We start from the raw sequence: 576,716 nt of genomic DNA on the forward strand, positions 1-576,716 counted from the left end.
CATTTGCTTAGAAGTTGGAAGCAGATTGTTAGATGGCATTTAATTTTATGATGCAGTTATTAAAATCATTGATGAAATATCTCCAAATATATTCGTGATGGAAGTCTGTGCATTAAAAACAATGATTCTGTCTAATCCTAGATGATTAAAATGCTGTGGTTTAATGGCTTCTTACATCAGATTCCTACATTCCTCTGAGTTCAATAATAAGTTTATGGATTCAGTCTGTGGTTACAAAATGGTTTGATTAACCTGGGCTAGGTTGGCTCCTGTGTGTACAAGAGTATAAAAGCCAGTGCCTCTAAGAGCTACTATTATCCAACTTTTACAGTTTCAGCACTTCAGCCTGTGCCAAACAAATGGTAATTTTGAAAATCGCCAAGACATTTTTAAAGTCTCAAGAAAAGATTTCAGGTATGGAAATTAAAACTTTTCAAAGCTGATGCAAACACACAACTTACTTCTTTCCTGATAGGAACAGTGCAAATACAGGTATCTTTATTTCCTGCTTCTATCTCTATGGAGAATTTCAGTACCAATCTATCTGCACCTTCCTCTACATTGAAGGGTTTCTGTTACTTGAAGAAAAGGTAATGCAGTACACAGCATTTGGAGAACAGACAGCCCCAGTCCCAGTTTTTCAAGTACAAAAAAATTGAACCTTTTCAAAACTGGTGAGCTACAGGAGACCCAAATGGTTTGATTAAACAAGAGCTTTCCAGAGTATAAAAGCCAGCAGTTTTGCAAGACCTACTATTATCCAACATGCATTTTGATCTACAGTTTCAGCACTCTGGCTTTTAGACACATAAAATTGTACCAAACAAGTGACACAGACTCCAAATGGAAAAAAGCACCACCACCAAAATCTTTTGAAAGCCTTTAAAAAAAAAATCCCCCCACCCCAGTACGGAAATTAAACCTTTTCAAAACTGATGCAAACATATGACTTAGTTCTTTCCTGGTAGCAACAGCATAGATCTTTATTTCCTGTTGACAAACTCAACATGCTGTTGCTCCTTCCTCTCATGCTGTTGCCACTTCAAAAAATTCCAACTTATTGGTTGGCACTAACCAGTGCAAAACCTGCCAAAAGACAAGCTAGAGGCAAGATCTCATGTGATGAACCATCCCAAATCCCTCAGTATGAGTATAGAGCATCTGTGCATTGGATTCTAGGCATAGTAGTATGCTTGCCCATGATAAAAACAGAAGAAAATGGGTTTTGATACAAGGCTTTCTGTTTTGGCTACCTATTTTTAAATTTACTGCAAAGTAATCACAATAACGGATGTACCTGTCAGGTGAAAATTCAATTTAATACCTAGCAGAATTGTAAATTTCAGCAGACTTGCTCATACATTCACACTGATGACAGAAGCCAGTTCAGCTTTTTAAAACAAAAAACATTCCCCACACAAAATTTGCACTGTGTGCTAAAAGCAGATCCCCTTAATCCCCACCTACTTCCCCATTGCTCACAATCTCTGGCCTATCGCTTATTTATAACTATAGTGACTTTGATGTAAATAATTTCCGGTTGCCATTTCACTAAATGTACATGGCAAAAATGTTAAATGACTTGGAAAACAATAATGGGATATTGAAATGTGACCAAGGGATTCTTCAGATCTGTTTGGAGTATCTCCCTAATGGTATGCAATGGATAATGTAGCCAAAACTTGAGGAGAATAAGTTGGGCCATGAAGCTATTGGCTTAGTTCACATGTTACAGTGGGCCAAACTACGGACTGCCATGAATGGGCAAGTCTGCTAGCGCACACTACTCACATGCTCCAACCCCTTTGCCTTACAGGGAGTAAACAAACTAGAACAATGGCTTAGCATTAGTGTGACCCAGTGGTCATGATTTGTTTCCCCCGAAACAAATCACTAAAGGAAGCCAAGGACAAACCTTGGGGTTTCCTTTGAGAGAAACAAAACATTGGTGCTGGTTCTTGATAAAAAGGCAAAGGTAAAAGACCCCTGGACAGTTAAGTCCAGTCAAAGGCGACTATGGGGTTGTGGCACTCATCTCGCTTTCAGGTCGAGAGAGCTGGTGTTTGTCTACAGACAGCTTTCCGGGTCATGTGGCCAGCATGATTAAACCGCTTCTGGTGTAACGGGACACCGTGACGGAAACCAGAGCACACGGAAATGCTGTTTACCTTCCCACCACAGCGGTACCTATTTATCTACTTGCACTGGTGTGCTTTCGAACTGCTAGGTAGGCCAGGTAGGTAGGTTCCTGATAACGCTAAGCCGGTGCTCTGGCTTATTTCCTCAGAGCGTGACAAAGGGAGGAACAAGGCAGGTGCAATTTGACCTGCTTGCTTCTTCGTAGTCAGCCATAGTTTGACACACTTATTTATTAACTTAAAAGTCTTTCTAAACCCCATAATGTTTAAAAATCTGTAAGCGGCATACAAAAGCACAACAAAAGCTCCAATAAAGCAGTATCATAAAATAGATACAAATGAAAAAAAAATACAGTGGTACCTCTGGTTACAAACTTAATTCGTTCCAGAGGTCTGTTCTTAACCTGAAACCGTTCTTAACCTGAGGTACCACTTTAGCTAATAGGGCCTCCTGTTGCTGCAGCACTGCTGCCACACAATTTCTGTTCTCATCCTGAGGTAAAGTTTTTAACCTGAGTTACTACTTCCGGGTTAGCAGAGTCTGTAACCCAAAGTGTTTGTACCCCGAGGTGTTTGTAACCTGAGGTACCACTGTATTTAAAAACTAAAATGTAATGATATGGATGATGCTTCATATATGTGGCAGAAGGAAATGCATTCTAGAGTGGAGGGGCAATGGTGGAAAATGCCACTTGGGGGTCACAGTCCTTGTAATTTTTCTCTGATTGACTGTCGCAACGCTAAGCAAACTTTTTAGATATTAAGGCCGACTGAAACATAGTTATGATATTGCTAATGGTGGGGGGGACACTGGATTTCTTATGGGGAATATAGCACTATATTAATAGTAAATTATGGTCTTAGGGCTCACTTAACATGCCTCCCTCCTCTGATGCTTTTTTCCATAGAAAGGCCATTCTGGTGATTTCAGTGGTGTTAAGGGGTGTGTGTCTGTGTGTCTGTGTGTGAAATCTGGGAGCATTGCCACCATTGGAGGTGTCAACAAGTGTCGGATTTAGGGCGGTGTGAGCTGTTCCCCCGCACAGGGCGCCATGCCAGGGGGGTGCAAAATAATGATGATAATGATGAGAACAACAACAGCAACAATCCATATTTACACAGGTACCCAATCAAAGTTGGGGGATGCCAACTGTTGTTCTCGCTCAGGCCCCATATTAATAAATTCCCCACGGTAACACTCCTCGGGGGTGGGGCTGGCTACCAATGCATAGGAGCTGCTGCTCTGTCCGTGGCTCCTGCATGTAGAGAGCACCTCAATTTCAGAGAACCTGTTGTTGTTGTTTAGTCGTTTAGTCGTGTCCGACGCTTCGTGACCCCATGGACCAGCGCACGCCAGGCACCCCTGTCTTCCACTGCCTCCCGCAGCTTGGTCAGACTCATGTTTGTCACTTCAAGAACACTGTCCAACCATCTCGTCCTTTGTCGTCCCCTTCTCCTTGTGCCCTCCATCTTTCCCAACATCAGGGTCTTTTCCAGGGAGTCTTCTCTTCTCATGAGGTGGCCAAAGTATTGGAGTCTCAGCTTCACGAAGAGAACCTGTATACTGCACCAAAAGAGCTCTCTATCTTATAGCCATCATATGAACTGGAACACAGCTCTAAGGGATACAAGTACAGTGGTACCTCGGGTTAAGTACTTAATTCGTTCCGGAGGTCCGTTCTTAACCTGAAATTGTTCTTAACCTGAAGCACCACTTTAGCTAATGGGGCCTCCTGCTGCCGCCGCGCCGCAGGAGCCCGATTTCTGTTCTTATCCTGAAGCAAAGTTCTTAACCTAAAGCACTATTTCTGGGTTAGCGGAGTCTGTAACCTGAAGTGTATGTAACCTGAGGTATCACTGTACAGTAATGTGAGATGGTCACTCACTTATCAGTGTTAAGATGTATGAAAACAAACCGAAATATTTTGTTTATTGGGGCAAGAAATTGTTTCCCAAAATAACACATACAGTACTGAGTAGAGAACATCATGCAAACTAAAACCAGGAAGGCCGTGAGTAGCAAATAAATAAAACATGATTACTGTAAACTGGGATTAGTCAGCACTTTACTATGGTTAGTTCTCCGTGTGGCAACAGCTTTAATTGCTAGGCCAAGGGAACACATCAACCCTAAACACACACACACAGTTATGAAGTCTTATCCCATTACATTTTATAGTACATTCAACTTAGGGTGTTTGGGACTGAAGTGCTAGAGATATAACAAACTGAAAAGAGGTAACAGGTTTAGAGAGACATTGTGCAATTCTTATGTGCAGTTCGAACGGAAAGCCATTTAATTTAAACCAGCGATTTCCTGGAAGCATGTTCTTTGGATCAAGAATGCGCATGTGAACAAACATGATCTTTGCATTTAAAGACTGCAGTTCTAAGCACAGTTGGAATTGGGCTGCAGTCTGCCACTCAACGTATTTTCCTCTCTGCGTGTGCCTGTCTGTCAGATTGAAAGCAATAGCATGAGAGCACATATGTATGTAGTTGTACCAACCTGTCAGCTAAGATCTGTGGAGGAGACCATCCCTGTGGTCCCACCCCCTTTCACTTGGGCCTTTGGGTCCTATGAGGCCCAAAGTATGATTTAGTGAGCAGTCTTTTAGGAGAATGTTCTTAGCGCTGTTTTCATGCTTTTGATATGTTGGATTTAGTTATGTCTGCTTTAGAGGAACTGCTTGTGAAGAGTGGCATAAAAATGAGATAATAAAACAAACAATATGGATGTAATTCCGGAATTCCGGCTTTGGCAGCGAGTTGGGCTAGGAGACTTTTCTGGTTCCTTCCAACTCAATGACACTACAGTGGTACCTCGGGTTAAGAACTTAATTCGTTCCGGAGGTCCGTTCTTAACCTGAAAATGTTCTTAACCTGAAGCACCACTTTAGCTAATGGGGCCTCCTGCTGCCGCTGTGCCGCTGGAGCATGATTTCTGTTCTCATCTTGAAGCAAAGTTCTTAACCTGAGGTAATATTTCTGGGTTAGCGGAGTCTGTAACCTGATGCGTATGTAACCTGAAGCGTCTGTAACCCGAGGTACCACTGTATATGTATTGATAACACTTAGACTAATAGAATCATAGAATTGTAGGCTCAAGTCCTAAGTATAATTACTAGGAAGTAAGGCCAACTGAACACAACTGAGCCATATTTATGAAGAAGTATGTGCAGGATTGTACTATGGTTCCAGTTCTGTGCATGCTTTCCTGGGAGGAACCCGTTTGAACATACATGGACACCTAGGATTTCACTGTAAATCTCCTCAAAGCAATTTTTTTGTTTCAATATTGGAAAATGTCAGAGACGATTTTCTTGTTGAATTATAAACACACACAAACACAATTCCTTCAAAATATCAACCACAAGTCATAAACTTACGTTTTGGGTCCCCCCGCCCCCGGCATGAGGGTGACATAAATCTCACAGAAAATCCTGGCACAGCACTGGAAAAATTCCTGTTGGCATGTGCCAAGCTTTGTAATCAGTGTAAAGCTACAGATGGGAGTGTGCGATACACCAGCCTTCCCACCTGCTGCTGCCTCTTGCTGGTTGTGTGTGTGTGTGTGTGTGGAGAACATACTGCTTTAATCCAGATATTTCCTTTGGGCAATGTTCCTCTTTTTTCTTCAGCTCACCTCTGTTCAATTCACAAAGAATTACACTCCCTGACCCATAAAGTGTGATATTTGTCCTGCTTTAGTACTAGCGTTTTCAACTGTGATTGGGGGGGAAAGAAGAGAAGGTGGCAAAATACAAGAAGGGTTTTATTGAAGAGTATTTTCCTGATGTCTGTTCTCGTTGCTGCTGACATCAGTGGAAAGTGCGTGCTTAGCGCTGAGGACTTAGCTCAGGCTGCTACTTTAAAAGTTTATTAATACCTGTGCCACAGAATCATATACAAATACATATCTGTGTGATGTACAAAATCCTTTAAAACCAAAGCATCATAACAATAAAACAAAATCAAAGTACATTGAAGAAGTTCAAGAGATACCCTTCACACAATCCTTTCATGGGACTGTGTATGTGTGGAGGGGGCAGGGCAATGCCCACTGGCTCCGCCCCAGTGACATTCATCCCACTGGCCCATCCATTGTCTGTACATTGAGTGGGACACCTTCAAAGGGACACCTATGTGCACACAGCAGTATGGGAACACAACGTTGCATTTGGCCAGATGACTTCAATCACAACTGTACACACATGGGTATTCCTCTGCCAGTTAGGTCAGTGGGTGCATTCTTTCCCCTTCCATGTGTTTAGGGTATATGTTAAGGAATGCATGAAGAGGGCTCAGGCCTCAAACCACTTAGGGTCAAATCCAGCACTTGATTTTGGCCCAGAAGCAACTTGGTAACCCATGAAGTTGGCATGAGATTGGCTTAGTATGATCCAAACTCTTGACCCAAAGCAGAATGCTCAGTCACATTCTTGGCTACATTTTCCCTGATTCCTTTATCTCAATGTAATTCTTAAGGAAACCCATAAGACTTAATTGTCGGGTTTTCTGTTTTCAGTGATTTTCTGGCGGGCAATTTTTCTTTAACTCTGCATGGCTCCGTTTCCAGTTCTGCAAAATGGTTCTCAAAGAGGCAGATATGTAATCAATTAATTTATATTTATAGCCTGTCTTGTCCTTAGGTGTGTGGGGGAACATTTCAATTTATTGAGTTGCTGGAGGTGCTTAAATTGTAATCTGTCCCAGTCCCTAAGGACCAGTCTGTGCTGAAGTCTTACCATGCTTCTGAATGTGGTACAGAATTTGCTGTGCTGTTCCCAAGCATTCTGTAGGGACAAGTGGCTACGCAGAGAACTTCCTGACAAATAGTGCCTCAGCGGTTCAAGGACTTGGTGTGTGGTAGCCACCAAGATAAGAATGTCTCTGGTGCACTTAAAAACACACACACTACCAGCATTGTTTACTTAAAATATTGGACTAGGACTCTGGGGAGGAGATAGTGACTTACAGTCTGAGCTGAATCAGATTTTCTGAGGAGTAATTAGCCTTGATTTGAGGTGAAGTTTCTTCCTAGTAACCATGCCTGAGGATGGGACTCGAGGATCCAAGCTGGTGCCTGTGTGAAATGCTCATTATTTGCACAAGTACTGAGGATCCAAAATAGAATGATCATGTTCTGCTTACATTTTACCATGTTTCAGGTGAAAACTTTTTCCTGAGCTCAGTGTGTGGCTGCTTCTGGGAAATGGCAGCATAATTAACAAGTACCCATAGTTCCTTCACACAGTCAGTGCCAACAAGAATTGCTGCTGCTTATGCAGAAAGGCAGTAAATAATTTTCACATGCTTAAAACGGGCTGTTAAAACCATCACCCTGCGTTGCCGATAGTCATTATTCCCATCCTTTGAAACGCTCATCGATAGGGGAAGAGCTGCTGATTGTGATACTTTCCTTAAATTAAAGAGAGAGAGAGAGAAAAGTGAAGATACTAATCTGGCAAAATGGGAGCGAGCGTGTTGCTTTCATTAATTTCCCTATTACAGTGCTGTTGAGAGATAATTTCAAGGGGGTGGGGGGAGACCCTTAATGATGCATGCAGTGCTTCCCGCATTGCTTTCACAATAGGTTTCTCCCTGGAGGGGGGGGTAGTCTAGAAGGGGGGGGGCGGTTAGCTTGCTGTGGAATTGGGAAGACGGCTCCGTTGGTTCTGGCAGTGAGGGGGTTGACTGACAGTCTGCAGTGCAGTGGAGTTAGCTGGGCTCCCTATATGGCTATGGATTAGCTATATGCTAATACAGATAGGGAAAAGGAGCTGTGCTGAGCCCAGCGAGCTGCTACCAGTGTAGGCAATCAGAGGCTGAGCAGAGCTGCTTCCTCCAGAGCCATGGCTGAAGGGGGCGAAGCAGGGGAAGATGAAATACAGTTCCTACGAACTGTAAGTATCTGTTGTTTTTTTCTAGGTCAGGAACCGGGTTCTTTTTCTTTGTCTCCTTGACTGTGCCTGCTTGTATTTCATTACAGAATAACATTTCCCCCCTCTGTCTTTCTCCCTCTCTCTGCTTGTGCGTGGTTACCCAGGAACGAATGTTTGGGAGAACGGGAAATAATGCAAGGATGCGTACAGGCTGTACCAGACAAGCATTGGACGTTCTCAGTGCCATCTCCCTTTAAAGCTGCTTATTAGCCATCTCCGTCCGAGTTTGGTACCGAAAGGGAGTTGTTTGCTCTGGTGATTCCCTGTGTCTGAAGCATCCTTGTTAACTTTGTGATTGGGTTTCTTAATGCTGCATGCCAGATACCTGACCTCTGAAACTTCTCTCTAGGTTACTCCTCAGTGACAATTAAAAGAAGCTTTGCGGGGAATAGAGGATCAAAATCGCAAGCAAACCCCGATGAGGGGTCTCTGAGACCTCTGCAATCCTTCCTCCCCTTTATAGCAAATATACAGACATGCGGGATGTGTTTGCATGAATGGATGTGCTTCAGAGGTAAACCTGAAATATTTTTCTGTGCTTCAAACAGAGGTTTAGTTTAAATGGATGTAGCGCTTCCTCTTGCCAGGGGTGTCAACCAGTGAAATAATAACTTGCCCCTCTTATAAATGCTCCATAAAGAGCTTTCACAACATTCTTCCATAAGGTTTCGGAGGGGTGATCTTTTCTGTTTTTGAAGTGACTCTGATTCACACATTAATTGGTCTGAGGTGTGGGACATCCTTTCATTGAGTAATTCTGTATGTTGACGCGGGTTGGAGTTGCTTGAGGAGCAGCCCTTCAAAATACATTTAGTTCCTGCCGCCCTTTCACCATTTCTCTGCTTCCTTGCAAAAAACTGTGCCAGCAACAGACTCTCCGCAGTTTCTAGTCCAACTTTTTTTAAAAGGTGGATTTCCAAAATGGGTAAGCTGGCTATCTGTAATAAGCCCATGCTGTTGCCAGTTGGGCAGGGGCGCAGAGCATGGGGAATATGAGAAAAGGTGTCTTTTGCAGCTCCTGAAAAATGCTAGTTGTGTCAAAGTGTCATTGACACTTCCTTCCTTCTGAAAACCTCATGATGGAAGATGTAATTACAGGGAAGACTAATTTTATTCCGTTACATCTTCTGCTGCTTATGTTATGGGACAACTGCATATCCACACAATGAAGCCCCTAAATGTATATTTTGAACAATAGATGTTTCCCCCCCGCAATAGCATTAGCTTTGCACCTTCCAGGCATGTCTTTGACATGACACCCAAATGGCTGTCTAAGGCGCTTTTGCTTCATATCCTCACTGAACAGCAAGGTGAAAAGCTTTCTCCTCTTCCTAGACAAATAAGGTATCTCATCTTTTCCTACATGAGGAGACTTCTGATGAGACTGCAACCTGTGTTCCTTCCTCAAAGGGATAGAAACTCTTTCTATCTTTCACTGAATTTAGTGTTTATGATTTAGGATATGGTGTAAACATACAATGATTTTTTTTTAAGGAGGCTTCTTGGCATCACAGAATAGTGCATAGAGATAGGGCTACTGTTTTTATTTGACGGTATTATTCGCTCCCCACCCCCCGGCGTGCTCATCATAAAGCACAAAATGCAGGTTTCTTCACTTTTCTAGACAACTTCCCATACAGACAGAGGTATCAGCTACTAAACCTTCCCCCGAATTCTACATTCCCTAGGGAGGAGTGTTATTTATTTCTTGCATACTACTTTGATTGTGGCCATAAATACTAAAGATTAATTACACACTTTGGTACATGAGCAGTATACTAAGGCATGTGTGCAATATGAAAGCACTTTTGCTGCTGAGTTATTGTGTTGTCTGTTAGACTCTACCAACACAAACCCTCGGTCTTAAAACAAATTTATTTGTAGGGAGGATTCCTTGAGCAGTTGTGTGTTTTCAAAAATAGTTTCTCACATGCGGCGCAACCTTAGTTTTGGGCTGGCAGATGTGATCGCATCTATTACAAAGTGACAGAAGGCAGAGTTCAGAGTTCTTATAAAGAGATGGAACTGTAAAAAATAATAAAATTTCCCAGAGTATGCCATTCAGAAAATGCGAAACACTTGCAATTTATTCCCTTGATTTTATATGAGCAAGTCCATTTTCCAAAGCAAAATCCATGTAAATGAAGTCAAGAAAGAAAATCTGATTCCTTTCCTCCCAGCGTTGCACTCCTAAATTTTTGTGAATCATTTTTTAAAGCATCTGCCTTCTGTCTTAGAAGTGGTTGCATTTTAGTGGCCAGTACAGTGGTACTTAAATTCTCTTTTTCCAAAGCTTCCTAGCTTGCATTAGAATGGTATGTTTTAGAATTCAGGAGGCTTTTTCTTTTTGTAGACATGCAAGTGTCTAGCTAGGACTTGGTTACACTTATTAAGGATTCAGATGTGGTGCTTCCTGGGCTGTTATAGTGCCAACAAAACCTGTTTACACAGGAAAGGAATTGCGGAATGTTTGATCCACATAAACTTGCTGGTTATGTTAGACAATTCACTAACATGGCTTAGTTTATGAAATTAAAATTCCAGGATTCAAGCTGGCCTGGTGGATAGCACTTCTTCTGTCCTATGCTAGCTTAGGATACGTTGCAGCATAGTCTGTCTTTCTTTAAAAAAAAATTTTTTTAAGGCTGCAAAAACTAAAAGTACCTGCAGTCCACTATAGATGTTTTAAATTAGAATGAAAGATTGTCACTTAACAGTCACATGAAAAAGTTTAGTTATACCTTAATGGGTCATCTGTGTTACGGGCCTTTGAGTCCTTTTGCTCAAGGACATCAACAGTGCCTTTCCTGGATCTGATCAAGATCAATCTATTCCAATGTTATTTGCCAATGTACACTGGATAATCTGCTAGAAATTTGTCACTAGTCTGTCCTGACTACTGTCTGCCTTCTGCACACTTCTACATTATGGCGTTGCAAGAGATTCTGGTACTTACCTTTTAGATTTCACTGACACCCATGTTTGTGTTGCTTGCACGGTCAAGTCTGCCGTTCCTTTGCCCTGAAAGTCCTTATCTCTCATCCCAAATATGTGAGCTTCTGAGTATCAAGGCGGTCTCTTAATTGTGAAAGTTTGGGGCTCTGACACTGGAAACCATAATAGCAATAATTTATATAGCACTTCAGAGTGTTCAAAGTGCTTTGTGTCAGTAATACTTACAAGTAACCCTGCAATGTAGGTCAATAATATTATCCTATTGCAGGTGGGGCATTGAGGCTGAGAGGTAACAGCTTCTTAAGACAACTAAAGGAATTTATGGCAAAGACTAGCTTGAAACTGGTTTGTAGCTGAGTCTTTAAATTGTTACACTCAAGAATTGTGGGTGGTTTGCTTAAACCTGGTGACAGATACACAAAACTGTTGGAAAACTGAGACCAATGCAGACTTTAACAGCAAGCCAGGTTCCTCTCACCTACTGCTTTGCTGAACATCTAGAATGATGAAGGGTTTCAGAAAGCTCAGAAATCTGTTCGCCATTTATGGCATTTTGTTTGGCCTAATTAAAATATTGCCTTACTATGAAGTTTGGAGTTTTTTTAAAGGAACAACGTATTTTCTCAAAACAAGTTCTGGAGCTAAGTCCTGTGCACTGATCAGTTATTGTTTACATGCCTCTCTTAGACTTACATCTTGAATGTATGTTGAAGAATTCTGATTTATTTTAGTGAAATTTACTTCGGTATAAGAGCTATCTCACACTCCCTTGGTTTCAGATGCAACACCCTAAGCAGGCCGCTGCTGACCATGTATATGCAGGGCTGTATTTGCTAGATTACGGTTAGTATGCTTACAGTTAGGGCGGCAATTGGGTCTCTGTGCTCACTTCTGCTTTTGACCACTGTGATTTTAAGGAAACGATTGGGAAATTCCAGAATGTTCATGACCAAATAGCAGAAGCTGCACAAATAAGGTATCGCTTGCTATAGTGCAGGGGCTGGAGAATTATGGGTTGCTTCCGGACTGTTGGGTTTAGGATCGTATATCTGTCAAAACTCTTATTGCTTTTGGCCTTTTTAATTTAACACACAGTCTTTTCTGTGCCTCTTCAAAATATGAAATAGTTACATGGATCACAGAGCATGTATGTAGCACAATAAAAACAAAAACAAAGCAATGCGGCACAATTATCTTATAAGAGGATTTATTCAGGAAACAAAGTCAAAACAAGTGCAGTCAAAATTAATGTGAAATATGACAAAATAGTATTTCCAATAGGAAATATAGCTTGTATTAATCATGTTAGGTGTGTAATCTTCGGTGCCCAATATATAATCCTTGCAGGGCTATATTGTAACTGTAGGACTTTACATTCTTCACTTTTGCCCAGCGTATGAATTACAGATAGGCTGTAAATACATTTAGCATGGAAGAAAGGTGTATGTGTGTGTGAGGCTGGCATCTCTCCCCACCCCCTGCCGACCTGGTTTCCATGTCTATAACAACAAGCAAAAGTTCGGCAGGCAAAGCTTTTTCCAGCATGCAGATGCACTGCTTTGAAAAACATCGCCTGCTAATTTTCTGTTCATTATGTTGCTGTTAAACATATGGGTCTTGCACAGGAAAGAAGGAGGGACATGGTCAAGATAAATAAGAGCGTGTGGCTTGTGTAAATAGTGACTAGAACTGGGGTGAAATTCTGTTCTTTTCGAGTTACAACAACTCAGGATTACGTGATGGGAAGCATGTTTAACATAAATGTTTGGCAATCCTATAGAATTGCCACAGTAAGGCAATGAACTGTGATGGAATCTGGTTTTATAAATGGTCAGATGGAAGTCTAATTTTTAGTGAAAACTTGAAGCCCAATTTCCCATATTTAGAGACAGTACATCGCTAATTTCATTGGGGATGAAGCAGAGAGGATAGATATTGTCAATTTTGTCCTACTTATTATCTTCCCAGCGGCGCCTCACTGGCCATGGTTGGAGAAAGATTTCACTTTTGAAATCCCAATAACCATTTTAGGAAACTTACCATTTGGCGGTGTGAATTGTGACCGCTGCAGTCTGAAAAGTTTGCATGAGCAGCAAAGCATACAGCAAGTGATTATGGAATTATGACCGTTCTTCCTCCAAAGAGAGATGGCGTGTTCAGCCCTCCCTTCTGCCAGTGGTTCACATTGTACTTGGCTTTCCCAGATGTGTTGCAAGCATCATTTGTACATATAGAACTTCATCAGTTTAAATAGAGAGGATAAACCTACCAGGATGAGGGTGGAAGGCTGGGGAAAGTAGAGCTACAAATCAAGGAAGCATCTGAAAAGCCTTGCCCTTTACAGATGCAGTAGTTCAGCAAAGAAAAAGAATACACACAGAAACGCAACAGCAAGGAAACAGACCTACACAGGGTGGCATAGGGATTTCCAAAGCAGCCCTTCTGTTAACACATGCAAACGACAGGAAAGTGGGGGTCAGCAAAAAAAAAAGTCCCCATACCTATAATGCATGTATTTTATAAATAAGCCCAAACCCCCAAATAGCAGCAATAGGGTAGCGGGGGGTAAAGAGCAATTCTGTTGCATCTTCATTAGTTTTGAAGGTGAGAAGTTTGCAAGCTCTTCCCTTATTTTATATCTTATCGCTCAGTTAGGAAGGGTAGTTCCAGCTCAGGGTACTAGGAAACGCAATAGCGTCAATTGTCAGCACCCAGGAGGCAAATTGTGGCTTCCATTGGGGGTAATGGCACATTTCACTTTTGCACTGTAGACCACCTTAGCAACCCCCTCCTTTGAAACAAGATTTAGGACAGACACACCCAGAAAATTTATAGCCTACTACTCTGAAGGCAGTCTTTTGTAGGGAGATGGGTGCTGCATAGGTTTCTGGAACTAGCACAACGAAGAGGAAATAAGGAACTTTCTGGCTACAGTGTCAGTCACACCTGACCTCAAACACTAGCAGACATACCAGGACTGTCTCGGCTTCTGTCTTGCATCCCTCATTAGCCCTGGGAGAGATGGACTTGCATAGAACGTATGCCTATGCTGTTTGTCAGTTAATGTCTGTAAACAATGTAATCTACTGAGTATCATCTCAGAAATATCTGTTGTGTAGCAACCAGCATACTGATTGTGTCTGGCTTTGCGGTGCCATGTTATCTAGCTTCTGCAATTTTCCGTTTCTAAGATCTGTGACTTAGATTCTCTTGAGAAAGTGGGCAATGTTGAATGTGCACAGTAATGTGCTGATAGTCAGCGAGAGATCATGCTATAACCTTGATGTTCCGAAAACCATGGGTGGTTGTCAGCTAGTGTTTCACATTGCTAAGTATCCTTTCACATGCTTACTCCCTTCCTAAATTTTATCGGTGTTTCCAACTGTCTCATCACAGCCAAACTTCTTTGAAAAGATTGGAGAAAAGCTGTTATTGTGTAGCCCAAGCTTTTTATCCTGCACTCTTATGTCTAGAAGTGAATTTATATCAAGGACGTTCAAATGCCACCTTGCAGATACGGATCGGTTGGCTGGGCTCATATATTTTTGTAGCAAAGGAACAGATCCACCATTCTGTTGTTAGAGGTAGGATACCTTGTGCCATCTTTTACTAAGAGTCTTTCTGTATTGTCACATTATTTACTGCACTAATTACACATGTTCCAAGGATGAAGAGTTTGGATTCCTATGAAGGTTTGTGCATCTGGTTTTGGCTTCTATGTGAAGTCAGTATTCATTATCCGTAAACCAGTAAATACTCTCATTGCTCACTGAACCATCATTTTCTGAGGTCACATCCACACGATATATTTAAAGCACTCTTATGCCACTTTAATAGTTATGGCTTCCCCCAAAGAATCCTGGGAATTTGTTAACAGTGTTGAGAGTAGTCAGGAGGACCCCCCTCAGAGCTCCAGTTCCCAGATTTCTTTGCAGGATGAAGTGACTTGCAGGATAGTTAAACGCTTCTTCAGCAATTTAGGCACTGAAACTATCCTAGGTACTGAAAGTTAGACCTGCATTAGTTTCCTTATGGAAAACAAGTCTCTCATGAATTTGAATAAAAACGTAATTTCTCAAAGTTGAGCTTCAGAATAATGTTCAATTGTTTTTGTTTTAGGGGAAGTGTTCAATGATTCCTAGCAATTTCTGTCATTCACTAGAGAGAAATGTTTTGAGAAAACATTTCATCATAAATTGTTCTTAATAGAGGTGTTATCATCCTTTGGTTATGAATTTAGAGAGGTTTGTGTTAACTGTTGCTATGTTGCTATGAAATCATTTTGCTGATTTTCTTTTTCCCCCCAAATCATATTTTACAAAAATAGCCTGTGGCATTTCATTTCACAACAGTAGCCCAGTTAAATATAATTGACTTGTGAATCATGCTGTGTAAAAAGCAAAGTTGTCTCCAAATGGCCCTTTGGAAAACTTTACAAAATCACTAGCCTTAAAATAGAAATAGTTTATAAATGTATAAATAGTAAATAGGTTTATAATTCTATAAATCATGCTAATAATGGCTTTATTTAAATTTTCTTACAAATTTGACACATCAGAATTCCAGCATTGGCACTGAGACTTTCAGACAATGTTTGGTTGGTAGCAGATTGTAAATAATGTTGGTTTTAACTGGATATTGTATTGAGGAACAGTTCCAGATAGCAGTAAATAGATAATAAAAGGCAATGCAAATACTGTTTGACTGGAATACAAAGTATCATGCCTTGAGCGGTGATATAAAAGATGCCTGTGGCCAAATAACTTCAACCCCCCAAGAACTGAGCAACCTTCCTTAAATTCATTGCCTGTAGTGCTTTAGTCTGTGTAGTGGAATGTATACAAAAACATGAAGACAATTACTAAATGGTATATGTTCTACACATCTCATTAATGTCAATTTCTTCCACTAAGGAACAGACTTTTAAAGCCATCTGATAAGCCTCAGTATCTGTTTTCATAGGTGCAAACAAATATTCTTAGCTAGGCGCAAAGGAGGAAGCTGTCTAGTACTAAGTCAGATCATTGTTCCATTGGCTCTTTTGTCTGCCTTGATTGGCAGAGGCTCTCCTGGGTTTTAGGGATGAGACTGTCCCCGCTCTACCTGGAGAATCTGGGTCCTTTCGCATGCAAAAGGTGTACTGAACTACTCGTTGACAGTTATACAGCACAAGTAATGTTGAAGGTCTGTAGCACCAAATATATTATCTATAGTAGTACAGAATATAGTTTTGGCTCAGTAAGCTGAGTGCTAAGAGTGATACTCCATCGTACCTCTATGGCTGGATTCATGCATACACTCAACAGTATGGTGGCAACTTGCAGAAAGTCTTTTTGCTCTCTCCAGAGCTTCTTTTTGGTGTCCCCTTTTTGGTGGTTTGTGAGCACATAGTTAAAATGGTTGGAACCTTGCTATGAGCTGCTTCCGTTGCTACAAGGAGACGTTTCTTAACTGCTGTATTCTACAACCATTGTGCTGTAAAATACGTGTGTGATTCAGATCTAATATTCAAATCCAGTGAGTTACTATGAATCAGTGGCGTAGCGTGGGTTGTCAGCACCCGGGGCAAGGCAAGTAATTTGCGCCCCCTAACCCGTGGATTTGCGCCCCCTAACCCTAACCCCCAGATGTTGCGCCCGGTGCGGCTGGGCCCCCCTGCACCCCCCACGCTACGCCACTGCTATGAATTGGGTATTTCTGTTGCTGGGATAGTGACTGCGTGATCCCTCCCCATGTTTTCCACACAACTCCTGTTTGAAACATGTTAGACTACTGTGATTTACATCTTTGTTTCAATGCCTCTTCATCAGTAATGTTTGTATGTTAGTGTAAATATCCCCATTAGTACTGCAGTATTCATGCATTGCAGAAGCTTGGACCAGATGACCCTCTATGATTCAATGATTCTGGTACCTCCAGCACCTAAAGTTCTACATCAGTAGTAGCTGAGAATTCTGGCCCAAGGTGGTGCTTAAGGTACTTCTTTATAATGACAGAGACACATCTGCTAGTCTGATGGTATACAGTGGTACCTCGGGTTACATACGCTTCAGGTTACAGACTCCGCTAACCAAGAAATAGTGCTTCAGGTTAAGGACTTTCCTTCAGGATGAGAACAGAAATCGTGCTCCAGCGGCATAGCACGGAAGATTTGTCACCAATGCAGCTAGGAACATGTTAGCAGGGAAAGCAATCAATCAATCAATCAATCAATCAATCAATCAATGTTTATTACAGCAAACAGCCAGCATAGGAGGGAAAGCTTTCCATCAGAGGGACTTTGAAGAGGAAGATGAGGATGAGCAGGTCACCAAGGAGGTCTGGCTAAAACTACAGGAGGTCCAATGGAGTGAGTTCTGCCACTCGGCTTGTGGGGAAGAAGCTACAAGAAGAAATAACCCTGGCAGATGCCCTTTTAAGATAAAGACTGGTGCAATGGTGGACATGAAGAAATTGAAAGAACCACAAGATCAGTGAAGAGGAGGACTGTAACCTTGTAAGTCCTTTTTCTGCAGAGACCAACATGAGAGGTGAATACAGTGGTACCTCTGGTTATGTACTTAATTCGTTCCAGAGGTCTGTTCTTAACCTGAAACTGTTCTTAACCTGAAGCACCACTTTAGCTAATGGGGCCTCCCACTGCTGACGCGCCACCGCCACACAATTTCTGTTCTCAGCCGGAAGCAAAGTTCTTAACCCGAGGTACTATTTCTGGGTTAGCAGAGTCTGTAACCTGAAGTGTATGTAACCCGAGGCACCACTGTATGCTGATATGATAAACTCCATTGAAATAAAGCTGAAGAAATGGAAGGGAATTGTGGAAAATGAGGAGCAGGAAGTAAAGCAGAAGAATGCAGAGCATAGTCTGTACAAGCTGCCTGAGAGCATCCGGGTTTCTTTGGCCAAGAAGACAGAAGAGGTGCTGTCCAATAAGATGCTGAGCAGCATATCAGAGGCTCAGAATTGAAGCCAAGATCAAAAACATCTTCTTTACTGAGAAGGCCAAAGTGAGGTTGCTGGCTGAGCAGCAGAACAAAGAGAAAAATAGGAAAACTTCCTATGTCCCAACGAACATGCCTGTCAACTATGTCCAGCACAACAGATTTTATCTTGGAAAGTGGAATTCACTGGTATGGAGAAACAAAGAGAAACCCAAAGCCAGTCAGCTGATGGTGGGAGATACTGAGAAGCCAGAAGTTGTGAGATCCTCACCTAACTGCAAACACCCCCAAATGAGAAAGCAATTGATGACTATCTCTATGAGTTCAAGAAGATAAACTGGCAGTACTGAAGCTGGATTCCTGATCACAAAAAATCCTCTTCAGATGTTCAGAGCAAATGCACAGGGAAATTTGAGAAGGGGAAGTTTCACTTAGAATTGTCCTTGTGACCAGGAACTCTTTTTGTAAACCACTCAGAGGGGATTAAAAAAAGAAAATCAAGCTGTGTATAATTTTTATTAAATATTTCACAACATTCACAGAGCGACTATGATACAGATAAAAAGCTTAAGTCAAAGCACAGAGTATGGGAAACACACAAGATGAATTTGACCTAATAGGCATTACTGAAACCTGGTGGGATGAGACTTATGACTGGAATATAGAAATAGAGGGGTGCAACTTATTCCAAAGGAGTAGAATGAACAGGAAGGGAGCAGCATTATATGTAAATAATGTGTACGTTTGTGAAGGGATTCATGACCTGGAACATGGAAAGCAGATTGAGAGTATATGGGTAAAAATGAATGGAGAGGAAAACAACAATGAGTTTACTGCTATAGACCTCCAGGCCAGACTGAAGACCTGGAAGATGCCTTTCTTGAGCAGAATACCAAACACTCAAAAATGGTCATAATAGTCACAGGAGACTTCAGTTATCCCCGATATCTGTTGGAAATCAAGCTCTGCCAAGAATGTAAGGTCCAACAAGTTCCTCAGTTGCCTCACTGACAATTTCATTTCCTAGAAGGTAGAAAAAGCAACAAGGGTCTATAACCAGATCTATATTGGATCTGGTTCTCACCAACAGGAACAAACTTATTGACATAGTGGAAGTACTTGGAATGTGGGAGGAAGTGATCATGTCCCCTGGATTTCATGATACAGAGACAAGGGAAAGCTGAGTGTAGCCGGACATGCATTCTGTACTTTAAGAAGGCTGATTTCAAAAAGTTTGAGGAACTACTGGGCATGGAAGAAAAGGGAAATCACAAAGGAAGAGTATACACAAGTAGCCAACAGTTGCAGATCAGACAGATCAAAGCTCAGAATGAACTCAGGCTTACACAAGCCAACTTTAAACCATCGTTTATGAAGTTTTAGGTTTAGATGAACCAATAAACCACACTTAGTTAAAAACTGAACTGCCAAAGATGCTGATCTCCTCACATCTGGGCCACAGGGGTAGAGGGCTCATGAATATAAAACTTAGCGTTGTTTCCTTCTCTCTTTATTCTGCTAGTAGAGTATTTGGCCATCACTTTGGAAGTTTTGCTTCTAGTTAGTTGGAAACAAACAGCTACAATGTTAATATTTAGATAAATGTGTTAATTTATAATTAAGACAAGCTGATGCCTTTATAATGAATTACCTTAACGAAAGCAAATATCAAAGCCCACCCCTTTTAAACCGACCATTTCCCAAAACAATTTTCATTTTTTTAGTCAGTATATGACAGCAAGTTCAATAATGTATTCCATGCTGTCAATTCCCTCAGTGAAGAGCAGCTTTCTCTCAGGCTGTCAGGGGGAAATGTCAGCGTCCTGAAAAGCTATAGCTAAGTACACGAGACAGAAAACTTTAATGTAGGCAAAAACAGAAACTTCAAAGTAGGCTTAAACTGGTTTACGTGAAAGTTAAATCATTCTCTTCTTCACGTAGTCTAGGAATACTGCAGAACCAGTTAGCATGATGATCTTCAGCATCCTATCTAGAAAATAAAATTAAAAAAATCTGTGGGAAACTCTCAGACCCAAGAAAGTACCTATAACATTACTAGTTTAGATGCCTCAATATCTGGTGCAATGAAGATTAGCTGAGGAAGCAGGACTAACCCAAGCAGTCATCACTAGAAATATTACAGTAGATTTTCATGGTCATTACACAGGAAGATTGGTAATTGAATTGATTTAATTTTCAATTTTCCTCTGGAAGGGTAAATCGGTCTTGCATTAATTAATAGGTTAGGATATTCTTATTTTCAGCTGCCATCCCAAGTTAAGCAAATAAAGGGTAGCTTGGAATGATCAAAAGTACAGTTGGTTCTGAACCAATTGGTGTGGGGACACTTGAAGCAAACAATGCCACTCTTATGAAATGAGAATCTTTTGTAGTTCATATGTAGGTAAACCAAGACCTTGACTAAGGCAAATATTGTTACAATAATTGTTTTGAACATCATACAGAAAGTGACTCAGTATTTTACAGAGGACTCTGTAATAATTGCACAATAGTTCTGGGAACCAATGTTGGTGAGGCAAACTCACCTTAAAAACCTCCATTTAAACTGATTATGAAACAGCTGAACTGCAATATATTAAGAGTTTCAATGCTATCGCTTGTGGAGTGAACCAAGGCGAAGATTCTTTTAGCACATTATATGTGTGAATTGGCCTACCAATGCGAAGATGTCTGTGTCATAAAAATTGGTTTTGTGAATTACCACTGTTTATGTAATAATCACTATTTGTACTTTTCTACCTTCCATTTACCTTTAACTTTTTATAGTCCCCCTTCCCTAGCCATGTGTATATGTGTCTGTGACCCAGGATAAAATTTCATGCATCTTATAAAGTTGAGTGTAGTCCATGAAAGCTTTGGCGACAGTAAATTGGTTAGTCTTTAAAGTGCCACAAAAGTCTTTGTAAATTTGGGTGCTAATGCAACGGGGATGTGGTCTAAAAGCCTGAGCCTCTTCGGCTTTCTGATCAGAAGGTTGGCGGTTTCGAATCCCCACGACGGGGTGATCTCCCGTTGCTCCGTCCCAGCTCCTGCCAACGTAGCAGTTCGAAAGCACACCAAAAAGTGCAAGTAGATAAATATGTACCACTCTGGCAGGAAGGTAAATGGTGTTTCTGTGCACTGCTCTGGTTTCACCAGAAGCGGCTTAGTCATGCTGGCCACATGACCCGGAAAAACTGTCTGCGGACAAACACCGGCTCCCTTGGCCTGTAAAGCGAGATGAGCACCGCAACCCCAGAGTCGTCTGCAACTGGACTTAACTGTCAGGGGTCCTTTTCCTTTACCCTTTAATGCAACACTAATACCAAACAGGTATCCTACAGTTTTGTTCTTTTCTGAGTCTGACCCAGCAATGAAGCTGTGCTGCAAACCACTAAGACCATGAACAGAAGGGAAGGGAAGAAGGAGAAATGTGGGAAAGAGGAGGGATGGTACAATTATTGTCTCCACACATTCCTATAGTTCAGATGTTTCCCAACACTTGGGACACATTTAGGGTTTTGAGGAAGTGCCATGGGTGCCAGTCACAACATGGCAGCCAAGGTGCGTGTGGCATAATACAAAATGACTGTCACATCTGAAATAGCACATCTGGTTTTCACTAGCAGAACTGCTTGGTTGAATCTGGTCCAGAGACCTTTTGAAGGTGCCGTGGAAGGCTCCTTGTCATAGGTTATTTGTAGACACCCATGTAATTTATTAGCTTTGTTGAGTCTCTAGCTTAGAACTCTTGCTGTCACTTTCACATCTTCAACTGACTGCTCAAATCTACCTGTGGCCCTTCCATCTGTGGCCATTGCCCCACTATCCTCTCCTCCCTTTTGCCCTGTATAATTGATGCCACAGTAGCTCGCCGTCTTTCGACTTGCAATATCATGTCGCTGTTGCTCCTCAATGGTAATAAATTATGTCAGCAGGCACAGAGGTATATTTAGAATAGCTTGCAATATTTTAATTTAAGGCAATATGGTTTCATACTCATATATAAAGAAAGTGATTGCCTAATATCATCAGCAATCAGCAGAGAATATGATTCTGAAACTTGGGAGTTAAATATTATAAGAGCAATTCAGAAGAATAAAATGATGCTAAGACCTGCTGCAAATTACATATCAGAGGATATGACAAAGCATTTCCACAAGATCCATGGCCTCATTTTTTTCTATTTTTGTCTACTCAAAGCTGACATTTTCTTAGAAACCAAAATGTTTCAAGTCAGATCTTATGTACAAATAAACAAGTAGATGTTGACCTCATGCTGCCTATGACAGGAATGAAAATGGATTCAAAGGAGCAGTAATGAAATGAGAGAGCCTTGCCATTTATGTTAATGCCTCAAAAGTCCTTCATTCCTTAACATTTGAAATATACCAAGTGTGCTGCTTAATCCCTATGGCTAGCTAACGGCTTGCTTGAAAAGTACTGTTGGAAAGAGAGTACATTTCCAGCAATGACATTCAACACAGTTTAACTACGTTAATGAACACACATTTGATTAAACATGTTGAAAGAGAATATTTAAATAGAATTCGGTACAAGGAAAGTGTAACTAGGGAAAGGGAGAGCATATTCTACACAGCCACAAAACATGTATCTGATGGCAAAAAGGGCTCTGATTTGAAGGAGACAAGAAACTGCTAGGAAAATGAATACAGTTTTAGCACACAGTCATACTTTAGTATCTACTTTGCTCTGATCTTCAAATTGGTATGAATCCACACCAACGAAACCTGTGCTTCCGGGGTCTTAATACAAATGTTGGACGCTCAATAGTGGTTCATACATCTAAACATTTTGGAACAGCACATCAACTCATATAGCTCCAGAAGATATTTTTTTCTTTTTCAGACTATTCTCCCTCTGCAAAAGGAATCTGAATGGACCTATACATGGCTCATTGGCTGCTGAGCTAACTATGGAATTTGGATTATTTTGAAAGAGAATTGGACAAATTAGTGGCGGATCAGGTTGTCAGTGGCCACTAGGCATGATGGCCATGTACTGTCTCCAGTGTTGGAGCCAGTATGCCTCTTAATATCAGTTTCTGAGGTTTACAAGTGAGGAGAGTGCTGGTGTGCTTATGTTCTGCTTGTGGGTTTCCCATTGGACATATGGAAGGCCTGTGAAAAAAGGATGCTGGACTAAATGGGCCTTTGGTCTGAACCAACAGGGCTCTGCTTCTCATTATTATTGTTATTAATTTTATTTATTTGCCTGCTCTTCAACTTAGGCTCCCAGGGCATGTCACAGTAATTTATGAATACAATATCCGAAACATTTAAAAAAACAAATTGCACATATTGTTGTATGTTCTTACAGAGTCTTGGGGGTGACACAACTATTATTTAGAATGAAGGGCAAGAGGTGGGGGTGGAGTGCACCGAATTTTGGCGTTGCACAGGGCAGTGATGAAATCTGAGACCCCAAGGTCTGTCACGGGTCAGCTGGAACCAGTCAGAATTAAGACTCCAGGAAAAGAATAAATAACCACTTCTTCCATCTCCCCATCAATTCAGATAAACAAAAAATGCTGGTACTTGGCCACAGAAGCAGCAGTGTAGCCCAGCTGTCCATTAACACCAGATCAGAAGTGGCAGGGCTGGGTGTTAGCTCTTGAGGGGACATTACTTTTTGCCATTTAAAGCAGCTGCTGCATGATAGCTTCCTTAAAACCATGCGTGCTATTGGACCACATTCTTGTCCCTATGGCTTTGTAAGCCAAGAGTGAGGAATGAGCAGTCGCAGTTTAGACTCGTAAGCCAAAAAAATAAAAATAAAAATAAAAATAAAATGTATCTAAGCAAAAGGTTAGTTTTAGTCATCTAAATGGTTTATCAGGATCAGCTGCATTTTGCAAACTTGACTATCACTGCAACATCAAGGGAGCAAGAGAGGAAAATCCTTATTAGAGGCATTCCCTTCAAGGTTATTCTATAGAAAAACTGCTGGAGGGTATGTTCTTTTTATACCGAGATAAACAAACCAATGTTAGGAGTGTTTATACTGTACCTGTTGCCAAGAAGAGATGATTATTCTAGTATAGATAAAGCTTGAATTTCACACACACAAAAATTCATTACAGATCTGGAATCTTATCTTTCCAGTCAATAATAAATCAGAGCTTTGCCGGGGGGGGGGGGGGCTGTTAAAAGAACAGCAAAAAAGGGCAACCTTCTCCCTTGAGCTTTGCAGGTAAAAATTTAAGTGACCTAATAAAGCCTGCAACTGGCACAGTATCATTTATTTGGCTGCCCAGGAGCCTCCCTACAAGTGCTTTAAAATGCTGTAATTTTTCCTGTGGGAGTCTTGCCTCCATGGAAACATAATCCAGCTCGACTTCAAGCATTTTTCTCACTGCACAAGAACCCACCCACTTACCTGATTTTAATGGTGCCAGTTACTTTTGGAACAAATGTATTGTTGACTAATACACTTATTTGATCCAGAGGTTTTATTTGCTTTGGCTTTCCATGACTGTTTTTGAATCACATTTTCATATTTCTTGATCTGGCACAGGGGAGTTTAATGAGGACCAAACGAAGATCAGCAGTCAGATTGCATCCATCATCCTTTGACTGGTGTATTACTAAGCAGAGTAAATTGTAATGATGGCATTGCATCTAATAAAGATGTGCAAGCCTGGCATTTGAGAAGATGGAAATACAGTTGTAAAGTGGACAATTAAAACTGTATGCACAGAGGACTCTTCTTCGTGAATTCAGATGCCCTGTTTTTGAATGCATTGAGAAGAGCCAACCACAAATACACACTGAAGGTTTTTTTAAGATAATACAATGAGTAAGCACATGTCAGAGGCAGTGCCACCTCCACACACACACACACACACACACACACATGCACATTTCTTGGGCTGGGACCAGAGATCCCATGAGCGTGTTGTTCATAAGATCATCCCATTCACAGAAGGGCATGAGGTTATTTTTGCTGATTCCCCTTGTGGTCCCTTTACCCAACCCCAAATCTTCTTTAGAGAGTTGGGGGCTCTTCAGAACAACATGGGAAATGGCATAGAGGCCATAGGGGGAATTGGCAAAAATAGCTTCCATCCTCCATCCAGCAAGATTCTGCTTGATCAAACACACCTCCACAACTGAAGTAGCCTATGGATCCAAGCCATCTTATGCATGTTTAAAATGTCTGAGAATAGCCTGGGTCACAAATAAATTCTGGGCTTGGAACCGGTCCAGATTCTACTACTATAAATCTTCATTCCTGTCCACACAGCCCTCATGTGACATGTAACAACTCCCTCCCTATGTATATGTGTTGCTGAAAGCCAAAAAGCAACTGTGGCTTGGGAAGAGACTCAGAGTAGGCCTATTGGGTAAGTGAAAAACCCTTTGTGTTCCCATTGAAAGGCTCTGTGGGGCATGCATCATTGGGAGTGGTCAGTCTGTCATTTATGGTGTTTGATTCAACCCTTAGATTAGAAGCATGCATCCTATGTTATTTGAACAGGATTGGTAAAGCATTCACTATAATAACATATGTACCGTATTTTTCACCCCATAGGGCGCACCGGCCCATAGGACGCACCTAGTTGTTTTTTTTTTTTGGGGGGGGGAAATAAAGAAAAAAAATTTATTCCCCCCCAGGCGTGGGGCTGGGGCGGGGAAAGCCCGAGCTTCCCCCAACCCCATCCCCCAGAACAGGCTGCTCTCCGCAAGCCGTGGGAGGGCTCCCGTGGCTTGCGCAGAGCTACCTGAAGCCAGGGCGCGACTGCTCAGTGCGCCCGGGCTTCGGGAAAGAGGCAGCTCTGTGCAAGCCGTGGGAGGGCTCCCGCGGCTTGTGGAGAGCTACCCAAACCTGGGGCGCAACTGCTCAGCGTGCCCGGGCTTCGGGAAAGAGGCAGCTCTGAGCAAGCCGTGGGAGCCCCGTGGGAACTCCCGCAGGCTCACAAGGCTTGCAGATAGCTTCCTGAAGCCTGGAGAGCGAGAGGGGTCGGTGCGCACCGACCCCTCTCGCTCTCCAGGCTTCAGTGAAAGCCTGCATTCGCCCCATAGGACGCACACACTTTCCCCCTTCTTTTTTGGAGGGGAAAAAGTGCATCCTATAGGGGGAAAAATATGGTAGCTTGTATTGTACAGCTGAATTTTGTGTACATGTGCAGCAGTCAATCTCTCAGCATTCAACTCATATATGTTTGAATTGATATGAACGCTATGTGAGTTTGAGGTTGTAGTTGTCAATCGATGAGCTTTCCCTTAGATGTGCTTGTGCAAGGAAATCATGTTGACATCAGAAAAGGTTCACCACTCCAACTAGAATCTCCCTACCTCTCAAAGGGTGCTAGAACTTCTGTTGATCATATTTATATGTTCTTCTAATTTGCAATATGCTTCACTATCTTTAGTAGCCAAACGAGATCAATAGAGGCTTTTGTGCATGGAAAGTGCTTCCATGTGTACACCTAAAATGGAGACAGCCAATTTTTCATTTTAGCAGCAGGTATTTGCACCACATGGGGGGATGCTGCTTTTTTGGGTGGGAGACTTTTCAGGGGGTATGAGGAACAGCTGCCCAGAAGGGAAAATCAAGTGTGGCACTTTGGATCCCAGTCCTTGTGTCCATCTTCATAACAGCAATCTTGCATGGCGGACCTCCAGCTTATCCCATTGTAGTCTGAGGACTACTTCACAGGTTCCATGTTTATATGTTGGTCTTTGAGGGTCCCAGATCAAAGTTCAATTTCTATCTGCTTAAATCACACCACCAAAATGAAGGCTGAAGATTCAGTTGGGATCAGAGTTGGGGTGGGAAGTGTTAGATATGCAAATAATAAAATAAAATCCATGATTAGTGTGGAACATAGATTTTGATCAACTCTAAAATATTTGTGGTGGGTTTTTCTTCTTCTTGAAGGTCACATCCTACCCCTTGTTACATCATGAAAATTCACACTGATTTTATATTCTATCAGCCCTTTTCTCATTCTGCTTCCGCTGGCTGATCAATTATAACTGCTGATTTCTCTTACAATCCGAGTAATTTGAATACGGCTTGAATTTGAAGAGCTATTGAAATCTTCCATACATCTGGGCTTTATTATATTATACTTCCATAATGTAGCTATTTTAACAATTTTTTCTGAGTCATTGTAATGTTCTCTTCATATTGAAATGAGGTTGTATTGCATCAAACAGATGCCTAGCACACCACTGCTAATTATGTTTGCTTGGAAGTAAATTTTGTTGTTTTAAAACGTATCTTATCTCAGAGGAGACAGTGTGATGTAGTGGTTAGAGTGTTGAAGTAGGATTCAGGAGACCCAGATCCCAATCCCAATTTTGTCATAAAGCTCTCTGGATTATCTTGAACCAGTCACTGTATCACAGAGTTGTTGTGAGCATAAGCTGGGAGAGCGCCAGATATACCACATTGAGTTCCTTAGACAAAACAAATAATTTGAAGTAGGTATCATGGTCTCAATTTTTATTAAACCCAAATAGATAAATCTTAGTTGGTAATAATTAATGTGATAATCAATATTAAAAAAGGCAAGGGAGAGGAAGAGTAAAAATGATACATACCGGTAGGTTACCAGGACTGATCCTGGAGAGGCTGTCTGCATGGAACAGCTGTCCACTGCTATTTTTTAATAACATACTTTTTTACTTTTAAAGAAATGGAGCCAGAAATTTTTATTTCATTTAAGGTAAAAGGTATATATTCCCTTCAAAAACACAATCAGCAAATGTCCTGTCTTCAGGTGCTGGGTAGCCAGCCTCCTTGGTTTTCTGCACTTGAATTAAAGCTCAGGGAAGACATCATATGATAATTGCTGCCAATGGGGTTTTTTTTTGGATCAGGAAGCAAGAGCAACCAGGGAGGCTGCAGAGAGGTGGATAAACGTTTAATGGAAAGAAAGAGACGCCCAGCACATCAGGTGGCTAAATGTGGGGTATGTAGTTTTCTAGCTTCTCTGCAAGAAACAGAAGCTGATTTCACAGGAGATGAAAACTTTTGCAAAATTTAGTAACTAGTTTCGTCACAGCGCTAAGTCTTTGCCATACAAGGAGCAGATGTCTAGTTTTGGCATCAGTGAGTAAACACTGAGCAACAGGCTGGTTGCCAAAACTATTTACTGGCAGATGGTAAGAGGCTCTAAGTTGGCATCTAAGGAAACAGCTTATTGCAATCTCCTCATCACAGCCAATGATTGAAAATTAGAGGAGGAAATCCTTTGGGACTTTCCAGCAGTTACACATTGGCCTTTTGCCGAGAGCCTTTTTTTACAGTAATCATTCCAATGACGGTGTGCGTGTGAGAGAGATATGGTCTTTAAAGGGAAAGATAGCACAATGTTCTGCTCAATTAAACAACTACTGTCCCTGGGACCACAGAAGAGCTTCAGGTACAGGGCAGTCAAGTCTGGTGCATGAATTCCAACATCTTTCCATAAGGGTAGGCCTCATTCTGTTAGGCTGCAGTAGTATGGTAGTCTCACACACAAACACACAAAAAGTTTTGCCCTGTCCCATCCTCTTGGAATTTGTAATCAGGCTTTGCTCCAAAAGCCCTTTTTATAGAGGACACCTTTGTCCATGGAGTTTTCTTGGCAGGGATACTGGAGTGGCTTGCCAGTTCCTGCTCCAGGTGTATCACGTTTGGTCAAAACTCTCCACTATGACCTGTCCATCTTGGGTGGCCCTGCACGGCATAGCTCATAGCTTCTCTGAGTTATTCAAGCCCCTTCGCCACGGCAAGGCAGTAATCCATGAAGGGGGATCCATGTTCTCGAAGCTACAAACATGAGCCTGACCAAACTGCGGGAGGCAGTGGAAGACAGGAGTGCCTGGCGTGCTCTGGTCCATGGGGTCACGAAGAGTCGGACACGACTAAACAGCAACAAATAGAGGACACAGGAAGCTGCTTTAGAATGGATCAGACCATTGGTTCATCTAGCCCAGTACTGTCTGCACTGAATGACAACTTTCCAGACTGAATATTCCCAGTCCTACCAGGGGTTGAACCTTGGACTTTCTGTTTACAAAACAGATGATCTGCCCCAGAGCTATGGCACTTCCATAGCATTAGGTCATACGGAAGTATAATTTATTACTGTGTGGAGCAGAGCTCTTCAGTTTGGGCACCCATATTTTGGATGAATTGAAGTAGGAGGAACCTCCCTAAATCCACCATTGGGTACCAGCGTCAACCTGATGATCAAAACACATCTATTCAGAATGAAACTGCAATGCTGGGGGGAGAGATGTAAGCATTTCCCCATTGTTTTACGTTTTGCTTATTTTTCATTCTTCAGCCGAAATGAAACATGTTTCAACTTGTGTGGGAGAGGCGCTCCTGTCTTGCTAGGAATCACAGGTAACCACTGCCCAAATAACCTAACTTGAAATCACTCTGAGCAGGAGGAAGAATTTAATTCATCCAAGTAGTGGCAAGTACCCACTGATGGTGCTTCAGGCAGAAGAGAAGAGGTTCCAAAGACTTCCATATACTGCAGCAGCAGATTGTTCATTTGTTTAAAACACCTATATCCCGCCTTTTAGACCTGAAAGGCGTTCAAAGTGGTGAATGAAAGATTGTCATAACAAAAATCACACTCAAGGCTGCTATCAGTAACAGAAATAGCATGGTGTCCCTGTAGTACCAGAATCATTCAGCTGACACGTCCTGCCCTCATCCTTGGCGTTGTCCTTCAGCATTTGCCTACTAGGTAGCAGAGGCTGCTGGTAACCTCTGAGGCCAAGAGAGTGGGGCAGAGGAGCTGGATTTTGTTGAGCCCATAGCAGAGGCAACCCTTCCCTTGCTGTTGTTATGTTTTTAATTGTCTTGAATTGCACAAAGCCTAGAGAACGCATTTTATGAAGCATAAATATCATGCATTAACAAATAAAATTTCCCAGTTGAAATCACAAGCACACACACCACAGGGCAAGCCTATGGGACAAAAAGCAGCTTTCAGAGGGTGGTTTTCATCTGGAAACTGGCATAGGGGGAAAGGGCTAAACCCCCTTTCTCAGTGGCACGGTCTCATACTGAGTTCCTGAGGTGATCTCCTGTGTCTGCCTTGATCTTCTAAAGAAACTGCAGGGGACCCTGTTCAAGCACCACCCACATCACTTCTATTTTGGCCCAAGGCATGTGGCTCACTAATTGCCCTATTAGCGTGGAGTGTTACCTATTGACTTTGCTTGCTGCTTTATTGGTTTTACAGCTTTTATTGTTTATTGTTAATAAAGCTTTGAAATAAGTATAAAGACAAACACGTGTCCCAACTAAGCACTACATAGCAGTTTTCAAGAAAATGTACTTTAAAGTTAGCCTAGCAACAGCGGACATAGGAAACAGCCCCCATTGTCTGACAGGACTGTGACGTCATTGCTCTCTTCTTCCAGTTATGACTTCTACATTTGTACTTTATTCTATTGGGGTTTGGTCATTTGTTGTTAGCCTTTTGTCACTTGTCCACAAGACCCTGGGAGGCCTGAAAGTAAGTTGAAATCCTTTAAATGGCATGAAGATGGAGACCCTGTTTTTTCAGCTGCTGTTACTGAGTTTCTGAAGTTCAGTGTGTTCCTCCTGCTTTTCTTGGTTAATCTGCTGCCATGTTTTGTAGGCTACTAAGGTATTGACACATCAGAACTTTTGGGGATGGAGAGATAGCAGTTCTTATTTTGCTAGAACATTGGTGCAGCCACTGAGGACCTCTCTCTCTTGCTCATCTCTGGAGGGGAGGGGAGTGATGTGGTATCATACTAGTGTGCAGTGGTGTAGCGTGGGTTGTCAGCACCCGGGGCAAGGCAAGTAATTTGCGCCCCCTAACCCTAACCCCCAGATGTTGCGCCCGGTGCGGCCGGCCCCCCCTGCACCCCCCACACTACGCCACTGCTAGTGTGATGTCATAATCCTGCCAGCCAGTAGGTTTTGTTCCCCATCCTCTCTGGCACTGCAGTATTCAGGTAACTTTAAAGTAGTTTTTAATGAAAACTATAAAAGCTACAGCTACAATTCTTCTTTCTATAGGGGGGGAAATGACCAAGTAACAGTTGACAGTATACTGAATTCTGAAAATTAGGAGCAATCTCCATTGTCTGGTTGTAGTTAGCTCCAATTTCCTGATGCAACATATTCCTTATAGTTCTTGTAATAGTAGGAAAACATTTAGAACAAAATTAGTTTTGGCTTTTATATTCTCTTTGTACCCGAAATGACGGTAAACTTGTAGCTGAGCAGAATTTATTAATCCGAGTCTCTTAAGTGCAACATTGCCGCGTTTAATAGTTTGTATTAGTAGCCTTACATATATTTCCACTTCTTTGTATGCTTCAGATTCAGCATGCAGTTTTCATATTCTGTTGTGTATTTTGGAATGCATATTATCTCACTAATAGCCATTGTAGCGTTTCTTTTTAACCCAGGCCTATAATAATAAGAATCTGTTCACTTCTTTTGATGGCTCATGTGAAATAATTGTCAACGAAGTAGAGTTGGAATCATTTGTTATTCCACTTAATACAGCCTTGCATTGGCTAACATGTATCCCAGCAACGCTGGCAATATAAATGAGGATGTAAGGAGGAACTACCCCCTCCCCACTGGTTCTTGAATTTGCATAATATGTAGATTCTGTGCAGAGAGTTAGAATATTTTACAACTCTATACCCAAGGATAAAAAAATCACACAATCTATTATGATTTGGTGTTTGTTACACCATCAATAAACCACCCTCTACTGTCAGACCATGATATGTCATGATGATCTATAAAAGCTTACCGATGTATGACCTGCCTTAGTGCCATCTTACAGGGAAAACATCATTTTATTTAAAAAATGGATGATGCCACTATTACTGCAACCTTTTTAGGAAAGCCCATACTTTTATGGATCCTGAAATCAAGTACATTTTAAAGGCAAGTGGTACTGAAATATCAGCTTCCCATAAATATCAGCCGAATTATTATTTTTTACAGAATGTTTTATTCAAATGCTGTATTTTAGATTCAAGTACAATAAGGTTGGCTTTAAAAAAAACCCCAAACCCCACATGAATAGTTTTTTATTTTTTTTAAAAAAAGACTCAAAGTCTTGTAGCTAAATCCATTTCATGAGAATTTCATTGAACCACCAATGCACCAGGAATTAGGTGCAATATACAGTAATGTTCTGTACCCAAAGTACACAAAAACAGTCACATACCAATAAATCAGTAATTTCCCCTCTATGAGAAAATCATATTCCCTCCACTGGCAGTCTGCAAACATTTTGCCATACATTAGGAGATCACTAACCTGCTAGAAAGTAGAGTGAAAAGAATGAGGAGTTAGGGTAAATCCACATGCTATGTTAATTACATGGGTAGAACCACTTAAGTCCATCCACGTTCTCCCATTCACACACAACCATATGCCTCCCTACATACGCACAGTTGTTTAAATCTCCCTTCTCCTTATCTCTCTCTCCCTTCTTCCTCCCTTCTCTTTCCCTCCTAATGAGGCAATTAGGCTTAGAAAAATAGCCACATTCACACAAATGGAACTTTTTAAAAAAATACTAAGCTTAATTGCACACATTTATTTGTTTGTTTGTGTGCTTGCAGTTCATGGAAAGGGAAGGGTTAAGCAACCCTACCCATTGGCCAACTCCCCCCCCCAAAAAAAACCCTCTTCCATGCTGCAATTAGTCTTCAGTTGCTGTGTGAAGGGGTGGGATGATAGTGGAAGTCAGATTCAAAAGCCTATGGGCTGGAGATTCCCCATGCTTGGCCGAGGGGGTGTGGCACTACCATCTCAATAGAAAGTGTTGGCAGGAATGGCAAATGCTTTGTTATATCTTTCTACCAACATATTTGGTGTCCTTTGTTGTCTCTTGTTTTTGACTTTGTTTTATAAAAGACAGCAGAAAATGGAGGGGGTGGGTCCTGCTTTATACCTTTATTCCTTCCTACATATAAATTATACTACTTCATAGGAATCTATGAGAACATCCCAATGTACAGAGCTTGCCTTTGCATAAACCGCATTAATTGAGTAGAATATTGTGAACAGGGACTGTAAATGAAAAAACATGACACGTTCAGATCTGTTTCCTTTGTTCTGTGTGTGCCAGGGTTTGTTGGCAAGTCCCATTATTTTTCTACAGCTTTATGGACTGCACTTTTATATGCTTTCTCATTGAACTTTGAATATACACTCTTTGTTTATTTTAAATGCAGTAAAGGGGGGAAAGGCCATTGAATATGAATGTAATATAGCTTATCCTGGAATCTACAGCAATCCTGATCTAATAGTGCATATTTCCCCCCCAAAACTGTCATGAGCCCTACAGCACTGTCAGGATTGGTCTGGGGTGGCAGGCTCTGACAAAGGTGGAAGAAGCACTGTGGAGATGGGTAGCTGAACTGGGGAAACTTGGGATGGAGGAGCAGGGGAATCTCCCTTTTCTATTCGGATTTCAATCACTTTAGAAGGGGAGAGCAGAGATGCCTGCTCTTCCCTTCAATATTCTTGTGAAGAAGAAGAAGAAGAAGAGTTTGGATTTGATATCTCGCCTTTCACTCCCCTTCAGGAGTCTCAAAGCGGCTAACATTCTCCTTTCCCTTCCTCCCCCACAACAAACACTCTGTGAGGTGAGTGGGGCTGAGAGACTTCACAAAAGTGTGACTGGCCCAAGGTCACCCAGCAGCTGCATGTGGAGGAGCGGAGACACGAACCCGGTTTCCCAGATTACGTGACTGCCGCTCTTAACCACTACACCACACTGGCTCCAGTGGAGTTGGAAGCCTGTGTGGAGACTGAGGAAGGCATTGATCAACTGTGGGGGAGGCTGAACAGGAGGCTGCAGTGGCTAAAGAAGAACCTGAGCAGGAGGTATCACCTTCACAGATGGGAGCAGACTCGCCCCCAAAGTAGTGTGTGCTTGCAATCCTAGTATTTCCACAAGCCGAAAGAGTCTCGTGAGTGAGCATGTCACGCCTCAACTTTTAAGGCTTGGCAAGAGGGGTAGGGAAACTTGTTGGGACATCTTTGTTGCTTCCTTCCAGCTCTGAACTTCTTGCCCAACTCCTGAATCATCATGACTCCTGAGCACTGTGTCTGCTGCGGAGCCTGTACTGTTACCTGGCTCAGTAAGTGTGTATGTTTGTGTGTTGGGTAGGAGTCAGGACAATAAGATAAATTTCCATAGTATTTAATATGGTTTATTGTAAAACAATCTATTTGTATAACATACAAGTGAATTACAAACATACAGTACAGGCAAACTTAAATGCAATAAAATTTGGATTGAGGATCATCTGTTATTTTACTGGTATCACTGTATGTCCCAAGGAGGTAAAAATCTATTGTCAAATTACTATTATGCAGTGAAACATGGACATGAGCTTGTTCAGTGAACCTTTCATAGCAAAAAGAAGTTCAGATGGTGAGAAAGGGATTGAAGGATGTTAAACAAAACTAGATAATGCACAGAACATTGTCTGCCTCAGCTGGTGTAAAATTTGAAGCAAAGAGAAGTTGGCCTTTCCAGCAGTGTTGTGGAAGACATTCCAGAGATGGGAAACCTGTGGCCCTCCAGATGTTGATGGGCCCCAACTCCCATAATCCCTGACCATTGGCCTTGCTGGCTCAGGCTGATGGAAGTTGGAGTCCAAAACTTGGTACCCTCCAGATGTTTTGGACTACAGTTGCCACCAGCTCCATCCAGCATGTCCTAGGTGCAGGGATGATGGGAGTAAGTCTAAAGCGTTTGATGGGCACCAGGTTTGGGAATTCTTCTCTAATCAGTACTTCTCCAGATAGACCAAGGAGAAGGTATTCCCTTCATATACCACTGCCATTATAATGGGAACATTTGTGGGGAATAAATAGAGGTTATTCAACATGCTGCTATCTAATAGGTTTATTTTTAGTGTGACTGGGAAAATGAGCAGGAGGACCCTGAGCTACTGGGACCTCCTCTTTTGTCTGGCAAAGTTCTCCTCAGCCAAGGCGTGAGACTAATTTAGAGGGCTGATAATGGTTGTCTCAAAATCAGAAGGGGGCTTTACAAGCCCTAAGATCATTCTCTGGCCCATTCCCAGCCTCTCCCCATCACTACCCATCTCCTTTTCCCTTCCCCTAAATTGGTGGTGACTCCAGAGCAGTATTGCAGACACACAGTGAGATTAAAGGACGAGTTATTTCACAACAAGGAATTTGGCAGAATACTGAGAAGGTAAGTCCTGAGGAGGAAGGGTGTGTTAAGAATTGAAATGTCTTTCCTCAAAGAGAACAGATACCTTATGCCCTTAAAAGTACCGCAAGTGAAGCAATGTATTCAAGTCTTGTGCCTATAATCTAAGTAATGTACAGATTATCTGCCATGTGCCATGCTAACTATCCGTGAAAGATTGTTACGGTATGAACAGTGAGCAGGCAAGTGCAATGGCCAAATGTCAGCAGAGCCTTTAGTAACCAATTGCTTGTTTGTAGTTGCTGACCGGAGGATATCTCCTTATGAAATATTATGATGATGCCTACAGTAGAAGCTTTGCCTGGATAATTCAAATCACTTTGTAAAACTTGGCCCAGTCATTGACTGTTTCTTTTGTCTCCCTGTCCTTTGGGCTCCATGGTCTGCAGCAGACCCCCTGCCCAGGGTAGCCAGATGAAGGGGGACGGGGAGAGAGAGAGAGAAGAGGACAGGGTCCTGCACCTTTAATAGATGTAGCTGTGCAGAAGACGGAATTACAATAGACTTTTCTCTTTATATATTCCAAATCTCCCCATTCTACACTGCCTTTACTTCAATTTGGCCAACCTTATTCCTCCCCCCGAGACTTTCTTCCACTTCCCAAACTCCCTGGAATATACGTTTAATTCACAAGCCCTACGTACACACAGCTCTAGATCAGACGTTGACCTTCAGACCTCCCTGTCTGATCCTGGGGGCTTTTCTCAGTCACACCCCTTTCCAGTCCACACATGCTTTCCTCAGGCTTTGCCCCTCAACAGCCCTGCTCCACACTCTACTTGGTTGTGTCCTTGAACTATGAGAATGCCTCTTGCATGGCTGGAAAGAGGATGGAGGGGTGTGTGTGTGTGTGTGTGTGTGCGCGCGTGCATGAAGATATGTAGAAACCTCTGACTTCTATTGCACTCCAGCTACTTTGGCCTCTGCTCTGCTGGTATGTGGTCCTAGTAAGGTTGAGAACACAGCCCTCAGGCCCTCTTCTAAGGAGGCGTATCTAAGACCTGGTTTGAGAGCTTTCCTAAAACTTTTCTTCCAGACCTTTGTCTTTGCAAGCCTGTGCTTTATGGTTCACTGCCTACTCCCCTCTCCTTTCGTTTATCATTCTGCTTCTGTGTAGGAGGGACTCTGCCTCTTCTTAACCTCCTCTGGGGCTGGGGGAACAGGGCAGCTAGTTTTTGAAGGATGGGTAGTGGTGACTTTTCATGCTAGGCTCTTCTGGCATTGATCCAGCATGAAAACAGGGTTGAGAAGGGGACTTGAGGAAGTGTTGGGATGAGGGAAGGGGGATGAGTTAGGACATTGGGGGGAGGAATTAATGGGCACTGGTGGGAGAACAGGAGCCCATGGAGGTGGAAGAACAGTAGCCTGGTGGAACACTCTGTCTCATGAGACCAGGGCCCTGCAGGATCTGATTTCTTTCCGCAGGGCCTGTAAGATAGAGTTGTTCCGCCTGGCCTTTGGCTTGGAATCAATTTGATTCCTTCCCCCTCTTCTTTTTCCCTTTCCCCTCCTGTGATGGAACTCCTATTTGGGGACTTCCCTGGCTTTTTTCTGGCCCATGTAGGACCAGACTGGAAAGTTAGCCTTGGTGAAGACTTGAGGTTTTCATCCCCCCAAAAGTTTTTTATTTGAGTTTCCATTGAAACGAGGCTGTATTTTAATTTTTTAATGTTTTAATGTTGTATTTTAATCTTGTTTTTAAGTTGTATTTCAATCAATTTGTTTTTATATCGGGTGTTAACCGCCCTGAGCCTGGTCTTGGCTGGGGAGGGCGGGGTATAAATAAAATTTATGATGATGGTGATGATTATTATTATTATTATTATTAGAACAAAGAAATTACCTGTCTCCCTTTCCTCTTCTTCCTTCCCCTCCTGTAATTTTTTTTGAGGTTGTTGCTTGTCTTCTGTACATATAGATATAATTGGTGTTTTCGGGAAAGGTACTTAATTGCACCATTGAATTTGCCCGACCATGATTGTGCTATGAATAATGTGATTCAGCTTGCTGTTATTTTCAGAATCCAAACTAATCTCAAAACGATTTGTTTTTGTTTTTGAAGCTCTTGTTGATGAAAGCTTGAAAACCTGTAGTCTTTATGTCTGCTGAAATCCAGAAGAGCCTAGAGATCTATCGTCTGCATTGCACCTACCCGGGGCTCCAAATTTTTGCTGCTAGTATTTTTTACATCCCCAATCATTCCTTTGTACTGTAAATTTCTGGAAAGAATATAGTTTTATTTTTATTATGAATTATACAAATCATTTTAATGTTTTGTATTTATTATACAAGAACAGTTTCGGGGATAGTTTTTACATCAATTTGCATGCAGTAGATGAATTGTGTGCCACAGCCAGTATGTGGACGATAACTCCAGTCCTTGCCCTTGTAGAGACAGACACCAGCATTTGCTGGCAGTAATAATTAGAGTCACAAATTGCCAGAAGCTGGGTGCTTCAAAAATGGAAGTGGACACAAACTTAGCATATTGGCACATTTTGCCCGCACTTAGAAAGGCCAACTGATCTCAAATGAAGAAGAAATAATTGATCTAAAAGGTTCATCTTACAGAAATCACATTGTGTGTGTGTGTGTGTGTGTGTGTGTGCACCCTACTCTTAAAAAATCTGGTATTAAGTTGAATTTTTTACTTGAAATAGTTTTGTAGAAATTAACTTAGTTAAAGGTTTAAGAGCTGCATTAGGGGAACATAAAACAATCTTTAATTTTTGAAGGACAGATTTTGCCATTCATAAAGACGTCAGAAAGCACTTTGATGTGAATTTATATTAAATGGTGAAAGATGGAACTGTACAGACAGGTGTAATGGTGGGGCTAATCTAAATCTAGCAGCATTGCTACAGTAAGGCCTTCCTTGCAGACCTTCCATGTTGCATATCCTCTGCAACTGATTCAAAATGGCTTTGGCAAAAGGCCCTATATCTCTGCTCTTCCCCTTTGCAGCTTCTTTCAATGCTTGAAGTGGCCAAGGGTTATTTTGTTCTTTTTGTTTTTTTTAAAAAAACCTTGAAATGAAGGCTCTGCTGCAGCTTACAGCAGAACAAGTTTGTTCATGCCTGTTGCCTCTGCCTACACTTCCTAGAAGGACTTCAGCTTCAGAAGGACTCATTTTAAATATATGTACCTTATTTTTCCGTGTATAACACGCCCCTGTGTACAAGACTCCCCCTATTTTGGGGGACTCCAAATTAAGAAAATGGGGGGAGAGCTGCTGAGCTCTTTTTAGGAGGGATTGCCGAAAATCACTCACCCGCCTGACCTCCGCTGCCACTCACATGCGTTGAAGAAGCCATCAATTGTCTGTCCCATCGCTAGAAGAGCAGCAGCAGGAGGAGTTTGGACTTGATATCCCACCTTTCACTCCCCTTAAGGAGTCTCAAAGCGGTTAACATCCTCCTTTCCCTTCCTCCCCCACAACAAACACTCTGTGAGGTGAGTGAGGCTGAGAGACTTCAGAGAAGTGTGACTGGCCCAAGGTCACCCAGCAGCTGCATGTGGAGGAGCTGCCAATTGCCTGCACAATTGCCTCAGCAACAGCCAATCAACACTAGCTCTTGCTGCAACCACCAATAATACGCCCAATAGCCGCTGACAATCTCCAGCTTGCAGCAGCAACAAATCCAACGTCCCCCCTATGCATTATCCATGTATAAGATGACACCCCCCCAATTTGTAACATAACTTCTTAATAAAAAAGCTTCGTGTTACACACAGAAAAGTACAGTATATAAAAGAATACAACCTCCCTTCCTTTAACCTTGTACAGTTAAAAGTGAGCAGTATACCACCCCTACTCCACCCTGAGGGGAGATGAGCAGAGTGACCACAGTGTGCATGGGGGGGGGGCGGAGGGAAGCAGAAGGTACTGATCCAGGCCCCTTCAGACCTGACGGTGCCTCTATCTCGTGTGTGTGACTGAGAATTACCCTGTCAGAAACCCTTGAGAGCAGCAACCGGCAAATAAGATTGAGCTAGAATGGACCTTTGATCGGACTCAGCGTAAGGCAACTTCCCATGATTATGATTATCTGTTGGCTGTGACTCCCAATTGTTGGAAATCACAGGTAGGGAGAGTTCCATTCTGCTTAGGTTTGTGGGATTCCCTAGGCTAGATGGAGCATTGGCCGTATGCAGCAGACTCTTCTAATGTTGTTTTAAGGTCACCATGGAAGGCCTAGTATTCAGGGCCTCATTTCAGAAACTCTCCGTGTACATCAGACCAGAGTTTACTCAAAGAAAGTGGGTTCCCTGAATAAAGTTGAAACTATTCTGCTAACTTTCCTGCCAGGTGCAATAAGTGGAGTGCTTTGACACTGCTGTCCCAGCTGTGGAAAATATATTGGCCAATTGGTAGCTGGTCATGCATAAGCCAAAAGCTCCAGAAAGGGCTCGGAGTGTTTCAGCAATGTACTCTTGGTTCATTCATCACAGTTCCTTTGTTAGGCAAAAACTATGCTGCAGCTCTAGAAGTGTTAGGTAATGTCAAGGACATGGGTCGTCTTCTTTAGCATTTCAGGATACATGGGAACAACGTTTATATACATTATATACATTTTGAAATTCATGTTTATTTCTATGAACTTTGTTGTTAAATAGCTTTTTAGTTACATTATATTTATCTAGATTTTATTATTTTGCTGTTATTAAGCGTCCATAGCTCGGTGGTAGAGCCAGGTTCAGTCCTTGGCATCTTCTGTTAAATAGGCCAGGTGCTGATAAAATGTTACATCAGCTTGTTTTTAATGTTTGCTTTTATCAGTATTTTTAATGAATAATTTAGGGTGCTTTTTTCTAAACTGCTTAGAGGTTTTCCATCAAGCAAACAGTATATACATTATGTTAAGTTAAAAACTAACAAACAGTAGGTTCTGGAAAGACCCCTGTCCAAGACCCTGGAGAACTTCTGCAAGTCAGAGGAGATGATATTAGATAGATGGAAAACAGTATAAGGCTGCCTGTATATATTTATTCAGTTATAGCTATACCTATGTATAAATGAGTGAATGTACTCCACGCAGAAAACAGGGATTTTTGACATAGCAAAGACAAACTATGGCAGAAAATAACAAGGAATACCACAAATCCCTAGGCATACAATAATCTGCTTAGACCAGGATATACATAACCTCCCCCCAAAAGGAACCAAGCACTTTCTGAGAGCTGAAAGATACCCTTAAATTGCCAGTGCTGCTTGCCCATAAAAAAAAAATTCCTTAGGTAGTCTTCAAATTCTGCTTTATTCGCCTTCTTTTTTTCAAGCAATGTGTGCTTTGATTACTGGCACCCAGCTGACAAAATCATTTAAATACTATATTTATCACACTTTGGGGAAATTATAAAAGGGACACATTTTAATTAGAATATATGCATTGGAAATATATCACTAGAGCTTTTGCAGCTTTGAAGATTAGGATAACACACATAAAAAAATTAAAGGATTCAGTCCTGCGTTAGAAGAAATTTTTACCACTTTAGATATTGCTTAGTATTTAGATTCCTCTGTGGAAAGTGAATTGGATGCTTTGAATAAAAACATCAATAATACTCTTGGAGACCCTGCTAGAAAGAAGGAAAATGAGCTGGTGAATGTTCAGTTACTGGCAATTCCTGCTTTTATCTTAACCAAATACCAGCGTACTGTTTCGTTGCAAAAGAGTAAGGCTTCTTCAAAGATTATGAGCAGGAGTCCACGATCATATTTGAAGTAGCTGCATATTGTTGCCACAGGAGCACATCCTTCGTCCATCTTGAAAACTTCCAAAAAGTGGCACATGACTAAACCATGCCGTACCATAACCAACACTTTAACTCAAAAAGTCTCCACTTTGGGAAGTGAGCTGGCACAGGTCTGGTCACAAAGGACAAAACAAAAAGCAAAAAAAAGCAAGGTGTCATGATTCAGGGCTCTGATTACCCATTCTCAGGAGAAGAGAAGACAACATGTATTCTGATAACATATCAGACTAGGAGGAGGATTTATCCTCAGAGCCAGTCTAGGATGCTCCTGTTTCCTCAGGAGTCTCAGCACCAGAAGCCTGTAATGCCAGTGACTTTCTAGCCTGAAGAGGTGGTATGCTTTCCTCAGTTTCACAAGACCCTGCACTGTGGCCCAACCCTCAGCTTCCTCAAGCCTCCAGAGTCAAGGACTAATAAAGCAGGCTGGGCCTCTTTGAGCTTTGAAGCTCCCATCATCTGGAATAAGTCTAGCTGCTCCCTGGAAGCTCTAGTCCCATTTAAGGTTCAACCTGGGTTTTCATAGTGGTTGAAAGAACATTCAAGCCTTCCTTGTCATAACATCCATCCCAGGCATCTCTTGGAGCTACCCAGGCTGCTGCCCGCCTTGCTGGTTTACCCTTTGGAATTTGACCTCTGCTTTGCTAATCTGGAACTTATCCTCTCCTTTTTTCTGACCCTGCATTAATTGGAACCTGACTTTTGCTTGACCTGACCTTGACCTGACAATGCATCCTGAGCTGACATTAGTAGTAATGTGATCTGGTGTCCCTAGAACCTTGCCCCCTAGCTGGACCCAGTGCTCAAGACAGAATGCAAGCCTGCATTGGTTGTCCTCTAGTCTACATTGACCCAAGTGAGTGGTTCCTTCCTGCTCTCTAGCCACAGACTTGAGACCTTTTTTACACAACCGACTCCTCCATCCAGTTCCAATCTGACCAAAGGCTCACAACACACCCATTGATTGGTTTACAAGAGCCCAAAGAAGAAAGGCACTTTTCCGAAAAGTATAATACCCATATATAAAAAAAACAAGGAAAATCCAGTCACATGCCACCCCACGTCTTTATTAACTGAGCTGAGGATAACTTCCTTTTGTGTGTCTGGGAAGCACTCTCCTGGGACCACCCATCTTATAAGCTTTTTCTTCAGCAAACCTATTGCTGCTCTAGCATGCTAAAATTTCCCTCAATCTTCATGTGGCCTGAATGTTGCTAGTTTTGCAGGTGAACCTTCTGGCTTCCTTAGTTTAAGATGAAAGACTGGCAAGATTCTTCTTCTTTTCTTGATTTGATTCCAAATTTCTGCTGCAGTCTCCCTTATTTCCATCACTTCTTCAGAAGCCCAAGACTATTTTGCACGGCCATGCTATACACCACACAAACCCTCATACAGTGGTGCCTCGCAAGACAAAATTAATCCGTTCCGCGAGTCTCTTCGTCTAGCGGTTTTTTCGTCTTGCGAAGCAATCCTATTAGCGGCTTAGCGGATTAGCGCTATTAGCGGTTTAGCGGCTATTAAAGGCTTAGCGGCTATTAAAGGCTTAGCGGATTAGCGGCTAAAAGGCTATTAGCGGCTATTAAAGGCTTAGCAGATTAGTGGCTAAAAGGCTATTAGCGGCTTAGAAAAAGGGGGGGGGAGCGAAAAAAAATCGGAACACTCGCTAGACGTTTTCGTCTTGCAAAGCAAGCCCATAGGGAAAATCGTCTTGCGAAGCAGCTCAAAAACGGAAAACCCTTTTGTCTAGCGGGTTTTCCGTCTTGCGAGGCATTTGTCTTGCGGGGCACCACTGTATTTCTCCCTCTTTCTGGAAAATCTAATAGTTGATCATTTAATTGCTATTTTGTCATATTTCTCTCAATAAAAGCCCTGTTTTACTTGTGTAAGCTCCCAACACACTTTAGAACCCTGATTTTCCCAGAGAATGACAGTGGGGCGGAACTAGCACAGTCATTCCCAGACCCCACCTGACTTGAAGAGGGATACTGTCAATCATTGTTATAGAAGAAAGGCAGCATTCAAAGCCATTGGGAAGATAGCGCTCCAAACCCCACTACTTTTATAAGCTTTTGTGGTAGATGAACTATTACTACCCAATCAGACTACACACACACACACACACACACACACACACACACACACATATATACACACAAACATACATATATATATATTTAATGAAATGGTGGAAACAGTTTTAGTATAGGTGCTGAGAGAGAACAAGTACCGGTATGTGAGAACAGAACACTTTGGTAGATGATGGTGATGATGATGATGGTGATGGTGGTGGTGATGATTTATTTATACCCTGCCCATCTGACTGGATTTCCCCATCCATTCTGGGCGGCTCCCAACAGAATATTAAAAACACAATAAAACTTCAAGCATTAAAAACTTCCCTGAAAAGGGCTGCCTTCAGATGTCTTCTAAAAGTCAGATAGTTGTTTATTTCCTTGACATCTGATGGGAGAGGCTAAAAAAGATAAAACCCATGTGAGATGATTTGATAACATGCAGGAACTGAAGAAATAACATCTAATTTATGTTAAAAGTGACTGTAATTGGTTTTCTTTTCCTCCACTTGCAAAAACTGTTTGAGAGTGTCTTAAGGAAACTTATGCCAGCTGCATTAAAAAGATCTGATCTGACACACTGCTCTGCTCTGCTTTCCAACCTTAGATTTGGCTATCACCACGATGTCACAAGCTGCGAGTCCGTGGCTCACACCACCATAACAGCTAGGGTAAACAGAAACAAAATTTTAACTGCAAAAAAGGTGGGTGGTGGGTAGGAAGGAGCTATTTCAGAAAGAGTGCTAGATTATTGAAAATCTGTAAAATGTACCAAATATAGATCAGGAGTGAGGGAGTTTTTCCAGCCTGAGGGTTGCACTTCCTTCTGGACAAGCTTCTGATGCCAACATGCCAGGTGGAGGTAGAACCAGAGGCAGATGTGGGCAGAGCAATGTAAATCAGTTTTACCCTTGTACCATAGGCCAGTTTTTACACATACTCAGTCACATACCCTTTACTCAAAATAAAAAAATTCCTTCCAGTAGCACCTTAAAGACCAACTAAGTTAGTTCTTGGTATGAGCTTTCGTGTGCATGCACACTTCTTCAGATACCAAAGAAGAAGTGTGCATGCACACGAAAGCTCATACCAAGAACTAACTTAGTTGGTCTTTAAGGTGCTACTGGAAGGAATTTTTTTATTTTGACTATGGCAGACCAACACGGCTACCTATCTACTACATACCCTTTACTGTCATCGATTCCGAGAAGCAACACTAGCTATGATGGCTATGCTCTGTCTTTGCTGTTGGAGACAGTATGGCTCCAAATATCACATGATGGGAACAAGAAGCGAAGAGTGTGCTGGTCCACTCAAGTCCTACTTGTGGGCTCTCCATAGGCATCTGGTTGTCTACTGTATGAACAAGATGCTGGACTGGATTGGCCTTTCCTCTAATCCAGCCAGACTGTTCTTAAGGAGAGCCAGTGTGGTGTAGTGGTTAAGAGCGGTAGACTCGTAATCTGGTGAACTGGGTTCGCGTCTCCGCTCCTCCACATGCAGCTGCTGGGTGACCTTGGGCCAGTCACCCTTCTCTGAAGTCTCTCAGCCCCACTCACCTCACAGAGTGTTTGTTGTGGGGGAGGAAGGGAAAGGAGAATGTTAGCTGCTTTGAGACTCCTTCGGGTAGTGATAAAGCGAGATATCAAATCCAAACTCTTCTTAAGGTTTTTATTTAGTAATGTATACAAACTTGGTGCATGTAAACATTGAGCTAGCTGTGATGGTATTTGCACATTGTACATATAAAGACAACACTAGCCATGTCCCTTCACTGATGTAAGAAATGTCAACTTACCCTGGGGCCAATAATAGTATAAACATAATGTGTAAAGATGAGATAGGAAAAAATTATGGCTCTTGTTTGAATTTTGCATTTATGTCTTTGTCTTCATCTAGTAATTCATTATAGAGCATTCTTAGTACTTATTTCAATATCTGGATTGCAACAAAATAGGATATCCCTGCTGTGGTGAATGACACAAACAAAAAATTTTAAATTCGCTACACGGAGAAAAAATAGATAAAGAAATGCACAAAAGTAGACATCACCTTCAGGGAACTGGGGAAAAACAGGGTTGGGGAGGGAAGGCAGACAGTCTGGTTCCCTATTATCTTCACAAGTCAAGGTCATGTTACTTAATGAATACATTATCTGTCAATAAAGCTGAACACTGCAAACAGATTCTCGTGTATGAAGATGTGGGATACATGCATGCACGGCAAAGAAGCAGAGAAATATAAGACAAAATAAATACTGTTTCAGTTTTTCAAGGAGGCTGCCTATATAAACTCTTGATATCTGTCCAACTCATAATGTAAGAAGAATTGTGCTTTGTTAGACCAAAGCCCATTTAAGGGTCCAGTATCAGGGTGGGGGAAATGCTTCTTTCTCATTAATGCATCATTGCTGCTATGATTATTTTGTTGTTGCTTATATATACAAGAGCAGCTCTGGGTGAGGTTAGAGTGATGGGGGGGGCTGGCTCATTTGGCCCCACAGGGACTGAGGGAGGCGCAACAAGTGTCTGTGCTGTTTGTTTTTGTGCATGCCTCACAGCAACAACAAAAAAACCAGCTGCTCAAGCCACTTTAAGAAGTCCGGATTGTTGTTGAGGGCTTCCAAAACGGTATAATTCCAGACTGCCCCTTTAAATTACTATTTTTTTAAGGATAGTAATAACAACAAAAAGTAACTGTTGAATGAGAGCAGAGTAGTGGAATAGGAATAAATTCTATACGTCTATGAAATGTTCCTTGCTCACATTTAATCAGATATTATTGTAACTACAGTAAATAATAAACAAACTATTCTGGAACATAGTTTAGACTTCAGATATTTTCTGTATGCTTCGTCTGTGGAACCTGAATACACAGAGGCTGGATCAAGTCACCCCTGGCCAATTTCCTTCTTTAATGTTGCAAAACCCAAGGATATTGGGGTCACAGCATCTTATATGATGTTAGCCTAATGCCAAAGGGTGTGAAATTGGTCTGGAGCTAAGTCATTTATCACCCACAGAGAGAGAAACGGGATGTCATGTGGAGTGGAAAAAAATCTCTGACTAGTTTGTTTAATTCTGTTCCTCTCTGTATGTCAATATAATTTATTAAGCTTGCTTCAAAATATCAGTGAAATTGGGACTATGTTGGACTGTGGTTTGAAGACTGCAGTTCTAAAAATTAGTTCCTGTCTTTAGAACTTGTCACTGAATGTTACCCCATACTGCAAGCTTTATAACATTTATATTCCTTGAATAGGGACGTGGGTGGTGCTGTGGTCTAAACCACTGAGCCTAGGGCTTGTCAATCGGAAGGTCGGCGGTTTGAATCCCCATGCCGGGGTGAGCTCCCATTGCTCAGTCCCTGCTCCTGCCAACCTAGCAGTTTGAAAGCATGTCAAAGTGCAAGTAGATAAATAGGTACCACTCTGGTGGGAAGGTAAACGGCATTTCCGTGCGCTGCTCTGGTTCGCCAGAAACAGCTTAGTCATGCTGACCACATGACCCGGAAGCTGTCTGTGGACAAACACCGGCTCCCTCGGCCAGTAAAGCAAGATGAGCGCCGCAACCCCAGAGCCATCCGCGATTGGACTTATCTGTTAGGGGTCCCTTTACTTTTTATTCCTTGAATATGAGGCAAGTTTTATGTACATAAGGAACATATTTGTTTTACTTCTATAGGGTTACTATAATTAAGTGTAATCTGTCTCAGATATGTTGATGATGGATTTCAAATATTTGTTTTGGAAAACTTAACATACAAAAACATTTGTGTGTACTTTCACACCGTATTCATTTTTATCCCACCCTCCCCATTGATACCCATTGTGCATACAGTACTTAACAACAGTGCTATTTTTCTAGAAAAAGAGCTGTCAGAACTCACCATGAACGCTGTCTTCCTTGTTCTCTTACAATGGCAATGAAAGCCACCTGAGAGTTGCCAGCACTGAGTTCCAGCTGGAAAAAAATCGCTGCTTAACAGTACAATCAGATACCATGCTTCTATATTGTCATGGGCTCAGGCACTGAGCCAGAGGGGAAGGAGGAGATGGAGAGCGAAGGGGAACAATCTGAGGGGAGTTCAGGAGGGTATGCCAGTGATCAGAGAGATTCCATGAGTCTGTCCAGCGAATCAGAGGATTCCCAGAAAGGGGCCCCCAAAGGCAGGGCAAGGGGGGCCAGGGGGGAGTCTCCAAGCGGCAGCTGGAAATCAGGGGTAGCTTCCCCACCAGAGCGTAGCGGGGGGGAAGAATCCCAAGGGTTAAAACAAGAGCCTCCTGCAGAAGGAGAGAGTGAGGCTGGACTGACCACGCCTCCGTCAGAGAGTGGAGGGGCGGAGGGAAGAGCAGGTCCCGCCAGCCTCCCTGAAGGAGAAAGCAGTGGGGGGAGCAGTGTAGCCGTTAGGAGGAAGGTAGGCGGCTGGGCGCGCACGCCAAGTTCAAATGTGGAGGCGCGCGGGCCAGCAGAAAACCCGGATTGGGAGCCAGGTCCTAAAGCCCGCCGGAAGGGTGGGGCGGAGTCAGAAGAATCCGCCTCTGAAGAGAGTAGGAAGGAGGTAACCCCAGAGGGCAGGAGGACCTGGAGGAGAAAGGAGCAAAAGGAGGAGAGGGATAGGTGGAGCAAAGCTCGGCTCTTGAACTGGTGTATTAGCGGGGAGGAGTCAGACGGAGCTTCGCCGGTCTAAGGACTCAGACGTAGCGCTGAGCGCCACGGATGTCAAACCAACAATGAACCACAATAAAGACTTTCGTTTATAAAGAGCAACTGGCGTGGGTCCTCTGTGAGCTGGGACCTGAGGCAGCGCTGACATATATTATTAGTGTTTATAATACTGATAGCATTTTGCCAACTTCCTTTACTTATGTACCATTAGCTGGATGAGGAAATGGGCATATTAGGCATTGAGTGTGGGAGGTTAGAGATCTACTAGCATTGCTGAATTATGGTAAGAGTAAGATTTGCCTCCAGTTGGTGACTTGAGAGTTGTGCATGTACACTTACTGTGGCAATGACTCTCACTTTTTTTTACCATCGGAGAATTTGTAGCAAGATAGAAAACAAAAAAACAACAACCTGAAATACTCTCTGAAACAATCTGGCTGTGCAATAATTTTTTCTTGAAATTGCAAAAAGTTGTATAACCTATAATATTTCCCCCCCAATAATTTTGAGGTTACACAGTATTGTCTATAATATACAAATACACAGCAAGCACTATCTTTTGTCAGCTGACAGTTTCGAGTTACTGCAATGCAGTAGTGAGTTTGTGTATTCATGGGCAAGATGTTTGGTTAGTGATATTCATTGGCACAGTGTTTACATTTTCCACTCATTTTCATGTTTTTAAAGATAAATAGAATTCGTAGAATGCTGTTGATTGTCCACAGGAACTTACTTCAGAAGAGAATATGAGAGACACAGCCTGTAATCCTACAGGCACTGAACTGGTTTTGTAAAGGGTTGCATTGACAATCATATGAAAGTACCAGTGACCATAGCTTCATAACTTTTCATGAACTTTACCCTAAAACATAGACAATACATTTTTCTTCAAGCCTGACATAGTTGTGAGTCGAGGCCCCGCCCCGGGGCTTGGAGATAAAATAAGACACATGGACACAAGTATTTAGGTTAACGGGCTAAAAAAGGCCACAACTTTATTGGTTACAGAATGTGAGTGGTATTGGCTTAGGCATTGGATTGAACAGACTATAATTGACTCCTGCCTGCTCTGCTGGGAGTCACACAAGGGTTAACAACCTGTAGGGGGAGCTTGTTGGTGCAAATCAACTGGAAGCTTTCCCCTAGAGTCACTGGGGGTCCTGCCATGGCCCTAGCCACCACCAGGGCATTGGACAGGAACCATGACTGCAGGATTCCTTCAAGGGAATACCCTTCAAGGGGAGGGGTATGTGATGGCCACAACCTCCCCTTTGACACACAACACATTTTCCAATGCCTAACCGCCAAACCTTACCAAGTTGTGACGATTTGCTATGAGGTAGGCGAAAAACCAAGTGCCTGGTGCCAATCTGCCAAGTGGAAAAATTCCTACCAGGCCCCTTGGACAAACAAGGCGACCAACCGAAGTCCATAGCAAGGTCAGGAGCAAAACCTACAGGGAGGGTGGACGGGCGATCTGAGGAAGCCAGGAACAAGGAGGAGGAGCCCATGAGCCCACGGCCATTTTAAACGGCAAAACCCACCCAGCCAGATTGGCCGGCTGGGAGGCATGACGTGGGCACAGGGCTCAATGATGCAGGGGGTTTGGTTACACCCCCTGCGAGCGCGGGAAGCGGTTCCCGCTCACAACAGCTCCCCTCCATTAAGAGGAGAGGCTTTCTCAGCTTTTCAGAGGGGTGGCCATTAGCACTACATACCTTGAGTTTTTAAGAGAGGGGATGGCATAGACATGAGATACTGTAACAAAACTACTTAAATGAACCCAATCAGAAAGAAATGTAGACTGGGGGGAAAAGTCTTCTCAGGTGTTCTATTGTTAAGGCCATCTGTTTTGATTTGATGCTTTGTTGGCTGTCTCCTGGTATATATTGTTACTTAGATTGCAGCATTACTTCTCCTTTATTGAATAGATTGAAACAACAATTACTTGCAGCTGCAGGAGAAAATGGGACTTTCTAAATCAATAATGTTCTTTATATAGAAAGAGTGTGTGTCACTTAATTTTGAGCTGACTTGGTTATATTTCAAGATGGGGAAGATTGGGGTTTTTTTAAGCACAAAAGCTTTCTTAACTTCATACGGTCACAAATTTTTCATTGCTAAAATCTCATTCACATGTATTCGCGTAAAAGAAGTGAATGTCTAAGGGATAGCTCTTTTTTTTGCGAATTTGTTAAAAAGCTCAACAACTTTGGGCAAAACTAAAAAGCAACTTTTCTGTCCGGATTTCACTGTTTGAAATATGGCAACCCTAGGAAGGAGGAATAAATGAAAATGGCCTCCTCCCTTTGTCTTATTCCCGTAGACTTACCATTCCTTTCTTATCACCTACAATTTGTATGTATTAAAATTCTGGGAAATTTATAAATCAATTTTAAAAAGAAAATTGCTTCCTCCCTCTTCCCCCTGGCCTTTCCACTCATGGAGGACCGCACAGGATTAAAGAGCCTTCCAGCAATGGAAGTGCACAATTTGTCCTTCAAATGTGAACTAGAAACAAATGTTAATGAACAATGCATGTTGCCTTGGTTCTTGCAGAGGTCTCCTGGTCTATCTGGAGAGGACAATGGCTGTGTGGGTTGAAAGGTTTGTCCCAGGAGACTTCTGGGGCTGCTTAATGTTGCAGTCAACCAGAAACCAGAGAGGGACATTTTTTCTAACACTCACTGGTACATTTCAGACTTCTTTCAGATAGCCTGTCTCCTCCTGATAGCTCCTTCACCCTTTTTCTCTTGACACAGCTTGCTGAGTGGGGTGGCATTGCTATTTCTGCTTGGAAGGGAGGCTCAAGGCTAGTGGGGGGAGCTGAGTGGCAAACCAGTGGGAGCAGTAACTTGACTCCATTGGTGTGCCAACTAGGGTGCCATCTACAGGGGGCGGTGGGGGCCAACCCCCCATATATTCAAGAAGGGGGCCAGGGCCTCCCAAATTTCCATGGAGATTCTGAAAAGGAAGCTCCAGGACGAAGATGCTTGGTCCTGCCGTGTCCTTTTGACAGTTGCCAGGGATGTGTCAGAGCGAAGCATCTTTGCCCTGTGCATCCCTTTCAAAAAGGTAAGGCAGCTGGTGGTGGGTGGATGCAGGATGGTGGGCTGAATTGGCCTGGCCAGGTGGGGGGGGGCATCACACATGTGATGATATGCATGTGCGGCGGGCCCGCCAATGTTGGCCACAGTTTGACACTGCTGGTGCCTAAACAAGTGACATTAACTATGTGTCACTTAATTTTGAGCCAACTTGGTTATATTTTAGATTAGGAAACTGGGGTGAGGGGAGCTTTTCAATGGGCAGGAGACACATTTTGGAAAAAAAAAAATTCATACTGTTTCAAATATACCCTGTAGCTTTCCCTACTTAGAGCCTTCAATCAGTGATTCAGACAAGAGCAAACATTTCTGTTAGCGCATGATCCTCATGGATTACTACACTTCAGAAGGTATAATGCTATTACCCTTGTCAAAGAAAACATTTCAGCTAACATGCTATCTGCTCTCTTTGCCATCAGCTTTTGAGTTTACAAGTGTGCTGTGAATAAATGTCCATTTGCACAACATACAGATAAATGGCAAGGCTGTATTATTTAAAAAATGTATTTCTATGGAAAATATTCTGAAAGAGGTATGCGAACAAGAGCATTTTAAAAAACTCTTTCCTATCTGTGTAGCTTTCAGGAGAACTACACTTGATTAACGAACAATCCCAATAGACTTTTAGCTTGATTCTTCTTGGCTCTATGGAAACACGGGGAAGACCTGGATTGGGGATTTTGAAATAACAAAAGTAATGAAAGTACTATGATAAGGTTCCCCATGTCCAATTGTCATGAGCCCTGCAAAGCTATTGGGCTTGGACTTGGGTTGGCAAGCCCTGATAGATGAGGAGGAAGAAATTGGGGTGGTGGGCTTAAGGGTGGGAACTGGGATTGGAGAAGGGGACTCTCTCTGTTGAGGCTCAACTTTAGCCACTGGAAGAGAAAGCTGGGGTGCTGGCTCCTCCTCTTCCTGACCTCCTGGCAGCGCAGAGAGTCTCAGTGGCAGCTGGGGAGGGCAACCCAAGTGGTGAGGCAACTCTGGAGGTGGCAGTGACTCATCAGGAGCTTGGACAGTATATTTTGCTGGCTGACAAGTAGCAGCAAATTATGGTTTGCTAAAAATGGAAAGTGTGGGAAGGTTCAGGGGAAGCGAGTTTTTAAGCCATGGTTTGAGGCAACTCTGGAGAGGAAACATGTGAAGGGGTTCATTAATCTAAACTTACCCTTCATTGTATGAAGAAAATAAGAAGAGTTTGGATTTGATATCTCGCCTTTCACTCCCCTTCAGGAGTCTCAAAGCGGCTAACAATCTCCTTTCCCTTCCTCCCCCACAACAAACACTCTGTGAGGTGAGTGGGGCTGAGAGACTTCAGAGAAGTGTGACTAGCCCAAGGTCACCCAGCAGCTGCATGTGGAGGAGCGGGGAAGCGAACCCGGTTCACCATTTACGAGTCCACCACTCTTAACCACTACACTACACTGGCTCTCATGAATCATAGAATCATAGAATCATAGAATCATAGAGTTGGAAGAGACCACAAGGGCCATCGAGTCCAACCCCCTGCCAAGCAGGAAACACCATCAGAGCACTCCTGACATATGGTTGTCAAGCCTCTGCTTAAAGACCTCCAAAGTAGGAGACTCCACCACACTCCTTGGCAGCAAATTCCACTGTCGAACAGCTCTTACTGTCAGGAAGTTCTTCCTAATGTTTAGGTGGAATCTTCTTTCTTGTAGTTTGGATCCATTGCTCCGTGTCCGCTTCTCTGGAGCAGCAGAAAACAACCTTTCTCCCTCCTCTATGTGACATCCTTTTATATATTTGAACATGGCTATCATATCACCCCTTAACCTCCTCTTCTCCAGGCTAAACATGCCCAGCTCCCTTAGCCGTTCCTCATAAGGCATCGTTTCCAGGCCTTTGACCATTTTGGTTGCCCTCCTCTGGACACGTTCCAGTTTGTCAGTGTCCTTCTTGAATTGTGGTGCCCAGAACTGGACACAGTACTCCAGGTGTGGTCTGACCAGAGCAGAATACAGTGGCACTATTACTTCCCTTGATCTAGATGCTATACTCCTATTGATGCAGCCCAGAATTGCATTGGCTTTTTTAGCTGCCGCGTCACACTGTTGGCTCATGTCAAGTTTGTGGTCAACCAAGACTCCTAGATCCTTTTCACATGTACTGCTCTCAAGCCAGGTGTCACCCATCTTGTATTTGTGCCTCTCATTTTTTTTGCCCAAGTGCAATACTTTACATTTCTCCCTGTTAAAATTCATTTTGTTTGTTTTTGCCCAGTTCTCTAATCTGTCAAGGTCGTTTTGAAGTGTGATCCTGTCCTCTGGGGTGTTAGCCACCCCTCCCAGTTTGGTGTCATCTGCAAATTTGATCAGGATGCCCTTGAGTCCATCATCCAAGTCGTTGATAAAGATGTTAAATAAGACCGGGCCCAAGACAGAACCCTGTGGCACCCCACTAGTCACTCTTCTCCAGGATGAAGAGGAACCATTGATGAGCACCCTTTGGTTTCGGTCAGTCAGCCAGTTACAAATCCACTGAGTGGTAGCAGAGTCAAGACCGCATTTTACCAGCTTCTTTACAAGAATATCATGGGGCACCTTGTCAAATGCCTTACTGAAATCAAGGTAGGCTATATCCACTGAGTTCCCTTCATCTACCAGGCTTGTAATTCTGTCAAAAAATGAGATCAGGTTAGTCTGACATGACTTATTTTTCAGAAATCCATGCTGACTATTGGTGATCACAGCATTCCTTTCTAGGTGCTCACAGACTGTTTGCTTAATGATCTGCTCCAGAATCTTCCCTGCTATTGATGTCAGACTGACTGGGCGGTAATTATTTGGGTCCTCTCTTTTCCCCTTTTTGAAAATAGGGACAACATTTGCCCTCCTCCAGTCTGCCGGGACTTCGCCTGTTCTCCAGGATTTCTCGAAGATGACTGCCAGTGGTTCTGAGATCACATCTGCCAGTTCTTTTAATACTCTTGGATGCAGTTCATCTGGCCCTGGAGACTTGAATACATCTAAACTAGCCAAATATTCTTGTACTGTCTCCTTAGTTATTCTGGGCTGTGTTTCCTTTGCAGAATCATTTGCTCCAAATTCTTCAGGTCGGGCATTGTTTTCTTTATCGGAGAAGACTGAGGCAAAGAAGGCATTGAGGAGTTCAGCCCTTTCTGTGTCCCCTGTTTGCATTTCACCATCTTCTCCTCTGAGTGACCCCACTGTTTCTTTGTTCTTCCTTTTGCTACGAACATACCCATAAAAGCCTTTTTTGTTGCTTTTAACCTCTCTAGCAAGCCTGAGTTCATTCTGTGCTTTAGCTTTTTTGACTTTGTGTCTACACGTGCTGGCTATTTGTTTGAATTCCTCTTTGGTGGTTTCCCCCCTTTTCCATTTTTTGTACACATCCTTTTTTAATCTTAATTCAGTTAAAAGTTCTTTAGATAGCCACCCTGGCTTCTTTAGGCACCTTCCATGTTTCCGTCTCATTGGTATTGCCTGACGTTGTGCTTTTACTATCTCCCTCTTAACAAACTCCCAGCCATCATGAACTCCCTTTCCTTTTAGTATTGCTGTCCATGGGATCTCACCCAGCACTTCCCTAAGTTTTATGAAGTCGGCTTTCTTAAAGTCAAGAAATGAGTGGAGCTTAAGACAGTAGTGGATGGAACCAGAGCCAAAAGAGGGTGAAGCCACCCATTTCTCTTTCTCTGACACCCCCTTTTCTCTTCCCAGGAGTGGACAGTGCATGGTGTGGTACCAAGGTCTGCCCTCTCAACCGTGATATTGCTATTGCTATTGCTTTAACACTCTGTCAAAGCCCACCCAGTGCTCCCACTGGGGCACCCACAGAGCCCTGACCTCGCTGCTGCCCTGTCCCATCCCAGTAGGTGGCAGTGATGTCACTGTTGGGGAGGATGGTGGCACCACAACGCCCCTCTGCTCCTGCGCTCTCTTTTTCCTCCCCTGCCAGCTGGCAGCCAGGAGAGAGACAGATTGCTATTGCCAGTGGTCCGAACTGGTCACTTGCAGAAGGTTTTTGAAATTCAGCTGAGGGCCACAAAAGAATACAGCCCTAGAGGCCGTGGGTTGCCCACCCTGTTCTAATCTTCTAAATGAAAAATGTATGCATGTTACCATTTTTAAACAAATGTGTTGTTCTGAGACTCACAGAAATGTAGCCAATCTATCACTGAGTTAAACCTTGCAGGTATTTTGTATTTTCTCACATGGCTCTCATGTTCCCTGACAGGATGATGAAGTAGTGCTTCAGTGCGTTGCCAACATCCACAAAGAGCAGCGCAAGTTCTGCCTGGCAGCTGAGGGGCTCGGGAACCGCTTGTGCTTTTTGGAACCAACTTCAGAAGCAAAAGTAAGGCTCCCTTCTGCAAGGGTGTTTTTTGTTTTGTTTTTTAAAGTTAGTGTAATTGATGGTCATTAATTTACAAATGCCATTAAGAAATTTAATTGTGCTTCCTATAATAGATGATATACTGTATATATATAATGCAAAATTTGCTAATTCACCAAGTTTTGCTGAATCGTATATATTCTGCCAACCACTTTGTGATTCAAGGACCCGCCACCCGCTTGGGGATAAGAAAGACACATGGACACAGTATATTAGGTTAATGGGCTATAAAAAAGGCCACAACTTTATTGATTACAGCAGTGTTTCCCAACCGGTGTTCCGCGGCACACTACTGTGCCGTGAGACATCGGCTGGTGTGCCGTGGGAGGGAGGCGGGCGAGAGGCGGCGGCGGCGAGGATCCGGCGGGGGTGGGGGGAGCGGGGGCCGTCGCGCGCAACCGAACTCACTTGGCGCGCTGCCGGCTTGTCCTCCTTCAACCCGGGTCGGGCCAGGCCTGCTCACGTCCCCGGATCCCCTAGCAGCAGCAGCAGCAGCAGCAGCCATAACAACAACAATGATCTCAAGCCCCGCCGCCGCCCCCTCCTCCGCCCGCTATCGCAGCCGCCGCTGCCTCAGCTGCCGCCGCCCCTCAGTCCCTCGCTCTGCTGCCTCCTCCCACCCCGGCAAGGGGGAGGGAAAAATCTTTCACTTTTGTGCGTCCCTCCCGGCGTGACGCTGCGCGCTGACGTCACGGGGGCGGGGCTTTAATGGTGGTGTGCCGCGAGATTTTTTTCCGGTAAACAGGTGTGCCGTTGCCCAAAAACGTTTGGGAAACACTGGATTACAGCATGTGAGAGGTATTGGCTTAGGCACTGGATAAAACAACAGAGCGTGACTCCACCCCCTCAGGGAGGGGTGAGTCTAACAAGGGTTAACCACCAGTGGGAGGAGCCTGTTGATGCAAATACAACTGAAAGCTCCCCCTGATGTCACTGGGGTTGTGCCATGGCACTAGCCACCAGCAAGGGCGTCGGACAGTATCCATGACCACCGGATTCCTTTACCGGAATACCCATAAAGTGGAGGGGTAGGCGATGGCCACACCCTGCCCTCCAATACAGAAACATATTCCAATGCTTAACCGCCAATACCTAAAAGTTGTGACGATTTGCTACAAGGTAGGCGAAAAACCAAGAGGCTGGTGCCAATTTGCCATATGGATAAAAATTCCTACCAAGGCGACCAACCACAGGTCCATAGCAATGTCAAGAACCAAGCAATGAACTAAAGGGAGGGTGGGTGGGTGATCCAACAAAAACCAGCAGTGGAATGAAAGAGAAGTGCTGCCGCGGCTGCATTTGAGCACCTAAACCCCTCCCCCAAGCCTCCACCTGATTGGTTGGCTACCTGGGACATTGTGTGGCAGCCAGGCCAGCTGGGCAGGGGCTGGAATGCCCCCTGCCAACGCAGGAAATGGCTCCTGCTCACAACTCCTCCCCTCTGTAAGGAGGAGAGGCTTTGCAATTCAAGGTTTGAAACTCTGCATATTGGACTGCATGGCCCACCTGAGTGTGGAACAGTGGGGAGCTCAGATTGAGTCTAGTCAGTGAGTACAGTTTTTGTCACTATTTTGAAGCTTATAGCAACTGAGGAAAAATAATATTACAACATTTCTGTGAGTCATGTGTTTATTACTCCCATTTTACAGATTGGGGATGGGAGGTGGGAGATGGTGGCTTATCTGAGTCAACTTTCTGATCAGGAACATTATGTCCATTCCCCAGGTCAGGCTGGTCAGAGCTCAGAACAGGGCTGTTGCTTGAGCAACGAAGCAGCTATGATTGGGAGGCTATATAGGAGCTTGAGGTTCCACTTGTTCCTGGCTTTCAGCCAGCCTCTTATATAGGCAGGTGTTTCTATGTGTTTCACCTTTCTCTCAAATAGCCTCAAGTGCAGCTAGATAGACATTTGACCGCAATCTTGAACCTCCTGCTTGGCTTGCTGTCTCCTCTGCCCCTGTGACCATAGCAGGGTCTGAGAGCTGGCCAGAAAACCAGGCAGCGGTTGTGGGGTATGAGGAATCTCAGGTTTGATACACACACGGTGGAAGTTGCTCCCACTACCAATCACCATAAAGCTGACATTTATGCAATTGATTTAAAGTTTGCATGCCCAGATCTTCTATAATACAAGTGTATGCATTCTTTGTGTGTGAGTGGGAGTTTATGATATTCTGGTCTGTGCACATGTGGCAGTTCCAGACACTTTAGGCATATTCAAAATCTAGTAATAACAATAATTGTATATAGCTCTTCATCCATAGAACTCAGGGTGGTTCACAATCTAAAAATAAAAGATAAAAAACACAAAATGCATAATAAAAACAAGACCCAAAACAAACCAGTAATTTCCCTCCCCCCACTTAAACTTCCTGTAGTACACAGCGCCCCTTCTGTAAAAAAATAAAAATACAATAAAACCAAATTTTCCACCAGTAAACATGACTTGCTCTGTCAACTTAGCTACAAATAGCAGGTTACTGTCTAGTTTTGGTACAAAGAGTGCTTTTACAGTTTTACCCAACTGTTCCAAATGAACTGGGCCCTCAGCCTGGATTTGCTGTTTCGTGCTGCCAGCTACAGATACTGCTTCCCTTTCAGTCTTGGACATGGACAGAAACATATTCTTATCAAAACACAGGTGTTACATCACTCTGCTATCTATAATCCCGCTCCTGGCTGCTATTGCTTACTTTTGCAATCATCACCTGCTTACATATGTCTGCTGAAACTGGTTCCTGTTTTGAATGCCTTCAGCTTGTGTCTTTTGTCCCTGTCCCTTCTTCACTCCTGGAGAGTTGCGTTTCAGATGTGTCTCCCATCCACAGTTGAAGCATCTGTGGACATGTAAAGCTCTGGAATCTGGCTCTGCTGTCACGTTCCCTGTAGATTCTGGCTGCATCCTCTGGGAAGAAATGTATTTCCAGTTCTGCCTTTTCTCCCACTCCACAAGTAGTCTGTTGGTCACAGATTCCACAAAAAGTTGATCCTCTGGCATAGCTTCAATTGTCCCATCACAACTGTTACTTAGCAATGACAGAATAATACAACGTTTTGCCACAGGGTTAAATTCCATTCCCCACTGACTCAGCTCACTGAAGAGACCTCCAATTCTTTGAAGATGCAATGGCAGAGAATTTCCAGGATTTAGGCTTGCCCTGTACAACTTCCATGTCAAGTACACCTTGCTGCCAGCCGTTGCATGGAGGTAAAAGTTATGCAAAGCTGTCCATATTGCCTTCGCACTGTCTGAGCCTCTAATTAGTGCCAATTGACTTCCACTCCCAGTGTGATAGTGGCTTGCACCTTCTCTCCTTTTAGAGTCCAGTTGCCCTTAAGAGAAGGGGGTAATTCTTATCAATCGCTATCTACAATCCTTCTCTTTTGAGCAACATCTGCATCTTGAAGCTCCAATTTGAGTAATTCCTTTCTGACAGCTGTTCCAACCACAGCCCAGTTGTGATACTCTGCGCCATCCTGCATTAGCTCTGCAGACACATCACAGCCGCTCACCTCTCTGGAATCCATCAAGGAAAACTTACTGTTTCAATTTCAGCCTGTGTCTCTGCTTGTGCCCATCCAGACAGCTGCCAATTTACCGCTTGCTGGGCTCTGGTAGTTGTCTCCTTAAGCTGTTTGGAATCTCAGGTGGGATACCCACACAGTGGCAGTTGTTCCCACTACCAGTCAGCAGATAGTTTACTGTTGCAGAAGATAAGGCTCAGTAAAGCAGTTCTGGGAATAGATATACAGATACAGATACAGATATATACAAAATATCTCTGTTGCTCTAAATAAGTTCAGCAAGTCAAGATGTAACACTGGACAAGTAACCCTGTCAGGCTAATTGATTAACCAACAGACAGATTAACTACAGACTAACAAACTACTGAACTGACATGCATTAATCCTAAATATAATCAGGGCACTGGGCTGTTACCATAGTAACTGGCTTGGCTGACCATGCACCTGTGATTAATTCATCCATGGGGTGATTTATGCTCCTGAAGGAAATTAACCCCTTCTCAAGTTCAGTTACTCCAGCTTTCTTGGGACAGGGATGCCTGGGTCCAATAGCTTTTCAGCGTCAGTGCAGTGTGGAAATTCTGTTGATTATTCCTGTTACTCCTCAGATAAGTTCCAGATCTGGGCAGGGCTGAACACGATGATCTATCCAACGGATCTCTTTTTTTATTTACTGAAGTATTCTGTTTCATAAATATTTGCCTTAAACATGTTATTGATAGAAGTTTGCTAACAAACTTTCTATTGCTTTGACATTTCGCTTTCTTATCTGCTGAACTGCTTCTGCCAGAGACACCATCTCCTTTTAGTCATTGACATAAAGTGTAGCTTTAGTGAAGGCTGACTCAGTGAATAAGTAATGCAGCAGCGAGCTAATTGAATGTGTCTAAGACAGTGGATGAGAAACTGAGAAGATGAGGGGGATGAGGAAAATCTGCAACAAGAACAAAAAAGGCATGAGTGAATTAATGGAAATGCTATAGTGCAGGCTCTAGAAAGGGGAGGCAGGGAAGAATGAGGATACCAAAATCATTCAATTCCCAGCTGCACCTATGAGCCTACTTGAGCCAAGGGAGGTGGAAGTGGAAGCAAGTTGAGGCAAGAGCAAGGCAGAGGAATGAACAGGTGGGCAACTAGAGCAAGTAGTGACTATCTACTGACTCAGTGATTGGTTGCAAGACTGCCCTGAAGGTTTTTGGCATATAGCAGTCTTCTCTAACCTGATGCCCACCAGATGTTTTGGACTGCATCTCCTATCACCAGCAGCCAGCATGATCATTGGTAGCCAGGAATGATGAGAGTTGTAGTCCAAAACTTATGGAGGGAACCAGGTTAGGATAAGACTGGTATATAGAATATAAGGATTTTGTTAGATGCTTTGGGGTGATAGAATATGAACTCATAAAGATATGGAGCTTCTGTGCCTTTAAGAACCTTGGTTTTCTTGCACCAGTTCAGCTGAGGCTCAAAGAGATGCTGAGCAAGGGCCCAGGGTAGATATAACTCAAGAAATAATCAATAGGAGAGAACAGTGGTGATCTAGAGGCCAAGTGGGGACTCTTCAGGACCAAAGCCATGTTTCTGACAGGAGTCATAGCCTATCTAAGTAAGATCTTAAGTACTGGAGCAGATCAGATAACTGCGGAGGCTCTGTCCTTCACATGTGAGCTGGAAGGATCTTTAAGGCACCTTGTACTTTAATCCTTTTGGGAGGCCTCTGTACATCTTCTCTTCTCTCAGGTAAGGTTTATGGAGGCTTAAGAGGCCTTAGATGAGTGGTGTCCTACTGCAAAATAGGATATTTAATGGCTTCAAAATGATCAATGAGCTGGCGTAACTCAACTAAGAGGAAAGGTAACATGACAGATGTAAAGGGGGACATGACAGAGCTTTTCATAATAAAGCATGGTATAGAGAAGGTGAATTTTGTCCCTGTCTACTAATACTGGATTCAGGGACTATCCAATGAAGCCCAACAGTGGCAGTTCCATGACAGGGAAAAGAGGCACACAGCACATACTTAACATGGAATTTGCTACCACAAGATGTGGTGATGACCACCATCTTGGAAGGCTTTAAAAATGGGATAAGAAAAGTGATAGAAGATAAGATGATCAATAGCTACTAGTCATGATGGCTGTATATTACCCTCAGTATTTGCGACTGTGAGCCTCTGAATGCCAGCTGCTGAACAGCATGTGCGGGAATGGGCTATTGTGCGTAAGTTCTGTTTTTGAGCTTCTCACAGTCATCTGGTTGGTTTTTGTCAAAAGAGAATGCTGGACTAGATAGGGCTTTGTTCTGATCCAAGAGGGCTTTTCTTGTGAGAACTCCAAAAGCCTGGGGTTTGTGTTCAGTTAATAATAATAATAATAATAATAATAATAATAATAATAATAATAATTTAATAATAATGTTGTTGTTTAGTCGTGTCCGATTCTTCGTGACCCCATGGACCAGAGCATGCCAGGCACTCCTGTTTTCCACTGCCTCCCGCAGTTTGGTCAGTCTCATGTTTGTAGCTTCGAGAACACTGTCCAACCATCTCATTCTCTGTCGTCCCCTTCTCCTTGTGCCCTCCATCTTTCCCAACATCAGGGTCTTTTCCAGGGAGTCTTCTCTTCTCATGAGGTGGCCAAAGTATTGCAGCCTCAGCTTCAGGATCCGTCCTTCCAGTGAGCTCTCAGGGCTGATTTCCTTAAAAATCAATAGGTTTGATTTATTGATTAATAATAATTAATAACAATAATAATTAATAATAATTTAGAAATCCAATCTACTTTCCCAGAACAACCCGTAGATTTCTCTTCCTTACATCACTCTCTGAACAGAGTTAAGGAACATGGGGCCCACAAAGGCAGGTTCCTATACCTCAGAGTTGCTGTCATGACTGTAGGGCAGGAAAAGACCTAGGCAGCCTCTCTTACTCTGTCACGATGTAACTCCCATCCAGCTGTTCACCCTTGTTCCCCTACCTGATGGAATGGAAAATTTCACATTATTTAAATAGAAGTTGCCATTAAGAAGTTGGCAACTGTGACTCATTATTAAAATAAGAGTCGCTGCTCCGCCTGCATGAGAAAGGAAAGCTACATCAAAAGAAAGTGACAGACTGTGGCATAACCACCTATTCCCGAATGACAGATTTATGCTTGCATTTTGCATGACCGAAATGAATTTTAATAATTAATTGCACTGTTCTGCTAGCTTAGAGAATTGTGAGGTCTGTGTAACCACTAACCGTTTTATAAATGCTGGACATTGAAAGGCCATGAGGCTTGTTTTTTTGTTGTTTACTGGCAAATAATTATCTTCAGTTTATTTTATCCCACTTTTAAATTGCTTGGCTGACTTCTACCAGAACAGTGGAAAGTGTCCATCTATAAGATTTGGATATTTCAAGTTGCCTGTAAACACAGCACAAGTTGGACCAAGGATGTGTCATGATGGGGGCTTAGTATTGGAAATGGGAAATTCAGATAGCACAAACAGTCACTGACAACAGGCCACTCGCAATAGGATTTTTTACTTTAACTTACCGGCTTTTTCCTAGAAAGGGAGGGTGGCAGTCACCACCAACAGAAGCCCTGTTCAGTGTAAGTTGTGCTTGCACAATGGGATTCCGCCTCTTCCTCCCCTGCACCCTCCATGCCTTCTCCAAATCAGCTCCAGAGGATTGGGGGAACACCTAGAACAGATTTGGGGATGCAAGGGAAGGATAAGGAGAGAATTTTTCATTGTGCAAGGAGAAATCATTGCGCTAATGAAATGTTCGTGTTAACACTATGTTGAAAACAAACCATAACATAACTTTTATTCTAACAGCACCCTTTCTCTCTGCAAAATGGCATGGAACCACAATTTCCCCATTCACTTAACAAAGAGTATAAATCATTATCTCAAAGAAACCTTCTTACTAGGAGGAAACCTTTGCCATAAACCATCATTTTCTCTCTATATCAGAATTCAATGCATTTTATTAACTTATAAAATCCATTTAAATAGATTAAAATACCAACCCCAATGGTAAATAAATAAATAAATAGTTTTTAGATCATTCTGTTGAGTGCTATCGCAGTGAATCAATATATCTGCTCCTCAACAGTTTTGCGCCAGTACTTTTTATAGTATGGAATGGTGGTTTCGGCTTGGCTAATATAAACTGTATCTGAAGTCAAAAAGTTAGGAGACTTGTAGTTCCAGGAATCGATTGAATGGTATTCAAGCATAATCTAGATGCAGCAGTGCTTTCTTTAAAAGAAGAAAAAGAAGATTACTGCAGAATTTAGCAGAAATGTATAAAATATAATCACATTTATTGTATTGCAATCAGACAGAACGTGCTATATAGATGCCTATTTCTATGTACTGCCACTGGAATATAGACAGTGGGATCTGTGTTCACAATGCCTGTCAAGAGGCTGTAAAAATAGGATGCCTGGAAATCCTATGGGCTTAGCCTTAGCATTGTACTAAGTTCCTGCAGCATCAACTAGACTGAAGATTGGTTTACATATGCATGCATATCGCTTGATATTTTTTATCATGATTATTCAAGAGTAATGGATGTATGAGAGTTGGACTCCCTTCTGTGATTGGCATCCAGGTGGTGAGTTTCTAACATCTACTTGCTCCAGCCATAATGTATTGTAGATCACAGAAGACAGGGGCATCCACCAACACTCTCCTGGCGGCCAGCATTACTATTGCACATAGGGAATTAAGTACACAACATCTCCAACTCCCATTGTGTCCGAGATGAGCCATAAATAGCTGTGAATCAGGAGCTGGGAGTCAAGAATCAGGAGCCAGACACCTGTGATTGCAGCTACTCCAAAGAGAAACCGTAGTCTGAACAGGAAGCTTCTCCAGGTGAGGGAGCAAGTGACCAACCTGAGAGTTGGCTTGCAACAATACAAATTGTGGGTTCCCCTGTCTTTGAAAATCTAAAATCTATCTGTTACCAGGTCTGTTTCCTGAATCCCATGTCTTTATAAGAACCTAACCCCTAGGGGTGCCATGTATAGCTCTGGTGGCAGTGACCAAGTAGTAATGATTTATTTGCTAAGTAGAATCAAGAAGCCTAACCACTGCAGCAGCATTTCACTAGAATGCCGCTCTCCTTTTTTCCATTCCCCACCACCCAGGGCTGGCTTAAGCATATCCGGCCCTGTGCTGCAAAGATACCTCCGATGCCCCACTCCCCGTTTCCCAGAGTTGTTGACCTTTTCACAAGCCTCTGCGGGGATCGCTCTCCTCCCGCAGGGCTTGGGAAGGAAGCTGCACGTCCGCCAGCCATATGGTTGATGGGGTGTAGCTGGCGGGCATGCAGGGGGGGGAAAGGGGAGGCCGCCGGCAAAGCCACACAGCTCCCCCACTCACTGGGGCGCCCCTGAGAGGCTGGCGCCCTGGCGCAATGCGCCAGTAAACCCAATGGGAAAGACTGCTCTGCCACCAGCACCACACAGACTGTAGTCACAGGGCTAGAGTAACAAACCCTCCTACATAGCCTATGCTGAGAAAGATGGAATTGTCACCGTGCTGATCTACAACAATTTGTAAAATATATTGTGGTATACTTGTTAATTTATCACATAGGACAATGTAATATGTATTTTGTATTGAGGAAGATAGGATTGGTTTGGAGAACTCCTGCATAAACCTACACAGATTTACTTAGAAGTAATCTCCATTGAGTTCTATGATTGTAGCCTTTTTACACTCTGCTGGAAATGGTTAGTAATAAGTATGTAAGTTATATAACTGACAGTGAAGAGAAAAAGAGTGTGACGTCCTGTGACCCAAATCTACAGTCTGTAATTGTTTCATTGCTTGTTTATACATAAAAAATACTGTGCCTTACACCCAACCTAGGCCTCAAGGTGTGAGAATGAGATAAAGAAAATAATTTTATAACTAAAATAGAATCTGCCAGCGTGGTGCATACTTGTCTTGTATCTTCAAATGCCTGAGAAAACTTTGTCTCTCCTTATTACAGTCTGAGAATCTGAGAGAAAATGCAAATGAAATTCTAATTAAGATAATAAGCAGAAATCACAACTTAGTAAAATTGTGCTCATATTGCTGAAGTTTTCTAATACACTAATGGCTTCAATCAAATCAAGCATTATCTGCACACAGTAGCTGCTTATTCATTTTTAGCAGCTCTTGCTAATTTTAATGGTCATAACAGAGCCTGATCAAAGCCCTTTAAAGTGACGTTGATTTCTATGACAAAGTTATGGGTGCACACACTTAACTCTTTCTTACTAAAATTAGTGGGATGGAAAGGGCTTAGCTCAATTTTGCCTGTACTTTTGGAGCTGGAGCTGTCCTTCTGCTCTTTACGTGGATAGCATATAATTAATTAATCTGCCAAATGTACTGTCTTCTATCTTGTTTGTTCACAACCTGAAGAAATTTCCCTGGTGGTTTTAAAGAATAATTACTATGCATTCAAGGTACTTTGCAACGGTGCTCATTGCCCCATTTTCTGAACCTGCAAAGTACAGCTGCTGTTTTGTTCTTAGTGTTCATTAGATTGATAGAAGCGAAGATGTGAGTACAATTTTTATGGTCTTCAAACTTCTAATATGCCAGAAGCTGACTTTCAGTAAAACAGCTGTAATGCTGCATTTTGTTCTGTCTGGGTTACTTGGTTGCCTCACCTATCTATGAAGATTAATGGGAGAACTATATCGCTGCAATTAGAATGTGTTCTACATTTCACTAGTTGATGAATGTAAACCATTTTCTTCATTGCTCTATTGGGCTCTGCAGCTTGGTGGCTGCCCAGTATTTTAATAGTAGAATACAACTGCACTATTTACCACACTAATAACGAGAACTGGCCTTCCAATGTATTTCTGAAGCAAGATTGGTTGCCTGCGGCAATTGCCAGATGTGACTCTTTTCAACACTGGAACCTGCATGACCAGGGCACACAAATGTAATCTGGAAGGCAAATTTGATGCAGTATTTTGTAGTCTGCCGCTAAAAGCCATGAAAAAATTATTATACCTAAAATATTTTTAAGATGTGCCTGTGTGACGTTCTTTGAAACTTTTTCTACAAAGGAGATTCCACATCCTCTGTGGGGAACTTCCTCCATTGCTGGACTCCTCTTTGAGGTAGGAGTCCACCCTCCTTACCTAAATATATTGTTGCATGCCATCTCAGTCTCCGAGTTGTGCGAGACACCCGGGGTTCACTGCCTTCTCCCCAACAGTCTGACGAAGACTGAGCAGGCTCAACTGCTGCAGAATGCTGAATATCTGGCTGGTTGGGAGATACTGGGAAAGTGGGAGAGGGGAAGGGAGGGGGGGGAGAAAAGGAACAGAATATCCTGGAAGAGGAAGAGCTTGCTGGCTGGAACCCTGAAGAGGAACACTTGCTATAGAAACATTTTTTTAAAAAATTGCATTTGCATCCTGACTTTTTTCCAAGAAGAAGAAGAAGAGGATATGATATCCCGCTTTATCACTACTGGAGTCTCAAAGCAGCTAACATTCTCCTTTCCCTTCCTCCTCCACAACAAACACTCTGTGGGGTGAGTGGGGCTGAGAGACTTCAAAGAAGTGTGACTGGCCCAAGGTCACCCAGCAGCTGCATGTGGAGGAGCAGAGACGCGAACCCGGTTCACCAGATTACGAGTCTCCCGCTCTTAATCACTACACCACACCACACTGACCAAGGGGGTCAAGACATAGTTCTCCCATCTCTATTATATCCTTGCAACACTCCTGTGAAATAGGTTAAGCTGAGTAAGAGTGACTCACCTATGGGCACCCAGGTAATGACTGTGTGAGGCTTGAACTTTGGTTTTCCCAGTCTTAGTTTTTACACAATGATTTTGTCACTTCTCAAATGAAGCTTAGAGAGTGAGCAAGTCTGTGTTAGGTGTATCTAGTACAGACCTTTCCTACCACCATTGATTATATTTTTGCAACCTCAACTATGCATGTTTACTTAGAAGTAAATGTGAGTTAAATTGGTCTTACTCCCAGTTAATTGTGCACAGGATTGCAGCCTTAATCTGATTCAGCCTGTTTTTATCAGCCTTATTTTCATTTCTCCATCCTAGAATTAAACTCCAGCATCGCAGCTGCTTTAGGCCTCTTTACCTGGGTGTCTTATAGATGAATATCTGCTTTACATAATCAGCTGGTTCTTTTAGTAGTATCAAGTATTCCTAGAATAACTATAATAACTATTAAATGAACTAGAGAGAATTTACAGTATTGATGTAAGACCACTACAGCAGTCTTAATAGCTACCTCTGCATTGTTAAGACAGGTATCTTGGGTGTTCTTGTGCTGTGGACTATGTCTTCCTGAAAAGTGGTGACTTTGGCAGGCTGCTGCTGGTAAATAAATGAGAGAAGCTGATATAAAGCTGAGAAATTAAAGGCTCAAAAATCCACAATGAAATGTGGACATTGATTTGATAATGCTTTAAATGATCATTCCCCAAATTGGTGATAACATTTTAAAAGGGCAAAATTACTTGGAAGTTATTTCACAACAGTATGTAAGAGTTTTGCATTGAGGACCCTGGGTGGCTAATTAACATTATCCACTTACCATCTCATTATCCTTGCTTATTGAAGTGCCTAAATGAAACAGATTCTCATCTGATTTAGTCTATTGTGCCCAACAGCTTTACAAAACCAAGTCAATGATTATTTTTAAGGCATTTGAGATTGTTAGATAAACAACTCTAACCTTATTGCATATTGCAATGCTTTAAACCATTTGCTAGGAATTATGTTCATATTATTCAGAAGTAGTAGTTAAAGCATGACAGAAGAATAACCCTATACCTGCTCCAGAGTCCCAAGAGAGGGGAGGCAGATGTGGCAAGAGCCCCCTGCCCCCCAACAGGTCTGGAGGGACAGAGCATTCCCCCACAAGAATATCCCTCCCTGCCACAGATGACCAGGCAAAATGTCTGCATACGAGGCTTATCTGTTGAAGAATAGGGAGAAATGTTTTCTAGACTAGAACGCAGCAACCCACTGCATTGCTTTCCTTTCTTTCTGTGCCTTGGGAATGGCTGAGTTTTGCTGTGGAGGGAGAAACCAAGATGAACTGAGCTGAAGGCAACATATAGATGTGGTGTCTCCAGAGTAATACAGTACTCATAAACCAGATTAAATTTGTCAGTCAAAATTCAACTGCGATGAACGCCTCCACACTTAAAAAGACTTCTGGTGTCTCTACCTTGCAAGAAGTTCTTGATAATGTGCAGTGGTGGCTGATCTTATTGAGACTAGCAGTGTAGAAGGCAGGTGCAATCATAGAATTGTAGAGTTGGAAGGGATCCTGAGGGATTTAGTGCAACCCTCTGCAATGCAATCTGTACTAGACCATACTAACAGATGGCCATCCCACCTCTGCTTAAAAACCTCCAAGGAAGGACACTACCTCTTGTGGGAGTCTGCTTCACTGTTGAACAGCTCTTACTGTCAGAAAGTTCTTCCTGATGTTTAGTGGGAATCTCCTTTCTTGTAACTTGAATCCATTGGTTCAGGTCCTACCCTCCGGAGCAGGAGAAAACAGGCTCGCTCCATCTTCCATGTGACAGCCCTTTAGGTATTTGAAGATGGCTATCTTATCTCATCATCTCATCTCATCTCAGTCTCTTTACCAGACTAAACATATCCATCTCCCTCAACTGGTCCTCATAAGGCTTGGTTTCTAGACCCCTGATCATCTGGGTCACCCTCCTCTGCACGTATTCTGGCTTGTCAATATTCTTTTTAAATTTTGGTACCCAGAAGTAGACGCAGTACTCCAGGTGTGGTCTCACCAAGGCAGACTAGAGTGGTACTATTACTTCCCTTGATCTGGACACTATACTTCTGTTGATGCAGCCTAAGATAGCATTAGCTTTTTTTTGATGCTACAACACTGTCATGGACAGAATGCGGGGAGGAACCAGCTGGGGAACCACCAAGGGAAGAAGGCTCAGAGCCTGGCGATTGGTAGTGGGACGGTGACGAGTGGTCAGAGGGAGAAGACTGGGAAGAGGAGGTGTTGGAAGCTGAAGAGGTAACAGGGTTTAGTGAGCTGAGAGAGTCTGTGGCAGAGTGAAGTCCAGAATCAGAAGCAGAAACGGAAGCAGGGAGGAGGGTGGCCAAGGAGGAGGGTGGCCAACAGGCAGTGATGAATCAGGCTGGTGAAGAATCACAGGTGTGCCCCCCCCCCGTCCTGCTGCAATAAGCTCCCCTCTCCCAGAATCAGGCAGGGTAGTGGCAGGCTCTGTTTGCTTGGAGAGGAGAGGTTTGGGGACTTCCAGTCTTGCCAGACAATTCATGGGGCAAGACCTATCAGGGGTGAGTTCTGTGCTCATTAGGCCAGACACTCAGCCAAGTCTGAAGATTGTGTTTTTGCTAATAAAGAGTTAACTTTGACCGGTGTGATTTACTGCCAGCTCACTCTTTGACAATCACACTCAAGCTTGTGGTCTAAGATCCCTAGATCCTTTTCACATCTACTGCTAAGCAAGCCAGGTGTCCCCCATCTTATATTTGTGTAGCTGGTTATTCCTGCCAAAGTGTAGAACCTTACATTTCTCCCTACTGAAATGCATTTTGTTAGTTTGGGCCCAAGTCAATGATAGGCCAAGCCAAGTACTTGTTATTGCCTCCGTTCTCTATGTTGAGTTCTCAAATGGCAATGCTGAGACTAAAAGTGGGATCATCTTTAGAATGGTCCTGGTTGTGGGCAAGCCCCCAGCCCGGTTCATCCCCCCACCCTGGCGTGGGTGGAGTAACACTTTCATGCCAGGGTGGCATCACAGTCACCCCAGACCTATCGGCCAATCATTTTTGAGCGGGGGGATTGTGAGGAGTTTAAAAGCAGCAGTGCAACATGGTTATGCATCTGCTTTGCACTGCCGAACACTCGCCCACCCGCCCTGTAATTTATGTGTTCTCTGGCCCTGCTTTGGACGTTGGTTGGTTGCCTATCTTGGGATAGGGGCCAGGTAAGATTTTTTCCATTTGGCAAATTGGCATGGGCCACTTGGTTGTCGCCTACCTCTTAGCAATCGTCACAACTTCGTAAGGTTTGGCGGTTAGGCATTGGCTCATTGAATTGTGGGTCAGGGGAGGTTAGCCATCGCCTGCCCCTCCACTGACCAAGGGTATTCCATTAAAGGAATCCAGGGCCTGATTCCTGTCCGAAATCCGCTTGAGGGGCTAGGGCCATGCCAGGCCTCTGGGAACACCGAGGAAAGCTACAGGCAGGTTCCCCTGATGTGGCTTCCTATTGAGGTGGTTTATCCTTATAAAATACCTGCAAAGCGGGCAGGAGTCCAATACAGTCTATGCCAATGCCTAAGCCAATACCACTCACGTTTCTGCAATTCAATAAAGTTGTGGCCTAAAATTTTGCCAATAACCTTAAACTAAATATTCTGTGTCCGTGTGAATTTATTTTAACAAGGGGCTTGTCTGGGGGCCTTACCACGCAAATGAGGAACCTGGTAGCCAGTGTCACCACCTGGACTGTAAGAAGGCAGGTAGGGGGGCACTGGCTGGGGACAGACTGGGCTTGGTGGGGCAGTGTGCCATTTGCCCTAGCAGACAAGCTTCCACTGATTTAATGTGAAAATGTAGGATCATTGCCACATCTAGAATTCCTTCATTATTAACCACTTTTCACAGTATTATTTTGTTGTTGGCTTTGGGTTTTATGGAATATCTGATAATGGGATATCAGAAATAAATGAGAGAATTCAGATGAGTTTTCAACACCAACAGCGTTGAGAGAAAGATAGAGTTGGAAAGGGAAGCCAGTCAGCAGCATTAAGAGTGCAGGTTGAAAAGACCTTGATCTATGTGGCTACAGTTAAAGAATCACGAAAACTAGAGTTATAGACACTATAATCAAATTAGCCACAGGGAATTTTTCCTTTCCTATTATGTCACCTAATTAGCCTAGCAAATCCCTTGGCTATGGATATGAAAAATAGGGACATGTTGCTCAAAGCTTTTGTCCTCTGCTTGTCTCCCATTAACAATTAAGGAACGTTTGCTGACATGGCCTTTGTAATATTATGTTTTGATATATTTTAAATCAAACTTTGGTTTTTTAGAACGTGACCTTCACAGAGTAACTGTTGGGTCTGTGTAATGCAATCACTTCTGCCAAATGCATGAAGAGAGAAAAGGGCATTTTGCTGAGTTCTGTGTTGTTGATCTTGAAGATAGCAACACTGTTAATTGAACAAGAGGGAACGACTGTGCGAGCACTGAATATTTAACATAGATTTTTGTTGCTCAATAGTTTAACTGTAATGAGCAGCGACAGCCTATATATTACAGGAGCAAATGTTTTATTTATATATTAATACGTGCAATGGTAGCAGTCTAAAAAACACAACTCCATTACCAGCCAGGAACATTGAACACTTCATTGTTTGTAATACACTCTCCATGGCATTCGTCTTTTTAGCAAACTTTATCAGTGACTTAGTGGCTAGAAATGTGAAGACAAAGGAAAAAATGGCGGCGGGGGGGAAATCCCTAACAACAACAAAAATATTCTGGTCTTTTCCCCAGGCCTTCACATCTCTTAATTTTCTTTGCAAGAAAGTTCCAAGATGGGCTTTAAAATACTGGTACATCTCTATTAAAAATGTTGTTTTTTCTTGTAAAATAAAAGTTGGTGTATGTAACAACTAGACTTCGGGTGCCACACTGTGGTTTTAAAAGGACTGAGTGACCTTTCAGGAATGGTACTTAAGAGCACACATAACTTGGTGCAAGTTGACCCCTGCCCACAAAAAACAATTTCCTCAAATCTAAATAATTAGGAAGAAGGCTAAAATAGGACATAGTATCAGAAATATTTTTATTCATTAGTATTGTCATCAGCTCTTTAACAACAACGCATTCCAGAGCAAAGTATTTGCTGAGGGAAGGGTCTAGCTTAGTCGCAGAGCATTGCTTTGCATGCAGAAGCTCTAGATTTAATCGCTGGCCCCTGTCTGAAGCCCTGGAGACCACTGCCAATCAGCACAGACTCTACTGAGCTAAATGTAGCTGTGATCTTCTGTATAATACAGCTTCCTGTTTTCCTATGAGCCACCAGTATAGCACCTTTCAAGCCAAAATCTTGAATGCTTCTTCAATGAACTTTTGTGAGCCATGCTCCAAATCACCTAAAAAAAAGATAGGGAACCTGTGGCTCTCCAGATGTCCCATTAGCTCTAGCCAGCAGGGCCAATAGTTACAGCTGTTGGGAGCTGTTGTACAAACAACACCTGCAGGGCCACATGTTCCCATTCCTGGCCCAACCTTTATGGTAAGCAAGTGAAGGAATTCCTTTAAACCTTTGGGCTGCAAACAGATTTTGCTGAGCTGTGACACACACACACACACACACACACACACACACACACACACACACACACACAAGGTTCTGTCATCTATGTTGTTCTAATGTTATTTAAAAGGCATTTCATTGATTTTATTGTACATTGTCTAGGACTGGTACTTAAAAATACATATAACTAAGCTCAGTTGGTTAGAGCGTGTTGTTGATCTTGCCAAGGTTTTGGGTTTGATCCCCATATAGGACAGCTGCATATACCTGCATGGCAGAGGGCTGAATTAGATGACCCTCAGGGTCCCTTCCAACTCTACAGTTCTTTGATTCTACCCTTTTACTTTGGCTTACACCTCATTTATACACTTCTCACTTGGGCCTGCTTTACATGCCATGCTTTTAAGATGTACTGTTAAAAAATGGAGAACATAACCTGCAAAGGACGTGTCGTGGGTAGAGCAGAAGTGTGCAAAATGTTTGGGGACCACTGAAGTGTATAGTGCTGTTCATTTTTTAATGATCTGTAGTCTTGCACAAATCTTTTCAGAGGGGCTAGCCATGCAAGGCTGTCACAGCAGAAACAGCAAAGGGTCTTGAGATACCTTAAAGACTCACAGATCTATTGTGGCAAACGCGGATGTGGGTGAAAGCACTGATTTTTTGCTGTTTGTTTTATTTTTACAGTATGTCCCTCCTGACCTTTGCATCTGTAACTTTGTACTGGAGCAGTCTTTATCTGTCAGGGCCCTCCAAGAGATGCTTGCCAATACAGGAGACAATTCCAGCGAAGGGGTAAGTAAAAGGATGTTTGTTTTGGTGTCATGGGATGCCAGTCATCCATGATTAAACTGCTTCTCGCCTTCCTGGCTTGACCCAGGAATCTTTCAAAAGACTGACTGTTCAGAATGAATGATATGATATTGCCAAATTTCCTTTTTGTGTGTTTATGTGTGTGTGTGTGGGGGGTGTATTTTATTTTCTCATCCCACACCTTGCAAAAAAATAAATAAATCTCAGCTGCTTCTTAAGAAATTCCAGGCAGTTTCTAAAAATAAAAATAAACCTCCCAATCCATCCTTACTTCTTCGGAGACCAATTATTATACCACCAGAAGGAAATATCTGCTGAGGAGCATCCTTTGAGGTACAGCTAGCACAAGGTGTTGAGAGTCAAGTTGCTTTGAATTTAGGTCATGTGCAGGGTAGCATTACCTTTCTATTAGGAATCACTGGAGCAGAAACGTGAGTAAAAAATTTTTGTTAAACACTTTGCACTCAAATGAGAAGAGACCTGGAGTCAGAATATTCTCGTTTCCCACCCCCACGAAGTTTTTCCCCCCTCTGGGCCAGACTTACAGAACAAAAATTTGCTTGCACCACACCAAATTTTTAATTGATAAGAAATACATTGGAGAAAAGAATCAACTCCCGGCAGCGATTGATTTATAACATAGAACACAACTGCTTCATAATGGGATCACGGGCATCCAGAAAGTATAAAGCAATGCAGCTACATAAGAATATGAATCATTCCCAAAATATAATTACAAAAGAGTCTCTTACGTATGTACCTTAAGTATGTATACAAATCCAAGAGGGGTGTGAGCTTGCTTTTGCTGGGTGATCTCGTTTATATTAGGCCTAATTTGAGACAAACAAACCCATCTCCTCATCAGCACAAAGAAGCCTTTCTCTTTTCTGTTCATGGTTCTCAGAGTTGAGAATCCCTGTTCACAGCAATATTGTCCTCACTATCACTTGATGCTCTTGCTCTCAGTTTAAAAAAAAAATTTATTCATATTCTGCATATAAATTTTTTTTTAGATACTATACTATACTGAAATGTTTAAACATTTCTTTGATTATCCTTAAATCTTCCTGCCACATTTGCCATCCTCTCCTGCCACACCAGTGTGGCATGCCACACCCTTTGAGAACCACTGTTTTTAGTCATGAATCAAACTAGTACATAGTAAGTTACCCCCTTCACACATGCAGCCAGCAGTATGGGAAAGTATGGTATAGTAAAGTAAATGATACACATGTGGATGATGCAACTAAGTGGGAGGAGCTGATCGACTGGGTCTTTCCCTTCCAATATGCACCTTGCCATGAGGAAATATGGGGACGCGGGTGGTGCTGTGGGTTAAACCACAGAGCCCAGGACTTGCTGATCAGAAGGTCGGCAGTTCGAATCCCCGCGACGGAGTGAGCTCCCGTTGCTTGGTCCCTGTTCCTGCCAACCTAGCAGTTTGAAAGCACGTCAAGTGCAAGTAGATAAATAGGTACCGCTCTGGCAGGAAGGTAAAGGGCATTTCCGTGTGCTGCTCTGGTTTGCCAGAAGCGGCTTCGTCATGCTGGCCACATGACCTGGAAGCTGTATGCCGGCTCCCTCGGCCAATGTAACTTCCCTTGTGCTGCAGCAAGGGCAGGAAGCAAGTGATGCCATAACAATAGCAGTGGTTCTGTGTTGTCAGCAGGGATGGGGACCAGCAGATTCTTATTCTAATGCTGATTCCCTCTTGTCCCATTATGAGAGCTGCTGTGTGAGCAGCACAGCCGCTGATAACACTGGATCATTAGCATGCTCAGTTTTGTTCTTAGTTGCTTGGGAGTAAGCCAGAGAACATTACCACCTCCTGGTTAAGCAGTTAAATTCCATCTTTCTTTTTCCAAGATAGGACCAAAGCGTGAACATTTTAAAAAAAACCAAAAACCTGCATTCTCTGTTTTTATACCGTACATATAAATGCGCTCTTTATCTTATCGCCACTGAAGTTTGATTTAAAGAGTTGTACATTGGGCACCTTAGAAGAGCATCTGATTAGTAGTGAGGACTTCAAATTGCCAGGTCGATATATGATATATGAATACACAGAGGCATAAACTCTGGAGTGGAAAGAAACTGGAAAGACTTGCAAAGGTTGTCTTTTCTGCTTTTACAGGGAGTTGTTAGATAGCTGGACAGTTAAACAAATGTACGCAAGAAGTATGCAGTTTTATGCTTTGATTTCTGTATAGAGAATTAAAACATCACATTTACCTGTATGTAAGAATATCACTTTAAAGTAAATAAGCTATTATATATGCATTCATTTTTTCTACAAACAGACTATATTAAACAAATTTAAAATAATATAGTCAACATTGGGACTAATATGTCAATTCAGTCTAATTTTTTAATTTTAAACACTCATTCGCAATCAGCAACACTAATATTGTATATGAGACAATATCACTTATGTCATGGTGGAAACTTGCAAATAAGATAAAAACAAAGAGGAAGGATGAATAAAAGGATATAGGTAAGGACAGGAGCATGGCAGGAGAGATTGACTAAATTTTGTGCTTTCACTAATGGAAGCCTCCATCTTATCCTCTTTAGTCCAAGAGTCTTTCGAACAAAAGGCACCGCCTAATTGCCTGTCCATTTTTAAGGTTTTGTATTCAACCATGAGTACTAGAAACATGCTTGTTTATCAGTCGAACGAGTACATACTGGATATTGCATTAGATGTGTCTCATAGTCTGAGCATGACACTGCAGTAAACTAGAGTAAACAACCCCAGTTGCTTGGCAGTAGCTCTCTGAGTGCAATAGAGATATGTGCAGAGAGTTGTTCTGGAATTGCAGTGCATGATCAAGCCTTATTATGTCTCGAGTCCTCTATTACCAGGGCAGAATGTGGTTTCATATGTGCATCTCTCCCCTTTAATGGGGCATATCCACATGACATTGTCCCTATTCCAGTGTTGCCCCAGACCTTTCTCCCTTTAAATGTGTTGTTTTCTGACCCTTGGAAAGTCCAAAAAATCCAGGATTAAAAAACAACAACAGCAACAACAACAACAACAGCGCCCTGCATTAAAAGGGGAAAGGTCTGTCACAACTGGGATGGGGTTCCCATTTTGCTCCAGTGTGGTTAAGCTAATAGTGGCAACAGGCAACTATCCTGGGATAAAATGTTTTATGCATTCATACACAGAGATACTGCTCTGGTTTGCATTTCACATTGAAGTATAGTTTACATTAAACCATGGTTTATGGTGCTGTTCGAACTGGGCCACTGAATGTTGCTTGAATTGATTGTCTAAAGTCTTTTGACATGAGGGCTGCAACAAATTAAAACACCAAATGTGCTTCCTTGTGCCTGTTTGTACTGCCTGACAAGCCAGCCTGTCTATCTTATGAGCTGGCCTGTTATTTCCCATGCAGCTGTTTTTGTTCTCTCTGCATAAGCTGTTTGATTTACCCTTATTTTTTATTTATATGTTTAATCATGGAATAATTTTTGATCCATCTTCCTGTAAACAGAGCATAAAGAAACTCTTGACTATTGCAGCAACATGGAAAAAACCCCACTATAATTATGCAAATCAGCTTTCCTGCAGCAAAATGTCCCTACAGTTTCCCCCTTACGGGGCATCTAGAAGGCACCTGCCAAAATCAATGCTAGAGAAAAGTAGAGTTGTGATGGATAAAACCTGCGTTAGAATGCAAGGATCCTCAGAAGTAGTAAATAGGACACATAAATATAAATACTGGCAGCAGTTTTCTTTTTGAATAAATGATAAATTATTCCAACTTGCTTCGTGATTAAAAGGGGGGGGGGCTCTCCCTTGACTGGGAATTTTCATGCTTCTCTGGGCTTATTATTCTTTAAATATACTTTTAACATTTTCCTCTTTCTTTCAGCAGTAACATAAAAGTAGTGCATTAATTTGCCAGAAACTGTGGAATAACAAGTAGACCGTAAGGGTTCCTTTGGGCAGGAAAAGCCAGAGGGAATTGTTTTTAAGCAGGAAAATGGAAGCTGAGCAACTGTATCCTATTTGGGTTGTGTACTGTTTACTTATGATGGGGAAATGTCTGTTAGAAAAATTGCAGGCGTGTCTGAACGGTGTGCGGGATAGAATGGTGCAGTGTTTGAATGCTTAAAGATGTGTGATTTTTACACATGACCTGCATCAACAGATGTTTTAAAAATTTGTTTTATTTGCATCTCATCCTTCCTGCAAGGAGCTTCAAGCACCATGCATTGGATTCGCAAGCCTAGGTCCGTTTGGACCATCTGCTCATATATGGGAAAACATGGTTGATATCCTATGACCAGCTGTCTGGGAATAAGTCCAACTGTATTCAGGGGCACTTTGTTGAAGTACACATCCCTAGGTCTCCCAAGTTGCACTACATCACATGGAAGTTGTTGTTGTAGTTGTTGCTTATTACCCACCTTTCACCCTAACATCCTAGGGAGGGTTAAAGCAAAACACAGTATTAAAATCAGTTTAAGACAGATTAAAATCACAGAGGGACGCGGGTGGCAGTGTGGGTTAAACCACAGAGCCTAGGACTTGCCGATCAGAAGGCCGGCGGTTTGAATCCCCGCGATGGGTTGAGCTCCCGTTGCTCGGTCCCTGCTCCTGCCAATCTGGCAGTTCAAAAGCACGTCAAAGTGCAAGTAGATAAACAGGTACCGCTCCGGAGGGAAGGTAAATGGCATTTCAGTGCGCTGCTCTTGTCTGCCAGAAGCAGCTTAGTCATGCTGGCCACATGACCCGGAAGCTGTACGCTGGCTCCCTTGGCCAATAAAGCGAGATGAGTGCTGAAACCCCAGAGTCGGTCATGACTGGACCTAATGGTCAGGGGTCCCTTTACCTTTACTTTACTAAAATCACAGAAACTAGCTGGGTCCTAAAACTACACATGTCAAGTGTCAATAGTGTAAAGAGGTGCTTCTGGGTAGTGAACAGCTATCTGGAACCATCTGCCATAGGACAGTTTATAAAGCACATCCTACTTTTAAAGGACTTTTAAACCACCACCACCCCATTTGTATACTTTGTGTCATTTTAACCAGTGCTAAATCCCTCCATTTCCACACGTTGCTAATCCTGCCATTCATCCCTGCTTGTCAGACGAAATGCTTCAGGTATGAATGGCAGGTTTTCACCAGAGCCACATTTCAATGGGTTGTGATTGTGTTTTAACACTAGGCTTCTTTATGCAGTAGTTCTTACCAGATGAGCAATATTCCAATTGAATTGAAAGTCTATGTCTCACAGTGTAGAGTTTGGGTATAGCCAACATAACATGTGAGATGAATGATGTTTAAATAAATGCAAAGCAAAAAGTAGAAATAACAGTTGTCACTCTTTTTCTACTCAACTTGGGTCACTAATAGCTGACATAGTAATAGATCACACACATTTATTACCCCACATGACAAGGGGAATGTTCATTAAGTGTGGCTCTTCTCCTCTCAATGAACAAATACGATGGGAAGCTGTTGTAACTGGACATACAGCTATAAAAGGCACAGAAGTTGTCAGTCGACTGCTGCTGGTGCAGCGTAGCCTCAGCTATTGAAATAATCAGGGATCAAAAGAAAGTTTGAAGAGCCAGTTGCATTGATAGAAGAGTGGGAAAGGTCTGTAAAAGGCAGGGGCACCATTTAGGCAAGAACTTTATGATTTAGTCCTACACATGTCTATTCTCGAGAGCTCCATTGAGTTTAATTGGACTTACACCTGAGCAGATGTGAATAGGACTGTAGCCCTAAAGCTTGCCTTTCTGCGTATTTTGTGAAGTGGCTGTAGGAGCTTCTTGAGTGTGTTAGTTTCCCTACTAGCAGAAGTGCCAGTGAACTGCACCATTTCCTAACCACTCTGGTGAGAAGCTGTGGGTGAGATCTGTATCTTCCTGCTTTGCCTCTTACAGCAGAAAAGTGGAAAGAGATACACCACAGGGGAATCCTGTTCTCCCCCCCCCACTCTGCCTCATTCCATCACTGTCCTGCCCCCTTTCAGCACCAAAAACAACCCATGTTCCAGTAGTTGCATGTGTGCGATTGTGTGCAAGTGAGAAAGTGCCTGTATTTTATTTGAGTGTTTTCTCTTCCGCTTCTCATAAGATTTGAATAAGCTCTGAGCTGAGCAATGAGTGGGACATTGCTAGCATGGTTTATATTGGTTACGTATACTATACAAAGTGACTTAGGTTATATTAGGGTCACATCAGGATGATTGGTGCACTAACGAAATCATGCTGGAGTTATTTATTATCCTGGTTTCAGCCGTATATGTGTTCTAGTGGAACACAAAATGGAATAACTTCACAAGTGTCACAGCCCGTCTCTGTAATATAAAACTAACAGTAGCTTGGAACATTCTGACATGGGCGATAGAAAAGGAAATGCAAGTGTTGTTCTCATGGAAGGTTTGTGAATCTCTATGGAGAGAGAGAGAGAGAGAGAGAGAGAGAGAGAGAGAGAGAGAGAGAGAATGAATGATGCCCTGGTCCTATATGAACCTGTCTATTCACTTAGTTCAGGAACAGGGACCATGTGGTCCTCCAGACATTGGATTCCAGAAGTTTCCAGCTCCCACAGGTGCCAGTCAGCATGGCAAATGATGATGGGTGTTGTAGCCCAACAGGGAGGGGCCATGCCGTCCCTGTTCCTGACACAGAGATTTATCACAGACTCTTCAGGAAATTTGTTTAAACTCTATGTAGATAGGTACAAGGCAACTTGGAACTGGGCCTTCTCTATTGTGGTCTCCTTATTATCATGGAACACATTCCCTGCTCCCCACTTGGCACATGCATTTTTTTATTTGTTTTCTCCTCAAGTCTTTGATTTAATAACATCATGCTCTTTTGCTATCCATGCTGCTCTTGATTCCGCCTTGTTCTGTTAGTAACTGTTTCACAACATTTTTATATTTATTCTTTTATATATTTGTTGACTGTAAGCCACCTTGAACACATTTCACATTTCACAATAAACCATAGTTTATCATGATGCATAGCAAGCCTCAGGCTTATGCACCCCTCTTCCCCTCTCTTCTTCCCATGCGGCCGGGAGGAAGACTTTAGAAGCTTTTTCTGTCAATTTTTGTAAACCATGGCTTCTTGTTTGTCCAAAATGAGGGCCTGGTTTAACAGTGATCATTTGCAAAACAAACCAACTTCAAAACATGGATAAGAACCCATGCTGGCATGTTTAAACTCATCATGGTCTAGCATGATCATTGCCCATGATATAAATATTTTTTCTTCAGTAAAGTTGTCCATATTTAGTGGGAAGATCTGGCACATTTCTTTGTGTTGGGGAAGTGCTTGCAGGTGTGAACGGGCAGATTCCTGGGTGCAGCAAGAGGTAGGCAGCTGCTGCTTTGTCTAAACTATGGATGTGAGTCTGGCATGTGTATGAACTTCTTTTATTATTGTAAATAAGAGTCCTGATTAGCATACCAGATTTATAGACTTAATTGTCAAAAAAGAGAGAGACCACTTTAAGACTTCAAGGCCGTTGATTAATACATTTTATGCTTTTGGTAAGCAAAGGGAGGAGGGGGAGATAAAGAATTCACCTGGAGGGCATCATTGTAAGGAAAGCTACAAGGAAGAAGAACAGTAAATGTGCCAGCTAAAATATCCCAGTGGGTTTTCATGGTAAACGCAAGAGCAGCTATCTTATATGCTGACCACTTTCTTTGGTCTCATAAATGTGATTATGTAAAGCTGCTGCAGTACTATGGCAGTAATTTACTATTCCCTGCAGCTCAATTTTATATTTAGCGTGCTGCATACAAGTTGGTTTCTTGGAAGCATCAGCTTTTGAAGATAATGAATGTTAAATATAGTGGACACAATCTACCTGCGTAAACCCTATTGCAATGATACTTAGATCTTAAATAACTCCTGTTATTATTATTATCATTAACAACAAGAACTTCCTGGTGGATTGTGCCCATCATTATTGCTTATTTTAGTTAAATATTAAAACACGTTCCTTCAATATGTATATGCCTAAATATTGTTTTGAGTTTCTGCTTTAATATGTCACACACACACGCACACACACACACACACTATTTGTGAGACTAAATTTTTATTTACCATTTTGTTTTCAACTTTGCTAGCCTAGAGAGCTCTCCGAATGGGTATGTTCTTAATTCGTTTGTCTGATCTTCAGCCATCGCATGAAACTCAATCCATTTGTACCTGTGATAAATGAAACTTTTTGCTTGTCAATGTTCATTCTGTATGCTGGTTGTTCCATGTGGTTTTTTGTTGTGGCTATAAAACCTCAGGACTAATGATCGGCCATGAGATATGGGCCTTTGCTGAACTTTCTTTTGCGCTTTACAATCACTGGCATTTGAAGCTATCAATAAAAGGTCTTTGGCATTTTTAAGTTTCTGAGAGCTGTTATACCTAGTGCAATGCAGTCCTGAACATGTTTTCTATGAAGTACAGTTCACTTATTTCAATGGGATTTGTGCATGGGACTGCAGTCTACATATTTAAAATTTAGCTGTCACACAACATATAAGGATAAAATCAACAAATGATCCATAAAAACATAGTTAAAAACATAAATAAAACATCTGTAAATATCAATAAAAACTGATACGTTAAAAGGGGGGAAATTTTGTAAAGCCCTGTCTCAACATTAAAAGTTTTCAAAAGACATCTGAAAGGAGACAGATGGTTCCTGCTGAACCTCTACTGGCAGGGAGTTCCACAGGGCAGGGCCTGACACACCAAATGCTCAGCAGCCAAAGATCAGGGGCATGAGGAACCACCAGAAGTTCCCCATCACAGGGTCTCATTGATCGAGGTGGAGCATAAGTAACCGGGCCTGAATTGTTTAGGGCTTTGTGGGTTGACACAAATGCCTTGAACCTGGCCTGGTAATAAGGGAGTGACAGTTGCTCTGAAGGACTGTCCCTCTTTAACAGTAGCAGGGGTAAACTTTGGCCTTTCAAATTTCAGCAGTGCCCTGGTGCGAACCAAAAATTTGGCGGCGACACCTCTCGCCTTCTGCTCTGCTCAATTTACTGCATCATAGTTGCAATGCCCTGCGGCGCCCCCTGGGCTTGGTGCCCAGTGCAGCGGAACCTGCCGCGCTGCCCTAAATCCGCCTCTAACAGTAGGACACAGGACCGCCCTACTGCCATGTTTGGCACTTTTCTACTCTCTGCCAATGTTTGCCTTTGAGCAAGCAATGGAGGAAAGGAGCATGTTTGTAGTGGCACAGAGAGTAGTGACACAAATCATCACTCTGTTGGCAGCTGGGAAACTGAAGGAGAGGGTGGACTCAACAACAAAGGTTTAAAAGATAAAATACATATATTTATCAATGCAGGACTGAGTGCATCAGTACCATCTGGTATGGTTTGGGGGTGGTGAGGGCACTGTGGCATTGATCCTGATAGTCCTATCCATGGAAATCTGTCAACTCATTATATTATGAAGAATCCCAGCACAGCAGGCGAGAGTTTGCACCTGGTTATTCTTATGCATTCACTGGTTTTCCTTCTCTGGAATCCCACACAGAGTTTGAGAAAAATCTGCTGGTCAGCAGAGCAGTCAGCCCCCCCCCCCCCAATCCTTTGGTGCAATACTAAATCATCACACTGTGTTAATTTTATTTTCCCAATCCACTGGGAAATTAGTGATTACTTAAGAACTTAACCCTCCAAGGAGGCAGATGCCCACATAAGTGGGAATGAAATTCTTTAAAAGCGGGCAGGCACAGACCCTCAACTTGCTCTCAGTGTAGTTTGCAGCTGACCATTTTAATTAAATACTAATACAGTAACTTTCTGTTCCACTTTTTTCTCCCCTCTTGTTCTCATTGTGGCTTTCAGCTCTGTAGTGTAGGGTGGGAAAATCCCACACTACTGCCTGTTGGGAGTTGGGCTACTTTTTTAAAAAGCGTTTGCCAGAGCAAGGCAGAAAGGAAAACATATTCTGGGGCCAAGTATTTTTCTTCTAAAGGAAGAGGTGCTTAAGCATGACTGGAGGTCACAGTCTTCATTTTGAAAGCTCCAAGTCCTAATCCCAGATGCAGTGGAACTGATGGATATTGTACTGTACTACTAGGAGTACCCTCTTCTCTTTCTCAAACCTGATTTGGCTAACCTGCCACCTTCCAGATGTTTGTGAATATGTTTCTCCTATCAACCCCACCCAGCATGGTCAATGGTCAGGGTGATGGAAATAGTAGTTCAGCAACATCAGGAGGGCCTCGGGTTCTCCATCCCTGTTCTTTATCATTGGCTCATATATTCTGGGATTAAGCCTTGACATTGAAAATGGGTTCTGGTGTTCAGCTGCAGTGAGTCATTGGTCAGATTCAGTCCTGCTGATGCTTCATGTAACACCTAGAAGTAAACTTGCACAGAACACCTAGAAGTAAACTTGAGTTCCGTGCAACTTGCAATCCTATGCATGTCTGCTCAGAATTAAGGCCCATTGAGCTCAATGGGGCTTATTCCCAGATCAAATGAGTTTAGGATTGAAGCTTTACACTGCAAAGTTTATTTTTTTTAAAATGATATTTATTGAGAATTTAAAATTACAGAGAAAAAAAGGAAAAGGAAAAAAGATAGACAAAAAAAGGAATTAAGGAATTAAACAATACAAGTCAATAAAAAGAAAAAAAAGAAAAAACCAAACACACAATACATCAAAAACAAAAACAAAAGCAAACAAAAAATTTAAAAACAAATCCAATATTCCCAAATCTTTATCTTTAGTTAACTTGTTTCATCGACCTCCTCACACCTCCCTTTTTTGTATTCTAGTTATTAATTATCTCAGCAAATCCTTTCCATCTTTCACTATATTCTGTCATTAAATTACCTTAATTTATTTTAACCTTATCTTACCATAAAAAGCCCTAAAGCTTAAAACTTAAAACTTATTTATACATCATTCCATTTTAGCATTTCTACTAAAGCCAAATAGTTTCATTCCAACATTTTTTCTAACACTCATTAATTTTACAATAATTCTCTAAATGAATTTTTAAACTTTCTTCCAATCTTCATCCATTGTCTCTTCTTCCTGGTCTCGGGTTTTGTCAGTCCTTTCTATCCCTTCCATCTAGTCCATCAACCTGGTGACTTTCTATCTGAGGCTCTTAAGTCTTTTCCATGTCCCTTCTGCAGGTCTTCTTCATGTTTATACCTGCACTTTACTTTGTCTTCTGCTGATCTTATTCTTAATTTCCTTCCTTTCTCACTGAGGAGTAGATCTCGGGGAGACTCCAACTTGACAATGTCTTTATCCCTTCTCGACAGATCAGCCCATTCTCCATAGTCAGCACTGAAATCCAAAAAATATTTGAAGGCATGCTTCAAAGTCCCTCCAAGGTTAAGGGCCCCCGCAACTCCAAACTCCCCCTGGCCCAAAACCAGATCCCAAAAGTCAAAACATCCCTGCATAGGGGGATCTATCCAACTTCCCATCTCCAAACCAAACAGTGCTCCATCTCTCCAAATTTAACTTTCTCCAGGTTCAGTCGTCAGAAACAACAACTTATGTTCCTGCAAGGCCGCGGCTCTCTCCATTTCTATTACTTGAGGTTCAGCAACAACCTCCTCCTTTGTCTTCTGCACAACTTGCCCTGTCAAAGCAAATTCCTGGGTTGGTTCCTGAGTGGTTTCTATATAGGTATTCACTGTTTGTCCAAAATTGCTAACTGCAAGAGTCATCAAATCCATCTTCTCATGTAGCTGTTCCAGTAAAGCACTAAGGCTTCTTCTGGGCACATTCTTGTTCAAGGTCAATGTCTGATTCTCACGATCTTTAATCTCTACAGCTGTAGAATTTCCCAGATCGACTCCAGCAACAGTTTCACAAGCTCCCTCTAGAGGAAACAATTTCTGTTTGTATCCATCTTTTTAAAAGCAGATCCAGCAACAAAATTCCTTTCATTTTTCAGATATTTTGTTCCTTTTAAATGCAAAAGGAAACATTGGAATCAATATGTTTCTCTTTTTAACTATCTGTCAAAAAACGTTTTATTCACAGTCAATGAACTTCCCCAAAGCGTCTGTCTCTGACACCCCGTTCCCAGGTTCAAGACGGCGGAAATTTATCTTTCTTTACTCTCTCTCCTGCAGGTTTAAACAGTCTAAGATTTCCCCCCTCTTCTCCTGCTTCCAAGGGGGGTTTGGTAGTTTTAGCTGATGGAAATTTAGTCCTTTACAAACGACTTTCCAGACTTTAGCTTGCAATGTCTTTGCTTCAATCTATTTACAAAAGCAGAAGGCGGACTTCCTGCTTAGACCTTCCCGCTTCGGTGCCAAATTAAGATGTTTCATAGTCCAATTTTCCATTCTACTCACAGGTAGTTGTTTAAAGTCCAATTGTCCACAGGAAAAAGTCAGCGCTCTCCGGCAACAGCAATGCGGCTTCACTCCGCGAAAAGAGCAGTCGATTCGAAGCACCGCGCCGCTCACCCCACGTTGCTCCGGATCCCTGAAACCAGGTTTCCCCATGAGTAGGGGAGGCGCAAAAGGTGCCAGCCGAATCCCACGTCCACAGGCTTCTCCCGCCTGTGGTTTTTGGTGGGTCTCAGCCTCGCCATGGCGGTCCAAACCCTAATTCCCACGAAGTGGATTCCTCCCGATCAGAGGAAATCCGCCATTGCCGGAGGCGCTAACCTGGAAGTTGCTGCAAAGTTTATACCTGTTTATTCAGGTACTATGCTCAGTGGGGCTTCCAAATTAGAGATTATAGTATTGCAGCCTAGTGTTTAAGCTCCACATTTTGGAATTTCCAGTTGGAAATCCCTTCATAAAACACTGGGAATAGGGATATTTGAGGCTGGAGTTATACTAGAAGCCCAAAGAAGAAAGTCTTAATGGAATTTATAGGCTACTTCTTTCTTCACATTAAGGATCTTGTGAATTGCCATCATTCAAGAACAAAATTCCCAAAATTCTCAGGATTGGATGTATTGATATTGGTGTGCATTACCTTTCTCCACATGGTTTGGCTTACTTGCTTGAGCCATCTGGATGTTATTCTAATACTATTGCTCACACAGTACATTTTAAAGATTCAAACAACCCTGTATGATTATTATTCTCATGTTGTAACTGGGGAAGGAGATCAGGACAGAGATAATAGTGGTTGCCTCAGACAGCTTTATAGCTGAAGTCAGATTTGAATGCCGGATTTTCTGATTCACATGATTCTCAGCCATTGCAACAAAGCAAACTGTTTCCACATCTGGCAGGCAGCATATATATCACGGAAGCTTCCAACACCCTGAAATCAAGATTAGGCTGATTGTGAGTATCTAGATCTTTCTGTTTGATGAATCGCTAATAAATAATTGCTTAGAAAATTGGTTTTCAACCACATTTGGCAATTCTGAAAGCTGTACGCAGATTTGTCATTAGGAGGACATTTAGACTTCATGAGCAAAACTAGAAAATACTTACGAACAGCTGAACACAATGACAGCATCAGAAAATCTTCAGATGCAGTCATGACCTATGATAGGACACACAGGCACGCAAACTGCCTTAGCAACTGAATCACAATATCTGTGGGTGGGGATGGGGGAATCTCATGCAAAAAATAAAAATAAAGACAGATTGCAAAGGCGTCTTCATTAAAAAGATGATGTCCTGACCTGTTTGTCACACTGCTTGTCACACACTTATCGTGTCAACAATAAGCTTGCCAAGCTGGGCTGTGTGAATTTGTGCCTTGAGAGTTACTGTTAGTTTAGAAAAGACCCAAGTACACCGATTGATATGCAAAATAATAACATGCCCTGATGCTGCTGCTCTTAAGGGCCAGTCCTAAATAGTTTAGACAGGTGTTAGAAACAACATTTGGGATGGCTTCACATGTTATGAATTGCAGCAAGAATAGAAGCAACTTGCATATCTGCTATTCCTGCTTCACCTGTGAAAGAGGATTTTCTGTACCCGCCTCTCCTTCTCACTCCCATGACTTGGGAAAATTACAGCTCTGTTTCACCTGGATATTAATAGATACAGGCTAGTTGCTTTATTACAAAATTCATGTAGCAAATTTATTATGTTATGTTAGGGTATAAAAATAGTGACTGTATCTGTTTATCCTACCTCCTCTGTATGATGTCTAGGGATGTACTTGCCATGGGATGGGATGTCACTGCCCCTTGGGTTTTCTTCCTCCCGATCCCCTTCATTGTTTCCCACTTGTGGAGACTGAGAGAACTGGCAGGGCGACTTTGTCCTCTTGCACCTTGAGCACCCCTGGACATTGTGTAGGAGGGAAAAGGCACAGGGCTGTCCTTTTCATCAGCAGTCCCATGGTTACTCTTCTGTCTTAATCCTATCTTGAATTGAATGAGCTTGCCTCATACGTGGATCCCAGTCACACATCTCAGCAAAGTAAGATGTGTGAGTGTCCCTTTTGCCTGTTTCACCAGGGTTGTGGATGCAAACATCACCTGTCCATCTAGCTCCCAACATTTCCTGTAAATTGTAAAAACAAACAAACCACAAACCAGGCCCTGGACCTCATTTTCCTTTTGAATGTTGTCAGGCCACTTCAACCCTGCTTTGTTTCAGTCCTGGTCAAATAATAATCTGCAATTTCTGGAGGCGACAGAGGGGAAATGCTGCGCAGTTGCCTAGCAATTGCAGGGTATACCTTTCAACCGTTTGGGGTGACTCATCCCAAATCACAGGCAGACTGCAATAAAAAAAAAGTTAACATAGAGGACAAAATGCAGTGTAGTTCGCAGGGGCATGTATTTTGTTCCTGCAATGGCATAAGCTTGCATGATGCTTTCTTTGCTCGATTCTCACAGTGAGCAACCTTCAAGCTGCATGTGACTTTTAAGCCGAGACCAGTTGCTTGCATTCAACAACAGGAGGGAAGTAAAATGGTAATGATCCTCTTGTAGCTTCAAAATGGGTGACTGCTATCTCTGGCCATTGGCCTCTCGTCTGCTCAGGCACTCAGTTGTGTTCCGTTCTTTCAGTATGGAAGTGTACTTGGTCAGATGTGAGGCAGGAAGGGGATGGAACCTTATGGGAAGTGTAGTTTTGTTTTATTTGAAACATTTATATATCACTTTATATTAAAGGAAATGTCTGAAGCAGTGTACAAAAATAATAAAACTTCATAAATCAATAAAAATAATATTATATGGAAGCAGAGGAATTCAATACCATACACCAGCAAACGTTTTAAGCAGGGGGCTGGTCCACTGTCAGTCAGACCTTGTGAGGGGCTGGACTATATTTTTTTTGGGGGGGGGGAATGAACAAATTCCTATGCCCCACAAATAACCCAGAGATTCATTTTAAATAAAAGGACACATTCTACTCATGTAAAAACACGCTGATTCCCGGACTGTCCGTGGGCTGGATTGAGAAGGCGATTGGGCAGGATCTGGCCCTCGGGCCTTAGTTTGCCTACCCATGCCATACACTAAAGACAGGGCTCAGTGTTAACAGTCAGGAAATGTCTGTGAACAAATAGGCTCTTAATATACACTGAAAACATAATCTAATCTGCTCATGGCTAATTTCCACCCCCCACCCCGCATCCAAACCTTCTGTGAGGAAGACACTACAATCTCTTCCTCCCTGCTCCTGTTTTATTCCGCTGGCCAAGCAGGGCACATGACTCTCATTTTACAACACACGGATGTCTGAGTTTGAATTTCTGAAAATTCAAATCTAAGTGGGACTACAGGCCCATAATCAGTTTTAAAAAGAAGAAGACGTCGTCTATATGCTTTCTGGTAGCTCTAGCTGGTTACTTAATATGTAGGTTTTCTAAATATTTATGATCACCCTTCTTGGTTAGATAACAAAAACCTCAAAATCTTTGCACAATTTCTGTTAATTTTTTCACAATTCCATCCCATTGGATTTCCCCATTAGCTTAGTTCCTGGAAGGAAGACCCTCAAATAACTAAGATGCATGTCATTCTGTATGCAAACAATACTGATTTGTAGTAAACCTCTCATTTTAATGTAGACTTAAAGATATGTTGAGCATGATGTCAGGCCCAATCCCATACTTCCTCTCATAGGGAGAAGGCAGGTTGCGAGTTTATCCTTTTCCCATCCCTGAAAAATGCGTTTACCTTCCTTAGAAGCCTGTAGCATGATTTGTAGAATACGCAGGCGTTGAAGGTTCCCTTGTTGATGAATACCTGAGCAAGGAGTGTTGGGGGGGGGTCTGATTAGCCCTGCCCCCCACCCTATGTATATCACACATGTTTGTGGGGCAGGTTATAGTCACAAAGGATTCTGTGGAATTTTGAACTCCTCACTATGGATGTAGTTCATGCTGCGTGTGTGGATATCAGAAAAGCATGCAACGTCAGAGTGCAGAGCATGGGTGTGCTCAGCGCAACCCTGTTTCTTGCCCACAGGTTTGTTTTATTTTTAAAAATAAATAAATGTAGATTGCTTAATCAAGGAAGAAAAAAAAGTGGCTTACCTAAAATAGCTAATGTTCTTCAGCAAAGGAGCTGCAGCCTGCACTAAAAGCTAATATTTAGGTATCTGTGCCCCTGCAGGGTTGCAACTTTAATCACAGCAGCAGGGCTGCAAAAATTATTATTTTTTGTATGAAAATTGTATCAGATGGCTGTGATACCTTCTGTCCACAATGACATTTATTATATGGTGCTTATTTAATATTTTCAAGGCTCTACACCATGGACAGTAAATTCTGTCTTCTATTGTGGAGCTGTTTGAATATCAGAATGGTGGATTAATTAAAGACGATTTTGCCTTGCCTTGCACAAACATTAAGCTGCATTTGTTCAATGTGTAAAAGAGAGAAGATATAACATTTGGGGAATATTTAATTTTGGTAAACAACATCCTGATCAGCATCCAGCACTCAGTATTGTACAATGCATTACTGCAATATTATATTTATGTAGCTAATTCCATTATTCTCACATTCACCCTTCAAATGCACTAAACTTTCTTTTAATGGATGTAGCCATTATGTCTTTAACTGGGAAAATGCGAGTCAGTCTAAACTGCCTTGCATCAAAAGTCATCATCTCCTGGCACAGCACTTCCCTGATCTTCAAAGGGGTCCCACTGGACTGCTAATTAGCAAAATGAAAGCTGTAGGAAAATCTCCCATCTGGTTTGGCCCTGAGTTTGTAGTTGGCCCTATTCACTTCAGTCAGCTTAGCTGGTGAAGATTTGATGGAGGAAAAACAGCAACACAAATTTCATTATTGCAAGTGTGTTCTTTTGGCTGTGTAGCAACTCAGTGCTCTCAACTGAAGTGAAAGTAATCCTGAGGAGAGTGATCTAGGATTGCTGCACCCCTACATCTTGGAATCAGGGTCAGCATGATCTGCCTTGCTGTCTGCTGCATAAATGAACTCAGAGGGATACATCGTAAAACCTACCACAAAGCAATCTAAGATGTAGCTTTCATCTCACTATGTGGTTTGAACATCAGAATATTAGAGGTCAGGCCTCACAATTAGGTGGATTAGTAAGTCGTAAAATCACTGTGTGGGTTGTTGATTCATTTTTCATTTGATCAGCATGTGCCTCCAGTGGAAATCTTATGCCAACGAGTAGTGGCAATTACTTTGTTCTTGGATAGCCAACTGGATTTGTAATCTTGGCAGGGAAATCTAATCACATTTTTAAAAATGTCGACAATGTTTGTATGAACTTTCCAAGTCTTATTTAGCCCTAACCAGGATTTCTTATTCATACCATGTACAAAAGACGCCAGCAAGTTTTCCAAAAGAATATTGGAGTTCGCCAACCTTGGAATCAGTGGGGATCTGTCTGTAGGTAGAATGTGTCTTGAGTACAAAACAGAAAATGAGAGGGTTAAAGAACACCTTTGGACACACCAACTTATCCACCTGCAGTGTAGAAACACTTATACCAACGTTGTTTCAAGTGTTATCAGCATACAGTATTTTATTAGCCATGTGCTTCCATCAGGTTTTCACAGTTACATGTTCATCCATATTTAAAGCACTATATAGTACTGTAAAATCTTTATCAACGCTCATATGCGGCAAGGTGATCTCATAGATAAACTGGTCCCGAGTTGTTAAGGGTGTCATATTCTGATAGTGACACCTTGAACTTGACCTGATAGCAGATGGGCAGCCAGTGCAGATTTCTGATCACAGGTGTTATATGCTGACAATGCCTCGCTCCTGTGAGCAGTCATGCTTCAGCATTCTGCACTAGATCAAGCACAAGCGAAGCCCTGCATAGAGTCCATTGCAGTCCTTAAGTAACCAGTACATGAACTACTGTGGCCAGGCTCTCCCGGTTCAGGAATGGTCATAGCTGTCAAACCAGTCACAGTTGGTAAAAGGCACCTCTAGCCACTGAGGCTACTACCTGTTCTTCCAGTGACAGAGTTGGATCCACAAGAACCCCCCAAATTGTGAACTTGCTCCTTCAGGGGGAGAGCAACCCCATCCAAGGTAGACAATTGGCCAATTTCTTGGACATGGGAACTACCTACCCCCAGTGCCTCATCTTGCCAAGATTCAAGCTTGATTTTCCTAATTCATTTTACCACTGTGTCCAGACAGTGGCCAAGGACTATGTCCAGGCATGGCCTCTCCTGATTCAGAACTTATGGAGAAGTAGAGCTCAGTGTCATCAGCATACAAATGGCACATTGCCCTGAATCTCCTAATGACCACTCCCAGTAGCTTCATGTAGATATTAAATAGCACTGGAGATAATATAATCCCTTACAGCACCCCATAACGTGGTTATCAGGGGGCTGAGAAACAGTCTCCCAATGCTACTCTGTGGACTTGGTCCTGAAGGTAGGATCAGAACCACTGTAACACAGTGTCCCCAATTCCCTTTCCCTGAAGCATGGTCAATGGTATCTAAAGCCGATGAGAGAAGCAGGAGCAAGGTCACACTTCCTGTGTTCCTTTCTGTGCAGAGGTTATCCATCAGGGTGACCAAGGCCAACTCAGTTCTGTGGCCAGGCCCGAACCCAGATTGGAATGGGTGTTCTCTGAGAATGCCTTCAGCTGCCCCACCATCGCTCTCTCCACCACCTTCCCCAAACCGGGAGTCAAACTGGGACTGTCCAAAATGACCCCACTGGCTGGCTACTAGAGAATGCAACACAAGCTGCAAAATGAACAATTTTTGCATTCCACACTGCTGCATGGTAGGCACAGTTATGTGTTCTGACCAGTGTTTGGTTGGCTTCAGAGCAAAACTTGCACCACTTGCATTCCTGTCCTTGTCCGGCTTGCTTTATAGTCCAGAGCTCCTCAGAGTACCAAAGGGCTACTCGTATTTCAGAACATCAGAGAGGATGCTCAGGAGTGATTGTACCATTCCATAGTGAGACCATCTTGCCATTCCATAGTGAGACCATGTCTTCAATGGGATTGCCAGCTTTCTTCACTGGAAAATACTCCAGAGCATACAGGGTCACATCAGTTTCCATTAGTTTCCAAGAGCAGGCAATCTGAACAGAACCCCACCTTTACACGGGGGAATTGCCACAGTCAGCCCAAACTTAACCAGATAATGGTTGCACTCCCCCAATCTTCAATCCAGCCCGCATATCTCTTGGGGCGATGATCACATCGAGGGTGTGCCCTGCCTGGTGTGTTGAACCAATGGCCATCTGACAAAGACCAAAGGTGGTCATGAAGGCCATGAAGTCTCAAGCTGGCCCGACAGCCTCCTCTAACAATACCCCAAAACTTCCTTGGCCAACTGGATAAGGGATGCTGCTGGACAACAGCATCCCTGATTTGTCTCTCTGGCCTGATAACAGGTGCAGACCCGCTTAGCCCAAACCAAGGTCAAGAAGCTTCCTAGGCAAAGAGATGGTGTTCTTGCAGTACCAAAAACCCAGGTGGGCACAGCTAGATAAGGTCAGGCCCGTCCCGTTCACTCTCTCCAAGTCTATGTAAAGCAAGCCAGCTCAGCAACAATCAAGTTGTGGATGAGCATGGTTTTATTATGGACAGATTATGGATATGTTTCTCATTTTTGGTAACAACTTAGAAGCACATGCCTATAATCTGTTTTGTTTTGTTTTTTGAATGCTTCTGGAAAGTTTATGAGAAAGGTAAGAAAGTACCTTTATGTTCAGAACTACTTATTGCAGAAAACATTTTTATTTATAGACCTTCAAATATAAACCAGAGCGGCTGCAGATGCAAGCAGGGGAGGGGAAAGAGAGTAAGAGTGTAGAAGGTTAGTAGCCACTGGTAGAGCACATGGTTTTGCATGCAAAAGGTCCTAGGTTAAATTTCTGGCGTCTCTAGGTAGGGCTGGGAGATCTCCATGTCTGAAATCCTGCAGAGCTCCTGCCAGTTAGTATAGGCAATACTCACCTAGGTAGACTAATGGTCTGACTCAGTATAAGGTGACTTCCTAGGTTCAAGAATCCCACAGTGTTCTTAAGCTTTGTAAGCCTTCAACTATAGTTTTAAGCAGCCTGACAGAGTCACCCTACTTCCTATGCCATCATGGCAACTCCGCTTGCTGGAAATCTTGGCATTGCAGTGTCATCACTGCAGATGCACAGACAGTTGCTATTCCAAATCCTAGTTTGCCATCAAGCAGGTGACACAGCAGAGACCCATCAAGTTATTTATATATTGGTTCCTTGCATATCCTTCCTTTCTTTTCTCATGGAGCTCAAGACAGGCACTGACTGGACTCAAGCTTGCAGCATGCATCTTGGGATAACTTTGCTGCCTCTGGTGTGCCTCCTCAATCTGATGGTCACAGACACAATCTTTCTATTTCTCACCACATCTCCATCAGCTCTGACAATTCTGTAATCAGGGTTAAGACAGGAGAATTTCTGCCCTGTTCCTTAGCAGCTCTGAGAGTCAGTTTATATGGCAGTACCATGCCATAGGGATTCAGGTGGTGCTGTGGTCTAAACCACAGAGCCTAGGGCTTGCCGATCAGAAGGTTGGCCTATCAAATCCCCGTGATGGGGTGAGCTCCTGTTGTTCAGTACCAGCTCCTGCCAACCTAGCAGTTTGAAAGCACGTCAAAGTGCAAGTAGATAAATAGGTACCGCTCTAGCGGGAAGGTAAACGGCGTTTCCGTGTGCTGCTCTGGTTCGCCAGAAGCAGCTTAGTCATGCTGGCCACATGACCTGGGAGCTGTACGCAGGCTCCCTTGGCCAGTAAAGTGAGATGAGCGCCGCAACCCCAGAGTCGTCTGTGACTGGACCTAACAGTCAGGGGTCCCTTTACCTTTAACATGCCATACACTTCTTTACCAGACCCTAACCTTTTCAGAATGCAGGTGGGATGTTTAATTTTTACATCCTCCTGTAGGCTGGAAGGCTCCTTGTGCATGGAGACTTTCTTTCTGACTTGCTAGCTTTCTACAGTCTGGATTTTATGTCAAACGTGGTGGCATCCAGTATGCAACTCCCCCACCCAGCCACGCCTTTTGAAGTTGCGTTCTCTTGGGAGAACTGTACCACATGCTCTCTAGATCAGCCCCTTATCAGTTTAAAATGAAGCGCTTTGACTTAATTGGGTTGAAGAGCAGGCAATTACTGAACACTGATAGTAATCTCTAGGCATTTGTCATTTTTCACAATGAAATTATGGAAATACAAATGTATGGTGTTATTATGAATGTGCACAACCTCTGCCCCACACTTGAAATCCTCAGTCTAATCCTGTTTTCATAGCTTAATGCAAAATGTCTAATATTTGTTGCTGTTACGGTAATTAAGTCCCTGTGGTTCCAATGCTTGTGAGCCCTGAGATTTCTTCTTAATTTCCCGCAGGCAGCTCAAGGAGGTGGTCACAGAACACTGCTATATGGCCATGCTATACTTCTTCGTCATTCATTTAGTGGAATGGTAAGCTGCTCATTGACTGCGATCCAAGTGCCAGTCACTTTGGGGGTTGGAGAGTAGGGGGAAGAGCTGCCTGTGGCCTTCCAAATGGGGTGAAGAAGAGGGATGGGTAACAAGCACCGTCCCCCACATTCTCTTCCCTGTTTCGGTCACATTTTCTCTCTTTCCTGATACCTGAGCTGGAAAATAGCTTTGGATGCATTCACACCCCAGACTTAAACTTTGGGGATTGTAGTCCTGTAAAGGTGGCAGGAACCAGAGTCTCCCAAAGTTCTTTGCTGCAAGCAAACTATCAGAAGTAGTTTACAAGTTATTTAACTTTGTGGTGTGAATGCACCCTTTTGCTGTCTTCCTGCCTCCTTATCCTTGGGTGAATATGCCACCCCACCCTGCAGCAGCAGTCTCTTTTGCCAAAGGTACCATCACTTGGCAAAGGAACTGCAGTGCTGGTGGAATTAGAGAACAGGTCCAACCCCAGTCCTTGTTTGCCATCTCTCTTCTCCTTTCCTTGAAGACTGTCATCTAGGCCACCCCCAGGTGTGGCAAATGAGGAGTGGGTATTAATTCTGCATAGCTAGGCTTATCCCAGCCCTTGACTTTCCATTACTCCTCCACATCTAATGGTGGTTCTGTGCATAACCAATAGCTTTAGTTGTGCAGTAACAGTGTTTTCTGTATAGCGTTTGCAAGCATCATTCACTTCTGAGAACCTTTTTATAGAGGAACCTTTGTTCTGTAAAATCGTAGCTTCAGTGCTAATTTTAGCTGCCGACTTCCACATTTATTTCTCCTCCCGTAATGTTCTTTTGGGGCCAAAATAATGTAATTAAAAAAGAAACCTGTCTAGATCTTAAATCCTCTTTGAAGTTGATCATTTCAGTCCGGTGATTGCTAATAAGCACTGGAGCTCTTAATGGCTGCATAGATTTCTGTTTGTTTCAGCACAGCAGGAACCTGATGCACATCTACAAACCAATGTGCAAAAAGATTAGGTTCGCACATTTGAATGTAGAAAGATCTCTGAATTCCTGCAGAAGATGATCTTACGACACACTTGAAATGTACCGATTTCAACAGTCCTAATAAATTCAATATCTTTTTTCTCCCCCTAGTATTTGACATGTTTGACTACTTCGAGATCTCAGACAGATAAACTTGCATTTGATGTGGGGCTACAAGAGAATGCAGCCGGTATGTATGTCCTCAAAGATTCATCCCCATTATCTCAGATATAATATAATTTCAGGTTGTTTTTTTCAGTGGGGTTGAAAGCCTCATGAAACCCCTAAGACAGGCTTCCTCAAACTCGGCCCTCCAGATGTTTTTGGTCTACAACTCCCATGATCCCTAGCTAGCAGGACCAGTGGTCAGGGATGATGGGAATTGTAGTCTCAAAACATCTGGAGGGCCAAGTTTGAGGAAGATTGCCCTAAGGAAACTCCTGATTTTGCTACCTGCCTGGAATGGTAAAAACGGAGGGTCTGTTTAGTAGTGTGAGAGGCCACAGTACATGGCTTGAACCTAGTGAGTCACAAGTTGTGCAGGCCTGCCCTGTGTTCTTCCACATCTTAAGCATGATTCTGTAACAGAAGATCTTGAACTGCAGTTGTGGAAAGAAAGAAAGAAAGAAAATAGGTGCGCATTAAGGGAAAAAATATCACTTTCATTAGGTATTGCTGCACACAGAGAAAGCGTTAGAGAAAACAAAAGCCTACTGTGTGTGAAAGTGTAATTATAGCCATTTTAAATATGTGTCACCCCCATGCAGCAAAAACATTTGATCAGATATAGGGTTCAGCCCTAAATACAGTTGCTCAGCTCTTGTAGGATATGCATTGATTTCAGTAGCTCACAGTTATGTTTCAGTTTGACTGTATAGATCTCATTCAGCCAGGAGCCCTAAATAGAATGGTCATGTGGTGAGAAGCCTCTGCAGGACTGTAGCAGCTATCACTTCTTTTCTTTTTTTATTAAATAATTTTTGTTCATTTTAAATAAAATCCTCCAATTAATGACAAATCCAATCCAATCATTCCAAATTACAATAATAATAATACCACCAATTATGTTCTTTTATCACTTCTGATATTAAGTATAGCCATACCTCTTCTCAGCACTGCCACACAGCCACTCTCCATCTCCACAATCAGAGCAACTATTTGCTCCCCACCCAGATACGCACAGAGCAACAAACAGCTGGGAAGATTGGTACCCCCATCTCTCTTTCACCCTTGTGGCAGGTGCTTGGCACTGCCATAACAACAAGCCACTGCTGGGAACCTCTAGGACAGTGTTTCCCAAACGTTTTTGGGCAACGGCACACCTGTTAGCCGGAAAAAAATCTCGCGGCACACCACCATTAAAGCCCCGCCCCGTGACGTCAGCGCGCAGCGTCACGCCGGGAGGGACGCACAAAAATGAAAGTTTTTTCCCTCCCCCTTGCCGGGGTGGGAGGAGGCAGCAGAGCGAGGGCAGCTGAGGCGGCGGCGATAGCGGGCGGAGGAGGGGGCGGCGGCGGGAGTTGCTGCTGCTGCTGTTGTTGTTGCTGCTGCCCGGACATGCCGGCCTCCTCCTCCTCCGCTGTCTCGCGCTTCTCCCTTTTGCGCGCGCTGCCCCGCCGCTCGGCACCACCACCGCGGAGCCGCCCCCGGCTCTACACGGATCCTCGCCGCCGCCGCCGCCTCTCACCGCCCGACTCGCCCGCCTTCCTCCCACGGCACACCAGCCGATGTCTCACGGCACACTAGTGTGCCGGGGAACACCGGTTGGGAAACACTGCTCTAGGAAATAAACTTTTCTTGTTAAGAGCATTGGCTTGGTGGCGGCGGTAGCAGCAGCAGCAGCAGGGAGGCAGGGCAAGAAGGGGTTGGTTATATGTCTCTGTTTAGAGTGGAACGGGGGCCATATCAATTTGGATTGCCTTGAACTAGACTGAGCTCATTATCAGTTTAGGAGACTTTTTCTGGACTTTGTTTTTTTAAAAAGTGACAAGACAATGCATTGGAAAGTGTGGGGTAATAGTTCTTTGTTACAATGTCATATAACTTCCCTGCAAATTTTGTGCAAACCTATCTGGATGAATACTCAATAAATGGTCATTTGGAAGCGACCCATCTTCTGTACTATTGGAATCTTTTAGTTTTACAGTGGTACCTCGGGTTACATACGCTTCAGGTTACATACACTTCAGGTTACAGACTCTGCTAACACAGAAATATTACCTCAGGTTAAGAACTTTGCTTCAGGATGAGAACAGAAATTGTGCAGTGGTGGCACAGTGGCAGCAGGAGGCCCCATTAGCTAAAGTGGTGCTTCAGGTTAAGAACAGTTTCAGGGTTAGAACAGACCTCCAGAACGAATTAAGTTCTTAACCAGAGGTACCACTGTATAAATATCCTAAGACTGTTGTTATAAAGTGACCTGATAAATGCCTGTTGTTTATTGCATATTAGAGCTAACGTAAGCACTTTATACACATTGTAGGTGAGGCATGCTGGTGGACCATACATCCTGCTTCTAAACAAAGGTCTGAAGGAGAAAAGGTACGAATTGGAGACGATCTTATCCTGGTTAGTGTGTCCTCCGAAAGGTACCTGGTAAGCATATACAAATCCTCATGATAGCTTTAATGCGTGTCTATCTTGGCACTTTTCGTCCATGTCTCCCCCATTTTTCCAGCTCTGAACTGCATGTTTCCTGTGCATATGATTCTGTCCTCACAGAAATGTGGTCAGAGTGTTTCTCCTACAAAATATTTTCAAACAGATTTCCATTATGCTCACTGAGAATTTTGTTTTTCTTTTCCAGCATCTCTCTGTAGCATATGGAAACATACAGGTGGATGCTTCCTTTATGCAAACACTATGGAATGTGCATCCCACTTGTTCAGGAAGTAGCATTGAAGAAGGTTTGTTGAATTATGTTTATCCTGCCAGTTAAAATGACTGTTTTAATTTGTAACATTGCACAGTTTCCACTACTAAAAGCATGATTGCATCTGCTGAAGGGACGTGGGTGGTGCTGTGGTCTAAACCACTGAGCCTCTTGGGCTTGCCAATTGGAAGGTTGGCGGTTCGAATCCCTAAGACGGGGTGAGCTCCCGTTGCTCTGCCCCAGCTCCTGCCAACCTAGCAGTTCCAAAGCACACCAGTGCAAGTAGATAAATAGGTACCGCTACGGTGGAAAGGTAAATGGCATTTCCATGCACTCTGGTTTCCATCATGGTGTTCTGTTGCTCCAGAAGTGGTTTAGTCATGCTGGCCAGAAACACCAGCTCCCTTGGCCTGAAAGCGAGATGAGTGCCGCAACCCAATAGTCGCCTTTGACTGGACTTAACCGTCCAGGGGTCCTTTACCTTTTAACTTTTTTACATTTGCTGAGTGGACCAGAATGGATATAGAATAGAGAGATGCTCTCTAGTATTTTCACTAAAGGGACCCCCATGTTGTAAAAATGTTTATCAGCATTTTAAAAGCCCCCCCCCCCGTGCACGTGTACGTGCGCGCGCACACACACACATTTTTAGTGAGGGACACTGAGGAGAGAACCAACATGAGAGTGAAGGAAAGAGGACTCACACAAGAATGGAATCAGCCCCCCATGGAGGGAATTTAGCAGAAAATAAAAGACCCATCTGGCACAGACTTCAGGCACGTCAGGTCTGGAGGGAGGGAAAACTCCCCCCATGGAAGAGGGGGTGAAAGGTTCAAAACACCCTGTGAAGCCCAGTAGGAAGAGCCATCCTTTCCAGAGAATGTTTCCCAGCCTCACCCTCTAAGAGAAATTCACAGTTAGTCTAAATTTCAATTTTCTCTCTGTTTATGTAAATAAGAGCTTGGATTTTAGGACGATAGAATCCTGGCATCTTTCTGTGAGAAGTGAATACTGAGAACACTTTCAAACCATTTTGTTTTCAGCATTTTAGTAGCACTAGACATGGTGGATATTTTAAATGTCCCAGTACTCCCATCCTATTATCTGAGCCATTTTTAACACCAGCCCCGTTTTAAATATAACTTGAGTTGTGTGCAGGTGTAGATTTTCTGCACTTCTGGGTGAATCACTAACTAGTGATTGGGGAAAAGGAGTGTGGGTGGTGCACAATTGCTCCCAGCACTTTGCATGTCGCCATGTGACATTTAAATGATACTTTTTGATACCAGTGAATGAAAACAGGGAAAGAATGGAGACACGAAAGAAATGCAAGCTAATTCACAGAAAGGTATCATTACTCAGCAACAAGACTTCATTAATGTCATAATTACGTTCAGTACAGAGGTTTCATAAGCCATCAGTCACATCCTGATAGCACATAAAAAGCAACCCACTTGTACCTTTTTATCATAGTACGGCATTGCAGTGCCGATGAGAGTACTTGAGAACAGCTTTGTTTGGAGCAATTTCAATGTTGGCTTGCAGGAAGCACCATGGATATTCTTAGGGAGGGAGAGAAACCAAGAAATGTGCAAAAAACTAGATGGGAAGAGATCCTACTCTCTGATTGCTATGAAAAGTCCTGCTTTCATTTAATTTGGTACAGTGGTACCTCTGGTTAAGTACTTAATTTGTTCCGGAGGTCTGTTCTTAACCTGAAACTGTTCTTAACCTGAAGCACCACTTTAGCTAGTGGGGCCTCCTGCTGCCGCCGCGTGGCCGGAGCATGATTTCTGTTCTCATCCTGAAGCAAAGTTCTTAACCTGAGGTACTATTTCTGGGTTAGCGGAGTCTGTAACCTGAAGCATATGTAACCTGAAGCGTATGTAACCTGAGGTACCACTGTATATACATAGGGGAAATTCCCAATAGAACATTAAAAAAAAAACCTCTAAAAAAGATACTCTATCCACAGTGCTGATACTTTATCAGTTTTTCTGCGTCCACATAGAAGAGTTTTATTTTAAGTGCATGAGCCTGCCCACACCATTCTAGAGCCCACACAAGGTTTTCTAATGGAGCCAACATGGTTTCTTACCCTTTGCAAACCTGCCAGCATGACTGGCTGGAGCTGATGGGAAATGTAGTCCACAACATCTGAAAGGCACCAGGTTGGCAAAGTCTGGCTTTGGGAAAACAGCCATACCCAGGAGCCAAGGGGAAAACAGCTATGAAAACCATGAGTCTTTGGCAGTTCAAAATCCCCTGATTGTTGATTTAAGTAGCATTAGGCTTGAATCCAGAATTATTTCAGCTATTTGGTGTTGAAATATGCAAGTGCCTAACACCTTCAAGTGGTATTTCCTATGTAATTGTCTTAAAATAAATATTAATTTGATTGTTATTCAACAAGTGAGTTTAGGACAGTTCATATAGAGATGATGATGAACAATTGCCCCCACCTCCCCCTACCCCCTGGAGAAAAAATGCCTTCATTTTGTCTCTCTGTGTTAAATGAGTTGGAAAGTTGCCTTCCATTAAAATCTAAATCTATAGAACAGCCAGGTTGTTTACCCTTTCCCAAACAAATGTTACCACTGTGTAGTATTGATTTTTCTGTAAATGATTCCTCTTGTGAAAGGGGGTGACTTTACTTATCAATCATGCCTCCCCTGACACATTTCAGTAATTTGGATACTTATGCTATTATATGCTAACCTTTTCTTTTCCTGAAGAATTATTACTCTACAGTAAGAATAATTCTAGATGTTTTGGTTTTTGCTCATCTAACCTACTTGTCTTTTTCTGTGTGTGTTTTTTTAAGCGAGGCTTTTGTTCTAGAGAAAGAGAGTTTCCCTTCCATTTTATTCTCTAGCCCTAGTCAAGAACCCAACAAACCCATTGTTTAAAATTGGTTTCTTTAAAACAAATGACATTTAATACTAGCCACAGTTTTTTGGGTTGGGATCAGGGCTGAAGGAGACTGTTGTTCGGTCTGCATTTTCGAGTGAAGCAACCTAATTCACACTTTCCAGGCTAATACCAGGTGTAGAAAGTAACTATTCTTAGGATTTTGTTCTCCTCTGAATTTTGTGCTACAATTCTTGTTTCAAGGAGAATGCTAAAATGTGTCAAAATACATACAGTGGTACCTCGGGTTACATACGCTTCAGGTTACATACAGTTCAGGTTACAGACTCCATTAACCCAGAAACACTACCTCGGGTTAAGAACTTTGCTTCAGGATGAGAACAGAAATCGTGCAGTTGCGGCACAGCGGCAGCAGGAGGCCCCATTAGCTAAAGTGGTGCTTCAGGTTCAGAACAGACCTCCAGAACGAATTAAGTTCTTAACCCGAGGTACCACTGTATTTAGGTTAAAATACTTTTAGAAATGCATATGTGGAGATAAAATATGAACTTGAATAGATAGTTTGTAATAATACATGGTTTTAAATAAGAATTGTTGTATGGATTTTTTATTTAAAAAATCCATAGACCAATGTTGAAATGGGACAAAATAGACTTATTAATGAACACATATGAATTTGAGATGGATCAATAATAATTATTCCATCTCTAGGTTAGGTGAAATGGCAGCTTGGGGTTAACTTTAATAAATGGAAATGGAAAACTTCCACACTCTTCCAAACAGTTGCACCAAGAAGAGAGAAGCTCATTGCAGCTTGTTCTCAACAGATTAAACAATGGTTTACTGTGACATTTGTACATCTCTAAGGTTGGCTGGTGTCTTCATCACTAAGGGGGGTGGGGGAATCTGAACCAGGAACTTTCCTGGTCACCCTTTTAGCCACTATGCTACACATTAAGATTTACATATCTGCTTCCAGATTTTAAGATTCCCAGGCACCTGTTACTTATTATTCTGCCAAAATTAATGAGGAATATTCTTCTTTTCTAGGATACTTACTCGGTGGGCATGTATTACGGTTGTTTCACGGCCATGATGAGTGTTTAACAATTCCATCTGCAGAACAGAATGATTCACCACACAAGTGAGTTATGATGTATATTTAATATACTTTCCATTTTAAATTTCGCACTGTTTTATTGCTGAAAATCCCAAAGTGCCTTCATAGAGAGGGAGAGGGTGGACGGGGGGGGGGGGGGGAGAGAGAGAGAGAGAGAGAGAGAGAGAGAGAGAGAGTGCTTGTTCAGCAGCACTCCAAAATATCTGCTGTTTTTGCCCAGTGCATGGAAAATGTGCCAGATTTTCACTGCAGTTATATCCTTGCAGTACTATTCAGGCTGGATGCAGAGAGAAAAAGGAAGAATTGTCATAGTGCCGTAGGCATATTTACAACTCACTAGAAAGATAAGATGCTACGATTTTGTCCAGGTATAAGTTGCATTAAGGAACGTAAAAATGACTCACACCCCAAACACATTTGCTCAGCAGTAAATGCCATATTTTTCAAAGTTAAGAGCCTCGTTCTATCTCCAGGCAGGCATTGCTGCTATTGTATCTGTATCAGGACTGCTGCTAGACCAGCATACTTCCTAAGGGGAGAGAGAATGGAGACATTCTGCCATCATGCCCCTGAGTGTGGGGCTTTTAGGACTATTGAGATACATGCACCTGGTGCTAGAATAGAGATGCTGCTTCTGTAATGTTTATTCTTTACAGTAGGCATTAGTAACAGGTTTCAGTTTATTAGATTGTAGTCCTACCTCTTGCTAAACTTGGTTGCATGTTGCCTAGTCCAATAGGACATCTCCACAGTGCTTATGAACTTAACAGCACTTATCTTCCTTTTTTATTTTTATTTTAAATAATCTTTATTAAAGTTTCAAAAGGTTACAAAAAACAAAACAGAAAAACAAAAGAAAACACAAAAAACAACAAAAAAAGGTTCCACCTTTTAGGTCTCATTTTCAGTAGCTTCTTTTCATGACTTCCCCACGCCTCCCCTTATTGTATTCCAACTCCAGTTGTTTGTTCAAACAAGTTTTTATCCTTAGTGTCCTAACCATAATTTGTTAATTTACTTAACCATAATTTATTAATATAATTCTTTGTAATAGGTTTAAACCTTAGTTCATTATTATCCTTAGTTTAGTTTATTTAGCAATTTTTAAAATATATACCTTACTCATATATGATAAAAGAAAAGAGAGATATAAAAACAAAAGAAGAGATACCTTTCCTAAGGTTGTCCCTAGTTCCCATCCACGGATTCCCCATTCTTATAATAATAAAGAACATATGATTTTTACACTGCAAAGTAAAAATCAGGCACCCTTTGGACTTCTAAACCCCACCCTTCTCTCCCCGGTTTCAATCCCAAACCAAAGTCCAGTTAGTCCATCTTTTTAGCCTGGTGACCTTACGTCCGAGGCTCTCAAATCTCTCTCAGTCCCTTTCAGCCGGCTTCTTCAGAGGTCTCTCATATTAAACACCCAAGGTCTAAGAGGTACCTTCTCAGTACTGACCATGTTTCTTCCAGCCAGGCCTACTTGTTTAAAGTTGAAGCTCCAGCTCTGTTTCTTGAGTCTATATGTCCCAAATAGTCCAGCTTTCACCTTGGTCGAATTAGAGTTCATCTTGACAGGTCTCCGGCTCTTATTTGTCTTCTGTAACATTTCGGCCACCCCTTCTTTCTGCTCCTCCTGTTCAGCAGGTGTCTTTTCCTCCTCTTCAATCTTTAGTTTCTTTTCTTGTCCAGCTGCCTGTGTTTTGAACATCAAGTCCCTTTCCATCTCAGTAGGTATATTTTCTGTTGACTTCGGTTTTGTAGGACTTGTAGACAAAACATGGCCTTGCTCGATCATCTCTCACAGCTTTCCCATGAGAAAGATAAGCTCTTGCAAGTCAGCTCGTATTTCCCGACCTAGTTCCATTCTTGTAATGTCCAAGAATCCCCTCTAGAGGGATTCTGGTTACTTAGTATTCTTTTCCCTTCCGATCCAAAAGTCAGATTTATTTGTATCAATCTTTCTTTACTTTCAATATTTTGTAGCAATATAAGCGGTTAAAATTTAGGCTTTCGGTTTTTCCCAACTTTGACAGCTAATTTGACAGCTGTCAAAAGTTTTCTGTAGATCCTCAGCAGGCTCTTTTCACGGGTTACTCCCGGGCTTGAGAAAAGTGGTACTTAATCCAAACATATAAACTCTTGTCCTCCAGCACATTAGCTTAGACTTTTAAATCCGTGGAATTTATATCTTTTATCCAATCACAACAGTTCTTCTCGCAACCTTAGTTGACAGATCCTTGCTTTAAACTGTTTACAATAGGGGGGAGACGGACTTCCCTTTTTTTTCACCTCCCCCGCTCGTACCAAATCCACGAACGAATTATTTGTAATCCAATTTCCAAATTACTCACGGGTTGTTGTTCTTGATTTTAAGTCCAAATTTTAGCAGGAAGAAGTCAGCGCTCTCCGACAAATGGCATGCGGCTTCGCTCGGCAGGGGAAGCAGAAGACTCACAGCACCACGCCGCTCCCCGGCACCCGTTCCGTAGCCTTTAAAAAGGCTCCTTCATGAGTCGGGAGGGCGCTAACGGTGCCCGCCGAGTCACCATGTCCACGGGCTCCGTGCCCGTGGTTTTTAAGGGTCCCCGTGTCGCCGGCACGGCAAGACCCAGCCCCCTGTCAAGCCGATTCCCTCCGGAGCTCGGAGGGAATCCGCCATTAGCTGATCGTGCTAACCCGGAAGTCCTTATCTTCCTTTTTTTAGTTGCTATTTTGTTAATGGTGTTAATATTGTTTCTAAATGTCATATTGATTTGTAAATCATATAATAAAACTTTTGTTGTAATTGTGGATGTCTAGCTTATTTTTAGTTGCTGATTTGTTAACAGTGTTGTATAGTTTGCTCATTATATGATTTATGTTGTATTTGTGGTGTTCTATTACATTATTGTTATTTGTTTGTAAGCTGCTTTGAAACTCATTTGCATGAAAAGCAGCATAGAAATACAATCAAACAAATCAATCAAATCACAACCATTAAGTGTAAACTCAATCTTTTCTTGCTTGAGGTAAATTATACCTACTGATTTCTAGCAGCTGTAGCTCAAATTTCTGCTTCCAGTGGTCTAACATACATATCCTTGGTATGAAAAGTATCAGAGTAGTGCCACATGGTTTTTAATGCAGATACGTCTTTTAGGTAGGTAGGAGAGTATGAACAATGCAGTCCTACTGCTACCACTGCTAATGGTGACCCTTGATATATATTTTTCCTTTCTGTGCCCACAAATAGGGTGTAGAGGTTTGAGAGTCCACAAAACCACAACCCTTAAGAGTGCCCTCAGGCCTTTCTTTTGTTAGAGAGGATGTGACCTGGGCCTCTTGGGTTCACAAGTGGCTCTTCACAGATCATAGGGGTGCCTCAAGGACAATCTGCCTCTCCCTACTCCCTCCTTAAAAAAAAAAAAAGGTAAAAGACCCCTGACAGTTAAGTCCAATCGCGAACGACTCTGGGGTTGCAGCGCTCATCTCGCTTTACTGGCCGAGGGAGCCGGCGTACAGCTTCCGGGTCATGTGGCCAGCAGGACTAAGCCACTTCTGGCAAAGCAGATCTGTGCACAGAAACGCCGTTCACCTTCCTGCCGGGGCGGTATCTATTTATCTACTTGCACTTTGACGTGCTTTTGAACTGCTAGGTTGGCAGGAGCAGGGACCAAGCAACAGGAGCTCACCCCGTTGTGGGGATTTGAACCGCCAACCTTCCAATCAGTAGGCCCTAGGCTTAGTGGTTTAGACCACAGCGCCACCCGCGTCCCCACTCCCTCCTACATATCAACTAACAATCTTCCTTGCTCAGTATGCATAACTGTCGTTTTTACTCTCACACAATTTTCATCTGCTTGATCCTTCTGTCCCCCTACCTCAGTGTTCTTGGCTGCTTATGAAGCAGAAAGAGCTCGTCCCACACCTTTCTTTTTCCATTCCTGCAATTCTTCAGGACACCTGGGCTTAATTCCAGACAGCTGGTTGGGGAACAGAGCCAAACTGCCTCAGCATTTCTCCCAGACTCATCTCAGTCCCATTGATTCAACTGAAATTGGAATATAGTTGTCCATAAGTGAATGGGACTTTTTGTAAAATCTATTTTTAAAAAAATAAAAATACCTTTTTTTGCAGGCGGTTGTTTTTTGAAGCAGGGGGAGCTGGTGTCCGTGCAAGGTCACTGTGGAGAGTTGAACCCCTTCGGATAAGGTAATTTAAACAAACAAAAAATGTATTATCTCTCTGCTAAAATAATTTGAAACAGAGCTTCTGTTGTTGGTTCTGTCTTGTTAAATGGCAGGGTTAAACACTTTCATGTTATTTACTGAATTGATATTTAATAATAAATGAAATCAGTCTTACCATTAGGGTAAAAGTAGATAAACTATGAACAATAAGGCATTTCGGTTTTTGAATTAAGATCTAAGAAAAAGTGGGAAGGCAGGAGACATGCACAAGAAAAAAAATACATTTGAATTAATTTTCAACCGTGTAAATAGAGCAGGTGATATTGATTGTACAAGAGTGCCCCTGAGGAAGAACTCGGTTTGAAATGAGATTCAGCAGAGTTAAACATTTTTATTTTAGTGAGTTAAACATGCATTTAATTCTCTCATAGCAATCTGTGGGTGCTAAAACTGTGTAATTATTACTGGATCATGGCATAAATATCTTCATTCCGACTGACTCAGACCATGAAATTAATATTTTCAATCTATTTTTTAGCTGGAGTGGAAGTAACATCCGCTGGGGCCAGCCTTTTCGCCTTCGACATATTACAACGGGGCAGTTTTTGGCCCTAACTGAAGACCTGGGTCTTGTCTTGTTAGACAAAGAAAAAGCTGACACAAAATCAACTTCCTTTTGCTTTAGAGCATCAAAAGTAAGTCTGTTTTCTACATCAAATGGTTACAAAAATCTTCATATTTTATCTAAATAAATACTACCCCATAACCAAAAAGGCCATAATGCCAATGGTCAAAATTTACTGAGGGGAAATGGAAATCATAGGCGGGGGGGGGGGGTGTTCAACCCCTCTCAGATTTGTTCTCCCTTTTCTCTTTAAATTGGGACATCATATCCCTATCTTTATAATCTTTGGGGTGGACCTTGCATTCAAAGTGGGTGGGTAGTGCCCAAAGGGATTTAAAAAACAGCTTTTGCTTTCTTACAAGAAATAATAAAAGTGTTGAAAGCTGACCACAATAAAAATGGAAAGCACAAGACTTGATCTGCCTCTGTAATACACTGTTTGTAACAAGTGATGGCCCCTAATGGTGAACTGTAGACCTATCTGGCCAGCTCAGTGTCCTGCTTTTCTTCACGAACCTCCTGTGAAGGACTGAGGTGATAAATATCTATGATGTGCAACTGTAAGGCTTGCAGCATTGTTTACCTCACTGCCCAACATGGAGGTTGATGTCAAGAGGCAGAGGGACAAGGCAGCAGGGAGGTCAGCGTGATACGGGCACAGCTTTTGGCATATCAGATTTAAAATATGCTTTAAAGTATGTTTTATTGACTTCGTAATGAGGAGCCAATGTAATTGTACTCTGTGCCGAGTGGTCAGAAGAAGCAAAAAATCACTTAACTTTCAAAATGTGACATGGAAAATATTCCACTTCACTTCAGACAGAGTTTTGTAATCTTTGCAAATATTCTTAATATTTTTGTTCTGACTGCAAACATTCACACAGCAATCTCCAACAGCTTGCGATGGCATAGTATAACAGCATCCCTAAGGAATATAGTGAAATTTCATTTCATTTTATCTGAGCATGACAGTGTTATCTCCTTAGTCTTCAATTGACAATGAAATGTGACAGCTATAATCCACTCAAGTGAAAAAGAGAATTAAGACAACAATTATTAAATTGTCTTCTTTTGTAATGCATTTCTTTTTCCAGAAAAGCTTAATCTCCCCCTTTTTCCCCACTCACACAATTGCCTTTGGGTAGAATTGCCTTTGGGTTGTATCAAGTAACTGATGACATGTGTTGAAGGCAATTCACACAATGATCCTTCTTTCCCTCAGCTCTGCTTATGCAAGGTTCTTTTGGCCAGTCCACAATGTTCAGGAGTGGGGACCATGCCTCAAGGGAGGCTTTTCAGGGGCCACAGAGTGAGTGGAGGGGAAGATCAATTATGCAAGCTGTGTTCTACTCATGCAACCATTTAATTCAACCTTTTGAGTGCAATTTAGCAAAAAGTAGCCGTGCCTTGGTCCAGTAGAAATCAATGGATCATTGACACACAAATAACTGCTTATGCCCTACTGATTTAAACAGGACTTGAACATCACAGTCTCTCCCTAGACTGCTCCCTTTAACTGCAGAGACCAAGAAAGAAAAGGGTTTTATTAAGTAATTCCTGTTCTTCAGAATGAATCATACGCTGAGGAAAAAATACTCTTGTTCCCACTGTTCAGTTCTATACTGCTAACATTAAATGGCTTTTAAATAACACCCAGCATGTTGCAGAAATGATTTCCATAGCTATAGTCACTTTTAGTTGTGTGTCAACTTGGGCAATTATCAATCAAATCTCTGAATGTCACATGACACTTGGGACACTGTGTTTCCTGCTTAATTCAGAAGTGTGTGACTGTCCTCCATACATTTCTAGTTCACAATCTAATCTAATGCATGCTTACTCCAATGTATTCTTCAGCAATGATAAAAAATGCACTTTGCCTTTTTATGCTTTCATTTGTGAAGTTGTGAAATATCCTAGATTTTAAAATGCTTGTGCCTTCCAGATTATGTGTTCCTTATGTTCATCTAAGCCCCTCCTTGTTTTTTCTTCTTATGTGACATAAAGGAAAAACTGGATTCTGCTCACAAACGTGACATAGATGGCATGGGAGTTCCTGAAATAAAGTACGGTGATTCTGTTTGTTTTGTGCAACATGTAACCAGCACTTTGTGGCTCACTTACAAAGCACAGGATGCTAAAACAACTCGTTTAGGACCACTAAAAAGAAAGGTAAATATTGTATTGTGCTTTGTTTTGTTTTCTTTTTCTAAGATACACTCATCCAAATTAAAGATGTTGAATAATGCCATAATTCTTTGGAGATAAGGATTGGAGAAACATAAGCCTTTAAGATGTGGTGAATATGTTCACCATTTTTATGTTTTGATAAGTGCTCCAGCAGCAAGGTGTCTGCGTGCATGAATGCCCAGGGACCCATGTGGCTGGATGCCCAAATGTGAGATGCAGGGAGTTCTCTTTGTGGCTCTACTACACTGTAGAGCTGTTACACAGCAGGGGATTTTGCAGGTGGAGCTTTCGGGTGCTGGGTCCACTTGTCTCCTAACATGTTTGTATTGATGTAGTATCTGTACTTGGCCTTCTGCGTGTTACTAGTATGGTGCCAGGATCAAAATATTTGATTTCAGTGCAATTTAAGTATGTGCCTCTGTGCATCAGCATGCACCCATGGGCTCCCTTCTGTAGAAATCCTTGACAAATGTTCAACGAATTGCATGTGCACAGCTGAGCCTTCCTAAAGAGTCCATGAGCAGCAGCTGCCTCGTTTCCTTCAGCATTGTAAGTTGGTTTTGAAACTGTGTTTGGAACTCCCACTCATTCCTCTCTTTCTTTTTACCAGAGGCGTTAGATCTTAAAATACCAAGTGGAAACAGGGAAAGAAAATGCTTTGTTCTGTCTTCTGAGACATATCTCAGTTATTAAAACAACTGAAATAGTATATTATTCTTTATTTTGTGGATGTATATGACTGTATCTCATTTTTAATTTACTGTAAATTTTGGAATGAAGATCGTAGGCTTTAGATCTAAGATACTGCCCTGATCAACATTTTGGCTACATTCAGACACTATACTCTCTGACTATGGTTTGGAATATCAGGAATGAGCCAACTTGCTCATGCCCAGATTAATAGGAAACTTCCCAGTCGGTAAAATAATTGTTTAGTGTGCTTTTTGATTTTTGGAAACTGTGGTTTGAAAAATCCCTCCAAACTAGGATTGTAAACAATGATTGGATGCTGGTTTAGAGGGATTTCTCAAGCCATTATTTACCTGTTTGGACATTACAATGAACTGAAGTTTAATAAATATGGAAATGTTGTATTAAGTCATTGCACAACAGGAAAATTCTCACAGCTTGTTTTCATTCCTCTAAGCCAGGCATGGCCAAACTTGGCCCTCTAGCTGTTTTGGGACTACAACTCCCATCATCCCTAGCTAACAGGACCAGTGGTCAGGGATGATGGGAACTGTAGTCCATGCCTGTTTGGCCATGCCTGCTCTAAGGCATGGAAAATGACTTAGTTTTTCTCAGTTTCCCCACTTTTCTCAACTAACCATTCCAACTTGCTATTTGGTGTTCAAGCTAAATATATTATCCGTATTATTTAATATCATATGGATGTTATATTGTATGAATCTGTATCAAGACTGGTACTAGTCATTCCCCATCCTCCCTCATAACATCAGTTTATCATTCCTTTGGCAAGGTACATTGCATTTAAGAGCATAAAGGACAAAATATGCTCACTGTGTCATTTTGATTATTATAGGTTATATTACACCAAGAAGGACACATGGATGATGGTCTCACATTACAACGGTGTCAACATGAAGAATCCCAGGCTGCTCGAATCATTCGCAACACAACAAGATTATTTAGTCAGTTTATAAGGTATAGCACACCATCTCAGCGGTAATGCTGTTCCACAGTGACATCTGCATAATTCTGTTTGCTCCTATTCATCTCTTGTTTCTTCTCTCTGTTTTCTTCCCACTCTGACTTTAGAACAGGGGTGATGAAACTTTTTGGCCCAGTGGGCCAGATCCTCATCGGTTCCACCCCATGGGACAACCACCCCTGTAAATAATAATAATAATAATAATAATAATAATAATAATAATAATAATAATTATTATTATTATTATTATTATTATTATTATTATTATTATTATTATTATTTGTACCCCGCCCATCTGGCTGGGTTTCCCCAGCCACTCTGGGCAGCTTCCATAGAAACAAAAAATACACTAAAATATCACACATTAAAAAAGGGAATGATGTCATTGTGACATCAAATGATTGGCCGAGGTTTTGTCCTGCCCACCTGTCAAAAGTCCCTTAAGCAGCACTTCCTAAGCCCCACAACTAGGGTTGGCAAAACTGCTTTCGGCAGGGATGGATTGTGTGATTGAGCTGCCCATAGGGAAACTCTGTCATGCAGCCAATTCAGAAGGGTTGAACTGATGAGCAGTTACTGGTTGCTTTTTGCAGGAATTGACTGTGCCATCAGGTTCCTGTGGGTAACAGCCACACAGAGACTTAACACTTTTTTTTGCTTATTCTGCAAAGCACAATGTGTATCGATAGTGTTGTACAAACACTATAATAGTTACCCCAGCTTGAAGACTTTCAGTGTCTCTGTCCACAGATTTGAGTTACAAGTTACTTTGAAGTAGACAGAATTAAAAATAATAATGTGTGGCACCTTAAAAGTGAACAAACTGATTATGGTGTATAAACTTTCATGGATACATGACATGTAATCATAAATTCACTTGCATAGATTCACATGGCTGGGGCAGATATAGAGGAGTGGGGTCAGACAATTAAAACGCAAAAGGGACGGACAGTGGTCATTACTTTAAAGCTAAATAATTACAGTGAGCAAGACAGTGCTGCTAATAATACAAACATCCTGGCACTGGTAAGCTTATTAACACATGTAAGAGAGATGCTTTAGGCAATCTTTTTTCCATCCAAATGAATTGTGCTTGAGGGTCCATCCTTTTCACCATGCTATAAGCCATTTTGCCCCCTTGTCTTTGTATTTTGAATGTAATGATCCCTGTATAAATCACATTTTTCTGAAGGGTGGTGAGGTGCTTCTCTGGTACCTGAGTCTCTGGTCAACCATCCGATATGAAAGTTACACTCTCCCTTTTTAGACTATCCATTTCTGGACCAGGTAGTACCTAATACTCTGGGTGAAAGAGGAGCTATACTCTAAAACTGAAACAATGTTATAATTATGATTGTTTTGGTTAGTACTGATCATGATTGATCCTAATTTACCTATATTGCCTATTGATTCTTAGTGGAAACAACAGAACTTCAACTCCTATCACTCTGCCTATTGAAGAGGTCCTGCAGACTCTGCAAGACTTGATAACATATTTTCTGCCTCCAGAAGAAGAGTTAGAACATGAAGATAAACAAAACAAGCTTCGTTCACTCAAGAACAGACAGAATCTATTCAAGGAAGAGGTTAGAAAAGCTTCAGAGTGTCTTTACTGCAATCCTGTCAAATGATCAAGTCATCTCTGCAGATCAACCAAGGCTTCAACAAGAATATCAGCTGTAGAAGCTGGAAAATACCCCAGGGGTGTTTGGCCTCTGGGGACAGACCATCCTACTACGTTTATTCACCCTTGCAGAGTTAAACACATAGTTCAGCTGTGGAATTCACTACCCCAAGTTGTAACGATGGCCAGCAGCTTGGATGGCTTGAACAGGGGATTATACAGATTCATGGAGAATAGGACTATAGATGGCTGCTGGCCATGGTGTCTGCATACTACCTGCAGTTTCAAAGATAGTAAGCCTCTGAATACCAGTTGCTGGGGAAATAAGTGTGGAGAGTGCTGTTGTGCTCATGTCCTACTTGTGAGGCACCTGGTTGGCCACTGGGAGAACAGAACGCTTGACTAGATGGGCATTTTGCTTGATCCAACAGGGATCTTACTATATCCTTAGAGGAAAATGCTCACTCTGATTCTAAATCTCAACAGAAAGACCTGGAACCGATATAGTAATTCCTCTTTCCACTGATGTCAATGGGAGGGCCAATTAACAAAGCAAAACGGAGGCACACAAAAAGGGAGAGCGCTTCTGCCCAACACCATCTAAGGTTAAAGTGTTTTATTTAACATAAATTCTTAATATGCCTCATTACTTAATTGTTCTGAGATTTCTAATAGTTCAGCAAAAAGGTACTTTATAAATTTAGGGTGTCTGAAAATACTTAACTTACAGAATTTGTTGTTGTTTAGTTGTGTCCGACTCTTCGTGACCCCATGGACCAGAGCACTCCAGGCACTCCTGTCTTCCACTGCCTCCCACAGTGGAATATTGACCTTTAAATAGTGATTAGCAAGATATTTTTTTTAAAAAAAAATTGTGTTGGGTAGAGTCCATTTATAGTTCAGATTAACCAATATGGAAATCATAAAAAGGTGGTTGGTCATGCTCCATCTGTCACGTAGAATGTGATCATCATATACACAATGGACCTCTTTCAACGTCCTCCTCCCTGTCTTGGCAGCCCTTGATTGCTCATATGTACTGCTTAGAATGCCCCTGGCCATTACCCAGAAGAACCAAGCATGGTTACTACAGAGCAATGAAATAATCTTGCTCCTTATGTTCAGGCTGCTCATTTTCTAAGGACTCATCTACACTTCCATTTATCCCTTGGCTTTCCCCCAGGAAAACCCACGGTTTAGCACTGAATCAGAACAAACAGCCACCAGCTTTTCTATGGATTCCCATTTGTTCTGATTTAGTGCTAAACAGTGGGCTTTCCAGGGGGAAATGGAAGGGCAAAGGCAAAACTGCTTGGACCCATGCTTTCTAGGTACAGGACAAGGGGAAATGTGGATGAGCTCTCAGCCTGGGAGCATGAAACAGGGCCACTATATGTCACTGCATACAAGGAATAGGCCAGTGGGGGCCAAATGAGACACTGGCTACATCCCCACCAGTCTTTTAAAACACTATTATACCATTACTGGGAAATTCTGGGAACTTGTAGTTCATTAAGGGTGATGACCTCACAGAGCTACAATTCCCAGCACCCTAACAAACTGTTGTTACCAGATACAGATAGGTAGCCGTGTTGGTCTGCCATAGTCAAAATAAAAAAATTCCTTCCTGTAGCACCTTAAAGACCAACTAAGTTAGTTCTTGGTATGAGCTTTCGTGTGCATGCACACTTCTTCAGATACACTGAAACAGAAGTTGCCAGATCCTTCTATATAGTGAGAAGGTGGGGAGGGGTGTTACTCAGAAGGGTGGTGGGAATGGGAGATTGGCAGATAGCTGAGATGAGCCTGTTGACGACTCTTAAGGACTGTAATAGGTCTTACAGGAAAAGGCAAGGGGTGAGAAGGTGAGAAATGGCTTAGTCATGTATAATGAGATAAGAATCCAATGTCTCTGTTCAGACCAGGTCTCTCCATTGTTTTAAGTTTGGTAATGAGTTGCAATTCAGCAGCTTCTCTTTCCAGTCTATTTCTGAAATTCCTTTGTAGTAAAACAGCTACTTTGAGATCTTGTATAGAATGTCCGGGGAGATTGAAGTGTTCTCCTACTGGTTTCTCTGTTTTGTGATTCTTAGTTACCAGAATTCTCTATGACAGTGTTTCCCAACCTTTTTTGGGCAAAGGCACACTTGTTTCATGAAAAAAATCTCGAGGCACACCACCATTACAGCCCCGTGACGTCAGCGTGCAGCGTCACGCCGGGAGGGACATGAATTGCTAGCAAATTACATAATCACCTCCTTGAGGGCTGGCTCATCTTCTCCGAAGGCAGAACCCCATTAATTAACAGCACAGACTCACACCATAGCCAAGACGAGGGGGGAAAACCTCAGTCATGCACAGTCATGCACATGTGGGGGCTAAATGAGGACGAAGACCGGGCAGAGAGCAGGGTTCAAATCACCCCACCTGGCCAGGACAATCCCTGGGTGCTCCCTTGGGCCACTCGCCTGACCCACCTCGCAGGGCTGTTGTTGCGAGGATAACACGGGGAGAACCACGCGCGCCCCCGGGAGCTCCTTGGAGGAGAAAGCGGGCGATGAATGCAATGCACGAAATATATGAGAGGCGACCAGGTTTTGCAGGTGAGGGGCCCCCGCCAGCCTCCGCTTCCAACACCTGGCGCAACGACGCCGAAGTTTCCCCCCGGGCTCGGCTCGGGGAGCAGCGCTGCTCCCCCCGGCTCCCCTTCGCCCTCCCGGCTCTCTCTGCCGCCCACTGGGGACCCCCCTCACCTGCCAAGTCTGGAGCGCCGGTGGAAGTTGCATGCATGCATGCAGGGCGCCGCATTGCCATTGCATTGCACTGCACTCCATGCAACGCCTGCACGCATGCATTGCCTTGCACGCCCGCCAAGGGGTCTCCCCGCGGTCCGATGCGTCCCCTCTGGCGCGGATGCAGCATTGCAAAAATAAAACCCCCCCGACGCAGCCCTACCTGGGGGGCAGCCTCCGCCGCCGCCGCTCCGCCTCCGCGGGGATCCCCGGGCTCCATCCTGCCGCCCGATCTCCGCGGGGGCGCAGGCAGGCTGCGCGGGGTCTGCGCGGAAGAGCCCCTGCCCGCCCGGCCGCCGCCGCTGTGCTCATTCCATGGCCGGGAGAAGAGCGCTTCAAACAAAACGCCCGGCCCGCCAGGCCACGCTGGGAAACGTAGTTTGCGCACCCCACGCGGGCGCGGAGCCCAGGGGCTATGGATCCCGGCAGCCCCCGCGCCGGGGACGGAGGGGGAGAGGCCGGGTGCAGGGATGGAGGGACGGGTGGGCGAGCGAGTGAGTGAGTGGCAGCCGCCAAGCCTTGGCCGAGAGCCAGGAAGGGCCTCCCCGGAGGAGGAGGAGGAGGAGGAGGGAGGCGCAGAGCGGGAGGGAGGGAGGGAACCCCAGGGGTCATCTAGTGATGGCGCCCCAATCGAAAATTTGACTTTTAAAAAAAAAAATCTTTCGAATTTTTTAATTTTTCCCGCGGCACACCAGGCAACATCTCGCGGCACACTAGTGTGCCGCGGAACAGTGGTTGGGAAACACTGCTCTATGACTGTTAACACAGTATAATAATGCTTAAAAAATGTATGGTGTGGATGTCAAAGATCTGTGATCTGACCCTCTGGCATCTTTTTCTTTGCTGAAAATCAGCCATGTGTGGATGATTAGCTGTTCCTCCTGCACTCTTTCCTTTGTTTAACATGCACTGAGCTGCCATTAGCAATATAGGAAAGGTTATATGTGGCACTATAAATGGCATACACAAGTCTTCCCAATTCAGGTCACCGTTGGGTATGTTACTTTGGGAAAGGAAAGAATCATATATACCCAGTAATTTTTTTAAGCTCCATATTGTACTTGAAATGCATTTTAAACACGAAGGAATAAATTTTTGCATATGAACATATATTTTTTATCTGACGTCTTTACAGGGGATGCTGGCACTGGTCTTGAACTGCATTGATCGCTTAAACGTCTACTATAGCACTGCTCACTTTACAGGGATTGGTAGAGAAGAAAATGCTGCGGCATGGAAAGAAATTCTGAACCTTCTTTACAAATTGCTAGGTGAGTTCTGTGGCTGGAGAGAGAGAGAGAGAGAGAGAGAGAGAGCGAGAGAGAGCTGCTTGTGGACTTCCCATAATAATTTAGTTGGCTAGTATGGGACACAGGCTGTCTCATTAGATGGGTCTGAGCCATCAGGGGTCTTATGGTTAGAATAATTTCTCCTATCAACAAATAACCTACATATATTATTTACTTTACGTTGATGTATGCTATATGGCGCAGAGGCGCTAACTGACAGTTTGATACAAATACATTCAACGCAATATGAAGAGCTTCATAATCTTCATTTCAGAAATGGCCCACAAGCTTGTTTCTCAGATCCTAATTATTCTAACATGTAATTAAAGATATTGTAATGTAGTTTTGCGTCTCGAAGAGCCTGTTTCACAAATCACTGGGCTATCCCTACGTTTTATTGGGAAAGCGTCCCTTTCTTGTAAGATTCCAAAAGAATTAACCTGTCTATAGAGAGAGTCAAGGAAGGGAGATGAAAACAACTGAAGGCTCCTGCACCCAAATTATAAGAAAACCCACAAGACCATAATGGTGTGTGCCTGCTCATTAGGAAATAAAAAAACACTTAATGCCCTGTTTCCACTTTAATTCTGGTGATATTTTCCTGGGCAGTACTGCCACCATCCTCACACTGAAGTTTTCCATCGGTTGTGGCTATGATAGATAGCAGACTATTGTGGAGCAGTGATTAAGTTCCCTTGTTTATCTCAGCCTTCTGAAGACTACTGACCTTTCCACGTACAGATGCTGCTGCTGCAGAATAATAATTATGTATTCTATAGTGCCTTTAAATTAGTGGGTGGACTTAAGGGCCACTTTTCAGCATTCTGTCAGCCTCCCTGCAGCTGTGGAAAATCCTCCCACTAGGATATGTGAGAAAATTAGAGGCAGCTTTAGAAGTGCCCTCTCCCCATCATAGCAAAGATCTTGGCTTTATTTAAACTGTTAATTAGTACTGTGTGTGTGTGTATGTGTGTGTGTATGTGTGTGTGTGTGTGTGTGTATGAAAAACTATTGTCTATAAGGCTATGACATATAGCGGTGAAAAATAACGTAGCTGTACTGGATCAGTGCTGCGGCCCAATCTCCCTCACTGAGAAGTTCCTTTCCCACTTAATCTAAAAATACATTTGTAATGCCAACAGCAATTTCAAAAATTGCTGTTCTTCTTGCTGTTTATTGAGGACTGGAAGGGCTTACAGTGTTTTCTGTTATCAATGTTTATATGAAAATTGTGCATTAGACATCAGGCAATGTAAGCAGTATATAAGTACGTTTAATTTGTCAGATCCATAAGTGATGGCTCAATGATAATAACTTTTGATACCTACTGGGACTTTAATATTGGAATGCTCCAATAAACCATTACCAATTCCTTGTCCACTTAGGCCCATAGTCACTGAACTCAGTGGAGCTTATATGCCTACAGCATTGTTCTATAAGTCATGTTAATTATAACTGGTTAGGTAGTGAAATATCTGCAGGTATTTGGTAGAGAGATGACAGTCTTTATATATATATATATATATATGCCTCTAAAGCATTTCTACTCAGAATTGACTGTTCATCTCACATTTTTCTTTCAGCTGCTCTCATTCGTGGTAACAGAAATAATTGTGCTCAGTTTTCAAATAATCTTGATTGGCTAATTAGTAAATTAGATAGACTAGAATCTTCCTCAGGTAAGATGTTTTATTTTATATAAATCAGCTATCAGTTTTAATGTGTGTATACAGTCTACAGGCCATTTTTACAATGTCTAAAGATTATCATACATGCTTCAGATAATCTGCTATTGACTCAGAGTGGTTTCATACAGATAATATATTTCAGTAGGATACTTTTCTGCCCCTCCCTGCTCTACTCATACCTGTGACTTGCCAATGTGCTATTATTCCTTCTGATAGCCTCTGAAAAGACCACTGGCGACTCTGACTGTATTTAAAGATATTGGTTTCAATTGTACTGAGTATTTATTAGTTAATCTACAATTCTACGTAGAAAATGTGAATTAATAAATATCTGTGGTTACACACTCATTCAACATATTTAAATAGCAAGGTTATATGCTTCTTGAAAGTAGACATTTTATTATGTTTTCTGAAGTGCAAAATGCAACCCGTATTAATGGATCAGTTTCAAAAGCGGCCTCCAATTTAAGCTTGTTCTTCATTTATGGCTTTGCTGCTTTCTGATAAAGACACTGTTTTAATAGAAGTATTTATATTTCCCCTATATTGTGTGTTTAGTAATTTATTGCTTTTTGAAAATTGAGAGCTAAGTTAAATACTTTTTCTTGTCCCCAAAGCCTATTTCAGTAACTTCATTCTTTATAGGCTAGAAAGATAATAGACTAAGAATGTGGAGGTATTTTCTTCCTTTGCCTTAAGATGTTATTTTCTTCAGTCTTTGAATTTTGTTCAGTACACTGTCTCCTTAAGATGTTAAGATGATGTGTGTGCCTGTGGCATTCATACAGGTATTTTGGAGGTGTTGCACTGCATCCTGATTGAAAGCCCAGAGGCTTTAAATTTGATAGAAGAAGGCCATATCAAGTCTATCATCTCGCTGCTGGATAAGCATGGGCGCAACCATAAGGTATGCTTGGCAAATGCAAGATGTGTCATTAACCTGCAGACGAAACACATGGATCTTTGTAATATCTCCCGTATATTGTGTTAAAAAAAGAAGCAACCACATAATGAAAACCTGTATGTTTGCAAACAAAGTACAAGTGTGAATTCAAAATCTAGATATGTTTCTCTGTTTATGCTAAACCTTAATTCCTTAGATAATGTTCTAGTGCACTACAAGCAAACACTGAGCCAATGCAGACATAGCGCTCTCCTATCTACATTCTGGTTTCAGGGGATGTGTGCTGATTGCCACGGTTACAGTCCCTGGATTATTACAGCCATGGGAGCAAATCCCTTTGCCCATCACAAATGTTAAGCAGTTTGTAGACACCTTCAGCCAAGGACCTGAAATTCAGTACAAAACCACACTTCAGTTCCTGATTTAAGTGAAAATCCTGTTCACTTTTAGTTATTGCCTGTGCTAATGAACTATTCTACTACAGTTAAGTGGAAGAAATAATTTTCTGTAGGGAAGGGAGATCCAAGAGGAGAGGGCACACATTTGTGGATCTGATACCTGATTTATAAATGGGTGTTAAAAAAACCCATTGTGTTTGCACTGGCTTTTATATGGTCATTTTTACGCCACGTGGTCTGTGAGCCACATGCAGCACCTGGAGCCTCTTCATCCACTGGCTCGTTTCCACTTCCAGGTCATGCCCACTTTCCTCATCCCTGCACCCACATGCTCCACAGCCACTTTCCTCCACTTCAACCACCAGGATGAGTTTGGAAGCTTTCACTTCCCCTTTGATTAATCACAGCTTGTCATTTTGTCTAAAAGCGGTTAAGAGCAGTGGACTCGTAATCTGGTGAACCGGGTTCGCGTCTCCGCTCCTCCACATGCAGCTGCTGGGTGACCTTGGGCCAGTCACACTTCTTTGAAGTCTCTCAGCCCCACTCACCTCACAGAGTGTTTGTTGCGGGGGAGGAAGGGAAAGGAGAATGTTAGCCGCTTTGAGACTCCTTCGGGTAGTGATAAAGCGGGATATCAAATCCAAACTCCTCTTCTTCTTCTTCCTTCATGACATGGTATACCATGGTTTATTTTGATGTTCAAAGTGGCCAATTGTTTCAGATTGTTTCCCTTAGAATTAAAATTATAAGTTATAAGACCTTGAGCCAGTGTTGTGCCGTGTACTGAATGTAGCAAGGCTAGCTTCTAATAATGTCTTCCAGGTTCTCGATGTGCTTTGTTCTCTTTGTCTTTGTAATGGAGTAGCGGTGCGCGCTAATCAGAACTTAATCTGTGACAATCTTCTTCCTCGAAGAGATCTGCTCTTGCAAACACGGCTTGTGAATGATGTGACAAGGTAGGATCGGTGGCATGTGATTGTGTGTTCTTTATTAGATTTTACCTAATGAAAGGTCTCTATAACAGTCCCAGCCTTCTTGTTGTCTTGCACTCTCCTGGTAAGAGGCATCGGCAATGCCTATGTATGTCAGGGATCATCTCACCATGCCAACTGTTCCTAATGTGCAGTGTGATCCTGAGCATGTTTTCACAGCTCAAAGGGATTTTCCCCTGTATGAATGACACATAGTCCAATGATGTGACATATGAGACTACCACCTTGCTGAAGCTGTACAAGTCTGTGTCTGGTCAGTGGCTGGATGAGTGCCTGCCTGGGAACCAATATATATATTGCTTTGGGTTCCATGATGGAAGGTGGGTTATCCTGTAAGTCTACAGTATATAGTAATTTAGTAATACAGTATTCAGTATTTTTGGGACGTGGGTGGTGCTGTGGGTTATACCACAGAGCCTAGGACTTGCCGATCAGAAGGTCGGCGGTTCGAATCCCTGTGACGGGGTGAGCTCCCGTTGCTCGGTCCCTGCTCCTGCCAACCTAGCAGTTCGAAAGCACCTCAAAGTGCAAGTAGATAAATAGGTACCGCCCCGGCGGGAAGGTAAACGGTGTTTCCATGTGCTGATCTGGTTCGCCAGAAGTGGCTTAGTCATGTTGGCCACATGACCCGGAAGCTGTACGCCGGCTCCCTCGGCCAATAAAGCAAGATGAGCACCGCAACCCCAGAGTCGATCACGACTGGACCTAATGGTCAGGGGTCCCTTTACCTTTATACAGTATTTAGTAATACACTAAATATTTAAGTGTACCACAGCAGCCTCTGATTTCTTTGTACTCTTATATCAGTGGATCAGGGTCACTTACGTTGTATCCTGACAATGACACTTTAAGGAAGAGGAAGCTAAGAAATGGTGACTTAACTAAAACTATCCAATGAACATGATGTTGCGGCAGGTATTTGATCATGGGCCGGGTGAATACAAAACCAGCATTATATCAGCTGCACCACATTGTCTTCTGCATTTTTCAAACGTTTAGTTGAGTACCCCAAGCACAAAACTGCTTACCCTGCGAACAACAATATTATTATTAAAATTATGTGCATTACCAAAAGCTTTCATTTTGCTATTTTCTGTATCTGTCTGTTGCCTGTTGGGTAACTCTGAAGCAGTTTTTTCTTATATGATTTCTCTACTATTTTTAATTTAATCTGGATAAATATACTATTCATAATTATTAAGGTTTTCCCCAATGTGGGAGTCCAAAGGTGACCTAATACTGTGCATTTTACACACTCTTTGTTCTCTGTTCTCTTTTAGCATGAGGCCAAACATATTTCTTGGAATTGCTGATGGCTCAGCACAATATAAGAAATGGTACTTTGAACTAATAATTGATCAAGTAGACCCATTTTTGACGGCAAAACCTACACATCTACGGGTTGGCTGGGCCTCAGCTTTAGGCTATGCTCCTTATCCTGGAGGTGGGGAAGGATGGGGAGGCAACGGTGTTGGTGATGACCTATACTCATATGGCTTTGATGGACTTCATCTATGGTCTGGTGAGAACTAACTTAAAACTCTGAACAGGAGCAAGCAATGTTAATGTTCTCAAAGTAGGGAGTTTTTTTAATGAAACATGTTGGCCCTCTTAAAATCACCTCTTTAGCTCTTCAAATGCCAAGTGCTGAGCAATAGATTAATGCTGGCATTAAGCTAGCAGCAGGCCCAAAAGTATTAAAGTGATATCCAATGTCAGTTCATTGATTTAAATTGGTCCACTCAGAATATGACCTGAACATTGGGTGTGGAGCCTTTAAAATGTGTTAGGCTAGATTTTTTTTCCTTTTGTTTTGTTTTACTCAAGAGCTGTGCTTACATTCCACATGCAAACCCAATTTAAATTCAGGGGAGTTGTATAGGAGAACTCCTTTGTTGTGTTAAATCAAATGGAAAATTGAGCATTTTAAAAGTGCATGCTATTTGAAATTGAATAACAGGAAGGGAGATAATGAGTTTTCTTTGTATAAGACTGTGCTCTCCAAGCCGTAATTCAAAAATACATTTTTTGCTTTTGCTATAATTAGTAACATTCATGCAAGCAGAATAATATATTTGATATATAGCCTCAATTTAGAAAGATTTCAAAAATCCCTGTAAAAGATTATGGGACGTAGACAGTACAGAATGAAGTGGCATTATACTGAAGTTTTGAAATTCTTGTATGAATAGAAATATACTATTCATGCCTGATGAGGATGTTCAATGCATATTACTGAAACGTTAATACTCTTTTTCTTACAATTAGTTGGTCTTATTTATATGCTATGTTTTGTTACAGAAAAGCTCTTTCTGCAAGAGCACCATGATCTATATTTATTTATTAAATTTCTATACTGTGCTTCATTTCAACATCTCACATTGGTTTTTACAAGAAAAGCTATGCAATAATAAAAATACAGTAACCTCCCGCAAATCATTTATAAAATAAACAGAATAAAAAAGGTGGGTGGAGCAGCAGGGATGAGAACTGTGAAGGGCTGAAGAAGAACAATTATTGTTCTTTGACAAATAATGGAATAAGGCAAGGACAGAAGATAAAAGAATTATTTGAACTACATGAAGTGTGTACATGTCAGAATGTGTAGGCCAAAATAGGAGGACATAATTTCCAGCTGTGGATGTTTGCTTTGTTTAAGCATTGTTCTCCAATTTATGAGCTTTGATCATACATCTCATTTGTTTGCCTATTAAATTAGAAACATTTGGAGGAGAAATGAAGGAGCAAGGTCATTTGGCGAAGTTCTTTTATTTTAAGCAAGGTTATATTTTGAGTTCGGAAGAAAACAATGAGCTTAGAAATGCCAACCAAAAAAAATCACATAACTCTTTGCAAATATAGTTTCAAAGTCAAAAACTTGTCTTTCTGTGAATGCCTGCTTATTAGGTCGAGTGCCCAGAGCGGTGGCATCTGTCAATCAGCATTTGCTAGCATCTGAGGACGTGGTCAGCTGCTGCTTGGATTTAGGGGCACCCAGCATTTCTTTCCGCATTAATGGGCAGCCTGTGCAAGGAATGTTTGAGAACTTCAACACGGATGGACTTTTTTTCCCTGTGGTGAGCTTCTCAGCTGGTGTCAAGTAAGTAGACCCTTCTTTCAGATAAACAGTTTGTGTTTTGCCAAGCTGTTTTATTGAATGCTGCCAAATGTGGTCATGGCATCCTTCTCCCGAGGTCCTTTGCAGCTGTCAGTCCTGAAGAGAAAAACAATTTTATGTTGAAACCCTGACTCATAGATAATGGACAATGAAATATAGAGTCTTTGACACCTCTTGTCTTTGGTTTGAACTCTTCCCAGGTTGGCACTGAGCGAAGTCACTTTTATTTAATGATTTCTTTTCCTCCCATGACCTATGTGGAATGATTTAGGTCTCAGTCATTTATCAATGGATAAGTGTCTACACATAGCACCACGCTTGGCATTAACTGAGATCTTTGTTGGCAGCAGCAACAAGAGGTCATACTCTCGTCTCACCTAAAAATATTTAAGGAACAATGATGAATCAGTATGACTTATACTTCACTGCTCAGTTGCATAAAACAATACAGAGGTGTTGACTTGGTACCTTTTCCAAGCTCTAATGCAATTTTTATATAATAATCATTTCAAAAATCCCTCCTTTTTTTTACAACTACTTACTAAACCAGTGATAGTCAAGGTAGTGACCTCCAGCTATTGTTTGTTTGTAACTCCCATCAGCCCTAGTGAGCATAGCCATTGGTCCGAGAGTTGTATTGGATAGGAGTTGTAACCCAACAACATTTGGAGGGCACAATGTTACCTACCCTTGCTCTGAACAGTTTGGGACAATGATATCTGAAGAATAGCTTCTCCCAAATGGACCTGTTGACACACTTCAGTCTTCAGAGAAGACTGTACGTCCCATCTACAGCTGAGGTCTGATTGGTGGGTTTGATGGACAGGGCTTTCTTGATAGTGGCACCCAAGTTATGGACAATATTGCCCTAAGAATTTTGTCTGGTCCCTCCTCTGTATGTCTTCAGGTGCAAATTAAAAATGTGTTTCTTCAGATTGACTTTAGATTTCAGGGAGTTCATTATTTACTTGCAATGCTTTAATATTCAATTCTCTTCCTGCTCTTGTATATGATATTTTCCTCTGTATCTTTCCTCTGTTACTGCCGATATTCATAAAAGTTTTCTTGAGGTGCTTTGCCATTTTGGGGCCTCCATTGTGGAGCTGAAAGGCAGGATAATTAATTAATATGCGACTATTAATAAATAAATAGTCACATACATTAGAATCTGCATGAAAGGGAAACTAAGAGATGAATCAAAACATTTTGGGGGAAATTAGAAGACAGAAAAGACTTCCTGCATTTGTAGATCATCTCTGAGGTAAACCTAGAAGAAACTGAATCCCAGAAGCACAGGGGAGTGAAGAACATTTCAAAGGATTGGGGTAAATCATTTTGTTGACTCTTCATCTACTAAGTAGTTAGGCAGACAGTCTGTGACTCTCGGTGACAAACAAATATATGAATCAGCCCAAGGATTCTTTCATGTGCCAGCGAAGTCTGTATGTGGTGGCTTTGCCACTTCATTTCCACCTTAGAAACCATTTGTCTGGATCAACTCAAGGAAAAAAATCTCCAGCATTATTCAGCAAATCATACCTACTATGGTAACTGTTAAGATCTTCATATATGTGTTACTTCAACCAAATGGCTTTATACAGGAAATTGAAGTAGTAAAACTTGCTACTGGTAAACTATATATCTCAAAAATAAATGTATGAAGCCTGAGTAATATGTTCAAGTTCCCATGTGGGTGATTATTTGAAACCCAACCACAGCTAAAATGAGTCAAGCAATACCTTGAGGCTCTTTCCCCATGCAGTTTAACCATTTCAACCACAGTGGGATAAGCTACCAAAAACAGGATTTGCAGTGATATGGCCTAAAATTGTCAGATTTTCTTGAAGGGCTTGAATATGTGTATGGATTAAATGAGACCTGAAAACCTACAATTGTAAACAACTACTTGCCTATGGCAAATAAGATGCGCCTCCATGTGAGCAAAGAGGAATTTGTTTTTTTGTAAAGAACTGGAACTTCCTTTCATTATTTTCATGCGTGGAAGATTATTTTCACTATCCAAAGGCAGGTGAGTAAAAAATGGTAGACTTCTTTTCAAGGTTGTCTGAAAAGTGAACATGCAGAGCAATACTAAGCATGCTTACTCAGGAGTTAGACTTACTATGTTAAATGGGGCTTAATTCCTAGTAAGTGTGTTTTAAATAAACCACAGATTTGCAAATCTGTTTGAAATAGTCAAAATAAAAAAATAAAAAAATTCCTTCCAGTAGCACCTTAAAGACCAACTAAGTTAGTTCTTGGTATGAGCTTTCGTGTGCATGCACACTTCTTCAGATACACTGAAACAGAAGTATCTGAAGAAGTGTGCATGCACACGAAAGCTCATACCAAGAACTAACTTAGTTGGTCTTTAAGGTGCTACTGGAAGGAATTTTTTTATTTTTTTATTTTGACTATGGCAGACCAACACGGCTACCTATCTACTACTGTTTGAAATAGGTTAGAAAACAGTTTAAAAGTACAAGATTATGAAAATCCTCCTGAAAAGAGGAATATTGAATATTGTGCTGTAAGTAAGGATTCTTTGAAGATGATTCAAAAGTTGTTACTAGTGCAGAATTTGGATGCCAGAATGCTTACAGGCACAACTGAGAGGGCTTATGTAACACACATTGTGATAGAACTGCACTGATTACCTGTTTTATAGCGTTTTATAAAATTATGCAGAAACATTTTTCTTCCTTTCTCATAACACTAAAATTTATGGTCACCTGATGAAACTGAATATTGGAAGATTCAGGACAGATAGAGTACTTATTCACATACTGGATAGTTACAACTATGGACTGGCTTCCACAGGAGACAATTTCATGGGGGTGGAGAGGGAAGAAAGCCCTGTCACACAATCTGAAGTCTTTCCATGAGGCTTCCACTGATGGCACTCACTTGTTGAATCCCTACCTCACAAAGCAGAACATAATTCTGAAAACATAAAAATCCTGTCTCAGTCATAAATGTATTTTGTGATGATGAAGTTGTATATTGAATTGTGTTGAAAAGGAGTTCAGTTACATCATAATATAAGTACTGTAAAGGTATGTTCAATTTCCTTAGATACCATTAAGTCTCACACATATCCCCAGCTGGATATCCCCAGCTGATGTGGACAGATTCCTCCGAGCTGGAAAACCCACCACTTGTCCTCTTGACCCGTGCCCGTCTTGGCTGATTAGAGCGTGTCCAGACGAGGTGCGGGCCCCCCTGGGGGATATCATCAATTTGTCCCTTGGCACCGGGACATTCCCAGGGGAACTGAAGGAGGCAGTGGTGCGTCCGCTCTTAAAGAAAACATCATTAGATCCCTTAGATCTATCCAATTACCGCCCAGTTTCGAATCTTCCATTCCTGGGTAAGGTGATTGAGAGAGCGGTTGCTGAACAGCTTGGTAGGTTTCTGGATGAAACATCGGCTCTGGATCCATTCCAGTCCGGCTTCCGCGCTGGTCATGGGACCGAGACGGCTCTGGTCACCCTAACAGATGATCTTCGTAGACAGCTGGACCGAGGCGGGTCGGGGCTGCTGATTCTTCTAGATCTGTCAGCAGCTTTCGACATGGTCGATCACAAACTTCTGGACCACCGCCTCGCCGACATGGGGATCCAGGGCACAGTCCTTCAATGGCTGCGCTCGTTTCTCTCTGGTCGGGGACAGAGGGTGGCGCTTGGGGGGGAACTGTCATCCCGCCACTCCTTGGTGTGTGGAGTGCCTCAGGGTGCGATTCTCTCCCCGATGCTTTTTAACATCTTTATGCGCCCCCTCGCCCAGCTTGTCCGGAGTTTTGGGCTGGGCTGCCATCAGTATGCTGATGACACCCAACTCTATCTGTTGATGGATGGCCATCCTGACTCGGCCCCAGACACACTGATCAGATGCTTGGAAGCTGTGGCTGGATGGTTACGTGGGAGCCGGTTGAAGTTAAATCCTTCGAAGACAGAGGTCCTCTGGCTGGGACGGGACGATATGGGATTGAGGAGGCAACTCCCATCTCTTGCGGGGGTGCAATTAGTGCCAGCACCGTCCGTTAAGAGTTTGGGTGTAATCTTCGATACCTCCCTCTCCATGGAGGCGCAGATTGCAGCTATAACAAAGGCGGCATTTTTTCATCTCCGCCAAGCTAAGCAGTTGGCTCCTTACCTCTCTCGCCCTGACCTAGCCACTGTGATCCATGCGACGGTCACCTCCAGACTGGATTATTGTAACTCGCTCTACGTGGGGCTGCCCTTGAGACTGACCCAGAAACTCCAGCGGGTGCAGAATGCCGCGGCGAGACTCCTTACGGGGTCTTCGCTGTGGGATCACATTCATCCGGTGCTATACCAGCTGCACTGGCTCCCGGTGGAGTACAGGATCAGGTTTAAGGTGCTGGTTTTAACCTTCAAAGCCCTACACGGCCTAGGACCCTCGTATCTACGGGACCACCTCTCCTGGTATGCCCCACAGAGGAACTTACGGTCCTCAAATAAAAACATCTTGAAGGTCCCAGGCCACAGAGAGGTTAGGCTGGCCTCAACTAGAGCCAGGGCTTTTTCGGCTGCGGTTCCAACCTGGTGGAACGCTCTGTCACAAGAGACAAGGGCCCTGCAGGACTTGACATCTTTCCGCAGGGCCTGCAAGACAGAGCTGTTCCACCAGGCCTTTGGTTAGGGCACAGCCTGACTCCCTCCTTTGGCAATCTTTACAATACTTCAGTTTATGGTTGCCATCAATTTTGATTTTAATTAATTCTTATGATGTTTTTATAATGTTGCACTATTTTAGTGTTGTTAGCCGCCCTGAGCCCGGCTTCGGCTGGGGAGGGCGGGATATAAATAAAATTTATTATTATTATTATTATTATTATTATTATTATTATTATTATTATTATAAAACAAAGAAGGTTCTTAATATTTGAAGCACATCTGCCTGAGAATATATAAATTTGAATATAAATGCATTGATTGCAGAGGTACAGACCCAAGGCTAAAATGAAATTAGTGCTAGCAGATTCCTCTGCTTCTTGCTAAGAGAGGGTTCATGAAGCTCAAGGGTCCAGATGTGTTGACATGAAAAGTCAACATCTGTGAAATAAAAGGCTGGTGCTCTTTGTAATTGAACAGGTGGTATGTTAAATAGTTCTGCTGCAGGGCTGCCTGTGTCTGAAAACTCACACTGTCACAGAAAAAAACAATATTAGGCATTTGACATATTCCTGAAACTCATCCTAGGAAAATTATGTAAAATGGCTAGGGATGTCATTGCAGCTGCTCAGGCAGTTGGAGAAAAGGCCTAACAAAATGTGTTGAAATGAATGTTATTATAATTTGTGTCAGTTCAGCAGTGAACTGATATTCTATATTAGTTAAATATTGTGTATAACTATTTGAATAAATGTTGACTCAGTAGTCTTGTACTTCTCAAATGAACTTGTAGTTGATGAGGACATTTCAGTGTCAGAACCTCTGCTCACTTTGCATCTGCTCCTTTATTGCTGATTGAAAGAAAATAGTACAGTACTGTAGAGCCAGAACGTGGAATCTGGTTGTTGTACCATCCCTCCCACTGTCCAGCCACCGCTGTGACCGAGCTGGTGGAGGCAGTCTCTGGTTTCTGTTAGAGAATCCCAAGACTGGATCTGGAGGACTTCAATATCCATGTTGATGCTGACTTGTCTGGGCCAGTTCAAGAGCTCATGGATGCCCTGAAAACCATCCAACACATTCTGTAGATCATACCCTAGATCTGGTTTTCACTTCAGACATCATTATGAAGGACCCAGTTGTATATTGTCCATTGTCATGGAAGGATTACTCCCTGGTGAGCTTTGGATTGGCTGTGACTGACACCCACCCACACGTGTGTGTGTGTGTGTTGGTTGGTTAGATTGATCCACCCCCAGAGATTGATGAAATTCGAGGTATTTCTGGATACTCTGGGGTATTTTCCAAGCAGCATAATGGGTGCTACTGTTGAAGCCCTAGTTTCACTTTGGAATATTGAAATGCAAAGGGCAATTGACTCGGTCATTTGTAAGTGGCCTTTCCAGCCACGGGGAGTCTGGAATGCTCATTTGTTTACTGAGCAGCTCCAGACAGTGAAGCAGGCTGGCCATCATTTAGAGTGCAGGGGTTATAAGTCCCAGTGCAGGAATAGAAATATGAATGCATAGCTCAGGCATAGGCAAACTCAGCCCTCCATATGTTTTGGAACTACATTGGGATATTGAGGGTGGGCAGGAAAGATGATTTGTAAATATGATGCAAGACCTGTGGGGAAATTATTTGTGATAATACCCAGCAAAGTCATACTCATAGTAGATCCATTGCACCTAATAGACAGATTACCCATCTTTATTGATTTCAGTGAGTCTACTCTAAGTATTAATAACACTGAGCATCACACATAGACTTTTGTCCTCAGTTTACTTGATTGTATTTGAATATTCTGCGTTAGACACATATCATCTATCATCTGTAAAAGGTTTTCCAGCTGTTAGAAATCAATGTTAGAAATTAATTTTCCAGTGAATAAAAGGGAAGTTTAAAAGAAAGAAGTATTCTTTTCTTTACTGCAATTGCTGCTTAATTAATTTGGGCGCACGCGCGCAGGAATTAATGTTTAATGATAACATTTATATCTTCATATGAGACCCCTGTTATTTTATTTGCTTTTAAAAAAATCCACCCTCTTGAAATATTATGCTTGTTCCACTTGCAATTGTACAGGGTACGTTTCTTGATGGGTGGGCGCCATGGAGAGTTCAAATTTCTACCTCCTGCTGGCTATGTGCCTTGCTATGAAGCTTTGCTTCCAAAAGAGAAGATGAAACTGGAACCAGTTAAAGAATATAAGAGAGATTTGGATGGAGTTAGAGATTTGCTTGGTACCACACAATTTCTCTCCCAAACTAATTTCATCCCTTGTCCAATTGACACCAGCCAGGTATGTTTAATTGAAAACATCAGTATGAATTTGTAATGTATCAGAACAGTATTTTGTAGCACACCACTCCTATGATGCATATTTTTTACTTGCTATCTGGTTATTAATAAAACATACAGAGGATATCACTGTTAATTATTTTGTCTCATTTAAAACTCACCTCTTTTCTTCTAGATTGCTTTGCCTTTCCATCTTGAGAAGATCAGAGACAAGCTTGCTGAAAATATCCATGAACTCTGGGGAATGAATAAAATAGAACTTGGCTGGACTTATGGCAAGGTACAATTTAAGAGTAATTCTAATGAGAAGAAAGGAGCCTTATGCATGAAGACCCTGGAGAAGTTACAAAGAACCACAATCATAGCAGATGGCAGTGAAAGCTAGTGTCTATTTACAAGGTTGAAATACTGAAAAATCATTGTAGCTAATAAGGCCTGCCTTCTTTCCTTCCAGAATATGACACACCATTGGTTTAAGTGGTGGCTTGTGGAAGATGCTGATGATGTATTCCACCATTTTTAAAATAAAAAACACCTTAATTTAATAGAAGAAGTAGGATGTTTATACATTTACTTGTATATAGAATACTGCAACGTAATTTCCATGTCATCTATACAACCAACATGTTTTTAATCTTACATACTAAAGTTTTTAATCTTGCATATTTAACTTAGTTACAGTGGTGAAAGTTCCTAAATTATTGGTATGAGGACACAGAAATGGCTTGTAAGAGCCATGTGGTCTGAGCTGCAGCAAGCAAAATCCTCCCAAAATGAACTAACCCTGGCAGGACAGCTTACTCTATGGTCTTCATGCATTAATTAGGCTTAAAGGTGTTTGTTATATGAGGATGGTTATGCATGGAAATGGTATAGCAAAAAAGGGGCAAAATGTCTTCCACCTTCTTCCCTGGCTGGCAAGAACCTTGCAGGACTTTGAATGCAGTGGAGAATCCGCTGCTCTGCAACTAGCTAACTCCTTGTTTGGATTGCTCTGTGCCTTACTAGTTAAAGACTCATGTTGGAAGGTTTCCTAATGTTTATCTGTTGGGCTTCCGTGGTTCTAAGGTTACATACAATCTCTCTTGTATTTTATATTGTAGATACGAGACGATAATAAAAGACAACACCCTTGTCTGGTGGAATTTTCAAAACTACCTGAAACAGAGAAGAACTATAACCTTCAAATGTCAACAGAAACCCTGAAGTGAGTTATGAAATGGAAGAATTAAAAAACCACTATAATATATGGTTTAATTCTACAGCAGAACTCTATGTGTTGACATTGTTTTGGAAAGTGGGTGTCATATATACAGTTAGGTTCATATATTGCACCTAAGAATGCCTGTGCACTCTACAGGCATATGAGGAACAGAGGGGAAGTAATATTATGCCATTGCATCATTTCATTCTTGCTACAAATTTAGAAACAAGCAGTATGATTCTGGAGTTATGCAGAATTATATTGAATGGAAAATAAAACATTTTGCCTCCTGATCCCCCATGTCAGAGTCCTACCTGGGATTCAGTTTCTTTTAAGGAGGGCTTCTAGCATTTTCCTTTCCTCTACTCTGCCTCAGTTCATTAGACACTGAGCTTCAGTGTTTGGTCGAAGGTTGAATAAAAGTGGAGAAAAGCGGCACATAAAATGTGGACACTGAAATAATTCTTGCTGTGCTATAAAACAATTCTGGTTTTTTAATTTACACGTTATTAATTTTTAGTGGAAAGTGAAATTATATAATATAAAATCTAATAGCCTATATATGATGTTGGAAATACACATTATTTGTAGTAGCAATGATAGCATGACAAAGGAATAATAATAATAATAATAATAATAATAATAATAATACCTCGCCCATCTGGCTGGGTTTCCCCAGCCATTCTGGGAGGCTTGCAGCACATATAAAACATCAAACACAAAACATTTCCAGATACATGGCTGCCTTCAGATGTCTTCTAAAACTTTTGAACTTATCTCCTTGACATCTGATGGGAGGGTGTTCCAAAGGGGTAGCACCACTGCTGAGAAGGCCCTCTGCCTGGTTCCCTGTAACTTTGCTTCACACATTGAGGGTACCACCAGAAGACCCTTAGACCTCAGTGTCCAGGCTGAGCGATGGGGGTGGAGACGCACCTTCAAGTATACTGAGCTGAGGCCATTTCAGGCTTTAAAGGTCAGCAGCAACACTTTGAATTGTGCTTGGAAACGTACTGGGAGCCAGTAAAGATCTTTTACTGTTGTATGTTCCCGGCAGCTGCTCCCAGTCACCAGTCTAGCTTCCACATTCTGAATTAGCTGTAGTATATGGGTCACCTTCAAAGGTAGCCCTACACAGAGCCCATTGCAGTAGTCCAAGCAGAAGATAACCAGAGCATGCACCACTCTGGCGAGATAGTCTGTGGGCAGGTAGGGTCTCAGTCGGTGCACCAAAGGAGCTGGTAGACAGCTGCCCTGGACACAGGAAAGGAAGAACTTTCACATTGTTGATTTATGGCCATAGCAATAACCAGCAAATATAATTCAAATGTTTTTGTTTTAAAGTAAGTTACCACTGTCAGAATGCATTATACACATTAAAATGAGATGAAATAGAATCCTATGTGTGTGAACTCAGAAGTAAAAAACTTAAAATTTCTATAATTTTTAAGCTGGGGAATTATATATATGCTTTAAGCTGCCCAGAGTGGCTGGAGAAACCCAGCCAGATGAGCGAGGTATAAATAATAAAACTATTATTATTTTTAATAACATTTGGTGTGGCCATTCTAAAAGATTTTTTTTTAATCTAAATATGACTGTGGATAGGAACTAAGTTGCAAATGTGTAGCACAGTTTATAACACTCATAAAAAGAGTTGGCTATTTTATTCAGAGAAGCATACATTTGGAAGTTTTGGAGCTGGTTTGAGGCAGGGCCATTATCCACACACGTGTTAATCAGCGTGAACAATAGAGACTAAAATCTGGCATAAGCAGATTTGATGGCATAGGGATAGAAAAATACTCAGTCTCATAGAATCAGTAGCCGGAGATTGTTTGGATAGGCAGGCTTAGCCACATGCGACAAGGGAAAGCAAAACCCTTAGGGTCATTTCCCTTGCCTACTTAAGGAAGAGCTGACTTCCTTAAGTAGGCAAGGGAAATGACAACCAGACCCTTAATATGAACAAATCCCATCATCAAAAAGAATTTTTTAATAAGACACATCCCCATGTTGCTATTTATCCTATCCCAGCTTGCTGTAGTCTTGTGAGGCCAGGGATAAAAGGATAAAAATCATACAGTACAAAATGAAAGTAAAACCCAAGAACAAGTCAAAATGCAACCAGCAAAACAAACTGACAAGCAAAACCAACACCAGTTAAAAACAAACAAACAGCAGTTTTGTAAGCAGAGGGTTGGGAATTGTGGGACTGTACTCTCCTCTCCTCCCCTAGCCCCAGTTTTTTTTTTGCTGTTTTAACCACCCTGATGGATATTGCGTTGTATTTTTACAACTCACTTTTATTTTTATAGAACGCTTTTGGCCCTTGGGTGCCATGTTGTTCACATTAATCCAGGAGCAGAGGAAGATCTTCAGAAAATCAAACTTCCAAAAAAGTAAGTGTGTTTATAACTGTAATGACTGCATATTGATTTCATGTGTTGTTTATGTGGTGATTATTTGTAAATTGCTGGTTGGAAATGTTTCATACTTTTCTTTTAGCAATATAGATTCATAAATTTTGAACTTATTGAAGAGCTGCTTATCGTTTAGAGAAGGTTGGGAAACTGACAGAAAATACCACCTTATTTCAGAACCCAAGTATTAAGACCTCAGCTGTAACACCTCTGTGTTAATTTTAAGAAACTAAAGAAGAATAAGCTGTACATTTACCATCTTGTTTAGAAGCCTCTTACAACTTCTGAATACACACAGAGTTTACTGTTTCTTTGAAAGAATTCTACCTCCCAATCTTTTTATTTACTAATTTTGTTACAAAATTAAAAAAAAATCCTGTTTAACTTCCCTAAGTCTCCAAGTGCCAGAGCTCAGCTGCATCAGTAAAAAAACAAACAAAAAAAAACAGTGTTTTGAATGTGTTATAAACATGCAACACCAGACGGTGATGGAGAGTAAAGAAAAATTATATGTGATTTTCCACTACATTTTCCCCCTTTTGTTATAATGATTTAATTTCTGACTCATTTATAGCGTTTCCCCCCCCCCCCCCGTGTGTAGATCTACCCAGAGTTTCTTTAAAAAGCAAAAAATAGCCTGTAGGAAAGCGGGGCATTCCTCAGAGGTGTTTTTCACCCAAGCTTGTTAGTCTAGCTAGAGAGCCAGTGTGGTGTAGTGGTTAAGAGCAGTAGTCTTGTAATCTGGTGAACCAGGTTCGCTTCCCCGCTCCTCCACCTGCAGCTGCTGGGTGACCTTGGGCCAGTCACACTTCTCTGAAGTCTCTCAGCCCCACTCACCTCACAGAGTGTTTGTTGTGGGGGAGGAAGGGAAAGGAGAATGTTAGCCGCTTTGAGACTCCTTTGGGTGGTGATAAAGCAGGATATCAAATCCAAACTCTTCTTCTTCTTCTGTTTGCCTGTTGGCAACATAGACTTTATTTATTGCCCATAACCAGTGTACATCACCAGAGTGCTTGAGAATATCTGGAATGGTGCAATGGGCAGCTGTATATCATGGGTTGTTTCTGCCCTGTTTTCACATAGATACAGGGCATTCCAAATAGTTCATACTGTATATTTAATTGTACACAGTAATAGGAAGAATATTTCACTCTAATGCATCTAACACCTCCTCTCATAGCACATTGCTTATTACCTTTGGTTGAAACATATAGCTGAGTGGCTAAAACACACTGATTCTAGCTCCAAAAGTAACCCTCTATCATCTCTGCTGGTTTATAGTTACATGATGTCAAATGGCTATAAGCCAACACCTCTAGATCTTTCTGAAGTGAAATTGCTGCCTTCGCAAGAAGTGTTGGTTGACAAACTTGCAGAGAATGCACATAACGTCTGGGCAAAAGACAGAATAAAACAAGGTTGGACATACGGCATTCAGCAGGTAAAGATAATTTAAATAATATTTGGGTGGCATTAGGATGAGGGTTATGCTTAATTTAAAGTGGCACCGATGGGTTATATACTTAATTCTTGAAAAATCTGTCTTCCTCAATGACTACTGTGTTTGTCTGAAAGCCTGTGATAACTGAGCTATGATAGTATGATCATTCAGCAAATCTATTGCAAAAAAGATTTTTATGACTGGAATTGGACTTGCATTGGCCTTGAGTGTAAATTCAGACAAATCTGTAGTGTGATGCTTCTATGTTTTGCTTGCCTTTTATTTATTGTGTTTATATCTAGATTTAATTTAATTTAATTTTAAGAATCTATAACCTGAATCCTGCTTTTCTTATCTGTACCTTTTTTAGGACCTCAAAAACAAACGAAATCCCCGACTGGTGCCTTATACATTATTAGATGAGCGTACTAAAAAATCAAACAGAGATAGCCTTCGTGAAGCTGTCCGCACCTTTGCTGGTTATGGATATAACATTGAACCACCAGATCAAGAAATAGGCAAGTCTTGCTGTACTATTATGAACAGTCGCTATAGTATTTTTAATGTGCTTTGCCATCTATCTCACTTATTTCATCTTCCCAACAGTATTCTCATTTTTCAGCTGCATGTGGATTGAACTAGATGTTGCAAGCACTGGTTCTCACACTCTCTCATTCTTCTGCTGTGTTTAGCACTCAAAAAGCAGAGAAATGTAGAAGATTCGCTAACCAATTATATCAATAGGAATGTTGTTTAAACCCGACAATCAACCTATTAAAAAATGCATGTTTAAATCTGCATGTCAATCACTCAGAGACTTAAGGGGCATGCGTGAGTGACTGATGCACACTCAAACTTGCCAATTTTCACTGCTCCTACCCTGCTCTTCCCCATGACCAAAACACCCTTACCTTGAGAGAGGGATAGGAGGAACTTCTCCTGTGTAGAGGAAGCAATGTGTTATGCAGTACCACATCTCCCTTCCCAAAGTAAAGCTTTTTGGGCTTGGAGCAGCAGGGAGTCAGGGCAGGAGGACAGAAGGAACCCAGGGAGAGAAAGCAAGAGTCAGTTCAAGGAGGAATTGCTCTTAAGGTTGCCTTAGCACCTCTGTAACTGAAGCTACAAAAATACTGGAATATTGTTTCAACTAACTTAGGGTTGTTGTTTTTTGCTTGCTTCTATCTTTCACAGCTGACCAAACAGTAGAAAAAGTGAGCATTGACAAGATACGTTTCTTCAGAGTAGAGCAGTCTTACGCAGTTAAGACTGGAAAGTGGTATTTTGAATTTGAAGCTGTAACAGGAGGAGATATGCGTGTTGGGTGGGCGAGGCCAGGCTGTCGGCCTGACATAGAATTGGGTGCCGATGACCAAGCATTTGTCTTTGAAGGCAGCAAGGTTAGTACATTTGATAATAAAATCAAGTAAGTAGGTCTGTAGCTAATAGCTATGGTTAAACAACTACTACAAAAATATGGTTCACACACACACACACACACACACACACACACACACAGTCTTCTGCCAAGTTTATTATTTGTTTAACAAAATTTATATATCGCTTGATTGTTTTTGGGTTTTTTAAAAAAAATCTCTTAAGCTGTTTACCACAAGCATCACCAAAAGTGTGGCCAATATCCAGGCAGCATTTTCTGGAGCTGATTGCTTACCTGTTTATCCTCTGTTTAAGAAATTAATTTTGCTTATGAACTCATATTTGCACATTAAAATACCACATCACTTGGTATTTAGGTGCGACTTCTGGGGACATTTTGAATTTATTGCTCAGTGCTAAATTAATAACACTGGTCAACAACAAATTTGTTGTCTGCATTTTTTCAGTTGATTTAGGACGAATCTGATGCGCTGAATCCAAAAATCACATTGGTTTTGCTCAATCAGGTCAAGTTTTTGAGCTATGGCCACATGTCTTTTTTTACATTTTTGTTCACATGTACACTTGTGTGGAGCATTTTAGAAGAAGTTGGTGGGGGTGAAATGCCATGTCGAATAATTGTTTTGATTGGAAATGATTATTTTAATGACAAGAAGTATTCAGGTCCGATAGTTCTGGGTGATTATGTCGAAAAGGGATCAGTTTGAAGTCATAAAACCTCGAAATCTTCCATAAATTGGTGCGGCTCCATAAATTGGTGGGATCAACAGAAAGAACCGGAGCAGCCTCAAGTATCTGGATCTTCAATCAGCACGTCGTCCTGTAGCTCATTGTGATGAAATTCCAGTGCCTATCTTCGGAGAACTTCCTGACGTTAGTGACGAAGATGCCTCCAGTGTTGAAGGACATGAAGAAGAAGAAGTGGTTCTTGAAGATGATGCTCCACATCCATTTTCCCAAAAGGAGTTGAATGATCTAGTTCGCGACCTCAGCTTGTCAAAGGACTCTGCCGAACGGTTGGCATCCAGATTGAAGAAAAAAAACCTCCTCTCTGACAGTGCTCGCATCAGCTTCCTCCGCAACAGGCATCAAGAGTACCTCCATTTTTTCTCGAAGAGAAGGACTTGGTGTACTGTGCAGATATTGCGCAGCTTCTGCTCAAGCTTGGAGTGCCGCAGTACGAACCCAAAGACTGGAGACTGTTTATTGACAGCAGCAAGCAATCACTGAAATGTGTTCTGCCACACAACGGCAACCAGTTTGCCTCTATACCCCTGGCTCACTCGACTACACTGAAGAAGAACTATGAAGCGGTGAAGTATGTGCTGGAGAAAATTGGTTATGAGCAGCAGAAGTGGTTTATTTGTGTTGACCTGAAGATGGTGAACTTTTTGTTGGGACAACAGTCTGTACCCATGTTTTCTGTGCATGTGGGATAGTAGGGTCCGTGCTCAGCATTACACGAAGAAGGACTGGCCTGTGCGGGAGGAATTGGTGCCTTGCAAAGAAAGGAACATCATCAACGACCCTCTGGTGGACAGAGACAGAATACTCTTCCCACCACTGCACATCAAGCTCGGCTTAATCAAGCAGTTCACCAAGGCTCTGGACAAGGATGGTGACTGCTTCACTTACTTGTGCCAGGCTTTTCCAGGATTGACCATGGAGAAGTTGAAAGCTGGCATCTTTGACGGTCCTCAGATCTGCCAGCTCATCAGAGATCCAGAGTTTGGAAACTCAGTGAACAAAGTGGAACTGGAAGCATGGAAGGCATTTGTTCTGGTAGTGAAGAACTTTCTTGGCAACAATAAGGCCAGAAACTATGCAGAACTTGTCAACAACATGCTGACTGCTTTCAGAAACCTGGGCTGCAACATGAGCATCAAGGTGCACTACCTATTTTCACATATGGACCGGTTTCCTGAGAACCTGGGTTCAATGAGTGACAAGCAGGGGGAGAGATTCCATCAGGACATGAAAGAGATGGAGACCAGGTTTCAGGGTCGCTGGGACGCAGTCATGATGGCTGACTACTGTTGGACTCTGAAGAGAGACCTCCCTGCCGCTGAGCATTCCAGGAGTTCGAAGAAACGGAAGTTCAAGCCCTGAAGTTTGAAAAATGGTTGAAGCAACATGCAATTTACCTGTACTTACCTTTATCAAGGCCCACCATTCAGTTTACAGTAAACCTGACCTGATGGAGAGAAACGGATGGCATTTCCCTATTCAGCAGTGCAAAAATACCCTAAATCAATTGTAGACATCTAGACAACATTCAAAAAGTAAAAAATTGTTGCCCAGTGTAATCAATTCTGCCCCCGTCTTGACAAAAATAGCTTCTTTGTTTATCTTCTTTTACCTCTCTCTGCAGTGAATATGTTCCGACACACACATTTGAACCTGCTTGTTTTTCAGGGTCAACGTTGGCACCAGGGTAGTGGATTCTTTGGACGAAATTGGCAACCAGGAGACGTAGTGGGTTGTATGATAAATCTAGATGACAAATCAATGATATTTACTCTGAATGGAGAGTTGCTTATAACCAATAAAGGTTCAGAACTTGCTTTTGCTGACTTTGAAATAGATAATGGTAAGCGAATTCTTTGTTGGGACAGTGCTACTAATTGAAAGGAAATAACGAGAAACCTGAATCTTGCGGTTGACTGTAAATTCTTAGTGTACAAAAACGATGATTAATTTTGGGTGTGTTCTACAACTTCAGATTTCAGTTGTTTAACTAATAGACATTGGCTGTTCATCAGCCTTCCCAGCCTTTAGTGAAGTAGCTTAATTTAAGAAACGTAACTATTATTTCCATTCATGCAGGCGTGTTGCAGCTTAAAGAAAAACAAATTTATTAGGCAAAAGCTTTTGTGGGCTACAGTCCACTTCATCAGATGAAGTATAATTCTTTCTGTTTGCTGCTCTGGTTTTGGTGTTCTGTTGCTCAAGAAGCAGCTTAGTCATGCTGGCCACATGACCCGGAAAAACTGTCTGCGGAGCAGACAAATGCCGGCTCCCTTGGCCTGTAAAGCAAGATGAGTGCCGCAACCCCAGAGACATCTGTGACTGGACTTAACTGTCAGGGGTGCTTTACCTTTACCTTTAAACTTCTTAGTCTGGTGGTGGTGCTGATAAACAGCAAACCTGCCCAGAATAAAACATCTATCACCTATGATTTGATCATAGATGAAGGGCCTGACCTGGTGTGCATAGCTGAGACCATGGTAAGCAAATTAACACTGTTAGTTTTAAGTTAATTACTAAACAGAATGAAGCCTGGTCCAAGGTTCTTTCTTATTAGAACCCTAAATCCATTGGAATTGAACCTGGGTAGCATTTTGTTGCTTGCTATTTTTTGGGGGGGGGCATTTAATAATAGTCTGTCCTTGAAATTAATCATTTGTAATGTTTGAATCTTTTTTTAATTTGAAAGTTTATGTCCCTCCATTATATATATATCATATATATATCATGATAACCAGTAGGGCTTCTCTATTCCTAAATGGGCTTTTATTAAACAAAAAACGGCAGTGTTGCACGGCAGCTATCCATACGGATAATTTTGTAATCTATGAGAGACCATTAGGATTCACAGTTACAAGTTATTGATGGCAAATGCCAAGATCATGCCAGTAGTGTATGTTACCACGTGTAGCTAGCGCTATTTGTCATTCTTTCTGACTAACATTTTTTCATTAATGACTGCCTGGGATGCTGTATCAGTTGTGCTGTCAGCTTTTTATGAAGAAAGGAACATGTGTAATGCCTGGCAAAGCCAAATACTTCATAATAAGAGTATTAGGAATAGGCTTGGCTCTTTCTGTTGGAAGTAGATTTGTTTAATCACTGGCATTTAACTGCTGCCTTTCTTTCATTCCTTCCTCCAGAACAGTCTGCTTTCAAAGTAGTCATTAAGTTGTTTTGTTTTGTTTCTTTTTCTTTTCTTTTAAGCAGAAAAAGCACTATTTGTTCATTCTCTGTTCCCACTATTTGGATGAAATTTCCACTAAGCGCCTTTTAGTTTCTTGTTGTTTTGTACTGCCAAGTGCTGCAGACCTAACAAGATCTGGTCCCCTTAACATATCCCTGTGCTTCTCATGGAAGCCTTCATACAGAGTAATGTTATTAGCCTCATAAAAGGTTTATAAGAAAGCTTTCCTGTGGTTCAGGATAAGTTGTTTATCCTTTCAGCTCTTTATACAATAAATGTCAATCTGACATTTGGTAACTGATTATTAGAGAAGTCAATCAGGTGACTAATTGTTTCAGAAGGTCTTCTGTGCCCTACTTACCGTATGTGATGTTTTATTATTCTTTTATTTCTGGGGAATGTGTGTGTGTGTTTGTGGCTTCCCTGAATTCTTTGCCACCATTTCTAATGAACTGGGTACAAATTTAATCAGGAATAAATAAATTCATCCCTTTAACCAAAAGAGATTGCACTGAGAGTATGGTAAGCTTATGGTTAGAATAATAAACCCTGGGGTTTTCTATGTATATATTTCTCTAACTCCATATTCATGTTTCATGTTTGATTCAGGCTTTGTCCCCATATGCTCATTGGGTCTGTCTCAGATTGGACGGATGAATTTTGGGAGAGATGCCAGCACCTTTAAGTATTATACAATGTGTGGTCTACAGGAAGGCTTTGAACCTTTTGCTGTCAACATGAACAGAGATGTTGCTATGTGGTTCAGCAAACGTTTACCAACATTTGTCAATGTACCAAAAGACCACCCTCATATTGAGGTAATGCTGCAGAGTCAGAAGAGACATGGCATATTCCCTTATACTTTTGGTCGCTAAGAATTACATTGCAGAAGTAATAATAATGATTTTATTATTTATATCCCACCCATCTGGCTGGATTTCCCCAGCCATTCTGGCAGCTTACAGAACATTAAAAACTTCCAGATACAGGGCTGCCTTCAGATGTCTTCGAAAAGTCAGATAGTTGTTTATTTCCTTGACATCTGATGGGAGGGCATTCCACAGGGCAGGTGCCACTGCCGAGAAGGCCCTCTGCCTGGTTCCCTGTAACTTCACTTCTCACAGTGAGGAAGGCTATTTCTACATCGCCTTATCGTGAATATATATCATTGACAGTTCCCATAGGCTTTCACGTTAATCCCTTCACTTTCACTTCCTTTTATCTGCATTACTTCTTTTAGATAAACTAAAATGATTGTATTTCAATAATTTATTCCCAGACACAATTACAACCTGCTGTTAAGATGTATTTAACACTAACTGTGTGCAAGATAGAAGTGATATTGTTGTTACTCTGTTTCACTATCCCATTCAATTAGTCTTTTTTTTTTTTAAGCAGGTGGTTTGATGAGACACCCAGTGATTAGTTAACATTCTGTATACAGATACATTTCAAAGGTCCCTTTTTATAATCAAATTTGAACATGTTTAAACAGACAATACATGTGTATTCAGAAGTCCCAGTGAGTTTGGGTAAGTGGGTATAAGACTGCAGCCTTGCTGTGTTAATAGTTGAGAACTTTGGTTTGTACAAAACTGTTTGAGGTAGGACATCTGAAGGCGTATTCTGTGCATCTTAAAAACTTGCTACTCTGTCAAACTCTCTCTCTCTCTCTCTCTCTCTCTGTGTGTGTGTGTGTGTGTGTGTGTGTAACTGCTCCTTTTTTGTCTCATAAGAAAATTGTTAATGACCTTTGCCTGCAGGTAACAAGAATTGATGGGAACATTGACAGTCCTCCTCGCTTAAAAGTTACCCATAAGACATTTGGAACACAGAATAGTAATGCAGACATGATATATTGTCGCTTGAGCATGCCAATTGAATTCCACTCATCTTTTAACTACAGTACTGGTTTGGAACTGATTGATAGTTTCCAAAAAAGGTTAGATATAAGTTTGATTTTCCTCTAGGCTTAACTTTGTTTTAAAACCGCTTTCTTTTCTTTTTTGAGTCCATGGATTTAAAAATGATTTCTACTTACTCTGTACAGTTTTGTGGCTTTGGATTTTATGGTACCCTAATCCTTAGTCTATAAACAAGAAATTTATCTATCCTGTAGTTACGGTAAATGGCTTTGATTATTCAGGGGTATTGAGCACGACAGACTTCAGCTGAAATGCAGTCTACTGGGATGTATTCTGTTTCAAAATATTGTAGTCACACTGCCTTTTAAAATTTATATGCTGCTGCAAGTCCTTCTCTTTAGCATATCCTTATTTTTATTTAAAGCAGTTGAGGCACAGAAGGACTTTCTGATCCTATGTCCTTCTCTTTTAACTGACAGATAGAATTCATGCATAATTTTCCCTTCATGGTTCTATCTAGCACAGATTTTATACTATGAAAAAAGTGCCAAATTTCATATTTTCCAGATAGCAACCAATCCATCAAAGCTTCCCTTCATCATTTTTTCAGCTTTATGCAGTATTCTCTCATAGAATCATAGAATTGTAGAGTTGGAAGGTACAACGAATGTCATGTAGTCCAACCCCTTGCAATGCAGGAATCTTTTGCCCAACATGGGCAAAACCCACGACCCTGAGATTGAGTCCCATAGTCTACTGACTTAGCTATCTCAGTTCCTGTTTTATGTATTTAAATGACTGATAATTATACTTTATTTTCAGAAAACAAAACCAGGAGATACCTGTTCATGCCACAACGGTAAGTATATAACCATGGTTGTTGTTGTTGTTGTTGTCGTTTCTGTTTTTAGAAATGGGCTAGCTCCCCCAGGTTCAGATGAATTGGTTCAGATTAAGTCACACTGTTTCTCCTAAAATTGGGAAAGAATTTGAGTCAATGTGAGCCAATCCAGGTTGATGGTCATTGGGATATCATGGAGTCTGATCCCTCTGCCATTCCCAAACCCCTGCTCACCCAGTAAACCCCCATTGATCCTCCAAGTCCCAGTCCTTCCCAACATGTACTGGCTGCTTCTGAGGACGGAATCGCTGCTGGATTGTCTGTAATCTTTGGGTTGAAGGGTGGAATACAATTTCAATTCGAATTCAATAGGTAAAGGTAAAGGACTCCTGGATGGTTAAGTCCAGTCAAAGGCGACTATGGGGTGTGGTGCGCATCTCACTTTCAGGCCGAGGGAGCCAGTGTTTGTCCGCAGACAGCTTTCTGGGTCATGTGGCCAGCATGACTAAACCACTTCTGGTGCAACGGGACACCGTGAGAGAAACCAGAGTGCACAGAAACACTGTTTACCTTCCCGTCGCAGCAGTACCTATTTATCTACTTGCACTGGTGTGCTTTCAAACTGATAGGTTGGCAGCAGCTGGGACAGAGCAACGGGAGCTCACCCCGCCGCAGGGATTCGAACCGCCGACCTTCCGATCGGCAAGCCCAAGGGGCTCAGTGGTTTAGACCACAGCGTCACCCGCGTCAGTAATTAGTAGTTAGGCCCAGAAAAGCTCAGTGAAAATTGAACCATATGTCAGTGCGGAATGCTTTGAACATTTATCCAGGTAAAAATAAAGCACAACCGGTTTTGTTCAAGCCACGCATACTGATTCTATTAATTATTTCTTTTTAGTACACGGGATGCAGTTTTCTGTTATAAGGTTTTTGTGCTTGTTGCCATTTAAATATATATTTATTTAAATATTTCTGCTTGCTATTGTTTTTTCCAGTACTACTACTCAGTGCGGATCTTTGCGGGCCAAGACCCATCTGTTGTCTGGATTGGCTGGGTAACACCTGATTACCACTTTTACAGTGAACATTTTGACTTAAATAAGAACTGCACAGTAACAGTTACTTTGGGAGACGAAAGAGGAAGAGTTCATGAAAGGTGTGACTCTTAGAAATTGCCTATTGATTAACCTATGTCTTAATTTTATCAATAGTTGGAAAGGAATTTTAATTTTTAATACCCCAAAATGAAATTGGTTTGATTTTATTCATAACATTTGAACCTGAGAAGATGCTTTGTGCAAGTACCTAATGCTGTCATTTACTAATATTAGATAAAGTTAACAGTAGCATTTATAGGACTCAGTGTTACTTCCTCAGCTACAGTTCCTTGAAATTATGTGTCCTGTGGCTTTAACTGTGAAGATAATTTTGATGCAGACCTCACAAGTAAAAAAGTAGAGTTCAAATGTTAGACTTATATTTTAAAAAATATGTTGTTAACTTTTCAATAAGTAATATCCAAACAGCTGAGTGACGGGGGGGGGGGGGAATATTTTTTTTTCAGGTTTCATTGTACTTCTAATTAGAAAAGTAAGATTTAAATGAACCTTTCAGGTGATCCTTGCAAGTAACTACTGACTTAAAGTTAGTTTTAAATGCAAAGCTTGCACTTAACATGCATCCTTATGTTTGGCTATAAGCCACCATTTATCCAAGGGCTCATCCACACTGCAATTTCTTGCATTTGTCCCATGATTTCTATGCACAGGTCTGAGAGGGTTTTCTTTTGCCCGGCTGCTTTCCCAGGGAAACCTGATGTTTACTCAGTAAAAGACTTAGGTTGAAGCCCATTCAGTGGCGCTCTGTACAGTGGTACCTTGGGTTACATACGCTTCAGGTTACAGACTCTGCTAACCCAGAAATAGTGCTTCAGGTTAAGAACTTTGCTTCAGGATGAGAACAGAAATCGCGCGGTGGCAGCAGGAGGCCCCATTAAAGTGGTGCTTCAGGTTAAGAACAGTTTCAGGTTAAGTATGGACCTGCAGAACGAATTAAGTACTTAACCTGAGGTACCACTGTACAGTGCTTCTCACATTCTGTTATTTGTCATGGTTGCAGCATCCCCTGTGGCTTTCTCTTGTCTCAGTGCCCAGGGCAGGCAAACTGGACATGCTTCCCTAAATCCACCTCTGGTTTACTGCTGAGTTGGAGCAAATGTCAGCCCACAGAAAACCTAACTGACGTTTATTCTGATTCAGCTGTAAACTGCAGCTTTTCCCAGGGAAAGTGGTGAGGCGGGGGGGGGACCCCACTCGGACTCACGCCTAGAAATTGAAGAACAAACAAAAGTGTGAGTGAGCCCAAAGATACAGGGTGTCCCTTATGGGTCTGATAGAGCTGGGTTAGGCCACATATAGAAATGGAGTTCAGTGATATCAATATGTGTCCCTGTTCTTCCCATCTGACCTGGGTTATGCTGCCTCTCTGCTTGCTTAGGCTCAAGCTACAGGTTACAAGGTGAAAATTGTGTTTTCTCTTTGCATATCCACTTTCCCTTCCCTCCCCCTCCCCCAGTTTTGTAAAAAAGCAAAAAAAAAAAAAAAAAAAAGGAAAGGGTTCTGACCTCCCTTTATCTTCTCAGTCTCCTTGTTGGCACAAAAAGAGTCCACGGGAATATCCTTGCAGAGTTTTATTAAAAGTCTTTGTGCAAAACACAACTGAATAACTATACACACCAGCACCAACCAACCAAACACCAGCCACAGCCCAAACTAACATTTCTCACTTATATATACAACTTGGTGCAAGCCGCTGAGTCATGCTGACCCAGCTTTATTCGCATTAAAGAAACAGCGGCCATTTTAGCCGTGACACCCCTTCTGTTTCTTAAATGCGAAAAACCCCAACAGAAACAATACATTACAACAATACATTATATACATAAACCCAGTTTTGTCATCAATTCATTATGGCATGTTGCTGGCAAAGGCTTGGTAAACAAATCAGCAATATTATCTTGTGACTGACAATACTCCAGTTTGATTACCCCATTCTGTACACAATCTCTCACATTCGCATGACGGATAGCAATATGTTTTGATGCGGATTTCATTATTTCCGAGCCCGCTAATGCAATGCACGATTGGCTATCTTCATACACTTGGATAGGCAAATCTACTTTACAATCTAGATCTTTTAGTATCTGTATAAACCACATGATTTCGTTGCATGCTAGCGATAGGCTCCCATATTCTGCCTCACAGGATGAGGTTGCAACAAATCCTTGTTTCTTTGACCTCCATCCAATTGTGGAATTGGCAAACATCATAACCATTCCACTTGTAGATTTTCTGGTAGCTACACAGCTTCCCCAGTCCGCATCAACAAATACTTCTAGTTTTTCATCTTGTGTACTAGATATCTTTAAACATACATTTAATGTCCCCTTTAGATATCTGATAAGCCTTTTCAAAGCACACCAATCGGCAGTACTGGGTTTAGATACACGTTGGCTCAGAACATTTGTAGCACATGCAATGTCTGGCCTTGACCACTGGCTTAAATACAACAGGGATCCTATTTTTGAGTGATACAACTCAGGCTGATCAAATTCATCATCACACACTGTCTTTGGGAAATCAGGTGTCATGGGAGTTTGAACTGGCTTGCAGTTTTCCATGCCAAACTGCTCTATTAAATGAAGAATTTTCTCTTTCTGACTCAATAGGAAGCTTCCATCAGCTTCCTGCCTTACTTCTACTCCCAAGTAATTGCTTACAGGCCCCAAGGCTTTAAGCTTAAACCTCTTTTCCAGTTGACTTGTGAGCTTCTGGATCTCATCTGTGGAACTCCCTGCCACAAGCAAGTCATCAACAAAGACTAAGAGCATTAGATATTTGTTGCCTGTCCCCTTGGTGTACAGGCATGGATCAGCCACACTCCTTTTAAAACCAAGTTTTACAAGGGCTTCATTTAAACACTGGTTCCAACACCTTCCACTTTGTTTGAGACCATAAACAGCCTTTCTCAAACGCCAGACTGCACCATTCTCCTCTTCAAACCCAGGGGGTTGTCTCATTAACACTTCATGGTCTAAATTTGCATGCAGATATGCAGCATCAACATCAAAATGGTGCACTGCTAGTTGTCTTACAGTAGCAATGGAAAGCATTAAACGAAAAGTTTCACTCTTTACCGTGGGAGAAAACACTTCATCATAACTCTCCCCTTTAATCTGAGTGAACCCTCTGGCTACTAATCTGGCTCGAAAACGTGGTTCCCCAGATGCAAGGGTTTTCCTTTTGTAAACCCACTTGCATGGCACCACTCTGCCACCAGGTGGCGGCATTATGACCTCAAACACTTTGTTACGTTTAAAAGAGTCCATTTCTTCTTTCATAGCTTGTTCCCACAAAGCACGTTCCCCAGGGGGTAAGTCTAAGACTTCATTATAACTTTGTGGTTCCACACAACTCACATTGCATATTCTCACTCCTCCTAGGGTCAAACGCTGAGGAGGTACACCCTTGTTTGAACGCTGGGAGCGCCTAGGCACAACTACTTCTTCTTCCCCCCTTATCTCTGGTTCTTCTTCCTCTTCCTCTAGAGAAGTATTATCTATTGCCACATCTTTTGGGGAAATATGTGCCTCCTCCTCATTCTGCTCCTGTGTTGCCAATGGCTGAGAAGAAGCCTCTTCTCTTACTTGCAGGGGCAGTAGGCAATCAGGGTTGGCATGGATCGCAGTCCATCTGTCCTGGTCAGCGAAGTCTGCACTTCGTGACAGAACCACGCATCCTGGGCGTAAATTGAAACGCCACCCTTTGCCATAGGACTGGTATCCCACAAACCGCAGTTTCTGCGCTCTAGCGCCCCCTTTCTGGCGCTGAGCTTTGGGAATGTTTACATGTGCCCAAGAACCCCAATTATGGAGCATTGTCCACTCTGGTTCTTTCCCAAACAACACACGATAGGGAATATCTTTTATAGAGCTAGACCAGGTTCTATTAATCAAAAAGTTCGCGGTCAGAAAAGCCTCGCCCCACAGCCTATGGTTGTGGCCCAATCCTGCATCCACTAGCAGGCAGTCCTTTACTGACTGTATCACAGCCCCACGTCTTTCACACAGACCATTTTCAGCAGGGCTATAAGGGTTAGTCAAACGGTGAGTGATCCCCTTACGTCGCAACCATGCCCCAAATTGTTTGTTCAGAAATTCTCCGCCCCTATCTGTTTGCAGCTGCACAACAGGCCGAGCGAAGAGCTTTTCAGCTTGGGCAACCCATTCTCTGAATGTGGGGAAACACTCAGATTTCTGCTTTAACAAAAACAGCCAACTAAAACGTGATTTGTCATCTATTACCAGAAAAGCATATCTGGCGCCCCCTTCAGTCTTCTGTGGAAAAGGGCCTATCACGTCACAATGGACAAGTTCTAAAACCTCTTTAGATACTCTGTCGCTTTTAGAAGCCACAGGCTTCCTCTTAGATTTGGCCATTTTACATACATTGCAATCTAGGAAACAGTTACAGCTATTTACTTTTAGGTTCTTGCACACCTTTTGCATTTCTGAAAGCACACGGAAATTGGCGTGACCCAGTTTTCTGTGCAGTTGATGTACACACCCCTTATGAACTGGCAAATTATCCTGAACCACCTGGGCTGCTTTAACTGGCTTGTCCTGCATTACATACAACCCATTTTCCAACTTTGCATGGCCACATACCTGAGTTCCATTCTTTATCAGACAGCCATCCTGCGTGAACTTAACACTATACCCTGCATTAATCAAACAGCTTACAGACAGTAAACAGTAGTCCAAACTGCTGACAAACAGAGTCTCTGGTAGAGTAGTGTTCAAGCACTGCAGGAAACATGTTCCCTGGCCATCAATCTTGCTTCTACGACCATCAGCAAGATAAATTGAGTCTTTCCCATCAGCTGGCTTCTCCAGGGTCTTAAAGTCTTCCCGACTATTGCAGATAATCCTGCTGCTGCCAGAGTCCAGCAACCATGTTCCTCGAGGTATCTTTCTCTCCTCTCGAGAAAATGCAGAAACAAACTGAGCAGAACGCGTGTTCTTCTTCCCTGAAGAGAACCCCTTCTGCTTACGTTTCTGCGTCGATTGCTGTCTCTGCTCCACGTCGTCTCCTGGAAGTCTTGCCCTGCATTGACGTTGGAGATGCCCGGGTTGGTTGCATCTATAGCACCTCCTCACCGCCATGGCCAAGTCCAAACCTTGGCGTTGCTCCATTGGCAGATTCTGCTGCTGGCCCCCTCGGCTGTAACTCCTCCGTTCTTGGAGTTTAGCCTGTCTATCTGACCTTCTTTCTGCTTCTTCGGTCAATCTGCCAACCACATACTCAAGGGTCAGATCTCGGGGACGCATACTCTCCATGCTGTTAATCACAGGCAACCAGCTTTCAGGCAAACTTGAAAGGATAATGTAGGTTTGGTCAGTCTCATCATAACGCTTACCTCTCTGTTGTAGTTGAAGAAACAGAGATTTCAGCGTTTGAAGATGAGTTGCCAAACTCTCACCTTCTTTCATAACAGTCCTGAACAGCCTTCTGGTCAGAGAAATTATAGTTCCAGCAGTTTCTCTGACATGCATTGCCCTTAATAAATTCCAGCACTCAAACGCTGTGCTGGCATTTGCTACATGCAATAACTGAGAGTTGCTCAAACACAGCATAATTTGGGCACGGGCCCTTTCATCCAGCCGTTTTTTCTCAGCAGAGTCAGTTCTCAAAACCTCAGTTTCAACACAGTCCCATAGTCCATCTCTCCTTAACAACTGCTGCATTTTAATTGACCAACTCAGCCAGTTGCTCTCTGAGAGAAGTTCAAAAGGGATGCCTCCCCCAATATTTACAACTTGGGAAGACTGGAAATCTGCCATCTCTGCTGGTGCTTGCTGAGCCCCTTCTGTGGGGCCTCCAGCAATCTCTCCTGACTCTCTCTTTAGAGTCCAACTAGATGGTCCTGGCTGGCACTCACCGGCTTCTAGCTGCTGCCTCTGTTGACCCTCAGGTCCCGCCTGGCTCTGCAACTGGTGTAGCCGCTCTGTGAGTCGCCTACTGTGGTCCTCTAGCAGTTCAAACTGTTCCAGTAGCCGACGCTGAGTGCTTTCCTGATCCTCAGATCCTAGCCGCTCCAGCGTCGCTGCAGACAGTTACAGGTTGCCACCAACTGCTCCAACGCACAGCCACTGTCTCCGTACACCACCAGGACTCACCAGCTCCTTGCTGAAATGCTGTTAGTCGTTTTGCACTCTGCACATGCTCAGAAACACTGGGCCCATAACCTGTCAGTGTTTGTAAAAAAGCAAAAAAAAAAAAAAAAGGAAAGGGTTCTGACCTCCCTTTATCTTCTCAGTCTCCTTGTTGGCACAAAAAGAGTCCACGGGAATATCCTTGCAGAGTTTTATTAAAAGTCTTTGTGCAAAACACAACTGAATAACTATACACACCAGCACCAACCAACCAAACACCAGCCACAGCCCAAACTAACATTTCTCACTTATATATACAACTTGGTGCAAGCCGCTGAGTCATGCTGACCCAGCTTTATTCGCATTAAAGAAACAGCGGCCATTTTAGCCGTGACAGCTTTCTCCCATGAAGGGGCTCCAGTTTTACAGCTTTGGGGATGGTGTTCCTGTATTTCTGTTGCACCAACAGTGATGTTATCTCAGACATAGTATTGGTGGATTTGATTACCGCAGGTATCTTACACCAGCACTTCAGTGTTAACAATGGCTCACAATTGTTACCGCCATACTTCAAAATGCTGGTTTTAAACTCTAAAGCCCTAAATGGCTTGGTTTAGGAGTACGTTATGTCTTACTGTGATCATGTAGGTTTACCATAAACACCTTTCTTATTATGCCGTGTACTTTGGCAAATGTGCACCTATAGAACTCACTTCAGCTGGAGACTCTTCAAATACTTAACTGGGCTGGGCTGGCCTGGCTGGAATTTGGTGACCAGACTTAAACTATCACAAGGCAATGGATTTTTAATCCATTTTTCATTTAGTTAGTTCCTTTGTTGCATATTTTTCTGTTATAGTGCAACCCATAGGATGGAGCAAGCTAAAGCTTCAAATTAAAAAAAAAATCAACAAATTCTGCATCTTCACTCTGCTTAATCACTACTTGTCCTGATGAATTGTTTTGTTTTGTTTTTTCAGTGTAAAACGTAGCAATTGCTACCTGGTCTGGGGAGGAGAAACATCTGTTAATTCACAAAGATCTGGTCGTGGTAACGTTGATTTAGAAATTGGCTGCCTTGTTGAGTTGGCTACTGGAATGTTGTCATTCACAGCCAATGGAAAAGAACTGGGAACTTTCTACCAGGTATCAATATATTTTACCAAAATCATCATCATCATCACCATCATCATCATCATCCTCTTTATTTCAAAGTGACTGTAAAAGATGAAACATGTTTTATTGAAGTACTGCTGATAATGTGTGATGGCTGTTTGGTTTTGTTTTACTGTATGACTACGTCGGTTTTGAAAATATACTATGGGCCCTGAACCAAATATTCTTATACTGTACACACTCAATTTTGTGCAAGCATAGGTAGGCTACTAGTCCTGGTGGCTATGTTGTAACTCCATTTTCAGAGGCAGTGATGCTTCTGAATACCAGATACTGGAAAACCACAGGAGGGGAGAACGCAGTTGCACTCAGATCCTACTTTTGGGCTTCCCATAGGCATTTGGTAGACCACTGCTAGAACAGGACGCTAGACTAGCTAGGCCACTGGCCTGATCCATCAGGACTATTACTATGTTCTTACTTGGCATAGACCTAGTGGTGGTTCATGAAGGGGGCGGAGGCAGTGGTGTCATCCCAGTGGTAGTACTCTGCTTATTAGGATGGGAATCAGGGAGGCAGTAGCAAGGTTGGGAGAGCTCCAGGTTGATAATGATGTTCCACAAGCAATCCCAATCTTGCTGCTGCTGTGTCATCCCATTAGGGATGTGGGTGGCGCTGCGGTCTAAACCACTGAGCCCCTTGGGCTTGCTGATGAGAAGGTCGGCGGTTCAAATCCCCGCAACAGGGTGTGCTTCCATTGCTCTGTCCCAGCTCCTGCCAACCTAGCAGTTCAAAAGTACGCCAGTGTAAGTAGATAAATAGGTACCGCTGCGGCGGAAAGGTAAACAGCATTTCCGTGTGCTCTGGTTTCCATCACGGTGTCCCGTTGCACCAGAAGCTGTTCAGTCATGCTGACCACATGACTTGGAAAGCTGTCTGTGGACAAACGCTGGCTCCCTCGGCCTGAAAGCGAGATGAGCGCCACAACCCCATAGTTGCCTTTGACTGGACTTAACCGTCCAGGGTTCCTTTACTTTACCATCCCCTTTGCAGTGCCACTGTCACTGGGAGGTGTCTACCTCACACACACACACATACATACACACACCCCTGTAAGGCAGTTGCACATATAAATAGTCTATAAAGACATGCATAATGAAAGAACAAGTGATACTAAGATATGTTATGCACTAGGCCTGGGCATATTCCACACCATGTAGTATTGTTGTGCCCCCCCCCCCGCATCTCAGGACTCACCTGCCGTGGCATTATGAGATTACAAATGAAATTGCCTCACTAAATCATCACTCATGATTTCTGTCTGGGTCTGATAGTATAGTATACCAAATCTGCATAGATGCATGCCTAAGAATAAAAATTCATCACCATGCTAGTCACAATAGACGTCAGCTTATATCAAGCCTGTACTTAAAATCCAAGCTATTTTTGCTGAAATTCCTTCTATCCATGTATGAGACAAAGGCTGTCATCTTCAAGTGAAATTATGATGATTCTCCCAGTGACACCTTTTTCTACTCCAATCAGGAGTGTCATAGGAAAGCTGGGTATGCAATTAACAATTCTTTATTTAGTGCAGTGTGTGATGGATATAGAATAAACATGGCATGAAACCAGTTAGGGAAGACAAAGGTTATTTTATGATCTTTATGGAGACAAAAGATTTGTACATTAACTCTACATTTATCTTGTATGCTGAAATAAAGAGGTTCCAATTGGAAAGAGAAATGAATATGAAATCATTTAATTCAGTTCTTGAGCACAATATAAGAGAGTAGATGGAAGACTTTTTAAAATAGAAAAAAATCATCATTTAGAAATATTTTATTACCATTAGTGAACTCCCATTCCTGCTGATGCCACATTACTCCTAGACCTAGTGCAGCCGTATCCAGACATTCTCTTTGTGTCTTGATGTCACCTGTGAGAAGGGAGCACAGGAGCAAGTGCACTAATCTCTGTCATGACCCTGCATGACTTGGAAGGTGAACATCAAACTCAGTTGATGTAGAAACCGTACACCTTGTTCAATTGGCTAATGGAAAAGAAGTGGGAGCTTTCTACCAGGTTTCAGTTTATTTTCCAGAAAATTCCACTTGTCTGAAAATGGCTATCCAAGATGCAACATACTTTATGGATCCACCGCTGAGTCATTTAGAAACTTGATCTTCCAGTAGTTTTGATTGTGCAGAGATGAAACACACATTAGAGTACATAATTTTGCCTATTGTGTGGCAGTGTGGGCCGTGAAGAAAGTGGATTTTGGTGCCGCTGTTTCATCCTGACATAGCTGTTTAGTGGAACTGTCTTCCTCACAACCCCTTAGGGCCCCACTGTGACTCATTTTACAAGACGTTTTGAAGATAAAATCACTCATCTCTGTTGAGATGACGCTGCTTAGAGTGCAAATCCGTCTGAGGTGTACAGTGCTGTTCTGTAGGATCAGTTTCAGTTGATATGGCTTGATGACATGGACAAGGTGCTAGCAGGAATGCAGCAAACCTATGCCATCTGGACCCTTGCCCTTCTTGGCTGATTAAAATACAGTACATTGTTCAAGCTGCTAACAGTGGTCGAGTGTCATGAGCAGTGCTTTTTTATAGGGGAAAAAATGGTGCCTGTCCTCACCATGTAGTTGTTATAGTAAGTGCCACACTTTTTACATTTGGGCGGAAAAGGTGCCAGTACTACATTCCCTTGAGTAAACCCAAGAAAAAAGCATTGGTAGTTGAGCATATTGTGCCAGTATTAAAATAATTTCATTAGCTAGCAGCTTGTTTCTCAGTTTAATTGAGGTTGTTGTTCTTTGGTCTTTTAAAAAACCTTTAGTAGCTTGAGTAGGAATGCCCTCTTCCTTCCCATTGCTTGACATATTTGTTGGAGGCCATATTCTGGTTGCTTTCTGAGGTTAGGAAAAGCTGTCAGAGGGCAGGCGTTTTCAGCGTAAGTGCACAAATTGAGGAACTCCTGCTGTAGCCTGTTCACTATGTGCCATTATTACTGTTTTTTAGGCACTAAGTGATTCTCTTTGGTGTTTTAATGGCATTATTATTATTATTATTATTATTATTATTATTATTATTATTATTATTATAAATATTTGGTCCACCTTTCAAATGGTTCGCTGTTTTGAAGCATTTTACTCACTAGTTCAATGTTAATTATTTTTATCTGCTACATTTGTTTTGCTTTATTTCATTGCTGCTAGTAGTTGCTTTGAGATATTTGCAAGCAGGAGAAATAGAAATATATATAAAAAAAGTTGCTGCAGTGTGTGGTATGTACAGTATACAAAATTTAAAAGGAATTTTAAGCTGCTTGTCAATGTTCTATAACATGTAATGCATCATAAAATATTCTGGAGTTTTCAGTGTACTGTATACTGAAGCATTCACCACATGCTTCCTTACTACCCCTGTTCCCTGTCTCCTATTTCCCCAGTAGGAAGAAACCTATGTCTCTGTGTTGGGTGGGTACCCAATTTTGCAGGCATATGTGTGCAATTATAGAAATGAATCTAGGTTTGCATATGCCAGGGGTTGTCAACCTGGTCCCTACCGCCCACTAGTGGGCGTTTCAGGATTCTAGGTGGGCAGTAAGTGGTTTTATGGCACAAGTGCTCCTTCCACTGAGCACTGGTGGGAGGTAAGGAAATTTTATCATCAAGAAAGACGCATTAGTGGGTGGTAGATATAAAAAGGTTGACTACCCCTGGTTTACGCCTTAGAAAGATAGGGTGTTTACTCTTATCTCTCTGTGCATGTGTATGTGTGAGCAAATTCATTTTCCTGCGTTTTGCTTTCGAGCAAACTCTTCAGTTTAACATGAGCAACGTAACCCCCAAAACGAAACATTTCTTCCTGTTCCAGTTTGTTCTATTCAGTAATTGCATCCCTCTATAAGAGCATTGGTTTGCTTGTCTAGTTGTGCTACCTTTTTTCACAGCATGACTCTTTATATGCCTTCTCTGAAGTAAGTCCCATTGAATTAAAGGGACTTTCTTCTAGGTAAGTGTGTACTAAGAATTGCAACTTTAGTAAATGTAGCACGACAGTATCATTGTTGCAAGTTGATAATAGGCTCATGCTGCATTTTAACTGCAATAAATATATTTTTCAGGTTGAACCAAACACAAAATTATTTCCAGCAGCTTTTTTACAGCCTACGAGCACAAACCTTGTACAGTTTGAACTGGGTAAATTAAAGGTATTTTTAATAAAATTATTACCAACGGATATTATGGACTTTAAAGTAAATTCTGTAATGCCAACTGTATGATTTCGTTAACACGATTAATAGAATTTCACTTTTCTCTCTCCCATTCCCTGGAACTATTAGTGAAATGATTCCTGAAGTATAGAAAAGCGTTGTTTCCTCAAAAATGTAAAAAATAAAATAGAAATATATGGGCATATATTAGATATCATACCTAAAGAGAACTGCATGTCTGCTTACAAGTTCAGATACCAGATACAACAGGGAAGGGAAAACTATCACATTTCTGTCTTATTTTTGCATTTCAAGTATAGCTGTTAATGATCATTCTCTTTGACTGACATTGGAAGATAATAGACAATGGACAAATTGCCGGTTCCAGATGGCACCCACCCGAGAGTTCTCAAAGAAATCAAACATGATATTGCTGATCTTCTTTAAAAAAAATGTAACTTGTCCCTAAGATCAGCTACCATACCTGAAGATTGGGAAGTAGCCCAATGTAACAACTTTTTTTAAAAAAAATATTTCTTTTTTTAAAAAAGGGGATCCAGGAGGGGGCAGACACTGGAAATTACAGGCCAGTTAGCTTAACATCTTTCCCCAGAAAACTGGTGAAATTATTATAAACTAACCAAGCATATAGAAGAACAAGTCTTGCTCAAGCAGAGCCAGCATGGCTTCTGCAAGGCAAAGTCCTTCTAATAAGTCTATTAAGATTCTTTGAGAGTGTCAACAAGCAGTTGACTTGGACTTTCAACAAGTTTTTTCACCAAAGACTCCTAGGTAAACTTACCTATCTTTCAATATGTATACCATGAGGCGTTGTTAAAGTAACTCAAGGTTTTGTTTTTTTAAAAAAAATATCCATTTATGGGTTTTTTGTGTGTGTTTTTTTAGAACACTATGCCTTTATCAGCAGCAATCTTTAAAAGTGAAGAGAGAAACCCTATTCCCCAGTGCCCTCCTCGGCTGGATGTTCAAACTATCACACCTGTTGTGTGGAGCAGAATGCCAAACAGTTTCCTGAAAGTAGAAGCTGAGAAAGTCAGTGACCGCCATGGGTGGGTGGTCCAGTGCTTGGAACCGTTGCAGATGATGGCTCTTCACATTCCTGAAGAAAGCAGGTACATTTAAAAGATACAGTGGTACCTTGGGTTACATATGCTTCAGGCTACATACACTTCAGGTTACAGACTCCGCTAACCCAGAAATAGTACCTCAGGTTAAGAACTTTGCTTCAGGATGAGAACGGAAATCGTGCTCTGGCAGCGCGGCAGCAGCCGGAGGCCCCATTAGCTAAAGTGGTGCAACAGGTTAAGAACAGTTTCAGGTTAAGAACGGACCTCCGGAACGAATTAAGTACTTAACCCGAAGTACCACTGTACTTTGCTTCCTTAAGAGCAAGTAGGTTATATTTGATTTATGTTAGTTTTTATTCCTATCATTAAATCTCTCATTCAACTTATAAAAGTTGGACTGGTTCATGACTAGTTGTGCCAGAATGTGTTTGGAAATCCATGTTTCCTAGCCACATCAGATTCACACTATTAGTTTCTGGGAAATGGTTCTCTAAATGGAAACAAGTAAGAAGCTTAAATTCACCCTGTGCAACAAGAACAAATTATCTGGATTTGGGGGAACACGCCTTCCATGGGGTTTTTTGCTTGTGGAAGGGTACTTCTTTTCCCAGCTACTTGGAAATATCACTACATATAAAAGGAAATATTTGCTTCTACTGCATAAATGTAAAAAAATTAATAATTGTGGATTTAATTTTTCATCCTTTAAAGTAGAACCTAATGCAGCCCTTGAGGCATGCACAACATAGATTCATCTCATATTACGTTCATATTTGTAAGGATTACTTTTAGGTTTTAGTGCAAGTTATATAGCTTGAAAAAAGGTTATTTCAGTCATAATTCTTGTGATATATCCAGAGCTTAGTACTGTTCTTCTGTATTAGATTACAAAAAAAAATATTAAATCATAAATCTGAAAATGTACCCTCTGGAAAATACAGATTTATAGCAAGATATAACCTGAGAAATTGATCTTTTCCCATGCACATGGACCAATTCTAATAAACCTGGAAGGAAAGAAGTAGAAAGTCTTTTATTAAAACACATTGCTTCAGTATTTCCCAGTGAAGCTATAAAAATACTGGACATGATGGTAATGATCCTGCTAATCTAAGCATGACCAAGGGTTCAATCCTATACACAAGCAGCTGATGTAAAGCAAGTATAAAAGTAAAGCCAGTGTAAATTTACTCTAGATCCAAACTCTATTCAGCAATGGGACTACTGCTGGCTAAGCGGGCCTAAACCTGGTCGAGGAAAAGCAAGCCTTTAAAATAGTGTTTCATTTGCACCACCCTTTTTGCCTGCTTAACTTACTCTGGGTTGCCAGGTCACATAGTCACGTGACCAAGATGAACCGTTCTCTCTCTTTAGTCCCACTACCCCCCATGCCCCTGGAGCATTGCTTTCTCATGGCTTACACACCTTAAGATCCTTCATGCTTGGCTCAGCCAGTTGGAGCCTGGCTGAGACCAGATGCCAGAGATACCCTGGTGTGTCTCCATCTGATCCATGGATGAGAGATTGAAGGTGGCAAAGCCTGGCTTCTCTAGGAACATCCCAGCGCAACCAGAGATCCACCCACTCATCCATTGTGGATCTTGCAATAGAATTGCTTCCTAATTCTAGATCCAACCCATTATTTGGGTTCTGCTCCCTAATTCAGTTGTCTTTACACTAATGCAGTGTGTGGGAAACAAACAAGATGAACTGGAGCTTTTAATACAGGGTGGCAAATATGACCTGGTAGGCACTACTGAAACACATAATTCAACAGTCGGTCTGCGAGCATCTAGAAAAGGATGCTGTGATTACTAAGACCCAGCATGGGTTTCTCAAAAATAAGTCATGCCAGACCAATCTGATTTTTATTTTTGGATGGAATTACAAACTTGGTAGATTAGGAAAATGCTGTAGACATAGTGTATTTTGATTTGAGTAAGGCTTTTGATTTAATTCCCCCATTATATTGTCACAAGGAAGCTGGTAAAATGTGGGTTAAACGAGGTAACTGTTAGGTGGATTTGTATCTGGTTGACTGAGTGAACCCAGAGAATACTCATTAATGGTTCCTCATCATCCTGGAAAAAAGTGACAAGTGGGGTGCCACAGGATTCTGTCCTAGGCCCATTGTTGTTTAATGTCTTTATAAATGACTTGGTAGAAGGAATTGAGGGGCTGCTCATTAAATTTACAGGTAACCCCAAACTGGGAGGGGTAGCTAATGCCACAGAAGATGGAATCAGAATTCAAAATGACCTTAACAGATTGGAGAACTGGGTGCAAGCTAACAAAATTAATTTCAAAAGGGTCAGATGTAAGGTTCTGCACTTAGGCAGGAAGAACCAGATGCAAAAAATACAGTGGTGCCTCGCAATACGAAAATAATCTGTTCTGTAATTCTCTTCGTCTAGCGGTTTTTTCATCTTGCGAAGCAAGCCCATTGACGGATTAGCGGAATAGCGCTATTAGCGCTATTAGCGGCTTTTAGCAGCTTATCTGCTGATCGGATCAGCTGATAAGCGGCTTAGCGGCTTAGAAAAAAGGGGGGAGGAAAAAAACCAGCAGGAACTCGCAAGACATTGTCGTCTTGTGAAGCAAGCCCATAGGAGATTCGTTTTGCGAAGCACCTCCAAAACGGAAAACTCTTTCGTCTAGCCAGTTTTCCGTCTTGCAAGGCATTCGTCTTGCGGGGCACCACTGTATAGGATGGGGGACACCTGGCCTACTAGCAGTACATGTGAAAAGGATCTAGGGGTCTTGGTGGGACCGCAAGCTTAACATGAGTCAATAGTGTGATGCAGCAGCAAAAAAAAAGCTAATGCTATTCTAGGCTGCATCAACAGAAGTATAGTGTCCAGATCAAGGGAAGTAATAGTACCACTCTATTCTGCCTTAGTCAGACCACACTTGGAATACTGTGTCCAATTCTGGGCACCACAATTTAAGAAGGATGTTGACAAGCTGGAACATGTGGAGAGGAGGGCAACCAAGATGATCAAGGGTATGGAAACTAAGCCTTATGGAGGAGCGCTTGAAGGAGCTGGGTATGTTTAGCCTGAAGAAGAGGAGCCTGAGAGGAAATATGATAGCCATCTCCAAATATCTAAAGGGCTGTCACATGGAGGAGGGAGCATGCTTGTTTTCTCCTGCTCTGGGTTGTAGGACTTGACCCAATGGCTTCAAGTTGCAAGATAGGAGATTCCAACTAAATATTCGGAAAACGTTTAGTAAGAGCTGTTCAGCAGTGGAACAGACTCCCATGAGAGGTGGTGGACTCTCCCTCCTTGGAGGTTTTTAAGCAGAGGTTGGATGGCCATTTGCTATGGATGCTTTAGCTGAGATTCCTGCATTACAGGGGGTTGGACTAGATGACTCTCGGGGTCCCTTCCAACTCTAATATTCTATTATTTACTTCCTTGTTTATTTATACCATTTATATCCTGTTCTTCAGCCAAAAGGCCTCCCAGAACCTCTTACATGAAATCAAAGCAAGACACTCAGTTCCTGCAGGCTTACAATCCAAAAAGAAACACACACACACACACACACACACACACACGGGAAAAGGGGCAGGAAGAGGAAAATCAAAATTAATGCATCAATTTCTAAGCAGTTGTTCTCATATTGGCTAACTGGCACAGTTCAGAGGCCTCCAGCAAAGCTGGTGAAACGAGCCCTGCTTCCCATCTCTCCCACTGAGGCGATCTGATGGAATGGCAGTTGAGGGAGATGAGGCCTGAAGGGGCTGGCCTGTCAAAGCAGAGTCAACAGAGTGAGCTCTGCTTCTCAGCTCTCCCGCTGCTGGAAAGTAAAGCAGAGTTCTCTTCCAGTATGCCTTACTTGTTTGTTTAATGTTGTTTAAAATGTTGGTAAATATTGCATATTTTATAAAATCATGATCTGTAAGTTGGACATTTTCAATGTGTGTGTTTTTATCCGAAGTTTAAATACACATAGCTGAAGCAGAAGTAAGTTATGCTCCCAAGCCTTTATCTTTTTGCAGTTCTTATGAAGTACCTAATAAAATGGACTCAATGAATGGAAGCTAATTTAAAGCGTTTCTGTTTTGTTTCCATTGCAGGTGTATTGATATTTTAGAGCTATGTGAACAAGAGGACCTGATGAGGTTCCACTACCACACTTTAAAACTGTATAGTTCTGTTTGTGCATTGGGTAATAACAGAGTAGCTCATATACTTTGCAGCCATGTGGATGTTTCTCAGTTATTTTATACAATAGATAATCGATATTTACCTGGACTCTTGCGTTCTGGATTCTATGACTTACTTATCAGCATTCATTTAGAATACTCCAAGGAAGCTAAACTCATGATGAACAATGAATTTATAATTCCAATTACGGATGAAACCAGAAAAATCAAATTATTTCCAGATGAATCAAAGAGACATGGTTTGCCTGGAGTTGGGCTTAGCACCTGCTTGAAACCAGGTTTCAAATTCTCTACCCCTTGTTTTGTTTTGTCTCATGAGGATCATCAGAAACCTAGTCCAGAGATACCACTTGAGATGCTTAAGTCAAGAGCTATAAGCATGCTAACAGAAGCAGTCTACTGCAGTGGAACACACATACGAGACCCTGTTGGGGGGAAAGTTGAGTTCCAGTTTGTTCCTGTTCTGAAACTTATAGGAACATTGCTCATAATGGGAGTTTTTGATGATCATGATGTCAAACAGATTTTACTCCTCATTGATCCATGTGTGTTTGGTGAAACCAAAGAAGAAGTAATGGAAAAAGCAGAGAAAGAGGATGTTGCACAAATAGAAGAAAAAGCTATAGAGGCTGGAGAAAAGGCAATCAGGGAGCCTAAAACTCCAATAAAAGGCTTGCTGCAAACAAGATTGCCTGAATCTGTTAAACTCCAGGTGACAACCTTAAAGTAAATGCAGAAGTGTTGAAATACTGTTGAAATAAATTGTAAAATGTTTTCCAGTAACCTGAGCAAAGAGCCTGAACAGCAGTATTCTTGATACTTTTTTTTGCTAATTCTTTATTGCTCTTAGTTTGACCAGACACAACTAATTTTCATCTTTCTATGCTACTGTTCCACAAAAGGCAAAACTGGTAAGATACTATGGGTTATATTCGGTGCTGCAGTTATTTTTGAGCAACAAATTTCATACACAATGGAACTTCCCCTCTTTCGCTGCCTGTAGCACCATATAGACTCAAAATCTTCTCCTGAGGGTTGGAAGACCCTCAGGAGGAGATTTTGGGAGTATGCAAGGGAGGAGGAGACAGGGAAGCCTCAGTGTGTGAGTGAAATTTTGCTTGTGCAACAATGGATACAACCCTGTCACATACTTTTGATACAAATTATGTACGTTTGTACATTGAAGATGCACCACTGGGGAACACACTGGTTTAATCATATTATATACCTGTGGTGATTTGTCCCCTCACTTTTAATTATCACACATAGGTTAATAAGCAAATAATAGGCATTGGGTTGGATAAAAGAAGTATAAGCAGATGGAAAGTAGCTTTTAGTGCAGTTCTGCAAAAGCTTGTGTAAGAGCTTGCACAATAGTTGGTTGTTTTGTTTGTTTAAATGTACTTACACTCACTTCTTACCATCTGGTCCTAGGGCAGTTTACATATAGCTCAGTACAAATATAAACCATGTAATTCATTAAAATTACAAGACCATAAATGAAACCATAAAGTCAATGGGAGGAGTATTCTGATCTAATCTCCTGGTGTTACAATAGCTAAGTTCTATGGAAGTTTTTGTGCTTCTGCAAAAGGTTGCATGAGCTCTTGTAAAAGCACATAAACATTGTGGATTTATTTGCTCTTTTCTCACACAGCACTCTAGCAGTAGCCTCTTAGAGTGGAAGACATCCTTGCACATATAAAAGGGCCTCTTTGGATCCAACGACCCACTCTCCTTCTCATTAACCACAAAACTGAGTATCCACTGACAGTAATGTGGCAAACTATACTGTTGTTCTTTCACATGAATTTATTTGTGCCGTTCCATAACTTCGCCACATAATGCATCTCTTATTTTATGCTAGATGTGTGAGCTATTAAATTATTTCTGCGACTGTGAGCTGAAACACAGAGTGGAAGCCATTGTATCATTCGCGGATACTTACGTCTCAAAGTTGCAGTACAATCAGAAATATAGATATAATGAACTCATGCAAGCCTTGAATATGTCTGCTGCTTTAACAGCTAAGAAGACAAAGGAATTTCGCTCTCCTCCTCAAGAGCAGGTAGATTTCCTTCCTTCCTTCCTTTCTTCCATTCTTCCTTTCTAGTACAGTATGATGATGAAATGGAGTAAAGCTTTCAGAAACCTTAAAATACAGTGTCCAGTAAAAAGCAGCAGAACAGGGATCAAAGCAGTATTTGGATATTTGCCCTTCTGTCTGCAGACCCTTTCAAAACTGCTTCATAGAGTTAGGTAAAGGTAAAGGGACCCCTGACCATTAGGTCCAGTCGTGACCGACTCTGGGGTTGCGGTGCTCATCTCGCTTTATTGGCCGAGGGAGCCGGCATTCAGCTTCCGGGTCATGTGGCCAGCATGACTAAGCCGCTTCTGGCGAACCAGAGCAGCACACAGAAACGCCATTTACCTTCCCGCCGGAGCGGTACCTATTTGTTTACTTGCACTTGACGTGCTTTCGAACTGCTAGGTTGGCAGGAGCAGGGACCGAGCAACGGGAACTCACCCCGTCGCGGGGATTCGAACCACTGACCTTCTGATCGGCAAGCCCTAGGCTCTGTGGTTTAACCCACAGTGAGGGGACCCCCTCAAAACAGCATTAGTCATGGATGGCACCGTGATGGGTGGAAGGGGGAATTGCGAAAGATCAACTCAAGTCCTGTTACACTGCTAAGAGCTCTGCTATGTCCAGTTGCACACAACCTGCCCGCCCCCCTGAGAATAGCAATACCTGCATATCTTTATAGTATTCAGTATTTGAGTTAGTTGCTTGTACTTGATCACTGCAGGCTGTAGCATTTTTTAAAAGAGGGTAATTCCCCCCTGAAGTGAAGGCCCAAGACAGGAGTTGATCATCATGTGAGCTGCGCACAGGTGGGCTGAAGCGAGCTGCTGCCATTCCTGTGGAGCCTCCTTTTATTGAGACAAATATGCAAGCCCAAGCAGATACATTTTGGGCTGTGACTTTTACACATCTTCCATCCCGAGATCATGGGGTGGTACAAAGTTATTTTGGCACCTGTTCCACAGCGTCATTTTCCCCTTGCACAGTGTATGACGAAGGAGACAAAAGGTCTCAGGGACAAAGGTTACAGACAGGACACCACTGACTGCTGAGACCGCAAAAGGTCAGACATAGGGAACGATGTTCCAGACAGCTGTGGCTTGTCTGAGGGGGAGTTTTTCCTGCACCCCAGGGTCACACGTGCAGGCAGACTGTGGCTGCCTGCTGGTGGGGAGTGTTCTCCCTCCAGACCCCACTCCCACTCCGCGATATCCCTCCACCCCCCCTCCACCATTTGATCAAGGATGAGCCTTTCAAAGAAATTCGAAGGGATGCAATGAGACTGTCAGAAATCTAGGAAGGCATTGGACTATATTTTTCAGGCACTCTTGTTGACTCTTAGAACTTCTTCCCTCCAGAGTTATTGGAATATTAATGCTATTTATTATATATTATGCATCTAAATAAATAAATACAGTGGGCGCTCGGGTTGCTAACATGATCTGTGCAGGATGTACGTTCACAACCTGCAGTGGCACGTCTGTGCACGTGCGGGTTGTGATTCAGCGCTTCTGTGCATGCACAAAGCATGATTTAGCACTTCTGCGCATGCACAACCACCAAAATCCGGAAGTAACCTGTTCTGGTACTTCCGGGTTTCGGTGGGTCCGTAACCCCCCCAAAAAAACCCCTCAACCTGAAGCGTCTGTAACCTGAGGTATGACTGTACTAGACACTAAAAGTATAGAATCAAGAAAAAATGAATATAAGCAAGCTGCAGACATAATCTAAATAAACAGGAACATAAGGAAAACAAAAGAGGTACAGGAAGACAATGGAGAAAGCAATACAATGGTTGAATTTATTAAAGTATGCATGTTTGCCAACAGGCAGTGCCAGTTTCCCTCTTTTGTATGCTCTTTCTGACATTGTATGAGTTGGCTTACTGTGGTCATAGTGTAATGATTATAACTGTTATTCAAATATATTTCAGTTTATTGTTATAATTTCAGATTAATATGTTGCTAAACTTTCAACTGGGAGAGGATTGTCCTTGCCCAGAGGAGATTCAGGAAGAGTTATATGAGTTTCACGATGATCTCCTAATCCATTGTGGTAAGTGATTGCCTATTTTGGGTGGAGCATATTATTGCTGAGATTCCACTTATTGTGAAATGTTAATTCCTGCAGTTTTGTTTTGGTTTATTGACTTTTCCTGGCAAACATGATATTGATTAATTAAAACTGAAAACTGCAAAGATAAAAAAGACACCATAAAAGTTAATTAGAATTATCTTCCCACATGTTCTCTAGAAAAACAGGAAGGCATAAATATTTACACTCAAAAATGTTTTGGAGGCAGCAGTAGATCTCAAAGAACTTGTATCTGAAAACATTCTCTCTCCTTTACTTCTTCCTTTTAAGTAAATGCCAGCTATTCACTCCTATGGGGAAAATAATCTAATGCAAAGTGCACAGACATACATTGTACCCAAAGCAAGAAGTTCACAAAATATATAGAGGCCCTCTTCTTCCCATTCACCTGATCTTTATGTGTATTCTAAATAACGTTAGCTGTGAGTTTGTGTCATATTGCTGAAATTGAGAAAGTGGCTTTTTAGGCCATCAAATGAAATGTGTCTTCCAATGTAATATTCCTGCTACAAAAGTGTGTCTGTTTTTCTGCAAGCAGCAGGTTTATATTGCAATGGAACAAGAGAAGATTGGGGGGGGGGTTACCAGATCCTATTCTACTCCTCAACCCACAGTAGCATATTTTCAGAGGTCATGGGGGTGTGGCAGAAAGAAGGGAAGGCAGAAAAACCCATTCTGTGAATGGAATGGGAAGTTAAAGTTCAGAGTTGTATAGAATTACACAGTACGCAAGTCTGTTTAAATTATTTAAGAAAACATGTATTTTCAAGACACACAAATAGCTCAGAAATTATTGAGTTAAGCATTGATGGTGCTCAGTAGTATTAAACTGTTTGTTCGGTGTAGTGCCTAGAAATATATAAGCAGAGCATATTCAAAACATGCATGTTCAGAACACATTTTAGCCAGTCATCATCTTCATTTCTCACCCATCAACCAGTCTTTTACTCACAACCTGAGCACACACACCCCAAAATGGCAATAATATCTGCCTACATTTCAGATGTGTACAGTTGAAAAGCACTTTTAGCTTACACGAAGAGTGTGATATGTCTATCAAGGAGCCGAGCCAGTCACCCACCATATCCTCCCCACTTCTTACTGTGTATGTTGCTCTGTGTATGAGAGATTCCAGCTGCAGTAACTCCTTCCCTTCTCACTGGTCTACCATGAGTGGAGAGCTGCAGTCACAGAAGGACTGTACACATCTAATTGTGTGCATGGGTGGGCCTCTAAAATATGTTGTTTATTATTATTTAAGCTTGGGACATCAGTTTAATATCATGGGAATTCTGGCAAAACACAAACTGCACTTCATTTCAAAATGAGTTTATTACCCATTAGGTATTCCATTAGAGGGAGAAGAGGAAGAAGAGGAAGATCTGTCATGGACTGGCAAGCTACGTTCATTGGTATATAAAATAAAAGGACCACCAAAAACAGAAAAGAGAGAACCTACAGAGGAAGAAGAAAAATATCCCAGTAAGAGCTTGAATTGTTATTCATACTAATTCATTTTATTTAATTTTTAGAGAAGAAAATAATACACCTGGAAGCAGGTGAACAGTAAGCTGTGAAGTATGCATGAATGAATATGAGCCAAGAACTTCCAGATTCCAATCTTGCCTTATATTTACACAAGGATAGTATCGATTCATTAATAGATGTACTCAAAGTTGCACCACTAATGATACATGGCATTTTTTTTGGGGGGGGGGGGTTGTTAGGATAAGGCCGGTTTAATTTCCTGGCTTGTTCCAAAGCTGCTAATTGTAGTTTCCTCATTCAGAGGAAGTGAATGGTTAATGAGAGAATTTCTGCTTTCATTATGACGCAAGCAAGGAGAGGAACGAAGAGGCTGTGAACATTGGGGGAAAGGCTCATACATATCTTGTCTTGATATGTTATCCTTTGCAGGCATAATGAAATATCAATTAGTTTTTCGTTTACAATACATTTTGGTTATATGTGGGTTATCTTTCAAAGCACCAGTGCTATAAACTGTGCTGAATACATCCACCAACTTTCCCCCCTGAGCCTTAGTGAATTCTTTCAGGCAGTCATCAATCACTTAGAGCTAATTAGTATGGCATACAGTAATTCCTTCCAATGTTTAATGACCTGCATAATACAGAATGAAAATAAATATAGGTAGAAATGAATGGCACTCTCTGCCTGGTTGTTCTGCAGGGATGTTTTTCGGGAGAAACTTGCAGCTGTTGTTGGGGCAGCTTCACCGGAGCTGTGATAATATTGGACCCAATCTATGATAGGTTCTCCAAGCAGGTTTAGATGACAAGATGACAAAAATGCTACACACTGTTGCTTTGTGAGGAATGTCATATCATTTAATATGGAAGGCTAAGGCAATGTTTTGCTGAGAGAGTGTCTTGAACATATCTTTTTAGCATCGTAAGGCTACAACTGACCTTTTTTGATCAGTAAGTTAGGCATAAAATGCAGATTGTGCAGCCCCCCCCAATTTTTTTTTTTTTTTGAGGGAATGGGCCCCCTTGATGTTCAGAGGGCCATGCATGCGATGTCAGGATGTCACGCAACATCACGTTGGGCCCCCTCAATCTTCTGGAGTAGCTGGTGCATCTGATGGAGGTGAATGGTGGGACTTATATTCCAGCCACATCTGGATAGCTACAGATTCACCACTTTCCTCCTCTACAGACCACTTTTTAAATGTTGGCAAGGTTCGGTGTCTGGTGTTTTTGTAATACTACTAATGCATAATTTACAGTTAAGTAAGCTGGGATTCAGAGATAGCTTTGTAAAGGATGCATGGAATTTGATGCTCCGGTGGTTTATCCAGTCAACCATTAAAAATGAAACACAAATATATTTACTTCGGAAGTGTCCATGTATTCAGGACCTCAGGAATTCTAGGTCACTGATGGCATGAAGCTAGCAATAGCTATTAAGCAGAGTTTGTAAAACATTTTTGGATATGCTATCTGCAGCCTCCTTTGGTTAGGGATAACATCACTCTGTATATGTACTTCACTAATCCTCTTCATAGAAGCTTATGATATACCGTCTCTTAAAATTCTTTTTTTTTTTTAAAGCTTGGTGTGGTATAAAAGCAATATAAAATGCCATACAAAAACATGCTGATTTGAAAGCATATTTGACAGGGGCATGCATGGCATAACCATAAATAAAATATTTTTGCTCCTTTGAAATTTATTTTCAAGCGAGGGAACATTATCCAGGACATTATGCCTCACAAAACTGACATTATTATTCATATTGATGAATGACATGAAAAAGCTGACCCCTTCATGATGGGTAGCTTATTTTGATCACATGGACTCTGATTTTAATTTAAGTGTTTGCTTTATTTGCATTAACCAAACAGATTTCAACAGTTTAACAGGACGTTTAGTAGTCGTTTGCCATTAGGTCTGCATCTGTGGTTCCCAATGTGGGGCACACAGCCCATAGGGTGGCAATTTGATTTTTAAGGGGGGCAATTTGAGAATGAGTTATTAACAGTGAATGGCCTTTTAGGCTTCCTCCACGTGAATAGGAGTTCACTTCTTGAATAATAAGAATGTTTGAATGTTCAGGGGGCGTTTTCAGGATTTTAGAGGTGCTTAGGTGGGGCATGGCCAAAAAAAGGTTGGGAACCACTGGTCTACATTGACAAACTACATAGCTTACAATCAGCTGGCAAACCAGAATCAGAAGCCATGATTTGAAGTGTCTTATGTGTTATCAGAATTGACAAGCCATAGTTTTCGCTAGTACTGAACCAAAATTTAATGCAGGGGGTGAATTCTCTGGCAAATTTTGGAAACTGAGACAAAACTCATCTCCAGCACTGGGAGAGGGGCTGTGGCAGCTACCATTCTCCCTCCCCAAAAAAGCCCTGGAGAGGCTTCCTGTTTTGCAGCGAACAAAGCAAGTCGCCCTCTTGGGTGCTCCGGTGCCCAGGAGGGGTCCCAGATGGAGATTAAGGGAGGGGGTAAGGGGCATACCTCCCCTAAATTTTCAAGGGTATTGAAAGGGCATGACCCACGGTCATCCATTAATGCCTTTTTTTGTCTGTGAGCGGGGGTGGAAATCAGTGGCTCTGTCCAAGGACTGCCCCCAGCAAGCTACCATGGTGAGCTGCAGAATACCTTTGAATTCAGAAACATTTGGCAAGCGAAGAAGCACCCCCTTGAAAAGATCCTGATTTATGCTGCAGGAGAAAACCATTTGCTTGGAAAGGTTTTGAAATGATGAAAGACGCTAATTTTTGCTTTGGTTGAGCGGTGGAAGGAGGGGAGGCAATATTTTAAGTCATGGGGTTTTGGGGTGGGGGTGGGGATCTGCGTTATCTACCCTTCCCTAAAGCAATGGAATGTAAAGTTTTCGAGGAGAGTGGACTTTAAAGATACCTCTTTGCGATGGATTTCTTTTATAAGTAAGGACTTTGCCTGAAAGAAGGTGGAGAGTAATAACCTTGAATGATTTTGACCACCCCTTGGAACTTCGTATTATGAAATAGAAATAGTAAAGAAGAAAAGATTGGTAACAGCTGGATTGACTGTCTGTTAAGCATTCGGAAGAGAATAAACTGTGGAGTTGGATGTGGTGAAACTGACGATCGGCAGAATGGGCTGCAGGAAGATGTATTAGTTTGCGGGGACGGGGGATGGAGAGGAGATATGGATTTTGTTGAGATTACATCAGCCCACCCACCCGCTCTCAAAGCTTGAAGTTGAAAATAAGAACAGTGAAAGAACAGGATGGACCACGATGTATACCATCTTGATGGCTTCTGAGGCTTTCAGACAGAGAAGAAGAGATAGGGATTATGTTTATTTATTTATTAATGATTTATTAAGGAGCTGGTTGTATGTAAAACTGAGGGTTAAAATTGGCAAAATGTGAAGGGTGGATGATGCTGGGGGATTAGCAGTATTGGGGGTGTGGAATGTATATTATTTATTTATTTAAAAAAAATTCTAGAGGTTTCATTTTCACCCTCTGCATGCAGCACCAGTGAGGCTGAGTTGTTTATTACTGGAGGCAGATGTCCGACAGCAATGCTTAAGGCCATGTTAGGGAGGAATGCGTGTATGTTGCCTGGGATGAAGCAAGATCTGTTTTTTTCAGGCAAAGTGTTACCTAAGAGGTATCAGAAGGAAATGTTTCAAAATTGATGAATGACTATTGTAGATAAAAGAGGATTTACTCTACTCGACTAATTTTGAGAACAGGTTATAACAACGCATAAAAGCCATAGCAGAAATTGGTAATTGAATATGTGATGTGTAGGAAGAAGGGACAAATGTATTTTGAAATTATAGTTGGAAAAGTTATTTTATTGGAAGCAGGAAAGGAGGGAGGAAATTAAAAGGGACATTGGGGGTGGGTGGGAAGTTAGTTTTTAAATGTGTATTGAATTTGTATTAATTTGGTGACAATTTGTTAAAAATTATGGAAAATCAATAAAAAATAACTGGCAGACAAAAGCCCCTGGAGAGATGCTGTGAGCTTTGGGGGACAGGGAAATTGCCTCCACCCCCACCCCCACCCCACAAGAAACCATCTCTGAACTATACTGTGGAATCATGGTGAGAGCCGCTATCTAGTAATAGCCAGACCCTTTCTCCCAGCAGTTAATAATACTATTTTCTGAATAATTTTGGTAGTCATTGATAATTCAGCTTTCAGGTTACTGAATTCAAAGAATCCTTTTAAATTATGTCTTTTCAGTGGATAATAGTTTGTGTTTTCTTTTCTCCTCAAACCCCCCCCCCCACCTCTATTGCAGCTACTCTGAAGGAGTTAATATCTCAAACTATGGTTCGCTGGGCTCAAGAAGATCAGATCCAAGATCCAGAATTAGTTCGTATTATGTTTAACCTCCTTCGAAGGCAGTATGACAGCATTGGCGAGCTGCTTCAGGCTCTGAGGAAATCCTACACTATAAGTGCTACATCTGTGCAGGACACAATCAACTTATTAGCAGCGCTGGGTCAAATTCGTTCCCTCCTCAGCGTCAGAATGGGAAAAGAAGAAGAATTGCTTATGATTAATGGCCTTGGGTATGAAATAAACATTTTATTTGTATGTTTTAAATAAAAATTAAATATTGAAATATTAAACTTACGGCCCTAGTTATAATAGTAGCTTAAGCCCGTATAAAACCTAATTTTGTACATGTGCTACAATATTGGTTTGGTTCAATTATGAATGAATAAATGAACTTTATATGCACCCATTTTTATCACAATCGCTTTACTTTTCATATGAACATCTATGAACCTGCCTAAACTGAGTTGGTATATTGGTAGGGAAACAGTCTATGTTGTTCTTGATAATAACCTTGTAATGTGTGTTGTAATCTTGGAATTAGAATATAGTCATATCTTTGTAATTGCTCTTTAATTCTGAACCTTAAAAATGCAGTGCTTATTCTGTGTGCTTGATAAACACAGATCTTGCAGGAGAAAGAATGATTGTTTTTGTTGAATTTGTTCTTATCCCATTTAGAGATATAATGAACAACAAAGTATTTTATCAGCATCCTAACTTAATGAGAGTCCTGGGTATGCATGAGACAGTTATGGAAGTAATGGTAAATGTGCTTGGAGGAGACAAATCTCAGGTAATTTCACAAGTATTTTTGCTGTGATTGTTATGAAGCATGCCTTCTGTAGCTGGAAGGAACTGCGGGTAAAGAAGACTAGTATATTTATCTTGTGCAGTACAGAGTATGAGCTGTTAGCTCCATGGATGATGGGAGTTGCATAGGCAAGGTTTCTTGCACTAAAGATGGACTACAAAGATCACACATACAAAAAGAGAAGCTGGAAATCGTTAAAATGCTTCAGCCAAGTTGGTTCTAAGCAGCATGCCAATACTATATATTAGTAAAACAGTCGTCTACTGGGAGCACTTGCAGAAAATGCACACATAAGTTTGCATATAAGCCCAAATAATTGAAACCTGCATTCAGTTACACACATAGGGGTTACAGTGTAATGTGTGTTCAACCTTTTTACTTATTGAGATTTTAACAGGAATATTGTGTTCTCCTGTAGTGTACAAAAGGTGAGAAAAAGATGTGCATGTACTTTAAGCATTACAGTGTTAATGGAAACACAGTGCAGGTGTTGACATATACCTGTTAAAACTGTAATGTGTTAAGAGGTCTCAAAAGTTGCAAAGTAAATGCTCAAAGGAGGAAAATGTGTGAAAATAGTTCCAGAAAATGTGTCAGTTGAGCATTTTAAAGTCCTATCTGTATGTGGGGAATAGTTAAGCATATGTGTTACTCTTTCCATGAGTTAACAGGATTTTAGAAAGGCTTAATTTTGGGAGGGATTCACCCCCCCAAAACTCCTCCATTGTTTCCTGAGACAGATGGCACCAACAAATTATGATGGTTTTGTGAATATTTTTTTCGATTGGCTTGGGGATTTTACTTGTGTTTGTCTATAAATTTTATTTGTACACCACTTTTGATCAAGAGGTTAAACATTTTCTAACTGAATAAACATTGGACTTCTGAAGTGGTACAGTACAATGTTTTCTTTCTCTGTATACATACTCTTGAGCTTTGGAGGTTGGGATGCAGATCTCAGTACATTAAAACCTCTCTTAGTTGTGAATCAGTTGTAAATCGGTGCATATGAATGAGGAAAGGGTTGTATGTTCCTGAGCTTGGCCTGCCTTAAGTGTTGCTGTGATCTGTGTCTCATTTTGGTGATGTGAAGAAGGTCTAGCAAACACGGAGCTTTGTACTTTTGTATTTTCTGGTTCAAAAATAATTCCTTATGACTTTTCTGCAGGAAAATCATTTGTCTGAAAAGAGTAGTAACATCATCATAGTCTTTCTAATATATCTTACCCCTTCATGGATCACTGCCTTGCCGTGGCGAAGGGGCTTAAATAACTCAGAGGAGCTATGAGCTATGCTGTGCAGGGCCACCCAAGATGGACAGGTCATAGTGGAGAGTTTTGACCAAACGTGATCCACCTGGAGCAGGAACCAGAAAGCCACTCCAGTATCCCTGCCAAGAAAACTCCATGGACAAAGACAACAGGCATATAAAAGTTATGACGCTGGAAGATGAGCCCCTCAGGTCAGAAGGCGTCCAACATGCTACTGAGGAAGAGCGGAGGACAAGTACAAGTAGATTCAGAGCTGATGAAGCGGCTGGGCCAAAGCCGAAAGGACGCTCAGTTGCGGATATGCCTGGAAGCGAAAGGAAAGTCCAATGCTGTAAAGAAAAATATTGCATAGGAACCTGGAATGTAAGAACCATGAACCTTGGTAAGTTGGATGTGGTCAAAAATGAGATGGAAAGAATAAATATTGACATCCTGGGCATCAGTGAACTAAAATGGACGGGAATGGGCGAATTCAGTTCGGATGACCATCATATCTACTACTGTGGGCAAGAATCCCGTAAAAGAAATGGAGTGGCCCTCATAGTCAACAAAAGAGTGGCAAAAGCTGTACTGGGATGCAATCTCAAAAATGATAGAATGATCTCGATACGAATCCAAGGCAAACCTTTTAACAACACAGTAATCCAAGTTTATGCACCAACCACCGGTGCTGAAGAAACTGAAATTGACCAATTCTATGAAGACTTACAACACCTTATAGAAATGACACCAAAGAAGGATGTTCTTCTCATTATAGGGGATTGGAATGCTAAAGAGTCAAGAGATAAAAGGAACAACTGGCAAGTTTGGCCTTGGAGTTCAAAACGAAGCAGGGCAAAGGCTAATAGAGTTCTGCCAAGAGAACAAGCTGTTCATCACAAACACTCTTTTCCAACAACACAAGAGACGACTCTACACATGGACATCACCAGATGGGCAGCATCGAAATCAGATTGATTATATTCTCTGCAGCCAAAGATGGAGAAGCTCTATACAGTCAGCAAAAACAAGACCTGGAGCTGACTGTGGCTCAGATCATCAGCTCCTTATAGCAAAATTCAAGCTTAAACTGAAGATAAGTAGGAAAAACCACTGGGCCGGTAAGATACAATCTAAGTCAAATCCCTTATGAATACACAGTGGAAGTGAGGAACAGGTTTAAGGATTTAGATTTGGTGGACAGAGGGCCTGAAGAACTATGGATGGAGGCTCGTAACATTATACAGGAGGCAGCAACTAAAACCATCCCAATGAAAAGTAAATGCAAGAAAGCAAAGTGGCTGTCCAATGAGGCCTTACAAATAGCGGGTGAGAGAAGGCAAGCAAAATGTGAGGGAGATAGTGAAAGATACAGGAAATTGAGTGCAGATTTACAAAAAATAGCAAGGAGAGACAAGAAGGCCTTCTTAAACGAGCAATGCAAAGAAATAGAGGGAAACAACAGAATGGGAAGAACCAGAGATCTGTTCAAGAAAATTGGAGATATGAAAGGGACATTTCGTACAAAGATTACCATAATAAAGGACAAAAGTGGTAAGGACCTAACAGAAGCAGAAGACATCAAGAAGAGGTGGCAAGAATACACAGAGGAATTATACCAGAAAGATATGGATGGCTCGTACACCCCAGGTAGTGTGGTTGCTGACCTTGAGCCAGACATCCTGGAGAGTGAAGTCAAATGGGCCTTAGAAAGCACTGCAAATAACAAGGCCAGTGGAAGTGATGGTATTCCAGCTGAACTACTTAAAATTTTAAAAGATGATGCTGTTAAGGTGCTACACTCAATATGCCAGCAAGTTTGGAAAACTCAGCAGTGGCCAGAGGATTGGAGAAGATCAGTCTACATCCCAATCCCAAAGAAGGGCAGTGCCAAAGAATGCTCCAGCTACCGCACAATTGCACTCATTTCACATGCTAGCAAGGTTATGCTTAAAATTCTACAAGGAAGGCTCAAGCAGTATGTGGACCGAGAACTCCCAGAAGTGCAAGCTGGATTTAGAAGAGGCAGAGGAACCAGAGACCAAATTGCAAACATGTGCTGGATTATGGAGAAAGCTAGAGAGTTCCAGAAAGACATCTACTTTTGCTTCATTGACCTTTGACTGTGTCGACCACAGCAAACTATGGCAAGTTCTTAAAGAAATGGGAGTGCCTGATCACCTCATCTGTCTCCTGAGAAATCTCTATGTGGGACAAGAAGCTACAGTTAGAACTGGATATGGAACAACTGATTGGTTCAAAATTGGGAAATGAGTACAGCAAGGCTGTATATTGTCTCCCTGCTTATTTAACTTATATGCAGAATTCATCATGTGAAAGGCTGGGCTGGAGGAATCCCAAGCCGGAATTAAGATCGCCGGAAAAAATATCAACAACCTCAGATATGCAGATGACACAACCTTGATGGCAGAAGAAGAATTAAAGAACGTTTTAATGAGGGTGAAAGAGGAGAGCGCAGAATATGGTCTGAAGCTCAACATCAAAAAAACGAAGATCTTGGCCACTGGTCCCATCACCTCCTGGCAAATAGAAGGGGAAGAAATGGAGGCAGTGAGAGATTTTACCTTCTTGGGCTCCATGATCACTGCAGATGGTGACAGCAGTCACGAAATTAAAAGACGCCTGTTCCTTGGGAGAAAGGCCATGGCAAACCTAGACAGTATCTTAAAAAGCAGAGACATCACCTTGCCAACAAAGGTTCGTATAGTTAAAGCCATGGTTTTCCCAGTAGTGATGTATGGAAGTGAGAGCTGGACCATAAAGAAGGCTGATCGCCGAAGAATTGATGCTTTTGAATTATGGTGCTGGAGGAGACTCTTGAGAGTCCCATGGACTGCAAGAAGATCAAACGCATCCATTCTTAAGGAAATCAGCCCTGAGTGGTCACTGGAAGGACAGATCGTGAAGCTGAGGCTCCAATACTTTGGCCACCTCATGAGAAGAGAAGACTCCCTGGAAAAGACCCTGATGTTGGGAAAGATTGAAGGCACAAGGAGAAGGGGACGACAGAGGACAAGATGGTTGGACAGTGTTCTCGAAGCTACAAACATGAGTCTGCGGGAGGCAGTGGAAGTCAGGAGTGCCAGGCGTGCTCTGGTCCATGGGGTCACGAAGAGTCGGACACGACTAAACGACTAAACAACAACAATATATCTTAAATCTGTGTTGTATGCAGTCCAATTGAGCTTCAAAGTATATGGCTTTTAAGATTATAGGTTGAGTGCCACAAGCACCTGAAATAGGTGCATGCCTATAAAATCATATGATTTTAATATAAGGTACATAATGAAAAGGATCAAAAATGATTTTGTCTCATTTACTGAAAAAAGAGAGAGAGTCGACATGGCACATTTTTAATGCCATCTTCCCCAACCTGGTGCCCTTTCTGTATTTTGGACTACATCTCCAATCAATCCCAGTCAGCACTGATTGAGGCTGATTGGAGTTGTGGTTCAAACATCTGGGGCACAGCAAGTTGGGAAAGGCTTTGTCAGTATATTACTGGGAGCACTTGGATGCTATCATGTAAATATGGGATGGGATCAGGGCCGTAGCTAGGGGGTGGTGCCAGGGGTGCCGGCAATGCCCCCCCCCCCGCAAAATTGGCTAAAAATATGTCCATCAATATAAAAAGGTAAAGGGACCCCTGACCATTAGGTCCAGTCGTGACCGACTCTGGGGTTGCGGTGCTCATCTCGCTTTATTGGCCGAGGGAGCCGGTGTACAGCTTCTGGGTCATGTGGCCAGCATGACCAAGCCGCTTCTGGTGAACCAGAGCAGCGCACGGAAACGGCGTTTACCTTCCGGCCAGAGCGGTACCTATTAACTACTTGCACTTGACGTGCTTTTGAACTGCTAGGTTGGCAGGAGCAGGGACTGAGCAATGGGAGCTCACCCCGTCGCGGGGATTCAAACCGCCGACCTTCTGATCGGCAAGTCCTAGGCTCTGTGGTTTAACCCACAGCGCCACCCGCGTCCCTCGTCCATCAATATAAATATCGATTATTGCCTCATAAGAAATGGTTTTAAATAGAGGATGAAGGAGAGGTGGAAAGAAGAGCTAATTTGTCCATGGCTAGGGGGCGCAATCTGGATGGTTCTGCCAGGGGCGCAAGATCACCTAGCTATGCCTCTGGATGGGATATAATAAAACAGTTGGATTATGCCAGTAGGATGTATTTCAACAGCTTACCATTTATCAAGATTCATAGAATCATAGAATCATAGAATCATAGAATCATAGAGTTGGAAGAGACCACAAGGGCCATCGAGTCCAACCCCCTGCCAAGCAGGAAACACCATCAGAGCACTCCTGACATATGGTTGTCAAGCCTCTGCTTAAAGACCTCCAAAGTAGGAGACTCCACCACACTCCTTGGCAGCAAATTCCACTGTCGAACAGCTCTTACTGTCAGGAAGTTCTTCCTAATGTTTAGGTGGAATCTTCTTTCTTGTAGTTTGGATCCATTGCTCCGTGTCCGCTTCTCTGGAGCAGCAGAAAACAACCTTTCTCCCTCCTCTATGTGACATCCTTTTATATATTTGAACAAGGCTATCATATCACCCCTTAACCTCCTCTTCTCCAGGCTAAACATGCCCAGCTCCCTTAGCCGTTCCTCATAAGGCATCGTTTCCAGGCCTTTGACCATTTTGGTTGCCCTCCTCTGGACACGTTCCAGTTTGTCAGTGTCCTTCTTGAATTGTGGTGCCCAGAACTGGACACAGTACTCCAGGTGTGGTCTGACCAGAGCAGAATACAGTGGCACTATTACTTCCCTTGATCTAGATGCTATACTCCTATTGATGCAGCCCAGAATTGCATTGGCTTTTTTAGCTGCCGCGTCACACTGTTGGCTCATGTCAAGTTTGTGGTCAACCAAGACTCCTAGATCCTTTTCACATGTACTGCTCTCAAGCCAGGTGTCACCCATCTTGTATTTGTGCCTCTCATTTTTTTTGCCCAAGTGCAATACTTTACATTTCTCCCTGTTAAAATTCATTTTGTTTGTTTTTGCCCAGTTCTCTAATCTGTCAAGGTCGTTTTGAAGTGTGATCCTGTCCTCTGGGGTGTTAGCCACCCCTCCCAGTTTGGTGTCATCTGCAAATTTGATCAGGATGCCCTTGAGTCCATCATCCAAGTCGTTGATAAAGATGTTAAATAAGACCGGGCCCAAGACAGAACCCTGTGGCACCCCACTAGTCACTCTTCTCCAGGATGAAGAGGAACCATTGATGAGCACCCTTTGGGTTCGGTCAGTCAGCCAGTTACAAATCCACTGCAGAATTCTAATGTTACTCTACTGCTGATATTTTAGGAGAGTGAACGATTATTGTGGTACTCTTCTGTTTGACACTTGAATGGTTGTAAGTTCTTACTCAGGCTGACAAATGTGTATGACAAATGTTTTATGATGACAGAAGACAATTGCTAATGGCTTTGAGTATTGACCCAGACATGCCCTCTATGGTGCAAATGGCTGAGAAAAAACATTCTAATGCTTTTACTATTGGACAGAGATTACTGGGCTTGTCTTCTCTTAGCATGATGATGTAGAAATATTTATGAGGGTCTTATCTGCATTGATGATGCATGCGAAACTGCCATTTTATTATAAGGGCCTTTCAGATTAGGGTTGTGAATGCTTTCTGCATAGTAAGTATTGCAGGGGGGAGGATCACAGGGGACGGTTGCTTCTTTTTCTTGGATTGGGCAAACAACTTTTTTATACCAAGGTAAGTAAAGTGGATCTTTAATAACAGCCTGAGAATTACCATGCTTCACTATTTCGGTTTTTGATGATGCAGTAAGGCACAGCACTAATTCTGTTGCATCTATTTGCACTTTGCTTAGTTTCTTCATAATTTCCACATAGTGTATGTATATTACAGCAACTAAGAACTCAGATATATATATATATTTAGTAAAACCTTTTGGCTTCCACCTTCTTCAATTGCTGTGATATGCTGTAGCCAGTTCTAGAACACTGAGGATAGAATATTAAGGTGTTTGGTTTGGAGTAGCTGAGGTATGTCAGTTATTATCCTCCAGACTGACACCATATGGTTTCAAGGTGTCAAGTCTTTAGACCCAGAACCCTTGTTTCAAATCTTCTAGGATCAGATAACTTTTCTATTGCAGTAATCAATAAATCAGAGAGATTGTGATTCTCTGAATTTAAGTGCTTTGCAACTGGTTGTTGAAGTGTTTTTTGTTTGATTGTCAAGACTGTAGATTCATGGTTCCTAAAACGACTCTGTAGGTTAGTTCTAGTTACAGGTAGGTAGCCGTGTTGGTCTGCTGTAGTTGAAACAAAATTTTAAAAAAATCCTTCCAGTAGCACCTTAGAGACCAACTAAGTTTGATGTTGGTTTGGCAAACCAACAACAAACTTAGTTGGTCTCTAAGGTGCTATTGGAATGAATCTGTAGTTTAGTTGTTCGAGAGCTGCCACGGGTGATGTTCCCACCAACAGCAGCCAGCTCAAGCTATGGTGGGATATTTTGGAGGGGTGAAAATAGAAAAGGGGCATCCAGCCTGGAAGTGGTGCAGCAAACATTTCCCTTCTCTAGCCGGCAGAACTATGGATGCCGTAGTGATTCTGCTGCTCTGCTCAGTCCTATGGCCAGATGTGATTATTAACTTTTATTTAATTGACAGGAAGAGTAAGATTTATTAAAGCAAGATATAATTCCCCTGGCTGCATTATAGTTAGGCGTACATGCGTTATTATTTTTCTCTGAGTTTTCTTTTCATAAGCTGGCAGCATAGACCACGTAAACTGTTCTTTGAACTGTTGATGAATTTAAACTAGAGGTTTTGTGTAATCACTGACTTGAACTAAGATGACATTTAACACATCTAGTTTACAGAGGCCTTTACTACCTGTTTTGTTTTCCCCCATGTTTCTTTCTCAGAAAAAGAGAGAGGGAGAGGAGATCAGTCGTGGTCTGTGTGGTGTTTGGTGGAGCCACAGAGCTGCCCTCCCAATAGCAGCACCAGTAGTAGCTTAGCTGGGTGGGACAGGGTTGGGGCTCCATGAGCTCAACAGTGGAGCCAATCCTGTGAGTGCTCCTCCCATTGCTGCCTTTGTGTGGCCCTGCTGTGTGGAGACAACTATTGCTGGTTTCCTCTTTAACCCTCTGAACTACCATCACCCCTAGAATCTGTTTAATACACTTTGGGGGGATCATCTAGTGCATCGTGTGAGCTTCAGGGGACCTTAAGTGGATGAGAGATCCTTCCATCAACAAAAGGAGCACTTTTACTTGCAGGGGAGCAACACAGGATCCAAACTATCTGTCAGGAGTGTGTACAGGAGCTAGGCCCTGTGACCAGTAGGACTTTGCAGGACTGGGGCCTTACTAAGTTTGTTCTGAAGAGGCAAGGCGCGGCCGCACAGGTGAGGCCAATTGGTAACTCACAGCACCTGGTGGCAAGAGCCAAAGGGAAATGCTGGCCTTATATCCCTTCCTGGCTCTTGCCACCAGGTGCTGTGGGTTACCAATCGGCCTCACCTGTGAGGCCGTGCCTTGCCTCTTCAGAACAAACTTAGGGAGGCCCCAGTCCTGCGAAGTCCTACTGGTCACAGGGCCTAGCTCCTGCACGCACTCCTGACACTATTGTCTCCATTCCAAAGTTCTTAAACAGGTTTTGCCAGCACTTCATCATCAAGGGTACTCTGCCATATGCACTGGAGATTCCCTTATTTCTGCAGACTGCATATCAGTTATTTATTCATTAGGAAATTGAGCAGAAATTAATGCTTCCTATTATTCGGCACTGTTCTTTTCCCTCCACAGATCGCTTTTCCAAAAATGGTAGCAAGCTGTTGTCGGTTCCTGTGCTATTTTTGTCGAATCAGTCGCCAGAACCAAAAAGCTATGTTTGAGCATCTAAGCTACTTACTTGAAAACAGCAGTGTTGGACTTGGTATGTTGTATAATTTTGATAGTCATTCACCTACATTTGCCATATCACAAGTTTAACTTATGGCCTTTTAGCTTTCGATTGTGCTACGATCTTGGTTTGGCGGTTGTTTTTTATATGCGAATGGTTGGGTTTCATCTAAACTGCATTTAACTACTGCCCTCTGCTGCATACAAATCATAACTGCAAACCAATTACTTTAATTACTGTGCATTATCATGTCTTTGCTACAGCTTCTCCTTCAATGAGGGGTTCCACTCCACTTGATGTAGCAGCTGCCTCAGTAATGGACAATAATGAGCTTGCACTGGCGCTGGAGGAGCCAGACCTTGAGAAAGTAATCACTCACTGTCTTAATTTCTTCTTCTTCTGGTCCCCTTGTTTTATTGTCAGTCACGCCATGTATTACTTAACGAGGCTTAGTTTTCACTTGACATATATTTTTAACTTTTATTGTATGACTACGGTCCGTTCACTCTTAAGTAGAATAGTAAGCAGAAGGTAAAAATAAAATAAAATCTTGAGTTCTCTCATTTATAAATTGTTCTCAATATATTAAATATATGAAGGATACTTTTTTAAAAAAAAGGTATGGTGGTGCAGAGCCATGGAGCCACATTCCTGATACAGATGGCATTGCTACATCTTACCAGGACACAGCAGGAGCAGGGCTACCTGGATACACCTGTGCAAGCACTGAGTTTGCTCTGCTAGGGTATAGCTTCAGCCCCAGACTTGCTGCTGCCCCACCCCATTTTCATCCAGGTAAGATGCAGAGTCAGGAGGGCAACTTGGCTGCTCAGCTTCACCACACTGGCCACTAATGCGTGTAAAATAAATAAGCAACTGCCCTACCTAAAAGTAAGCTTCTGGGAAGCCTTCAGAAAGTGAAAAGTGTTGGGAGAAGCTTTCATGATCAGAGTGAGGCCAGGCTATGAGCAGGACTGATTGTTACCTCAAGCATTTGGTCAGGGACACTAGTGTTTGCGAGTGTCCTTGACTGAATGCTTGAGACATCTATATTTCTGTCATTGTTGATCACCTCTTTGGGGGTGAATACGTCTGGATTCAGTGCCACCCTGCTGAATGACTAGTGTTGCCAGAGCTAATCTTCTCTTGGGCAATATAAAAATACCACAAGTGTTTTTCAGACTTCTTGGTATCGTGTTCTCCCCTGCCAATAATCAGTTTTGTGCCAGTTAGAAAAAAAATCCATGTATGGAAAATAGTTTCTTTCTGCAAACAGATCCTTTCTTTTCTCAATTCAGAGTGGTAATCTCCAGTAAAATTAACTGTTCCACTCCTTCTACTCTTTCCAAAGATTTGCACATGGATTTTAAAAATTGAATCACCTTGTACTTTTAATTCATTGGAATAAACCTCCTGTAGATATTACCAGTGTTTGTGTTTGGCAGGTTGTAACGTACTTGGCAGGATGTGGTCTCCAGAGCTGCCCCATGCTTTTAGCAACAGGATATCCTGACATTGGTTGGAATCCAATAGAGGGTGAACGATATCTGTCATTCTTAAGATTTGCTGTTTTTGTTAATGGTAAGTTTAGTTACTGGATTGACAAATATGTGAAAATGCATATTTTACTATGACTGAATCTCATGAATTCCTATATTAGGAAAACAAATCACAAGCTAAAATCACAAAATCATAAGCTATTTTAACTGTAGGTTTTGGTCATTTGTTTTTATTCAAATTTTATTTGTTTTTATGCAGATTTACAGGTTTGAACTATAATTCCTTTTTTCCCCATTTTGGCTTTGTAAATTTTTGTCATGCCCTTCAATACTAACATTCCAAGGACAGCCAATGTTAATTGGGATAACAACAACACTGATCAAATAAGTAGCAGCAGATAAAATACACCAATATCCCCACAATATGTTTATTGAAACATAAAATCCACTACATCATACTTTAAAATAACAAAGGCTTTACCTGGTGCTGGAAAGACACCAGGTATGCCTCTGTGGGAAGAATATTCCAGATAAGGGCCTCTGCAAGGAAGAAGTTCCTTTCCCCAGCTGTTACCTGTGCTAAGCCAAACAGCAGAGGCACTAGGAGGAAGGCCTCTGATGATGGCCTCTGATTGTGGTTCCATTATTTGAGGCTGAGGCTTTTCCTAAGATCAGTGCCTTAGTTATCACACAGAATGGCTCATTCAGATTTCCTCTCCAATCTTTCCTACTGAGTTCTATCTCGGAGAACCAACATTTTGTCACCAGAAGAAAATAACTAAAGCAAATCTGAATCAAAGATCTGAAATCTGAATGTTTAATTCTCTACACAAAATTTGGATTTTGGGTGTGTGTGCGTGTTCTTTTAAAAATAATGTATAGAGTTCACACAGCATTACTGTTTGGTTTTATTATTCATGTCAGTAAAATTTGCTCTTTTTTTTTTTAGGTGAAAGTGTAGAGGAAAATGCCAGTGTTGTTGTCAAGCTTCTAATTCGGCGTCCCGAATGTTTTGGGCCAGCTCTTAGAGGAGAAGGAGGAAATGGTTTGTTGGCTGCTATGCAAGGAGCAATTAAGATATCTGAGAACCCAGCTCTTGATCTTCCCTCTCAGGGATATAAGAGGGAACTGTACGTGGATATACACAATACTTGACATTATTTTGGAATATGCCATTCAAAGTCTGCCTTGATGATGTGTCAGTTACAATAACATACCATACGGTAGAAAAGGACACTTAGCAATTGCTCTCACTTCTGTAACCATGTAGAAATACTTGGCATAATCAGATGGAAAAACAAAACAATACTCCCTGGATGTATTGCCTAGAAATCTTGCTTCTCTAGAAGTATGGACATACATCTTTATATAACTGCAATACATACCGTTAAAGGCACAATTTCTTTCCAGTACTGCTGACCTGACCCTTCCATGAAGTAATTTGGTACTGGATATTATTTCTTAATACTAATGAATATGCACCCATATAATGCTTTGAATCGCTTTGTTTATTGAATTTGAGATTTCAGAAACAAAGTGTTAGGTATACTTAGGGTTATGTACAATGTTAATCCTCCTCACAGTAGACCCATTGGAAACAATAGACATGACTAATTTAGGGCCAGTAATTTCAGGGGGTGTACTCTGAACAATCCCTGATCAACTAAGTAAAAGTTAGTCGAAATACAACCCTTACAGATATTTTATTTACATTTATTGCATCAATATGCTCTTCATCACTCTGTGTGCCTCTGAGCCAAAAATGGGAATATAAATAAACAATAACTCAAATCAGCAGGACTCCAGCTCACTTGTGCAGCCTCCTTTATCTACTGTTTGAGCTCAATAATGCTCCGTGAAGACCAGGGAATCCTCATGCCAGAGTCATGTGAAATGAGCTACTTTGAGAAGGGGTGTTTTAGAGTGAAGGAAGAAGTGGAAGAGAGGGAGGTGCACAACCATTCCCCACTTGTTGCGTCTCTGTTCCAAATTAGGAATTCTTCCTGTAAGGGAGCCATTTGCTCTTCTCCATGGGTTTTCAAACACATAGTTATGCTTGTGTTTGTGGAGAGGGGCTGGAGCAGATTAGGAAAGGGAGAGGAAAGAGGAAAGCGCACACCAATCTCCACCCTGAATAGCTTCCTCTCACAGCATTCAATCTTTCTCTGCTGGGATTCCAATACATGCATTTGCATGTAACATTTAGTCCATCTGGATTCAGGGAGTATATATACCCACTCTAGTGGGCTGCTGTGCATTCCATCCTGGGTGCCAGCCAATACATAACGCTGCCCACAGGGGAATCGGATGGAGTTCATTCTAGGGTTTGTTTTTGGGTGAAAGCTCGAAAGAAAGAAAAGAAGGCATTTCTATTAGTGCCAGCTTGCTTTGGGTTCACACTAGGAGATAGAAAAATAAGCCAGCCATTATTCCCTGCTTAGTTGAAGCTGGGTTTTCCTTTTAATTCTTGTTGTTATTGCTATTTTAGTTTCCAGATCACTTTGGATTTTATCCATGCCTGCTTGATTTCTTTTTAACAGTCTTGAAGAAGATGAAGAGGAGGAGGAGGTTGTGCATATGGGCAATGCAATTATGTCTTTCTACTCAGCTCTTATAGATTTGCTTGGGCGTTGTGCACCAGAATTGCATGTAAGTGGGGGGTTTTTTTCTTTGTGCAGAAGCAGCCAAAGGTCACACGGCACACTTCAAGCTCCAAATAGTATCAAGCAACCTGAGTCACTTTCTCACATCATTATCATCAGTATAAATAATCTCTGTTTACTAAAATGACAATTTAAACTAAGATGAAACTATCCATTTAAATTTTCAAATGGAAGGCCAGAATAGTATATTTTTGCTGAGAGGGCTCCCTCCTGCACTGAAATAGTTGTAATCTTATGATACTTTTAAATAATGTAAAGAGGAACTAGAGTATTATAAGAATATTTAGCCAATTTCATATAGTACTTTATTTATGTAATATTTATATGCATGTAGTACAAGTATTTATCAAAAAGGAAAACTATTTATCCCATAGAATGACCCTTTAAGTAGCAATATTTAAACAGTTCATATATGTAGAAAAAGAGTCCATAATTTTGCAGTTATTCACATTTTTAAAAGAGAGAGAGAAAAGTTAAAGAGAATATTGCCTCTGTTAATTGAATTTTGTGTAAAAATACAGCTCATCCAAACTGGAAAAGGTGAAGCTATTAGAATACGTTCCATCCTGCGTTCCTTGGTGCCAACTGAAGATTTGGTTGGGATTATAAGCATACCTCTAAAATTGCCAGCAGTAAATAAAGGTAAGGCATTTTTAAAAGTCTTGGGTAAATACCACTCAATCAATTTCTCTGTATGCCATCCTTCCACAGAATTTGTTTTCAATACAGCTTACAATGATTAAAAAATAGAATAAGCAAGTCAGTATTAAAGACAGTAATACATAGCAACCCCCCCCCCCAAATCTAACTATATCAGTATATCAACTACTTCATTAACAATTCAGACATATTCAAATATCTCAAGGGCTGTCATATGGAAGAGAGAACAAACTTGTTTTCTCCTGGTCTGGAGAGTAGGACTCAAACCAATGGCTTCAAGTTACAAGAAAGAAGATTCTGAGTAAGCATCAACAAGAACTTTCTGACAGTAAGAGCTGTTCAGCAAGTGGTACAGACTCCTATAAGAGGTGGTGAACCTCCTTGGGGGTTTCTAAGCAGAAGTTAGATGCCATCTGTGATCGATGCTGTACCTGAGATTCCTGCATTGCAGGGGGTTGGACTAGATGACTGCTGGGGTCCCTTCCAACTCTACAGTTATATGATTCTATGATCAACCAATCCTCTGCTATTATGCAAGGGGCAGTACTCCATCTTCTATAATCAGCTGCAATAGAACCAGTCCCTACAGAGGAATGCTTCTTTGGCATCTATTCAATCTTTTTCGTGGCACCCAAAAAACATGGCGCTTCATGGAAAACCCATTCTGGACCTAAAATTTCTGAACCAATGGGTAACCTACAGGAAATTCAAAATGGAAAGTCTTCCATCTATCAAAGAATATCTCCAAACCTACTCACATCAACAGATTTCTCTTCTAGAAACTTACTTCCAGGTAACCTCAGCCAATCAGCTAGTCCACTTGGGGGCCCTACTGGAAACCTCCAGAGGCCTAGTTTCTTACTCTCTGGAATGTGTGGAAAAGATCAGCTGAGGTTCTGACCTTCAGAAAATCCAGTATAGTGGATTTCATGTTTATGGCAAGGGTTCTAGCTGTGGGCACCTGAGCAGTGCATAACACTCCGTTTGCAAAGCACCATGCCCATCATCTCCAATGGGCTCTACTGCCTACCAGAAAGATTGCATCGAGCAAGACACCTGCACATCAAACTGCCCCACCACCTCTGCCAAGCCTTGAGATGGTGGGCAGTGATCCAGCCTGTAGAGGGCTCTCCTTTTTGTGATCATCCGAGAACAATGATCACCTTGGATGCCAGCCTCACAGGGTGGGCTCACTGTGGAGAGCTAAACATCCAGGGCCTATGGTCTCCCGCCAAAGCATCAATGAGCATCAATTGGCTCGAGCTCTTAACAGCTCCCTTGCCCTACAACACTTTGCTCCTCATCTCCAACTCAGCAGCAACATCCTAATCTGCATGGATTCCACCACAGCAATACCCAACATCAGCAGACAAGGAGGTACCCAATTTTGGCAGCTTCAGGCAGAAGCATCCCTCTTCCTCAGCTGGGCAGAACACAGCGTCCAGTCAGTCACAGCCAAGCACATCTCCAGTCTCCTAAACATGCAAACAGACTGACTGAGCCTCAGGAAAATGGACCAAGTGGAATGGCAACTGTATCTGGCAGTTTTTCAACAGCTTCTGTCAAAGTTTGACCAATGCCAGGTGTACCTCTTTGCCTCAGGCAGGTATCATAACCTCCCAGATTCCAGTCACCATCAGTGGAGACATAGGATGTCCTGTTCTCACCATAGCCACCAGGTCTTCTCTGTGCTTTCACTTCACTTCCCATCATTCCAACAGTCCATTGAAAGATCAGGCAAGAGCATGTGAGAGTCCTCCTTTTCACACCATTCTGGCCTCGCAGACCTTGGTTCCCTCAGATACACCACCTGGCAGTCTCCCCTCTGTGGCACTTACCTCACACAACAGATCTCTCTCAGGGCCCAGTTCTTCATCTGGATCCCAAGTGGCTTCAGCTGACTGTGTGGAGTTTGAACAGCGGCACCTAACCAAGCTGGACTTACCTGCAGATGTCAGTGATACACTCCAGAGCAATCAGGGCTCAATACTTTCATGCAAGGGGCGGAGAGAACTTACCAACCATTTTCTCCTCCTCCCACGGTGTCTCACAGACTCCCACCCTGTTTCTTAAAATTTGAGGTCCTGCACCACTTCCAAAGTAATTCAGATTGCTGTGTCCTCTTGTATTTTAAAGGTTTTACAATATGACCATGAAAACCAGCAGACCTGTGATACTTTGATTTGAGTTTGTGAATAGTCATATAAAGCTAAAATTGTATGAACAATAGCACAATTGGATTTCTTTTCAGATGGAACTGTTACAGAACCAGACATGTCTGCAAGTTTCTGCCCTGATCATAAGGCACCCATGGTACTTTTTCTAGATCGTGTCTATGGTATAAAGGACCAAAGCTTCCTTCTCCACCTCCTGGAAGTTGGATTTTTACCAGATTTAAGAGCAAGTGCCTCATTGGATACAGTGAGTATTTTGTTACTGCCTTAATCTACAACTGTACTCATAGTGATGTATAAGGTAAAGTTTTGTTGTTCATTGACATTATAAAATACAAACAACATACTAAATCTAGAAGTGTTATGTTCTTAGCTCTCATTTGATGATGCTACAATCAATGAATAACACAAGACTGGTGCCATAAATCCACAAATTCCTGTGTGTTCTTATAGAATATTTTCACCTTATGGGAATTGAGGGAGAATGCAACCAAGAAAAACCAAGAGTCAACAAGACAAAACCTCTTCTTAGTTTTGTTTTCTGTAGGATAAAACATTTCTGTATATAGAATTGAAAAACAATCACAGCTTAATTGTTGTTAGCTGAGCGAAACCCAGAAAATTTATTCTTCTATTAAATCTACAACAGGCCAGTGCAGACAAAATATTAAACATGGTCAAGGAATCATAAACCAGGCTGATGGTTACATGCTTCTTCATTGCTCAAGCAGAAATTCTGCCCAGTGTCATTAAGCATGGTTTCATCTTAGATCTACATCCAAACTAAGCATGGTTCATGCTAAGAAGGGTTTACAACCAGAGTCAGATCTTGGGTTAGGAGTGATACTGTGTAAATGGAAATATAAGACTTAATATATTCAAAGTTAGAGACTTGGCAGGTAAGGAAGATGTAATATATAAAAATATAGAAGAGTATATATCTCTGTTGATGTAGGGACATGTAAAGTTTTAGGCCGCACAGAGAATTTTGTCAGGTAGAATCGAAAAGATTAATGAAGAGTGTAGTTTTAGTTCTAATGACACACTTATGCCCCATCAAGATGAATACAAACTTCTAGACTTGTACTGTTGCCTTCCAGATGCTTGAAAACCCTCTTTTTTCAGTCTAGGCAGGTTGGAATGACTGGAGTTTTATCCAGCCCTTGGACTGCTGCTATACATGGTTACGTTCACCTTGGTGTGATTCTAAGTTGCACAAGCCACCAGTGAAGTCATATGCACAAAACTGAAACAGACTATATATACATTGACCAAGCAGTAATATGTATATATTATATGTCCTTTATGCAGGTTTCTTTGAGTACTACAGAGACAGCTCTTGCTCTAAATAGATATATTTGTACAGCTGTCTTTCCATTACTCACACGGTGCGCTTCTCTCTTTTCGGGGACTGAGCATTATGTCTCTCTGATTGATTCCACACTTCATACCATGTATCGACTATCCAAGGGACGCTCTCTTACCAAAGCACAGAGAGACACCATTGAAGAATGTTTGCTTGCTATCTGCCAGTAAGTATGTATAAAGATTGTTTTCTGTTCCATATAAACACACTGCCTTTGCAGTATAATTTATTGTATATCTGTTGACTCTGGCTTCCCACAGGTTTTAGTGCTATAACAGGTTTATTAACAGAGTTATATTCACCTCTCTGGCTGGTCTCTAAATTACATGCAGCAAAAATCTCAGGTGAAGAGAGCAAGCAATGAGGCTGGGTGTACACAAGGAAATAATACAGGATTAATTCATTGTGCCTGACTACAACACAACATATCAAGTGTGTTATAGATAATCAATTCTGATCCTCAAATGAGAACTTCACATTATATCATGTACAAAAATTATATATTTATCTAGGTGCAGGAAGCATTAGTTGGGAATTCATTTACTACTGCACCTGTGTAACAAAGTGATCTGGGAAGCTTGTCAGAAGGGAGGCCTTTCTCAGTAGAATCACTAGATAGGCAGGAGAACATAGCCTCCTTGGCAATTAGATGCCAGTTGTCTAGAAGGCAGTCTAAAGGAGAGAAAATCAGAAATAAGTGGATGTAAACATGCAATTCTTACCTGCCTTTCACCATAAGGTCCCATGTCAGGTTGCAGGTTAAATAAAGGGATAGGTTAAATTTATTTATTTATTTATTTAACAAAATTACACACCACTTGCTTGTAAATAGAACCTCTGAGGAGGAGTTGTTGTTTTTTAAATTGAATCTCTAGTGTGCCTCTTTATTGGCCTGACAGTTTTCTGCCAAAGGACAAGGTGGCACCTCTCCCTTTTCCACATGCAGAAGCTGCCTAGAGTGGCAGTTGGATCTTGGCCACCCCCGCTGCCCAAGCATTTACCCCCTGAGGTGGTTGTGCTGCTCTGCCTAATGATAGGAGCCAGTCCCATTACTAGAGATTCCTTCCCCATAGTTCTCCTCGACAACACCTTACCCTTAACTCTGCTTACACTGTATATATTTTTAAAGACCATGGGTGTTCCCAGGTCAATGTGATAATTGAGTGAGTGGGGGCATCAAACCCACCAGGAAGAAATTAGGCACATTTTCAATATTGTTCCAGTATCAGAGGACCCTCCTAAGTCATAGCAGTGATATAATCTGTCATGCTTCCCATTTACCTTCTGGATCAGCCCAAAGACCCATCTAGTCTAGCATTCTGCTCTCGCAGTGACCAATTAGATACATATGGGAAGTCTCTTTCTGAAACTTTTCTTGAGGGGGAAATCCCCCAATAACTTAGAGTTTGTTACACACGCAAGATTGTTACACTACTCACTACTACTCTAGAGTATATATACCAAATTATTCAGAATGTCATGTAGTACGTGGGGCTTGGATTCAGTTAATTAGGATCATATTATAATTTGCTTCTTTCAAATACATTTGAAATATAATTTGCTTCTTTCAAATGGTCAAATACAGGCCAGTTTAGAGGTGGGTAATATAGAACTTTCCTTCTCTATTTTTCTTGTCACGAGACACGATTAGAATCAGAATTTTTCTGCTTATGTGATAGCTTCAATGGAATATTGCCCTGCCCTTAAGAATGCTTCCATTGAACATAACTGAGTAGATCCTAATCACTCTGCTGTTTTCCTTTTAGGTAATCTGTTTTACAGAACACTTGCACTGTTTGTCTCGCATTCCAGTCATTTGTGTAATTGCCTTGCAGCTTCATCAACATGTACACATTACTAATTATGAGTTTCTTTTTTAATTCTAGTCATTTACGGCCTTCTATGCTACAGCAGCTATTACGACGGCTGGTTTTTGATGTACCCTTACTTAATGAATATTGTAAAATGTCACTTAAGGTAAATCCTTCTATTTCTACTAAGGATATTAAATCTTTCAGTAGTATGAGAGATTTCTTTCTTTTAATTTCAAAAACAGTTTGGAAGGCTGACTGAGCACACATCTTCAAGAATAAAGGCCTTCTTATTAGTCAAAGATAATTTAAAGCACAATTGCTTTAAAACATAAGATTTGCCATTACGTTATAAACAAAGCTGCTAAGAGTTTTCTATTAAAAAAGGAGTGAAAACTGTTGTGATAGTTTTCTTTAATGTATTATTTTTGTCTGTCATTCACAGCTGCTAACAAATCACTATGAACAATGTTGGAAATATTATTGCTTGCCTTCAGGATGGGGAAATTATGGAATTGCAGCTGAAGAAGAATTACATTTATCTGAAAAACTTTTCTGGGGAATATTTGATTCCCTCTCTCATAAGGTAAAGGTCCAGAGTAATATTTGCAAGAGACACTACAATTCACACCTGTGCTTCTGTACACAGCACAAATTGCTTGCTTCCACTAAATGCTATAAAGATGCACCTAGTGAAAGAAAAACGCCCTACTTAATCACTAAGAGCTCTGTTCAGACCAACATACCCACTGATTCAATAGGACTTTTGGGAGTTTTTTTACATTGTCAAATAAACTGACACAACTTCTTTAGCCTTAATTTTTTTTAGCTATGAACAAAGCCTTCAAACAGTTGATTTAAACAATATATAAATGTAGCTTGGTTTTCTGCTAGGTGCCTGCATTAAAAAATAAATAAATCTTCATTTATCAGCATCTACTAATGCTGCTTCTATATGGCTGTGTTGCCTTAACTAATATTTTGCATGTTTTTCTATTGGACTTTCCAACCAGTTCCTATCTCTCCTGCAGAAGTATGATCCAGAGCTTTTCCGAATGGCCTTGCCTTGTTTAAGTGCAATAGCTGGGGCTTTGCCACCAGATTATTTAGACACCCGAATTACCTCAGTTTTAGAAAAACAGACTTCAGTGGATGCTGACGGGAACTTTGATCCCAAACCTATCAACACAGTGAAGTAAGTCATAAGTGCCTCACTCATAATGCACTAATCAATCTGGGATTCTTTTTCCAGTCTAGCAGGGGCCTTGCTATCTCTTTAACACAAGGGGTAGAGAACCTGTGGCTAAAAGGTTGCAGTATTTATCTTACTTCCTGCAGGCCCTGGCCTAATTTCATGAAGTCTGGAGGGAGAAAAGTATGGTTGGGAGGGAAAAGATTGAAGGGTAGAATGTGAAATGGATCAAGTGATGGAAAGAGCGAGTGGGGAAAGACCAATGCAAGCAATCAGTTCAGACCTCTTGCAAGAGCAGCCTGTTCCCAACAGCCCAGTGGAAGTGGAGGAAAGGTGAGGGGAGAGTAAAAGAGAATGGGGCATACACAACAGTATAAAGCTGTCTCCAGCCCCTTATTATAAGTCACCCAGGAGCATCATTACAATTATTTGGTTGGCTAGTCATCAAATCATGATGGGGAAGCATAGGTTATTGAGAATATGTTAACAACGTAATCTAGGCCTTTTACCACTGTCATCATTATCCAGATAATTTTTTAAATATTTATTCATGGAAATTGATATAAATAGGCATATCCATATATGCCTAACTGTAGCAAATTATAAATTATATTGCTCTTTTGTGTTTCCAGTTTTACACTTCCTGAAAAGTTGGAGTATATTGTCAACAAGTACGCTGAACATACACATGACAAATGGGCCTGTGACAAGGTATGGATTATTATAAATCTGACAATTGTCAAAGAAGGACAATGAGAGTTGAATGTTGGAAATCTGTCCAATTTATCTCCATGACAAATTTGCCTTTCAGACACCTAGACTGTTATACCAGAGCAGCACTGTCTAGTAATGCTTCTCTCTCTCTCTCTCTCTCTCTCTCTCTCTCTCTCTCTCTCTCTCTCTCCCTCCCTCCCTCCCTCCCTCCCTCTCTCCCTCTCTCCCTCTCTCCCTCTCCTCTCTCTCCTCTCTCTTTTCTCTCAAAATATCTGGGGATCTTCTGGCAGACTCTGAATGCAGTAAAGTGCTGTGGTTCTTGCAATTTCCTCCTACATTGACTCAGCCTGAAATAGTCTGTGTCCTTAGCAATACCTTAACTCTTAACTAGTATTGGGAAATCAGAACATTTTAGCTTGTTTATACACGTGGAAATGTGCAGATAATAATACTATGTGAACTGGAAGTACATGTATTGGGATCTGGGTGGCGCTGTGGTCTAAACCACTTGAGCCCCCTGGGCTTGCCGATCAGAATGTTGGCGGTTCGAATCCCCATGACGAGTGAGCTGCCATTGCTCTGTCCCTGCTCCTGCCAACCTAGCAGTTCAAAAGAATGCCAGTGCAAGTAGATAAATAGGTACCGCTGTGGTGGGAAGGTAAACAGCCTTTCCGTGTGCTCTGGTTTCTATCACAGTGTTCTGTTGCTCCAGAAGCTGTTTAGTCATGCTGGCCACATGACCTGGAAAACTGTCTGTGGACAAACGCTGGCTCCCTCGGCCTGAAAGCGAGATGAGCACTACAACCCCATAGTCACCTTTGACTGGACTTAACTGTCCAGGAGTCCTTTAACTTTACCTACACAATGTGTCTACACAATGACACAGAACCCAGCAGCTCCAGAAATCATGTCCTCCCTAAAAGAGGGCACGTGTTGTGATGAGACCTGGAGACTGACCTTCTGGTTGTGGGTGGGTCTATTGGATAGCCACAACGCGCAATTGGTGGGTCCCTCATTGCTGGGTGTAATCTGGCCAATGGGGTGCAGTCTAAACAGTTTGAGGGACCTATTTAATCTCTTGCACGTGACCCAAGATTCTCTTTCAGCTCATGCAAACGGAACACCCACCTACCTCTCCCTATATTTAGGGTATTTTGCGCTTGACCTTGCTATGCCATTGTGTGTCGTCTGTCGTTGGGACAGGGGCACAGCAGGAATTTTCCCCACTTGGCTGATTGGCTGTTGCCATTTGGGTTTCACCTGCCGCATAGCAAATCTTCACAACTTGGAAGGTTGTGGATAGGCACTGGTTCATGTGATAGGGATGGGAGAACGTTCTCGCCATCCCTATGTGAAGGGTATTCCGTTAAAGGAATCCAGGGACTCAACTTGGTTTGGTCAACCCCTGAGAGGGGGTTGTGCCCGTGCCTAAGTCCAGGGGAGCATCTGGAGGAGTGAACAGAGTCTGTTCCCGGGCTTTTCACCTACCTCAGGTGGTCACCCTTGGCTGACCTATGATAGAGCTCTGGGTCAGCGCTACCTGCAACGGTGTAGAAAGCTAGTCGAACCAGAACCTATGCTACCATTCACTTTTCTGTAATCAATAAAGTTGTGGCCGAAATTCTGCCAAAAACCAAAACTAAAATTTGAGTCATGTAGGTATTTATTTAGGGGGGAGGTCTCTGGGTCTGAACATGCAAGGCACAGAATTGCAGAAATCCTATGTGTCTATGTTCTTCCCGTTCACATGGAAATATTTCTCCAATCTTATCAGGGGTTTAGACAATAATTTTGTGGAGATTTTCTTTCCGTTTCATTTTTGTGGTGGATCTGTTTCTTCATTCTGTGTATGGTAGGAATGGAGCTATCTCTAAAAAAACTGGGATGCATGTGCAGTTGTGCTAAAATATTCACCAAAAGCACAGTGCTGATAGCTTCATTTTGTATTTAGCATCTGGAAAACCAGGTAGTATCATATTTGGATCTGAACATGGAATTTTGGTTCTTGCCTCTTGCCATTTTCTAAGCTACTTCATTTAGTCTTTAAAAAATAAATTTATTATAGTAGCCATCCCAGATAATTTGTTCCATCGGCTAATTACGTGTTGTGTGAATTATGTGTCTGTTTCAGAATAATAGTGGGTGGAAGTATGCATCTTCACTCGATGAAAATGTGAAGACACATCCTTTAATGAGGCCTTTTAAAACACTGACCGAAAAGGTAATAAAGGAAAGATCAAACTTCATTATTTAATGAAACAACCGATTTTGTGTGCATGTTTTGTTTGCATGTTTCATTAATATGTGAATATCACTGATGCTGCAAGGTGCATCATTTTAATAAGCATTAAAATATGACAAGATTTAAATCCAAATCATGTTAAGTTTAGCTTTCCAAATTGTATACAATGAGAAGACCTTTGTACAATACTCCAGTTTAGACTTATTCTAGGTGAAATGTTACAAAATTTGTATATATCTTTTTTTAAGGAAAAGGAAATCTATCGATGGCCTGCCAGAGAGTCTCTTAAAACCATGTTAGTAATGGGATGGAGCCTAGAAAGGACGAAAGAAGGCGATTCAATGGTACAACAACGTGAAAGTGAAAAGCTCCGTAGCATATCACAGTCCAGCCAAGTAAGGCAGAACTTTCTTATAAAAAAAGACTAGAGAAAAATATGAGCTCATTTTTCTCCCTGCAAACTAATGCTATTTCTGTTTTGCTATTCTTATTTTTTTAAAAAAAACACCTTTGTAGAAATATTGGTGTGGTGAACCAGTCCTGTGAAATGTGTTAAGAATATTGCTTGCCACACTCTGAGATGGAGAGCATGTTGGAACATTCTCAATAGCAATTCCCCATGGCAAATTGTTCCAGTTGCCAATTTATTGTGACTTTTTCATATCTAATGATCAGGTGACTCAGCCCTTATTTGTGAGGAAAGTTTTTCGACACAATACAGTTTTTAATAGAATGCTATTTTCCCTCCCACTTGCTCCACAGGGAGGAATATGCAAACTAGATAGATCTTACCTTGCTGTGGGAGGACAGAACCTCTAGCTTTCTTCCTGCCTTGCTCCCATGCAGGTTGGGTGACAGCTGTACGCTGTCATCTACACTATGCAGTGGACATACCCCATGATATTGGACAGGAATCTGTAGACTTAGCACTCACTCACACCTGTAGAACATGGCTCCACGAATACACATCTTTCTAGTGCAGGGGTCTAAATTTGAGTTCATCCACTTTGTATTTCATAGGTCTTGTGTGTCAGCAGTTGTATGGTCCCCCAGCAAGCCTCTCTTTCACTGTAGTGGCAGGGATTTAGCTTGTCAGGGACTGAAGAAACATGGCTCCTTCCAGGCTTCCATGCCACCTTCTAGAGAATTCCCCAACACTCTGGCGCTGATTTTCAGGGGATAGTGGGGACTTCAGGATATTGGCAAAAATCTGCTCTCCTGCTGCATTAAACGATGCTTCCACTGGATCAAAAGCCTTTCCACGAGTGCGATGGTACTAACTGAATTTCACCCTAATTTAAGTTTTTTAATAACACTTAGCACCAGGCATTTTGCATCCTTAAAATAACTCCATTCAATATAGATTGACATGTAAAGAATCTAAATATGCAAAAAACCCACAACCAACAACCACTAATTCTTCCTTTTAATAATAGGGAAATGGATACAACCCAGCACCACTTGATCTTTCAAATGTTGTACTCTCCAGAGAAATCCAGGTTTGTATAAGACTATTCAAAAATGTAGGAAAACACCTATTCATACTTAAATAAGAGCAACAAGGGCCAACCAGAGAGTGTCCTTATGTTCAAAAGTACCGTGGGGAGACCTGCTCTAGCCACAGAACAGAAAGTATCATAACCGTAAGGCATTTCAAACAAAACACATCCAACATAAATAGGTCCTCATTTCCCTAGGATCTGCACTATGAGCCATAAAGGGCATCCTTTATGGTAATATCTGCCCTGACTCCATCTATGTAACAAAGCATTGGAAGACACAAGATGGAACTAGCCTTTCCCTGGGCAGATGCCCTCATAGGTATTCCTCCTTCCCTGCTTAACACTTACTATAAATGATATATTTAAATACTATAATATATATTTCTGAAAAATTGTATTATTTCTTTTGATTTTGGATTATTCCTTCTTGATTTGGTGGTGATACAGGGAATGGTTGAAGTGGTAGCAGAAAACTATCATAACATTTGGGCTAAAAAGAAGAAAACTGAATTGGAAAGTAAAGGTAAGACTGAAATGTTTTGTGTGAAACCTGATATTCAGTAGGGGAATATCTGAAAATAGAGATGACATGATAAGAATAGCCTTAGGCTGCAATCCTAAACCCACTTACTTGGGAGTAAGATCAATGGAATTCAATGGGACTTACCTCTAAGTAGACGAAATGACGATCACAGTCTTAGTTTGTCTGTCAATTCCTATTGTAAATATTAACACTTCTCTCATCTTACCATAGGTGGAGGTAGCCATCCTTTATTAGTACCGTATGACACTTTGACAGCCAAAGAAAAGTCTCGGGATAGGGAGAAAGCACAAGAACTGTTTAAATTTCTTCTAGTGAATGGCATTGTCATATCCAGGCAAGTTGTATATCACTGTGTAAATAACTTGTGTTGCCCTAGTTTTTTGTTTTATTTCTCTTGCTTTGGACATAGCCAAATAAACCTTTTCCCAATCATTTTTAACCTCTCTTGCAATCCTGAGCTCATTTTGAGCTTTGGCACACTTGACCGTGTTGGCTACTCATGTATACTCTTCCTTCATGGTTTAACCTTTCATCCATGCTCTTCTTAAATCTCAGCTCATCTGTAAGCTCCTTATGAAGCCACACCATATTCTTTAGATGCCTCCCACTTTTCTTACTGCATTTGAGCCTTCAATATTTCACCTTTAAGAAACTCCCATCCATCCTGAATCCCCTTCACTTTGAGTATTTTTGACCATGGGGCCTTTCAGTTTTTTCAAAATTGGCCGCCTTAAAGTCCAGAGTGCATCTCCAGCTACCCTCAGCTTCCCTTTGCCTCCATATCATGAAACCCAAGAGGGTGTGATTACTTCCTCCCAAGATTCCCAGTACTGTCGATCAGTTCCTCCCTGTTGGTGAGATTGTGGCTAGTTGCATCCTATGTCCTATGGCTCTGTCATTGAGAGACAGATGCAAATTGACATCTGGTCTGAGCTCCATATGTTGGGAAGAAATTGTTGGGTGAAGAGGCTCTGAGTTATATATTGAAAGGTAAGAAGAATGTCATGCCTTCTGCACTCCAGTAATGAAACAGCAAAATTTGTTTTAATGATACCATCCATATCAAATTAGTCATTCCTTACAATCCGGATTCAGAGACCTTGATATTTGGCCCAGTTTTCCTTCCCAGGGGCAGTTCAGATTTCAGTCCAGAGAGCAGCAGCCTAGTTCAGGATTCCCAGATGTTACACCATCCAGAGGAGGAATGCAGCAAAATCAGTTTTGACTCTCCAAAGCCACCTTTGGAGGTGGTGTGGGTTGGGGGTGTGGGTTGCTTCATGTTGCTACCAGGTGAGAAGCAAGCAAATTTCATCACTGTTTGAAGATTTATGTTAAGGATATTGGATAGAATTTCAAACCCTTCTGCCAAGTCACTTCACATGAAACTCAGAAATCCAGAGAAACAGGAATTGATGCAAGCAGCCATGGGTCATCTTCTTCAGATAGCTGCAGTCAAGCAAGTAACCTCAGAACAGAGGTTTTCAGGTGTTTATTGTTCCAAAGAAAGGGGACACTTGGCAGATGATATTGGATTTGAAGTTCTTGGACAAGTTTGTAACATACTGAATTTTTTGTATGGAATCGTTGATCTCCCTTTGGGAGGCATAACTACCTGGCTTCAGCAGATTTCACCAAGGCCTATCTCCATGTGCCAATCCACCCAGAGCATTGACAGTTTCTCAGCTTTGCCCATGCAGGTCAACATTTTCAGTTCAGCATTTTAGGGCTCCCTCAAAAATACATTTATGGTAAATGAATGGTCCCCTTTTCCCACTTAGAAGCTGCAATCCTAAAAAATGGGCAATTTCAAATAATGTTTCAAAAGTAACATGTACAATATGATAAAGTAGCTCAGCTTGAAGTCATTAATATTAAGCAAACATGCTTCTTTTTACTAGAGGCTTAAGTGGCATGGAGATGGATGCTTCATCCATGGAAAAGAGGTTTGCCTATAAATTTCTGAAGAAGATTCTCAAATACGTTGACTCTGCTCAAGAATTCATTGCACATTTAGGTAAGTTTCTGTAGGCTACTAATCAGAAAGGCAGATTTTACCCTAATTCAGTTACAGTCCCTATTGTTGTCGTTTCCTTGTGAAGTGGCATGGACTGTGCAGGGCTTTGATCCTTACTTGCTGTGCAGAAGTGTTTGCAGGACTGCTTGACCTTGCAGATTGAGCATCCACAGCAGCCTCTGTCTGCCCCGTCTTCCTGAGCCCACCACCCCACACGTATCTGGGCAAGAGAAGGGGAAAGGAGAGGTGGCCATGACAGGCACCCTTAATGTAGCTTTCCCTTTGAGGAAACATCCCTTGTCCAGAGTGAATGTCATGCAGAAAATGCCAGTCCCACCCACATGGTGCTTTTTTCTCAAAGGAATAGTGCCCAAACTGTTAATGCAGAGTCCCAGTGAGAAAAGATTGCTCTGTACTCTTTCCAACAGAAGAAAGGGTCCTCAGCACTAGTTTCCCTACAGAATGCTGCTCCCAGGAGGGGCAAGGGTGCTTGGAGCTTTTTCAACTGCTGCCTCTACTTCCCCATCTTCTGCCTCAGGAGGGAAGAGAGAAGCTTTGATGGTGGGTGAAGATGCTGGCCAAGCATCTTCAAGGGAATTATGTGCACACGAGCTTTGTGATCTTTTGTGTTCACACATGTCTTTCAAGAAAGAAAAAAGGGATGCTCCCTTACCCTTAACTTCACATTTAAGAAGCTCCTTTCAAAGCAATGTTGAATAGTGTGGAGAACAGGAGCGTGAAGTTAGGCATGCTACTGATTCTTCATTTGAGTTAGTATGGCCACCCAAGTGCAATTTTTATTTTTGAAATTTGTATACCATACTTTATCAATTGATTCCAGAGTGCTTTACAACATTAAAACAACAAAATTCAGTAAGAAGTATAAAATTAAGAGAAGGTTAAAACATTATAAAAACAGCAGAATATATGATGATGATGATGATGATGATGGCGGCCTGTGGTCATGTGAGAGGATTTACCCAATCCACTGTCCCCAGCATCCCACTACGCTTCAGGTGATCCAATAGTTCTTTTTGCCAAACCTGTAACTTATGGGCCATATCCCACCCTAAAAAGAGGCACCTTAATATCTCCCAAAATCTGTCATTAAAAATATCTCTTGGGTTTGTTCTTGCCTCTTCCAGTGATTCCGCCACTGTGATTACATGATGCCAAAAAGTTATTTGTGCTTCACATAAATGAAGCAGCACTTAAATGAAAAACCATTTCAAAAAAAGAAAAGAAAAAAGAAACTAATTTTTTGGGGGGAAAGCTTCAGAAATAGGAGTTGAGCACACACAGATGGACTTTCTTACTTCATCTTCAGCGTCCACAAGATCTTAAGTAGCTTTATCATTTATCACATTTGCCTAAATGGAGATGATCACTAAATAGGAGCACATAGTTGCCTCTTCTGTTCTTATATAAATCATATGGTTGGTGCTTCTGAAATTTTGACTTCATGTATTTCAAAAGCCCATGGAAGATGTAAATTGATATTTACCATTTTATTGTTTCTCTCCAGAAGCTATTGTCACCAGTGGAAAAACTGAGAAATCACCACATGACCAAGAAATTAAGTTCTTTGCCAAAGTGAGTTGTTACATTAAAAAACAAATGAACTACTTTAACTTTCACAGTAATGCAAGAATGTAGTATGTATTAATGTTGAGATTTTGTAAAGAAACCCAAATAAATTGGTATTGAAAATTGGTTAGTGCTTTAAAGCTCTCTCTCTCTCTCTCTCTCTCTCTCTCTCTCTCTCTCTCTCTCTCCCTCTCCCTCTCCCTCTCCCTCTCCCTCCCCCCCCCTCTCTTGATGTGGGGCTGCCATCATGCAGCCCACATTGGAAGATTTGTAGTGCCTCATCACAGTCTTGGATTTAGATGATGTTGAGGCAGGGTTGGAGGGCAGGTTTATACAACAGCAGTGGCCATGGCATGGGAGCAAGAAGGGAGGGACACCAAGAGGGGAATAGTGGTGGTTTAAAACAATGGTGGAAGTTTAAGTAAAGCAGCGATGGAGGGACACTTGTACCTCCAATGACAGTGTAGGATCCACGAGTACTCTCAAGCAGCTCACCTTCTTCTTCAAGGAGAGTGAAACCTCATCCAAAATAGGTTGCGTTCTATTCATTCAGACTGAAGAACCACCCCAGTTGCAGTCTGATTTCTGTGAGAGAGAATTTTCATTTTGTCTAGGGTTAAAACCTCACTAAACACTGAGAAGGGACACGGGTGGCGCTGTGGGTTAAACCACAGAGCCTAGGATTTGTCAATCAGAAGGTCAGCAGTTTGAATCCCCATGACGGGGTGAGCTCCCATTGCTCGGTCCCTGCTCCTGCCAACCTAGCAGTTCGAAAGCACGTCAAAGTGCAAGTAGATAAATAGGTACCGCTCCGGCAGGAAGGTAAACGGCATTTCCGTGCGCTGCTCTGGTTCACCAGAAGCGGCTTAGTCATGCTGGCCACATGACCCAGAAGCTGTACGCCGGCTCTCTCGGCCAATAAAGTGAGATGAGTGCCGCGACCCCAGAGTCAGCCACGACTGGACCTAATGGTCAGGGGTCCCTTTACCTTTAAACACTGAGAAAGATGGCGGGTAGATAAGGAACAGGAAGTTGAAAGGTATGAAGGAAGGGTGTAAAGTAAGATATGGACTGAAAAAAGAATAAATGCCATCATGGGAATTAATTATTTAATTAACAAGTTAAAAGTTAAAGGAATTGCTAACTGGTTAAATTTTTCAACTGTAAACTTTTAAACTTCACTTATGATAGCTTTATCCTTTATACAAGTTAAAGCTAAAACTTTTTATCTGAATTTCCTAGGTTCTGCTTCCACTAGTTGACCAGTATTTTACCAACCATTGCCTGTATTTCCTCTCCTCCCCAACTAAGCCACTCAGCAGTAGTGGATATGCTTCAAATAAAGAAAAAGAAATGGTAGCAAGGTATGTAAGTAAGAAAAAATAGTCTATGACACTGGAAAAATCATGATATAATAAAGGTATTAGGCTCTTTAAAATATTTATTTCATATATCCTTATAACTCTAGCCAGTTGTTGTTTTTTTATAATCCAAACTTGTATTTTAATTGTATTAGTCTACATTGAGTGGTCACACACGTGCCTCTTCATATAGTCACCTTACACTCTGGTGATGCAGATAATAGAACAATAATATGAAAAATAACATGAATAACTTGGCATACATATCTTTTGTGTAGATTTAGTTAGAAATGTAATTACAAAAAGAAGTAAAACTCCTTTCTTACTGGTTCAGAATACTGTCATTTTTATTTATTTCTCTACATTATTGATTTTCTCGCTGATTCTCTTGTCTTTCTTTCAAATTATTCTCCTGGGGGAGATAGGTTTTTTGTTTTGTATTCTAAATAGATTTTTTTTAAGATACCAAATAAGATTTTTCCAAACGTTTCACTTTCGGCGATGTTTTAATCTAGATATAATTCTCAAATTATATCTAAGTGTTTTCATTCAAAATATACTGATTTTATTGCTCATGTTCTGTATTATATATAGAACACTTTATCAGACACTTTTCTAAAATGCAAATATGTTGCTTTTGGTTTCTCACTTTCTGTTTGTAAGTCCATTAAAATACTATCCAATCTTTCCTGGTATTATTTATTCTTTAGAATCCTATGTTGTTGTTTATTCATGGTTTTGGTTTTTGCTCATGGAAGGAGGACATCCTTGTGGGTGAGTCCTCCTATCTACTTCAAAGATTCAGAGGTTCCAAAGGCTTCCAGAACCTCTGTTGGGAGAGGGAGCCCTCTCAAATATTGTCCAACCTCACCTAGAGGTAGCATGGTATCCATTACTTTCCAAGGTATGGGTTGTTGCTGTTTTCTTGACTCTTCTCCATAACTAGTTTAAGCTAGTTAGTAAAGTCTTAGGCTTTTGTTTGTTTGTTTGTTTTGGGACTCACTGCTGAAGAGGTGATAAAGTAGTCAGCCACAAACAAAACAAGTTGGCATTCTGCATCCCTCCAGGAGCTGCCTGGATCTTATTCGGGAGGGTTGATTTATTCCACTTGTGTCTAAAAGCACCTCAGCATCTGGGGCAGAGATGGAAAACACGTGACCCTCTGGATGTTGTTGGACTGCAACTCCCATCAGCCCCAACCATGATGGCCATAGAGATGACTGTAGTTATATCCAGCAACATATGGAGGGCTGCAGATTCACCATCCCTGACCAGCGGGTAAAATCTTCAGTGTTGACCTCTACTGCCATCCATTATTGATGGCAAATCATTTCTGTCCTGGGGTCCATCACTGGGTATAGAGAGTGGTAGTCCAAGCAATGAAAAAGGTGCCTGACAAAAATAAGGAATGAAGCGCAGTGAAAATCAAAGGAATTGACAGCTTCACTCCTTGAAGACTGATCTATTGTGCTTTCCCTTTAGATCTAATACTATGGAGACAGTTACAGATAACTGTAAACATAATTGTTCTGCCTATGAGTACAGTCTACCTACTGTTAATTTAGTCCTTGTGATGAACCCACCATGCTCATTTTTACAGGAGGGTTGGGGGAAGACATCTCAGACAGGTGTGTAGATGTTACTGAAGAGGGAAATCCAGGGGACACTTAAACTGCCCCACAGGAAGAGGGAGACTAAATCATGTTGGGTTTCTTAATCCAGCCATTCTCCTACAGCTTTTCTCCTCCTGCGTACTTCTTAAATTGAGTCCTTGATTAATACAAACCTCAGAGCACTGGAACTTCACCACCTTCCTTTGTAGAAAGCTGGTGTCAACCAAGAGCTACTAATGTAAACTCCCTTTCTCAGTCTAATCCAGGGTTTCTTGGAGCGGCATACTAGTTTCCATAGCCTGCTGCTTGTTTTGCCTAGGAAGAATGCTCATCCGCTGTGTCAACTCCCAAGTGGAGGTAGAAGGCAGGCAGGACTGGGCAGAGGGAAACCTTCCCAGCAGGGTGGACCAGGAGTTTGGATTGCTATGTTAATCAATTGAGTGTGGATTGCTAGCTTCTAATCTAAAGTCCATCCTATTTTGGGGTGCTACGCTTTTTGGTGATTCCCTGAATGATGCACTAACTAAAATGAAGTTTAAAAGCCTATATTATCTGTTCCCAAATAAGGAGAAGCAGAAGGTTAATATAAGGAGTCAGAACTCATTTTGCAATCAGAGTTCCTTTTTGAGCTAGCTAATTTTGACCTATCAGGTATTAATAGTAAAATATAGCCACTAGCCAGAACTAAGCAGCAGTAGAGACAAAATTCTGTTTGATGCCATATTTTACCAGTGAGAGAGAAACTTTAATATTTCTTCTACATGTGGGAACCGTCAACTACTCACCCTTCAGCCTAATGTCCAGTCTTTTGGAAATTTGTATAAGAAAGAACTGTGTACCAAGATGGTCATTGTTGCCTTTTTCTGTTGAGCAAACCAAGGTTCTGGAAGCTTAAGAAAATCGCAAAATCAGATCAACAGCTTCTATTATTGTTGATGGACCTATTCCCATAATGTCCAATGTACTATTTATACTTAGTTTTGCCTCGTTGCATGAAAATTTAACAATTTAAATGGGCTAGGATATGCTCATACAATAATTAATATAATTGTGGCTTCTCATAAAAGATATTCAATCAAACATAAAACTGCTAGAAAGTGTGCTTAAGCTGTTGCAAAAGAAAGAAGGTGGCGCTCAATAAGACTAATGTCCCTCATTTACTGAGACTTTTAATGCAGAACTTTCACAGGGGCTATAATCTGAAATTATACCTGCCGAGACACTCACACAATAAGCACACAATAAGCAAAATTTGAAAATGGTCTGTTTAATTAGTCTACTTCCAGTGCATATATTCTCTTCATATAATTCTTCCATCAGCTTCTTCTTATTGCTGACAAAACCATATTTAAGCCAATTCATATGCTCTCAGACCAACTCCTGACCTTGAAAGTCCAGTTCCTGGTGGCAGTTAGGATATCTGGTGGCAGGAAGGATGTCTTAGCTGTATGCTCTTGCCTTTCAGGAACCCAGGCACTGATGTCTTTATTTAGAAGATTTATGAAATCTTGCTTTAGCTGAGATTCCTGCATTGCAGTGGGTTGGATTTGATGGCCTTTACGGTCCCTTCCAACTCTACAATTCTATGATTCTGTGATTCCCTAAAGTAATTTGTCCCACAGAATGCAGGAATTGGTTCTCTCCTATTTTCCCCCTAACTCATTCCGAGAGAGAGAGAGAGAGAGAGAGAGAGAGAGAGAGAGAGAGAGAGAGGCTGGCTTACGTTGGATACATGTTGGATACTCAATATGTATTTATGGAGAACAATATTTACTAAATAAGTAATTGGGCTTCAGATTCCTTGTTTATTTTCTTCCATAGTTTCTTGGGACAGAAAGATTTCTAGAGCAACTCTAAATATGTGGCTTTGGACTCCTTGTTCCCTGGAGTAGTGTGATACTCTAAAAAAAGATATATGTGCCTCTCTTCCTCAAAGACTGTATGACATTAGTGTACTAATGACCTTTTAAGCCACCAGGAGGTATTTTGGCACATTGAGTCTGAGGGTAGGCACCATAGCTGGTCTGATTACTAACCCACCATTATCTCATATCTGAAGAGTAGCTGCCGGATGGGCACTCAGTACACCTACTTCTGTATAGATACCTTCACTGAAGCACAATTTGAGCAAAGAATCCTATCACAGATGGTGGGCGGGGTATTGAAGTTAGGTCTCACCTCTTGATGGGTTCTGGTGCTTGAAGGATATCCTTGCATGACCTAGGAAAACATTGCTTATCCTGAGGGTTCTTTCTGGTCATGAAAAGGAGGACATCCTGCATTATTTCACACTAGAATCTTGTCCTGGTGGAGTTAACTAAAGTTGCAGTATTAGAACTTAATAATAGTAATTTAATTTCTGGTTAGATGATCTTTTGTTCCTCAGCTGTTGGAAGCCTCCAAAACTGAGAGGTTTCCTCCTCCCAGCAGAGATTCCAGAAGCCTCTGGTAGTCCTTCCTTCTTGAAATGGATGGGAGGAGTCAGCCATCAAAGGATGTTCTCCTTTCCATGACAAGAAAGAGCCCTCATAAGTAAGTCCAATAATTATTTCCATTATCTTCTGATGACTTTTATCTTCTCAACTTCATTTTGTCTTGCTTACTGTTTGGTTACTAAAAGTAGAACTGATAAAGCAGAAAGTATAAGTTGTTTTCCCCCCTGGTGCCATAACCTTATGTAGCAATGCTTTAACGTAACTGTTATTTGTAATCAATATTTTTTTTTAATTTGAATTCTCTATTTTTTTCACATTCTTAAGTTCTTTTATTTTGTACCTTCAAAAAGAAACGACCATTACAGAATGATTTGGTTACATAACATATAGTGGTCAAAGAGCTTATTTGTGAAACAAAATTAAAAAATCTTTAGAATAGTATTCACTTTCCCCCTAGATGTATAGAAAATAATTTCTAAATGCATTTATTATCAAACTCAGCTTCTGTTTAATTCAAAACATACTTTGTATCTTTGTTTCACATCTACCATTCTCACAGTTGCTCCTCACGACTGTATTAATTTATTATCTAAACAAATCTTTAACCCCTCTGTATTTTTCCTGCTGTTTTGCATTCTTTTCGGCTTTAGCCTTTTCTGCAAACTTGCTGCTCTTGTTAGACATAGGATTTCACTTTTTGGTAAGTTAAGAAAGATTTTCATTAAGTTATCATCACAAGTTGTCTGGGATATTTCTGGGTTGATGAGAAATTGTTGAATGCTTTTTAGCTAGTAATCATGAAAAGGATTTATTTTTTTTAAAGATAAAGTATCCCTGAACTGTCCCTTTGTAGTGTCCTTTCAAGCTCTCCTGCTGTCATACCCTGGGACAATTCTGTAAAAATTGTTTACGAGTCCCATTTCCTGCTTCTGTATCAACATACATCTGCTTTGTTTTCTGACTACGGTGTTATCAATAATATATTTAAGCAAATGCAGAAGAGCATGATAATATCATGCAAAGTACTAGGTACTACTGGAAGAGAAGTTTTAGTATGTTGTGGAGGAGCAATCGTAGCATCTTGCTAAGTACAATATACTATCCTTGCACAAACTGCACAGAAACTTGATAATTTGCAGAGTGGTGGTGGTGAGTTTCTTTGGTGGAGCTCCCACCGTTACCTAAACCCTTTTGGCTTCAACTCAGATACATTTCCCCCCATAAATGTTTTTTCAGCCAGGAGCTAAGACTATAAGACTCATGAGTGAGGTCCTTACTCACAAGTGTGAAGGGAGGGCGTGGAGGGGAATATGGGAGAGCCACTTACAAGAGGCTGAAGAAGGGAAATGCCAAGGAAGAAAGAATTCTGAAACTTCTCTTTGAGACAATCATAGCACAGAGCTGAGAAGGAGCATGGGTGAGATCCAGCTCCCTTCTACTGAGGCATTAGACCACAGATTGGAGCCTTAAAGGTGCAAGGCACAGATGCACATTCTGCACATCTTCTAATCTTTTGGATTTTTGGTTCCCCTGAACACTCTACATATTTTCAGATTGGCAGTTCTCTAATCAAAGAAATCCAAGTAAATTATGAATGGGGGGAAATATAAAAGGCAAGTAGAAAGGGCAGTCTACATGCTATCCATTAATCTAATAATTAGATGATGTAAGAAGAAAAATCAACAAAGATTCCAACTTTTGTTAAAATAATATTCGATTTCCCCAGCATAAGTGGGTTTAATAAATGTATTAATTTTTATTTTACCTTTTTAAAAGGAGAATTTAAAAGAGCAACACATTTCCCCATTCATTTTGAATAGGTAGTGATGCTGCTACAATGGTTAGCTGCCTACACATCTTAGCTCAGACACTAGACACAAGGTAAGTTTACTCCTTTTATCAACCTTATATGTGAACACTATTTCACCCAAAGAATTTTTTCCAAAAATATTTCCCCCTCCCCCCCCCCAAAAAAAATGAATTATTGGAACCAAATTATTTACTTCCCAGCAGAACATTTTTCTTGAAAGCTATGTAGTAACATATCCCATATACTGTTCAATTTAGGCTGTAATCTTATACATATTGGCAAATATGCTCACTGAATTTGAGGAGACTTACTTCTGAGTAGACATCTGTAGATTGTATGGTCAGGAGGTTTAGTTGAAAGCAAGGTGTAAAAGTGGTGAATTTTGCAGTACTTAAAATTCCTCATTAAAACTTAAGACTTGGTGCTGTTTTCATTTCCTGTAGAGGTAAATTTCAAAAGCAAAAGTAGAAAACGATTAAAAATATGGTTATAAAATTTCAGTTTTTAAAAGTAGTTCACTTCAGCTTTACTAATCTAGCCTTTTTAGCAATTGCAATCTAAGCAGGAGTGCATCCTCTATTTCCCAACCAGCACCCCTAGGTGGCATCTGAGTCTGAGAAAGAATCTGCAAATGTACACTGAGCAATAACTGAGAAGCAGAGGAAAGCCTCTTTTCCTGATACATGTGTAATGTTCGTATCCCTGTGCAGAAGCCTGCTAGAAGTAAGTCTCATTTCATAGCACCAGGGTAAATAATCTCACCATTATAGGACTTGGTGCAAGTGCACTAAAATTAGCTTCCTCGCCATAATTTCCTACATAGTTTCTTAGCATGCTTAATAAGAACTGTTGAATAGCCATGTAATTACTGGTATATGTCTGGTCAATGTAGACACCTATATCTCAAAGAAACAGACATTAATTGAGGAAGTCTTGATTTGCTATGGAAAAGTATAGGCATTTGATTTCTAAGTGACGTTCTATAAATTGTCCTGTAGAACCGTCATGAAATCAGGTTCAGAGCTGGTTAAAGCAGGACTGCGTGCCTTCTTTGAAAATGCAGCTGAAGATCTGGAGAAGACATCAGAAAACCTTAAACTTGGAAAATTTACCCATTCCCGTACACAAATTAAAGGGGTCTCGCAGAATATCAACTATACAACAGTGGCATTGTTGCCTGTTCTAACATCAATTTTTGAACATGTTGCCCAGCATCATTTTGGCACCGATTTGCTATGTAAGTCTTCTCAGTTTTATCTTTGATTTTCAAATATTGTTTCAGTTGTAACTAGGAATAAATGAGGATTCCACTGCTCATTCCAAAATGGGTCAAGGCTTTGCACTCAGCTGAAGTTGAAACCATGTTTTAGAAGTGTGCATTTAACTTACTGTCTTATTTATTCTAATATGCTATGAGCTATGGCAAAATCTGAAATAAGCTGCATTATATTTTCATTTTTAATACATAGATTCCATGGAAGCTGTATGGCAGCTAATATGCTTCCAGCCTCATATATTAATAAATTTTGAGCCCTTTGTGATGAATACAGGGATTTTGATTTCATTCAGGGATAAATTAACAGTAGCCTCCTGAATGTTGCTAGATTTTCATTCTAAGTGGTCAGTACATCCATTTTATTTATGGAGGATTGTCACATCTTGTCTGAGAGGTCTCCTGCAGCAGAAATACAAGTGATGCAGCTTGTCCCAGAATAGGATGCAGCGAAGGGTGGGAAGTTTGCCTATTGAAGCTTTGCCTGTTATTCAGTTGCTAAAAACAGAGGGGAAAGTTGTCAGCCTCATTAAGTACTTTTCCTAGGCAAAGGGTCTTACATCAGTGCTGGCTGAAATATACCAGGAATTGGTGGAGACTGATATCCTATCTTCTGTGTGGTTCACAGGGGCCATGACTGTTTGAAGTTAATTAAAAGACTCCCACTGATCCAAAAGTCTTTTACATCAGGTTCATAGGGACTGTGTGGGATGAGAGAGAGAGAGAGAGAGAGAGAGAGAGAGAGAGAGAGAGAGAGAGATGGGCCTTGTGATTAATTAAGACAGCAGTCCAATTTTAGAATTTTGTTAGGTCCAGGAACACATTGGATGGCATGTCTTCCATGAATCCTAGAGTCATTGATCCAGCACAGGCCTCAATTCATGGAAGGAAGGGAGGAAATTTTTATCAGTTATCTTTCCCACCTACAACCTTCTGTTCCAGCGAGCCCCCTAATCCTAAGGGGCAAGTTTTCAGTGGGATGCAGGGAAAAGAGCAAATCAATGAAAACCACCTTCCCCTTCTGTGAGGGGAGGACAGAAACACTCTTCCTGTGAGTGGAATTCTGATTACATGACCTTTGTATCCAGCCAAAATGGCTGCATTGGTATAATCATATCATTGTAGAATAGGAAAGGACCTCAAGCGCTGGCAATTCAGAAATCTCAACTAAAGCATCCCTGACAGATGGCCACCCAACCTTTGCTTAAAAACCTCTAAGGAAGGAGAGTCCACCACCACAATTTTATTTAGAAAATTATATAAAATTGAATAAAGCATTAGGAGAGTACTATATACAACAATTGGCTGTTGTTTGGGTAAACTGTATAAAGAGGTCAAAACATTCAATTTAAAAATATGACGTAGCTGAACATAAGTGTTTTCTTTTCTTTTCTTTCCCCCAGTAGGTGATGTCCAAGTATCGTGCTACAGAATTCTTTGTAGCCTGTACTCTCTTGGAACTGGAAAGAACATTTATGTTGAAAGGTACTTAACAGAAAAAAAGCTGAATACACTATGAAAAGTTGCTCTAAGCATATTGCTGAGTTAAGAGTGATTGTGCCTCTATAAAGCACACCGGTAACCTTTGGTAGCTGAAGCATTTCCTTACAAGCAAGCTAAACAATACCTTGTATTCTCCACTGGGCATTAGGACACTTCCAAGTGGGACTGTGTTGTCCTACTGCTCAAAGGCAGGAAATTTGGTTGCTCCAAAGGTAGTTGGTGTGTCCATCTCCCTTCAAACATTAGTTCACTTTCTTGTATTCAGAATGTATTGGGAAAGGCTTCTACAAGGCAGCCTTGAGGCCTGCAGTTCTCACCATGCCCCCTTTTACACTTCAGCCGCACCCACTTTTACATCCCAGGTTCTCCATGGGTCAATTCAGCCTTTGGCTCGATAGCCACTCTTGGCTCACTGGAAGCCAGAAATGTTTCAGTGAAATGTTGCTCTAGAGTGTTTCAGAACACCAGTGTGTCTGCAATTTTTTAAATATCAGTTGTGAAAAACTGAAGCGGGGGGCATACAAATCCAGACAAAATAAATGGTGGCAGAAATGAGACAGGTAGAACAGCTTGCCAGTATTAGCTTGCAAGTGGAAATTCACACAATTGTGGTGGTCACAGGACTCCCTTCTACATATTGAGTACATTGGTGACTGTCAGGGAAGAGAATGTAGTGGTAGACCACCCTTGCTTGCCTGGCTCCAACTGTGGGCCACGTGGGGAAGAGGCCAATTGCCAATCACTCGGCAGGGCCTACCAAGAGCTGGGACCAAACATGGTGTGTAAACAAGTGCTGCCATGCCTTCAGCTCCCACGTGGCTGCCTGTTAAATGTGCTTTGAAATGCTCTAAAGCCTTAAACGTACCAGTATTGCCCGCCTGTAAGTCAGGGTTGGCCCACCCATGAGGCAAGGTGAAGCGGCCACCTCAGGCGGCAGCAGATCTGACCTCTACAGAATGCATTGTCCACTGCTGCTACCGCCGCAGTGGCAACAATGGCTGCAGTACGTTCTTTGGAGGACAGATCCACCTCCTCCTTGGAAGCACCCCTAGTGCTGGCTTTATAACGGCCTCTTGACAAGTAGGAGGCACAGCTGGTTTCCTTCTCCCAGGAGAAAATGGCAGGGACGGCCATGTAGGGTCTCCTGGATCCTGCACCCGCCCAGTGAGATTCAGAGCAGGGTTATTTCCCCCTTGTGACGGCCTTTGATTCCCACTTTAACCATTGGGTAAGGTACGCAGGTGGCGCTGTGGGTTAAACCACAGAGTCTAGGACTTGCCGATCAGAAGGTTGGCGGTTCGAATCCCCGCGATTGAGATAGAAAGGTTTTGGGTTTTTTTTTTAAACTGCTTAGGTTTTCTCTTTCCCCTCCGCAGTTTGACAAGCCCCACACGCAATGAAAGAGATCATATTATGAGATAATTATTTGCAAGGCCATCTATTATTACCATCTCTCTCCCCTGCATCTAACTGCTTAATGAGGTTCCTTCCTAGATGTTCTGAACATTTTACTTTTTGTAAAGCAACTTATAAGTGCAGTTAAAACTTTTTTTAAAAAATAACCTTCTGCATTAACTGCTGATGTTAAGGAATTATTTCCGTAAGGGTTTTTTCCCCAATTCTGAGTTGACTTCACCTTCTGGTTAAACTGGCTGACATTCTCTTCAAGTGATTAAAATATTTTAAAGGGGCTACTCAATTTGAGATTTTCTGACCCTCAACAGTGTAAGATTGTGATCATCAAAATTATACTGCCGAAATGTAGAAAGCTTTGACTAACTAGGAGGGGATTTTTGTGTGTGGAAAGACTAAGCTCTATCCAGCTCTGGTACTGAATTTCTGGGCCAATAATTCTTTAATCACTATTTTAAAACAACAAAGTGTGTTGTTGTGGCATACTAAAGATCAACGATTTTGTTATGACAGAAGTTATCATGGACTCAAGTCCACTTTTCAGATACATGAAATCGTGGATAAAATTATATTGTGGGAGTCCAGTGGCAATGAGTTTCAAAAAGGTAGTGACTGTTCATGATAGATTAAATCTATGTTCATTGTGCACACCTTTTGCAGTAGCCGGTTAGTGATAATTGGTGGGGATAAAAGAGTTTTGTGGAGGAAAGGAAGGGCCAATGGGACCTATTGATACTGTGTCCAAGGGCACCCATTAACTTGAAGCCAGCCGTGCACCCTTGATCTCACACCCTTTTCTATTTTCTGTGGAAATCAGTACAAACAAAATATCAAGCCATAATAATGAATCCAGTTTCCTCCCCTTGCCGCCAAATTTCAAATCAAATAATATACAATTGGTTTATTAATTTGATCAAAATAAATCAATCTATTCATTCCAAAAGGTTATTACTAGTATTGAATACTGTAAGGTACAGAAACCTGCCTGTACCAACTAAGATTATGACTTGAGAGTGTGGCTTCATCTATTGCTCAAGGAAAACAATTTCTTCGACTGTTACTTTTGATTATCCACAATATGTGGTTGAACATGACACTGCCTTCCAGATTTAAATATACTTGCTACCCAATTATACTATCTAATTTGGAAACATTTTTGATAGGGAAGGACCGTTAAGAAAACATTGCAAACAGAAACTTGCTACTGATAAAATAAATGTAATGTGTGAACTGGATTTGAAAATAGTTACTTCAAATATATTGTGGGGTTGGTTTTTTACTTCAGATGTATTGTGAAAGAACTGATAGTGTTCTTTTGTTTACAGACAACGTCCAGCTCTTGGTGAGTGCTTAGCGTCTCTTGCAGCTGCCATTCCAGTAGCCTTTCTTGAAGCTTCTCTCAATCTTTACAATCCGCTGTCTGTCTTCAACACAAAAACTGCCAGAGAGAGAGCTAGTAAGTACAGTACTCTGCTACAAAAAGTTGGACTGAGAAATAAACTGCATCCTTATTGTCTGTTTTTAGACCTTTATTGCACTGTATTTGCAACTATCGTCATATATTTCCACTTAACTCCTTTGATAGTAGTGTTTGACTGAAATTGTTGGGGAAATGTCTTGGAATGGATATGTTTATAGCTTAGTTAAATGCTAAGCATTTAGCCAATTCGCCGTGCTATTTTATCTCTGTGCCAATTTAAGTGCATTTGTGAAATTAGGTAGCCGCACTAATCTATCTGTACATACTATATTCATACTTGACTTTTCATACAGCCACAAACACCCAGACATAATTCTGAAGATTGCAGAGGCTGGGGGGGGGGGGGAATCACGATTATACAAATGGTCAGGAAATTAAGTTTGGTTGTCTCTGTCACACTTTACACTCTCCATGAAAATCCAGCCATAGAAAACCTAAGGGCACATTTCATGAAAGTGGTTTTGAATGTTTAAAGTGACCCTGGATTACCATTATTCGCCAAAACAAAAACATTGGAAGAACAAGCGCTTTAAAGGGAGTCAGGTTGTTAAGAATTTGGAATGCAAGGAAATTTGCTAATAGAATCGCAAAAATTCTCTCTCTACTTTATGAAATCTTGAAAGGTCTGAAATATCATTCTGATAAAATCAAGATTTGGACTCTGCCGTTTGTTATCTTGTGATGCCTCTGCAATCTAAAACATTTCAGAGTAAACGTATTTCGGAGCAGGGGGTGCAGGAATACAATCTGTATGACACCTAAAGAATTTGAATGGGAACTTTCTGAGGCTCCTCTTTCTCCATGGCTATTGTTGCTTCCAGATTGGGATGGGGGGGGTGACTATCCATCAGTGTTATCCAAGCCAAAAATTATCGTTGGCCAATTGCTTCCCTTTCCTCCACTCCCTGAAGCAAAGTAGGAGCTGAAGAAGCCCTCCTATGGGAAAGAGGCAGGAACATGCTGGCTTTAGCTGATCAAAGCAGAGAGGCTTAGAGCTTTGCTTCTCAACAGCAGTTGATGAAGCCCCCGGCCCCCAAACTTTATTTCCTCTGGAAAGAGAGATGAGGGGTATCTTGGCCTCAGCTGCTGGTGGGTGGCAGTGTTCATGATAGTGGTGAAGAACAACAACACTCAAGGAAGCCTTGCTGATTTATCCTGATGTGGACAGGCACTCAGGGCACCAGGACAACACAGCAGTCAAGTGATCCTCAATCTTCCTCACAATCTTTGAGCTAGGAAGGCAAGGTGATCATTCCATAGTTGGCACAATATGCCTCACCCACCTCCTGCAGCTTCAAAGTTGGGAAAAAGGCTGGTTGCTTATTACATAGTCAAAGGGTGATGCCACACACACCATCCTAAGTACAATGACCATAAATGTTAAAACCTAAGTGGGTAGCAGAAGCCGATCTGATATTTTATAATTTATCTGTTGTACAGTGGTGCCCCGCCAGACGAATGCCTCGCAAGACGGAAAACTCGCTAGACGAAAGAGTTTTCTGTTTTGGAGGTGCTTCGTAAACGAATCTCCCATGGGCTTGCTTCGCAAGACGACAATGTCTTGCGAGTTCCTGCTGGTTTTTTCCCCCTCCCCCCTTTTTCTAAGCCGCTAAGCCGCTTATCAGCTGATCCAATCAGCAGATAAGCCGCTAATAGCGCTACTAGCGCTAAGCCGCTTATCAGCTGATCCGATCAGCAGATAAGCCGCTAAAAGCCGCTAATAGCGCTAATCCTTCAATGGGCTTGCTTCGCAAGATGAAAAAAACCGCTAGACGAAGAGAATCACAGAACGGATTCCTTTCGTCTTGCGAGGCACCACTGTATTTGATAAATGCACTGCATTTATAGAAATAAAGGTTCAGTTCGTTCCATTATTGGAATGGAATTGATTTTAGAGTGTGTGCTGTTATTGCTTTAAACTGTTTTGTGTAATTGTTTGTTTTTAATTGTTTTTAATTTGCAATTGTTTCATATGTTTTTTATTATATTGTTTCAAGGTACAATTGGTGATTCATAAATGAAATAATAATAACATTAAAACCTTTTTCAATTGCTTCATGCCTATTTAATCCACTTCCACAGAATGCAGTAAACGTAAAGCCATCTTTAAAGGAACACGCTCATCTTTTGTTCAACTGTACTCTAGTTGCTAACATGCTATTATTTTTCTGGCATATAGTATTCTGGCAGCACAATCATTTATGCCACAACATCCTGCTTTGTGTAGATTTTTTAAATGGCATAGCATTCAGTCATGTGACTCCACAATAATCAGAAGTAGTACACATTGTAAACACAGGTTTACAACATTATCTGATTTTGAGAGCTAGGCCCAAACTGTTATGGAATTAATAAAAAGCTCCATGTAAAGCATGGAACCAAACAAAAAACCATTGCTATTGAACAGTAGAGGGAACTAATGAATCATGTTTGTATCCGTGCAGAATCTGTCAGAGTTACGGTGGAAGTAAAATGATTTAAATTGTGCTTTAGCTGTTTTAAGCATTAAGTATGTTAACCACCCCAAAATTATTGTTATGTGTCATAATATGAAGTTTTAGGTATGCCTGAAACCGTAGAAGAAATGTGTCCAGAAATCCCTCACTTGGATGGCTTAATGAAAGAAATAAACAGCTTGGCAGAATCTGGAGCCAGATATACTGAAATGCCACACGTGATTGAGGTGATCTTGCCCATGTTATGCAACTATCTATCATACTGGTGGGAAAGGGGGCCTGAAAATGCTGAAAGTACTGGCCCCTGCTGCACAATTGTAACTTCTGAGCATCTCAGCATAATACTGGGGAACATTTTGAAGATCATCAACAATAACCTGGGGATAGATGAGGCAACTTGGATGAAGCGAATAGCAGGTACCTTGTGGCAAATTTCATTTAAACAACTGATTACTAGAGCTGTTTTATTTGTCAACACCAACAAAACATTAATTCTCCAATAGTTGTACTTTTTTTACGAAAGCTTTCTCCCACAGTCAGATTTACATTTTAGAATCAATGTCTTTTATTAAATTAGTTAAATGGTAAAAATCTCAGTAAAATCTAAATAATATATGCTTGGTTGGTTCAAAAATTGGGGGTCCTGCATTCCTGAACAAGTACCTGGTATCATTATATGTTTGGAAATCATTTTTAATATCTGTAGAGCTAGGAGAAAATGCTATCCATTAATTAAGCGCATGTAAGTCTCCCTGAAAACTCTTGTGGCACAGACCTGTCCTGTTTTTAAAGCTACAAAATGAATGGATACATATATGAAGAGTTCTCATGGTTTTCATTTGATTGCATCAGATGTGGTCCACAGCAGTCAGGAAAATATTTTCATCTTTCATTGAGACAAAGGCCTAGTTTAGTTGTAGTGTTACCACTTTTTAATTTTACATTTTGTGGGTTCTCCAAAAGAAAACTCATTGAACCATCTTAAGAAGAATGAACAACAGGTTGATGCAGTCAGAGCCCGGCACTCAGAGATGCAGATATTGTATGTTGCTGGCATGGTGGAGAAGAGCAGAAAAAGAGTGTGCCCAGGCAGGGAGGATATATAGCTACTCCCTCTTCCTGTCAGGGTACAATGGGAGTGTTTTTGCAGAGTTCTCTCTAGCAAATTTTACAAGAAGACTTTGTGAGCCTCAGCCCTATCATGTGACTATCTAGCAAATCATGAATTGTTGGTTTGACTGCCTTTAAATATCCAACAGTCCAATTGGTTACTTACATGTGGCTTGGTTAAGCCACTTGATAGTTTGAGTACACTGTTTCACATATACAACATTTTTAATGAAAGAACCCACGATCAGATACATAAATTCCCTGTCTTGAGGCAGGATTGCTATATATTTATTAAACATGTATAATATTTATGCTTATTTATTTAAGCAAATTCTATGGTGTTTTACATAGCCAAAACAGATCTCTAAGCAGTCTACAGCATATCTTAAACCAGGCATAGGCAAACTCGGCCCTCCAGATGTTTGGGGCTGCAACTCCCATCATCCCTAGCTAACAGGACCAGTGGTCGGGGATGATGGGAGTTGTAGTCCCAGAACATCTGGAGGGCTGAGTTTGCTTATGCCTGTCTTAAACCATCAAATGCAATATTACAATATGTTGTGATGCCTGAAATTTGGTGAATGTCAACCTGCAGGTGTGACCACTGACTATCCCAGACAGATTGTCTGGATTTCTAAAAACTCAGAGATACACAAGTGAATGTCATCAAAATATAATGGTTAGAATTGACACTTGCTGATAAGTAGGGAAAATATTTCTGGACATTCCCCAAACTCGGCTGTAATTGTCAGCATTCATATGTGTATGTGAATATTCATCCAATTCTTGATATCAAGCGTAACCTAATATAGAAGTATTTCTGCCTGTATACTTTCAGGTAATACATAATCAGGCAGATATGACTTTAGACTCAGTTCATATATAACAGTGAACCATGGTCAAAATAAAAAAATTCCTTCCAGTAGCACCTTAAAGACCAACTAAGTTAGTTCTTGGTATGAGCTTTCGTGTGCATGCACACTTCTTCAGATACACTGAAACAGAAGTTACCAGATCCTTCTATATAGTGAGAAGGTGCGGAGGGGTGTTACTCAGAAGGGTGGTGGGAATGGGAGATTGGCAGATTTTGACTATGGCAGACCAACACGGCTACCTATCTACTACTGGAACCAGTGAACCATGGTTTATTGTTATGTTCATGAGCCTTGGTCTTGTACAATCCCTCACTATCACATGCAAGGATAAGAGATTTAAATCTCCTGTGTCTCATTTGAAACAAACAACGATTTGCTGTTGCATCCAAACTCTCCAAACTATAGTTTGTTCAAACCAGTTTGTTAACATGCCAGGATAACAAACCATTATCAGTACAAACCACCAATTGGTGAGTTCTGGGTGCATCCAAAATTTCAGGTCATTTCTATACAGAGACAAGTTACATTTCCTCCCCAGAGGAGTGGGGAGCACACGAGCCCAAGATTTAAGTCAGCCCGTGCAAATTACAGGAAAACATGGTTTGTTGTTGCATTGTACTGACGTCTACAGTCACAGTGCTATTATGAAGCTAAACTAGAATGAATGCATTTGTTACTTTTTACAGAGTAACAAAGTATGTTTAAATGTATATTTATAGAAATGTGTTTTGTATATAGTGTATGCTCAGCCAATCATTAGCAAGGCCAGGCCGGATCTGTTGAAAAGTCATTTTATCCCAACACTGGAGAAACTAAAGAAGAAAGCCATAAAGATAGTGATGGAGGAGGAACAACTGAAAGCAGACAGTAAAACGGATACCCAAGAAGCAGAACTCCTCATTCTAGATGAATTTGCAGTTCTTTGCCGCGACCTTTATGCTTTTTATCCTATGTTGATCCGCTATGTGGACAACAACAGGTAGGAGAATCTGTAACTAAATGGGATTAAATGATTTTTGTATTTATATCCTGCGCCTCAACATAAAATTTATGTTCCTAATTTTGCTAACAATAAAACAATATAAAACTAAAAATGGAAAACTACCTAAATGGTTAGTTTAGTTTAAAACAGCAACAGTCGATTCAAATAGATAGTAAAACCAAAACTGCTCTCCTCCTCCTGCCCTAAATTTTGTTATGGACCACCCCAACCAAGCTCTGCTGTGTGGTGTGAGATTCTAGGGGTCTTGGCACTTAATCAGGATTGGTGTTTCCTTCAGAAAAGTTAGGCACAGAGGAGACTGTAGTGTCTTTAATATATATGATTTTGTTTTCACATAACTTGTTCCCCAAAGGTAATCTGGTTTCTCTTCAGATCGTATAAATCTTTTGTCTTTTACAAAATAAAAAGGTCCCCCTAGACCCAGTTGAAAGGCAGATAGTTCCTATCTAGGCCATACAATTCAAGGTCATTTCATGGATCAGCAAACAGTGTTAACTAATGCCAGCAAGTGGAATGCAAGTGGAAAGTTTGATAGCTTTGACACCTGACACAAGGAAGAATAGACTGCTTTCTTGAAAAAATCAATAAGGAATAGAAGAAAGTGAATGTTTCTGACCTCAAGCTTCACTAAATTTAGGTTAGGCAGGGAAAAGAACATGTGAATGATTGCCTTAACATTAACTTTAATTCTGTGAAGTACCAGAATAAAAACAAGAATTAAATATGTTAAAGATAAATGAGAGTATAAAAATGGCACAGCCACAAAAACAGTTTAATTAAGTCGTGTCTGCTCTCTGCTTCCTGATACAGCTTACTTGTAACATTTTTACAGTTCAGAATATTTTAGTGTTGTAAAATTCTTATGAATGTCTAAAGGTATTTAAATGGAAGAATCAGCAATGCCCATTAAAGTATAAAATCATTTTCTGACTTGAAAGCTTGAATCCAAATGCTGCGTGGCAGTTTAGACAATTCATCATCAGCAAGCACACATACATATTTAAATACAGCACAAACTTTTTCTTAAGCCATATCTGTTTTAGAGACAGTGTATAATTCTAGGGGAAGAAACATTCTAGACCACTTTATTCATCTTATAAAGTGAGCTATATGCCCTGGAAGATGATACCAAAATGAATGTGCAAATCATTAAAGTGGCCGCAGGAATTACTATCAGTTCTGTTACAAAAAAATCTGCAGATGTTCTTGCTACAAAGTAAATCTAGTTGTATCAGATAGGGTGGTGGTTTTATGAAAATTGAATACAGGCAATGACTGATTTAGGTGCATCCAAATGACATGTGATCATGCATGTGTAGACAGTGCTGAACCTGGAAGTAGCCCCAAAATGCCATTAAGAAGTCACAAAAGGGGCCAGAACAGGGGCAGACTGGGCTTACACATGTTCCACCAACACATGCTGGCGTCTGGAACATAACCCCCACATAAAAAGGATTGCCTGTACTTTGAATTGTGATACATGTCATAAATAAATCCTATTGGTTGAATTGAACTTGCTTTGGGGTTAATGTGTATAGGTTTGCAAAGGCTTCAATACTCCACAGGCCGTAGAACCTCCAGATGATGCTGAATTACAGCTCTCATCATCCCTGGTCATTGGCCATGCTTGCTAGGGCTGATGGGAGTTGTAATTCAGCAATGCCAGGAATATCAGCAGTTCCCCACAGCTGCTCTACACACTTACTTGGAGGTATGTGCCATAGAACTGAGTGGGCAATAGCCAGTTAAACAGTTCTGCTCACTCAAGCACTTTGGCTGCACAATGAAACTTTCTCTCACGCTCCCAATGTGTCCATCACTTGCTCTCTCAACCTGCTCTGGAGGGTTGGGTGAACTCCCAGAATATATTTGTGGTGGACATCTGGGGAGAGGAAGTTCAGTTGCAGAGAACTTAGGCTAGTAGTTTACTTGGATATTGCCCAATGAAACTGATGAGTAGAGATGCCTCTTGATGTAAAAGGTAAAGGTAAAGGTACCCCTGCCCGTACGGGCCAGGCTGCCTCTTGATGTATTAGCCCATCAATAAAAGGGAGTAGTGAGCATCTTTCCAACACCCAGAAACACACAGTTTCACACTGCAGTATGGTGCTGCAGCGGGTGGCGCTATGGGTTAAACCACAAAGCCTAGGGCTTGCTGATCAGAAGGGCGGCGGTTTGCATCCCCGCGATGGGGTGTGCTCCCGTTGCTCGGTCCCTGCTCCTGCCAACCTAGCAGTTTGAAAGCACATCAAAGTGCAAGTAGATAAATAGGTACCACTCCGGCGGGAAGGTAAACGGCGTTTCTGTGCGCTGCTCTGGTTCGCCAGAAGCGGCTTAGTCATGCTGGCCACATGACCCGGAAGCTGTATGCCGGCTCCCTCGGCCAATAAAGCGAGATGAGCGCTGCAACCCCAGAGTCGGTCACAATTGGACCTTAATGGTCAGGGGTCCCTTTACCTATGGTGCTGCTATCATACTTTTCAGAAACAAAGTGCAGGAAGAAGCAATTGAAAGGGGAGTAGTAGGACTGGTAATGTTCAGTATAGAACGTGTTGAAATAATACTGTAGTCTAATAAATGTATTTTGGTTTTTTTGTTTAGATCAAACTGGCTTAAGAAACCAGATGCAGATTCTGATGAACTTTTCCGAATGGTAGCTGAAGTCTTCATTCTCTGGTGTAAATCACATGTATGACAAAGATTCCTTTTTTTCATTTTTATAATACACATATTTAGAAATGTTATGCATATCTATAAATATCACCGACCTGTTTCTCAGCATTTATGTAAACTGCATTTTGGTATTATATTTATTTCAGAATTTCAAGCGAGAAGAACAAAATTTTGTTATTCAGAATGAAATCAACAACTTGGCATTTTTGACGGGAGACAGCAAGAGTAAGATGTCAAAAGTAAGTCAGAAAGTATTTAGATTGGTCCAAGTGTATCTGCTAAATTATTTGTACTTTGTAACAATGACACAGACTGTAGCAAACTGCATTTCTTTGCCGATAAGTTTAGAAGTAGTTGCTTCTTAATATGAATATCAATTGTATTTACCATATATTGTCATGTAAATTTTCTGACTAAAAGCCTTTTCCCCTTGATGCACCCACATGATGGGGTGAAAGTTTACCAGAAATGGATCTGAAGTACTTTTTTTGACTTTAGCTCCTTCCCTTTCCACCCAGCTGGTCTTGGGATTTTGATTCTCCCTCCCCTGACATATATTTCTATTGTACTGATATTGAGTTTTCATCTCCTATTGATACAGCAGACAGTTTGCTTTTCACTGTAGTAAAATAATATTACCTAAAACTTAATACATCATGGGGATATCAAAATTGTTAAGATATATCTGCTCACTCTACACATAGCCCAAAATGTCACTAGAAAAACCTGTATAAGAATATCGGTATGGGAAGAACTGGGGATGCTAAAATGTCTGAGGCTACATCTGAAAAAGTCCACTCTTTCTGAGATGATAATGGGTATTTTTTTGGAAGAGGGTTATATTGCATTTCAGTAGAGGAGCAGGGAAGGGCTAAACAAAAAGGCATGGTATCAAACTAATTATCTGAAAATGCAAAACAAATATTTTTAGCATTTGACGGTGTTCGAAATAGTGTTAGAAATTAAGTCACTTTAATGCATCTGCACAGCTGAACACACTGAGATTTGTGGCGCATTCCTCATTCCCAGTGTCCCTCTGCTGAATCAAATTGTGTGGATTCATTTTTTAAAAATGCATTGACTCAGTGAGGGGCACAAAAATTCACCATTCAGGTGAGACCCAACTATCAGTTTGTCTCCCAAAGACGGGATGTGGATCATAACACTGGAGCTGATGTGTCTTTAGGAGGAGCTGTCCTTATGTAGATTTATCACATAGGGGTGTGGGGGGGGTACATATGGAGAATGTATAATTGTGCAAATCTATTGTAGTGTATGAGCACAAATAATTACTGCCTTATCCACAAGTGACCCATTCTTATTCCATACCTGAAGGACATTTTCAGCTGTTCTAGTCTTCTTACTCTCTGAAACATACATGCTAAATGATTTTATACATTATAACCTGACATGTATCTGGTACTTTTTCAAGCACCCAATGCTGTCTTGTTGCAAATTATTTTTTAAGTATTTTAACCAGATATTGTGCCACTGAAAACCAAGCGTAATTAAGTACCAAGTACCTGTGGTTGGTCGTTAAATGAAATTTATTATAAATAATAATACTTTTAAATTTGGCTTTCTGCTATTAAACCAGTTTCCTGTTGTTAAACCTTTCTTGTCAACAACCATATATATATGAATGACCACATGTGTGATTATTTCACTGTAACAGTATTGAAGTATCTTTGCGCAATGGAAAAAAGCAGTCATGATATGTTTGTTGCTTTCAGTATGTCTGCCCCTTAGTATTCAAGTTTTGATTGGAAAAACTATCCCCTGGCCAGGACTTTCACAGTTGATAACTGCTTAAAAATGGGATTTGAGACCATTATCAATTGAAATGCAAGATGAAACAATCCTATTTTTTTTTCTTGTTGAGCGTAGGCATCATTTCTATGTCAATTTCACAACCAATCAGGGGCAGATTTTCAAAAAGAATCCTGAAAGTCAAGATTAGGGACAATTATTACTGGAACTAAATCTTCCTCCCTTTAAGAAGTTCTGTCAGTCTGGTGGTTGTTTGTCCCCTGTCTTTTTCCCATTGAAAGTAATCATCCACTTTGTTTTGGGGGCACATACAGAATTGACTTATGCAGACAAGAATAGCTTGGGAGCTTTGAAAGACTGCTTTCTCCTATGCTGGCAAACTGCCTTGGCAGGCAATGTGTTTCACATATACATGTTCTAGGAGTCCTGTGAATTAAGATCTTTAAGATACTGGCAATAGCACATCTCGGCAGATGTAACTTACACTCATACGGGTCTTAAAAATTGAGATGTTGTTTCTTGCACACACAAAGAGAATCAAAATCTACACATTATTAATACTTCAGAAAGGAATAGCTTAGCAACAATACTTGTTGTGGCAGTGGGAATAGCTCGACAACAATATACACTTCTTTAGTTGAGAAGATGAACTAATGGAGTCTATCCATGACTAAACTAGCATGCACACATGAAAGAGCAAACCCAAAGGCCTAAGAGGAATTGGAAAGGCTGGATGGGTTAAGCCAGGCACAGGCAAACTTGGCCCTCCAGATGTTTTGGGGCTACAACTCCCGTGATCCCTAGTTAACAGGACCAGTGGTCAGGGATGATGGGAATTGTAGTCCCAAAACATCTGGAGGGCCGAGTTTGTCTATGCCTGGGTTAAGCACTGCTTAGGAAGGCATAATAGGCTTCTTCCTCTCTGGGCTGACGTTGCAGACTAGGTCGCAGTCATGTATCACTGGGCAAGGAGGACCAGAAAGTGGCGTCTAAAACAGTCATAGCACACAAAGGTAGGAAGCCAAAATTGTTCTTAAAAACACAGTTACACACAGAGAGAGAGAAAGATAGGAAGAGGGTAGGCAGGACAGAAGCAGGAGACACTGTTCTCAGCTTTGGTGGGCAATGCCAAAGAGGTAGAACTGAGGCGCATTGAAACTCCTGGGTCAGGCAAGGAAAACAAAAAAGGCAGCAGGCAAGAGAAAAAATCTCTGCTTTGGCTAGCAAGAATCTAGGGGGAGCAGGAAAAATAATGGATCCCTTAAAAGCACTGGCAGAGGAAGAATGTGAAGCTCCACCACTGCTTAAAAGGGCTTTTGGAATAGGCAGACTAGAGAAAGTGTTGAATCAGCAGCTGAGATTGAGAAGCCTAATGAGCTTCCATGACTGCACATGCTCAGGCTTTAGAATCTTAAGGGTGGCAGAGGAGAAGAGAAAGAGCAGCATCGATACCAAGCAGTACAAAGCTGTAGGATTGACCAGACTTCATCATTATCCTGCTTTGGAAGAATACGTTTGTAAGAAGGAGTAGCCTCCCTGGTGTGGGATAGCCACTCAGGTTCTCGGAGTGGCGTGTGCACCCTGCAGCCGAGGGCAGAGCGAGCCTTCCACGGGGGCAGAGCAAGCTGCCCCTGGCGGACATTTGGCGCGCCACCCACCCGCCACTCCCAAGCCTCCCCCAAGCTGTCAAAACAATGGGGGAAGGGGGGAAGGCTTGGGAGTCACAAGTGGGCAGTGCGCCAAATGTCACTCCCCTCAGTGAGGGCATCCGGGGTGGTCTGCCCCCCCCCCGCCCCATTTCCTATGCCCCTGCCTCTACCCCAGGTTTTTGAAGAAGGGGGTTAATACTGGCTGTTTCCTATTGTCTGAGCCATGGGAAATGTCCACTTTTGAGTGGTGCCTAAATATCAACTTAACAAAGAAGTCTCAAAGGTAAGGCATCCTCCAGAATGCCATAAAATAACCAACTTTTCAGCCTTTTATTATTCTTGATAACATTCCAAAAGAATGGCCAAAAATGTATAATTCACTTTTCCTATAAAAAAATTCCTTCCAGTAGCACCTTAAAGACCAACTAAGTTAGTTCTTGGTATGAGCTCATACCAAGAACTAACTTAGTTGGTCTTTAAGGTGCTACTGGAAGGAATTTTTTTATTTTGACTATGGCAGACCAACACGGCTACCTATCTGTCACTTTTCCTATGTTACTCAAACTCCGTGTTGTGCTCACTGGCTAAAGATGGTTGGCTGGGAAATTGGAATGCATTATGAAAATTAAAATTGTACATATGGTATGGAATACATAATATATGTATCTGTTGAAATATGCTATACCAACTTTACTATTGTATGCAGAAGATACATAACATAAATATTACAGATTTACAGCTGAATGCTACTTTTTTTAAAAAAAATGCAACTATTTTGTTAACCTTTATCAAACTGAATTTATTTAAAGCTGAGCAAGTTTTTTTAACTTTTTTTCCTGATAATATGGCAGCAGATTGCTCGGAGGGGAATGGTAAGTTAGTGAACATTTAGTCTGAGAAAGATGGGTTACTTGGGCTGTACTGTGAAATAACAGATTCTTGTCAATAGGTTACTGAAACAGATACGCCACTCCATTAATCTGTTATTTTTTAACTTTGTGTAGGTGTTTTCATGAAGGAGGCATGCAGATGTAATTATTTCTTTATGCAGTTTATATCACATCTATATTTATCTAAACATGATGCAGTATTTACATATTCATTTATTTCATGTAGCCCAGTTCTTAAGATACTGTTTGTTCATAGGGTGATTCACATACCCCAGTCTTAATTAAGAGAACTCAGGGTGAACGCTTACACTTCAAGAGCAAAGCAGAAATATAGTCTAGTTCCATAGCCAAGGCAGAACTCTATACAGATAACTCACAACTTGTGTGCATTCAGCATTACATGCTTGATAAATAAAAATAAAAATAAAAGGGGTGGAAAGCAGACAAGCATTTGGGAAACAATCCCACCCACCCCGGAAACCCATGTGTTTTAACAATATGCAATTTTGGCTTCACATGCTACCTCCGGAACGTAAGTTGAGAGTCGCCTGTATAGAAATGACGGCTATAGAACGTTTGTTTGACAGCCAGTGTGCAAACCCAGGGCGAATGCATATCACAGTTCCAAAATGCAGGGGGAAATACAAAATTTGTTATTCATCACAGAACTATTTTTAAAAAAAACTCTCAGGTTTCGTTTAGAAAAGCAATGTCCTTATCCATCCCTGGAATAGGCATGTGTAGGTCAAGATGTAGAATCATCCAATTCTAGAGTTGGAAGGGTCCCTGAGGATCTTCTGGTGCAAACCCTTCCATGCAGGAATATGCAGCTGTCCCTTACAAGGATCGAACCAGTAACCTTGACATGAGCCACACCATGCTCTGACCAGCCGAGCTATTGGTGGACTAGCTGTAGTTGTGTGTCTCATTAGAAGAAGAAGCTAGCCAGTTGTGCCGATGAGTTTCTATGTTACATTATACAAAATAAGAAAAACAACCCAATTTTGCTTAATTTGCATAATTGATTCAGTCACATAACCCAACTTTTCTTGTTGTTGCATCCTAATAATATTTAGCAGCCCCATGAAAAACTTGCATACTCACATTGAATACAAATTGGCATCCAAATGATGCTAAAATTATCAAATCATTATGTGCAGATAGATGCACAATTTATTCAGTGTCAAACACATGTCAACGGCAATAACTCTGAATACAAGAGTTGCATGTGAAAAGTATGTTTGAAATGCAGACTCAGATTTTCAGGCTATATACGTTTATATTCCTTTATATTCCTCGGACATGAGCAGACAAGAAGAAATGTATCTTGAATTTTGAATCCTACAACTGATTTGAATGGCTTTATGTAATGAAATCCAAATTAATATACTGAGAGTCATGCTACATTTTTGGAATAAACAGATTGAGGTCTGATCTCTAAATGCCCATAATGTGGCAGCAGACATGCGGGGGGCGGGGGAGGGGGAGCAAGGCCAACCTGAATTTAGCCTCTACACACCTTTTCATCCCTCCAAAACAGGTGTCTAATTCTGACAAAACTGGTAGTAGTAAATATTAACTTGTTATGGTATATGTGATCTCAGCCCATAACTTTATGCACATGTACTAGGTCAGGGATCTAACAAAAGAAAATATTCACACAACACATTTTCATGCAGAATCCAAAATAGGAATTGACTGTTTTAACTGAATCAGAAGTGGGGTGTCTGTGTTTGATAACTGGCACAAAAATTGAAAGAACAAACCCCTTATAAATGTTACACTCTTTTTAGGCTATCTAGCTTTAGCATATTTAAATATTTTGCAGAAATGTTTTAATGTACCTCTATCCTCCAAATATAGTTTCCCAGATTCATTTTTTCATGTATTTCAATACACTGTTTTTGAATCATGGACCCCATTCCCTTACACAGCTCCACAATGAGTATCTTTCAGATGTGAAAATCAGAAACTTCAAATAGAAAACACTGTGTTAAGGCTCAGTATTAAAGCATCCTGGTAAATGAAGATTATAAAGTTTATAAGGCGTTTGCTCTTTAACTTTTACCTATGTAATCTTACCTGCATAGGTAGCAGCCTAAGATGAGGAAGACACTTCGATTCTGATCCTATGCATGTCTACTTAGAATGTTTGTTGTTCATTCAGTAGAAGGATAGGATTTCAGGGCAGAAGGAACTTTCCAGGCTGGGGAAGGACTTTCTAACGTCAGACAAGGGGAACTGTGTCCCTCCAGATGTTGTTGGACTACTACTCCCATCATCTATGTGCATTGGCCATTCTGTCGGAGGCTAGTGGGAGTTGGAGTCTCATAACATCTGGAGGGACACTGGTTCCCACCACTGCTTTATCTTCAGAATTCACAGCAATTAACTTTATTATCTAAGTTATCAGCTGACAGGGATGACCGAATTACCTAAGGCAAGAAGCACCTGACAAATTTCACAAGACGAATCACCTATTACAGTATATAACAGTGTAAAGAATTAACATCATGTGACATAGTTTTAAAAACCAGCAAATATCTCTGGCTCCAAATATGGCTTTGTAAATTTTCTCCAATATTGTGGTTTTATACAGTGCCCCCCACACACTGCTATCAGTTTCACACATTAGTGTATAGCTTTTATAGGCTAAAGAAATAAAGATGCACTGAAGAATAGATCCAGAGGCATTCATAATCCAGTTTTCAAGTACAGTCGTACCTTGGTTGTTGAACACTCTGGAACTCGGACATTTTGGCTCCTGAACGCCGCAAACCCAGAAGTGATTGTTCTGGTTTGCAAACATTCTTTTGGAACCCTAACGTCCCATGGGGCTTTGACAGCTTCTGATTGGCTGCATTATTTGGTTTTTGAACGTTTTGGAAGTCTGATTTCGTTCGACTTCCAAGGCACGACTGTAGTAGGCTCCACTACTTACTCCCCAAATGAACAGACCTAGATCCAAAATGTTAGCTAAGCAATGTGTGAGAGAGAATCTCACTTATTTCACGCTCCGAGTTTTTAATGAACATAAAAATATTAGAAAGAGCCTACGACGTATTGCTATATAATAAGAGCTGTGAATGCTATACTATTGTCCTCTTTCTGACTGGTTACTGTGTGAAGTGTGCTGTTGTTGCTTAATATTAATGGCTCCAGTTAAACATATATGTAATTAACGTTGCAGGACTATCAATACCGTTTTTCCATGACCATCTTTAGATAAATGTTTTGAATTATAATAAAAGGGCAAAATTAGTGACATGGCATTAATTGAATGAATGCAGTTAATCTTTACATTTTAAAGACAAGTGATGTCTTTAGCTGTGCCAATATGGGCATGGATTGAAGGAGGAAAGGTGACCTCAATTAAAATCCCTCCACTTCCCAGCTATATGAATCAAAATGAAAGCCATTAAAGCAGGGGTCGTCAAGGCTTACAGGGCATGGGCCAGATCACTCTTGCGGAGATCCTCCTTGGGCCAGACCGGCGCAGCACAATGCCAGATATCGCGTCTGCGCATGTCCGCGGTGCCATAAAACACTTTTGTGCATGCCCAGACACCGAAAATTGCACCTGCGCAGATGCGATTTCCAGCGTCTGGGCATGCACAGAAGCAATTTCCAGAGCCGCGGAAGAGAGTCCCTGTGCCGCAAGGCTGGTTTAGTGCAACGTGCAGGGACTCGCCAAACGGGCAGCTCAGTTTAGGGGCGGCTCAGGGGCCAGTTAAACGGCCTCCGTGGGCCGCTTCCAGCCCATAGGCCACAGGTTGGGGACCCCTGCATTAAAGGTTTCTCTCTTAATGTAAATAGCAGCTTTTGGATGGGGGGGGGTTGTTGTCAGGGTATGGTGAGAAGAGTTAAACCCCTTCCCTTCTGCTGCAGTTGTGATACTGTGGACTCTTCCATGGTTGCTATTTACATTTTTTAAATGCACATGTAAGTTGTATGTATTAAATGGATGTGGGTGGCGCTGTGGGTTAAACCACAGAGCCTAGGACTTGCCGATCAGAAGGTCGGAGGTTCGAATCCCCACGACTGGGTGAGCTCCCGTTGCTCGGTCCCTGCTCCTGCCAACCTAGCAGTTCGAAAGCACGTCAAGGTGCAAGTAGATAAATAGGTACCGCTCCAGCAGGAAGGTAAACGGCGTTTCCATGCGCTGCTCTGGTTCGCCAGAAGTGGCTTAGTCATGCTGGCCACATGACCCCGAAGCTGTATGCCGGCTCCCTCGGCCAATAAAGTGAGATGAGCGCCGCAACCCCAGAGTCGGCCACGACTGGACCTAATGGTCAGGGGTCCCTTTACCTTTACCTTTTAAGTTGCATTAACATCCTCTCTAGTTTGACCCTTAATAACAGCAACTCATTCTCAGGAGATTTCCTTTTTCTTTTTATACAACCATATTGTGCACAGTCCCTTCTCTTTGACACTCCTAGGGCACAATTCAGTCAGAATTAAGCACTTGTAAGTCCCATTTTTTTTAAGTAGGGGATTTATTTTATTTTAAGAAATGGGTATCACACCTTATAGGATAAAAATAAATTTCAGTCAAAGCAGAAAAAGTTTAAAAATACAACAAACAAATATCTAGCATTTAAAAGCATTTTTTTTTGGGGGGGGGGGATCCAGGGCACAGATGGAGCAGAGAGAAAAAAGCCAAACTAGGAATAAAATTTATACATTCAGTCTAGCCTAAAGGCTACATGGAAGAGCTGACTTTGGGCAGGTGGCTGAAACTGTCTATCAGTCTGGTAGGTCTCTCCAGGGAAAGCAAGCAAAGTTTAGCAAGAGCTTGAAATCCATAGAACAAAAGTATTTATCTTCTACAAGTTAAAATATATTTGGGAAAAGTAGATGTGATTGTAGACCTCAGTCCTTAACTTCTAACCTTGAATCGTGGCATTTTAAAGTGCCCAAGAAGGCCAAAAGGAGAGAAGGTCGAGAAATAATTGCAGAATCAAACTTTCTGTAACCTGCACAAAGTTTCATGTAACTTTAGTTTTCCATGTTAAAGCAAAAGCACTTGGTTTGTTGCATTTCTTGTGAATATTGTTTGTTAACAGATACAAGGCTTTAAAAAATTGGTAAGTGTGTGTTGTCAAACATTCATTAGTATTAAGTTCAAGTCATATTACTAAACATCAATATTAAAAGATTATAAAGATAGTAAATGCATTGTTGTTTATGGTTTTCCTTTATTCTAAACTGAATAAAACAGCGGTATGGGGGTTTACATAATATATATAGAATAAAATATATTGCCATTGGTAATCCTCAGTATATTCTTTATTTTTAACCCTCAGTAAGCGTAATAATAGAAGAAATTAATCTAATGCAGTAATTCATTCTTTTATTAAGGAAGCACATAATGACATATGGTAATGGTTCATTGTAAATGCAAGGTATTTTAGTTACTTTGTTGAAAAAAAGAAGATATTGTTTCTAATTAACTTGTAAAATTCCCATCTTTTCATCAAGTTTACTTACTTTTTCCCTTGTATTTTTTCTTTCATACAGGCCATGCAAGTAAAGGTACAGGTCAAAGTGCATGATGTGTCTTTATGTTTTAGTTTTAGAGATGACCAGGCTCTCAGCATTCTTTCCATTGATCACAGCAGTGGCGTCACAAAGGGAAGGTACATGTTCTGCCCAATATAAATCCTATTGGAAAGTTAGGCAGATTTTGCCAGAACATCTGTTTTTATACTCCTATCCTACACCCTTTTCTATACAGGCCTGGGTATTGATTTCATGGGGAAGAAAATGGCCCAACAACATCTCTCTTCTGCCTCTGTTACCATCCTCATTTTATGTAAATTAGTTTAGTATCTTTAATTGAAAAAGTGTTTAATTGAAAAAGTGACTCATTAATGTATTGGGATATTTAACATTAGAAATACTACTACTAGTAGTAGTAGTAGTAATAAATGTACTATGCTTGTCATTGCTATGATTGTCCATTAAAATATCTAGATTACTTTATCAAATTATTCTATCCCTCCTCTTTGCCCTCCTTCCCTGCAATCAAGACTTACAGATATAAAATAATTTTGTATCAGTGTACACATCCTGTACCAAATTTATTTAAAATTTCCCCACAACTTGGAAACAATCAGGAAAAATGTAGTAATTATGAATGGTATTTTACAGTCTTTTACTGAGAGTAAACCCATTGACGTGAATGGTCTTGACTAACTTAGGGCCATTAATTTTAGTGGGTCTACTCTGAGTAAGCTTAGTTGCATACAATCCGGGGGAAAGTTGATGATGATATTGGTAATAATGATGCCTCTGTGCTGGATCTGCCCTGGCAAAACACAACAACTTGGGAACAACTAGGGAAAAGGTGGTCATTATCACCATTGTCATCATGACGCCTCTGCAGTGGGTTCTTCCCTCCAAAAAACTGCTCCACATTGCTGGCAAGGAGCAAAGCAAAGCAAAGATAGCAGCAAATGGGTGAATCCAATAACTAGGAAATAAAACAAAAGTAAAGTTGCAACTCCAGGAATTCCTTTTGCCTGGTCCAAACAACTCACTTATCAATCACAGCTCTGACTTCACTCATTCACTAAAAACAAAGGTTGACTCACTCATTTCACAAAAATTGCTTCGAAGGGTACTTGCACATTTTGCTTCATAACTTACTTTCTTGGAAGTTTAGAGCCTTTTTTTCTTTTAATGAAAGCTCAGAGTCTGGAGCAGCTGCCTGAGGGCGCCCATGAAAGCCTTCCCAAATGCCAGGTTGGGAACCTTCATAACTTCATAACTAAGCCAAACCATGGCTTAGCTTATGGCACTGTAGCAGCAGCAAGTCTGGGAGAGGAATGCTGCAGCTGCAGTCTCTTCTGGGAACCCCCCATGCTAGCACTTTTGCACTAAGCCATAGTTTGACTTAGCTTTACATGTGAAGCAGCTCAGTGTAAGTTGCCTGGTAAACTTTGTTTAGTTAGGTGGGTTGCAAACATTCCAAACCTATCAGTAATCTATAGCTCAACATTACATTTACACCAATCAAATTGTAGCCCTCATCATTATAGAGGGGAAAGTAAGTAAAGACCTTCCCTGCTTTAATAAGAAGGCTGATGAGTAGAAAGAAAGGACAGATACCCTTGATGGGTTTCTGCTAGTATAGAATAAATATGAACAGATAATTTTAAAGCACAAGCCACTTCCTTACTGTCATGAATAGAGCATGATGTTCTGTCAGTCTCCAGTTCTATCTTTGTAAATTGAGATTTACTGAGTAGCAATTTTAAAAGACTGAAATTTGGTGGCAGAGACAGAATGGAGCATTTCTTCACTTTTAAAATGTATTTTTTCCCCTTTACTGCGTTTATGTTAAACATTCTAACCCACTCATACTGAAGTAGATAACGGGGAATCTTTTCTGGAGAAACCTGTCCTCCAAGGAACAGAAGAATGAAAAACTAGGACTGACTTACCTCCTGTGTTACACCAGTTACCTCCCCTGATTAACAGACGAGTGACGCCACTGGGTCCCCGTGATACATTGTGGCATTTGTTTGTCTGCTATCAAAGTAGAGTACAAATTAATGTCATTAAATATAGAGCCATTATTTCATTGCTACTGTAGAAAACTTTTTCTAAGGCATTTTGACAAGCAAAGCTTTGAGGCAAAATACTTCCTGCATTTGTCGGTCCCTGAAGGAAAACCACCACATCATGTTTTTGTTCGTAACTGAACTGCCAAACATGTAGGACTGGCTAGATGCTTTGGTAGTTTTCATAAAAACGAGAGCTTTGCAACAATTTACCCAAAGTGCGTGCACTGTTAGGCTTTTCTTTCTCCTAGAATAAAAACCGTGTGGTAATTGTTTGCAAACAATCAGTACTAACAGCTCTTACTGTACCAGCATAACAAGTTTGTACAGTTTACTCAGGGCCATAAATTTTCATTTGCAGCGGCAATAAGATGTGGAGGGTTTATAGCAAGTGCCTGCTGTTTGTAGCAGTGAAATGCTATGAGCCCAGCTCTGAATTCATGTGTGTGGCAAATTCTCACTGTGGCCAGTGAGAGTCTATTTCAAGCATGGAATTCAGGAAGGGGACATTTTTTGTGTGGCTTTTTAGTGTAAGTTTGTTCATAGTATGATTCTGTTAATGATGACCTTGTTGTTGCTCAGAGCTTTGATCTGCTGCCTTAAATAAAAAGTTTTATTTTACATTATTTGGATAGAATAGGACAGATATTATGTTGATGTGCAACCTGTTTACTATCTCTTTCTTAGGGCTCATTTTCCTTATGCTCTGGGTGACTGAAGCTGTTGACAGTGTAGTCTGATACATTTACCTGATTTTTTTTATCAACAATGGAATTAATGAAAAGTAGCTTTCTAGTGTACAAACTCATAGGCGTATGACTTTATTGAATTCATATATAGGCAACATAAGACTTTCTAAAAAGCAGCATTGCAGATACATTTCATACATGCATAGAATGCTCAGAATGTTAGAAACACTTACTGTCTTCTAAAAGTACAAAGCTTATTGTCAAAACTTTTATCCGTTTCAGATGTTATTCGTATGTGTATGTATGTGTTTTTGGAGATGTGTAGATTGTAGAAAATTACAACGTGTGTATTCTTAGATTTTCTGTGGTGAAGTAAATTATGAACTACTAAAATAATATGCATTTTCCACAGCAGTTCTTTGGTTCACTTATATTTTCCCAAGTTTAGCCATTAAATATATATATATTACATATAATATGTCAATATAAAAGGCTAGCTTTGGTTGGATAATTAGGGGAAATAACTGTTTAATATGAATGAATCACATAACTACACAATATATTTTGTATGTATCTTCCCTTTTAGTCTGGAGGTCATGATCAAGAACGAAAGAAATCAAAACGCAGAGGGGATTTATATTCAATACAGACTTCTCTAATTGTAGCTGCACTTAAAAAAATGCTTCCCATTGGACTGAATATGTGTACTCCTGGAGATCAAGAACTGATATCTCTTGCTAAGTTCAGATACAGCTGTGTAAGTCAAAGTTTTGCTCAGTTAAGAGTGTTCAATTTTCAAATTCCAGCAAGCACATGATTCTAATACAGGCATAGGCAAACTCAGCCCTCCAGATGTTTTGAGACTACAATTCCCACCATCCCTGACCACTGGTCCTGTTAGCTAGGGATCATGGGAGTTGTAGTCCCAAAACATCTGGAGGGCCGAGTTTGCCTATGCCTGTTCTCAAAGTGCACATGTTGCTATGCTCTCACTGCAACGCCTGCATCTCAACAGTGCAAGAAACAATGCTCAAGCCTTCCATATGGCAAACTGGTTTATTCATTAGTCCAAATGCATCTAGAAAAATGAATGCTAGACCAAAGCACTTGACTGATTAAATACTTATTGCCTGTGCTGGAAAGCTATTCATAGATGTGTCTTAAAGACACAATGGCATGCTCATATTTACTGTATGCATAGAATATGTCATAACAAATAGAATAGTATGGCATCAGGGCCGTCTTTAGCATATGCATCGCCAGGGTGCAAAGATCCATGCAGCGGATCTTTGTGTCAAAGTTGTTGAGCTTTTAAGGAGGGGAGCAGCAAAAACGACTAACATGCGAAAATGAAAGACACCACTAGGGGGCAGCACTGGATACATTGGTTTTGCAGCTCTTCCACAAAAGAGAACGGAAATGACCCATTGGCCGCAATCACCCAGGGATCGCAGTTAAGAGCTTAAGTGGCTTCAGTAGTGGGCGCCCCCCAGAATTTGGCACCTAGGTGCACCGCACCCCTTACACCTCCGCATAAAGCCGGCCCTGTATGGCATCTTAAAGGCATCCTAGCGAATTTACAGTACACAAGCTGTCCTGGACCAGAGCCCGTATCATCAGATGTATGTAAGAAAAATGGGGCCAGTTGTGTGAACTGAGGAAATATCTCACATTAGCTACACATAGCTCATTTACGTTTGCCATAGCTCAGTTGCTAGAGCATGAGACTCCTAATCTAAGGGTCAGGGGTTCAAGCCCCAAATTGGGTAAAATATTTCTTCATTCCAGGGGGTTGGACTAGATGACCCTCGTGGGTCCTTCCAACTCTGCAGTTTTATGATTCTATGAAACTAACAGTTACCCTTATTGAATAAGGGAAGTGGTCAGATATGAGCATAAAAATGAATTTGGGTTTGCACACCTACAGTTCTTATCACATTTTCCACACGGAATCCTATGTACGTGTTGCCTGTTGTTGCTTCTTGATGGGAGGCAGCTGTCTAGGATCCTGTTTTCAGCTTTCCAGCTATTCTTCTAGATTGGATTCCAAGAAAACAAATGGACCAGATTTGGTGTTTAAAAAACATATAGATAATAATTGGGAAGAAGAACAGTCAAAAACATTCACTTACTAAATCCACAAATATCAACACACAAGACTTTCTCACCAGCTGTTTCAGAACTTTCCCTGCTTCTCACAGCCTCTCGCAATCTTCACTCCTTCACTTGGGAAATTGGTTCCTCCAGTCTCTTCTGGGTTACAATATAATTATTCTGTTGGCAAAACTTTGCAGCCCAGTTGTAGATAGTTGCGGGCTGTCTCATCACCAGGATATTTGCTTTCTAGAAAGATAATTTAATAAGTTAGTCCAACTTTTATTATGGCACAGATTAATATATGCTTATATTTGTATGCAGAAAGACACAGAAGAAGAGGTGAAGGAACATTTACGCAATAATTTGCATTTGCAGGAGAAGGTAATGTTCAAAAAGGTCTGTCAGATGAAATGTTTTTAGCATTAGGCAAAGTTTTAAAACATTTAGATGTTTAACAAGGCAATCTTTTGCTTAAGTTATGCAGGCTGTGAGGGCTATAGGATTTAGCAGACACACCTCTGTGCTTTTGGTATAGAAACTGCCTTTGTTGCCCTGTATGATCACCTCTAAGGAGTGTGTCCCTAGTGATCCTCCTTGATCTGTCAGTGTCTTCTGATACCATTGAACATGGTATTCTTCTGGAGAAGGTGTCTGAGTTGGGAGTGGGTGGCAATGCCACCGGGATGATTTTTTCAGAGGGTGGTGCTTGGGGAGTTTGGTTTAGCACTGTGGAGCCTTAAGTACCAGATTCGATTTTATCCACCATTGTGTTTAATATTTACCGTATTTTTTGCTCTATAAGACTCACTTTTTCCCTCCTAAAAAGTAAGGGGAAATGTGTGTGCATCTTATGGAGTGAATGCAGGCTGCACAGCTGCACAGCTATCCCAGAAGCCAGAACACCAAGAGAGATTGCTGCTTTCACTGTGCAGCGATCCCTCTTGCTGTTCTGAGATTCAGAATACTTTTTTCCCCCTTGCTTTCCTCCTCCAAAAACTAGGTGCGTCTTGTGGTCTGGTGCGTCTTACAGAGCGAAAAATATGGTACATGAAATTGCTGGTCACGTCATCTAGAGTTTTGTAGTGCATTGTTAGTAATATGCAGATGATACATACATGGCTTTACTTCTCCTTTATGCTCCTGGCAAAAACACTATTATTTGCTCTAACCTTTGGATCACAATTTTCTGCTTATGTTTTAGTGGGATAGGGTGGAGTTAGAGCTGATTTTGGAATTTTCCCAGTGGCATGCTTTTCCTAATCTTCTAGGCTGAGTGAATATAAGATATGACAATCATATCCCCATGCCCCCAGGCCCGCCATAATTGAAGTATAGGATTGCTGTGTAAGAGTGGGGCATTTTATTTATTTCTCAAACAAATGTTTATTTAAATAAGTCTGCTAAGTATTTTTAAACATTTTTGATACAAGATCCTATGTGTTATTTGCAGTCAGATGACCCAGCTGTGAAATGGCAGCTGAATTTGTACAAGGATGTCTTGAAAGCTGATGAACCTGTTGATCCTGAGAAAATAGTGCAGCGTGTGCAAAGGATCTCAGCAGCTGTGTATCATCTGGAACAGGTGAAAGGGATCTCACCTATCAGCTATATATTTTCACAAAAGAACATGGAGCTCTTATCTAAGCACATATATTGTACCAGAGACTGTGTTTCAAATTGGGGAGTCCCTGGTTCAGATCTAGCTTCTTACATGTATTCAGTAGCTGGTCTTACATAAGCTACTCTCAGCCTTAGCCCCTGTCTGCAATATGAAGGGTAATACTACTGACTTAGCTTACAGGGTAATAATAATAATAATAATAATAATAATAATAATAATAATAAATAAATTATTTATACCCTGCCCATCTGGCTGGGTTTCCCCAGCCACTTCTGGGCGGCTTTCAACCAAATATTAAAAACAATACAGCATCAGACATTAAAAACTTCCCTAAACAGGGCTGCCTTCAGTTGTCTTTTGAAAGTAAAATAGTTGTTTATTGCCTTGACATCTGCTGGGAGGGTGTCCCACAGGGCAGGCGCCACTACCAAGAAGGCCCTCTGTCTGGTTCCCTGTAACCTCACTTCTCACAGCGAGGGAACCGCCAGAAGGCCCTCGGCGCTAGACCTCAGTGTCCGGGCTGGATGATGGGGGTGGAGATGCTCCTTCAGGTATACAGGACCGGGGCTGTTTAGGGCTTTAAAGGTCAGCACCAACACTTTGAATTGTGCTCGGAAACATTATTATTACTATTACTATTATTATTATTATTATTATTATTATTATTATTATTATTATTATTTATTGAATTTATATACCGCCCTATACCTGGAGGTCTCAGGGCGGTTCATGGAAAAGATCAACATAAAAGCCAATATCAAAATAAAAACAACCCAATAAACCCCCCCCCCAAAAAAGCCATGTTTTAAAAGGGCATGGATGTCAAATCAGATCAACCACATTTTTGGCCTGGTGCCTAAAGGTGTATAATGAAGGCGTCAGGCCAACTTCCTTGGGGAGAGCCTTCCATAGACGGGGAGCCACTGCAGAGAAGGCCTGTTCTCGTGTTACCACCCTCTGGACCTCACAAAGAAGGTAGATATAGGAGTGACAACTAGACAGTTCTAATGTCAACATTTATAACTTTGGGAAAGCTCAGCCTGTTCTGGACGGGCTGCACTTCTGTTGAAAGACAAGACATTGTATCCACGAACTCATTGTGTTCATGGAATGAACTCATGCAATGGAACTTTATTTCCTCCCTTGTGTGGCCTCCAAATCTGCTCTGGAAGGTTGGGGGGGGGGACCCAGGACAAATTTGTGTGTCGCACAGGGATGGGAAGTCCTCCAAGTGATGCCACAGGTGCAATGAGTGCAGAGGATACAACCCCAGGTTTTCAATATATGGATATTCCTGGATCCAGCTCTGCCTCTAGCCTCCTGTTTAGGAGTATTTTTGCACATCTCTGGGTTATGTATCCACTTCAGTTTTTCCTGGGAAAGGTAGATCAGAATTCAGTCCCTGGAGAGGTAAATTATCTATTATGGCTTTAGATGAACCCCAAAGATTCTTCTGTTTCGCCAAACATTTGGCTTGATGTGATTTTCTCTCCAGTGTGAGGTTAGGTTTAATCTTGTGTGTTTTGTGCATGCATGTGTGTGTGTACACACACACACACACACACACACACACACACACACACACACACACCGTGTATTTTCTACCATCGTCAACTTACAGATGGCATCAGCTGAACTGGAGTTGTTATTTACAATAGTGTTTTTCCATAGGTTGAGCAACCATTAAGATCAAAGAAAGCAGTTTGGCACAAACTCTTGTCAAAACAACGTAAAAGAGCTGTTGTGGCTTGTTTCAGGATGGCACCGTTGTATAATCTGCCAAGGTACATAACTTTTAATTTTTCTTTTTACATGACTCTTGCTATTGCGCTTCAGAACAGTGGGTGTTCTTACCTGACATGCTTTCTGTGACACGGTATTAAAAGTTCAACCAGTTTCTTAAAGTTTCCTGTTGAGCCATATTAGAAGAGCATCATATGTCTTTGTAAAAGAGGTGCTCTAATCCTTCATTCTGTTTCAAATGGAAATAGATAGAACACAAGACTCGCAGAAGCATTTTGTAAAGCAGTCTTGACAGTATTCTAATAACACACTAGGATCCAAAATTAATTCTAACCTCAACTAGCACTGCAAGAATACATTTCTATTACATTTCATTACCTTTTCATTGCTTTTCTGAATATCAGAGTGTCTTGTATTTGGTGAACTTATGTATAATTTTTTAATCCTTTGCAGTCCCCTGCTGTTTTAAAACAGTGAACTGCAATCCTAAGCAAATGTACCTGGAAGTGGGTCGTGTTGAACTCAGTGGTGCTTGCATTTGAGTAGCCATTCATATATTTTTGAATTGCCAGGCTGCAATATTTTACCCACTTATTTGGGAGTTAGCCCACTGAACTATATGGGACTTACTTCTGAGCAGGCGTGCATAGGATTGTACTGTTGGAACTCCCTATCCTTCCCTTTTGCCACTATCCCTTGGCCAGGCATGTGGGCCCAGTTATCTGCTGCCACGTATGGGATGTCTGTATGCACCTCCTATCTTAGGGCTGCCATACATCTGGATTTTCCCAGTCATTACCTGGATTTCAAAGACGGAATTGACATCTGGGGGGCCGCTTTGCCCTGGATCAATCAAAAAATTGAGTCTTGTTGGCGTTTTTGTAAAAGCTTTCAGGGTGTCCTGGTTTTTGCTTTTTAGAGTATGGCAACCGTATTCTCTATGTAGGGCAAGCTAGCCACTCCTTCCTAGACATGAGAGAGTGGATCACGACTTTAATATTTTAAACACCATTTAATTAAGGTTTTAGGTTAAGGTCTTAACCCTAAAATTTGGGAGGCTTGTTTTATGAAATACATTAATTGACAAGTTTCAACTTCTGCAATTACACGTGCATTGTTGTTGTTTTGCATGCTGCATCTCCTCCTGCACATTTCTCCTTTCCTGCCAGCCCTTACTTGGAAATGTGTGATGCTGGGTAAACAGCTATGCCATTCCTTGCAATGAAAATCTCATGCATGACTCCCACAAAAAAAGTTTCCTAGGGCTGCAGATGCAGGCTGGAGGCTAGCCTGTTCATGCAGTATGCACATCAGCACAGCCTGTTATATCAGGCCCATCTAGTCCAGCTTCCTGTTCTCACCGTGGCCAACCAGATGCCTATGGGAGGCCTGCAAGCAGACCTGAACGCAGCAGCATTCCCCCCTCCTGCAGTTTCCAGCAGCTGGCATTCTGAAGCATACTGCCTTCTACAGTGGAGGCAGAACACAAGCATCAGGGTTAGTAGTCATTGGTCTCTATGTCCTCCACAAATTTGTCTAACCCTCTGTCATGCTCCTGCCCCAAAACCCAATTACAGCAGCTCTTATTTGAGAGCAAGGAAGTTATCTTAATTTAGTGTAACAATGGTACAGGCTCAGCGCTGGGTCTAGAAATCATGATTCCAACATATAAGCAAGGATAGACAGTTTGGACAGATCCTTTTAGATCCCTGGCACTGTTTATGCATTAAAAAGCACAGGTCACAAGACCAGTCCCAGGACTGCACTTTCTACATCCCTCCATTGGGAGAACTGTCCACTTATTTTTATCTGTCCTTCTCCCTGTCATTTAACCTGTGCCTGATTTACAAGAGGATCTCTCATCTTATTTTACTCAGGCAGTGAGGTAATTTGGTGAGGTACTTTGTCAAAAGCTTTTTGAAGGCCCAAATGTACTATGTCAATTTGATCATCTCTGTCTATATGCTTGTTGAGACTCTAATAGGTTAGTGAAACAGAAGTTGCCCTTGCAGAAGCCATGCTGATTTCTGCTTCAGCAAGACTTGTTCCTCCTATATGCTTTGTTATCTTATCTTTAACAATGTTTTCCACCAGTTTTCCCAGAACAGAGTTTAAACTTCCTGCCTGTAATTTTCAACATCTCCCTGGAATCCCTTTTTTTAAAAGTGGTGTTGCATATTCTTAAGTAAATAAATAAGCTTTATTGTACTAGCCAAAGGCCATGACAAAACCATACAAAAACCATTCGGAAAAGAAATATCTATACGACTATATAACTGGATATAAAAAACAGAGCCACTGCCTGAACCATCAAAATCAAAAAATGCAGATGCATGCGTAGATTGAGGACTCCACACAGCATACAATATTTTCCTATTTAGACCTCTGAATTGTGTTGTATTTGCCACTTTCTGATTCTCAGGTATGGAAACTTTGTTTCCCATTACCACTATTTTTGTCAGTTTCTCAGGCTCCCTTCGTGCTGAAGTTAGTTCATGGACAGGCAAATATGCCCTACACTAGTGGCCAAAATTGTGGAAACCTTTTGGGGAAAGTGTATTTCTGAGGTTTGATGGCTCATAACACCATATATATATATATATATATATATATATATATATATATATATATATGGAAAGATAATTTAATGAGGAATATGATACAGCAAAGTTTGTTCAATTATCTGTATTCTATCAAAGGTTATAGCCAAATAACCAGAAAAAGGAAGCACAACTTGATTAGGTTGATAGGCAATAGCTTTCCTTCATTTGAATGTAGCCAATGAGCATGTGTGTTTAGAGAGCCAATCAGGTGTTATGAGCCATCAAACCTCGGAAATACACTTTTTCCCAAAGGGTTTCCACAATTTTGGCCGCTAGTGTATATGAAGAGAAGCAGGGGCTCTGCTTCTACTTTTTTCCTAGAGGGAAGCCAAAACCTCTCTTTGCACATAATGGCAGGACATACAGCTCTGTGCCTGTCAGTAAAAGAGTTGGGGCTTAAGAATATCCTCTCCCACATATTCAGCTCTTTGTGCTGCACCTAGGGGGAGGATGGATTGTGCCCAAGATCCTTTTAGGAAACCACTTAGAAATTATTTCAAATAGACCTGATGGTTATGCAAGTGTTACGCAGTCCATTCTCTTTGAACCACAATCAGTAATATGTTACGGTAATTATACATTTCTTGCATTTTTCTTATTTTAGCTTCCAGGTTGTCTTGGGAAACGGAGAACTCAATATTTGATTATTTATTGGTGGGGCGAGGGAGCCATCTGAAAATGGTTTAACAGTACATTTCAGGATTGCTGAAGCTTTATTGATGTTAATGCAAACCGCTGGTCAAAATTTTGCAGTCCACCCAGCTATACCTGCATCTCTCTTTTTTGTCTTTGGACCTATGATTGTTTGACTGGCCTTGATTGTTTTCATAATTTAGGATGCGTACTGCTGTTTAGTTCCTTGTGATAGTAAATCTTTTTTTAAAAAAAGAATGAAAACGTATTCTCTCCTCAACAGCTGCACACACCTCATCTCATCTTGCTCAGGAGGCATATCTGATCCTCCAGAATGGATTTTGGAGGTTGTAGGTGGCTACAGAATGGCAGATAAATCCTTAACATTAATTTCCTTAACATTTCTTTGAATCTAAGACATTGCTTTTATGGATTGAGTAGGCATAACTAAGTGTGTGGTTTCAGCCTCACTCTCTATTTTCTCTTGACATCTACACAATATTTTAAAAATGAGGACACAATTTGGGGAGCAAGAGTCCCAATAATATATGGATATATTTGTGACTACCCTTTGTGACAATGGGATATCCCCGCTTAGGCATACAATTTTGGCATGGTGGACTGCAAACTGTATAGACTTGCTATGTTATGAATATGAATGTCTGTATTTGAATGTGACATTTGAAGAATTGAACCTTTGTATTTAAGAAGAATCCTAATACTTAGGATTGTCGTCATTATTTTTAATATAATCATGGCCATATAGAACTTGGACAGAATGAGTTGAGATGCAAAACTATTAACATAAAATGAGATGTAAAATTATTAACATAAATTGAGATGTAAAATTATTAATATATTTTACATATTTAGGTAACCTTTGTTCTTAATTGCTTTACTATAATTAAATTGTATTTTTATTGTTAGTTGAAACCTATATGCTTTTCTTCAGACACAAAATTAGCAATTTCTACCTGAGCACCTTCCAACGTGTATGGCTGGAAAAAGTACATGAAAAAACTCAATATGACAGGCTCATACTCACATTAACGGTAATGTAATGGAGAGCCTCTTGCTTACGCACACACTTACTCCTTTCCCAGCCATGATATGATGTCATACTATGAGTTTGTACAATTTAATAAGGGATTCTGATTGGTCAGTCCAAGTTGAAAAAATAGTAGAAATTCTGGCAGTGAAGCACAAGAAATGAATTAAATAACAATTTATTGTATGCAATAATAAATGAAAGATGCATATTCAATGTGTTATGTGTTTCCTAAAAATGACAGTGCTTAAGTTGGATTTGCTGTGAGTGTTTCTTTAAAAAGTATTGTTCTCCAGAGGTTCCTAGAAGATAGTCAGTAGCACCTTTGGGATGACATCCCCTATTGAAGCACACATGCTGAGCTAATCAATCTTCACTTTCCTTTGGAGGAGCATCAGTTTCCCAAACTGGCTCTGCTTCATGAGGCTCTGCCTGATGAGGCAACTGGCCATGCAAACCTGGAGCCCAATTCACAAGCGGGCTTCTTCTTACATGCTTTTCTTTCTCTCTTCCTTTATTTTGAGTTATTTCCCCACTCTGCCTCTGACACTTCCTAGAAGGGCTGAGAAGCTCTCTGTGAGGATTGAGGCTGGCGCTTTAAAGGCCCTGGTTTTCCCACCCTCACTGCAGGTGGAAGAGGGACCAGGCTGCACAATGCTTCATCTCTTTGGTGGCACCCTTTGATCCTTATTGACCCATGGATCACCAGTGATGCCTCACCAAAGTCCAGGAAGAACAAGCTGCAACACATTCCCCTATTCCCAGTTCCAGGTCAATAGGATGGGTTGAGGTCTCTACCCCCTTGGTTGAAGGCAAGCAGCAACCATTTGGGACGTAGGGCTCCCATAATGCAATTCTGTCCCTGCCTTTGGCAGCCAGTTGCCATTAGCTTCCACTGATCTCAGTTTTTTCTTTTTTTCTTTTTCACTCCTTTAACCTACCTTAGGCCTTAAAATAGCATAGATAGCTTAGTCTGTCTCTTTTCTCCCTCAACCCATAGGTATGTTTTATTCCACTTCACTTTGCCTTTATTGCATGGCCAGGAGGAGACCCCTCAACCCCTGGCAACCCCTGGGAGGAATAATGACTCATGACAACGTGTTATGGGATTAAAATTGGCCACAACTTTATTAAACTTTCAGGTGTAGGGAGACCTTGGCATTGGCCATTTATCCCTCCCAGTTCCCGGCCAGGAATCTGGGGAACATCAGAGCCCGCCCCCCCATTTCGCCACAACGCAGGGGAGAGCACTGACAACCTAATGGCGTATGGCCAGTGACTCCCCTCAACAAAATGCCTTTAATGGGGAACCCTGGGATCACCACCACAGGGGGGACGTGGGTCACCACTTCACGCCCCCACCCATTTAGGGAAGATAGACTAAAGGATTCTGGGGAGCCAGCTGAGAGCTCCCAGGTAGGTTCCACCCTCATTTTGTGTGCAGGGCGGTCCTAATCCTACCTGGTCAACTCCCCTGGCAACACCTCCCCAGCTGGGATTGGTTAACTGTCTAAGGTTAGGCAGGAACCTCCAGGTACTCAGCTGGGGGAGGCAAAGCCAGTCTGACTTGCTGGGGATCATGTAAGGCCAGGGGGCTGCGCGCAACCACACAAAAAGCACCCCCCATTTGAAGTGGGGAGCGGTCATTCTGTTGTTGTTTTCTTCCCTGAAGCACATCCTGCCACCTCTCCTTATGCTGCTCTCTGCTTTTTTCTTTTTCTTAAAAAAAAGCCGTTCTGTTTACCTCTTCTTCATCAGTTCTTGGCTGAACTTCTGCTTGTTCTTCAGACGTCTTCTGCTCAGCCCAGATGAAGCTCTGAAGGACTTTCTGGTTGAATCCAGACGCAAACTTAAGGTGTTGCTCACTCACAAGAGAGATTACAAAAGACCCAACAGGATGTCTTCTCCATATTTCTACAACCAGTCCTTTCATAACTTTAGACAACAAAGTGGAAAAAGGAGACTTTAAACCCAACAAATTGTAGAACAAACCACACTACACACCCCAGGTGCTCTAAGGTTATTTAGATTCTGTTGTATATGCAGTAGAATATGCAATGGAATGTGAAGATATGAAGGCTTTCCCCCTATACTCTGTATATCTATTGTAAGTTACATTCTGTGTAACTTAATTTCTGTCAAACATTGCTTATTTATTTTATTCTTATTTTTATATCACCATCCAAGGATCTATCACAGGGCAGTTTACAATATAAAACCACAAAAATAAATACCATAGTAACAGACAAAAACAATGATCTGGTTTTTTAAAAAATTATTTACTGACCAATCAGAGGAACACAATTGTACAAAATCCATATGCTTACTAATCATTAACCGCATAAGCTTTTATACTGTATTCCGTTTATCCCTCTTGATCTCACTTTCACCCCCCCTCCCAGGCACCGCTCTATTAACCTGTTCCTCCATGGTTATCAGAAATATTGGATAGAAACAGAGGAATATTCCTTTGAGGAGAAACTAGTTCAGGATTTGGCTGTAAGTACAGATATGGCTGGTCCCGGTTTCAAATGCCCACATTGATCCATATTATCTAACTATATATTTATATCTGTATCTATCTATATTAAAATGTGTATCACTCTTTTCCTATGCCAGAGTTAATGTTCTTAAATATATAAGGTATCAGGAAAGAAATAGCCAAGCTGTGCAGTATAACACTGATATATTCTGTGCATCCATGGACACAGCTATGGCTTATGCCAATATCCAAAATTGCTTTTTTATTTTTTAAAAAATATGGTTTGAACTAAAACTTATCATTGTTCTGCTTTGTTCAGCTTGGCAATTCCTATGTTTTAATTAGCATTTTCTTTGAAGGCTTAACACAATTAATGCTTCTTTGTGGTTTGGATTTTGGTTATTGCATAACCCTCCTTTTTATTTTAACATTTCTAAGCTGTTATACAAGTTAATTTGGCTTTCTCCTGATACTCTAATAGAGTGGTATTCTAATGAACTATAAACTTGTATGACAGTATTAAGCAACAAAAGTTTCCTTCCATATATTAAAATTGGAATTATTTATGCTTCTACTTCACCTTTTATTAGAACTTAATTCTAATTAAGATAAGTATGTGCATGTATTTCTAAGCTTCAGACAGTTTTAGATGTCTTCTTTTTAACTGACAACCTAAGAAATGATTTAATTATTGTTTTATTTCTGTGTACATGTAAAATGATTCATTCCCCTAGCTATCATTAATAGAGGCGGAGAAACCAAGTAATAGTTTTATTAGTTAATTACCTCTATTAGTTTGTAACCATTTCAACAGTTGATATGAAGTGGTATTAACCTATCACTGTGGGAAAAGTTTACTCACCTAAAATATTCCTTTTCTCTTAAAATACAAGTGCATTTCAGCTGTCCCTGATATAAACTGCATCCACACTAAGCATTGAGTGAGGAACCACCATTTTGCATTCTTTCACATTTTACAGGGCTCCTCATAACATCATCATCTGTTTGTAATTTTCCTAGTGCTCCTTCTGCCTTTTTCTTTTCTCACTGCAGAGAGTCTGGGTCCTTTTTAGAAGGATAGAAAAGCAGTGCAATACTTGTGAGTGTAGATGCTGCTTTTCCATCTTAAAGAGATGTGGTTTTGACATGGATAGTAAAGTTATCAGGCAGGTGAAGCTATCATATCTCATCTAACTCTTTGTAGTGGGCCAGTGGCGGAGCTTCATGCTCCGGCACCGGGGGCGGAGAGCAGGTGGGGGTGGGGCTGATGCACGTCCCAGGGGCAGGGCACATGTCCTGGGGGTGGGGCACCCAGTACGGGTGGGGGGCAGCCACGATGGAACCCCACCGGGATCGCGCTGCCGGGGGCGGTGCGCTCCCCCACCCGACTCTTCTTCCGCCAGTGTAGTGGGCAACATTTTATAATCCCCTCAATTTTTAAATCACTTCTTAAATTAGTACTAAAATCCTTTTGTGACTTTTTTTTAAAAAAAACATACTAAAATGACAGCAAAGATATGGTGCGGTGCTATAACACTACAGGATTGATTTTAAAAAGAAAAACGTATTTCTAGACTCTGCAGTTTTAGCAAATTTTGTAGAATTAATACTTCCAGTCTATAATTCCAGTCCGAAATTGAATTAATAGCAATGAACAATCACGCTCAAATTCGGTAAGTACCTAATGCTAAATAAATAAATGTTTTTAATTTTCAAAGTATTTCTTAGAATTACCCACCCAACTCCCAATTCACACAAACAGCTTTTTAAATCTTCTCTTCTAAATCCACAACGGATATGCCATGACCATGGGAGTTGGCAGAACATAGCAGGATGAACATATAGGGAAAGTGCAATAGCTTCAATTGCCTGGAAAGTCAGTTGCAATTCTGTTTGAAGTTTACTGTAAAAGAGCAATGACTTAATAGTGCTAAGAACCCACCCATAGATTATTTAGTGTGGTGGAAAATATTGTACATAGGATTGTCTTTTGAAGATTGGCTTTGATGCTTTTACAGTTGAGTTGTCAGAGGTATTTAAGAAGCTATATAATTTGCGTGAGAGAGATCATATTATTGCATTTCTTGTAAGAGGTTGTGTGGGTGGTTGTACATAAAACCATGCATCATGGCAAGCAGAGAGAGAAATGGGCTACACACTTCATTTGTCTGACCTAGGTGTGTGTTAGGCTTCATATGCTCTGAAGAAAGTGTAATTCTCATGAAGAGCGACAGCATCTAAGGGCTCAGAGACAGCTGCATTCTGCACAGAATAAAGTGCTCCCACCACCATCCATCTCAGATGACTCTGTAGGGTTGACTAAGAAGGCCCAATCCACGCTGTATAGACTTCAGAAATCATGGAATCGTGAGCCATAGAACTGATGTGCCATCAGTAGCACCTGTTGGGTTCCAGGGGTATCTAGGCAGGCCAGACAAATCAGACCCCTGAATAATAATGGGCATCTCATCAAAACCAGTGTTTTCCTATAACTAGTTACATTTCTTTATATACTTTGTTCAAAAACATTTATAAATGTACTGGTGTTACGTTAGAGAAGATCTTGTGACTCAAGATGGTTGGATTGCGAAAGGTTTATTGCATTTCATTGCATTTCTTTTATTACTCATGTACCCAATATAATTATTGCACAGACTCCCCCACAAAAAAGTGAGGAGGAGGAGGAAGAAACTGAAAAACATCCTGATCCTCTTCATCAGATCATTCTTCATTTCAGCCGGAATGCTCTAACCGAACGAAGGTAACTGCACTTTATTCAATGCTATATTATAGACCCACCATCTTTTCTGCACCCTAAGTCGTCCCCCACTTCCAGAAACAGTTTGATTTGTTTAAAAACAAAAATAAAAACACGATCCATCAGGGCACTGCTCCATTTGTTTGGATGTCCCACATAGCCCATTGCTATAGTGCTGGAGGTGACAGTGGAGATTTCTGTTAACTAGAGAGGAAATGGTGGTCCTTTTTTGAGTAGTGTGTGGGAAGATATGTGGGAAGCTATTATTGTTAGGTGTGGGTGTTACTGTGCCACTTTTAAATGGTTTTAATCTTAAATAAGATTAAAGAGTAGAAAGTAAGTCGATGTTAAAACTTTTAAGAAGTATGCCTGTTTAACACTGAGATTACAACCTTCTCAAAATCCTCTTGTGGGAAGTCAATTTCATACCTGATACGATCACAGATAATCATCAGCACCATAGAAAATTCATGGTTGAAATCTCTGGCTGCTTGCAAACACTTTTAGAGTACAATAGCAGATAAATAAATTCCACTCTTGTGAGGTACACAGATGTATTATTCAGTTGTGAATGCACATGGTAAATATATGTTTTAACAAAGAATTTGACAAAGTTCCTAACCTTATAGGGTTGTAAGATCGTATCATGGGATTTCAAGAAAATGAAAGTCTCTCTGCTTTGATGATTATTGGAACTGCAGCTTACTGTTGGCTTTTAAGTCCTCTTCAGAAGCTGTTTTAATAATACTTCCACTTTCTTACAGCAAATTGGAAAATGACCCTTTGTACACTTCATATTCAGCAATGATGGCAATGGTGAGTATCTAATTTCATTGTTAATTCTGCAGTGATGACAAAGGTGATTATGTACCCTAAAACAAATGCTCTAGTTCTTCAGCTGTTTTTTTCATAGATCTCTGTAATCTGTTTTCATCCTATTGACAGTTCAGCTGCCTGGTTTTAGTATTATACAAAATTTATACCTAATGTGAAACTATACCCTTGAAGCAGCTGCTTCTAATTCTATATAAGCTGTTTAAGGGGTATATTTAAGTTTTTGTTTAATTCCTAACTATGCAATTGAAACAGCAAGTTACACTTTCTATTTTAGCATTCTTGCTGTTTTCAACAGGTGAAGTTACATAAGTTCTGTTGATAGTTAAGAACTGATCCTGTCCTAAAAAAACAGGTGCCAGAACTCACCATAAACACCTCCCTTGTTCCCTTAGAATGTCAATGGCCCTGCTCTTGTCCATCATCAGCCCAGTACTCATATGTGAAGGGATTCCCATAAGGCTTAATAGAGCCCCATTTCTCCCTCATACCCCCATGACACATATACATATTCCATCTTGGAAGCAGAACAAAACATTCCCTTAAAAGGGACTCATTTCTTGGAGGACAAACAGCTATCCTCTTATGCCAAGGATACTTCTCTGAGGGCTGGATGGATCCTGGCAGTGAGTGATTTGACTATTAAGACCGTAAATAGTTGAAAAGGTTGTTGTTGTTGCCCGTTGCCTCGGTAGCCTATTAGATAGTGCTTGGGGAGAAGTCAGTGGCTGTGGTGGATGGTTGGCACCAGTTAGATAGGGAAGTGTAGTTATGAGGTCCTGGAAGCAAAATTTAGTTGCTGAGTAGAATGCTGAAAGCCAGGACGTCCAAGGTAACTCTGAAATCTTACCAGTCCAACATATGGGGTCAGCTAGACGGGTGCAGCATTTTAGTCACAAAGCATGGTTGAGATGGTCTTGGGATTAGGGGTTTGGAATTTTTCAGGCACTGGGGAACCTTCTGGACAAGCCAAATTTGTAAAAAGGAAAAAAAAGTGGGGGGGGGGGGAGAGGACAACCTCCACTTAAACCGGGATGGAAACAGACTATTGATGTTTAAAACTGAAAGATGCCAAAGCAGCTTTTAAGCTGATGGAGAGAGGAAAGTCAACAGTGGCTGAGGAGGATCTGATTTGAAACAAATCTTCTGGGATGTAGGTGATAAAATTAAAGAATATTTAAACAGGGGAGATGTGTGAATAGGCATTAGGAGTTCAGGGGCACAGGATAGCAGTCAGAAAGGCCAAAGCACCACAGGTCAAAATGCAGGTGCCAAAGACATTTGAAGAGAGAGACTGTATACAAGTGTGCATATGCTTATGCTCCAAGCCTCCAAGCCAAGATGGGCAAACTAGAGTGCTCAATCACGGAGGATGGCATTGATATAGTGGGCGTAATAGAAATCTGATGGAACTGAGAGAACCAGTGGGTTCTCTGGATATGAGCTCTGCAGGAAGGACAGGAAAGGACAATGCTGGAGGTAGTTTTGCTTTGTCTGTCAAATACAGCATTTAGTCCAGCTAGCTAGAAATCCCCAAAGGGACAGACTTCTTGCAGAATTGTTGTAGATGATGATATCGGGTCCCAAGAGTAATTTAGTAACAGGGTATGCCTCATTTGCAATGCCCACATTTGGAGAACTTTATACAGATATCGCAGAATTGGAAAAGGTTCAGAAAAGGGCAACCAAAATGATCAAGGGATTGGAGCGACTCCCTTGTGAAGAAAGATTGCAGCCTTTGGGACTTACGATACGATAATCTTTATTGTCATTGTCCCATACAGAACAACGAAATTGAATAATCCACATCAGACATTCAAAAACCAACAAGCCTGCTATCCGAACTATCCCAGCCTGGTTAACCTCTAAAATTGAATACAATATGCTCACATAGAGACTACCTTACACTTCATTTAAAACCAAAATTGCATTTGGATAGAAACTGTTTCTCAGACGGCTAGCCCTAGTCTTTATAACCCTGTACCTTCTTCCAGAAAGAAGAATATTAACAAGAGAAGTTAATAAAAAGATTCAGGACATGGAGAAAGTGTGAAGAGAAACGTTTTAATCCATGTCTTGTAACACGGGGACTCGGGGGAGGGGGAGGAATGAAGCTCATTTTGGGATATTTGGGACAGATAAAAGAAAGTACTTTTTTACGCAGCACATATATGAAACTCACTCTTCTAGGAGGCAGTCTTGGTCACCAACTTGGATGTCTTTAAAGGATTAGACAAATTCATTGAGGATAAAGCTGTTAAAGGCTACTGGTCACGATGGCTATGTTCCATCTCCACTGACAGAAATTAGCCTTGCAGCTGATAGAGTGCTCTTGCATTCAGGTCCTGTCTTTGTGCTTTTCACAGGTTCCTGGTTAGTCACTGGGAGAACAGGCTGCCAAACTATATAGGCCAGTGGCCTGATCCAGTAGGCTATTATGTTATTTTCACCCAGACCTTGTTCCTTTGCTTGGCCAATGAATGAATGCTTGAAGCTTGTGAGGAGGAGGAGGAGGGAAGAGGGACTTTGTTGTGTTTTATGGGAATAATATTTATTGGCAGACCAGCTTAAAAACTGTTAATCAGATTGAAAGACATCGTCAGATTTAGAATACTGATTTAGGGCTTGAAAATAACCTCAGGTTTGGAAAGTTGCTAAAGATAGAGAATGACCATTCAGAGGAAATACTGATATAAATCAGGCTTGATAGCATTATGATAGGAGACACAATTGAGCATTCCCAGGTAGAATGAATTCTGTGAATGGCTGTTGCCATGGGGATCAGAGAACACTGAGAGAGAAACCAACTGCAACAGAACCCTAAATGAGGGTTGGTTGGAAGATAGCTGGCTTTGTACACGGTTGGGACACTTACTCTGAGCTGCTAGGGATCTTAGCCTAATGTTGTATGAAAAGAAAATATAATTACTGGAAGCCAGTTCATAAATTGAAAAGTGGAGTACCTGAGGCCAGTTGATAATACTGAGTTGACTAGCACAGGGTGGTGGAGAAGCCTTTTAGGACCAGCACCTCTGGAATATTTGTTTTGTTTGGCTGGAAAGATTGGGGATAAATCACTGTGTATAACTGCAAGTACATGTGAGAAAATAGGAAAGAGATGGGGGAAAGCAGGTGTAAAAGTTTTAGCCCTTTCTGATACTTCCACTCTCTTTTTTGCTGTCCACACCACGAAAACATATCTGTCCGCCATATACTTTTCTTGTCTGGGTACTTTACAATCATTGGCTAGGACATGGGTGGGTGAATTGGGGAAAATCTATATACTGTAATTTCTGACAAGGTTTGAAGATTTAGAATGAGCACGATGTTTCATTCCACACCACGAAAAGCATCTCTGTCCGCCATACACTTTTCTTGTCTGGGTACTTTACAATCATTGGCCAGGGTGTAGGTGGGTGAGTTGGGGAAAACCTATATAATTTCTGACAAGGTTTGAAGATTTAGAATGAGCACGTTGTTTCATTCCTCTTGTGGGTGCTGGGTAGGAGGAAATAGTTCCCATATGTGTCTGCCTTCTAAGAAATTCAACTATTTGTTTCTTCTTAATGCATGTCTATAACTGTATTCATTGTCTGAGTCCTCTGTATGTGAAAGTCATAAACAATTTTTGGATAAAGGTTTAAGACTCTGCTTGGATATATTAAACCACTCATTGACTTTATCTGCTCATTCAAAACACCAAAATAGCACAGTTTAATTCAATCTGAACCTATTTCCTTCTAATGAGAAAAGAGCTGTCAGAGTGGAGAAAGTGATGATGAAGAAGAAGAAAAAGAGAAGACATTTGAGGTGAGTTAACTTTTCTTAAAGTATAAACCTTTCGCCTAATGAGCTAGAGTAATGTGTTATTCAAACTTACCAGAAGTTAGAAAGTTTACTTAAACTCTCCCTGAGAACTGCATACATATTTATGAATGTCATTATGATTATGATAATATTTTCAGTTACTGCAAACAATGTTTGAGATTGATCCTGCCCTCATTTTTTATGATTTTTCCTTTTACCTTCTCTCCTACATTTCATTTTTTTCTACCTTTTGTTCCATACACCTGGAAAAGCTTCTTATCTTTCTTTTTAAATTCAAATTGTTCCTTCCATAGCTTTTATTTCATGCACATTATTACTCCAGTTGCAAGCGAAGTCTCATTATACAAAAGTGTTATGGAAAACTATTATAAAAATAAATACCAGATGTTGCTGCACTAGGGTTATTATTTGTCTGATGATCCAATTCACAGCTGATCTAGTCCTATTATTTATGGTTTAATGGGGTTGTGGGTAAATCTGTAAAACAGTCAGTTTAATATTTTTTACTCTTACTTACCTTTTGGCTACTAATGGCAGATACCATTATGTCAAGGAAACACAAATACTTCTGTCTGTATCTTCTCTCTTAGGAAAAAGAAATGGAAAAGCAAAAAACTCTTTATCAGCAATCTCGACTCCATGAACGAGGAGCAGCAGAGATGATATTACAGATGATTAGTGCCAGTAAAGGTAGCATTCCGTAAAATGTTATATATTCATTTGTTTCTTTGGAAATATGTTCCATTCTATCTGAAGGCCACAGAGGAGGTGATAGTTGCACATTAAACATACTAATGTTAAAAAAGACAAAACATGTACAATAATAAATGACCACGCCATCCATGTGGGAGCTGCAAGAATATGTTGTACTGTAGAGCGCTCCTGTTTCTATCTGGCTGGCTTTTACTTTACTCTATTTCAGGATTCTCTGTTCTATTCCCCACCCATTGATTTTCCTTCCCTGCTCTCCAACAGTCAGCTTTCTGTGGCAGCTAGACATGCCCAGTCCTCATTGGGCTCTTTGGAATGGCTCCCTCCTGAGGATTCTTCTGAATAACAAATTGGACTCCTGCACCTTGACACATCCCCCTTGTGGATGGATGGTGCCTCTTTGACTAAATAAAGACCAGTGCTTAGATTCATTGCTATGAATATATATGATCTTTGGCGATTGTTAGTGACATTCGCTTCAGCTTTACTTTAGCTCGAATCAAAGGACGTGTGTGTGCACTGAGGTACAACAGTTCCACATATAGCAATGCTTTTAAACATTCAAAACTTTGAAAAGCATCTCAGGATGTGGAGTAAGGTGCTGCTGCTTAGAAATGTTTTTGGATAGTAATTACTTTACCTTAAAATTATTCCGTTCTTGATTGACAGGTGAAATGGGACACATGGTAGTTGAAACTTTGAAACTTGGTATTGCTGTTCTAAATGGAGGAAACTCAGTTGTTCAACAGGTGGGCCATATTTGGATGTGATAGATCTGTATGCATGTTACTTTGATTTTGCTACTGTTTTACTGTTAAAAGCATTGAGAAGTTGAATTACTACTGAGGAGAATTCAGTTATGTTTGGAGAATGACTTTTTTTTACAGAAAATTCTTTCTTTTTGCTTATGTCAAGTAAATTGGCAAATTCTTTATGCAAATAAGGAAAAACCAAATCTCTTCTTCTTTTGTTCAACCTTTTTCAGAAAATGTTGGACTATTTGAAGGAGAAAAAAGATGCTGGATTTTTTCAGAGTCTTTCTGGCTTAATGCAATCTTGCAGGTAAAGTCATGAAATATAACGATCTACTTCTAACTATATCAGCATGCCTATTTGTTTGTACAAGCTGGACATTTCCCTCTCTCCATGTAATATCTTCCAAGTGTTATGTGATGTGGGATTTAAATGCCAGTATGAGAGATAGCTATTGGCCAGCAACAATTCCTTCAATTGTGATATCTCCCCATTGTGATGACCAGAATCAATTATGGCTATATTCATAAATTTACTGCTTCAGACATGATTTTTCCACATGAACTTATATTTGTGGATAACTGGGTAGTATTGTGTATAGAAAAATATTAGAGACGAACTAGAAACACTGACAGCTGTTCATTGCCATGAGAAACCATGATTTATTGCAATGGAAATGAAACATGGAGCTAACTTTTTTCATTAAACCATAGTTTAGGTTAACCACAGTTTAGGGTTTAGAAATAATACTAAACTGTGACTAATCAAAAACGGAAGTGGAAGCTTTTGATCTTGCAGCTATGTCAAAGGAGGAAGAGAGAATGGGGAGGTTGAGGCTAAGTACGGATTGTTTTCTTTACAAAAAAAAAAGACATCTCTCATGATATCCAATGACAGCTAAGGTGCTGTTTATGTATTAGAACTCAAGGATATTCTTGACATAGTTTAGACAGCAAATTGCCCCATCCCAAATATTCATAATGTTAGTTGAATATATCTCTTAATTTGCTTTAATATCACTTGCAAGTAAATAGACTAGAAATTGTTTCATACTTCAACACATACATTTCAAAATGGATTTAGTAATATTTGCTCATTGCATCAATATGTTTCTCATACTGTGTATCTTTGTGGACAACAGTATACACAGTGGGCATAATCATTGGCCACATGGATGATCTTGTGGCACTACTGTAACTGTAGATGAGGCATAATGCAAAAAGGCTGGGCCGTGCGATGGAGCAGCAAAAAATGCAAATGCGATTCTAGGCTACGTCAACCAAGTATAGTGTCCCGATCAAGGGAAGTAATAGTACTGCTCTACTCTGCATTGGTTGGTCCTGTGTTTAAGAAGTTTCAGAAGCATATTGACAACCTGGAATGTGTGCAGAGGAGAGCCACCAGAATGATCAAGGGTCTGAGAACCAAGTCTTATGAAGGATGGTTGAGGAAGTTGGGTATGTTTAGCCTGGAGAAGATAAGACTGAGAGGTGACGTGTATGATTGTTGTTGTTTAGTTGTTTAGTCGTGTCCGACTCTTCATGACCCCATGGGATGTGTATGATAGCCATCTACAAATATCTGAAGGGCTCTCACATGGAAGATGGAGCAAGCTTGTTTTCTGCTGCTCCAGAGGCTAGGTCCCATACCAGTGGATTCAAATTCCAAGAAAGGAGATTCTGACTAAACAAGAAGAAAGTTATGTCCAGTGTACACTACAAATTATCCTAGATGCTGTTGTACCATAACACCCTTGCTTTACCTACCTACCACTCCTAGGTAATATATTGATACTTATCGTGATCAAGGAATGTGTGCATGAACTTGCATTTTTCTCAGAAACTGCATCCGTTAGGTTATACGTGTTACTTAAAAAGCAGTGAGAATATTTGGTACATGCACTTTTCGCCCCTCTGACTTCTCATACCAAATCACCAGAGAGCTTTCTCATCTGAGGTGAATTTAAAGAGCAGCTTAGGTTTCCGTCAGAGGATTGGTTCTTTCTCCCCTCCTGTTTAAATCTTTGGTGTTACATAACGATAAACAGCAACACCATTAAACAAACAAAAATTGGGGTGAAAGAAGTGGCCCCACAGCCACAGTAACATGACAGCTGAGCTAACGCAATAGTCTTTATTCTTATGGGTATAATATAAAACATTTCCTACCAGAGGTGAGACACTTCTCCTGTCTTTGCTGGAGTCCTTGACTATCTGCTATTACATTTCCCTTCTCCAGTGTAAGGCTTTTTCCTTTGGAGCCAGGAGGGCTTGCTAGCCATTGCACCTTTGAGTATTACTCTCAAACACTTGGAAACCCTCAAGGGAGTTTATCAAGTGTTTGATTCTGACACTTGAGACACGCAGTTGAAAATTTAGTTGACAACAGAGACGTGGTAATAACAGAAAGAGTTGGGGGTATATGTTTCTTGTCTTCATGGTAGAGATGCTATTTCAAATCTGGGCGTTGTAGGTTGTTACTGAAATAAATATTTGCTTATCCCCCTGCCCTCAAAATTGTGTTCACTAACCTTTACCCAGTGTGGCCTGATTCCAACTAAATGGGCCTTAGACTGCACTGCTGAACAAACTTATCTAGGAATAAGCCCTATTGAACTCAATGATTCTAACCTATGAGAAGAATACAAAGAATTTCTCTGTCAGCACAGTAATTGTACACTATCCTAATCCCCTCATCTTTGTGTGGGGGTTAAGATATGGCAGATGCTTCAACAGCCTTGCTTGTGGGTAGCTCTGCAGTTGCGAAGGTTCCTGCTGCACCGTTGGGGAGGAAGCTACTACTGGCAATAGGGTCAGGATGTCAGAAGTTTTAGATCCAGTGGATCCAAAGTCCCAGGGAGCCCCTCAGCTACCCCAGCCTGGAGCTGGCACAGTATTTTCTTTAAACAACAACACCCAGCCTCCTCCTGCCTTGGCCAGCATAAGCAGGCACAACCAGATCCAGCAGGTCTGCCCTGCTGCTCCATAGCCAGAGATTCAGATTCTTCTGTTAATTTGATATTTAAAAGTGTGTGGGTTTCCTAAGAATATTATGTCTTCACCAAATGGTGGTAATTATAATGGAAAAGAAGCCAACTTCAATGTGATTTGAAAGAGTGAAGAGGAAACATTATTCTTAAGGTATATTCCGTTCATTTTCATCTTAACATATCCACGCAGTCGCTTGCCCCGATATCCATAGATGGAATATTTTCACGCAGGCATGTGTTATGGAGGGAACTTGGACCTCTTACAGATCAGTGAGGTCATCCACCATCTTCGGTAGTGCTAAAATTTCAACCGTCACCTTCCCCCTTTTAAAACCTTTATAACTCATTTTTACTGTTTGTATGTTTTGCTTGTTGTATGCCAGCAGTTCAGGGTTTCTGTTGCTAATAGATACAGCAATCCTTTCTGAATTGTCTTTTTCTTAAAAAGTGTTCTTGACTTGAATGCCTTTGAGAGACAAAATAAAGCAGAAGGCCTTGGAATGGTTACTGAAGAAGGAACACGTAAGTATAAGTATACTCATACTTCTAATTCACATAAGGATTACACTTCATTTCCCCCCTTTTAATACCAAATTGGTTGGGTCTTTTGAAAGCTTTTTTTTTGTTGATAGCCTTGTTAAAATAATGTAGCATTATACTATTATGTCTTTTTTATAATTTTTCTAGAGAAACAGTTAAACGAAAGATATTGTGTAACTTATAACTTGCTTATCCTATATTATTATTATTTTTCTTTGATCCACAGTCATCGTACGTGAGCGTGGTATGTTTGGGTTTACGGCTTTTGATGCTATTGTGTGTTGCAAACAGAGAAAGAAATCTTCTTTAATTGCATCTTTCCAGACACCCTTTAGGTTTAGTTTCATGGTCTGCAGCCGGTTGCGTGTTGAGCTTGGAGAATCAAGTTGATGCTTAATTAAAGAAGTGTCTTTCATATTTAAGGCATGGTTTGATAATGACTAACCATTTCCTATTAGATCTTTAGTCCTGTAGTTTTGATCATGAATGCTTTGGAGTGCTAAATATTTGGCTTTGCTTTTTTCTGTTTCATAGTTTATTTTTTATCATTCTCTCCAGTACGTTTCTTTTTTAAAATTACTGTAAATCAGCTTACAGTATTTGCTTTTTATTGAAATCACTTAGTTTGAAGGATGCTGTTGGAAGACTATCTGTTCTGCATGTTTTGGAAATGACTGATGATTGCATAATTCATTGTACTGTATATTTTCAAGGTGAGAAAGTACTACAGAATGATGAGTTTACTAAAGATCTGTTTAGATTTTTACAACTGCTGTGTGAAGGTCATAACAATGGTAAGTGTTCTGAGAAATTTATTGTTTCATTGAAATCCTCCATTGAAAGGACTAACAATACAATACATTTTTCATTTAAACTGATTTTCGGTCCTTTAGCATAGGGAATTAATTAATCAGTTTCTCAGATAAAATGGTTCCTCAGAATTCTCAAAAAATATTTTTAACATATAATAGTTGTTTCTAACTGGAAATCAAATTGCCATTTTATAAATTATGCATATTTTAAGTGGCAAAATAATCTGTGTAGGAGGAAATGCAAATGCTATTTCTGATAGCTCTTGCTTAAGAAAGAATACTGCCTTACTATTAAGAATGTTTCTGTGGTTGTATCCATCAGCTACAGTTACTGAGCAATTCAGATTTTTCATTTTCTATATCAGGGGCAATGTGGACTCCAGCTCCCATAATCCCCAACCCTTAGCCCAGGGGTCTGTAACCCGCGGCTCCAGAGCCGTATGTGGCTCTTTTACATCTTTGCTGCGGCTCCGGGGTGGATACTAGCGAGGGGAGGAGGCGCATTGTGCGCCCCGACACTCCTCACTGTGGCGGGCACTGTACTGGCTGTGACGTCGCATGGGGGCGGTGCGTGCGTTAGTCATGCACCGTCCCGACATCACCTTCCCGCCCGCTGTCAGATCGTGGCTCCGGAGATATATTTGTTTTAAATGTCGCAATGGTTTTGCGGCTCCCAGTTGTTGTTTTTTCTTCGGAAACGGGTCCAAGTGGCTCTTTTTGTCTTAAAGGTTGCAGACCCCTGCCTTAGCCATTCTGGTTGATGCTGAAAGGAGTTGAACCCAAGCACATCTGGAGGGAACCACGTTGCCCACTGCTGTTCCATAGGAACACAAATATAGAAATACTGTAATAATATTTCCATAGCTTGCATTTACTCACCCCCTTTTATTTTAATTTTCAGATTTTCAGAACTACCTGCGCACTCAGATGGGCAATACCACCACAGTTAATATTATTATTAGCACAGTTGATTATCTTTTGCGTCTTCAGGTAAGTTGGAGAGTTATTTTAATTCAATTTCACTTCCTACTTTAGAAAGTCTCCATATTGAGATAGACTTTGGGGTTTCACTACTGTTTCTGGTTCTGTTCTCCTCTTTTCCTGAAGAGCTCCCATGACACTGGGCCAGTTCGCATGGAACCATCCAACACAAATATAATTATTACTGTATTCAAAACAAAAATTCAAAAGAGGTTACATGCAAACTCTCTTAGGGATTATTGTAGAGCGCAAAGTTTTCCTAGGGGCTTGAGAATGAACAAGATTCTAATGATGCTTATCATTGTGGATGTTAAGGTGAAATTGATATCTATATTGAAGAAGTAATGACATTTTGTCTACTTTATTGTAAACTTCTTTTTATCACCAATATATTGTTGTTACAGCCATGCACCTTCAGCAGCTCTTTGTGGTTATCATATAGTATTGTGTCCATGTGATTTAGTTGGAGTGAGCTCCCATTGCTCTGTCCCAGCTTCTGCCAACCTAGCAGTTTGAAAGCACACTAGTACAAGTAGATAAATAGGTACTGCTGTGGCGGGAAGGTAAACGGTGTTTCCATGTGCTCTGGCTTCCATCATGGTGTTCCATTGCACCAGAAGCGGTTTAGTCATGCTGGTCACAAGACCCAGAAAGCTGTCTGTGGACAAATGCTGGCTCCCTTGGCCTGAAAAACGAGATGAGCATTGCCTTTGACCATAGTCGCCTTTGACTGGACTTAACCATCCAGGGGTCCTTTACCTTTTTCTTTAGTTGGAGTCCAACAACACCTGGACTGCCACTGGTCCCATGCCACACTCACCCTGCCCAGTCTAGAGGCATAGTGACGGAGAAAAGTGAATTTAAAGGTTTTTTTTATTCCTCAGTGGTGTTTGCAGTGGGTGTGAGGGAGAAATAAGGCCACAACTTTACTAACCAAGCTTCCATCTGATATGGAACTGATTAGAACTGCTGAACAGATTCTCAGCGGTTACTGTCTTCTTTGAGCAACTCTCAGAAGAGAAAGAAAAGCTAACCCTTTGGCAATATTGATTACCTCTGAAGTGGGCAGTTCCCTGCAAATGCAAACCTACACATATCTACTCAGAAGAAAGCCACATTGAATTTAGTGGGCATTGTTCCAAGGGAAGTTGGTATATGATTTTAGTCTGAGATTAGCTATACGAACTTTTTCGAAAGTTGATAAGAAACTATGGACTTGCAAGTTAGGGTGGTTTGAATGTCTCATAGACAGGGTGCCCTTGTTCTTGCAGGTTTTGCAGAGGCATATGGTTAGTGTCAGGGAAGAGTTAGAAGTTTCCAGTTTCTCAGAGGGAAAAAGCATTCCCCAAGGGGGGGAGGAGAGCAGTGAATCTAATAGAACAGAGCAACAGGAACAGGGAGGGACATGATGTTCCCAGGAAAGGCAAGGGTTAAGTTCTAGCTTAAATTTGGAGGAGGGGAGATACAAGCCAGCTCTAGTGAGGAGGTTGGGGGGGGGGAAACGGGAAAGCGAAAGGAAGGGCACATTCAACATTTTGAGAGTGGCTGGTCATGAGAAGCAGAGCTCAGAAGGTATCTGAAAGAAGTGACTCTGAGGAATAATAGTTAAGAACCGTTTATAAGATTGTTTTGTTACTATGCAATAAAAAGTTATAAAAGAACAAGAAGCGTTTGTGTGGTGATCTGAAGAGGACAACGATCAGTCCTGACAGTTGGCCACTGTGGAAACAGAATGGTGGACTAGATGAACCATTGGCTTGTTATGATTGGCTTGTCCTGATATCAAATGCAAGGGTAGCTGTGTTGATTCATAGGTATTATAGAAACTTTGTAACATATTAGTCCAACGAGGAGGGGATTGAAGTAGGGGATTAAGTTAATCTCGTGTAACTATAGATAAACTATGGCCCATTTCTTTCACCCTTGTTGAGGGGGTTGGATCACTGCTTGGTTAAGCCACTGCTGAAAAGAGCAGATACCCTTCAGTCATGCCCTAAAACTATCCTGTTCTCCCAAGTGTTTGATGACTAAAAGTATAAATATACTTATTTATTTGCTGTCTATACTGTTGCTGTTCTGTGTATGTTTATTATTCGTTTGTGCTTGATTATAAAATCTGAGCATTTACCCTTTGACTAATAGCATTTTCCATAGATATATATTTTTATATTTGATGCAGTTTGATTAGGCCCTCACAAAACATAGGGGGAAAACCCACCTATTGTTTATTCTTAGGAATCAATCAGTGACTTCTACTGGTACTACTCTGGAAAAGATATCATTGATGAATCTGGACAACGTAATTTCTCTAAAGCATTGGCTGTGACCAAACAGATTTTTAATTCACTTACTGAATATATCCAGGTAAGTAGCACGTTGTTTCTCTATGTTTCGTGTTGTGTACTTGGGTGTGTATGTGAAAGAACTGCATGGATTATAAAAGCAACAGGTCTGCCCAGGCTGTGCTCAGTAGAATTTCATGGTCACCAGCTGTAGAAGAGGCTCTCTATATACAATAGGGGGGATATCTGCAGACAAATGATTCACAGTGCTTGATTCTAACTGTGTCTCTTCCACAATACCTATGATGAAAAGGAAAGAAAACATAGACATTATATGTCTTCAGTCACCTGTTGGGTCCCCTTGCAGGAATACTGCTCCTTCTGACCAGCAGCTTGGATCAGAAGTGTAGCAAGAATCCATTCTTGTGGCCCAGTTGTTAGCAATGATTTTGTAGTGCAAACCGTCACCCCTAGAGTGATCAGCCCACACCTTCTTATATATATAGGGCTCACATTCAGAAAGGTTTGCAGATAGTTTCCCTGCTGCTTCACACTCCGCTAACATATTTCCTCTCTGCATGACTTCTGTTGTGTCTCCTGATCTGCTGATGGTGCTCTTTATATTCACAGCCTCCCACACTTCCACCCCCTTTCATTTTGTCCAACATCCATTCTGCTTCTTCATCTGCCTCAAACAAATAAAAAAATGCTCAAATAAAAATGTAATATATCTTTTTTTAGTTTTCGAATACATTAAATTGTGTACAAAATATTTTTTGTGACTGTGCATATCTTTTATCAACTTTTTGTTTATCAGACCAGCTGCTTGAAATAGAAATTTAAAGCATTTCCCCTTAATTTTAGGGTCCTTGCATTGGAAACCAGCAGAGCTTGGCTCACAGTAGACTGTGGGATGCAGTTGTTGGCTTCCTTCATGTTTTTGCTAATATGCAAATGAAACTTTCACAGGTAAATTGTGTTTGCTTATTTATTTATTTCACAAGATTTTTATATACCACTTGATTGTAATAAAACCTAAAAGCGGCTCACAAAATTAATTTGATAAAGAATGGGACATCTTTGCAGAATATATCTCTATCTCTATCTCTATCTCTATCTCTATCTCTGTCTCTATCTCTATCTCTATCTCTATCTCTATCTCTATCTCTATCTCTATCTCTATCTATATCTCAATCAATCAAGGCATGAGCTGTGTAATTTAAGGACATTAACTTGTAACATAGTTGATTGATGTTGTTATTCAAAGTCACATTATAGGCATTCGATTCCTAAAGCTTTATTGGAGTTACGTTGTCAGGAGTGGCTTGCCTAGCGGGGTGAAGACATAGCAATAGCCTCCAGGCAGCGCCACTGGTGCCATTTACCATGGAGGGGAGGGTTAATGTGGTGGCAAACTTGGGACTGTGCAGATGCACCAGAGTACACTCCAGTGTAGCACAGCCCCACAGCCTTGCCACTCCCTTGCCCTTCCTATTATGGTAATGCTGGGAAGCTAATGCTAAGGCTCTGCCCTACTTGGAGAGCTGCTCCTGTTTATGGTGTTGCATCAGTGTTAAGCTTAATTTCTACTGGCCAATTTAAGACATCCATCCGAAGCTTAAGCAACATGGCTTGCGAAACTGGGAACGAGTACCAGGGCCACATACTCCTTCCTTGAGCTTCCCTGCCATTCCCCCTCCTCCATACGCTGGATTGGGCACCAATCCCCCCAAAATAGTTATTAAATGGGAGACTTAGCAGGGAGAGAGGAAGAGAAATGACTAGTAGAGGAAGGGAAGCAAGAGAGCTAGAATATGAGACATTAAACTCATTAATTCTCATAGCATTTTGATGTAGGCCCCACTTATCTCATGCAGATACTAAGATTTTTATAAATCTGTATAAAATTTCACATTGATACATGTCTGCAAGCCACAACATGCTCTATACTTACAGGACCAGGCACTGTCGCCAAGCTATCCCCCTTTAGCTTATTCCATGCTGCCTGCCTTGTGTCCTTTATTAATTCTGCCCATTTCATCTACATGCCATATATTGTAGTTTGTTCTTAGATATGGGGATGGGGGTGGCTGACAAATACATCAGATTATAATAACAAATAAAGTATAATTACATGGATAATTATATATTTTTTCTCATGCAAATGTGTGTTGATTAGAACAATGTAAATTACAATTTATTTGGGAGGACTTTGATCCATGATCACAATGGCACTCTTTGGAAGTAACAGCTCTATGGGATCATTGCTTTCTGCTGTACATATCACTGGATTTGTGAGTGTTGGACTGCTGCTCAGTTATGGAATTCTGCACCCTCACAAAATGCAAAATGGTATATATACATGCACCAATGGATCAAGTATACATTCTAAGTCTACATTCTAAGGTTGCAGGCATTTGCACACTTTCTTTGGAGTCACTGCTCCAGAACTTAATATAATTTACATAAAATATGCATGATATCACCCATCTGTAAATGTCCATATTCCCTTGCATATTTATATTTGTGGCAGCAACATGATCTGAGGGAATATGCTGTTCATAACCTTGGAGAAGTGATGATTTTCTTTTAGGTGGCTTTTTAGGCGGTCAAGCAGAGATGACTGCTCAAGAAACGGGGGGGGGGGGGATGATTTCTCCTCCTGCCTGCAACCTCCAGCCTTCTGAAACAGACTTTCAGAGGATGGGGGGGGGGGGAGGAATAGCTCTCCTTCTATGAGAGGAAAGTTCCATGAGCAGAAATTCACTGGTGGGATCTCTCAGATACCACACTGTGAATCCTTGTGATATTTGTGTTCATTCTAGGTGTCCTTCAAGTGGTACCGTATCACAGTGATAGAACATATGTTTATTTATAAATTCATTTCTGCTCTTCCTCTTGGCTCCCAAAGTAGCTTTGCATGCTGATGGTTCCAAGTTCAGTCCCTGGAATCTAGAGTGAAAAGGAGTAGGTAACAGGTGATGGGACAGATCTTTGTCTGAGACACTGCAGAACTGCTAGTCCATACCAGACTAGTCAGCTTCCAATGTACTGTTTTGAATATCCTCTTAAACCCATTGACCACTGTTGGGCACAGAGCCAGACTCACATAAGGCTTCCATTTGCTAGACTGTGAATATTGTCTTTAGATTTATTTATTTTATTGTTTATTCTATTTGTGCTCTAGGATTCGAGTCAGATTGAGTTGCTGAAGGAGCTACTAGATCTTCTGAAGGATATGGTGGTGATGCTCTTGTCACTACTTGAAGGTTGAATCTTTTTTAAAAAGTTATTGCTATGCAATTCAAACATCAACATCATTTTTAATATGTGGAGTTTATCCTTAATTTATATTCAGACCGTCACAATAATTCTACTTGGTAATTTGGATGGATGAATGAAATTTTATTGTCTAAAGCCATAGACCACCACTGCAGATAATTCTAAATAAGAGATGGGCATAAATTTAGTTGTGCAATAATATTGAACTGTAGTTCTCAACCATGGGTACATTTAAAACAAACTTAGAATAAGCATGAAAACACTTTCTCCACATTTCTAAGGATGTATAAGAAATATATTTTCAATGTATGTTTTTATAAAAACTAAGTAACGATTTTTAAACTCACAATGTAGGTAATGTTGTAAATGGCACTATCGGGAAACAGATGGTGGACACTCTGGTTGAATCATCTAGCAATGTAGAAATGATATTGAAGTTCTTTGACATGTTTCTCAAGTTGAAGGATCTAACGAGCTCAGAAGCTTTCAAAGAGTATGATCCAGAAAGTAAAGGCATAATTTCCAAGAAGGAATTCCAGAAAGCCATGGAAGGTCAAAAGCAATATACGCAATCAGAGATTGAGTTCTTGCTGTCCTGTGCGGAAACAGATGAAAACGACATGTTTAACTATGCCGATTTTGTTGAAAGATTTCACGAGCCAGCCAAAGATATTGGATTTAATGTGGCCGTCCTCTTAACAAACCTATCAGAACACATGCCAAATGATTCAAGGCTTCAGACTCTATTAGATCCAGCAGAATGTGTCCTTAACTATTTTGAACCTTACCTTGGGCGCATTGAGATAATGGGTGGTGCCAAGAAGATAGAGCGGGTTTATTTTGAGATCAGTGAATCCAGTAGGACGCAGTGGGAAAAGCCTCAAGTGAAAGAATCAAAAAGGCAGTTTATTTTCGATGTTGTAAATGAAGGTGGGGAACAAGAGAAGATGGAGCTTTTCGTGAACTTCTGCGAGGACACGATTTTTGAAATGCAGTTGGCATCTCAGATATCTGAATCGGATACAGTTGACAGACCTGAGGAGGAGGAAGATGAGCCTTGCTATGTGAGGGAAATTGGAGAAGATGAGAAAGGAGAGCAGTCCCTGGAATCAGCTTCAGCTTTTGCTATGGCATGCGTTGCAATAAAGAAAAATGCTGCCACTGTTTTTAAAATGATAAGACTGAAAAACTTAAGAAAACAGTACAGAAAAGTGAGAAAGATGACTGTAAAAGAATTGGTTAAAGTATCCTTTTCCTTTCTCTGGATGCTATTTGTAGGATTCTTCCAAATGTTTCTCACTATACTTTGCAGTATTTTTCAGATTCTTTGGAGTACTGTGTTTGGGGGTGGCCTAATAGAAGGAGCCAAAAACATTAGAGTTACTAAAATTTTAGGAGACATGCCTGACCCAACGCAGTTTGGAATTCACGATGATGTCCTTGAAGCAGAAAAAGTTGAAGTTACAGAACATGGCATTACAGCTGAAATTGTGCAGTTTGTTAAAAATGAGAAGGGAGAAACTGACATCTTGTCAGATATTTTTGGCATTCATACGAAGAAAGAGAGCGGATCAAAGCATGGTCATGCTGTTGGCCTAGGGGATATCGCTGATATCATTGGATCAGATACCCCTCCTTCTTTGGAAAGTGCAGTTCGCAAGAAGAAAAAAGCCCAGGTAAACAATAAGTGGATTATATCTTATTTTATTCAATATGCTTCCTAACTGGTTGCTTATGAGAAGAGACTTTATTCTTTGCAGAAAGCTAAACCACAGAGACTCAAAGTTCTTCAAGCCCCTGGTGCTTTCCAGACAGAAGTGTAGGGTCCTCCTGATGCCCATAGTGTATCCTAGATTACCTGCCAACCTAGCAGTTTGAAAGTGTAGCAGTGTGAGTAGATAAATAGGTACTGCTACAAAGGAGAAGGTAAACAGTGTTTCCTTGCACTCTGGCTTCCGTCCCAGTGTTCTGTTGCGCCAGAAGCTGTTTAGTCCTGCTGGCCACATGACCCGGAAAGCTGTCAGTGGACAAACGACAGCTCCCTTGGCCTGAAAGCAGAGATGAGTGCTGCACCACACTAGACTTAACCATCCAGGGGTCCTTTACCTTTTTATCTTTACCTTATCCTAGTTTACTATAAACTTTTTGAGTTCACAGCATTATTTTAAGCTTTTGAAATTGGGCATACTTAATTCTCTATCATATCCAAATTCAAAGTACTTTCGACATTTTTCAGACACCTGAAATTGCAAAGGATGATGAATCGGAAACAAGAACAGAATCTGAGAAGGCTGAGTAAGTTATTTTTAGCGCTTACGATCTTGGGAATGATTGTTTTCCCATTTCCAGTGAAAGGTCAGCGGAGTTGATTGATGACTCCACCTAGTGATCAAAAGCAGGCAGCATTGGGGAGGTCAAACTCCCAGCATGCAGTTCTGCTCCTGCATTTGGTCAAGGTGCAGCAGTTCCCTTTCCCTGAGCACATCATGACTTATTCCGTAAGAGCTGCAGCAGCCAATGCTGCATTTTCATCTTGTGCTCCTCTACAGGAAATCTGCAGGACAGCCGCTTGGGCAGCGCCCAGTACCTTCACCTGGATGCCTGTGCATCATGGGATGTGGCAGTGGGCAGCTGCACTCCCTCCCCAGAGAGTTCGGCTGCTGTACACCCTACTTTGCCGGCCTTTCACTGCAAATGGGAAAAAGTATAATTGTATCTACCTGAAGTGTAGTCTTCCATAGTTGGTTTGGCTGTAGGATTCTTGTTATTAATAGAGTCACATTGACATTGGGAGGTAACTTGGTTCTTACTTATATCCAGGGGCGTAGGAAGGGGGCGGATCGCCCCGGGTGCCCTCACTGAGGGGGGTGACATTCGGTGCACCACCCACGACTCCCAAGCCTACCCGAGCCATTGGGGTAAGGGGGGAGCTGCACTGCTTTTCCGGTGGCATTTCCCCCTTCCCCTTTGTTTTGGCAGCTTGGGGGAGGCTTGGGAGTTGCAGGCGGGCGGTGCACCAAATGTCCGCCATGGGCGGTTCGCTCTGCCCCTGTGAGCGGCTCGCTCTGCCCCTGGCTGCAGGGGGTGCACGCTGCTCCGGGCACCCGAGCGGCTATCCTGCACCTGGGAGGACACGCCCCCCCTCGGGAGCACGCCCGTCCTGGGCATCGTGGGCATATGCTCCACCACTGCTTCTGTCCTTGCACTCCTGTCAGGCTTGGTATGCCTGCACACTGGATGCAAGCTCAGAGTTCTACCTCCCAAAAGGTTCCTGCCTGCCTTTTGACCACTAGGTGATGCCATCAACCCATTTGGCTGATCTTTCACTAAGAAACTGAAAACTACCTTTCAGGTAGGTACAAATGTACTTTTTAATGTTCATGTGTGCCGAGGTGAATGAGCTTCAGGCAGACCTCAAGCACAAGTTCCACTTTGAATTGATGTGTCTAGCAGTTCTTGAACAGTATGTTAAAGCAGTTTAGTTTTAAAAGCCTCCTCAAAGCCCTAAAGTTAAACATCAGGGAGGAAGCGTTAGAATCCTCTTGACTATTGTAGCTTTCAGTGCCATGCTTGCATGTAATTAGTGCCAATGTTTAGAAGCAAGGAGGTGATAAGAGCTGATCAGTTTGTACCCAAGTTAAAGAAACTGATATATTCTCTCTCTCTTTTCATTGTTACTATTTGTTTTCACAGTTCTATAAAAATGAAATTTCCCCTCTTGTTGCACTCACAGTTTTATTTTCCCCTTATAAACTTATTCTTCTGTAACTTCTAGAATTGCAGAGCCAATAACAGGGTTTAGCAGTGTACTAAAAGGCCTAGGACTTGCCAATCATAAGGTCGGCGGTTCGAATCCCCGCAACAGGGTGAGCTCCTGCTGCTCTGTCCCTGATCCTGCCAACCTAGCAGTTCGAGAGCACGTCAAGTGCAAGTAGATAAATAGGAACCGCTCCGACGGGAAGGTAAACGGCGTTTCCGTGCGCTGCTCTGGTTCACCAGAAGCGGCTTAGTCATGCTGGCCACATGACCCGGAAGCTGTCTGCGGACAAACGCCGACTCCCTCGGTCTATAGAGCGAGATGAGCACGCAACCCCAGAGTCGTCTGCGACTGGACCCTAATGGTCAGGCGTACCTTTACCTTTACCTAAAAGGCCAATATCTGATTTTAAAAGTCAATCCTTTATTAGGCATAGCAAACCACACATTATCAAACAAACACCGTTTACAAATTGTGCAAAATACGAGCTCAGCATAACAAGGTTTGTCCCAGTCAGATCTTTAACTCCAGAGAAAATCAATTTGTATAGATAATACAATATAACATAATGTGAGGGTGATCTGGCTGCGACATCTGTCACCCCATTGATCACCAGGGTTGATTCGGCTGATCTGGCTGGCTAGGCGGGTGTCCCCTTCCTCCTTCACCGCTCCATGTGCGCCCCTCCCGAAGCTGCACGCTCGGTGGAAGAGGACGACCATCCCAGATAGAAGGAGTGTACCGTTCTTCGGTCAAGGGTATACGATAGCTGCGCTCCCCTGCTAGAACCTCCAAACAAGCAAATATTTGATTATTATTCTCTGTCGTACAGAGAATAAAATGGCAACCATTACCAATTATTGACCTTTGAAAGCCATCTAAGTACTAATACGGTTGTAGCAAATTCCTTAAATTAAAAATACATGGTGTGAAATAGTGTTTTTTTCCTTGTCTGTCCTGAATCTCCCGTGAAAGAATTTCAGTGGATGACCCCTGAGTTCTAGGAGTGATGGAGAAAAGCATTTCTCTATTCATTGTCTCCATAACATGTACTGTATCTGTTATATATTTTGGGAAGTGGTGGTTTGTTCACTATATGTTAAAGTGCATTTAGGATATTTTGCCCCAGTGTGTGTCATCTTACATTGAAACTCATTTGCCAGTTGGACCAGAATTAATTGTCAGGTTCTTATTTGTGAGCAGTGCAGAAAACGTGCCTGTTCGTTAATAATTGTTCTCATATTCTGTAGCATGGAGGATGGTGAGAAACAAGATAAAATAAAGGATGATATGTATTCTGAACATATGGAACTAGAAGAACCTAGAAAACGGAAACGAAAGCGTGGGCAAAAAGTTGAGAAACCTGATGCAGTTATGGCCAACTTTTTTAAAGTATTGGAAGTTTATCAGACAAAAATGCTGGTATGTTGACCTTCTTTCTTACTTTTGGCCAATGATTATATTAGAAAATAGCATTATATTATATTATATTATATTATATTATATTATATTATATTATATTATATTATATTATATTATATTATATTATATTTATTATATATTATATTACAGCATTTTTCACAACTTGGGAGGATAAGTAAGATATGTTGGTGCATTATGAAGGTTTTTAATAAAGAGACAACACTTGGAAAAGAAAGTATGAAAAGGAACATAATTGATATATAATGATGATGTAAAGCATTTTTTTGGATCTCCTTTATTAATTTGTTTTCTTCCTTTTCAGTTCTGATTCTTGTTTTACGAACTAATAACAGTCTTTGCATTTTCAGCACTTTTTGGCCCGAAATTTCTACAATTTAAGATTTCTTGCACTTTTTGTTGCATTCGCCATCAACTTTATCCTGCTTTTCTACAAGGTAATTTAATTGTATCAGTTCTGGCAAGATGCCTTCATTTTCCACAGTGACATTTGCTATGCTGTGGTGAAAATTTAGACTACTATTAAAGTAAGCAGACTCAACTAATCATCAAATAAATGCTGCCAGTATAAAATGTATTAATCCAATTAAGGGTGAAATTATTATTATTTGATTTCATGGAAGAGATGAATTTGAATTGGGGACTTGAGAGTCATAGATCAGTTTCTTAACCACTGCACAACACTACGCCAGCATCAGCATAATATATGGCAGTGTTTAACATACAGAGATATTTTATTCTGTGTTTAATTTGTTGGAAGCCGCCCAGAGTGGCTGGGCGGGATACAAATAATAAATTATGATGGTGATGAACTTAAATTCTCTTTCTCCACCCCCTCAATACATGAGGTGTTATTCAACTAAGCATTACTCAGAGTATACCCACTGAAATTAATGGCCCTAACTTAATCATGTTGATTAATTTTAATCGATTTACTCTGAGTAAAACGTCATTGCTTATATTGTACCTCTGCCCTAAACATGTTTTCCTGATTCAGCTGCGGCTACACAACATTTCCCCTGGGTGGTTGAAGAAATGTGCATGGAAAAATCACATTTCAGTGGGCCTGAGAAATATTGTGCAGGAGCTGTGGCCAAGCAAACTGCAATGTGATAATGTCACTATAATTCAAAATATTAGACAACAACTTTAATAAAAAAAATATGGAAAAAATGCTAGAAAAATTCTACCATGTGTCCTTTTAAAATATATATCTATATATATTGTGTATACCTGCACTCCTTGTTTGTGTATTGATTTCAGGTGACAGAAGAGCCATTTGAAGAAATGGAAGAAGATTCAGATCTGTGGCATTCTTTAGAGGAGGAGGAAGATGAAGATGGAGTAGTCTTCTTTGTTTTACAAGAGAGTACAGGCTACATGGCACCAACACTTAGGGCTCTAGCTGTTATCCATACAATCATCTCTTTTGTATGTGTTATTGGATACTATTGTTTAAAGGTTAGTAATTTCACCCTAAATTATCCAGTAATAAAAGCCTCTTCATATTACGGTTTTTCCATTGCTCATTTCCAATTGCCATTCTCTTATTGATGCTACTGAATGCTTTTTTGTTTTAATTTACATACTTCAATGATACCTTATTATTGTTATTTTATTAAGTATTTTTGTGTTCTTAGCTCCTTTGGGCCCCGTGTATGATCTATACATTTGATAGAGCTCAACTCCATTTACTGATTGTTCTCTGGATCCTACAACAAGGCATACACACACACACACACATATATATATATTCTTCACAATTCCCATAATCAGTAAAAAAATAAGATAGTTTCCAATTGTACAGTTCAGGAACACTGTAAAATGCAATATTCCAAACTATTTTCAAGACATTTCTAAACATTCAGCTTTCTTTGGAGCTTCGAAATAATTATTTTTGCAATAGGTTCCTCTGGTTGTATTCAAACGGGAGAAGGACATTGCAAGGAAGCTGGAATTTGATGGTCTGTATATTACCGAACAACCCTCCGAAGATGACATTAAAGGACAGTGGGATCGCCTCGTCATAAATACGCCGTAAGTAACATGGAGTACAACCTTGCTCCTGCTTCTTGATCAGCTAAAGAAGTTCAGCTAAAGAAGGCCAACACAAGCTGCTTGTAGTTTTTGCAGTTAGGTCACATTCCTGTTTTACTTCGGCACTGTGGTTACTTTTCACCATGTCTGCTTCCCATGCTACTCTGATAATATATGCAATGGGGAGGCTACATAGGAAAGAAGGGTGACATTACTTCCCATATCATCATCATCATCATTGCCTCAGCTGCTCTAGATGGCATTCAACATAATACAAACACAGCAAATGTCAGACACAGAAAACTTCCTGATAAGTGCTGCTTTCAGATGTCTTCAGAAAGTTGTGCAGTTGATTATTTCCTTGACGCGAGGGTGTTCCACATGGTGGGCGCCACTACTGAAAAGGCCCTCTGCCTGGTTCCCTGTAGCTTTGCTTCTCGCAGTGAGGGAAACACCATAAGGCCCTCAGCGCTGGACCTCAGTGTCCGGGCTAAACGATGGGGGTGGAGATGCTTCTTCAGGTATACAGGGTCGAGGCTGTTTAGGGCTTTAAAGGTCAGCACCAACACTTTGAATTGTGCTCGGAAGCATACTGTAAATCTTTTAGGGCCGGCGTTATGTGGTCCCTGCAGTTGCTCTTGGTCATCAGTCTAGTAGCCACATTCTGGATTAGTTGTTTCCGAGTCACCGTCAACGGTAGCACCATGTAGAGCGCATTGCAGTAGTCCAAGCAGGAGATAACCAGAGCATGTCCCACTCTGGCAAGACAGTGCACAGGAAAGCAGGAGGGTCTCAACCATCACACCAGGTGGAGCTGATAGACAGCTGCCCTGGACACTGAATTGACCTGTGCCTCCATGGACAGCTGTGAGTCCAAAATGACTCCAAAACTTTACACCTGGTCCTTTAGGGCAAAGTTACCCCCATTCCAGACCAAGGAATCTCCCACACCTGCCCACCCCATCCCCCCAAAACAGAACTTTTGTCTTGTTGGGATTCAACCTCAATCTGTTGACTGCCACCATCCTCCAACTGCCTCCAGACACTCTCACACTATCAATGCTACTGACTCCAGTGATGCTGCTGTGAGAAGAAAACACATCATGTGCACTTCCTACACAATCAACATATTGCCAAATTGCCAAAGTTCTACAGATGTTATAACAAACAGTGTTAGTAAGAGAGGAATCCTGGCATTCTCAGTGCTGTCAGCTTTTCTGCTTCCATTGATTCTGCTTCTGCCATCATTGCTGCTGTATCTTTCTACTTCCATAAGTGCTACCAGATGCATCACTGACCAATCTCATACCAACAAAACCTAAACCTTTGTTGTTGTTGTTGGAGGTAAAGGTAAAGGTACCCCCTGACCATTAGGTCCAGTCACGGACGACTCTGGGGTTAAGGCGCTCATCTCGCTTTACTGGCTGAGGGAGCCAGCGTACAGCTTCTGGGTCATGTGGCCAGCATGACTAAGCCGCTTCGGGCAAACCAGAGCAGCGCACGGAAACGCTGTTTACCTTCCCACCAGAGTGGTACCTATTTATCTACTTGCACTTTGATGTGCTTTCGAACTGCTAGGTTGGCAGGAGCAGGGACCGAGCAATGGGAGCTCACCCTCTCACAGGGATTTGAACCGCCGACTTTCTGATTGGCAAGCCCTAGGCTCTGTGGTTTAACCCACAGCGTCACCCGCGTCCTTCACATTGTTGGAGGTGGTGACTGATAAATACAGTTGCTAGTATCATGTTTAGGAAAAACTTAACTAAAATGGTATTTTTAGTTGTATTTTCTTTCAGACATCTATTTTATACTTGGAAATGAACCTGTGATAAAAATAAAATCTAGACAAATGTAAAGAAAAGAATGCTTTAAAAGGTTAATATGTTCGCTGCAGAAAGGAGCTACATCATTTTCTTTCACACCTGGCAGGAGCTGGAGAAAATCTGTAAAATCCGTAATTATGGATTCATAAACACCAGTATCACTTACCGAACAGAAATTTGCAAATGATAGGCAATCACCGGGGGGGGGGGGGATCACTATGAGGCAAAATTCTACTAGTAGATCAGCAAGTAATGCTATCTTCCTAACGCAACCTATAGCAATAAAATACAAATGTAATTAAAGTCCTTTTTGTGTCTTTTGTTAACTAATTTGAAATTCTTATTTATGTATCTATGCAGATATTTTCCTAACAATTATTGGGACAAGTTTGTAAAACGAAAGGTATGTTCTTTAAATATATGTCAAGAGTCATGCTATTAAAAATAACCAGATATGTCAAATTAAGCATGTTCGTTGTTGCATTATGTGTAAGGAATAAGCATAAATTGGGAATAAAAGGCCACAGTTTTATTACAGAATATTAGCAACAATGAAGTGAGCTTGTGCTCCAGGTATACTGTGGCATTTCTTCTCTCTGTGCTGCTCCTTGCAGTGCCCCACCACCACCGTCCTCGTTGTAGATATATGACCTGACTGTCTCCAGGCACTGCAACAGTCATCCGCAACATGGCAGGGCTGATGTTGCCAACCTTCATGTCTCATTTGCGGACATCTTTGTCTCCTCAATCTGCTCCCCTCAGTGATATGGAGGGAATGTCCCTTAAGTCACATTAGGAATAGCCATCTATGATGATATATTAGTGATATTTTCAGCTGTTATTTGCAAGTATTGCATTGTCAGGCATGTATAACCCTAGAAAATAACTCGCATTTAATTAATTTACATAATAAAAATGCTTTCTGATTACTTTTTATGCATCTGTTTTTTAAATGCCTCCACTCCTCCTGCCAGCTGTCATTGTTTTAAGAGTATCAACCTAAGTTGTTAAAACTCCCGACAAATACTGATGATACCTCGTATCTTTTCCCTCGAAGGTAATCAACAAGTATGGTGATTTATATGGAGCAGAACGCATTGCAGAACTCCTGGGTCTGGACAAAAATGCTCTGGATTTCAGCCCAGTGGAACATACTGAACTAGAGGAGGCATCCCTTGTTTTGTGGTACGGTGGGATCTTAAAGCCATAGTAGATTAGAGGCAAAGCAAATTCAGAAGTCCTTTTCAAAAGCTACTTTATTTATTTATAATGTTTGGCCAGGCTGATGATGGAGCTAGATAAAGCAAATCAGCGTGACGAACATTGTTGGAACTGTTTAATTGCCTATTTTAAAAGGCTACAACAACAAAATCAAGAAATTTTTCATCAGCTAAAGAAATCTTGACACCCTAATCAGATGTGGATGGGTGTATGACATGAAATTGTGGTAGTGCAGAATGGCTTGTGGCGACACTCCATCTAGTTTTTTAGCAAGACAGCCTGCCAATAGCAATTCTGTTATTTAAAACTATAGTGCCATAAAGGGGGTGCAGACTCCCTTATTTTAAATGGCCCTGTAGTAAAAATGCTGTTGGGATGTTGCACAGGTGAGTCATGTCTGCTTGAGGAAATTGTGTGCTGATGAACCAACATCATATTTAGCTACACTGACTCGTTTTCTGTATATAAATGCTGACTTACCTTTCAGTGTTGTGGGCTAGCTCAGAACAACAGCCTCACTGTTTCATGACACTGCAGTAGATCAGTAGTGTTGCACCCTATTTTAAATACTTAAAAGTAGGTGATAAAGTTGGATCATGTTTGGAGCTGTAAATTTTTTTATCCCCAATACACTTCCATAAATTCCCTAGAATATTTCAGCGCATATTGCTGCTGAAAACTCCCCCTAAAACAATCAATGTGAGAGAAATGTGTATGTTGATAAAATAATGATTATACCACTGATTAACTTAATATTATTTATCTATTAGGTTAAGTTCTATTGATGCCAAATACCATATCTGGAAGCTTGGTGTAGTTTTCACTGATAATGTAAGTATACTGTATGAATGTGGAAAAATTCTTCTGCTTCATTATTCTCATTGTCGGTTTACATAGGGATGGACTAGATGGGGAACAAACCTTGCACTCATGTGTCCTTCCTTGCCATTTGAATTAGAGACAGTGATGAGGCATCCAAGTGGATGTATCAGGTGTAGATTATGGATTAGACATAAGGTAGAGAGGTCTGGGATAGAATGGTTCAGTTGGTTATCATCAGCATATAGGAAGCCTTTGTATAAATCATGCAAAGGGAGACAATAGCGATAGAAAAGGAGGCCCCGATAGAGGCTGAGAAGGAGCTTCATCCAGCGGCAGTCGTGAAGCAGCAATCAGAGTTAGAAGGGCAGTCAGCCAGGGACAGACACAGAAGCTTGTTTTGAAGGAATTAAGGAGGAAAAGATGCTCAACTGTATCAAAAGGAAGTGGAAACCTTCAAGGACTAAAAGGACAAAGTGGAGACTTTGGATTTGGCAGTGAGAACATTATCTCGAACGTTTCGGAAGTCGAACGGTCTTCCGGAATGGATTACGTTCGAAAACCGAGGTACCACTGTATTACTACTGACAGCGGTATTTATTGGAGCAATATTAAGTCATGACATGTTTAAAGGCAACGTTACTAATGAACAATCTGTTTCAGCTTTTTTGCAAATTTGTTTCATGTAATTTTTCTGTTGAGCAGATACATTCTTTAAAAAGAATGTATTGTCTGGTGCATTTTCTTGACCTTTTGTTTTTTACTTTGGAATCATTTGGTTGTTAAGCAGCCTTATATTAACTTTAAAATTATTCATTCTGTGTTTACTTTCAACCAAGAACTTCTGCCATTTTGTTTTCATGGTTTGATTGTTCTCATCCTGAGGTGTCAGTTAAGTTTTCACCATTCAAGGAAGCAGCAACTGAAACACAGGAGATCTGAGGATCTCATAAGAATTTACTTACTATGGAACTGATTAATAATGGTGGGTTTGTGGAAGGAATGTAATAAAGATATTTAAAGTATTAGGTTGGATCCAGATTGGGTTAGAGCCACGTCCTTCAGCATGCAAAATGACATTTTCTGATTTCTTATATCCCTACATGAGAAAACTGAACTAAAATTCAGAGTTGTGCTTCTGCATGTGCAAGGTGTTGCACACAATCTCTTGAACCATGTTTGCTTTTTCTCAGCAGTTCATACAAAATGTGCTACTGGTAGAATGTATTCTGCTACTGCATCTCTTGACCCAACCTAATTAGGATACAGTGGTGCCCCGCAAGACGAATGCCTCGCAAGACGGAAAACCCGCTAGACGAAAGGGTTTTCCGTTTTTGAGCTGCTTCGCAAGACGATTTCCCCTATGGGATTGCTTTGCAAGACGAAAACATCTTGCAAGTGTTCCGATTTTTTTTTGCTTCCCCCCCTTTTTCCTAAGCCGCTAATAGCCTTTTAGCCGCTAATCCACTAAGCCTTTAATAGCCGCTAATAGCCTTTTAGCCGCTAAGCCTTTAATAGCCGCTAAGCCTTTAATAGCCGCTAAGCCTTTAATAGCCGCTAAACCGCTAATAGCGCTCATCCGCTAAGCCGCTAATAGGGTTGCTTCGCAAGACGAAAAAACCGCTAGACGAAGAGGCTCGCAGAACGGATTAATTTCGTCTTGCGAGGCACCACTGTACTAAAAATCAAATTATGGATGTAGCGCCCAGGCCTCCTAGAACTGGGAGCCACAAGCAGCTTAAAATAATTTACCCAGGGAGAATTAGGATTCTTCTTCAGACAAGCTTTTAGCCCCTGTGTTGTATCTTTGTGTGTTGCTCTTGTATAGAACTGACTGCCATGGTAGAAAAGCATTTTATAAATAATTTTAATAATAATAATAAAGCACAATACTTGAAAAATGAGAGTAGCAGCAGTTGCTGACATTTAACATTTTCTTTAGTCCTTCTTGTACTTAGCTTGGTACACAACCATGTCAATTCTTGGTCATTACAACAACTTCTTCTTTGCTGCCCACCTTCTCGATATTGCTATGGGTTTTAAGACTTTGCGTACCATCCTGTCTTCTGTAACCCACAACGGCAAACAGGTGAGTTACTGGCAACATAATTTCTTTTAAAATGAATTACTCTCCTGCTGGGGTGGGGAACTTCTGGCCCACCAGACGATGCTGAACTGAAACTTCCACCCTCCCTGTCATTAGCCCTGTTGGCTAAGCCAATGGAAACTGTTAATTAAGCAACGTCTGGACGGCCAAAGGTTCCCCATCCCTCCTCTACTGAGAAATAATACTAATGCTGGAATACAATTAGTATATGGAACAACTGAAAACATTAGTACTGTCTTCAAATACATCATTAAAAACAGAGTTGCTGCGAATAATGTAGAAGTGCACAACGGTCAAGTTTGAGGAATGTTATACATAATTAACAACCTCATGGGATGCATCTCCGAGTGTATTTTACCATTCAGACTGCAGGATGAGGCAAACCAATCAACAATTTGAATGATTCCCTCTATTTTTAAAAAACTCCCTGTAAAAAGAAAAAATCTAGAAGGCCGGAGAGAATGTTATGGCTTAGCCACCTCTTACATGCTGGAGTGGCTGGGGAAACCCAGCTAGATGGGCGGGGTATAAATAATTATTATTATTTATATGCTGCCTTTGAATATGCTTGAAGAGTTCTTCCCCCATCCCAGAGGGAGGATTCAGATATTTACATTCTACAGTCCAACGACAGATTCATCATGCATGGCTACATGTCATGTTTTATATCTTAATTTTAGAATGGTGGTATGGTATGTTAGGTTGAACAATTTTCTTTTTCATAATTGTGTGAGAGAGATTATGTATGATTGCGTGCACAAACAAAATATAAAAACAGATGTCAATAGATTAATGCTGTTTCCAGGGGAACAGGCAGTTTTCTCTGTACAATATGTGAACCTTTTCTGCTTTTGAAAACAAGCACTATTCCACATTCCTTTCACTTGATTTAGTGTCTTCCATGCTAACATTTGTCCAGATCCACTTCCAGTCGTGTTTTCAAAAGGTGAATCCTTATAATTCCCTTCTAGTTGGGGAAGCACATTCAAACAGGCATCCTATTAAACAGGCAACGCAGCACAGATAGACAGCCTTGCCTGGGCACTGGGAGTACTAACTGCCTGTGTTTTCTCTCTTCAAGGCAAATTTCTGGGCTTTTATGTGAATTTGATAGGAATGTTTGGAAAACATTTGGGGGGGCAAACAGTGGGGTGCTCAAGCATCTCTTTCTATGGCTATCATCATGAAAAACAATGCCTGATGGGGTCATTCAGTCCACAAAAACAAGTACACAACTTCACAATACATGGAGCAATTTGAACCACATATAAAAACTGGCTGAGGAATGGCTGTAGCAATACCAGAGTCTGTACCCTCAAACTTTGTCTCAATATATTTTTCATGAAATACAGCATTCATAATACTCTTGTCACATTTTTAGGGCATCATAGGCCAAATTCAACAAAGTGGCCCCATTAGCAGAAGCCTGTGCAAGGACTTCTGCTAGCACAACAATCTCCTTCCTCTCCCCCCACCTCAGTGGTTCTGGGGCTTCAGGGGAATCTGCAGAACAACACACAGAGAAGGGAGGTTGTTTCTAGGAAACAGAAATTATTGTGTTGACACAACAATTGTTTTTGTGTGACACTGATCTTCTCCATGATTTTTTAATACTTTATTGTCTAGGAATTTTAGTTCATATATATATATATATATATTAGTGAGTGAGGTTTTAATCCCTAATTGCTATTTTTCCTCATGTGATACTTTATTTTGGATAGCTTGTTTTGACGGTTGGACTCTTGGCTGTAGTGGTATACCTTTACACAGTTGTGGCATTCAACTTCTTCCGCAAATTTTATAACAAGAGCGAAGATGAAGATGAGCCAGACATGAAGTGTGATGACATGATGACTGTAAGTACCAGGACATCACGGGAATTTTTTTAACTCAGAAATGTTACTGTGTGGGTAAAAGTACTATATGGATGTTTTTACACACACATTAAAAAACACAGGGTGGCTTACAAGCTAAAATTGCAAAGCACAAATAAATAGTTAAAAACAACAACAAATTAACCCCCCTTCTCACAAACATATTTAAAAGGCTGTAGAATGTTAATCAGCCAATCAGTCATTTTAAATCATGTATACAGGCATTTTAATAATAAAAACCATGGCCCTATGATGACCAATTTAAAGTGAATAGAGATTAATATTCAGAACCTAAAGAGAAATCAATATACTTGAAAGTTTTGTTTGGATGTTTCTTGATATTATACCAAAATGTGTGTACAGCTCAAATAATTTTCAAGGCCACTTTACTATTGTTGTTTAAAATTAAACACAGCTGTATTGCCATATTATACACATTTTTTGCAACATTTTTAACTTGGTGTCTTCTTTGAGACTTCTGGAGCCTGTCTTTCAGAGGTTGGACCGTCCCTATAGAAGAGTCAGTTTACAAACTCATAAGAGGAGGAATGAAGGATTCCAAATGCTCTTCACTGTCCACCAGAGAACATGAGAACTGATTTGGGGGGCATTATCTACTAGGAAGTTTTTCTTAGCAAGACCAATTGAAATGAATGAATGCTGTGCAAAAGCATGGTAGTGAATTTTGTCCTTTGCAAAAATATTACGTGTTTTAGATTTCATCAAATTAATTCCGTTCCAAATATTTGGGAAATCTCAGTCATTTTGGGCAACCCATGTCTCTCTCCTCCCTCCCAATACCTTACACCATTTATGACACCAGGTGTGGGGCTGAGAACCTTGTTGGGCATTTGGGAAGCACCTGAGAAATAACTTTGCCAGCCCTGTATTCAGTGCTACCTAAATCCCAAGCATAGAGTAGGCAAAGCAGACGACCTAATGATTAGGTGTTTTTCATTTGTTTGGGAACCAATGAGCTGGGGATTTTGGCATTTGTAAATCACCTGAAGTCATTATGTCAGATGATTGACTGGTGAGTGTCAAAGCTGGCCCATGAGTGAGTTGGGAAGGCAAGGATCTGGCTCACTGGGCTGAAAAGCTTCCCCACTTGCTAGAGAACAGGCTTCCTCAACCTCGGCCCTCTAGATGTTTCTGGCCTACAACTCCCATGATCCCTAGCTAGCAGGACCAGTGGTCAGGGATGCTGGGAATTGTAGTCTCAAAAAAACATTTGGAGGGCCGAGGCTGAGGAAGCCTGCTATAGAACATGATATAAAATGTAATAGCTGTTTAAAAATTGTACTTTTTACTCTTATAATTCAAAACAGTTGGATTCTCTGTTGTGAAATGTAACAAATTCTTTTTTCCAGTGTTACCTCTTCCACATGTATGTGGGTGTAAGAGCAGGTGGAGGCATTGGAGATGAAATTGAAGACCCTGCAGGAGACCCTTATGAGATGTATCGAATTGTTTTTGATATCACGTTTTTCTTCTTTGTCATTGTCATCCTATTGGCCATCATTCAAGGTATGTTGAATGTGGCGTGCTATTGGCATGCTATATATATTCAATATATGTAGAGTTAAAGAGTAAGTTTAGAAAAGGAAAGTGTCCAAACCTGTTTCCAGTGTGTAAACAAAGAAATGCAAAATGTATTGACAGACACACTGGGCATTTTAAGAAACACAATTAGTTAATTGAAAAGAAAGACATGTATTTTAAACACCACCACTAAAATATTAAAGGGTATAAATGCTGCGAATGTTCTTTTTTATAAAAATGTGAGCTGCTATACACTACTTCCATTCCATTCAATAATAGGTCTGATTATTGATGCCTTTGGTGAATTAAGAGACCAGCAAGAGCAGGTGAAAGAAGATATGGAGGTATTGATAAATGTTTTTATTTATTCATTTCTCTATTTCATAAAATGTATACAACCATTTGATCGTTTAAAAAAAGAAACTCTCAAAGTGATGAAGTCTACAAGCATATTTTTGTAAATTTTATTTCAGTAAGATATTATACCCAATTACTGATAGGAATCTAGGCTAATTCATCATGGCTTAACCTTCTGTTTTATTTCTAGACCAAATGTTTTATTTGTGGAATTGGTAATGAATATTTTGACACAACCCCCCATGGATTTGAAATGCATACTTTACAAGAGCACAACTTGGCCAACTACCTGTGAGTACATGCACATTCTTTCTTTGTTAAATACAAACCTCTAATGAACTTTTAGCACTAGCCTTACTATGCAACCCACTGCATGTCTACTCTGAAGCCTTTTTGAATTCAATGGTGCTTCCTCCCACTGAAGCGCGTACAAGATTCTAAGTGTGTGCATAGATGATTGCAACCTTAATCTCTGAAACTCATTCAGTCTCCTCAGCACTGTGGTTACTGATCCAAGACTCGGGAAATTAGTCATGTGCAGGTGAAAACTATGTGAACAGCTAGAGCTTTTTGTTTACCTTTTCTCCATGGTAAATCTCGCTGCTAAAGCCCCTTTAGAGATAGGGATCTGTCAAAGCCTTGCTTTGTAAAGTACTGTGGACATAATTCTGCACCATCATAATCATTAGTAAGAAGTTGAATATGAAGTAATGAATAGCTAAGGCTTCTCCTATCTGTATTTGACCTTATTAAAAAAAATATAAGCTGCTTTGAATGATTAGTCATAAACAGAAACAAAATATTGCAGAAAGTAGCAAGATCAACTTCTTTAGGAGTAGAAGCTTCTTCAATGTGAGTACATCAAAGGATGTTTTGATTGTGTTTCTAATTCAAGGCCTGTTCCTCCCTTGGATTTCCAAATAGAATTTATTGGCATATGTATATAGTTACATAAAATTAGATATGGTATTTTCAGTAATTCAAAAGACAGAATACCTGCGAAAGGAAAAGTAGCACTCTAAAGAGCCAGTTTTCAGAAAGGAGAACACATGGTGAGGCAACAGCCAGAATCTCCATGTATAAGTTCATACTAATCTGTATCCATGTTCTGGTTATTTAGACTGTGAAAGAGAAATACAGTCCCTGAGGGCGAAACAAATTTGTTTTTTGTGGGTTTTTTTAAAAAAGAGAAACATCCAACAAATGTTTCATTTTCTACCCACAATTTCCCCCCTCCTTTTGTGTCTGTTTCTGGGTACATTTGTCAACATTTTTTGGATTGTGAACTGGCAGGCACACATTTATATTTACCTATATACAATATAGGTAAATATATTGTATATATATAGGTAATTTATGCACTTTTACAAAGAGCAGAAAAAATACATTAAATATTGTTGCTACTGCTTTCCCCCTAAATAGAAATCAGTGTTGTTGTTGTTTATGAGAAACAGAAGCATTACACTACAGTTTAAAACACAATATGTAGTTTGATATTCTCGTTCCAGGTTCTTCCTGATGTATCTCATTAATAAGGATGAAACCGAGCACACTGGACAGGTAAGCATTATATTCATAGGAGCCAACTTCTAGCAAAGCCCCCCATAAAATATTTGAGGGGGCTGGGCCATTCAAATGGTGTGGGTGTGCACCATCATGTGATTATGCTGGGCGGGGCTTACTCCCCTCCCAATATTTTATTCAAGTTGGCACCCTGATTACACCATTCATTACTACCCCTAACAGTGAACTTGAGTTATGTCTATTACTAAAGCAGAAAATCAGGCTGTCCTGATATCTATGCGGTTGGAGGACTTAGATACGCAGAAAAATATCTGCTTGTAAATTTAAAAAAGATGGACCAGTCACTGAACAATCCTGGGAGGGAGATTAGAATTGGGGTCCTGTAGTAGGGACATAGAAACTATTTCCCTGGGGCTTCCCCCGAGATACTGATTTTGATTGGCTGTGGGGGTGTGTGTCCAAACCTCAAGTTTCAAATATTGAAGGGTTTGGACTTGCTTAAAAGCAAATTTGTGGGATTCTCATTTTCAGCTAACTCAATGATTTACTCCATAATTAATATCTTTGAAATCTTGCCCAAATAATTTTACATGTTTAAATATGCACACATGCTCTGTTAATACAAATCCTATGAGCAAAACCCCTTGATATTGATTTAGCCCTTACCTCAGAAAAGCTTTTAAAGACTGCTCTGTCAAATGAGCATTTGACACACTTTTCAAACATTGCAACCCATACATGAAAGTTATAGGACTTATGCAGCATTCAAGTGAATGTGTGTGCTACAAAATAAATGACACTCAACTGGACTAAGCTGACATACACCAATAAATTAAACAGGATTTAACAGATGCTATAATATAACTAACAAAGATGCGAATTAAACTGATGTTGACTTATATATGTGGTTTCAGTGAGACAGACATTCTCTGCTGTGAATCTTTTGAAAAAAGATCTTTCTCATACTTTCAGGAGTCCTATGTATGGAAAATGTACCAAGAAAGATGCTGGGATTTTTTCCCAGCTGGAGACTGCTTCCGTAAACAGTATGAAGATCAACTTGGATAAAATATCAACCAAGAAACAACTTGCACTCAAACTTACAAGATTTAGACAAAAATCAAAGTCTTACCATTTCATTAATATAAGTATTATGTATGTTTAATCTTTCGATACAACAAAACTAATTTAATTTTACAAAGATCCAGCTGGGCTTTTTGCACCTGGCAGAACCAGGCCTTATATTGTCTGGATTTCAGCTTTCTTACTGGAGAAGTACAAAGAAATATAATTAAACTTTCAAAATACAGTATTCTAGTTCACAAGTTATTATTTGTTATTAACCCAACTCCTTAAGTAATAAAAATAGTTTAGTTGAAAGGGCTACAGCATTGTTTGTTACATGCACAACATCTGCAACCTAAGAACTTGAATGTCAGATGACAAGGCCTCAATTACTGGCTCATATTAGGATCCTAACGATATTTCAAGCAGCTTTATTTCCGACTCCCCCATGCCACTTCCTTGTGAGAAGATCCAGAAAGAAAGTTTCGAATCCTTCAGTGCTTAAAACTTTCAAATATTTTACTGTCTATAAAGTGCCTTAAATATTTGCAAACTTAGCTATGCAAAAGTTTTTTTTTATGTGGCATTTTAGATTGACATTTTTGTTAACTGGTTGTGTTGCTTCCCTGTCTTACTGTATGAAAAACTTGAAGGTGAGTCATATATTTGTTCCAATATCAGCGTATTAGATGCAGATGGTAAAAAATATACTGTCTCACGATCTTACACAATTAAATTTTAGGTCAAATAAAAATGCTTTATGGTCAACTAAGTAGTTAAGTTGCTATGTTTTTGCACATTTACTTTGAATAAAACGTGCCCACTGCAATAAAGAATTTACAAAACCAATCTTAATTTTTGTCACTTTTTTATGAACTAAAGTCACACCACAACTGCAACATACAGTTTGCATTCACCACCACTGTTTATTTTGCGGCTTTAAGCGAGAAGCTCTTCTCCAACAGAAGCTGAAATTCTCCTGCTGTTATCTGAATTATTTTAAACCATCTGTGCAACATTTTTAATTTACAAGCATTTCAAGAGAATGTCATTATATTTCTTCAGGCAGTGTAATACAGAGAATTCTCTGCAAGGTGTCCAGCATATTTGACACTAAGAAACAACAAAAGTTGGACATGTAGCATAATTAAAAATCAAGGTGAAGTTGCTACTTAATTAAATACTTGTAAGCAATTATTCTATACCAGCTACTGTCATGTCAATTTTTCAGTTTACTTGCGTGCCAAACAAAATGTAGCCTTAGGAGATCATGCTGTCTAACCAGTCTTCAAGGTCCTCCTCGGAAATATTTTTGGACGTTGCTTCCTGCTGTTGAGATGCTGAGCAAATTTGTTCAGTTCCATCCAGTTCTAAAAGGTCTGAAGAAATAAAAACAGAACAAAATTTAACTAATTTGTCTGGGGATGGCTAGGCAGGCAAATGCTGACAAGCTCCAATAGCAGCAAACCTGAGAGCCAGTTAGGAAGCTGACTCCATCATCCAGCTTCTAAAGGAAGACAGGCTGGGTGATTTAAAAGCCCCCTGCAAGTCAGGATTTCCAGAAGACAGGAGAAGAAGAAAGGGAATAGCTGAAAAAGGGGGCTCCATCTAACAATATGCTGTACCTCCCAAATTCCTGAGATAATGGGAAATGTTAGGAGGCACTAGTCTTGTAAAACATGTATTTTCCAGGCTCTGTATGCACTGGGAAGAAAATTTACCACAAAAGTACTGCTTGAGTTTTAAGGTGACTATGTTTCCTTACTGCCTTCACAATTATAAAATATTCCTTCTTTATCTCCTCCTCCAAAAGAATAAAATAAAATTGAGGGACTGACCTATGGGTACAGGACTGATACCTCGATGAAAATGACACAGAAAATAGATTGGGACGTGAATTAAGGTTTTTAAAATAACAGAACTATTTAATATACAAACACAGTTAAATCAGCTTTCCCCTTGATGTGTGGAGCGTTTCCTAACCAAAGAGCAAACCTTTATTAATTCACAACTAAAGTGTTAGTTTATTTACACTGTTGTTTCATTCTTACAAACAGGATTTGCATCGATTTGTAATGCTGGTTATGTTTTGCACAGTTTGTCTTTAAATGTTCCTGTAAAGTTTCATTTTTTATGGGAAACAGCACAGCCATGACCCTTTGAGAGGTTAAATATGAAAAAATAACATGCATTTTGCCTCTTCTGTCTAAGTGCTGCTTCACTCTGCCATGGTCACCATCACAAAAGCAAGATATCAAGCAAAAAAGAAAAGAAAAAGCCCACTCTTGATGGGTTGAACCATGGTTTGTCTGGTAGTTACTGGGCAAATTAGAGGAGTGAAACTGAATGCCTGTGTTTGGAAGGGAAAACACAAATAGTCATATCTGAGAAACAATCTAATTGTTTTTACACAGAAAAGCCTTCCTTAACTCACTGTATCAATTCAGTTTACAAATAAATCCTAATACAAGCATATCAGCACTGCAGTTAATCCCTAAAGAGAAAAACGGTATTTACATTTAATAAAAATATCCAATTTAAATGTTTAAAATCCAAATTTTATTTTAAAACATTCATTTTGTTTATGCCCCATAATATAGCTCTCAGCTCAGAAAAAAAAGACAGACGTAGAAAGATTACCTTGCTTACCTCTAGGAGTGTGCTGCCCCTTCACACAGGCCCACAGTCATCTTCTGCCACAGTGCTTACTATTGCTTTCTAAGCTGTTTATTATATTTATACCCCACTTTTCAGTTACTATCAAAACCCAAAGCAGCTTACAATTAAAATGCACACAAAAGCTAAAGCTGTTAAATGTGAAGCCACAGAATCTTTAGGTTCAAGTACTTCCCTCCTGGAGGGTGAAAAAGGAGGACTTTGGCCATGCCCCATGTCACCTTTGTGTTTGTGGAAACTCGACTACAATTGCCTTTCAACTGCTACCTGAGAGCTGCTAGGGCAGACCACTCTTCCAACTCATCTTTGATCTCTGAAGTCTCTGAATGAGTGCTAAGCTGGACTGTCCAAGGTCACTAATGCATCTATCACCCAGAAGACAGACAGTCCAATTTCCAGTGGTGTCATATGCCTGCCTATTTCTATGGAGGGTTGTCAGATATGGAGGCTGCCAAACAATATAAAACCACTCACACATCTCAAATGGTGGCAAGGGATGAAGATCTCTTCCTGCCCGGCAGTTCCTGCACCCTCAGTAGGCCTTGTCATATAGCTGAATGAGCTCATAGCTGACTGTAAACTAGAGCACAACTGCAGTTTAGAGAAACAAAATAAACAATTGGGGAAAATGCTTACCATTTACTTCATGAGGCATTTTCAAATCATCCCCAGATAATCTATCATGGGATATTGTTTCCAGTTCAAAGTTTTCAGGATGAATAGGGGCATCCAACTTCAGGAGTTGATCAAGGTCGTCATCCAAGTGATCCTCTTGGTGTGTAACTGATGAGCTTTTCTGGAGGGCTTCTGAAGACGAGCCAAATCCATCTTTATTTGGCAGCGGCAGGTGGCCAACAGAGTCTGCAGAAGGATATGAGTTTGATGCAACTCTATTTTGCCCCATGGTCTGCTGTAATGGAGCACTTTTCTTGGGGACTTCACTGCTTTTCAATTTAATTTGGGGGAGTATGGCAGGTGTTGCATCCTAGGACCAGAAGGGAAAAGAAGTTGTGCAATGGCTAATGTTCTTTAAAAAAACACCCTGATCCCTCCACTGTATGCCAATTTTATTTCTGAACACAATTCAATGTGCTGGTAGAACCTTATACAACTAAAGGCCACCCTTTCCCATGCAACCTACCTGGACCCTGCAGCTGGACCCTCCACCAAAAGATGTTCAGAGGGTAGCAGTAGGAGACCACACTTTTATAGTGGCAGCTCCCAGATTATGGAATTCTCTCTCTCCAGGGAAGCTTGCCTGTCATTGACTCTGACATCTTTCTGATACCAAGCAAAAATGTTTTAATTTTCATGGGTATTTGGACAGTACTTATGGTCTGGCTTTTACTAGCTATTTCTAGTGTTCATTCTACTGTTGGCTGAGGGTTGATATTCTTGTTTTTGATTATTTCAGATGGATACGTTCAGTACGTTTGTATTGTTTTATGAGTATTTTACTATATAATTTTGCATTTTACTTTTATTGTAAACCACATTGGGACTCCTTTTAGTTGTGTGAAGTGATAAATAAATTTCATAAACTTCAACTAATAAATTTAAATAAACGCCCATTGTCTATGAGATTTGTATGCTACCCCATGAAGTACTCTGGGCAACTAAGAATATATAAGTATAAAACAATTAAAATGTAAAATAAAGCATACCTTCAAAAGCAACATAAATATGACAAGAAAACTAAACGCATCTGTCAGGGCTGCCACTCAGTCCCAGCTCACATAGGACCACGTTAGCCAGCGTTCAGGTTAAAAGAGTCTTTATTGGATTACAGGTTCCATTTCCAAACTGCAATGTGCAGCCCTACTTCTTCTAGGTCAGACCGGCGAAGACCCGTCTGAGTCTCCGCCTCTAGCACACCAGCTTAATACCCTAGCCTTGCTCCACCTCCTGCGCCTTTCCTTCCGTCTCTGGGTCCTTCTGCCCCCCGGGGTCTCTTCTTTCCTACTCTCTTCTGACGCGGACCCCCCTGACCCTTCCGCCTCCTTGCGGCGGGCTTTGGGACCTGGCTCACTCTCTGGGCTGCTTACTGCGCCAGCTTCCGCTACATTTGAACTTGGCGCGCGCGCCCAACTCTCAACTTTCCTCTTGATCGTTTCGTCGCTCCCCGAGGTGGGCGTGACTACTCCTGACTCATGCCCTCCCTCCTTCTGAAAGCCTCCGGAACCCGATATCTGGTCCCCTTTCTCCCCGCTGCTCCCGGCTGGGTACGTGGGTCCCGATCTCCAACTGCTGCTCTCTGATCCCTCTCTGGACCCTTCTTCCTGGGGTGTCCCCCTGCTTTCCCCCCTTGCTCTGACCGCTGGCGCTCCCTTCTGGGAATCCTCGGACTCACTGGATAGGCTCGGCGATCTCGGTTCGTCATCCCCACTCATCTTTCCTTCGTATTCCTCCCCCTCGCTCTCTGTCTCCTCCCTTCTCTGCGTCTCTGCTCCTGAACCCCTGACAGCATCACATTCCAAAATATAAAACGGAGACAACCAGACTAAGCATTAGGTGAACAGATTTGTGTTCTTGACATCAAAAAGACCACAAGGGTTTTGCTAGGTGAATGCTTTTTAGCAAGTACCACTACTGAAAAGGCCTTCAACCTGGTGGTTAGCCACTTTACTTCATTTCACAGGGGCATTCAAAACAGGGCCTCCAAGAAGAACTTAAGTCTGGGTGGGAGGTGGTGGGTCTTTCAGGGAACCTGCTCCCAAGCCATTTAGGCCTTAAAAGGTTAGGATTGTAAACTGAGCCTGGAAACTGACTGAAAGTTGGCAGAGAGAGGCGTAATGTGGTCAAACCATCTAGTCCCAGCTAATAATTTTGTAAATCCTGTTCTGGATCAACTGCAGTTTCTGGGCCTTTATGAAAGGCACCTTCAGTATTCTAGCAGTTACCAAAGCATGGGTAATCGTGGTTCAGCTGCCACCATCCAGGTAAGGTCACCCGCAAGCATATCAGTTGAAGTTGACAACAACAATGTATTAAATTTATATACTACCCTTCATCCGAACAGCACAGGGTGCTTTACAACATACAAGGTGTTTTTAAGAAGGTTCCTCTCATTTGGCCTAATGATATTATTTTTATTTTATTTTTTGAATTGTATATTTCTCATTTTATGTCTACGAGGCTTTTTAGGCAATGCCTGCCTTTTCTTCTTATAATGTAAGATATACCTGCCTTTTCTTCTTATAATGTAAGATTTAAAAAACAGAGCATACTTTAAGTCTGGCAAGGTGAATCAGTGGAATCGACAGGCTGTGAAGCCTTTTTTTCAGTGAAGGGCTCAAAGTGCAAAACAAGTTTTGTCTTATGCTTAATAATGACAATGAAATGAGAAGCATTCACCCAGCTAAACAATAGACAACATTACTTAATTATTGCCAAGATATTATAATAAATAAATAAATAAATAAATAAATAAATAAATAAATAAATAAATAAATAAATAATTTTATTTATACCCTGCCATCCCCAGCCAAGGTTGGGCTCAGGGCGGCTAACAACCAATAATAAAAACAAGTTGATTAAAATACAATTTAAAAGATTAAGATACAACATCAAAACAATTAGGGAGCAATCTCTTCATAGGAGGAGAAAGGAAAAAGAAAGAGGGGGAGGGAATCTTCTAATGAGTTGCCAGGAGGAGCAGGGTCCCTCAAGGCCAGACGGAATCTATCAGGATCCATCAGTCTTCGCGGGCGAGCCCAAATAGGCTCACCACCCAAGCAGGGGAGGAGCGGGAAGTCAATCTTGGCTTTCAGAGCGTAGTGATCAGACCATGGCACTTCCACAGGTGGGAGCATGATCACATCTATGCCAGCACCAAAGATCAAATCCAGCGTGTGGCCTGCTTGATGAGTTGGGCCCATAACAAACTGGGAGAGCCCCAGTGTTGCCATGGAAGTCACTAGGTCCAGAGCCTGTGAGGAGGGGGCAGCATCAGCATGGATGTTAAAGTCTCCCAAAACCAATAGGTTTGGGAACTCCAAGGCCCAGCCTGCTGCCACCTCCAAGTTCTCCTGGGTGCCCCACACGAGACCAACACATTCAATGCTGGAGATCACCAGTGGTGGCAGAGCCCTGAAATAGCAATCCTCCCGGATTAACAACGCTACTCCTCCCTACGCGACCCACAGTCCACGATTGATGGAGGACAGAGAAACCTGGAGGTGTTATCTCATGTAGGGAGATTACTTCACCTCCCTGTACCCAGGTCTCTGTCACGCAAGCCAGGTCAATCCCCTGCGAGACAAAAAGTCATGAATGGTGACGGTTTTATTGCCTATGGACCTGGCATTGCACACCACCAATGACGGAGGTGGGTAATCCCTGCTCGCCCTACCCTTGTCCCTTGGGACGGGGTATAGATTGGAAGGGGTCCGAGCATCACTGCATCTCAAAACCCTTCGCCGATAGTGATATTTAGCCCCACCGCCATTCTTCCCTAGTCCTTAATAGTGGGAATCCCAGACCCCATACTAGCCTCCCCAAAGAGAGGTAAGATCTCCTCACTTAACAAGTCATCTCTGGGGCAGGACTCTTGGATCAGAATGGATTGGGAAAGAGGTGAAAGTTTGATAGGGTAATCATCCCTAGAAGATAAAACCCAACCAACCACACCCTGAGCAAAAAAGATGTTCAGTTCCTCTGCCAATGAGGCATCAGTCTTAGCTATGTTCCTTGTATTGCCCTTGTAGTTGGTTAGATGCTGCAGTCGTTGCCACACTTGTTTCATGATGTTATCGGCTAAATAATTTTCCACCTTAAGCTTATACTGTTGTTTTGCTGCCTTAATGCCTTTTTTGAGATTTATTCTCACCTCTCTGTATATGTCTATATTCCCTGTCTTAAAGGCAGAATCCCGGATTTTCAGGAGTGTTCTTACTTCAGCAGTCATCCATGGTTTACAGTTCCCATAGAGTCTAATGCATCTCTGCAATGTCACATTATCGATGCACACTTTAATATAGGAGAGTATAGCATCTGTGTATCTATGCAGATCTTGATATTCAAACACGCTCCAATCAGTGCTCTCAAAACAATCCTGGAGCTGACTAAGAGCACCCTCTGGCCAAATTCTGTTTTTATAACTGACTGAATTCTTCTCCTGAGAGGGATGTACTTCGGACATAGAAAAACTGAAGAATCGTCGGATGAGCCTAAGTGGGGGAAGGGGATTGCCCTGTATGCCTGTTTCAAATTGGAATACGCGAGATCTAGAATATTCTGTCCTCTAGTGGGAAATTTCACAAACTGATCAAACTTAGGAAAAACCATCTTTAGGCAGGCTTGATTTAAGTCCCCTGCCACAACAAGGGCGCCCTCTGGGTGGATTTGCTGCTGCTTGGAGATGACATCATATAGCTTAGAAAGTGCCGCACTGACATTAGGATCAGATGGGATATAAACAGATATCATAATTATGACAATTACTTCTCTAGGCAAATAAAATGGCCGACATGTAACTGCCATCAATTCTAGATCTGGGGAGCAATATGTGTAAGCTACTTTGCTGTTAACGCACCAACCATTGTGTATGTAAATACAGACTCCTCCGCCCCTAGCTTTACCAGAATCACTGTTTCTATCAGAGCGATAAATTATTCGATTTATCAGCTCAACTGCCGCATCCGGTACTGCTGAATGTAGCCAAGTTTCTGTAATAATTACCACACAGCTCTCACAAAGAAGCTTGTTTGCTGCAATCAGCAACTGTAATTCGTCAATTTTGTGGACGAGAGATCTGGTGTTGGTCAGGAAGATGCTTGGCAGTGCTGGTCTGGTGGGTCATTTTTGAAGCCGGGTTACAGACCAGCTCTGCAACCACGTTTTTGCTTTCGCTCTTTTCTCTTTCGCTTCTTTCGGCACCTCCCCCTCCCGTCAACAATCCATAGAGATCCTGGAGGTCTTACTATGCAGTTTGGTATACAGTGGGACCTTTGAAACTCTCTAGTTATCTCTATTTTTCTTGTGAGCCCGATGTTTACCAGTTTTGTGCGTGAGTAGGTGAGGTACTGGGAGCTCGGAGCCGCAGGGTATGAACGCGCCGACATCTTGGAACTCAGATAACCAGCTTAGGTCTTAACCCAGGGTGGCATATTCAGTTGTATAGCAAAAAGTAAAAGGAAGAAGATGTAAAGCTTCGCCACTTGCAGTTCATTGATCTGCTGCAAGGGAATCTGTTACTTCATTACTGGACAAAACGTCCCATAATGGTGTATTAATACACCAGCCGTAGCACCACTGTAGGACAAGAATGACACCCCCAGTTTTGCCATTTTTATTTTAAGAATGCATTTTCTTTGCAAAATAGTTGCGAGTTTCTCTGCTACGTTCACTGAATGACTTTGAGTTAGATCAAGAAGTGAGCAATGTCAGCGTCTGAGTCACTTTAAGCAGTCCCAAAGGAGAGCAAAACTGTTTTTAGAAGTTATGCAGCTTTGCCTTTCTAGTGCAGATTGATTTTTCTAGCTTTTGATAAACTGTAATCTTAGCTAACAGCCATGCTTGACTCACAAGTCTCACTGGCTCTGTTCCCTCTACCTGAATATTTTTATTTTTGCCAGCAGAATATGCTTTGTTGTCTTGTTGCTACCTAGAGCTCTAAACCCTGGGCAAAAACAACCGCTTTAAATACATTCCTGATTGGCAGCTTCCATGCTGAACTAGGTATCTGCACAAGGAATTCTATACTTATCAGTAGAAATTACAATAATCATACATTCCATTTTCTGTTTTCTGAAAAATGCTGTTTAGGAAAAAGGCGGTGAAAAATCTGGAACAACAAAATTAGAACAAGCAACTCTTTGGGGATGTTGGTCTTGACCGAGATGCACTTGGCATGTGGAAAACACTTTGCTTAGAAGGAGCAATGAAGCATAAGAAGTGCTGATGGCTTATTCCTCCATCTAATAGTCTTCCTTTTCAGATTCAAGGCAATATGTGCATATTATAACACATGACAAATTACATTAAAAGTACATAAGGCTACTTAAAGCGCGGCTCAAGATATTTATGAGCAGCTTTTGTGTTACCTGTACCAGCTCCTTAGCCACATTCAGTTTGAGATGCAGAGGCAGCTCTTCAAGTGCCTGGACCAAAGACTGGCAGTCAACATACAACCCAGACAACTGAAAAAAACAGTAGAACATGAGATTAAATGGGCATTAATGATGGTCTCCCAAATACCTTACACACAAAAACAGGTCCATCTGTCATCTTTTTCCACCACTGAAATGAACTGGGTAGCACAAGAACTACATATACAGATGGAAGCATTAACAATGAAACCATCTATATGGAAGAACCAGGGCTGGCCTTTATTAACCATTTTGAAGGATCAATTACTATTCTTAAAATGTTCTGAAACAGGAATTAAGGGGGATATTCAACTAAATAATTGGGCAAGCAGAATGGCACTTAATCTGTTCTGGGGTTCTCCCAAACCTCCAAAGATTTGGGGATGGCGTGGGGTGTGTAAGGTAGGGGTGGAGTGGTGCAAGTTGAATACTGTCCTAAGGGTTTCAATGCTGCAGCTCCACTGGTGCAACAGACCTCTGAGCATACAAAGGACCTCTCTCTGCTGTCTTCCCTGCTCCCATGCACATCTTCATAATCATCTCTGGAGGGTGGGGGACCCCCCCCCCCCGGAGCAGATTTTCAAGCATACAGGAGAGGAGAGGAAACGGATGTCCTGTGGCATAAGCAGAACTCTGCTTGTGTAGCTTTGGTTACAACCTTAAACAATTAACTTAATTAAACAAATGAGTTTATGGGAATTAAACAAGCTGCCACAGAAGGCAAGGCAAACTGATGGATGAGAGCTTTTCTTTCATTTAGAAGAAATCCCTGAGCCATGTCAGCATCCATGATGATGTTTCTCTAATGAACTACCTTCTGTAAGGCTTTATACAGTTCTATGTCTGCAGGTGAAAAGTTTAAATGAAATGCTAACCAGGTCTACCCAGAAGCAGGTCCTACTGAATTCAAAGAAGCTTATTCATAGATACGTTAGGTCAGGACTTCAGGATTACTTGCTGCCATCAGCACTAATTAGATGTTTGAGAAATATAGTGCAGAGATATTTAGCTTACTTCAAACATATTCTAAATTGAGAGATTAGCTTCTGAAAGGAATAAATTAGAATGCCTACTTCTCATTCAAACAACATGTCAAAAGTCTGTGACAAAAGGTGTTTGATTGATATGCAGATGTATATGATAAGCATAAAATATTAATCATTTGACTCAAACTGGGTTGAAGTTCATTCATGACTTGATTGATTAATTTTGAAAATATCTAAGACACAAAGACTTCAAAACAGACTTTATGAAAATGCAGTAAATGATGAAAGTATAGGGAATTCTCAGAAGAGGTGCTGCAGACAAATCCTTCAATATCCTAAGTGAAAATTATTTTTCAAAATAAAGCTGGAATTAGATATTATGACAGATGTGAGACTGACTTTGAAAATCACAACCAAACATTATTTCCCTCCAGTAAAGTCTAGGGGTACAAAACATGTGATGTCACTCTACTGCATCACTGGGTGCCATGGGATGGGGGAGCAGGGACAACAATGTTGTGTCATACATTTTGTATCACTAAGCATCGCCAGGGAGAAAAAGAAAACAAAGCACGTTCAATCTCTTTTGAGGAGCAGTTCTACATCTACCGTAATTCCAGCCTAGGCTGTGGCTTAATACAACAGAAATAGTGTAGATAGCAGAGAGCAAGCCTGAACATTCACTGGACTAGTTTACTACCAGCTTGCAAGAGAACAAAGTCTGTGAGTGACAAGCTGAAGGAGGAAAGAATACGTTTACTTTCCCTGCCATCAGACTATAATCCACTCACTTCACATGCTACAATACACTCCACTTGTCTCCAAGTAAAGCATTAAAAATCTCTTACTGTAGTAACCCCCTATCCCTGGTAATAGTACAACTTGTTGAAGGCAGTAGATGTCTCTTCCTCTTCCTACAGATTTGTAGGAACTGAATTTCTTTCATTATCAAGTATAGGCAGGGCATTTTCGAAAATGCTTATTCAACCCCATTTGTGCTCAACTTTCAAGTTCTGTTCTGTGTCTCGCCACCCGCCACCCAGCCTGAATATTCCTCTCTTCATACACTCTTCCCCCCTTTTAATCTTAAATGTCATTCACAGACTGGCCAAATCTCACTTTCCTTTGGTGATCCATGTTAGCACACTGAGCTCTTTTTTGTATGCACTGCTAAGCCAAACCATAATTTAGCATGAAGGAGCAAACATGCAGGGGCCTAGAGAGACCGTGGCTGAGTTAAATCATATTTTGGCTTAGCACATTGTCTGAACCCAGGCAAATCACAAGCTGTAAACAACAGGACAAATCTCAGTTACACTTAAATCATAATGCTGCATAGTAGGATTATAGAGGTGAAAGAAAGGAATTTAAGAGATCATCTGGACTCCTTGCTCAATACAGGATGTAATTACAGCATTGTCAGCCATTGGCTGCCCCCACCCACCACTAAAATACCTACAGCAAAGGACAGTTCGCCATTTTTTGAGGCTGTCAAATAGCTCTTACTGTTAGGAAGTTTCCCTTAATGTTTTGCACAAATCTGCTTCCTTGCAACATTTTCCCTCTGTTAGTTCTAGTCCTGCCCTCTACAGCAACAGAAAGCAAGTTTTATGTCTTATAATGATCAACTAGACCAGCTAGAGTATGCAAAGGGAGAAGCCCAATGGAGCTAATATCTCTGAAGACCTCATGGTGTCATCCTGCTTCCCATCCATCAAAATAATGGGGATTATCTGGCCCAGTCACTTGGGAAGAAAAGGGACACCAAAATAGTTGTTTGGGGTTCATCCCCCTGTGATTCCCTCAAATCCATTCTCTTAGGAGTGCTGCTGAATCTTTATACACCCAGAAGGCCAAAATCTCCTTTTATTACTTTATTATGAGAAAGCTGCAGCCCTTCATATGTTATCAAGGCCTAATGCCTAATATTCAGGTCTTTGAAGATGGACTATTGCAATGTGCTCCACATAGGTGACAACCTTGTGACTACCCAGCTGACACAGATCACAAGAGACCGCCTTCTGAAATCATATTATGCATGTTCTCCAGTAAACTAGAGTTCCATATGCATTTCAGAGAACTGTAAGTCCTAAATACCCTCTGCATGTTTCCCATTCCATCATGGTTGAGATTATACAAAGCCCTCTCTTCCCATCTTGTGCACAGTCAAACTGCAACAGATCGCAGAGAGGCACTAGCATTGGGGCTGCCTTACACGTTCACCAAGATATTTTCTAGAACAGGAAGATTTATCTAGGTTGACATGAGAAGATTAAGCATGTGTGGCTAATTCTACTCTGTTTTGCCTAATAGCTTTCTACAGGGTCTTTTATTCTCCAAGTTTTAATAAAATCTGGCATTTATATAGACCATTTCCAATGTTCAAGGCACTTTACATTTATTACCTCCCTAATCCTCAAAGTAAGCCAGCAATATAATCTCTGAATTGGAAAAGGTGGGTGGGGTGGCTGAGGCAATATTGGGAGAGAACAGAGTTTGTACGGAGGTGAGGTTTGAATCAGGCACTTCCTGACTTTGCTCACAAGCTTAACCACAATGCTACACCAGCTTTACTGGCTGTGCATAAATTTTTCTGCCCTGCAGAAATTGAAATAAAATGCACACTGCAATCTTTTCAAGAACAGGTTGTTCTCCATTACCTGTTTCGGACAAAGGTTTTCTGCAATCCACTCCTTTTCTTCAGCAAATCTGAACTGGGTAAAGGAATCCCCTAGAAATAAAGTGGCACATGTGTCAATAAATTTGCCAAATAAACAGCAAAACCTATTAAAGTTCCATGAATGAAAAATCAAGAATTCTCATATTTTAACAGTATATCAATATAGAAAGCTCAAGCAAGCCAACACCCTAGAACAATAACAAAGCCCCAAACAATCACACAAATATCCTTTGTTATTGCTAAAACAATGCAGGAGCTACATGGCAATTATAAATGTTGTGGTGGGGAGAATACAAGGAGTGCCTGGGAATAAGGACTAGTCAGAGGTAATAAGATTCAGACTCACAATCTTCTGTTTTGCCTCAGGTTCCCTCCCAGCCCCATCCCTCCATATCCTGTGTGTGTCTGTGCACATCTATGTGCAAGACAACCCTATTGAACAGAAATGCGCTAAATACAACCTATTGTAACTGGCACTCAATTCCCACAATCACTTAAGACACATGCTCGTTTTTCCAAAGGCACCACACAGAGTGAATGTTAAAACCATTTTCCATTAAGGCTACAATATTGTAATACAATATGATAGGTTTTGCATTTAAAAACAGCACTTCAGTTCAGTTTGTATGAAATAAGAGGTGACAGGACTGTTAAAACTAGAATCTGATTTTACTTCAACATTTTATTTCTTTCAGCATTTTACATACTGCATTACACCTTCATCTTCCAAAATGTGTTTAGCTGCCGAGTATGAGCAGACTCAGAAGGTCTATGAAAGTCAATGGCCAACTTTTGTAAATAGAAACATTACCTGCAAGCCACTAAAATACTCTTCAAGTGGCTGGTGGAAGAGTTAGGATCACAGTATGTTAAATTACAAAAATGCTATTGTAGTTCAGTCAAGCCTGTGTCTGAATTGGCCAACCTATCACCATTTCTAAGCAGCATGCTGGAATTGTTCAGTTTCGGTTTCAGTTTCTGTTAATTGGTTCTCGTGGGAAACTTGCAGATTCTAGCTTCACCAATTAACTCAAGCTGGAGTCAATTTACTCTTGGCAGAAAGCCCAGGTCTGCTTGACCTAGAAACTACTCACTCTGATTGGTTAACGAGCAGCACTCAACTCTGTTATCTAGGGATTGCTAGCACAGTTTGATGTGTGGTGTGTTAGGAGTTAGAAGTGCTGTGTATGGTTATGAGAGAGAGAAAGAGAGGGTTCATTTTGCTTTTATTTGTATGCAGAAACTCTGCTGGTTTTATTTTTCCTTTTAATAAATCCTGTAAATAGTTATTCTGAGTCTAGCTGACTAGTCATTACTGCCGCAACTAGCTTCTTCGCTGTGCAGGAAAACTCTGCTACGTTTGGGCTAAAGCCAATAGGGCTATGCCTGACACTCCAAAGTTCCATGAGGAATAGCCCTGACTTCTTCAGTGTTTTGTCTCGCTGTCTTGTCTGGTGGAAAAACACATACACACACAGAGAAACATAGGTAGTGGTTGGTGCGGTCCTGGATTTTTGAGAAACCCCAAAACATTGTGGGTTTTTTAATGGATAGTGTAATTTGTGAGTTAGGGCCTTTCATGCCAATAACTGTTTCTGTCTGCCATCTTAGTTCAAAATGGTACCTGGTGTCCAAACAGTGACAAAGCCCATCACCGCCCCTCAGGAATCCTTGTGCTGGGTTTGGTAATAATACCTCAAGAGGCAACCAAACCTATGCAAAAATAACAGGTGCAGTCGCACCAAAGTCACATTTTGATCCACCATATTGATTCAAAATGGCACCTGGCACCCAAGTGCTGACATAGACACACACCCCCACCTCAGAAGCCCTTGTGCTGAGTTTGGCAAGGATATCTCAAGCGGCGTCCGAACCTAGAGAGAAAAAACTGACAGACTTTCCAAAATATATAGTGTATATATAAAAGTATTATATTGCATAATTGAGAACTTCTCTACTTACTAGAGAAATATATTTGCCTCCGAACTACTGACAGTTTGTTCCTTTAGCCAGTTAGGCACAATGAGACTGAAATGAACAGAGTAAATTATGCCAGACCCTATGATAAAGCCTTCTAAATAAAGAAATATTAGTGTCCTCAAACCACTTGATCCACAATGATACCAGTAAAGTCGGTGGGGAATTATTCTAAGCAGGCAGTAGAAAAAACCACAGAGCAAGTTTCTCAAATAAAATAAAAAATAACTACAATTCACAGAAGCACATTTAATGCAAATTAGGTTAATGAGAATGTTAGTCCAACCAATTATCTTTTTAAAATTATCTTAGTCTGAAAAGAATGTCCTTTTACATCATGAATACTAATAAACCATCAGGCAATGCCTGAGAATGCTTCCAAATTTAAAAACTGACAGATAATAATTCCAAGCAAAAGTAACTGGAACTGAAAACAAAATGGTTTAAATGCACTTCAATTAAATGTTTGTAAACACAACGTTTTCCTTTGCTCTCTGAAGTAAAATGCAATAGCTGTTGAAAACGCAAGGCTAATATAACAGGGAAAGAGAAGCTACGTTTCCCAAAACCACAAGAGATGCATTTCACTCCAACTATCGAACTGAATATATATTTTCAAAAGTGGCTTGTCTGGCCATTTGTCTACTTGTCCTTTATAGTTTCGGGTGCTGCTTGAGATACCGTCACCAATCTTGGCACGAGGGCTCCCCAGGTGGGCAGCAGACTTGGTTGCCATTTGGACACAGGTGTCCTTTTGAATTGACATGGTAGACCAAAATATCACTTTGGCATGACTCTGTCCATTTTTGTACATAGTTTCAGCCACTTCGCAAGGTATTGGTGCCAAACTGCGTAAGGGTTTCCGAGGTAGAGGCGGCAGACTTCTTCATTCTTTGCATGCCAGGTGCCATTTTGAAACAAGGTAACGGACCAAAACATCATTTTGGCATGTCTTCACAGACTTTTTGGAAAAGATTCAGTCACCTCTTGCAATATCGCCAAACTCAGAATTGTTGTTGTTGTTGTTGTTTAGTCATGTCCGACTCTTTGTGACCCCATGGACCAGAGCACGCCAGGCACTCCTGTCTCCCACTGCCTCCCGCAGTTTGGTCAAACTCATGCTGGAGTTCCCAAACTGGGGATCTTCATTTATGATTGAATACCAGGCACCATTGTGAATCAAGATGGAGGACCAAAATGTGACTTTAGTGTCATTTTCCCAATTATTTGGCATGTTGGGTCCAAGTTCACAAATTACACTCTCTATTAAAAAACAAACCCCAATAATTTTTTTATTCTAAAAATCCCAAGCATTGCTAGGCGCTCCCCACTACTAGTAACATTAATAATGTCTATCCCCTCTCACTCTTGCTTCTAGGAACACAGGGGTTCCTAGCAACCTAGCAAGCATGGAGCAACCAGATTTCCCTGTTTTATCCCGACAACAACTCTGTGAAGCAGGTTTGCCTGAGTGTGTGAGCAGCTGGCCAAATGTAACTTGAGTTTCACGGCTGGATTTAAGTCCAGGTCTCTTTTTCCAAACTCTCTAACCAACTCAGTATTCAACAAGTTGCTTTGTATTGCTTATTTGTTAATGTTACCATGCCATTCCCCAGTGCAACATGTGTGCTAGAGCAATGTTATTTTCATTAATGATACAAAGCTATTAAGATATATATTCACATACAGTTGGTTAGAGGTCAAATAATACAGCAGGATAGAATTTAAACAGTCACTTGCAGGAGCTGAAGCAATAGTGAAAATTGGACTGTTCAACAGCTGTTAAGAGGAAGAAAGGGAAGCTACTGCAGTAAGCGTTCGAGAGAGACCTCCCAAGTGTTGTTCAAGATGGGAATACAGACTGAAATATATCTTGTCAAGAGAAAGTGGTACTTGCCCAGGAAACTTCATTCCACTCAATTCAGAAAAATCATCAGATGTGGGAGTAACTAGTGGCACACAGTGGACAGCCTGGTGTTTATGAATTATGAAAACTAGTGGAGATTTTCCAGCTGTGTTTTGCCCCACGTGCTCTTTAGACTTTCCTTTAAGAGAGAAAGAGCTTTTTAAAAAGGCTAGCTGCAGCACATGGGAGGGTGAGAGGGTTGTTCAGATCTCAGCTGGGATTAATGTTTTAAGATCCCTTAACACGGCTGCTAGTCACACAATGAATCTAAAATAATTTGACCCTAGGAGTAAATGGGTTTCCTTTATAGGTTCGCCAAGTCTCTCAGCCAAAACAAAAATCAAATGAAAAAACACGAGACTCAGCTGTGCTCTAGTAAGTTGCGCAAGCATCAAGCAGGCAGTTGCCTCTACTTTTCCCTTGCTAGTTAACAGTATCACAAAAAAGACAATATTTACATATATAATCTTGATTAAATGACTCACGTTTTATACCTCTTAGATATGTAGTGAATGTGTTTATCATCCATACTATACAGAACAAAACAAACATCTTTGAAAATTCTCCCCCTCAAACCACCTGGCATGCAATATTCATAAGACATAGATGATCATCCAGATGGCAAGACAGTTTTTCAATATAACATTTGTTGTCCTTATTGTTTCTGGGAGGGAAATACACAGGAATTTAAGTATGTAGACACAGATTTCCCAAGTGGGTAGATTTTAAATGTTAGCTACATTTTTACTTATCTGTCACAAAAATTACTAAGAGAGATGATTTTGTCTCCCCCTGTACACAGTGAGATTAGGAGGTCTCAAATTGGTTTGCTCACTCTCACCACCATGATGATTGGGAGCTTGCTAGTTTTACTTATTTTATTGTTTCATTCTGGTATGATATAATTTAAGAGCTGATATGGAAATCATTTTGGACTGAAGAGCGAAATTTGAAATGTGTGTATGACAGATAAACATCCCATAGGATTTGGAAAAGTTATCCAGGTTAAAAGGTTGCAACACCCTTTTCGTTTTCACACTCAATTACATTTATGATGTTTCAAACAGCTAATGCTGGGGGGAAATGCTTCTCTCTCTTTGAAGGCACTTTGGAGCTCCTCATAGATATATAAACGAGCCCTGAATACCTTTGTTTCATACTGTTTTTTTCTTAATAATCTAATTGTTCTGTCTTTTAACTGTTGCTATTTTGAAACTCTTTATGCTTATCTGCTTGTTTTATTATTTATACTGTTTTTCTGCTGGCATGGTTTTACTGCTGCTATTATTTTTTTTATAGATTTTTGTGTTTTATAGATTGTGGTTTTATGGCTTGTAACTATGTTATGAATGAATTTTATGTTTTTAATATGTTGTGAGCCCCTAAAAGAATGGCTTAGGAATATTGAAATAAATGTTAAATAAAATGCATGTCTATCCAGAAGTTAAGTCCCACTAAGTTCAATGGAGTTTGCCCCTAGATAAACAGACACATAATTGCAGCTTCAAATACTATCAGTTAATTTCTTATACACAGAATCACAGTGTACGGCAAGCAGGTCAACATTTTTCTGTGTTATAACATTTTTCTTTGCCAGTTCCTAGTAGTTCAGGCAGCCATTCTTGCCAGTGCCTCTTACTTCAAGGGTTTAAAATACACACACAACTTGCACGTCAGAGTTCAATGTAACTCATATAATTTTCAGTAACTTTCCCCTAATTTTCACTGTGTATATTTGACAAGGAAGAGCATGCACACGAGATCTCAAATTGTAGGAGCAAGTAATTTAAACAATGAGACCCTTGGATTCTTGAATCCAATTTAAACTAGCAGTTCTGAAGCAGATATGAACTCTAGAAGGAAACAGCGCAGTCAAACACCACTCAACTCAAAGAAAATGAGCAGCAGAAACATGACTTTAAAACACACAAGGGACCTAGTAAGACCAAGTTCATAACAAGCTGTGCTTTATTTGTGCTGCCTGGTAATGCCATAGTCCTAATTTTAAGGGAAATGATTTCTATGTTTACACTGATTCCCCCCGCCCCCATCACTCTAAGTTTCAAGAAGCAAATGTGACTTCACATGGGAATTTATTACGTTAAAGGGTGACCTATGAGGCTAGTTGCTCTCCACCAATTTCAGTCACATCTCAACTCTTTTCTTATTGATGGCATCAGCAGCGCTTGCAGACCTATATATAAATTCTTTATGAATAATTAACAGAGGTGCAGCCTAAAATATCTGAGCAGTTTGATGTTGTGCATCTGATGTTTCACATTTCTGCTTCAATGCCCTGCATTTACAAGCCATGCCACTAAAGCAAACATATTGCGCTCCACCAGGCTGTAAATCTCAAGCTTAGAACACTATCAAATAGAGAAAACACAAGGAATAAGAATGTATTTTTAAAACCCTTATTCCTTTGATTAATGAAACAAGTGTGTTAAAAACAGAAAAATGAAAATCTTCTAAGCTTTGGACATTTGTCGAATCATCATATGAGTTTGGAACTTTATCTGCACAATATTTTTTTTTATGCCTGGAGAATACACATGAGAAATTTATCATTGCCTCCAGTGTTTTTTTGAGCCAATTTCCTTGGCAACTGAGAAGTAACCCTAGATCCCATGTCCTTGCATGGTTCTTAGTTAAGAATGAACCTTTACATTTGCCCTAAAAGGCACAGAAAATCCTTCGCTTTAGACCATGTTTTCCCAAGTTCAAGGGTTACAAAATCCTATGCTGTCTCTGATTTTCAGATACATTTTATTACACTTGTCAAATGTTACCTACTTCAAGCTTTGTAAGTGAAGCTTGTACAGCATTAATGGTTAACAATTTAATGCCACTTCCACATTTAAAGCACATTTCTACAAATTTAACAGACATGGCTCCCCCTGGGAAGAAACTGCATTTTACCACCCACGGAGCTACAATTCCCAGTAGCTACAGTTCCTAGGATTGCTTTGAAGAAGCCAGGACTGTTAAATGCTATAAAAATGCTTTGGGTGTATGATGTGGATATGACACAAAATGAAAGTTTGCTAATTTTGCAGATATTATTGCAAGGGTGTCAAGAGGGTCATAAAAATCTTTCGAGGAAGTTCTGTTTGCAAACTGGCTACCATATTCTTCAGCAAATATTGTCTAGCAAGGAACTTAATCCCTTTAAAAACAACAAAACTGACTTAATTGTACCCAGAATTTTTGACCACCACTAAATAATCCTCTCTGTTAATTAGCTTTGGTATATTTAGTGCCACTTGTGCCATCTAGTTACATAGCCTCCAGCTTATACCATCGCTGCTCCACCACCTGCTGTTTTATTTTAAATGCTTGTTTCAATGGATTTCTCAGCAAAAAGGTCCAAATGAAGTTATATCTGAGACTTTTTAGGCAGTATGACAGCTTAAAAATTAAATTTGAATCCAAATCAAATACTTCTATGTTAATAAAATATATAACTAACTTACGGAATTCACTGCCATAAGATGTGGTGAAGGCCCCTGTCTTAGATACCTTTAGGATATTAGTCAAGTTCATGGAGATCTTGGACACTGAGAACCAGCACCGAGGGCCTTCTGGCAGTTCCCTCATTGCGAAAAGTGAGGTTACAGGGAACCAGGCAGAGGGCCTTCTCGGCAGTGGCGCCCTCCCATCAGATGTGAAGGAAATAAACAATTATCTGACTTATGGAATACATCTAAAGGCAGACCTGTTTAGGGATGTTTTTAATATTTAATGCTGTATTTGTTTAATATTTAATGCTGTATTGTTTTAACACTCGATTGGGAGCTTACTGGCCTTATACTCTGCTTCTGGGGATTTCCAGAAGTACATGGTTGACCACAGTTGAAAACAGGATACTTGACTAGATGAGCCTTTAGTCTGATTTAGCAGAGGGGTCATTCCACACCAAATCACCTGACCGTGTTCTCACGATTCAGATTTTCTTCACACACAAAAATTATGTGTAGATACCTTTGAGATAACCTCAAATTATTTTTAAGAGATTTTTTGGTCCAAAATTGGGTGCCGGAGAATGTTTTTAAAATTCCGATTTTTGCGCAATTTAGGCTAATGCAATTTCTGCATCAGTTTGGAAAAAACCCTCCTGTTTCGCTTATTTTTCAACCAATTGGGCTTATTTTGGTATCAAAATAAAGGTATTTGTGGTCTTTTTCAAAATAAAGTACAAAAATGTTATTAAGTGCCACACAAAAGGGTCACCGACCAAAGTGAATTTTTGTCATTTTATTCCCGGTAGGTTCGATAAGCCATAGCATACAAACCACAACACATGTATCATACTTCTTTTGTAGAATGGGCTAACCATGTACTTGTTATGTTTTAAAAATAAGGAGGGTGTTTTTTGTGGTTATAAAATAAATTGATTTTGAAGTAAACTTTTTACAATTTTTTTTTGTACAGGTTTAAGGTCTCTTTGAGCCTGAAATAACTCAAACATTCATGAGAATAGTTAAAATTATACCCTCTTATGTTACAATGTCATCTGAAGTTATTTTTGCATTATTTCACTGTTAACTTACCTTTGTAGTCAAAGGTTACATCATACCTTTTGCCAATTTCTGCACCTGTTTGTGGACTTTATTGTCTATGCCATATGTTCTCCCTGATACAGTTGATTATGAAGGAACTGGAATGCCTCTGGCATATAGGGCACCCACCAGGAGTCATTCATGGTTGGCCAAGAATATGTTGGTGAAGGACCAGGTGGATGCATGAACTGAACTTTAGTATCCCTTTCCTCTACACAACGGTCTAGTATCTTCCCAATGCACCACTTTCTGTCATACATAACTGCATAAAACCTTTCTGGAATAATATTGACTAGTTCTTTTGTTTTATCACCAACAGTGGCTTTAAAAGATTTGTCAGAAACTGAAACCCACTTCATCATAAGGGTTCTTTTGTCCAGTGGTTTGAAGAAGTGATTCTCTCTGGTGCCACCTACTGATAATGAATTATGATACCATCAGGAACTCTTCGTTTGAACCCACCTCAGCTGATGGTGTGAAAAACACCTGAATTCCCTTTATGTTTTTGGAAGCAAATTCAAATAAATCTAGTGCATTCAAAATTTGTCCCTCTACAGTTCTCTTAAGACTTGCTCTCATAGCAAAGCACTTAATCATTCCCCTTACTCCATCGCACACATTTTTACCATGGCCAGTGGCAAAGAAATGCTATTCAGCAGTCATGCTATAGTCCTCTTCATGATAACACAGATTGATAAAGTTCTTGTAGTTCTTTTATTGTGCTGAACTACAATCACTAAAATAAACTACATTTGTTAAATGTGGGTGTTTTTGTCTCAAGTATTGCAACACTGACTTCTGAAATGTGAAAAAAGCTGTAGTGTCACGTTTATGGCAGTCACTGATGAAGCATATGGACCTAGACTTCAGTTCACTTTCACATTTGTAGTAGATCACAAATGGGTGTAATGTACTATCAACTAAAAGCCGCCCTTGAAAAGGATAAAAGAACCAAAGGATCTGACAAAAAAATATCCTATCTGGAGAAGGATATTTTACATAATAATCAAAAGACACTTTCAAAAATGTACAAACTACTTTTGAATTGGCAAAGAAAGGAGGAAGATATCAAAGAAATTACAGTAAAATGGGAGAGGGACCTGGGACATACGATCAAACCCAATATTTGGAATGAATTATGGACTAAAAATATAAAATTCATGGCTTGTTTCCTTATAAGGGAAAATCTTATGAAAATGTACTATAGGTGGTACCTGACCCTTGTAAAACTTGCAAAAATAAATAAATCAAACAATAACAAGTGCTGGCGATGTAAGGAACAGATAGGAACATACTACCATATGTGGTGGTCCTGTCTAGAGATACAAAGATTTTGGAATATGATTTATGAAGAGATGATTGATAAAAACTACATTTAGCAAGAAACCGGAAGAATTTTTACTAGGAAAGTTTTCAGATGATATTCCCAAAAATAAAACTAGGCTATTTATGTATGCAACGTCAGCAGCAAGGGTTATAGTGGCAAAACACTGGAAAGATAAAAATACACCCACTAAAGAGGAATGGGTAGTTAAATTGTGTGAGTACTTGGAGCTTGCAAAGCTGACAGATGCAATAAGAGATAAACCTAAAAAATTGGTGAAAGAAGAATAGGGATGTTTAAATAATTATTTAGGGGACAAGGGCTCAACAAGAAAGACCTGGTTATGTTTAGAATGATACCACATAGAGAAATGCTCCCTGATACCAAGATGAGGGATTCCTTTGGAATGCAGATAGAGAGAATTGATAAGAATAATGATCTGTTGTGAGCTTGACGGAAGTGTACAACAGATGAGCTTTCCTGCTTTGGCTCATCTTCCTTTTTCTTTTTCTCTCCCCCCCCCCCCTATTTTTCTTTTTTCTTTTCTTTTATCTTTCCCATAGTTGCTTATGTTCTGTGTCATGTACTTCGATATTTTTTGTAGTTTTTTTCCATTATTATTAAGGAATTTTCCTTTGTAATTTTGGTTGTCTACATTTATATGTACTTGTTTAAAGCAAAATAAAAGTATTAAAAACAAACAAATAGGTGTAATGTAACCTGAATGTTATGCCAGTGAAAATCTTGAACAGCATCTTGAAGAATGCAGGTGTAATTTTCTGCAAAGTCTGCTAAAATCAAACAACATTGATCATCCAAATCGGCTTTCATTTGCTTTAAGCTTTGACTCTGTGAGACTTGGTTATAAAATGGTGCCTTGTTAGCTACTAATTTTGCAATCAGGAAATCAACGAATTCATCAACTGGTTTTACTAAAGTTTCAAGGGATGATCAGTCAGTGTGGAGCCACTGTTTAAACACAACTGTTTCTTTATTTTCAAAGTATTCTAACCCCATATGAAAATCTTGAAGTACAGATTCATTAGGGCATTCAGGACAACAGTGAAGCATGCATTCTTCTGACTCCAGGTTACACACTCGTTTCAGGAAAAGTTATTGATATGGCATGCTTAAATGCATACTCTGCATCATGAGTTTAAAGTTTTGATGATAGGTGCATACACACACTGAATGAATCCCACAACTATTTAGTTACACACTCTTTAGGACGTAGTTCACAAAACTTTGTAAAAACATTTTTTTTCATCAGGATTATCTTCCTTGAATGATAAGTAGACATCTTTTAAGTTATGAAGTATTGGTCTCTTTGTTCTCAACTCTCTTTTGCCACTTTCTCTTGGAAAAGAAACACAGCTTTTTTACTAGCCAAAACTCTACTGATGTCATCTTCGCAGTAAAAATTCCTTACAACTTCAGCACTTAAGAGGACGGCTTTTCCTCTTGAGGTGGTGATATGGAGCAGTCACTAAAAGTGAGCTGCGATTGTGAAAAGCCTCCGGTAGGATTTTCCTCCATTTATCTTTAAATCAGATCAATAAAGGTTGCTAAGGCAAACAAACGGGTGGGGATGGATGAATTTTATTTTTAGACTTTATATATATATATATATATATATAGAGAGAGAGAGAGAGAGAGAGAGAGAGAGAGAGACTCAAGACAGTTGCTAAAACTAAGGAAAACTAGGGGAAATAATGCAACAATAAAATGAGATCAAAATTAAAACTTATCTGAAAAAGCAGGAGAGCCAGGCGTAACATCTTGCTGAGTCAGGTAGGAGAAAAAAACTGAGGAGGAAGTGCCTATCTCCCACAAGTCTTTGCTCCTGCCTGAGGTCATGTGAGAGGAAATACCCAATCCACTGTTCCCAGCCTCCCATGAAATAAATTCAAGTTATGCCCACCAAACAAAGTAAGGGTTTCAACAAGCAAGTTCTACACTTAAACAAAACTAGTTGGATATGAGCACTTTTGAGCAACCTTCAAAAAACATACAACTCTTTACAAAATACTATTTATAGGAATTATGAAGAAACTACTGAAAATAACAAATTAATGTATTTTTGACTGTCTAATCTCACTTTATTTTTGTGCTGTTTTCTTAAGCCAAACCTGACAGTAATATTCTTCTTACTTACATCGGATTCCCGATGACTCAGAACAAAAGCTAAATTCAGTGCAAGTTCAGGACTGATGAGTGACTCAGAATTTTTGCAAAACATCCGAAGAAGGTAAGGAGGAAAAGCGCTTGGAGATTAGAACCTGCTGATGATACAAACCTCAGAAGTACTTCCAAAACTTAAAAATAGACAAGCCTGGCTATGGTAATAGTCACTGAAAATCTTTCAAAATTGGATTATTGCAGTGAACTCTACATGGAATTACCTTTGAAGAATATTTGGAAGATCAACTGGTCCAGAAAACAGCAGCAAGGTTGTTACGGGTGCCTATGGGGTAATTTTACACTTATCCAGCAACAACTGTATTGGTTGCAAATTTGTTTCTGCGCACATTTCAAAGTGTTAGTAATTACCTTTATGCTCTTGAATGACTTGGCTCCAGGATACTTCAAGGATCACCTCCCATATCAGAAAGATCGCTTCCTAAGAGCTGATGGAGACACCCTTCTTGAAGCGTTGTCCATAGTGCGGCCGTGATCGTATAGTGGTTAATACTCTGCGTTGTGTTGCCCACAGTGTTTTCTGCCAATTGGTGTAAATATATGCGGCACATGTGCAGCGCATATACATATATTTTCATGCTGCCCATCTGACTGGGTTCCCCTAGCTACTGTGGACAGCTTCCAGCTAAAAATCACTCAGAGCTTCTAGTAGATCCTGGTCTATCTTCTCCCACCCCCCAAACTACACCACTGCCTTAGTGAAAATAATCACAAATAACTTTTAAAAGTAGGGGAATCCTTTGAAGCTTCTATATTAGAACATATACAAAACTGCTAATCCAGCATTCTGCTTTCACAGTAGCCAGCCAGGTGTCTATGGGAAGCCTGCAAGCAGGACCTGAGTCCAACATTACTCACGATTTCCAGCAGGTATTCAGACATATACTACTTCTGACAGTACATGGCTATCATGGCTAGTAGTCATTGAGAGCTGCCTTCTCCTGTTCAGTCGTCTTCTAAAGCTGTCCAAGCTGGTGGCCATCACAACAACTTGTGGGAGTGAATTCCATCGTTTAACTATGTGCTGTGTTCTTTTGTCCTAAATCTTCCAGCATTCAGCTTCATTAGATAGTCCCACGTTCAACTATTATGAGAAAGGGAGAAAAGATCTCTCTACCCTTTTCTTCACACCATGCACAGCTCTATCATGCCTCCCTTACCTTTTTTTTGTAAACTTAAAACACCCCAGATTTTGAAATCGTTCCTCATGCAGGAGTTGTTCCAATTCCTTTCCTAATGATCTTTAGCATGCAATTCACACTTTTCACAGCTACCCCACAATGATTCAAATTTGTCATTGAGCTATCCATTACAACCCAAGGTATTATTCCTGGTCAGTCACTGCCATTTCTAACCAGGAATGTACCATATATGTGAGATTTTTTTGCTCCGTTGTACAACTCTTTACATTTGCTTGCACTGAATTGCATTTGCTATTTTACTGACCATTCATCCACTTTGTATAGCTCCTTTTGCAATCCCTATTTGAACAATTTGGTTTCATCAGCAAACTTGGCCACCTCACTGCTCACCCCTAATTCTAAATAATGAGTGAACAAGCTAAAAAGACAGGTCCAAATACCAATTCTTGAGGGTCTTCACTTTCTACATCTCACCTTTGGGAGAGCTGTCCATTTATTCCTACCCTTGGCTTCCTGTTTCTTAACCACTTACTGAACCATAAGATAATCTCTTCTCTAGGTTATCTACAGGGCCCCTTCAAATAATTGGAGTGTTGTTTGGTATGATAAGTAGATTTGTATCCAAGAAAGAAAAGGCTGCTTCTTTGGAGAGTTTCACCCTAGACTCCCAATTATTCTCTGCCCTAGTAGTGATTGACATTTGATGCTTTTTTGCATTAGGTGCTTTGACTCATTGTCAATTACTCCTCCTCCACCTTTCAGCTCATCTGAAGTCTCTTACAGTAAACTGTTCCAGATAGAACAGGGGATAAACAAGGGCTTGTCTAAGTCTCTCCTGACCCTCCTAGTGAACCAGGACTTCTTTGGTGTAACCACATGGTCTCCCTGAAGCTGCCATTTCATATCCCCTCAGAGATATCCAGTTGTTCCTGTTTTCGCTCCAACAGCTTGAATTTGGTACTCTCTCAATGTACTCATGAATAAACTTTATTGTAAGAAAACCCTGATTGAGCACCAATGTAGGATTATTTTGGATGCTACCATTCCATATTGCTAGACATTAAATTTGGAGCTCCCACCCAACCCTTTGGCACACTAAGAGGACTAAAATACCATCTGTGTCATATCCACCATCATCCCTCAGATATAGCTCCTATATTCTACCATTTTAACATTGCTCCCTTGACCTAAGGATACCATGCTCCAATTGCTCAGGATCCAGAAAGTGTGACACAAAATCTTCTTTTTCACAGAAATTTACCTTATGATGTTGACTCTAGGATGGATGTGTATTTATGGGAATGTCACAGATATATTTTCAGTCTTGGTGCTATACAGTTTGTTTTCCTGCTGAGTGTTTCCTCCTGCAGTGAAATCTATGAATGAGAAAACACTACCACAGGACAACACTCTCTCCCCAAGCCAGACACTATTCCTATTTACCAGATTATTTCTGAGTCAGATTCCTCTATGTCTGAAGAGGAAAATACTTGGGTCTTATTATCCCTTAAGGGAAGATCCACATTATATTATTTCATTACTCTTTGATACATGGAATATCATCAAAGACCTCAGATCCTTTAACAACTACAGAGATGAGCTGAACCACATACCATTTCTCTAGTGATGAGGCTAGTATGTTTTCACCCCCCGTTAGATGGTCCCAGTTAAGCCAATAGAGAGGGATTCACTGGGTGGTATTCAACTAGCATGTCTCACAGGCACAAACATTTCTGCTTACACAACAGAATTCCCCCCTCCTCCCACCTGCTCTCCCCAAATCTGCTCCATAGGATTGAGGGAACCCCTAGAATAGATTTAGGAGGAAAGGGGGCAAGGAGAGGGTAAGAACATTCTGTTACACATGCAGAAATTATTGTGCTGATGGAACGTGGCTGTGTTGGAGACAACCCACTGTCTCTCCTCTCCCTCTGATGCAACTGCATGGATAGTGTAGTACAGCTACCAGAAAATATATGAACAGGCCTCTTACTCCCTCATTCTAAAATTAGTAGATGAAGTAAAAGAGTCAACTGCCTGTAGCAGAATCTTGTTTTCTGTTCAGACTTCATCTACTGAACATCCTCATCTCGTGGGTAACCAATGTGGTAGCTCCCAAACATTGTAGAACTACAACCCCTGACTACTGGCCATGCTGCTTGTGACTGATGGGAGCTGGACTCAAACTACAGCTGGAGGGCCCAACCCTACTACCTCTCCAAGGAGACAGGCTAATTTATCTCAACCCAAAAGGTTACATGACTTATTTCTAATGTTTTAAAAGTGTGCAGAAACAAAATTTACTATTCTTGTCACACATATGTGTACTCCTTAGGTCCTGGATATATATTTCCAACAATTTATTTCATTGTGACACTTACAACAGAATGATTGCAGAAAATGCATCAATGGGAAAACAGCATAGATTAAAATTCTATGGAAATGTCCACAATCCATTTTTTCTCTCTATAGAGATTAGATGATTGCACACAGATGGGATTCTGCTTTGAAACCTGATGGGATTACATTTGTATTATCATTCTATTTCTGAAGCAAACAGCATCTCTTAACTGGGGATGTGGGATATAACCAAAAATTAAACAGAGCTTTTTACCTTTAGCCTCAAATACACAGTGAAGGCCAGTATGAAAAACTGGATGTGAATTAAAAGCTCGATTCTATGTCAGAAATCTTAGTTTGCAATAGTGCAAAAATATGATTAAACTCAATAAATGTTCAAGTTTATTTTATAATATTATATATAATTAAGTTTTTATATTATTTGGCCTATAATCAGAGGGGAAAGAGAAAACAATTACTTTTATTTATATTGTTCTCGATGTTTGCATGGTAACTTGCCCTTTCCTGTATTTGCAAACATCTTGTTGCTACAATAATATAATTTATGTTTAATTCTACAGTATTTAATTTGTGGAATGGAGGGGAAAGGGACAGTGGTCCTTTGAAAAATACATGAAGTATTGTTTATCTTATTTCAATATTTTTTATTATTACTTTTATGTTGTCATATGAAAATGTCTAGGCTTTTTGACATGATCAGCTAACAATATTTTCTTCTAGGTAAGAATGCCAAAATAAAACACCCTACAAGGTAAATTGCCAGTCATCTTCTGCCTGAGCACAAAAGAAGACATTTTCTCTCATAAAAAGTACTGTGGCTCGGATACTTTAATCTTCATAAACATTCAGGTGGCAATTTCTCAGTCCATAAGGAAACAGCACAGCCAAACCACTTAGCTGGTTGTCCAATTTGCAAGCTGTCAAAGCCAAATATTTGTAAGATTATTTTCCCAACCATCTGCAGGTGCTGGTGTGGGAATTAGCCCCTCTGTGTTTACTGTATGTTGCAGAGATACTTAAAAAAAATAATTCAACTTTGAGGACCAGATACTAAAGCTAAAATTCCCATAGTCTAAGGAGTATGGTGTTTCAGGTCAATTTCTTAACAATTCAATCCTATACACATTTGCTTAGAAGTCAATCCTAGAGTGCTCAATGGGGCTTAGTTCCTTGCAATGGTATTTAGCCCTGTACCCTTGGGACACAATTCTGTGGTTCCTGGGTGTTGAAGGGACAATAGGGTATTACTCCATGGGCATAGAGGGAGATAAACTCTTAGAAGCCCACTCCCCGGAAGTACAGAAATGACCTTGCCCATCTGCCACTGGTGCTCTGATGAGGGTGGGCATTCTAGGAGTGTATCAAGAGAGAGTTTGGATCTGCTGGATCCAAAGCTCTCCAAATCTCTTGACATTGTCCTGCCCATTAGGAAATATGGCCCTTGAGCTGAAAAAGGTTTCTCATCCATGCTCTATTGGGTCTATTGATCTATTGTGTATATATATCTTATGTATGTTTAACAGATGAAAATCACTGAAAGACTATTTGCTCAGTTTATTTTTATAATGGTTAAGAGCAGGGGTCAGCAACCTAAGGCCTATGGGCCGGAAGCGGCCCGTGGAGGTCGTTTGAACAGCCCACAAGCCGCCCCCGAACTGAGTTGCCCATTCACACACTGGGCTAAACCGGTGCAGTGTGGCACGAGAACTCGTTTCCGCGGCACCAGAAATCGCGTCTGCGCAGGCGATTTCCATGGGACCGATCTGGCCCCTGCAACATAAACCTTGCTGACCCCTGGGTAAAAGCCTTTTAAAAAAATTGGATGAGATGCAAAAATTTAAGACATACATGCCACCTCCATATAAATAGGAATTCTTTTCTAAGCTGGTACATAAATTTGCTTTTGTTTATAGGTTCTGTTGTTCATATATTCTAGCTAGGTTTTGTATAATTGTGTATTTTTTCCTACATCCTTTTCAGGGTCAAGGATTCCTGTCAAGGTTTCATTCTCTTTATCATCTAGTATGCCTCCTTGCACAATGCGTCATCTCATAATTACTGAAATAAAGTACAGCCGTTAGAGAAAAAGTAGGAAATTTGTTTTCAAATGCCACACTTTTAGAATCTCTCCCTGTTTATCATAGGTAAGTTGACCGTCATCAAGATTTTGACCCATCATTTTCACTAACACCTTACAGAAGTTTTAACAGACTTCTATCCTAGCTTTTCTTCAGTCTACAGAACACAGTTCACGGTCCAGGACTTTCCCGCATCCCTCTAAGCACTCGGTGCCCACCCAAAATCTGTTTCTCGGCAGGACTTTTGAGAATGGTTAGAGGTAGGGTGCAGGAGCTCAAAGTGAAGGGAGTTGCTGGTGGAAGTCACACACACACACTCTACACACAAATGAAAGAACAATTTAAGTTCTAAGCCATAATGTTTAATACTAGAATCCTGATAGGAAAGCACCGTGTAAAATTTTGTTCCATGCTACAATTGAGCCACTTGTGGAGCCAATTTTTAAGAAAGGGCTTAGGCTACGTTAGGCCAAAAGACCAGTTCTGGAGGGTTCACCAAGTCTTGGAGCTGATATTTTGGGGGAGGGGGGCACTGAGAGTTGTGAGAGCAGGTTTCCTCTTCCATTAGCAGATTCCTCCACTGGCTCAAAAGTGATTCTATGAGCCCAAAGGTAGTTGGGCATACTTATTAATAACTATATAGCTACTAATGACTATTAATAACTACTGCATGTTTAAAGCTTGCACTGCCTATAGAAAATTAGCAAAATAACTTATCATTCAGAAATAACACTTTGAACATGTAATTTTAAACTACTACAGACTTTAACTGATAAGGCATACTTAAATTTCCTTTCTGAACACTATTCTCTCAGACTAATGCAAATTAGGTAAAGGTAAAGGTACTCCTGCCCGTTCGGGCCAGTCTTGCCAGACTCTAGGGTTGTGCGCTCATCTCACTCTATAGGCCGGGAGCCAGCGCTGTCCGCAGACACTTCAGGGTCATGTGGCCAGCGTGACAAGCTGCATCTGGCGAGCCAGCGCAGCACACGGAACGCCGTTTACCTTCCCGCTGGTAAGCGGTCCCTATTTATCTACTTGCACCCGGAGGTGCTTTCGAACTGCTAGGTTGGCAGGCGCTGGGACCGAACGACGGGAGCACACCCCGCCGCGGGGATTCGAACCGCCGACCATGCGATTGGCAAGGTTTTACCCACAGCGCCACCCGCGTCCCAGAAATGCAAATTAAGTTTGGCCAAATGAAAAATCCCAGCTGTTCTAAAGATTGTTTTAGCAATCCTGCAATCATATATTAATACTTAGTTGCCTACCATCCATCCAAAGTTTTGCAATAACCATACCTACAGCAATAATTCAATTTAGCATCATCTCAGTGTCAGACCTGAAGTTCACAAGCATTTTATCTAAACATTTTGCAAGACAGTGGGGTGTAACAGATCACTATTATTATTATTATTATTATTATTATTATTATTATTATTATTACTAATGCAATTTGTATACTGCCCTTCATCCAAAGATCTCAGGGTGGTTCACAACAGAAAAAAACAAAATGAGAATACAAAAGACATAATAAAACAAAAGCAAAAAGCAAACTAATAACCCCCCTCGTACATACTAAAAAGCCATATAATGTTAATCAGCCGAACACATATTACATATCTTTAGGTGCCAGGTGAGCCTCCCTGCAGACAGCATTCCACAAACAGGGAATAGATGGAGCACTGAACATCATTGCTCAACCATGAAGGTCGCTGACTAGGCCTAGCCAATTTAGCACATGGTCTTGTAAACATAAAAGAGGTTAATCTCTTCATTCAGGAAGGTGTCCTACAATCTCCAGGTTTCCAAGTGATATCTTTCTCTTGGTTGCTTTAATATTTTTACCGTATAATACTAGGTAAAACAAAGTATATTTCATTCTCCAAACTGCCTGGTCAAGTAACTTACACCTTCTTAAATTTATCCCATGTCCATTACCCCAAGAAATTTAGGAAGATAGGAACCCGCCTTACACCAGGTCAGACTCTGTTCATCTAACCTAAAATTATCTCCTCCAACTGGCAGCAGTCTCATACACTACTGAGCTATAGTCTCTCCAATAGCACCCTTTTGATACTATACGCTAAGTCACTTTTTAAATCAAAGGAATTTAGGAAAGCAGTTTGCAGTATGTTTTTAAGTGATAGAAATACAGTGAAAATTTTCACAGGACATGCGCCAGTGGGTTGCAGAGGACAGGGAAAAGAAGCGGAGCTATTCCATTGCCTCTGCTGAGTCTCTGGCCTTCCTCAGCTGTCACACAGTGACAGCCATTCTTTTTTAGCTATTTCCATCCCAGATTGCTACTGTAAGAACTCGATCTTTAAGAAAGTTGCCCAGATTTGCCTTTCCCCCTCCTCCTCTCCATGTCTTTTATTTTCTATCACACTTTTTAATAATTGAAGCCTAAGTGCAGGGACTGTCCTACTACAGATTTCTGGAAGTCACTCTGGAAGTCCTTTTGGGTAAAGAGCATGTTAAAAACACTTTGAATAAATAAACAACTATTGACAAGACACAATATTTCTGGATCAGCCCCACAGTATACTATAGTTACTGTACTGAAATACATAAGTGTCTAATTTGGAAAAGAGTCAAAAAGTTAAAATGTGATGGTTGTGGCAAAGATGTCCCATTAGCACAATGACTTTTGCCTGCAAAACGGGACTTTCTCTTCCTCTCCTCTCTCTGTGTGTCCCCCAAATCTGCTCCAGAGGGCTGTGGGAACCTCCAAAATAAATTGGGGCATGTAGGCACATGGAGAGATGAGAATTTTCCCTGCACAGGTGGGCATCCTTGCGCTAACAGGATTACTTCATTGGATACAACCTAGAGATTTCTATTCTTTCACTATTTCCTTATATAAAGATAACAGTTATCTTTCCATCCAGTTCCTTTGATCCCTTTAAATGAATTTGCCAATACTTCTAAATATTTCCAAAGTAGTGGAAGCTCTGTATCTTTCTTGTTCTTGATCTATAACTTATGTTTCAGCAGGGTAATTGTACAAGCCTAATCCAACTCACACCAGTATTCAAAACTACACTATCTAAACCACTGTATCAGCATACTAAAAAGCAAAATAATTATTCAGTAAGCATACCCATTCTCAAAGACAGGAAAAGCTCTCTCCTCGATGAGCAAACAAGCAAAAAAAGGGGGGGCGAGAAACTCATACTGTAATTAAAATGTCAACTGACAGTTTCTAAATCTGCATTGACTAAAACCTGGAAGCTTGGATAAGATATTTTCTCAGGTGTCAACAATGAATTTAGACAAGATTACAGAAAAAAACTCCCTCCAGTTCGCATAGACCTCATTGCCTTTAGGCTATGCTGAATGTGCAATGCCAAACACAGCATTCTCCATCAATCACAGGTGAGAACGACTAGAGGCAGCATTTGCAAACTCTCAAAGCTTCCAAGTAGGAAAGAGCAGGTTTTGAATGAAGATTTAATTATTATTTCTACCGTACTATAATTTTGATTTTCTTTCTCTATCTCTCCCCAGTGCTCTTGCAAAATTATATTCAACTTATCTGTAGTCTCTACACCGTTCTTGAGTACACACTGCTTACAATAACGAGAAAACACTTCACACTAAAATGAGGCAAGGTCAACTCTACATAGCACAGAGAAGCCAACATTTGTACTTCCAGCCTGATTAAACAAGAATGCTGAAGTACACTGTTGTAGAATTGCTTTTCAGTTCATACATTCAGCTGCCCATCAAGCATACTGTATTCAAGGGTAGGGAAATCCAGAATGTGAACAAGCCTGAACATCTACCGTATTTTTCGCTCTATAACACGCACCTGACCATAACACGCACATAGTTTTTAGAGGAGGAAAACAAGGAAAAAAATATTCTAAACGAAACAGTGGATGTATGATTTTTGTAGTTCATGCTGTGGCCACAGGCATGTGATCTGACGGTGAGTTTGGGGTAGCCCAATGCAAAAATCCTGAGGATCCATGTGGATCCATGCTTTGTAACCACGTTTTTGCACCACTGCGGCCCCATGAAACAGTGGGTGCGTGTGTGTTTTTTGTGCAGGCTGTAGCCATGGAAATGCTATGTGATCTGATGGTGAATTTGGGGTGACCCAGTGCAAAAATCCTGAGGATCCATGTGGATCCGTGCTTTGTAACCACGTTTTAAGTGGGGAGGGAAGGAAAAGCACTCAAGGGACAAGGAGCACGCGTGGGGTGGGTGGAGAAGGATGCTGCTAATAATGCAGGAGAGGCTCCTCTCCGGCTTTGCTCCTTTAGAACAAGCAGGCTCTGCGTCTCTCCCTCCTCCCCGGCAAGGAAACCACGATAGTAACCACTCTGAGACAAATCAAGAAAAATTGAGACCAACACTCTCCCCCAACAAGCGCAGTGAGGTCAAAACACACACAGAGAGAACTGGCCCTAAAGTCGCAGGGCGCTGGAAGTCGCAGGGGTGCTGGGGGAGTGAACGGGAAGCAAGAGAAGGAGAACGATCCCTCACACACACACAGACACACAGAGTGTCAATTCTAAAGTCGCAGGGAGAGTGAACGGGAAGCAAGAGGAGAAGGAGCCCTCACACACACACACAGAGAGACACACAGAGTGTCAATTCTAAAGTCGCAGGGAGAGTGAACGGGACGCAAGAGAAGGAGAAGGAGCCCTCACACACACACACAGAGACACACAGAGTGTCAATTCTATAGTCGCAGGGGCGCTGGGAGAGCGCAGGGAGAGTGAACGGGAAGCAAGAGGAGAAGGAGCCCTCACACACACACAAACACACAGAGTGTCAATTCTAAAGTTGCAGGGGCGCAGGGAGAGTGAACGGAAGCAAGAGGAAAAGGAGCCCTCACAGACACACAGAGTGTCAATTCTAAAGTCGCAGGGGGAGCGCAGAGATGCAGGGAGAGTGAACGGGAAGCAAGAGAAGGAGAAGGAGCCCTCACACACAGAGAGACACACACAGAGTGTCAATTCTAAAGTCGCAGGGGCGCTGGGAGAGTGAAGGGGAAGCAGGAGGAGGAGAACGATAGCTCAAGCACACACACACACACACAGCCCCTACAGTGGCTAATCCAAAATCGGACAGCAAAAAACTGCAGGCAGGGACAGAGAGCAGGGGTTGTTTTAAAGCAGCCAACTCCCGCTCTGCTTCTCTCCCTCCTCCCCGGCTCCGCTAGCTGATAGGAGCCGCTTACACCCGCTTTGCTGTTTCAAAGCGAGCCACGGACTGCTCACGACTGCAGCAGATTCCCCCGCCATCTGTAGGCATTCGCTCCATAACACGCACAGACATTTCCCCTTACTTTCTAGGAGGAAAAATCTGCGTGTTATGGAGCGAAATTTACGGTAAATTTCAGATGTTTTGAACGCAAAAATATTTACACAAAAATTCTTTATTCTTTAACTTTGTAATTTCCTTCTGAATATTTAATAAAGAAACCCATAAATATAAAAAGATGAGGAGGTAGTATTTTCTGAGCATTTTTGTGTAGAATATAACTCTGCTGCTCTAGTGTGAAATAATGCTAAATGGGCTGTGGCTGTATTAAAAATGGTTGTGTGTATGACAGGGACGAAGTTCAGGAAAGGTGGAGACTGATATTTTTTATTTTTTGGAGAGCACGGCATCAGAAGGGAGCTGAGCAGAGTGGAGGAGGGTGGGACACAAGTTGAAAAGTGTAAGCAGAAACTTTAAATTTTCTCTTCTTATGTATGAAGGAAGTGTAAGTGCACAAGCCCAGTGCATTCTGGACAAGTCTACAGAAATGCATTCAATATATTAAAACATCCCAATTGTTTTAAATCTTCCATATATTTAATAGTAGTACATAAATATTAATTTTAGTGGAAATCCACCCAAAAAATGAGGCAGGGAGGGACTCTATTTAGCCAGGATCCAAGCAAGTGGAAAGGAGATCCATAGAGTATGAAGAGTCATTCCCCACTACCACCACCTGCATCCCCCACTCTGCTTCAGACACTGTTCCAGAAAATATGCAACTTTCACAAGTAGTAATTTGGGAGAGAGGGTGCAAGCATGCAAGGAGCTGCAACAGGAAAGGAGGTCAGAAAAGTCCTACTACATGCAAAGAACGCCATGCACGTGTCCTCTGGATTCTGCCTGTTATTTTTAATCACTGCTTCAAATAACAATTGATTATTGAACTAATAGTCAAATTAGGCTCTCGAAGTCAAATTAGCAACATGTAAAGTGGTTCAGTATAATTTCATAATTGAACCTTGCTCTTATTTCAGACACTGAATACATATTAGCACTCTGCTATACTTCTCATGCAAATAACTTATGCATATTTATCTGTGAAGTCATTTTAATCCATTTGACTGTTGATAAGCATAGATATATTCAGTCTTCAGATGTTCTATCAGTTTTCATGCTTAAAATCACAAAGCAAAGAGGCAATATAAAAGTAGTTAATGTCTTGCATGTATGCAAAAGCATGGTTGCTAAGCAACCAATAGATAACAAGCCTGAGAGAGAGAAGGGAAGTATGTTTGCAGTTCCAATTGACTTTCACTTACAAAACGGAAAATCTTGGTTGAAGGCTCAGAAAGAGTTCACAGAGACTCATTTCACAGCTTATTTTACTGTGGTCATGCCAAGGCCACCCAGTATTTGGCTATTTCTATTTTAACTGAATTTAATCATTCTACTTCTGTAAACGAAGGCATCCTAAATTGGGTTACTCCTCCCATGTGCAATTGTGGAGCTTTGAAGCTATGTTTCAGCTGCCAACTTGAGACCCAGGCTGCTTCTTTGTACCATATCCTCCCTTGGAATTGTCAGTTAAGGTGGGAGGGTGTTGGCCTGCAAGCAGTACAATGGTGCTCAGCTGTGGAGACATGCTGCTCTCACATGTGGCTAGCAGGCAATTCCCACTTCTAAGAAAGAACACAACACTGAGGACATAGGTGTGGCAGTTCCCAGACCACATGCCCAGGGGCAAAAGAACCTCGAGGAGGGGAAGCCGTGGGAGACACCACTAATTCAAAAAAATGGCAAGGAGACATTTGTCAGTGCAACAACTCTGCCAGGAAGGGAGGCCACTCTGGATCAGAAATGGGGAAACACATTATAGGAAATTAAAACCCACTGAAGGGCAATTGGTGGTGGGGTGTTGCTATCTAACCCCGTCAAACTGGATAATCTACCCAGGGGGCCAGGAGTGGTTCAAACAAATTATGCATTGAAAAATTGTGATAAAAACTTTCTGATCTAAGTTTTTGACTCAGATTGCCATTCCCCCTCCCCTACAGCAGCTTCTTGTGAAATTAAAATGGCGTTCAGCTTCTAGGCTAGTGTCCTGGAGTGCCACACACAAGGTGATCACACATCAAAAATTTGGGAAGCAATATAAATGAAGAGTTTCACCAAACATACATCTCGAAAAAACATAAAAAGGAACTACTACCCATTGCCATCACTATCGCATAGTTTCCACTTCCCTCTTTGAAATTATTTTGAATTTCAAAATGTAAACAGGATGATCCATAATCCAACAGATAATCTGTTAGTCGCTAAAAAGAGGGCACACTATACAAACACTGACATGCTGATTCTTTGATAACTGCAACATCAAGTGTAGACTTACTGCATAAGTTAGCCATCAGACCAAACAGCACAGACAGAAATCTTCTATTACCTTACATCATCTCAAGCACAAAACATTCAAGCTGCAAAAAATCAAGTAGCACATACGTGTGTGTACGTGAACAGACATCAAATCTTCCATAATAATAGTAGAACACAAACTCAAGAAATAACATTAATATAGACACTAAGTTCAACACCAGTTCAGTTTTTCTGTAACATATACAACCCCCCACTGGTTTTCCATTGTGATGTTGATATTTGATTGTTTGTGTTTTTAAAAAGTAATTATAATGCAATAGTAGGGGAAAATTTATAAACATATATAGCCAGGAAAAGTGTTTGTTAGTTAGAAAGTGATTTACATCTCATATGCTGAAAATATTAGAAAGTCTACAATGGTGACTAATTAAAGAAGACCCAGAATGAGTTCTGTTTATTTCTAATAAAAGTATTTACTGTGCTGTAATTGAAATAAAAGCATACTGTAATTACAGAGTCATGGTAATTAATTTTATTTTATTTGATCACTATTGTATTTGAACTTTTCATTATAGTTCTTGGAGACAATTTACATCACGTTTACTACATTACATATTATTATTAACAGGAAGAAACATTTAATAAAAGGATGGCAATGCAGAAAGAACTAAAAATAAATACCGAAGGATGAATACTGGGATGGTAAGATTACTATATTATTTTCTAGAAAACTATTCACATAAGATTTCCAGTTTAAATGAAAGAATATAAAAAAGACTGTTTGACGGCATATGCCAAGCAGCATTCTTTGTATCCTGGGCTCCTTCAGGAGGAAGGATGTGATGTAAATGTAATGAATAAGTAAATTTAATGTAAATATGCAGATGAAGACAACCAAGTATATTTGACACAACATATCATTTTAACGTTTCAGAGAGATTAAACTAACTCTATTAATTGTTTGCCAAACAGATTTGCTAGGGATATTTGGGGAAACTCTTTTCAGATGATAAAACTGAAGAATTATCTTCTGTTCCATCTGCCAACTTTCTAGGGTAGAGGACATAATTTATTTTATTTGTTTAGAAAAATGTTATAAATCAATCTGAGAGCCTTCTAAGAGGTTACATAATAAAATTATCAAAGAACTACATACAAAAATAGTGAAACCCCAAATATATATAAATATATAAATGGTGAAACCCCAAATATATATAAACTATATAAAATAATTATGAATAAAGACATAAAATCAGTACAGGTTTTAGGAACAATATGTAAGTAAATTTGTATGCTCTCATATCAGATCCCAAGAGAGAGATTAGGGTAGTAAAAAGACTCAAATGTTGCAATTTAATGTGCCATGTTCTACTGTAATGCCTTTCCCACTACTTCAAGTCCAAGAGCAACTTTACAGCAATTAATTTTCTTTGGATGAGAGGGCACAATACATTTATAAGCTCAGTTGTGATGAAACACTCATCTGTGGTTAATGGAAACAGGAAACTAAAGCTTCCTATCTCCTCCTTTTGGCTGCACTGAAATAGAAGGAAAAAGGAACTGCTCACTGTGGCTTATTCTTGTCATGCTAAACTGTGGTTCATTATGACATCTGAATGTGGCCCTGGTGTATTTATAACCCTCAAACAAAGTGCAGTAGAAACAAATACAGCTAATCCTGCAAACACTTCCCACAGCGCAAAATGTTTGCTTCCATCAATTTACAGTTTCATACTCTCCCTCCCTGTCTCTGATTTCCTGTTAGTTTGAAGTGTAAAACTAGCGCCAAACTATTTCTTGGCCTCTTCTCCTAGCACCACTGGATGTTACATTCTGAAGATAAGGAGAGAGATTTCTAGCTGTCAGGAAACTATCCCAATCATTAAAGAACATCACAGTTATTTTGTTTCTCTGTGGACACTTGTCAGATGACCATTCACAGTGATTAAGATAGGCAAGTTTACATCAATATTTATAATGTCTCTCCCTCTAAGGTTCCTAAATGAAGAGCTAAGACTGGATAACCATGGAGTTATCCATGGTTAATCCATGGAGTTAATCCATGGTTCTCAGTCTATGCAGAGATATATAAGTGAATGCATACTAGCAACAATACCAGAGTTTCAGTGGCCCAGTTTGTGCAGAATGCTAAGCCAAACCATTGAAGCAAATGTGTGGGCTCCTGGAGAGGAGATCACAGTTGCTTTCCTCCCTCCAGGCACTGAGCTAAGTCATCGCTTGACTTGGTGTACCATCCAAATCCACGCTTGTGGTTTATCTCCCTCCAGACAAACCACAATTTGAACCCAATGTCTGTCATATGGTTTGCAGCTTGTGGTTTGCCAGGAGAGATAAACCAGAATCATGACTTAGCTCAGGGCAGTGCAGCAACAAAACAAATGGGGAGGAGAAAAGCTGCCACAATCTCCTCTTCAGGGAGATTGGCTCAGTGGTAAATGTAAACAAGGGTAATATCTTCATAAAGGTAAAGGTAAAGGGACCCCCGACCATTAGGTCCAGTCGTGACAGACTCTGGGGTTGTGGCGCTCATCTCGCTTTACTGGCCGAGGGAGCTGGCGTACAGCTTCTGGGTCATGTGGCCAGCATGACTAAGCTGCTTCTGGAGAACCAGAGCAGTGCATGGAAACGCCATTTACCTTCCCACCAGAGCGGTACCTATTTATCTACTTGCACTTTGACGTGCTTTCAAACTTCTAGGTAGGCAGGAGCAGGGACCAAGCAACGGGAGCTCACCCCGTCGCGGGGATTCGAACCGCTGACCTTCTGATCGGCAAGTCCTAGGCTCTGTGGTTTAACCCACAGGCGCCACCTGCGTCCGTTAATATCTTCATACTGACATCATTAATTGAGTTACCTGAGAGAGAGGCAGCAAAGAATGGATCCTCATTCTGAAAGCTGAGGAGACCAAACTTGAGGCAGTAATCAAACCTGCAAGCAGCCAAAATGTAGCAAAAAATCTAAATCTGTTCTGTCAATTTTCATTAACTAACTGCTTGTTCTACTCATGCCCTTTAATGGGGGCAGCAGAGATACGTGACAGGCAGCTGCTTTGCTCTTTCCACCCATGGCCTAAGACTGAGTTAGGAATTTCATTCTACTTCCTTACCCCCCACCCAACCACTAAGAAAGCTCAGCTGAAAACCAAAACAGCGCAGGATACTGACCTCTCTAGATTATTTAGAGCAGGCATGTCCAAAGTCTGGCCCCGGGGGCCTAATCCGGCCCGCCGGTTGGTTTAATCTGGCCCCTGTGACAGTTTATTTCCTGGGGTAAAATCCCCAAAGAAGGTCAACAGCTTTGGTCGGCCCTCATACATGTTCACGTCATCAGATCTGGCCCTCTTTGAAAAAAGTTTGGACACCCCTGCTTTAGGGTATTATTCAACCCTATTTCCCTGATCAAGAAATGGGCAGACTTATGCACCAACTAAAGAGTTGTGCTGTATAAAGATACTCACTGGTATGAGTATCTTTAAGAAAGGAACTGGACACTACAAGAATAAGGTTTGAGGGACAAGTGGCCTGATGGAAAGGGGGCATTCTTAGGTCCAGCTTTCTCTTACCAAAAGGAATGAAGGCAATTTTGGGGAAAGCTAAGTCACACAGAGCTAAAGAACTACAATAAGAATGGCATTTCGTTAAGTAGTACAGAACTTCTTTATGAAGCAATCTGCAATAGGGGGAGCTATCCACAGAAGCACACAATGGCTTCATAAATGTTTTAAAAACGAGGCACTATCTTGCATAAGTGAGCAAAGGGATCTGAAAATGAATTATTCAATTACAAGGCTTAGTCACATCCTTTAGGTAGAATAAATGTGTCAAAGTGTCCCCTCTATTCCCAAAAGCACAAAAAGGATGAAAAAAAAATACTAACCAAGGAAAAATATACTCTACAGTTAATAACCACCCACTCCTGTTATAAATGTTAATCAATACTTTCAGTATTTACCTTAACTCAGCTCCTAATATTCACCTTGTTTCCACCAGTAGCAGAGCTTTAAGAACATAAGAGGTGCCTGCTGGATCATTCAGTTCATTTTGTCCAGCAATAATACTGTTTCCTTTCAATCTTCATAACCAATAGTCCAAAAACTCCAGCAGCTGTAATTCTCCCCAGTCCTTCGAGGGGGGGGGCGTTTACTGGGTTGTTTTTTTTATTATTATGCATTTTGTGTTTTTATATTGTGATTTAATAGGTGTATATGGCAAAAAGACCTGTGGACCTGTGGGTATAAGGCAGTATACAAATTTAATAAATTATATTAATAACTACCCCTCAGCATAACTTTGCCCTGCTAGTGTGGTTAGCTCTCTCTCTCTCTCTCTTTCACACACACACACACACACACATTGAGAGAGAGAGAGAGAGAGAGAGAGAGAGAGAGGTTAGCTTGGCAAATTACAGAACAGGCCTTCAACTCTCTTTCCTTTTTGTGTGTGTGACCTTCCCCTTTCAACCCTTCCGTCCTATTCATTCACACACACACACACACACACACACACACACACACACACACACACACATATATATCTCGCCAGGATCCTTCCCACAGAGTAATTTGTGATAGTTTTTTCTAATTTGAGGGGGTGGGTAGGAGCTGCAGCTTAGAACCTGTCTATTGTCTTGGGGCTTTGTACCTGTTTCCCCATTTTAATTCTTTTGTTCCATATCTATTCAGTTGGTCCAAAAGGAAGTGGTTGGGCTAATGATAGATAACAATAAAATCACACCCGAACTTCATCACCTGCACTGGCTTCTTAGTCAATTTCTGGAATCAATTCAAAATACTGGTTCTAAGCTTTAAAACCCTAAATGGCTTGGGCCAGTCTACTTACAGGAACATCTTTTGCCATATACACCTATTAACCTTAAGTTACAACCAGTGTTGGAGGAGACCCATTGCAATTAAGACTTAGGTCCATTCATTTCAATGGTACTCCAAGCATGACTTAGCTGGATACAGTCCCTCTAAATTATTTAGGTGAGGGGATATTTAATTGTAGTGGCGGTGTTTTTATTTTTATTATGCTATTTTATTGTTTGTCACCCTGAGATCCCTTGGAAAGGGTGAGATAGAATTTTAATAACCAAAAGATTTCTGCCTGGGCATTAAGATTCATCAGACACTTCGCCAGCTTCCCACACCTACTGTGATGAGGCAGAGAATGGGGCTTTTCAGTGGAGGCAACACATCTAGGGAATGCCTTCCCCAGAGATACCTGCCTGACATCTACATTAATGCCCTTAAGGCACCAAGACCTTCTTATTCACCCAGGTATTTTAATAGATTCCAAACCTTATTACCAGAAGCCCTGTGGGCTTTATGCTTATGCTAAACATTTAGCTGCTGTTCCCCACTGTTGGGAGGTTTTATATTGCTCAGAATTTGTATTCTTATTTCATAAGAGTAAGAATTTTATTCTTATTTTATGAGAATTGTGTGAGGTTTTTTACTTTAAGATGCTGTGAATGACCAGGTGTGTGAAGATGGATAGATAGACAAAGCATACAAATACATAAAATAATCCTTAAATGAGACCCGTATCACACAACTTCTGGAAAACCACTGGAAGATTCAGTTCAAAACAAGTTCTTCGGGAAGCAATATCTCAGAGGACACTCACAGAATTAAATAAGGCCTCAGCTAGGACCAACAGACTGCAAGGTTTTACAGACTGAACTAGGTAGACCAAGAGGCACAAGGCCTCCAGACAAACTAATGGGAAAGTGGATATATTTATTTGCTCGGGATTTTTCTGAATAATACATGAGTGCCTTATCATAGGCAACCAGGCAACAATGATGTATTTTTAAGCAACAATCGTGTGAAGAACCTTTACCTAGTAAATAAAATCAGATCTTTCAAAATACTCTACATGACAATTTTATCTAAGGGAATATCCGAGTCCCCAGTTATAATGGAAGGAGGCTCAGTCCCTCAGTTATGTTTTTTGGGGGGAAAGGCGGGGTCATAATATTACACATAGTATTATACTATAGGTTACGCAAGGCAAATATTTTTGGTAACTGTCCCTGAATTCCTCCATTTGATTGTTTCACGTCTTTCTCGCTCTTATTACCTCATCCTTCCTGCCTCTCTCGCTCTCTTTCCTTCTTTCTGTTATTTTCCCTTCCTGTCTATTCTTCCTGCTTTTTAATTCAAAAACTACAGTACAGGGTTTTTTCCCGGGGGGGGGGGTAGTTGTTTGTGCAATGTTGGGGAAAACTTTGAATAAATCCTATTTTAAGATAATATATCTCAGCAAAAATTTCTAAATATTCTCAAAAAAACTAAGTAACTGGCTTGCTTCAAAAGAGTTACCGAAGCCCCAGTGAAGCAAGAATATTTCCTAATAAAGCAATACAGAACTACTTGTACATACATCAATATAAGCCCCTGGAAGTATTAACCTTCTTTAAATTCCATTAAGTGTACTTACCTTTCAGCAATTTATGCTGGTTATGAAAAAAGAAGAGCAAGAAAAAACATTCTAGTATATGAGTAAAGGTTGGATAACTCGAAGGAAAATATCTCAGGAATACAAACATGACAGCACCTCCTGTTTACTGTCAAGAAGCCTGAATAGTTGTCATTTGAAAGCTCCTTTAACTAATTTTAAAATTAATGAGCCTTTAATGGCCCGTATGACACCATCATTCTACCAAATGTTATATGCTAAATCCTTCCAAAAATTTGAAATAGTCCATTATAAACCCCAAGGTTTCCCTTTAATGCTATTAATAGTTGTTCAATACAGTCCCTGCCCTGGATGAATCCTGAAGGACAAACTGTTCCTTTCAGCATGGTTTGTGAATTGTGGCAAATGCTGTCCAATATTTTCGGTCTTATTTTTACATCTAAACCAACCTTTTTTTCCACTGCTAGAAGCAAATCTGCAAACGAGATAGTTCTTTGGTTCAGCAGAAGAAACTTTGTTATAGCAGTCTGCCCCCGCTTGGGCTACCTTCAAAATAGATTATACAACAAGGTGTTTGTATAGATAAGAGCATCTCTTAAAATGGTAAAAGATCAACGTCAGTTTTAATTAGCAAAACAAAAAGCTCTTCTGTTCTCCTGAACAGAAACAAATCAGAATAATAACAATTTTTCATTGCTGGAAGGATTATTTAAGAGTTACCTTTTCCTTCCAATAAGAAGCTCAAAATGGTTCACACGGTATATGCTTCATATAATAAAACAGAATGATATTAATGTAATACCTTCAACTATAAACCTTATAAAAACAAAACAAAACTGCAGTTTCATGATCCATTATGTGTATAGGTTATTGTGAGGAAACTCATGTGTGCAACAGCTACTGAGGAGAGAATATTTGACAGAAATTCCTAGAAATTTCCCTGATTATCAGTAAATTTAGCTTGAGCTCCAGTCTTCTGACTCTTTGCAATGGCACCACACTCATTTCTCTGAGAACATGCATAGTGTTTTTTAAATACAGTCCGGCACTTATGGTTTGAACTTTTCTTTTAGCTGGATTCATTTATTTTGTTTTTATAAGGCAGCTGATATTAGACAGCCCACACCACATCTCCCTCTTTAACTTCAGGTGCCTGACAAAGACCTTTCCTTTCCAACTGGCATTTTAAGGAACTTTTCTGTTTTTATGATTAATTGTAATTGATTCTATCCATAGTACGATGTTCATAGTATGATGCTTCAAGACTTCAGTAATTAAGTGTTATATAAATACCATAAATGAATGAATGAATGTCCCTGGAACCTCAACCATACCTAGTACAAGTAGAGACCCTTATTTAGTATTCACCACGACTGGACCTAACAGTCAGGGGTACCTTTATCTTTTTTTAATCAAGGACAGTAACAAAGGGGCATCCCTCCAGCAAGCATCTACCACCAGTAACACGGATAAATCAAAATTTGCATTTCCTGGGAAACATCTTTACCTTTCCTCCCAAGGGACTCCTCAGTCCCTTGCCTGTGACTGATTGCAAAGAAAACAAAGTAATTATGACTGGCTACTAAAAAAAAAATTGAAACAGTCACCCAGGTCTTCAAGAGGTGCCTGAAAATCAAAAGCAGGAATGCTTGCTGAATCTCTGCTGGAAGTGTGTTCCAAGGCATGGGACTGGTGACACTAAATACCCAATTCCTAATTGAAGCCAGTCTGGCTTCTGTAACATGGGAGACAACGAACAGTGCTTTTTGGCACCTCCTTAAAACCATTTTTCTTTAAGCAACCCTATCAAGATACGAAGATGTTACATGTGTTTTATTCCTTTCCAGCACTTGCTGATTTTAATAAACTTCTGAATATTTTAAAAAGCCTCATTTTTTATCAATAATTTTAATGTTTTTTTTGGGGGGGGGTTGTAAACCACTTAAAGGCTTTCTTACAATCAAGTGGTATTAAGTCAGCTTTCAAGTAGGAGTTAAATCCTGCAGTTTGGCTGAGGGTGCTTGCTCTCTGCTGGGAACATTCACAAGTTGCCAACACAGAATTGAACCCTGCCCATCTTCCCACACCAGCTGATTGACAGCTGGATGTGGCTTGAAAAATGGGCATGCAGTGCAAACTGGACCACTGGGTGGGCCAATATTGGCTTGCAGACCACAGTTTCCCCAACCCACCTTAAGACCTTTGATGATGTACCCTAGATCCCTTTCTAACATAGACAAGAGTAGCAGTCAGGCATATGAAAGTCACGTAGCTACTGACAGGGAGATTAGAAAATTTTTGATGGCATAAATTGTAGCACTCTTTAAAAACAGGATTTTGTAATTCTCTTGAACAAACACAATTCACTTTGAAATGGATGATAAATACCTTTAAAGATCATTGTTCTGTACCATTCTATTATACTCTAATTCTAAAGGCGAGAATTATATTAACTGCGAATACAATTCTTCCATTAATTAAAACTCTAATTCATTCTTTAAAGAGCAACAGAAGATCAGAAATATTTTTCCTTTGTTCAAAATGAGAATTCAGATCTAGCCTTTTGGATTTGGGATGGGATAATAAATTGCTAGTACATGAATAGTTGTTGTTTTTTAAAAAAAACAACACAAACTCACCAACTCCTGTAATTATGCAGTTCTACACCATCACTTCCACATGAACCCAGAATACAAATCTATACTCTACAGATCATTTTTTAAATAAGATAAAACTGTATTTGTTCTTGAAAGGCAATATGAATATTTGTTGTGCAAATCTTCAAATAAGCCTTCTTTTTCCACATTATGGTAATTTCTTTTCCACATTTTTTATTTAAACTTTTCCAGTTTAGACATTCCACCTTGTCTGACAGAAGAGACTCCAGGGAATTTATAAAAATTTAATTGCAAGCATAAGAATATAAAGTAATCATACTGCAAAAGTTCAGATTGAATAAGATTTCCAAGCATTTCTCAAGCCTTGACGCTTAGGAAAGACACAATCACAGAATGATGGAACATACATTTTGCATATAGAATAGTCTAGATTCATACAAGTGTCAGATAACAGGCAATGTGAAAGAAGTCTGCCTGAGACTCTGGAAAGCCACTGCCAGTCAATGTAGACAATACAGTGGTACCTCGGGTTTAGTACTTAATTCGTTCTGGAGATCTGTTCTTAACCTGAAACTGTTCTTAACCTGAAGCACCACTTTAGCTAATGGGGCATTCTGCTGCTGCCGTGCCGCCAGAGCACAATTTCTGTTCTTATCCTGAAGCAAAGTTCTTAACCCAAGGTAATATTTATGGGTTAGCGGAGTCTGTAACCTGAAGCGTATGTAACCTGAAGCATATGTAACCCAAGGTACCACTGTACTACATTAGATAGCCAACTATTTTGGCTGGTATAAGGCACTTTCCTATGTACCTACGTAGATTCCTAAGAACTGGTTAGCCTTTTTAGTTTGCCTTAGATATTTCTGAACCCCATCAAAATTTTAAATAAAGGTGCCACATATTGAGTGCAGTTTGGTCTTTCCAGTTTGGTTTTTTTTTACTTCTTAAGAAACTACCCGTATTTTCCTTTCCTGATGAGCCCCTATTATGCACAATCACATTCTATGTGAACGGTCCTGTTTTCTCTGCCATACTAGTCAACATAGACCACCCACTTCATTATTTGAATGAACAGTGTACCTTGTCACTTGGAGGGCATGGGTATAAATGATAAATTCCTAAAATACATATATTCCGTAACAGCAGTACAGAAAAAACCTTAACTACAAGCAGGAAATTCTATGGTACAATCAAGTTGTTATGGCAACTAGAACAGTCAGCGAAAAGGACATAGAACATGCATAGTTGTAATCCTGCCAACAACATAATCCTGTTATTAAAATTCATCAAAGGACTGACATTATACCACTGATCTTTAAAAAAATGTTAAAGTGACATCACAGCTAGAATCTCAACTAGTGATGGCAAATCCTCCCCCAAGTTTAATTCAGAATGGTCTTGACTAATCTACATTATTTTTCCAAAACTCAGAATCCAGTGTTTTGGAGCCCATTCTGAAGTTTAGACTCTGCCATTCTTCCAAAGATGTACACAATGGAACCTAAACTACTAGCCATGGTAGTCATGTGCTACCACCACTGCTGGGCTCAGTATGTCTCTGAATACCAGCTCCTGGAAATCACAAGTGGAGGGAGGGCTGGTACGCTCATGTCCTGCTTGAGGATTCCCCATAAGCACCTGCTTTTTCACAGTAAGAACAGTATGCTGGATCCAACCACCACAAGACCCTGAGCCTTGCCCAACCAAACACTTTTCTTCCCTTGAAACTTACTAAGCAACCTCAAGCAAAATTTCTGCAAGGCCTACATTACTCTTAGTATCTAGAACACTGAAATGGCAGCACCACAGTGCCAGGAAACCTGGGACATGCCGCTTCCAGACCACCAGAAAGCTTAAGAACAATTGTCAAGCACAATGGTATATACACACCCAGAGCTCCATGTGGCTTGTTGCCATCATCAGCTAGGTTTTAGGGGTTAGAAGGGCAGGGATGGTGGTAGGCAGTCCTGGTTCCAAGGTGAAAATCATCATCATAATTTATACCCCGCCCATCTGGCTGGGTTTCCCCAGCCACTCACATTATGAGCCATGCCCAACATTTCATCCAGTTTCTGCTTGGCTTGCATTGGCATAAGGATTTCTTAAGTTCACCTTTAGGAGCTTTCCAATTTCAAATGTTGGCAATACAGTGGTACCTCGGGTTACATACGCTTCAGGTTACAAACTCCGCTAACCCAGAAATAGTACCTCGGGTTAAGAACTTTGCTTCAGGATAAGAACAGAAATTGCGTGCCAGCGGCGCAGCGGCAGTGGGAGGCCCCATTAGCTAAAGTGGTACCTCAGTTTCAGGTTAAGAACAGACCTCCAGAACAAATTAAATTCTTAACCTGAGGTACCACTGTATCGCTAATCCAAATTCCTGAACTTCATTTTTTCCTGCAGTTTATACATGGTATATATGGAATCTGGTTACAAAATAAAAGCTAATTTTATCTACCTCCTTTTCAGAAGCTCCTGGCTCCTCAAAGCCACAAAGGTGTAGTTTGCCAATATGGTGGTGGGAAGCTAGATTCAGCCAGTGGGGCAGACTCTTACCATCCCACGTGGGTTAACTTTGACAAGTAGGCAGAGCCACACGCCTACCAATCACCTGACACCATTATGACATCAGGTGCCAACTTCAAAGGAGCTCACGGCAACCGCCAATCAGCTGATTAAAGTCTGATTGCAGGCAGTTTGAATTCAAACGACAAAAGGACAAAGGGGGAGGTCACTAACAGCACCTAGCAGCTGAACTACAGAGTTCCCAATGGAGAACTCCCTTACGCAGCTTCTCAGTGAGGCCTGCTCCCAGCAGCCATCAGTGAGCCCTACTTGCAAAAGAATAATTAGGAGCTCACTTTTAGCTGCTGGTGGTACTTTTGGAGTAGCATCCTTTGCAATTGCACACCCAACACCTGACATCCCATATTCTAAAAGCAACATGTGAAAGATGTGTGCACACCTTCTCACCCAGTCAACTGCAATCTAGAAGATAAGAGAGCTACCTGGAGGTCTCTTGTATGACAGTCTCACTCTGCTCCAGCCCAAATACTCTAAAATCCCTCACTCATGAGGAGAGAGCAGCTGAGTAGTGTCAGTGTACCCTTGTCTGCAAGCTGCAGAGGAAGATATGGTGCTCCACTACACATTTGAAGTTGCCTGCAGCTAAGCGTATTTGGTTGGAGGGTTCTAAATAGTTCCATTTCGCAAGTTACATTAACTATACAATCAGAAGTAACAAGAAACACTTAGAAGGATGGTGGCCCTTCATAATTGAATCGGCTGCAGGGTGTTGTTTTTTTAAAAAATTACATGTCGCTATTGCTACTTCTCCAGTCTGTTTTGCTTTACTCCAGGGTTCTTTCCATTTTGCAAAGCAAAGTTCTTGTTCACTATTATCACAGATTATTCTTCCAATTTTAAAAAGAGATGTGGATGCTTCAAATACAAAATTATATTATATTTTTTAAGGAATGCTTGATTTTTTCACAAAAGAACTAAGCCTAAACAATCTTACCTTAATGTCCAATTAAAAATAAAACAAAAGTATTGTGCTAAAAAGGATACATACATCTTTACAAACATTTACTGATTCTCTTTAGACACAACTAATATAATGTGCAAGAGACTAAAGTGACTGTTCAAATTACAGCTTTAAAGACAGATTTAATTTAGTTGAATGATAATCACATATTCAGCTCACAGAGTAGAACTATTCCAACTGAAATAATGAATAATTACTATACAGAAGCAATACCCCCCCAAAAAAACACCACAGAACAAAGACTAACAAAAAAGTGAGAGGCTTATTCTATTCATTTTAGCTGCAACTATTCACAAAGACAAAAGAACTAAAACATTTTATTCAAGCAGCAAGGAATCTCAACAAAATATCTATCATACAAAAACATGCCACCTGACCCATTTGGCATCCCTTCATGGCACATCAAAATTTAAAATACACTATCTGTTACAGACACAACACAAAATTACAGTGGTGCCTCGCAAGACGGAATTAATCCGTTCCGCGAGTCTCTTCATCTTGCGGCTTTTTCGTCTTGCGAAGCACGGCTATTAACGGCTTAGCGGCTTTAAGAAAAAGGAAACAAACTCGCAAGAACTCGCAAGACATTTCGTCTTGGGAAGCAAGCCCATAGGGAAATTCGTCTTGCAGAACGACTCAAAAAACGGAAAACTCTTTCGTCTTGCAAGTTTTTAGTCTTGCGAGGCATTCGTCTTACGAGGTACCACTGTACTGGTAACTCATAATTATAATACCATTTTCAGGATATATTTTTAAGGTGTGTCGGAAAAAGGAAAAAAATAAAATGACTTCTACAACTTTCCTGTTTCCTTTTTTGAAATTCATTCCAATATTTTTTTTCCAATCATAAGCCCAAACTTTACTATGCATTTTAAGTCACAAAATCAATTTTTCTGGTGCCAAGAACACTTGCCCCTTGAAGACTGGCCTCTAAGTGATGCCAGCAACTGAATCTCCTAAATAGACCCTTCTGTGTAAGGTCTTTGCGCAAGACACAGTCTTCTGCCAGCTTAAAGAGAAGGTAATTTAGGAAGTTAGTAGTGGAAACTGTTGTGTGGCTCATTCCAACTAATCTAAGCCTAACTTACCTCACAGGGTTGTTGTGGGGAGAAAACCAGAGGGGAGAAAAAGTACCAGTATATGTCGCCACCATGAGCTACTTTAAGGAAAGATGAAATAGAAATTAAATAAATAAATAAATAAAATATTTGCTTTCCTGACAATTCTTTCACTCAGCTGTATGAAAGGCACAGTTCAGCCATCAGAAAAGGGCAGGTTCAGGTTAGGCCGAACATGGGTTTGAGTCACCTCACAGAAACAAATAAACTCTAAGACTGCCAATACATAAGAACCAAATACATTTCCTAGCTCTGAATGTTTTCTTAAGTATCAAGATGTCCTAATCATGTTTCCTCCATGATTTTCCCAAGATTAGCGTGTGTGTGCATACACACACCTCTGCAGATATCTGTGTGAACTGTGCGAGCTCAGATAGGTTGTTTGACAAACTAACCCAGTCTTCACATGGGTTTATTTTCATGAGGGTACACAATTAAACGCAGTATCATGAACACAGCGAAACACACATTGCCTACTCTGGCTCCAAGTTTCTGCCTTTGATTATGACTCCTGAAACCAATCAACTGGAAAGATGCAGGACAGGGTTAAATCAACAGTGATCATTAACTATGAACTAACCAACCAAAGGAGATGAGCTGGTTAAAAAACAGCACTGCAACAAAATGATGAATTAATTATAAACAGCAAAGATATGATATCCCTTATATTTTCGTTGTTTTTCTCACCTCTTCCCAAGCAATGATTTTCCCTATTCATAGTGTGCGAGAGGAAAGATTAATAAAATAAAGTGTCTCATACATTTTTGAAAATGATATGACTAGTCTTTTAATAGGGATGTTCAAACCTAACTTTGAAGTAACTTATCTATACTATATATATATATACACATATACATATATACATCTATATATGAGAATAAAAAACACAGGGGCATTTTATGCATGCATTAAGCAGGAAGGGCTCAACACATGCTAACCTCAAAAGAGCACTATTCACATGGTAGTAAAATGGGAATGTCTCATTTTAAAATTAAACCAAACAAGTATTCATGGGCTAGAAATCTATTTCAATTGGGGGACACACACACTGAAATGACATATTTACTTGACAATCCCAAGCATCAATAACAAAAATCAGTGGATTTACTTCCAGTTAAACATGGTTAAGGACCCTTTTAAGGTACATATTCTGAAATAAACCAATTACTTCATTTTTAAAAAATCTATTTTAAATGCAAATTTTCAGTAGCTCCTCTTCTCAGATCCGCTTTAATACCTGCTAGCTACAAAGAAAAGTCAGACTTGAATAAAAATGGCACTCCAATACTTGCATTAAAATCACTGTCCATGTCACTAATAATAGGTGGTTTTCTGGTGTGGCAAGCCATTCAAACAGGGCGGACCTATCAAACCCTATTGCGTCATTTGATTTTTCTTCCTACCAATAGACATTGCTGTCCATCAGAAGAAATAATTAGTGTATTATGTATGGAAACGTCATCCTATCAGTTCAGTGCCTGACTTGAATAGCTCATATAAGCAACTCATTGATGCCATGCATGCTCACTGTCTTCAGATATGACACAACACTACACCCTTTGGGAGTTTCTCCCCTGTTCGCAAGCAGCATTTCACATCTGTGTTTGACAGAAGGAGAGAAGAGCAGACTGTTCAACAGCCACTACCAAAAGCAGGCTATGCAGGTGAAAAGTTAAGGCAAAACCGGGAGTCCAGTTACCCTGCCCTTCAACACAAAGCACAGCACTGACATATACCGGATTTTCTGGAACAGAGAGAAGTTTTCAGTATTGGAATTCACATGACAAAAGGAAATGGGATTTACTGAGTGCTGAAGCCTTCAATTAACGTTTGATAAATAATGAACATCTGAATTAACCAGAATTGATGTGTTTGCCTCTATTGTTTGAGAAGATGCAAAGTCCACCACTCTTTTTCTTAGCCTCTTAAGAGAAGAATTCAAAGTACTATTTAGGGAGCGATCCCAAGGATTTGGAATAACTGGGAGTAAACTGGAAGCAAGCAGCAACAAAATGAAGCAGCACCAGCAAATGAGACAGACACAGTAGAGAAAAAGAAATGTGAAAGCTAGTGTGCAGAATGCATTTCTAATACAGAAAGCTTCCTACCTGGAGAGTGTATCTCAGTATTTGGAGACACAGAATCCAGAAACTGTCTTCAGTCATCTGCTGGGTAAGTTTTAATTTTTTTAATTAAGAAATCTAGCTTTTCCAGTAGGAAGAAGATTGCTCTGATTTTGTGCCTACCGTATCAGTGAATTTCAGTTGTGTTTTCATTCACACCAAGGCTGAATTTTAAACCTTTAAAGGTATATTGTCCTGGATTGTACAAATAACTGCTTTTATGTGTTATATTTTCCAAATTACCTTATTAAACTCTTCTCACTTGATTTGCCTATAATTGTTTGCCAAGATTCAAATTGCTCTCGATTGCTGTTTATCTGAGAGCTGGGAAATGTAGAAATAGCAGCCAAATCTATAAAACCACACCACAGTTACTATTTACAAAGTAATATTTACTGCACTTCAATATTTAATGCAAGCTATTAAAGCAAAGAATTTAACACAATGGCAACATCGAATTTTAAAGGCATAATTTATTACAGTCAAACCCATGCTTAAAATACACCAAGAAAAGAGACCAAAAGTGTCAATTATAGTTAGCTGTGAAACTATAGTAACTGATGTAAACGCACTGTTAAAAAATGAAGGCTTGGCATACAGTTTAAATGCAAGTTGAGGATAAGAGTTCAGCAGCATTGCAAATGAGGTCTGAGCATATGCATTTTAATTCAAATTAGAATATAAAATGATCAAACCAAAAGAGGTGGATAGTGAAAGAGCACTGCTAAAACGGATTTATGTGGTGCATTGCACATCACTTCGTGGTTCAAATCTAGAACACTGATACCAGAATTCATTAGTTAAAAAACTAGGGCTGTTAGCCTACAATGGTTCTTGGTGAAGGTGTATATGATGACAAGTCTCCACGATCTTCATCTCTTCAAAAGCTGTTCAGTAAAACATTTGACAACTACTTAATACAAATATAAAACAATAAAAATACACACTCTCTCTTAATTTTAAAGGAAACCCACTATATATTTTAATTATACGGCCTGTCTCTACTTCTTCTATTTGTTTCTTTGCAAGAATCCAATTTATTCTGATCTCTTTTCTTCACATTTCTCACATACTCAAAGACTTAGAGAGATTTTTAGTAGCTCACAATGCAAACTTGACAGCTAACCTGAGGAGGAATGCCCAGATTGGGAGGGAGCTCTTGTACCATCAGGTGCCGAAGATTCTACCCAAATGCTGAGCTTGAGTCACTTTTAGGGGTTAATCCTCTTTATATTCTTACTAGCACTTCCTCTGTAACTATGCAATCCCTTCTGTCGACCTCTGTTACTCCTATAATAACAGAGAGAAGTTTCTAGTTTGCATTCCTGTTCCAGATTTTTAACAATGATCTTAGTTTGAAGGACACAATGTTTTTGCTTGCCTACTGTACTTTCAGGTGTTTATTTTAAGAGTTCTCCTCGGTACAACTAACATTCTCTGACGCCCAGGGTTCCGTGGCAGCAGAAAAAACATAGCTGATGGCAATGTGAGACAATCATTTACAAATCTGGGGTTCTTAATGCAATGGTGAAAGTGAACATGGGAAGCTGCCTTACACTGTAGTTGGATCTTGTGGTCTATATAGCTCAGTACTCCCTACACTGGCTTGCAGGAGCTCTCCGGGCTTTTGTATTTCCACACTCAACCTGGAGATGCTAGGGATTGAACTTAAGATCTTCTGCATGCAAAACATGTGATGGACCACTGAAATATAGCCCTACAGCAAAGCTTCCCGCAGTTTGCTCAATTATGAGCAGCAAATTACTGTGGAAATGATTTTCAGAATACTATGAAACACAATGTCCTGCACCTGTTCACCATTGCAAACTTCGGACAGGGCTAGAAACCTAACCTAAATGCAAAGAAAAAGATAAAAAGTTGCTGTTTGCCAAAGGTGTAAAACAACAGCTTGATGGTAGATTGCATTAAATATGCAGTGTTAAAAGGACTGATAACCCAACTATCACATTCAGTTTGTAAAATAACAAAACAACAAATACATTTACAAAAGCAACTTGAAAAGGTTACAAAAAACTTTTTTCTAAAATCCTATGCATTGTAAACTTCTATATTTTAAAATAAGAACACATTAAGTTGAAAGAAGGCTTTAAAAACATAACAGTAGGCAACTAAATATAAAACGGCCTTACCCTTAAATTTAGGATACTCAATTGCTAAATGCTATCACTTGAGGACCAATAAATATCATGTAATGCACATCGCTAAGGGCTTGTTTATATTACCACCTAACAGATCTGATACACCAACCAACGTTCATGTCAGGTGCAATTAATAAATGGGTGTAGGGAAGAGACACCAGGAAAAACAAAAAATATGCTAATTAAGTGCAATAATAATACTTACAAATCTGTATGTTTTTAAGCAGTACAATATGAAGAATAAATATTCAACTTCTAATGCTACCTATACCAATTCTCAGATGCTTCTGGTATAAGACCAGGAATGGGAAACCTATGACCCCTCAGATGCTGCCAGACTCCAACTGCTACCAGCCCACATGGTCAATGGTCAGGGATGATGGAACTGTAGAGCAGCAGCATCTTGAAGGGTCACAGGTTTCCCATCCTTGGAGTAAGCAGTGTGGGGCACCTGTTTCACGTCAAATTCAATGACGTACTAACCTGTGACTAAATCAAAGTATAGACAAAGTTTTAAGCAATGTTATCATCGAGGCATGGCACGTAATGACCCAATTTAAACTGGCATCAAGATTCATTTTAATATGAGTGTGAAACAGTGTCTAAACTGAAAGCATTTCAAAAGTACTTCACTTTTAACGGGTCCTTTGACTATATAATCAAAAGGTAAAATAGCTTGCTGGCTCCTTGGAGAAAGCTAATTCAAAGAATAGTTAACTGATCATTAGCTCAGCATTAACTGATCACTAGCTCAAGACAATTAGCTCAGCAAGTGGCAGAATCAGGAATGGCGTTCAAAGGTTTTTGCTTTCCATTTTCAGTCTAATACTACACTAAATATGACTGCTTATATATTACCATCTAATTATAAATCAAATATAAACAGACTTTTCCTGCTTTGTTTAACCTAAATTCCTTATTGTTTCTGAAACACTTCATGGTTCAGGACGCTCCAATCCATTTCTGCTGCAAGACATTAGTATACTGACTATTACCCCCAGCAGCAAGTGATTTGCCACCACAGGCAATTGAACATAAATTTCTCCATTATTATATTCAAAATTTCTAATCAATTTTCTTAACATCTATAATGCTTCATGTTGGTGCAGCTAAAATGTTTCAAAAATGGAAGGAAATCTGGGGGTGGAAGGAAGAGTTTAAGAAATGAAATGGTTCTATGAAAAAGGAGAATTCATGACACTGAAACAGGGGTGGGGAGTGGGGTCAGATTTAAGAAAGAACAGTGGCTTGAAGAAACTAGAACAAGAGAAATTAAACCCTCAAAACTGGCCACAAGCATCCTAGAATTAGATCTTCTGCACATCACCTAGCACTCTTGGTATCCAAGGTGGAAAAATTTCAGAGCTTCTTCTAGATGGTACCATCTACTTTCTGGAGCTCTGGTGATCTAGAGAGAAGTAACACTGAAAAATTCAAAGTGGGGAAGAACTTTTCTCAAAGATGTGGATAAATAAGGCAACCACAACAGCCTCTGAATTGACACTGGCAGGAAACTGGTCCTTTGCTATGTATACATTTTGCCAACAATTGCAAAATAAGTCCCTTTCCTTCTAAAAAGGTGTGGTTTCTTTCCTCATAAATCTATTACAATGGGGATTTTTTAAAAAAGATAAAATTTAGTTTTTCTTTTAGAAAAGGACATGGTGGGTTGAATCCAGCAGGAGTGTTCCCTGAGAAGAATTTTGTCCGGAGGATACTCCTACTGGTAGAAGGGAGGAGTAAACTTTTGTTGATTCTCCCCTCCAACTGTGCTCTTTGAAAATTTGCTCCTGACAGTTAGAATACCCTCCAAAGCTGATTTTCAGAGTGCATAGGCTGCTGTAAGGAAAGGGGGGAATTGGCAAGTGACCTCCCCTCCACATTGGATCCCAATGCCTTATCAAACACCTTCTGGGCATGGAAGGAGCATTTCTGTTCACTGGATGTGAGGTCTGGATCCAATCAATCCTTTTTCTTTAGCTATCTGGTAGTCCACTGAAATGAAATGTATACAATAGATAAATCGCTCTTTCTCACCCACAGTACAAAGTGTAAGACAAGTTAAGCCTTATTATTGGATGTGGTGAGTGTTAAGACCCTTAAAATGATCAATATTAATAGTTTTATAGAGAAATGACAGAAGTAATTTGCATTTGTCTGTCTCGAGAGCTCTGGGTGTGAAGTCAAATCACTACGTTAGCAGCACCAAAGTGACCTCCCCAGGGCAAAAGCCAGCCTGAGCAGTGTATATGGCGGTCCTCCCAGGCTCAGCCTCGCTGATGTGGTCCAGAGGAAAGCAGAGCAATACATTTGGCACCAGCTTGGTTACAGGTTTCCTAGATGGGCTACCTTCTTAGATTGATGAGTCTCATCTGCCCTGCCCCTACAACACACACAAAAACAGCCTTCTTGACTGTTGGACCCCCTATTAGTCTTCTCTACTCAATCCACTAGAGCCTGTCTTCGCATGCAGGGGAGAAGTAGAGTAAACTTACTGAAAGTCATGAGGATGATGATGTCATGAAGGCAATTAAGTTCAGTGGGTCTACTTGAGTAAAACTTAACTGAATACCACCCATAATGTCTTGTTACTATGGTCCAGCAACTTATACATAAATGGGAACTTAATGGACAGTAAACTGTACTCCTTAAAAGATGTCATGAACACCTGAGCGCAAAATTGCATTCTTAAGTTCATGTCACTTCTGTTTTGAACTGGCAATGCTTTACTCTTTTAACAATAAGATTAATCAGAGCATAGGTGCTTAACTTGCACATGGTTCCAGAACTGCAGACCATTTGGTCTCCAATTGGAAAGTGAATCCAAGAATCCATACATCCAAGGATCCTAAGCCTACAGCAATTATGCAAATGAAGAACCATAGTTCTGTAGTCTCTGCCCAGATGTATCAGCCCTGATAAAGCACATCCATTCTCCTTACACCAGATGGTCTTAAACAGTTCACTAAGCTTAAGTTATTTTTCATCTATATCTGTGCAAAATCTTGTCTGAAAGAGAACACTGAAACCTGTCAGCCTATAAATATAATTCGATAATACCATTCATTCCACTCTCCTCCTACCTAGAAACTATAACAGGGGTTTTTTTAGTTAAAGATCAATACATAGCAAAGAAATGGATAAATCAGTTCTCTTCCCCCCCTTCTTTTGTTTAGTTCTAAGTTTACCATCTGTCAACGTTTTTGCTGTTTTTCAAATTTGAAGTGAACTGCATGTCATAAGAAAAAAACTTGTCATTAAAAATTTACAGTGAACTTATGTTTGCATTAAAATCAGTAAACACATCTGCTGACAATTAATATGAAACGGTACTACAAAATGCATTTGTATTAAAATATTTTAAGGTTGTTGTAAGAATGACATGATAATCTGTCATCAGTGGGGGGAAATACAGGAAAAATAGCCTGCTCCTTAAACAGAACAAGATTTCTCTTACTAACACTTTCAGTTGATTAATCCTTGGATCACTGTTTGCTAGCTACAAAGTCTGTTTATCAAAGCCAGAGTCAGCTGTTCACCAATTGTAAGCTTGTGCCATATTCATTTGTTTGATCACGTTAGTTAAACAATTTTACTGTTTGCCTAGTGATGGATTCACACAAGTATTTTCCCCAATAGGATGATTCCTACCCTGAAGAAACTCAGGTTACATGTGTATGTATTTCCCACTAGTGTTAATATTTCACTTCAGAACCAATATGGAACAACAATCTGGCCTTGTGATGAGCCATACACAAAATCAAGATTTCTATATCATTAAATGGTTTTGAAAACTAACATGTCTCCTTGTCAGGTCAGTCATATATAATTGCATAGCACTGTGCTGTCTACAATTTCTTCTTTGTACTGCAGCAAGCATAGCAAAGCTAAATGAATGGAGATTAGATCAGTTGGTGAGCAGGGATTAAATGCTGCTGCCTTGGCTACACAATCCTGTTCCCTGCTGACAACAGGACACAATGCAGGATGAAACCCTGTACTCCTGTCTATTAGCTAACGACACCAGTGATGTTGACTGAGGAGCAGGCAGACATGGTTTGGGGAAAATGTCCTCATGGACCCCTTGCAGGCCAAGACTGGCCCAAAGGTTCTCCACCCCTAGTCTAATCCCAACAGGGCTCTTCTTATATTCACATCCATATATACTCCTTTTAGGACTAAGGGCATTTTTTAAAAAGCTCTCAATGAATTCTACATACCTATATGCGTAGAGGGATGTTTACACACATACCATTGTTAAAGTGTAATCAATAAAAAGAATAAGAACAAATTTATAATCAATTAGAAAGACAGCTCCAATCAGAAACGCAGCAGTTGTGGATACAATGTAGCCTTTGACATGCAGGACAAATGTAGGAGGCATTACAAAGGCAGTCTACCCTATCTGGGGCCCTCCTGAAGTACTGGACCACAGTTCCCATCAGCTCCAGCCAGCATGGCCAAATGGCCAGGGTTGGTGGGAATATTAATGCAAAATATTTGGAAGGAACCAAGAAATGGTTCCTGGCACAGAAATAAGTACCCCTTTATTAAAAAAAAGTACCTAGTTACTTCCACGTTATGAAAGCAAACATGGGACACTAATCAAAACAAGATGCAAGATGAAAGTCTGCACAAGCTATTTGTGAAAAAATTTAGACATAAATTTAGACATAAATTAGCAGATGCTGACCCATACTCTATAAAGTAGTAAAACAATTTATAATGGTCTTCTTTAAAATTTCTATTTTACCCCCTTATTTGGTAAGCTTACTATTTCAAAAGAGGATAACTCTTGAGTTCATTATTTTTCTATAAATAAGCATAACTTTTCCTTAAATTGAAGAAATAGGCTTCAAAACTGCTACAGATAAATTCTTGGTACGGCCTGAATTTCTAAACACTTTTCTTAAGTCGTACTGGAAAAATTTACATTTGCTGTGCATCACTGCATACAACTTTACAATCCCTGCAGCAAAAGAAAAATGAAGTTGTACCTGCAAAGATTTTAAGTGCACAAGTTTAGGAACAAGCAGTACCAAAATCTAGTAAATGGTTCCTGCATTATTAAAAGCATGAAGAACAAATATGGAAACAAACATTAAACTAAGCAAAAAGATGAAACATTTCACAATGAACACTGTTTTGCACTCCCGACTTTCTTGAGTTGTGGGAACTTAAAATATAAGGTGATTCATTATTTAATTTCTAAACAACTTAATATATTTAAAAATTTATCTAAATGGTGTACACAACAGTAAACTTAAACAAAATATTACAAAATACACAGTTACATATAAAAAGTTACATTAATAGAAACATCAATTCATTTTCCGACACGCTCTCCCAATCAGCTTCCGGGTTCTCTTCACCCAAGGTCCAAACAAACTCTTAGCTCACCCACAAAAGTATCACAATGAGAAGAGGACATCACCCTAGTCTCTCATGCTAGACTTGCTTTTTATGGGCAGGCCCAAGGTGGATGGTACTCCTTCACGCTGCCCACAGCTGTGTCCCATTCAGCTGCACTTTCCGCACCAGGCTTCCTCAAACTCGGCCCTCCAGATGTTTTGAGACTACAATTCCCATCATCCCTGACCACTGGTCCTGCTAGCTAGGGATCATGGGAGTTGTAGGCCAAATACATCTGGAGGGTCAAGTTTGAAGAAGCCTGTTCCACACCCAGTTCCAGGTGCAGCAGGGGGTCCAAAGGATGGGAAAAGTCCCCCCGCACTAACAGCTCTTTGTAGCTGGAGTCCGTCAGGGCCCTGCTCTCTCATGTGAGGTGGGAAAAGGCCTGCAAAGCAGGGAGCAGGTCTTCCAGGACTCACAGCCAAGGTGATCCTGCAGGATCGGGCCAATAACACACCTAGTCCAGTGCTCTTGATGTCAGTTTCTTCAAGGAGCATAAGCAGACTTTTCATTCAAGTGGATTGGACTATGTCAGCACTGCAAAGTGTACCTAAGTTTGGAATAATTATGACTAGGGGTGTGAACTGCAAGCAAGTTCTGGTTTAGGTCCTGCTTTAGATAGCAAGTTGATTCAGTTCAAACAAGCTTTGAAGGAAGCAGAGCCTCCTTTAGGAAAACATGAAGCTTCATGTCTCACTGCTGAATATCTTGGTGGAAATGACTGGGAGAAACAGGGGGTGGGCATTTGGATGAACTGAACATTTACTAGCACAGTTATCCTGTGTCAACAACATATAAATTCCACCAGTGTTCAGCAGTACTTGACTGCAGTCAACCAGCATTGTCTCAACAACATCTGGAAGCCCAATGGTTCCCCACCCTTGGCTTAAGTTATAAAGTACTTAAGATAGAAACTATCTTTTTCTTTAGCACAATGAAGCTTGTAATGTGATTTATAAGACTCTGCTAAACGAAATGTGCACATTATACTGTTACAGGTGAATGCTATCATGTTATTTTTAGAACAGTTAATTTTCCATCACATTGATGCTTCAATTTTCAATGTTGATTGTTTGATTGTTCTATACTCTGAGGTCTCTGCATCTTTCCACTTTTCCCATCTCTTGTCACATTCAGAAATGAACGATGAAAAGCAAAAGAGTTATAGTGATGAAGAGGAGGCTGGAAAAATAAAATAGTGAAGAAACAGCACAGATAAATAATATGGGGTCTGCTAAGAATGAGAAAAGAATGTGGGTGGAAAAGTGAACCAAGTGTCAATGGATGGACCTTACAGAAAGCTTTTCTTTAGTTTTTGCTCAATCACACTTACTTTGGCAACAGCAGGCAATCACAAACTGTTCAGCACAACTTCATGCATGCTGAACAGTTTGTCAGATCTGTGCTTTTAATTGTACAAAGAACAATTTCTTCTGCACAATATCTATTACATTCAATAAACAATAAAAATTTCCTTCTTCATGTACACAAGGCCAAATCACTTCTATTCAGCTCTAGTTAACGCTGTTGGCACACAAGGAGAAAAAAATCTAAAACCAGATATAATGTAAGTTTTATGACTTTTAATTTTCTTCACAGAATTATGATTAAATTTTAAATGTATTTTTCTTGCTACTCATTTTTATTAATTTCTAACAGGGTCATAAATGTATGGATTTCTAGATCACTCCCTTCCACATAAAATGTATGTTCAGCACAAATCTATACATATCCTATAGTTACCCAGGAAAATTCACATCACTTCCAAGCATCTTCCAGCCTGGTCTAAGAGGTTGACTGACCCTCCACACCTTAACTAAAATCCAACCACGTCTGTCCCACAGTTGGATGATCAGACTCATCCCTCACCCTGCAGTCCCCTGCACCACCCACTATTACTCTGGAGCAGATTTGGAAGGGAAGCAGGGATAGAAAGGTGTAGAGTTTGTAAACAGGAGGGTGAATAGAGCCTCAACAGAGCCTAGTGATGCAACAGAAATGCAGAACACTATCCCACAAGTTCAATGTGGTTTTATGTAAGGACAGCAGTGTTTATATAGCACCAGGAGATAACACTTTCAAAATCCAATCATCCACCCATAATATATAACCCTGCATAAAAACTTGCTCTTATGGTGCAGAAAATCCTGGCAAAAGCCCATATAAGGTGGAGTACAATTCTTGACATTCTGCATGTGCCATCCCAACAACACTCAAGACGCAACGTTACATGGATATGCACATCTGAACATACCATTTTAGGGTTCATTTTCCTTCCATTCCCTTTTGAAGGTGACAGGACTTTGTGCTGGCATTCTGATTTCTTAAATACAATGGGGGGTAAATCTACACGGTAGCAGCCATCCCTTTGTCTCTGCTGTTTAAGCAGAACAGCCACTTTTTGACATGAGCAAAAAAGAGAAACTTGTCAGGAATATATGCTTCCAGTGCTGTTGTTCTGAAGTTCAAATGAACTAAGTTTGCTAAGTTCAAAAATAGGGTGCAAATATGGTATTTACCTGCATGCAAGTCATACTGAAATCTCTGGAGTTTGGGGTCATGCTATTTTAAACAGAACTATTTAGAGTGCAGGTGAAACATTCAAAATAGCCAAATCATCAATAATAGAAGGACTGGATGAGGAATGAAAAGAATAAAAGGTTTTGTTCAACTCTTAGCAACAGCTCAAAAACCTGCCAGATCAGTAGAAACTGCACTGTGACTTACAATGTATTGTCCTATCAATTTCAATAGGACCTCTGCTTGACCCACAGGTTAGAGCTACTGCCTATAGCGAACAGCACGGAAAGGAGCAAAGCAAATATTGTTTCCATTTTGGTGTTTGCATCTGACATTTGTGTTGTTTTTAATTTTGGTGCATCATCTTGGAATCATATCACCAAACAGAATAGAAATGAAACAAAGGATGAACTTTTTTCTGGCAATGAGACCTGTCATACTTGCCATGTTGTTGCCTGTCTTGACTCTAGGTAGCTGGCAGCAGAGGAAGGGTGAAAAATTAGGCCAAAGAAAGTGAACAGAGAAAGGGATGGGTGACTGCTCTCTGACAAATTATTTGCATGTCGTTTTTTTTTTTTTTTTTTTTGCTTTTGTTTTTACAGTGGTGCCTCGCAAGACGAAAAGAATCCGTTCTGTGATTCTCTTCGTCTAGCGGTTTTTTCGTCTTGCGAAGCAAGCCCATTGAAGGATTAGCGGATTAGTGCTATTAGCTGCTTATCTGCTGATTGGATCAGCTGATAAGCGGCTTAGCGGCTTAGAAAAAGGGGGGAGGGGGAAAAACCCGCAGGAACTCGCAAGACATTTTCGTCTTGCGAAGCAAGCCCATAGGAAATTCGTTTTGCGAAGCACCTCCAAAACGGAAAACTCTTTCGTCTAGCGAGTTTTCCGTCTTGCGAGGCATTCGTCTTGCGGGGCACCACTGTATCTACATTATCTATTTCACAATCTTCCTGCTGTAGGTGAGTGTTCATTGCCTCCTTATCATAAGCATCCCCACAGGGAAGGCAGCCTGGACCTGCTCCTCCTTTTTCTGCCACTAAGAGCAGGCATGCCTAACACAGTAAGGTCTCCTAGGATTGCAAGAGTCTCTTGGGGCTGTTGTACATCCAGCCCTATTAGTGAGAGAATGGCTTTCTGGCTCTAGTCCACCTAGCTTGTGATGCTCCTTCCTTCTCCCCAGCAGTTCTGTTCAAGTTTATGCAGCATGTCTGATACACCACTACACCAGCCTAATTTGGACTGCAAGTCCAGCCTGTTATGGCAAGCTCAAACTTCAAGTGACACTTTAGTACCTACTAGGATAACAGCGCTATAATGCATGTTCCCTGGGACCATTATATCCCATAGCTCCCTGCTGGGGAGTGGAATTTCCTCAATATACATTGTAAGGTGGTCTTGTACAGTTTGCCACATAGGTAACCTGCAGTTTGTAGTTCACATACCTCAAACAGCAGGTTTGCCTTTGTATAAACACGGTTCCTCTGAGGATGAACACTCAAAAGTGTTGTGATTCTTTTATTTTTAAAATTATTTCTATCATTTGGAACCTTTTCCTTTCTGCTGTTGTGCAGACCATGTGCAATCTCTAGCTAAAGGGGTTGTCCCCAGATACATTCTTTCAGCTAATAGTAAGAAGTTGACTGTGTATCTTGCATGGGTCTTCCTGGTTCTACAGTTGTGGCCACCCATCAGGTGTATGAGTAGAACCACTGTAGTGTGAAGCTGCATAGTGTGTTGAATATGAGAAGTGAGTGGATATTTCTGGTAAAGTCGGCATATGGCTCCAGGAAATCATAAATGGCAGCATGACTACTGATAGGTTTTTTTTATTCTGCTTATAAAGGGGAGTCTGACTGTACTTTGGTCTTTACCCTCACCGACTTCCTTTCGAAAGACAGATGGTGAAATAATGTCTCAATGGTGCATCCAATTTATCAAAAAGTCATATGAGAAACTGAGGCTGTAATCTTATACACGCTTACCTGGAAATAAGTCCAACTGAACTCAGACTTACTATATGTATGGGACTGCAGTATAAGTAAGTGAGATTAATAGGAATACGCCACACAGCATACCATTTTCAAATAAATGCATCCTTCAAAGAGATACATTTCTTAGTAGGAAATCCAGAATGCAGTATTTCTTAAGTTGAGTTCAGTACATTTGTGCTGAAGTGTATTCCAAGAACTATGCAGTATAGAGTCAGGTTTTTTTATTTGTAATAAATGGTAGAAATCACTGTTAAAAAAATTCAAGGCTCTCCTCAGAAAGGCAGAAGGCTTTTTGAAGGCTCTCTAAGGAAGAAGGAAAGCAGAACAGAGAGGGGGCTGGTTTTGTTTGACTGACTCATTTTCAACCTTTACTGGGAGGTGAATCAGATGACCTTCCCTTGACAATATACACTCAACGCTGTGGCTCATGAAAAGGGTGGTATTTCTGGAACTGCTGTAGACAATTCAGATTGGGAAACTGATAAGGTCTATTCTTTATTTTCAAGGTCTTGAATGAAAACAGAGTGAGTGAAAGTGAGGCATACATGCTTCCGTTGATCAGTGTAGTGTCCTTCAGATGTAAGCAGCAGATGTAAAGCAGATGTAGAAGATGCTTTCCCCCCACGAAGGGAACCTACGCAGCTGGGGCAACTTCTGAATGATGCAACCACTTGAGTGAGGCTGACTGTGTGCCTCTTTCTTGCAGAATTGGCTCTCATGCAACAGTTTCAGTAGCTGAAGAGTGTTAAAAATTTCCTCTTGTAAGTGTTAGAATTAAATGTTAAGATTTCTTGGGAGTCGAACATAACCAATATAGGTAAAAGAACAACCAAACAATGCAATAAGGAATTATTTGAATAAAGACATAATTGTAGGAAAGATTATAGATTATGAGTCACTAATGAGAGGTCATAAGTAATGCTATAAATAGATGCGTTTTTGTTCTATTTTGACATGCTGATAAAACTAAATTGGCATAAAGCTGAGTGTAATTGGAAGTTAACAGCACAATCTTAACAAAAGAGGAGATGGACTTTATTTTGGTAATATGTTAATTCTAATGAAAAGAGAAAGAAGTCAGAATTACACCCCTTAAGGTAAAGGTAAAAGACCTCTGGAAGGTTATGTGTTCATCTCCCCTTTCAGGCCAAGGGAGCCAGCGTTTGTCTGCAGACAGTTTTCCAGGTCATGTGGCCAGCATGACTAAACCGCTTCCATGATGCAAGCCAGAACACACAGAAACACCGTTTACTTTCCCGCTGCAGAGGTACCTATTTATCTACTTGCACTAGTATGCTTTCAAACTGCTAGGTTGGCAGGAGCTGGGACAAAGCGACGGGAGCTCACCCCACCAAGCGAATTCAAACTGCTGACCTTATGATCAGCAAGCTCAAGAGGCTCGGTGATTTAGACCACAGTGCCATCCGTGCCCCCACGCCCCTCAAGACCAGTATCCTAGCTCCAGAAAAGGCTAAGCTTCCCATAAACTTATTTTTAGACCACTGTGTTGACCTGGTCCTAATCCTGAGTACATATGAGCATGGGACAGCTTTCAAATCTAACAATGCATTAGCTGGCACATTTCTTCTGCTTTGCCTTCTGATCATCTAAATGCATTGCTGCAACTATTGATAACAAATACTTACTTTGAAACAGTTATAAGATGAAGCCCTCAGAATTCTAACAGGAAAATCACTTAATGACAAAGGCAGGATCACATTCATCTATTCCACAGGTTGTTACATTGATCATTCCTGCTGTATCTCCTCCACTAACACATTGAGAAAACTAAAATATTCATCTATTCACAGCAGACACAAGTTTTCCATAAAACACAAATAAAAGAATTTTACAATTTTGTATCTTGTTGTAGAAGTTAGGCAGTTCAATCCCTAGCATTTTTACTCAACAATTGATGTCATTCAGAGTAAGAAAACAGCCTGATCTATTAAAATAAACGATAAATATGTATATGATTTTAAATTGCACAACTTTATTCTCCTACCACAGAAATAAAATTAAGCTGGCAGTTTAAATTTCTGACATTTCCTGTTTTTAGCACTTCAAAATGTATAAAAAAGGGACAGCTTGTTCGATAAGGGTGAAAAAAATCTAATGTTGGAAACTTTTAGAAAGGAAATGTTGAACAGATGGAAATCCAGCCTACAATGTTGCCAATTTCTGCAATTTTATTATAAGATTTTGCTATCTTGGTATATATTTAAAGGGACCTGATTAATTTCTTTCTATTTTCATATAACAAATTTTCTTTCATACAACTTGGTAATCATAGTCACCATTTTGCAGCTCACATTATTTGCCATGTAACATCACAATAAATCTCTATGAGCCATCGTTTTCTTATCAACCTTTTCTAATTTGCAAGGGAATAGCTGTGTTATTCTTGTAGCAGAAACAACAAAGAGCTTTGTGACACCTTAAAGACTATCAAATAAGGTGCTAAAAGATTCTCTCTTGTTTTGACTGTTTTTCTTTACATCCTCCCACCAGCCAAGATGGTGCCAAACATATTGCTCTGCTTTCCTTTGGGCCGCATCAGTGGGGGGGGGGGCTTGTCCTCTGGGCACTCCAGGACTTCCATATACACTGCCCGGGATTCCACCACAGGAAGGTCCTTCTTCCTTAAAACAAATGCCATTATTGCAAGATGCTAAAGATAATTAACTTTATGGAATTTTTAGCCACACTGCCTACAGAAGGTCACTGGGTATCTGAGCTCCACTAGGTAGACAAAGGTGAAATAAACTCTTAAGAAGTAAGTGCAGCTCCCATCAATTTCGTAGACTGGCCAAGCCCAAACAACTGGAATCACATATATTGAGTAAAACAAAAGAACACATAAATTTCTAGATTATTAGGGAAGGAGGCAACAAGAGTAGGAACACATATGACACAGTGTTTAAGTCCATGCTAGGGTGAGGCCCCAAACTTAATTCGTTCTGGAGGTCCATTCTTAACCCAAAACTGTTCGTAACCTGAGGTGCGCTTTCACTAATGGGGCCTCCTGCTGCCGCCGTGCAGCCGGCACGTGGTTTCTGTTCTCATCCTGGGGCAAAGTTCTCAACCCGAGGTACTACTTCCGGGTTAGCAGAGTTTGTAACCTGAAGCGTTTGTAACCCAAAGCATTTCTAACCTGAGGTACCACTGTAAATCCACCTGCAAAAGGTGCCCAGCAAACAAAAAACAAAAGGTGTGCCCATCTGATAATGTCCTTTGTTCTACATATGTAGACCTTAGGGGTCCTTGTTATATCCAGAGCGCCACGCCTCCAAGCAGCGGCGTTGCAACCCCTGCCAGTGCCTGGGGTTGACCAAAGGTGTTGAGCTTTTTTTAGGAAATTAAAGTTGTTGAGCTGGGCAGGCAATCAGAGGAAGAGACATAGGGCTACAGAGAGCCCGTGGCGACAATCCTGTGGATCGTGATAGGCCTGGTCTAAAGAAAATCCCAAGGCTGCAGAATGCAAGGACTGTGGAGGCAACTCTCTCCCTTAGATAAGGAAAGGCTGTTTTTGGAGATTTTGTCTTCCAGGTCCTAGTCCAATGCTCCAACTACTGCACCAAACTGGCTCTCTAATAAAAGTCCATAAAGTGCCTTGTGCAAACACTATGTTCATGCTGCAGAAGAAAAGAATGTAACTACCATACCAAAAAGGTGGAAATGCTCAAAACTACTGTTGGCATAGAAAAGTCATATGTAAAGAATCCCAAAGTTTTTAGCAGGCAGTCGCAACACATTTCATCAGTCATTAGGGCTAGAACCATGTTTTCACACTTAAATGATGACACAACCTCTCAGAATTCTTTTTCAACTTCTAGATTCTGCATTAGATCCCATACTGTGCTAAAATGAGCAGGTAGATGCAAAGACTTTGTACAAGATGCTAATTCTATTCCCTATCCAAATGGAAGTATGGTGCTCTCAGTTCTTCCCTTTTCCCATAATGAAAAGAGCCAAAAACCTTCTTCTTTACTCGCATTTGAAGCACCAAAATAAAGTTATTTTATGGAGATTGCAATCCTCTCTGTTGCTTCTTATATAAGATTGTTGCCACTTGGGGCATTTATGTAGAATTACTAAACAGTAGTACCATATTTTGATCATTGTTCTAAGCTCAGCATTTCTCCTTATAATATCTATAATCAGGTTTATAAACAATTTCAAAAGCCTTCTTTTGTTTATAGCCACAAAGTAGAAGGCTGCTTTAAAAAGACAAAACTTCCCAGTTCTGAGAGATGCTGGTTATTCTTCAATCTCATGCACTGGTCTAATTTGAATGTTGAAAATTGCACAAACATGTTGTTGGTTATTGTTGCTGTTTTTTAAAAAAGGTTATTTTTAAATGCGTAAAATATTTTTAAAGAATATAACACATAGGACTTTTCTTCATCTGTTTCACAAGTAATGCAGTACAAAACAGAAATACAAACATGCATTCCTGAAATTAAGAGAAAACTCCAAATATTTTTGAGAATTGTGGAAAACCTTTCTTCCTTGTGTGGAAATTAATTCTGCAACATTGCCCTGGTCAACTTGAGACTGGTTTAATTGCAATTTGCTATCCTGGGAATACTATCTCTTGTATTTTATCTCAAGATACCATCAGGACAGGATAATGGTATCCAATCTTATTTTAAACAAGCTTTTTGATTCTTTTGTGACTTTACTCCATGGTACAACTGTAAGTGCTGGTACACAACCTAACTTAAGAATTAATGACTATAGCAGTGAAAAACTACACCTGTACCCTTCTGAACAAGACTGTACTGTGGAATTCATATTCAGGTCCTGAGAATATAAGCATTCAAGAACTTTTGAAATTATTGTTCTAAAACAAGCAGGGTCAGTGGCTTTCTCACGGTCAAGACGCTGAGGCAGACATTTTGTCAAAGCAAGCAACTGGAGCCTTTTCAAGATTCATGAGATAAGAACTCCAACTATAAAATGAATCTTACAATTTCACATTGTCAGCAGAACATTCAAGTCTTTAGTGGGGACAGGTAGCAAGGAACAACAGAGAGGGTTTAAGTCGGGGGCAAGAAACTAGCCTGCCAGTCCCTCCTCTCAAACATAAAACTCCATCATTATTTTGTGGCTGCTATTTTAAGAAGTGCTCTGTCTTCCCTGCTGCTCTTCCATAGAGCTCGTGAAGCATGTGACATAAAGTTTCTAGGGTTCAAAACAAGATTTTTTTCCCCCAGCAGAAAATTGCCAAACCTGATGCTACAGTTCCTTCTATTTCTGCCTTATGACTTCTTAATGAAAAGGAAATTGTTTCTCATTACTGTCTTTCACTAGATTGTGCTGAGTACAGCCATAGAGCACAGCCATTATGAATATTCATCTCAAATCCTTAGCCACCCACAAAGTGTGAAAATTATTGGTCTATATTTTTCAAAATGTTAGTAATATGCCAGAAGGCTTTCCGAAGCTAACTTGGACTTAACTAAAAGAATTACAGTGGTGACTAGCTGTCCTTGGGGAATGAAACATTTATATCCATAAGATACTAAAGAGCACATTATGTAATATTGCATATATCACATGTAAAGACTGCAGAGGGCACATTGCCATTAAAAAGAAAGAAAGAGAAAACTGATCATATTCCACTTAAAACAAAGTACTTGTCTTTAAATCAGCTGATCTTAATTGATTATGGTGAACCTACACAAGCTCAAATGAGCGGTGGACCAAAGCAAAAGATCTATTTTGGGATACTTTAGACAGACAGATCAATAAGTGACCAAGGGCAATTCTTCAAACACAGTGAAAGTCTTCCAGTCCAGTCAAGTTATGCCATTACTTCCACTTCTTTTGTTTCTTCTGCTTGAACAGATTTTAGTATTTTCAAGATTCATTCCCAAAGGCTCTACACAAGACCTGAATTTCACCTCTGCTGCATCAGCACTTAGTTAATAGAGAGAAAAGGGTAGGTGGGCAGGAGGGAGAGGCTTAATTATATATATATACAAAATACAAAATAAAATTGTTACAAATGGAAATGAACCTACATTTTGAAAAAAATAATTAACTGCTTTGTTTAACCAAGCAAGCTTATGAAAATCTGACAAGTTTAAGCAAGCTGATTTAACATTTCAAGAGAAACTATTTGCAAAGATGGCACAGAACTTCAGAATGCTGTCCAAAAACCAACTAGTATTAAAGGCAAACCTTGGCTACTGTTCATGCTTAAGGAAAAGAGAGCTTAAACATGAACCCAGGTTCTGACAACACAATGCTGTGCTGAAGGAGCAATACAGGTCCAAGTTCCTCTCTGGGGGTGACTATATTTATGCGGCTCTGATAAGCCATAGTTCAGCTTACCATGTTCTGCAACCAGGCCACCGTGCACCAAGTAATAAAGCATGCAGATCTAAATCAATACAATACATTAATCTATTCAAGCAGGGGGGCATCTCAAGTCGCATGCAGTCAGCCCAATCTAAATTTCTTATTGCCTTATGATATAGGCTTTTCTTTGTACGTGATAAAAGAAGTGGAAGTTTATAAAGCTGTCATGAGCTTTGAGTACAAGATTCTGAAACATCTTTGAGTGTACTAAAGTCCTTTCTCATAACCTTTAAAAAATGTGAGAAAGGTTTTCAAATTATGAGATCAACTTCAGCTCTCCTCACCTCTACAGTTTCTGGACATGTGTAGTTCAAACCTCTGCCAAATGCTTCCATATTGTCTTCCCCACTCAAGCACCTCCTTATTAGATCTTGATCATGTACCCCCCCTGCTGCTTCTGATGCCCCTTGCCTGTTGCTTTTCTGGTCCTTACAGACCTTCTCTTAAGCCTTGCCTCCTCTGCCTCTATGCATAACCAATGGCAGTTAAAAGACTGTTAGGATCAGAGCAGCTCAGTGTTCTGAGGGGTCAGGCTTGATCAGAATAAGAGATATGCGCATAGAACCTCCTACTCCACATAATAGGCCTGGGATCTGCTACGACTTATAGGGATCACCTCTGGATAAGAAAAAATAATGCCCCAAGTATTAGTCGTGAAACATAGTATTTATTCTTATTAGAATATTTAGTGCTTCTTTGTGCTTCTTTGAAAGACAACTCCTCTGTGTGGAAAGGTTCCGTGGCAGTTTGAAACCCACTGGCTTATCACATTTCATTGCGGCCTGGAACTAATGCACAGAATAGCAGGAAATATCTACTGCTCTTAGGGTGCCAGTAATTCTGACATGGATGCATCACAGCCAAGCATTTTATTAGGATCAGGATGTCAAGTACCAAAACAAAAATAAAGAGACTTGATAAAGGAATTAAGAAAACTAGAGTTGGAGACTCCACAATATCTACAAAGTTGTTGCTGCTTTAAAACTGTGTCTCCAGTTCCAATCAGTATTTTGTGGTATTGTGAACTGAGCTAATTATTATTCTGCACTGAAAGACCACAGCATTCAGATGTAACAGCATCTTATACCACAATCTCATATTTGAGTCATGATGCATACAAAACACTGAAAGAAAATGTGATTATGCAAGTAATTAAATTTCAGAGGATGGTAAATTTCATGTTCCCCATAAATAAAGGATTTAATACACCGAAATGGAACCTTGCTGAATTCCAATAGCACAAATATTAGATAAGTGATGATCAAGGTTATTAGTAGTGATAAAACAACAACAATCATCAATAAATTAGAAAGGAATCTATTATAAAATACACAATGTCCTAAATCAGGCAAATACATGGAAAACTAAAAAACAATCCTTAACACAGGACCTAGCTGAAATGATAAGTCATGATTAACTGCAATGCTGAAAACCAGGTCTGCACAACCTGTGACCACACACAGTTTGCTATCTCTGCATAATGGCCTGCTTGGCAACACCCTCATTTTTATAGTGCGAGCAGGTGGAAGAAGCAGGTTTATTAACCCCTGTTGAGCTGCCATACTTGGCTTGTTGTTGTTTAGTCGTTTAGTTGTGTCCGACTCTTCGTGACCCCACGGACCAGAGCACGCCAGGCACTCCTGTCTTCCACTGCCTCCCACAGTTTGGTCAGACTCATGTTTGTAGCTTCGAGAACGCTGTCCAACCATCTTGTCCTCTGTCGTCCCCTTCTTCTTGTGCCCTCAATCTTTCCCAACATCAGGGTCTTTTCCAGGGAGTCTTCTCTTCTCATGAGGTGGCCAAAGTATTGGAGCCTCAGCTTCATGATCTGTCCTTCCAGTGAGCAGTCAGTTCTGATTTCCTTAAGAATGGATACGTTTGATCTTCTTGCAGTCCATGGGACTCTCAAGAGTCTCCTCCAGCACCATAATTCAAAAGCATCAATTCTTCGGCGATCAGCCTTCTTTATGGTCCAGCTCTCACTTCCATACTTCACTACTGGGAAAACCATGGCTTTAACTATACGGACCTTTGTTGCTAAGGTGATGTATCTGCTTTTTAAGATGCTGTCTAGGTTTGCCATTGCCTTTCTCCCAAGGAGCAGGCATTTTTTAATTTCGTGACTGCTGTCACCATCTGCAGTGATCATGGAGCCCAAGAAAGTAAAATCTCTCACTGCCTCCATTTCTTCCCCTTCTATTTGCCAGGAGGTGATGGGCCCAGTGGCCATGATCTTCGTTTTTTTGATGCTGAGCTACAGACCATATTTTGCTCTCTCCTCTTTCAGCCTCATTAAAAGGTTTTTTAATTCCTCCTCACTTTCTGCCATCAAGGTTGTGTCATCTGCATATCTGAGGTTGTTGATATTTCTTGGCTAGTGGCCTGTATTTGACTTATTTGGTCACAGGTCATGTAGGCCAGTGTTCCCCAACCTTGGGTCTCCAGCTGTTTTTGGACTACAACTCCCATCATCCCTTGCTAACAAGACCAGTGGTCAGGAATGATGGGAATTGCAGTCCAAAAACAGCTGGAGACCCAAGGTTGGGGAACACTGATGTAGGCCTACTCAAATGATTCTACCCCCCCTCTTCTTTTACAAATGAATAAGCCAATAGTAGAAGTAATTCTAAGGCAGACCACTAGTGCTGCCCCTGGCTATAAGCAGCTCCAAGCATACACACACATGTATCAGAGAATGAATGGACAGATATATAAATAGATAGATAGTACTATATATAGATGGAAATTATTGCAGAAGCAGGTATTGACTGCTGCATGGGCAATGCTTACTAAGCCACACATAATTCCCATTTCCGCTGAGACTCACGAGGAGCAACAGTTGTGGCCCCAGAACAGCCACAGTGGAGTTGGCCTCCCTTCCTCACCTTTGGCATGGTGGGAGAGGGCACTTCTGGTTCCTCTCACTGAGCCAGCAGCCAGGGACTTGCTTGCATGGCTCACCAGCCAATCACAGATGAGCTGGGGGGGGCATGGCTGGGGAGCAGACCTGAGTGAGAACTTCTTCCCTGCACCCGGGAGTATAAAAGCCAGTCACACCCAATGCCTACACCAAACCATCTGACACCTGGAATCAGTAAAGTTGTGGCCCTTTTATTCCCAACACCGTTGTCCTGTGTTCTTTGTTGATGTTATTATTGCACTCCCACCACCGGGTCCACTTTGCCCTGGCCCACAGCAACTCTTACCCCTTTAGAAAATATATAAGGTATTTTTCCTTAAGTGATATGTTTCAATTGTATAAAGACAGAAGCACCTCACTTAAAATGTAAAGTTCACCATCTTAAAATCATTACTCACAAGTAATGATTATCAGTGGCTACTAGCTATGATGGCTTGCTCTGCTTTCACAGCTGGAGGCAGCAATACTTCTGAATACCAGTTGCTAGAAACCACGGGATGGAAGAGTGCTTTTGTGCTTTGATCCTGCTTGTGAGTTTACCACAGGCAGCTGGTTGGCCACTGTGAGAACAGGGTGCTGGACTAGATGGGCTGTTCGCCTAGCTTAGCAGGCTCTTCTTATGTTCTTAAGTACAGTGGTACCTTGGGTTAAGAACTTAATTCGTTCCAGAGGTCCGTTCTTAACCTGAACCATTTCTTAACCTGAGGCGCGCTTTCGCTAATGGGGTCTCCTTCTGACGCTGCACCACTGGTGCACAATTTCTGTTCTTATCCTGGGGCAAAGTTCTTAACCTGGAGCAACCACTTCCTGGTTAGCGGAGTTTGTAACCCAAAGCACCTGCAACCCGAAGCTCCTGTAACCCGAGGTACCACTGTAATCAAAATCAAGTCAAGGGAATTAGTCAAAGTAAGTGCTTTAGGAGAACACATGGCCTTATGCACACGATTGAAAAGAGATTGATGATTCTAAGCAAGAAACCACACACTATAAAACATTAAATCATGTCTGCTAAACAAACAAAAACACGACACATTTCTGCTTCAATTTCCTGAATGAAAATGCTACATGTTCTGAAAAAAATTCACTTAAGTACCAATTTGTAATAAACATTAACACTTCTTTAAATCTAGAGGGATTTTTAATATCAGATCCTCATTTAATTAAGCACTAAATGTTGACCTTTCAAATTTTCATTAAGTTAAATTACGTCTACAAGACTAGGACAATCCAAGTTTATATTCTGACATCATTCAAATGTTTTATAGCAGCTGAAAAAAACACAGATGAAATACATCTATTAGGCTTTATTTACTTTAAAAAGAAAATAATAGTAAAGTTAGTTCAACTGTAGACATAAATCTCTAATAGCCTGTTCAATTATAAGATATATTTGTAGCAAGTTATAAATAAAAATATCCTCGTGACTTTGTTTTTGGTTGCACAGATGCTGAAATGTAAGAATTCTCCCTCACAGAGAAAAAAAAAATTATTGGGGGTGGGCACAGAGATTTTTTTTTTTTTTAAGGATTTGTGTGTTTCCCAAAGACAGCACCAGCCAACCAGGCGAGTGTAGGGCAGCCTGCTGGCAAAATAGGATTTGTCTCCTCCAAGGTATAGAAAAATCATCCCCATATTTATTTCAAGCAAATTAGCTTACAATATTAAGACTGCCCTGGTTCAATTTTAAACATTATCCTAAATATTACAAGTGTTTTTTAAAAACCTACTATGCTGTTAACTTCTTTACAATCCTTTTGTAAATATGCAATAAACATTTTCCATTCTTTTTTTATATTTGCTCATGAGAATAGGAGGAAGTGTGCATTTCTAGGTCAGGGATAGCTAACCTATGGTCTACCAGATGCTACTGAACAAATTTTCCATCAGTCCCAGCCAGCATGACCAATCACAGGAAGGGAGCACAGGTTAGTCCCCCCCGTTCTATACCAATAAAACAGGGGAATCCTTCATCTGAACTAGGCTACCATCAACCATAAGGAAAAAGGAGTAGCAATGGAAGGTGGTTTTTCTGTATTCTTGTTAGTGTCCTGACCAACAACTTTTAATCATGCACAACACATTGAATTGAACACACTGAAGGGCTAGCAATACTGGCTCCATTCACAGACTAATTACTACACCAGCCAAGACACAGACAGTACGTTCTTTAACTCCCTCAGTGTGAAGAGCAGCACGCTTTAATAAAGTTCTCCCCTTTTGCCTGTTGGCTGCTCACTTCCCCACATAAGCCAAGGCACAGACCTACATTGGAAACAAGACAGAAGTGCATAAGGAAAGAAGGTAGAAGTGGTGGTAATGCCTTTGCTTGTTGCATCGTGACTTGTAAGGGAGAAAATGGGTGAACAGTAGGGCCAGCTGGAAAGTCTCTGGAAACTGAACTGAGCTGTCAGTTACTACTCCCTAACTAGCATGATCAAGTCCAAAAGGACAGTAGGATTCTATACCTTTAAGCGTTGCTACAATAGAGAAATCCAGCAGAGGCCTCTGTTTCTCATGCATGCAAGAGAGCTACACCTGCCTATATTCTGTTTGACAATTTGTCACCTTCAAAAATACCTAAGGAGCTTCACCTGGAGTCACTGATATGGAGCCCTTGGCTGATTGTTACATCCGAAACAGTTTAACATCAACTGCATGTGCACTACTTATTTCTAAGGGCTTTTGGATTGCAACCCTGGGCATCCATCCACCTCTTCCTCCAAAATATATTTTTTTAAAAAATTATACTGCCTTTGCAAATAAGAAAGTGCTAAAAATGGCTTACAATGGAATACAGCCTAAAAATCATTTAGAAAAGCAAAACACCAATCGGATATACCACACCCCTTACTGGTATCTCATCAGCCTCCTACTAAGCGCCCTGCTTTCCACTACAAGTCAAGGTTCCAAAAAAAAAAATGCAAGATGAAACCTAATATAATACATAATTCAAAAATAAAATGATGCCACTCACTTGTCATCAGCCTGCAGTTGCTAGATGAAAGGGAAAGAAGGGAAGTATGTGACCTTGATCAACATAGCATTTATTTTAGGTCCCTAGCAAGAAGACCCATAGAAGCAAAAAAAATAAATAAAAAAGAATGAAGTTGTCATGGACACTTGGTGTGTAAAGCACAGTTCAACATGGCAATGCAATACCCTGTACTGGGCTGACAGTGTAGAGTAGGGATACATTGTTTCATGTGGGGAGGAGCTCATCTCTCATCTCTATGCCTCATTAAGGGCACCTGCCTCAAACAGAAATTCAGTAATCCATTTTGAAAAATGCTTATTAGCACTATACCTCTATTTATGTATTTCCTAAATTACAATGAATAACAAAGAGCTAACAATGCTCAAGACGCTAAATATTTTATTTTTGCAGAGAAAATTATACTGTAATAAAATTCAAACAAATTGTTCTAGCTAGGTATAAAGGTAACTTATCTTTAGTGTCACATACAGTGTGCATCAATTCCACCCACCAATCAATACTATTTATTACTTTTCTCCTCTGCATTCTCAGCATAACAAGACACTCAAAACAGCAAATATTCAATACCTGAATGATTCACCTCTAATATCTTCAAGTGTTCCAGAGAAATCTAGATACAAATTTGAAAGCCATCTTCACAAGATTTCACATTTTGTAGCAGATCCAAATTTTTAAAAAAGATAAAAGCGTAATGTACTAAATGTACTAAAATAAATTATATTTCAAGTTTTGCAATATGCACACATTAACAATCTACTTCTTTTCAAGATATGACCTGAATGGCAATATAATGATGCTAACCAAAACTGATTAGACTTTCAGATGCAAGATCACACATGGAATTCATGCAAACAAAATTGTTTAGAAACTGTCACATACCAAAGTCACTAGCCTTTTTTTATCCATTAATGCTCTAGTTCTACTTCTAAATGTTCCTAAAGAACTTGGAAAAGTATGAATACTTCAAACTCACAAAAAAATGCTATTTTCATCTTCACATACACGCACTTTCAGTTAATACACTGAAGCTGTTCAATACACTGAAGCTGATTACAGTCATAGGGAGAAAGGAAGTTTACCCTCTTTGAATTCTGTGGTTTTACATATCAGGACATAATAACAATCATCTGTTCCTTGGCATGTCCTAAAATTAGGTAAATACAACCTCAGATGAACAACAGCACATGATTTATTACACCGTGCCATGATTTATTTACCAGAAATAAAGCCCAAAAGAAAGAAAAGGTTGTCTCAGATGATAGACCAAGAATTAGGCGTAACATCCAAACATACACATGCAAAGCTGTAATACAGAACTGTCAATGGGTATAGTCCAAGACACTGTCAGAGCTAGGGTAAGCTTGCCTTTGAACTAGTTGAAAGGCTTACTAGAACTATACAAGCCTACACAGACGTAATAGGACTGCAGCTCGCACAGCCCATAGCAGAATGAATTTGCCCACACCCAGAGTGCTTTTTTGGTTTTTAAAAAAAGGGTGCTAGTTCTCATATATTGATAAAGTTGTCATGGGTGCTAATACTCTGTACCACTGAGTACTGTCACCAAAAAGTCTATGTATGTGTATACACACACACATCAATGACTAACAAAAAATAAATTTCCAATTCTTATAGCAAAACATGTTGGCAGCCATTTTCATCAGTTATAGAGCTTTGAGGACGGAATGCTCAGACAGCTTTCATTTTGCTGAAACTAAGCAATGCTGTACTGTCCTATAAGTTGAGCCCATGCGGTACTAATGTGTCCAAAATGCACATCCAGGTTCTCCCTTTTTGCTAAAATTGTTGGATATGTTGGCATCTGTATAGCAAGTATTGGTAAGTCTGATAGACTATGGTTCTCAGACTTAAAGAGTTTAGCAAAAAAACAGAGTTGCAGTTTGCAAAACAAGTAGAATACAGACACCATAGTCCAACGCAAAGGTTTATGGAGGCCCTGATCCAACTTGGGTCACTTTGTTGACATCATGGTGTGACTGAGAGGAGTAAAATCACTCCAAATCACCTGACTCACCTAGTTATTCAGCCCCAGCACAAAGCTGCTACACATCCCTATCTTGATATAGGATCTTATCTAAATGGAATAAATAAATAAATAAAATTAGGGGACAGCAGCTCAGTGGTGGAGCACTGGAAACAACTTGTCATAAACCCTGAACAACCACTGGCAGTCAGTGTAGATCAGGTACTTCAACCTTTTCAGATTCAGAGTCCACTTTTAACTCAAATATGCATTGGGTGATTTACTTCTTAATCTTTTACCATATACTTGTATGATGGTAGTGCTCCTGTTGTGACCCATCTTGCATCTGGCCGCAATTCACTAGTGGGTCCCAAATCATTGTTCGAAGACCAGTGGTGCAGATGATGCTAAGATAAATGGACCCTAGCCTAGCTTGCTATAAAGCAGCTTCCTATGCTCTCACCCTTCTTGTTATAACACTGCCCATAGGCTTTTAACTAGCGAATTATTAAATCAGTCTTCTTGTCGAGAATTCCATTACCAGCAGCAAAAACGAGGCATTCCAAATGCCATTATGAGGAGACAAATATGCAACATATAAAATTAAACGCTGTTTGTGATTTCTCTTCCTTACCTGCTGAGCTAAGCAAAACACTGAAGTCTGTCCCACGCTGTGATTCACCATTGTCATTTTGTGTTTCTTTCTCCGTATCTTCATAACGGTGCCAGTTGGGAACTACTTTTCTTCTTGAATAACTTCCTTGTTCTTCTTTTTCCTCTTCTTGTGACTCAAGATCAGCCGAGGCCTATGACATGTAGCAGCAAGAAGATTGAATAAGAGCTTTAATTAGCCTTTTCTTTTAATCTGTGTTTGGTTTTCTGAAAAATTAAGACAGCTACCTTAAATCAATGTCCCAATTTAACATTTCATTTAGTAGGCATGTCCAGATTACCTGCCCTGGTATGTCAGTACTTAGAACCTGCATCACTATATCTGTCTGTGACACTAAATTTCATGGCAACACTGTCCTAGTGTCATAGTAAACAGCTGATCTAGGGGATTTACATTTATCCTCTCTTCAATTTTAAGACTGTGATGGATTACTCAAAAATCTGGTAGCCTATTTATTATATCCCCTTACATTCAGTTGTGTGCCATCAGGCTTCATGCTCTTTCACAGTTAAAGTTTAAAACAAGGTTTAACCCTGGGCCAAGGTTTATTCCATGGTACTGACATTTAGAAGACATCTGAAGGGAAGTTTTTAATGTGTGACATTTTAATGTATTTTAATCTTTGTTGGAAGCCGCCCAGAGTGGCTGGGGAAACCCAGCCAGATGGGCGGGGTACAAATAAATTATTATTATTATTATTATTATTATTATTATTATTATTATTATTATCATCATCATCATCATCAACAACAACACCCCACTTTCTCAAACTATTCTTAAACCATTTACTGTTCCTTTTTAATGTCCAGATTGTATCACAAGTTATCTACAGGAATTAAACATACAACAAGAATATGATGCTAACTGAAATCTGTTAGCAGCTGCTAATCTCTTGCTTTAAATGGAAAACAATTTTTGACCTATGCAGAAGAAATGTGGGAGAACATGCTCATAACAAGCACTTGGCAACTATCTGAGGATAGGAAGTCAATGAGTCAGATTATTCTGCTCTGTGCCTCTTTATACCCCATAGTCTAAACATCTTTATCTTCATTAATCTGGAAATTAATTTCTTTCTCCTTTTCTTCATCAGAAACATAGCAAGCTATCAACTTAAGCTACACTCTAGACAGCCTGGAAATGAAAGTTCACTTAGATCTGTTTCCTCAAATTCTTTGCTCCTGTTGCAGATTTGCTTACGGTGGGTTCTTAGAGAAAGCAGTGAAACAGTACTTCTACCCAAGGAGCTCTCTTCCTGAGGACATATTGCCCTAGGGTCCTCCAAAATTTGGAGCAAAGAGTGAAAATAGCTCACAACTATTTCTCTTCTAGGCTGTGATACAGCTTGCTCCTCCTTCAGCAGTATGAGAGGCAGAGCAATGGTGGCTCCACTTGGCAATATATCATGGGTGAAACCACCGCTGCTCCCGAGTCCCTCTGCTACCAGCAACCCAAAGTTGCAAGTGGCACTGGTAGCAGAAGGACTCGGGAGCGGCATCTGTTTCACCCGCGATATAGCACCAAGTAAAGCCACCATCACAGTCTGCCCCTCATACCAGTCCTGGATGATGTATCAATACATTGCCCAGGTCTAATCATTACTGTTTCACACCACACCACTAATATCATCCTCACATTTTTGATGGTGACAAAAGCTGAAGGTAAGAGGTGACAGCTCGACTAAACCCTAAAATGAGTTTATGGTTCACAGTTCACATTCTTCACCACTAAATAAGATTGAAGGGCTATAAAATTGACTCCAACTGACCAAAAAGCAAATTCTTCAGTGAAGGAAATCAATACTTTCCCCACCAAAATTAAAACCCCAGGGAATCATTCACTGTGATAGAAGGGAACAGATCTTATGTCTGAAGACTTTTTTTGTCAAGCACACTTCTAGATCTGTTGAAAGCTAGTGGTAAGTTGCTGTATGCGAGCAAACAGCAGTCATCTACCCTACCAGTAAAGTGTTTTCATATCATCAACTTAAGGGCTCGTGATGAGTAAGCCAAGTTAGCAATGTTGACAGAACAGAAGGTTCTGTCAACATGAATGCTGAAGGTTCTGTCAACATGAACACCTGAATGCTGAAGTCAGCTACTGCTGTCTTAGTATACGTACAAACACACCAATAGGAATATACTCAAGTTGATTCATATTAAGTTTTGCCAAAGTTCAGAGGTAAGGGAACAGGGGCTTTTGGCTTTCAATTCAACCTTCATCACAATAGTATTGGTGCCTACCATGGTTAGCAGTATTTTAGTCATCAATTAATGATGATCCCCAGATGTTCCATATTCAGCAACATTACCACCTTCCATCCTCCTATTTGCATATTTTAGCCAATGGTCACTCTTTTTAGGTACAGCAATAAATTAAAAATTCAACTGTTGTAACTGGGTTACATTAAAAGTCCCTTAATAAAATTCATTTTATTATCATTTTATTACTACTATACCTAGTAGTAAGCCCACTTGAAAAAAACTGGCATTTACTTCTGAGTAGACATGCAGACATGTCTAAGACTGCTGTTAGGTTTTTCAGACCTAGTTGCTAAGTATTAATTTGAATTCTTGTAAACTTCATCTTAAGTCACGGTTTAAACTATTTGTCAGAAACTAAAAATCCACAGCAATCAAACCATTTACCATTTTAATGGTAACCTATCCTTAAAAATCACATCTGAATAGACCTCCAGCACCAATATCCTTGCATTCTGTCTCCAACAAGCCAATTGTAACTGACAAGTTCTACTGGTTTTCCACCCACTCCAAGCTGCTAGCTTTTGAATGAACATTCCAGGGTTGTCCTAGCAACCAGATGGTTCTACCCACAACCCCATACTTACAGTAAGATTAAATCAAAACACAATTTTCTGCATATGGAAATAACAGTGGAAAAATATCTATGACCGCATAGTGGTCCATTTTTCTCTATTTCAGCATGAATTAAACTATGGAATTCTCATAGCAATGTAAAATAGTGCAGGCCAATTCCACAAATTCACTGATTTCTACATTTGAGTGGATATACCTAAATTGCAAGTGCTTGCAATTTGTAATTTCATTACATACTTCAAGGACAGACCTGAAAATACTGTATTCACATTCAAAGCCTGCTCCAAATAGTTTCATAAATGCAGAGTTCACATTTATTTTAAATATACTCATGCCTTAGAATATAATTTGCCTTTATTAGTGCAGTAGTTATGAAAGATAGAAGAGTAAAATAACCTTTTCCCCAGCTGTTCTTGTTTGCCTCCTATTGTCAGTGTTGCCACTGCTTTCCACTTTTAAAAATATATATACTTTTAAAAACACAGCTGGGTTTTATGAGCTTATATGACAACAATTCAAAGCACCTAACAGGGATTAGTAATTTTCCCATTTTCACAAAATATGTATAAAAGGTCAAGTATAAATATTTAACAAAATCCATTTTACTACAGGAGCTAAACAAAAACGGAGAATGAAATGCATAAACTGGAAATTTTACTGCACCAGTGTGGGAGAAAGGAACATATAATTCAACAGAGTGCAGTATCAAACAGGCATCCTCTTGTACCTATTGCGCAATCAGATACACCACTGAAGACTGGGGTGTACGAATGTACCCACAGCAGACCACTACAATCATATATGCAGGCATGGTGTAGTGGATCAGCTGGACCCATGTTCAAATTCACTTCAACGAACAAATATGACGGTGACTTTGGACTACTCTCTATTTCTCAATCTAACCTTCTCTACATGTTATAGGAATTAAATAGGCAAGTCCTGGCTATGTTGCCTTAAGTTCCTTGGAGGAGTACATAATTTTTATCAACTCGCCAACCACTGAGACGTTCCAGAGACAGTGCTACTCAGTTTAGTTTCATTTGGACAAGAGAGCACTGGAGAGTTAGGCTGCTTTTGCTTTATCCCCAAATAAAAGAAGCAGAGCACAGCAGAATCAAAGGCCACATGCAAGTCTGGCCAACTCTCCAAGCGCTGCATGCCAGCAACTATAGTGGCCAGAGACCACCAAGCATGCAGTGGCTCTCATGCATGCACTGCACTGACTACACAGACATATAGTTTGCATATATATTCAATTTTTTGTTTGTTTTATTAGTCACTATAATCAATATATATTTACACACACACAACACACTTGTCCCCATCACAACTCTTGGCTGAAAGGCTGACCTCAAGCCACAGTAGGACTAAAACATAGGTAGGTAAACTAAGGCCCGGGGGCCAGATCTGGCCCAATCGCTTTCTAAATCCGGCCCACGGACGGTCCGGGAATCAGTTTTTACATGAGTAGAATGTGCCCTTTTATTTAAAATGCATCTCTGGGTTATTTGTGGGGCATAGGAATTCATTCCCCCCCCCCCAATATAATCCGGTCCCTCACGAGGTCTAAGGGACAGTGGACCGGCCCCCTGCTGAAAAAGTTTGCTGACCCCTGGACTAAAACCATTCCTAACACAATTCTTCAAAAATGCTGCAGGTATGGCAGCTAAAAGACACTGAATGGGAAGGCACTGATCCAACCCAACAGGACATAGTGAGCTTCCCGCTCTATTTTGTCTTTATAATTCATGGTTTTTTTGTCTACTACCTCTGTGGGGCTTCCTTCCACTTCTTAATGCTTTCATGGACTAAATGGGGAATTACAAAGTCAATAGGAGTGTTTCCTCACTATACCTGTGTAGGCCTCATGAGTCTCCTCTTGTACCAATCATTTCCAGCGCAGACTGCATTTGCTTCAGCTCCTACACTGAAAACAGTTATTATTTTTTGGTGTCTCTGAATTCCCATCAGGCAACACTTTAGGCAAATCAGGGAAGAACTCATTCACAAATATCAAGATAACTAGACTCAACACATTCAGAAGAAACCACAAATGAATATAGCCCGGGAGATAACACAGCTTTCTCTTGTGAAGTATCAGAGAGTGACTAGTTCTGCAATCAGAAACAGGTTGTTTTTTTCTCAGCTGCAAGTCAAAATGCTAGTTCTACTCTGTAAATACAAAAGCTGGGGAAGGTACATCATTTCTGTGCCTTTTTGTAACGACAGGCATAATAAATTATATTGGTTGCCCCTTTAGCAACCTAGCAGCTGACAGAAGAGGTGGTGTGATGAGAAGTCAAGCAATTTAGTTTGTTGTCTCACTGAAATTAATTAAATTGTCCTCCATTATACTTCCTGTTTTCCCAGTTGCACATTGTGAAGATAAGCCCAATATCCTTCCAATTAATCATTAGCTATTCATTCGAAAGTAACCATTGGTAAAAATAACTCAGCCACAATTTTATCAGAAACTACCAAACTGTTAAAGTTATAGCACTCCTCAAGGATTTGTACATTGCTCTCTTCAGACTTTGCCTGAAGATGGTTATTAAAATCTGAAGGTAGAACAGCATCAATTTTCTTGAGCTTTAAAATGTTCGTTTCTGCCTTTCTGCTGCTCATACACAGCTATTTTAAACAGTACTGCTGAAATTAAATTAATAAAGTCTGTCAAAATTATAAAACTGGACAGTACAGAAGAAAACAAATCTAGGAAAGGGGAAATATGTTGCATTCATTAGTTTGCATACGCTGTATGGGCTTCATTCTGACATTTAAGGCATTCATAAATACAGCTTTCCGTACTGCCCTTCAGTAACTGTGATAGTTTATAACATTTTCTCAATCATTCTCCTACTGCCAATAATATTACACCTCATGCAATTCATGCAATGAAGAATGATTTCTTTCACTTATTTCCTTCATCTGTGACCTTTAGAGAGATCTACCAAAGGTAAAAGGTTTAATTAGAAAAAAAGGTCAGCTACAGAAACAGATAGTGGGCACACAACTTTCTAATCTATGCGCGTACATTTGTATGCTGGGGTCCTGATCACATTAAGGAGTATAGTTGTACGAGCATTGCTTCCTGCTTTCTATTGTCTGACTTAATATGAAACATCAGGTCAAGTCCAGAAGGACAGGGTCCCACTCCTTAACACATTTAGTGCACTCTTGAAAAAACGGCTAAACAGGACTACCATTTTGCCTCCAGGATTGAAACACCTTCATCTGGTGGCTTTGCTTTCATTATCACATGGATAACCATTTGCATTACTCAGGCTCCATGTGAAAAACTGAAATGCTAGCAGTGCTAGAAAAATGCATATGCACAGATACTCTTGCTTTCCCAAATGAAAACAAAATATCACATTTTTTGTCACATTATAAATAACAGAGGCACAATTGCAGCCAGCGCTTCCAGCAATCTTGCTTAGCACATCTAGGAAGCCAGCTGTTCCCTAGGCCACCCCATATTTGTTCTACAAAGAATGGAAAATAAGAACTTGTACATGTTTTTTTTTAAAAAAAACCTTGTCAAACCTCGATTTTAACCATTTTGTTCATTCTTTTAAAATATATACTATTAGAGACTAAGATTACAGCTCCTGCAGCTTCTTTCACTTGCTAATTAATTTTCAGAAAAGACAAACCAACAAAATGATTGAGGTTCAGTGTTACAGCAAACACAGCACAGAGTCTTGTGGCACATTAAATGCTAACAGATCCATCCAACCCCTCAACTGGTAGCAGCAGCACTTGATGGAGTGGTGTAGCTTCCACAGTATTGCTGAAACTGGCAGGACAGAAAGTGCCAGCTCCCAAGTTGTTGCAGCAAATGGGGCTTGGATCAGGGCCATTGCCATCACATGATGGCAGCAGGGTTGGCAATGGATCTACTTGGAGTATCTTCAACCCTCTGCCACTGTTTGACAGTGCAATGGATGCTGCTCACTAGCAAAGCATCTAGAACAGTGGATCTCGGGGGTTGGAATGCTCTACAACAAATGTGTGAGTCTGTAAGGTTCCATCAAACACTTTGTTGTTGTTTTCCTTTAAGCCTAATGTCAGTAAGGAGAAATGGTTACATGCTATCTGGGTTTTAGACTCCAGAAACATTAGCAATAGAAAATAACCCAACTACTAACCACTAATGCAACTAATGGTTTTAAGAAGAAAATGTACATTCACGTGGTTTCCTAGTTTCAGCTGTTTCATTCACAACCAGCTGAAAAGGCTAATGACTCATGTTGTAAAAAACATAAAAACCAGCACTTAGGGGATCATTTACAAAGGACTCTCCCACACCTTCCAACACATGGGCATACATGGCTACAGTTGCCTCAATCCATTTCACACACATATAAAGTCAGCTTCACACCACTATTTTCATTATCAGAAAACAAGCCTCAACAACAAAAAACAAATTTCATGCACGGCACAGTATATATATATATGTATATGTATAAGTATATTTTAAAAGTATACACAAGTGGTTGTCTACTAAGGATCAAATGCAGTACTGGCTCAAGACATTTTTCTGCCAAAGCAGAGTACAAATGGTGCTACCCTTCTGGTACGGACACTTTTAAAAAGTCTTGCTGCATCATTCCGACATTTCTGCCTTCTTCTTTTCCTCCACCACCCATGGTGTTGCAGCCTGAAGCATGTTGCTTTACCCTGCCGCATGACAGACTAGCCCTGATCAGACACCTGCTTGCATGTATTTGAAGGCAAAAGTCACACATTTAAACTTATATGCACTATTCATAAATGACACCATTCATCTGTACTTTAAATACACTGTTGTTTGTACTCAGGAATTAATTTCCAGCTGCAGAAAATGCCTTATAAAGAGGACTTAATACAAAGTTTCTCTGAAAGCAGACCTGCAAGTAGAAAAGCATTCTGTAACCTTGAATCAAAACATCAGAGTGCTTAGATTTTGTGTGCACAATTCATTTATTAGTATTTACATCAACAGAGAAGCCTCTTCCAAACGCAGCACCTCATTTTCAAAGCACAAGAAATATCAGACACAGGTACATAAAATGCTACCACCTCCAAACCAAGCCAGTTATTTATCTATCAGTACTAGGTATCGATGGTGCTCTACACTGGCACAATAGGGTTTTAGACAGCAGTTTTTCCCAGCCCTATCTGGAGATGTCAGGGATTGAACCAGGAACTTCTGCAGGCAAAGCATTTGACCTACCCCCCCCCCGAGCAAACACAACTGGAACAATCATCATAAAATTTTATTCAAAGTCCAAACTCCATGCTGTCAAGCAGAAATGCCTAACTATTCATTTTTGCTGGCAATTATTTATTTTTTAAATTTAGTTTTTACTAACACTTGTAAATTATAAAAGGAAGTAACAAAAAAGCACTAAATTATTGTGTGATGTAAGATACAGGAGAAGATAAAACTACAATATTTTCTGTGCAAACATGCATTTCCCATAGGAATTCACAGACTCTCCAAATGAAAAAACTAAGTAATGAAGAGTTAACATCACTGTTTCCCTTGCTTCCCAATTACTAGTAGTCCAACAGAAATATAAAGAGCATATGTCTGCCTTTCACAAAACCCACACCTTGCAATAAACAAGGGGGACCATACAGCCATGGGCTTCTTCATTTGTAAATAAAGTCATGCCATACTGCTAAAAATCAGTCTTTTGTAGCATGTCCTCTAGCTACTTTCAACTTGCAGGAGAATTTCAACTTGCAGGAGTAATTTGCCAGACTTTTGAGTTATTGTACATGTGCGTGTGTGTGCACAAACACACCACTTTTAATTCCAGGAAACCTTTTTTGTGACTTCAAAAGATATGATTGAGTTAAATGTAGCTGGAAACCAGTAAGATTGTCCACTTCAATACATTTAAGTACCACTCTTTTTGAACAGTTACCTTTAAGCTGAGTACCTCTGCATTACTAATACCAAACATTTGAAGTCCTTTTTCCCACCTCAGAGGTCCACAAATCACAGGATTACAACCACAGAAGAAGTCTGAATGGCTACTGCTATATTTGTGGCTACTCCAAACAAAGGTTGTGTGTATTAATCTTGACATGCTAATGCAAAGTTCTGCATGCATTATCCTGTCATTGGATATAGGCTCCCCATATCACCCTCAATCTATGCAACAGCACTACAGCAAATCTATGGGTTTGGGCACAGTAACTGGAAGAATTTCCATAGGGGTAGCCAAAGAGGTTGAAATGTTTCCACAGTGCATTTGGATATTGCCATTTCTGCTATCACATTTGTGTCGATTTATTATTTTGTGCAGAGTCTGTTCCGTTTGCCATATGTTGAATACAGAGAGGAATTGAATATATATATATATTTCAACGTCCGTACTCTATAAGGCAGGCATCCCCAAACTTGGCCCTCCACATGTTTTGGGACTACAATTCCCATCATCACTGACCACTGCTCATGTTTGCTAGGGATCATAGGAGTTGTAGTCCCAAAACATCTGGAGGGCCAAGTTTGGGGGTGCCTGCTATAAGGGACCTTAAGGTGGCCATACTAGAATAAGGAAGCTTCAATGAGACACCGTAATGGGAAACCTCTGAATTACAATTTATCAAGTTGTAGACTCAATTGAGACAAAAGTTTTTCTCATCACCCTATTGTTTGTGGTGAATGGCTATGCTTAATAACATAATTATCACTATTTGTAATTCTACCAGTACTTTCTGTATTTCATTTCCTTCTGACCCCCTTTTTACGTTCTCTTCTCCCTACCCCTGCCCAATTGTGTAGATACACACACACACACACACACACAACCTCAAGATAACATTTCATGCATCTGATGAAGTGGACTATAATTGACAAAAACTTATGCCATAATAAATATTAGTCTTAACGATGTCACAAAACTGTTTGCTGTGTCTGGAATAAGTCTCACTGAGTTCAGTGAGGTTTGCTTGGGAATAAGTGCCCATTGGGTTACAGGCTTGAACACAATTAAAGTGGTCAGGCAAAGCACCTACTGACTTTTGCCTTTATAGCAATAATTGCAGTAGAATTCTCATTCCACTTTTTCAGAATACAAAAAAAATATAAGTTGAACAAGATGGCTTTCTCACTTTCCAGTTCTGACGCATGTTTGGTGGTTGCTAAGCAACCTCCAAGCTCTTTCACTCTAACTCAGAAGACATGCAAAGCATTTAGCTTAGCCATTGTACGTGCAGCCTCTTTGAGCAGCATGGTACAGAGCTGAGGGAATATGACATACTGTGGGGAATCAAAGGGGGTAAAACTACCCCCACTTTATGCTCCTCAGCAGTAAGACTTTAAAGCCATGCCAGAGAAGAGAAATTGCCCAGATAAATTTAACTCTATATATGTACTATCTTACGTCTTCGCTCTGTGTAGTTAAAACACCACTGGTTTCTAACTGGCAGATAAGGATCCAATACTAGGTCACAGCATGATCTAAAGCAGGTTGCAACAGCTGCACTGATGCTTTACAAATATATGCTATAAAATTAGTAAGTGGGTCCCCAAGATGCATGTTTGGGCTAAAGGTGAATTCAAAGCCTGAAAAGACTGAAAACTCCAAAACGCACAACAGAAATTGGTGAAACTGTGGTGAGAATTGTGAAAGCTTACATCACAGTCAAGGGGTTCATTGGATATTATAAGTGTGGAAGATTTCAAAATAAATAAATCTTAAAAGTACATCCAGAAGGAATTACACCCATGGAAGTGATTCATTACATTAGAGTTCTAATCCCAGAGAAAGCCTTTTCAAAAAAATTGTATCACCAATGAAAGATTATACCACTTTTCCAAGGTCAAGCATGGTTAGGTAATTATAGAGTTGGCTTGAAAATTTGAGCTCTAATCAAAAGCTTTAAAATATTGACTTTTTAAAAAAGTATTTACTGAGAATTAGAAAAAACAAAAACAATCATTAGCTCTAATGTAGTAAAATAAAATAATTAGAGTTATTGTTTGGTGTATGGTCTACCCCTTCCTGTGGACTACCTATCTGATCACATACTTTGCACTATGTTAACTCAGCTGTTACCCTAGGTTGAATATTGCAAGAATACTTGAGTCTCAGAAACTGCAAATTAAATATTGCAGATTTTTAATTAGAGAAATTGTAAGCAGATGCCTTTCAAATTGTTAATGAACTCTGTTTCACAGACCAAACTCTCCCCATTTATTGAGTTCTTTTTATAACAGATATCCTAGTAATTGAGGATTACATCACCAAGTTTTCTCACGACACACAAAGAATTTAGTTTCCAAGCAATCCTAGTTCAATTTTATTTATTTACTGGGGAAAGGAGGGGGTGAGTCACCTAAAATTAAAAGTACTTAGCTATAAAAATTTTCACCTGCTTGCAATCCAGAAAAGAAGCATTACAAAATTAACACTCCATTCACCAACAAGACAGGGACTGATCAAAAGATGATGCAGAACACTTTAACCTCCTTTTAACAACAAATTGAAGAGTACCTTAAATGGGTTATCACAAAGATTAAAAATGATTTAGCTTTCAATGCATGAGATAACAGATCTTAGAAAAACATATATAAAGCACTTCAATATTGTGATCTTGTGCTTAATTACTGGAAGAAAATCCCACTTAACCCAATGAGAGTAAACCTTGCTAAGATCATTCTGTAAATTTACATGCCAATGTTATATATATAATTTCTAACTAGGATGAAAGTTGCTCTTTTAGCCCTTCCAGTCTCTTCTTTTCTGCTTAGCTCCTCTTTAGCATGTAAGTCCTACCAAGAAATGTGGGTGGGGAGTCACTGATGTCTTTTTCAGTGTTTCTTTTAGCAGTCAACTACTACTTCTGCTCTAACGCCTAGAATAACCATGTACAGCAAATATTGGATAGGATCAATACGAAAGTGAAAAGTCAACTGCCTACTCCACCTGCTGTTCATTGCTAACAGTTTCCTTTTCAGCCAGAATACTGTGTTCATTCAAAATGTGGAGAAAAATGTTTCAGTAACAAAACACCAATACTTAGTTTTTGTAGATGAATAAAAGAACAATCAATATTATCAAGGAGCTGGAATTACTCCCCTACAAAGGTTAGAATATTTAGGGCCTTTTAGTTCACAAAACTGGTTTATGATAATGGTTTTTAAAAATGTCCATAGTGTGGAGAAAAGGGAATAGGGAGATTTTTTCCAACTCTTATTATACTAGAACCTGAGATCATACAATGTAATCTGGAAGAAACAGGACAATGAATTACACAGCACACAGTTAAATCACACAATTAATTATCCCATCAGCTAACTTAAATGGACAAATGAATTGCTCCCCTGCCACCAAAGCCATTTGGTCTCTTCCCCACCAATCCCCAATGCATGTAATTCCTACTTGGCACTCCTGGAATCAAGCTTTCTATAGTGGATAAGGAATCAGGACAACTGAAAAGGATCAGAAGGTGAAAACACAAGGGAAAATCTGTGACTGCCAACCTCCCAGAGCTGTAGAAGATTTAAAGTTAAATAAAGAATCTCCAGGGTGCAACCAGGCAGCCCTGCTGAAAGAAGAAATGCTCACACAGAAATAGTGCTTTGACGCTATACTGTAGCGCAACACAGTACTCTCCCAACCCTTAAGCCTTCATTCTTGGCCAAAGCTTCCTACCATTCAACTGCTCACCCAGAGGCAATTACAATTTGTCCTAGGCAAGTAGCTAATTGCAAGGTTGATTGAATGAAACACATTTTCAAGAGGAGTTTGCTCTGATGCTTTTTATCCATATTGTAGCATGGAACAAACTGTAATGTTTGCTAACATAATGTGGTCAACATTACGCAAAAGAATTGTGCAGCACTTACAGAGAAATTAGTATGCTATAATGCGTAAATAAGGATACAAGATAAACAATGCAAGATGTTACCGTCCATTAAAATTAACACTCTAATTGTGGTATAGTCCTGTTTGCTATAGCAGATGAGGAAGGGGGATAAAACAGGTTAAAAGACTGGAAGGGGTGGAAATTGGTCAAGAAAGCTGCATTTGCCTTGTTTGCCACTACCCACCTCTGCAGTCCACACACAACACCTTCAGAAGCTGGAGCAACGCCAGCATGAAAAGCAGTCAAGGTATAGATGCTCCAACATGGCCAGGATCTTCCTACAATCCTAGAACATCATGAGCCAGGCACATTATCTCCTGCATTCTAGATCACATCAGAAGAATGTGTTCAAATTTCGTGGGGGTTGGGCACACTGATGTTCTGTCACAACAACATTAACATTTTGGATACTGCCCTTAACTTCTATTGGCAGCTTTTATGTTGCGAACCGCCCTGTGCTCTTTGGATTAAGAGCGGTATACAAATTTAATAAATAAGTAACAAGTCCACAACACCTGGCTTCCCTGCACCAGCCATTCAAAAATCAGGAAGCTTAAAGCCAGTCTAAATAGGACATTTAGATACAATACCTGGAAAATGCTCCAATTTGGAAGCAGCGTAATTGTTGAGGCAGGGAAATCTGCACCCATTTTCATCTGGGTTGTTTTATGCCTTGCATTTCAAACATATCACACCATGGATGCCAAACTTAGTGCAGACACCCGATCAGCATAGCCCACAGCAGCACCAAAATCCTGAGCTCAAGCGATTCACCAGCCTCAATCTTCAGGAGTATTGCAGGCATGCACCACCACACCAGGTTACAACTTAAAACATTCAAATCAACATGAAAATAGCATGAAGTTAATATAAGTAGCTTGCTGCGTGTTTCATTTTGCCACACAGATTGGCTATTCAGGTTCCATTTGCTTTTATGATAATCTTTTTTACCCAATTCACTGAATTTCACTGAATCCAAGGAGGATGCGGATATGTTGCTGCCTTGTGACAAGAAATACAGTCAGTTAGAGCTCTAACAAGAAACACATCAAAAACATTTAGTTCTGTGATTTAGCTGTTTGAACTTCATTGCAAAATAATTTGTTTTGGAAATAATCTATCATGTTATTTTCTGTATTCTAATTGGCTAAACCAGTAAGTATATTCATTTCTGCAAATCAGATTTGTTTATAAAAGCAAAAATATTATAGTTTTGGCCACTTGCCAGTAATTGCATTCATACTTGGTCTTTTCTCGACAAAATAATTTATATATTTTATCTTTCATCTGCATGACAATGTGGCTAGCCAATAACAGTGGCAGAAATATGATTTTAATTTAATATGACATAATCCTTACAGATTTATCCGAGCTTTCTCATAATTATAGACATATAACACAAGAGAAGCATAATACTAGAGACAGAAATGTGATCTCAGAACCACTGGCAGTCATCTTCGAGAAATCCTGGAGAACAGGCGAAGTCCCGGCAGACTGGAGGAGGGCAAATGTTGTCCCTATTTTCAAAAAGGGGAAAAGAGAGGACCCAAATAATTACCGCCCAGTCAGTCTGACATCAATAGCAGGGAAGATTCTGGAGCAGATCATTAAGCAAACAGTCTGTGAGCACCTAGAAAGGAATGCTGTGATCACCAATAGTCAGCATGGATTTCTGAAAAATAAGTCATGTCAGACTAACCTGATCTCATTTTTTGACAGAATTACAAGCCTGGTAGATGAAGGGAACTCAGTGGATATAGCCTACCTTGATTTCAGTAAGGCATTTGACAAGGTGCCCCATGATATTCTTGTAAAGAAGCTGGTAAAATGCGGTCTTGACTCTGCTACCACTCAGTGGATTTGTAACTGGCTGAATGACCGAACCCAAAGGGTGCTCATCAATGGTTCCTCTTCATCCTGGAGAAGAGTGACTAGTGGGGTGCCACAGGGTTCTGTCTTGGGCCCGGTCTTATTTAACATCTTTATCAACGACTTGGATGATGGACTCAAGGGCATCCTGATCAAATTTGCAGATGACACCAAACTGGGAGGGGTGGCTAACACCCCAGAGGACAGGATCACACTTCAAAACGACCTTGACAGATTAGAGAACTGGGCAAAAACAAACAAAATGAATTTTAACAGGGAGAAATGTAAAGTATTGCACTTGGGCAAAAAAAATGAGAGGCACAAATACAAGATGGGTGACACCTGGCTTGAGAGCAGTACATGTGAAAAGGATCTAGGAATCTTGGTTGACCACAAACTTGACATGAGCCAACAGTGTGACGCGGCAGCTAAAAAAGCCAATGCAATTCTGGGCTGCATCAATAGGAGTATAGCATCTAGATCAAGGGAAGTAATAGTGCCACTGTATTCTGCTCTGGTCAGACCACACCTGGAGTACTGTGTCCAGTTCTGGGCACCACAATTCAAGAAGGACACTGACAAACTGGAACGTGTCCAGAGGAGGGCAACCAAAATGGTCAAAGGCCTGGAAACGATGCCTTATGAGGAACGGCTAAGGGAGCTGGGCATGTTTAGCCTGGAGAAGAGGAGGTTAAGGGGTGATATGATAGCCATGTTCAAATATATAAAAGGATGTCACATAGAGGAGGGAGAAAGGTTGTTTTCTGCTGCTCCAGAGAAGCGGACACGGAGCAATGGATCCAAACTACAAGAAAGAAGATTCCACCTAAACATTAGGAAGAACTTCCTGACAGTAAGAGCTGTTCGACAGTGGAATTTGCTGCCAAGGAGTGTGGTGGAGTCTCCTACTTTGGAGGTCTTTAAGCAGAGGCTTGACAACCATATGTCAGGAGTGCTCTGATGGTGTTTCCTGCTTGGCAGGGGGTTGGACTCGATGGCCCTTGTGGTCTCTTCCAACTCTATGATTCTATTCTATTCTATGATTCTATGAAATGCCAACGTGAACAAGAGATTAAAATATCAAACATAATAGCTTTCTTTCTAAACGATCCCTATTCACACTTTGCAATATAAATTTCTTTCCTGAAGGTGTTAGAAACCAGCTCTTATTTCCAAATACACCATTTGTTGCATTTACGTTCAAATTACTCTGACTAAAAAGATAATTTATAACTCAAAATACTGAGCAGTGTAACTGCTATCTCTGAAAAATATGTTCAGGCCCTTATGGCCCCAAGAATAATGCCTTAATAGTTAAATACACCAGGACTACAATCCCATGCATACTTTTCTGGAAGTAAGTGCCATTGAACATAGTGGGGCTTGCATCTCAGTAAACATACAACAGGATTTGACTGAAAATCATTAAATACAAATTACTCAGATCAGTGATTAAACAATGGTGAGTTTTACAATCCTCTCAGCACACTTTAGGTAAAGATGGGATCTAATCCATATTAATGACAGTGAGCCCAAAAGCAGAGAGCAGCAACAGTCATTGAAAGTGGACTTTTAGATCCTTAAAGAGCTTGTAACACTCATCAGAACTATGAGGATTTAACATATGTGCCACCGGGGTGCAAAGATCCACCCAGCGCCCCCAAATTTAGTTAAACCCCCCAAATTAACTTTTATTATGCTTATGTCAGGCACCACGCTTATGCCTTATCTCTTGTTGTGAATGACAAGTGCCATCATTGAGTTTGACAAGCGCCGCCGTTGTGAATGACAAGCGCGGTGCATCTTTGGTAAATGAGCGCACAAAGTCGAAAGTCCTTTACTGAAACAGTAGGTATACATTTCGGTAATACCTAGGTATATATGTATTTTGTTTTTCTAGCCTGATCAAAATTATTTATTATTTCATATCAGGTAGATAGTTAAGAGCTTAGGCGGCTTCAGCGCCGGGCGCCCGCCAGAATTTGGCACCCGGGTGCCCCACACCCCTTGCACCCCAGGGTAAAGACAGCCCTGATCCCCACAAATTCTTTCTCTACATTAGATGTTACTCTAACCGAGAATAATTCCCCTCTAATTTACACACACACACACACATCTGCCCAAAGATACCTCCTCTTTTTAATCCCACTTACTGGTAGCACTTCAACAGCAGGAAAGCACAAGAGGGGAAGAATGGAGGTTTTTCTCTCCAGCACTAGTCTGCAATGCTGCAAGTAGCTCCTGGGAAATATACTTTTCTACTGACCCTGCAGTCATACTTACTTCTAGGGGCTACTTAAAGCCTGGCATAGTATGTTGTTCAGTGCACCAGCTGCCAGAGGGCAATGGGAGAAGATCTACCTGATTTTTTTGTGGGAAGAGGGGTATAACTTAGCTTCTTTCCAAGCCAACCTGGCATGAGCCAGTGGAAGAGATTGCTCATCCCTACCAGTGCTTTTGATATTGTAAAATTAGCTAATAATGATTATCCTGGTGTTTGGTTTCAACAAGAAACCACACCGCTCTCGGCCCAAGAACTCCCTTAGAAAAGTGGATAAGCATGAAGTTTCCACGTAAACTATAGTGAGGAGCCTCTTTCAGAGCGAGGGCCACAAACAATCAATCTTCCAGGGGCAGCATGCCAGTGATGGGCCGGGCCATAAGGCTGGAGGAAAAACCAAGGGCAGACACTTACCTTAGAACGGTATGCCACATTCTAGCCATGCTGAAGTCATGCTTCTACACACACCACACCCCTCTCTCGATTCTGCATCCAGGCAAGCAAGAAGCATTATTACAGTTAAAGGACAGACTACAGACAGGCAACAGTTTTCAAGATGGGGCGCAGAGTAGGGTCAGTGAGGTATGTGGCTTGGAAGAGACGTGTGGCCTAGGGAGGGACACACAAGGGTCATGCTTGGTTCCTGGGCCTAAAGTTCCCCAACCCCATTACAGAGGTTATATCCAAGTACAGTGGTACCCCGCAAGACGAACGCCTCGCAAGACGGAAAACCCGCTAGACAAAAGGGTTTTCCGTTTTGGAGGCGCTTCGCAAAACGAATTTCCCTATGGGCTTCCTTCGCAAGACGAAAGCCCATAGGGAAATCTCCGGGACAGCGGGGAAGCGCAGCGCTTCTTCCCCACTGTCCTCGGACCTCCTCCAAAGGCTGGCGGTGGGGCGGAAAGCCCTTCTCCCCGCGCCAGCCTTCGGAAGGCTCCTCCGAAGGCTGGCGGTGGGGCGGAAAGCCCTTCTCCCCGCGCCAGCCTTCGGAAGGCTCCTCCGAAGGCTGGCGGTGGGGCGGAAAGCCCTTCTCCCCACGCCAGCCTTCGGAAGGCTCCTCCGAAGGCTGGCGGTGGGGAGAAAAGCCCTTCTCCCCGCGCCAGCCTTCGGAAGGCTCCTCCAAAGGCTGGCGGTGGGGCGGAAAGCCCTTCTCCCCGCGCCAGCCTTCGGAAGGCTCCTCCGAAGGCTGGCGGTGGGGCGGAAAGCCCTTCTCCCCGCGCCAGCCTTTGGAAGGCTCCTCCGAAGGCTGGCGGTGGGGAGAAAAGCCCTTCTCCCCGCGCCAGCCTTTGGAAGGCTGCTCCGAAGGCTGGCGGTGGGGCGGAAAGCCCTTCTCCCCACGCCAGCCTTCGGATGGCTGTCCTGAAGACTTGCGGTGGGAGGAGGGTTTTCCTTCCCACCGCCAACATTCAGAATGCTGTTCTGAATGTTGGCGGTGGGGAGGAAAAACCCTCTTCCCACCGCAAGCCCCGGGAACAGAGGAGAAGCGCTGCGCCCCTTCCCCTCTGTTCCCGTACCTGTCCTGAAGGCTTGCGGTGGGGAGAAAAGCCCTTCTCCGCACCGCCAGCCTGGCAAGCGGTTTCCATAGGAACGCATTAATTGATTTTCAATGCATTCCTATGGGAAACCGTGCTTCGCAAGACGAAAAACTCGCAAGAAGAAAAAACTTGCGGAACGAATTAATTTCGTCTTGCGAGGCACCACTGTATTTACACTGCAGAATGGAAGGTAACACGTTGCTAAAATGCCACCAGGAGCAGTTTACCAAGCATTCACATAAATAAGGAGGAATCCAGAAGTTAACTAACATGATGTTTCTGGAAACAAAGCCTAACAGTTACCGTATTTTTTGCTCTATAAGACTCACTTTTCCCCTCCTAAAAAGGAGAAATGTGTGTGCGTCTTATGGAGCGAATGCAGGCTGCGCAGCTATCCCAGAAGCCAGAACAGCAAGAGGGATCGCTGCTTTCGCTGAACAGCGATCCCTCTTGTTGTTCTGGCTTCTGAGATTCAGAATATGTTTTTTCTTGTTTTCCTCCTCCAAAAACTAGGTGCATCTTGTGGTCTGGTGCCTGGTGCGTCTTATAGAGCGAAAAATACGGTAATTATTTTTACAGGTCTGGGAAGAAATGTGTCTACTAATTCAAATATGATGCTCTTAAAAGTAAACATATACAGTGGTACCTCGGGTTAATTTCTTAATTCGTCCCGGAGGTCCGTTCTTAACCTGAAACTGTTCTTAACCTGAAGCACCACTTTAGCTAATGGGGCCTCCTGCTGCTGCCGTGCCACTGGAGCACAATTTCTGTTCTCATCCTGAAGCAACGTTCTTAGCCCGGGGTACTATTTCTGGGTTAGCGGAGTCTGTAACCTGAAGCGTATGTAACTCGAGGTACCACTGTACAGTATAAAGTTTTATTCAAGCCTCGAAATTTGCTTGCACTCCAACTATGAAATTATGAAAAGTGGAGAATCAATATAATCAGTAAGTGGTAATTTGTTTATTATTTGTTTATTGCATTTATATCTTACATTTTTTCCACTGAGCTTCAAGTTCTTCCACTCCTCATTTAATCCCCACAACAACCCTGTAGGTAGGTTAGGCTGAAAGGATGTGGCTGCCCCAGAGTCACCCAATGAGCTTCATGGCTCACTGGAGATTCGAACCCTGGTCTCCCACAAACTAACCAATATACCACACTGGCTATCAAGAATCAATAACCTGATTGCCTAGCACGTGGATCAAATGTCCTATTGCTGCATAACATCACTCCACAAATGCATGTGGCAGTTATTCCCAATACCCAGAGGACAAACTGTATTCCAATCACTGAGCAAAAATTATTGGAACTGCATGCATATTTTATATTTCCAACCGTATACATAATACTGTATAGAACATTTTGCCCTCATGTGGACACAACCCTGTAATACAAATGCTTAAGTCAGGGCTGCCTCAGAAATCCTGCCATAATTTCTCTGTGCAGATGTAACTCCATACACCATTGTGAATGATAAGAATGCATGTATATATATTTTTCTACCTGTACAACATGGTGTGGCAATATACATGCTTTCTTGTATCTTTACAAAGTATCTTTAACATAGCTTTCTAAAGAGTCTAACAGCAGCTGTCAGAGTAAGCTGCAACTGAAGCATATACAATATTAACAATTGTGGGAGGGCCAATATGAAAGTGATTTATCAAGCTGCTTGGTGAGGCATGCAAACTCCTCTTGTGAAGATTTCTAAAAGCTGAATAAACATTTGCCAAGTATATTTTGGCGTAAGAGATTACACATGGCACATTATGTTCTACTCTGCTTTTGTAAGAAGTTGCTGTGACCTTCTCACAAATTATTTGATTTTAATGATAACTGCTAACAGAGAGCTTGTGGTAATGTTGCTTCTAAGAGAACAGACCGTGGACCAGAAAGAACCCAAATCTCACCTCAACCATTAACTTATCTCCCCTATTTGAAATATTGAGATAACATTGACCTATTTTACAAGAACGTTGTACAGTGGTACCTTGGGTTAAGAACTTAATTCGTTCCAGAGGTCAGTTCTTAACCTGAAGCACCACTTTAGCTAATGGGGCCTCCCGCTGCCGCCGCGCTGCTGCTGCGCAATTTCTGTTATCATCCTGAAGCAAAGTTCTTAACCCGAGGTACTATTTCTGGGTTAGCGAAGTCTGTAACCTGAAGCGTCTGTAACCTGAAGTGTCTATAACCTGAGGTACAACTGTATGATTATTGAGATATAGTACTGCCTGTTGAACTTTAAAACAAGTATGAAAGCAGCTAACCAACAGTTCATGTAATTTTGCCTAATAATCCCAGCTTTGTAGGAAAACAAATAATTTATCTATAAGTAATGCTATTAACCACTCATTTTTGCACCTTCAGCTTGGTTCTTTCATTGTATGTTTTAACCTTTGGAGGCGACTATAGACTTTGGCTCTATTTTTCACTCCTGTTTTAAATGCAAAGGAGAGTATCTTTTTTAACCAAAATATTTTGCATGGGTATTACTTACATCAGATTTTGAGGCTTAAAAACAGGGTTTAATTTGTGACGGAGCTCAACCACACAATCTGTTTTCAACAACTTAGCCCTGGGATGAGAAGCCACAATAAAGACATGTGACCAAGGAAGGCACCACTGAACAACTGCAACCTATTCCTACACATTAGAAGAAGCGGAGTTTCCAAGATGCATGGCATGCTTCCAGGTAGGACTCATTACAAGAAATTTTAAAAGTAAACTTCAGTACCTCTTTTTAAAAGAAACGTTACCATTGTGTCTCCCTTCCTCAGTATTCCCTGTACTGTAATTAGCTGCCTACCTCTAGTAGGGACAATAATCTATCTTTTTGCATTTTGTAATAATAATTTAAGAACCACTTGAAATGCTTCATAGAAGCATCATAAAAAATAAGCAAAAACATTCAAACCAAAATAGTTTAATTGCACTGCTATAAATAACTGTGCAAATATCTTAGGTTTGTCTGTTGAAATATTAGTGATTCTATAGAACTATAAAAAAAATTAAGGGCATTACTTGTAATATTCTAAAATAATGAACACCCCTTAAAATAAATCACATTTGGTAATCCTACTTAATTTAAATTTTGTTATGAACTTTATTGCTTATAGTCAAAATCTACCATAATCCAAAAGGAACAGCACAAAAATAGTATAACATCACTCTCCTACAAATTTAGAGGCAAACAAAAGAAGTCTTCTTCAAGTTTTACAAGACTTACAACAAAATATGCATAACTCAACAATACCCCTAAAGCAGTAAGGCCATTTACCTGGGAGTAAGCCCCAAAGAATCAACCTGCATAGGATTGCAATTGTAAAATATTAACTATCTTTATACACAACTGAAGTCTATACAGGCCTACTGTGAAATAAATCCCACTGAATTCATGTAGTTGTCAGTATGTATAGTGGTGCTTCCAGATAGGTCTTTGTTATGGTGTTGGTCTTCTTTATGCACACAAGGTTTTTTTGCAGTATGTACACAATGCTATTGTGTGCCACTGTCAAAATGACCATCCATGTTCCCTCCCCCTTCTAGATTTACTCTTTTAAGGGGATTCTAAAAAGTTTTTCCAATAATCCATTAAGCCCCCATCTGGAAGCACTCAATGGTTAACATCAAGAATACCCTAGAAATCCTCTGAAGCTGAGCAATATTGATCCATGCTGGGCTGAAATATTATCAACATTCTAAGTTGCATAATCACAGTCATGGGAAGTATAATTTACCTGGAACGCTTAACCAGCAAATTAGTCACAAACATAATTTACAAATATGGAAGTCTGCCACCTAGCCAGGATTTTACTGACTCAACCTAAATTTTACTCTACTGGCCAACTGCCAGAACCAGACTGCTACACTCGGGGTGGGGGGATCTAGCTAATGATTTATTTTTGTAATTACTATGTGTGTGTTACTAAAGCACGTTCATATTTACTAAGGTGTCACATGTGGCTGGCAGCTACACTTGTAGCACATCGCCTGTGCACATGCTGTCAACTTTGTGTCCTGTCAATGTACCGGTAACTGCATGATCACAATGCTGTCACAGTGCTTAGAGTGCATCCGACAAGACTGCACAAATCTGTTCCTCTTCCAGCTGCCATGCAAAACCAGAGCTCAGCCCAAGCTTTCCCTCTGAATAGTAACTGTCTGTCACTTTGTCCTATGCCATCTCTGAGGCAACATTGACTGTACAGCTGCCATCACCTTAGGCATGCTGATGACCCAGAGAAGAGATTCCACAGAACAGCTGAAGTCCCCAAACAAGCAAAGATTCATTCCCTTAACGAAAGAAAAACACTCAGGTTTTACAACTTTTTGAGGAAAACTTCCCTGTCTCCTTGGCCAGGTCTGGTTTAAACATGACACCAGATGTCATGCTGTGGGCAACACATTTAAATTGGGTCATCAGTTCCTGTGTGTGAAGTGACCAGGTAATCACAGGCTAGTTTTGCACCTGCAATCACTGCACGCTAGGAGCCAACAACCCAATTTAAACCCTATTCTGGCCAATATATAGGCCCCATACAGGTAATTTTTCACTCCATACCCAGAGTCACATTTTAAACTGGGGTATCAGAATTTCTGTTCACAAAGGGTGGTGAACCTAATTACTCCCAACCTAAGGCTGCCATCCTGTAAACACACTGATTTCTGGACCTTCCGCGGGCTGGATTTAAAAGGCGATTGGGCCAGATCTGGCCCCCAGGCCTTAGTTTGCCTACCATGCACTATATGTATCTATATATGCAGTGCTTTTTTCTAAAAAAAAAATGTTTAGGGGTACTCTCCTTTTGACTCATGAAAACCACCATTTTATAGTTCAAATCAGGAAAAATAAATACAGTAAATGGACCAAAGTACAAAGATTCACAAAATGTTTAGGGGGTATGCGTACCTCTGCTTACCCCCAGAAAAAAGCACTGTATATATGTATATATAAATATATAATACACGCCCCCGCCAAACACACACATACACACTATGTAACATATAAGGTAGAATCTGGTTGCTAAGGGAGAGGGAGATAGTAACAGCCTCGGCGGAGCCTCAGATAAGAAAGCTTTGCCACAGAGAAGCCGTGAGAGGGAGGGGGGGAATCTACTTTAGCTCCGCCTCGGCCTCGTGTGTGTCTCTTTTTCCTTACCGATTCATAACCGTGAGGGGCGGAGGCAGGCGCGGCGGGCCCTTTGCCGCGAGCCTCCCGCCTGCCTCTTCCTCTCCCCCCGCCTCTCCCCCGGCTCCCGCCTCCTCGGCCGGGACCGGCCTCGCTGCTGCTGCCGCCTCCGGCGCCTTCCGCCGGCCTCTCTCGACCGCCCGGCCGCCGACGATGGGGTTGCCGGCCGCCGCCTCCCCGTTGGGGCCTGCTGCCGCCGCCGCCGCGTTCGGGCTGCTGCATGGCAGCTACTTCGGGTCCGGCCCGCTCCTCCTCGCAGCCGCCTTTCTCCAGGCCCGCCTCTCCGCCTCCTGCGGGAAGCTGGCTGCCTCCCTCGGGAGAGGAGGAACTGGGGGCCGCGCCAGGCTTGGGCCTGGCGATCCTGACTCCTGTCAGAAGTCCCGGCGAAGCCTCGCGAAGCGCGCCGCCCCGTCTGCAGGGAACGGGAAACGGTCGCAAACGCGGCGCATTTGATGCAAGCGCAACAGAACCTCCGCTCTTTGCGGCCGCATCGTTTAGTTGCTGTGGTTTTTCTAGACTTCCAAGATTAATTATAAGATTTGTTTTTAACGGGGGGATATCACCAGCTCAGAGCTCCTCGATCCTAAAACTGCATACTTGGGAGTAAATACCATTGGAATGTGACTTGGTAAACAATCGTAATATCTGGCTTGCAGCTCTCTCACAAATAAAGTTCCCGTGAAATAATCCCTAAAGAAATGCCTCACAAATCAGGTAACATAATCCACAATTGAACATAATGAAAGTAGCAATATATCCACATTAAGCTGTTGAGAAAACAACCATAAACAGCATCCTAAATACTGTAATATGTCATGCAGATTCCAGAACGCTAGCCTTGGGAGCTGATTCATAACAATTTTGAGGTGCTTCGCCCCCCCCCCCAAAAAAAATTGGCAGTAACTTTCATGGTCACTACATATTTAAAGTTTCCATGGTGAATTTTGCATGAGCATGCCACTGTGCATGTTAATCAGTAGCTGTGACCATGGTGATGTGCTCAGACAGATCTGCCCAACATGCCATTAAAATCAAAGCAGAAATGCTTATTGCATGCAGCTGCTCCAAATCTGTGTTGGGAGTGAGAACCCACTGGATGGTTTTAGGATTGATCACAATAAAATTTGTTAATGGCTGTGCCTCCTTTTCTGCTTCTCTCCAAAGCGCAGTGCAGTTACACAGGACTTAGGCACCTCAGAGAAGTTCTCCCCTGGGATGGAACAGCAGCCAGGCCCAACCTAAGCAAAGTTCCCGAGCAAGCCTCACAGACTAACAAAGAAACTTGACCTGAGAAACTACCACCATCTTGGTTAAATCGTGTGCACATGCTCAGAAAGGCAATCAAGAGGAGCAATATTATGTGTGACATGACAGCAGCAGTTTTTGAACGAAGGAGGCAGCTGCTCAATACCTTGTCACATCCAGTTTTTTCAGCAGCCACCTACCTCACTGACAGTCATTACTTGCCTGCCTAACTACTTGCCTGACAGCTCATTCCTAGTCCAATCCCCACTACAGTGGTACCGCAGGTTACATACGCTTCAGGTTACACACTCCGCTAACCCAGAAATAGTGCTTCAGGTTAAGAACTTGCTTCAGAATAAGAACAGAAATTGGGCTCCGGCGGTGCAGCAGCAGTGGGAGGCCCCATTAGCTAAAGTGGTGCTTCAGGTTAAGAATAGTTTCAGGTTAAGAACGGACCTCCGGAACAAATTAAGTGCTTAACCTGAGGTACCACTGTATAGGATGACAGGAACAAAACAGCAAGGAGGAGGATCAGAAACAATAGTCAATGGGAAAGGGAAAGTGGAATTCATGAGTACTTTGAGTCCCACAAAACCCTGAAGCTAATGCTAATGGCTTGGTTCCAGAGCAAAGGAATGCAGTGCCCACTTGATCTCTATATCTGATGGAGTAATCTGAGTGCGGTCCTATGCTCTGTGACAGAGGGAGTCAAAGTGGTGCCTTCTAGATGCTATAGGCAGTGGTCTCAAATTTCAGAGGCAGCATTAAAAATCAGTGCCACCCCCATGACATATAACCTTTCATTTTACATCATAGTTGTGGCGCCCCCTGCAGCACCCCCAAAGCTCCACACCAAATGCGCCCAAACCAGTTGCACTCCCCCCAAATCCACTTCTGCTATGTGCTACAATTTTATGGGATGAACCAGACATTATTTCTAAGAACCATTTCACACACAGCTCTAAAAGCTATATGTGAATCTCTTGCACACTATTTTTTCATGTATAACAGGTGCTTTCATCTGCTTCAGAATCCGGAGAGGGAAGCCATCTTGAAATTGAGTATGCATATGCATTATGGCCATGAAAGTGCATTAAGACCTAATTTAAGCACTATTTAGTAGCACATGAAATGGTCTTAGAGCAATCCAAACATTGTATAGTATCCTCTGGGAAGCTGATCCAAAAGAAAGGAATTCACTGCTTCTTAGAATAGATAGAAATCTTACAGTAAATCCAATAGTACTGGTTCAATAACTGGCTATTTAGTCACAAATACCCTGCTCAAATGAACATTATCCCAAATATAGTACAATCAATTGCAAACTACATGTAGGTATTACTCAGGCATTGCATGTACTTTTTCTTCTTCTTTGCACTGCATGCAGTTACTGTGTACTGCTTTCATAACATGGGAACCAAGTTGAAAAGCTTTAAAGCTATAGCGATGTCTAACATTTTGCTTTGCCTCTTGGTTGTATTGGAAACAAACCCATCAGCAGAAATTACTTTTGTAAGGCAAAATACTGTCTCTTTTTTTTTTTTTTTTTTTTAAATAAATCCTTTATTTTATAACAACAGCTTAAAAACACATATACATCATTCAATAAAACGAAATCAACAAATAAAGAAAAAAGAAAAATTACAAATAACCAAAATCCAATTTCAATATATAAATCTGTTACATTGTTCGACTTCCCAACACCTCGACGTGAGCTGTAGTTCAATGATATATAATCAGCAGTGTTTTTTGTTGACCATTATTTCTACCTCGCGGTTTTTATATTATACCTACTGTAATTTTAATATTGCCTAAGTTCGTCTCCATGTATGAGAGGAATTTATTCCAGTCGTTAATAAATTTGGTGTTTTTCTGTTGCCTGATCTTCTGTGTCATTATTGCTAAGTCGATATACTCAATTAGCTTGGTTTGCCAATCTCTGATTGTTGGGACAGTGGGTGTTTTCCAACTCTGTGCCAACAGTATCCTAGCAGATACTGTAGCATACTGGAATAGGGTTTGGTCCTCTTTCTTGATTTCATCCCCCACCATTCCTAAAAGGAATGCCTCAGGTTTTTTAGGAAAGGTGTACTTTAGAATCTTTTTTAATTCCTCATGAATTGAGCTCCAGAACCTCTTTACCTCCTCGCAGGTCCACCACATATGGTGGAAGTCTCCCTCTTTTTTCTTACATTTCCAACAGGTCTTGTCTCCGGTTTTATACATTTTAGCTAATTTTGTTGGTGTGATGTACCAACGGTACATCATCTTTTCCATATTTTCTCGGAGTCCAACACAAGCTGAAAACTTCATATCTTTGTTCCAAAGTTTTGTCCATCTTTCGTATTCTAGGGGGTGTCCTACATCTATGGCCCATTTGATCATAACCTCTTTGACCTCCTCGTCCATAGTATCCCAGTCTAATAATTGGTTGTACATTTTGGATAAGAGTTTAGATTTCCCCTCTATTATTTCTGACTGGAACTTGGATTTGTTCTTACTCATTCCAACTTTTTTATGCTCGTTCCAGAGGGCATTGATTTGGTGGAATTGAAACCATCCATTTAATTTATCTTTTAACTCCTCATAGGGCCTAATTTCCCATCCTTTATCGGACCTTCTCAGAAGATCAGTATATGTCCACCTTTTACCTTCCATGTTTAGTCTCTTAATTGCTAGGATATCAATGGGTGACAGCCACCATGGGGTGTCTTTCTCTATCAAGTTCTTACATCTATTCCATACTTCCAATAACGCCCCTCTTATAATATGATTGGAGAATCCTTTGTGTACTCTCCCCTTATCCTGCCATAAATATGCATGCCACCCAAACCTAGCATCGAAGCCCTCCAAGTCCAGTAGGTCCGTGTTATCTAAAGTTATCCATTCTTTAGTCCAGCAGAGACAGGAGGCCTCATAATACAATTGCATGTTCGGGACCGCGAACCCTCCTCTGTCTCTTCTGTCAGTGAGCAACTTATATTTAATCCTAGCCCTTTTACCCTGCCAGATGAATCTAGACAGGGTTCTCTGCCAGTCTTTAAACATTGTTGTGCCCCTGATTACTGGGATATTCTGGAATAGGAATGTCATTTTTGGGAGAATATTCATTTTGATAACAGCCATTCTCCCCTCCCAGGAAAGTTGTAGTCTACTCCAGCTATCTAGGTCTTTTTTACACTCTCTCCATGTTCTGTTATAGTTGTCTTCCACTAGGTTTATATTTTTTGGGGAGACCCAAATACCCAGATATTTAACCTTATTCGATGTCTTTATCCCGGATTCAAGCTCGATTTTGTTTTTAGATTGTTCATCTATATTTTTTATCAGCATTTTTGTTTTAACTTTGTTTAGTCTGAACCCAGATAACCTTCCAAATTCCTCCAGTAATTCAATAGCTTTAATTGTCCCATTTATGGGGTCTTCAATTGTAATTACTAGGTCGTCGGCATAGGCCTTTACTTTATATTCCTTTATGCCGATTTTGATCCCTCTTATTTCCTGTGTTTCTCTTATTTTATTCAATATAACTTCCAGGGCCATAACAAATAGTAAGGGTGATAAAGGGCACCCTTGCCTAGTGCCTTTTGTGATCGTAAATGAGTTCGTCAGGTTACTGTTAATAATTAGTCTTGCTCTTTGGGCTGAATAAATTGCCCTTATACCTTCTAGGAATGGTCCTCTTATTCCTACCTTCTCCATGCATTTTATAAGGAAGTGCCAAGACACATTATCAAAAGCCTTTTCGGCGTCTATAAAGATTAAAGCGGCAGGGATATCAACCCTGAGGTCCAGATATTCAATTATGTTAACTACATGTCTTACATTATCCTTTATCTGCCTGCCGGGCAGGAATCCGGCTTGATCTTTGTGTATCGCTCTATTCAAATATTTCTTTAGTCTATTTGCCATTATTCCTGCAAAGATCTTGTAATCATTGTTAAGTAATGAAATTGGTCTGTAATTTTTAACGTCAAGTATACCTGACTCTGCTTTAGGTATTACTGTAATATATGCCTCTCTCCACGAATCCGGCATTTCCCCTCCTTGTAGGATGTTATTAATTACTTCACTAAGTATAGGGGCCAGATGTTCATCTAAAGTTTTATAATATTTTTGGGAGAGGCCGTCTGGGCCTGGGGCCTTCCCAGGTTTCATTTTTTTGATAACCTGTCTGACCTCCTCCACTGTTATTGGTTCATTTAATAGTGTCTTTTCTTCCTCTAATAGCTGTTCCCCTCCATTCCTTTCCAAATACCTGCTTATCTCATCTATGTCTTCGTCCTCCTTCTTTTTGTACAAGGTTTCATAGTATTGGAGGAACTTTCCCTTTATCTCATTGGGATCTTCTATTATTTGATCTTCCCACTTAATTTTGTTGATTACATTTTGTTTTTTCCTTTTTCTCAGTTGCCATGCGAGCAACTTACCCGTTTTATTTGCCGACTCAAAATACCTTTGTTTCATCGTTTTTATTCCCCATTCTATCTCTTGATTTAGGAGTGTTGTGTATTGGGTCTGTAATAATTTGCAAACCTGTTTACTCTTCTCATCCTCAGGATTTATTATTAATTTCCCCTCTACTTCTTTTAGTTGTTTAAGTATTTCCTCCTTCTTTGCTTCTCTTAAGTTTTTTCTATATTTATTCTGTTGAATCAAGAAGCCTCTGAGAAGAGCCTTACTTGCATCCCAGACCACATTGATTTTAGTTCCCTTATTCAGGTTCAGCTCAAAATATTCTTTCAAGATGTTCTTTGCCTTACTGGTAATCTCTTCCTGTTCCAATAGGTAATCGTTCATTCTCCATCTGTATGGTCCTGATGGTTTACACTTTAATTCCAGAAATATTGGGTTGTGATCTGAGAGAGTTCTGGGCTCTATTTCACATTTCACCGATCTTATCGAGAGCTCTCTAGAGACCCAAATCTGGTCTATTCTGCCCCAGCTCTGGTGTACCCCTGAAAGGTGCGTGAATTGTTTTCCTGTTGGGTTTTTGAATCTCCAGATGTCAATCAAGTCTAAGTTTTCTTGGAGATCATAAAAGGTTTTTGGAAGCTTCCCCTGTTTCCCTTTCCTTCTTTTTTCACTTCTATCTATCCCGGGTTCGGGGACTCCATTCAAGTCTCCTAATAGGATTAGTTTATAATTTTCTAATTCTAGTATCATTTGTTCCAGTTTTTTAAAGAACTCCGTTTTGTTTATATTAGGGGCATAAACTGATACTACATTAAATCTTTCCCCTTGATAAGTAATTTGGATCCCCAGGATCCTCCCCTCCTCATCCTTACAAATTATTTTGGGTTCTAGTTTTTCTTTAACATAGGTTACCAGCCCTCTCTTTTTATTCACGTCTGAGTTGATAAACTCCATTCCCAACTTTTTATTAACCAATATATGTTTGTGTTTTTTAGCTACATGGGTCTCTTGACAGCAAACCACATCACATTTTTTATTTCTCAGAACTTTCTCTATTTTATTCCTTTTTAGTTTCTCATTTAGACCATTAACATTCCAGGTCAAAAAAGTTAAAGACATTATTAAAAATTAGCGAACCGCTTTGTGTCTAGCCTTCAGTTCCTTACTTCTTCCTCCTCCTCTGTTTCCTCCTCCTCTACCACACCCTCCTCCCCCTCCACCTCTTCCCCTTCATCCCCCCCTCCCTCCCCCCTTCGCAGCCTCGTCCCCCCTCCCCCTCCCCCCCCTCCAACTTCCTGTCTGTCTGTCACTCTGTCCTCCCTTTTACCAAGCTCCCTCTCATATCTCCTCAGGAACTTTTCCACCTCTAGTGGATTGGTCAACTTAAATCTCTTGTCTTTGAAGAAGAACGCTATTCCTTCGGGGAATTCCCATCTATATTGAATGTTATTCCTTCTCAGGATTCCTGTTATGTTTTTATATCCCTCTCTCTTTCGTAACAATCTAACCGGTATTTCTTTAAGGACAATTATTGGTCTACTGCCTATTATTAGTTTTTTATGATAGCTCGTTTTGAGTATCAGATTCCTCATTCCTATTGAATTAAACACTACTAAGCAGTCTCCAAGAGGCCTCTTAGTCTTGTTTTGGTATGTTCTCGTTTTAATCCTAAAGGCGTTTTCAATCGTGTATGCGACCTCCTCCTCTTTCACCTCTAGCCAATTTGCTAATTCCTTAGTTATTTTCTCCTTAATGTTCTCTTTCATCTCTTCTTCTATCCCTCTGAATTTTAAATGCATTTGTCTTTGTCGCATTTCCGTCATCGCAATATTGTCCCAGATCTGCTCTTGTGTTTTGTTTAGTCCTCGTATCTCCTCTTTCACTTTTTCTGTCTCTCTTTTCTGTTCCCTCATGTCTTTCTGTATCTTTTTGTTGGACTCCTCAAAAGTCTTTGCTTTAACTGTTAATTCTTGGACTTTGTTCGAGAGCTCCCCTATTGCTCCCTCTATTCTCCTATCTATTCTCTCCTGCATTTCTTCTAATTTGTTTTCTATATTATTTTCATTCTGTTTAAGTTCCTCCTTAATTTTTAACCACAGGAAATCTAAGTCCTTAATTTCTTCCTGTCTTGATATTTTCCTTTCACCTGGGGTCCCCCCTCCCCTTTTCCCATTCCTCCCCTGCATTTTGTTGCTAATTACCCGTTGCGTTTTTTGTAACTAATTCTGTCTAATAATTCTGTCTAATTCTAATACTGTCTCAGAGAACCTGATCATTTGGAATTGATGCAGATAGGTGACACTTTAAGATCTTAACAGCCAAATATGATTAATAGTCACTCCTCCATTACAGTGAGCTCATTGCTTTTCTTCCCCTGCAGTCCTTAGTCAGCTAGGACTTATTATAAAATAAAGGGGTGATTATTTTTTTAATTGTGGAAAATGACCTGAGTTGGCCTTTCCATTAAGAGTCTGTAGTCAATCACGTATGATAGCTTTGTTTAGGGAACCACTTTTGCTGTAGCTGAAATGAAGAAACTTTGCATTCTTGCATCAAGAAGGAACCTTACTGCATTTTTTAATATGAACTTCTGCAGCTCAGAACAATAAATAGCAACAATGGACGGCCAGATTTTTTGCTTTAGAGAAAGAGTTGTGAAAGTTACCTGCAAAGAATTCTAGTTGCAACGAGTAGGAGAAGAAGGGGAGGAGTCCAGTGGGCTACCAGTATTTAAGTATGAAAGACAGAAGACATAGAATAGGAAATACTGCATATATTTTAGTCGCTGTTAAAGCAATGAGTGAGATTTTTTGTTCTTGTTTTTATTATGTATTATGTCTTTTTATATTGCATTTTTATGTTGTGAACCACCATGAGATCTACAGATGTAGTGTGGTATACAAATTAAATAAATAAATAGAATAGAATAGAATTTTACTGCTACTGAACAGCACATACTCCACTTGTCTCTTTACCAGGACTTTAGCCTTCCATTGCTTTCTTTAAAAAATTCTGCATATTATGCCACTCTTCAAATTTTTCTTTCATTGCAGCAGGGGTGGCAAACATGTGGCCCTCCAGATGTCATTGGACTGTATAATTAAAAACCACACCAAGGCTTTATTTTAAGAGCAAATGCAGGGAATTAATTTCTTCAGGACCCATATTGAATTGAAAGGAGATTGACCCCTGTGTCACAACTTTTGTGTGTGTGTACTTTTAAAATAGTGGTTCCTTTATGCGTTTACCTATCTGTGAAACACTGTCAATACAACTTGTTCCCTGAATTTATGGTACCATTAAACATCACATCTAGAGTCCATTGGTATCATAGGTTAAATGTGCCCTGCCTCACTGTTGTCCTACTGCAATGGGGGACCTATGACTAATACTAGTTGATTTTTCTAATCACAATAGTTTGAGAAAAAGAATACAAAATATATTTAATTGTTCATATTAAATAGTTAAAGTAAGAATCCAACAATTAATATTGAATATTTCACTTATGTCAGAAGCCTTTCCTAAATCTGGTGCCCTCCAGATATTTTTGGACTACAAGTCCCATAAATCCCAGGCAGTATGGCCAATGGTCAGGAATGATGGGAGTTGTATTCCAAAATATCTGGAGTGTACCAAGTTGGGGAAGGCTCTCCTATAGCAACAAAGGTTGGCTGGGAAATATTACCAAGCCTATTTTGTGCCTGTAAACTTGAATTCATAATATTTAAATATCTTTAGAAGTCGTTGTAATTTATAATTGATACTCCAACGGTCTTACAATTTGCTTGTGCTTAATAAATCTGGCAGAAGTCCATTATTATTTTACGAGCTTTCTTTCTCTTTATTTGTCATTAAAAAGGTGTCTTCAAAGTACAGATGAAGAAGCAACTTAAAAGGGACTGATGTTAATACGCCAAGAAAAAGAATGGAAGAAAAATTGCACAGCAATTCAACCATTGTCAATGGTACAACCCCTAACCATAAGCATTTAGAAGGTCATAGCCTTTGGGAAGTAATTACCATTGCTACAGTGACGGCCATTTTAAGCTTAATAACTATAGTGGGGAATGTTCTTGTGATGATATCCTTCAAAGTCAACAGCCAGCTCAAGACGGTGAACAATTACTATTTACTCAGTCTTGCGTGTGCAGACCTTATCATTGGAATATTTTCTATGAATCTTTATACATCCTACATATTAATAGGGTACTGGTCTCTTGGGAGTCTAGCATGTGACTTGTGGCTAGCCCTGGATTATGTAGCTAGCAATGCCTCAGTAATGAATTTACTGGTTATCAGCTTCGACCGATATTTTTCTATTACACGGCCATTAACCTACAGGGCTAAACGCACACCGAAAAGGGCTGGCATCATGATTGGCCTAGCTTGGCTAATTTCATTTATCCTGTGGGCACCAGTAATCTTATGCTGGCAATATTTCGTCGGGGAACGAACTGTCCCGCCTGGAGAATGCCAGATTCAATTTTTGTATGAACCCATCATCACCTTTGGTACTGCGATTGCTGCTTTCTATATCCCGGTTTCTGTGATGACAATTTTGTATTGCCGTATTTATAGAGAGACTGAGAAACGGACCAAGGACTTGGCCGAACTTCAAGGATCCAGTTCTGTGGCTGAGTTCGAAATGATAAAGCCTCAGAAAGCTTTGCTAAAATCCTGCTTTAGCTGCAAGCAACAAAATTTAGCCAAAAGGGAGAGATGTCAGGCTTCATGGTCTTCATCCAGCCGAAGTACTTCGGCAACAGCAAAGGCATGTCAGATTCAAAATACTTGTCATGACTGGTCTAAGGCGGACCAGCTAACCACTTGCAGCAGCTATGCATCCTCAGAAGAGGAGGATAAATGTGCCTCTGATCCCGTCTTTCAAGTAGCTTATAAGTCTCCAGTAAAAAGCAAGGATGATGAACACAAAGAGGAGAAAAAGGAAGCCTTTATCAAAGACCAACCTGGGGAAAATGACTATGAGACCCCCAAATATTTTCTAACCCCAACCAAAGGCCACGTTAAAAAAAGTAGTAAATGTGTAGCTTATAAGTTCCGATTGGTGGTTAAAGCTGATGGTGCCAAAGAAACTAACAATGGCTGCCGAAAAGTAAAGATCACTCCTTGTTCTGCCACTTTATCTAAGGACACGACTTCCGTCAAAAACATGGATCCAAATATAAACAATCAAATTACTAAAAGGAAAAGAATGGTCCTTATAAAGGAGCGCAAAGCAGCCCAAACTTTAAGCGCCATTCTTCTAGCGTTCATAATCACTTGGACACCCTACAATATCATGGTTTTGGTCTCCACATTCTGCTCAGATTGTATTCCTCCAACGCTGTGGCACCTTGGCTATTGGCTGTGCTATGTGAATAGTACTGTTAACCCAATCTGCTATGCTCTCTGTAACAAAACTTTCAGAAAGACATTTAAGTTGTTGCTGTTCTGTCAGTGGAAGAAGAAAAAAATGGAAGAAAAATTATACTGGCAGGGTAATACTAAACTGCCTTAATTTAAAGTGTTGGGGGGGGGGCAGACCTTGGCCAAGTACTGTAAATCAAATTGGCTGCAAGTCTTTCATTGTAAAGTTGTTGCTTTGCATGTCTGGAGACAAAAGAAGCACAATTTGTGTGGTGATAAAGATATGCCTATGGCCATGAAGAAAGCAGCCACAATGATGAACATTTCTATAATTGTCTGTGACTACTAAATAGAGCATTATTTATGTTGCTGTCATAGAAAGTTTCCTTCCACATATTTGCCAAATAAAATGGCACACCAACAGACCTTAATGGTTGGGTATGGAACAGACCCTTCATTCATTAGGTCCACTACCTGGAAAGTAACATTATGCCTTCCTGCACATTTTTTCTAAGGCTTTGTCCAGTTTAGTTATAGGTCTCCAATAGAATGACACTTGCATCACTTCCCGTACAGAATTGTTTCTAAACTGGATGGAAACAAAAGGAAGGCAAGTACCACTGGCCAACGATAAATGTCTGAGATTTTTTTCTCAATGGACAAATTTGCTCTTGGAATTAGTTGTGAGGCCATGAACATTGTTTGAGTTAGTGTTGTTCTTTTTCTATGGCTGAGAGATGGCTTATATGATGTAAACTGTATGGTTGGTTTTTTTTTGCAAATTAAGAAGCCAATGGGGGTACCAAGTTTGTCAGAGATGTTTACATTGCCTACAAACAAGGGTACTAGTTAATTGTCTTTTTGCATTTTATTTGTTCATGTTGAAGTTGCTCTGAAGGAGTTTTATTTTTAAAATCCTGTGCAGTATATTGATGCAATCCGATGTATGGCTTCTAAGAAAAAGGTAAAATCGCTTCTTTATTACCATTCTGAAGAACTATCTTAGCACCCAAATGTGCAAAAGATCCCTGCATTGCAGGGGGTTGGACTAGATGACCCTCTCGGTTCCTTCCAACTCTACAATCCTATGATTCTGTGTGGGTTGCATTTTATTTCCTACACTGTGAATCAGCAATCCTACCTCACTTACCTGGGAGTAAGCCCCATTGAATTCAATATGACTTACTTTGGAGTAGTCATGGTTAGGATTGCACTGTGAGTTGCCTTCCGTGTAGGTGTTTTGCAGCACATTAAGCAACATCTTAATCCTTTTGATTTCTGTAGTATAGGAGTTCAGGACTGCAATCTTAAGTTATGAGCTGAAACTTGCTTATGAATGAGGTTAAGTACTACACATTACCAGTGCTTCTTTTCTGGGGTTACACAGGGGTACACATACCCTAAACATTTTGTGAATCTAAATTTGACCTCATTGAGGGGCAGCATTTCAATATGAGTAGGGAAATGAGAGTTCCCCTAAACATTTTATTAGAAAAAAAGCCCTGCACTTACTTTTATTTAATTTATCCATAGGTTCCTCATTTTAGGTCTAAGATTTTCCACCCTGATCTTGAAATGTATTTATTGGCAGTAAATCATTTGAAATCAATGAGTTAGGTTGCCAGTATTAAAAAAGATATGGTACTGCTTAAAGATGCAACAGGTCCTGCTTGTGAAACATGTATTTCAGCTAGCATTTAACACTACACAATTTGCATCAATAACCTTACAAACATATACTCATTGAATAGTTTGAGTCACCTTTCTCCATGGATCACATAACCCATGCCAGTCAAAAGCAACAACAGCAATTTGAAAAAGAGAGAGGAGTAAAATCACCTACCTTTCTGTCCTGTGTTTTTTGGGTGGCACTACTTGAATGCCTAAATCCCTAGCACAAAGTAGGTACCTCTATCAGGAGTTTGCTGAGGATATGTCTGGATAGAAATGTTGTATACATAATGGCTATTATAGTGCCTCTTTTTATACCGCAGACTACTTACGACAACACGAGCATTTCAGTAGAGATGATGATCTGACAAAATAAAGGCAGTAACTGGGATAATTACAGAGTAACTGGTCTGAGAACTGCAATTAAAATCAGCTATCAAAATAAACTGATGGGACAGAAAGAAAACAACGGCAATGGGAAGTCAGGATGTACAAACTACGGTGAAAATAACTTATATGGAAACAAACTGATATTTATATAGGAGTTTAGTAAGTTCATGATTTAAAATGTTAAAAGGCCTAGAAATTCTACCCCAGTACCCTGATTTACTGTATTGCCAAGTATTGGAAATATGATGTGCACCCAGAGCTCCCCACCAGCTCCCCACACTATATCTTTAAAGCACATTTGAAGCACATTAGCCCCTCACAGAGTTTCAATTCCCAGCAACCCTTATCAAACTACAGTGACCAGAATTATTTGAGAGGGAAAATATGCTTCAAGTGTGCTTTGTATGGAAATGTCCCCTCCTCTGAAGTGAAGAAGGAATGTGGTTTATATGGGGTGCATATGGGGCTCAGTTGGGAACTAATATTAAGGTGCAAAGCAGCATTAAGATACATTCCAGCAAACGCTGAACAGCCAGCTTTGCATTATTGACTATAGACCTGTCAAGATGCAAAGCTTCATGGGACACATGGATTATTGTAGTTCAATAGTGCACTAACTCATGCACTCATGCAATTTAAAGATGGACTATAAGAATGTCTATGTATGCATTTGTTAATATCTATCTATCTATCTATCTATCTATCTATCTATCTATCTATCTATACCCTGCCTAAATTTCAAAGAAACGCAAAGCAGCTGCAATCCAAAAACACGAAACAATAGTAAAATATATAACAATTTCCATTAAAATCACAAATATTGTCACCAAGGCCAAACCCCCACAACAAAATACAAAACACCCATTGAAACTAAGACATCAAAAGTAAGCCAGCAGAAAGAGAACAACTGCTCAGAAACCTTTTAAAACAGCCTAATATATTTTATTTATTAGCCATCTAAAACAATACAGTCATGGGGTCTATGGAAAGCCATTCCCTAGGATGGGCAGCACAACAGAAAAGGCCCTCATCCTGATTATTGCCAGATGTGCTTCCCAGGGTCAATGGACCTGGACTAGGGCTTTGGATGATGATTCTGCTTTGGTCTTCAATAATGTACGAGTGCGCAGCTTGAGTGTTAGGCTGCATCTCTATCATATCATCCGCATTCATAGCTTAGTATGGTAATAATACAGTTGTAAAATATAGTGTTGCATAGTTCAGAGATAACACAGCACATTTCATGAGAGTTATTGTGTATTTGTCATTGCTTCCACTGAAGTAAAAAATATTTTCATTAAGAGCTAGAGAAGCAGGAAAGAAAGGGTTTCTCCACAGCTATAGAAATAAACAATGTTGTGAATAACTTGACGGTTAAGTGAGTTGTTTGCAAAAGACTGAATTTTTTGCAGGGGTATTGGATATTATTTAAACTCACTGTATAATAATGTGAAAATGTGTATTCTGGAATCAATATGATCAATTTTAAGTATATTGTATTGTGCCAACTGTTTTTGGTGCTTTTGCATATAATTGTTAAAGGAAAGTGCAAGTTCCTATAGAGACCTCTGTTTCTTTTCTTCAGTCACCATCAAAGCATTTTCTGTGTATAGTGTGTATACTTTGAGTTATACTGGCTTCAAACAAACATACATATGCGTATGATATGTGTGTTTGGTTCAAATGAACCTGCATTTCTATAATACAAGCTATGTAATAATGACTATATAAGACTGTAAAAGTTTTCTGCTAGCTGCAATGTTATTGCTAAAGAAAAGCTTTGCCTTCTATTATTGAAGTTAAATGGGAAGCTATTTTTGTCACAGTTTCTGTTGAACAGGAATGTTTTATAAATGTTTATGGTCCGTTTGTTGAGTAGATGTATAAGACTACACAGTGGTGGATGCCAAAGTATCAGTTAAGTGTAACTGTTAAGTATGTGCTCAACCTATGCTGCTAAAAACTCAAGACATGACACTGCCAAACTCTGGGATACATTGTAAATATCTGGAACTGTATTAAAAATGGTGTGTGCTTATTGCTTTTTTAATACTGGGGTTTCATAACAAAAAAGTTAAGGGGACAGTTGAGAGCCACCCAACAGCAATATAGAGGCACAACTTTTATTTTTTTATTTTTGAAAGAACAGGAAGAGCAGAAACAAAAACCATTCGAAATTATTTCTTAAAATGTATACATTATTTATTTTTTTGCAGACACTTGTAAGTTATTGCTCTAGAACCTGTGACCCTTAAGATCATGTTGGGCTCCACTTCACATCTGCCTCAGCCTGCATGGCCAATGGACAGCAATGATGGGGGTTGTAGTTTGACAACTTCTGTAGGGCTGTGGGTTCCCCATCCTCTAAAATCAGGATTCTTAAAGACTCCATTTATATGTTTAGTAACATAGAGTTGCATGGGAACTATTATGGGGTAACTGTATTCCAGAAGGGTCATGTTTATAGGAAAAAGCTAACTGTAGTGATTAAACAGTGTGGTTATTTCCCATCAGAGTCCCATTCTTCTCTGAAGCAAAGGTCAAAAGACTCCAACTGGGAGGTTATGCTAAGGGCACTGCTGACTTGTGAAACTAAAGATGGGCAGCAAAAGCAGGCAAGCTCTCCTAGGGCAGAGAAACAAAAGGGAGCTGGACTGCGTAGTGCTGTTTGATGACGCTTCTACATTGTTTCCAAAATGGGGGAGGAGGAGGACAATCTGCCTTGTATTTGCAAATATGTCTGCTGTGTCCATAGATGACCTAGACCTAGAAGAGCTGTCCTGAAAGTAGCTAGACTAGGAGCAGATGCATGGACGTTATTGTATCAGCGTCTTACCGACAGTAACTAAGGGTTCAGCTACTCAAATTACATCCCCCTTCCTGGTGTATTGGCACATCCAGTTGGGGCACGTTAGGTTCCTTAATTCTGCTGGTTTCCTGAATATGGGGTATTGTCCTAGGGTATGGTCTTAGGGGTTGCCTCCAAGGCTCCCTTGTCTTCCCTGGTTCTGGTTCATGCTTGGGGCTGAAATCTCGTCTGATTCCATGTCTGGGAGCTATACTGACAAGTACTAACATCTTGAGGGCAGCATGAAAGCGCTAAGTGAAGGCTGGAGATAGTTATCTATCGGCTTTATACACAAGCAGAAATGAGGCCACATGCTTCTTCCAAAGCCCTTATAACAAGTAGGTTAAATCCAAGGGGCAGAGAGTAGAAGAATGAAGTGGAAAATGGGGGTCAAAAGACTGCTGAGGTAGCTACAGCATCAGGTTCCAGGAAGAGCAGATTCTGCCTTCAACACAAATAATTTTTCAGTTGCAATGTGTCCCTCTACTAATTTCAGCCTTGGTCAAACTGGTGTTCTAGTGTTTCACAGATGGATAATATAAGAGCCTTTAGCAAAAGACCCCTTAAAGAACATTCTCCTTCCATCTGAGACTGCCCATTCATTCCGATCAGCAAGAGAGGTCCTGGTTTGTCTCCCACCATCATCACAAGTACAGTTGGTGAGAACAAGAGAAATACCTCTTTCTGTTATAGCACCCAGGCTTCAGAGCTCATTGTCCTGGGAGATTTGTCTGCACCCGATAGCAGAGTTCAAATATAGAGTTTAAGGATTGTCTGTTCCAGCAGGCCTTTGACCCAACTGGCTTCTCCATATGGATTTTTAAAGTTGTTGTTTTTTTAAAAAAAAATCTTACTGCATCATCATCTGTGTTTTGCTGCTTTAATATTATATGATTGTATTAAACTTACATGATGTTAGTATCCTTGGGTAACAGAAGTGAGAGGAAAAAGTGGGATATATATATTTGGATATGTCTAAACAGATTATATTTAAAGTTTCAGAAGCACTTTCCTGAGCCAGAGTTCCAGGAGAGCCACTTCCTACAGTACAGTGATAACATTTACTTGAGGAGAAATCTGTGGGGTATAAGAGGGTCTTTGCCATTCTACAGAAGAACAGGAGCTGATCCCATTCCACTATAGCCGGAATAAAAAGGTAAAGGTAAAGGTACCCCTGCCCGTACAGGTCAGTCGTGTCCGACTCTAGGGTTGCGCGCTCATCTCGCTCAAGAAGCCGGGAGCCAGCGCCGTCCGGAGACACTTCCGGGTCACGTGGCCAGCGTGACTAAGCGGCATCTGGCGAGCCAGCACCAGCGCCACACACGGAAACGCCGTTTACCTTCCCGCTATAAAGCAGTACCTATTTATCTACTTGCACTTAAGAGTGCTTTCAAACTGCTAGGTGGGCAGGAGCTGGGACCGAACGACGGGAGCTCACCCCGCCATGGGGATTCGAACCGCCGACCTTGCGATCAGCAAGTCCTAGGCACTGAGGTTTTACCCACAGCGCCACCCGCGTCCCATAGTCGGAATACTGCAGAGTAAATAAATTGTTTCCTGCTCTCCATACATACTGTCAAGCCCTGAGGCATCCCCCCGTACTGATGGCTAAATCTTGCCAAGATGGTCTAGGAAAAAACCTCTGGCTCCCCCTCTCATGTTAAGTGTGTTGTTCTTTCAGATCCCACTCCACTCCTTTGTGGAGTGATCCATAATGGCTGATCCACGACTAGGACCAATCCATATATTTAGAAAAAGTACATGGTAGGGCCATCCTAGCAGAATACCCTTTCAGAATGCAGGAAGGGTATAACAATGCAAAAACTCCTAACAAGCCACTCCTATCCATGGAAATCTAGTAGGTCAGGAAGAAAGGTTAATCCTTGCTGTAATGTGCTTATTATGTGTGTTGAATTTTTACACTGAGGAGCATTCAAACACGTGCCTTTCTTGCCTGTGTTCTGAAAGGGTATGGTTCTCAGACACCTGAACCATGTACTTTTTTTAACTGTTTAGACTAGTAGTCTTCAAACTTTCCAGATCTTTAATCCAAACATGGATTTGAAGACTACTTTTTTCATTTTCAATTTGCATAGTGGTCAGGGTGCTTTCTTTACCTTACTTCTTCTTACTTCTTTACCTTACCTTACCTTACCTTACCATTGCAACTCACCTTAGATCAGGCTATGATCCAGTTTTGGGTCATGTTGAAGATCAGTGGTTTATACTGACTCTTTAGCATGCGTAACTCTCTTCCTTAAAAAGCAGTACTTTGCATCCTGATTAGTACTAATCCTCTTCATGGAATGTGACTTTCCTGTCTTTCCCTTCATATTGTGATCCTTTGCATCTTCCCAAAAGCAGTTCACAAGGACTGGAAAAACCTTTAAAAAATGGCATGAGGTGTGTTGTAGGCAAAGAGATAGAGAGGAAAAGGGAACTTGGCTAAAATATCGGTCAACCATGAGCACCTTTGTATCCAAATCAGTGAATAATTTTGACTGGATTATGTTTGATGTGTGTAAACAGTGCATATCCATGTGTACTTGTCCACACAATAGGCCCAATTCTTAATTCACCTGTTCCAAAGTAAATCAGGTGTGAGTCCATTTATACTGGGGATTTTAAATTATCAGTATCGGTATTTAATTGTACACTTCATCCCTATTAAAGAAGAATTATTGGACATACAGACTTTTCCCCCTCTCAATTTTGTGATTGTTAATCTAAAATCTTTGTAGATGTTGCTGTAGTTTACATACACACACACACACACACACACACACACATTTAACAATCCATTTTAAAATGAATTGATTCACAATAGCTGGACATCTTTCAAGAAGAGGCAAACCACTATGAAAGGCATTCCATTAATTAATTGCTTAGAAATTAATCACATAGTTCACACCTCCAACTATCTCATCTGCTCATGAAAGGAACTTGTACCTATGGGCTCAGCTGAGAACTAGACTGCAGTTACTCACATTAATTTTATATATAAAATGTTGTATTTTGCAGTAGTAAGAATACAGACTACTTTGATTAAATGTTCCCGGTGTTGAGTACAGCAAACTATATATACCATTGTGGTTTATAGAGAAAGTATAACTACCAGAGAGGTCTGTAATAGTAATAATCTGGGGCTTGTAATCAGAAATGAGAGAATGGTAGAATGTTGCCATTAAATAAGAACAACAACAACAACAACAACAAAAATCTTGTTTTTGCTATTTTACAGATATAGGCTAGCATGTAAGTGACAATAGAGATATATTTAGTCTCATCTGAAAGAATTTAAAACAAGGAATGAAAATGCCAGAGAAGATACAGGTAATGATGAGAGCTCTGAAAATACATGTTAATTACACTTTTTAAAAGATATTAGCTGAAAATAGATGAAAAGGGAAAGAGAATAAAAGATTGTTTTGTACCTTTACAATGAAACTACAGCACATGCATTCACAAACAGGTGTTGTGAAATTATGATTCATTTGCAACTGTCCCTGCACAAAAGATGAATCTTTAACTGTGTTGCAATACAATATTCTTGATAATACTCATATACATCACTGCCCTCTGTTGGATGGAATATCTCAGATATGCACATTAGTGCATCCAATCTCCTTCAACATTCATGAAGTGGAACTGTTCTTGAAAATAATGCATATTATCAGCTACCATTTCTTCTGCCTTCATGAAGTATTTGGTGATTAATTACTTACAGAAGGATCTAGTGCTGCAATCTTCCTGACAACATGCAACCCTGTTTTTGCTCACAATAGCAGCCAAACTGCCATATGGACAAAAAAAAAGAGATATATTGTTGTGGCCTCTCAACTCTTTTGCTGTGCTGTGAACCTTTATCATTAAGAGCCTAATTTATCACTTCATGAACCTGAGGAACCTCATACAGCAAACTGTTTCAATGGGATCATGCAGCTTTGTGACTTTAAAGTAATTGCTTTTGTTTTTCCTTCCTTCCTTCCTTCCTTCCTTCCTTCCTTCCTTCCTTCCTTCCTTCCTTTGAAGACAGCAACAGCTCAAACAACACTATTTGAATGAACTGCTGAAGATGAAAGGCAAGAGAAAATATGTATTTTCACGGGCAACAGTGGGGAAAAACAGAGGAAATAATTGCAGGTCTCGTGATTTTTCAAGGTCCCTAATGTATACCCTTTCCCTTTAAGCCTATGTAATATCCATATTTCATTTCTCCTGATTACTAAATATATCTTATGGATTTATATGTTTAATTGTCTCTCCATATTTTCAATCTATCACTTATCCTCTGTTACTTACGCTCACAACCGCTTGGTAATCTTATCAGCACACTATAATTTGTGAATTTAACTCACATCTCCCAGAATATTCATAATGTCTACATCTCTCTCACACTATTGGGCCATCACTCAAGATTTACTACTGCAATGGGAGGAACAGGGGAATTAAATTCTGGGGTCCTCCATTTTTCACATCTTGTCATGTGGTATTTATTTTTGTGCTGGGTCTAATTTCATTTCTATATTCAAACACAATCCCAGCAAAGGAAAAAGGTGGCTTCTACATACAAGTTGAAGAAACAGCAGCTCTCCACCTGGATTTAATTTCTTACTGTTGCTTACAATTCTTCCTTCTCGGCAGGGCAAGCCTTGAGCCACTCCTGGCTGTGGTCGGCTGGTTTGACCATCATCCAGGCATACTTGCACATGTGCTCTTTGTTGCAGTCCTGCTGCCAGTAGATGACATTCCTGCGATTTAGATTCGCTCCAGCACAAGCATCATACCACCAGCCTCCCCCAGCAATCCCGTTGTACTCAAGTTTCGCACAGTTCTGAAAATAGTTGTCATTATCTCTATCTTTGGTTGTGAACATCTGGTTATCGTGGAGATACGCTTCTGTGTCACGACACAGAGCATCAACGGCATTACCTTTATAAAGACCAAGCCTGATTCGGTACTGAGAAGCTTCATCTTCAATGCGGAAGGGCTCATATTCTCCCCACTTGATATTGGCATTTAGGTCTACAAGTTTAATCCTAAGTGTATATGGCCTTGGAGAGCTGGTTAGCTGATGCATGTATTCATTGCCTAACCAGTAGTTGTCGTTAATTGTGCCAAATCCATGTTTGTAGTCCTGCCATGTCCTATCGAAGTCCACCGTACTGTTGGCAGTAATGTGCTGAATTACTGTCCAGCCACCATCTTGCATGTTGCAGTACACGCCAATAGGCTCCTTTGCTGGCTGAATGACATATAGACCATCTCTGGAGTTTTCTTCAGACTGCTTAAAGATCTCACTGCAGTCTCGTGGATATTCTGCATGGAAATAAATGAATGCTTAACATTATAATCCTCTAAGCTTGGCTTAAAAGCTTCCACAAGAATGGACTTTCCCCCTCAAATGTAAGAAATTGTTAAATTGTCAGGATCTGAGGCACATATATTGTGCAGTTCTACATAGTTTCTTTTTTTATGATGTGACTACAATTTTAAAAATATATTATTATTAAGCACCGTCGTAAACAAAAGGTAATAACAATGTATGGATAAGAATAGAAATATTTGCTCATGCAATATCATACAGGTTGATGAGTAGTAATCCATATGAAAAGAGTAAAGTTACCATCAAAGAGTAAATACAATTCATCATAAATAATTTATTAATTATTAAAATTAATTATTAAAAGGAAACAAAGAAAATCCAGTACAAAACACAAAGTGTTAATTTCAAAACCCTGGAAAAAAGCATTGTGTACATTACTTAAAGGTAAAGGGACCCCTGACCATTAGGTCCAGTTGTGGCCGACTCTGGGGTTGCGGCGCTCATCTCACTTTATTGGCCGAGGGAGCCTGCGTACAGCTTCTAGGTCATGTGGCCAGCATGACTAAGCCGCTTCTAGCAAACCAGAGCAGCGCACAGAAACACAGTTTACCTTCCCGCCGGAATCGGTCCCCATTTATCTACTTGCACTTTGACGTGCTTTCGAACTGCTAGGTTGGCAGGAACAGGGACTGAGCAATGGGAGCTCACCCTGTCTTGGGGATTCGAACCGCCGACATTCTGATCAGCAAGTCCTAGGCCCTGTGGTTTAACCCACAGAACCATCCGCATCCCGTACATTACTTAGGAAGGGCTTAAAATGACCTTGAAGGGACAAAAGCTTTGTTTACAGTTCTGCAGATTGAAAACAAAATTGATATAGTCAAATATATATCTTGACAAGTCAGCAAATTGTTCAAAGCAAGATTAGTTGTGAAGTGTGAATTTTTACACACACAAAAGTTCACTTCGGTCAAGTCTAGGTTTAACATTAGAGAAAGAGAAACAGATCCACACTGTACATTTAAAGCACATCCAATACACATTTAAAATGTATTTCCCCAGAGAATCATGGGAACTGTAGTTCCTCCCCTCATAGAGCTACAATTCCCATCACCCCAACACACTACAGTTCCCAGGAGTCTTTGGAGGAAGTCATATGCTTAAAATGTGTGTTGGGTAGCTTTAAATGCATGGTGTGTAGGTGGGGGGAGAAACTGCTATATTCTCGAAATTGGGCATGTGCCTTTTGTTTAGCTACAGAGATGTGCAAATAGGAAACAGTACACCATGTGTCCCTTGTTTGCTGGTTGTCGCAACTTTGAGAGCTGGAAGAGTTACGGTTGATTAGAGCTAATTTTTCAATCTCTGTAAGTGGAGGAGGAGGAGATGACTCAGCCTATCGTTAGAGATTCTGAGGATGTGTTACAAAGCTCCCCTTCATCCGTGTCTCTTAACAAAGAAATAATAGTTCTTGCAGAAATCTCCTCTCTGACAACTATTATTTGTCTCCCAGTACAGAACCCCCAACTCCTAAGAACTCTGATACACACTTAAGGAATGGAACAGTTCGTAATTGCTTGGCACTGCATCTACCCATCAGTGAAAAGTACCCTGAACTGGCTGTGCAGTATGGGTGCCTCTTTCCTCTCAGAAGGAAAAACAGCTATTTCCATATTAGACATGGCCAACATATGGAGCTGTATCACAGTGGAGAATCAGTGGAGGCTGATGCTCCCTGAGACACAGAAGGCAGGAAGGACAACAGTAGGTGGAGATGGCGTCAATAATAGCCAAGGCCAGCTAATTCTGGTTTTGTCCCCATCCTCTTCCTGCTGAGTTCTACAAGGGCAACACTGAAACTAAGGCAAAGGAGGAAGCTGGAAGTCAGTGCCACCCACTAGACTGGATGTAGCTAAGGATACCGGGTTTGTTGAGAGTCTCAATGGGCCAACCTCCACTGTATTTGTCTTAGCCCTAGGTTCCAGATAATTGAACACCAAGGAATGTGGCTGTGAGAAGAAAAGGGAACTATAAGTTACCCATAGAAAACCCATAGAAAAGGTACAGAGATCCTTATAATAAATTGAAAATGAAAACCATCACATTTCTTATTAAATAAGAACAGTTTTATGCTTAGATTACAAAATGCTGTTCAGGAAGCCCCCTGCTTCTATGGTGATGAGCACAAGAAAAAATATAAATTGAGGTTAGTGCCTCCTGGAAATAGGGCATGTGCTGAAAGAGGCGGTGGTGAGGTCACACTTGAGAAACCTCAAGCTTTGGACCGAACCCTCTGTGACAAACTTTGCCCATCTTTAAGCCTATCATTTTTGGACAAGGTGATAGAAAGCATGGTGGCCTCTCAACTCAAGGCCATGTTGAAGGAAACTGGTTATTTGTTGCCATTCCAGCCGGGCTTTCAGACTCATTTTGAGACAGAAACAGTCTTGGTCACCCTTGTGGAGGACCAGGGGAACTGGACAAGGGGACTTATTGATTCTCTTTGACCTTTCAATGACATTCATTACTATTGGCCAGGCTATCTTTCTGGACAATCCTGCTAGGTTGGGTATGGGATGCACTGTATTACTTTGGCTCTATTCCTTCCTGGAGGATCAGTACCAGAAGGTGGTGCTGGAGGACTTTGGTTCTACCCCAAGCCCTCTGGCCTTTGGGGTGCCTCAGGTTTATGGCCTCCATGTTGTATAATACCTACTGTACATGAAACCATGTGTGTGCTGGGTGGGGGGAATAATCTGGAGGTTTGTTCTTCAAAATCACTAGTATGCGATTGACAACCAGCTCTAACTCTCATTTCTGCCTGCATATCCTAAGGAGTCTTGGAAAAAGATGTCTCAAGGTATTTTGGGAGTGGATGAGGGTAAACAAACTGAGGTGTAAATTCAGAGGAGACAGAGGTGCTGCAGGTTATGAAGCTGGGAGATCCGGGTGGAGTGATACAATTTATTCTGAATGGGGTTGCACTTTCCCTGTATTTATTGTTAGAATTTATTAAATTTATACCCTGCCCTTCTTCCCAAATGAGCCCATGATGGCAAACAGCAAATGATAAAATAATAAAAACTTCTTAAAAACAATTCCAGTACATATGCTGACTGGGGAAAATATCAATTTAAAAGGCTTATTGTAGATGAAGGTCTTCAGCAGACAACAGAGGTGGTGCCTGTCTAATATTCAAGAGAGGGGATTCCAAAGGGTAGGTGCCACAACATGAAATGCCTGATTCCTCCATTGTATGGAATAGACCTCCTGATAAGACGGTATCTGTAGGATACAGATGATTGGCAGGGTGTATAAGAGGTGAGATGACCAAGTTTGTAGCTTGGAGGCCCAGTGATTGGCAGGGTGTATAAGAGGTGAGATGACCAAGTTTGTAGCTTGGAGGCCCAATCTTCCTTTTAAAGCCATCTAAACCAAAGGTCACCATCACCACATCTTGTGGAAGTGCTTTCTTTAAATTAGTATAAGTGAAAAAGGACTTCCTGAATTTACTGCCAATCTATTTCATCTTGAGAACCTGAGTTCTAGTATTATGGGAAAGGGATAAAACACATTTTTGTCAATGTTCTCTGTAGCAATTCTCTGCACACATCCTGAAAACACTTTTCCCCCCCTTCTAAAAATCCCCACTTTTGCATTTCTTCATAGGGAACATTAATCAATCCCTCTGTAATTTTGATTGCCCTTTCCTAAATCACACACATACCCGGCATACCACAATTACCTTCTGCGTTAATGTTGATCAGTCTCTTATAGCCTCCTGGCGGAATCAGATGAGAATTAGCAAGTTCAAAGGCCTTTTCTGCAGTTGTCCTTGGTCCACATTGAAAGAGTAGCAGCAGAAAACATCCCGCTGACTTTTCCAGATTCATTCTCTCCCTTGAAGATGCCTTTCACTCAGGTCGCTGGATGCTGCAAACATAACAGAGCCTGGCATTTAGCATTAAAAGATTGATTGCATCCAGAGAGAAATTCTTGAAGAGAAATTGAAACACCTGGTTTCAGCATTCAAGATCTGCCAAAAAAGGAGCTTTTTTCCCTCTCTTTGGCAACACAGGGCTTTTTTAAAACATGTCGCAGTGCATTTGTGACAGACTACTTCTTTGACATGTAGAACTTTCCTGTCACACAGAAGTCGTTTCATCTTGTTTTGCTATCAATCAGTATGATATAGCACAATTGAGTGCACGGGAAGAACTGATAGAAAATAATGTCATGTCAAGGTTTCCATTTTAAAAAGCACACCTCTCCTTTATCAGAACTGATGTGCTGTATTCCCTGGACCACATCTGAAAGGAAGCCTTTGCACAGAAATAAAGAACTTAAGCATCCAGAAACGTCAGCTCTGGACAAGCTGTCTTGTTACTCCACAGCATAATGTCCAGGTGACTGTTTTCAAGCCTCAACACTTCAGTCTTTTATGTATGGACAAGTGCCCATCAGGGTTCATGTTTTGTTGCTCATTAAGAGACATCACCTTGCCAACAAAGGTCCGTATAGTTAAAGCTATGGTTTTCCCAGTAGTGACGTATGGAAGTGAGAGCTGGACCATAAAGAAGGCTGATCGTTGAAGAATTGATGCTTTTGAATTATGGTGTTGGAGGAGACTCTTGAGAGTCCCATGGACTGCAAGAAGATCAAACCTATCCATTCTTAAGGAAATCAGCCCTGAGTGCTCACTGGAAGGACAGATCCTGAAGCTGAGGCTCCAATACTTTGGCCACCTCATGAGAAGAGAAGACTCCCTGGAAAAGACCCTGATGTTGGGAAAGATTGAGGGCACAAGGAGAAGGGAATGGCAGAGGATGAGATGGTTGGATAGTGTTCTTGAAGCTACCAGCATGAATTTGACCAAACTGCGGGAGGCAGTGGAAGACAGGAGTGCCTGGTGTGCTCTGGTCCATGGGGACACGAAGAGTCGGACACGACTAAACGACTAAACAACAACAACAACAAGTGCAAACCACTACTTGCACTTTTAAAAAACCCTTTGAATTCCATGAAGCTTTAAAATGTACTTCAAGCCAACTTGTTCTTAATTTCAACACCTATCAAACTGTTAACTTAATCCCAAGCAGTAATATACAATTTCGTATCATATTTGGAAGAGAGCTGTGTCTTCCCTATGCAGAAATTACTCTTTTGGTATATTTCCAAAAGCAATGTTTTCCCCCTCGGCCCAAATATTGAATACATTTTCACATAAAGCACCAGCAGTGATCTCAAAATGAGCTCATGATTTTCTATGGCTAAGGCTGCAATCCTGTACAAAATTATAGTTCCACTGCATGAATTTGACCCAAGATTCAAATTCTCATTAATTTTGAGAAATTTAATCCTATATACTGTATGTCCACTCAGAAGTATGTTCCAAAGAGTTCAGCAAGACTTATTTCCACTTAAGTGTGTATAAGACTGCAACCCTAGAAGAGGGTTCCTACATTGATTGATTGATTGATTGATTGATTGATTGAATTACTTGTAAGATTTCTTACCTAACCTTCACCCTAGGTTCCCATGGCAGTTTATGAAAAGATAATAAGCATTATGAAAACCAGTAAAACACATAAATTCATTACAACCAAAACAGGATTTCATAAAGGGTGGAAAGACAGGGTCAAATGTTTTTCCTCCCTAGAATAAAGAATACTTCTTTACTGTTTCTGACATTAAAGTTCCTCAGTAAATATAGAAGGAAGCTTTAGATTAGGGAACTGAATAAAATAAAGAGAATAGAATAATCTTACCTTTCTTGTTTAAACTGACAACTGGCCAGGTGAGAGCTGCACGTTAATCTATGGGGTAGTTATTTGGATATGCACTTTGCCTACTGCTGCAGTCTAGGTAAACAGCTCAGCCCAAGATCTCTATCTTAACTGTGGAAAAGCCAGCCGTCTTCACAAAGCTTTACATTTCCAGTGTATCAGTCTTCTGGTTGGTGGACTTTACTCTGACACGTATCCACAAATAGGCATCTTTAAAGGCCAAAGTTCCCTTCATTGTAAGAATGTTATCACTAATGAAATTATTCTGAATAGTGAATCTCAGCAGGGGATGGGGGTGGCGGGTGGCAGCGCACTGGTGTGGAATCAACTGGTTTGGGGAGGGAGGGACAACAGAATAATCCCTGTTCCAATTCCTGTCCAAAAATAGCTAGGAGGATCAATACGGAAGGAAAAGCTGCAAGGGCTAGTGTCAAGGCTTGGCATCTTTGTCAAGGACCACACCCGAGCACCGGTGAGAAACAATACATTAATTTAGGACAAGTATTAAAGATTCATAAATAACACACAATACATATACTATAAAAAAGAAAATACATGAGTTGAATACTACTGTATATTGCACCTGAACTATTTATCAATAGAGGGAAATGGGGCATGCTAGAGAGCACTACAGTGGTACCTCGGGTTAAGTACTTAATTCGTTCCAGAGGTCCGTTCTTAACCTGAAACTATTCTTAACCTGAAGCACCACTTTAGCTAATGGGGCCTCCTGCTGCCGCCGCGCCGCCAGAGCACAATTTCTGTTCTCATCCTGAAGCAAAGTTCTTAACCCAAGGTACTATTTCTGGGTTAGTGGAGTCTGTAACCTGAAGCGTATGTAACCTGAAGCGTATGTAACCCGAGGTACCACTGTACTAGTTTCCTTCATGTGCACTGATGGCTGACTATTGTGGAAAAGCTCCATATTACCCGCCCTGTCACCTTTGCTTCTTCCTCCTGCATCCAGAGCTATTGCCATAACTTGTCACCTCATGATCTGTCAAGTGCTTAAGTGTGTTTGCAAACAAATGTGTTTGTGAGTAATCCATACTTTGGTGCACTGGGGAGAAACAGCAGAGGGGAGCTATGGCCTCCCCTTTCAACATGTCTTTTATGTGAAGATTTGTATGTGAAGGTTGTATCAGCACCTCCGAAGCCAGGAGAGACGATGGACCAGAAACTCAAAAAGTTTACGTTTCATCATCTTTGCAGCTCTGTCTGTGACTTCCTCCATGGCCATGGGACTGGGTCTCCTCTGCTCAACCTCCCTCCCTTCTTCCGTGGGTCTGCCTGCCTTCCTCTGCTTGCTGCTTTCACTTCTGCCTCCTTCCTCCCTTCCTTCATTTCCCCCCTCCTGCAACTCTCACTTGCTTTCTCCATATTTCTTCCCTCTGAGCTAACTAGGGTGCCCCCCCCCCCACAGGTCTGCTGTGACAGCCCATGCCAGCAACCAGATTCCTCTGCAAAGGCACCTTGGCCAGCCGCCCAGAGCAGTGGCCCAGGGAACATGTGGATGGGTGGTCAGATTCCTAGCCACTGTGGAGAGGCATGATATTTGTCATCCTCCTATATATGAACTTGATGACCCCCAGCCTGAAATATGAAGTGGTACTGCCCATTGTATCACCTCTTTTCCACCTCATTCTGCGACATGTGTAGACTAGAACTGAAACACAGCAAAATAAAATACAGTGGTACCTCGGGTTACATACGCTTCAGGTTACATACGCTTCAGGTTACAGACTCTGCTAATCCAGAAATAGTGCTTCAGGTTAAGAACTTTGTTTCAGGATGAGAACAGAAATTGTGCGCGGCAGCAGCAGGAGGCCCCATTAGCTAAAGTGGTGCTTCAGGTTAAGAACAGTTTCAGGTTAAGAACGGACCTCCGGAACGAATTAAGTACTTAACCCGAGGTACCACTGTAAAATGGTGTGGTTCATCTTAAGTCATGAACCACTTGTGAGCCAGTCATGGCACAACTTTTGAAGACTCTAGTAAGGTCTCAGTATAGGGTGGGCATAGGTACATCATCACCACAGTCTTCCTGAGCAGTCTGGGGACTGCCGGACTTTGTAATAATTATTTCAGTTATAGGGTCCACATTTTCCTGGTGCTGAACAACTCATTAACACACAAGAAAATATAATATTTTTATGCTTCTTGCTCTGTTCTCATAGGAATAAAAGGAGCAAATGAGCTGTGATTTCTAAAGTACTCAGGCTGTAGCAAAAAGCAAGAGGAATAATTTCCTATTAATGTCCTACTTCAGCACTGAATATACTACTTTAATATCCCACACGTCTGCTTCTAGATAGCTTATTTGAACTCTTGTCTTAGAAAGTGATATAAAAATTAGGCAATAAAAATATAGAGATGTTAACTTCAGGGAGAACATTAAATATACAACAGAGAATAGGCAGCATGAATCCATTTAAAAGAAAACCGATGCCGAAATCCTGCAAGCAATTGTCTTTGAAACAGTCATTTCGTCCTATCAGGGGAGCAGCAGGTAACAGGACAAAGTTTAGCTGGAAAGACACTGATAGCAAATGGCTGCAATCTGGCTCATTAACCATTTATTACAAAGGTATAGAAATGGGGCCACCAAATGAGTTCCAAAGTGTAGGGTTTATCTGTGGTTCATCACAGAAAAATAGCTTTTATCAGAAGAGACTCAGTAGGGAAAGATGATTTGTAAATTGCCTGCGAAATTGTCCTTTTTAACAGCGGGTTCCTAAAGGTAGACCTTTTTTATTGCCTTTCATTTTTAATGAGGGCAACAGAAGGGGAAAGTGTAACATTTACCCACAAAAGACAGACAAAGGACATTGCCTTGACTACACTGAAGCCCTTTTCCTTTCTCTGCGGTTTTTTTGGTTGTAAACAAATTGCAAATCACTCTTCACGTGTCAATATGAGGCCACCTAACGTTCTTGAATGGACTAGCAAACATACTAATGTTCCTTGGGTACACACACACACACACACACACACACACACACACACACACACACCTGCTCACTCTGCAAACCAACCCTGACACTTTTGCAACCCCCTTTCCCCACACCTGGCCACCACCCCTTCCCAAACACAGTGATGGCCACCAACTTGGATGGCTTTAAAACAGAATTTGACAAATTCACAGATGACAAGTCTATCAAATATTATTCTTATTCTTATTAATTTCTATTCTGTCCTTCATTTGTGGATTTCAGACTACTAGTCATAATAATAATAATAATAATAATAATAATAATAATAATAATAATAATAATAATAATAATGTATTATGTATTCCCCAGCCACTGTGGGCGGCTCCCAATTGAGTGTTAAAAACAATACAGCATTAAATATTAAAAACTTCCCTAAACAGGGCTGCCTTCAGATGTCTTTTAAAGATAGGATAGCTATTTATTTCCTTCACATCTTCCACAGGGCGGGCGCCACTACCGAGAAGGCCCTCTGCCTGGTTCCCTGTAGCCTCACTTCTCGCAATGAGGGAACTGCCAGAAGGCCCTCGGTGCTGGACCTCAGTGTCCGGGCTGAATGATGGGGGTGGAGACGCTCCTTCAGGTATACTGGACCGAGGCCGTTTAGGGCTTTAAAGGTCAGCACCAACACTTTGAATTGTGCCTGGAAATGTACTGGGAGCCAATGCAGATCTCTCAGGACCGGATGATGGAGGCTATGCTCTGTTCCCATGGATCATGGAAGCAATGTGCTTCTGAATACCAGTTGCTGGAAACCATGGAAGGGGAGCGTGTTTTTGTGCTTGGATCCTGCTTGCAGGTTTTCACACAGGTGTCTCATTGGCCACTGTGAGAACAGGATGCTGCCCTAGATGGGACACGTGCCTCATCCTCCAGGCGCTTCCTATCTTCTTATATCCTTGTGATGCAATATAATATGATTTAAATAAAATAATATCTTCAGCATCGTACTGAGATTTTATTGGGGATTGATGCATTTTGGTGGTTAGACTTCAGCCCATGTATAGCATCCAGGTCCCACTTGCGAGTCGTGGAGGCTCCCACTGAAAGGATGGACCTTTGGTCTGATCCAGCAACGCTATTCTTATGATGCTATGGAATGGGGGACTTGCGGCCCTAGTTGGGGATAATGGGATCTGGGTTCCAGCAACACCTGGAATAGCACAGGTTCTCCATCCCTGCCTTATAGGGTTACCTGTGTGTCTGTCTGAACCACTAGGTCAGGCTCACATGGAGGCACCATTCACATCAGCTGCTGCCTCAGACAGTTGCTGGACTACATGTGGTCACTCTAATTCCTGCAACAGCACGAGCTCAAGAAGTGCTACTATTACAGTGGTGCCCCGCAAGACGAATGCCTCGCAAGACGGAAAACTCGCTAGATGAAAGAGTTTTCCGTTTTGGAGGTGCTTCGTAAAACGAATTTCCTATGGGCTTGCTTCACAAGACGACAATGTCTTGCGAGTTCCTGCTGGTTTTCCCCCCCTCCCCCCTTTTTCTAAGCCGCTAAGCCGCTTATCAGCTGATCCGATCAGCAGATAAACCACTAAAAGCACTAATCCATCAATGGGCTTGCTTCGCAAGACAAAAAAACCCGCTAGATGAAGAGAATCACAGAACGGATTCTTTTCGTCTTTCGAGGCACCACTGTATAAGAGAAAGTAAGAGCGGCAGCTGCATATATGCCATCAAAATATAGAATTATATAACTGTAGAGATGGAATGTATTCCAAGGCCCATGTAGTCCAACCTCCTGCAATGAAGGAATTATAGCTAAAGAATCCCTGACAGATGACCATCCAACCCGTTTAAAAACCTTCAGTGAATGAGAGTCCATTGCCTATGGGCCCTGGATAACACAAATAGCTCTTTCACACCAGCCTCGCTCAGCAATAAGCCCAGGTAATCTCAATATGAACGGATCCGCCTTTTATGTCAACTGACACTATTTCTTTAAGGCAGGCTTTTTCAATCCCGAGTTCCTAGATGTTGTTGGACTACAGCTCCCATCATCTCCTGATCCCTGGTCCTGCTAGCTAGGAATTATGGAAGTTGTAGTCCAAAAACATCTAAGAACCCAATGTTGGGAAAAGCTGCTTTAAGGCATTAGTAGTGAAAAGTCATGGAACCACCATAGTTCCACTAAAGAGGTTCACATTTCATTAGCCAGACCCACTGGTCCATTTGCTTGCCACAAAAGCTAATTGCTAGTTCTCGCAGCTCTTGTAGGGTTATGTCTGCTTTGTGCCATACTACCCAAGTGAAGAGAAGGCTAGACATGTCACAGCTAGCTGAGTAAGTATATATTTGCCGGGAACGCCTACGCCTATGAAAGAAGCAGGCAGGACAAGATAATTGCTACAAGATAAATGCATTTCCAAGGGCAGCTGCTTTACAGATTGCATGGGAAGATGGGGTCCTATATGCAAGCCTGCTAGAATTTTGATAAATTATTTTCTTGCTGAATGGAATGGGGAAGCAACTCCATATGTTAGGAGTACTAGCTAGGGAGGATTAAACAGGGTAAATTGTTTCAACTTTATCATCAATTATGAACAATTTTTAATCTCAACCTAGATAATTAAATTAACAATCTCTTAAAGATCTCTTTTGAGATACAATATTAAACAATCAGTAGAACAATTTCATACCTTCCAATCCAATGATTCTCAAGCTTTTAATAGTTGAGGCACACTTCCTTTCTGAATTAAACCTGGAAGCAAAATTCACTGCAAGCCTAGGTAGTGTATGGAGGTGCTGGGCTGTCCAGGTCTCTCGACCTTGCTGATGTGGTCCAAAGGAAACCAGAGCAATACATTACTGTCCAATTCTATTGGACAGTGGAACATTCCCATGCTTTCTGTTGTAACTGCAGCTAAGTACATTTAGCTTAACTGACCACCCCTTTTTCTTCTTCTTAGTCTTCGATTATAAACTCCAGGCAGAGACCTATCTCATTCAGCTCTGTAAATCACTGTGCATATTGATGGCACAAACAAGCAAACTGCCATACTTTGACCCACAGATTTTAATTGAACATTAAATCACATTGGCTGTGATCAAGATTGGCCCATGTATGCATTAGAAACAATTCCAGGTGTGCATGCATGCGAGGGAGGTGGTTGATACCCATGTACCTAACTGGGTTTTGCTTTAAAGGGTCTGATTTTCAGGGGACTTTTTGGAGAGGGTGAGGGAGAGTAACTGGAAGGAGAAAGCTGAAGATTCCCCACATGTACCCATAACACAATGCCTGCCACTTTGGATTCTGGCCATTGTTACAATGCAATCAGTTACATTAGAAATGATGATGCTTTTAACGTCCAGTGTCTTCGCTGGCAAAGTTTGTATATACCATTAACTAAGAGTGATCCCACTCCCTGCATGTAAGAGAGTTACATATAAAGAAATTATTACATGATTGTTTATGATGAATGGGATGAATTGTATCTAGGAAACACAAACAAGGAATCCAATAGGGTAGCTTTAGGGAGCCAGGATGGTAGAGAATACAACTCTTTGTACATTAGAATTGCTGGAATAATTTACTCTGCCATGTTCAGAGATAGTGTATGTTTAAGAAGTTAACGCCTTCCATATCTGGAACACAATGCCGTAGTTCACATCCTCCTTTCTTGTAGACATCACCATCTGGCAATTGCTATATATGCAGTAGGAGCAATAATAAAATAAATACATTCATAAAGACCAATTCTGCCTCTGCAGGTGAGGTGTTCTGATTCTGCTTTGCAGTGCTTTTGGTCTCTTCTCCATCCACTTCATAATTATTTGTCCTATTCAAATTCCTTCAGTTTGCACACCTACCCTTGGCAAGTGCTAGGAGACACTTGCATTCTGAACAGAACCTCTGTTACCAACATCATGGGAATGAGTTTGGAATGTTGTCTCATTTCCTTGGAGGGCTCTGTTTACTGATCTGATCTATAATCAACAAGGTGTAATTTGAAAAACATGCCCGTGCAGCAAAGAGCCACGCCAATGAACTCGGCACTAGCCCACTGTTCCACATGTTGCTATGTGAGAGATCGCAGAGCACATCTGTGTGCTTCTTCCATAACTGCCTCCCACTGGCTATCTTGAGCCAAGCCAGGCAGGTCAATGGGGTTTGCTCTCCTACCCACTTCTCCATATGACTCCTTTAACCACTCTAGAATGCAAGCGTAGGAACATTCCATCGTACGGACCCACAACACCAACCAATGCAGAAGGGCTGGAAACCTGTGGCCCTCCAGCTCTTGTTGAATTAAAACTCCCATCATCCCTGACCATCAGCCATGCTTGCTGGGGCTGATGGGAGTTGGGAGTCAACAGCATCTGAAGGGCCACAGGTTCCCCAGCACACTTCAGCAAACGGAAAGCTTTTGCAATTAGCCTTTCCTATGGAAGACATTGAGAGTCCTGTGCAGCCGCTATTTTTTGAAATCCTGTCTAAGAATGCTCTATGCTCACTTGAGAGCAAAGGAACTTCTATGAAGATTTATATATCTGGATTCATTTGAATTCGAGAGTCACAGGCAGCACTGTAATAAGCTTCAAATGCTTCAATTGCTCCCTGCCCCCACCAACTTCAGTGAGCAGTTGTGATAAATGGCATATTGGTTCAGTGCTGGTCTTCATGCTAAAAGGCAGTGAGCTTTGTTCTCCTTTCTGCAATAACCATGATTTGTATAAACCAGCACCTTTCTATTTTGTGTCTCAGATATAAAACTTCTCCCCTGCTGCTATTAATGTTTGATTAAGTTATTTCAGTCTGTGAAAACACTCCAGATGATATAGTTGTTCAATTAATTCCACCCCTTCATGTTAAAGGCTAATGCTGATTACATGGCCCCAGCAGACCCTTTAAAAGTATCCCAAATTGAGACAATTTAGTCATGCGTAGAATTAATCTCAAAACAACTCTTAAAGTCTCATTATCAGCTTTGGACTGAGCAATTCATTCTGTAATAATAATCAGTTTAGGGTCCAATTGCTCCAGATGCAGCACAACATATAATTCTTCTAGAAAAAGACTATGGGATCAGCCTAGAATTTTGGAAGGAAAGACTTTGGGTCCCACACATTCATGTTGCTGATACCACCACTTCCCTAGGTCTCAAGCTTTGCAGTGGAAAGACATACATGCAATCCCAAGCAACCATCTATGCTGAGATATAGAAAGAGTGGGTGGAACAAATTCCCAAGACCTTCAATACCATCAAATATTGATAGCATAACTTCTGGACATACCATGTATTCAAAGGGCCTTTGAAAGTCACCTTCATGAACTTGTCCTTTAAAATGTGTGGCACTTTACTTCAAAATGCCAAGCTGTTATACCCACTGCCTTGAAAGAGGTGGTGTAACCCCTCTTGAAGAGGTTTTAAAAAGCTTCCATCCAATCTCCAATGATCTTTTCCTGGGCAAGGCTAGCCAGCTGCAGGTACTGCGGGAGAAAGCAAATTATCCATTCTAATTTTCTTTCAGGCTTGGGTTTGGCACAGAGGCAGCCGTAGTTGTCCTAATGGATGGCCTCTGTCAAGAGAGAGTCCAGAGGGCAGGGATGCAACTTTGTTGGTTCTCCTTGACTTCTCAGTGGCTCTAGATCATCATTGAGTTGTTCTTCATTAGCAACTCAAGGAGGTGTGAGTTGGAGGATTGCTACCAGAAAGTAACACTAGGATATTGTTGCTTGGCTCCATGGCTTTGGGGTCCAACAAATGTCAATTCTGTTTCCCACGCTGTTTAACATCTAGGCCAGTGGTGGCCAAACTTGGCCATCCAGCTGTTTTGGAACTACAATTCTCATCATCCCTGACCACTGGTCCTGTTAGCTAGGGATGATGGGAGTTGTAGTCCCAAAACAGCTGGAGGTCCACGTTTGGCCATGCCTGATCTAGGCTGTTGGGTGTCCAAGCCTACTGGCTATGCACTGCATTTTAGAGGCTCTAGCCAAGAGTGGAATGATGCCTCTCTCACAAGGCAAAAACTAAACTTCCTGTCCTTCAGCACTTCATCTACCATTTATACTCTCTAGCCCAGGCTTCCTCAGCCTCAGCCCTCTAGATGTTTTTGGCCTACAACTCCCATGATCCCTAGCTACGGCCAGTGGTCAGGGATGATGGGAATTGTAGTCTCAAAACATCTGGAGGGCTGAGGTTGAGGAAGCCTGCTCTAGCCCATGAATCAAGAACTTGTGGAGCTCCAGATGTGTCTGTACTACTACTTCCATCATTCATGGCCAGCTTGACCACAGGTCAGAGCTGATAGGAATTTAAGTCCACCACCATCTTAGAGGGCCACAGGTTTAGAATCCCTATAAAACATGTGAGATTAGGGTATCAGTTTCCTTTGCCTGCCAGCATTCTTGTCTGTTGATTGTTGCGCATACTTGCTACAGCATTAAGTTCTTCTGTTGTTTCTGCTAAGAAGGCGCAAGGTAACAACTAGTGTCTCAAGCACAGAAATGGTCAACAATTTTTATCCAAAACATTTTAGAGAAACCAGTGTAGACTTACATTCACAAAGCTTTTGTTAAAATGTTATAGTGGTGGAAGGTAGGCAAGAGAATGTGTGGTTTCTAAGCAGCAAGGGATCGTACGTGAGGGCACTCCCAGTAGAACAGTTTCCCCTCAAAAATGCTTCCATGACGAAAAGGAAAACCACAAGTACTCCACAAAAACTAGCGTGGCAATTTAAGAACTGGTACCAAAGGAAAGAGAGAAGGGAATCAGGGCCACTATATTTGCTGTTACAAGCAGTTCTCAACTCTTTAATTGCTTCTATTCCTGCTTCCAACTTTAAGTACCTTGTAATTTTGAAGTACTGCCTGGATTTATCTTTTTCCTCCTCCCTTTTCCTTACATTGTTGTATGTTCTAGATTCTATGCCCAAAGTCAGGAGCTGTCTTCTTACTGACCTTTGTAAGCAGCTATGGGACACTTTTTCACCCGAGGAGCAGTGTAAAAAATGCTTCAAATAAAAACAAATCAATCAAAAGAGGTTCTCTTTCAATAAGCACAAGTAATGTTAGGTTAAGAAAAATATTGTGCATTTATAGACTACGTAAGTTAAGAACAGTGGGTTAAAGACACTTGGTTTCTTGAAATCAGATGCTTTACAGTGATGTTTTAAGAATCATCAATATATTTCACATAATTTAAATTCTTTAATGTCATTCTCTACAAAGGAGTTAACTCTTCATCGGTCTTTACAGAGATACAGAAGTGAAGCAATGTCCCCATGTGTTTAAAGAACAAGATATTTAAATAGGTTAAAAAGCTACAGCACACACAACAGTTGTATCATGTCCAATTTCACATTGGATTTAGGTTACAGTAGTGGCTTTTTTGTTCTTCCACAGAACATATAGATGATACCACATAACAGAGCTGTGCAAATTGTGGCTCCAGAGAAACAAACAACTACCTCCTTTTTCCTGCCCCACTTTTTCCTGTTTTACTGCTACTACCACTGGACTTGCTAGAAGATTTTGAAGAGAAAAGTCTTGTCATGAACTCTGACACATCAGGCAGCTCATGGTTAGAATTCAACATATTCATTGATTGCTCCATTTCCTAAATGCATACAAAAAGAGAAGAATGTATTAAGTAAAACCATTTCCAAATCGTAAAGATACGCCAATTTGGTTAACTGTTCTGTCAGTAGTGGTGTCATTTTGCAGCTGCTCTCTACCCATATACCCCCACTATAGACTCTTTATACAGCCACAGCCTAAACTACAACTTAAAAAAAACCTCGTGTTATATTGATATAAATAAAGGAAAAGGAAGTTCTAAAAGCAAAAAACAGAGATAACCATGTCTAAAGTAGTGTTACAGGATAAAGGATTGCCATATTAAAATTTTAAAAGATGAGTTTGGTTAAAATCTCTCCCAATTTCATATTTAAAAAGTTTCTTCTTAAATGATAAAAAAATTGGCACACTAGTTCTTAAAATTGTTTAAAACAAATTGAACTATCATGGCAATGTATGTCAAGCATCTTTTTGAAAAGCTATTTCCTTCCAACAGTTGCCTTCTATTAAAATATGTCTGCTAAAAGATCTGAGCCCGATTTGAGGTAGGTCATTTAATTTTTCCTAGCCTTTCAAAATTGAACAGAACATTTTACATCTATTGAAGCCTACCCAATGTCTTCCACAGAGGACATGGTCCATGATTCTGTCAACTACACTTTTCCATTAGGCAATCAATTTCTTGCCCAAGAGAGCAGATCACATGTTGATTCACATCAGCAAATGCATCAGATCAAGCAGTTGATCTGCCTCCACTTTTAAACTTATATTAAACATTTACAATGCAATCTTTTGCAAGTTTTCAGAGGTAAGTTCCACTTTATTCTCAGATAAGTGTGCAGCCAGAGTTAAAATGGAAGATTTAAACATCTATCTCATGATCTAGAATGTTATACCTATTAACTCAAAAATAATGTGAAACCTGTAAGGAACTACTGAAGACAGTGGTCATTTAGAAGGAAAGGAAATTAATACCAACTGAACCCCAAAAAGCAGCAGCCAAAGACAAACAGTAGATACTGCTAAATAAAGAAGATTTAGTAAACACCTTGAATCTCCATTTTGTTCTAGCCTTCCGCTATTCAGCATAACGCATGGTGAAAGGACAATAAATTAGGATAATTTAATAAATATCATATTTAAAACTTTCTGTCATAATGGATTTGTCACAGAAGAACGTGACTAGGATGTGAATTCTTGTTTTAATTGCAATAGGCAAGAAAAGGAGACGATAACACAAATTATCAGAAATAGTCTCAGAGACATTCATTCAACATAGGAAGAGACTGGTAGATTATTTTTGTAACTCAAAATGAGTGCCTCTGTTTTCATGACAAACTAGTGTGAATTCTTGTTTTAATTGCAATAGGCAAGAAAAGGAGACGATAACACAAATTATCAGAAATAGTCTCAGAGACATTCATTCAACATAGGAAGAGACTGGTAGATTATGACAAACTAGTGGCGAAATGGCCATAGCACTGAATGGGCAGATGAAGGAATCAGTGCAGCCCAAGAAATCAAAATGATGGTAGAAAACTACACATGCTCCCCATCCAGAACCAAGACATACTTATTTTTCTGCCCAGTGCGCTCTTGCTTGACTAACATTTTTCACCACCTATAAGCCAACAGACTCATGCTAATTCCTAATATCAGCAGCAAGGAATCTTTAGGCAGCTGCTGCTTCTGCCAGCAGGAAAAAGAGTGGATGCTGTTGGCTCACACCCAAAGAGGTTTGGCAGAAATTGAGGCTGTTGCAACAGCCTCTACTGCTCCTAGAACCAAACCGGAAAGGCAACCTAAAACTGATGAAAGATGTCCAAGTACAACTCTCTGTTGCTTCTCAATAACGGCACGAGTGGGCAGCTAAGAGTTATCTTGTATGATTGTGTCTGGGTGGGATCAAACAGATCTTGGTCCCTTTTGTGGGCTGGAATGGAAAGTTGTTGAGATGAAGCGGACTGTCCTAACACACACCAGCTCTCAGACACTAGTTTCATTCAGTCCAATGACACTAAGGCTGCAGCTTCCTGGTCTCCTCATATTACATCTCTCTCCATCCTCTTAAAGCCCTCTCTTTGTGTTCTTTCACTTTCTACCTTATCCCTGACTGAAAATAATACATTGAATACATTATACAAAGTTTACACTGCACACAATTTAGATTTAGCATCTCTTAGAATTTGATGTTTTCTGTATAAAGATTTGAATAATTAAGCATTATTAGAGAGCTTGTATTTCTGGCCCACAGCTGTATTTCTATCTTAGTGGTAATAGAAAAACCATTCCCAGACACTTTCTGGACTGTAATATTTATTTGGACTGGTTTGGTTTCTTCAGATACAATATTTGCAGTGTTAACCCTCGCAAAGCTTACTCACCCGCCTCATGTCAGGATCACTTGTGTTGACAACCTTAGGAAGTAATACGAAGATCAGCAATGGAAGGATCATCATCATAACCTTAAACAGGAGATTTTTTTTAAAAAAATATGTTAGTATTTCTTCTGTTATGCAGCAGTTCTAGTACTGCCGTATTGTACCATAGATAATAAAAGAAGACTCCCTCAAAAGTTATATTGTGAATGGCCACCAGGAAACAAACTATGACTCCGTGAATCAGATTAATACCCAAACCTAGGATTGTGGGTAAAATATTAACCATGGTTTACAGTGATATACAAGTGGCGCATCTCAGTGACATACTTAGATGGGGTCAACAGCTCCAAAGGCAGCTACATATGCCTGAGGCTGCACAGAAATTCCAATATTTAGAAATCTCACCAAAAATGAAAAATATGGTGAAAACACTCCATGTTGGGGCTCAATGACCATAGTCTTGAGCCAGTCAAGATCTACTCTCCTTGAGTAGATCCTTTGATTAGTACTGCAGCAGAAAAACCATTTCTTCTGGCAGGGTTTTAGCAGTCAAAATAGACACTAACTTATTATTCAACAATATACAAATAAAGGGGAGAGTGGATCTATATCCAAGTATCACAGCGTGTGGTATTTTAATTTTTTTTTAATGTGCTGCATAACTGAAGCATCTTTATCTAGGCTAGTTCAATTATTCCATTTAACAAGTCCTACCATATGCATTGGGACGCGGGTGGCACTGTGATCTAAACCACAGAGCCTAGGGCTTGCCAATCAGAAGGTAGGTGGTTCAAATCCCTGCGACAGGGTGAGCTCCTGTTGTTCGGTCCCAGCTCCTGCCCACCTAGCAGTTCGAAAGCACGTCAAAGTGCAAGTAGATAAATAGGTACTGCTCTGGTGGGAAGGTAAACAGCATTTCCGTGTGCTGTTCTGGTTCGCCAGAAGTGGCTTAGTCGTGCTAGCCGCATGACCCGGAAGCTGTCTGCAGACAAACGCCGGCTCCCTCGGCCTATAGAGAGAGATGAGTGCCGCAACCCCAGAGTCGTCTGCGACTGGACCTAATGGCCAGGGGTACCTTTACCTTTACCATATGCACTGAGCCAGAATTAATGGGTACCTGTGGTTGCTTTAGCAACCAGCGCCCCAAACTGCCCTTCAGTTTTATATTCAACCTCAAAACAACAACAAACCTATAACACATTCCTCTGCCACACACTCTGCCTTCCAGTTTCAACTGAAATTTCTAGCTGAGGCAAGCTAGAAATCATCACACTTTTAAGACTCCTACTACAAAACACAGTTACACATTCATAGTTTACTTCAAAAATATTATATACAATAGGGCTGGAGGGGTGGTTTTTTTGCAAATGCATAGCAAATTAACTGTAGTTGGGGATGCTAATTTAGATCTACAATGCTTCATAATTTCCCCCCAGCTGATTGTATGACAAGAAATCCCTGTTAAGATCATGTAACCATCCCTCCCTCTAGAGATGCCTCTCCTGCACCCAAGAGATACCTGCCTGAAAACAAGTCTTGTTTAATGATTATCTTCTAACAGTGGCATATTAACATATAATCTGTTTAATGTTTACCCTTAAATCTTACAAATAGGGTCCTTAAATAGGTTTTGAAACATAGGCAATAAACAGCTAATCAGTGGCAAACAAGCAGTTCATGTGCACCTGTTTCCATACATACCATGGGGTTCATTAAGAAGTCTGTCCATCCCCAAGACTCTCTCTTTATGAAATAAGAAGGTGGTCCAGAAGATTTCATCTGAAGCGGGTATGGCAATCGGACAACTTCTGATGTTTTGATGTAATTGACAAATCTTGCCCTGAAGAAGACATTTAGAAGTATCTTTCTCCATTAAAGCCCAACAAATTATCTTGGTTAGATATTTTCTCTATCACTGCATTTGAACTGAAGTGATAATCCTGTGAATAGTTAAGCAGCTTAAAATTTGATTGTAAGAAAGTACCATAATTGTATAGAGGGTCGTGGCTTGGTCGCCTGCTCATATAAGAGATTCTGCATTAGATGTGCATCTATATCCCAACAAATGTGTTTACTTGGTGAAACTTTATTTTCCCAAGAGAGGCCTGAAAATAGTTTATTCTGCATGTCCTTGGAGATAGCAACTAGAACAGGTGCTACTGAAAAACAACAGCAACCCATTTTACACACTCACTCTCTCTCTCTCTCTCTCTCTCTCTCTCTCTCTCTCTCTCATATCACAGATTTAGCAAAATCCAGTATCAGACAAATTAAGTTTGACAGACCTCACAAATTAGCAGTGATCATATGTCTAGCATTAAATGTCAAAGATTATAGACTCAAAAGAACTTTGTAAGCCACTGTAATCACTGTGCAGATATTCTCAGTGAGGAAAACATAGCTGAAAAACATTCTGTAAACTATTAGCACCAAACAGAAACTGAGTTAATCTTAGCTTAACCAGGTGGCTTTAACTTGTGGATAGAAAGCTCTGTTAAAGTAAAGAGGTTATTTTAGTCAGTTCCGCATTAGCCAGTTCCTACAGCACTGCTGAGAAGGTACTCTGGAGGGTTTTTTTGGGGGGGGCATCTGGAAATGTGGAAAGGGGTGCTGGGGCCTGCAGGGAGAAAGGGAAATCTATTAAAATGACCACCTCCTTATTTCAGCAGAAGCCACCAATGGATCTTGGTCCTTTCCATGAACAAATGTGCAAGCCTAGATCCAACCCCTTCAGATATAGTTTGTGTATCTTTAAAAGTAAATTTTTCATGATGTATCACACCACACCTGGCAGAAGTTTTGTTTTCAGATACATTAATTTAGGAGCTTGGTTCACAACCAACACTAAGACACAGTCTGTTTAACAAATCATATCAACCACAAATTTGTCCCCAAGATGATCAAACAAAGCATGGCTTGTTTCTCTAAAGCTTGATTTCTTTCTAGCCCTATGCCTTTCTAGCTTGGTGAACATCTGTGATGTGCAAACAAACCATGGTTATGGAAGGATGTTGGGTTTGTACATAACAGCAAGCCAAAGTTAAAACAAAACAAGGTTCGTAAACCACCACCAATCCAAGGCTTCAGATTGTGGTTTGCCAGCAGTAAACGAGCTGTAGTGAAGGCAACTGTGGAGGATTCAAATAATTATGGAGTTTTAAGGCCTATTTATTTATTTGAGAGAACATCAAAAATGTTTAAGGCCTTACCAACAAACCAACCAGCCCTGTTTTCCATAGCAAATCAGTTTGGTTTAGTATTCTATATAAAAAAAGGTATAGCCGCTCACCTCATTTTCCCTTTTGAAGTGATGTCCACTCGCACTGGTTCAAATTTATAAGCTGGAGATATGACTTCAACTACATATGATCCAGAAGGAACATCATGAACCACAAAGCTTCCATCTGTCCTGAAAAATAAAAATTATCATATATTTAATTGCCTCACAGAACAGTTACAATAATTTAAAATGTGCTACAGATGTTTTACATGTCAGAACTCAAAAAAGCTTTATTAGACCAAAGAGCTATCATCCTATCAAGAGGGGGATTACCAACCCTACCTATTAATTCATAACACAATGCTCTATTTCACTAACTTACAATGCCAGTAAGCCGGTGCTGCATAGTACTTAAGAGTGGGAGCTGGACGTTTCCATTGAAAATCTTGGCTCAGCCATGATACACTGAGTGTTCTAAGGCAATCCTCATAAGTACAGAATGGCTTTTTCAAACCATCTTATGTGTATATATGTATGGAAAAGACAGTTTTGTTGGACACAGTTTCTCAACCAGAAAACTCTTGAGAAGGATCCAAGAAAAATCTTGCTCTCAATATTAACCTGCCTATACTGTACATAAATAGCAGGAGCATAATCTTTGCTATAGAAAGGATAGCCATTGCTTTCTCTTGACTGCACATATCGTCTGTCATTTTTTAAAATACAGGATGATGTTCAGTCTAAACATATGTGATACAGAGCACTTGAGTCTCCAAAGAGGAGCTGGAACTGACAGCACTCAAAGTATGTACATATGTTTCTGTGCTCCAGGACACCTCCTTGCAGGATGAGGTCACAACACCACAAGGTGGAAAAGGAGTTGTGCAAGACTGGCCATTACTGAAATAGGCACCACCTATTAGCTAGTAGAGATACCTGTAGAACTACATTCTAGAATCTAGAAAGCACTCATCCCCCCAAAAAACCACCCAGTGACCCTGCTATCTCAGAAAAATAATGTTATTTAGCAATTGGATGTGCACACTACTGCACAAGCTAACTTTAAGAATGGGGATGCACATTCTACGGAAAACAACAGTCAGGATTCATGCTTGCACATTACAGGGTGCAGGTAGAAGAAGAGTTTTGATTTGATATCCCGCTTTATCACTACCTGAAGGAGTCTCAAAGCGGCTCACATTCTCCTTTCCCTTCCTCCCCCACAACAAACACTCTGTGAGGTGAGTGGGGCTGAGAGACTTCAAAGAAGTGTGACTAGCCCAAGGTCACCCAGCAGCTGCATGTGGAGGAGCGGAGACGCGAACCCGGTTCCCCAGATTACGAGACTACCGCTCTTAACCACTACACCACACTGGCAACTGCAGGTACCTGCAGTTGTCTCTGTACACAGCAGAAACCAAGAAGCTGGAAAACAGAAACTACAAAAATAAAGAGGAGGTGTTTGGTGATTGCTTAACGGTGCTTTTTGAGTTCAGGAAAAAGAGCAGTATCCTTAAAGGCTTGAGGAAAAGTTTCCCAGTTCTTTGTCCTTTGAAATGAGCAACATTTGTTGCATTCATCTAAGTGGCAACAAGCATGCCCTAAGATTGACTGCCCCGCGCTCAAGAAAGGTGACTCTTTTCTGAACTAAGATTTTAAACAGGTAGGTAGCTGTGTTGGTCTGCCGTACTTGGTACAAAATAAAAAAAATCCTTTCAGTAGCACCTTAGAGACCAGCTTTCGTGTGCATGCACACTTCATCAGATACCAAGCATGCATACGAAAGCTCATACCAATAACAAACTTAGTTCGTCTCTAAGGTGTACTGGAAGGAATTTTTTTATTTGTTAAGATTTTAAACGTGTGGGGGAAATCAGAAGAAAAAGACAGCCATCTCTTCAAGTAAATTTGTTTGTCTCTGTAGGCACACGTTGGTGGTGATGCAACTTCGTACTATGATGCAGTGGTTAGTAGTCTCAGACGAGGAATGGGGAGGCCCGAGTTGGAATTTCCCCTAAACTACCTCGGGGGGGGGGCTCACTTTCTGTCAGGCTAGCCTACCTGGCAAGGTTGTTGTGGGGACCAAACGGGAGAGAGACCGAGGGTTGGGGTTTGAATCAAAAAAGGCAAACAAATCCGTTCCCTCTCCCCGCAAAGCCTTCCGCTCCCGGCAGCCTCTCTCCCCGGCTGCTACTCACTTGAGGAAGCCGACGTGCTCCTCGCCGTCCACCAGCACCCGGGCCCCCGAGATCCAGTCCTGGGGCTTCACCCCCGGCACCACCGCCCGGCCCTCGATCTTAAACCGCTCGCTGGCGCCCACAGCCTCCCCGCTAGCGGCGCCCCCGGCCACCTCCGAAGCCCGCGAGCCGGCGGCCAAGAGAAAGGCCGCCACCAGCAGCCGCAACATCGTCGTCGCCGTCCCCGGGAGGCCGCCGGGCCGGGCCGCCATTAGAGCAACCGCCGGAGGTGCCGGGAAGGAGGGGGAGGAGGCGGCGACAGAGCAGACCGGGAGAAAGGAAGGGCCGCTCTCGTCGTCCCCGGCGGCGCATGCGCCAAGTGGAGGGGCGCGCCGTGACGAACGAGGATGCGAGAGCTCAACTTCCGGGTTTCTTCTGAAGACGTTTCTTAAAGGAGCCGCAGGGCGAAAAGCAGGGAGCAGCCCATGGAGAGCGTTGCTGGGTTTCAGGGTAGTTATGATTGGGCAGCAGTATTTCCATTATTATTATTATTATTATTATTATTATTATTATTATTATTATTATTATTATTATTATTATTATTAAATTATAATAGAGAGCATTGCTGGGTTTCAGGGTAGTTATGATTGGGCAACAGTATTTCTATTATTAATAATAATTAATAATAATAATCTGGGTTTCCCCAGCCACTCGTCAAACGCCAAAAACATCCGATACAGCAATTTTAATAATAATAATAATAATAATAATAATAATAATAATAATAATAATAAATTTTATTATTATTTATACCCCGCCCATCTGGCTGGGCTTCTCCAACCACTCTAGGCAGCTCCCAACAGAATATTAAACACACAGTAAAACATCAAACATTAAAAACTTCACTAAACAGGGCTGCCTTCAGCTGTCTTCTAAAATAAAGAGAGGAGTAATAAGTTACAGCATCGGGATGAGCGCCTGCTTTTCGTAATTTAGGTCTTGTTTAATGTGGGGGGCGGGGGGGCGGAATGTATTTTTCAAGAGAACTTATTTTTGCTCAGTGCAAACTCAGTGCAAGGTATAACACTTCTACTGAAGGCTGGATATGGGCTGGGAGTGGGGCCTGAGTGGGCAACGTTAATCTTTGCTGTTGCCTGTAACGGGAGGGGTGTTTAGGGAAGCTTTTAATGTCTGATGTATCACAGTATTTTAATATTCTTTTGGAAGCCGCCCAGAGTGGCTGGGAAAACCCGGCCAGATGGGCGGGGTATAAATAATAAATTATTATTATTATTATTATGGAGTGGAGTGGGGGATATTTAGCTAAAAATATAAACCAACCACAGCCCCACCAATGCTGGCTTTTCACGCAGTTCATATTCTGCAGTAGTGTAGCATTTCTACTGCCCCCCCTATACATTCACATAAAATCTGAATTAGATGGTGGACTTGTAGAAAGGGGTCAAACCCTATAAAAACCCCTCTGTTGTCAATAAGACTGAGGAACCTGGAGGAGATAGAGCCCAGCCATTTTATTACTTAGGAAGCAATAGGTTACAGTCGGATCCATAGCTGTCAACTTTTCCCTTTTCTTGCGAGGAATCCTATTCAGAATAAGGGAATTTCCCTTTAAAAAAGGGAAAGGTTGACAGCTATGGTCGGACCCTTCCGCAAGAACTGTAACCCCCAGCTAGCAGTCTAGGGAGGTTATTTATAAGTTTCTACACAAAGCCCTTTCCAATCATATGCATATAAGTATTTCCCATTACCTCATCCTAATTGTTGGATACATTTCAGGTTAGTATGCTTGCGCAATAAGCATAAGCATCGGCTGTTTTGCTGTCCATACAGAAACATTGTTACATGAAGCTATTGTGCTTTGTAAACCTGCGTGTTTAGCTGCGTATGTTCTGCGATAAAAATGTTAGCTTCTTCTCTTCCTGTGGGAAAGGGCTTTTGCATTCTCAGCAGGTTCAAAGCTTTAGCATTCTTAAGAGTTTCATAGCTTTTTCTCAAAGTGATGTAGCATTTTCTTAAAGCATTATCAATTTTTGTGGCCCTTGGGGGTCCTCCCTCAGACTCATGCCTCTGTTTCTACATGGCATCACAGGTATGCTAAAATCCTGGATTTTTCTTCGGGTAACATACGCTTCAGGTTACAGACTCCACTAACCCAGAAATATTACCTCGGGTTAAGAACTTTGCTTCAGGGTGAGAACAAAAATCGTGTTCCGGTGGCGCATGTGGCGGCAGCGGGAGGCCCCATTAACAAAAGTGGTGCTTCAGGTTAAGAACAGTTTCAGGTTAAGAACGGACCTCCGGAACGAATTACGTACTTAACCAGAGGTACCACTGTAAGTATAAATGTTGGGGAAATGGATGCAAATGAAACTATTGTTTTTCCTCTGACCCTACAAGCAGTTTTTCTTCTTCTAATGATTCCATTTCAAGCACTTTGTCCGATATAATAAATGTAGCTCCATTGCTATTTCTAGCATTTAAGAGTACTAAATATATCATTTAGGCAATAGTGTGGAACCTGGTAGTGTGGGAGGTCTCAAGCTATTTTGTGTATCTATTCTAACAGCTACAATAGAAGAAACCATTTAGCATTTTTATTGCTAGCATTTATTACATTGTAGTCTCCCAGCATAATGTTCCAGGCAGCTATATAAGAATTGGTTTTGGCTCAGCAAGTATATTCCATTTTGGCTCTATTTAATCTCTCTGTCCCCAAGTTTCTGGAATCAGTCAAAGCTTAAACAGGTGTTATTTCTAACAATGCCATGCTGACCATCAGTTCTCTTATAAAACAAACTTATCAGTAAATGCTGACCTCTTAATTTCAAAATAAGGATTTGTTCTGGTCTGCTTAAACTAATCTAACAGTATAATTGTAGCCTGCTGTTCTTTAACTGTAACCATTGGAAATTGGGCACTGACCCCTAATGGCCTAAATCCTGCATCTCATAAGGATTTTCCTTCTATTAAAAGCCACATATCATCAAGATCATCTATGTGTAATATCTGTGCACAGTAAGAACTGGTAGAGTGAAAAAGAGAATGTCTACCCTTCAGTATGTGGACTTCTTCCCACAAAGGGTGTGTTCACATTACTGCCTTAGAGCGCAGTGAAGTTGTTTTTCTCCTGGTGCGTTTCACAGCTCTTTCCCCTCTAGCTGTTCACATCAGCACAGCTTCCGTTCCTGTTTGTGTGCAAACCAGGGGGTGTTGACGGGGTGGAGATGTCTCCACCCTGTTCCAAGGTGTTTACATCTAGTTATTGTACATTTTCATTGTACGTTCATTTTATTGTACATTTTCAATAGCATTGTTGTTGTTGTTTAGTTGTTTAGTAGTGTCCGACTCTTCGTGACCCCGTGAACCAGAGCACGCTAGGCACTTCTGTCTTCCACTGCCTCCGGCAGTTTGGTCAAACTCATGCTGGTAGCTTCGAGAACACTAGCCAACCATCTCGTCCTCTGTCGTCCCCTTCTCCTTGTGCCTTCCATTTTCCCCAACATCAGGGTATTTTCCAGGCAGTCTTGTCTTCTCATGAGGTGGCCAAAGTATTGGAGTCTCAACTTCAGGATCTGTCCTTCCAGTGAGCACTCAGGGCTGATTTCCTTAAGAATGGATAGGTTTGATCTTCTTGCAGTCCATGGGACTCTCAAGAGTCTCCTCCAGCACCATAATTCAAAAGCATCAATTCTTTGACGATCAACCTTTTTTATGGTCCAGCTCTCACTTCCATACATCACTACTGGTTTCAATAGCATAGGCATTTTAAAAACATTACTTTTAAAACAAAAACTCATCTCTGTTACTTGTGTTTCAAATGATTTTCAGGGAAAAGCAAATAACCTGCCCTGGAAACATCTTTATCCTCCAAGCTACTCCTGGCTAAACAGCACTACTTCATCCATCCGTTCCACACCAACTCTAGGTATCGCAAGCTGCACTTCTCTACCTTTGATGCCTGCTAAAGCCCACTCCTCTACTCCCCACTTCCTCTCTCTGGTCAAGATTTGGCCTCCTCCTCCAATGCTAAGATAGAACCAGTCTACTCTGCCCTTCATTCTGCCCCTTCTCATGCCCCTTTCCAACTTCCAGTTATCTCCCCTTATGCACCATCTCCTTCGAGTATCCAAACACACCATTTCCCCTATTCTCAAAAAAGAACACATTTCTAGGCTCATTGTCCCTTTTCCAAGTACTACTCTTTCCCCCTTTATCTCTGAACTTCTGGACTGTGCTGCTTACTCCTATATAACAACGATCTTTCCTCCAATTCTACTTTTGACCATCTCCAATCTGGCTTTCACCTCTTTCACTCCACTGAACTACCCTCATGAAAATCATGGATGACCTCACTGCCAGATCTATGAGCCTCTTCTCTGTACTTATCTCCTTTCTGTCATGTTTGATAGTTAATAGTTCCTTCCGGTTAGATTCCTATTATGCCCTGGGGATCCTTGCTGCTGTCCTCCACTGGCTCTCTTCCTGTCTGATTGCTTTTTCAGTGTCTCCATATACTGCTTTCCCCTCTTGTTGGGATTCCTCAGAAGGCTTGGCTGCCTACTATTCTTTCTCACCATACTTTGTCCTTCGGCAAGCTTACCACTTTTCCATGACTTTCAGTATCACCTATACAGTGGTACCTCGGGTTACATATGCTTCAGGTTACAGACTCCGCTAACCCAGAAATAGTACCTCGGGTTAAGAACTTTGATTCAGGATGAGAACAGAAATCGTGCTCCGGTGGCTCGGCAGCAGCGGGAGGCCCCATTAGCTAAAGTGGTGCTTCAAGTTAAGAACAGTTTAAGGTTAAGAACGGACCTCCAGAACGAATTAAATACTTAACCTGAGGTACCACTGTACATTGATGACACTCAGCTCCATCCCTCTCATCCAATTCTCCACCTCCAGCTGCCTCTCTAGTGTTTCTGTGTAATCTACTATAGTATTACCTTGGATTTAAAATCTAATCAGAAACCCTTTAAAACCAGAATCTAGGCAAGTATTCTGTAACATAGGGGAGAACGTATGATTTAAACAAGCCTCTATTTCCTGTTCTTTCAGTACATTACTGACATTCTTAATGCATCTGATCCTAAGGACATAAGACCATCTCCTCACAGCTATAAAGGCTTGTAAACCAAGACAAGAGAATTAGGCCTTCTTGGTCCCCCCCCCCTTGATTTACTGAAGCTTGGTATAAATTGAGGCAAGTGTCTTTACAGTTCACTTATATAGATAAATATTGCTTCCTTGCTTTTGACCATAAATGTTCTCATGGCACAATACATGAAAAGAGACCTCTTTCTAACAGTCTACAGTTGTGTATAGAAGCAGCTGGTGTATAATCACAAAGCACACTGAAGATCAAAATTAAATCCGGTGATCAACTTGGTTGGCATGCTGCAAAAATACATTTCAGTTTGTTTTGTGCACAGCTGGCACTCGATAGAATTTTATTTAGACAAACATATTTACTAGTAACATAAGACACAGGTGCCATCCCACAAACCCATCAACCTGTTTTCCTTTTTAATATAGCTGATAAACCATAGCAGATTGAACTAAAATATCGCAAATGAGTAAAAAGAAACACAACTGTAAACTTTTGCACTGGATGTATTATTGCATTAATCTTCCAGTTAAGATTAAATGTTAAGTCAGGAGTATGGCAACTACATTTGCAAGAGCTGCAGCAATATTAATTAGAGGAGGTAGCAGATGCATTGTCAAATCTGAAAAGCTATATAGGCCTACTGTGGCCGTAAACATTTCTAGGAGCTTGGAGTTATAAATATCTGAAGATGTCCTAAGCGGAGTGAGAGAACCAGGTAAAGTTATGCGAACTTAATTAAAGCAGTAGTAACATTTAGTATGTTTACTCGACACATTTAAATGAAACACAACAGAATATATTAGAAAATTTAAGTATTAAAAATGCTAGGTGTACATATCCACCATTTTGCTAACAACCTCCCTCTATGCCTAAATTTTAGTACTCTTAGGTCATACAGGTATTTAAGTAGTCAGTCAGTGGAAATATCCACTTAAATATATTTAAGTGTGCAAAATGTTTCAAAATGATTTGTACACAATTTGTGTAAACACCCTGATTTTTAATAAAGAGTTTCCATCCCTCTATACAACATCTTTATATATTGGCTATAATGGTTTCTTACTACATTGGCTATTTGCAATACTAGTAGTTAAGGCCCCTTGCTATATACAGTTTCTCAGTAGTGCAACAAAAATAGTCTTTAATATCTTGATTAATATAGCAGACATATATCAGAGTTTCAATACAGCAAAATTTCATAATATCTTGAAAATATACACATTTTTACAATTCATAAGAAAAACAAAGTTTAAAAAATATTTATGGCGACTGGTCTCTTGTGGTTCCTAGTAACTGGTTCTGCAATTCTGTCTTCACAATTAAGTTTTGCCGTTTTATACCATTATGCAGTAGAAACTTTCACGACTTCATCCAGTAACTGAACAATCCCAAAATGCAGCAAAGGCATACGTATAGTTTTCATAGTGCACTTTCACCTCATTGAAGTAAAGGTTGCTCCTATTAGAAATTTTTCCACTTCAATGTGAAGCAGATGGATTTTAGTGGTTGAATTAAACAGTCTGGCGGTCTAGTCCTCTCCTGCCAAAGACAGTTCTCAGAAGAGATGTCCTTTTGGAAACAGTACATAGTTCAGGATTACTTGAAGGGCTTCTTAGCCAACACACACTACATGTACACATACACTTGTCCTCCAGGAATGTCAGTGCAGCTGTAATAAATAAGTATCCACATCCTTAAAAAAAGAGAGAGAGAGAGAATTAAATTAATTCAAAGAGCCATTCACTGCACAAAGTAGGGCTAGAATCTAAGAAGAGGCAACCACTGACTTGTTTGAATTGATGCAGCCAAATATCATTTGCTTCTGGACAAAAATGTCACTTTTGAAGAATCTCTTTTACACAGATATCACTAGAATTTAGTGAACGTGTTCTACATGAGTATCTCACCTTGCTCATAGAAAGCCATATGAATAGGAGTGTACCCCACCCCACTGCAGGCGCCACCCCAAGAATCTGAAATGTTGCATGGGAGTTGTTGCTCTAGGGTGAGATGTTGAACTATTCAGTTCCCCTGTACAAACCCTCCCCTCCTTCTTCCAGCAATAGATGCTATGCTAAAGCACATATCTTGGGAAATCCTTCCCTTCTGCACATGGATTCTTTCATTATCCCTTCTAGAATTGTTCCAAGCCCTTGAGCAAGTGCTAGTGAAACAGAAAAAAGTGCATCTTTTGTTTTTGTGTCCTCCACTTTGGAGAGCGAGAGCGCGATACAAGCCCTCTTCAGGCATTACTGACAAAGGTTAAGTTACCATGCAGGGAGTAGGGGGAGATCAGAGAGAATACTCTAGCTCTGCCTTCCTTGTAGATGTCAACCTTGTGATATAACCCTGGAAAGCTGGGGGCAGGGGGGTACCAAGAATGGCAAAGAGGGGACAAGTGCACTAGCCCCCTCATATGGGGCAACTTAGTAACACCTGAAGAAGTCTGCAGGCAGGAGGAGCTTCAGTAATGCATGGGCAAGGATGAGATTCTTTCCTCCTCAACCATACATGTTTCTTTCATGAGAGCTGGTGCAGAATCAGCGCTAGGAAGCTGAGATAGAACCAAAAAGTCTCTGGTTTGAATTTCACCTGTACAAGGAGCTCACTAAAATGATTAAGTACTTCACACTCGATCTCAGCCCTCTATCTGCAATACAGACATAATACTACAATTGCTTCTCACAGGGCTATGGCAAGGTTGACAAGATAATGTGAAGCCTTTGGAATTGCTTCAAGGATTGTTACGATTACGTCTTCTCTTCCTTTTCATTTGAGCCATGTACACGGCTCCCTCCTCTAATAGAAAGGAAAACATTTGATACTTCTGCAGCTGGTCCAGAATAAAGAAAACAAGGATCAGGCTGATCAAGCAAAAGAGCCAAGGGATGAGAAATGGTTACCAAGCAAAGACTGAGGAGCAGACCCACAATAAAGAATAAGGCAAATTTATTCAATCCAACTTACTAATGGGCTACTTTAAAAGTGACAAAGACTGAGGAGAGCGAGAGCAGTTTGATGAATTAATACAAGGGAAAGTCACCCCAACACTTTGCAGGCCCCAGTCACATTAACTAAACAAAGAAAAATAGTTGGTTGCTGTTTACATAGAGAATCAGACTTCCGAATGCTTAGTAGCACCCCACAAAATAAATCAGCTCACTACAGCTTAACTGTAATGGAGGCTGTATAATATTGAGACCACGAAGGAACACCACAAACACATTACCTTTGCTATATTACCCGTATATCCTGGAACCAAAGTAAGATGATTTTCTTGCTTCCACAATCCACTTAATTGTGTCTTTAAACTCTGAATATTTCTATGAAAGAAAGACAGACACATGTAATTATATTTTGGGCATCCCTAAAATTGAGCACCCCTTTACTATGGTAGTTTTTCCAACTTCAGTTCAGGAAATTAAAAATACATATAGGTAAAAACTAATTTATTTATTTTTTAAAGATTAGAGGGGGGTGGGAATCTTAGTCTAAGGAGACAGTTCTCCCAGTTTTTATGGATAGAACTGTTAGTTAATAGAGAAAGCAAAATGTAATGAAACATCCTGGGAGAAAAAGAATCTCAAACTATACAATGGTGCCTCGCAAGACGAAAAGAATCCGTTCTGTGATTCTCTTTGTCTAGCGGTTTTTTCGTCTTGCGAAGCAAGCCCATTGATGGATTAGCGGATTAGCGCTATTAGCGGCTTTTAGCGGCTTATCGGATCAGCTGATAAGCGGCTTAGCGGCTTAGAAAAAGGGGGGGAAGAGGAAAAAACCCTGCAGGAACTCGCAAGACATTTTCATCTTGCGAAGCAAGCCCATAGGAGATTCGTTTTGCGAAGCACCTCCAAAACGGAAAACTCTTTCGTCTAGCGAGTTTTCCGTCTTGCGAGGCATTCGTCTTGCGGGGCACCACTGTATTGTTTAATTTGATTGATTTCAGTGCTGCTCCAAGCAATCTGAGCCCAAAAATCTAGTTCTGACCTGAGAACAGGAGGGTACATTGTAGTGATTTAAAAAATATGCAAAAAAATGTTTCAGGCACTCAATTTTTAAATGATTTCCTCAATAATCCAGTTGTTAAAATTATTGCTAGTGCTTTGATTAGGGTTTTATCTTTCAAATAATCACCCCAAAAGCATTTAGATCCCCCCGCCATCAAAACACATTATCTACATCTGCAGTTGAGATGTGGGATATTTTAAATATTGTCTGGTGGTTTGATTCTACATATATTATTTAAGGAAATTTAAAAAATGTTTTAAAGAAACCAACTGAATATACTGAAAAACCGATTCTCCTATATCATGCTAAACTATCCCATTCAGCTGGAAGCTTCTTGCATTTCTGATCCATACTCATGAACATGTTAGTAGGGATTAACAGATTTAAACTATGCTACATACTTACTATATGTTTAATATAATTTTTCCTGTCATAGCTTCCGCTAAAGAATGCTAAGAACTGCAGTTTGAAGAGGTTCTGAGATGATCCTATTAGAGATCACTGTCTCCTCAGAGAAACAGTTTTCCTCAAAGCTGAATGGCATGTTAAAGCAGTTTAAGTCTATAGTGTAGATATGTCCTTAGACATATTTTCATTTAGTCCATGTATTATTCTATTTTCAAAAATAAACTTGTAAAACTAGGTTTTCAATGGGGAGGGGGGGATATAGCAAAATATTTTCAAAGCATTCAAAGACAGTGAAGTATCCCTGTCTTTTTGCAACAACAGCCAATTTTAAGCGGTTACCTAATACTTATAAAACCACATTTTTCTTCTGAAACACAAGTTGCCATATTCTTTCAACATTTTATTAAAAGAAGATTTGAGATTAAAGTAAACTCTTCTCTTTTACAAAGCCTCAGTTGTGTATTAAAGCTAAAGTATTTTAAGTTTGTAAACTGCCATGGGGCTCCTTTGAGGGCCATAAGGTAGCATATAAATATTTTTATAAAGACGAACAAATTCAATATTTGGGGCCACATCCACTGATGCTCACCCATTTGTGCAATGGATTTCTGCTTGTGTAACAGGACACACCATTCCTCTTTCTTCCCTATACCCTGCTGGTGAAACCCCCCCCCCCCCCCAAATCTGGTCCAGAAGAAGGGAAGAGAAGGGGAAATCACACTACATGAGTGGAAGTTAACTGCATAATATCTGTAGATGTCTTGACATCATCTCCTCTGAACAATGACTGCCACTCTATTGTAGTTTTCAGCTATAAACCATGCTTGGAGTTTGACATTTTAAGAATATTGCTTATAGTACATTGTGGGTATTATATTAAACACAGCATTTCCAGGTACTATGGCTGTTTCAGTAATTGCTAATCTGCAAAGCCATGGAATGTTCTGCAACTGTAAAGCAAAAAACTGTGAATTTAAAAAGCAAGAAATGTAAGTCATATTAAGGACCATACTGTCATGAACTTTAAAAAGCGTAACTTACCCATCCTCTATTTTTTCTGCATGGGCAGAAAGCTCTGGCCACCACCTCTTAATAACAGCTTGGAGCCAATTTAAGCCAACGATCACATATCTGAAATGATTTTATTTTGAATCACAAAAAAATGCTGCAGAGAAGTTTAAACCGAAGAAGACAGAAAATTCATTTGCAAAATGTTCCTCCATAGAAACAGGAGGAAAATGGAATTAAGTAAGTTGTTACAGAAGGAACTTTCCACAATATGTGAATAAGTGCCACAGGCATTTTCTCCTCATAAGCAAAGCAGAAGGGTTTTGTTTCATACACTAGATCCAACTGATCACTTTATTTGGTACTTGGGAGGAATTTTGTTCTGGATTGCTTTGGCTAGCTACCTGAGGGTTTCATTCTTTGTGCATCTTTCTATGTAAATGGGATTAAGCAAATTGAACCCATTGCTTGATTAGAGCTACAGGTAGCAACCTTTTTGCACATGTCAACTTCCGCCGCATGGGTCCATTTAGGCCCAGAAGAGGGTGGGAGAGGGGCATAACAGGCTTGTGCACACCAATATGCACAGGGACCAGGAGCAGAATCCCTGTGCAAAATGGTTGCCACCTATAGTTTCTGAATTGTGATGAGCACATACAACATGACTATTTTCAGCATGTTACAAGCAGAAAATATGCAATCAAGATGATGATGGTCGAGAGTGTGCATGCACATGGATAATAGTGTTGTAGATTGCATATCATTTTATAATAATAGCCTTGCATATCATTTTATAATAATGTCTTAAATCAATTTACTATATAAATACAATAAATCATAATGAAAATGTGTATAAACCAATACACAATATCAATATAGTAACAATGATAAAACCACACCAAAGCTTGGATTAAGTAACTGTAACATCAATATAATCAAAGCTGCCCATATACCTGAGAGAATGAAAATGCTTTAACCTGGCACTGAAATTACAGTAAAGTGGGCACCAGGAGTATCTCCCTGGGAGCAACATTCCAAAGACTGGAGGAAGCTATTAAAGAGAAGACTCTCAGTGCTTTTTTGGCTGGGGGGTGGAGAGATGGAAAAACAGAGAAGAGCCTCAGATGGCAAACACAGTGTCTGAGAAGGTTCATATGAGACAAAGTGGTCCTTTAGGTAATTGGGTTCTGACCTGCATGGAACTTTAATAATGGTGAAAACCAGTGCTTTGAACTGAGCTTAGAAGCTAGTTGAAAGCCAATGCAGTTGGGCCAAAACAAATGCTCTAGGTTTACGCCTTCCAGTTTTTGTTAACAGTCTGGCCACGGCATTTCAAACAGTCCTCAAAGGAAGCCCCACATACAACACATTGCAGTAATCCAGCCTAGACCAGAATGTAGACAGCTGAAGTAAAGCTATCCACATCCAGAAAAGGTCATAGTTGGACAACAGCCAAAGTTGATGAAAGATACTGTATCCCATGGATGTCACGTGGGCTTCTAGTAGCAATGTTGGAGCTAAGAATAGCCTCAAGATGTGGACCTGCTTCTTCAGGGAGAGTGAGATGGCATCCAGAACAGGATCCACTTCACTCATCCAGTCAGAGGAATCAACTTGCAGTGTCTCAAATCTTGTCTTGAATCAGATTCAATTTATTGGCTCTCGCCTAGTCCATTACTGAGGCCAGACAGCATATCCACTGCCACACCTATTCGAGCTATAAAGGAAAAACGGTGCTGTGTGTGATCAGCAGTGATGGCAGCACACTCTAAAACTCTGGATAATTCCCACTCAGCTGTATCATAAAGATGCCAAATAGAATGGATTATAAGGCTGAACCCTGCAGAGACTCTTGACCATGGCATTGTTCTGGAGTTGGCCATCCAGATAGGAGAGGAACCACTGCAAAATAGTGCCTCCAGCTCCCGTCCTGGCTAGGCACTCTAGAACAGTCACTGTCAAGAATACCAGAGGAAGAGAAGTCTCAGTAGGAACAGACTCCCCGCCCTGTCTTTCTCCCAAAGCAGACAATCATATAGGGTGACCAAGGCAGTCTCAGAACTGAAGCCCACAGTCCCCTTAGCACAAAGAGACCTTAAAAAATTGGACCAGCCAGTGAAAGAAGATTAACTTTTACTTTGTCAGCATCTAAACATTCATATGAAGAGAATTATATTTTAAAACTTACTCTTCAAATTTGCTCTTAAGCAGTAATCTAACTAATGGTAGAAGGTCTACACAGCAGCCCACAGAAATATATGGTTTTTCTTCCTGTAAACTGAAACAAGATAATGTCAGTATACATAAACTTGCTCTTATAAATCTGAGCTCCACAAACCCCTACCCCTAGGTGTATTTTTTACCTGCTGGTAAGAACAGGAAGGCAGTCTACCACTACACCCAGATCTTGTATCCTGGAAACATCAGTAAAAAAATGTACACTATTAGACACAGCTCTACGTAATTCTTCTAGACTTGAAACTTTTAAGCTCAAGAATTCATGAGCCAGCACATGCATTTAAATACAGCAGACTAAGAATAGCTGCATTAAAAAAAGACATGCAAACTTTATACAGCGTCTGTATTTGAGTCCAACAAATTTTAGAGTCCTGCTGTCTCCTTTCAGTGGATACTTGCAAAAGTAGTACATGGGCCACTGAGGTGAATGGGAGGTCTGTGCATGATTTCTACATTCCCATCCAGCCCTCTGCCTCTGAGGAAGTGGGAATCCTACACATACAAGCACTGAAACCACTGTGGACTGGATTATACCAGTGACATTTTTCATATTTACCTTATTAAATAGGCTACGAGCTCGCTTATACTTCTTCTCCTCCAGAAAGTTAAAGCTACATTCAACCGGAGGTTTCTACTGAAGAGAACCTGTGCCATAGTATCATGATCTTCTGAAACCTAGAGACATGGGAACAATTTAGCCAGTATGAACCAACAACTGTCAACCTATACTGTTTGTATCCTGCTGGTTCTCATTACAGCTATCATGTACAGTTCCTTACAGGCTTTCTGACCAACATTTTAAAATATAATGGTTACAAAATCCAAGCCCTACTAAACAACTAAGACTGGAAGTAAGCCAGCAATCTTAAGATTCCAGCTTTTCATTTTAAAATAAGTATCACGTAACATTTAACTTACCTCTGAAAAAAATCCACTGTACTTTGATGATGGACTTTCTGTTTGAGATCGGCCAGAATCACTGGAGTTTAGTAAGAAAGTACGACCGTCAGCAGGCAATTTTGCTGGCAGATCAGCTGCACATGCCAGTTCATTTTCCTTATTTGCCATGTCACGGCTCTTGACTTTAGGGAGCTGTTTCTTTCTGAAACAAGGCTTTGGAGTATAATAGTGAGCTTTTCTTCTGCAATATACTACTTTGAACAGAGGATGGGGGCTGGTCAATGTTTGCCCAGCAGTTGTTCTGCAAAAACAAAACAATGAGTTTAGTATCTAGTCAAAATCATTATGTATAGTGCATGCTGTGTTATGATATTTTGCAGTAAGGTTTTATCTACCATAGTAGCATCCTGCATTGAGTAGCATCCTGCATAACATTTTTTATTCAAGGAGGACTGAACTGACACAATTTAAATCTGCAATCTGACTTACATGGGAAACACTTTTATCAATTACTTTGGTTATATGAGTGTCAGAATCTGAACAATCTTTAATGTATCATTATACTGATGCAAAATGGGCACTTGGATAGTGATGCGGGGGTATTAAACACTGCATTAACTCATTTACTAGAAAGCCAAAGATACTGGTCCAGTTTGCACATAATGCTAACCCAAACCATGGCTAAACACAAACATGCAAGCATGTAAAAACTGTGGCTGCTTTGCCCCTCCCCAAGTCATTCTGCTGTTACATAACCCAGAGCTAAGCCATGGTTTGCGGTTTGCTTTGCTCCAGACAAACCAAGCAGTAACTAAAAAAAACCCTGAGTTATTGCTAAACTAACTTCTAAGAAACTGGGCTAAAAGATGCTCATTCAGTATTCTTCACTGATAATCGGAAAAGGGACTTGTCTAAATTGATCAGTTGTAGAATTCTGTCTCCAAGATTAAGAGAAGCAGCTCTTACCTGCCTGTGGAAGAAGCCAAAGGTTTTGTAGATTTCTTACCCTAGAAATAAACAGCATATATGTTATAACCAAGAATTAAAAAACCTACTATTAATTTTCTATGTGTCTGATTTTCTGTTTTTTTCCTCCTTGTTTCAATTGTTGTATACAACAAGCATTTGGGGAAAATACATTTATGGCTGCTCTCAGCATGTAGCTGAAGGACATGATATTGTGACATCCATGGCAAGAGGTGGGATTATGACATCAGAGAAAACTTTGTATTACAACCTGTGTTATAATATCAGTCTTTACTAATAAAATGTGGCGGAAAGAGTACACTTGATTGCCAGGGTCTTAGATAAGTCTGCCAACAGCTTGAGAAGGTAATATGGTTGAGGATGATTTCTTCAGCACACCAAGTGAGCTATTATCTGTCATATTATCAATATGTTTATAGTGAGACCGTTCAGCATTTGAATGTTCTAACATTTGATATTCTGACTCATCGGGACTCCCCACAAAAAGGTAAGGTAACAATACAAACCACTTTTCTGTTGCTACCTTTGGTGTTATAAATTAAAAGGGCATTTTCACTTACAATCCTTTTGGTAGTGGACAGCATGGTTTTGGAAGAAAATGGTTTCTCATGTTTTAACTGTGTTGCTATCAAACATGTAGAATTCATCACCTATCCTCATTGCTTTTAATTTGTTTAGGCTCTTTTTTCTGCTTTTCACATTTTACCCCAAATGTGGAAAGCTTCCTTCTTCAACTGAATGCACAATCACAATCATGCTCCATGAATTGAATCACCTCAGACTGACTCAAAATAATGTAAGAGTGCAATAGATGGATGGGTTACAAGGAGGGGTGTAGAAGGAAAAAGAAGCTATTTGTCAAGTAGATCTTACCCCTGAAGGTTCAGTTATAAAGAAGGGCTCATGCTAATACAACACTACTTGGCAAATTAGTGAGAACACCTTCCCCATGTTGAAATGGGTAGACAGGTAGATCTATCAGAATATTTCTAGAAATTAGCAGCCATTTTCTGTATTTGCCTCTTCTGGATGGCCTAAGCATGTTCTTTATAAGCCCATCATTTCATTCTATTTAGAAACATAAACTAGTGAATCATGACAATAATGCACTCTTTATAAGACAATATTTATGAAGGCTGTCAACCACACCCCCTTCACGATGGCATGTGGTTTGGCTGAAGAGGTTCTTATACCTGTTGTCAGTGATGTGGACCAGCAAGTTTTCCAATGCTTATTTTTTCTCATGGAAATTTTTCTATTTTATAAATTCATTGGTAACAATGAATGGATGCCAGTTTAATATACAATATTTGGCAGCCTTGACTGTTTAAATGTTTTTTCTCTTTGTTAACTAAATACAAATAAAATAAACACGTTAAATTATATAACTCTCTAGGGCAGCCTTTCTCAACCTTGGGTCCTCCAATGTTGTTTGACTACAACTCCCATCATCCCTAGCTAGCAGGACCAGTGGTCAAGTATGATAGAAATTGTAGTTCAACAACTAGGGACCCATGGTTGAGAAAGGCTGTTCTAAGGCGCCTGGAAATTTCCCAATGCAAGGCTGATTAAAAAAAAAAAGGGGGGGGGAGAACAGTTATACGCGTTTTATAATTGTAATAGTTTTATTTGTTTTTATAAACTGTAAATAAAAAAGCAACTGGAGCTACTGGGTATTTGTAGCTCTTGCCGATTATAATATTGGAACTAATGACCCTTTACAGCTCTGAATGGGAGGTCACTCAGAACACACAACACAACAATAGAACTAGCTGTGTATGTCTTGCGTTAGAAAACTAGTTATACGATCTAGATGAAAACGTAAAAGCTTACCTCCTTCATGTTCTCATTAATGGAATAAGAACTCCTTTTTCTAGGGAGATCAACAGGACGACCGTCACTATACAATAGCATTCGTTTTCTAACATTTTGGGCTTCAGTTGCCATAATATCCAAAATCCCTGGTTTTCAAGACAAAGGTAAAGTTAATTTTCATTCTTAACATTATCTGTCAATCCCACAGTAATCTGAATGAGATTTAATGAAGACATTATTTATTTAGCACATTAGATGCAATCTACAGGGAAGTCTATAAAACTGTATCAGCTGTAAGTGATAAGTACTTAACTAATACATGCCCTGTGGATACTATGATAGAGATTTTGAAAAACCTCATCAGTGATGTGGTCCAATAAGGACACCTGAAGTTTATTATTATTTAAATATTTATACACTTTCTAAGAAACACAGCAAGGTGCTGAACAACATGGAATATTCACACAATTAAGATTCAAAATATGTCAATGCACATTGGTTAATTCAGTCTAAAGATCTGCTAACACCTAAGGCCAATCTCACTGCTGCCATCATTTAAAAAAAAAAAATCTTCAAAGGGATCCATCTGGATACTATTATCTGCCATAGGCTATACAGTGCCAACCTTTTAACTAAGCGCTTGACAGTTTCTTCTCTTAAGCACTTGCTCACAACTCCTCAGTTAATAAATAACTAATATAAATTGGTTTCAGAAACGTAAGAACCACAGACTATTTGAAGTCTAGCATAAAGGCCATTAAGTTTGGTATTTTATTTTTAATAAATCAGCATTAAATAAAATTAGTTAGTGATTTGTGGTCCTCATCTCATAAGCTTTTGTTTCCTTCTCTCAAAATAATCCCTGGGAATACTTATAAATCAATTTCAGATCTGCCCAACCATCCTCTGGAGCCTAAGGTAGAAGCATACTATGGAGGGCAATGTTCCATTGCAAAGATGCTTTGTGCAGTCTATAAATAGGTAATCAGCTCTTCAGTCTTACTGGACTGAAGTAGAGCTGAGGCTTCCTTAAAAATGCTCCTTCAGAACAAGTGCATTAGGTAAAGAAAACAGGAAAGTAGAAATTCACGCCAATGTAATACCGTTTCTGAATGTTAATATCCATGCAGCAGTAACAGAAGTACAAACCATCTGGTTTACCTATCCTGACCTACTTTATTGCATAGAATATCACAATGTGACACAGTCTAGTTCAGCCTTCTATGTAAGTTACTAACTTGCAAAAATGTTATTAGCCTGCTGGGGGCTGGCTGGAAAGATGCACAGCATTTCTAAGCCAGGTGGGAAAGAGGGCTGGAGTGTTTCGTCTCTCTTCCATCAGCCTACTCAATTGCCTGAGCAGAATTCCTGGTCACCTACAGCAGCTACCAAACTAGGGCTCAAATACTAGAGTGAGGGCACAACCCAGTGAATATGTAAAGAAGTCTTTAAAATACAGCGGTACCTCTAGTTGCGGACTTAATCCGTTTCGGGGTGCTGTTCGCACCCCAAAAAGTCCGCAACTAGAGCGCCTCTTCTGCACATGTGTGTGGCATGATCGAGCACTTCTGCACATGTGCAGGTGGCGAACCCGGAAGTAAACACTTCCAGGTTTGCCGCGTTCGTAAGCTGAAAGTCCGTAAGAAGAGTGGAACGCAACACGAGGTATGACTGTACCAACAAATATTACAATAAAATAGTTAGTAGGTACTGCTTCGGATTTGTTTGAATATCTAAGCTATAAGTGTACAGTGGTACCTCGGTTTACAAACTCAATCCGTTCCAGAAGTACGTTCTTAAACCAAAACCGTTCTTAAAGCGAGGCGTGCTTTCCCTAACAAGGCCTCCCACTGCCGGTGCCCTTCCACCTTTCGGCTTCCATTCGCAGACCGAGAAAGAGTTCGCTAAACGGAACACTACTTCCGGTTTTGCGGAGTTCTTATACCGAATAGTTCGTAAACAGGGCTGTTCTTAAACCTAGGTACCACTGGACTGCATTTTATATATTATCAAATATTTCAGTTCAAGCACTTTTGGCTCTTGGAAAACATTTGAGATATTTATATGGTTCTTAAAGTCAACACGGGGCATTTCCTCATCTTGCACAATGGGTTGCAAATTCTTTAGCTACCAATTCCTCTTTATATCCTGAAGGACCAATCTTGTTTTGAATATAGCTGTTTTGTGCAAGTGCAGTTTTGCATAAAACAGCTGTATTAGAAATAAAAAACATACATAGGTACTGTGGATGTCTTCAGCAGCCACCAGCAGAAATAGGCATGCTTATCCTCTGAGATAAATGGAAACGAAATGGCTAGTTTGCGCTCAGGCAAGGAGCAAACAGAAGTAGGTGGTGTGGCAATAGAGAAAGGACGCAAGGAAACATCACCACACATGCAAAGAACCAGACACAGAAACATGAGGTCACAGTAAGCTTCAGTATGCACAGCATTCAGGCAATCGTGCATTTTTTATGTTTGATAATTGCAGATCAGGAAAACTTAAATGACAAAAACCTATAGGTTGGCAATTGGCATTTGGACAAGGATGGCTCACAGGTGCCAAGAAAAACAAGTAGCTCTGAATTCACATTAAACTTCAGGTGCCACATGGATGGGCCCCTGAAGTATTTGTTAGTTTTATTTTTCCAGCTATAACTCAAACTAATAAGATCCTAATAAATTTAGAGCACTGAAAATTAGTATTACATCAATGAACTACCACCCCCAGGCATACGTTGCAATGAGATTAGATAATCTGTATTTTGGGGGAAAGTATAAATCGTGGTAGTACGTGTGCTGGTTGTTTGTTTGTTTTTCAAATCTGAAAAATCCTGAATACTTTACAACGACAGTGCACTTCTGTGTATGTCTTCTCAATTGATGTCCCACTGAGTTCAATGGGATTTACTCGTGTGAAGTGTGTATAAGATTGCAGCCTAAATGAAATTCAGAGCTGTTCACTCCCTCTAAATCTGTGTCTCTTTCAAAACAAAACCTTAATTATCTTAATTAGTAAATTAAAAGTTGTCTAGCCAAAATCCTCAGCTCAGCTGAAATGATCAGTTATTATCACATGAGTAACCTACTGCAGTACCAATCAGCCTTTTCGCAACTGAACCCTATGCCCATCAAATTAGTTCTCAGAGATGGAATTCTGACACTACTTTCTTGTTATCAATTCAGCTTCATACATAAATAGCTCCAGTTCCTAGAAGAGCAATCCTAGTTTGTAGCACATGGTGAAAAATCATATCTACATTAAGCCTATAGCAGCCTTCAAAAGATAACAATATGCAGTTTTCTAGAGCTTGGAGCAGACATATTGGACAACCTGGTCCTTGAGTTTGTTTCATTTGGGTGGGGGGGGGGAGACACCTCTCTGGCTCATGGACCAAATATAGTCCTCCAGTTCTCTTTATCAAGCTCTTGAGCAGGCTTCATCAACTTCGGCCCTCCAGATGATTTTGGCCTACAACTCCCATGATCCCTAGCTAGCAGGACCAGTGGTCAGGGATGATGGGAATTGTAGTCTCAAAACATCTGGAGGGCCGAGGTTGAGGAAGCCTGCTCCTGAGACACTCTCAAGCACAAATACCTCACTGGCCCTGTTCACTCGCGCCTTCCTCACGTGCTTCTGCCTGGCTGGAATGTGCTCCTGAACCATGATATTGTACAGTGGTACCTCGGGTTACATACGCTTCAGGTTACAGACTCCGCTAACCCAGAAATAGTACCTCGGGTTAAGAACTTTGCTTCAGGATGAGAACAGAAATTGTGCTCCAGCGGCGCGGCAGCAGCAGGAGGCCCCATTAACTAAAGTGGTGCTTCAGGTTAAGAACAGTTTCAGGTTAAGAACGGACCTCTGGAACGAATCAAGTACATAACCTGAGGTACCACTGTATCTTGTTTTCCAGAGTAGCAGTGTGTATGTAGACATGTATGTAACTTTGGACTTTTGTGTACTGTAGGTGAATTGCAGGCTTTGTACAGAACTAAGTCACATTTGTCGCTCTGTCCAATTTTTCCTCTAGCCTTGTCCATGCAGCCCCCCGAATGTCGCCCATGAGGAAATGTGGCTCCTGGGCTGAATAGTGTTCCCTACCTCTGACTTACTTCCTCCTCCCTTCCAATCCCTTTCCTTTTGGGTTGTGCTTTTTTAGATAGCTTCAGATTGATCTGTGATCCACATGGTTCTCTCCCCACCCCCGCCTGCCAATCAAGGTTGTACTCTGCCAATTTCACAGCTAACTATGGTTAACATTAAATGTATAACTACAGCTGGCACCAAACCAAAGTTGGCAAACTCTTTGCAGTCTGCAATGATCAGTGGCCTGGTTTACACGTAACACAAAACCATAATTAAATGCCTCCTTCCCTAACCAGGTACCATCTGGGTGTTTCAGACTAAAAAACTTGCATAATCTCTGACCACTGGCCATTTTGGTCGAGACTAATTGTAGACCAAAACATTTAGAAGGCTCTGATTTGGGGAAGACTGGTTTAGTACTGTGTGTTCAAGCCTTGGGCTTGTGCATTTCCCTTTACCCTCCCTTATCATACATTCAAGGAGATCAAAAGCATCCATTTCTGTTTTAAGCTAACCACAGCTTTTAAGGTCCCAACAGAACCCAGCCAAATTGTACTTAGTGTTAACTATGCTTTACTGTAACAAGCCAGGTTCATTAACCGCAATGTCGGCTCATTTTAATAAACTACAGGCAACACTAACCACAGTTATTCTGTGACAGGCAAGTACAAGAAGATGGGTAAAGTGCTGCAATTATTCACAAGACTGTCTATATGCAATGCACGTAGTAACATTTTAAAGTAATTGATCAGGCAGCATTATATCTTAAGGGTTTCAAAAGTTAACAAAATAGACAATCCTTAGAAGAGAGACTTCATGAACTTTTTGCAGTGCACTTCCACGATGTGAATATTTTCCCATCAGGCCCAGGTTATCCTCCTTTTGGTAGATGTATGCAGGTCTTCTGCACCAAAACTGAAGGAAAGGGAAGGTCAAGAGAAGCACTAAAGTAAGCAACTTCTGGAAGTCAGGAAAAAAGCTGGCCTCACATGATTAATTAGATCATGCTGCTTTCTATGTCATCTTAAAAATAAATAAAAATCAATACTTTCAATTTTAGAAAGGGTTTTTTTTCCTTGTCCAGTTTTCAAGCTAATGCCAAAGGCAGACTAAAGGCAGGTTTTAAAAAAATATGGACCTTTTAAAAATACAATCCTGTACTTGCCACCCAAAATTATATAGTCAACAAAAAACTTCACCATGTGATCACATGAAACTCAAACACTGTGAGAAGCGTGTAATGTGGACAACCTATGTCTGCTTTGTAGGGTGCATCAAAGGGGGGGGGGAAGAGCTAAGGAAGTTTGTGGGCTGAAGTACTTCTAAAATAAGTGAAAGTAATAAAAATGAAAAGGATAACAAAACCAGATAAACAGCAAAATTATTCCTTATGCTTTTCCTTATGTTCAGGGAAGTTTTTAATACTTAATGCTGTATTGTGTTTCAATATTCAGTTGGGAGCCGCCCAGAGTGCCTGGGTAAACCCAGCCAGATGTGTGGCGTATAAATAATAATAATAATAATAATTAATAATAATAATAATAATTCTCAAATCCATTTTTTTATCAAATGCAGATAATCCACTGATTGTCAGCAATTTATGGTAACACATGGATAGATGTTTTCAACATAGTACTTTACCACAGAATTAAAAACCTTCTGAGAAAAATGTTAGCATCCTTATGCCACAGTGATCAGTACCCCATTAAACCCGACAATGCAAAGATTTATGCCTGCACAGTGGGAGTTCCCCCCTCTCCCTCCCTATCTGCAGCCCCTAAATCTTTTATGGATTTCCCCCTAACCATTGAGAACAGATTTGGGGAGGGCACAGGGAGCACATAGAGGGATAAAACAGCGAAGTCTTATTGTGTAAGGAGAAGTCATTGTACTGACAGGATGGTCACTTAGTGCTACATTTGATACAAGCCATAGGATATTCAACTGTGCTGTAGCGCTTTTTAAAATCTTTCATGGTAAGAGAGGGATGTGCATTATCATTTCTTTAGTGGGTCAGATGAAGATCTTGTGAACCATGTGATGATGTACTGATCACTGTAGCATAAGGACATGTATGTTTACTCAGAATAAGGTCCTTTATATTTGATGAGGCTTACTAATATACACCTATTAATTTGATCAACCACTTTTAAACTGACTCTCTTCAGGCACACTGATACTAGTGGCTCCCCCTCAGCATAGCAAACCATGCACTGTTGCACAGGTAAACTGGAGGGGTGGTGCATGCCCTCATGAACGACTTGGAAGAAGGATAGATTACAAAATGTAAAACATACTGGGGGAAAAGTATGTTAGATTCTGCACATAAAGGTTGGAATGCTATGGTACTGGAGTTAAATCTATAGCAACATAGTAATAGTGTGAACTACAGCAAAATGTTAAGATTCTTAGGTACTGGTAGAATTAGCAAGGTCCAGCAAACAAAGTTGGAGGAATGAAACTACCTGGATGTGAAACAGGTTCAAGTTCTCCTGTTAACAGAAAGTGGCTTTGAGGACCCCCCCTGGCTATGTTTCTATTGCTCCACCTGCTAAGAGTTTGGAATACTTATGCACCTTGCATATAGTTTTAGGGAACTACCATCTAACCACTGTCCCACTTGCCTGACTGCATTGTCTCTAACCCTATATGATTTACTTGCATTTCCACCTTCTCATCTCCACCCCAATACACTCTTCCCCCTTGTCAAAATCTATTAAAAAATTGTCCAGTAGCACCATGGAGACCAACTAAGTTTGCTCTTGATAGAAGCTTTTGTGTATATATTTCAACAGTGTCAGCCAACATAGCTACCAACCTGAATCTTCCCCCTTGTGTTACACCTCTCCCCTCCTCCACAAGGCACAGTGAGCCCTTGCACTATTTTACACTGCATGACATCATTGACAGAAGGCATCATAGTTCAGAGACAGCACATCCACTCTGCATGCAGATTCAATCCCTAAGCATCTCAAGGTAGTTCTGAGAGACTCCTACCCAAAAACCTAGAGAGCCACTGCCCATCGGCATAGACAACACTGAAGTTAGATGGACCAGTCTGTCCACCGGTTTCTTACAGTCCCTATTCTAAGCATTGTTACCCAGAACCTAATTTCATCCAGCCCAATAGGGTTTTACTCGCTTGTAAGAGTGCACAGGCATGCAACCTTAAACACATGGTACATCCAAAATAAAGTTCCTGATGTAAATGCAGGAGGGAAGGGAGCCTGAAAGAAAACCGGGTGTGTGTGTGTCATCCTTCTGTCTCCCGAATTAGGTGCTTGAGTGTTAAAAGGATAGTGCACCTCAATTTCTTCAGTTTTTAAAAATAGTTTTACAGCGCATACTCACGAGCTGGGGGGGGGGGAATGGGGAATCCAACACAAATGCAGCCTCCTCAACAGGCAGCATGACAGTGGGTGGCTGGCAGGCAGGTAGGAACTAGCCAGCCTCACCCCCGCCCATTAGCACTCCTCCCAACAGGAGAAGAGAGCGAGGTGGGCCTTCCCTGCTCAAGGCGAATGAAAGGAAACTATAAAGCGAGGAAGAAGCAGAGCGCCCGGGCTAGGGGGAAGGGGCGGCGGCACTAGCACTTTCTCCCTGCGGCCCCCGCTGGCTGCCCGGCTGCTGCTTCGCACCTGAGCCGGGCCTGCGTGCACCAGCAGGGAGAAGGAAGAAGGGGAACGCCTGTCTGTGACGGCCCGGCGGCAGCCACCGCCGGCTCCGGGGCCAGGGCCCACCGGGCGACCGCTGGCTCACCTGCGAGTGCTGCTCATGGTCCAGGCGCCGCGGGTTCTGCTGCTGGACGGGCCTTAAATGGGAGCCGCCGGGCGCGGCGGCGGCGGCGGAGTCCTAGCGCCGGGGCCCACTCGGCGTAGCGAGCGCCATTCAAACGCCGCCGCAGTGCACGCTGGGACCGGAAAGTCCGGACAGGCGGGACGGTGAGGGAGGCGCCGTCACCAGCAGCGCTCTTCCCTCCCTCTCTCTCTCCCCGGCTGACTCGCGCTCCGGTCACGTGCAGCGCACACGACGCGGCGGGCCGGGGGACTCGGCCCTCGGGGCGCGCTCGCTCCTTAGGCTCTGCAAACTCGGAGGTGGGGGGAGGCGGCGTGTATTGTTAAAGGAGTCAATAACGCGACTGCCTTGTCTTGCGACGAGGATACCCCGTGGGGAACTCTGAGGCGGCTGCCTCAGGCGCCCCCGCTGCCACTGGAGAAGTGGCAGGGAGTTCCGGGGACCTCTGGTGAGATCTCGCCCCCGTCTCCGCCGCCTCTCAGTTCTTCAGCGACTGGGGTGGGAGGCACCTGCAGTGGTGCTGAGAAGCTCCTCCATTGGATGCCGGTCCAACAGCAGTACCTGCAGCCAGGCAGGGCGGACTTTGGGCTTCCAAAAGCTCAGTGGCGCCCTCTGCGAAAGCCAAAATTTCCCCCCCTCCCCCACCTCTCGCCTTCCTCTCTAAGCCAAAGTTGCGGCATTCTTCCCATTCTGCCTCAAGCAGCAAAATGAATTGTGCCAGCCCTGCGGTCACCACCTCCCTTCCAAGGTTGCTACGTACTGACATTCGTTAGCCAAAGGCAGCCTCCGTCTCTGGTCAACAGGCGTTTTGCTCTGTGGAGCTGTAGGAGCATGAAGTGGCTGTGGAAAGGCGCTCCTGGGCATCTTAGAGATTTCCCCGGCCAGCCTCCTGTGTAATCAGTCCTTCACGTTGTCCGTGAATCTTGCTCCGCTCCTCCTCAGTCTTGCTTTCGTGCTCAGGTGCTCTTTGCCTTACAGGCACATAGTCAGAAAGTCGTCACACCACAGGGCTTTCAGGGCTCACTACTTCTGCTCTAGATCCTAGTGTTCAGACATCACAGGTTCATTATACAGCACAGTCAACAGGATATTGTGCATAGTTACACTCAGAAGTCTGTCCCAGGTTAGCATCCATCTGCCTCTGGAGACAATGGAGGGTAAAGTCGAATTGTTGGAGAGTTATAGCGCCTGTTGTGAATGTAGAGACCTATATGGGAGAGACATGTTTTGTTGCAGTTAGGGCAGATGAAGGCATCCGGTTGTGCTGATTCAGGTATACCATGGTTTTTCTTCTTTCTGTGCTCCTCCCAATGGTCATTCCTCAATAATCCTGTATGCATAGAACTGTAACTGTAAGTGCTTTAAGAATAAAGTGGACATATTTTGGGGTGGTTAAATCAAGCATCGTTATGATGTATAGTTGTCAGATGCCTTGTTGTCTCAATGTGTGTGCTAGCCTTGTGATGTTGCATCTGCATGTGATATTGTAAGGTAACATATGTATCATCAAGTTGCTATGCAGTGTCATGAGGTGATGGAATTCCTCTGGTGACTAAACATCCTGAAAAGTAATTTGTTGTATTTGTGAACAATGGGCATACTATCCATAGATTTCCAGGTATTCAAAACTAGTACAGAATCCAGTGAAAAGCCTTCCTTTATGGTATTTCTAGAGACTAAGACTCAATCCCTGTACACTTAATGTCAGGTAACACCCTATAGTCACAGAGTGATTTCATTTCAGAATCAGTTGCGCTGTGGGCAAGATCAGGGTCCTTAACCAGGTGATCAGGATAAAGTAACTCTTGTGTTACCGAAGGAAACTTCAAATTAGAGCACAATTTAAATACAGTTTGCACAAAGGTTTGGGGGCATGGCTACCAAATGGTGGTATTCAGAACAATCCAAAGTACAGCAATGAGTCATAGTGAAGACAAGTTAACCGGGGGCTGCCAGCAGGCCTGCTAGGCAGCAGAAGTGGTGGTGGCCCAGTGGCAGAAACAACAACTTCGCAGGCCACATCATGCCAGCAGGAGGCAGTGGCAGCGGCCTGCCAGGCCTTGCCGCGGTGGCGTGAGCCGGTGGCAGAAGCAGTGGCAGCCTGTGAGGCTTTGCGGCGGTAGCAGGAGGCAGTGGCAGAAGCGGAGGTGGCCTGCAGGCCTTGCAGTGGTGGTGGCCAAAGCAGCAGCAGCCTGTGAGGCCATGTCATGGTGGCAAGAGGCAGCAGCAGCAGGAGCAGCCTGCCAGGCTATGTTGTGGTGGCAGGAAATAGCGGCAGAAGCATAAGCTCAGGTTGTATAGATGGGTAAGTATCATAAAGAGACCACAATCTCTGCTGTCCCTCATTCTGAAAAGAATGAATCCAGGGTAAGCGACTGGAATTCCTGGAATCTCGCACCACTTGGAAATTGGGATGGTGTGCAACAATATTATGGGTACACTCTTTTAAAAAATTGGAAAGTTTGCAAAAATGAACAAACAAAATGGACTCTATTTTTTAAAAAAACAACAACCCATGATGCTTCAAATTTAGCCACAATGCTAAGCATACAGATAAATCAGGATATTGCAAGCATTCATTTTAGCAGAAAAGTTCACATGACCTTGCATTTATCATTTAGTTCTCAGGGTAACAGTAGAACTGGTTTATTTAGTTGGGACTGCCAGTATAATTAACACTTTCCCCCCATAATAAGTCCGGGTAATGAGATGCCTTAGAAAATGATTTGCAGCACCATTAAGTGACAAGAGTGCTGTGGCGTTTGCTTTGCTTAGATGTCAAAATATTTATTTTGTCCTCCTGGATTAAATATTGAAACTCATATTGACAGATTTTAAATATTTACAAGTTAGCACAAGTTTTAATTAAAATAAAAGCCTGATGCATTCAGGTGTTCTTTCGATATTCTTTGTGCCTATGGTTGCTCCAGTAAGAAAATCTACCCCAAAATACACAAACCCACTGTATTTTATTGTAATTGTGGGACGCGGGTGGCGCTGTGGGCTAAAGCCTCAGTGCCTAGGGCTTGCCGATCGAAAGGTCGGCGGTTCGAATCCCCGCGGCGGGGTGCGCTCCCGCTGCTCGGTCCCAGCGCCTGCCAACCTAGCAGTTCGAAAGCACCTTCGGGTGCAAGTAGATAAATAGGTACCGCTTACCAGCGGGAAGGTAAACGGCGTTCCGTGTGCTGCGCTGGCTCGCCAGATGCAGCTTTGTCACGCTGGCCACGTGACCCGGAAGTGTCTCCGGACAGCGCTGGCCCCCGGCCAATAGATGTGAGATGGGCGCACAAACCCCAGAGTCTGTCAAGACTGGCCCGTTCGGGCAGGGGTACCTTTACCTTTACCTTTATGGTTCTATTAGGCAGGAGGAGGATGGATGCTTTTAATTAGATAAGCATGAGAGCAGTTTCCATGTGGGGGCACTGGAGTACATGGAGTATATATAACATAGGAGCCAGAATATTTGAGGGGGGCCCACACATACAATCCAGTTGGTGGGCACTGCCATTCAAATGATGTTCATTCACTGTATCGTGTGATCATGGGTCTTACCAATATTTTATTCACGTTGGCACTGCTGACATGCTTAATTTCACTAAAATTCTATGTTCAGGACCTGCACTCATTTGCCTTGAAGGTGTCTTCTGTGCCCTCATGAGATTTTACACTGTTCTGCCCCATGGTCTAGTAGGATTCCACAGAAAGCAGCCAGCACCACAGGATAAGATCAAGGATCTGTTGGCTCTGGTGTCTGACTCACCAGCCAAAATTCTATTAAGGAAATGAAGCCACCTATCCAAATCAGGGCCTAGAGGTGCATTGCATCAGACACTCTTGCACTAATATCTTTGGACTGGAACTCTTTTGCCATTACTCAGGGGTCGGCAAAGTTTTTGTGGCTTGGGCCGGTTCACAATGCTGCAGACACCGTGGTGGGAGTGTGTGCGTGTGCACACATGCGCAAACACTATTTCCAGCGCTGCTTCTGGCGCGGAGGAGGCATGCACAGCTTCCCATTGGCTGCAGGAGCTTCCTGCAGCCAATGGGAAGCCGACCAGCATCACGGAAGGCAGTCCCTACTCTGCTCCGTGCTGGTTTAGCGCGGCACATGGGAGCCGGCCGAGTGGGCGGCAGGGGTCCCCGAGTGGGTGACGGGGGTCCATGGGCCAGTTAAATGACCCCCATGGGCTGCTTGTGGCCCATGGGCCTTAGGTTGCCGACCCCTGCTCTAACTGATCTCTGCTTTGCATGTAACCCTATTGAAGTCAACTACATTGTAGGACAGTATCAGTTCCCCAAATCCACTTTTGTATCATGGCCTTACTTTGTGTTCCTTGTCTCTGACTGATCCAAATTCTTCATTCCTATTTCATGCCTTGCCCTTATTCCAGCTGGTAGCTGCTTTACTTACTTCCCTAATTTGGTTGGTTTGCTCCTCCTTCATCCTGGACAGATCCCCTGATTAGAAACTTTAAACTCTTTACTTTGCCTTTGGATTCTGCACTTCACTTCTCACATCGGTTTGATCTCCAGGCTATAATTTCTATAGAGAAGAGGGGACACGGACACACCACAAGCCTTAGGTGCAAAGCATTCCCTATGTCCCAAAGGGTCTCATCCCCTTGCTGAAATTAGGCTTTAAAGAAGCATTCTTATATAGTAAGTTGTTGTGTGTTCTTGGTTGTGTTGTGTTTGTGGTGCCCATGACCACACATAGGTTTGCAAACATGCAATACTTGTTCCATGTGATAGCTTGCCAAATGTACCACTACATATGGAAGAGAAATTGGATTTTCTATCCATTTTTATGTGAATCCCTAATTCATACTTCTAGAACCAATTTGTGATTGGAAACACCTTCAAAATGTGCACTTTGAAATTCACACTTTTCAATTTTATTTCAGTTCTTCAAACAATATCTACAAAATGCATATTTATGGTGGAAATGTGAATGAACATGCATGTATTAGAGAAAAATAGCATACAAAACTGCATTGTTAGGAAAAATTGCTTGGAAAAATATCTACCCTAGTTAGATCTGCATAGAATAATGTGTTTATTAGGATAAATTCATGAAAAAAAGTCAATGAATTTTTATGAGGATTTAAAATAAAAATAAAAATCACAAGTTGTTGCAGGAAAGTGTTTAAGACTAGGGAAAGGAGAAACGTAGAAAACAGAAATGGACAGATTCCCCCCACCCCTACATACAACCTAGCGGTACGCGGGTGGCGCTGCGGGTTAAACCACAGAGCCTAGGACTTGCCGCTCAGAAGGTCAGTGGTTCGAATCCCCGTGACGGGGTGAGCTCCCATTGCTCGGTCCCTGCTCCTGCCAACCTAGCAGTTCGAAAGCACGTCAAAGTGCAAGTAGATAAATAGGTACCGCTTCGGCGGGAAGGTAAATGGCATATCTGTGTGCTTCTCTGGTTTGCCAGAAGCAGTTTAGTCATGCTGGCCACATGTCCTGGAAGCTGTACGCCGGCTCCCTCGGCCAATAAAGCGAGATGAGCGCCGCAACCCCAGAGTCGGCCACGACTGGATCTACTGGTCAGGGGTCCCTTTACCTTTACCTTTACATACAACCTAAGTTGTGTAGTGATACAGAAACATGAAAAAAGGCTTAAAAGTGTGGGTGCAAATAAGAGAATGGTAATACTCTGGGTCCTTATCCACAGACTTTCCACCTAATTCTACATAACAGTGCCACTTAATAACTCTGGGGCTTCAAATGTAATCTAAGCTTTTGCTGAACAGTCACATTTACATAGACATACAGTAACAGTGAAATGTAGCAGAGTTTGGTAGCGAACAGTCACTCCAATTTGAAGTCTGTGCTCTGACAAGTATGACCCTGATTAGGAGAAGCATTAAGGAGGGTGACTTCTATTTACCAGAAAAAAAGCTCTTCTATGACAACATGAAGCAATAAAGATATTCTGATCTCTTACTTTGAAGTCATGTAAAATTACATATTTGATCTCTGAGCATGTTCAGCATAAAGTATATGTTCCTCATCTATCTCTGTATTTTTCCTGATTGCTTTTTTTATACAAAGCAAGTCTGCCTCTGCATTTCTCACTTCCCCTTCCATTTTGCCCTTTGCCAATTCCCCTTCATTAATTATCTGCATAAGGCTCTACCAGACCAACTGGTTTTCTTAGCTTTCCAGCACAACTTCCTTTCGTTCTCAGATAAGACATTCAGCAGAATTAAATGTCTTGGCAGTTATGCATCTGAGCTCCTGTTAAGATCAAACTGTACTCTGAAATGTGACAGAAATTAGTTATCCGAGGGGATGGTAACAGCCGCCATGCTTATCTGATAATCTTTAGCTTGCCAGTTGGAGGCAAGATGGCTCAAGGGACTACTAATAGGATAGAGTCATTCACCTCTATATTGCCAATTGAACTCTAGCCCAGATTAACCGAGACAGAATGTTAACCATCTGTTATGTGTATAATGGTCTGTGTGGAATAAATTGTAGTTCTCCAGTTTCCCGTAGACAGGTGTCTACCGGCAATTACAGATGGAAACAGTACAGAGTATTAATTGATAAGGTTATATTTACGATGGGCGTTGTTCTATAAAATCTATCCAGTTACACTTTATATTTTGTTTATGGAATGGACAATGCTTGGGAAACATGTTATCCAATGCTTAGGAAATATGTTGTCATGTCTGTTGCTGTTTTTGTGGAAGCAGTACAGAAGCCACAGGGAACTGCCTGATTTAGAGTGGTCTGTGTGTTGGATTCTACTTATTTGTTTATATATTGGCGTTCCATAGCTACCCATCAATATGCATTCCCTGGGCAGCTTACAAGCTCACCAATCAGCCAACTTTTATACATAAATAACACAGAATTTTACAAATCTGTGTTAAACTAAGGAAGGAGGAAGGTTCTGCATGGTTATTTGGAAGTATCATTGTTAAGTGATATTTAGGGAACATAGGAAGGTGCCTTATATTAAATATATTAAGTTGTATGTTGCGAACCACGCTGAGATCTACAGATGAAGGGCAGTATACTATATATACACGTGTGTGTGTGTGTGTGTGTGTGTGTGTGTGTGTGTGTACACAGTATATACCATATATGGCAGCAGCCTTTTCCCAACCCCACCTGGAAATTGTAGGGAATCAAACCTAGGACCTGGGCTTGGATCCTAACTAGTTTGCTTACCCAGGTAGGATCCTGTTAGTAGAGGGCAGGCACTATGCCACAGAGCTACAGTCCACCACCTGCTCAATTGCTGCTTTTGGGGGGGGGGGAGGGAGGCACAAACCCCTAACATATTTCTCCCAATAATGCATCTGCTGCACAGAATTTGTATTTTCATATTGAATTTCAGGAAAATTCCATCCCTACTGCTGAGGTATGCATGCCCTGGTAGAAGCAGGCTACCTCTTCAGGCACCTGCCATGAGTCCACTGCTTCAGACACTACAAGCCCATAGCTGTCAACTTTTCCCTTTTCTTGCGAGGAATCCTATTTGGAATAAGGGAATTTCCCTTAAAAGAAAGGGGAAAGTTGACAGCTATGTACTAGCCCCATCTCCCTTTTCTGGGGCTTCAGTGAAGATAGGGTGGTCACCATCTAACTGCCCACAATGATGCTATGTTGATACAGGCCATTATGGTCAGTCTCCATAGTGGCTGCCTGGTGCTCACTGGAAGAGTGTTGCCATTGCCATTGCCATTCTCTGTCCTTAAGTCTGCAGGAGGAAATAAAAAGGGGAGGGGCTCTCCACCACTTGCTGATATAGGGGGGATGACTCATGAGAAGGCCTCAAAGGTCCCCTCTCTCCAGCCTGGAGTTGGTAATGAGTCTGCACAGCTATCATGGCTGTGTCAGTGCTGTACAGAGAGTGTTTATACAGTGGTACCTCGGGTTACATACGCTTCAGGTTACAGACTCCGCTAACCCAGAAATAGTACCTCGGGTTAAGAACTTTGCTTCAGGATGAAAACCGAAATTGTGCTCCGGTGGCACGGCAGCAGCAGGAGGCCCCATTAGCTAAAGTGGTACGTCAGGTTAAGAACAGTTTCAGGTTAAGAACGGACCTCCAGAACGAATTAAGTTCTTAACCCGAGGTACCACTGTACCAGTATCGGGAACCTGTTAAATGGCACATGTGCTGTAATGCCGATGACATGCAAGTATTCACCTGTAGTTGTTCTTTTATGTGGCCTTCAAAAACCTTTTATAATGCCCTTTTCTGTGGCATTTTAGAAGCTGAGCTTGTGTCAAGGAAAATGCTTGTGCCAGATGTGATGTTCACCCCACTACTGCTCACAGCAAAAGGGAAAACCCAACAACACTACAGTGGTTACATACACTTCAGGTTACAGACTCTGCTAACCCAGAAATAGTACCTCAGGTTAAGAACTTTGCTTCGGGATGAGAACAGAAATCGTGCTCCAGTGGCGCGGCGGCAGTGGCAGCGGGAGGCCGCATTAGCTAAAGTGGTACCTCAGGTTAAGAACAGTTTCAGGTTAAGAACGGACCTCCGGAACGAATTTACGTAACCAGAGGTACCACTGTACTTCCATTTCCTTGGCCGTTTCCCCTTCGCCACAACCCCCACCCCTGCAGCTCTCATTGTTCTGAGCTGCTGACACAGCTGCAGCGATACTCGGTTGTTGCTAGCTTGGGCTGACTGGCTGCTCCATCTAATCCCCTTCTCCTAACAGGTCACAGACAGTGCCCTCCAAAAGTCTTCAAGCTGTACAAGCAGGCAGAGAGGCTGCTAGCCCAGTCACATACTCCAGCAGGTGTCATATGTACGCATGCTCTGCTCATATAATGCATGCTGGTGTCATCACTTCTGCATTGCAACATTTGTTTGAAGGGGCAGTGCGAAGGCACCAGGGTGGAGTTAGTGAGCAAGCAGTGGGTAAGCTGTTTGAGGACAGAACAGCGTGTGCCATGTGGCCTGCCTTTCATTCCCTAAGCAGTCACCTGTTTATGTATTGGTCTGGTATGAATTTGAATAAGGAATAATTAGAATAACTATGAATGAATTAGAATTAAAATTAGAATAATTATGAATTAATTAATTTCTAAATGCAGTGAAATTTTGGTTTTAACGACTTCTACCTCTCTTTGTTTCTTGAAACATTTAAAATGAACCTGTCTGCCTTACAACTGTTTTTTTGTGTTGTTGTTGTTTTTTTTTTTTGCAAACATGCCTAAAGCGCAACAACCTCTAGTAAACAAGCATGTTAACTACTGGCACAAATTTTCAAGGCCCAGCCAATTTCTGGTCTTCATTGTGCCACGTTTAGTCTGTAGCATAACACTTTTAAAGAACCCTTAGTGAAGTAAATCTGTGGTTAGCATAAGGAATGTGAAAGTATCCCAACAGTTTTACATAGGTATGCTGTGACAAAATGTGAGTTTTCTCCATAACATTTGCAAACTGGGAGAGAATTTTCTGTTGGATTTGTGCGAAATTCCAGACCAGGTGTTTATTGATCATTCGTGCTGTCTGTTTGGACAAAATCTGCATGGAGATTATATGACATTACCTATTTATAGAGCATGTGTTCTGATATACAGTATTCATGCAGAGATTGCATGACATTGTATGTGTGTATATGTGTGTGTGTGTGTACACACATACTGTTTTACAATTTAGAATATTCATTTAGACAACCTTAAACTATCAATGACTTCTCTTTCTATGGTTCATTTTGCATAGCGTTAATCCCTGCATATTTTATATAAACTAAACCATTCAGTATTCTATTATTACTGCCATCAAAACTTATTTACACTGTTGAATTTATCTTAATGCTGCCAATGTTTTCAAGTGTACGCAATTTCCCACCATATATTCAATAAACATTTTCCAATCTTCTTTAAACGAATGTTCTTCTTCTCTTATTCTATAAGTTAGATCTGCAAGCTGTGCATATTCTGTTGGTTTAAGTGAGATAGCATGACATTGTTTTGCAGCTAGAAAAGTGATGGGATAATCGCACTAGAAAAAGTGGGGTAACAATAAATTTTGGGGCAAATAAACAGCCCACCTGGAAGCTTCTTCTGTTGATTGGCAAGTGTAACATTTAAATAGGACTTAAAGAACTTGGTGCTTATATACAATTCCTTGTTCTACGCAAAACACAGTTGGTGCCTTGACATTCATTTCCATGTGGTTACTCCATATCTTTACAGCACAATACTGTCTGAATGAATATTGTTTGGCAGAAAATCCTCTTCAGAAATAAAGATCTCATTACTACCAAGCATTAATAGAAAGCCCTGAGGTTTAGTATCACTCGTGTTATCTTGCTGTTCTGTTTTCTTCCACAAGATGGCTACATTTACTATAAAATCGCTACAAAGAGTAACCACTGTTCTATGTTTACACTTTCCCCTGCCCGATTTAATTTTTTATTTTTAAAACTTTGCTCACATATCCCTATACCGACTATTTAAACCAGATGTGCACTTTTCTGGATTTAGAGCTGTTTACCTTGAAAACGTGATGTTTTATTTTAAAAAATGTAAGAAATGTGACATTGAATTAATATCTCTGCATTGCCTGCTAGAATCAACTCTATGAAAGAGCCTGGTGTTCCCATTTTATTGCAGCTTATTCTGTATTTATTTACTTTGCATGTATGTCTTTAAAATAATATTCAAAAATCTAGCAAAACCAATTTGGAAAGAGAACAATCACTGCATTAACAGTAATTTAAAATGTTTTATACTATAAAATATTGGTGGGGATGATTGGTGGCCATGTCATTTATACATTTTGTAATAATCAAATGAAGTGATAACTCTCACAATAAATGTGTGATTAAATATATATTAACACGACACCAGACTGACACAGTAAGCAGAGGTAATTGCTGAGATGCAGAGTCTCAGGCTGCAAAAACAGCCTGAAAATGCTTTTTTAAAAAACGTTTTAAAGCACACAATGGAAAGTTCCGATTTTAGCTCCACAGCGCCATCTGGTGTCACAGTGTTCTAACACACACACACACACACACACACACACACACACACACACACACACACAAAAAAAAAAAAAAATAAAAATAAAAATATATATTTCTAATGTAGCTGAGCTGGGCACATCTACTTTTAATGGAATGAATTTCCATTTGCATATAGGACCATTCACATATATCAATCATGCCCACTGTGGGATCTTGGCCACTGTGCGCTTGAATAATTTTCATTCAACTATGTAGCCTTCATTTTCTCCCCCATTCCCAGTCTACTTGGTTCCCTTCTTCCAACTTCCTTGCCTCTGTTTCTCATTGATCTAACTTACGGTTAAGTCTATGTTACACAAGGTAGTAGGTGTGTTTTAAAGTGCAGTGATTTCTAAAAACACAAATTGCTAGCATAGCTCCACCGATCTACATTGGGACCCCGTTTGTGTAGGGGGGGGGGAGATAGGGGCCTTTAATTGCGGAATTTTGGGCCTTGTGCCTGCATTTTATATTACAGGAGGGAACTCTTAATTGCTTCAGTTTTCCTGTTGTCCATCCACCTCCCCCTTCCTCAGGCCTGTGCAGTCTTAATTTTAATTTAATTTAATGTTCTTCTAGAGGTTGGACAACCTAGGCAGCATCTTAAAAAGCAGAGACATCACCTTACCAACAAACGTCCGTATAGGTAAAGCTATGGTTTTCCCAGTAGTGATGTAATGGAAGTGAGAGCTGGACCATAAAGAAGGCTGATCGCCAAAGAATTGATGCTTTTGAATTATGGTGCTGGAGGAGACTCTTGAGAGTCCCATGGACTGCAAGGAGATCAAACCTCTCTATTCTTAAGGAAATCAGCCCTGAGTGCTCACTGGAAGGACAGGTTGTGAAGCTGAGGCTCCAATACTTTGGCCACCTCATGAGAAGAAAAGACTCCCTGGAAAAGACCCTGATGTTGGGAAAGATCGAGGGCACAAGGTGAAGGGGACGACAGAGGACGAGATGGTTGGACAGTGTTCTAGAAGCTACCAGCATGAGTTTGACCAAACTGCGGGAGGCAGTGGAAGACAGGAGTGCCTGGCGTGCTCTGGTCCATGGGGTCACAAAGAGTCGGACACAACTAAACAACAACAGGAGGTTGGAGAGCATTAGTACATTCCGTTTCATTTCTTTAGAAGTTACAGTGTTGATGAAAATTCCATAACATCACTGTACTGCAGTCAGTTGGTACCTGATGTTTTAACTGCTATTGCCTGTTTATCTTTAGTACATTATTAGTTTTATGGCAATTAAGAAACATCATTAATCTTAACAGTGCACACCTGTGAGCTACTTAGCGACCGAAATTTAGTAAATCATATTAAAATGCACATGAGCTGTGACACTTGTAGAACTGAGTTGTACTTCATTGTGTTTTCCCATTATGTAAACTCAGCTCAGCTCTTAGGCAATTTATCATAATCATTACCCCCCCCCTGAAAAAACTATGAATGTGGCCAGAACCCAGGCAGCAGCAGAAAAAGAATGTGTATGCCTTGATTCAGGCAAGATGGTGAGAGGAAGTCAATATCCAAACATTATTCAGTTTCTGGTTTGTTCGCAAACGACAGTTGAAACAAACCACAGTTCCCTGAATTTGGACACCACAGGGAACTGTGGCTAGTTTAAATGTGAAAACAGAAGCTTCTGATATTTTCCTCAAGTATGTGAAAGAGCAGGACTCAGCCTTGACAACCTGTTGTCTCCTATCCAAAGAGGAAGACTTTCTTGATCTGGATAAGTGGTATATGATCACAAATAAACTATGTACCTTCATTGTTTGAGGAACTTTCATATTTAAGCAAGGTCTAGCACTTTCTAGTTACCAAAAGAAAACGGAGGAAAAGGGAAATGTTAAATATCCAACAAATACAGTCATACCTCGGGTTGAAGTAGCTTCGGGATAAGTATTTTCGGGTTGCGTGCTGCAGCAACCCAGATGTAACGGAGTGCATTACTTCCGGGTTTTGCTGCTCGCGCATGCGCAGAAGGTCAAAATGACGTCACGCGCATGTGCGGAAGTGGCGAATTGCACACGCGCAGACGCGGGTTGCATTCGCTTCTGGATGCGAACGGGGCTCTGGAACAGATCCTGTTCACATCAAAAGGTACCACTGTAACATTTTCCTGATTAGGTCTTCTATGCAAAATCTACTGCTGTACACCGTACAGCTCAAGCCCTGTAATGTAGACAGTGGTGCCTCTGGTTACGTACTTAATTCGCTCTGGAGGTCCGTTCTTAACCTGAAACTGTTCTTAACCTGAAGCACCACTTTAGCTAATGGGGCCTCCCACTGCCGCTGCGCCGCCGGAACACGATTTCTGTTCTTATCCTGAAGCAAAGTTCTTAACCTGAGGTAATATTTCTGGGTTAGCGGAGTCTGTAACCTGAAGCGGATATAACCTGAGGTACCACTGTACTGTTGTTACTACTGCTTTTCAACCAATAAAGATGCAGTATGGGCCTACACTTAGTCTGGAAAACCCTGCTGTCTCCCTATATCCTTTGGACAAATCCACGGCAAAGGGAAGCTCTCGAATTTCTTATGGTGGCTAGCAGAGCCAACAGAAGCAGAAACCCGATACTTATATCACTAGGTACATGCTGGAAAGAAGTCTTCCTAAAGATTAGTTCAGTATTTTACTCTATGTTTTCCTGGATGCTTTTCCTGGGCAAAGCTGCTTTTTTGATCTGTAAAAGGAATGCCTGGGGGTTATTAAAGCGCTGAGAGATGTTTCTGAAACGTAAACGATCTGAAGCCACTGTAAAATGTCAGCATTTAGGCCCACTGATTCCCCCCACCGCGCTATCATTGGCTCACCGGAAGATTCCCAAGGCTTCTAAAATGTTTGTCGGTGATCTTATAGTTGCTTTTTATGTAATTCCCCCAACTAATGATATATGCAAACTAAACTTGTAGAATGTTGATGTATGTTTTAATCTGCTTTTAGTTTACTGCTGATTTCATTTTTTTAAAAAAAATGTTTTTAATAGTTGCTTTTAAATATTTTACTGATAATGTTAAGGTTTATTCTCTCGGTAAACTGTGGTGTTTTTTTAAATGAAAAAAAATCAAGCAGTGTATAAATTTTGTTAAATAAATAAATAAATAAATAAATAAATAAATAAATAAATAAATGCAATGGCTGTCACTTGGAAGCTTTCCATTAATTTATACCACAAGTTCTTAATAAAGTGGCAGTGAAACAGTTCATCTTTTTATAGCTTTATGTAAATAAATTGGTAATTCCCTTGAAAGGTGTTTACACAAAGTCAAAACATAAGCTCCTTCAAGGTAGATTCAGCCCACAATTCCAGAGAAAATATCCATGCGCAGCATTTTTTTTCTCCCAGAGGTTGTCGCAAAGACCACCTTTCCTCCACATCTGCAAGAAAAAACAGCTTGTTTGAACCTTTGATGTTTTAAAAATCTCTTGAGATTAAAAATGAAAGAAATTGCCGGCATTAGTGCTGGAGCAGAATGCATGCACACTAGTTTATATTATAGGAAAACTTTTTTTTTTAAAAAAAAATACCCTGGCTTCTTTAAATATATATTTTAATTAGTGTTTTATTTTTATCTAGAGTAGCTGTGCCAAAGGCAAATTACTACCTACAGACTGACTGATTTGGATGTTAGAGTAGGTCCAGCCATTCATAGAGGAATTTTGTTATGGCCAATTCTATTACAAGGTTTTGTGTGCTCCAAAAAACAGACAAACATTTAAGTCTGCTAAGCGGAGAAATCATTTGAAGAGAATGTTATTCTTCATGACTCTATTACTTCGTTTTACTTAATGAGATCAAAAAGAATTCAATTACATATTTATTCTGCCCTACTTTTCAATGTTTTTTAAAACAATAACAATACTCAATTCACAAGTAGTGATTTTTATTTTACCCTCACCTTTTAAGATACTGATGTATACTATAGCCTATGAGCTGTAGATTTTTTTTGTTTTTGTTTAACCTCAGTCAGATAATAAAGCCAATAGTCGTTATGCACAACTAAAACATAGTGGTCTGGGTTCGGCTAAGTAGTCCTGCCAGCAGAAGCCCACACAAGTACTTCTGCTAGTGAAATAGGGCTCCCTCCACCAAATCTCCCCTCCCTGGACCCCCAATTGGTGGGGTGGGAGTACCCAGTGGCGTAGCGTGGGGGGTGCAGGGGGGGCCGGCCGCACCGGGCGCAACATCTCGGGGTTAGGGTTAGGGGGCGCAAATCCATGGGTTAGGGGGCGCAAATCCACGGGTTAGGGGGCACAAATTACTTGCCTTGCCCCGGGTGCTGACAACCCATGCTACGCCACTGGGAGTACCCCTTGGAAAAACATGTGGAGGGGAGGAGATGGCAGATTGCTCTGTCAGGGCAATCATTTCTGCTTGCCTGATGGAACAATCTGCTTAGCACTACATTGAATCCCTCCCAATATTCTGCGTAAAGGTAAAGGGGCCCCTGACCATTAGGTCCAGTTGCGAACGACTCTGGGGTTGCAGCGCTCATCTTGCTTTATTGGCCAAGGGAGTCGGCATACAGCTTCCGGGTCATGTGGCCAGCATGACTATAGCACTTTCAGTTGTGGTCTCCAAAGCAAGGGTGGGGAAGCTGTGGCTCTCCAGATTCTGGTGACATATGGACAGTGGCGTAGCGCGGTTTGCTGGTGCCCAGGGTGGGTGGGTGTGCACGTGCCCCAGGTGTGGGGGGGAGTGCGCTTGTCCAGCCCCGCCTCTGCCGCTGCTGGGATGGGATGCAGATGGTGATCTTCACCCTTCACGCAGTCGCCTGTCGCTTGTGGGGGCTTGGGAGCGCAGAGGGTGAACAGCACCATCTGTGCCCTGTCCCCAACCAGTGCATGAACGCTTTGCCCATCACTGGCAGGGGTTGTCTCCTCCTGAAACATCACATGCCGCCTTGAGTCACACGCTTGATGTCATGTGCGCAATCCAGCCCCCTCAATCTTCGGTGCAAGTTGGTGCCTTTGTTTGGGTAGCAGACATTTTGGAGTACCAGGGGGGAAACCCCCCCCGTGTCTTCCTGTAGTATATGTGGAACAGATGGGGCTGTGTCTTTGTTCATTAATGTTTTCTATACATTGATTGAATGGACCTGTATCTATTCATGTATGACAGCAGCTGGTAACCTGATGTAAGCATTAGAAATGCTATTAGACTTCTTTACTTTGGGATTTAGAATAACCTGTGGGTGCAACTTTTGTTTTTAAATCCTTCCTGATGAAGACCCTTTAAATGTTTAAATTTATTTGAACCTTTGATATGTTTATATATATACATGCACCATACTATTATTATTAGGTTCATCAATGTAATTTATTGTATATCAATATACAGAATATTGATATTTTGACACACTCTCTCTCTAGTTTATTACATGTTATTTTTGCTTGCTTGCTGCTTCATCATTCCCATGTGTCAACATAAGAATGGCACATCTGAATTACAGTCTACTCATGTAGAAACATCATGATTTTATGCATAGAGGCCACAATTCAGACATACTATTCCAGTGTCCCTTTACTTTTATTCCAGTGTGGACTGGACATGTTGGACAGCAAGCTGCTATAAGCGAAGGGTGAGATTGGTGTTGCTTAAGTTAGTCCAAAGTAAACAAGCATTCACTCAAAAAATCATAGAATTGTAGGGTTGGAAGGAGCCACGAGGGTCATCTAGTCCAACTCCCCAAAATGCAGGAATCCTTTTGCTCAAAATGGGGCAAATCAAGGACTTGCTCTACTACAATCTGAGTCAATCACACTCAGAACCATCAAAGAAGCGTAGAGTTGGAAGGGATGCCATGGATCATTTAGTTCAACCTCCTGCAGTGCAGGAATCTCAACTGGATCATACATGACAGATGGCCATCCAACCTCTGCTTAAAATCCTCAAATGAAGGAGAGTCTACCACCTTCTGAGGGAGTCTGTTCCACTGTTGAACAGCTCTTACTGTCAGAAAGTCCTTTCTAATGTTTAGTTGGAATCTCCTTTCTTGTAACTTGAAGCCATTGGTTTGGGTCCTACCCTTCAGAGCGGGAGAAAACAAGCTTGCTCCATCTTCCATGTGTCAGCCCTTTAGACGATGGTACTTTTAAAAGAAGCCTACATATGGCTGCTCTTTCCTGCAGGCAGCATATTATGTTTGCTCAGACACACACAGTTCTGGCTTCACAAAAAAAAAATATCTGGACGAGCTCCACGCATAACATATTTTCTGCTAATTGTGGAGAGAGCTCCCAGAATGGGAGAAGATCATAAAAATGATGAACGGGTGGCAATGTTGCATGAAAAACACCCTTGCTTTTGCTTCCTATCAAAGTTGTGGCTAAGAGGAAGTGGCTTTTGGGGAGCTGATTGAAGCAGGCGGCTTGGCAGAGCAGGTCCTAAAGTTCTGCCTTAAAAACAAAACAAAAAACAAGGAAGCCTGGAGCACTAGAGGTCCAGGACTCAGAGGAAAGGAATGCACTTGGGAACTGCAGAGCACTGGCATAAAGGATGCTAAGGAATGCTTGCATGCATTCAGCTCCAGCAATTTGGGACCTCCAGCACTTTGCCCCCAGAACCAAAAGCATAAACTGTGGGAGACCCAAGTATTCACGTGCTTTTTGAGGGTTGGCTCTTCAGCACTTTAGGTTGCAATCCTGCATCTGTTTCTTTTGGGACTCCATGGTAATGGCACATAAGAAATTGGGAACTGCCACACTATGGATATTTTCTTATGTATTTTGTCAATTTAAAAAAAAAAATGTTTAAAGCTAGTGAGATTTCAGAAAAGCTACCTGGTGTACCCTTTATTATTACAGAAGCCCTACATTTCTCATTAATATATCCATTTATAGCAACTGGGCATGAACAACCAAAATTTAAGCCCTGTTAATTTAGCTGAGAGAGTTTGGCTACAATTCTATGCACGCATACATGGGAGTAACAGCAAATGGACCCAGGGGAGATTGATGCCTGAGTAAACATACTTAGGATTTCACTGTTATAAACATGCTTAGCCATGAAATGCTTACTTCTTAATTGACATGCATAGGGCTATATGGTTAACTATGGTTAATCTGAAGGCAGCCCTGTTTAGGGAAGTTTTTAGTGTTTAATGCTGTATCATGTTTTAAATATTTGGTTGGGAGCCGCCCAGAGTGGCTGGGGAAACCCAGCCAGATGGGTGGGGTATAAATAATAAATTACTACTACTACTACTACTACTACTACTACTACTACTACTACTATTGTATTCTAGACACATTTACTCAAGAGCACCTCACTGAGATCAGTGGGATGACTCTTTGAAAAATGTGTTTAGGAATATAGTATAATCATTTTATTGAAATCTATGGGACTTATTTATACAGTGGTACCTTGGGTTAAGTACTTAATTTGTTCCGGAGGTCCGTTCTTAACCTGAAACTGTTCCTAACCTGAAGCACCACTTTAGCTAATGGGGCCTCCCGCTGCTGCCACGCCACCAGAGCACGATTTCTGTTCTCATCCTGAAGCAAAGTTCTTAACCCGAGGTACTATTTCTGGATTAGCAGAGTCTGTAACCTGAAGCGTATGTAACCTGAAGCGTATGTAACCCGAGGTACCACTGTAGTTCCTAACTTTAGCTTGTTCATGCCTTTATATTGTGAATTACCAGGAGGTTATTATTTTATTTTTGCAAAGCTGGCTTTTCCTAGACAGTTTGGTTTTTAAAACCAAAGTCAAAGGGCTTTCTAAATACAGTGTGACGCCATACTATGATGTTTATTATTTTCCAACCAAGATTTAGGTGGAGAAAACATCTTAGGAGGCAATCCTATGCACACTTACCTGAAAGTAAACCCAATTAACCACTTCTGAGTAAGTGGTTACTTCTGAGTAAATATGCACAGGATTGCATTGTAATCTCCTGAAACTTTCTTGGTCTTTCCCCAGTTCAATTTCCAATAAGACTTTCACTAACACTCTAGAAAATATTGCTGAGTCCAAGTATTACCTTGTGTTTTATACATCACATTATAATAAGCATATTGTGCCATATAATCACCAGCACAAAACCTCCAGGCAGCCAAAATAGCTGTTAACAACCTAACAAATTTAGTGCAAAATCCATAAGGAACCACATGAGAAAAACAAATCAGATGCACTGTCTTCATCTTTTTCTGATACTTCATGTTATGTGTATAGCAGGTTTTTCCACCTATGGATGCTCCCACAGTGTGATTTTCACATGTATTCTTGATTATTTAGCTCTGAATAACTATCACCCCCATGCCCTATGCTTGCAATAACTAATACTGATTAGATGTGCTATGCACATGAAAATGTATTCCTTTACTGTTCTTTAACACTTGTGTAAGCATGTGGTAAAAATGTGTTGAAGGATATTATTATTATTATCACCATCATCCTAAATTTATTACCTACTATTCACCAGCATGTCCCAGGGCGGTTACAACCGATAAAACTCAGAAGTAAAAGTAACCGAAACAAATTGCAGTAACAATAAGAGGTGGTTCTGTTATCTAAGCAATATCGTGTGATCCCCAGTTTGCTCGTGAAAAAGGCACGAGCAAACGAGTATGAATTTAAAATAACTAATTTTCTGAACTATTTCCTTAGCTGAGAAAGGCAAACAAGGCTTTCAAGTATGAAGCAAAAGGGGAAATAAGGGGAAAGATGTTCTGGACTACAGAACTCCCATCAGCCAGCAGTTAGGGCTGGTGTGAATCATTGTCCAAATAATCTAGAGGGCATCACTTGGGGAAGGCAGACGTTCTTTATGTTAGATTCAAGAGTCTTCAGGAGAATTATACTTATTTGGAGGAGTACGGGATGTACGAATCTAAATAACAAAAAAGAAATAATAAAATCCCTGTATTGAACAGAATACTCTATTTTGGAAATTTCTATGGGATAAATATTTTGATCCTTTCTAACTAGGATTTCAATAGCTGTCACTTGAAAAACTCTGAAATAAAGCAGGTCTTCTAGTTTTTCAGTCTTCCGCACATGTAATCTTAAGAAATTATATGGCTGTTGACAGTAGGTTTATTTTATGTTTTCAGAACTGAGGTATCATTTTGCTATTCTAATTTGTAGGGAACATCTCGGGGTTGTTGTTTTTTATATAAAAAAATCCAACCCCTTTTTCAAAAGAGCTCTCATCTTTGACTGAGGAATGAATCATACTACACTACTGAAATTGCAAACCAGAAATGGATTCTTTTAAAAGTACGTCTTCTTGCTTATTTTCACTCTAACATTTATGCAGTTCTGGGTGGATTTATATTATCAACCCCTTGCACTTGCAGCATTTTAATCTTATTCTTTCATTATCCCCTCTAATCCTGATTTACTTCCAGTTACAACAGTAACCCTAGAGCTTTTAAAAATAATGCATCCAGATAATTGCTTCATTTGGATTTACTATTAATTATTATAGAAAACACGTTTCTGGCATCCACATGCATTTCTGTTAGGAGATGAGGCCATGGTAAGTACTTTACTAAACTGACTCTCTTGGATGATTCTTCCACTGGTTCAACTATCCCTAACTGCTCCATACAACAGAGTTCCTTTTCTACTTTAGGCTTCCTTAGTGTTGTGTGATCACTGGCCCTGCATTTTCAGATAGCTTAATCATTAGGTAATGGTAAAGATAAAGGACCCATGGATGGTTAAGTCCAGTTAAAGGTGACTATGGGGTGCTCATCTCGCTTTTCAGGTCAACGGAGCCAGGTTTGTCCAACAGACATCTTTCCGCATCATGTGGCCAGCATGAGTAAACATCTTCTGGCTCAACAGGACACTGTGATGAGTGCCAGAGCGCACTGAAATGCTGTTTACCTTCCCGCCGCAGTGGTACCTATTTATCTACTTGCACTGGCATGCTTTCAAATTGTTAGGTTGGCAGAAGCTTGAACAGAGCAACGGGAGCTCATCCTGTTGTGTGGATTTGAACTGCCAACCTTCTGATCGGCAAGCCCTAGAGGCTCAGTGGTTTAGACCACAGCGCCACCTGCACCCCCTAGCTTAATTGTACACTATCCTGGTAGACATCCCGTGCCTTCCTCTGTATCTGGAAATTCTTTCTTTACCATTTGATGATTCCACTGTCAATTACACACACACACACACACACACACACACACACACACACACACACACACTGCTTTTTTCTGGGGGGGGGGAGGGATATGCATACCCCTAAACATTTTGTGAATCTTTGTACTTCTGTCCTTTTACTATATTTATTTCCCCCAATTTGAACTACAAAATGGTGATTTTTCTTGAGTCAAAATGAAAGTACCCCTAAACATTTTTAAAAGAAAAAAGTAGAGTGTGTGTGTGTGTGTGTGTGTGTGTGTGTGTGTGTGTGTGTTTTAAGGATTACAAAGCCTTTAGCCCCAACATGGGTTTTGCAGGGGTGTTTATCACAAAGAAGCCCAGATGTTGGTATCTGTCTGCCAAGTGTTGAATGGATCCTCTGCACATGGCTAGTGTGGAGGGTGTCATCAGCATGCAACACTAATTAGCAGGCAGTGGTAATGTGATGTCAGATGCTTTGAGTGTGTTTGTCAGTTTTGTTACATTATATTTTTACATTATTTATACATTATAAGAACCCCTAGTGCGTTGAAAGAATGCATGAGGTGCCTTGGGGTAGTGATGAAGCACACACCATCTGTGTCTCCCACCAGATGTGCATTCAGTGGCAGTATGAACGCAGATCCTCCAATATTTCTCCAATGAAAATAGGGGCATCCTATTCAACAACACAACAACAACAACAACAACAACAACAACAACAACAACAACAACAACAACAACAACAATTTTATTTATACCCTGCCCATCTGACCGGGTTGCCCCAGCCACTCTTGGCAGTTTCCAACTTATATAAAAAAACATAGTAAAACATTAAACTAAACTTGTTGTGTAATGATTGGATTACTTAGATTATAGTTCTAGGTGTTCAATTTCTTTATTGAGATAGCTATGTTGGGGGTGAGGGGAAATGACCCTTCTGTCAGTTATCTGGGTCTGTGGCCAATGTCAGAGTAAAAAAATTGGGGTGCAACATAGCAGAAAGGCCAAAAATATATCAGAATCTTAATTAACTTATAGCTAAAGCCAAAATAATACTTAAGTCAATAAATCAGGTCAGAGTTTTGTGCCAAGCTGAGGGTTAGAGCTGAGGTCACAATAATTAAAGCCAAAATGGCACAATGGCAAACTGAAGACTGGTTAAGAACAGCAATCTTATGCATGTTTTCTCAAAAATGTTGTATTGTATTTACTGGAGCTGACACACAAAGTGTCTATAGGACTCAGACGTGATGACTTGGGCCCCAGATTTTGGGTGCTCAGTGGCGCATGTGTGTGTGCACGCCATGACGCCATGATGTAACTCGCACCATCACATGCATGCAATGTGATGTCATGATCCGCTGCCCACTGCCATGCCCCCGCTGACTCTCCAACGCTGCCACGGCTACTGCGCCTCTGCTGCAGGGCTTCTGTTGGGGCCCGCTGCAGCCCCGGACGTGCTTGGGGACCCACAGTGAAAATTTTATGTGTGCAGAGGCCCCCCAGGCCCCCCAGAGATGGCACTTATTGCTCCAAGACACCTGGGTCTTAGTCTAACCGCTGCACTACCATGTGTGATAGTGCAGCACCAAGTATTATTTTCCCTTAACATGACCCTCTTTTGAAGTGCAAGCTTTAAATATACATGAGCTGATGGCTGCTCCTTTTGAGAAGATGGTTGTAGCTCTAAGCTGCAGCCATTCTAGCGATTCTTTTTGTGGGTACTTTATGTACATTTGAAGTCAACGTTTGAGTTGGAGTGTTTCCCCTGCTCATTCTCCTGTTGTTTCAGTGTTACTGGAAGCATCTTGGTGAAAGCTATAGGGAAGGGCCCTCCAGATGTTGTTGTACTATAGCTCCAATCATCCTTGGCCACTGGCCACCCTAGCTGGGAGTGATGGGAATAAGAGTCTAACAACATTCCAGGCACAGGAATTACCTGCCCATGTAGCACTGAACTGCATGGTTGGGGAAGCAGAAGATAACTAATGGGGAGTTTGTGCAGGACTAAAAATGCCAGTCATGCCAGGAAAATTCTTTAGTTTCAGTTGTTTGTTTCCTGAATTAAAAAGGTAATTTAGGTGCGAGACTGGTTTCATTATGCCCAAATTCTGGAGGTGTTTAAAAAGGATAAAAAAATTGGTTTCCAGGTGGAAAAATCAAAACTAGAGACAGAACTACTTGAACCTAAGACGAAAGTGCTTTCAAGAATGTATAACTTGTTGCTTAAATGGAATACTCAAGATGAGACAGTTAAATCAGCTATGATAAAATGGGCACAAGACATTGGGTATAAAATTATGTTTGAAGACTGGGAAAGGTTATGGACCACCGGTATGAAATTCACGGCATGTAGTGCCTTAAAAGAAAACATTATGAAAATGGTATACAGGTGGTACATGACCCCAGTCAAACTTGCAAAGATATACCATTTGTCTGACAATAAATGCTGGAAATGTAAGGAGGCTGAAGGAACATTCTTTCACCTCTGGTGGACATGCCCGAGGGTGAAGGCTTTTTGGGAAATGATTTATAATGAGTTGAAAAAGGTGTTTAAGTACACCTTTCATAAGAAACCAGAGGCCTTCCTCCTGGGCATTGTGGGCCAGAGAGTGTCAAAGAAAGATAGAACTTTCTTTTTATATGCAACTACAGCAGCAAGAATCCTTATAGCCAAACATTGGAAGGCACAGGAGTTACCCACGCTGGAAGAGTGGCATTCGCAGCTGATGGACTACATGGAATTAGCCGAAATGACCGGCAGAATCCGAGATCTGGGAGAAGAGGCAGTGGAAGAGGATTGGAAAAAATTTAAGGACTATCTACAAAAACATTATAAGTTATATGAATGTTGAGAATTTGCTAAGTTCTTGGGAAAAACATGCTTCAGCATTGAGATTTATAAATGATGGATATTAAGGTATGACTTTGAAAAGTATAAATTACAGATTATATAACTAAATGAAAGCACAAAAACACATAAAATAAGGTATCAATTTGCTGTTTATTTCTATTGTAAAGAAAGCAGGGGGTGGAAGATCTGGGGAAGTCCAGCTGAATATGAAAATAGATCTGGAAAAGTGAATTTTCTTTTATAATTTCTTCTTTTTTCTGTAAAATCGCTTTTGTTGTGTTGTTGACGATGTTTTCTGACCTTGGAAAAAAAGCAATAAAAAATTATTTTAAAAATAAAAATAAAAAGGTAATTTAGAAGCAGAGAATGTTATCAATGGCTGCATATTTTTGAAGTTTACCCTGGGACTTAGATCAAGTTTTTAATTTTAAATCGAGAGCAAAGAAAGGCATTGGCAAGCAATCAAAGGAACAGATCAGCTCACTTCTCTTTCATGAGCTTTTGGTTGAGAGTTAGTTTTATAATGTGTTAATTAGACAGCAGGTCTGTTTTTCATAGGCTCTTGATTAACCAGCCTTGGAATAAGAGATGCAAAGGCATTTCTTAAGTGCTGAACTTAATGGGCGGTTAGCTTGCTATTGGCCTGCGGTAAAACAGTGATGGGTCATGGAGCGATGTTGAAACTTGTTATGACATTTGGTTAAACTATTGAGGGAAGGGCACTGGAATGTTTCTCCTTCAATTGTTTTTCATAGGAAGAATGCAGAGATGTATGTGAACATAATGTGAATAAAAGGAAAGGACTTAATTTGAAGCGGGGCTTAGCTGGGCTTTATCATGGAGTCTGTTGCAGTGTCAGAGATCAGTTTGGTTACTTTTGCCTTTCCTATTTTAAGGGGCTTCCTTGCTTGGGGGGGACGACCCCCAGACGTTGTTATGGTGGTTATTGTGCTGTCTCTCTGCAGTCCATCCTTTACAGAATCTCACACGAGGATACAATATGTATATGTGCTCAGAATACACAAAGGCACAATGAGCACTCCAGGGGTTTCCTGCAATAGGATGGGTATTTCTCTGACCTGGAATTATATACATGCACACTTTGCCTCCATGTCCTGATATGTTAGGAGGAATCTGAACCATCTGAGAGATCTTTCTTAGGAACAGTGAAAAGCAATGGATGCAGACCAATAGTTTTTCCCCAGCATGCATTGACTTCTATAGTTACCATGCGTTGAGAATCAAATGGGAATCAACCTGTTCCCCAGCCCTTTTGTTTTTGCCTACTCTAATGAAACATTTTTTTAAAATGCCATGCACCATGCCAACAATAAGTATTGTGGATTTAGATTCCACTTGATATCTTGACGAAACATCAGTTTTTGTTTTGCATAGTGAATGGAATTGTTTAGAAGCTTGTGGTGTCCAATTGCCCCATAGTTTGGTGGGTAGAGAACAAACAGATGGATATAAGCAGGCATAGGCAAAGTCGGCCCTCCAGATGTTTTGGGACTACAACTCCCATCATCCCTAGCTAACAGGAGCAGTGCTCAGGGATGATGGGAATTGTAGTCCCAAAAACATCCGGAGGGCCAGGTGTGCCTATGCCTGGATATAAGAATGTGAGACTAGCCTGATAGATCAGGCTGGTTGCCTATCTGGTCCAGCATCCTATTCACATAGTGGCCAACTAGATGCCTATGGGAAACTCTCCCCTCCTGTGGTTTCCAGCAACTGGTGTTCAGAATCATATTGCCTCTGATAGTGGAGGAAGATTTCAGGAGTGCGTGCAGGAGCCAGGCCCTGTGACCAGTACGGCGTCGCAGGACTGGGGCCTTCCTAAATTTGTTCTGGAGAGGCAAGGCACGGTGGCACAGGTGAGGCTGCTTGGTAACTCACTGCACCTGGTGGCAAGATATAAGGTGGAAGGGATATAAGGTCAGCATTTCCCTTCGACCCTTTGCCACAGCAACACGCTTCCTGCCTTGCTGCATTTGGCTTCTTAACTCCTTGCTTCCTGACCCTCGGACCCTTGGCTGCCTGACTCCTAGCTTCCGGACTCCTATTCTTGCTCCCACCCCGCTATCTTGCCCCCGGGCTGGGACTTCGCTCGTCCGTAAACTGGACCGTGACAGAAGAACATAGCCATCAGGAATAGTATCCATTGATAGCCTTATCTTCCATGAACTTGTCTAACTCTCTTTAAAGCTATCCAAGTTGGTGGCCATCACTGCCTCGTGTGGGATAGACAGTGGGGCTCCCTGCTCCCATGCTGAAGCATCTTCCCTGCCAATACCTAGAATTAGTTTGCTTCCCAAGTTTCCTTTCCAAGGGCTAGCCACTCTATGGTCAGTCCCAAACTTAGAGGAACATGGGAAATGGCAGTATTTCAGGTCAAAGTGTTCATTTATTTTGCCCAGTATTGTCTACTGAGACTGGCATTGTCTGTCCAGGATCTTAGGCAGTCTTTCATATCCCCCACTCCTAAGTCCTAGTCCAACACTCTAACCACTACACCACACTGGTTCTGTTTAATCATTGCCATGGATAATGGTGCTGTGCAATGAAGTTTACATCCCTGTTATACGTCTGTGTTACCTTTGGCCTTAATTATTTTAGGGGGAGAGGTTTGTTGCTTGAAAGTGCATATACCAGACACACACACCTGGAAGGATCCTTTCCATTCCATTAACCACATTTGTCAGTTGAGAAAAATATACATCAAAATATTTCATAGTGGTGTTTAATCAAGATCCTTTTTAATCCTGTAAAAGCCACACACCTGAATGTTATTTCCAGGATTAAAGTCTGGCTGTGTGACTCTGTTTGAGACAAATTAGATTCGCAGTTGGTAAGTGCTTGGAAAAGTAGCCCGGTTATATAACTTGCCTTCCTCCAGATCATGCCAAGTACAGCTTGTATATGCCACGGCTCTTTGTAGAACTTGAAGAGACTGTCACAAGAAGTAATACTTGGGAAATTAGCAGCAGCATTTTTAATACTTTTTTTATTGAGCCCATTAATGAAAATTAATGTATTTGTTTCACTTTAGAAACTAACACAGTGCATTCTCCATGTAACACATACTGCTCATGTTAGGCAACGTGGCTTATTATCTATCACCGTAGTCCATGACTAAAGGCTCATTCCAGGGATATCCTTTCAAGGAGTACTACATACAGTAGTGCATGCAAATTACCTGTGGTAATTTGATGCAGATTTGCATTCACATCTGGACCCAGAGGCAGAAGACCATTTACAGCTGATAATGGGCACAGGTAACAATGCACTATCCAAACTGAACTGATTCCAGCTACCACTGGTTTACAGGCACATGTGGAAAGTCATTCTCTCAATTGCCCCCAGAGTCTACATATGTACCGGTATATCATATAACCTGATTGCAACTAACCAGTCTGATAATGGGAAATAGATAGGCTCTTTCTTCAGTGTTTGTTATTGATCAGACAAGTGGTTTTATAATGCTAGCGAGGACAGAACCAGGTTATAGTAAGAAAGAAAGACTGATATTTTGAATGGAGCATAAATCCAGTATTTATAAAGCCTATCTTTTGTATCAGGTAAACTTAGAATCATAAAATAATAGAACTATAGGGTTGGAACGGACCCAAAGATCATCTAGTTTAACCTCCAACAGTGCAAGAATCACAGTTAAAAAACCCCTGACAGATGACCACCCAGTTTCTGTTTTTAAAAACCTCCAATGAAGGAGAGTTCACCACCTTCTTACGTAGGCCAGCTCTTGCTTGGTTTGCAACGTCTCGTGAAAGAACATCGCTGCTTCTTAATGGTCTCACTATCCAAGTCTTTGCCTCTGAATTTTTTGTTTTGCTTTAAGCTGATGGGGCCTGAACTGGAACCCGACTGGGCCAAAAGCGCTGGTTTGAAGCCTGTGGGAACTCTTCCATTACTGAAGGACTAAATATTTATAGTCTGCAAAGAACACTACTTCTCCCAGGTGGCTTTTACCAGCCAAGATGAGTGGCGGTCCAACTTGGAACTGTTTCTGCATGCATGCCCTCAAACTCTCCCTTCATACTGTAAATGACAGGGATTGAAATGGAGCCCAATAAGGAGGGTAAACAGGACTCTTGTATGTCAAATTTGGCTCTGTGATAAAACATATATTCCTCTGCCGCAATACAGCCAAGTATGATCGACTTTGTCTGCAAAGTAGCAAATCTGTCACAGTGAGCAGAAGAGGACTCAGTTTTTCTGGACAGCAAAAGTTTCGACTTCATAGGTCATTTCCTATATGCATTGTTGGACAAAATTCTGAAGATACTTATTGGCAGCAGGGAATAAAAATCATTGTTGCCCTCAAACACTGTTACATTTGAATAGGCCATGCCTCTAATGTGGCGCTGTGGGTTAAACCACAGAGCCTAGGACTTGCCGATCAGAAGGTTGGCGGTTCGAATCCCTGCGACGGGGTGAGCTCCCGTTGCTCAGTTCCTGCTCCTGCCAACCTAGCAGTTCGAAAGCACATCAAAGTGCAAGTAGATAAATAGGTACCGCTCCAGTGGGAAGGTAAATGGTGTTTCCATGCACTGCTCTGGTTCTCCAGAAGCGGCTCAGTCATGCTGGCCACATGACCCGGAAGCTGTACACCGGCTCCCTCGGCCAATAAAGCAAGATGAGCGCTGCAACCCCAGAGTCGGCCACAACTGGACCTAATGGTCAGGGGTCCCTTTACCTTTACCTTTACCTAATGTGGCTAAAAGTTCTTCAGTTCTGCAATTATGTTTACCTTGTTTTTTATTTATGCATATGTGTGATATGTCAACATATTAAAAATCAATATAGAAGGTATGCTTGCTTCCATTATAGTAAATGTTTGAACTGTAAAAGAGTTGGTTCCAAAGACTTTGATGAGTAGGACAAGCTAGAACTGCATCAAATCCTGTCCACAGAGGGGGCTGTGTCAGTGTTTTCTGTGTGCAATCCAGCTGGCGAAAAGACTACCTGAATCAGCGCTAGCATTCTATAGTGTTTGTATTTGGCTTGCATATCTTATCTGAGGATGTTAAAACTAAGGCTAAACATTAATGGCATTTAGATACTGATCTGATTAAATAAAAAAAAATTCCTTCCTGTAGCACCTTAAAGATCAACTAAGTTAGTTCTTGGTATAAGCTTTCATGTGCATGCACGAAGAAGTGTGTATCTGAAGAAGTGTGCATGCACACGAAAGCTTATACCAAGAACTAACTTAGTTGGTCTTTAAGGTGCTACAGGAAGGAATTTTTTTTTTTTTTACTATGGCAGACCAACACGGCTACCTGTCTGTAACTGATCTGATTAAGATTCACAATCCTTTGCCAGTGAAAATTTTAATAAAAAACTGATGCCCTCAAACATAGGGCTGCCATATGTCCAGATTTCTCTGGACATTATCGGGATTTCAAAAGCAGAATTTATGTCCAAGGGGGGAAAAAAGCTCAACAGCTTCCAGGCTGTCCTGATTTTGTACTTTTTGAAATATGGCAACCCTACTCAAACATTCAGAGCAGCTCTCGTTAATATTTGTCTCGTGCATGTAAATATTACTTTTGGGTGACTAGTATGATATAATTGCTGTTTGACCCAAGATTTTTAAGCACAAAATTGTAGCTGATGGTCTGCAGCTTTGATCACATGTCTCTGTTATTAGAGAGTGAGTGCAGGGATTTCCTTTCCACACTAATGGTGGGTTATGCACAAATTGAGACATATTCTATGGCTATAGATGCTCCCTATGTACACTCATGTTTCTCTAGCTAGTAAATGTCAGAGTTATGAGCATGCTCATGGGGATAGCCCCTTCACAGCTTTATTTATTTAAAGCCTAGCATTCCAAAATTCTATTCTTGTGGGCAGTGCTTTTTGTGATGGTACTCACCAATACAAAGTACCATAACCTTTTTTTTTTTTTGCCCAGGACTGCCCTTTTGTGCATTTTTATCAATATGTGAATATCAGCACCTCGTGTTTTTTTTTAATAAGAAGAATCACTGTTTGCAGGAACATGGGAGAGGAACTATATGTTTGCCTGAGCTTTGGTGAACCTGGTTATTGTGATGAAATTTTGTCTAGAGCTAATGATTGTTGTTATGGGTAGTACTTTGACCCAGTACTGTGGCACAAAACAGATGTGCCCCAAACCACAGCCACCAACCCCTACCCTCTAGGCACACAAATGAAAATACTGCAGATCCATCATTATTCTGGTCACAGTATTTTCATGAAGGTTTCATTCATAAGGAGCAAAAGTAGTACATTTCTTGGGCATAGGCCTTCGCTGGTATCTGAGGAGCTAAATCTTGGACATTCATGCCATCTCTGCCATACTCTCAAGGGCTATTGTTTACAGGAACGCACTCTTCATGACTGCAACTTTGCTGGTCCAATGAGAAGGGGGTTCACAGATCCTCTGTTATCTAGGAAAAGTGCCAACCTAAGGATTGACATGGCTGTCATAGGCATTTGATTATGGAGAGCTATGGCAGCCACAGCCATGCGTGGCTTGCATAGGATTGGAAGGAAAAGACAGAGGCTCAGAATTGAAGGTAATATTGAATAACGCCATACCTACAGGAAAGGAGAAATAGCAATTTGCTGTGATGAAAACTGAACAGGAGAATACAGCCAGAATCACATGCAGAATATAAAAATGGACAGACTCGTACCTAAAATGTTTTCAGCCAACTTCTATCCCAGAAGAAAACAAACTTTGTTTGATTCCCCTGTATTGTGTTGAAAATAATACAGTCAGAAGTCTTTACATTTCATTAAATATGGTCGGTTCTATTAGTATTGTCAGTTTAACCATATTTTGTGTATTCTGGCTATACTTGAGTTAGAACTTCAAAGTGTTGTCAGTTAACATTACAAGGTAGCAAAGTCATTGGCATTCACAGTGGTGTACACCAGGAAAGATTAGGCACTGCCAGTTTTATTTCAGATTTGACAAATAACTTCCTGAACTGGAAGTTTGATGTTAAATTACATTTGGCAAAAAAGTACATTCTTAAATGTGGAGTCCACCAATGTCTATACAGTGGTTAACAGTTTCTTCTTACTGCTAAGGAATTTTCAAATCAAAATGGAGGTGGCTGGCTTAATCGTTATATCTGCTTTTCTCAGATCTATCCCATAACTTTACCAAGTTTCTTTTTTATAAGCATTACTTTCAATATGTCTAATATGTAAGCAATTATTATTTTATTTCCCACCCTAGCACTTGAACACAGGGTAGGATACTGTTATTATGCACCAATGGGCTGGTGGCCATCCTTTGCTGCCTTGTCTCTTGAACATTCCAGATTTTCAACCTATTGGTCAGGCTGGGTTCTATAAATCAAGGGTGCCCTTTGGCTGCAGTGCAGGTCTGAAAGTAGGTTCACATCCTAAAGTTGGCCAGTTCACCTCCTAAAGCAACAGAGAGCTGCCAGGTCCTGTAAAACTTTTTCTTCTAGTCTCTCTCAGTAGTCTGAGCATCTTGTTGCATCATGTAACAATGCAGACACTGGTTTTCCTCCCCTCACTGGTATTTGACCTCCAGCCATCCTGACCTGCAGCATACTCATGGCCACACCTCCTGCATCTGGCCCCATCGACATCACCTGTGTCAGATCCAGGCTCTGTAGCAGCCTGTCACAAACAAGAGCCTAGACCTGACAGTAAAGTAGCCCTTTAATCAGTGATATATTTGTCTTGTCTGCATCTTTCTCTCTCATTCAGCAGGAACAAAATGTTTCCAGAATTCATGTGAACTCTGTGGAACCATCTTCATGTGAGGAACCACCGTGCCTTAAGTGCTCTGAGGTAATTATACAAAATAGGCATCATTTAGTTTTTTTATTTTGATTGCAACCTTGGCCTCTCTTCGTATTGTTGTAAGTTTCCTTGAGCAGCTTGATTGGAAAGGTAGTACAGAACTTTTAAAAATAAAGAGATTACATTTCATGAATAGTTGCTGCCATGAATAAAAAAAACTTGAAATAAAGCTTGCATCTTTCTTACTGCTTTTGAACAAATAATGGCCATAGACCAAGAAGAAGCAGGTGAGAAAAGGACCACAGCTTCATTCAGCAGGAAATGGTTGAGAGCTGACAAAGAGATGATGGAATAATTAAAATCTTGCAAAATAGTCAGCCTTGTCAATCACTAAGCTAACATCCTGATCTATTCTACAAAGCACTGGCCAACCTCTCATCTGGACTTGGCCTGACCCCAGTGCTGCTGTTGGGAAATTTGGATCCGACCCCATCTTTGACTCTGTTTTCCTTCCTTCAGCTGCTCGGTGAGTAAAAAAATAAAAATAAATAAAAATAAAAAAGCCGGTGGTGGTGAGTGGAAAAAGAAAGAAACCCCTTTTCTATCTGGAAGTAATCACAAATTAATCTTTTGATTTAACATTGGCTGTGTGGCAAAGTTTACCAGGAATTTGCATTGAACAGCAGCTCATATAAATACTGACGACACACTGTAACTGAACTGGGTGGGCAAATGATGGAATTTTGGAAAGATACAGAAGGTTGTTCTCCTGTATACTATGTTGAGAAATCCACGTAGGCAAATAAATCAGGAAGTCGGAGATGTAGAACTGAATAACAGAAAAAGGCCTTGCACAGAGGTTAAAAGCTGGATGTCAATGTTACTGAAAATACGTGTGCATATATCTATACTCTCTCTCTCTCTCTCTCTCTCTCTCTCTCTCTCTCTCTCTCTCACACACACACACACACACACACACACACACACACACACACACTTACTAAAAGCCCATTTTTCTCTCAAGCTGGCAGGGAGGCATAGCTGAAGGGAAAACTGAGGTTAGGTGGAGGTGAAGGGGATGCAAGGTAGAGATGAAAGTCATCTATCAGAGGAGGAAGAAAAATAGCAGCAAGAATTAATTAAATCAACAACTTTATTAAGCTCAAGATTTTATAAAGAAACTTTGAGGAGCTGGTTCATAGTTATTTGCTTTGTAGAAAGAGTGCTAGGACTTTTGGATATGAGGGATGAATTTGTGGTTTGTTTGTTTTTAAAGAAAATTATACCACTGCAATTACATACGGACAGATAAATTAGCTTTGCATTTGTCATTAATGTGTGCCTTTCATATCTTGTTTAATCTGTGCTCACATGCTTGTTCTCCTTTTGTAAAGGTAAAAGTAAAGGGACCCCTGACCATTAGGTCCAGTCGTGACCGACTCTGGGGTTGCAGCGCTCATCTCACTTTACTGGCCAAGGGAGCCGGCGTACAGCTTCCGGGTCATGTGGCCAGCATGACTAAGCCGCCGGAGTGGTAACTATTTATCTACTTGCACTTTGACGTGCTTTCGAACTGCTAGGTTGGCAGGAGTCTCCTTTTGTACTTGCATAATAGAAAGTAAAAGCAAGCAAACAAGGGGTAAAGGATGGTCAGCTTTATCTCAATCTGTGTAAGGCACCGTAGAATGAACCTATAATTCAGCCTATGTTTTTCTTTTTAAGGTTCCAAATACACTATTTACTCTTTGCCAAATGTGAGAGTAAAATTTCTACCTTGCTGTCAGTGGTTACTGTGGTTTCACCTTGGCCATTTCACTGGAAGATGCCTCTGTCCAGTAACAGAAAACAAAGTCAAATATTTTGTTTTCATCCTAGTCATGTTTAGGGAAGGAAAATAAGCTTTTAAAATAAAACAACCAGCTACAGTGGAACCTCGGGTTACGTACCGTCCTCCTTATGAACGCTTCGGGTAACGAGCTCTGCTAACCTGGAAGTAGATGCCCCTGGCTCCGAACTTTGCCCTGGGATGTGAGCAGAAGTCACGAGCTGGCGGCCCCATTAGCGAAAGCGCACCTCAGGTTAAGAACGGTTTCGGGTTAAGAACGGACCTCCGGAACGAATTAAGTTCGTAACCGGAGGTACCACTGTACTTGACTGTTTTCAACACAATGGAAATTGTGTATGAGCAGTCATATATAATATTTTTAATTTTTTATTTCATTGCATTTATACCCCACTTTTTTCTCTAATGAGCTCAAGGTGGTTCTCCCTTCCTCATTTAATCCCCAGAGCAACCCTGTGAGGTAGGTTAGGCTGAGAGAGACAGTTTGACACTGTGGTGGTTTCCTGTTGAGTTCAACCCATGTAATATTCCCCAACAAGTGCAACTTTCACTGGGATGCCACAGTTCCCCAGTCTTCAAACTGGAATCCTGAGTTGCCAGGAATTTGTTATTTCCCTTGCACTGGAGTAATGGAGTAATGGCTTTTGAGGACTTCCAACACAAGCTAATGAGGTGGAGGAATAAGGTCCCTGCTATCCACTGATGAAAATAATGAAAGCCACGAAAGATTCCACAGGGGTTTGAAAATTGCAAACTGCTTTGAAGAATGATGTCATGTGTGTTTTCAAGGCAGCCACTTAAATCTATTTTTCAGTTCTGCAATATTTTCACCAGAAGGGCTGGAAAATCAGGCGGCACTAGCTCATCTTTTGGATAAGATACATTTTGAAGCCACATGGGATATTCATACCTTCCCTGGATAAGCAGAATAAAAAATAACAATTCCGTACAGATAATTCAGTGCTGCAGATAGTGAATTTCAGCACAGCTGGGCACAGCCATTGGTGAGATTCCCCATCTTGCCTTTCTTCCTGCAAGGAAATGTTGCCAACTAAACATATTACTCCTTGTCCAAGGTGCTATTAGACTTACGTGCTTTCCCTGGAATGTAACCCTCCTTACAGTGGCGTAGCGTGGGGGGTGCAGGGGGGGCTGGCCGCACCGGGCGCAACATCTGGGGGTTAGGGTTAGGGGGCGCAAATCCACGGGTTAGGGGGCGCAAATCCACGGGTTAGGGGGCGCAAATTGCTTGCCTTGCCCCGGGTGCTGACAACCCACGCTACGCCACTGCCTCCTTATACTGGGGAATCATACTGGAACTCTTGTTTGTGTATTTATGTATATATATGCCTTTATAGCCCACATGCAGTGCCATGGCAGGTTCTTACATACAAGAAAACAATGCTCTGTATAAAAATTTCTAGACCATAAATTAATCTCAGCCTACCACCGTCAACACTGCAGTGGGAAGGATATTCTCTATCCCCAAAGGCCCTATTGGTTCTTACATCATTTTGTGTCTTTCTTCACTTATTTCAAACTGTGGCAGGCCAGCACAGCTGCCTGGAGAGGAACTCCTCTTCATTCAACTAAAGCGGAGGGTGGGGGTTGGACATTTGCCCCACAGTCCTGTCCTGATGGCACCACTGTGTAGTAATAAATCAATATGATGTATAGCTTGAATCCTGTAGTCAAGGCTTCAGAGGCAACACCAGGCAGGCCTCAATCAAGTGTGGCCATAAAGGTTTCTGAGGAAAGCAGAGTAAACATGTATGTTTTTAAAAGACTACTGAAGACCCATACCATACTTCCTGAGCATAGTTATTCTAAATAAAGTATCAGGAAGTCACCTCAATGAAAACGTTTTATATTATAGTACATGAGAGAAAAGAAGTGAGGGATACCAAAATTATTGCATCTGAATAAATCCAACTTCAATCTCACAAATTAATATATGGTTTCATTTTAACCCAGGAGCTCTCACAGAGGACTAAAATGCTCCCTTTTGTAACTCTTTTGAGGTTTCATTTTTGCTTACTTGAATATATAATAATAATACATTAAAAACAGTAATGCAAAACAGTAGGGCAAACCCTGGAAACAAAGTATCAGTTTGGGTCATGGAATAACATGATCAGGAGGACACAAGGAATTGGGACAACATTTCCTTGAAATGAGAGGTTTATTTATTTTTGATCCAAAGTATTCTCATGGCGCTACTTGAGCTCTCCATATGCAACAGGTGCGTAATACAAGTCCATCAAAACAATGAGGTAGACAGAATCAAACTTGACATTTTCCATTATGTGTTTTGGTCTCTCCAATTTAAGTCCCTTGCGAAAACAGACAGACCCAGGCTGTAGACACTTCTTTCTGAAGCGTTCCGCAATTACTTCATGGAACAACATAAATACACATTTTGTTTCAGACAGCTGTTCTCCATTCTTAATAAAGCAATACAGCTTTCCTATGAATTATTAGCCCATGCGGTCAATAAATATCTCAGATAAATGGGTAGGACGAACCACAAAGTGTTTTCATAATCCTGAATATGAGTGCATAAAAATATGCACAGCAGTAAATATGAAAACCACTTCATTACAGAATTTCCCTGTCAGGATATGATTCCTAGAAACTGTTTGTCAGGGCTCTGTTCTGTGGGTTCCACAGAAAGTGGTGGGACACTCAAGAATGCTCAGGGTGTGACCTGAAGGTACGTGAAACTAGCGTTAAGCAGCTCTGTGTTTGGTTTGTGCCTGGATAGGTGACTACTTTAAAGCCACATGGATGCCATATTTGGCTTCCTGGTGGAAGAAAGGCAAGATGTAAATATAAAATAAATGTATGAACTTCCTTTCCCCTTAGTTCTAGGTCCCATTTTGGGTAAAGGGTTGCAAATATATTCCACAAAGTAACCTGATTTAAAATAGCTTAATGGTGTTTAAGAGCAGTGGACTCGTAATCTGGTGAACGGGGTTCGCTTCCCCGCTCCGCCACATGCAGCTGCTGGGTGACCTTGGGCCAGTCACACTTCTCTGAAGTCTCTCAGCCCCACTCACCTCACAGAGTGTTTGTTGTGGGGGAGGAAGGGAAAGGAGAATGTTACCCGCTTTGAGACTCCTTTGGGTAGTGATAAAGCAGGATATCAAATCCAAACTCCTCTTCTTCTTTCTTTCTTTTTCTTTCTTTCATCACTTCCTATGACGCATTTCAGAGTGATTGAACCAACAAGCCCTCTTCCCAGGTAACTCTGGGAATGTAGCTGTGCGAGAGGGATTAGGGGTCTCCTTACAACTCTCAGAACAGTTAACAAACTACAGTTCCCAGGATTCTTATAGGCAGTGCTTTTTTTCCTCTAAAAAAATGTTTAGGGGTACTTTCACTTTGAGTCAAGAAAATCACTATTTTGTAGTTCAAATCAGGAAAAATAACAGTAAATGGACAAAAGTACAAAAATTAATAAAATGTTTAGGGGTATGTGTACCCCTGCATTCCACCCCCAAAGCACTGCTTATAGGGAAGCCATGACTATTTAAAGTGGTATATATAGTACAGATGGGGGTCTAGGAGAGCTCCAGTAACACTATTTGGCTACACAATCCTATTTGCCCAGATTTTGGTACAGCCTACCCTCAAACTTTGACTTTTCAAGAATGTTTTGAATGGAGGAAGTGAAATGGTACTGGTATATTTTTAGACACCATATTTGTAAAACCAGGATATGTGACCTGCTAAGCGAAAACACACTAAAGATGTGAAAACAGATCTAAAATTAGCACTGGTTATGTGATTATATCGGGCTCAAGTCCTTTTCGACACACCTATTGGAAAGAACCAAAGGGGTGACTCCTATTGCAAGCGCGTGTCGTTTCACTTAGCGGAAACTACTGAAGTAGTAAAAAATTTCCTTCAAGGCAGTCGCTGACCACTTTGTCATCTTTCATCTGGGGCAGCAAATGTTTTATTTAACCTGTCCTGCCCTTATTTGGGCCGACATTTTTGAATTTGAAAACAACCCTTTTCAATGAATCGTCTGCAGTCTGATTATTCTAGCAGAAGTTGTTTTGTGAAACTGGCAGCATTCAGAGCCTTCTTTTGGTCTCTGGTCAGTAGCAATTCAACAGCTTGTTAAAAATGTGAAGTAGCCTTTTATGGAGTATATACAGTCGCCTCCTGTCTCAGGTGGTTGAAACACGTGCAATTAATCTTGCTGCCTGTCTGCAGCTAAAGGTTTACGCTAATTCTGCATTGCCTTGGGCATTAACTAGTGCCATGTCTGCACTTCTTTTTGGTTTTTTATAGCCTCTAACTGAAATGATCATGGAAATGCTTTGGTATGTGATGGTCCCAGGAAACACAGTGCCCATTATTGATGGTCAGCCACTTTGAACCTAATGTAAAGCGATCCTGAACGTCTACTGTCACACCCAAGATTCAGCTTCCAGTTCAGTAGCACATACAGCTCAACTATCTTGCTTTCCCTGTCCTGCTTCTTGGGGAATGATTTCAGATGGAAGAATTGGTCTGTAGTATCTTCATTCCTCCTTGATTTCAACTGCTCTGGCATGACTTGGGGTTACTGCTCATTTTTGGATTTCCTCCATGTACAGTCACCATTTTCCAATTCCAGTATTATTGTTATTATCTCACCTTCCCTCCAGTGAATTCAAGGCTGCGCACATGTTTCTCTCTCTCTCATCCTCACAAGCACCCTGTGAGGTAGGTTAGGCTGAGAGACAGTCATTGGCCGAAGGCCACCCATTGTCAGGGACTGGGCAGAGGAGGAATGGTGGAGGCTGCCTCCCCCTCCTGACCCTTCCAGGGAGGAGGAAGAGGAAGACAGTGTAGATTTACAACAGGGGGTTGAGGGAGGTGGCAGCTTAGAGGTAAATGAGGGGGAAAGCTGGGAAATCATGGGAGAGCTGGAACAACACCCAGCTGACACATTGTCATTAGAAAGCATTCCAGACCCTCCATCTCCCAGAAATCGTCAAGCTTTAAAAGTAGGAAAGCAAAGAGCTCGAAGCCAGAGGGCACTTAGCAGTACCCGTAGAAGTGGTGAATGAGGAAGTGGGAGAGATGAGGGTGGAGATTCACTTGGGACAACACCATTATCCAAGAGTCTGGGTTCCATAGCCTCTCTCTGTAAAAAATGAAATAAAAAAAGATGTTAAGAAACTTTTCCTTGTCTTTATACTTTCCTGGGCAACGAGCCAGGAGCTGCTGACAGCATCCTGGCACCCATGGAATGTATGAGTAAGTGGGGAATTGAACCTTGGTCCTCAGGTCCTACATCAACACTTTAACCACTATACTACACTATTATTATCTAGTACTCACCATGCTCTCCTGCTTTTGCTGGTTAACATGTTCTTCTTCCTCTCTCTTTGTGCAGCTTTTGCTGTCACAACCTGAACCACCTTGGATTCCAGTCATGCTGATTTACGACATAATTCTCATCATTTTCCATATTGCTCATCTTCACAACCTTCCTTGTCTGGCCAAGCTACCACATTCCATTTCCACTCGCATGTGAGAAATCACTCCAGTTCATGTTCCAGAACTCAAATTCTGCATGTGGGTAGGAATCAACATGAACAAAGCTTTCCCCATCACACGCCCATATGTTGAAATAAAAAAAATTAAAAAATGCTTTCCCCCCCTTTAATCTGGAAGAAAGAAGCTCAGATCTATAGGCCCATATAGTAACCATTCAAACACACTGCAAAATGTGCTGCTACTAACTCAGAAGCCAGGACTTTGTATTTTTCTTTTTACAAAAAAGAGAGGGCTGAGAAAGAGGGAATTGGCTGTACTCAGTCAGCTGTAGCAGTCTACAAATATGAGTAAGATGCACATATAGACAATAAATTAAAAACCTAGTGTACCAACTCTGTTGAGGCCACATGCAACCTGCATATTGAACTGATTCATTGTGTGAAGTCTGGAAGAGAGGCTGACATCCTGACAATCTTAGTTTTATTTTTCGTTAACAATTAAATATCTAATCCTCATTAGTTTTAGAAGATAGCTTGGTAATATGTGTGTAATGCCTTAACTGGAGTACAGAAACTGGAGCAGGGCTTTCATGGGTCATGCAGGTGGAATTCATTCCATTGTTCATACTTCTCTGGGCCTTTCTCTCCACCAGTCCATTATCCCCATCTGCATCGTGTCACCTCCAGTTCTGCTAAACATTATCAGGAAACCTAAAACTCAATTGTACAAAAACAAACTATACATATTTGCAGTCAGGCAATACCATTCTAAACTTGGAATTTCATTTATTTGGAATGGAATGTATTGGGTGCTGCTTTCAAATGTCAGCTGCAAGACTAAAAAATGAACTTTTCAATGCTTCCCTCCACCTGCCATATACGATCAACATCTGACCGTACTACATATTAAGAAACAAATGAAAAAATAACATGCAAGCTTGCCTTAGATTTACTATCAGAAACATGCAGCCAGCTGGAATTTTCCCCATTAGAATCCCTAATGAATCTCCTGTGTTGGCAAAATAAGTCAAAACAGCTTCCAGGATAGCACATAATGATGGCTGGTAGCTGCAGAGCTGGTTAAAAACCCCAGTCTCCTCCCTCCAGATGCAGACAGCATTGTTATGAAAAAGGTTTGAAATGCACTAGTAATGAAAAAGTTAATACAAGCCAGACAGCAGGGGCTAGAGAATTCATATGAAGCATAGCTTCTGCTCATTCAGTTCTCAGAAAAAGAAATTTCCCTAGTGCTGAAATTGCACTTTGGAAGGGAGTTGTATTTAATAGATGCTTATAAGCCAGAAAATTCACAGAAGGTATTTGTGGAGCCTTTCATTTAGGAGCATATGCTCATGAGTGGGATTGTTTTGTCTCCCAGGAAATGGAGGAACCAACCAATGATAACCTAGGTAGATGTAAGATGCCACAGAGCTCCCAGTACGTTTCCGAGCACAGTTCAAAGTGTTGGTGCTGACCTTTAAAGCCCTGAACGGCCTCAGTCAAGTATACCTGAAGGAGCCTCTCCACCCTCACCATCCAGCCTAGACACTGAGGTCCAGCTCCAAGGGCCTTCTGGCAGTTCCCTCACTGTGAGAGGTGAGGTTACAGGGAACAGGCAGAGGGCCTTCTTGGTAGTGGCGCCCGTCCTGTGGAACACGCTCCCAGCAGATGTCAAGGCAATAAGCAACTATTTTACTTTTAAAAGACAACTGAAGGCGGCCCTGTTTAGAGAAGTTTTTAATGTCTGATGCTGTATTGTTTTTATTATTTGGTTGGAAGCCATCCAGAGTGGCTGGGGAAACCCAGCCAGATGGGCGGGGAATGAATGAATGAATGAATAAATATTTATTATTTAGATCTGGCTGATTTCCTCTTCCCAATTCTGGCAGGCAACTACAATTTGATTGTTGTAATCTTAAAGGATTGGCATGAGCTTTTCCTTGAGGGCGGTAACTCACATTGTGGTCTTCCAGCATCTGGAATGACATAGCATGAATTCAAAGACTGCCTCAGTTTGGTAAACTTTATATAAAACAAAATAGTACACACTATATATTTAAAACACATGTCTTCCTCCAAAGAATCTTGGGTAGTGTAGTTGGTTAAGGTTGCCGGGAATTATAACGCCCAATGGCTTCATTCAGGTTCCAGCAAATCCATCTTCTGCTTTTGGGGGCCATTGCCAAGGTTTTGTTTTTTGTGTTTAAAATATATACTGCTATATGGTGACTTCCGGTTCCGGCCGCGGACGGCGAGGAAGCGCGGAAAGCCTCGCTAGCGGCTTTCCGAATATCCCGGAGATAAGGGGGTGTCGCAAGGGCACTGCGCCCCTCAAAAAAAGCGAAAGCCCAGGGGGGGAACCCCTGGGGGAAGGTTCCCAGCGGCGTGGAGCGGCGTTTTACATCCGTGGGTCCTCCCCTCTTCGGCAGAGAGGAGAGACGGGGCGGAGCCGCAGGCGCACAACAGGGAATTACCATCTCCGAGCTACGATGCCTCAAGCTTCCACCGAAAAGTGCGACGAGCCACCACAGGTTTAAAAACGGATTCCCCGTCGTTATTGGACCCAAAATAATAGTGAAGAGAAGGAGTATAGATGGGTGAGTCCGGGCAGTAACTGTTTTTATATATGGTCCCCACCCGACGGAGAGCGAGAAGGGCGCAGACTCAGAGAACCGCAGTTAGTAAGAAAGCAGAATAACTCATAACGACCGAACTGTGTATGCTCAGAAGGAGGAGGGTAATTTTTTCTTTCTATTGACTAAACTAAAGGAACGAACCGAACTTTCATTTATAGGAAGTTTAAAGACTGTTGGCCTAAGTGACGTATATTTCTGTTAGGACTTACGAATGAACCTACATTTGGACGTTTATTTGGACGCTTATTTCGGGATATTGCTTAAGTTTTGTTTTTCTCTGTGACTCTTTATTGGCGAGCTAGTGGGCACATACAGCAGTAAGCGTTATTGGAACAACTTTAAGAGAACAGGAGAAGCACAAAGGGGGAGGAGACAAAGTTAATAAGGTCATCCTCGGAAGAGACTCACTGCTGAAAGTTGGAAATGCTCAATAACTAAGGACTGCACCTGCTTCTCCTTTCTATTTAGATACATGGGACTTTCTTGGACTGTTGTAAGAGTGCTTTGTTAATGATGCAAAGGAAGTTGAAGACGGACAATTATTTGAAATAGACGTAACAAAATCCCCCCCCCACTCCCTAGTGATTTAGACTGATTGTTACCTATGGTTTTCTGTATACCTGTGTATACTTCCTCTCTTGGTTAATCTTTACCCTTCCCCCCTCCCCCCCCACCTAGCCAACTCAGCAGCAGCTCAGCTCTCTGCATAGCTATTGTTATATCTTTTTACCAGCCTCCCTGGCTGACCCTTCCTTTACCTGTCTTGTAAAGTTTACATAAATAACCTATTTGCTCCCCCTACCCCCTTGCCTCCCCAGGCTCACCTCTCGGATAACTCCCCCAATTTTTTGGTATTCTGGAGACATGGGACTTTGTTAAGTTCTGGGTACTCCGTGTGGGAATTTGCTGGGAATTTGTTGGGACTTTGATGGTATTCTTCTGTGTAATTAACAGATTATTTGGGACAGCTGCACAGAGGGGAATAAGGAGATTGTGAGCCCTTAAAGGGAGAGAGCCAGCAGTGAAAAGTTTTAACGAATAACCAGGAGTAAAAATGCAGGGGAAGAATGGGAAAAGGGGAGGGGGAACACCAGGAGAAAGGAAAATTTCCAGACAGGAAGAAATTAAAGACCTGGATTTTCTGTGGCTAAAAATTAAGGAGGAACTTAAGCAAAATGAAAATAATATAGAAAGCAAATTAGAGGAAATGCAAGATAGAATAGACAAAAGAATAGAAGGAGCTATAGGAGAACTTGGAAAGAAAGTTCAAGAGTTAACAGTTAAAGCAAAGACATTTGAGGAATCTAACAAAAAAATTCAAAAAGACATGAGAGAACAGAAAAGAGAGACAGAGAAGATGAAGGAGGAGATGCGAGAGCTGAACAAATCACAGGAGCAGATATGGGACAATATAGCGATGGCTGAAATGCGACAAAGACAAATGCACTTAAAATTTAGAGGCATAGAAGAAGAGACGAAAGAGAACATTAAAGAAAAAATAATTACTGAATTAGCAAAGTGGCTAGAGACCAAGGAAGAGGAGGTCGCGTACACAATAGAAAACGCCTTTAGGATTAAAATGAGAACATACCAGAACAAAACCAGGAAATCCATAGGGGATTGCCTAGTAATGTTTAATTCAATAGGAATGAGAAACTTGATACTTAAAACAAGCTACCATAAAAAACTAATAATAGGCGGTAGACCAATAATTGTCCTGAAAGAGATTCCGGTTAGGCTACTTCGTAAGAGGGAAGGGTACAGACACATAATAGGAGTCCTGAGAAGGAATAACATTCAATATAGATGGGAATTCCCTGAGGGAATTGCTTTCTTTTTCAAGGATAAGAGATTTAAACTGACCAGCTCACTAGAGGTAGAGAAGTTCCTGAGAAGATACGAGAAGGAGCTTACTAAAAAGGAGAGTGGAATATTAGATAGAAAGGATGCGAGGGAGGGGGGAGGCGAGGGAGGGGGAGGGGGAGGCCACAGGGGAGCGGGAAGGAGAAGGAGAGGAGGTTGAGGGGGAAAGTGTAGCGGAAGGGGAAGAAACAGGTGAAGAAACAGAGGAAGAGGAAGAAATAAAGAATCAATAATCGGACATAAACACTACGTCTTTCCTAAATAATGTCTTTAACTTTTTTAACATGGAATGTTAACGGTCTAAATGAGAAACCAAAAAGAAATAAAATAGTGAAAGTTTTGAAAAATAAAAAATGTGATGTGGTGTGCTGCCAAGAGACCCATGTGGCCAAAAAACACAAACATATACTGACCAATAAAAAGCTGGGAAAGGAGTTTATTAACTCAGAGGTGAATAAAAAGAGAGGGTTGGTCATCTATGCCAAAGAGAAACTGGAACCCAAAGTAATATGTAAAGATGAGGAGGGGAGGATCCTAGGGATCCACTTTACCCACCAAGGGGAAAGATTTAACATAGTATCGATATATGCCCCTAATACAAACAAAACTGAGTTCTTTAGTAAATTGGAACAAACTTTATTAGAATTAGAAAATTACAAACTAATTTTACTAGGGGATCTGAATGGAGTCCCGGAACCTAACATTGACAGAAGCGAAAAAAGAAGGAAAGGGAAACAGGGGAAACTCCCAAAAACCTTCGATGATCTCCAAGAAAATTTAGACCTAATAGACATTTGGAGATACAAAAACCCTACAGAGAAACAGTTTACCCATTTCTCTGGAGTACACCAGAGCTGGAGTAGAATAGACCAGATCTGGGTCTCCAGGGAGCTTTCGCTGAGAGCGGGGAGGTGTATAATAGAGCCCAGAACACTATCGGATCATAATTCAATTCTTTTGGAAATAAAGGGCACTCCATCAGGCCCGTATAGATGGAGAATGAACGATTATTTACTGGAACAGGATGAGATCATTGATAAGGCAAAGAATGTTTTGAAAGAATATTTCGACTATAATCTGCACAAAGAAACTAAAATTAATGTGGTTTGGGATGCTAGTAAAGCAGTCCTTAGAGGCTTTTTGATCCAACAGAACAAATATAGGAAGAATTTGAGAGAAGCAAAGAAGGAAGAAGTAGTTAAGCAACTAAAAGAAGTAGAGGATAAATTAACAACAAACCCTGGGGATGAGAGGTATATACAAAACTATAAATTACTACAAACCCAATACTCAACATTGCTGAATCATGAAATAGAGTGGGGAATAAAGACGATGAAACAAAGATACTTCGAATCAGCAAATAAAACTGGTAAGTTGTTAGCGTGGCAATTGAGGAAAAAACAGAAGCAAAAAGTGATTAATAAAATTAAATTCGAAGATCAAATAATAGAGGATCCCAGTGAGATTAAGGGAAAGTTCCTTCAATACTACGAAAATTTGTACAAAAAGAAAGAGGCAGAAGATACAAATGAGATAGGAAGGTATTTGGAAAGGAACGGGAAAGAAGATCTAACAGATGAGGAAAGGTTAATGTTAAATGAACCAGTAACTATGGATGAGGTTAGAGATGCAATTAAGAAAATGAAACCCGGAAAAGCCCCTGGCCCAGATGGCCTTACACAAAAATATTACAAAACCCTAGAGGAACATCTGATCCCGGTACTCTGTAGTGTAATTAATAATATCCTCCAAGGAGGGGAAATGCCTGATTCGTGGAAAGAGGCACATATCACAGTAATACCCAAAGCAGACTCTGATACACTTAACATATCAAATTACAGACCAATATCATTGCTCAACAATGATTACAAGATTTTCGCAGGAATAATGGCAAACAGATTAAAGAAATATTTGAATAGAGCAATTAATAAAGACCAAGCCGGATTTCTGCCGGGCAGGCAGATAAAGGAGAATGTGAGACATGTAATTAACATAATTGAATATCTGGATCTTAGGATTGATATCCCTGCCGCCCTAATCTTTGTAGATGCCGAAAAGGCCTTCGATAATGTATCCTGGGAATTCCTCATTAAATGTATGGAGAGGGCAGGAATAAGAGGGCCATTCTTAGAAGGCATCAGAGCAATTTATTCAAACCAAAGAGCGAAACTTATCATTAATGGTAATTTAACAAATTCATTTAAGATCACAAAAGGTACAAGGCAGGGGTGTCCATTATCACCCCTGTTATTCATCATGGTTCTGGAGGTTATATTGAATAAGATCAGAGGAACTTCGGAAATAAGAGGGATTAAGATAGGTAAAAAAGAATATAAAGTCAAGGCTTATGCTGACGATCTAGTAATATCAATAGAAGAACCCCTAGAGAGGATAAAGGCAATCATTGATGTAATGGAGGAATTTGGGAGATTATCTGGGTTCAAATTGAATAAAATAAAAACAAAAATGCTGGTAAAGAACTTAGACGAACAATCAAAAAACCAAATTGAATTAGAATCTGGGATAAAGATATCAAAAAAGGTTAAGTATCTGGGTATCTGGCTCTCAACGAAAAATATAAACTTGGTGGAGGACAATTATAATAGAACGTGGAGAGAATGCAAAAGAGATCTAGACAGCTGGAGTAGATTACACCTCTCATGGGAGGGGAGAATGGCTGCCATCAAGATGAACATCCTCCCCAAAATGATATTCCTATTCCAAAACATCCCGGTAATCAGGGGTACAACAATGTTTAAGAACTGGCAGAGGACCCTTTCCAGATTTATTTGGCAGGGCAAAAGGGCCAGAATTAAGTATAAGTTGCTTACTGATAAAAGAGATAGAGGTGGATTTGCGCTCCCGAACTTACAACAATACTATGAGGCCTCGTGTTTGTGTTGGGTGAAGGAGTGGATAGTACTGGACAACACCGACCTATTGGATTTGGAGGGTTTTAATGCTAGGTTTGGATGGCATGCTTACCTATGGCAAGATAAGGGAAGAGTACATAAAGGCTTCTCTAATCACATTATAAGAGGAGCGTTATTGGAAGTGTGGAACAGATGTAAGAACTTGGTAGAAAAAGATACTCCATTATGGCTGTCACCCATAGATATTCTAGTAATCAAAAAAGTGAATATGGAAGGTAGAAGATGGAATTATGCTGAACTTTTGAAAAGATCCGAGAAAGGTTGGGAAATTAGACCTTACGAAGAGTTAAAAGATAAACTAACGGGGTGGATACAATACCATCAAATTAACTCTTTATGGAACGAACACAAAAAAGCTGGAATGAGTAAAAATAAATCCCAATTCCAGTTAGAAATAATAGAAGGGAAGTCTAAGCTTCTAACTAAAATGTATAACCAACTATTTGACTGGGACACTATGGATGAGGAAGTCAAAGAAGTTATGATCAAGTGGGCCATAGACATAGGACATCCTATAGAATATGAAAAATGGAAAAAACTATGGACCAAGGATATGAAATTCTCAGCATGTGTCGGTCTCCGAGAGAACATGGAAAAGATGATGTATCGTTGGTACATCACCCCAACAAAATTAGCTAAAATGTATAAAACCGGGAATAAGATCTGCTGGAAGTGCAATGAGAAAGAGGGAGACTTCTTCCATATGTGGTGGTCTTGTGACGTAGTAAAAAAGTTTTGGGGCTCCGTCTATGATGAACTAAAAAAGATGCTAAAGTATACTTTCCCAAAAAAACCCGAAGCATTCCTTTTAGGAATGGTGGGCAGTGAGATCAATAAGGATGACCAAACCCTATTCCAGTATGCAACAGTAGCCGCTAGAATACTGCTAGCGCAGAAATGGAAAAACCCCAGCATGCCAACAATCACGGACTGGCGAATCAAACTAATTGAATATATTGACTTAGCAATAATGACGCAGAAGATTAGGCATCAGAAAAATACTAAATTTATTAATGACTGGAATAAATTTTTTTCATACATGGAGATGACATTAGGTAACACCAAAGTCTCAGTAGGTATAATTTAAAAACTGCGAGGTAGAACATGACAATTTGAAAGAGACACTGCGGTAAATATTGTTGAGATAGAGGTCTCGTCGTGGTGGTGGGAAGTCAAAGAACGGAAATACTGTATATGGATTCTTGAATTATTTTACTATCTTTGTTTCTTTTTGTGCTTTGTTTTATTATTAACAATGTATATGTTTTTTTTAGATGTTGGATTATAATAAAACTTTTTAAATCGGAAAAATATATATATATATATACTGCTATATCATTTTAAAAAAATCAAAGCAGTTTAGAGCAACACTACATAAAACATATAATAAAAACCATGTAAAAGTGTTAAAAACAGACAGTAATAAATTATTGTGGAAAGCTATATATTCTTAATAGAAAATTTATCAGGGGGCATTTAAATTAAACTTATGATTTCCTGCTGCTACTGACCCATCTCCCTGGCTGCCATGGGACATTGTTCAACCCTGTTTCATAGTAGGCCTTAGCAGATCAACCTGGTGATGGTGACAGGCAGCAGTGTTCCTAGCAACCCTGGGCAGCTAGGTCTAGAGCATGGGTAGGCAAACTAAGGCCCAGGGGCCAGATCTGGCCCAATCGTCTTCTAAATCCGGCCCACAGATGGTCGGGGAATCAGCATGTTTTTACATGAGTAGAAGGTGTGCTTTTATTTAAAATGCATCTCTGGGTTATTTGTGGGGCATAGTAATTTGTTCATTTCCCCCCCCCCAAAAAAAAAAATATAGGCTGGCCTCCCACAAGGTCTGAGGGACAGTGGACCGGCTCCCTGCTGAAAAGGTTTGCTGACCCCTGGTCTAGTGTCTACTTATATATCCCCTATTGCTTGGTGGCAATGCTCCATTTAAAACAAATGGCAAAGGGGAACTCAGGGCAGGTAGCAGTTGCTCTGCCAGGATGCTGGGGCACAGATAGATGCCTGAGGATGCCAGGTACAGATATTGGTCGTGGGTTCCAAATATAGATATGGAGCTGTGACTTCCGTGGCTCTGCATTATAGGACACCAATTAATTTTTAGATTATGTTGGGGGTGGAGATGAAGAATCCAGACCGTGGTTCCATTATGAATGTTGACATTATATACATTTGGGGTACTGAAGCAAATTTTGTAATTTAGGACTCTTGTGCCCGGGGATATTTCTAAACTAATTTTTTAATTTTTTTAAAAAAGAAATATTGAGAAACAGGATCTTGAAATAATTGATCTGCTGGTTACTAGTTTGCTTTATAACAACCCCTGTGGTCACTGCCACAGATTTAAGAATTCAAGTTCTGATACAGAGATGGAAGAGGGTGGCATCATAACAGAGCAAGTAAAGCAATTATGAATTCACAGGAATACCACTCCAGTGAAGTAAGGGGATTGACAAAATGTCAAACCCGTGGCCTAAAGGAAACATTTTGCTAATGAAAAGAGCACTTTTTCATGACATCGCATCCAGGAACTTACTGTAATACTCTGTCGTCTTGCCATAAACCTTATTAACTTACCAAATGTTTTTTAGACACAAAGTCTTGACAGTTGTGTCTGGCTTGCCCCCACCCTCTTTTTAAGTGGACCTTATTGGGAAGAATCAAACATTGCCTACTGGCCTGTCTAATTGGGCTGGAGGAAATGGAGTTGAGGAAAGCAATATGAGAGATACAAAGTACAATGAGTAGATAGGTAGCCGTGTTGGTCTGCCATAGTCAAAATAAAAAAATTCCTTCCAGTAGCACCTTAAAGACCAACTAAGTTAGTTCTTGGTATGAGCTTTCGTGTGCATGCACACTTCTTCAGATACCAATGAGTTTTTGAGGCAGGGACAGAGCAACATGTGGCCTGCACTTGTGCAGGCAAAGTATCCCTCCTGGCACAGGGAACCATAATTTCCATGTACACTTAGGGGAAGTACAATGGTTTGCATTCTGCCTAGGCCCCAAGAAGCACACTGCAGCTATTGAGAGAAGGCGTTGAACATCTACTTAACATTATATAGGAGTGGCTTATCCCACCCAAACATACCTGGACCCTGTAGTTGTCATCAGAGGCTCCTCTCCATTTGCTTTGTCTAAGGAAAGTGCAGAGAGTGGCATTAAGAGAACAGGCTTTTTCCGTGGTGGCTCCCCATTTGTGGAATTATCCCCAGGGAAACACATCTGGCACCATCACTGTCAGTTTTCAGGTGCCAGACTAGGACCTTCTTGTTTGTCCTGTCTTTTGGCTGTTAATTTAGATCACACCTTGATACGATTGTGGCTTTTTTGTGGTGCTCATCTTTTCTTGGGCAGGCAGGATTTCACCTTCTTCTAGTTATTGTTGGGTGAGCACTTTAGAAATTCTCTTTGCTGGATTCTGTTTTCTTTTTCCTTCGGGTTTTTAACTGTTTGTATTTTTTGGATTTGTAAGTTGCTTTGAGACATTTTCACTGCTTTTGAGACATTCACAACAAATGAATACAATTAGTAATACTTAAGATAAATAAATAATAGTATAGATCTGGGTAGCCAACTCCCAAGAGACTGCAATCTACTCGCAGAGTTAAAAACTGGCAGGTCAAAGTTGCTGAGCTTTTTTTTTTAGGAAGAAGACCCTTTTTCAGGAGTTCAGGGCAAAAATGTTGAGCTTTAGGGGAGCCAAACTTGTTGAGCTTCTTTGGGGGGAAGCCAGTGATCTACCAGTGATCTACCACAGATGTTCAGTGATCACAATCTACCTGTTGGATGTGCCTGGTATAGATCAAGTAACATTGTAGGACCCTTGATACTACAACTGCAACACAAGCTCATTTGTCTGAGAGGTGACTAAAATGTTTAGAAAAACCACAGAGTACTCTCGTCCTAGACTACATCCTGTCAGAATGCAACTGGGTGGTGACATGACTAAATGCTCTCACATGTAAAATAATAACAACACACCTTCCTGCAAATGAAAAAGCCCCTCAAGGGGAAGGCAATGCTGGAATGTAATGAATTCAGTTGGACCCCTTTCACTAGGTATTATGGTTCCAGGGGAGTCTGAAGAACAGTTTGCAAGCTCCATTTAGTTTCCCCAGCAGTGGCCATGCTTCTGTATATTAAAGCTGTCTTGCATGTTTATATATACCTCTTCATCAGTTCGTAAAGCAAAGTGGCACAAGCACAAGAGGCAGTGGCATCATGTCACTGCCCCCCCCCCCATTGAGGTTCCCCAGCTGGCCGCATGTCCAAATATTGAGCATGGACATCTGCAAATAGAAGCCTATATGCACAGAATTCAACATGCATAGGCTTCTATAGGATGGGGAAATATGTGCAAGCAGGTTTCACAATCCCATGGAAGCCTATGTGCATGAGCAGCTTCCCTTCCTTGGACATCCATGCTCAGCATATCAGCATGCTCACATCAGCAGCTGCCCGTAATATACATGGAGCCACTTTCGCATGCTAAATGCATGAAAGGGGCTTGTGTGTTTCACAACCCATGGGAAAATATACCCAGGTAACTAGGGATGGATGACTCTGTCAATTTAAATTTCTCTCAATTTCTGTTTTCTAATCTTAATTTCAATTTGCCGCATTTGTTTTTTTCTATTTTAAAAAAATGCCACGTGGAAATATGTAAGGATTTTTTTGTGCATGTTTCTCCTAATGTGTGCATTTCCATGTGCAATTTTGTATCCCATGTGCAATTTTATGCAGTTCTGCAAACAATTTTCCTGTAACATAATGCATTTTTGTTCACTATCATTACAAATACATGTATTTCTACATGCACTTTTCACTAATATGTGCTTTTGTATGCATTCTTTGGTTGGAGAAACGCATCACAAAATTCAGAGAAGTGCAATTTTTGAAGGCGATATATATGCATATATTGGTTTGGAAAGTGTATATTTTATCAGTTTGTATTAAAATGCAAAATGAATGAATCCCTGTCCCCCATCCCTAAAGACAAGGAAGGCACAAGGAAGCCATGAAATTATTGGTGAAGACAACTATTACTCATATTCACACGGACATCTCAGGATGGAGAAATTCAACATGGGATGGCAGACCGGGCAATTTTTGCTTTATTCAGACATTTACTCCAGCAATAGACTTTGTGTGGGAGAGGAACAATGCAGGGGTTTCTACAACCCCAAATACATGGGTACTCCAGGCTGCCCTGCCATTGCAATCTTCCCTCATTACTCCCACATATGACACCCATTGCCACTAAGAAAACATTGGAACCAGTGTTAAGATTTGAGACTCCTGTAAGCATTTTAAGAAGTTACACATGCATTCCACCTCAATACATGATGCTTCCAGGCTGTTTTCAGTTGGAGTTCAACTACATTCCACCAAATTTAGGTTGCACTGTCAACGTTGTTTAGGGAGTCTTGCACAACAAATCCACTTCCCCAAAAGAGCGGACGTTTTGTGATTAGGAAATTGATGGAGAAAATGCACTGGAATGTGTGGGATACAATGGATGCAAGGCCATTTGACCTTCCTATAAGCAAATCAGAATGAATGCTTAATGAATAGGTTATCTGTAAGGGACCAATAGTAAAATGGAATGCATCAAGGCAGAAAACTGTTACTTTTTCTTAATGACAGAATAGGCTGTGCCACTTATTCAGAGAAAGCTGGACAAAATCATTTTAATAAACTGAAGTATTTTCATTTGGCTCACAAGAAAATTGGTACAGCATCATCTGTGATCTGCATAGTATCACCAATCCATTGCATGTAACTAGTTTTATTCCCAATGGACTGAAGATAAACTATAGCTCCTTATAAGTGCAACTTTGAATCCCTGTAGTCTCAAAACTGGCAATGTTTTAATCTTTAAGCTATCTCAGAACTGGCAGTTAATCTTCGTGATTAATTCTAACTGGGAAAATGTACAACTTTGGCAGTTTTGTACACAGCCAACGGAAGGTTCTGGTGGTGACTCACCCATCCTGGAAGTTGTGCAGTTTTAAGAAGCCTCCAAGTCAAAAGATCACAAGTATGAGTGGAAAAGGTCAATAAACAGCACTTCTGCAGACTGGCTCCAACTTTTGGTAGTCTCACCCACTAGTGCTGACTGATATCTCAGCACCTGCCTACACTTTAGCCTTCTCTCCCTCTCTCCCAGACTTAGGCAACAGTAGTAGTACACTGCAGGGCTGCAACTGAGTAATAACACAGGAGGCCAGATGTACAGAGGTGATTCACACTGACCACTCCTGATCATCACTGAACCATGATGATCCCTGGGTGAACTTGGGCCATCCAATATCTCTCAGTATAACCTACATACATCACCAGGTTGCTGTGTGAACATAAAAAGTGTGTGTGTGTGTGTGTGTGTGTGTGTGTGTGTGTGTGTGTAGGGATTCTTATATGCAGCATTGAGCTTCTGAGAGGAATCATAGAATCATAGAGTTGGAAGAGACCACAAGGGCCATCGAGTCCAACCCCCTGCCAAGCAGGAAACACCATCAGAGCACTCCTGACATATGGTTGTCAAGTCTCTGCTTAAAGACCTCCAAAGAAGGAGACTCCACCACACTCCTTGGCAGCAAATTCCACTGTCGAACAGCTCTTACTGTCAGGAAGTTCTTCCTAATGTTTAGGTGGAATCTTCTTTCTTGTAGTTTGGATCCATTGCTCCGTGTCCGCTTCTTTGGAGCAGCAGAAAACAACCTTTCTCCCTCCTCTATATGACATCCTTTTATATATTTGAACATGGCTATCTGAAAGAAAGTCAGCCATGGATTTTCAAACTATATAATTCTACATCTCTGCTGCCCCACTGTATTCCACTGATTCACAAAATGCACTTCAAAAATATTTATTTTAGTCATTGCTTTTTGATTCTATAAGGCAATGGTTGCACTCCAGGCTTAGTTGTTTTTTGTGCTTGTGGGGAGAGAAATGAAGTTTATTTGTGAAGTCTGTATATTTAAAACTCATGAAAAAAATCAGTAATAACAACAGATATTTTGTCTCTACTATCCAAATGTATTCTGATCTATACAATATAGTCAAACAAATATGAAAATTCCTTCCTTAAAAGGCTTGAACTTCTCTGAAGTTAATCTATATACAAGCATGAAAAACAGCTCGCAATTGACTCATGCTTGTTTTTTTTAAAATATATTATATATATATATATATATATGCAGGTTTTGGTGTCTTCGGGTGTCTTCCCGTGTAAGAGTTGGGGTGTCTAGGCGACGTTTCGACGAGGTCTCACTCGTCATCTTCAGGCTGGTGCTTTCGGCTTCTTGTTACTGGAACAGAGCTCTGTTATATATATATATATAAATAAACTGGCTACTATTTGCAAGCAATGGTTTCCATACTACAATTTGTGGCATATTTAAAACAGATGGAGGCATCTCCAGGCCTGCCTTGTCCATGGCCAAGAACATTTTTTCAGCCAGAACTCTGAACTTGTTGCCACATAAACAAAACGAATGATTTAAGCTAACCGTCTACATACTTTGGACAGACGAAAAGTGCTGAAGAAAAGACCGAAGCCAAAAGGAATGGCACTGCAAAAATAGAAAGGACGGAAGAAAGAGAGAAAGAAGGATAAATGTTGGCAGCAACCCACTGCGAGTGTTTGTGTGGTGAAGCTCCGAGCAAGCACTAGTACATCTGGAAATACTTTCTCTTAACACTTTGGCCCCATAAGTGCATAGATAAATGTGCATGCTGCAGATAAGATGTGGGACCATTTCCATGATATCCCTTAGAAACCACATAAAATACTATGTTGTGCTGGAGTACATACATGCTGTATGCAGCGTAGTCTCACTCAAACTCTGTGAACAACTTGCCAAAAATGTCCGACATGAGTTATTGTGCTCTGGTTGCAATATTATTGGATTATAAACATGTTATTTGTCCCAAGGCTTTTGGTGATCAGAATTCCATGAAGCAGAGGACTTTTTTAAAAAAAAAAATCGAAACCTTCTATTTCGTGGAATTATGATTAGTATCTTTGGAACAATTGTCAGTATAGGTAAGGAAGAAATGAGCCTAAGTAATGTATAGACTCACTGGAGTGCTATAAAGTAAAAGGATCTGGGAATAAGTTATTGCTTTAGCTCTGAATCACGGTGCAGGTAGTGCTTGTACCCTTCACTACTTAAATATCCACTTGAACAGCTCCAGCAGAAAATATGGTTCGTAGAATCCTGCACCTGGCAACTGTGTTAGAACATTCCAGTTTTGCTTCACTTACCAAGAGCAAGAGAACCCTTACAAAAATGCAGAGCAGGTGCAAAAACAGGGCAGTGATCCATCTCCTGGACCATATGAATTGCTTTCAGGATGCTACCTCAGAAGTTGTAGCTGCTCCCTTCCCACATACTACATTAGCAGCAGTGCAGAAACACATGTCCTCAGATTTGTATACTGCAAATACTTACCGTTGAGAGATGTGATGTGTTAGTTGCCATGGATTGCCCCCCCCCGAAATTTAAATTCCAGGAGTTTACAAATGCTGTAAACGCAAATCTTCTAAACCTGTTACATAATCACAGTTTCTAATTCAGATAATCCTACATTTCAAAGCAGACATGGGGAACCTCAGGCCAGTCTTGGCCTGCACGGAGATCCAAGTCGGCCTGCAAGTCTATTTCTCCCAAACTACACCCACCTGCATGATGTCATTGGGTGATGTCAGCTGATGGGCTGGGTTATGTCCTTTAGGGAATGTGTTGGTGAAGCACACCTTTCCCACTAACCCATGGGTCAAATTTGCCAGTTGGGTGGGACTGCCTTACTATTGGTCACCTGAGATAATGATGATTGACAGTTGGGTGGCTCGATAAAGATCTAGCCTGCTAGCCAAAAAGGTCCACCACTTCCATTTTAAGGAAACTTTGGAAGCTTTTCTGTATATATTTTACTCAGATAGGTTTCAGCTATTTTAAATGCATCACAATGTAGCAGCTTTATATGGAAACATAATACAAAAGTATAATACAAAAGCATAGTGATTAAGTGTTTTACTTAAGGCAACAATTCCCAAAGTATTCATCAGCTTGTTCCGTCGTCATTTCAAAATCAACACTAAAAATGAAACATGGAATTATTAAAATCTTATGGGAGAGATGTTAGCTGATTTAGATGGACTAGACTCCTCTCACCATACTGAAGTTGAAAAGAACACTGGTCAAGGCAGCCAAGGGAAATATCCATCCTGCTCACATTAGCAAACTTGTGGACTGTACTCCGCCCACCATCTTAGGTCTGAAACTGGCTCCTTGCTCCATTGAGAGAATCAAATAAGAGACGGTCTAAACCTGTGCTACTAATCACCACCAGCAGGTTTGTGTCCCACTGAGACCCCCACCCCATCCCCCCGCCTGCCTTGTTTAGCCTCATTTTCTGATGGGCTCTCATCTGTCTTTATTTAATCTAAACAGAACACTTAGTGATCTGCGAATCAACGTTTTAGCTGATGGGGTATATGAAGATACACAAATTTGGGGCATGTAAATTTATAACATCTGCCTTCTTTGGGATTCTGTTTTGTATATGTTTTGTGATACAGCTCTATGCTCCAGAGTGCATTCCAAGTACATGCTATAAAATCCTCTTGAGAATTTAATTGCATTGGTTGAATTTTTGTGGTGTAAGGAGCTGCAAGTAATAATGGAAAAGGAGTTTGTTTCATAGCCCTGCCAAATGAATATGCACATGGAAAAAGAAAGTTTGCTGCAAGGAATGACTTTGCTGATTCTTAAGTTTACTGTAAAAATAAAAGAGCTTAGGGATAAAAAAAAATGAAATAAAGCCAAGGCTATGCACTTGGACCATTATCTGTGAACTGCACTGAGACCTCCAGGTATAGGGCAGTATAGAAATTCAATTAATCATCATCATCATCACCACCACCATCATCTTTTAAAATGATAATGTATTGACCAATGGCAAGTGGGAGATGGTTTAATAGGGATAACCAATGCTGTGCCCTTCAGTTATTGTTGAACTCCAATTCCCATCAGCTCCAGCCAATATGGCCAATGATAAGGGATGAGGAGACATCTCTGGGATATACCAAAATTCTATAAGATGCTGTCACAAATTGTCTGGTTTTCTTCTGCTGGCTATTTACTTGCCCTGGTGTTATTACTGGCCTATATTCAGCCAGCACAAGATGTCTCTAATCTTTGTCACTAACATTTGTATGTACATTTGGCAAAACATATTACATTAGCTTGCATCCAAAGAGTAAAAATATATATAATGTATACACACATACATACCGGAAGCCTTGGGAGAGAACCACAAATGCAGCCAGAGCTTTATCTTCACTTTTAATAGAATCAATTCATTTTGCCAAACGGAAAAGTCATTATTTAAAAACTTATTCTATGGTTAGTGTATTCAAGCTGTGGGAACTGTGCAGTGGAAAGCGAAAAGCAATGTTCCAGCTGCATGGGCTCTTCTCCCCTACACGTACATGTCCATTCTTTGGATCCCAGCCATTGCATACAAAATGCTTATAACATCTCTACTGCAACATCACAGAGTTCCAGCTGGGCCTGTCATCTGACCATTATCAACACATGTATATAACTAACATGAGTTAAGTTTGCACTTTTAGCTTTGCATTCAGGACTTTCTGCCTCCCAGTTCCTTTAAGAATTATGCTTTCTTTAGCCTCCCATTTCACACTTCTGTATGCTTGAAAGTGGATGAGAAAGAAAGAAAGAAAGATTGCTAAACATTGTAAGAATACAGTACCCAAAACACTATTTGAACGGTCTTGCACAATATGTGCCAAATTAAATATTTTACTTCTCTTTCAAGATAGCTATGAGCCATGGTGTGTCCAGTTTCTGTAACCATGATAAAACTCCAGTGATTAACTCTAAAATACACTAGTGCAGGTCAAGCTACACGGATTTCAGTGTTCATTGTTTATTCAAGGGATTTTACAGGTTGTCCTACAGCAGGGATTCCCAAACTTTGCCATGAACTGCTTCAGAGGTTCAGACTTCCTACAGTTGTGCTTCACTCTGCCGTTTCTGCCTGTGAGATGGGAAAACAATATTCATATCTTGCCTACCCACTCAATATATTCTCTAGTTGTTTGCCACTCACTCCTATGTTGCCAGTACAATTCAGCCACATCTCAACTAGCTACAATATTGTTTTTCTAGTAGGCACCAAGTTTGGAGATAAGTGCTGTGTTCAGTGTTGTGTTGCTTAGTGCTAAGACCTAGTGCTTAGTGCAGAGATAACTGATCTCTGCATCATCTGACTGACAAATGGGTGTGGTTTGCCCAAAGTCATTGTGGGTCAAATTCAGAGGCCTGGCAGGCCTAATTAGACTCAATGGTCAGAGGTTCACCACCACTGTATTACAGTTCCCTGGTAATGATTTTCATTACAGCTCTAAACATATTGATATTTTTGCTGGAATAGCAATGGTAGAGGATTCCACTAAAAAGTGCAAGCTAAGGGTTAACTTGTATTTGGGGCTTTAAAGCATTTGTGGGTGTGTTGTCAGGGGTCACTGGGGCTACAGCTCTAATTAATAGTGCCCATTGCATTTAGAGGATCCCACTCAGCTACATTAGTCAAAAAACAGTTTTGAATGTGTTATAAACATGCAACGCCAGATGGTGATGGACAGCAAAAAAAAAAAAAAAGCAAAGCAATTTTCCATAGTGTTTTTTCTTTCGTTATAACGATTTAATTTCTGACTTATTTATAGCATTCCCCCCTGTGTGTAGATCCACCCCCTGCCTGGAGATTGGGTTCAAAGGGAGAGGGGGATAGAATAGCAACTGTGTAGAGCCACAGAATATTTGTTCAGCCTTGGTTTTGTGTAAATAAAAAAGCTATCATACCCAGTAGGTGTGTTAGTTGTGTTATATTTGCCTGAGAAGGGGTTTGTGGAATAACCACCCTCACATAACCAACATGCTTAAAGGTAAAGGTAAAGGTACCCCTGACCATTAGGTCCAGTCACGGACGACTCTGGGGTTGTGGTGCTCATCTCGCTCTATAGGCCGAGGGAGCCGGCGTCTGGCCGCAGACAGCTTCCGAGTCATGTGGCCAGCATGACTAAGCCACTTCTGGCAAACCAGAGGAGCACACGGAAATGCCGTTTACCTTCCTGCCGGAGCGGTACCTATTTATCTACTTGCACTTGACGTGCTTTTGAACTGCTAGGTGGGCAGGAGCTGGGACTGAACAACAGGAGCTCACCCCGTCACGGGGATTCGAACCACCGACCTTCTGATTGGCAAGCCCTAGGCTCTGTGGGTTAGACCACAGCGCCACCCGCGTCCCTTACCAACATGCTTAAGTCTAATTAATGCATAAAGGGGTTAATGCCATAGATTAAGCTGTTTTACTAGGCTTAGTGAAGTCACTTCCCCTTACCTTGGAAAGAAATGGGCATACAAGCCTATTCTTCAACCTCCAGTCTAAACTTGAGAAACTCGAGGTGTGAGGAGGTCTGAGCTGGTTGCTCTAAGCTCAGACCGCATGGCTCTCACACACCACTTGAGTACCTATACCAATAATATAGGAACTTACACCAGTGTAATTATGCCAAGTTTTACTGCCTCTGTGCACATGAATCTGACATTTGTAGAGTTTGTAAGTAAGCCAATTTTTAACTTACCAAATGTGTTGTCTTTTTTCTATGCTGTGGCAAGGGAAATGTTGAAAGTCAACAGAGCATATTTTAAGCTCTAACAGCCTATATTTCCATGCTTTACTTTGCTGCAAGTTTTGTGATTTTGAATTTCTGCTAGGGTTCTCATCAAGGCGTACTTGCCTCAAACATGGATCCTGCCCTCCAGGAGTTTCTCCTTTTATATACCTCTCCCCCCCACCACCACTTACATGTTACAGTTGTGCACCTGTTAGATATATGGCTTGATCTGTTTTGTTCACTTTTATCTGCTGCTTTCATCAGCCACTTCTGCAAACAATTTAAACCACATTTTGTATGCTCCAAAATAATGGAGCTGAAACAAAAGATTTTTCAAAACTTCAAAATTCACCCAAATGTCCAATTGTACTATTTGGTTTTTGATAAAATTCAAATTTTGGATGTGCAATTTTACCTCAGAATATGACAGCAGAGTTCATTAGCATCAACATAGCTGTCAGTGCTTCCCTTTTTTAAAGGGAAATTCCCTTATTCCGAAAAGGATTCCTCACAAGAAAAGGGAAATGTTGACAGCTATGAGCATCAATGAAGTTTAATGCTTTGCCATGGTTAAAGCAAATCCAATGAATGGACAAGGATGAGGAGGGGAGAGGGGATTCATGTTGGAAGAGGGGAAAGAAGAGGAGGGATACTGTTCACAAAGAGACAGCACACTCCTAATTTCTAATCATGGTAAAGTCTGCACCAGGCTTACTAGGTTGGCTTATGGTAGCGCTCTCTCTCTCTCTCTCTCTCTCTCTCTCTCTCTCTCTCTGTGTGTGTGTGTGTGTGTGTTTTAAAGCTGTGGGTCTCTGTGATTTGATTAAACATAGAATCCTATACATATGAAATCCTTTCAAATCAGGAGGAAAAGAAGTGTGAGAGGAGCTATGTTTGTTCGTGGGATGGCTTCTTCCAAGAAAGCCACACACAAAACCGCACAATCTCAACACATTTTGATTCATGTTTAAAGAGTTCTGGTGGTCTTGGAGACTTTCATAATCCTCCCAGTCTCTCCCTCACAAATAATATCACTGAATTTGCAGACAAGTTGGCAGCCCTCAAGCATTCTTAAACAAATGGGGATGAATAAGCATTTTAAAATACAAGCTCTTCCTCAATTGTAAAGGAGAAATTATTTTTTAAAAAAGAAGTCTAGATCACCAGTGTCAGGAAACAGAACCATTTAACTGTAAACACCAGTAGGGACTGGTTTGTACAGTGTGGTTTTGAATTCTTCTCTGCACAAAGGAAAGGCACTTTAAACACTTCATTTTCTCCATTGCATCATTAACTGCTCCATAATTTTAGGCAGATCAATATTTCCAAACATTTTAATAGATGCTGTAAGAGGAAAATGTAGAAATTCATGTCTGCTATTGCATATACAATGCCACTGAAAATGCTTGGATCCAGGGCCGGATTTAGGTTTGATGAGGCGCTAAGCTACTGAAGGTAATGGGGCCTTTTATATGTCCAGCTGTCCTTTGTCAACAACAAATTCTTGCTGTTTTTTCTGTTGAATATATGCTATATAGTAATTTATGGACCTAATAGGTATCTAAAGCCATTTGCACATAACAAAATATGTATTTTATCAAAGTAATTGTTGAACTGAAATACAATTAAGAAGAACTATATTAATAGTGATTTTTAGGGGGGGGCAAGAAAGTGGGGCCCTAAGCTATAACTTGTTTAGCTTATACATAAATCCGGCACTGCCTGTATCAAATGTGTCTTTGGAAAAATCATAATTAACACATTTGCGACAGAATAGCTTAATCAACCTATTTGGTCCTTGCAATGGCTGAGGTAATTTTGTGTGTGGAGTATATGCTAGTTATTATCAAATAATAATTACTGCACTTAGTTGAGGGGACTTTGTATCCCTTAGAAATGGAAGGTGACTTTAAGCATCACACATATCTCTTATACCATCTAGGGGTGAGGCATTTAGTGGACTGAGGCAAGCACCTCACCTCAGTGGATCTAATCCTCACTTGAGGATTAGATCAGATTCACACTTAGTATTAGCTAAGAGTTTGCTAAACAACCCAAAATGGCAGATCTGTCATCTTTCCTGCCATAAAAGCAAACTTTAAAAAATATTAAGCTTTGGTGCATGTTCTGTACCTCTATGACGTCTTTGAGTTCTGTACTAGAAAGTGATATACAGTGGTACCTTGGGTTAAGAACTTAATTTGTTCTGGAGGTCTGTTCCTAACCTGAAACTGTTCTTAACCTGAAGCACCACTTTAGCTAATGGGGCTTCCTGCTGCCGTTGCACCGCTGCTGCATGATTTCTGTTCTCATCCTGAAGCAAAGTTCTTAACCCGAGGTAATATTTCTAGGTTAGCGGAGTCTGTAACCTGAAGTGTATGTAACCCGAGGTACCACTGTAATTTCTGTTTCTCCCTTATGCAGCTGATCCTCCTTGTGATGTGGCCATCTAGTGTTTATTTACCTCTGTTCAAAGAAGATTAATTAAGTTTTTAAAGCCACCTCTGGTCTTCATAGTTGAAGCTGTCATCCTAGTAGATTTTACATCCTCTACATCACAACTGTTACTTCATGTTGGGCATATTTGCTGCACAGATCCCTCTCCCCACTGGTCAATAATTGGACCTAACAGTGTAATCCTATGCACGCCTACTCAGAAGTAAGACACATTGAATTCAATGAAACTTACTCCCAGGTAAATCTATATATATGATTGTGCTGCTAGACAGTTTCCTGAATGCCTTCAGTGTCCTGTAAAATATTTGTAATAAAAAGTTGTTTACTACTTTAAGTTCCCAAAGAGTGCTATTTCATTTATATTTGCTCAATAAGCAGTTTATTTTAAGGGACTAATATAGATTAAACAGAACTTTGAAGAAGCTGAAATATGGATTTAAAAAACCAACTTTGCTCATTAATAAAATGGAGTCTTTCCCCTCTAAATGAAGAGACCAAGATTTGGATTTCAAATATACATATGAGATATGAATTCTATAGCACTTCATACTCTGAAAAGTGATATTTTGATTTATTATAATATAGCTCAAAAAAGCCTTAGCAGAAAATTGATAATATGTTAACTGATTTAAAATGAAAAGAACAATTACATAAGTTGTTATTCTTGTATAAAATGTAACCTTAAGGTAAATGCTTTCCCCTGTCCAAGACACTTTTCAAGGCTTGCATGAACCTAATTATATTTTGGCTGTACTTTTTTCCCCTCTTAAAAAAATATATATTTAGTTTTGTGCTTTCTTTTCTGTTAAATGCCTTCATTTTGCAAAACACTTTTCCACTTAATTTAAATCATATTCTTTTCAAGGAAACATGTGTGCTTCCCTGTCCCTTGTATTGCTATGGAAATCAAAGCATGTGTTATATAAGTAAATATATTTTGTGTCTGTAGATAATTATTTTACACTTCCTAAAACTTTTAAGATGGTCAAAGAAAAGCACCTGCATCTACCTAAGATTGTCCTAGAAAATATTTCAATAGCAACAGAGAGACCAGATTGTTATTCTCCATGTCGCTGCCTGCATTCTTTCAACTGAGGAGCATACAAGCCCTTGTTGTACAACTATATGGAGGGATGGGAGAGCAGGATAAGGTGTGACTCACCTTCACATGTTCCTAAGATTAAAAGCAGTTTTGCACATAGTATTGCAAACATGGAGGGTTCTCTCAATGAAGTTCGGATCCCTGAAAATGCAGTGTTCCTGATCATGTGCAGAGAGTTCTCCATCCATACATGCAGAATCTGAGGATGAAGGGTGGTATACAAATTCTGTAAACAAACAAACAAATAAAAACACATCAAACAAATAAAAACACGCAGGTTGGGACTCATAGCCCAACTTCTCAAACCCATGACATTTGAAAAGGGCTCTAGAGCATGTTTAAGGAGTATCTAAAATGTCCACATCTATTGTACATATGTGCCCACAAAGTTCTTATCGGTACCCTTATATTTGTTTTATTTGTTTTCTGTGTTTAAATAGGGTGGCCATGTGTGTTACTTTACAGAGGACAGCCTTCTTGTCGAAGAGCTGTGAGAGGGCAGTCCTCTGTTCGAAGGAGCCCTCTGCTTGAAGAGCTGTCTGGTCACAAGAAATGTGAGCAGAATCCTTGAAGTTGCCCATCAATAGCTAACACTTGGACAACAGACTGATCTGCCACACTGTACATCTGGTTACCCTCTTCCTCATCATGGTGAGATATATTATATTTCAGTTTAAATCATAGTGATAATTTTTCAGTTGGTACCTTTAATATAAATTGTTGTTGTTGTTTAGTCGCTTAGTCATGTCCGACTCTTCATGACCTCATGGACCAGAGCACGCCAGGCACATAAATTATAATGTAAATTATAATGTAAATATAATATAATATAAATTAGCACATGCCAATTTTATTGAAATCTGTGTCACCCTGTGGTCCTCTGCTTTGGTGATCTGTAAGTGTTCGCACTGTATTGAATGCATTTGTGTCTTTTCACACCAGCCAGGTGTGCACTGAATACAATTTGAACATTGGAGTTCATTCGCACATGCATGGACCTTATCTTTTTGACTTTCAGCTGAACTGTCTTTATTGAACATTTTTGCATGTGCGGTTATATGAAAGTCAGTCTTTGATGTGGGATGGTTGTTTCACACATGGAAGTAAACCTTGATCTTTTAGTCAGTGAAAAAGTTGGATATGGTTGCAGAAGAACATCAGTAGTTCATTGTAAATCAGAAAAAGAAACCGCTAGTTCACAAATTTGACATATAGGAGGGAAGAAGAGGGGTATGTGGGCTGTGAAGAATTTTCTCCTGCTACAGCAACTACTGGGTATGCCAGTGGAGGTCATCTTATTATGGACACAACTTTTAGATGACACTGCATTCACCTCTATTGTCACAAAGGCTAGAGATATGATCCTTATAGAAATGAAAGTGGATTGTTAGCGATCAGAAGCCTGTATTTCATTTTTGGGCTGGAAATCAAATTCTGCACTTCACAGTTCATTATTGTCCCCTGTAGATCTTTGGCTGAAGTTTTCCATTCTACCTCCTGAAGCATTTCCTACCGTACATGTTCTTTTTTTAAAAAAGCAGGGGATATAGACTGTTGTTACAGAACTTCTTATGTTCCTAAGACCATGGAAGCAGCCAATAAATCTTTCCTGCCATTAGAAATCTGCAATGTAATCTCCGATGATGTACAGATTGCAGATTGCAGCTTGCCTCCAGATGTTTAACTTGCAATGGGAAGCCATCCCCTACCTGTATGATTCAAACAATGCAAGAAGTAACTATTTTGCCAATAGCGGGAGGGTGGGAGAAAAGCAGGTGTTGAATGCATAAAGCTGGGTAAATAACAGCCATGACTTTATTAAGCATACTTCCCAGTGCCACCTCCAAGTTTTGAGGTCTCTTGGGCAAGATGCCTTTAGTGTGGCTTTCTCCTCCCAAGTTGCTGCTCCACGTCTTCACTGGTAGCATAGCTTGCATACTCAGAGAGGGCTGGTGATCAGGCAGTGATAGCAAGGAGGAGGAGGAGCTGCAGTATATAGAAGCTCCAGTGAATGGCAGTGGATTCCCTGGACTGGGGGGTGAGCTTCGGCGAGTGCTCAATTAAGTCTACTCTTGATGCTGAGCATCATACTTCAGGCTGGTTTGGTGTACAAGGAAAGGGACATCAACTGTAGCCTGCCTGCTGGAAAGGTAGTCACACTGAACTCAAGTGGAAACTATATTGGAAGAATGTTGATGAGCAGAGAGTCCAGGCGTGTGTGGGTCTGTACACCTTTAACTTAGCGGTGGGACCAATTTCAGCCTTGAGGCTGGATTCCAACTTATCCAACCTTCTTGATACTGCATTCAGGTGGTGGGTATGGCCAGAGGCAAAAGTGAGTGGGTCAAAAAGTTTACTCATTTCTGTGCATTTTATAAATATTTTACATAATTTATGTTCAGTTCCATCATAGGCCAAATTAGGCCTCTGGCCAGAGGTTCCCCTACCACTGTCTTTTAACCATATCCCTGGGTGTGGGATTGAACCCTATTCCAGTTGCCAGGCATGGAATTTATTGAGGAATGCCAAACCATGCTCATCCCTAAAACCTAGCCGCTGCCCAAAAGAAAGACTTCATTTGGGAAAGCAACATCCAGCAAGATCCCTAAGCGGAAACATGTGCAAGAAAAACCAGGATCACTATGAGGGAGGGAAAAATAAGAGGAATAAAATCAAAGCTGTTCCTGTCAGTGCAAAGATGGAGAGCTAAGAAGTCCCAGTTCTTGAACCTATAGAGCAACTGAAGGCCATTCTGAGGTGCAGTAATTAAGCAGGATGGTAGAAAGACCCAATAAGAACTGCAACCAAGCACAGCCCTTAACACCTCCCCCCCCACACCCAAAAAAGCTTGAGAGCTTTTTGCAAAGCAACTTGAAGGAAGGCCTATTGCCAGTTTTGTGCAGACACACAAATTTGGGCAGCGAATGTTAAGATTTTGCCTTGCACCTAGAGTGAAACTGACCGCCCAGAGACTTGTCTTCTCCATTCTTTGGCTTGTTTGTGATGGGTTTCAGCTCCCATAAAACTTCCTGCATTAGGAACAGCACCGAGATATATTGTCTTGCTGTTTAAATCACAGCAATTATTTAAAAATTTGCAGGTATGCATGTCCATCACCATCAGCATAAAATATGCATCTCCCTTTGTCCTCCTTTTTGGCAATACAATCCCGCTTTTTAAAAGATGTATAAGGTGGCACTAGCAGTTATTTCAGACCTACCGTTTGTTGGGAATTGCTAATAGTGGGTGGATTCCTCCAAGAACCTATATCCATCTTGAAGGGGTTTGTCACTTGTTGGTGCTTCCTTTGTTTGCTCTAGCCTGCAATGCAAATTGTATTCTGAAACGAGAGCTGACATTAGAACTCCTTTAGACACAGAAGCCTCCTTGTTATATCCTTTGAACCCAGAAGTCACCAAACTTCTGCATTTCCCTTCCTGTCTTGACTTGTCACGTGTCTCAGACATTGTGTGTTTTCCTTGCCGTTGAGCACGTGTCTCTGTGGTAGCTTAGCGAGAAGAACAGCTGAATAAATATGTTTTTGTAAGTGAATATTTTTTTGTAAGTGAATAACATGTTATTAGAGGTACGAAGTACATCTCCAATGTAATCTTCATGAAATAATATTTTTTTCCTCAGTAATAAAAATCATTCTAAACTATTTTTGCTTGCCAATCAAAGCAAGAGAAAAATAAAATAAGGAATCTAAAGAAAAACACAGGGCTCTCCAGTTCCGTTTTGGGATCTTGTGGAAGGATGTGACTTCAGTCAATGGTCCTGAGATCTTATTTATCGCATCCATTTCACCATGCCTTCCTGTTGGTTAGAAGCCATTACTATGTGGAGATTCAGTGTTTCTATATGGAATTCAACGTGAGCAGGGGATCTCTGGTATTTGCAGGCTGGTGTTTTTGCCTTTCCTTTTAAAATTTCTGGTTAGCACCACAGTACTTCAAAGAAAAATAACAGGGAACAGCCTTTATCAAAGGTGTCATGGGCTTCAAAGACACTCGAACTCAGGATGCAAGGGAGAAATGTGCTAAGAGGAAGGCATGCTTGGCAAATCCACACCGTGATCAACTCCCACCAGGAAACCAATGTCCCCACTGTGGAAGGATGTGTGGATCCAGAATTGGCCTCCACAGTCACTTACAGACTCATTGTTAAAACCGTGTTTATGGAAGACAATCTTACTCGGCTTCGAGTGATCGCAGAAGAAGAAGAAGAAGAAGAAGAAGAAGAAGAAGAAGAAGAAGACAACGGTTATTGGCTCAGTGGGTTTGATGCAGCTCCCCACTCTGGCATTTAATGTATACATGGAGGGAACAAGCGGGGGCGGGGGAGAGCCTTCTTTCTCAACTGCAGGCAAGCTGTCATCAAGCAAAAAGCATTGTACCTGAAAGGATATGAAAGCTCTATTTGTGGAGTTTGATCCTTAATGGCTGTTTCACACATGCAGGCATTACTTTATGTTGCAGTCATTGGTGATGAATATGCAGATGAAGAAGAAGAGGTTGGATTTGATATCCCGCTTTATCACTACCTGAAGGAGTCTCAAAGCGGCTAACATTCTCCTTTCCCTTCCTCCCCCACAACAAACACTCTGTGAGGTGAGTGGGGCTGAGAGACTTCAGAGAAGTGTGACTGGCCCAAGGTCACCCAGCAGCTGCATGTGGAGAAGCAGAGACACGAACCCGGTTCCCCAGATTACAAGTCTACTGCTCTTAACCACTACACCACACTGGCTCTCCAGATGTGAATCGGGGAGATGGAGAAGCAGCTCTTTGAGTGAATATGCATGTTCCTCTCGATTGCAGCTTGCATTTCCAAATATAACTTTACAAGGCTAATGTTGAAATGTGGATCCATTCACTGCTGCTGGCACACCTGTCAGCTGTGAAAGTTCTGCCAGTGGTAGCTGAACTAATGTTTATTCCATGGCTAAGTGGGTTCTAGCTCCCTCTCTTTGAGTAAGTACCTATTGATATCACAGTTTTCTTAGCTTGCATCAGCTCGCCTTCATACAAATTATTTAGTTCTTTCATGACTGCTGGTTCCTAAATGTTATAGGCAATTAAAGTTTCATCTATAAGGAACTTACTCGACTTTGCAAATTATTTATACTATAGTGCCATGCACGCCTACTCAGAAATAGGCCCATTGTTCAAATTGAAGTGTCCACTAGAGTGTTTTATTGTTTTGTTCACACCTTCCTCAATTACAGGATAGGGAACTTATGGTAACCAGATGCTGTTGGACCATAGCTCCCATCATCCCTAGCTAGTGGCTATGCTGGCTGGAACTGATGGGAGCTGAAGTCCAACAGCATCTGTACGGCTACAGTTTCCTCACCCTACTGCACTGAGTAGATAACATGAAGCATTACCCCACCAGCAGTCAGAAGCCTAGTGATGGCTGAAATGGTCTTCCAGGCATCTGTTTTGTTTCTAGAGGGTGTCAATAAATGGCTAAAGGAGCAGCAGTCTGAAGCATAAATCCATTCCAAGCTAATGTGTCTTTTGCAACCTCTGGGGCTGGCAGGATGGCAAAAGCAGCTTGCCTGTCATCATATAATGCACAATTAACTTGCAGAATTCTTGCCTCCACAGGTAGCGATAGCCACCAACTTGGATGGCTTTAAAGAAGGATTAGACGAATTAATGGATACTAGTTTCTAGGAATCACAGGTGGGCAGACTGCTGACGTGCTCATGTCCTGCCTGCAGTCTTCCCACAGACATCTTGTTGACCACTGTGAGAATAGGATGTTGGACTAGAGGGGGCACTGGTTTGATCCACCAGGTTCATCTTAGGTTCTTTGTCATAAGATGTAGTGGTTTCCAATAGGCTTAGAGGAGCTTAGTCAAATTCATGGGTCTGTCAATAACTGGTTACTAGGCGCAATTGTTGTATGGAATCTCCTGGCTCTTCAAACCCTGCTTTGTAGACTACGAAAGCATATGACTCATTGTTAAAACCGTGTTTATGAAAGACAATCTTACTCGGCTACGAGTGATCACCAAAGAAGAAGAAGAAGAAAATGGCTGGCCTCTATGCAGGATGCTGGGCTAGGTGCATTCTGAAGCTCTTTTTAAGGTAATCGTGGTGATATGACTTTTAAACTTTGTTATAGAAATAGGAGTATAAGTGTAAGTTTAAGTATAAAAGTCTGACAGCATCAGATCTGAGAGATAATAGTCTGATGCCCTATGAAGTTCGTATTTTTGTATCTGTTGTAAATCCATTATTTGGAGGCACTCTGATGGCCTAGAGAGGACAAGTGTTGTTGTCTCATACTTACTTACATTTCAGTTACTCTAATGGATGAAGTCACTTATTATTTCTAATAACCTTATTATAACTCCCCCACACCACCAAGTATTTCTGAGATTGCAAGACTGCCAGGAAAAAATAGATAAAGGCAGGTGCAACAGGAACAGACACAAAAAATATACGTACCAATATTAGCCAGGAGGTGGCATCAACACACAGCTTAAATGCAAGGAATAAATTTTTCTTGTTTAAAATGAAGGTTAGGTGCTTTTAAGGTGTGTTTTATCCAGAGGGTAGTATGCTGAGAAAACAATGGGAATCTCTGGTAGCCCATTAGCTGGGATGGAAAGCAGTAAATGGCTAATGCAGACCCTCCAAGTGTTCCTATTTTGCAGAGATGTCCCTGATTTAGAGAAGCTGCCCCGGTTTCTGATTTGATCCCAGAATGTCCCACTTTTTCTAAGGATGTCCCTACTTTCATTGGAGAAATGTTGGAGGGTATGGAGTTATCTGACCCCTGAGCTGTCTGAAGGCAATCCTGTATAGGGAAGTTGTGTTTTTTTAAATGTTTAATGTTTTATTATGTTTTTTTATATACGTTGGAAGCTGCCTAGAGTGGCTGGGGTGGGGCAACCCAGTAAGATGTGTGAGGTATAAACAGTAAAATTATCATTATGGAATAGGGCGTTCCTATTTTCATGGGATATATGTTGGAGGGTATGCTAATGCTGATAAATGGTGACTGAGAAATCTGTGGAGGCCAGTCCCTTGCTGGAGGGACTTTGGCAGGGAGTGGATTGGCAGTACTATGCAGACCTATGGCTGGTGATAGTGTCTCAAAAGGGTATGGGTGCAACCCCACTGACCACTACTGGTGGGAACACTCTGACACATGGCAGGGCATGCAGTGGAAAGCAACATATGTCTAATTTTGAAATGGTTGACCAGCTATGCTGAAGAACCTCAACTTTCTTCCCTGCACCCCTGTCCAATATGTTCATCTATTTTAAGTAATGTTGCATGGTGCTGGGAAGAACAACATACTATCCACAGTAAGGTGTGTGTGTGATTTAAAAAGCATGAAGTTCTACATTTCACTTTTTTATAAAAAAAGTGCAATAATATTAAGAAAAAGATTTTCAGTGAATTTTTCCAAGTAAAATCCACTAAGCAGGAAAATCTAAACGTTAAAACAAATATCAATGGAATAACAGTCCTGAAACATTATGTTTTCACAGCTTCCCAAAATAACCAACCAGAAACACGTGAAATTAATGAAATGATGGTTATTTTACTAAGGCAACAGCTTGTGGGCAGTGCTGCCGATGTCCGACTTCTCGCAGCTGGCGTATGCCGGCTTGTGTATCTTCTAAAAGCCTCAGTTCTAATCATGATTCAGCTAAGCTGTTTTATCCGGGGTGAGAAGCCTCTGTCCCAAAGGCTGGAGGTGGCCCCTGGGCAGTTCCAGAGAGGTCCTCTCCCTAGGTAGGGTCAGTAAGAGGAGAGTCACCTGTCAGGTTTCCCAAGCACCTTCCAGCAGAGGCATCTCCTCACCTGCTTTTCCTTCTCTGGTGGTAATAGGCCTGATAGATGGAGCAGGTGCCTGTCTTCACCTGCCTGCCTCTGCAAGGATAGTGACAATATTGTTCCTCTTACTTGGTGGATCGCATCCTGAGTAGCCAGAGCTTTAGGAGGTTTCAACATCTCAACACTATTATCCTAGACATCGCAACATTTTTATGTACATTCAATATTTATAATTTTAAGAACATACAATGACATGGATTTGTGTGTATGGGTCCCGACTGATTCCCACTACATTGTGTGGGTCAGTGGCCCTTGATATATAAAAAAGGACCCCAACACTACTTCATATCAATGCTGCTCAGCTTCAAATAACAGATGTTTTATGGCTTAAGAGAAGCAATTTATAGATTGCAGCAAAGTGTTTATGTGGCAGGGTGCGTTTCATCACAGTCTGGGACAGGCTTCCTCAAACTCAGCCCTCCAGATGTTTTGAGACTACAATTCCCATCATCCCTGACCACTGGTCCTGCTAGCTAGGGATCATGGGAGTTGTAGGCCAAAACATCTAGAGGGCCGAGTTTGAGGAAGCCTTGTCTGGGACAACTGTGGAACAAAAATAGCTTTGATAGCCTAACATGGCCTGTAAGCATAGTGCTTTCAAATTAACACACTGCTTTGCTTTGCTTAGCTTTGGTTGATGGCTTTCTTGTGAGAACGGATGCTGGAGCAGTGCTCTGATTTTGCCTTTATGTGCTTTTGCTTAAAAACAAAAAGCAATTGCAGTGTTGGCTACAATAAGCACCATGCTAGATGTTGTGGTGTTTTACAATTACCAGGTTACACTGTGTGCGCATGGTGTTTTGTTTTTTTAAAAAATCAATATGTTAACTTACAAAATAAATAGCAGGTTTCAAACTAAGGAGCTATATTTATACCCACACACTGAGAGCTTCAAATGACATCATAATAACCCACAAGAGTAAAAGAGGTAGATTTTTTTTTCTTAAATCATAGCCTTTCATGAGACTTCCTGTTCTTGTTTTATAATGTAGGGACAAAGCTAGCAATTTTAGCGGGGAAATGTCTTCAGCAGATATCTGACTTGTTGCAACTTTATCAGTTTTTGTTCCCACAGATGGATGCAACACAGGGCTGAGCCAGTTCTGCTATCTCATGCATTTTTTTAAAAAGAGTGTGGCGCTTCTTGGTCTTCCTTTGCACCTGTAGTTTGAATGGCTCCTTTGCATCCAAGGCTTGATTCTTTCGTTTGTTGCTCTGCAAGGTGACAGAAAAAGTGCCAAATTCAAAAAGCACAAAATTTTGCCTGCAGTTGGGACTGCACCTATATTGTGATCCTTCTTTTTCTTCCTTTAGCTGCCACTTGTAGTTTCAAGCCATTGCATGGTTGTTCCCACCTTGTTCTGAATTTCTGAAACAATACATGAACCAAAATACACCCATCCTTCAAAAGTCACACTTCTCAATGCATAAATTACCGAAAATAACACGAGGGAGGAAGAGTTGAATTAGGGGAAATTGGTTTGCAAAAATGTGTGTATTAGGAGATATTTGCAATTTGGTTATCTGAATATCCTTAAAATGAACAGGAAAAGGCTGGGAAATCCTTGCAACGTGCACAATTTCTACCCTACGTCTAACATCTGCACAGGAAACAGTCTTGGTGTGTGCAGTATCAGATATGATTATGTCTATTTTTCTGCATTTACAAATTGCAGAAAGCTAGCATGGATTTCTCAGTTTATTTATAAGCTTGCTCATTTTCCAGTGTATAAAGTTGCTTAATGGACGATGGCATAGTAACCAATGTGTGGAACTACTCCTTGCCTGAGTGGGTTGGTTCAGGAGTTAACCAGGCAGACCAAATCATGGCTGCTTGGTTCACCCACCCCAAACCTGACCTCTAAAGTTTTGTAGCCCCCATGTAATCACTGTTTCCAGTTTTGCATTTCCTCACTATGATTATCTAAAAATGCATTGTTTGACATACTTTTCTTGCTGAACCACTGGAGAAAACACCACTTGCTCCAAAAGTATGAGTCATTAAAAGATTATTCTGTATATATAGTTTGTTATTCTTAAATAAAATGTTGGCAAGTGTCAAAACTGCTGCAACATCTGTACTCATTCTTACTATAGTACTGTAATTGCAGTTAATCATGATTTATTATAAACCTTCCATGATAGCACAGTAACTACAAATACACAGACCATATGGATGTGGTAACAAGTTTTCCTTTAGCTCTGCAAACTGGAAATGTCATTACTGACTTTTTGTAGCTTAGTGTCAATCTATTATTTCTCAAGGCAAACGTTTTGTGTTTGCTGTGGATGAACAGATCCAGCCCCCCCAAACAAAAAATATATTCTGAAAGACAAGGAGGGATGTTCCAAAATTAGCAGTTATAAAATGGTTACAGTAAAACTGGGGTGGTGGAGGAGGGGAAATTAACACTCTGAATATGGACGAGTGGCGGTGGACTCTCTTTCTTTGGAGGTTTTTAACAGAGGTTGGGTGGCCAGCCATCATGTATGATGTAGTGGAGATTTCTGCATTGCAGGGCGTTGGACTGGATGACCCTCAGAATACCTTCCAGCTGTACAGTTCTTTGATTTTATGGCAGTTAAGGTTTGGGGTAAAATTGACTGGTTAGAACAAGAAAAGGAAGACAAATTAATGACAAGTTTATTGAAAAGTGGAGCTATCTTATTGTGTATTAGACTAATAAAGTACAAGATCATGTCAAACCAACCATATATACTTCATTAGGAACTTTGAGAATTAACACCATTGAATTTTAACACCATGTATTATCGGGTGGTACTGTGGTCTAAACCACAGAGCCTAGGACTTGCCGATCAGAAGGTCGGCGGTTCGAATCCCCGCGACGAGGTGAGCTCCTGTTGTTCGGTCCCAGCTCCTGCCAACCTAGCAGTTCGAATGCACGCCAAAATGCAAGTAGATAAATAGGTACCACTGCAGCGGGAAGGTAAACGGTGTTTCCGTGCGCTGCTCTAGTTTGCCAGAAGCAGCTTAGTCATGCTGGCCACCTGACAAACTCTGGCTCCCTTGGCCGATAAAGTGAGATGAGCTTGCAACCCCAGAGTCGTCCGCAACTGGACCTAATGGTCAGGGGTACCTTTACCTTTTTATTATCATCACAGTCATTCATCTTTTGCTATTTTGGTTGCTTAGGAACATACAGGGTGTTCAAAAAGTAACTATACACCTATGGACAATGTATGGACTGTAGGTGTATGATTACTTTTCATACACCCTGTACAGAAGCATCTCCAGTTGGATCTAGAGAAGTTCATACAATGTATTCCAGATTTGAACTGCACTTGGGATGTTTTATTGTATTTTTAATATTTTGTTGGAAGCCGCCCAGAGTGGTGGGGAAACCCAGCCAGATGGGCGGGGTATAAATTCTTCTTCTTCTTCTTCTTCTTCTTCTTCTTCTTCTTCTTCTTCTTCTTCTTCAAGGTCAGATCCAATGTGCAGATCCCTCACCACATAAAGGAACTGTCAGTTACAAAGATCTTCATATTCAAGAAGTTCTGAAACTGTTGCATCAAAGCAATAAATCATCCCCCCCAGCAAAAGTGAAGGTGGTCTATAGTTAAATGATGGCTTTTTCATGAGAGATTGCTTGAAAGATGAAGGAATGCTTTATTGAAAAATAGGGAAAAAATCTCTCTAAATTTGGAAGTAATTATTAAATGATACTTGTCTTGCAGTATATCTTCTGGAACAATGTCCTTGGAATGCCAGTTCTGAACTTTTGTATATCTGTGAGATGCTAACCACAAAAAGTTCCCACAAAACCATAAAAGCAACATAGGGTACATTTTCCAGTTTTCATCGCTCTGAAGATCTTTAACTGCACTGCTCTGAAGCAGGAAATCATTAAAAAATAATATTAGGGATATGGATCATTCACAACATATCCAGGAAACCTGCCCAAGCGCAGACATAATGATGGGGGAAGAGCAACTTATTTCTCAATGTCATACATTGTTATTGCACTACAAATGACATTGTAAAAAACAACAACCATATCTATGAACTTCCTTTTCTTTGCAGATTCTTCTGCAAAGGGGTGGTTCAAAGGGGACCCTATTTTTCTGCTTAGATATATGCTTTCAGCAATCCTTTTTCTCAACAACAACACCAGAATCCATGTAAAATCCAGCCTTCAAAAAAACCACAACTTTTCTCTTTTGCTAATTTATAATATCTGTATAATAAATCCATTCTGCATGATGGAACGGATCTTTTAACAAAATGAGTATTTAAAAGTCATTTCCTGGTAGAAAAACACTACTGTGAGTGATAAAGACCCATGGAGGCAGAAAGCAATCACTTTTTACATTAAGAAGCTTACAACTTTGGTTACCATTGCAAAGAGTGTCTAGTTTTTAAATAATGCACAGTTTATTTTATTTAAAAGCATTTATAACCCATGATGTCTCCTCTCCTTGGCCAATTTTTACTTGAATAGCCTTTTCACATAACTGTACCTTAATGGTTCTTGTGGCTTCTACATTTGCTCCCATCTTGATCCAGATATTTTCAAAATGGCTTCCAAAGAGCCAAGGGTCACTCAGCCTGCCATGTAAACATGCCATAAGGAGAAGAGCCCCGTGGCTAGGAGTCTTTACACATAATTCTATGGAGACAGAAAATAGTAGCAAGCACACCTGTAGTATGTATTGCAGATACAGTGGTACCTCAGGTTACATACGCTTCAGGTTACAGACTCCGCTAACCCAGAAATAGTGCTTCAGGTTAAGAACTTTGCTTCAGGATGAGAACAGAAATCGTGCTCTTGCAGCGCAGCAGCAGCAGGAGGCCCCATTAGCTAAAGTGGTGCTTCAGGTTAAGAACAGTTTCAGGTTAAGTATGGATCTCCGGAACGAATTAAGTACTTAACCTGGGGTACCACTGTATTAATATTGCAAAATCTGAAGCAACTGAATGCATGAAAATGGAGTCCCTTTGGAAAAAAAACATTGTCAAGGTCCCTAAGCTTCATTCAAAAGTTTATTCGCAGAACTTTCTTCAAAACAAAACAAAAACATCAAATTATACATCCAAAACATCCATATAAAGTCTTGTGCTGTCCAGCACAGGCTCAGTATCCTACAAATAAAAGAAACTAGAGCTGACAAACATGGCACACTCGGTCTCTGTCTCTCAGGCATCATTGCCTGCATTTCAGGCTGCATCTTTTCTTAGGCTGTTTACCTGGAGAGCTTCATTTACATCCAGACTTCTGTTTGTCCTATGATCCGTAGACGCAGGTCTGTAATTTGCAGGCACAGGTCCGAGTGTTGTTGTGTTCAACAGCTTTCGGTGGGAAAACCCACTGTCTACCACTGAATAGGAATAAATGTCAATCCATGGAAAACTCGGTTGCCATTTGTTCAGATTCAGCGGTAGACAGCAGGTTTTCCTGGGGAAAGTTGAGGGACACCCCCCCATCTGTGCCTAGAAATTGTGACACAAATCTGTATGAGCCTATGACTCCCATCATCCCTAACCACTGGCCATGCTGGCTGGAGGTGATGGGAGTCCAGCAACATCTGGAGGGCCAGGTTCATCATATGGCGACCTTTGCTACTTCAGAATTGTTGAGGTTTTGCATGTGTCACAAAATTAAATACTCCATGAAGAAAAGAATCTAAAATCCCCACACATAGAATATTAGCACTTCCAGGGGGAAACACTAAACTAAAACCCCTGTCCCTGGTTCCTAATTTTCTATGTGTAAGAAGATGCTTCATATGGGGGGGGGGTTTGGGGGGTTGGGTGCATATTACTGTTCAGTACTGTGTTTTCCTCCACTAGCAGCCTGAAGTGGGGCAGGCCAGAATCAGTTTTACCGTGTGTTGCAACTATTTGTCTAGAAACTCTGTTATAAACAAGTAAAACCACTTGTATTACAAAGAGACAAACTCCTCAATCTGCGACTTGGCTACTTAGAACAAACTTATTTTGAAAGACTTGAGGAGCATGACATAGTGACCTTCTGCGACTGGTAAACAGAGCAAGAATTTGGCAGCAACCTCGTCATTTGACATACATTTGCTTCAGTGGAAAACAACAGATACGATCAATGCCTGGGAGGTTACTTATTCTAGACTTTTCCTCTCAGGAGCCAGATTGCAGAGAAAAGGAGGAGAGGTTTCTTGGTGTGAAAACCTATAGTGTTAAATGGTATCAAAAGGCTTTTAATGTATTGTATACTCGGATAGATAGCATTCACTGCAGGTTACTAAAAGAACAGTTTATTGCAAAAGCAAGAAGAGGAGAAAAGGAGGGAAAAGATGGGACACAATAATGATGAAGAATCATACAGCACCTAGCACAGCAAATTAGAACTGCTACAACAGGAAGAGAGAGAGAAAAAAATCATAAAGTGGTCTGCCAAGACCCTTGGCAATTTTCATGTGGTTCATGGGGGGAAATGATTGGGTACCACTTCCTTACGCTCACCAAGATACGAAAATGTTGTGCAGTGTTTCATTTTACAATATACAGAGCCCAATAAAGGATGGGGATCTACAATGAACTGCATTAGTTTATTATGAAAAGGCTTTTGGCATATTGTTAGAATTTTGGATGTCTAGACAGAGCTCATGGCACAGTACTATAGTGCCCTTCAAAAGCATGGAAAAATATTCAAGGCATTCTGTAACAACCATGAAGTGGTTATGAGATCTTGTCTGTCTTTAACACCAAATAAATATAAATCAATGCAACAATGCATCCAATTAAAAAGTGATGTGAAAACTCTAATTTTTAAAATCACGATTCAAACATGGTCATCATGACATTTTAAAATAATAATAATAATAAGAGGAGGAGGAGTTTGGATTTGATATCCCGCTTTATCACTACCCGAAGGAGTCTCAAAGCGGCTAACATTCTCCTTTCTGACTTATTTTTTAAAACAGATGACTACCTTTAGGTTGTGCAGAAATGCTCGAAGCATGGATCTTTTGAACCCAGAAAATGAAATAAAATTCCTTACAGTGAAGGTTTTCTGGGTTCATTTGACTAAGAGGCAGAGAGAGCGATAGACTTATTTTGAACCTAGCAAAATACCTATTGTACAATAAAAACAGCAAAACTGCTCAACTGCACATTTGTGTGGAGGGAGCAGGCGAAACACCCCCCCTCCCAATAAAAATCTGTTTGGAGGAAAAAGCAACAAATGCAACACAAGAGAAAAGAAATGTTCATGCAGTCAAGTCGTGCTTGAAAAATGGAATCGCATGACTTTTACATCACACTTGCCTGTGACCCTGGCACAATGTCATGCCCTCCCTCCGGCTGTCATTGAAGGCTGATACAGGAAGATTGCTTACTCAGAGGGACAATGCCCCTGTGACCCTGGACAAATAGAAACAACAGAGCATGTGCTTCTCCAATGCCTACACTATAGAGACATTTGTATTAGCCTCATCTCCCCACTACTCCCAAAGTACCCAGGGCGCACAGGACAATTCTATACCTCCCTGCTGCTGTCAGATACCAATCCTGCTGCAACACACAGTGTTGCCAGATTCTGCACAGCTGCATTCAATTTTTTTCAGAGGATGACCTGTGCCACAAACTAGATCTAATGAACACTCACATCAGAGTGCTCTCTGAACTGATGGTTGTAGTCTTTTATATACTAACCTTTTATGCTCTTCTATATCCGTTTAATGTTCCTAACCCTTCTTTTAGATTCTTTTAGTTTCTTTTATATTATTTTAGTTTCTTTTAGATTATTTTAGTTTCTTTTAGATTCTTATAGTCTTTTAGGTATACCTTCTGCTTTAATACTTTTAAGATTTCCAAAACGTTTTAGAAGAAGTCTTTAGGAGTCTTGGTTGACCACAAACTTGACATGAGCCAACAGTGTGATGCAGCAGCTAAAAAAGCCAATGCAATTCTGGGCTGCATCAATAGGAGTACAGCATCTAGATCAAGGGAAGTAATAGTGCCACTGTATTCTGCTCTGGTCAGAGCTCACCTGGAGTACTGTGTCCAGTTCTGGGCACCACAGTTCAAGAAGGACACTGACAAACTGGAACGTGTCCAGAGGAGGGCAACCAAAATGGTCAAAGGCCTGGAAATGATGCCTTATGAGGAACGGCTAAGGGAGCTGGGCATGTTTAGCCTGGAGAAGAGGAGGTTAAGGGGTGATATGATAGCCATGTTCAAATATATAAAAGGATGTCACATAGAGGAGGGAGAAAGGTTGTTTTCTGCTGCTCCAGAGAAGCGGACACGGAGCAGTGGATCCAAACTACAAGAAAGAAGATTCCACCTAAACATTAGGAAGAACTTCCTGACAGTAAGAGCTGTTTGACAGTGGAATTTTCTGCCAAGGAGTGTGGTGGAGTCTCCTACTTTGGAGGTCTTTAAGCAGAGGCTTGACAACCATATGTCAGGAGTGCTCTGATGGTGTTTCCTGCTTGGCAGGGGGTTGGACTCGATGGCCCTTGTGGTCTCTTCCAACTCTATGATTCTAAGAAGAGGAGGAGGAGGAGGAGGAGGAGTTTGGATTTGATATCCTGCTTTATCACTATCCTAAGGAGTCTCAAAGTGGCTAACATTCTCCTTTCCCTTCCTCCCCCACAACAAACACTCTGTGAGGTGAGTGGGGCTGAGAGACTTCAGAGAAGTGTGACTGGCCCAAGGTCACCCAGCAGCTGCATGTGGAGGAGCGGAGACGCGAACCCAGTTCACCAGATTACGAGTCCACTGCTCTTAACCACTACACCACACTGGCTCTTACAGATTCTAAATGATTGTACCCCACTTTACTTAAGCTGGTCTTTGACTGTAATAAAGATTTGATTGGTTGATTGATTGATACATCACACTAGCCCAGGATGTTTTCTGAAAATAAATCTTCAAAGATATCTGCCACTCCACTCTCTTATACAGAAACATACCTGATGCCCTATTGCTGCATCAATACCTCATCTAACCTTCAAATATGCTGGTAAACCCAGGATCTGCCAGAGCAGCGCCACTGCCCTCTAGAGAGCCACCTGCTTCCCTGTGTGCGTGAGAGAGAGGTAGATGGTGGAGCCTTGGTGGCATTCACAGAGTTCATCATTCATAGGGTTGGTTATGTGTTCCTGCTCTCCACCAAGTTCACTGAAAATTAGACTGAATGCAAACCTGGCAAGAGTGGATTTCTTCTCCATGTGTGAAGAATGAGAAAATAAATATGAGAATTACAACCCAGCGTTGTTACTAGTGGGCACTGAATTTCCAGGACTTTACAGCACAGTTTAATGTTGTTTTAAGGAGCCCAGCACCAGCTCGACTGCAACACTGCAGGTAACGAACAGGGGCGCATTGTCAGGGACATTAGTGCCAATTACATTATTAACTGAGGAATCTGAGGCATGTGTTTGGATTACCTACTCATTTCATTCCTTTTCCTGTTGTTGATCCTTTCAAGCAGTAGCAATTTTTCCAATTACAGGAATCGCTGGGGCCATGTCTGTGGACACTGGGCCTTCAGTCTTGGTAGGAAAAGATTCTGTAAGATGGTTTACATTGCTGTTTCCTCCGAGGGAGCCTGCAGCACACAGTATATGGCTTAAGGCTTAGCAGAGCACATACCACAGCTGTAGGATGTAGTGCATCTCAAGGGGCTTTGTGGCTGTTGAATTCTTAAAATAAACGGTTCCTTCCAGCCTGAGACGAGCATTAAAAATATATGTTTGCTTGCCAAAGCTGTGCAAACACACTAATTCAAATAAACCTGATCAATTATGTAAAAAGACAAGGCTTTGGGGAAGCAAGTAAGGATGGATGGATGAAGGGAAGAGGTTTGATTCCAGCCCCCCACCCGCTCATCACTTTTTCCTCAGCTGCACACATGCGAGGGAAAGCCAGCTGCTGTGGTCAGTATATTCTAACTATACAGAAGTAGGCAAGGTTCTTCTTTGATTTGAGGTTTGCGAAGCATGACTTGAAATGTTGAAAAACAAATAGGATAGTCCCAGGAGCACATGTTTGCTTTCTGGAGATGGAGATGGAGGCACCGTTGTTTTTGCAACACCTTCACTTCTCCAACATTGGCTGCAGATTGGGCCACCAGGGGTTTATTGAGATCAGTGTCTGGGTTCACAGTAAAGGGATCTTTTTGTAAACATATCTGAATCCTAAATATATTATTTGGAAGTAAGTCCCGTCGTGTGTGGGACTTATTTGGACATGCCCCAAAGAAATATTTGTTTCTCAGTAAAGTGTTTGGGGATTACACACTTTGTGTCTCTGAGCCATAGATGAGAGAAACCACCAGTGTCTTTAGAGGTAGAGGGTGAGTTAGTTATAACTCCAGGACAGGGAAATGCAAGAGCACAGCATATTATGAGAAGGTTGCTGCATCTTTCTTTGCGGAGACCATCAGCAGATGAGGAGAACCATGAAGAACCACTTCTCTTCCCAGCACCATTTTGCATGGTATTGTTATGTACACTCCAATCTATGAGTGGCAAGAGATTTCAGGGTTTTCAACATGCACCTTGGGTTTGGATTCCTTGGAATGAAAGTCACTGGAGTCAGGTGATGTTTCTGGGATGCACAGTTTATCCACACATAGATACGGGTTGAGCAAGAGATGGAAGGCTCATAGCATTAACACTCTTGTTCCCCATTAGGTTTCTAGGTGCCACCAATTCTATAGCTTGGGTTCCCCACACGGAGCAAGTCAAGCCTCTGGCTTTCTTTTGGACAGAGTTCCATTTTTTTGATCTCTTTCATGCATGGAAAACCAGATCATATCACCCTTAGCCAGGGCATGGGTGGGGAGAAGAAAGACGTGTCCGCTTCCAGAAAGAACTCTAGCTTCTGCAGCAACAGTTTCTCTGTACTTGCTCATCTCTTTCATTATGCAAAGGCCCATTCTCCTAACAAAAGGGATTGTGCCAGAAGTGTGCATGCACACGAAAGCTCATACCAATAATAAACTTAGTTGGTCTCTAAGGTGCTACTGGAAGGAATTTTTTTTTATCTTGATCACCCTGTTTGAGCTTCGGGAGCCAGACTCAAAAGGTTGGGTGGGACCTCAAACACACATTTATTCTAACCCCAATCTCATTACAATATTTTACAGTATTAGAGCTGTTTTGGAAGCCTTTCCCCCCTATAAAGGCATACATGATTTTTTGACCAAAGAGGGTAAAATATTACACCTTAAAAAATTCAATAAAGGAATATATATATATTTTAAAAGCTACTACTCCTCCAGACCTCAAGGCTGCCCCAGAGCTTGACTGTAACCTGACAATAACTGGCTGGGATCCAATTAGGCCCCGAATGTCCTGTAAAAGGCAATGGGACATGGGCTGAGTTTGAAATGTCTATGACTTTTGAGTTGGACCAGCTAGCTAAGGATTCTGCTTCTAGCGATAGAAAGTTCTGGTTCTAGTATAGGAATCTATCCTTGAAACAAATAGAAGGGGAGCAGTAATTCACTTCAGCGAAAATATGGACAAACATTAGGAACAAGTTCTCTTTTGGAGGAGATATGCTTTCTTGAGGCTCAGGAGAAAAGTTCATACCCCGAGTCTGTTTACCCAAGAACTGAATGTGGTTGGCACTTCATATTTTTGGCTGTGCTTGGAGATTTCTGAAGGGAAGTTTCTGACAGCTCCCACAAATTCAGTGTATAACAAGATCCATCAAAATGTATATATTCCAGATTTCGCTCCCCCCCCCATGTATTTTAAACTGTAAAGTTAGCTGCAAACTGAAGTTAGCATTAAACATTGGATGGCTTTGGAGCTAGGCCATGAAGTCAACTTTGTTTTTAATCTGATGGTTTGCTTATCCTGTGATACTCTGAAATGAAAAGTGCAATAAAGACAGTCTGTGGTAGGTGGTGATAAACCTGGAGTCATATAGACTACAATGTTGTCTAGAGGGAACGGAAAGGTTTGGTACTCCTCAAAGAGTTGACGCTAGATGATATGTTTAGGATTATAGCCTTGTGCATAGTTTCCTTTTGGCTCCCTCCTGTTTCCATGGCACAAATTTGTGCCATTAACTGCTAGTTTATTACCACGGTGACTATATCCCAGTATTATTGTGTTTAGATTATTAACATCCTACAATATTAAAAGACACATTTAAAGATTCCACGTTAGTAACTTGAGGAAAATCCTTACCTTGCTAAATGTTGGCTGGAGGCTGTCAGCTAGGGGTAGGGATACAGAGCAAAATTTTGTTTACAAGTTCCCACTTGTAACTATATATACTGTATTTTTCGCCCCATAGGGCGCACCTAGTTTTTTTTGGGGGGGGGAAATAAAGAAAAAAAAATATTTCCCCCCCAGGCGCGGGGCTGGGGCGGTGGAAGACCAAGCTTCCCCCGACCCCAGCCCCCAGAACAGGCTGCTATCCACAAGCCTTGGGAGCCCGGCGGGAGCTCCCCAGGCTTGCGGATATCTGCCCAAAGCCTGGGGCGCGCTGCTTCTGCAAGTCTAGGGAGCCCTGTGGGAAGTTGCTGCGGATAGCTTCCTGAAGCCTGGAGAGCGAGAGGGGTCGATGCGCACCGACCCCTCTCGCTCTCCAGGCTTCAGCGAAAGCCTGCATTCGCCCCATAGGACACACACACATTTCCCCTTCATTTTTGGAGGGGAAAAAGTGTGTCCTATAGGGCAAAAATACGGTAAGTAATTAGGATCTTTAAGAAAAGAGCAGATTTGGTGAAAAAATCTGGCCAGAGATCAAAGATAAGGTTCTGTTCTTATCCTTTCCAATTAGTCTCTCCTGAGTATGGGGCAGATCACATAGCACAGGTCTGGGCAGGGCATTTTTTTCAGCTGGAAATCACCGGAACTCAATTCCAGCACCTCTCAGGTGGGTTCCGACACCACTCAGATGGGTGTATTGCCATTCTAAAGAGAACAAAGGAAGCATTCAGGGTGAGTTCTGGCACCTCTTTTTCTAGAAAAATAGCACTGAGTCTGAGCAACTTCTCTCAGTCCAAAGGCCACATTCCTTCATAGGGAACTTTCTGAGGGCTACATGCCAGTGATTAGTGGGGACACAGGCAAAAGTGGGTAGGACCAGAGGCAACAGTATTTGGAACACAGGATGCAGCTCCTCATTTGTAAAGTAGGTTATATTATTGCCACATAAAAGTGAGAGGTTTATATGTGCAGACCTCTCCGTTTGCTATCCAGGCAAGAAAGAGACTTTGTCACAGTTTCCTGTGGTTTCCTATCCCTGCCACAGCACAAGGTTGCTGTGGAAAAATGGCTTCCCCAATAAGCATTCCTATCTCAGCCACAATTTTTTACAAGTGCTTATTACCGTATATGGCTTCTTCCAATTGTGTTGTGAGGCTCCATGTTCCTGCTGTCCGATATCAGCAGCCACAGGGAATGAGGCATGGAGACTTTACACATACTTGCAGTTACAATGGCTGGGGTTTTACCAATGGAAAGAGGAAGGCCATTTCTGATAGCATCCCCATGAAAATATTATGTGTGCTGTCTCTCTTACTCAAGTCACTAATAGAGTTCCACAGGTGTGGAAGAGTTTGACACCTGTGTTCTTAGAAGCAGCCTACACAATCCCAGCATGACACGAGGGGCCCCTTCCTTCACCCAAGTTCTCGACCTATTGTAAGAAGAAGGGTTCCCTTGGTTTGTGGTCGGTGGGAGAAGAACACACACAACCCTTCTGCATCCTTCTCCATGTTGAGATTTACAGGCACTTGGAAGCAGCAGGAGAACCTGCCTTCAAAGCCCAGTGAGTAAACATTGTACTGGTACTGCATCCCATGCTTTGAAGGCACTCAATGGTGGTGGAAAGTTTTCTCTCCTTCCAACCACCCAAAAGTCCTGGTGGGAGGCAGATCTTTTCCTCCCTCTTCTCTTGAGTCCTATGCGTATGCCAGAAGACTTAAGAGAGAGAGAAGAGGTAATTACAAATTATGGCTGACTGGCAAAACCAGATACAAATTTTGGACCCCTGATAACAGCTCATGCTCCTAGTTCAGGATACAGTGGTAACTCAGGTTATGTACGCTTCAGGTTACGTACGCTTCAGGTTACAGACTCCGCTAACCCAGAAATAGTACATCGGGTTAAGAACTTTGCTTCAGGATGAGAACAGAAATCGTGCTCCGGCGGCGCAGCAGCAGCAGGAGGCCACATTAGCTAAAGTGGTACCTCAGGTTAAGAACAGTTTCAGGTTAAGAACGGACCTCCGGAACGAATTAAGTACTTAACCCGAGGTACTACTGTATATCATTGGCTGTAATTTGAGCTGGCTAAGGATCTCAGGGCAGCTGTGGGACATGGCACAATGGAACTGCTTTGATCAAAAGGAAAACTGTACCTTGGGAGCATAACCTTTACTATTAGCTCACTGAAACTTTGTTTTCTCTGTGCTGTATTAACAAAAAAAATATTGCCTTGTTGTTCTAATGTCCTCAAATCACCCCTTGGCACCTTCTTATTTTAGCAGCACCACACCCATACAATGGACCTCCCCGGCTACCACATTTTCTCTACCAGAGGCAGCTGGATACTCAGAGGTTGAGCTCACTTCCCACTGTGGAGACTGTCAGTGTTCAATTGTCAGCTGGAAATAGAGTCACTGTGCCAACCATTCCAAAGGAATAGCACAGCACAATTAGTATGCTTCAAATATTTTACTGTGGGTAAGGGTTGGCCAACCTCCATAAAAATCCAGTGTTTTAAGAGGTGTTTGGTGACTCACTTGATTGTTAGAGGCCAGTGGTGGCTAGTCGCATCTTCCCCCTGAATTTTTTTTTGTTTGTTATTTTGTTAATTCAAAAATGTCAAGTTTGAGTAAGAAAGGAAGCGGATCAAATGTGTGTGTGGTGTTATCACAAAACGGCTGCATTGCTCACATACAGGAACAAGTTACTGACTTGGCAGCCTGCCATTTGCATCAAATAGTAGAAGGAGGGAAAAGGAGCAGAGTGCTGCAATTTTCTCAGACTGTAATCGTGAAAGCTTGCCAAGAAGATAACGACGTGCTAATTGTTCTTATTTCTCCCATCTCTGAATCTCTAGGGACAATAAAAAAAAAGAGACAGGAATGTACGTTCACAGGAAAAACAATCCAAAACTTACAGCCAGACAGTACATAATGACTCTGTTTTGATACTTTAGTTCCTCTCAATACAAGCATTTCTGTAGATTACAGACATTTAGCTCTTAAAGGAAAGATAATTTTCTTGCACAGCATCCCAACCCACGAGGAGTGCGAGATTCCAGGAGTTCTGGCACTTACCCAGGTTTCATGTTTCCTTTGAAATAAAGGACAACGTAGACTGTGGTGTCTTTATGATACATGGTTTATTTGCACATATATACAACCTGAGCCTACGATGGAGGGGTTCACAGAATTAACATCCTAACACCCTGCTTCTTCCATAGCCACCGCCTTGGAATCTGTCTGGCACAGAGCCACTTCCTTTCTTACCAGAATGGCCCATACATACTTAGAGCGTCATCACCTCACTAGGGAGCTAGCTTGGCTATTTGAGGAAGTGAATCTGTGTCAGACAGATTCAAGGCTGTGGCTCCACCTCACCAAACATAGAGAAAGGCAGCCAGAGCCCCAATTTCTCTGCCTCGAATCTCCTCCAGCATCCTCTGACCTTCTCTGGGGAAGCTTCAGAATTTTCAGTGCTCAGAAGCCCATCCAAGTATTCAGCTCATTCATGTGAGGGGGGAGAGGGGGGTTGTGCACGTCCAGTGTGTCCCTCTTGCCATCCTCTGCGTATTGGAGGTGGAGCTTCCACTAGGTATGGCAAGCCAATGTGGGGAGCTTCTCTGCATTGGACAGACTCCTCGATTGCCCTTTAGCGTGGACACAAGAAGGGAGTGGGGGAAGCAAGTAAGGCCCTACTTATCCCTCTTACATAGTGGGAAACATGTGATGCTGATGTTTTAGCTAAGACTAGAGGCTGAGCAATGCTTATATGTGGCTGCTGACGCCCCTCCGCCTTGATATTTGAAAGTGACATTGCCACTTCCACAGGGGCCTAATAAAGAAGCATTTATTACAGTGCTGTGTCCAGCAGTAAAGTTTATACCCATAAAAGCAACTTTTCAAAACCTTGCAAAGCAAGATTGTACATTTAGATATAGTACAGTGGTACCTTGAGTTACAAATGCCACAGGTTACAAACGCTACAGGTTACAAACTCCGCTAATCTGGAAGAGTTACCTCGAGTTGAGAACTTTGCCCCAGGACGAGAACGGAACTTTGCCCCAGGACGAGAACGAGTTGAGAACTTTGCCCCAGGACGAGAACGGAAACTGCCCCGTTAGCAAAAGCAGACCTCTAGTTAAGAACAGTTTCAGGTTAAGAACAGACCTCCGGAACGAATGAAGTTCGTAACTAGAGGTACCACTGCAAATCATTTTTACAATATTCCACTTTCCAGTTCATATGAAATCATGACTTGTCACTGTCTCTTTCTTTTCATAGTGAGTTGTTTTAGCTATCAAGGTAAACTTCCAGAGTTTGTCCGCCTGTTCTTTTGTTGAAGATCAAATTAGTAATCTCTAAAACATTTTTACATTTATATCCAATGAGTTCAGTGTGTTGTACGTAGTTCTCCTCCTCGCCAATTAAATTCTTGCAACAACTCAATAACAATCTCATTGATCCACCCAAAATGACCTCCTTGTGATGTCTGATTTTGATTGTAGGTTGGCAGATACACACCCAATGGACTGGACCACCATACTTTGAATATAAAAAGGAGAGCATGGATACTCAAAGTATTAACAGAACATCATCTTGGCTCTTGTATCTGAAGAAGTGTGCATGCACACGAAAGCTCATACCAAGAACTAACTTAGTTGGTCTTTAAGGTGCTACTGGAAGGAATTTTTTTATTTTGATCTATTAAATGTGATTGATGCTTGGTATCCCTGCATGAAATTGGAAAGATACAACTTTTTCATTTCATTGTTTGATTAGCTTTGGCAATTTCCTCCAAAGGCTTGAGGCACATAAGATAGTCACATAGTCACGAAGTACGATTGTGTGACTCATGGTAGCAGAAATTATTGTAGCGTCTCGCAGGAGAAACACAGCTGCAATGCATTTCAATCTGTTTAAATGGTTGAGAAACAGATTGGAAGCAGCAGTTCAGTTTTTAGCCGCTCCATGTCCCTGGTGTGTTGATGGAGTTATACTTACTTAATGATGTTAGTTATGAGTATTTCATCTGCTTTAATTCCAGTGGCTTTGATTCTCTGGACTGTCAACCTGGGGAAGCTATCAAGCTGCCTGAGGCTGCATATTGATTTTACAGGGCAATACAAAACGAAAGATTCTGTGTTTATTATTATTTTTATTTATCTGCTGTAGTTCAGTACCACATACTTAACTGTCAAGGGAGCAAAGAGTGGATGGTTGGCATTTATCTTTCAATTGCTTGAGCTTCAGTTACAAATCAGCGACACTCTGGAGACTACGCTTACCCTCTAGCACCCACCCTGCAGCATTCTGTCCTACTGCTCCTGGAAGTTCCTGACATAGACTTGTTTATCTGTGCCCTTGTTAGGCTGGGGGAAGTTTTCCATCCCAGGCAGTCTAAAAATGCAATGGATTACACACGTGCAGGTTCTTCCTTCTAATTTTGATTTTGATTTGGCTCAATGCTCTGTGTGGTTTTCCTTATTTCTCAAAGGCAGATCAGTACCCTGTGATCATCTCAAGTTGCTGCACGGAGAGATTCGGTTAGGTTTCCTCTGCGGCTGTCTTTGTAGCAAATTCAGCATTGCTGAAAGCAGTTTCCTTAAAAAAAATGTAAAGAATAGTGGTAATCAGACCTAACTTCTGCATATGAGCTGTTGCTTGTCTGCCACACCAGACACTCACGTGGTGGCTTGGTAGAAGAACTTCTTGTACTAGTCTTGCATGGAGGAACATGCGAAAGGAGTATCTGATAATACTTCTAGTTGTCTTAATTTGCTCCATCTTGTTTTGTTTGGGGCCAGTCCAGATCAAGGTAACTATTCACAAGGTGGAAGATTCTGTATTTTATTGCTGGTACTTTCTCTGCTCTACATGCTGCTTTTTAGGGCTATTTTACACACTAAATTATGAAAGTACAGTGGTACCTTGGTTCCAGTCACAGATAGGTAGCCGTGTTGGTCTGCCATAGTCAAAATAAAAAAATTCCTTCCAGTAGCACCTTAAAGACCAACTAAGTTAGTTCTTGGTATGAGCTTTCGTGTGCATGCACACTTCTTCAGATACCTTGGGTTACATATGCTTCAGGTTACAGACTCCGCTAACCCAGAAATATTACCTCGGGTTAAGAACTTTGCTTCAGGATGAGAACAGAAATCGTGCTCCGGCAGCGCGGCAGCAGCAGGAGGCCCCATTAGCTAAAGTGGTGCTTCAGGTTAAGAACAGTTTCAGGTTAGGAACAGACCTCCAGAACAAATTAAGTACTTAACCCGAGGTACCACTGTAATGCCTCTTGATGGAGACTGATTGCAGCACTAATGGAAGGTAAAGAGGTTTTGGTGTTTTTCCCATACCTTCATCTGGTGGGAAGTGGGAACGTCCATGTTAAGAGCATTACAACCATAAGGATGTTGAATTCTTAAAGAATAGAAACCTTTCCTAGTGAACACAACCCGAAAAAACACAACCTGAAGCGGCTATAACCTGAGGTATGACTGTAATAATAATAATAATAATAATAATAATAATTAATAATAATAATAATAATAATAATAATAATAATAATTGTTGTTGTTAAAGTCTGTATCATTGTGAGGCACTAAATAACATCTATTAGGCATTCAACCAGAGTTCACTTCCCTCATCCCCATAAGGAGAGTTGGATACTATCATAACTTTTAGTGGGCCATTTGATCTGTGATTGCTCGCTCACACTTGCAACTCATTATTTTACACAACATATAATTAACTTTTGAAATGTGCTGCAACAAGATGTGCTGATGACTCTTGGTTTAGTTAGTATTAAAGGAAGATTAGGCAAAATTCGTGGAGGATAGCTCCATCTGTCAATTGCCATCAGCTACAATAGGTATATGAAAGCTCCATGCTCAGAAGCAATGAATGCCAATTAAGGGGGGGGGCAAACAACTAAGGTGGTTCCTGTGTTCATGCCCCACATGTGGTCCTCCTGTATGCACCCAACTGGCCTCCATGGGCAACAGGATGGTGCCCTTGTCCTTATTCTGCAAGTCTTATGCTATTCTTTGTAAAACAGGTGCCTGTTGTAACTTTGCTGCGTTGGCAAGCTGGCAGTCAGCTATGCGTTACAAGAAAAAGAAAACAGCACTGGTAATAACAGATTTGGTGGTAAGGATTGCCCTTTTTTAAGGTTAAAGGAGGAACCAAATTTCAGTGTATATCAACCACATATATAATTATCATTCCAGCTGCAAATAAATATATCCCCATGGTGGTTAGAAAAGGGTGTCTCTTTGTTAGGGTCTCATTTCTTCATATGAGACTACAGACAATAATAATGCTGGCATTTTTGCCATCAGCTGTCACATTTCCAGAAAACGATATAAATATGCAACCGTTTTCAAGGCAGTTACTTTGTGTGCACAGCTCAGTGATTTCCAAATCCTTTGGTTGGTTTACTCATTTGAAGCCAACGCTTTTAGCTGAAATTCTTCCATCTCTCTGTCTCCCCAATTGCAGACGTCAATACCAATTTGAATTCTTGAACACCCACAATGATGGAACTTCATCTTATTCCAAACAGTGTGTGATTGAAGACGCAGGTCACCTCCAAAGGATGTACTTATTGAGCATTCATCCTGATTTCTTTCAAAGAGCTTGCACAGAAATTATACAACCCACTGTTTTACAGAGCCTTCATCATGATTGGTTTGTGTTAGGGTTGTACATTTGTTATACTACTCTAGTGCATTTTCCCATCACCTCCCTTATCATATTGTATAATGAGTGCTTCAATTCTCTTTAATTGGGGAAACCTGAATTTTCTAATATGCGATTGAATCCCTCCTGCAAAATAGTGGCAGTCTGAAGGTAACCTAGGACACAATGTTCCAGATGTCGTGCACAGGTATTAAAAATGTTGAAAACCAAAATTGAGAACCCATGTGTAAGGGGCACTTAATGACCTCTGCATCAAATAATGAATTGCAAGGTTTAGTAAGGAGAGAACATAAGAATTAGTCTCATGAACATGATAACAGCAGGCCACTATTATATGCTGGGAAGTGGTACGTATTTCTAAACCAAACCAAAAGTAAGTGAATGGATGGGAAATTCTGGTAAGTAATTGTTGGGACAAAAGGGAAAAAGGCAACAACAAGGTCATTTTACAGCAAGTTAGAATCCACTTACTGAATATTGTAGAAAGAAAAAATTGCTCCCTCTTTCCTTTTTTAAAAAAAATATATATCTCCGGAGATATCAGGTATTTTAATGACATTTGTTATGTGGTGTATGATGATGATAAGTGTCCTATAGGATAAAAAATTCCTTCCAGTAGCACCTTAGAGACCAACTAAGTTTATTATTAGTATGAGCTTTCGTGTGCATGCACACTTCTTCAGATCTGAAGGAGTGTGCATTCACACAAAAGCTCATACCAATAACAAACTTAGTTGGTCTCTAAGGTGCTACTGGAAGGAATTTTGTTTGTTTGTTTCGACTACGGCAGACCAACACGGCTACCTACCTACAACTGTTCTATAGGATGTTAGCTAAAATAACTGGCAGACAGATTTTACCCAGATGCTCCTTTTTGCTCTATTTTCCATTTTCCTCAAATGGCATGATTGTTGTTTTCTTTTTGTAAATGATGTTATAGGAATCTATCTCTATCTATCATCTATCTATCTGTTATCTATCTATCTATCATCTATCTATCTATCTATCTATCTATCTATCTATCATCTGTTATCTATCTGCTTAGAATCATAGAGTTGGAAGAGACCACAAGGGCCATCGAGTCCAACCCCCTACCAAGCAGGAAACACCATCAGAGCACTCCTGACATATGGTTGTCAAGCCTCTGCTTAAAGACCTCCAAAGTAGGAGACTCCACCACACTCCTTGGCAGCAAATTCCACTGTCGAACAGCTCTTACTGTCAGGAAGTTCTTCCTAATGTTTAGGTGGAATCTTCTTTCTTGTAGTTTGGATCCATTGCTCCGTGTCCGCTTCTCTGGAGCAGCAGAAAACAACCTTTCTCCCTCCTCTATGTGACATCCTTTTATATATTTGAACATGGCTATCATATCACCCCTTAACCTCCTCTTCTCCAGGCTAAACATGCCCAGCTCCCTTAGCCGTTCCTCATAAGGCATCGTTTCCAGGCCTTTGACCATTTTGGTTGCCCTCCTCTGGACACGTTCCAGTTTGTCAGTGTCCTTCTTGAATTGTGGTGCCCAGAACTGGACACAGTACTCCAGGTGTGGTCTGACCAGAGCAGAATACAGTGGCACTATTACTTCCCTTGATCTAGATGCTATACTCCTATTGATGCAGCCCAGAATTGCATTGGCTTTTTTAGCTGCCGCGTCACACTGTTGGCTCATGTCAAGTTTGTGGTCAACCAAGACTCCTAGATCCTTTTCACATGTACTGCTCTCAAGCCAGGTGTCACCCATCTTGTATTTGTGCCTCGCATTTTTTTTTGCCCAAGTGCAATACTTTACATTTCTCCCTGTTAAAATTCATTTTGTTTGTTTTTGCCCAGTTCTCTAATCTGTCAAGGTCGTTTTGAAGTGTGATCCTGTCCTCTGGGGTGTTAGCCACCCCTCCCAGTTTGGTGTCATCTGCAAATTTGATCAGGATGCCCTTGAGTCCATCATCCAAGTCGTTGATAAAGATGTTAAATAAGACCGGGCCCAAGACAGAACCCTGTGGCACCCCACTAGTCACTCTTCTCCAGGATGAAGAGGAACCATTGATGAGCACCCTTTGGGTTCGGTCAGTCAGCCAGTTACAAATCCACTGAGTGGTAGCAGAGTCAAGACCGCATTTTACCAGCTTCTTTACAAGAATATCATGGGGCACCTTGTCAAATGCCTTACTGAAATCAAGGTAGGCTATATCCACTGATTTCCCTTCATCTACCAGGCTTGTAATTCTGTCAAAAAATGAGATCAGGTTAGTCTGACATGACTTATTTTTCAGAAATCCATGCTGACTATTGGTGATCACAGCATTCCTTTCTAGGTGCTCACAGACTGTTTGCTTAATGATCTGCTCCAGAATCTTCCCTCCAGAATCTATCTATCTATCTATCTATCTATCTATCTATCTATCTATCTATCTATCTATCTATCTATCATCTATGAAGTAAAATTGAATGAATGCATGAGCTATTATGGGTCAAATACCACTGAGACCTTTTAGGTCATCTTCTCAAAGCATCTCAAATGCAGTGCCATTTAGTGGGGGGTAGGGCACACAGTCAGAGCTAATTTACATACCATATTTTGGCTGGGGAAACTCAACCTGATGGTTGGGAAATAAATAAATAAATAAATAAATAAATAAATAAATAAATAAATAAATAAATATTATTTTAAATCAGTACTTTACCAACTACTGTCCTTCTTAACGCTGCAACACACAAATCATGCAAACTGGTATTACCACACTGCAAAACTAAGTTTTGAAGAATTTGTACAGCTTGACCTGTTCTTTCCTTGGGAGAACTGAAAGCCAAATGTTGCCAGTGGTCATGAAGCAATGCACCATTAGAACCACCCAGTATATAAGTTCATGCTGAGAGTAGGATGGCTGCCAAAAATTAAGCAGCTATATTATTGCTGCGTATTAAGCCAACTGCCCATTGGTTACCTGAATGAAAGAACTTTGTTTTCTCTCTCTCCTGTATTTTCCTTAAACTGGTATTGCAGCAAAAATGGGGGGAAATCCAAGTACAATATATCCTTGAGAGTGGACACTCAAAGGAGCACACTGTGCACCTTCATAAAACATACTGAAATAATTAGTTTTATTTATCAGAGAACAAATACATACCCCAAAGAAGTTGACTGCTGCAATGATTGCCAAGAACATCTGAACTTGGATTTTCCATACCTCAGGCCTACCTTAAACAAAAGCTACCAAACAAGGTTCAGCCAGAATTTTACAGAGCATGCAATACTAGAAGACAAATAACAATAAAAAATAATCCAATTTTCAAAATAATAATTAATTGATGCACCATCAAGGACTGGTGGATCACTATCTTTGTTTTTAAGGTATGCTCAAGCCTTCTAAAAGTAACATTAGATTTTAGCAATGATTTTTTTTGGGGGGGCAGTATGAAAGCCGTATTAAAAACGCTTTGCTGGTGTGGAGAGCATAATGCATAGCTGTCAACTTTTCCCTTTTCTTGCGAGGAATCCCATTTGGAATAAGGGAATTTCCCTTAAAAAAAGGGTAAAGTTGACAGCTATGATAATGGGGAAAATATGTGTTGAATGAAATTAGAAAATGATGTTTCTATGTCCATGAAAAAATCTATTTATTTCTATCAGCTCTGTTTCATGTGGATTGTTTGCGTTTTAACTAACTTGAAAGGCTTGGACCCAGCAAACATAAAAAGTAGTTCTTCCCCTGTGGCCTATCTCATGTCTTATCATGGCCTCTGTGAACAGCTAGGTAAATAAGCCTCTTTCAGGCTATTTCTTATGAACCTCTGATCCTTAATCATGCAAAAGAGAAAGAAAGCAGAGGAAAGGCACTTGTAATGCAAAGGAATACTCTGGAAAATGGTAAAACTTCACACTTGCATTGAAGGCAACTGAAGCAAGAGCTGCTTTGAGCTTCATACTTGGATATACCCTTGCCATATGCTCTTTGTTTGGCGATAGGCAAGCCTAGAAGGGAAGTTTCAAAAGCTTTGGCAAGGCTGGCCACTCTAGAGGCTTATGAAAACACAAATAACTTGAGGGTTGAGTGCATGGGTAGGCAAACTAAGGCCCAGGGGCCAAACGTGGCCCAATCGCCTTCTAAATCCAGCCCGCGGATGGTCCGGCCCACAGCGTGTTTTTACATGAGTAGAATGTGTCCTTTTATTTAAAATGCATCTCTGGGTTATTTGTGGGGCATAGGAATTCATTCACTCCCCCCCAAAAATATAGTCCCCCCCCAAGGTCTGAGGGACAGTGGACCAGCCCCCTGTTGAAAAAGTTTGCTGACCCTTGGTTGAGTGTTTCAAAACAGATTCAGGCTGTTTTGTGTGGGTTGCTGGTGGTCAGTTTAATGCTAGTAAGAGGATGGCGTAGGGGTGGGGGCTTCTAGCATTTCTGCATTTGTTACCTGCCTTGCAATGCAATCATCTGCAGATTTACATAGAAGTAAGCTCCTCTATGTTCTGCGGACCTTACTCCTTAGTGTCTTTGGGATTGCAGCTTGAATATATCTGTATGCACTAAACAAAAACCAGATTTGTCATTGACTTTGCCAGAGCTAGCATGACAGGGTATGCTATCTCAGGTGGGTTGTGGTCACTGCCCCCCCCCCCCCAAATCTGGTCCTTGCTGCAGAGGCAGACTTTAGTTATATGGTGCACTGAGCGAGGACAAAACTTGGCACTCCTTAACTTTGAGTAGGTACGTGTATAAATATAGGTGGTGGTGGTTATTCTGCATGCCCTTGGATCTGCACCTTATGCAGGGAAACTTCCTGCACCACCCTAAATCTGGCGCTGCTTCCACCACCACTTTCCCCCACCTTCTCCATTCCCTGCTGCCTCTCCCTCAGTCATCCTCCTTCCAGCTGTGCATCCCAGCTGTGTCATCCTCACTCCCATAGGTGCCATCTACGCGGGCCTGCGGGGGCCCAGGCACCCCCAAATTTTCAACGAAGAGGCCGGACCCAACTGCGCACATGTGCATGCCACGGTGATGTCGGCATGCCCCTGACGCGCAGCGTAAATTAATAACACAGAGTTTTTAATTGAAACAAAGATTTACTGAGTTAAAAAAAAAAAAAATCTTCATGGTTCCAAACAGTTTGACTGAGATTGCATACTGACTCTGCTCACAGCTGAGGTAGACTGACTCTGCTGAAGTCTTACAGAGAGCACAAAGTGAAACTGGCTGCTAAGTCACATGTCAGAGTGACTCAACCGTTAGCAGTTAGGCCTGAATAACTTTAGTAGGCCCAAATGATTGTGCAGTCCCAGCACTTCCCAGCCTGCTTTGCTGCTTCTGCTCTCATGTGTCTTTGTCACATGACAGCCCTGGGCCCCCTCTGTTGCGGTGGCAAGGCAGTGCGCCTGCTCACCACTCAATATCACAATGGTGGGAAATACTGTGTAAAGTTTAACAGCATCTATTAAGCATAGTAAAGTGCATTAGACTGCTAACCTGTCTTTGCTGCAGGTGGTGATGCTTTGGCGGTGATGCAGGCATTCTCTGTTTCCATCTTGACCACAATGTTTCCTTTTGAGGAAGGGCTCCTACCTCAAAGTGAGGAGTATTGGACCTGGAGACGTCTTTAGGACCACTGCAGATTGCATCCTTGCAGCAGCGGCAGCGGTGGTGTTCCATAGTAAGCACACAAGCAGTGGAGGCAACAGGTGATGGGGTGGCGGTTGGCTGACAGCCATGGTGTTGGTGGCAGGCAGACAAGACCATGGGAGCCTCATCCGCCACCCTGTGTCACATGCCTCACCTGACCTTGCAGCGGAGAAAAAGGGCACAATATTTTATTTAAGTGCTTCAATGCTGTATGTTTTTTTTGTATTGTGTCCAAATTTCTTCTGAAAGCCAGTGTCTTCGAGTATAAAAAGGCTATACTGAGCTACTTGGCCACATGGCAGTTTTGGAACAAATCCGTTATGCTGGATGACTCATGACTCTAGCTCTTTTCTTTGGGGGGTGGGGCGGGTGGGAGTCCTAATTCAGTAAAAAAAAATACTCAATTTCATCTTATCCCAAGAGTAGTAGTAAAAATGAAAGTTTTTACGTGAACAAAATGGCCACTTTCAAACACTTGCTCTAAGAACTAATTACTTTTTTAAAAAAAAGATTCCTGTTTAGCTGACTGCAGATTGTCTCATTTTCCATTTTTAGAGATTTTTCTCTCCCTTCGATTTATGCTGGAAACAAACAATTATGCAAGGCTCCCCCTGCCCTGCAGTATCTGCCTCATTGCCAGTGGAAGTCCAGCAACATATTATTTCAACGTAACACTCCAGCATACTTGCATGTAGGGTTCTCGCATGTGGATGCCCTAATGTTGTTTCCCCACTGCCTTGTTGCATTTGCATATTGAACATGCAAGTTTGAAAAAGCTATTAAAAATGCCTTGACATCGGTCCTCTTCTAGATGCTTATTCTGGAGGACTCTGGGGAACGCGGCTCAAACGACTGGCAGGCTAAGGAGAGAATGATGGATTACTCTTCAGCTGTCCACACAAAATATGACCTCCATTGAAATAGCCAGCTTTGGTTTCTGTCACTGACATAACCCTCATCACACTTTTCTTCCAAACTCTTAAAAATAATGGGAAAGATTATTCTAGTCTGATCCCATTAGGTAGATATTACACTTTTCATAACGTTCTGAGATCATTGATATGAGGTGTTTTGTTTCTTTATTTTTATATAAAAAAATCTCTCCCATAGAAAAAAATGGGATGCAGTTTCAGGCCCTTGGTCCTCTGAATGCTTTGGTTTGGCAAGTCTCACTGTGGTGCATTCCAATTGCTTTCTGTTTTCTTCTTGGCTGCATTGTTCTTGGAAAAGTATGAGTTTGACATTAGTAATACAACCAAAACAGAACTTTTCCATGTGGCTTTTACATTGTTGAGCCGGCATGCTGTGGCTTTGAAAGCCCAATAAAAGAGGTTGCGTAACAGGGATTACAGATTAATCGGTGGCATGAAACACTGAGATTGAAGAGTATGATTATTATTTTTTATGGTGGTCATTTATGTTGTCAATGTGTCTGCCGCAGACTCCCAAGTATTATTTTTTCAATTTCACCTTGAGTCGTAATGTTCTTTGTGGGATCACTTAGGTAAATGGTTACTGCAGGGTGCTGATGTCACTTTATTCAGTACTGCAGAATAAATTGACGTAGCAGGGGGGGGGAATGTGTAATCTATTCATTGCACAGATGCATTGTGTTGGCATTTTGCCTAGTGACACTTGCACAATTTTAAACAAATCTGGCAATGTGTGAAATGTAACAATATCTCAATATTGGTGAAATGCAACAATATGATATGCAGAATGGGGCATTGCCCCATGTGTCGTGCCCCTGAAATTGGTTTTGGAGAGGTCAAGAGAGCCCCCAGAGCAGTGCGGAGAGGGAGAAAGAGAGGGGGATAGTCTTCTGACCGGCAAGGTGATATGGTTTCTCCGTCAGAACGTTTGTAATCGTGCATCACTGAATTCCATCTGTTTATTTCAGGCACCCACTTAATGCTTGGACGGTAGGGGCAGGAGCCAGATGAGCCAGATGTCATCAGGGCAGGGCCAGAGTTGCAGCACCTTAGCAGCTTTCTATATGCTTTGCTCCCACACAAGGTAATATTTGAAGGGGTCCACACAGTGAATGGTAAAGGCAGGAGTCAAGCAATTGCCTTGGCAAATAAATATTGTTATAAGTTTGTGTGTGCCAGATTCTTCTAAATTCCTGGATTCAGTAAGCGTTAGAATTTAATCAAGGCTTGCAGTGTTTAGCTGAGTGCTAGACTGCTCTAATCTCTGGATCTAAGTGTTAAAAGCTAATTAAGCTTTTCCTCTAGTAAGCTCTGGGTGATGGGGCAAATGCGATGAGCATCAAAGGAGCTTGCTGAGAGGAGGCGGGTAGGGCCCTTCCCTTCTAGATGTGACCTAATCGAAAGACACTGAATAACATCTTATCTTTTGAGAGTAAAATAATGATACCGTATATGCATAATGTATGATATATGAATGTAAGGGGTTCACTAAATTTTGCTACATCATTTTCAGCTGTTTAGCCCTTTTGTTCATCTGTATGCGGCTTTAAAGGAAATGAGGATCATAAATTGGAAGGTATGCCCCACGCTGTCCTCTGGTAACATTTGGATTCCATCTGTTGGGTTCCATTAACAGAACGCCATACCTGATAATTAGTCACAGAACATTTGTTCTTCTTGTGTTCTGCAAGAGAAAACTGAGAAGAGAGATCTGGGAGAAACAGTTTCAGGTTTTGTACCCAAAGACACATTGAGCGGTTGGGCTTTTAGAATCTCCTCTGGATCATGAAGAGTTTTAAGCCTAGATGACCAAGCAATTGCAGGCAGTTAAGATCAACTGCATTTGTTGTCTCCCCAGTCTTTGTTTTCTGCCCTTGACCTTACTAGTGAAATAAATAAAAGAAGCCTTTCCTGGCTAGCAGACATGACTAGCTTTAAGCAGTCCCTCTGGCCCATTAACTTTCTCCTGTACAAACCTCCACAAATTTAGAACAATATCAGCATAATACTTCATTTTGGGTCTTCTGTTCTGTAAGAAAAGCAATTTTGACAGCCTGACATGTCAAAAATCTCCAAAGGAAACTTCTACTGCCATGGACCATGTTGAAGCTAGTTCAGGCCTCTTTTTAAAGCTCAAGTTAACTCCTGAAATTTTGAGTCTTCCAAGGGACCCCTTTGAACCTTTTAAAGGCGCTGTGGGTTAAACCACAGAGCCCAGGACTTGCTGATCGGAAGGTTGGCGGTTCGAATCCCCGCTACAGGGTGAGCTCCCGTTGCTCGGTTCCTGCTCCTGCCAACCTAGCAGTTCGAAAGCATGAAATGCAAGTAGATAAATAGGTACCGCTCCGGCAGGAAGGTAAACGGTGTTTCTGTGTGCTGCTCTGGTTCGCTAGAAGCGGCTTAGTCATGCTGGCCACATAACCCGGAAGCTGTACGCCTGTTCCCTCGGCCAATAAAGCGAGATGAGCGCCGCAACTCCAGAGTCGGTCACGACTGGACCTATTGGTCAGGGGTCCCTTTACTATTGCAAATATGTGCATATTATTATCTTCCACAGTCTTCATGGCAGGGATGGGGAATTTGTGGGCCTCCAGACGTTGCTGGACTCCAGCTCCCATCAGCGGCAGCCAGCATGGTCAATGGTTACAGATGATGGGGGTTATAGATCAACAATACCTGGAGGGCCACAAGAGAAGAAAACTGTGAATGGGCACCACTGTTCTTAAGCTGAGCACTCTGGATTCTAAAACGACGTTTCATAATAATGTGAACTGCTCAGTTTGTCAAATGTCTTGTTTCTGAGATCACTGACTTGAAACTTGACACCACTGATGAGATTAGCCTGTCATGCAGGGTGCTGAGCACCAAATGTCTGGGTTTTGCTTCCACTGGCAGTGGCTCCAGAGACAGGAGAAAAAAAACAGCTCATAAATTTTTCTGAAATCTAACATTTCTCAAAGCTCAGAGCAGTTTTTTGGCTACTTTTTCAAGCAACCTTGTTTAAAGTCTTTTGCAGGGTATGAGTGTAAATAGGTAGCAAAAATAACATGAAATATTAAGTGGGATCAAGGTTAAATTGTCTGTCAGGCAGTGTCCTCTGTCAGCAGCATATATTCACAACTAGTACTTTGACAACAATATGCATTCACAATTAACTTTATAAAAAAACTTAAGAACCATGATGAAGTTCAACTTCAAGTCATCTGTCAGGCAGACCATGTATTGCTGTGTTTTCGTTCAGAGCTTTTATTTTTCCTTTTTTAAAAAATTCACTTTGGAAACTACCATTAACAAAGCCTAACTATTGCTGTGTATGGTAAGGTGTTTTTTTATTTACCAAGTTATGCAGTTAAGAATAGAGGGCCCTCGTCAGCTAACATTTACTTGGAGTAAACCTATTGAAATTTATAGGCCAAAGCTAGCCATGACCATTAATTTCAGTGGGGCTACTCTTGAGTAAAAGTTAGTTGACTACAACCCAGATAATGCTGTGTTGGCAAGAGGAGGAGCACGTTACAGTCCCAATATTGCCTATTTCAGTCAAAAAAATACTGGGATGATTTGTACTGCTGCTGGATGTAGAATTCTACTGTAGTGTTTTATTCAAAAATGTAAGACTAGCATCTCTAGAGGCCTTGCACCATCTTGCACCAAAACATTGTAAAATGAATGTGTAGAGGAGGGCACAGGATTGTACACACTGACTCTGCCCTGAACGCCATACAATCAACTCAAAGGTCGGAAAAGAACAGATATGCATACAACTTGTAGTCAAAATGGTGCCTTTCAGATGTTGTTGGACTACAGGTCCCAACACCCTAGACCATTGGCCATGCTGGCTAAGGCTGATAAGGGTTGGAAGGGACCCTGAGGATCATCTGTTCCAGCCTCCTGCAACGGAGGAATATGTAGCTGTCCCTTACAAGGGATCAAACCTGCAACCTTGGCATTTTCAGCACCATACTCAAACCAACTGAGCTATCCAAGGGGAAATGCAAGGTGGAGTCTGGCATTGTGAGCTATGTATGCCTGATGTTTAGGATCTGTAGGCAGACTTTGGAACTCTGCAAATGCAGTCTTTCTGGCAGCCTATGAACACGGTAGCAGGGGATGGGGTGGGTGGGGGAGTGGGCTAACAATCCCAGGGCCCTATAAGGCCGATGATCTCCTGATGCAGATGAAGAAGCCATTTCACTCAGCGAAATCTTTCCAACAGATTGGGACAATGGAATAAGGCATGAAGAGCTTAGACATTTAATAAAACCAAGAACGACTTAGGAGTGTGTGGCAACCCTGGCAGAAACTGCGCATTGATTGCTTGTACCAAATGTATGCCAAGGCCTGGGGGGGAAATGCAACTGTGCATATATTTAGTTGCACCCCCATATTGTTTGCGTCAGGTGAGTGTATATTTACATTGCCCTGTCTGTCAATGGGGCAGTGTCAGGTGACCTATTTTTCATTTGTAGCGCAGTCTGAGTTCAAGCTATGCTGCAAAGGAAGATTCAGGTCAATCTGTGTAGGGCTATAAGTCACCACTGAACCATGAACTTTGAGACAGGGGTCTACCACACTACAGAATTCCTCATCGAGAACTCTGTAGCACAGACAGTCCCAGCCATTCTAGGATTATTCCATAGGATTATTCCGTAGTGTAGATCAACACATGCACTAATTCAACATAGTGATCATATCACCTCTTAATGGTCTCTTCTGCATAGCCAACTCCTTGATGCAATTAGTACCTGAATGTGTTGAATTGTGTCTGGGGAGAAAATAGGGGTTGACATGAATGTACCTGGGAATTTCACCCATTCTCCTCACTTATTCACTAATATTTAAATCTGAAGAAGCATTGCAAAGTTTGGCTGGAAATAGAGCAGTCTGAAGAAGGTTTTGTGGATTCACAGCTTAAGCGAGGACAGACTAAGACGGGAATCCTATACATACCGGTACATGCCCGGGAGTAAGTCCCATTCAAACCTCTGAGTAGGCATGTAGAGGATTGCATTAGAAAACAGGAAAACCCTTAATAGTTCACTTAAAGCTTCAACTAAAACTTCATTCTAGCTGAACAGAAGGCAACTGATCTCTCTGTCAGTTGTGATCATGTACGGATAGTTGCAGGCTAGACTACCCTTGGTTAAGCTGATTATTTGGTAATAAAGATGATTAATTGATCATTCTTCAGTGGGCTGGTTAGGGACTGGTGTGAAATAATGTTGCATGATGGTTGGATATTCTCCCTTTACTGTTTTTATAAAAGTGGCATCCTACAGCTCAGGGGAGGGACATAAAAGCAGTTTGGAAGCAGTTTGCAGTTTCAACTGGGAAACGATGTGAGTTGGCTGTATATAAAATGCCTTAGGATTTAGGGGTTCTCTTTGGAAACCTGGTGCAGGAACAATGACACTGCTGCCTGCTTCAAGGTCTGCTTCCTTCCTCTGTACTTGTATATTTGTTACAAAGAGGTCTTACGTCTCTTATCCAAAGAAAGCACTGTTGTGTTTCTGTGAGAACTTACTACGGTTTGTGGATCTGAGGAGCATAACAAGTAACCATGGTTTTCCAAGCAAAAATTGATTTGACCACTGCATGAACTGGAGTCCGAAAGAGCTTCCCAGTATTTAGTCTGAAGCAAGAGACAAGGTCAGGTTGGGGGAGAGACTGCGTCTACTTTAATACAGAAAAGTTTTGTTGCAAAATTTTAGGAACAGCAAATTCATAGCGGGGGGAGGGGAGCAAAGGCTTTTCTTGTGCTGTCTGGAGTCTTGCCTCCATCACACTTAACCAGTTCTGCCCTAGCTATAAATCCGTGTTTTGGTCTTCCTTACTCAAGATGCTTCAACTGATGGTACAAAGCTCCTCTTTATCCAGGCTAGCAGCTATATGATACTTCCAGACATACCTTTCTTACCCACATGACACATTTGCCATTTCAAGCACTGAAAGGCTGTATATTTCTCTTTCCTGTTATTTCAAATTCCAGGCAAAATCCAAACTTTTAGAAGTGCGGCGAGATGTTTACCGAAGATTTGAACCTGAGACGGCAGGCCTTTGTGAGCTTGTGGCAAGAAACCTGGGCCTCGCCTGCTCCCATTCATTCAGAAGAGCCCCGTGGAACATAAAAGCTTTTGCACTCAGACGAGGCAGAGGGTGGCAGCCTCTGTACTAGGCAGTGACCTGAGGTGGCTTGTGCAAACTGATGTAAAGGAAATAGTCAACAAAGCAACCTGCTGTATCAGACTGAGATCCCAAGGAAACACAGTAGGAAGCAACTTCTACTGGAACCAGTGAGGTTTACCGCAGAGTAAGCATAACTGGAATCCGACTGTTAATTAGCAGAGGAAGTAGCAGAAGCACTTAAACTCTACTAGGTACAAGGCAAGAAGTGGGGAAGAAAGAAGTGTCACGTGGACAGAACTTTGCTCAGGGGAGCAAACTCGGAATCCAAGTTTATAAACCTATTTCTCAAAAGGATTACCTTCTTAAAGGGGTTAATATCTGCCCTAGATATCTTCAGAAGGAAGAGTGGGATATAAATTCAATAAATAATACATAATGTTATTCAGTAGCTTCATAAATGTTCTGTGTGTCTCTTCAAGCCACTGGACATCATAGGTTTTACCTCTGAGTAAACATGCACAGAACTGGACTACATATGTCTTTGTGGAGTATTTGTAGGAAGGGGATAATGTGATTGCATACCTAGAGCACTTCGAGGTTGTATCTGTATAAATTGTGTTCAGAAAGATATGTCAATTACCATGAGAGAAACAAAAAATGTTGAGGTTGGAACTGAGCCTGATACATCAAGCAAAGCTGAAGTTGAAGTCTTCCACCTGCATATATGGCATGCCATAAATTAAGTTACAAAGCTTTTGTGAAGCATATTTATTCTGTTCTACTCCAAACGTCCATGTGATAATTTACCTAAACTTTATATGTACTTTTTAAAAGCAGGGAGTAGGGCTATACTGCTAGTCCACCCCTAGTATCAGGTGTGCCTCTGACCTCTTCCCCTGGACTTCCACGTGTTGGTGTGAACATCAACACTATTGAAACTTTCATGTGTTCATTCACAGACTTTCACAGTACAGATGTCTATGCTCATGAGCAGGTGTTTCTCTGTCCCATGTGATTGGACCCCGTTATTACTGAGTTCCTGCTTTTATAATACTGTTGTATTGGGTTAGGGTTGTTGTTTTTTTGTTTGTTTTTTAAAAAGTCATATCTGTTTTCAAGATGTTGTTTTGTTGTTTTCATGCTGCATTTTTGAATACCACTTCCAGAATTCTAAGTAGCTTATAAATGCTTTAAAATAAAACAATGCGCAGGGGGCAGGCCAGATACAGAGCCTCACTCCGTGCTAATTATACAGAGCACTAGTTTACACAATTGACACATCAAGGGAGTGACAGTTAAAATGACACGAGAATTCGTTCTCTCTATAATAGGTACTTTGTAGCACAGGCCATGGCCATTTTAGGCCCAATTGAGTTGCGGCTGCTCACGCATGGGTCCTTTTGGACCTGGAAGAGGGAGGAATGGGGGCAGGATGCGGCATAATGGGCTTATGTGTGCTCTGCCAACCAGGAATGGAACCCCCTGCAAAATGGAACCCTCTGCAAAATGGTCACAGCCTGTACTGGCCTTAAGTGCCCTAAAACCTAAGTTACTACATACAGTAGCAGTCAAGGGTCAGTGGTGATTACCTTACCTCCCAATAGCAATGTCCCTGCACTTAGGGACAAGGGAGGGTTGAGATAGTGGGGACAGTTGGGTGGTGTGAACACACTGGCAGAAGCGTCAGATTGGTTCTGCCAATATGTTTGCACCGCAACGATCTCCCCACCAGCTCATGATGGTAAGTGCCCCCACCCTCCCTTGCCAACCACTACTGCCTACCTGATAGAGTTAAGAATTAGCTGTGCAAAGAATGATCTAACTCCATTTCCAATTTCATATATTTTTATTCCGTTATTTCACCCACCTAGGAAGCTGCTAGGAAGCAGCCTCCCAAAAAGTTGAAAATATGTTATTGATGTACACCAGGAACAAACCGCATGCTTGTTGCTTAAGCTGACCATGGAAAAGCATAGAAGCAACTTTGTCGAGTGACGTTCATGGCCTCATCATTTCCACTTTCTAATGTTATCTCCTTGCTTTCAGCTCTCTCTCAGCAAACTCAGGCTTTTTTTGAACCCCGTGGGTTTTTGTGGGTTTTCCCAAGCCATCTGCAGCTGTTTGCTTTGCAAACATCTTTTGCTTTCACCAGCTTCTTATGCATGAAAATCTGTAGGCTAATCCATGAGAGGGCAGTTGGTGGATTAGCTAGTCTCCCAGAATATGCATGGGAGCATGCATTTAGCATGCCACAAGGCTCCCATTGTGCTAGGCAATGTGCAAATACAGGAAGAGAAAGTCCCTGCCTACATCAAAGATCTTACACTGTTCATTAAATAGCTATAAGCCTTCGTTCTTTCTGTAATATTTGGAAACACTTGACAGCCAGTACTGCAGCTGCTAATGTCAACAGACGTGAACTTAATGAATAACTTCACTGAGTGCAGTCAGCACTTCTAAATGGCCAATGTGATTTCTGCAGTCTTAAGCATGAACAAAAAGGAAGTTATAAAACCCTTATCTCCCTGTTTGTTATTTATTTCTAGTTTTTTATTATGCACGAAAAAAAGACAAAATGCACTATGGGAAAACACATACAAAATGTTTATATTAGTGAATATATACCAAAAATGTATGATATAAGGGGAAATTACTTGCAAAGAAATGTATCTGTAAGCCAGAGTTGCAAGCAAAAATGTGTACATTAGAAGAAATGTACCCTAAAATGCTGGCAGATTTTTGTGAGGATTTTTATTTTTTAATTGCAAGATGATGTGGAAATGCAGCAAACTGATCTTCATAATGGAAAAATGATGGAGGGTTGTATCCAACTAAGATGTATTCAGAGTAGAACCACTGAAATCAATGGACTTTAGTCATGTCCATTAATTTCAAAGGCTCTACTGACATAGCTGGATACAACTCTGATAGAAACCACAGTTGACAAAGGTTTGACGACGACCGGGGAGTGGAGTTGAGCTGTTGGCCCAACCCCAGCATATAGCATATGTAGGCTCTTTTCATATTTAGTTAAGGGTACGAAAAGACCTTCCAAACCTGCAAACTGAACATGTGTTGGCTGTCTCCCTTTGACTGAACAGTCTGCAGAAGACAATGTCTTTGACTGCACATGCAGAGCCTGATGTGTATACAAGTAGCATGCATGTAGGTTGTTGAATATGCAGAGGTTTGGGAGTGGGAACAGCAGCCGTGATCTCATTCCTGCTCCAGACATTCAGTGAATGCAGGGCTAACATAGCATCAGGGTTTGCAACAGAAGTCAGCATTCTCAGGCATCTCCCAAGGCCCACACTTCCACAGTGGGAGCACTGTTGACACCCAGAGTCCCCTTGCCTTGCTACTCCTGCTTTTTGCTGTCACTACATGGTTCCCTCTCCTCTATGAGTGAGAGAGCAATGACAGGAGCAAGCAGAAGGAGCAGCAGCCTCTCCTTGCCTTGACTTCTCCCTCCAGACAGTGCCTCTGATAGAAGACAAGCAATTGGGCAGTAGCCGTAGCTTGAAGGAGGAGGAGATAGGGCTAGTCAAGCATCTTTGTCCAAGGGTGCCTGAAAACTTGGAGTCAACCCTGTGTCACATCCTAGTTTGTAAAACTGGAGATGTGTTTGTGAACCTTTCTTAAATTTGTAGTTTTCTCATAATGTAATCTCACTAGACTCCAAAGTCAGGAAGTCAAAAGTATTTGAGATACACCACTGTTCAACCTGCGCTTCCATGGAAAATATATTGATAACGAAATAAATGCAAAATGCTTTTCATTTCTTCAGATATGAAAAGCAGGAAGCGGAGCCTGCATTAATTTCATGAGATTATTTTCATCTTTTTTATTGGGGTAGAGTAAGTCAGACCTAAATAAATAACATTGTTTGTAATCCTATTGATATATATATATAATCTAATTGGTCCTTGGCAGAATCCGAGACCAGGGAAAAGAGACGGCGGAAGAAGATTGGAAGAAATTTAAGAACTATCTTAAGAAACATTGTAAAATTAATGAGTGTTAAAATGATGCGGCTTTAGAAAGTAAGTGGATTACAGCTGTAAAGATTAAGTTAAAAGAAAAGAAAGGTTAACAATTAGATAAAATTAAGGGTGAGGATTTGCTGAACTAAATATTTGAAATTGGAATGCAGAAAGGGGAGGTATGAGGAGGTCGGTGAAGTAAGTTTTATGAAAATAAGGATTTGAAATTATACTTGTTTTTTTCTTGTTTGTGTTTGTTTGTATTGTTGTGTTTGATTATATTATTTGTGAAACTTTAATAAATATCTTATAAAAATAATAAAAATAATAATAATCTAATTGGTCCTGAGGACAGATGTCATGAAGGGACAAGACGAATGCCTTGCCTTAATCCTAAACACATCACAGGGAAGTAAGTTCTAATAAAACAGTGTAAGTTATTTTCAGGCTATATATTTTGCCTCAGGGTGTAACTGTTGATTTAGCACTACTGATTTTTTGTTTTTTAAAAAGGCATTTCCCTGTATGCAATCCTTTTTACAGCTTTTAATATCAATGGCATCTGGAAGCTTCATCTTTCAAAAATAATCATAGTAATGAGTTCCCCAATGAGGCATACTAAGGCATGTGCATACTTTTTACTGTATAGGGCATTTCCTGCCTAAAACAAAATATGATATTGTGAATATTAAATAAATACTATTTTAGAACAAGAGACAAGCTGTTCATATACCATGGGAAAGAACTCCCAGGTTTGTTTCCATTTCTGCTCTGTACCCTGGCTATGGTTGAGAGAGGTTACATTTGAACATCCTGTTTATGGAGAGCTGCAGGAAATGTTGGTATGGAAAAGCAAGTGTCATTGATAACTGGCACCGAGTTGCTAAATATTTGCACTGGCATATCTGCCCCCCCTTGGCATTGTAGTGTGGTTTGTTGGGATAATCAGCCCCTTCCTAAGAACACATGCTGGTGCATGCTGTCAGCTGGTTTTGAAGTTTGTCATGGCCACTTCAGGGCTGGAAAAAACATTTTATATAACAGGAAGAGATGGCATGGCTAGCTTGAGAACTGAGTGAGCCTGCATTTTTTGGATCCATTTTTCACACCATGTTTTTACTCCACGAATACCGGGACATCATTCTAGAGTTACATGCCCTTCCATGGTACTGACTCCAGAAAAGGCCAGTGTCCTTAATTCACACAGTCATTTTATTTCTTTATTTCTTTTAAATATTGCATGCCACCTTTCCTATCAGTTCAAGGTGACTAATAATAATAATAAGCAAATAATAGTAAAATAAAAAATGGAAGCCACTTAAAATGCTCACCTTAAAAACATTTAGATATATTCAGACTGTAATGCATATATTTAAGAAGCTTTTTTCGAGCATCACATTCCTAAAGTGCCTACTCAGAAGTAAGTAACAAGTTAGCTGAAGAGGTGCAGGAATAATTTTACAATTATAATTTTGTTGTTTAGTTGTTTAGTCATGTCCGACTCTTTGTGAACCCATGGACCAGAGCATGCCAGTAATCCCCATTGACTTCAATAGGATTTATTACCATGTGTGTTTGTATAAGGTTTCTAGGTCGTCTCCTTTACAGGTGATGCCTTAAGAGCACATGCTCAAGTATGTTCAACTACTGAGATTGGAGGATCAGTTGGAGAAATTTGTACAATTACTTGCAAAGTTCTTTATCACTGGAAATGAGGGTACATTTCCAGCCATAAACATTTCATTGTAGTAGCAGCCTTTTGCAAAAATAGTGGTCAGTAACATTTTATCGCCTGGTTGAGAATTGGAAGTTGCTCACTCAAGGGATTCCTTCCCATTATATTTCCATACTTCTACACTGTTCTCTAATTACTGAGCTATATGCATGTTCATCCTTAGACAAACAACGACCCTGGAAGTTTTTGTGGTGTGGAATCACTATCTCTTGAATGCCACTGTCTACTATTTTGCCTACTATTTTGAAGGGTGCCATGATGGGATGGGGAAGAGAACAACACTGCTTGATCATGCGCTAGATACAAGGCAAGCTTCTCAGTCCATTGTAACAATTTTCCAAGATAAAAATGAGTCTTTGGGCACCTTAAGACTAAAAAAAAATATAAAAAAAATCATGGCCCAAGCCTTTGTGGACTAGAGGCCAGTCCATGAAGGCTTACCCCACAATATATTCAGTGCTTTTTTTCTTGGGGTACACAAGGGTATGCATACCCCTAAACATTTTGTGAATCTTAGTACTTTTGTCCATTTACTGTATTTATTTTCCACAATTTGAACTATAAAATTGTGATTTTCTTGAGTCAAAATGAGAGTAGCCCTAAACATTTTTTTAGAAAAAAGCACTGAGTATATTTGTTAGTCTATAGCCACAGGAGTTTTTATTGTTTTGCTCTACTCTGCAATGGCAACAATGATCCAGAGTAGCTCCCAGCTCCTTACTTCCTGCTTGTCCAAATTGGCCAAATCAAGTCCACCTGCACTAACTATGTCTGCACCTCCAGCAAACATAGTAGTTTGTCCAATTCAGAGGGCAGTGGATTTTGCCATTCTTTGCCACCTTTCACACTGGATTTCAATAAGCAGACTCGTACTTCTGTGCATCGTACAAATATGGGGAATTCCTGAGCCGATGTGCTCTGTCTCAGTAGATTTTGCTTCAATCTGTTTGCAATGCATGTAGATAGTAGCAAGATGTGGATGTCAAATAAGTATTCAGAAGCTATCTTTAAAATATGGCCATTGATATCTGGCAAAAAATGCTTATAAAAGGATATAAGCTCAGTTGTGAACCTGGTCCTAATGAAGGGGAAGTTTCTGAAATATATCATATGTCAGAAAAAGAGGGGGCATGGTGCACATGTTATATTATTTTGAGAAATAAAAGAAAATAAGACTATCTGGATTTTTGTTTTCATTTTCTGGCCAGCCTACCCATGGAGCCCCCCCATTAATGTGAAATCAATCAAGTTCTCGTTAATGCTTTCATATCCTCTGATATTTTGTCTATATATTCATCTTGCAGCCAATGTAACATGCCTTGGTTTCATTTCTCTAATTTTTCTAACCCCAAAATATTTGGCAGAATTTCCCCCCTAGCGGTTTTCTTTCTGCTTGCCATTTTTTTGAGTTCCACGAATTTTGATCACTGCTCTCTTTGTGTCTTGAGGAACATTGAAGGAAAGTTGATGAACTGTGGGTATTAAAAACAACAAGTGCTTGTGCATTACATTTTCTTCCTTGGGTTGGGCTGAGCAAATGAGCTCGCTGCTTCCATGACAAGTAGGCAAACTTAAAACAGTTAATGCTTTCATCAGGTGAGCAAGCCTTTGAAATGCCTTTGATGTGGCATGGCAAATTTGCCACAGCAACTGCAAGCTGGCCGTATAAACACCCTGCCCTGGAGAATGTTGTTTTGTTTTCCAGACAGACTTCAGTTGCTGAGAGGAAGTATGCCACTGTGCCAGCGACCAGAAGTCAAGCCAATTTACTCTGAATTGGAAATGAAAACACGCACACGTGTGTGAACACCACAAAACAAACACATTTCAGGGGCAAATAGAAAGCACTAAAAAGCAAACTGTAATCACATCTGGGACTTATCACTGTTTTATGGTGAGATAAATCTTGAATAGTGCTAGAGATTTCTTTCACTAAAGGACTGGAGCGGGGAAAAGGCTTTGACAAAATGTCAGAGCCTTTAATGATTGCCACTGTTAAGAACATTAGGCACTGCAAATATCACAAGGAAATGTGTGCAGTTATTACAGTTGGCCCCAGTCCAATGGTGTGCACATGCAACAGCTGGGGATGTATGAGTTTAGATCTGCCGGATCAGCGACCAATCAGCTATTTTGCATGGACCCAGCCATAAACCTTCCTGCTCCAAACAGCCAATCAGTGCTTGTACTGGTTATCTGAGATGGCCTTGCATTCACAGCGCCAGTTGCTGGAACATATGTACAGTTTGTGTGCTCTTGGTTCTTATTTATGCAAAGGATTGGCTCCCCATCCTGCTAGATATGCAAATGGAAGCCGGCTTCCCTGCATGTATAGCCTCCAGATGGATTACAAGCAATAATGGTACTTAATATTTGTATAGCACTTCCAAGTATGGTGTTTAACATGCATTATCTCCTTGCAGTCCTCACAACAAGGTTTGCTGGTATTATTGTCTCTCATATTGTTGTTGTTTAGTCGTTTAGTCGTGTCCGACTCTTTGTGACCCCATGGACCAGAGCACGCCAGGCACTTCTGTCTTCCACTGCCTCCCGCAGTTTGGTCAAACTCATGCTGGTAGCTTCAAAGACACTATCCAACCATCTCGTCCTCTGTCCTCCCCTTCTCCTTGTGCCCTCCATCTTTCCCAACATCAGGGTCTTTTCCAGGGAGTCTTCTCTTCTCATGAGGTGGCCAAAGTATTGGAGCCTCAGCTTCACGATCTGCCCTTCCAGTGAGCACTCAGGGCTGATTTCCTTAAGAATGAATAGGTTTGATCCTCTTGCAGTCCATGGGACTCTCAAGAGTCTCCTCCAGCATCATAATTCAAAAGCATCAATTCTTCGGCGATCAGCCTTCTTTATGGTCCAGCTCTCACTTCCATACATCACTACTGGGAAAACCATAGCTTTTACTATATGGACCTTTGTTGGCAAGGTGATGTCTCTACTTTTTAAGATGCTGTCTAGAAAAGCAATGACAAACCTAGACAGCATCTCTCATATTGTAGGTGGGGCAAATGAGAGTGACATGCCTAAGGCCACCTAATGAGTTCATTGCAGAGGTGACATTTGACTAAGGGACTCTGACGTGTAGTGCAGTCTCTTGGCCACTACATTGCACCATATCCAAAATTATCATTCTTTATTTCCATTTCTTTTTAAAAGTCTTGAGTCTTCCATCAAGCATGAAGCTTAAACAGCCAACAATAAAATGAATAACAAACAAGCAATTCAGTTCCATTGTGGCATACCAAAATAACTTGACAACATATTTCTCAGAACAAAAGCATGTCAACCGCTATGATGAAACAATGCTTAAAATTATTCCAGCTCTTCTAAAGCACTTTAGGCTGCAGTCCTTTACACCAGAGGAGAGGAACCTCAGGCCTGGGGTGGTGTTGAATGTGGCCTTACAGGTAGGTCTCTCATTCACGCCCTTAAAATTTTCAACAGGCCATACCCCTCATTTGACCTGCTTCACCCCCTGACTGTTTTGCCTGGCTGGAATGTACGTTTCCTGGTAAGGTCTCTGGCATGTCTGGATGGAGGGATGTGCATAGAAACTAGCCTACTCTACACAGGTAAAATGTACATTAGCAGACCCTCCAAGTATCTCTATTTTCCAGAGACAGTCCCGGAGTTACAGAAGCCATCCTGGTTTCTGATTTGATCCTGGAATGTCCTGCTTTTCCTTAGGACATCCCCGTTCCCAGCGGAGAAATGTTGGAGGGTATGCATTAGTTGCTCCAGCCACTTTTGCATCTGGCTCTGCTCGCCTCTCTCAAGTGACCCTCAGGAGATGGAATGAGGTCCCCTTGGACTCACACTTACTTGGGAGCTGGTTAAAACACAACGATGCTTCTCACTAGACATGTGCTGGATTGTTATCTAGCATTATTTTCAGTCATAGATCTTGGTCATAAGGAAAAACAGTGGGGTGGGGGGAGGAGAACAGAGGAAGGTTTAGTGCCTCTTCTGCTGCCCACTAAATCACCCTGCCTATGTTGCCCAACCCAAGGTTAACGTTGTCAAATTTGGGATATATGGCTCAGGCAATTCTTAAGCCGTTCTGGACTCAGGTAGTTCAGGACTTGGTGAATCAGGGTAGGGTATAGATAAATAAATAATGCTAAACCTAATATTATTTGGGGGTACTTAGATTACAGGCCTCATTGAATGCCTAGTAACAAAAAACTGCTCCCAACTCTTGGAATTCTTGGTATTATATTTGACACTGGAATAAAATGGCTACCAATATTCCTAATTGTACACAAAATTATATCCACAGAATTCGATATCCATAGTATTTTTGTCCAAAATATTTTTTATTACCTTCACTCAAAATGTACTCATAATTGAATGAAAAGGTGCCAGTCAACCAAAGATTTAAAGAGAAGTGGGAAATAGTGTATGGACTGGCTATACATAGGCTCTTTGTAACTTTAGCCACTATAACATAAGCAGCCATGTGTGTCTGGCAAAAGGGTAAGGGTAAGTGAAAGAATACAATGAAGTGTTAAATTAGCCTGTATGGGGTTAGTAAGGACAGAGGATAAATTTTATTTAAAGAAAGTAACATTGTACCTCATGCCAAACTGAGGTAATTTCCTTCCCCTTTCTTTATTTCCTAGGTTCCCAGATTTACAATTTTAATGGTGCTTGCCAGAGCTCACCTGAAGAAAGCATTATTCAAATGAAATCTTAAGAAAATATTTTTGTACAGGGCCTAGACCCATAAAGAAATACTACTGTATGCTGACACACACCCCCCCCCCCCGGTATAATTATACTACTAATTGCAACCATAAATAGCCCAGTGTTGCTGTAGTGCAGAGTGAAGATTCTGGGACCATTAAACACCCCATAGGCAGTTCTTTAAAGAAAAAGATTTACAGCTTTGCTACTTACTATTACTCAGAATAGGCGGCAGGGGCAAGGGCGGCAGGGGTATTCATGCAGCCATTTTGTGTAGGAAAGTACGTTTTCCGAATGCCCCAAATACGGTAAATAAACTTTTACAATTTGCAAAGAAGGGAAAATCCCACCACTGTCCACTGCTAAAGATGGGAGGACCCATCCTTTACATTCATGGCTCAATGGTCCAGTGTTCCCTCCCACTGGGCATGCTGAGGGACTTGTAGTGCAAGTCTGAATATGCCTCCTCACAAAGTAACCACCATTGAGTTCAGTAGAATTTACTCTCCCAGGTAAGTGGGCACAGGAATGCAGGTTGAGGCTATGTTCGTACACATTATGTATTTTATTTTATTTGCAATATTTACAAGATGTTAAATATGAAACAATTTCATAGTAGTATACAGCATCAAAGTGAAATGAAATAAAAATAAATGCAGTACCTGAAAATGACCAACATAAATGCTGCCAGAGGAAAAACTCATCCTTCTGAAAAGGCCTGCAAAAATAGAAAGGTTGTTAGATATCTGGTGAAATGCACAGCGCATTGTTGCCTGCTTAATTTCTATAAGAAGTGTGTTCCACATGACCATTGATGCAGCAGGACTTGCTTTCAAGTAAATATGTATAGGAAACATGTATGTGGTGGTGAAAAGGATATTGGTATCATCAGTCAGGCAGCTTAGTTCTATGTGTGAATTTACCTTACTTGCCTTGCCCAGGATACAATTATTGAACTCCTTGTCTTCCTTTGTTCTCCTTCCTTGGTTTCCTTCATGCCCCATTACAGCTGTGGGGCAGGAACAACAAGCTGCCTTGGATACAAGGGTTAGGCTAACAATAAGACCCAAAGAGGTGTGTGTGTGTGTGTGTGTGTGTGTGTGTGTGTGTGTGTGTTTTGAAACAGGCCACAACTTTTTTGATTACAGCAGGCAAGCGGGGTTGGCATGGCATTGTTGACCAAATCTGCTTTCCATTTCGAACTCTGATGTTTTGTTCAAACGAAATCATCTCAGCATGCTTGCTGAGGAATGGCCACAGGAGTTGACCAGCAAAGTTCCAATGGCCATGCAACTAGGATCATGCTGGCAACTTGAGGTGACTGATGTCAGGCACACCACTACCCAAGCTGTGGGCAGGAGCTGATGCATCATC

The 576,716-nt window shown here is 41.0% G+C and overlaps 6 protein-coding genes, 4 long non-coding RNA genes and 1 pseudogene across 17 annotated transcripts; 4 read left to right on the plus strand and 7 right to left on the minus strand.

Moving 5' to 3' along the window:
• Positions 1–7,820: 7,820 nt before the first annotated feature.
• RYR3 (ryanodine receptor 3) lies at positions 7,821–287,832 on the plus strand. The gene is made up of 105 exons (XM_081207175.1): positions 7,821–8,044; positions 55,037–55,156; positions 72,742–72,849; positions 94,641–94,715; positions 95,825–95,903; positions 98,196–98,308; positions 98,520–98,619; positions 102,507–102,600; positions 106,699–106,773; positions 107,290–107,446; positions 109,384–109,548; positions 111,110–111,231; positions 112,656–112,824; positions 116,790–116,925; positions 118,527–118,622; positions 119,420–119,538; positions 120,756–120,889; positions 122,206–122,447; positions 123,833–124,025; positions 130,766–130,982; positions 131,157–131,261; positions 132,085–132,188; positions 134,504–134,587; positions 135,890–136,049; positions 136,420–136,567; positions 137,241–137,446; positions 139,860–140,034; positions 141,988–142,196; positions 143,142–143,320; positions 144,066–144,102; positions 145,080–145,240; positions 152,278–152,443; positions 156,551–156,637; positions 157,547–157,773; positions 161,813–162,614; positions 163,770–163,970; positions 165,941–166,043; positions 167,427–167,564; positions 171,859–172,132; positions 172,581–172,695; positions 181,785–181,914; positions 182,145–182,248; positions 183,327–183,462; positions 184,330–184,510; positions 185,921–186,029; positions 186,565–186,685; positions 188,955–189,124; positions 190,189–190,409; positions 192,130–192,220; positions 192,500–192,640; positions 193,086–193,249; positions 193,879–193,957; positions 196,092–196,181; positions 196,451–196,597; positions 197,639–197,701; positions 198,152–198,227; positions 198,459–198,582; positions 200,147–200,262; positions 201,788–201,855; positions 203,092–203,213; positions 207,909–207,958; positions 209,079–209,139; positions 210,067–210,305; positions 211,745–211,826; positions 214,583–214,713; positions 217,293–217,610; positions 219,917–220,157; positions 222,783–222,870; positions 223,001–223,093; positions 227,125–227,145; positions 232,684–232,698; positions 236,007–236,177; positions 237,839–237,898; positions 238,968–239,099; positions 240,810–240,922; positions 247,568–247,664; positions 250,302–250,408; positions 251,170–251,221; positions 254,993–255,049; positions 255,658–255,757; positions 256,448–256,527; positions 256,764–256,840; positions 259,969–260,042; positions 260,287–260,304; positions 260,774–260,854; positions 261,774–261,862; positions 264,089–264,217; positions 265,000–265,104; positions 267,323–267,404; positions 267,772–269,093; positions 269,654–269,712; positions 272,425–272,596; positions 272,965–273,051; positions 273,878–274,075; positions 274,521–274,651; positions 276,835–276,877; positions 277,532–277,659; positions 278,466–278,526; positions 280,457–280,603; positions 282,343–282,477; positions 283,866–284,022; positions 284,317–284,381; positions 284,585–284,685; positions 285,903–285,954; positions 286,891–287,832. Exons 1-105 carry the CDS (start codon positions 7,994–7,996, stop codon positions 286,984–286,986), a joined length of 14,616 nt encoding a protein of 4,871 aa, XP_081063301.1. The 5' UTR covers positions 7,821–7,993; the 3' UTR covers positions 286,987–287,832.
• Positions 9,336–18,329, plus strand: LOC308592719 (splicing factor C9orf78 pseudogene; annotated as a pseudogene). The gene is made up of 3 exons: positions 9,336–9,427; positions 17,375–17,568; positions 17,797–18,329. The product of its transcript is annotated as a splicing factor C9orf78 pseudogene (transcript).
• On the minus strand, positions 86,009–89,055 carry LOC308596392. 2 transcript variants are annotated; one of them, XR_014012511.1, is made up of 3 exons: positions 88,966–89,055; positions 86,963–87,337; positions 86,009–86,132 (listed from the first exon to the last, which is right to left on the minus strand). It is a non-coding gene; the product is annotated as an uncharacterized lncRNA (long non-coding RNA). The 2 variants fall into 2 exon arrangements; XR_014012512.1 differs by lacking the exon at positions 88,966–89,055 and adding an exon at positions 88,426–88,472.
• LOC308596417 lies at positions 240,954–243,463 on the minus strand. Its single transcript, XR_014012522.1, has 2 exons — positions 242,367–243,463; positions 240,954–242,331 (listed from the first exon to the last, which is right to left on the minus strand). It is a non-coding gene; the product is annotated as an uncharacterized lncRNA (long non-coding RNA).
• A 57-nt stretch (positions 287,833–287,889) lies between the features above and the next one.
• On the minus strand, positions 287,890–392,406 carry AVEN (apoptosis and caspase activation inhibitor). The gene is made up of 6 exons (XM_081209709.1): positions 391,981–392,406; positions 368,389–368,560; positions 300,394–300,464; positions 296,703–296,798; positions 290,296–290,644; positions 287,890–288,362 (listed from the first exon to the last, which is right to left on the minus strand). Exons 1-6 carry the CDS (start codon positions 392,230–392,232, stop codon positions 288,244–288,246), a joined length of 1,059 nt encoding a protein of 352 aa, XP_081065835.1. The 5' UTR covers positions 392,233–392,406; the 3' UTR covers positions 287,890–288,243.
• On the plus strand, positions 340,629–404,939 carry CHRM5 (cholinergic receptor muscarinic 5). Of its 2 annotated transcripts, XM_081209016.1 has the most exons (3): positions 340,629–341,453; positions 389,396–389,514; positions 401,531–404,939. In XM_081209016.1, the coding sequence occupies exon 3, from the start codon at positions 401,597–401,599 to the stop codon at positions 403,187–403,189; it is 1,593 nt and encodes a 530-aa protein (XP_081065142.1). In that variant the 5' UTR covers positions 340,629–341,453; positions 389,396–389,514; positions 401,531–401,596; the 3' UTR covers positions 403,190–404,939. The 2 variants fall into 2 exon arrangements, with proteins under 2 accessions (XP_081065142.1, XP_081065141.1); XM_081209015.1 differs by lacking the exon at positions 389,396–389,514 and having other exon boundaries at positions 340,630–341,453.
• A 7,013-nt stretch (positions 404,940–411,952) lies between these two features.
• On the minus strand, positions 411,953–425,424 carry LOC308595629 (fibrinogen-like protein 1). 2 transcript variants are annotated; one of them, XM_081210135.1, is made up of 3 exons: positions 425,289–425,424; positions 417,019–417,206; positions 411,953–413,266 (listed from the first exon to the last, which is right to left on the minus strand). In XM_081210135.1, exons 2-3 carry the CDS (start codon positions 417,164–417,166, stop codon positions 412,569–412,571), a joined length of 846 nt encoding a protein of 281 aa, XP_081066261.1. In that variant the 5' UTR covers positions 417,167–417,206; positions 425,289–425,424; the 3' UTR covers positions 411,953–412,568. The 2 variants fall into 2 exon arrangements, with proteins under 2 accessions (XP_081066261.1, XP_081066260.1); XM_081210134.1 differs by lacking the exon at positions 425,289–425,424 and adding an exon at positions 419,042–419,228.
• Positions 425,425–429,197: 3,773 nt separating this feature from the next.
• EMC7 (ER membrane protein complex subunit 7) lies at positions 429,198–437,733 on the minus strand. Its single transcript, XM_081210376.1, has 5 exons — positions 437,386–437,733; positions 435,257–435,376; positions 433,669–433,807; positions 431,971–432,051; positions 429,198–429,626 (listed from the first exon to the last, which is right to left on the minus strand). The coding sequence occupies exons 1-5, from the start codon at positions 437,634–437,636 to the stop codon at positions 429,474–429,476; spliced, it is 744 nt and encodes a 247-aa protein (XP_081066502.1). The 5' UTR covers positions 437,637–437,733; the 3' UTR covers positions 429,198–429,473.
• Positions 437,734–442,804: 5,071 nt separating this feature from the next.
• KATNBL1 (katanin regulatory subunit B1 like 1) lies at positions 442,805–463,063 on the minus strand. 2 transcript variants are annotated; one of them, XM_081209748.1, is made up of 10 exons: positions 462,511–463,048; positions 453,881–454,008; positions 452,027–452,067; positions 451,079–451,361; positions 450,717–450,835; positions 450,286–450,336; positions 450,111–450,200; positions 447,956–448,045; positions 445,728–445,821; positions 442,805–444,191 (listed from the first exon to the last, which is right to left on the minus strand). In XM_081209748.1, the coding sequence occupies exons 1-10, from the start codon at positions 462,608–462,610 to the stop codon at positions 444,159–444,161; spliced, it is 1,029 nt and encodes a 342-aa protein (XP_081065874.1). In that variant the 5' UTR covers positions 462,611–463,048; the 3' UTR covers positions 442,805–444,158. The 2 variants fall into 2 exon arrangements, with proteins under 2 accessions (XP_081065874.1, XP_081065873.1); XM_081209747.1 differs by lacking the exon at positions 442,805–444,191 and having other exon boundaries at positions 444,910–445,821; positions 462,511–463,063.
• On the plus strand, positions 452,074–526,138 carry LOC308596075. 3 transcript variants are annotated; one of them, XR_014012302.1, is made up of 4 exons: positions 452,074–452,534; positions 453,925–454,026; positions 524,957–525,167; positions 526,055–526,138. It is a non-coding gene; the product is annotated as an uncharacterized lncRNA (long non-coding RNA). The 3 variants fall into 3 exon arrangements; XR_014012303.1 differs by lacking the exons at positions 524,957–525,167; positions 526,055–526,138 and adding an exon at positions 458,613–459,005 and having other exon boundaries at positions 452,077–452,534; XR_014012304.1 differs by lacking the exons at positions 524,957–525,167; positions 526,055–526,138 and adding an exon at positions 457,896–458,599 and having other exon boundaries at positions 452,083–452,534.
• A 23,888-nt stretch (positions 526,139–550,026) lies between these two features.
• On the minus strand, positions 550,027–557,864 carry LOC308597861. The gene is made up of 3 exons (XR_014013221.1): positions 557,719–557,864; positions 555,380–555,462; positions 550,027–550,157 (listed from the first exon to the last, which is right to left on the minus strand). It is a non-coding gene; the product is annotated as an uncharacterized lncRNA (long non-coding RNA).
• Positions 557,865–576,716: the final 18,852 nt, after the last annotated feature.

The sequence above is a fragment of the Podarcis bocagei genome (genome assembly GCF_964188305.1).
Source record: "Podarcis bocagei genome assembly, chromosome: 1".
Classification (NCBI taxonomy): Eukaryota; Metazoa; Chordata; class Lepidosauria; order Squamata; family Lacertidae; genus Podarcis; species Podarcis bocagei.

Bases quoted from the DNA above. Each gene is read 5' to 3' on its own strand.
- CHRM5 (XM_081209016.1), top strand. From the start codon at position 401,597: ATGGAAGAAAAATTGCACAGCAATTCAACCATTGTCAATGGTACAACC.
- LOC308595629 (XM_081210135.1), bottom strand. From the start codon at position 417,166: ATGAATCTGGAAAAGTCAGCGGGATGTTTTCTGCTGCTACTCTTTCAA. The intron at 413,267-417,018 runs GTAATTGTGGTA...ATTTCCATGCAG, and splicing joins GATCAACATTAACGCAGAAG to AATATCCACGAGACTGCAGT.
- RYR3 (XM_081207175.1), top strand. From the start codon at position 7,994: ATGGCTGAAGGGGGCGAAGCAGGGGAAGATGAAATACAGTTCCTACGA. The intron at 203,214-207,908 runs GTATGTAAGTAA...TTTCGGCTTTAG, and splicing joins GAAAAAGAAATGGTAGCAAG to CCTTTTCTGCAAACTTGCTG. The intron at 284,686-285,902 runs GTGAGTACATGC...TTCTCGTTCCAG, and splicing joins CACAACTTGGCCAACTACCT to GTTCTTCCTGATGTATCTCA.
- AVEN (XM_081209709.1), bottom strand. From the start codon at position 392,232: ATGCAGCAGCCCGAACGCGGCGGCGGCGGCAGCAGGCCCCAACGGGGA. The intron at 368,561-391,980 runs GTAAGGAAAAAG...TACATGTCATAG, and splicing joins CCCCTCACGGTTATGAATCG to GCCTCGGCTGATCTTGAGTC. The intron at 288,363-290,295 runs GTAAGCATTTTC...TTATTTCTTCAG, and splicing joins AATGCCTCATGAAGTAAATG to ACCTTTTAGAACTGGATGGA.
- EMC7 (XM_081210376.1), bottom strand. From the start codon at position 437,636: ATGGCGGCCCGGCCCGGCGGCCTCCCGGGGACGGCGACGACGATGTTG. The intron at 435,377-437,385 runs GTGAGTAGCAGC...TTTATTTTTCAG, and splicing joins GAGCACGTCGGCTTCCTCAA to GACAGATGGAAGCTTTGTGG. The intron at 429,627-431,970 runs GTGAGTAAGCTT...GTATGCATTTAG, and splicing joins GTGATCCTGACATGAGGCGG to GAAATGGAGCAATCAATGAA.
- KATNBL1 (XM_081209747.1), bottom strand. From the start codon at position 462,610: ATGCCCAGGAGCGCCTTTCCACAGCCACTTCATGCTCCTACAGCTCCA. The intron at 454,009-462,510 runs GTCAGTACGTAG...CTTGAAAACCAG, and splicing joins GCTGCCTTTGGCTAACGAAT to GGATTTTGGATATTATGGCA. The intron at 450,337-450,716 runs GTAAATATGAAA...TGATGTTTCCAG, and splicing joins CTCGTAGCCTATTTAATAAG to GATACAAGATCTGGGTGTAG.